We start from the raw sequence: 564,439 nt of genomic DNA, 5'->3' as shown, positions 1-564,439 counted from the left end.
CGTGTGTCCCCAGGATGTGTGTCCCCAGGACATGTGTCCCCAAATGTCCCATGTCCCCTCCCAAGTGCATGTCACCAGGATGTTTGTCCTCAGGTGTCCGTGTGTCCCCTGGACATGTGTCCCGTGTCCCCGCCAAGCGCCTGTCACTGAGATGTGTGTCCTCAGGTGTCCGTGTGTCCCCAAGTGTCCCATGTCCCCCCCAAGCGCCTGTCACCATGATGCGCATCCCCAGGACGTGTTCCATGTGTCCCTGGGACGTGTGTCCTCAGGTGTCCATGTGTCCCCAGGGGGGTGTGTCCCTGGGTGTCCGTGTGTCCCTGCGTGTCCGTGTGTCCCCAGGACATGTGTCCCTGGGTGTCCGTGTGTCCCTGCATGTCCGTGTGTCCCCAGGACGTGTGTCCCTGGGTGTCCATGTGTCCCCAGGACGTGTGTCCCCAAGCATCCACATGTCCCCAAGCATCCGTGTGTCCCCGGGACGCGTGTCCTCCAGCGTCCGCGTGCCCCGGGACGTGTCCTTGGCCGTCCGTGTGTCCCCATGATTCTTGTCCTCAGGCGTCCGTGTGTCCCACGTGGGTGACCCTGGGTGATGGGGGAGCCCCCCAAGGACCCCAGGCGGGGACACCGGGGGACGCTGCATGAGAGAAAAGAACCAAAACGCGCCAGGCACCCCTGCCCGGAGCTTGGGCGCCCCAAAACCTCGTCCCGCTCCCCCCCCGCGGGGGTTCGGGCTTCGGGGGACGCTGAGGGTGACAGGGGGGGTCCCCGAGCGAGAGGGGACGGACCCTGACCCGGCCCCCGTGCCCCCCCACCCCGCGCCGTGCCAAACCTCTTTCGTGGCCGGGAGTGGTGTCGATTTTTTTGTCATTTTTTCTTTTATTTTTTTTTTTCCCTTTTTTTTACATAAAAAGTTCCGTAAAAATTGGATAAAGTAAAATGATTTAAGCAGTAAAATCAATCTTATCAACATAGCACGAGGCCTGCCAGAAATCCGGGGGCAGCCCCGCTCCGCAATATTTACAGGAAAACAGATTAAACCTCGCAGAAACCGAAATAAAACCAAGGAACCAACCGGAAAAAAAAAAAAAAAACACCAAAAAAAAAAAAAAAAAACCAACCCAACCCAAAACTATCCTTACAAAGTGTTCCCGTGGTATCGGCACGTCTTGGGCTAAAAGGAGAAAAAAAAAAAAAAAAAAAAAAAAATTATCAATATATTCACATATACGTTAAAATATAATACAGAGCTCGGTGACGCACGGGGCGCGCGTGTCCGACAGCACCGCCGGGATACGGGAGCCGGCAAAGCCCGGCTTGGCAAAGCCCGGCTTTTCCTCCGCGTCGCCCCGGCAGCACAAACCGCCTCGACCGCCGTCGGGAACGAAGGGTCTTTGCTTTTTTTTTTTTTTTTTTTTTTTCCTTTTTTTTCTTCTTTTTTAAAAAAAAAAAAAAAAAAATTATATAATAATAATAATAAATTCACAGGTTGGTGGTTTAAAACCGCGAATCCTGGCAGAATCGGGTGTTGGAAGGTTTGGCTGCGTCCGGCGGCGCCGGGGTCCGGAGCGGGGGGTTATTCCAGGTCCGTGTCCTCTTTGGGTTTGTAGATGGCCCCGAATTTCTGCATGTATTTCTTGATGTATTCCTTCGTCTTGTGCTTCACGTTCTCGTTGCACTCCAGGTCCTCCGGGTTCTTGCAGTATTTCAGCTCCTTGTTCATGACGCCGTGAGTCAGCTGCAGGGGGAGGCAGGGCCGGGATAGCCGCCGTCATTCCCAACGCTCCCAAGTCTCGGGGATTCCCCAAGCCGTTTGGCTGCTATTCCCCAAATAGTCCCCAAATAGTTCCCAAATAGTCCCTGTTATTCCCCAAATATCCCCCAAGCTCTTTTGCTATTATTCCCCAAGTGTTTCCTAGTATTCCCCAAATATTTCCTCTTACTTCCCAAACTATTTTGCTATTATTCCCAAATATTCCCCAAATATCCCCCAAGCTCTTTTGCTATTATTCCCCAAGTGTTTCCTAGTATTCCCCAAATATTTCCTATTATTCCCCAAGTATTCCCCAAATATCCCCCTAATAGCAGCTATTATTCCCCAAATATTTCCTATTATTCCAAGTATTGCCCAAATATTTCCTCTTATTTCCCAAACTATTTTGCTATTATTCCCAAATATTCCCCAAATATCCCCCAAATAGCAGCTATTATTCCCCAAATATTCCCCAAATATTTCCTATTATTCCAAGTATTGCCCAAATATTTCCTCATTTCCCAAACTATTTTGCTATTATTCCCAAATATTCCCCAAGCTCTTTTGCTATTATTCCCCAAGTGTTTCCTATTATTCCCCAAATATTCCCCAAATATTTCCTCTTATTTCCCAAACTATTTTGCTATTATTCCCAAATATCCCCCAAATATCAGCTATTATTCCCCAAATATTCCCCAAATATTTCCTGGTATTCCCCAAGTATTCCCCAAATATTTCCTCTTATTTCCCAAACTATTTTGCTATTATTCCCAAATATTCCCCAAATATTTCCTATTTCCCAAACTATTTTGCTATTATTCCCAAATATTCCCCAAATATCCCCCAAATATCAGCTATTATTCCCCAAATATTTCCTGGTATTCCCCAAGTATTCCCCAAATACTTCCTCTTATTTCCCAAACTATTTTGCTATTATTCCCAAATATTCCCCAAATATCCCCCAAATATCAGCTATTATTCCCCAAATATTTCCTGGTATTCCCCAAGTATTCCCCAAATACTTCCTCTTATTTCCCAAACTATTTTGCTATTATTCCCAAATATTCCCCAAATATCAGCTATTATTCCCCGAGTATTTCCTAGTATTCCCCAAATATTCCCCAAATAGTTCCTCTTCCCAAACTATTTTGCTATTATTCCCAAATATTCCCCAAATACTAGCTATTATTCCCCAAGTATTTCCTATTATTCCCAAACGTCCCCCACACATCGGCTATTATTCCCCAAATATTTCCTATTGTTCCCCAAATATTTCCTATCATTTCCAAATGTTCCCCAAATATCAGCTATTATTCCCCAAATATTTCCTATTGTTCCTGAATATTCCCCAAATATTGGCTATTATTCCCAAACATCTCCCAAATATTGGCTGTTATTCCCCAAATATTTCCTATTATTCCCACATATTCCCCAAATATCAGCTATTATCACCTAAATATTGGCTGTTATTCCCAAATACTCCCCAAATATTGGCTATTAATCCCCAAATACTGGCTATTATTCCCCAAATATCAGGTATTATTCCCCCAATATTTCCTACTACTCCCCAAATATCCCCCAAATATTGACTATTAATCCCAAATATTCCCCAAATAACAGCTATTATTCCCCAAATATTGCCTATTATTCCCAAACATTTCTTCTTATTCCCAAATATTGCCTATTACTCCCCAAATATCGGCTATTATTCCCCCAATATTGGCTATTATTCCCCAGTTATTTCCTATTACTCCCAAATATCCCCCAAATATTGGCTATTATTCCCCAAATATTTCCTATTATTCCCAAATACTCCCCGAATATTGGCTGTTATCACCAAATATTGCCTATTATTTCAAAATATTCCCCAAATATGAGCTATTAATCCCCAAATACTGCCTGTTATTCCCCAAATATTGGCTATTACTCCCAAATATCCCCCAAATATTGGCTATTACTCCCAAATATTCCCCAAATATCGGCTATTCTTCCCCAAATATGGGCTATTAATCCCAAATATTCCCCAAATATTGGCTATTATTCCCCCAATATTTCCTATTATTCTCAAATATCCCCCAAATATTGGCTATTAATCCCAAATATTCCCCAAATATCAGCTATTCTTCCCCAGATAAGGGCTATTAATCCCAAATATTTCCCAAACATTGCCTATTATTCCCCCAATATTTCCTATTATTCTCAAATATCCCCCAAATATTAGCTATTAATCCCAAATATTCCCCAAATATCAGCTATTCTTCCCCAGATATGGGCTATTAATCCCAAATATCCTCCAAATATTGGCTATTAATCCCAAAAATTCCCCAAATATGGGCTAATATTCCCCAGATATGGGCTATTGATCCCAAATTTTCCCCAAATATTGGCTATTAATCCCCCAATATTGTCTATTATTCCCCAAATATCGGCTATTATTCTCCCCATATTGCCGATTCTTGCGATGCCGTGCCCCCAGGGGGGACGCGGGGACGTCACCTTGCGCGCCAGGTGTTTGAAGTCCTCGGTGGTGGTGATGCGCCCCACCTTGCAGTCGGGTTTGCGGTAGGGGTTCAGGCACTGCACGATGAACTGCGACATCTGCGGGAGAGGAGACCTGGATCCGGCCCCACCGCCCCGGCCCCGGCCCCGGGGGTGACGCGTCCCCAGGGATCCGGTGACCCCCGATCCGACCGCGGAGGGACGCCCCGATGTCCCCGAGCCGCGGAATCACAGAATCATGGAATCGTTGAGGTTGGCAAAGCCCTTCAAGATCATCCAGTCCAACCATTAACCTAACACTGCCAAGGCCACCACTAAACCAGTTCAGGGGAGAGGAATAATTCCATGTTTCCTGGCTTGGGGGCTGGATTATTTTTAATGGAAGTAAAAACTAGGAATCCTTAAGGTTGGAAAGGATGTCTAAGATCATCAGCCCAACCATCAACCCAACACCCCCATGCCCACTAAACCATGGCCCAAAGTGCCACCTCTGCCCGTTTTTTGAACCCCTCCAGGGTTGGGGACTCCACCACCTCTCTGGGCAGCCTGGTCCAATGCTTGGCCACTCTTTCTGTGAAGGAATTTCTCCCAATATCCAATCTAAACCTCCCCTGGCGCAGCTTGAGGCCATTTCATAGAATCATGGAATCACAGAATCGTTGAGGTTGGCAAAGACCTTTAAGATCATCCAGTCCAACCATTAACCTACATTGCCAAGGCCACCACTAAACCAATTAAGGGGAGAGGAATAATTCCATGTTTCCTGGCTTGGGGGCTGGATCATTTATAATGAAAGTAAAAACTGGGAATCACTAAGGTTGGAAAGGATGTCTAAGATCATCAGTCCAACCATCAACCCAACACCCCCATGCCCACTAAACCATGGCCCAAAGTGCCACCTCTGCCCGGTTTTTGAACCCCTCCAGGGTTGGGGACTCCCCCACCTCTCTGGGCAGCCTGGTCCAATGCTTGACCACCCTTTCCATGAAGAAATTTCTCCCAATATCCAATCTAAACCTCCCCTGACACAGCTTGAGCCCATTTCCCCTCATCCTATCGCTGGTTCCTTGGGAGCAGAGCCCGACCCCCCTCCCTGCCCCCTCCTGCCAGGAGCTGCAGAGCGATCAGGTCTCCCCTCAGCCTCCTCTTCTCCAGGCTGAACACCCCCAGCTGCTCCGCGCGTGGGAGGGTGAACCCCGACACCCCCCGCCAGCGTCCCCCTGGGTCCCGTCACCGGCGTGGGACGGAGCCGAACCTGCCGGGGCGCTGGGGAAACTCACTTCTTTCCTGAACACTTCCTTGCTCTTCTTGGCTAGCTCGCTCGACGTGTCCGCTTCCGCCGTCTTGGGCTTCTTGGAAGACTGGAAAGGGAAATCCAAGGGTATGAGATGCTGCCCAGGGCGAGCAGGGATCTGCCTGTCCCCATCCCTGTCCCCATCCCTGTCCCCGTCACCACCTTGGGGACAGTGCTCCTGCCCCCCACCCCTGTCCCACAGCCAGGCGGGCAGCGCACGCTTCCCACCCTGTTCCTGGTCAAATTCCCAGCCCATTCCCAGCGAGCTTCCCAGCCCAGTGCCAGCACGCTTTCCACCCCAGTCCCGGCACACTTCCCAGCCCATTCCCAGAGAGATTCCCACCCCAGTCCCGGCACACTTCCCAGCCCATTCCCAGCACGCTTTCTACCCCAGTCCTGGCACACTTCCCAGCCCAACGCCAGCACCCAGCACGCTTCTCAGCCCAGTCCTGATGAGCTTCCCAGCCCGATGCCAGCGTACTCTCCAGCCCAATCCAGGCACGCTTCCCAGCCCGTTCCCGGTGAACTTCCCAGGCCAGTGCTGGTGCGCTCCCCAACCCATTCCCAACACCCTTCCCAGCCTGGTCCCAGCGTACTTCCTAGCCCAATGCCGGCACGCTTCCCAGCCTGATCCAGGCACGCTTCCCAGCCCAGTCCCGGTGAGCTTCCCAGCCCAATATCGGCACGCTCCCCACCCCAAACCACGCGTGCTTCCCAGCCTGATCCCAGTGAACTCCCCAACCCAGTCCCGACACGCTTCCCAGCCCAGTGCCAGGGCGCTTCCCAGCCCCATGCCGGCATTCTCCTAACCCCAGTCCAGGCACGCTTCCCAGCCCGGTCCCGGTGAACTTCCCAGCCCAGTGCCGGCGCGCTCCCTCCCCTGATGCTGGCACACTTCCCAGCCCTCCGGGTGTGATTCCCAGCCTGATCCTGGCACACTCTCCAACCTGGTGCCGGCACAATTCCCAGCCTGGTCCCAGCACGCTCCACAGCCCGATTCCGGAGTGCTTCCCAGCCCGCTCCCAGCACGCTCCACAGCCCGATTCCGGAGTGCTTCCCAGCCCGCTCCCAGCACGTTCCCCAGCCTGATTCCGGAGTGCTCCCCAGCCCAATTCCGGAGTGCTTCCCAGTCCGCTCCCAGCACGCTCCTCAGCCTGATGCTGGAGTGCTTCCCAGCCTGCTCCCAGCACGCTCCCAAGCCCAATTCCAGACTGCTTCCCAGCCCAAATCCGGAGTGCTTCCCAGCCCACACCCAGCACGTTCCCCAGCCCGATTCCAGAGTGCTTCCCAGTCTGGTCCCAGCACGCTCCACAGCCCGATTCTGGAGTGCTTCCCAGCCTGCTCCCAGCACACTCCCCAGCCCAATTCCAGAGTGCTCCCCAGCCCAATTCTGGAGTGCTTCCCAGCCTGGCCCCAGCACGCTCCCCAGCCCAATTCCAGAGTGCTTCCCAGCCCGATTCTGGAGTGCTTCCCAGCCCGGTCCCAGCACGCTCCCCAGCCCGATTCCGGATTGCTTCCCAGCCCAAATCCGGTATCGCCTTGATCCGGAGGTGAGGGAAAAGGAAGGCAGCTGATCCCCTCTCCCATTTATTTCACACCTATTAAAGCCTAATTCCCGGCACAGCGATGATTTGCAGGGATGAATCCAGCACGGCCGGACACCCAGGCCGGGGCGGGGGACGACGCTATCCTAACCCCGCTCCGGGGGCCGTTTGAGCAACGCTCGTTAATTCAGCCCGTTAATCAAAGCCAGGCGCTCAGCCGCAGCTATCAGCCGCAGCAGAACCATCGCCACCAGAGAAGCGTACCGGTGCGCTGTCAGCCCTCGCGCCCAAGTCCCCGTGACGGCTGGGATCCCACCGGCGAGCGTTTACAGCAGATTACCTTTAGCTACAGCCGAGCGCAGATGGATAAAGTGAATTTGCTAGGAATTTCTGGCTGCTCCCCCGAGGACTCGTCCCACGGAGCGCAAGCACCGGCGGATTTAATTTGCCGCCCGTATTAACGGCGTAGATAGCGGCACCCGCGGCAGCCCGGCGGGCATCCCTTGGCCGCCAGCTCAGCACCCACCTCCCCACGCGCGCCCCGCTCCCGCCGGCGTTCCCTTCAAGCCCCACGACCTCCTCGGAGGCTGAAGGGAGCGAAAAGCAGCACCTCTCCTCCGGCGGTGGGTTCCGGAGAGAGGTTTGGGTGCCGCGCGTTATGGCAACTCGGATTTTAAGGATGGAGCGAGGAAAAGGTTTTGTTGAAGGCTTGCAAAGCCGGGGGAGGTTTGCTTTCTCCTGCTCCTTGCAGGTGTCCTGCTATTTCTTTTAATTAAAAGAAAAAACCAATTTTTTGACGTAATGGTGAAAAAAGCAGGAGCCATCCCATCGCTCTCAAACCCCAAAGACGCGCCTGGCTGAGGCCGGAGGGCAGAGCCGCAAAGTCCCGTAAGCAAACGAACGCCGGAGCTTAAATCAACCCTTGGCGGGGAAGTTTCATTGCCGAGGGCTGTCCCGGGCGAGCGCTGGTGCATCTTTGGGCTGGCCGCACATCAAAGCTCGCCGCTCCCTGCCCGCGGCTCGGGTCCCGACATCAAAAGCTTGGTAATGGGGAGCAGATGGCTCCCTGCCGGCTCCCGGCGCGGCACCGGCACGGTGGCGTCACCGAGCCCGTCTCCATCGCCGAGCCCCGCGTTGGCCGGCACGCCCGAATTTCTCTTCGTTCCCCGAGGCAGCACAAGGAGGGAGTTATTTTCTACGCGGGTCAGTTTGGTCTAACGACGGGATTTTAATTGAGCCCTCAAAGGATGTTATAAATTATCAGCGCTAAGTAGCTTGCTTAAGCAGAGCCGGAGGATGGGTTTGGAGGAGCTTGCAGGGAATCTGTCGGGGCTCAGCACCACGCAGCCATCGCTCGCTGCCCCTGCCCCGGTGGGATGGGGAGAGAATCGGAGGAGTGAGAGAGAGAAACACTGCTGGGCTGAGATAAGAACAGTTTAATAGTTGAAATAAAGTAAAATAGTAATGATAATAATAACAATATAATATGATAATAATAACAATATAATAACTACAATACACAAAGCAAGTGATGCCCAATGCAATTGCTCACCACCCGCCGACCAATGCCCAGCCCGTCCCCGAGCAGCGATCGCTGCTCCCCGGCCAACCCCCCCAGTTTCCATACTGCCCATGACGCCGTATGGTATGGAATGGCCCTTGGGGCAGTTGGGATCAACTCTCCTGGCTGTGCCCCCTCCCAGCTTCTTGTGCCCCTGGCAGAGCATGGGGAGCTGAAAAGTCCTTGCCTGGCATAAGCAGTGCTGAGCAACAACTAAACCATCAGCGTGTTATCAGTGTTATTCTCATCCTAAATCCAAACCACAGCGCTGTGCCTGCTGCTAGGAAGAAAATTAACTCTATCCCAGCCGAAACCAGGACAGAGTCGCTGCCGAGGCCCAATGAAGACGCACGTAAATAAAACGCTGTCCTGGTTTCGGCTGGGATAGAGTTAATTTTCTTCCTAGTAGCAGGCACAGTGCTGTGGTTTGGATTTAGGATAACGCTGATAACACACTGATGGTTTAGTGTTGCTCAGTGCTGCTTATGCCAGTCAAGGACTTTTCAGCTCCCCATGCTCTGCCAGGTGCACAAGAAGCTGGGAGGGGGCACAGCCAGGAGAGTTGATCCCAACTGCCCCAAGGGCTATTCCATACCATACGGCGTCATGGGCAGTATAGAAACTGGGGGGGTTGGCCGGGGAGCAGCGATCGCTGCTCGGGAACTGGCTGGGCATCGGTCGGCGGGTGGTGAGCATTGTGCATCACTTGTTTTGTGTATTATTATTATCATTATCATTATTATATTGCTATTATTATCATTACTATTTCACTTTATTTCAATTATTAAACTGTTCTTATCTCAGCCCAGCAGTGTTTCTCACTGTCACTCCTCCGATTCTCTCCCCCTACGCTAAAATTAATCTTTATTTTAATATTAAAACCTCCTTATCAAAGGACTTCAGCCTTTGATGGGACCGCGGTGCTTCCCCCATAGCCCCTCCAAAGCGCTCCCGTAAGCCGAAGCCGTGCCACCCGCCAGGAAAACTGTAACACAGGAAAAGAAAAAAACCCCAAAACCAGGGATATTCCCATTTAATCAGCCTCACTGCTTTGTGGAATAACGCTCCAGAGGAGAGGTGGGGATGGAGAGAGACGCTGTTAGGGGAAAAGCAGCCTGGGATGGGGGGACGGCCGGAGGGGAGGAAGAAGCCAAATGTGCTGGGAAATTTGCGTGATGCTTTTCTCCGGGATAATCCAGCCTCCAAGCCAGGAAACATGAAATTATTCCTCTCCCCTTAATGGGTTTAGTGGTGGACGTGGCAGTGTTAGGTTAATGGTTGGACTGGACGATCCTAAAGGGCTTTTCCAACCTAAATGATTCCATGATTCTATGATTCTGAGGTTGCCGGGATCTGCTCCACTGATGCCGCCCTTTCCGTGCTCTTTGGGAGGTACCGATGGGCAGAGACACACATCCGTGCAATAAATCCGGGCTTTTTCCTACTTAAAAGGATGCAAAACCTTTGGCATCCAGCCCCGTGTCATTGCCAGCCTCCCCGAGCGCTCCGCCGGGCCACCCTCTCATGAAACTCCTTTTGCAGGGGAAAAAGCAGGTTTTAAAACGTGCTTTAAAGGGAAAAGGCGAGCGTGGCTTCACGCGCCTCTTGCGCCTTTCCATCAAAATCGCTACACCGGCGCGCGAGCCCCAGGCGAGCTCACCCACCACTGACACCAGCTGCGGTAACACCGGCCACGCCGGGGCTTTTTGGGTATCAAGAAGGGAGCAGGTGATGCTCAGAAGTGCACTGAACAGGCTCCGGAGGAAATAAAATACCCCGGTCGCCGCCGTCGCACGCGTTTCGCCGGGGCGAGCGGTGCCCCGCAGCCGGAGGACACCAGGAATAGCAGCAGCAGCTGTCGGATGGCCGGAGCCGTGATGCCGGTGGGTTTAATCCCTCTTGGAAACGGTGCGGGGTGGGGAGGAGGGCGGTAAAAAAATCCAAGGAATGTGGTTGCAATTTCAGGGTGGAAGCATCTTTACGGAGGCGGTGAGCAAGCTATGACCACGTGGGAATTCAATGTTATTTCCACGACCGGGAAAAACCCAACCTTCAGGCGAGCCTGGCTGAGAAAGAAAAAGATTTAAAGCTCTAAAGTGAGGAAGAACCACATCGCCATGAGGTCAGCCAAAGCTGCGCGGCCGGTGTTAATTTAGGAATGAGGTATTGATGGCTTTCCGAGAAGTTTTGCACCTGAAAATAGGGATTTGGGGGGTTGAGTGAGCAGCGAAAACTCCGGGCAGAAGCAGCCATCTCACGCCTGCCCCGAGGCGAAGCCCTTCGAGCGTCGCCCCGGTCCTCAGCACCTTTTTTATCCTGAAGGTTTTGAATCTGGCATATAAACCCCTGCCCGCGTTTACCAAAGCTTCTTTCCTTGTTGCTCCCTTTGCAATCACAGGCACCGCCAAGACCCTCAAAAATCAGTAGGAAAAAGACTCCCAAGCTGCAAAGCACCAGCACCAACTACATTTTCTCGCTCCGGAGAGCCCAACCTTCTTCTCAGCACCTTGTTCTCATCACAGGGATGCTCCCCAATAACTCCAGGCTGGTCCACGCCGTTCGACTTTTGCTCGTACAGCTAGAGCAGCAAATCCCCCCCCGGGGATGCAGTTTATGGCTATTCCAGTTTCATAAAACCTCGCCTTACAGCCTAAAATGAAGGTCTGTTTGATAAACAGGTTCTCGCATCTCGCTTCGCACGCTGATATCCTTGCCCAGCAATTTGCAACCCAACCCAGAAGCGACAGGCAAGTGCAGATAAACTGGGATCGACCCCAGGCAAGCACACGGAAAACTCTTCCCGTGGAAGTGAAACGCGCTGTAGAAAACAGGCAAATGAGGAATATTTGTTGTTCTTTCAGCCTGAGTCATCTTGGAGAGTTCATTAAGGCGAGGTATCAGCCAGGGCAGTGCAGCGCAAGGTCACTGCACGCTACCGAAGCTCACCGAAGGGATCCAGCAAGCCCCGGCGATCCCAGGACACTCGCGCGTTTGTGAATCCTCCCAGTGCCGCGACCACTGGCTCCTTTGCCCGCCGAGGTTCCCAGAAGGGCAGGGGATGCCGGCAGGGTACGCGTGATGCCGACCCAGGGACAAAAATCATTTAAAAGGCTTTTCTGGCTTCCTCTGCAGGAGTAAAGGCTCCGTGGGGCGGCCGAGCAGCGTGTGCCAGGTCTTAGTTCATTTTCTAATGATCATTTTTACAAGGAGATATATGTTAGGTGAATGGTTGGACTGGATGATCTTAAAGGTCTTTTCCAACCTAAACAATTCTATGATTCTATCTTTGTAAATAATGTAGTTTAAGCGAAGTCACCAGGAATCCCAGCTGAAGTACTTGGAGGTGTTACGGGGATTGGGTTAACCCTTAGGATCCTGGCAGCACATGGGGAAGGCGACAGCAGCAGTGGGAGCCGTTCCTTGGCATTGCAGGACGGACGGCGCCTTCAGTACCTACAGCAAAATCAGTCACGGGTCTGTGGGTATCACTGGAACATCAAGAGAACTGCTCCCTGAGAGTTATAACCCAACGAACTTTTCTTTCCATGGCTCTTCTCTCTTCTTTTTAGGGAATCAGAAAGGTACATAGGGTGATTTATCTGCAGGGGCTCAACGACCGCTGCTCAGACTCTGCCCGCCCTGCTTTGCCAGGGCTGGCAGAGCTGGAAACCCGTGCCGACGGCAGAGGTGTCCGAGGAGGAGGCTCAGCCAAGTCCCCTCCCGCCGAGCGCTGGGGTAGATGTGGCCGCAGAGGGACCTAACTGGAAATCAAGTCCCGTTTGGAGAGCAGCTCCGTCCTCTCAGGTGTTACCTTCGACAGCAGGAGCGATGGAGATGCTGCGGCACTCGCCAGGAAAGCAGAAAGGCAGCTGGTGGTGGAAGCAACGCAGCTCCCAGCTCTGCTTCTGCTGCTGCACTGTTAGTTTTTCCTATTTCAATGTTATCCCTTGCCATGCCCTTTTTTTGGCCAGTTATAAGGTTGTCTCCGCACATGAGGTTGCAGCAACACTTGGCATCCGGGGCAGAACATCAGCCGTCCCCCAGGGAAGTCCTGCGTTCACCCAAGCCGCGGTCAGCACAGCCCGAGACGTGAGCAAGGGAGCACCGGGATCTTTACCAAGCCAGCACCCAGAAGGACGAGGAGGTGAGAGCACCGCAAAAATCCCTGCTCGACTATTTGTCACCAGGGCAAAACCTGGCAGCCACCAGGGGAAGCTGCTCTTCGGCAGCTACCGGGCAGCACAGCGTATTTCATCGGATATTTCAGAATGGCAAGAAAAGAACAATTTAACTCTGCTAATCCTCTATCACTATTTTAAAGCACAAAAAACCAGTGGCCCCATGGTCAATAGAGCCACGACAGCTTACCTCAGGCCACTGCTGTCCCTCCATCACCCCCCCAAGTCCATGCCGACCCCAACAACAGCCCCGGCGTTTGCTGCTCCTGCTCCGCAGGACAGGATTATCCCCACGGTCTGTCCAAGAGATGTTAATGCTGAGTTTCCCTCACCGAGCCCGCACTTACCTTCATGGGGTTTTCGTCGTACGTTGGGGTCCCGAGGTCCATTTCAGCTTCGTGTTCAAGGCTGGCGTCATCCCCTGGGCTGTCCCAGGTAGGAGGGTCCCACTGTGTTTGCCTGGAGGAAGACAGACAGACAGACCACCGTCACCCTCTTAAAAGTAACTGGTACCTCCTTGATTGTCAATCCTATTGATTGTCCCATCAACTGGGACATCTGGTCTCCATCAGTCATCGAAACTCTTAACATGGGTGTAACGCATGGCCCTGTCTTGCTATTGATGATGAGTTTGAGTAGGCCTCTAAGTTGGAGAAGGCTAAAGCCAAGCAAGAAGAACTTAAAAAAGGGAATCTGCACAATTTTCTATCACTGGTGACACTCAACGTGGGATCAAGGGAAGTTTGTCACAGGCATGAAATAAAGAAGGTCAGTGATTCCGGCATGGAAAGACAGGAGACATCACAACGGAGACCTCGGGGATGACACTCCTTCCTGCAGAGCACAGGTCAGCCCTTGGCACCTCAAGCCAAGTGTTCAGCCACAGGCATCTCATCATGGAAAAGACAAAGACCAGAAGTCTTGAGAAAGGCCACAGGAATGAGCAGGAGCTTGAAAGGATGGATGGGCAGATGACACGAAGCTCATCCGTACGCTGGAAGAGGCTAAACGCAGGGCTAGAGCTCTCCTTGGCTCAGCGTGCCTGGGAAGCACCATTTCAGCAGAAACATCTCGGCTGAGATGGAAGAAGCCATCAGTCAGAGCCTGCTTGGGCTCCTCAGGCCAACGGGTGGGGAAGAGTCCCACCACGCTCAAACTGGGGAGGGATGGGGAGAACTGGTCTGGATTCCCTCAAGGTGGACAAGATGGGAGGGTACGGCCATCGGCACCTACGAGCAGATACAGGATGGTGCTGGGGAGGAAAACCACAGATCGGGGGAGGAACACAACCAGGAGAAATGGGGGCCAGCAGGACAAACCGCTGTCATTGCAGGACTAGGGTGAGTGCGGGACTCTCCATCAGGTGAGAGGAGTCACTCACAAGCAGAACGAACAAGAGGGATGCAAAGGAGAGATCTCCAGCAGCCCACATCAGGTCCGGAGGTGACCTAACGCGGCAACTATTTTCCATCTCTAAACTCTGTGTGAAGCCAGGACGTGCGCTCTTCAGTGCAATAAAAAAAACAAACCTGAAAGCCTGCATCAAAAGGAATCGCTGGTTTGAGCTTCTCGAGGTTTCTGACCTGTATCAGAAACCCTGTCCCACTTCAAGGCTTTTTTATTTTTCAGGAAACGCTGGGGGAAATGTGAAAGTCTTGTTTCAACCAGCCCCCATGTGCTCCATCATGCTACTTAATTCTCCAGATACCGCTGAATAGCCCTGACCTCAGACCACTAGTGAGTTAATCGCTACATAAAATGAAATATTAAAATAAGAAAGCATATCAAGAAATAAGATTTCCTTTCCTCTACTGGCCTCGTCCTGTCAGAAGATATACAGTTAAAAGAAGGCTTGAAAGAAATGTTCCAGCATGTGTTCCTCGAAAAAGTACAAGATTAATTATATTCAATTAGTGGCTTCTCGAGTAGCTGCAGAAGATGCACGGAGGAGGCATTCCTCGCCAAGGGGGAAGGCTCAGTTGGGCCTCCTCATCTCATGGCAAGAATTCCAAACCACGGCACAAATCACAAATTCCTGCTCGATTGTTTGCTTTTTCTTCCTGGGGTTTGAAAGTCTCCTGCTCTGCTGCTGGTGCAACTCTCGATGTGTAAGGTAGCAGGAAGGACTCCAAACAGGAGATTGAAAAGATCGATTGATGCAGAGAAATGTGTGCAAGTTCCCAATAACTGACATCAAGACCGTCAGGACACGTAAGAAAATGCTGAGGCTTAACCCTTTAGAGAGGTGGATCCCCATACAGACCTCACATGGAGTTTGAAATAAAAAAAAAATCTTTTTCAAAAATCTAGAATTCATGATAATCATTTTAGATAAGTTCATAGGTATTGATCCAAAAAGCTGGTACCTTCCAAAACTGATCGCAAAGGTGTGGGGAAAACACTGGGAAACTAATTCTTGCTCCAGAACAGACTGGAGGCTTGAAGATGGAAAAAACGAGGGTGAGAAAACAAACCCTTCGATGCTGCACACCACGGATCATGGCCGATCCCTGAGCCACCAAAGAACCCCTGTTCATACAGCATGCCCACCGCAATGCTCGCATGGGCGTCAAAGCCTCCGCAGCCGAGTTATTTGCCTGGCACCGTTGCCAGAGCCGCCCGGGTGTTTCAGAGCACGAGGGGCAGACAAGGTCTCTCTCTACCTGTTAATTCTGCTGCCATTTCAGCATCCTGTGGGGCACGGCGTGTTCCAGTGGAGTGAAGGGAACCAAAGATGTCAAAAGACCTAAGTCCAACTTGACCGAAATGCTGGGGAGAAAGATGTTCAGCCTGGAGAAGAGGAGGCTGAGGGGAGACCTGATCGCTCTGCAGCTCCTGGCAGGAGGGGGCAGGGAGGGGGGTCGGCCTCTTCTCCCAAGGAACCAGCGATAGGACGAGAGGAAATGGGCTCAAGCTGCGTCAGGGGAGGTTTAGGTTGGAAATTAGGAAAAATTTCTTCACGGAAAGAGTGTCCAAGCATTGGAACAGGCTGCCCAGAGAGGTGGTGGAGTCCCCAACCCTGGAGGGGTTCAAAAAACGGGCAGAGGTGGCACTTTGGGCCATGGTTTAGTGGGCATGGGGGTATTGGGTTGATGGTTGGGCTGATGATCTTAGACATCCTTTCCAACCTTAATGATTCCTAGTTTCTACTTTCATTAAAAAATAATCCAGCCCCCAAGCCAGGAAACATGAAATTGCTACTCTCCCCTTAATTGGTTTAGTGGTGGCCTTGGCAGTGTTAGGTTAATGGTTGGGCTGGATGATCTTAAAGGTCTTTTCCAACCTAAACAATTTGATGATTCTATGATTCTATGTTGCTTTGATGGGATTTTTTGGTTTTTGCAATGAGATGTCAGAAATGGAGCTCCTCATCATCACGGTATCACACCCGGTTACAACTCAACGCACGGCTGGAGTCACCGCTCGCAAGGAAATCGTTTGCTATCGTTGCACTTCTGCTCACAGAAAACGGGGCTCTATCCCCGAGCCACATTTATGGGGGTGAAGGACAGGTTTTGAGCAATGTCAGCCTCCAGCCCACCCAGCTAACGAGCAGCACCCTGTTGGGTGCCTAATGAGACACTGAGGGCTGAACATCCATTTCTCTTCCACCCAATTCCTTCGCTTGAGCTATCAAACTCCAACCCCGCAGCAGCCATCACGCTCACCTCGTTATCACGCTCACCTTGTTACCACATGGTAGTAGTAGATCTTCCCCTCTGGATCTCGGGCTGTTTTCCAGTTGGGTGGGAGGACGATCGTTTTGGGTTTTGGAGGGGATGGTGGAGGCAAGTCCAGGAGGTTATTGGTCACCACGAGCTCCGGCTGAAAATAGCACAAAAAGGGGTGAAGAGAAAGACGCGAGCGGTCGTGAGAGCAGTCAGAGCAGCCGTGACAGCTCTTTCCCCCATGACAAAGACTTTGTTGAAGGTAAAACTTAAAAACAACATCAGCGTTGGCCCAAGAAGTGACGAGGACAATGTCTTTCCCTAGTTCATCAAATACCCAAAGCACCCACTCGACCACACCTTGAGCTTATAATGCAGCCACTTTGCCACCTGTGCTCTTAAATCCTTTGCGGTGGGTGCCAGAACCACTGTTTCTGACGGAGGGGCTTCAGCAGCGAAAGCAGGTCACGGAGCTCCCATGCACCCACCCATACACAGCCTTCTCGGATGTGCTAGCAGAAAGCCTGAACACAACAGGATCTGGGCTTAAAAGCCCCAAAAATGTGTCTGATGCCCACATTCAGCCTGAAGAGCAGTATCCCAAAGGGTGCCAGCACGCTGTCGCATGGAAAAGTCCTCTGGCTGGTACCGCCAATGGTTTCACAGCATCCAGAAGCCATGGGGAATCACGCAAACCCAAAGCAGATGTAGATAAATGCCCCCCATCCCTTCTGACCCACCAAGCCTTACCTGCTGGATGGGCTGAGGCTGCCCGGCCGCGACGATCGTAGTTACTGCTGTCGGTGGCTGCACTATGACTCCCTGCGGATGAGCCGTGTAAATCTGCTGGCCCTGGATGTACTGGAGACCTGGCTGGGCGTAACTCTGAAATGGAGCACGGGGAATCACGAGTCAGCTTGCTTTACCAAAAAGCCCTTTACTGGAGGACACAGTACAGTTTCCCTTACTGGGAATCAAATAGTAGAGGCAAGATGAGAATAACAGTCCTCGAGGACTAGTGGAAGACAGCATCCAAACCAAACAGCAATAACTAGTGACTGAGGTGGGGCTCAAGCAAACGATCTTCATATACAATCAGCCTATTTGCTATCCCAGGAGCCGTACAATTGCCTACATCTTGCTTTTAGGAAGAACGAGGCATTGGCAAGATGCTGAACGCCAATACCCTCGTTAATGAAGGCAAAGTAGGAGGAGACAGTGCTTCAGCACGGTCACTCGGAGCTCAAGGCTGAGACTGATGGAAAGGGATGTGTAATTCAGAGAAAATGGTGGACTGGATGATCTTAAAGGTCTTTTCCAACCTAAACGATTCTATGATTCTATGAAAACAGAAAAAGACAATTGTTCTGTTGGGTTTTTTGTTTGGTTTAAGTCATACAAGAGCCGGTAGCTCCAGACCCTGCTTCCAAAAGTCAACAGTAGGTGAGCTCACACCTCCACGTTTTCCTGCTTACTTAGTCAGTGACAGTGGTAGCTCTGACCTAGAAATACCCGTTCACCAGAATCAACGATCAAAAAACCAACATAATTTTTATAAACAGGTTAAAAAAAACCTCTGCAAGCTGTGAACGCCTGCTTGGCCCCAACAACTATGATATACGGTGTTTGTACACGGAAAATACCCTGCCTAAACATGCTTTTCTCAGACTCTTGGATGGGAAGTGATCTGAGAAGTGCTACTGCAAATTAATATGAAAGGAGGTTGTAGTGAGGTGGGGGTCGGTCTCTTCTCCCAAGGAACCAGCGACAGGACGAGAGGAAATGGGCTCAAGCTGCACCAGGGGAGGTTTAGATTGGATATTGGGAGAAATTTCTTCATGGAAAGAGTGGCCAAGCGTTGGAACAGGTTGCCCAGAGAGGTGGTGGAGTCCCCAGCCCTGGAAGAGTTCAAAAAACGGGCAGAGGTGGCACTTTGGGCCATGGTTTAGTGGGCATGGGGGTGTTGGGGTGATGGGTGGACTGATGATCTTAGAGATCCTTTCCAACCTTAGTGATTCCGAGTTGTTACTTTCATTATAAACAATCCAGCCCCCAAGCCAGGAAATGTGAAATTGCTACTCTCCCCTTAATTGGTTTAGTGGTGGCCTTGGCAGTGTTAGGTGAATGGTTGGGCTGGATGATCTTAAAGGTCTTTTCCAACCTAAACGATTCGATGATTCTATGAATATTAGAGCAAAGTAGGATGCTCTGATATTAAGAACAGTAGCAAAGTGTGAGCAAATAAAGTGCACCAGGCTGGTACCCTTCATTTTGTGGGTGTTCCGTGCCACGCTGTGTCTGAAATTACCTGCACAATCGGTGGGGTCGTCTGCGAGTAGGGGGACGTAACACCGTAAACGGTCTGACAGGTCTGGCCTTGGTAATATATGGCTGGTTGGGACTGGGCTGGCGAGTACTGCTGTTGTACAGCTACAGTCTGCTGGCTGGAATCCCAGACCCCGTAGCTCTGGCTCTGCACCGGTCCCGGCGTGGCCACGGGCAGGACAGCCACGTTGGGTTCTTGATGGACCACGGTGTCACTTTGTGCTACATACTGCGGAGTTGTAACCTCCATCGTCGTTGCTACATGTTGGACTACTGGTACCGGCTGAGGAGTAGTTAGGGTTGGTTCCACCGTGTGCCCAACCAAAGTCTGCGGGTGCTCGTACGCTGCCGGCGAGCACATCGAATCCATGGTGGGCGTGGGCAGCAGCACCTTGCCAGCATTGGGGTTGCTGGGGTCTACGTAGGCTTGCATGGGGTAGCCCGGCGGGTAACCGATAAAGCTGTGGTGGGGCGTGCCGTAGCCCATGGAGTCGTAGGGCAGGGGTGACGTCATCCCCAGGTTCTGCAGTTGCTGTTGCTGTTTCTGGGCTTCCCGCTGGGCGACCTCCTGCTCGAACAGCTTCCTGCGCTCCTCTGTGGATAGCTTGTTGCGATCTTTAGGCCGGACTTTCTTCTTTGAAGATGCTGGTGTGTCATACCTGGGAGAGAAAGAAAAGGCTTTGTGAGACCTCAAAAACCTGCACGTCCAGGGCTCCAGCAGCAAAACGGCCACCACCGACGTTGGCAGACCCGGGGGGACCCAAATGCCCAACAGCAGCATCAGTTCCTAAAACCATTCATTTGTTTTCAGCTGCTTGACCAACCGTGGCAACTCACAGAGAGGAGAAACACCCACCAGTCCTGCTCATCCATGAGCAAGGAGCCAGGGCAGAGGATGAGCTAAGTCCCACTGCGTTTACCAACTTCAGTTCAGTGCTGAAGCTAATGGAGATGCAAAGATGCAGCAGAAGTAGTCTGGAGGACCTGCTAGGCAGCACTGAGATACCCGGAGAGGGGAGGCAACATCTCCAGGGCCATCAGGGAACCAGAGGAGAGGGCAGAATAAGCAGGGTGCCCCCCCGAACAGGCTGGGTACCCGTGCTGGAAACCCTCTGCCATGGCCACCCAACGAAGAAGGGTTTTGGAAGAGGCTCTCCAAACAGAAGGCGCAGCTCACACCACAGCATCTTCACCCCCGAAGAGCAGGGCAGCTCAGCGCTGGGGAAAGCACCCCCATCCTTCTCGCCTAAGGCCCCCGCCGCGTTGGCGGAGCTGCAGACAGCGTGCGTTTGCAGACATGACGAAGAACAAGGGAATTGCGAACAGCACATTTCTGTTTAGAGTTATGCTATTTACTAGACCACAGATTCAGCTTAAAAAATAATAAAGTGTGGATGGATTTTTTTAATTCTTTTTTACGAATAAGAATTTTCATCCCAAGACGCAGAGCAGCTGGAGGGATTTTTCCAAGGAGTTAAAGAAAAAAAAAAAAAAAAGCCTAAGGACTTTGATCAGACCTCAACCATGGAAACTTTCAGATCAAAGGTGGATATTTTGAGAAGTTATGAGTGTGGTAAAACAGGGATTACAAGCAAAAATGCTTTGCAGCCCTAATGTAATGGATTCTACAACGCATCCAGTATATTCTCTACATACTCACTTTATGTTTGTGCGTTCCATTTACATATCAAAAGCACATTGCTACCAACAGATACACTTAAGACGTTTCTTCGCATTCCCAGAGTAGCTGCAAGGATCTGTTAATGCGAACCTTATTGACGTGAAGAGTTCAATTTCAGTAATTAAAGTCTTTCCTGGCACTGCCGGGAGAGTTTACACGAGATGCAGCCAGCGTGAAGGGATGGGCAGAAGAAAACCAAGAGTTTAGCGTAGAGCAAGCCAGCGATGCTCTTGTATTTGCTCTGCTCCTCTCTCCACCTATTTTATTATGTTATCTTATTAAATCCTTCGTATAACAAATACAAAGGGGGACAGTCCGAGCAGGGAGAGCATCCCCAGAGAAGGATGCCGGCACTGCGGTCCTTCTCCCAGCGAGTGCCACTCACTGACAAGAATGCCAGCCGCATGAGGGAAAAGCCAGAACCGGCGACTCCTTGCCCACAAAAGAGTTTGTTCTATGTAAAATAACACAAAAAATACACTCTTTATTCCATCCTTCTTCATATCTCTTGACACACCGCTGTTACTCAGCTCCACTTCCACCCCCAGACCTCAGTGATGTTTCCATCCTCCAAATGTCTAATTACAGTATTACAGATTTACATCTTATTTTTTATCCAGATGTTTTAAACTTTCCCAGCAGAACTCACTATGAGGACAAAAGTTTCCTCGTCTGGCTGACTCACCACCAATTGTTCCCTAATTACTAAGTGGCTTTAGATCCTATTTAAGAGGGACAACAGAAAACTGACTTCTTGAAATTAAATTCCTTGGTATTGTTACTGTCTTTAACATGATCTGAAGTCTCCCTGAAATGCAAGACGTGTAATATTTTCCTTCTCTTAATTAAGAAGCAGCTTTCAAGGGAGGAAAACGAGCATCTGGTACCAAGCAGCCGCAGATTCACGCGCTGCCTTGGACCAGCCCTGCCATCACCATCACCTCTATCGCTCCTCCAGCCCCTGGGAGGGTTTGGCTGTGCCCGGCCGCACGCTCGCGGGACACCTGGGAATGACCCTGGGAGCCGGCGCAGGCTCGGGCGCTCTAAAAGCGATGGTCCGAGTCTATAGGAAAAAGAAAGGGCAGCTTTCGTGGCTGCCAGGGTCACTGCACTGGCCTGATTCTCACTTAAAATCTGGGAGAATGGCTAATAATCAAACATATTTTCTCTTCCTGCTTGTTCCTTGAACTGGCCAACTCACCAAGACAAAAGATGCCTACATTTCAGTTATCTGGCCCTTATCTTTACTCCTCTAAAGACCCATCCCACCAGACCTGGTCAGCAGAAGTATTTTACATGGAAGGGCACAACTCATGCTACTGCAACACAAATTGGTTCCTTTTATTTTCTACTTTATCTTCAGCATCCGTGCACACTGTAATTTAAAGTATTTTATACTTTGACCAGAGCTTATAGACTTCGTGCCTTGTTCCCCTACACAATGTGCGTTTAAAAATCCTTTTTTTGGTAAGATGTAAGTAAACTTGAACTCCCCACGCTCCCTTGTATCCATCGCTTGCAAAACGTAGGCAGGGTAGGTGGGAATCCATCGGGCAAAAAGAAACGCAAAGTAAAACCAATGCCAAGGTCTTTAAAACGTAAGAGGTGCCTTCTCAGCCAAGGCAGCGTGATGCTGCCATTCCCAGGGGAAGGCAGGAGACACGGCACCAGCTCGGTGGGGTCATACCTACCTGGACCGCTCTCCTTGCGCTCAACGCTTTTGGGGGATGTTGACTTGGTCAAGGAAGTTGTTTTGCGTTAGAAATCGTGTTTAGCTTGGGTACTGCTAGCTGGTGTACAGGCACAGGCTTGCTCTAAGTTGAAGTTTAGAGTAATCCCCGAGTGCGCTGGGGACAGGTGGAGTAGAAGGAGGGAATGGGTTTTGACGGACTTCTTTGCATTAGGAGGGCTACATCCCTAATTTCTGTGCGAGAGCTGGATATAGCTTCCCTTGTCACCCATCTAATTCCCAAAACGTGCCTGAAGACGAAGGTGTAGGTTATCTGAAGACGGTGTAGGTTATCTGAAGATGAAGGTGGAGGTTATTTGAGAGGAGAGGCCACCTAACACCAAGGAGCCACCCAACTCTGGCCAGGGAATGCATCTCACCACAATCATGGGATTCCTCCAGGAGAAAATTTCCTTCCCCATCCCTGGGTGTTTTCAAACACCACCAGGACTGTCCTTCCCAGCATTTTTACCCAGGACTACCGCAGATCCAACACTCCCAGCCCAGCAGTCAGATCCTCAGCCCTGCCACCATTGCTGCCAAGACAACTTGCCTGTCCTCCGGCCTCTTCGTTCCCCGCTCATACGCCGAGGACGGAGGGGACAACGAGTCTCTCCGTCTCTTCTTCTCTTTACTCTGGCTCTGCCTCTCGGGATCCCGCTCTCTGCTCAGGATGGGGTTCTTTGGAGTAGGAGTCTGATCCCTGTGGCCAGCTATCTCTCTCCCACGGTCAGCTGTTGGGGAAAATGGGTAAAAGGGAGAGAATTTTTGTAATTCACTGTATTCCTAACTCTCCCCTCCCACAGTTTCAGTAGCTTTTGTTGGTCAACAGAGTCTTCATTCAAAGAAGTCATAGGTTGCCCCGTATCAGTCTCAGGGTTACATTTCCCATCACCCAGCATTTAGATTATCTTCCCTATTTACAGGAGCTGTTTTCGAGGAGCAGGAATGCCAAGCTATGAAGAGCAGAACATCTTTTGACATCCCAGACTGGGAAAATTAAGTGGTTTCATAGGAGCGGAGCGATACATGGGAAAACATGAGTACATACCACTGTTCTCCTTTTCTGCTTGACTCTTCTTCGGGATCCGGTACACCTCCTGCAAAGCAAGCCACAAGCAGGGTCAGAGTTTCAGCTACCCACAAGAACAACCTCAATATCTACAGGGCTGCAAGAATCATAACACAGTGCTAATTCAACAATTCAATCATAAGTTTAAAACAAACAAACAAACAAAAAGGGTATCTTGAAGCAAAGTTCTGGTTTTAGGCAAATTATTGTGGTGCTTTCTATATATTGCCTCTGATCAGCATTTCATGCTTGTTGAGTTTAGATGGCTTTTTGGGCCAAGTCCTACAGGCAGTGCTGCAGGATCTAAGCTGGCCATCCCACCCCCGTGCTACGAGCACCTGAACTTACAGCTCTGCTGGAATAGCGAAAAAAACAAATTTTGCAATTAAACAAGCTACCCTTCGGGTGCAAATTTGTGCTTTTCTACCTCTTATTTTGTCAGCCGTGGTGTTCCCACAATGACCACAGCCAGCACAGATCCCAGCTGGGTCTTGGTCTGTCGGGGTGTCTAAGGCCACCAATCCCTGCCCTGGCAAACAGAGCTGTACGCGGGCATCTGACCCGTCCTCTAACATCGCGGTGACGTGCCTGTCTACCACCAGCACCTGAAGACCTGTTGTACCCATGCTGGTCTTCAAGGCCGTTTTAGGAGGAGCAGGGAGTTGGGACTTGATGATCCTTAGGGGTCCTTTCCAACTTGAGATATTCTATGATTCTATGACAGCCACAGTTTCACCACATTGGAGAAATAGAGACTGCGCTGGTAGCCATCATCTGCTCGCCCTTCTCGTGGGCTCCCACGGACCATCCCTGCGCTTCTCCCAGCACCCGCCAGCCTCATCGGGGACAGGGTCCACCATGTTTCCCGTGATGTTCCCCAGATCCGACGCTTGACATCGGAACGCCCCAAGAGAAATGAGCAGGAGGTCACCCCCCAGGTCTGAGCAAACCAATTCAACCAACCACCTACTGAAGGCTGCCGAGATCAGCTACCAACACCTGCCACCCTTCCTCCTACGGCAGCCAACTCCACACCCTGCTTCTCATCCAGCTCTGGGGCCCTCAGCACCGCGCAGCCATGGAGCTGTTGGAGCGGGGCCAGGGGAGGCCACGAAGATGCTCGGGGGGCTGGAGCAGCTCTGCTGTGAGGCCAGGCTGGGAGAGCTGGGGGTGTTCAGCCCGGGGAAGAGAAGGCTGCGGGGAGACCTTAGTGCGGCCTTTCAGTGTTGAAAGGTGGCTTAAAAGAAAGATGGGGACATGCTTTTTAGCAGGGCCTGTAGCAATGGGATAAGGGGTAATAATTTCAAACTAAAAGAGGGGAGATTCAGCCTAGATATAGGGAAGAAATTTTTTACGCTGAGGGTGATGAGGCACTGGCACAGGTTGCCCAGAGAGGCGGTGGAGGCCCCATCCCTGGAAACATCCCAGGCCAGGCTGGACGGGGCTCTGAGCACCCTGCTCTGGTTAAAGCTGTCCCTGGCACTGCAGGGGCTGGGCTGGGTGGGCTCTAAAGGTCCCTTCCAACCCAAAGCTCTCTGTGATTCTGTGACTCTCTGATTCTTTTTCACATCAAGCTGTATCACCTGGCTGAGCATCAGGCATGGGGACTGCCCTTGGAAGAAGCATCACGTCCCAGAGGACCTCCAGCTACCAAAGAAACTCATTTTTCCCGTGCATTAAGCAGCCCCCCTGCACCCAGCAGCTTTTTGTATCCACGTTTCGGCTAATGAAAATATTTTTTTTATATATATATATATAAGAAAAATATATTCTTAGCCCCATGTTTCGGGCTAAGAAAATATATTTTCCTTTGGTGAAATAAATAAAAGTATAAGAAATCCTGTTGTGGTCTGTTCACAAGACAAAACCACTTCACAAGCGCTGCCGAAGTGTAAAACAAAAGTGACTTTGGCCAAGATTTTAATTTTTTTCAACGTATTTTTGCTCTTCCGTGGAGCCTGCACACAACGCAGCAAACACGTGCAGTCTGAAGCATCTGCAAATACGCTACCGCATGCACTGTGACCTCTTCCGGTGATGAGAGGCATTTGGAGTCTGCAAATACGCCCTTTCTAGTCATTCTGATTTATTTACACCTTTGCTATGGATCAAAAGAGGCAGGAGCAGGAAAACCAGACCAGGAGAGTCCAGAGCAGAGAGGCGGGGCGCAGAAGCATTGCCAGTGCTCCCCTTTCCCAAACCCTTTCCTTCTGGAGCCCGGGAGTGCTGCCCATGCCCACCCAGCTCAACCCAAGCCGTGCCACCCTGAAGAACCTCCCTGGACCACGGGGCAGCAGATCCATGGGGATCAGGGCAGAGGAGGACCTGCAGCAGGGCTGAGACCGCAGCCACCGCCTTAACGCCGGGTGGATGGAGTCCCCATGCCTGGAAGTGTTCAAAAAATGGTGGCACTTTGGGACATGGTTTAGTGGGCATGGGGGTGTTGGGGTGATGGGTGGACTGATGATCTTAAGAGATCCTTTCCAACCTTAGTGATTCCTGGTTTTCACTTTCATTATAAATAATCCAGCCCCCAAGCCAGGAAACATGAAATTGCTACTCTTCCCTTAATGGGTTTAGTGGTGGAGTTGGCAGTGTTACGTGAATGGTTGGGCTGGATGATCTTGAAGGGCTTTTCCAACCAAACGATTCGATGATTCTATGAAAGCAGGTTACGAAGCACACCCAATGCACCTCTGCATCTCCAAGACCCCCAAGCCCAGCCCTTGCTGTGCCACCAAGCTCCTGCCTGATTTTGGTCCCCTTCATGCCCCATCCCACCGGCAGCACCGAGGGAATTCCCCATCAAACACGCTCAGGCTGCTACTCATCACTTGTAACAATTTTGACCTTCTAATACTGAATGCTAGCACAACTCCTGGCACTAAGTCACGTACTTCAAACAAACCCATGTTTCTTCTGCCCGTATTCCAAGGCAGGTCACGGTTCAGAAGCCTGAGCAGCACCCAGCTCAGCTCCAAGCCTACTGGCAGAGTAAACTGGAGCAGTTTTCTGCTGACCTGCAGAGCTTATATTACACAGCTGCTTTTTTAACTAGGTTTTGTTTGCCTTGAAAGGGTCTTTAGGGCAGCTTCTGATCACCTCCTTTAATTTATCCTGTCTGATCTTTAAGTGTATTGCATTAAACCCTCCCAATGTTTACTTTCCGTCGTTATTATTTGCAGTAACGACCTCTCAGCTGCGCCCATGCAGCCCCTTGCCCGCACCACTGACCCCCAAGACTTCTGCCCACGCTGGCTCGGTCCCCAAATGCCACCGACTCGTCGCCTGCACTGGCTTCCTGGGCAAAAGCAGGACCTTAGCCCAGGACAACCAGGGGCTGCAGTCACCGCTGAAGCAAAGGTGCTGCTTTGCAACGGGCAATTACGAGAGCGCTTTTAATTATTTATTGCTTTTCTGACCCACCAGCAGCCCTGGGGTTATGCCACTTGCTCCGTGCCTTGGTTGCAACTCCAGGCAGAGACGGCACCGCAGGGAGAAAGCGGAGCAGAGGAGCCTCAAAGAAAGCAAGTGTAGAAGAGCGTGTTCTGCTAATGCATTTTGCTCAGGCGATAGGTAATTCTTTGCAACTTCAAGTTACTTGAGCCGGAAACCATTCCTCATGTATATATGGATGGCGCACTAGGTGTTGCTAGACCCCCCAAACCCACGTGAGCAGGAGTAACTCATAGAATCATAGAACAGAATCATAGAATCATTTAGGTTGGAAAAGACCTTTAAGATCATCCAGTCCAACCATTAACCTAACATTACCAAGTCCACTCTAAACCAATCAAGGGCAGACTAGACTAAACCATGGCCCAAAGTGCCACATCGACCCGTTTTTCGAACGCTTCCAGGGATGGGGACTCCACCACCTCTCTGGGCAGCCTGGTCCAATGCTTGACCACCCTTTCCGTAAAGAAATTTTTCCTAATATCCAACCTAAACCTCCCCTGGCGCAGCTTGAGCCCATTTCCTCTCGTCCTATCGCTAACTACTTCATCGCATCAATGCCGTCCCAATAACTTAAAAAAATGGGACAGAATTTGGGAATGAAGATTAAAACTTCCCTCGGGTCTTGGTCTTGCAAATGCAGGGACTGGGACTGCCACAGTTTAGCAGAGCACCCTTGTTAAACTGGATTATGCAGCAACGATTATTTTGATGTCACGTTAAACAACCATGTATCACTACAGATTACGAAACGAGTTTTATTAGTGCCGCCGTGTTGTCAATTGTATTTGTAATTGAAATATTCTGATGCTCAAAGTGTAAATGAAACTTTATCATATTAGCGATGCTAATGATCCTACAGCACGCACAGAGACATTTTACAGCGTTAATGACCGTCCAAATTCTGGTAGCTTGGGAAAAAAAGCTCATTTTCTTTTAATTCCAGCTTGTAGTAAGCCCTTGCTCTGTTCCCTTCCTGAAGCAATATCGTAGTTCGCAAGAACACCCAGTTATTTGAAGCGGAATGTGATGAACCAGCTATTTTCTGGCTGAATATGACCGGTACGGTCAGGTGAAAGGAAGTAACACCAAAAAAAAACAAATCAGAGAGAGAAAATCCAGGGCATCCCTGATGGCAGCTGCAGCTGCAATCCCAAAAAAAGTTGATTAATTCATAAAAGATGTACTCATGGCTATACAAAGAAGCTGTTCTGGTGGAGCGTGCCGAGATCCCAGCTTTCCCAGAGCAGGATTTGTACTTTCCTAGGACTGGAGACGGAGCAAAGCCAAAACCTCACTGAAGCCACCTCCCCAAGTCCCCAGTCCATGACCATGAGAGCCTCTGAAGGCCGTCAGTTCTTCATACTCGATGCGATGCCACATGCACCGATCGTGCTTTGATGCCTCGGGGGGGAGAACACCAGGGACCTTCCCTAGAGCACTAAAATATCTTTAATTTAGGGCACGGATGAGGCAGAGGGGAGAAAAAGATGCATAAAACTGTTACTGGGGGAGCGACGGCTCCTTCTAGTTGGGTATCTAAAGCTTCCCTGCACTCAGAAATACGAAGCTTTAGCTCGACTTGACTCTCAACCTTATCTAATGTTCATTTTCTAAATAAGATCCCACTTGATTTTTTAAAGCTGGTTGGAAATTAATTGACCGCCGTCTCCGCTGGGCTGCCCGGTTGCACCAGATTGCACCACTTGTTAGCAATGTGTCCACCTCCAGTACTTGGATTTAACGAGGGAGCCCAGGTTTGAGAATCCCCCTTTTATTGTGTTAGGAAAAAAACCACGTGCCCTGTGGGCTAAGAAAATATATTTTCCTTTGGCGAAATAAATGAAAGTATAAGAAACCCTGTTGTGGCCTGTTCACAAGACAAAACCACTTCAAACGTGCTGCTGAAGGTTAAAAAAAGAAAAAGTGATTGTGGCCAAGATTGTAATTTTTTTTAATATATGTTTGCTTTTCTGTGGAGCTTGAACACAACGCAGTGAACATGTGCAGTTCGAAGTGTCTGCAAATACTCTCACATATGCCGTGATGAGAAGCATTAGGAGTCTGTAAAGATGCCCTTTTTTAATCGTTCTTGTTTATTTATACGTTTGCTATGGATCAAAAGACCCCAAATCTAGCATGTTCTTAACTAAATAGAAAGACACAAACCAGCAGCTCATTGTTTGGGGTGGGGAGGGACGCAGAAGGAGCCAGCTGGGATAATAAAGCCTATGTAACACTATTTACTTGCTGTCCAGCAGCAGGGATGATTTTCCCTCTTATTGCCTCATGCAGGAAGGAGCGGACCATGAGGGCAGCTTCTGCAGACCCGAAAGCACCCACCAGCGACAGGTTTTCTCTATTTATTCTCTTCCTCCTGCTTCACCCCACCCCAAAAAGCTCCTTCCCAGACGCACCACAGAGCAGCGCATTAAAAAAAAAAAAAAATCACCCCACGTCCGGCCCGAGCGGTGCTCTCATCAGCAGGAGAGAAGGTGTGATGAGGAGCCACCAAGCCATTAGATGATGGATGAACCAGCCAAGACAGCTAAAGGACAACGCAGCAGGCAAGTAGAGCTAAGCTAGACCAGCCTCCCCAGCTCCTAAAAAGATTTGTCCCGTTAAACAGCAGCACATGCAATGGGAAACTACTGGAAAAAAGGGTCAGTGGGAATAGAAGGTGGCCAGGGGCCACCTTGAGTAAGCAAACTTGGCAAACGCGGCACTGCCCGCTCCTACCACGTGTTGCTTTGTATTCACCATGAGATAGAAAGTGCAGCTGCTGAAGCTAAGAAATACAGCGATTTCAACTCAACAGAGGTAATTGAGTCTAAGCTTCGAGGTCAAAGATGGTTGAACGTGCAAGGGGCAAGAAAGCACGTGCCCTCCCTAGGCAGGAGAAAGCATCTTCCTCTGAAAGACACGGCTGTGACCGCAGGGACAGGAGGCACTGCAGGGGGAAAATGGGTGAACCCACGGCAAGATCCATCCCATCAAATCAGACTGCCCTAACGAAGGTCCAGGCGGCTCAAAATACAAGATAATTATGAACCGGGGAGCGAGCTACGTCTTGCTGGAGAGCAGCTATGGATCTACCCAACGGGCTGCAGAGCCGCCAGCATGGGTCTGGTGAAGATGGAGGCAGCCGAGTCTTTGAACCAGCAACAAACAGAGGAATATGTCAAAATTGCTCCATGAAAACCAGATGGTGGTCAAACCAGACGCAAGCCAGGGGGAACTCCGAAGAAAAGACTATTTTATTTTTGGAAACGGAAGCTGCTGGCTTTGAGCGTGCATAACTGCTAAATCAATGCAACCGCTGCTAACAGAGTCCAAATGGCTCTCTACCTTCCAGAACAATTTTTAATGACTTGCACAGAAAATTAAACACAGAAAGAAAAGTGATACAAGTCTGTTACAAAGAAAAGAAAAGGAAAAAAAAAAAAAACAAACCACCCCAGGACTGAGGCTGTCCAGCTGCAGACACAAACCATCCTCGGCTTGGGAAAGGCAAGAGAGCTGCAGAGTGCTCTCAAGACTCAAAGGATGCAGCAGTAGGAAAGGAAGCGCGCGCTTAATGAAACGCTCCAGAAATCTGTCCCTTAGCTGCCCGTTATTTCTGATTTAATGGGGCTAAACTGGAGAAGACCAATGGAAACCAACGATGGGTGTAAGGAAACAACAGTGCGACCGGGTAGAGGCTCGTCTTGTGTTCATGTCAACGCAAGCACAGCAAGCAAAGGGGTGACCGCTCTTCTGCGCCGCCCCGTGCCAACCCAGCCGTGCACCCACGCTTTAAAAACCCCTGTCACCCAACCGGGGGTCTGGCATGTTTCTCCTGGGGCTGAGGGGATAAATCCCACGCCTGGACATAGAGCTGGAAAGCCACCTGCAGCCCTCTGGACCTCACAGCGTTTGGCAGGGCTTACGTGCTCCAAGCCAAGACAACCCGCAGACCGTGTTGTCTCACCTAACTCTGCTCTGGAGTACTCTGAACTTACGTTGTTGATTTGGTGAAGCAACACCACGCAAACAAATCCGTCCCCCACCAGGCTGGATACCCAAAGCTCAACCAGCCAGAGCTACATGTCCTCTTCCTCGCTTTCCTCCCTCCTGCGATGCTCCTTTCCTCTCTTCCCTCTGCAGCTCCCCATCCCCTCTGCACGAGCTTGAAGCTCCAGCACAACGCCAAGGGATGGAGCAGAGCAAGAGAAAGGACTAATGCCACGACATCCCTGCTTGAAGGCCAAAAACACCCACCGCAAACAACAGCCTGGCCGCTCACCAGTGCCTATTGTTTTCGCAAACTATTTTTTGCTGTAAGTTATAACGAATTATAAGCCTCCTAATTAAAGTATGCAATGTACGTGCCGGAGCGAGAGCCAGTCACTCCAGGACAGCTTCTCTGGTTCCAGGACAGGCAAGAGCAGTTTCACAGGGCTGTCCTATCACGATGTATCAGACGTGATTTGGAAAGACTATCTCAGGGGAAGACAAAAGCTTAGTTTGCCTGGGTCACTGGCTCTGCTACCCCTGTTCAGGCTAATAATTAAGCTCACGGAACAGGTATTTTCACTGCAAAAGAGAAAGTCCACCTTGGCCAAAGTTGGGGTAACACCTAAGCCTTAAACCCCAAGTCACTGCTCAATACGTGTGAAGCCAGAAGTGTCCAACTAAAACCTTTCAAACCAGACACTTGGCTCTATCAAAAGGTTTTTCTTAAAAAAAAAGATGTTCTCCAACTCGTAAGGGCAAGATCCTCACAGCTACAACTCCTACCTGCCCCCTCCCCAGAAGGTGAGGGCATCATCTGCCCACCCACGGGTGGAGGAAGGTGCCAAAAGCTCAGCCCCACCAGCAGCAGAGCAGCGCCCAAACCACGCTAGCACGGTGGGACGGTCTGCAGCAGCCAGCGCTGCCCTGCCAGTTGTGTTCACGTGGCATTAGTCAGTTGACAGAGCACGCAGGTTCGCTGCAGGACAGTTTTTAGATGTGTAACAGGTCATCACAAGAAGCCTACGGCTCGGGTAGTGGAGCTGCAGGACCTCAAGGCCCTGCTCTGGCGTAAATGGCGAGGAAACCCCAATGGCCAGAGCACCCTGACACACCAACGCTATTACAGCACATGCTACGCTTGAAGCCAAACGTGCTCTCCTACCCCTCAGCCTTAGCTACTGAAACGTAAGACATCAAAAGGATGTTGATAAAAGCTTGCCATGCTTGGCGGTGCTGACCCTACTGCTTGTTCCTATGATGCCAAGAGGGTAGAGTACCGGGTCTGTTGGCCATCACGTCGCATGTCACCTCCGTCATGGGTTTGGCTGTATGGGTCAGTCCATGGAGCCTTACCTGAGTGCAATCCTCCGGCTGGAGCGGGCTAAAGCACCTGGAAGAACCACGTTGAACCACCACCTGCACCCTGCTGGGTGTCCACCAACCAGCCTTTGCCACTCAGAGTGAGTTTTCAGCGTGGGAGAAGATATGCACCGCTTCCTCAGAGAGCAGGAACAGCGTGCACAAGCCCAGGCTGAAAACTTACCCCACTGGGGAGTGTGAGTGTGTGTTGCGATGGGTATGTAGCAGTGGCCAACACTCCTCACGGGTTGAGGAGTCAGAGTGTACGAGCCCTGTAAGCTGAGGACTTACAAGTCCTGTGTATAGAGGTATAGAAAAAGATAGCTCACTTAATCCTTTCATGCCAGGAGTTGGGATTTTCCCGGAGCGACGTCCATTGCCGGCAATGGACGCACCAAAATAACGTCGGCATCAATGAGTTAACCACCTCTGTCCTCTTTTCACCTATTATATTGCTCATGCATCATCCAGCTTCCCAACCATCTTCCCGCTTCTTCACCGTATGCACGCTATGTCCTCTCCCTTCTTCAGGACGGAGTTGAAAATGGAGTTGAGAAAAGGAGACACATGGTCAGCTCCTTGCTGCCCTGAGAAGCTAGATGGAAATGGTTGAAATTACAAGGGGGTCATCAGCAAGACTGGAGAGGACATAGCTTAAGTTATGAGGTTTCAGACCCTCCCGCCCCCCCATCCAATGCCAGTTATTGCAGATGTTCCACCACTTAAAACAAAACCAGCTTTTAAAAAGCTTGGGCATGCTGGAAAAGGCACCTGGCTCTCTTGCCACTGTGGTGACCAGGTTTTCCAAGGTGACCATCCATCCCCCTTCCATCTAAAGCATTGCCCTGCCAGCTTAGTCTTTTCTTTTAGACATTGGCCACCTCCGGGCTGTCCTACGGTGGCATCTTAACAGGTGAGAGTCGGACAGAAGCAGTTAACTCTTAGTGCCATGATAAAGTCCAGGACAGAATTCACCCCCAGTTTCCCCATGAATGCATTACAGAAGAAAAATGAGTTTTCACAGCCCCATGGCATGATTCCGCTCTTTTGGGTTGGATTTGCTGGGATGACTACAAAGCTAGGGCTTGCAAGATGCACCCCCATCCCCACGACCAGAAACGCGCGCTGCATCGGGCTATTAGCATCCATGCAACGACCCGAGCTTAATTAATAAGTACACAGAGAGAATGCGAATCCACATCTTAAATTGCAACCGTGATGGGTTGTGACTCCACAGCCTGACCACGGGCTTCAGCAAAGGTCTCTAGATACCCAAGGCTGACCTCCTCCAAGCTCAAAAGAAAACACAAGCCTTGGTGATAAAATGACACTGTTAGATCACATTGGCTCTCAAACCATTATTTTGGAGGAGTCACTCATTTTGTGAAACTTCACACTTTTCGTTAGTGTTTTGCAACATTTTTTCTGTGCTGTTTCAAGTTTAAACACCACAGCACGTGATCCTGGAAGCGAACGCATGTGGTTGCAAACACAAGACTGGATCTGGGTAGTCCAAAGCAAGTGTATCTCCAAAGCAGTGCAGGACTAAGACTTGGCTTAGCTTTCAGTTTAATCAGTCCCAGGTATTAGCAATGGATGGAAAAGGACTTTGTTTCAATTTAACCATAAATTCAACCTGACAGTGTCACTTCAATAAAGAAAATCGGTGAGGACCACACAAATTTTAAGAGTCTGCAAATGAAAAATCTGAGTAAATGATGTATCACAGATCCACTTGGTAAAGAGGGGAGGGGAAGAAAAAAGAAACACAAGCTAACTTCTCTACAGAAATGTATTTTAGTTGTTTGTACAGTAAAGTCTCACCTCTTCTCCCACTAAGATTTATGGCACAAATGACTATGCTCAAATTCTGCAAATGTTCAAGAGTATCTGATTCTTCTGAAAAATTCAGAGATGAAGGTAAGATTTCTCTTAAGTCTTACATAAATCTCTAGGTATGTTTTATAAATGCTAATATTTGTAGCTATGGTCGCTGAATGGTACAAGCAAAGGTTCACAGACTCAGTGGCCCTGCAGTATGTGTAGCACCCATTATTTTTATTAGCCTCTTCTAAATCATTACTCATTATCAAATTCAACGGGTAAATCAACTCTTTAGCTGTATGATGCATCATAAAATGTAAATTTGCTTAACGACTACTTCCGATAATTAAAATTGGGCAGACATTTGATTAAGAGGGCAGAAGACCTTCCACGACCTTTTCCACCAAGCCCACACCACGCCAGAAGCATGGCAGCGCCTTTGATTTCTTTGCTGAATCCTCAGCAAATGCTGCTTTTACACTTATTAAAGTGTAAAAGCAACTTAAGGGTTCCCACCCCTCTTGCTCTTGAATATAATACAAGGAATATAATATAAGGAATAGAATCCTACAGAAGCAGCAGATAGGCAAGGAGTTTCCAAAGACCTAAAGAAACCCCAGGAAATGCCTGAAGTGTTGAGTGGCAAGTTACTGGAACGTCATCCTATGTCCCACCAAAAAAAGCTGTCGGCTGAAGATTGAGTGGCCAAGTTGGCCACCCACACTGCATGGGGACAGGGACCTGATTCTGGAGGAGAGAAGGCAGCCTGTAGCCACCAAGCCCTTAGAATCACAGAATCATAGAATCGTTTAGGTTGGAAAAGACCTTCAAGATCATCCAGTCCAACCGTTAACCTAACACTGCCAAGGCCACCACTAAACCAGTTAAGGGGAGAGGAATAATCTCATGTTTCCTGGCTTGGGGGCTGGGAATCACTAAGGTTGGAAAGGCCGTCTAAGATCATCAGTCCAACCATCAACCCAACACCCCCATGCCCACTAAACCATGTCCCAAAGTGCCACCTCTGCCCGTTTTGAACCCCTCCAGGGTTGGGGACTCCCCCACCTCTCTGGGCAGCCTGGTCCAGTGCTTGGCCACTCTTTCCATGAAGAAATTTTTCCTAATATCCAATCTAAATCTATCTTCTCTTAAAGAGGTTATCTGCTCGAGGAAGACCTCGATGGGAGTGAAACCATGAGCAGCTGCATACTCTCACAGTCTTTAAAGGCTCAAATAACACCCACAAATCTGAGTATTTACCTGATCTAAACACCAACTGCAAACACCCAGAGGCTAACCCAGCACTACTACTGTCGAGAGAACACAATACTCCAGACTGGTTTCTGGAGGCTCTATAAGTTGCAGATGAAAAGCAGATGTTAACAGGACAGGAAACGCTGACGACATTGTGATAATTGAATTTTGGAGTAGACGGTCCGTCAATTTGTTTCAACGTTGACGGATACCGGGCCATTTCAAGGAAAAATGCTTGTGGCGCTGTCGCTAGCCTCTTTTTCTGATCGTTTGAGAAGGGAATCTCAATCCCCGAGAGCTGCCCTCCCCCTGAACAGCCTAAAAAATAACTGAATGACTAAGGTGTCTTTGTGGTGCCCAAACTGAATTATCAGCTGTTTTCAGCGTGCAACGTACCGATGCCTGGAAATCTCCTGTAAGGCACGTACAGGGCAGTTTGCAATGAGAGGATATATATAGAAAGCACCTGGAGAAGGCCTTTCGCATGGAAAAGGCAATCTGAGTTGTCAAACATTTACCAACGGGACAACAACTTAGCCCCATTTGTACTGAACCGCAAACAACTCTGCATTTTCCTCAGCAAGAGCAGAGGTGCTGTAGCTGCAGGTAGGTGCCTCTTACCTTGAGCTCCTTCCAGCTGTCGAGCAGCCTGGTAGCCAAATCGCTCACATCCACAATTTTGTCTGTTTGTTCTTGGCTTCTCTCGCTCTCAACGTCGGATACGCCTTCCTCTTCGTCTTGAGATGGCGTTTCCATCGTAATGGGCTCTTCCAGCTTCGCACCGTTGCTCTCCTTGACCTCTGCTTCAGGCTCAGCCTCCAGCTCCGCAGCTTGGGGTTTGCTGCTCTCCACCGGCGCGTCAACGGCAGCTTTGATCTCCTGCTGCTGCTGCTCCTCTGACACCTCCATTGGGGCACCCTCCAGCTGGTCCAGGTCCTCTTTGCCCTCCTTCCCTTCCAGCTCACTGGTTGTATCCGAGATGGCACTGTCCATGCTGTTTTCACTTATAATTTTCAGCCTTCGAAATACCAGCTTCTTAGGGGTGTCCGTGTCACCTTCGGCGCTCTGCTTGGTGGAAAGATCTGGCGTGTTGAGCGGCGTGTGAGCCCGCGAGGTGTTCTCGCTCGAGTAGCCATCCCCTTCGCTGAGCTGTGGGACAGCAGTCTTGGTCTGAGCCCAGCGCTGAATAATGGGAAGCACTTTGCTCTCCTCCAGCATGTTCTTGGTAGGTATAGGCAGGAGCTCTAGTGTCTTCATAATCTAATCGCAAAGACAAAAATCACCTTGTTAGAGTCATTAGGATTTAAAGCCATCTCCAACCTGGAACAATTTCCTTTTCTCAACAAGAGGTAACTCTGAAATATCAATATGATGGTGACAGGTCACGGGGTCGGGGATAGCGGTGTCCCTGCTCAGGGCTGAACTGCAGCGGTGAACTTCTGCTGAGAGCAAATAAACCGTGAGTGGGTGGAAAACAGTGAGCACAAGTATTTAGCAATTAAACTAATTTAGCAATTAGTTGCAATTTAACTGATTTCAAGGAGCGCAGATGCTTATGGCTGGCCATACTCATTCCTAGGACAACCAATACAGCAGTTAGATACGCTACATGAAAGAAAACCTGATCAGAAACATCAAGACGTATCGGCAGTCAAGACAGAAGAGACTGACCCAAAAAAGTTTGTGAACAAATACCGGGAAAGCTTTTTCCTCGCTTGACAGAGGTGCCCTGTGCTGCAGCAGAAGCTGGAGCATTACCAGCGTCAGCGGGAGGGAGACGGTCAGCAGACTCATGGAGCTAAACCTTATGCACAGAGACATGGACAACTGGGGATCTTCCTTCAGTCCTCCAACCACGAGACAAGGTGAGCATCTCCGATACCGATGGCACTTCCAGCTGATTTAATCTTGCCAGAAAATGAGGCTGCTGCCAGCACCTGCAATCCCAGTATCACAACACGCTTCCAGCACCCAACAAGGCAGTCCCAGGAGCAGCTACCCTCCTTTAGACACTGGGAAACACCCGGAGGTACCGGGTGATGAAGCCAACACGGTGTTAGAGACCACAACACAGCTCATGCTGCTTTCCTTGGAGGCCAGCCAAAGCTTGGCCTCAACTGGGTTGTGTCCAACATCTGAGACGAGAAACAAGTTATTGAAAAGACCTTCAAAATCCTTGTACAAAACCTGTCAGCGAGAACGGGGATCACCAGCACAGAAAGAAGCACCACAGCAACAGACAGCCAGCTCTTCTAGAGGACTTTTCAACTTGTTCACTTTCAAAACCAGCCCTCCAGGAGTGAAGGACAGAAGATGGTTTTATGGCATTATGCTAATTTCTGCCACGAGCATCTGATGGTCAAAAGACCTTTTCTCTTAAAACCATGACAGTTTTAAAAAAAATGGGGAAAAAAAAGCAAAGTGTGATCTAGCCCCTATCCCAAGCCCTGCTTGCAACTCAGTGAAGAATTACCTAGATTTTAAAAGAATATATCCAATCCACAAAACCCCACCAAAGCTGACAGCGTATTGTGACCAGATGCATCGGGAGTGGAGACGAAGCCACCACTATCACAGCAATTCCGTTTCCCTCTTGAAGCTTGCGGGGAGCAGCTCTGGGTTTGGTATCAATGAGTTTGAGAGCCTGAACCTATTCCAGGGGAAAACCAGAGTCTAACCTGACCATTGGTTTCTCCAAAGCTAGAGGTCAAAGATGAGTCGGAGGCGAGCTACGTAGCAGCTCTGCAATGCCACGGCACCTGTTCATCAGGGAGCAAGAGGGAGGCACCATATGTACAAAAATCCAGACTCGAGACTCCCTCAGCGCAATGGCTTCAACATCTATCAAGTGGGATGGATCCTACCGAGCCCGAAGAAGAAAATACTGCAGTCCCAAAAGGGAATAGCTCAGCTCCCTCCTAAGAGCAGTTACTGCAACAGATTAACTCAGTCCCTGTAGATTTGGGCTCAAAAGATCTTTTTGTAGCTCTGTGAGCAGCCACCTCCCCATACAGCAACACGGGGGTGACGCACCGCAGCAAGAGGAACGCTGACTCAGTAGCTGTCAAGCACTTCTGCTTTGGCTAAATCAGTACTGAAAAGCCCCATCACATCAGCAGGAGAGAAAACTTGAGGCACCCACTGAATCCGTGCCTTGTAGACAACGTACACGGCCCATCAGCAACAACACACTCTGCACAGCACACGGCAGATGAAGTATGGGTAGGTCTACTCAAACCCTACAAGTCAGCAAGCTCTAACTTAACGTCAGAGACCCCAAACCCCACAGCACTAAAGTTTTCCAGGTATTTACAGCCAAAACTTTGTCTAAGTAAGGATGGATGAGGACTAGGCGGTGGAACTAGTGGCGTTCCCATAGGACACGCCGCAGAGCGGACAGATCTGCTGTCCCTCCCACCACCAGTGACACAGAAGCCATCTTATTAGGCCTGATATCAAGCTGGGCTCCAAAAATCTTCAGGTATCCTCATCCCACCCCAAGAGCTGAAGGCTCACAAAAGCACACGTAGGCAGCTCTTCATCTTCTGATACCGACAGCGCCCGTTTCCCAGAGGGAACACCGGAACCCACAGTGTTAAAAGAGGAGAAAGGCATGAGTAGGACACGACTCATTCAGAAATGTGAAGTACCAGCTTGGAGAAAAACTGTGCTGAGCTAAGGAAGCAGAGTTGGGCAGGATTGTCACCGCTTCCGAAAAACAAAAGGAGAAGTCAGGAGGAGAAGAGGCGGCCTGAGCTCTGGAGCTCACACAGCTTTTGCTTTCTTGCTCGGGATTGAGGACCGCGTGCACCTCTCCAAACTGTCCAGCAACCTTCTTGTAGAAGCGTCTTTAGCAAAGGAACTTCCAGATGTCTTTCTGCATGCAACGCTGAAGTGCAGATAGCAAACAGAAAGATTCAAGTTCCACTTCAGATCGCCAATACCTCCAATTCCCTGTGCAGCTCACTATGGAATAAACAGCAACGGCAACGATCTTAAATATATTTAAGTCTGGCTCATGTCACTAACTCAGAAATCTAAGAACAACCACAAGAGCAAATTCTTTCCATATACTAAGGATCAGAAGTTTTAGGCTGTAGTTTTAAGGATACCTGCAGTTTGTTTTCAGGAACACTTGGCATATTTTTAAAAAAAAGAAAAATAAAATCATCATGCTTCTGAGCAGTTAGCAACGCTGCTAAGAAAGCTTCAAACCTGAGGGAATTACTGACCTCCAGCTGCAACTTCAGGTTGTTAGCGGTGCTTCCTCTCCCATCGCCCAGCTCCGTCATCCAAATCCAGAGGAGAGACAAGCCGTGACACTCCAGGAAGGACTTCAGGCAGGACTGCGAGTGCGTGTTCTGGATGAGCCAAAGTTAGAGAGAGTCCGTGGGAACAGTCAGAGACTTACAGGCAAAAACCCCCTTTGATTTCCACAGGCTAACAGGGCTAACTGCTCAACGGGGCTTACGGTACCTGTCAAACCCACGGCAGAAGCCAGAACTAGGCACCTGCTGAGATCAGCGCGCGTCTAACGTCACTTAAGCAGCCGTAACTGCCGGGTTTGGAGCAGTAACACATGCAGCAGAACCGTTACTTGGTGGACAGCTTGTACTGGGGAATACAACTTAACGATAATGGATTGCGCGGAAAACTGGCTGCAACTCATCTGCACGCAGGCAGAGGTAAAAATGCAGGATAACCTCGGAGATCAGACAGCTGTGATTTTAAGCCAACAAACTCCTCATTTACAGTCTAAATCCCTTACGTACAACTCGCTTCTAGAAACGGGCATTGTGCATCACCACCCAAGTTCTACCAAATGCAAAAGGAGCAAAGGGTGGAAATTCTGCACCTTCTATAACCCAAGCAGAACCGCTCGGCTCGTGCCTGGGATGCCGGTGCAAGTGCGAGACCTTCCTCCCACCCTCCCCCTCCTCCTCTAACAAGAGCTCCGAGGACATTGCTTTAACAGGACATGGTTTCCTCCCCTTCTGCTGGGCCCTCCTCACCTGTATGAGTTTGAGGCAGGTGAGCTTCTGCTCCAGGGTTTCGATCCGAACCATCAGTCGGGATAAGCTGAGAACTTGGTTCTTATCGGAGAGACCCTCTCCGTTCTCCAGCAGCGCTTCCAGCTCCCCGTCCACCTACCACAGCCAAAGAAAAAAAACTCTCAGGTCATGCCAGGCTCATGCCGCTCTACGTGATGGCAGGGAGAATCCGTTCCCTGGCTTTCAGAGCCAGGAGAAGCCTCTCCCGAGCAATTTGCCCATATGGAAAAGAAGCCTGGCTTTAATTTGACTCAACGTGTTGGGTTCCTTTTACCTGTTGGGGGGGGGGGGTGGTGTCAGACCTTAAATCCCGTGCAAGACCACACTTTGCACCAGTTCTGTTCACACTGGGGACAGAGGGCAGCCAGTTGTGCTCCTGCCTGACACACACACAACAGGCAGGAATCCCCCGACTCTAATACCCATTTCTCCTAACAAATGGCATGTTTTAGAATCTTAGAACCGTTCAGGTTGGAAAAGACCTTGAAGATCATCCAGTCCAACCATTCACCTAACACTGCCAAGGCCACCACTAAACCAATTCAGGGGAGAGGAATAATTTCATGTTTCCTTGCTTGGGGGATGGATTATTTTTGAATGAAAGTAAAAACTGGGAATCACTAAGGTTGGAAAGGCCCTCTAAGATCATCAGCCCAACCATCAACCCAACACCCCCATGCCCACTAAACCATGGCCCAAAGTGCCACCTCTGCCCGTTTTTTGAACCCCTCCAGGGATGGGGACTCCCCCACCTCTCTGGGCAGCCTGTTCCAGTGCTTGGCCACTCTTTCCATGAAGGAATTTCTCCCAATATCCAATCTAAACCTCCCCTGGCACAGCTTGAGCCCATTTCCTCTCATCCTATCGCTGGTTCCTTGGGAGAAGAGCCCGACCCCCCTCCCTGCCCCCTCCTGCCAGGAGCTGCAGAGCGATCAGGTCTCCCCTCAGCCTCCTCTTCTCCAGGCTGAACACCCCCAGCTCCCTCAGCCGCTCCCCACCAGCCCTGTGCTCCAGACCCTGCCCCAGCTCCGCTGCCCTTCTCTGGACACGCTCCAGCACCCCAATGTCCTTCTCCTACTTGCATACATCTAACGCTGCACGGAGGAAATTCCAGGTGAGTGCACCAAAATACGCCCAGTCGCAAGTTTATCTTTTCACGTAGGAAAACAGATGTGCACTATGAGATTATCTTTAAGTGCAGATAGATTTACTTCTTTAAATACCAACCCGGCATTTATAATCTTTACAACCAGAGGCACATTCCTCTCTATGTGGACACCAAAATATCAACGTTCATAATTTAGCCTACTGCTCAGTGTCACCTATTAGCATTTTAAAACCACTTATAAATGCCTTATAAATAATTTCTTGGCTTCCTGGCTCTCCGATACAGTAAATAAAAATGAAGCTGGCATTTTCAAAGGTAGTTTCTCCCAAAAGAGCACACAGCAAATCTTATTTGTAGGAATAGAGATATTTATATCTTCAGGGAGAGAACAATTACACCTCACAGGAAGCAAAAGGAGCCTGTCCAGTTTCTTGCAGCAGTCTGCATCCAGGAAAAACTCCTTTTGACTGCTGTGCTCAGACTTCTCTGCAGTTTCCTATATCTGCCTTGTGAACCCATCCCTGCAATTCAATGTGGGGAGCAGGTTCATGGAAGAGGATTACATGCAAGAAAAGCTATAAAAAGGCTAAAAAAAAAAAAAAATGGGCTGGATTTAAGTTCCATATTTCATTCATGTCCATCTGCAAACAACTGTAACTGAAGTCGGCACACATACGACACCTGTTCATACAAGTTCCTCCTGGAAGCTGACTTACCTCTAGGCCAAAGCAATTAAGAGATTCAAATTTCACATCCCAGCCTGGAGATGGCAAACATCTGCACCCTTTCAGTTGTCAAATTTCAGGTAATGTCCTAAACAGTGAAGGCGGCATTGCCCGTCTTTCACCAACGTTTAAAAATCATGCAACACAAACCAAATTTTTAAAACCACGTAGAATTTAGCATGCTTTTTAGTAGCACACAGTATTGATGACCAGATACTGTACCTGTGAAAGTCCCTCTCTGGTGGGACTTTGTGTTAAGTAACCCAGAGAAAGGAAATACAGATTTAACTAAAGCTCTGAGAAAACACAAGTATTGAGGGCCCCTGTGAAATAAAACGATACAAATTCATCCATGGAGGAGACTGAACCTTGAGGTCATCATGAGTGATTGATCGTAGGAGACGACTACAGAGGTGACCTGAAGGCTCACGTAGAGAGGAACAAGCCCACGGTCAGCCCTTGGTTGCTGCTACTCTTAGAAAGAAATTAAAACACACATAAAAGGGAGAATCAGACTCACCGAGTCCTTCTTACGGGAGCGCTCCTTTTTCATTTTTCCTCCGGCGGCTCGGATGCTGACCCTGTTCTCTCCTCCCAGGTAACCCCGGCAGTTGGCCGAGCCGCAGAAACATTTCTGAGCCTCTTTGCTGTTGGTGGGCACAAGCAACAGAGCGGTTTAATGACAGATCACCTGCATCCACGGCGAGTTATTTTACCTTACTCTTAAGTGCACCCTCAGAAGAAAAGGACAGGAACCTCACTGCATGGCAAGGCCTTTCTGGCCACTGAAAATTCAAACAAAGTCTTGATTTCTCACATAGCTCCCGTGATCCCATGTTGTCTCAGCTGGAAACCAAAGCCTGCTTCACTTCCAGGCTCTTTGTAGGTCAAGAATCAGAAAGGAAAAGGTGGAAGTGTTGGGTCTGCTAACTTCTTACCGCATGTTGCAATCAACATATTAATTTTCCTAATGAATATATAATCAAGACTACATATTCAGTAGGAAAAAGGCTTGCATTTTATTGCTCGAAACAGAATAAAGAATGGGCTGAGGATTTGTGGAAATAGTAAGATTCGAGTGGAAGATGGTTTTTTGCACAGATATACAGCCATGGAGAGCAGAAGAGATACAAATTATATTATCTTCAGGCAGTATTTCTACAAAGCCTCTGCATCTTCTACTTGACGTACCATAAATTTTAAACTATGTGCCACAATTGCTTGGGAGAATGGTTTAGGTTTTTTTTAAATGTGCATAATCCACTGGAGGAACGTGGCTTTGCAGTACTAGCGGTAAGAACCAGGGAAGCTCAACTGCAGGATCTTCTACGAAGCAGAACCTGAGCTCGGGAAGGACAACTAAGAGATCAGAGCTGGAAAACTCCAGCGAGATGAGACTAGATCCACTGAACTCAAATACACAAGATATCAAAGCAAAACGATTCTCCATCAGAGAGGCCCCAACAGGGCCACAATGCTAAGCCCTAATGATTTTGACTAAGCCATACACAGACAAAAATAAAATTACGGGTGTATAGACAGCGTATGACGTGATTCGCCAGCTTTAGAGATATTCCCACGTAACTAGAAATGAAACAGGCCTTGCTGCAAGAGCAACCAGAAAGGCTGAGGCTAAGTTTGCCTGTCTTCCTGCAAGTCTGCACCAGCAGAAAACTACGTGACAGCATCTGACACTTTAGCGCAAAGAATTTTTTAGCGCAACTAAAAATTCATGGCTGATTCTTCTGCATATAGGAAGAGCCACAGTGTTGCATAAGACCAGATCCAAAAGGAAAAGGAAGAGACTCTCCTTAAATGACTGTATTCAGTGAAAAAAACCTAGGGATTATAAAACGGATCTACAATTCATCCCATAATTACACGTTGCTTCAAGCCTGTCAAGACGCTATTTTGTGCTAATCATATTGAAGAGGGTGAAATACTTTGCCATACACCTGGACAAGCAGTAATATAACAATATTAGGCTCAGGTTTAGAGAAGGGAGCCGAAGCCCACGCTGGAGCCTGCACACCTGCACTTCTGGAGCCGGACAGGAAGATGGAACGTGCTATCTCTTGGGGTTTTACAGCTCTGCAAGTATTTGCAAAGTCATAAAACAGGGGTGGGTGGGGAAGAAGAGGCATTATTTAAGAGTATTGCAAAGCCTGGAGCCTGGGTAATTAATAATTAGACAGAGGAAAGAAACAGTCAAGATAATTATCTGGGAAATCTCCACTGGGGAGAGATGGTATGAAGTGGAACAAAAAGGCAATAAAGTGACACTGGAAAAGACATGTTAAATCAACGGGAAATTCCTCTCCCGATCTCTTGTGTTAGAAATGGAAGAAAACATCTCCAGGTAGCTTTTTATACAGTTGAACTCCAGTTCATTTACAACTGTTCCATTAGACGAGGCTTTGCAACAGTTTGTTTCGGAGCAGGATTTTTTCATTGCACCAATGCTCACAAAACCCCACTTCCAGCAGCTTAAGCACAGAGAGCCGAAACGTACCCATATCTCTGGAACTGGTAATCAAACGTCAGCTCTGAGCCCGATGGGACGAGTTTGGTGGTGAAAAATCCAACTCTGAGCTGCCCATTCACAGTCCACTAAGGCAAGGAAAAAACAAGATGACAAGAGTTATTACAAAAGCCAGGCTCGACTCTGGTTTTGCTTTAAATTAACCAGACTAATCCCTCAAACAGCATCACTGAGAAATTTAAAATTTGCTAACTGGATCAGCGGTACTCACCCATTTCAAAGGTAGTTGTTTCCATTTCACTAAGTTACAACAACAACAAAAAACCCACAACAAAGAGACATAAAGATAAAGGAGAAATGCTTTTCACTCTGAGCTTGCTAAGGCGCAAGGCAGTGGAAGCGAGAAGCCAGCAGCAGCTTTGATCCAGCAGTTTACCTTTTGTGTCTCGCAGTTTGGTTCACAGCTGTGGTTCATAAAACGAGAGCAGTTTCCTTTCTGGGTAGCATCGATTATCTGAAAAGAAAAGAAACACCAAATAGGGCGAAACAGCCTGCCTCCCTCTGCGCCAGGCAGAATACGAAGCCGTACAGCTACGAACACCACGCATTTGAACACAACCCGTGTAGAAGTCATCACCCTTTCCTGCTCCAGCTATCAACTTTATTTGGTTTGGAGAACGGGTTTTATAATGATATTAAGTGCCCCCAAAAAAGAAGAGCACTAAAGCAACCGGTACATGGTTCTTCATTTTCACTGCAGGTTAATAAAGAGTTCTTCCGTTGGGCGGAGATCCTGAATTTTTAATCTCTCTTTCTGACCCTCCGATACACGGTACAATGACCATGAGGGCTGGGGAAGCCAAGCATCTCCGCCACACGCATCGTACTCGAATAGAAAGGTCGTCTCCTGGATCACTGCGTCCTCCCTTTACAACTGGAAACACTCCCCTGTGCCCCCTTGTGATCACACAACAATCCCACGGCAGCTAAAAAAATTGCTTACTTTGGGGGGAAAAAGAAGAGGGAAAAAAAGCACTCTTGAGTATTTTCAACTCATCTACTCTAAAGCTACCCAGACCCAAAAAGTCTTGACAGAAGAGGCAAGCAGAATATGATATTAAATTTCTATTTATACACTTTGTTCTCAGCGAGGGAGGGCCCGTCGCCCAAGGTAAGCAAGGCTGCGCTCTCTGCATCGCAGCTCCACGATCCCATAGGGCTGAAGCAACAATAAATAATTAAGAACTTCTGGTATATAAATATTTCAGTGACAGCAATCCTGCACATAGGGACTCCACCAGCTAAAAGTGTCCCAATTTAATATAGTTCTGTGAGCAAGGGAAGAAAGGAAACACGGTTTCTTGGTGTGTCTTCTAGACTGGTTTACTTGGGCATCCAAGAAGGTTGAGTTTGGCTTGAAGCGTCTCCCCAAGGTGGGACACAGACACGGTTTCTCTCCCACAGAGGTCTGCTCGTGCGGAAGGGATGGGCCATACTCCATCCTCTTCCTCGGGAGGACAATTTCTCCTCTCCAAGGACGCTGGGATAGAGTTAAGCTACTAGACTTCTGTTAAACCAGGTTGAAACTGAGCAATGAATTACAAAAAAAAAAAAAAGTGAAGTACAACAACACAAAGCCAACCAAAGCTTCCTTTCCTTAGGAAAGCACTTCTAATAGATTCAGGACGTTGCTTCGCGGGTTCACAGGGAGCCGGTGCTGTACGTAACCAGGGCTAAGCCCAGCTAGCCTCCCCCAAAGCCGAGCGCAGCAATCACACTGCTCACCTCATCATTCTTCAGGGCCATGAAATAATAGTGAATGTTCTTGTTCCGGGCATATTCCTTCACACGAGCCTTGAACTCCTTGTGATCCAGCACTTCTCCGCAGTACTCCAAGACAAAAGTGTTGCTGCAAAGCCCAAGAGGAAAAAAACATCACTCCACTTAGCTGCAAGCAAGAAACGCCAAGGAACAGAAAATAACTGCTGCTGAGACGGGCTCTCCGAATACAACTTGCAGCCTGGACATCCTGGTGGCATAGCTACAATTATTATACGCCTTATCTCAGGCAATTCTGATTAATTTATTTTTTTACGCTGTCATATGGATAGGTACATCACAGCGAAAAGCCCAGACACAAAAATAAAGCTCCCCTTCGAGCAGGGTTTATTCTGCAAAAGAACAAGACCTTGTGGGCGACGTGAAGAGGGAAATAAGGAGTACTAAGAGAAGGTGCTGGCAGGTGGTTTTCCTCAGTTGAAATGGAAAGCCTGTCTGCACCTTGCTGGTCTGGTGGGTGAAATGAGGGGTCAAGAAAATATCCTTTTTGACCATAGGAAAGGTGAATTTAAAAGCAGAGACGGAAGAGAACAACTAGTTACCCCTACACTCGGACACAAACCTCACAGATTGCATTCTGCAGCACAGCCAGGCTTTAAACCATCCGCTCTACCAAGATGCGTTGGGAACCAGCTTTTCTTGATTATCAGTCCTAAGTTCTCCCTTGCTTAATATCACCCTGAACCCTTCAATTCTTTCCTTGTGCTTAACGGGGAGAGCACCAGCAAAGCAAAAGCTCCTGCCCAGCTCCAGCTGGACCAAGCATTCAGTGTTTTGGGCAAGTATCACTCACCCATTTCCTTCCCACCATTAATCCCAGCCCCCCGCACAGTACCAGGCTGGCCTTCCAGCCCACATGTACAAATTATGCCCATCTTCCCCCACCTCCATGACCACCCAAAGAAAGGTTCTGGTGCACTAATCTGCTCCTTCAGCTCATAACTCGGCCGTATCTTTCTCCTGGATGCCTCCCCAGCCTGCAGATACCAACATGAAGGTGTCAGCCACGGTCTGCTGATGGCCTGCTGCTTAGTTGGGTTAGCTCCCCTCAAAGTCCCGACTACAAAACTCCAAGCCTGGGAAACAGGCACAGTGGCAGGACAACGAGGAGAACCAAGCTTGAAATATCTTCGAACAAACCCACATCAGGTGGGACGGGTCATCTTCTGGGTGTATAACCTCTCCACCCTTCGCTGGATTTGTGACAGTCCATGGACTGTCTTCTGGTGGGATGACTACACCAAGAGAAGGTTGTCTTCTTCCAAGACAAGCTTCAGCTCCGCAGCAACGTTCTGCCAGTCTGCAAAATCTCTCTCCAAACAATAGCTCGTCAGAATAGCACACGCAGAAACAAAAGCAATATCGCAGCCAGCCCCAGACTTCAGTCACCGTATCAAGTGTTGAGGAACCATATCCAAACCCCTTGACACACAATAGGCCAACTGCAGTAGATACTTTTGCCGCTCTCACTGGTTTATCTACCCTCTTGCCCAAGGAGGTCTTCACATGGTTATCTCCTTCCCATCCTTCTCAACATTCCTGATCCTAGCACACCTAGCAGACACAACGCTTGCTATGGTGAGCTGTTCACCATCAGCCATATCTTTACTACAACCTCCCTACCTTGTCTTCAAAAGAAATTCCTAAAACTTTAAATAAAACTGGACCTGATATTTCCATACGGGGCAGCAGCACTGCTTCAGTCCCTATCAATACCCTGTGCTGCCCTGTGCACGCGTTATTCCAAAAACAGCAGGGCACCGCTCTTGCAAAGGTGAAGTCCAGCAGCACCAGGGACTCCCCAGGTTATCTGGCAAATCTGGAAAATCAGGAGCCAGAAAACGCCACAACGTTCACCCTCTTCTTCGATACAGTTGCTGTGCAACAGAACAGTGATGAGGAGCGCTCGCTTATTTTAACAATCGCTTAACGCTGTTATCTTTTGCATAAACACAGTGCGAAGGCGCTCTCGGTTAAACATATCGGGCTGAAAATGCAGAATTGTTTTCACTGCATTTTAGATAACTTGGCACGCCTCTCTAAAGCAATCAAAACTCTTCCCCGTATCTTCCTGTGAATTAGTCTCATATATTTGATATAGGAGTAAAAAACTCTGCCGTAAGACCTGTAGCTTTCTTAAGTGTCAGAAACATTGCTGGATTCCTCAGAACTCTTTGTCTTCAATAGAAGCAAAAAAAAAAAAATCAGAGTTTCCACGGAAACTCACTAAAATACCCAGAGTTACAGAAAATCTTTGCACAATTAAGCAGATTGTCTTGAAGCTCAGTCTCCGGTGTGCTGGAGACTGAACAGACTCATCGTGCCCATCCCACAGCCTTTTGAGATGGAAATCAGAGCCTGGTGAAACTCTGAGTGCACAGCACTGCTTCCCCACGGCAGGACACTCCAGCAATTTCTTCTACAAAGTCTGTCTGCAGAGCAGCACGACCGATTTCTGCTCGCCCTGCGTGGATCTGAGAAGACATCCACGCCCACGCGACCTGCACACAGATGGCAAGGTCTGAACCTGAGGGAGAAAAATCCACCCGGGTCTTGCTAGTCGTAGGAGCGTGGCAGTTGACCGCAGCCGCTCTCACCTGGAGATACCACCCACCTCGCTCCCTTCTCCCAGCAAATCCCATCTTTGTCTCCTGTTCATCCCACTCCTCCTGCTGCACCTTGTGCTCCAGGTCCCAGCAGCAGTTTGAATGTCCTCGCTCCTCTCTCTTCTCTCATGGCACCAACTCAAGCTCTTTTTACTACTGGGAGTATGAGAAAGCGCCGGCTCGGCAAGGCAGAAGGCAACTCCTTGACTTACCCTACCTAGCGGGAAGGCATTCCCGTCTCAGACCTGCTCCTTGCACACACACCTACAGAGCAAGATGTACCCAGCACTGCTGCTCTTCCCAGCCACGCTCGCTTTTTGAGTACAAGTTTCCAAACAGGACTGTAATTCCAAAAATATCAGCAAAACCAAAAATCACAGAATCATAGAATCGTTTAGGTTGGAAAAGACCTTTAAGATCATCCAGTCCAACCATTAACCTACACTACCAAGTCCACACTAAAAAGCATCCATCCTACTGCCAACGGGTTCAAGCACCGCGCAACCCTTGCATTCAAGTCCCACCAGCTCCTTTGTGCCAGACGCTGTCGGTAAAGGCACTGATCCGGGCACAACGGGCAAATAACACCAGGCTTTAGTGAAAGAGAGACGAGTCAAACACAGACTCAGATCTGTAAGCCTGGCTGATGCCAAACCAGCACTCAGAAGTACAGCCATTAACTACTAACAGGGGGAGGAAAGATCCCCATGGGACCTCCGTGTAGCCCAAAGGGGAGGAGGACTCAAGGAGAGGGTAAGTCTTGCAGAGGTGGGAAAAGCAGAAGAGACACAACCAGAGCGTGCGCTCATCTGACGCCGTGTAATGAGGACAGAGAAAGAAGGGGAGACAGACTAAACACAAGATGAAGCCACAGCAAGACTGTCAGAAACCCTAATGAGAAGAGAGCAAAACCAGAGCGGGAGATCTAACACGCAATTAGTGGATACGTACGTGCAGATAACTAAGAGGGACGCCTGACAGAGGACAAGGACAGTGTGTAAAGCTGGAAGAACCTCTGCAAATCTACAACGTCAGTGAAACTAAAAAAACACAAGCAACTTATTTTCCCTTCACGAGGGAGTAAAATAGCACGAGGACGTCATTCGAAGAGCAAAGGCTTACGATGGCAGATCTTTGGCAGCTCTCAGCCCCCAGCCTTTCTTCTCAGTGAGGATCACTTCAACATCCGCATGCTGTTTCTTCTGGAAGCGCCTGTTGGAGCAGTAGTCGCCGTTTGGGCACCTGGAAGAACTAAGGGAAGGAAATGGAACAAATCAATTCCCATTAGGACAACAGCGATAACAGAAACGGATCAGATGGGAAATAGATACCAAGGAACCATAATAAATTCAGCGTAAAACCTTCAAACGTGTTTGCTATAAAAAGCATAACCATCTGACTGTCAACATACTAATGCAGACAGTTTATTTCTGGAAGGAAGATAAAAACATTTGGAATGCAAATGCCGCCGTACTTCAATGTCGTACAATCAAGATGGGATGAACTGGCCTCTTCTCCCCACGTTTTTATGGGTTCTTCCCCCAAGATATCCCCTTCCCCTACATCTACCACCTGGGCTATGAAATTAAAAAAAATAATAATAAAAAAAGAGAGGGCAGGGCTTCTGCCAGATAATTCTTCTCCTTCCACCCCAGCTGGTGACAATCCTCATGCCAGGGGGTGAATCCTAAGCGCCCTGTCCCCTGCCTCCTGCATACAAGAGCTCCCTCTTCTCCTCTTCTCTTCCAAGAAGGAAAAGGAGACAACAGCCATAGCCTGATGAGGCTCTGGGGAGAGGAAAGAGATGCAAAAGGAGAAATGAGAGGAAATAAGGATCTCAAGTAGAGCTACATTTGCTTTTCTGACTCCCTCCAACCACGCTTATGATGGTCTAGAGTTAAAGCTGAGGAGCAGAAGACTCCAGGCATTTGTAGCAGGTTTTAACAGGACGTCGCTAAGGTCGAGCCTCCCGCAGAAGATCTAAGGTCAGATTTAAATGTTGGCGCGTAGGCACTGAAGATCACTCCACACCAGCCAGGGAAAATGAGAGGGCACAGACACCTTGTTGCCACCGCCCAGGACAGTCTGGATTCCTTCAGGGGCTCCCAAGTCATCTCATGGACACCACCGCCCAACCCTGGCAACTCATGACATGCTACTTACCACTCTATCATGAGCAGGCGGTTGAGACAGTCTTCTCCACAAGCAACCTCCCCCTGAGCTCGCTCTTCTTTGGAGAGAGGAGGGCATTCGCACAGCATTCGCTTAATATCCCGGTGAGATTTGTTTTTCTTCCTATTGAAGACAAGTCATTGAAACACAGGTTAGACAGCATCTGGGTAGAGAAATTACTCCTCAGTCGTTATCAGTTGTTACTGGAGGAGATTAATTTATTCTCTAGAAACTGGGCGTATGGATTGATTACCCTTGGATAACCACAAGAAGGTACAGGGGTAAGCAAGGACACTCGGTTTGTTTTGAGGGGGAGGTGATGACTTTCTGATGACCAAAGATGATTTCTCAGAAAGACATCCCAGGAGATTTAACTTTTTTTCCTTCTCCACAATTCCAACAATCCAATTTTACTTGCAGCATAGATGTGCACATGCATGCACACCTACAGCCAGAGGAAGGACTAAAACCCCTTCGTTTTGTCATACGAGAAACTGATTTCCAGAAAATTCAGTCCTGATTTTTCTAGGCAGAGGATTTCTCACCACATAGCACAAGCTCTAAGGTTTAAATTAAAAGGATAAATTTCGATTAGCCTCTCATGAAATACTATATTCTGTAACTGTATATAATACTACGGAGAAAATCTCCAGACATCCCTTCCAACCCCAGCTGTTCCGTAACACCCATTTGGTTTCGCTGATCCAAAGGCCAGGAGAAAACCTGTATTCTAAAATATTAACATATAAACTATTAGTTGAGCGCGCATACCATTTAAAAATAGCATTCTTTTAACAAAGCAAACTGGAGTGTTTAGCTACTTAAACCTCTGCTTCACTGTCAAGTAAGATGATGAAAAAGAAAGCAAAATCATAGTTACAGAAACGGTAGGGCACCAAACATATCTACTAATTGATATTTCAGTTGCCATGAGATGATTAGGGAAGTGCTTTGGAGCATGGATCCCAACGAGACAAAAAAAAGGCATAAGAAAAAAAAAAACTTGGATTGAAATAAATAGCAGGTTTTATCTGCAGATAAGTGGTATTCAGACTCTGAATCAAGAATATCTTTTAAAACGCATTTATATATAAAAAAAAGAAAGCTATTTTAGCGAACAAGAGACACGGCAAAGCCTTGAGTGCTACGACCCCAACACACGATGCCCAACACGGGTTTAAATTGGCCCATGTGAAGTGTCCCCCCGAGCTGGCGCGGCGCCCGGTGCCCTCACCGCAGGTGAGTGCCAGCGCTCGGTACCCGAAGGTTCGGCAGGAACGCCGACACTCAACCACCCCTGAGGAATCACGAGATGAAAAAGGAGCATGAAGTTAAATGAAGCGGCGAGATTTTAAATAGGCATAAATCATCAGAAGGCTTTGCCACAGTCTGTGCCAGGAATAAGAATTGGTTACGAGCTCGTAAGGAGCTCTCACCTACACGTTAAAGCCAGAGCGAGTATTTTTTTGGCAAGGACGAAGGTAGTTGAGCCCTGAAGCAATACACTTACTAATCTTCCCTAAAGCTCAGGAACAGATGATTTTTTTTTCCAGGGATCATATCCCGTTCAACGTTCCCATGCAAAAGGGAAAAGGATAATCTGCAGCCAACAGCTGCCCTCTGATATTTCACATCAGTCTGTTAGATCTAAAATAACGCATCTGAGATGACAAAGAATTACACGCAAGTAACCAAAGCCTTTGGAAGCACACATCGTTTGTCCAAAACCTTTCCCACACCCAGATTTCCCTGTGTCTTCGGAGAGGGAGAGAGCTGGCATTTGGGGACACTAAACAGACAAGATCTGGCAAGCCCCGAGGCGATGCTGCTATAGTGCTCGGGGTTCTAACGTAGCTGCACCAAGTTCAGGTCAACGGTGGACAATAAAGCAAAAACCTTGGAAAAACTTGAAATACTCTTACAAACTACCATAGGTGCAAGAATAATAAGTTTACTTGCTGCTGATGCCTGTAATCCCACGTGTGCAAGTCCTGCCAGATACCCAAATCGGCATCAGACAACGGGGATGCTGCAAGATGACTGAGAAGAGGGGATAAATAAATCACCCTCCCCCCATACCCTCCAATCTGCCACCTCTTCCCATCACCAGGGCCTGTCTGGGCCCAACCAGGGGGTTCTGTTTAGAAGAGACCCAGGGGAGGTTAAACACTTGCCCAGCATCGTCTCCTCTACGAGCAGCTTTGCCAGATGTAGGGAACGCGACATCCCTCCCTCCAAATTATGCCAATTTGGCCATAGAAAAAAAAAAGCTATCACAGAATCAAATATGAGTTAAAATCTAAAATTGCTATAAGCAAGGGGGAAAAAAAAAAAGGGTAAAAAAATGAGTTACCTTTCTGTCAAGTACACATTCTCCTCAATAAGGTCAAAGTAACAGGGCATCTTTCCTTGCTTGGCAAACTCCTTCCAGCGCTGGGGGTCTCTGAAGTCGTCCATGATACACAACCGACCGACCATGGAGGAGTCCTGCGGCGCCGACTCCACTTGCTCCCCCTCCGGTTTCATCTTCTTCTTCTCCCTCGAGTCCACATCGCTCTCAGAGTCGCTCTCCAACTCCGGGCGTCTTTTTTTTGGTGGACCTCGCTCTTTCACATCACTTTTTTCAAAAACCTTCACCTCCTCCTTCTTCTCCCCGCCGGGCAGCGGCTCCTTGGTCGAATTGCTGCTGATCTCATGAGCCTGCACCGAGCCTTTTTCTTTCTGCCCGGGCACCTGACATTTACTCGAGGGGCTGGGAAAAGGAGGCTTGCAGTCATCATCCCAACGGTCATCCTCTTCGTACTCCTCGTGATCCTCCGTTAGAGAATCCGGTACTTGCCCTTGAATTCGTTCGTAATTAACTGCAGAAGGTCTGCTAGCGGACCTCGCATCCCAATAACCGTTGCCTTGCCAGTAACTCTGAGAGCTGCCGTACGCTCCCGAGCCCGGCTGGTAAACGTAGCCTGAGTAGACCCCGAAGCTGCTATCCGGCTGCTGGTAGGTGCTACTGGGCTTCTCCGGCTGGGAAAAGTCCCAGCCCAAACCACCCAGGTCCTCCGTCGTATGAAAACCGTCCAGCCTGGAGAAGTCTCCGAGGCCAGACTGGTTAAGCCCACCCTTCCCTTGCCTACTGTCTGGCTTGGAAGAGCTCATCTGGTGTCGGGATTTATCGGCGCTTTCGAAACTCTCTGGCAGACAAAATGGCTGCTCGTCTTGTCGGCCAATGGGTCTACCAACGGACATCAGCTCCTTCAACATTATTCTCTCGTCCAGGTTGGGCTTGCCGTGGGAGTCTGCCGTCAGGTCTGCCTGACTCGTACTGTCAACACCATCGCTCTGAGGCTGGCACGGATCCGGCCGCAGCTCCTCCATCTCCTTCCTGCTGAGCTCGGTAGAAGTTGCCGGACTCTTCTCCATCCCTCTAGGAGAACATCTGCTCTCTACTTGTAGACCACCTTTACTCGCCATATTCTCCGACCTCTCTTCATAGTAGGGTCTACTGGGCTCCGGTCGCTCGTCGTCCCAGTGGTCAGAGAAGCGCCTGTTGCCCTGGCTACTCCGTGAGGAGCCGGGGCTGCTCTCCTCCATAGCGATGGTTGAGTTCTTTGGAACGACCACAACAGACTGGAGACGTTTCCGTGGCGTGCCGTCATCTGAATCCGAGTCCTGTGTGTCGCTGTCTTCGCTGCCTCCCTCGCTGTCGCTCTCCCCTGTGTCAGAGTAATCGTCGTGGCCAGCAGGAACAAATTCAGCAGCGTTGCCGCTGCTGTCGCACGTCGGGGCTTGAGTTACCATCTCCATTTCTTCTGCAGTGACAATGACATCACAAGAGGGAAACAAGGCGTCTGGAAAAGCCGAAGCCACCAAGGGCTCATTTCCCTCGTCCTTCCTGGCCAATACACCGGGACACCGAACTCTCAAATCATCGGGTCCAACTCCCTCGGTGGAAACAGCACTTTCTTCCACGACCTCCCCGCTGCGGTGCTCCAGCGGCACTTCTGAATAGTACGAATGCTCATCTTTGAATGACAGCTTGCCTTTTGCCGACCCAAGATCAACGCGCTGAGTATCCAACTCGAGCATCTCTTCAGCTTCTGAACGCTGCACCAGCTCCTGGCGTCCAGCCGGCGGTGGCACATCCCATTTGGAAGAGATGCTTTCCGCCGGCACGGGATGGTCCGACCTGAGCCTGGGGGAACAGCCATCCTGGAAGGGATCCCGGCTCGAGCTCTCCACTGCCAGGCTAATTTTATGGGAAGGATGACCGTGCTCATCGTCACATGCAGACTTTGCGTGGTGATCTTCCGTGCTCTCATAATCGCACGTAACAGTCTGCGGCTCTACCTGCATGTCCAGGAAAGTCTCGGACGTAACTTTTAAATCTGCTGGTTCTGCTTCAATTTCAACTTCCGAATGATACAAAGCAGGGGTGGCATCGTCTGAAATGTAGCAAAAAACTGGTTCTTTGGTTTTGTCGCACAGAGTTGCCTGATCATCCAGCTTCTTAAGTACAGTTTTAGTATGATCTACATTCACGACGGGCAAAGGGATGGCTTCCCCTTGCTGCTGCAGGACCAGAGCCTCCGCTTGCCTAAACAGACTGTTGCACTCGCTGGACTGGACCCGAGAATCGTCCGGCTCTTGCTCTTGAGACGCATACGTGCTCTCAAACCCATTAGATGGCAACGGATACGACGGACTCGTCTTCACGACAGGCGACGCTTCTGATGGACACAGGCTATCGACAGAAGATGCAGCGACATCCTCTGTTCTGGAGGCACTGGAAGTTGCCAAACCATCAGCCCTACCCTCCGGGGACCCATTTACACTCAACTCCATGGAGAAACACGTTCTTAACTCATCGTGCTTTATCTTTAATAAAGCTTCTTGTTCCTTAACACTGTCGTGGCATTCGTTTCCTGTAAGCTCCTCGGACTCTGAGTTAGCAAAACCCGCTTTCGATTCGTCTGCCTTTTTAAAAGCGGGCAAATCGTTTAACTGTTTTAATGGAGAAAGTGTCTTTTCCCTTTCAAATTTTTTCGTAATGGACACCCTGATCTCATTGCTTTTTAGACAAGAGGTCTCTAAATCTAGAGAATTAGACTGCTGTTTTATTTCTTCGATCGATTCTGTACAACAGAAAGAACTCTTAAATTTATCAGGCTTTGGTGCGGGGGTCTTTGAAGGGGTGGACTTATAACGGGAGGAATTCACATTACTGTCGGGCTTAGAATGGGATGTCCCCTTTCGATAGCCTAGCTCATCAAGGGGAGAGCACCTTTTGGTTACTTCACTTTCTGAAGTCCTTTTTGAATCTCTATCTGCTTTCAAAGAAGACCTTCCTCTCCTCTCCACGTCGGCATGAGACGACTCTACTTTGCTGTCCCTGTCCGACTTAGAGTAAGAAGTCCTCGAGTCTCTGTAGGAGGAGGAGGAGTGGGACGACGTACGCCTCGAGTCGCTCGATCTGGAATGTGTCCTCCTGTACTCGTCCTCCGAGTCCGAGCTCTCTCGCGCCCTGCTGTCCGCATACGAACGGGAATACCTCGACCTTTCCCTGTACGGGGAGCTCCGATGGTATCTGCGGTCGGATTCGTAGTAATGTGAACGCTCCGACCTCGAGTAGGAAGAGCTGGTTCGGGAGCCCCGATCGGATCGGGAACGGGAATGAGACCGGCTTCGCCTTCTCTCTCTGTCTGATCGAGAGCGGGAGGACGCATACCGCGAATCTCTCTCCGATTTTGAATAGCTCGAGTACTTCTCATCCCTGTCCGACTTGGAGCGTGAGGAGGACTTCCCCAGGTCATCACCCCTGAGGGACGCAGAGCTTCTCCTGGGATCTCTCTCCTTTTCCGTACTGGATATCTTCAGCTCGTGTGACCGCTGGCTGGAGGAGGTCCTCACTGAATCTTCGTCGGACTCAGAGCCCAGCAGCGTGCCATCGGACTGGGAGAATTTCCTCTTCGACCCCTGCCGCCGGGAGCAGAGGGGAGCACCCTTCGAGCCGTCGGAAACCTCATCCTCTTTCCCAATATGGGAATCTTCCTTCTGCGGAGTTATTTCCGTCTGCTCGGGCGTGTTTTGAGTTACGCGTTCTTCCGAACCACGCAATACCGCATCCTGCTTGACGTCCGGCTCCAAAGCCTCCTTAGGTACCGCGTGGCACAGCTCCTTTGAAGCAGGGACTTCAGCTTCCACGGGTGGCAACAGCAACAGCGTCGACATCAGCGTTACTGGCAGTTGTGGCAAGGCTGCCGCTGCAGGAACCGGCATCGATGCTGCTGGCGACACCGTCGGCGGCGGGGGAGGTGGGGGAGGCGGTGGCGTTGAGGGAAAGTCCCCGGCCAATGCCACCGGTTCCGTTACCGGTGCCACAGCCGGCGCCGGCGGCGGTAGCGTTGCTGCTGTAGCTGGTGGTGGTTTTGCTGTGACATTAAGTAAATGTTTTTTAAAATGGATCTTCCCTAATTCTACCTTCGGTTTTGGAGGTGAAGACTCCTCAGCTGAACCAGCGGCATCCCCCAGGTCCATTTTACTTTTGGGGTTAAAGTCAGTCTGAGGGGGTACTGCTGGGGAGTTCTGAGTTTCATTTTGTTTCTCGTTTCCAAGACCAGTCAGAAATCTATTCGGTAAGGTTTTCTTGGTTAAACTAAAGCTGAAAGACACCTTTTGTCTTCCTTGCTCTTCAAGGTTAACCTTTGTTTTGGTGCCTTTGGGCAAAAAGCGACTCGAAGCAATGCCTTTGAACACCGGGCCTTTGATAAAGCCAGCTTTCTGTACGGTTTCAGGCTTGCCCTGCGAAAAAGAAAAAGAAGATGCAGTTAGAGGATTTGGTTTTGGGGTTTTTAACTCTGTTCTACAGACACACTGAACAATTTTCTTTTACCTGGTGAATTTTTCATGACAATAAAATAGAAATTGATACCCTGGGCTGGAGTCTGATAGCAGAGCCGCGCTGCCTTCCGCGGCTGGCTCTCTCTTGAACAAAACCAACCCCCCAGTCATTTCCAGTTTGGAGCAAAACCTCCTTTGGGGTTTGGACTGAAGCTTTTTAACTGACTTATTAATGACCAAACTCAAAGTCCTTTTTTCATTTAATTCTTAGGTTTTTTAAAAAGACACAGGGTTCAATTAACAGATAGAGTTAATCGAAGAGAGAGCACCACTTTATTTGTGCTGTTTCTGTGGTCCCACGCTACAAAATATCCTGCATTTTTAAGCTTTAAGCGTCTTTGTTTTCACGTCCCAGGAGACTGCACCTGGATGCATGTGGTTTCAGCGCGAATCAGACTACCCGGAATTATAGAATCATAGAATCATGGAATCGTTGAGGTTGGAAAAGACCTTTAAGATCATCCAGTCCAATCACTAACCTAACACTACCAAGTCCACACTAAACCACTTACAATTGCAGCAGCAGTTTTAAGCCCCGTCCTTTCCCACCTCCTGCCAACAGCCTTATCGCAATCATTAGTAATTCCCAATAAGTTTCCAGGCTCAGGCGTAGATCAGTATCGTTATAACAACCTCCAAAAATTCCCATCAGGACCCAGCCGTGCGTGAGGACTCTGTCACCTCCAGGCCAACCGACTGTAATACACTCCACGTGCATCTCACCAGAAGCTATCTGCTGTCTCCTGCCCAGGATCTCCCTCGCCACCTTGCAGTGAGGACCGTGCTACAGCAAGTCCATTCGTTTTCGATGCTAACGAGCTGACAGTCATCTTCTCTAGGACGTAAGAGCTCAGGATCTCCAGCAAGAAAGCTGCTGTGACAGCACTCTCATGAACCCTGGCTTTGGAAACGGAGCAAGTCTAGACCAACAAAGCTCCTTCCACATGGGAACCTCTTACCTTACAGGATGCATTCATCCGAGCCCGAGATCAGCAATTTTCAGAGCATCAAGCACCGGACGTTTACCCGGCTTAGCATTTCTCCAACTATTTTAAACGCTTAGGGCTCGTCTGCGCAAACGCTGTGTCACAGGAGTGCAATCCCTAAAGACGAATGTTGCCGCACCGTGGCAAAAGGGCGGTGGTGTCAACAGTCTTTATCCCCACAAATCCAAATTGCATTCGTGTAATTACATTTTGTGTGAGAAGCGTAACTCCAAAGGAAACAGCTGTAGTAGTATAAAAACAGTACGGAGCTGGGTTTTACTCCCATAACTGTTGCATGAACACATCTTTGGCAGCAGCAGTGGTTTCCCGCAACCCACTGTGAATTATTACGCACTTTGTTATCCTTTAACTTTTGTAAAACAATGCATAGCTGCTCAGGCTAAAGGCACCATAGTAAATTATTAAATAAGACGCTGGTGGAATGGAAACCCCATCTCATTCTATTCGCACCCTTGGACATCATATATACAAAAATAGTCCTCATTTTTGATGAAACACGTGGGGTTTTTATTTTAATTGTGAAAACCATGTCACGGTCTCCACGTGACTAGTCTCGGCTACCCAACCCAGCACCATACACAACCTTTGATCTTCACCAGCAGATGATTAGCCGCGTTCTGGAAAAAAAAATGGGTGCAAAAAAGAAAAAGCACTCCTTTTAAATGGGTGTTATTTATATGGGTGCCATTTCATGGATGCTTTTAAACGAGTGCCGTGGCTAAAAGGGCACCCAAACAGTGACCTTGGAAAAAAGTGCAGGTCCACACGCTTGCCCAGCTCTGAAACACACTCCTCTCCACAACTGTCTCACAACCATCTCCAGAAAGTCACGCTGAAAACACTATCCCTGTTTTCAAAAGAATCCACACATCTGCAGTAATCCAGAGACTAATACACAAGCACATATAAACTAATTCATGGAAGAATAAAGGACAAAATCAAGCATCCAGCCCGTTTGGTAGGAGTTTCTACATGTCTGAACGTTACTGAGACCACCCTCCCGTAGGACGCCGGGCTCAGCCTTCCAAAGAGCAAGGAAACATCATTTTGTGGGTTTGCTGGGTCAATTATTAGCCCTACGTGACCAGAAATTCACACCTTTTTACCCCGACCTGCATCTATGTCTTGGGACAATGGAAAAGTAAGAGATCGGGTTCCTGTCTTCATCCATACCCTGATGTCTAATGCAAGGAGTCTCCCCAAAGCTGAATCCAAATTTTGGATTGGATTCACCTATTATGCCAATTATATATAAAAAAATAATCTGTATATATATAAAAATATAGTAAAAATATACTAAAAATATAGTAAAAATACAGTAAAAATATAGTAAATACAGCGCATCAGCATTCAAGAGTTTTCTTTCTTGCTGGAACTTTTGAGAAATTAATTTATGTGCAAAATTCAGTTATGGAAATGTGTCGATGTTTTGATCAAAAGCTTTCTAACTTCAAGCGCAACGGATCTGAAATCCAAGCTCACATGTGAAGAACGGGGTTTGGATGCATCCACCTTCACACAAAACACAGGGCCTGAAGGCAAAAAAGGAGCTGCTAAGCTTCTATTCCTCCCCTTTTCACAGCCTATTCAGCAGAGATGATGCATTTCAGAACACGTTCCACCCTCATGTGCTCACCCTTCCAGGGATTTTTTTTTTCTTAAATAACACCAAGTTTAACAAAACATGACTTACAGAATTTTAAACATACTCCACAGGTAGCTTTTTGAAATTTAATAGGTAGCAATTACTGGCAAAAGCTCTCTAGTAGAAGAGGAGTTCTCCATCCTTTAATATTTTACAGAAAGGGAACGTTCCCCAAAACGTTGCTGTGGGTATTTTGCAGAAAGAAAAAGGCGACAGAAGCTCGCTCCGCATATTCAGCAGAGGTACACGATTACTGAATTACTGATTACAGCTCTCAGTTCGCCGGGAACACAGGGAGGACACGCAGTACGCCCACCAGCACAACCAGAGCAGATACGGTCCTACAGCATCAAAAATTATTAGCAGCAGTCATTCCTGTGCCGGGATATTATCAACTGTTCCAGTCCCTCCAAGTTTTCTCTTTTCCCCTTAAATTCACTGAGCCATATACAGCAAAACTATTTTTTTTTCCACAGATTAAGTCCTTAAATAATCATCTTCTGGTGCAGATAGCAGCACCTACCTGCACCGAATGACTCAAGGGCACCGTCGTGCTCTGCTATCGCATCCCTGTGTGTAGATGGCAGAAGTGGCACTGAAGGTGGTTCCCTTTCTCTCCTAAATTTAACCACTGAACTGGAGGCACCCCAGAATAACATCAGTTTGCTTCATCTGGACCCTCAGTCCCTCTCGACTCAAGAAATCTATAGGTCGAACCAACCAGGTTGGGCTAACGCATGTCCCAGGAGCTACATCAAGAAAGGAATCGGTTTTACTCACCTCATTTTCTTCTTCTCTATTGCAATCCAGCCGAGAAAACATGCAAAAGAAAACAGAAAAAGAAGGTGTAAACATCAGGCAGAAACAAGAAACGTAACGTTAGATCTCCGGCGCCGCAAACGGGACGGACCCGGGGACAGAGAGAGCGAGGGTAACGCCAACCCTACAAATAATCCTGCTGCAAGAGATGGCCCTGCCAACGTCACCCACCAGCCAGGCAGGCGCGCCAACCACCTCTGGAGGGGAGCACGGCATAGTTTTGAAGCTCAGTAATTTCAGTGCTGAGAATTCTGCATGGACTTTGACAGAGCAAACATTTTTTGAGCAAACCGCTGCCTTGGTGCTGTCTTCTAAGGGTCTGGCAAACAAGCCAGAACCTTATTTCAACAGACACTGCAGAGGTAACGCAGCTATAAAAATCGTAAAAATGAGATGTAGGAAGCTGAATTTGGTTTTCTTTCAATTTTAGTATTTTCCTTAGCAGCCCAGAAACAGTGAAAGTATCTGTCTCTCTCATCGCCAGAAATTAAAGATACTTATGAATATCTTATTGCTGTATGACCTGCTACGGATCTGAGGCCCTGCCTATTTGCCACGATGCTCAGAATTAATTAATCAGTCCTCTGGAAGCTGGCCGCTCGACAGTGAACTAATTTGGAGGGTTACCTTGATCCCAACCCAACCTGCCAATGCTGAGCCAACAGGAAAGCCCGACTTTTCTTTGCTTCCCTAAGTTCTCCGCTCCGACACCACGAGCCAAGCAGTTTCCCCTACAAGGAAAGAGGAACAAGAACACGACTGCTCTCTTCTTGCTCTGCCCGACACCTGAGAAAGCTTCAGCGAGTTTCTCGGCCCTCAAAGGAAAACTACAGAAGCAGATGTAGAAGTTTCAGCGGTTACCGATACGCCTTAACCGAGATGTCAACAGCTCACCCTTTTTATCTGTTATTTCCTCTACTAGAAGTCCAAAAGCGTTCTCCAGTGCTCTAACCTTTACATTTGCGTGCAGACGGCCTTTTCCCTATCCACCTTACAGACACGGGGGAAGTTTTCATCTGGACCTTTGCTAAATGTTATCAGCTTTCGAGCCATAATTTGGCACTGCCGTGGTGACACAGTGAAAGATTTCTTGCAGAAAAGGTTCACAGATTTCACTTCAAACGTCAGCTAATCGAGAAGTATCAGTTTCTGGAAAAGAAAGCCAAAGCTCTCGGTTTCTGGGTAACCCCGCCAGGGACCCGACACGGTGGTGACGGCACGGCAATAACCACCTATTTCCCCATTTAAACCATCATCAACAGAATTAGGAGCAACCTGCTAGAAAGACCTATCCCCAGCAGTAATACACTCCTGCCTCTACGAAGGCTCACGGCCAATTGATAAAGCTTATTAATAGGCTACAAATCATTCTTAGAGCAGCAAGAACAGGGTTTGTTTTCATCGAGGAAACATGAGCCATGAGTTTAAGCAAGTTGTGGAGTACACAAGGGCACGTATGTCATTTAATGGGGTTAAGCAAGCCATGAATTCAAAACGCTGCTGACGCAGAGGTCGGAAGCCCTCTAAGAACACCACTTTGACACGAATTAGTGCCTATAAGGAGGTTTCATCTTCAGGATCGCAGAAAGCGGAGTTTTAGACTTCCAGGACACCAACATTGTCAACGGTCGCATATTTTGAGTGTTAAACACAAGCGTTTACAAGGGGTGAGAACACTACTGAGGTCCAGTGCAGCCAAGACCCAAGGCGACCCAACGTCAACATCGGACTCGATGATCTGAAGGGTCTTTTCCAACCAAAATGATGCTATGATTCTATGGAGATCTTCAAGACATCCATAACCAGACGTGTTGTGATACAGCACAGAATAACAACCAACGGATGGAAGCTGGTAGTCCTAAACCAAAAAGAAATGTCTCTTTACAAGTAAGAACACAGATTTAAGCAGCTGTATATTGGGATACAGGTAATGAAGTTTAGCTTTTATAATTAAGAACACGTTGTAAGGGTAAAGGAAGTAGCTAATTCCTCTTAACAAGCCATTTTTGCTCTTGTTGCTGAAACATTGCACAAAACCAGTGTTAAGCTAAAATGCTGGCAAGTACACAAAGTAGAGGTCTCCAAAAACCGAAAGCTAGGCATAAAATTTTCCCTTCCAAGACAGCGTGCCTACAAAACAGCAGGAATCGCGGCACGATCCGGGCCAGCTCTAAGCTCACGTCCTGCTCAAAGCTTGCATCCACAGCAGCAGATTTCCTGGACAAAACGCCAGGTTGGTGGAGCAGCCCGAGCATCTGCCACCTCGAAACAGCCGCTCCGCGAAGGCGGACGGCAGAGCACCAGCTTCTGCACGGGGGGGGTCAAAGCAGCAAGAAAACTGCAATACCCTGAAGGGGAGAACCGCTAGTTGAGATCCTTCAAAACCCAAAGAAAATCTTGCGGGAGAAAGTGAGCTCTTGCTGCTCTACAGCCACTTGGTAGCGAGACTTGTCTGCCCTTGGGGGTGGAAATTGCTAAAATTTGAGCAGCTTAAAGGGTGGCATGTGAGAAGTCAAAATATCAAGAGATAGAAAGCAGTTAAGAAGGGACCAAACAGAAGATGTTGCCTGAATTTAACTGGTTGTTTAAAATAAAATATATAAGAATGAAGTAGATATGGCATTACTGATAACGCATCTTGCATAGTCCTAGATGTCTATACGAACAATTTAATTTCTACTGGACAGAGAAGTATTTCTTTGGTATTTCAGCCAGTTATGCCCAAGTGCTCGTCCCCCCCGAGTTACCCCTCCATCAGCAGCTAAAGCTGCCATCGGCAGCAGAACGCCATCCCACCTCGCCACGGGCACCCTCGCGCAGGTTAACCTTAATAAAGGAGGTAGCTGGCTTGGGTTATGGATCACGTTTCCATTTACGGCCTCTTCCTTCGCCCCAGATCAAAAAAAATATAAATAGATTTCCAAAATTAGTGAACACATTGCGGTTCGCTCAAAAACCTTTTGCCAAATTCCTCCCACGCTGGGTTTGAAGTTACGTAAGATCCCCACGTTCCGAGCCCGAGGAAGGAGCCGGCAGGCAGGAGACCCAGCACAACAAGAGCGTACGCGAGCTGGGGATCCATCCCAAACACGCAACCCGCAGGTTTTCCAGCAGGTTTCCAGCTCCGGAGGTTTAGAGCAATCCCACTTGTTTCCCTCCGGCTGTACCTTGCTATCTGCAGGTACATAAAAGGAAGACTGTTATTAAAATCAGCAGTGAATTCATGTGCTTAGTGGCCCATTTCTGTGAATGTCAAGAGAAAAGGGCTTGTTCAAACCCGAAATAAAACTCGAAGCAAAGCTGAAGACCTCTACAAACAAGTGGTTAATAAATTAAAAAAAAAAAAAAAACAGAAAAAAAACCCCATTGAACTGTACCATCTTTTATTTATCTACAGCAGCCCTATGTATTAGTATTTAAAAGAAAAAAAAAAAAATCAGTCTGCCCCTAATGTAAAATTTAAAAGAACAATTTTGCCAGTCAGATCTGATTAACTAACGCCAAATATCAGTCAGGTAACAGCAAGATGGGCTTGCACACCCCCCACAGCTGCACAACTGCACCCGACAGCAACCACGGCAGCAAGTAAATCACAAATCCCCACGCCGTACAGAGGAGTTTGTATTTGCAGGAAAGGGGTTTTTTAAGGCTACGGACCCATATTTCTACCAAACATCTTTATATAAGCTTATCAATGGCCTTATATAGCATTCTTTTTCCATGTTTTTATTCCTTCAGCTTTCCTACTCATGGAAACGTCCCAGGTTTGTCATGGGCATGTTAATAAAAAATAAGGTTGCATTTTAATTCTGAGGTTCAGCAGCTCCAGCGTTTCTTAAACAGCTTGGCATGAATGAGACTCCTCTCCTTTTTAAGATGTAATCCACATTGCAATCTGAACTATACGCAGGCTTTGCTTATGCTAAAAAAGCAACCAAACAAAAAAAATGCCTTCAGGCTTCTGAAGTCTAAACCGACAAATGCTGCTCTGCATTAAGACAAAACTGGAAGAGCCTCACCTCCCATATGCCCTCTTTTTTTTTTTTTTGCATTTTTTTCTTCTTAAGAGAGAAAAATCTGGAAGACTAAAGCCCTTCTTATCTAAACATCTGCAAGACTAACAGCTCTGCAAGCCTAAAAAGCCCCGTCCTGCACACCTCGCTTTAAGCCGAGGATGGGGTATTGTGCGGGCATTAGCATACGTCCATCTGAAAGCCCACCTGCCTCGGCAATTACCTTCCTTTCCGAAGAAAGGAAACAAAATGCAAAAACTCAGCAAGGAGATCCCAACCTCCAGACAGGGTTCGCTTAGGCCAGGTTAGCCAAAAAGGTCCTGCCAAGCGCGGGGACGCAGCGGGACCGCCGCAGCCGCTCACGGATCCACCGACCTTCGCCCGCAACACCGGGGGCTACGCAAACCGGAAGGCAAGACGAGAAATGAACGCCTCGGGCGGAAATTGGCAGTTCCAGCAAGATCCTAAAGCAAAAAAAGGAAATCTCTAGGCGGGTTCCACCGCTGCCCGGCCGGCAACGGAGGGCTGCACCTCTGCCGCTGCCGTGCACCACGATGCCGCAGACGAAGCTCCCTCGCTGCTGCTCTCGTTCAGCTCCTGCCATCCTGGAAACCAAACGATTTGATAAAATACTTACAGGCCTGAAGTGCTATTGCCTACTCGGTTTATTAGTCTCTAATGCGGCCGGCTGGAGATAAAAAACCAAGGACAAACGTGCAGCGGTCCCTATGATTAACTGAAATGCGGTGCTTAAATTGCTGCGAAATCTCTCGTACAGGGCGCTGTGCTTTTAATACCCAAGCGTGTCCCTGCTCCCAAAAATACCGCACCACAACCAGATAATGTACAACCAGGAAAAAAAAAAAAAAAAAAAAAAAAGCAGGCAAGTTAATAGACAATCCTGCTCCTTCCCCCACAAAGCCACGGACAGAGGAAAGGCTAAAGCACACCCAGGAAGGGGGGCGGGGGGACATCGCTATCAAACATCTTATTTAAACAGAAGCTTGAAACCAAGCCAAGCTCTCCCGAAAATGAGGTCAAGGTAGCTGTAAGCATATACCTGTCCCTGCAGCACATCCCCCAAATCCGGCTCACCCATCCCCTGCTTTCCTAAATCAGCATTTTCTGGTTTACGCAACGTTTTCTCTGGGTTTGGAGTTGTAAGTTTGGAGCAGGGGAGGAGACACCATTTCTCCTGTGCTGAAATACGAAAGAACAGAGGGGATTGAACACACCGGGAAAACAAGTAGCTGAATATACTGAAAAGAAATATTTCTTCTTTCATTTACAAAAATGATAAGGGCTGAGAGACATCCTGCATGGTCACAAGCACGCCAGGAAGGGATTTTGCTTTTAATAGATTATGGGTTACTGGCGTACGGAGTCACCTGTAATCATCGGTGAACGCTCCCTCCTAATACACCCCCCTGAAATGAACTTTATAAATCCAGAAAAACCCCAGACACGAGATATTTCAACAGCAGGCACGAAGAAGATTAAGAAACTCAACGGCTGTAGCTTCCACTTCAGGCCAGCCCGGGGTCCCCATTTCTCATCGGGCTGGAGGAGAGCCACCGAGAACGGATTCAAGAGGCATTACAACACAATATGGAAAACTTATAGCGCTATAAATTTTTACTATGAGCATTTCCACTCTGTTCTCCACAGCTGGGGAAAATATAGGCTTAAAAAAAAAAAAAAAAAAAAAAATGGCAGGAGCTAAAAATGCCTTCTTCTTTGCCAGCTGGCAGCGCCGGCAAAGGGAATTCTGCCCGAGCTATGAATTAAGCCCTGGGTCCAGCAGAGCCCGTGCAAACCTTTCCTGGGGCAGGTACACCCGACAGCCACCAAACCCTGAAGAGAAGGGGAAGAAATAAAGGGGGAAAAGGATGATTTTCAAAACCAATTTGCTTTTGCTGCTGCTCCTCTTGCAAAGGAAAGTGGGTCAGAGAAAACAGACGTTGGCAGGAGCATGTGAAAAGCCACAGGTTGAGGTTTTGGGGTTTTTTTTTGGCCAAAGCCTCATTTACTAACTATTTAGCTATCTGTGTGTTAATAATATTAGCAATTTAGAGAAGCTAGGATCTTCTGCTTCAGGAAAAAAGACCTGGTTAAGAAGAAAACAATTTCCAGTGGTCTCCAGTCTTCTGCTCCAATAAAAGCATCGTGGGACCCTGCTCCTTCCCCAAAACTGCCCGGGAATTCCCAAACTCACCACCAGGCACACGGCTCCCGCTCTCCCCTTTCCACTCAGTGCCAGGGCACATCTAAAGAAGAAATCAAATTTGAAATCGTGACAGCAATCATCACAAGCAATGCCGTTCCCATGGCAGCCGGGCAAGGGATTTCCTGACAGAGCACCGACACGGCGAGGGAAAGGGCGAGGACAGACAGCGGCGGGGGGGACAGAAGAACAACGGTGCCAGAAACAGAGGGCACAAACCCACAGCTTAACTCGAAACCAGGGTTTCTGGCTCAGTACCGTGGGAGGATCAGTCCTTGAAAAGCCGCCGCCTCCTCCTCCTCCTCTCGGAGCAGGGAAGGAGAGATTTCATCAGCAGCTTTTAGAGGGAGCATGCATCCTCCCATCAAGAAAATGTAAATGGGCTCACTTTTCAGGTAATCCCTGCCTCCAAATCACCTCCTCTGGACACCATGAGGCACAAACAGCAACAAAAAGAAATGTTTCACATGCACAAGGTACTCTTAAACTGCATTTTCCCTACCTGATGCAATTAACTCCTCAAATGCCTGCACACCCCTCAGCCCGCTGTCCGTCCAGCGCTGCAGCTGCCCCTGGGGAAGGATGAGGCTGGATCTAACACAAATGCAGTTTATCACCTTCCGCTTATCACCAAGCAGGGGGAGATGCGGGATGATTTGACATCGCACTCTCCCCGTGGGGTACCACCGGCGGGACGGACGGGATTTGCGCAGAGAAACCCCAAAACTGTGGAAAAACCAACGATTCATGGCAGCTGTACCAACAGGCACCGGGCGCTCCCAGCATGAGAGCATCCTGCTGCTTGCAGCAGTGCAAGGCAAGATGGTTATTTCGCTAATCAGCTTCACCGCCTCCCTGAACAACTTCTAACAATTCAAAAAGGCTGCAATTAAAACCTCCTTCCTACAGCCAGGCTTAGGCCAGGCTTAAAAAAGCTCAGGCTCGGCTCTGCGACAGCCTGCGCGCAACCTGAACAAGTCACTAAGGCGGTCATCCCCATTCCCAACTTTTTTTTTTTTTTTTTTTAATCTGCCCCCGCAACCCACCTCTATTTATTCCCAGGTTTTTCAAGCCACGGACATTTTAAAACATCTACAAACAGCGTTTGCAGCAGCACGACCCTGACGCTGGCCGAAGACGCATCCAAGCCTTTCCTTTCCCAGCCAACCCCACCGCATGCCCTGGGGGTACCGACCCTGCAAGCCACAATTTCTTGCCGCCGCGAGCAGCAGCAAATACCTTCTAATGCTCTGCTGCAGATTTAGAGCAAATACCCTCCGAGTTTATTAACAAAAGGAGAGAAAGCAAGCGCCAGCCTTCTGCGAAACTCCCTCTCGCGTACGGCGTCTGCCGTCGTGATCCGGCGGGGACGGTCACGTTTGACTCGACCGCGGCGGCACAGCATCCGCAGGCGCTGCCAGGTTACACACTGGCAGCATTTCTAAGCTCAGAGGGAAAAGGAATTAGTGGAATTAGTAGAAAAATACAGTTTTGTTTTTTAATTTTGCTTAAATCCCCATCCCAGGAGGGGGATGCAATCACCAGGCTGCACGGAAAAAGTTCAGCATGTGCTGAACGAAGCTGCTCCAATTAAGTTAAAAGGTGTTCGACACCAGGAAAATAATTTCAGTATTTAAATCCTGCTGAAAAGCAAGTGGTTACACCCAGCTTCCACAAAATACAAGGCTCAAGTTATACCAACGCTTCTCTAAAGCACTCCTCTGCAGCGACGGGGGAAGCACAGGCAGGCGAGGGCCCTGAAAGCATACTGATTTTTTTTAAAAAAACATAATAATCAGAAATATCTAAGCTGACTTACGATCATTACTACTGGTAACCAGCACAGGGCTTCACTCTTGGCAGAGAAGTCAGCAGCTGGGGCCGCCGCGTTATCGGCTGGACACGCAGAGACTTTGAGGCTTCATCTGACCTGAGCAATGGCTCTGGGTAATTAGGTCTGTGTGCTAAAAAGGGGAAAAAAAAAAAAAAAAAAAAAAAAGCCCAGAGAGCAGACAGGCAAGGCCCCTCCCTCGGAGGGCAGGCACAGGGAGGGGAAGGACTCATGGGGGAGCGGGACCACCGGGCAGCCACCCCCCCCGCCCGGCTACACCGCATCTTCTGCGGGCAACCTCTCGCCCGCTGCATTTCTGGGCTGGGTAAAAAAATGGGGGTTTCTACCCCTCCTTCACCTCCTGTGCCCGTCAGGTATCACCATCCCCGCTTCACCTGCGGGATTTTCCTTGCGTGGGCAAAGCAAATTCCTAACCTGACCTTATCAAGGTATCACCAAGCCTGCATGACAAATGCTCCTCCCGGCACCGCAGGTCATCTTTGTCTCCTAAAACGCCTCGCAAAGAAAGATTTCTCTCTTTTTCGGGATGCAGGCTGGGCTTGCAAGAAGCCTACCTGCTTCAGGAGAAGGCTAACCGCACCGGTGGCCCCGCTGGTGGCCTTGGGGAGGTCTCCCAGCACCCAGTACGAGCCTGGAGTCAAGGGGGCGAGGTGGAAACATCTGCGCCGCCCACGCCGGGACGCGGTGGGACGCGTGCCGCCCGCAACCCGGCGAGGAGATGCGTCACCTTAGCAGTCCCCGGCATCCCCTCCTCCCCAAAACAGAAAGCAGGCAGGAGCAGTCCTGTCCCCTGCATCCCAAGCAGAAGTTCGTGAAAGATGTATCCTAGAAGCTTCACACGGAGCTAAACCCATTAAATTTTAGCGTACTTCTTCACCTTGAGTCGCCCATGCGAGAGCACCTTCTAATTCACAGGCAGGCACAGAACACCAAACACTTCCATAATTCGCCATATTCATAGAATCCTAGAATCGTTTAGGTTGGCAAAGCCCTTCAAGATCATAGAATCATCAAATCACAGAATCATAGAATCGTTTAGGTTGGAAAAGACCTTTAAGATCATCCAGTCCAACCATTGACCCAACATTACCAAGGCCACCACTAAACCAGTTAAGGGAAGAGTCATAATTTCATGTTTCCTGGCTCGGGGGATGGATTATTTTTTAGTGAAAGTAAAAACTAGGAATCACTAAGGTTGGAAAGGAGCTCTGAGATCATCAGCCCAACCATCAACCCAACACCCCCATGTCCACTAAACCATGGCCCCAAGTGCCACCTCTGCCTGTTTTTTGAACCCCTCCAGGGATGGGGACTCCACCACCTCTCTGGGCAGCCTGGTCCAATGCTTGGCCACTCTTTCCGTGAAGAAATTTTTCCTAATATCCAATCTAAACCTCCCCTGGCGCAGCTTGAGCCCATTTCCTCTATTGCTGGTTCCTTGGGAGAAGAGACCAACACCCACCTCACTACCCACTCCTTTCAGGCAGCTGTAGAGAGCGATCAGGTCTCCCCTCAGCCTCCTCTTCTCCAGGCTGAACACCCCCAGCTCCCTCAGCCGCTCCCCACCAGCCCTGTGCTCCACACCCTTCACCAGCTCCATTTTTGAAGCCTGCGTACACAAAATGTCCCCTCCTTACCCCAAACTCACCCCAAGCTGAACAAGAAGACGCTTCCCCATAATCAGGTGTGCCTAAATTCAAACTCCAAAGGGTAGAAACCGCAGCCCGCACCGTGCGCACCCCGAAAAACTTCGTTGTCTCAGTGCCGTAAATAAAACGCTGCGACAGCCGAGCCAAGCTGAAGGTTGCTGCTTTAATATAAAATCCTTAATGTTACTTTATTTCTTACGTGATTATAGATGAAGTTTAATCTTCTATTACAAAACCTGCCCGGCAGGTTAAGCCAGCAGCAGGAGACATCTTGGGAGCCACTTTCAATTCCAGAAAAGAAAATAAACCCAAGCTCCCTGCAACACCAACTCCTGCAGAATCGAGTGCTTTAGATCAAACTATTTTAAGTGAGATTAAACCCAGCCTAAGACGGCAAGAAGAAATGAGAGCTAACGAGTGAAAACCTGCACCCTGCTATCGCTCTGCAACATCGCGGCCGGTTGCTGTGGCAATGCTAAACAGAAGGTGATACCAGGCAGGGAAATTACTGTAGGAACAGATAAATTCAACCCCCTTCACCCTCCTTTCTACCTTTATTTGCAATAAAAGCGCAAGTTGGGAATGGGCTGTGCAAGCAAACTCCAAGCACTGGGCTCCGGAGTTTTTTTCTGTTGGACATCGATGCTAGAGAAGGCTGCAAATGTTAGAAATAATTGTTTTCTGCGAACTCAGAACGACACGCCTTTTATTTCTAGCTGCAAAACCTCCGCTGATGCATTTGCAATAGAAAGGCAATAACACAATTACAACGTGATGCTGCGGAAACGGTAAAATCTTTGAGTGATGGTGGGTAAAGCCAGCGGGAATCTGCGGTTTTGTCCTGAAAATGGTGTTTAAGGTCAAGCATTGCTCAGGCTCCAGCTCCTTCCCCACACCCAGCTCAACACCTCTTCCCTCCACATCAGTATTTCGGGTGAAATCCTGATTCCTGGCCCACGTTTCTCTTGAATTTCAGGTCCTGCTCCAGTCCCCAGGCTCTCAGGGAGATGCTCTGGGGGATGGCAGCCTCCGGGATGGATCCCAAAAGGCTGAAGCTCACTGGAGAGGAGCAGCTGCAGGGATGGAGCATTTTTATGGAAGTTTACCAAAAGTCAGGAAAAAAGTCGGGGGAGAAAAAAAAAAAAATAATCTTTTTCAGCAAGTGTCCTAGCAAACCTACAAAAACCAGAGCCACACCTGGACTTTCTCAAGAGTTCTTCTCAATAAATCCCGCCAGTTCTGGCAAGGAAAACTAAAGGTCAAATACATACGGCACACATTAATTTTTCTTTATGTTTCCAGGTCTATTAAAAATAGGTGTTCATAAATCCTCTCCCCCCGTCTAAATATACACACAAACAAATTATATTTAGAATTACGTCACCAGATCTCCGACACAGGACATCGGAAGAAGGCTGTCACCTACCCATTTTAAGCCCGCTTTGAGCCATTGCGAGGAAAATACTAAATTGCGGAGGGAAAATTAGAAACAATTAAGACAAGACAACCATTGGAAAGCCTCCTCCTTTCAAAAACCAAGGATTTCTCCGGCTCTTTTCCGAACGATCACCGAACCGCAGAATTTAGGAGAGCTGAGTTTATATATTAGCTGCTCTTGCATATTAAGTGTGGAGCGTGTAATTACCTGCGCACGTGTCCAGGTGACTAAAGGTACATGGAACGACTTGGAACTCAAAATATATTGCCTGGGTAGCCTACAGCTGCTAAATTTCCTCATTTTTGAGAAATCCAACTGCTGGAGCACACCTTCCCAGGGAGGCAGCCCGAGGCCGCGACTTTCCCCGTCCCGTTCGCACGCATCGTTCCATCCTTTAGTCACGCCGCCGCAGACGAGCACCACCGATCCACAGACCTAAAACTTCAAAAAGCAAAGGAGAAAAGTATTCCCAGCGCGCTCACACGTGGCCAGCTCCTGGAAGAACGCACGGGTTTCAGATTTATAGGCATCTGAATTGGCAGAAACCACAGGGACCTCAACTGCTCAAAGCCAAAATGTGGACCTATTTTTTTCTTTTCTCCCTTTTTTTCAATTTCCCCTGAAACTAAACCCTGCAGATCTGCCCTGCCTGTGCTGCACGCTGCATTTCTGGACAAGCAGATGGAAAAGGAGGAACAACAGAGCGGTGGGTGGAAGCTGCACAAGAATCCAGGGCAGAAGGACAAGCCAAGAGGTCCTCCTCCCTCAAAACCCAACAACGATGACAAGACCCAAAGTTGGGTACCAAAAACTAGGAGAAGACGACTTCTCCAAGAGCAAAGCTACAAACCTCAGGCTTTGTTTTTAAGAGAACGGGGCAATGGTACCGAAAATGCGCTGCGGATGGAGCAGGAAAAAGGCAAGAGAAGAGCGGAACGGGCAGCGCTGCACAGCGTCCGCATCTCCTTCCTGGAGATACCCAACCTGGAGATAAACGACCTCACTTAATTCAGCTCCGTTGCAGGCAACCGGCCTCAGAAAGTTCAGGTCCAGCTGGAAATTGTCCTAAGACAACGTCAAAAATAACGAACCCAAGTGAGAAATTTGTCTGGTAACTTAGCAGCTGGCCAGGCAAGGAGGTGAAGGTCTCCTCCCGCAACCGAAACAAATGCGGAGGCATAAAGAGCATTTTTCTTTAAATAAACTGACTTTTCAGAGCCATTAAGGCTTAAGCGCGGAGCTGAAAAACCCTCAGGTACACTCAGGCAGCGAGAGCCAAGTTTCTCCTTTACTACTCTCGATTTCACAGCCTGTGGGACCATCATTAGTCTCCTTAATAAAAGGGCAGAGCGTTCAAAGGGAAATGGAGGTGTAAAACCGAGCCTTTCCCTTCCATTAGCATCTCCCCGATGGATGAGAACACCACACTCAAGGACCCAAATTTGAGTCTTTAACCACAGCACGTTTGCCAAGAGCTTCTGCTTTGCGCTGAGGGCACCGACATTACCGATCGTTTTCCCTAGAGAAAAGCAGAAAATAGAATCCAGATGCCTACGAGAAGCAAAAAATAATCAAGTCCCAAAGTGGCACGAACACTGAACCGCCCACGAGTCTCCACAGCTGCAATGCATGTTAAAAAAAAAAAAAAAAAGTAGTAATAGCCACAACCAAAAACTTGAAGTTTTAGACTGTTTGAATCCGTATCAGGTCACATTAACAAAATCACTGGGGTGTTCAAACGCGCTGGCCCGAAACCCCGACCTCACCAAACCACCCATGCGCACCACCGAGCCCCACCAGCGTCACCAGCCTGCAAAGGAGGACGACAGGAGGTTTTCCTTCCCCCAAAACGGAGCGAAATTCAAGCTGGGGAGGTCTACCTGCAGCAGAGCGCAGGAGGAGCAGCAGATAAACGCGTTTCGGTCACAGGGTGCGCAAGGGAACCCGCCGCAGCACTTTCGGTTTCCATCACAACGCGGAGACGCCGGCTGAAGATATCCCCGGGAGCCTCAACCCGATCCATCTCGCCCCGTGCAGCGACCCCAGCGACACGTCGCTTGTTTGAGAGGGTCCTCCGCCGTCGGTACGCAGCGGCCAGGGACGATCTCGGTGTCTTCTGGAAGGAAGCGCTCGCTCGCCCCAGGTTTGCCTGTACCGGCCGCGTCACTACAGCTCTAGAAACGGCACCAAGAGATGAAGTTTCTTCTGCTCGCAGCCTACAATGTAAACACCCATCGAGTAGGTCCAGGTCGGCGTCGGGGAGCTCCACGGAGAAGGTGCAGACCTCGCGTGGAGCTTGGCGGCGGCTCCGAGCTCAGGGACCCAGGCCGGCCCAAATTTGAGCACCCAAAGAGGCGAGGAGAGCTGGTTTTGCTGGACGCTGAAGTTCTCAAGAACCTGAGCTCCGGATGCCAAGTGGGATGTGGAGAGCGACCAACCAGGTGAAAGTCAGCCGGAGTTTCTTTGCTAGGAGAAAAACTCCGGTAAACGCCATCAGCACGTACTCGAGTCGCCTGCAGTCCAGCTCCCCGACTCAGTATCCCACCTCCTACAGCCAGCGTGGAGCTCCACCGTAGCAACAATGATGCCCCACCGTTGGAAGTGTTCAAGGTCAGGTTGGACAGGGCTTTGAGCAACCTCATCTAGCGGAAGACGTCCCTGCCCAGACGATCTTTGAAGGTCCCTTCTGCCCCAAACCGTTCTGCAAATAATCCCCATGAAAAGTAAGGCTGAGCCTGACGCTTTACCAGGCTCCACTCGCATCGCCAGGCTCTGACCAACGCTCTCCAAGCCCCCACGTCTTGCAGCAACACAACTCCGACGCTACGAGCTACAAAATCAACTCCTCCCAAAAACGAACCACACGCATCCCTCTTCATCGCACCCCTCGGCGGGTACATCGGGGGAAGCCACTGCTCCAGCGGCAGCAAACCTCCCACAGCCATCGCGATTTGTCTTTAATTGCGCTCTCCACTGCGGCGGCCGACCACGCTTTGGAAATACCCAATCGGTATATTTCTAATATCACCACATTGAAGAGCGGGGAAGGAGACGATGAACCTCGAGGCACCCCCGCCTCTGGAAAAAACCATCGCCAAGCTACTGCAAATAATCCTTTCCTCAACCTAAAAGCACACGCGCCAGGAAGAGCGCAGCCCGAGTAAGACACGCCGTTAACGACGCAGCGAATGCGACTCCCAGGCTTCGAGGCAGGCACGGGGAAATGAGGCTCCTAAAAACATCCGAACGCCTCCTGACAGCTTTCAGAGTCCCAGCCCAGAACGCACGCCCCGAGAAAACCCCAAAGTCAGACCGATACTTCAGTTATTTCTCTTAAAAAGTCATCGGAGAAACCGCTCTGGCTTCTTTCAAGAGCCCACTCGAGTGTTTTAGACAACGAGCGGCAGCATGATATAGCCCGCACGGCTTTCAGCCGTCACGCTCAGCGGGACGCTCGGTTTGACGCCAAACGCCCCACGCCACCCCAGCCCCCGGGGACAGGATCCCTGGCGCTCTAAACTAAAAAAGTGAAATAGCTAAATTAGGCTAAAACTTTCTGGACGGATAGTAGAGTTGTTTGAACCCGGAGGGTCGCTCCGGATGGGACCGTCGCTCCCTGCTGGGGTTAAGCTCACGTAAATCAGGTGCAGGGCTTGCTCCAGGCTCTCCCGTCCCGGGAGAAAGGCGGGAGCCACATCTAGCAAAACACAACCTGGATTCAAAACAAAATCCGCCGTCTCTCGCTAATTTTAGACGGCTCGGCCGCAGGCATCGTTTCAGCTGAAACAGATCCTCAGCCGCTCCAGGTGGGCACAGACAGAACTCGTAGCCTTCGCTCAGAAAGGTTTGCTCTGTCGTCCTTGCTCAAAACGCGCCATTTTTAGCTCTGCCTCCAATCCAACCATTGCACCGAGGTGTGCTACATGCCAGGTGTCTGCCTCCTTCCACCCCAGAGCCGGCCGCACGTCCGGGATGCCGCACGCGCAAAGTTTAGGAAGCACCCGAATCCTTTGCGAAGGAAGTCTAAAAATGTAAAAACAGCGTTGAGAACCAACAAGAAAGTGTGGGGGGGTGGGGGGAGAAACCCCACCGCTACCAGCAGGAACTCAATGGCTTGCTCAGGAGAAGCGATAAAGCCGGCAGCCCTGGCACGGTGTCGCGGGGGGGTTAAGTAAAAATCCCCAGCGGAGAGGAGAACCAGAGCTCACCAGCCATTAGGCTGCTCTCCCCCACTTTTGCCCGGCTCCTTCCTCCTGTCAGAAAATGGGGTCAGGGCAGGGGCCCGACCCGGGGCCGTCGGAGGGAGGATTCAGAGGGTGAAATAAAGCCGGGACTCGGTGACTCCTCCGCACACCGCGGATGGGGGGGGGGGGGGGGGGGGTGGTGGAAAAAAAAATCGTATTAGTAGCAAAGGTGCGGAAAAATGGCCCCCCGGGGAGGCCGGGACACGTCCGCACTCAGCGCCCGGCCTCCCTCCGCGGGGCGGGCGGCTCCGCGCAGCCCCGCCGGGCCGGGGGCCCGGGCCCCGCCGCCCCCGGGGCAGGGGAGGCAGGGCAGGGCAGGGGCGGCCCCCGCCACCCCCGGCCCCGGCCGCCGGCAGCGCCCGCCGCCCCGCTTCCCCCACCCCCCCGCCCCCCCCCGCCCCGCCGCGCCGCCCGGCCTCCGCCCGCCGGCGCCCGGCCGCGGCGCTCACGCAAGGCCGGGGATGCGCGGCCTACCCCGCCCGCCCGCCCGCCGCGCCCCGGGGAGCGAAGGGGGCAGCGCCGGCGGCCCGGCCCCGCTCCCCCGGCCCCGGCGGCTCCCCGCGGGGCGGGCGGCCCCGGCGCGGCGCGGCTCGGCCGGGCCCGGCAAGGCCGTAGGCCGCGGCGGGGGGCAGCGCTCGGGGCGGCCGCCGGCGCGGCCCGCGCTTACTCCGGGGTGGGGTGCTCCGGGTCGTAGAAGTCCCCCATGGTCGGGCGGCCGCTGTCGGGGGCAGGCGCGGCCCCTCGGGCGGGCAGGGCCGGGCCGGGCCGGGCCGCGCCGCGGGGGAGGCCCCCTCTCCGCCCTCCGAGCCCGGCGGGGGCTCGGCTCCGCCGCCGCCGCCTCACATCGTCCGCCGGGCCCCGCGCTGCAGCGGCCGCCGGCGGGGCCCCGCCATCCGCGCCGTGCCCTGCCCTGCCCTGCCCGCCGCCCGCCGCCGAGTCCGCCCCGGCCGCCCGGCTCCTCCCCGCCGCGCCGCCGCGCCGCCGCTCCCCGGCCCGCTCCGCTCCGCTCCGCTCCGCTCCCCCCGGGCGGGCTCCGCCGGGCCGGCGCCGGGCGCCCGATGCCCGGGATCTCGGCGGCAGCGGGCAGGGGATCAGCGGGGACCGCGCCGGCACCGCGGGCTCAGCCGCCGCACGGCCGGGATCTCCCCGGGATCACCGGGATCAGCCGTGGGCTCTGTCCTGGATCTCCCCGGGGTCACCGGGACCACACCACGACCAGCCGCGGGATCGCTAGGATCTCTCCTGGATCACCGGGACTTCTGGATCACTGGGATCAGCCGTGGGCTCTGTCCTGGATCTCCCCGGGGTCACCGGGATCAGCCGTGGGCTCTGTCCTGGATCTGCCCGGGATCACCGGGATCAGCCGTGGGCTCTGTCCTGGATCTCCCCGGGGTCACCGGGATCAGCCGTGGGCTCTGTCCTGGATCTCCCCGGGATCACCGGGATCAGCCGTGGGCTCTGTCCTGGATCTCCCCGGGGTCACCGGGACCACACTGCGACCAGCCGCGGGATCGCTAGGATCTCTCCTGGATCACCGGGACTTCTGGATCACTGGGATCAGCCGTGGGCTCTGTCCTGGATCTCCCCGGGGTCACCGGGATCAGCCGTGGGCTCTGTCCTGGATCTCCCCGGGATCACCGGGATCAGCCGTGGGCTCTGTCCTGGATCTCCCCGGGGTCACCGGGATCAGCCGTGGGCTCTGTCCTGGATCTCCCCGGGGTCACCGGGACCACACCGCGACCAGCCGCGGGATCGCTAGGATCTCTCCTGGATCACCGGGACTTCTGGATCACTGGGATCAGCCGTGGGCTCTGTCCTGGATCTCCCCGGGGTCACCGGGATCAGCCGTGGGCTCTGTCCTGGATCTCCCCGGGATCACCGGGATCAGCCGTGGGCTCTGTCCTGGATCTCCCCGGGATCACCGGGATCAGCCGTGGGCTCTGTCCTGGATCTCCCCGGGGTCACCGGGATCAGCCGTGGGCTCTGTCCTGGATCTCCCCGGGGTCACCGGGATCAGCCGTGGGCTCTGTCCTGGATCTCCCCGGGGTCACCGGGATCAGCCGTGGGCTCTGTCCTGGATCTCCCCGGGGTCACCGGGATCAGCCGTGGGCTCTGTCCTGGATCTCCCCGGGATCACCGGGATCAGCCGTGGGCTCTGTCCTGGATCTCCCTGGGGTCACCGGGATCAGCCGTGGGCTCTGTCCTGGATCTCCCCAGGGTCATCGGGACCGCACCGTGACCAGCTGCGGGATCGCCGGGATCTCTCCTGGATCACCGGGATCAGCCACGGGATCACCGGGATCTCTCCTAGATGACTGGGATCAGCCGTGGGCTCTGTCCTGGATCTCCCTGGGGTCATTGGGACCGCACCGCGACCAGCCGTGGGATCGCCGGGACCTCTCCTGGATCACTGGGATCAGCCGTGGGATCGCCAGGACCTCTCCTGGATCACCGGGATCTCTTCTGGATCACCGGGATCTCCCTAGGATCACCAGGACCACACCACTATCAGCCGCGGGATCGCCGGGACCTCTCCTGGATCACCGGGATCTCCCCAGGATCTCCGGGACCACACCGCGACCAGCCGCAGGATCACCGGGATCTCTCCTGGATCACCGGGATCAGCTGTGGGATCACCAGGACCGCACTGCAATCAACCGCGGGATCGCCAGGATCTCTCCTGGATCACCAGGATCAGCCGTGGGATCTGTCCTGGATCTCCCTGGGATCACTGGGACCACATCGGGATCAGCCACGGGAATCGCCGAGATCTCTCCTGGATCACCGAGATCTCCATGGGATCACTGGGACCACACCGGGAGCAGCCACAGGATCACTGGGATCTCCCTGGGATCATTGGAACCATGCCAGGATCAGCCATGGGACCACCAAGATCTCTCCTGGATCACCAGGATCATCGAGATCTCCCTGGGATCATTGGGACCACACCGGGATCAGCCACAGGATCACTGAGGTCTCTCACTCTCAGGATCACCCTCGGGATCACCAGGCCCACACCAGGATCACTGTGACCACACCAGGATCAGCCACAGGACCACCAAGATCTCCCCGGGATCACCAGGATCTGCCATAGGATCACCAAGATCTTCCTGGATTCACCGGGACCACACTGAGATCAGCCACGGGATCAGCGAGATCTCCCCGGGATCACTGGGACCACACCATGATCAGCCACAGGACCACCAAGATCTCCCCGGGATCACCAGGACCACACCAGGATCTGCCATAGGATCACCAAGATCTTCCTGGATTCACCGGGACCACACTGAGATCAGCCACGGGATCAGCGAGATCTCCCCGGGATCACTGGGACCACACCAGGATCAGCCACAGGATCACCAAGATCTCACCAGTATCATTGGGACCATACCAGGATCTCACTGGGATCACCTCTGGGATCACCAGCATCACCAGCACCCATGGCACACCAGGATCTCCCCCAGGATACCCGCACCCCAGGGAACTGGGATCACCAGCACCCCCGGGATCTCCCATACCCCGGGGCACCCCAGAATCACTCGCAGCCCAGGACATCAGCACGCCTGGGATCACTGGCACTCCTGGATCACCCCCAGGATCACCAACACCCCCAGGATCTCCCCTGGGATCACCAGCACTCCAGGATCACCAAATCCCTGGAATCTTCCCCCGGGATCACTGGCACTCCCAGATCACCCCCAGGATCACCCCAACTCCCAGACACTGGCACCATGGGGCACCAACACCCCCGGGATCACCGGCACCCGGGGATCACCAGCACCTGGGGATCACTCCCAGGACGCTGGCACCCCGGGACGACCCCAGGATCTCCCCCAGGATCACGGGCAGCCCCGGGATCACAGCCGGGACAGCGCTGGGATCGCAGCCCGGATGCCGGCACCCCCAGGGCCCGCCCAGACCCGCGCCAAGGAGGCACCCAGGGCTCCGCGCCCCGGGGCGGTGCCTCTCCCCAGGCCGCATTTTGGGGACAAACGCCACAAAATCACTAAAAACTGCTCTTGTCCTTTCAGCGGTGCTTTTATTTCACCAAATTCCCAAACCCCAGGGAGAACAACTCCAGCAAGGCAGTGCCAGAGCCCCCCTGGATACCCACCTGCTTCTGGGGTGCGGTACGGACCTTCCCGCTCACGCTGGAGCCTCAAAATGACATTTGCAGCATCCAAAATTAAGATTTCTTGGTTTGGGGTTTTTTTTTTTCCCCAGTTTTGGGACCACGGGGCAGGCAGCAGCAGCACAGGGACCTGCGGGGACAGGGTGGGTGGCACTGAGCAGCACCTGCCTGGGAGCACGAGGGGGAAAGCAAAGGGCGGGTGGATGGAGGAGAAGGTTGAAGGAAGGCTTCGCTCAGTTCACGTGGAAGTGTTTTTTTGGGGAAATTCAGCAGCTTTATAAGCCTTTGGAAATTCATAATTATACAGAAAAGGTGATTTCTAGGCTGTTATCCACAGCGCTTCTGGGGAGCGGGTGCCATTACAGTAACAGAAGTGAGCTGCACCAAATTAAACCAAACCAAACAGCTTGGACTAATTAATTTTCCTGGTGTTTTCATGTAAAGACAGGCGACCTGTGGAAGACATCAACAGCATCCTGGCTCCAACAGCATCCTGGCTTGTGTCAGGGGTAGTGTGGCCAGCAGGAGCAGGGCAGGGATCGTCCCCCTGTGCTCCGCACTGGGGAGGCCGCACCTGGAATGCTGTGTCCAGTTTTGGGCCCCTCGGCACAAGGAGGACATTGGGGTGCTGGAGCGTGTCCAGAGAAGGGCAGCGGAGCTGGGGCAGGGTCTGGAGCACAGGGCTGGTGGGGAGCGGCTGAGGGAGCTGGGGGTGTTCAGCCTGGAGAAGAGGAGGCTGAGGGGAGACCTGATCGCTCTGCAGCTCCTGGCAGGAGGGGGCAGGGAGGGGGGGTCGGGCTCTTCTCCCAAGGAACAGCGATAGGACGAGAGGAGATGGGCTCAAGCTGCACCAGGGGAGGTTTAGATTGGATATTGGGAGAAATCTCTTCACGGAAAGAGTGGCCAAACATTGGACCAGGCTGCCCAGAGAGGTGGGGGAGTCCCCATCCCTGGAGGGGTTCAAAAAACGGGCAGAGGTGGCACTTGGGGCCATGGTTTAGTCTGGTCTACCCTTAATTGGTCTAGTGTGGACTTGGCAGTGTAGGTGAATGGTTGGACTGGATGATCTCTAAGGTCTTTTCCAACCTAAATGATTCTATGAGGAAATGCCCGCCATCACCAGAGCTCCCAAGAGGGCGCGTGCTGCTGTCATTGCCCAGGTGGGTATTAAATTTGTATGTTGTTTTGTTACCTTCCCCAGGCAGATCCGTACGCCCAGACATCAGGGCGCACAGCGGCATGGCCAGCCCACGCGCGCAACTTGCCCCGCACCCTGGGTGAGCTGGGTGTTGGAGGGAGCCCTGCAAGATCTCGTGTCCCTCGTTATTTTGGGTAAATCACAGGACCGGCCCAGCTCTGCCATGGCGAGACTGATGTGGTCGTGAACCGTTTGCAGCAGTAGGAGGAGATGGGACTCTCTTGGCTGGATATTTGGCATACAAACTTCCCTGGCATGTGCCAAGCTGGATCCAGCCTCCCACCTCCACTGGTGCTGGAGGAGGAGGAGGACTTCCAGCAGGCCTTCAGCACGCTCCGCTCAGCAGGCAAAGATAACAGCAGCCTGGCGAAGCAGCGCGGTATCCTCTAGAGTTTTCCAGTTGCCGTGTACCATGATCTCCCTCTGGATCTGAATCGCCTTCCCGGAAAGCGGTGGGCAAACACTGTCCTGTTCCTGCTGCGCTGGGGTGGGGAGGCTGCCGCACATCAATGCTGCCGTGTCTAACGCCAGGCAGCCGATGGAAACGGAAACGCTTCTCTGCTGCGGGTGCCTCTCCAGCCTCTTCCTCTCCCCGAGCGAGCAAACGCCCCGGGGTTGCTTCGATCCAAGGGAGGACTCACTCTCATCCAGACTCAGCTCCTCCACCTTGAGAGCATCAAACTAGCAAAGCTGTGACTTGACGCTCCGTCAAGAAGAAGCGCAGGAGGCCCCTGCCTCCGGCACTGGGTAGGAGGGCGGCAGACGCAGCCCAGGTTGCCCCCAATGCACCTCTCTGCCACGACGCTGCGTTTTCCAGAGACACTCAGAAAACCGAGCGTGGCTATTTGACCTCCCTGGCTTGCTTCCTGTCTAAACAGCGGGTTTGATTACCCATAACTGTCAGTCTAGCTGCACAAAAGTTGGGTGGTTGGTTGGTTTGGGGTTTTTTTTCCTACCATTTATTTTTGATACATCTATTGTGGACACGAACGCGAGGCACTTTCTGAGGTGACATTGCTTATTGAATGCTGGCTTCCAGGCTGAGCCTGAATCCACTACATGACGTGCAGAAACGACAGGGGTTTATTCTTCCCGGCAGCTGTGATGAGCCCTGGTTTCTTGCGCATTTGCTTGAGGGATGACATGGTTCTGGTGTACGTGTGCTGGCAACAGAAAACAAAAAAGGATTGTTAACGTGAGCTCAGTTTTCACAGCAGAATTCTCACCTGTAAAAGCTTTTTTCCTGAGGAAAAAAGAAAAAAAAACACCACACCTTTCCCAACCTTCCCAAGTGGTGCTGGACAAAGCTGCCCAAATAAGCCCCATCACACCAGCATTTCTCTAGCAGTGGCAGAGGAGGGCACAAGAAGCCTTGGGAAATTCTCCTCCCGAGCACTGAAGAGCTCGTTTAGAGATGTTTTCCTTAAAAATGCTTACTGATAGAGTTGTGCAGCCCTGTTACTCTCATAAACACCCGGTCTTGTCGAGGTCCTGCTAAGCTCAGGGCCTCGGTGGTATCTTACAGTGAGCCCTTGCCAGGAAGCAACTAGAAGCGAGACGTGCCGAGATTGGTTTTTAGCAGAAGACGAGCATGGGATGGGGCCTTTACATCAGCCAGAGACAACGTTTCAAAGATCTTAGCTGTGCTACAGAACCAAACCAGCATCTTTCAAAAGGCTACGGCCAAAACAGCACCCGTTCCAGAAGAGTCCTACACCCCGCCTGGCAGCGAGGCGCAGAATCGCTCTCCCAACGTGCATCGGCAGGGGTACGTCAACTGGGCCCACCTGAGGTTACCTTTTGATCAGTCTTCATTTTCGCCTTGTAGAACGAGACTGAAGCTGGGCAGGCTGGCAGTGTTGTCTCCTGCATCCGCTCAAACCTCTCCTGCTCATCTTCCTCCTGCCAGCAGAAAGACAGACCCCACTCCATGTGAAAAACACACATCTGGAGACACAGAGGTCAACCGATCCTGTTCACCGCATTCAATGCTGATTCAACAATCTCTCTGAAGCCTTGGAAGTGAGAGGTCCCCCCTTCCCACGCCTTAGGTGAGCAGATTTGGGCAGGATTTGGGGCAAAATCCATCTGCAAGCGTAAAGCCCCAAAGGGAGTTCCCTCAGCTGTCTTCTCACGGCCGTGCTCTGCCCATAACTACCCCCAGGACAGTCTCCCTTCCGCTGCAAGGTAACGTGACAGCCTGAAGGAGCTCTGAGCTTCAGTGTGATCCCCCCTGAGCCCAGCTAGCCGACGCCCATGCCCACGCTTCTCCAGGGACCAGTCTGGAAGGTGTGAGCGCACTGAAGAGGAACATGGGTGGAATGGAAGTACGATTTTTTTAAGATACCAGCTTGTGTATAATGCTTTCATGCCAGATTTGAGGATAGCTCTAGCAGATTCTTAGAATCATAGAATCCTTTAGGTTGGAAAAGACCTTAGAGATCATCTAGTCCAACCATTAACCTAACATTACCAAGTCCACCACTAAACCAAGGGTTGAGTAGCAAACTAAACCATGTCCCAAAGTGCCACGTCTGCCCATTTTTTGAACAATTCCAGGGATGGTAACTCCACCACCTCTCTGGGCAGTCTGTTCCAATGCTTGACTACCCTTTCCCTGAAGAAATTTCTCCTAATATCCAATCTAAACCTCCCCTGGCACAGCTTGAGCCCATTTCCTCATGTCACCTTCTGTGGTGGTTCATGAGTAGCCTGGAGAAGGTGACAGTGAAATTCTGGTGTGATGAAAGGCAGGTGGCCAAACCGAATCAAGCCAAGAGTAAAAGATGTACACCCTGGAGAAATGGGTTAGAACAGTAAATGAAGAGCCAGTCTGGAAAAGGGAAATGGTTCTAAGCAGGAAACAAACATCCAGAGAAAAATGAGGTGGTTCCCTCCCAGACCCAGTATGGGCCTCAGGGCAGCCAGTGACACTGGGACGCTGCAGTGAACTGCCCAGTGAAAGGAACAAGAGAAGAAACCAGCACTGAGCAACATTACCAGGGACACTGTTTATCTTCTGCCTGAAGATTTCTGCCTGTAACATCAACAACTTGACACAGCGGCAGAGCATTGCTAAAAGGCATGCTTCATTCATCTTTGGGGTTATAACTGATGTGACGACAAGAAATCCAGGGCTGGAAACCATTAAGGGAGTTTCTATGAATGCATCAAGTAACTTGGGTTAGTAAAAGGGATTAGTGGTGGATTTCCTCTTTTCCCCAACAAGTGACATCCTGAACCCATGCAGTCAGTCAGGGTTTTCCTGTTGACCTCATTAGGTGCATCACCTTATCCAAAGGGGGTTGGGGTTGGGTTGGGTTTGGGTTTTTTTTTTTTCCTCTTTCCCATACAAGTCTGTATCTGAAATCTTCCACAGTCTGGTAGATCACAACATTCTGTTTAAAAGTAAACTCACTACAATTCTTTTTTTCCCCTCTCACATCATGTTTGTTATTCATACCCTCAAGGGAACTAATTCAGTAGGATGGGAAGAACCTGTCTCCGCTCAGCTTTAAAACCCTTCACTTGCCTTTCCACAAGGGAGTAAAGAAAATGCTTCACTGAGATTTACAGTCAAAATAATCAGACACCTGGAGACAAAAGAGTTCCTTGTCTGTTTTCCTTCTAAACACCTAAAGCCATGCTGTGCCCCACTACATGTTGGCTAGAAATCATAGAATCATGGAATCGTTTAGGTTAGAAAAGCCCTTTAAGATCATCCAGTCCAACCATTAACCTAACACTGCCAAGGCCACCACTAAACCAGTTAAGGGCAGAGTCATAATTTCATGTTTCCTGGCTTGGGGGATGGATTATTTTTTAGTGAAAGTAAAAACTGGGAATCACTAAGGTTGGAAAGGCCCTCTAAGACCATCAGCCCAACCATCAACCCAACACCCCCATGCCCACTAAACCATGGCCCCCAGTGCCACCTCTGCCCGGTTTTTGAACCCCTCCAGGGATGGGGACTCCACCACCTCTCTGGGCAGCCTGGTCCAATGCTTGACTACCCTTTCCGTGAAGGAATTTCTCCTAATATCCAACCTAAACCTCCCCTGGCGCAGCTTGAGGCCATTTCCTCTTGTCCTGTCGCTGGTTCCTTGGGAGAAGAGCCCGACGCCCCCTCCCTGCCCCCTCCTGCCAGGAGCTGCAGAGCGATCAGGTCTCCCCTCAGCCTCCTCTTCTCCAGGCTGAACACCCCCAGCTCCCTCAGCCGCTCCCCACCAGCCCTGTGCTCCAGACCCTTCCCCAGCTCCGCTGCCCTTCTCTGGACATGCCCCAGCACCCCAATGTCCTTCTTGTAGTGAGGGGCCCAGATGAGGCTGTGCATTTAGGAAAAGGGTCACGCAGCTCACAGCCTGCTTATTCTCTTTCCCAAACACCTGTGGGTGCCCCCTGCTCCTGGGAGAGATGCACCTAGGACCTGTCCGCACAAGGTGTTCTCTGCAATCTCCAGAGGTTAAGCAGCAATAATGGAGATGTGTTACACCTACAAACAAAGGGCTGATTCCCCCTTGCAGCCAGGGTGGGATCTCCCTCCTTGGGCATGCATCACTTCATCGCATCAGCCAGCGTGGAAGCACTGTCACCACGTTCCTATCAAACAGCATGAAGGTTTTGAGTCTGAGATTTAACAATGAAGGACAAAACCTGGAATGACTTCAGAGGAGAACAATGCAAAGAAGAAGTCTGGTAAATGAGAAGCTTAAGAGAAATATGCTTTGCCAGGAATGACAAAAGACCCCAGCTACCCCAAAGTGGTGGTTTCTAAACAGAGGGCTGGCTGACTACCAGTTGCCACAACACGAAACACAATAGTTTAGCTGTAAACATTACAGAACATACAGGCTGTAAACATTACAGATCACACAGGCTGGAAACATGACAGATCCTACAGGCTGGAAGCATTACAGATCCTACAGGCTGGGAACAAGCCTCCCAACTACCCCTCGCACCTCTGGGCAGTTTGCCTGATTACTGATAGCAGATGACTGGGTACTTCAATCACTCTGTCCTATTTTAGCCTCTTAATGGCTAAAGCTACTGTGAAAGCAAGATGTATCTCCAGATAGTTGCTCTCTGCATCATAGCAGATAGCATTTCAATGCCAGCCACTCTGCTTGGAGAAAGGGGCAGAGGTGCTATGCCCTCCTCCTCCCACGGGCTTAGTTGTGCCCCTATTACCATGCCACGTGTGACTATCAAGGAGAATAAGCAGAGCTGCCAGGACAACTTACCAGGCACATGACTCTGTTTATGGGAATCATTCCAGGTCTGATGTTGCCACCAGGCTTCAGAGCTTCCTGCACATCCTTGGGGATAAGGAAGGACTCGCTATACCAGATCTCAAACTCTGCAAAGCAAAGCGGGAGGGCAATAAACAGGGCTGTAATGACCCAAGAGACAAGGGTGGGTTGCTTCTGGCTCCCTGCCCGTGGGTCGGACGGGATCTCGGTGCTCTTACTGTCAGGCAGGACCTCAGAACTCCAAGCTCTTGAGTTTCAAACTTAAAAAATGTAGTTAAAAGGGGCAGGGCACCTCCGGCTGGCATCGGCTGTGCTGAGGCAGGCCACTGCCTGTCCTTGCTGCCTGGGAGGTGGCTGGGACGGGGTGGCTGGCCCTGGGGACAGTCCCCAGGGCTTGTGCAGCCCGAGGGGTGGCTGGCCGCGAGATGGCACTGCTCCTGCGTCCCGGAGACATGGAGCCATCCAGCCTGGAGCTAGCCATATTTCCAGTGGTCAGCACATTTTGGGGGTCAGATTTCAATTCCAAAGGCTAAAGCACAGCCGCTTGCCATCCCGTAATAGCCAGTGATAGCATACGGCAGGTGCTGCGGTGCAGCAGGAATCCTGTCCTTGCTAATGCTGGGCATTTCCCCGATGCCTGTTACGGAGCGGCAGTGCTCTGCTCCGTTCCTCTGGCACGTTTCCCCACGGAGCGGGAGAGCCCGCAGCCCCTGAAGAAGGCTGTGCTGGCCAGGAGGGACCCCAGGAACAGAGCTGCTTTCTTTCATGGGAGTCGTGAAGGATAAACAGGTTTAAACGCATCGCCCTGCTCTTGCTGTCACTGCGGACGTGATGCAATACCAATGTCTTTTTACCCTCATTTTAGCTCTGAGATGACCTCTTTACTCTGGGATAACACAGATATTGAGTCCATGCCTCTATGTTTAAACAAACAGCAAATATCTGGAGCACCCAAAAAATGCCAAACTCGGATCCAGCGGAAAACAGTGGCAAAGTTTCTGCACAATTATGAATTGGCTTTGCGTATCTCCTGGAACAAACTGTACATTTCTTTCAGCATAGGATGCACTGATGGATACAAGTTATGCGCTGGCCAGTTTGTAGAAAATAAAGTGTTGCCATGTGCGCAGCATCTGAATGTTTGGGACTCTGGCATTCGTACACTTACTGTCTTCCATCATACGGGACAAATCTGGGGATAAAACAGGACTGCACGCCTGTTACCACAGGCTCAAACCGAGTGGCTTAGAATCATGGAATCATTTAGGTTGGAAAAGCCCTTCAAGATCATCCAGTCCAACCATTAACCTACACTACCAAGTCTACTCTAAGCCAATCAAGGGTAGACTAGACTAAAACATGGCCCAAAGTGCCACCTCTGCCCGGTTTTTGAACCTCCCCAGGGATGGGGTCACCCCCACCTCTCTGGGCAGCCTGGTCCAATGCTTGGCCACTCTTTCCGTGAAGAAATCTCTCCCAATATCCAATCTAAACCTCCCCTGACGCAGCTTGAGCCCATTTCCCCTCGTCCTATCGCTGGTTCCTTGGGAGAAGAGCCCGACGCCCCCTCCCTGCCCCCTCCTGCCAGGAGCTGCAGAGCGATCAGGTCTCCCCTCAGCCTCCTCTTCTCCAGGCTGAACACCCCCAGCTCCCTCAGCCGCTCCCCACCAGCCCTGTGCTCCAGACCCTGCCCCAGCTCCGCTGCCCTTCTCTGGACACGCTCCAGCACCCCAATGTCCTTCTTGTGCCGAGGGGCCCAAAACTGGACACAGCATTCCAGGTGCGGCCTCACCAGCGCCGAGCACAGGGGGACGATCCCTGTCCTGCTCCTGCTGGCCACGCTACCCCTGACACAAGCCAGGATGCTTGCAGCAGAGCACAGCATGAATTTGCACAGATCACCCTGAGCAGAGGTGTGACTCATCACCACGAGGGTGGTGCTCGTGAAGAATACAGTAAAATGGCCAAGCTCTGCTTCCTGCCAAGGTGTCCGTGCTGCAACAATGGAAGCTGAATCTTGCAGGGGTACAGAAGGGACATCGGTAGTCCAGAGCCAAAGCCCTGGGCCTGTGCAGTTCCTTAGCCACCATCTCTATTAAATGAAATCAAGGGTGAGACCCAGGGCTGTCAGTGGCAGTGTTATTGTCACCTTCATTGTGAAAGGCTTTTACCCGCAGCACTGCAGCTAGTGACGTGACCAAGGAGCAGTATGTCATTATCTGTGAGAGAGAATCCACAGCAATTCAGTGTAATGTCAAAAAATGCACCCAATCATCAATAAAAAACAAGTCTGGAAGGCAACAAGAAAAATCATAGAATCATAGAATCACAGAATGCTTTGGGTGGGAAGGGACCTTCAGAGCCCACCCAGCCCAACCCCTGCAGTGCCAGGGACAGCTTTAACCAGAGCAGGGTGCTCAGAGCCCCGTCCAGCCTGGCCTGGGATGGTGCCAGGGATGGGGCCTCCACCGCCTCTCTGGGCAACGTGTGCCAGTGCCTCACCACCCGCACTGTAAAACATTTCTTCCCTATATCCAGTCTAAATCTAATCTTCTTTAGGTTAAAGACTCCTTGTCCTGTCACAACAGGCCTTGCTAAAAAGCTTGCCCCCCCCCTTCCTGCAGCCCCTCTCAGCCCTGCCAGGCCGCACTCAGGCCTCCCCGCAGCCCCCTCCTCTCCAGGCTGAGCACCCCCAGCCCCCCCAGCCCAGCCCCGCAGCAGAGGGGCTCCGGCCCTCGGATCATTTCTGTGGCCTCCCCTGGCCCCGCTCCAGCAGCTCCGTGTCCTTGTGCTGAGGGCCCCGAGCTGGGCGCAGGGCTGCAGGGGGGGTCTCACCAGAGCGGAGCAGAGGGGCATAAATGACCAGAGAATGATGGACTTGGCTTATATGTAACATGTCTGTGAAATGCTTCAGTACTGAGCTGCTGTCGAGCATCCCAGCTAAACTGGAGGCTGCTCAGAAACTGCCCTGGCGAGCCAGTACCTGAGATGAGTTTGTTCCGGCACTGGTCCACCAGATGCTGGCAGTACTGGATTTCTGCCTTCAGGTCCTGCAGTTCAGCATAGCCAGATCTGTACGCTTCCTTCAGGTCTTTCAGCTTCATGATGAGTAAAAACTCCTTCTCATCAATTATGATCTGTCCTTTCTCATCAACATACTCTCCTGGAGGGTAAGAAAAGGAAACGAAGGTTTCTCATGAGGGTGGAGAGGGACGAAGAACAGTCATTATACTTTGAACCACACGGTAGTTACCCAGTTATACTGAGGTTAACCACACAACTGACATTTCCTTAGACGTGCTTTCTACAAATACAGTGTTGGAATGGTGTGGGGCAGAAATCACTGCTGAACTCCTGAACCCGCTCAGACATTAGTCCTCCCCGGACTGGGACGTGTAGATGAAGAGGAGGGACCGGGCTCCACAGAAAGACACCCACGTGACAGCCCACTGGAGGGTATCACTTAAGGCTTTTATGGCTCCTACTGAAAAACTCCCTGGGCACCCATGGGAAGGGGTTTTGAGACAAAGGGCTGGTCAGCTCTTTGGGGACAGTTAAGTCAGCGCTGCTTCCCTATGATAAACACGTCTGGTTCTCGGTTTCCCTCAAATCGGTTTATTCCTGTGGTTTCCAGCCTCCACAATAAACCACCAGTTGGTAGATGTCATCATAAAGAGCAAAGGCCCAAAAGAAGCAATGAGTCCATGAAAAGACAGACCCTCACTTCGATATGGATTCAAGCTGATTTGCTCATCATTTAGCCAAAAGAGCTTGGCACCTTGCAGGATCAGACCCTATGGGAAAGGGCCCCTTGCAAAGCATGGTCATAAAAGTCTCTCTATAGGAAGAGAAATGGAAACCAGTAGAGCGGGGTTCACTCTGGGTCTGAATCCCTGGCCCTCATTCACTAGTCAGGGCCTGCTCCCTGGTGACCATTCTCTTCCTCTCTCATTCCCTCTTATTGCCCGCTAATTGCCTGGCTGTAGTTTCACAGAACTGAGTTGTTTTGCTCTCCTCCCTGCATGCAAGGAACACCACTGCTACTTCCTCGCCATCACACGCAGAGCACTCTAGACCGCTCTGCTATTAAAGCCATTTGTTTCAGATTTCTCTCCTCGCCCAGGGGCGTTTCTTCTCCGCTCCTCTGCAGAACACAACAGCACCGACTCTTGGGAGCCCTGCTGCAGGGAGCACGAAACCTGACACACTTCCTAGTCTCATCCAGGCATATTCCACCTAACAAACATCTTGCCACAGCAAAGTAGGAAGGCACTTACCCCGTTTTTTCCTCTAGTACCTTGCAGTCTGGGATTTTGACTGTCATAAACCAGACGCCAGTCTAGATGAAATCAAGCTGTAGGAGATGCAGTACATCTCCACCACAGTAAGGGCAAGCCTGCTACCTGTGATTTCTGCACTCTACTGACCTGCGTTTCTCAGCAGTACGCTGCCTAACCCATCAAAGTGTGGGGCGAGGAATCAACCTGACTACAGCTTACCTCACTAGTGTAAAGCTTGAGTAGCGCAACTCAACGAGGCTGAAGTGTGGAGGACTCACGTGGAGGACTCAGGTGGCAAACCACAAGGCCAGCTGCAGAGCTAGGGCGTAAAGCCTGGCCTGCCCCGCTGCCCTGGCAAGCAGCAGTGGTGGTCTAGTGGTCTCGCCACCAGAACTGCTTTGAAACCAGTGGCTTCCCTCTTCTGTCAGATTCTTGCTGGCCAGTCTCCACACAGCGACTTACCCTGCTGCCACCGCTCCTGCTTCTGAGCCTCCAGAGCCTTTTTGATGCCTTCCATCTCATGCTTGATGAAGTTGATCCTCTGCGCTACTGCATTGCTTCTCTTCTTCCTGGCAAGGAGGATGCTTTTGTTCTCTTTAAAGATCCGGCTGATCTCACTTCCGCACTCCTCCTTAAACTGCTCAAATGCCACTGGCTTCGATGGAGGGGAGCTGCAACAGAATTCAAAGAAAACACACACAGGCACGGGGAGGTCCGTTTGTTCTGCACTGCAGCGTGACAGTTCATGGGAGTGGCTGTAGCTGAGGTTTGTGGACGGTATTTCAATGGGCTCTTTGAGGATCTTGCTGTGCTAGCTGCACCCTGGTACCGTCTCTGTGCCAAACTTCACATCCCCTTCCACCCCACCCTGTACTACTCCCAGAAGAAAGATTTATTTACATAGAAACCACATTCCTCAGGGGACACCTCAGAACTGAGTCTTCCCTGGAAAGTGGACCTTTAATGGTCTGAATTGTCAGAAAAATAATGAATGCTGTTCCTCCCTATTGTTAAACAGAAATGCCTTCGCTCTTTCCTCGCTGAATTCCCAGCACAGAGCTGGGAACCTCTGCCAACCAAACCCCATAGCTGCGTGCGTTGGACAACTCTACAATGCTGCCGCCCGTGGCTTTTAAGTCTTGCCTATTTAGAAAGACTGAATTCAAAGTGGCACGTGTCAATCCTGACTTGTCTATGAAATGGCTTTGATGCAAATGTGTCCCCATGAACACCAGCTCTTATTTCAACACAAACCACACTGGGCAAAAGGAGAGTCCCTCAGGAGAACATCACGCTCCCACGGATGCTGCTCTGTGCTCCGTAAGGTTGTTCTTGGTGAGCAGGCTGGATCTGGTAGCAGAAGGTAGCTAGAAGTCTCCACATTCCTCAGTCCAGACTGGTCAAAGCAAAACTCTGACTACTGCCTTCCCCTGCTTGACCTCTTAAGGGCATTTCACATGCTCCTCAAAGGCTGCGTGAGACTGCTTTCCGTGCCAAACTGCTGGCAGAGGGCTGTAAACAATGGCCGCTGGGCAGACTGCCACAGCTACGGCTTTGACAGCCAGCCACCGAGCTACTAAGCACTCTGGGTTGTGCCTTATGCAGCTGCAGCAGCAGCCTTCCCTGCCAGCCCCAGGACTTTTGGAAGAACACTAAAATGCACGCAGAGGGCAGGGAGCAACACAATAACACGTTGAGGTCCTTCAGGAGTAAATTCTTCTGGGACAGCTTCGCTGCGATGCTCTCCCCGAGCAGCAGGAACATCTACACCCCGTCATCTACAATGTGGGCGATGGAGGTGCTCGCAATACTTTGGAGCTGCGTCGCTTGTAGCTTGAGAGCTCTCAGCAAGAAAAGATGGCTGGTGATGGGAAAAGTGGTGTCCAGACTGGTTTGTGTGGGGTCCTGGCTGAGCTCCCATGAGTTGAACAGCTTCATGCTGTTGAGAGCACCCTCCTGGAAAGAGTCATCGGTCTTGGTAACCTTAGCATTTTTTACCCCATCAACTCCATCCAAAATGAAATGCAATTCAGTGCTGCCCTCCCATGTTAAATTCTTGTCATGGTACAAGCAGATGACTGGCACATTGCTCCATTTTTGACCATTCTCCACTCTTCTATCTTGATATGGCACCTCCTGCCATGATCTTGTGCAGCCATTGACCCATTTTCACGAGCGTGTGGGGTTTTGTGGCTGGACATGAGGCCTCTGGGCTTTTACTACTAACCAAAGAGTGAAGAGTGCTGCGATTTTCAGAGACTTCACACTTAATGGAGCAACTGATCAGGATGGAGCTCAAAGCAGATGGAGAAGATGACCGCCACCAACATACTTTGGTACATAGGATGTCCATACAACCACTGCTGTCCTGCAATCCATTTCGGCATCCAAGCAATGAAGATCTCTGAATCTCTCCTCTTTACTTTCATAGAATCATAGAATCATAGAGTCATGGAATCATTTAGGTTGGAAAAGACCTTTAAGATCATCCAGTCCAACCATTCACCTAACACTGCCAAGGCCACCAGTAAACCCATTAAGGTGAGAGGAGCAATTTCGTGTTTCCTGGCTTGGGGGACTGGATTATGTTTAATGAAAGTAAAAACTGGGAATCACTAAGATAGGAAAGGATCTCTAAGATCATCAGCCCAACCATCAACCCAACACCCCCATGCCCGCTAAACCATGGCCCAAAGTGCCACCTCTGCCCGTTTTTTGAACCCCTCCAGGGATGGGGACTCCCCCACCTCTCTGGGCAGCCTGGTCCAGTGCTTGGCCACTCTTTCCATGAAGAAATTTTTCCTAATATCCAATCTAAACCTCCCCTGACACAGCTTGAGGCCATTTCCTCTCATCCTACTGCTAACCATTTGGGAGAAGAGACCAACACCCATGTCGCTACAACCTCCTTTCAGGTAGTTGTACTAGGGGAACACAATGCAATCACTCCTATGTAAACCACCCTCTGGCAAAGGGGATATACTCCCTTACAGGGCAAGTTTACCTGGGCCGCTGGGAATCCTCCACGGGGGCTGGCTTTGAGAGCTCTGCATCAATATTTGCTGTAACCTGGTTCCTTGCTCCCTCTTTCACATCCAGATCCTTGGTGGAAAGCATTACCTGACTTTTTGATGGTAAAAAAAAATCCAGATCTCTTCCAGAAGGAGAGGTCCTGATTCCTTCCTTCCTGATGGGGAAAAAGATGAACCAGAATAATTTCTTCATAATAGAAAACAAAAACATGCTGCAGGTGCTAGCTTTGCTGATTCAAAAACTAGCAGTCTGACGTTGCAGTGAAATATCTACTGACAAGGAATAAGGTCAGCCTTGTTCTCACAAATCCTTACTTCCTAGAGTAGAGGGACTGCCTTGTGTAGCAAATACTATAAAACATAGCCCAGGCTGGACTAGCTCTCTGGAGGAGGATCACAAGGACAACAGTCCCACCCTGTCTGGACTGAAGCACACCTGCAGGCAGGATAACCCTCTTTACCTTCAAATCCCCTGGGATTTGATCTAACTGGACATCTAAATCAAGCCCAGCTCTCTGTTCTTCTCCCTCAGCTCACCCCCACAAACACCACCAGCCTTGTCCACAGGGCATAGTGTGACTTGAAAGAGATACAGAAAAGTGCTTGCCAAATCTCCTTCCATCTCCCTAAAAAAAGAACTGCGCAGATGAGTCCCCCGTGTCATGCGGACACTAAAGCCTTGGTGGTTCCTCTCCTCTAACACAAACAGTTCGGGGAAATGTCAGGGAAGAAGGAAGCAGATGCTCTCAGCCACAGAAGTAGTTGTAGAAACTGCCAACGCAGGGACCTCACTTCTATAAATTGAAGGATCTTTCTCTGCTCGGTACTGATTGCTGGTTCCCCCTTCCCTCTCAAAATCTCTTCTCCTTATCTGCTCCTCTGTCTACTGTCCCTTCCCCACTTTCCACTTAGCAGATCTCCTTCTGCCTAACATAACACTTTAAAGAAAAACTGCGGGTTTAACATGTCTTCTGACGCCATCACAGGACTGTTCCCCTGCCTGCCTGTTCAACTCTCCACCTCTCGTCACAGGCTAACCCTGCCTGTGCTGGCTGCAAGCTCTTCAGCTCAAAGCCTGCCCACCCTCTGTGCCCACAGCTCACACCCTGCAGAGCTCCGTGGCCTTGGTTCATCCGTAACAGACGGACAGATGAACCGTTTGCAGTAAATCTTCCCCATAATAGAGGTCTACCCTACCACAGGCTGTGCCTGCCGGCCACACGCATTTCCCTAACATCCTTCTGATGGTGTGGCTGGGGGCCACAAGGACACCGCAAACCCTTACAGCACTATGCTGGAATGTCATCCTTGAGGAAACGCAAAACTTCCACACCCCCGTTACGCCAGCTTCGTCTCTGCCTTCCTCCAAGGGCTGCCCATCACACCTTGACCAGATGCAGTCACTGCGATGACACATTATCAGAGAAAAGGGAGAGCTCTCTGGCTACTAAACTCACTTGGGCTGCTCGGTGCTCTTCCTGGATTTCTTCTTCCTACCACGTCTGGACGACAAAGGAGCAATTCTAGTCCCAAAATCCCGTTCATCCTCTTCCCGCACCAAATGGCCATCCACATCAACCACACTTGCCTGGAAACAGGGAGAAATAAAACATGGACCAGGAAGCATTAGATCTGTACCTGTCTAGACCACAAAAGCTATACTGCTTGCCCAGCAGCTATTCCATCCTGTCGTACAATCTAATCCAGAAATCTGTATTCACTACCAAGTATTTCAGAGAAACACATCTATAAGAATGAAGCGTAAACTAAAACAGGGCCAAAATTATCCTCAAACTCATATGCCGAATGTTTCAGCCACTTAGGGGGAGAATAACGGGCCTAGTGTCACAGAAATAAAAGCACCCTTGGAAGTCTGCATTTAGTGAAGGTACGTAAGATAAATATGTTTCTTACACTATTTCTCATATTGCCTCAACTATAAAACCGAGGGGTCATGAAGCGCTAAAATCTACCTAAATCAGGTTTCAGTTTTGTTTTCCACGTCTTTTAAATAAAGACTTGAATAGGCCTGTTAGAGACCATGTGCTTCTCTGTGTTACACAAATACTTGCATTTTCCCTTGTGCCTTCCTTCCCAAAAATTCAAAGCATCTTCAGTTAAGCCACAGGACAAGTATATGACTCTGCGTAACAGATAATGATTATTTTATCCGCTGTACTGGGTAAAACCAAGGCAAGGAAATAACCACTTTAGAGAGAAAATATTCCACAGATGGAAATAAGTAATGAAAAATAGATTATAAACTGCAAGTTCGAGTCCACGTCTGAATTTATGGCTTGCAAACGATACATTTACTTTGCTCCAGAAATTATAAGGATTAAAAGGGGGACCTCAGCAGAGGCAGGTGATCTGACCCTGCCTTCTACAACTGACAGAGAGGTCACCTTCTAGTTTATATTTTCTTCATTTCCATTTAATAAATTGATCTGTTCAGATACTGGGCTTAATCCTCTGCCGATACGAATGCCACTTTGTAACCGGTGCACCTCTGCTCTGTGCAAGTTTTTTGAGATGCTCATCCTGTTAACATTTCCAAGCTTCAGATTTCAACGGGGAAAAGTTGAGAACTTGAGGCAATTCAAGGTTCAGCAGCAAAGGAGCCAATTCTAAGATGGATTCTGGGCAGGGCTGAAGCACCAGGCAATTACCTTCTGGACAGCAGCAACAGCAGCAAAGTCATTTTTGTCTATCAGAGCATACTTGCTTCGTAATCTGGCCTCCACCTCATGCTCCTGTTGACTGGGGAGAAAACAGCCTCTTACTATTGTGTTCAAGGAGGACTATTTCATATTTCAAAACCTGTAATATCTGCCAATATCAGATTTCCAAAGAAAGCCATCTTTTACCTGTGATCTCATTCCCACCTTGCTCCTTCTATTCTTCCCCGTAACCATTGTAACCTTTTTCCATTCTCTTCCTTTCCTTTTCTGCAATGTCCCTTTAGGCCTCTTAGATATGGAAGCTTTTTGATGGCTATTTTAATACTTAGCATAACCTTGTAATGGTTCGGATCAAATCATATTACCTCTGTTCAGTTCCATCACCTTACTTTAACCTAGTGATTTTCAAACTGAGTGATTTTTCACTGAAAGGGAACAAGTAAAGCATTGCCAGTAGGCTTAAATACACCATACAAGACTGAAAATCATTAGAGAATCTGGAAGTTAAAAAAAGACTAAAGCTCACTGTTTCAGAACAATAAAAGGAGTCCCAAGTTAAAAAAAATAATAATCAAGCAAAATTGTACCATGAAACCCATTTTGGTCTTGGGTCCCAGCAAAGCCTGAGTGCCCAGTCTGATGACGTACACAGACACTTGTGTTCACACAAGTTTCTCGAGGGCAGGCAGATGTTCTACAGCAATATCCCAATGTCGCTCTTGTGAGTAGCAACCTCTACTGCCTAGCCAGACCATTGCTGCAAAGGTTGGTGGGTGCATTGGCCTAATACCCTCCTTCTTCTTTGCTCTCTTCTATTTCATGACACAGAAGCTGCTTGTCCTCGTTTTTAGGATTTTTTTTCCAGCCTGTCATTCACCTTCCCTCCTTCAGCCCAAAAAACAACTTTCATCATCCACTGGTGACGTTTTTAAATAGCCACTTTCACGCTTTCTCCCATCCCACGCCACACATCCGAGGGCACCTCCCTGGAAACAGCCACACAGCCTTCTTATCAGGCTCCTCCAAATTGCCTTACGACCTTCCCTTGCCACGATCTCAAAAAAAAAAAGTAAATCTGATGACTTTTAGATGCTGGTGTGGCAAGACCACTGCATATCATCTCATCCTACAGTTAGATTTTTCTTTTGGTCTGTTTGCAGACTGCCTTGCACTATGGAGATATGCTCCATGACTAGGGATCCTCCACAGTTTATGCTCAGTGACTGTATATTTGCCAAGCAGACTTTTTAACCAGTGAAGTTTACTATCAAGCGCCTTTGCACATGACTTACGAACGCTGGAATGTTAGAGGTAGTAATTGTCTTGTGCAAAGGCCAGCAGAATTTGTCCAGAATTGTGTTTTCAGTTACAAGTTATCCCCCGTGCTTCATAACGATTCTTCACCAATGTCGTGGTAAGTATGATACGACAGACAAAAGCGAGGTGGAATTTCTAAACATTCCTGTGAAATGCATCAACCTTGGATATCTTACCTTACAATCAGTTTGAACTGCTTAAATACCTCCCGGACTTGCCTGATGTTCACTATCTGAGGAAGAGATGTATACAGTGAAGATACAGGTAAGCATTTCTATGCTGTGGTCAGCTGTACTGATTCAAATATTTCAGATTGTGAGGACTCTGCTTTCCACTTGCTGGGTATCCACACTCAAGGAGAGTTACCTTTATCCTGCACTTGAGAGTCGGGCTGGAGGTGGATACATTGCTCACTCCAAGGAGATTTGTAAAGAGAGGAATCTAATAGACTGCGGTAAATTCCATGGAGAGCAGAGCTATCAAGGTAATGAATTATTTACAATAATTTTACAAATGCTATAGATGGCATCTTCCTGACCTTGTGGATTATAATGCTACTTCATTTTTCACTACTATCCAAGACTGCCTGAGTGCTTGGAACTGCCAGAGCACTATCTTTAGTCCTTTAACCCATGATAACAACTCAGTGCAGGCGAGGCATGCTGCTATCTCTGTTTTGGAGATGATGAACAGAGGCAGGGACAGATAAGTAATGGGCAGTCTGTAGCCGAGCAGGAATCTGCACTCAGCTCTCCCAAGGCCCGAGAGACTGGACCAAGCTACGAAATGCACTCTCTCTGTTCTCGACCCTCTCTCTAAAAGATTCTTCAGTGCCACTGAAGACATCCTTCCCTGTGTGAAACTCCTTAGTCCTTCTCTACCTTCCCTGCTCCACACCCACCCACATCAGATTCTGCAGCCCACGTAAAAAACACCTTCACGTAAGCCCTTATTCCGCTCCGCTCCTGCCTGCTGGAGGGAGAGAACAGGGACGTGGAGAGAAGATAACGATTACATAAAATGAGAGGGAGTGTCTCAAGTGTTTCATTTAAACTCAAGGGTTATCTAACTGTTTGGAAAACAGTCTTCCAGCAACTTCTGCACTGTTGTTGCAGTGGCTCCTGTTCACAACCAAACAAAACCTTACAGTACCTCTGAGCATGCATTTATGACTTTCATTTTCTTACCTTTTGTTTGTTTTCCTGTTTGCCCCCACAGGAACGTTTGTGTATGCAGGACATTTGCTTTCTTTTTGCAATTGTTTTGCAGTCAACGGGTAGTTTCAAGTTGAGAAACCCTGCCCTAATGAATCTGTCTCTAAAAGACTGGACATATTTTGGCAACACACCTTGCAAAGATTTAGTTTGACATTGGCAGGGCAAAATTTTGACACTAATTCTTTGAAGAAATTCTAAATAAACCAATTCAAAGGGTTTCAGGACTGAGCTTCTCCTCAAGCTTCCAAAAAAGCAAAAATGGTTTGAAAACAAGGAGACAGCCCTTAACATGCAAAAAAAATTAAATTACAATTCTGTAGCACTTTTGGGGTTAAAGACAGCCTCTTCAGCAGACATTTTCATTGCTTCTCTCTTGGAGTAAAATGAGATGGAAACAGTATATAAGTCCTTCTCCACTAGAAAGCTACTTACATCAATTTCATCAATGGCTCCTTTTAGGTATTTATGGACTTGAGACTTAATCTCTGCTATCTGGATGTCCGTCAGAGGGTCATAAGTCACGAAAGAACGATTTACCTAAGAAAAAAGGTGAACAACTGAGTAACAGTGAATTACAAAAAGCTAAGCAAGCACTAGTCTGGCGAACACCTGACATTGCTCTCCTGTGCCCAGGGAAGCCTTATGTTTAATTTCTGATTGCAATTTCTCAACAGGACAGGGGACTTGGGAGCACACTGAAATCGATGCATTCCCCTTCACATTTCAATCAAATAAGAGAAGGGCTTCAAGAGTGTGAAAAAAACATCTAGAGTGGATGGGGACTGGAGCTACAACACAGTCTCACTGCATGAGATCTTCGGAGCTTTGCCTAAACCCAGAACGACAGTGCTGGAAGCAGAAGGAAGAATACAGTCACACTGGACACGAGTTAACTCATCCTGCTGCAAAACAAACACCGTGACAAAGCCTTAACTAGGTCCCGTCTGAGACGGCACAGCCTATTCCTTACCAAGCTGTCATGCATGGCCAGTTCCTGCTTCAGAAGAATAATCTCCTTCTCCAAAGCCTTCACTGTCCCCTAGCAGGAAAACAAAAGGATGAGCAAATGACCAAATGCTATTGGAGCAAAAACTGCTGAAAAGCAGCGTTAAACTGGCTGCTAGAGAACATCACAGCTGTGTACCAGCTCTCCCAGGGTTTGCTGTCAGGTCTGCATCAGTGAAGTAGCGAGTGTGGAAATCGCTTTGCCTTTGATTAGCTTCCAACAGGACAGCTTCTGTTGTGCCCTGGGTGTGCTGCCTGCAGAGTCAGCCCAAGCCATCAACAGAAGGGCCACCTGGTTTTTAATTTGATGTTTTCCTGATCTGGTACTGTAGGGGCCGTCGAGTTCTGGACTATGAGACATTATCCTGAAAGCAAGGAAGTACGCAGGTTTCCACTCTGAGCCTTACTGAACTCAGTAGGACTTCTGACATGAACTTAAATAGAGAAGGGAGTCTCCTGTGGTGTATTTGATTGAATTTCTCCATAATGTGGAATATCTTCAAGCATTCACTATTTAGAATGTGTTTCCAGAAAGTTGTGGGTACACAAATCTCCTTGGGATTGAGTGAGAATTGGATACTGAGCTGCTTTTCAAGTGACCTGTTGAGCATCAAAGCACAATAGCTTCCTTAAACGCTACTCTTTTGGCCGCTCTTTTCCACTCCATACATCTCAACAAAAATGAAAGGGACTGAAGAGGAAAAGACAGTTTGTTGCACAGCTTCTTCTGGAAGCTGTTGGAGGAAACTCCCCAGCTGTTTCTCTGCTTGCCAGTGAGATCAGACCATGAAATACAGCAGGGTTCTCACACACCACATGTGTTACAGAGCAGATAATTCTAAACTTGTTCTTTGGGCTATCAGTAATTTGTAGAGCGTTTACTGCTGCCAGCTCTGTTTCAGCTGTGAAAGTGCACTCAGGACATCGAAAATAATATCATCATTTTCTTTAAATCTTTTCCTTGTTTAAACAAGTTTTGTCGCTGTGGCAAAATTGTTATGTTACCAGCAGCAACGGGGATAATGCTGTGTAAAGCTGCAGGTAGGACCGGAGATGATTTCCCCACGTACCAGGGGAGTAGTCCACAACATAGTGTCTCTGTTAAGAGGTGAATCTTATCAGAAAAATTAAGGACTCCTACGGATGCAGTTAAAAGAATTACCACGTGTCAGGGAAGATGTGACCATCTGCATGACTGTACCCTGTAGCATATTCAAGGTAACCGTAATTAAATACCAATGAAAAAAGTTTAATACTAATCTGTTTTATCATATACCTAAATTCAGCAAGTGTCAGCTTGGCTGATGAGTGGTAATTTCTTAAACTACTGAATTTCCCTCTGGTTTTTAAGGTCATTATCCTAAATATTAATGAACCTGAGAAAATATGCCTTCTTCCAGTCCCCTCCTCTACATACCTCTCGGTCATATGTCTCATTGATGACTGGCTCTGTTGTGATCCATTTCATTCTGGTAGCAAAACGAAGAGAAGACAGCTGAAAAACATGTTTTTGAAGTAACTGAAAGAGATACTGGCAAGGATATAATTTTCATAATCTGTTACTACTTAATCATATCAGATCCTAGAACACAGAAATGCAAAAGCTGTTTAACTGCAGGGAGCAGTATAGGATTTCTCATTCCAGGGGCGTATCTTCTAGTGCTCACCGGCTTCTGTGTGATTAGCCAGCTCCAGATGATGTCTTTGTCTTTTCTCTTCTGCCTGTGGACAGCTCTTTGTGTCCCAGAGCTGCGATCTCAAAAATACCCACTCCCATTTCTGATCAAAATAACACTTACATCCTAAAAACTCCAAAGTCACACATCAACGGCCTTCAAGCTTAACTCCTGCACTTGTGGTATCTTGAGAGTAAGCCCCTGCAGCCTGAAAATCCCCCTCTTGATGCCAAGAACAGCGGCTATTTCCTCGGTGATATTACGTGTTTCTAGACGCTATCGGAACACACGGAGGAGATGATAAAAACAACACTCTGCCTTGAAGACAACTGCGTAACAGGTGTCTGTGTTTACATTTTTTTGCTACGTAAAACTTTCTTGGCCGGGAGCAAAGTGATTCCCTTCTCCGTGTTACAGATGTGGGTAAGTTGATCCAGCTGACACAGGGAGACTTTCGCCAAGTTCATGACTTGATAGGTTAAAAAACCTGTTAGGAGGTTCCTCCTGATTCCTGAACGTGCAGCCGGCCAGCTCGGCTCTGATGCGAACTGGTGCAATTCCATCGACCTCGTTATGTGATGTACCATTCAAACACATGCGCGGAGTCGAACCAACAATAATAATTAACACTATCCTGCGCGCTTAGATTTTAGCTGCTTGTGCCTGCTTTAGTTCAAGCTCTCATTTTCCTCCCCCCGCCAGGCCAGTTACCACTCGACTGTTTGTATCACAAAGCAGACGAGAGCAATCTGTTTTCTGAGCCTTTGAGATAAGATGAGCTATCCAATGTTTGTGACGAATTAGACAGGATGTTTCTCTGGGACTCCTGCCATAGCCCTCCAGAGATTATTCTTTAAGCCCAGCTCTGGCCAATTGCAACAGCAGCAGGAACAAGACTTTAATTCTGCAGAAATCAGTTCAACTTACAGTCTCTTCCACATGCACAGCTTCCCCACAGATATTTGCTACTAGGACAGTATTGCAGTTTCCCCCTGGGGAAAAAAACAAAAGTAAAAAAAGAAAAAGCAAATAATATAATTTGAGGGGTTTTGTTGTTTCCTTTTCTGGAATGTATTATACTATGCGCTGACTAAAATAGAGAAAAAGAAGTAACAAAGAACACAGCCAGTTCGTAACTGCCCCTCTAAAGTTCCCATGGGTACAGAAACACGGTGGCACAGAATGACTTAAGAATAAAGGTAAAATGTGTTTTTCATGTGGCGATGACACAGTCAGAAGATGGGAATACAAACTGTGAAAGCCTGAAATCGGGCAAACCGGAGCAGAGGATTTTAAAAGCCTTTGGCCTAAATTTAATAGCGGGGAATCTGGCAGGACATAGTCACTGCCTTTCCTAAAAGCAACGCAAGACTAGAGCTTGGAATGCCTCAAACGTCACTCTCATTTCTGATGACTGCACTTACTCCACACAAATGACTGGATTTGGACTGGATGATCTTAAAGGTCTTCTCCAACCTAAATGATTCTATGATTCTAAATGCCTACAGCCTGTTTTCAGCTGCTTTCTCCTCCCACGTCTCCAGCCTGCATTTCACGAACGTGAGCCTTTCCTGTGGATTCGTGATGCACCACAGCTTTGGGTTTATCATCTGTAACCTGATCCTAAAGCAGGAGCATCTGAAAAGGCCTGTAACATGCCAGGGTTTTTTGGTTTTGGGTTGTTTTTTTTTTTGTGGTAGTTTTTTAAGGTATTCTAACTAAGGTTTTGTGAATTTCTACTGGCTTGATCAGTGTGGGCTTTGTACTGTCTCCTGCGCCTGCTGTTTTGTTTGATGAGGAAAACCAGATATCCTCTGAATAACAAATTAGTTCCATCTGTTTACACGATACGGCCTTAGGACTTAGTACGCTTATTGAAACAACACTGTTTTCTAGGAACTGTTTGGGGCTGCTGTAATCCACAGCTCTTACCTAGGGAGTCCTTGAGAACATGAGTGAGCTTGCTCTGCCGGAAGGGGATGTGGTCCCTCTTAGGATCAGCCAGGGCAATGATGATTTGCTCAAGGAACGACAGGGACTTGTTGATGTACGTGGCTTCTTTCAGAACCTGTCCTTCAGACTGTAATGAAGATCAAAAGGCAAAGCTTCCACAAAACAGTTTTTCTGTCCGAACCGCAGAAGAGAGCATATTCCTTACTGAGGGTACAACTCTGCTCGACTGCGAGGGTACGGATCTAATTCAGAGCCATTAAATTTGTGATCTAGAGCTTTCTTCAGCTTGAAAACAAGTTTTCAGAGACCTCAATTTTTCATTACAAGTCTACCAGGACCGCTGCCTTTCCTTCCCAAAGGGTAAATTATGTATTTGTCACAGGGCTGATGCGATTTCTATTCTGATCACTAGAGAACGTCGCATGGGACCCGAGGAGCTTTCAGTTGTTGAGCCCTAACGCTCTAAGAAAGTTTCAACAGTTTGCCTGCTGTGACCAGAAGTGGGGGATTTGCCCTGTCACTCATGGAATGAAGAGGAAAATCAGAGGTTCTTTGCCTAATTGTTGATAGCTCTGGCCCTTTCTTTTGCGGAGAAATGATAAGAGTCAGATAAACTAACTGAATCTGGGTCAGGTCGGAAGGCACATGCGGGATGGGGGTCACATTTACATGGACTTAGAAATGATACACAGGAGCTGCAAACAACCGAGCACCCTCTGATGTGTTAATGTGACTTTCAGTTTGTCACAGTCTCTCCTATTTGTCACAGGCTGAATTCTGTTGCAGGGAAAACCCATCATTTCACCTCCACCGTGTTGACTACTGGACTCTTCACCATGGACTAAAATATTTCTTCCATGACTTACCCCAGTCTTGCTCAGTCTCTCTGAGCCCGCCAGATCTATTAAGTTGATTTTAGAGTTAACGCATTTGACGTCTGAGAGAACTCTGAAACGAGACTGAGGGGGAAAAGAATATAAACTGTACTTAACAGTAGATAAAATTGAAATATGGTAAAAAACAGACATGTAAAGATCCTCAGCCATTGAGTCCCTAGAAAAACTGCTGGAGCTCTTACCTCAATATAAATAGTAAAGATGCAATGGGATCTGGATGAATTTTTATTCAGTGTGTGCTCTGCTATCACTCTGTTGGTCTCACCCTGCAAATGAAGTCAAAAACGAAGACAGTGTTCCTAAACTTCTGCATTGGTAGAATAAAAGAAAATTAGAAATATATACCGTTAAATAAACAGTGGTTCACTCCTCGCTCTGCCGAGCCTGTAACATCGATCAGTTGGTTAGAGCAGTCAAGGCAGGAGCTCACCGTATTTGCCTCATTTTCTTACTCAAAGGCCTCTCAAAACATTTCACGGTGCAGTTGGTAAAGGTCACTGCTTACTGTAATGAAGCCTTTTACCAGAGACCACATTATCTGCATTTCCACTTTCAAGGCTCAGCTCACAGATCTGTGGCTTTTTGAGGAACAGTCAGGCAAGCCTTGTTCCGAGGCAATACCTCCCTGGCTGTTTCAGTTTCTTGATGACTAGAAAACCAAAGAGCTCCCCAGGCTTTAAATGTCATAGAAAATTCACACATATATGATAGGCACGAATTTGTAATGCCTACTTACAGGAAAAGAAAGCAACACTGAAAATGATGTTGCAACTGCTTGTTGGAAGTGCCGGTCTATCACAGAGCTGTGCTGCCAGGCTGGCGAGGCAGAAAAGGAAATGGAAGGCTCAACAGCATAGAAATGCACTTGTCAACAGGTTTCAGAGCCAACTGGTCTGCCTGGGTCTCAAAGGACAACAGCCTTTGAGAGCTGGAAGGTCAGGGACTGGCTCCACATAGGGAGTGTAAATCCAAGAGCAAGAATAAGGTGAAGACCTCTAGGTAAATATTATCAACCCCACTCCACAGATGAAGAAACAGAGTCACGGCGTAGTGGGCAGCCTCCTCAAAGCCTGGAGCTTTCTCTGTGAACCTAGAACCACAGGCAGAACTCTTCTAAGGACCTGAACGGATCCCCAGGCATCACTCGCGCTTCTTGCGTCCACAGATCTCAAGTTAAGCTGCATTATCATCATCCTTCTACTCTTTAAAAAGAAAATGGGAGCTCCTGCGAATCACGGAGGCTGGCTTAGGATGCCACAGTCCCATTATTAAAAAGGCAAGTGAAAGATTTTCAGGACACCAGATGGCTCCTGGTAACAATACGCTTCCTGCATACAAAACCAATTATTTATTCATGTTTTCCATGAACTAAAGCACGCAGAAGTAAAAGGAAGATGCAGACATAGGTAAGCAAACTCCCTTCACAAAGCTAACCCATTGTGTGAACGTCCCCGCTGTAAAATCTGACTAACGGTACCCGTGCCATGACCATCCCAAACTCTCTGCCAAAGATGTCACTGGTAAGACTCTTTTCTTGTAGCATTGACATGGCTAGGACAGGCAGGTGTGTTTTTCAGGAAGAAATTCCAGTGTAGGTCAGCTGGTGGGTCTAAAAGGATCCCAAATATCGTACGCTTCGTACTAAGTCACTCACTGATGCCCTTATGTGGTAACCAGGGTAATGAAAACAAGTTTTTTTGGCTGGCTGGGATCTCAGTCTGCTGAAGGGGCTGGTGAGGTGGCCGGTGAGATAAGCCTTTTGAAATGGCAGCAGATTCTGTGGCTGCCTTTACTATTTTGGTGCTGCCTGAAATCTCCAATGCTGCTACGTTCTGTGGTCTCACCTCAATGTATTTCTTCCATCACTTGACTTAGAATCATAGAATCGCAGAATGCTTTGGGTGGGAAGGGACCTTCAGAGCCCACCCAGCCCAGCCCCTGCAGTGCCAGGGACAGCTTTAACCAGAGCAGGGTGCTCAGAGCCCCGTCCAGCCTGGCCTGGGATGGTGCCAGGGATGGGGCCTCCACCGCCTCTCTGGGCAACCTGTGCCAGTGCCTCACCGCCCTCACTGTAAAACATTTCTTTCTTATATCCAGTCTAAATCTATTCTTCTTTAGTTTAAATCTATTATTCCTTGTCCTGTCACAACAGGCCTTGCTAAAAAGCTTGTCCCCATCCTTCCTATCGGCCCCCTGTCAGCACTGCCAGGCCGCACTCAGGCCTCCCCGCAGCCCCCTCCTCTCCAGGCTGAGCACCCCCAGCTCCCCCAGCCCGGCCCCGCAGCAGAGGGGCTCCAGCCCTCGGATCATTTCTGTGGCCTCCCCTGGCCCCGCTCCAGCAGCTCCGTGTCCTTGTGCTGAGGGCCCGGAGCTGGGCGCAGGGCTGCAGGGGGGGTCTGCCCAGAGCGGAGCAGAGGGGCAGAATCCCCTCCCTCGCCCCGCTGGCCACTTGCTCTGGCACACACTAAAAACAGGGTTTCTCCACAGAGATCTTGCAGAATCTCTGTGCCAGGGACATTTTCCTTGCAAGAACATGGGCTACAAGGAGTTACCAATTCTTCTACCCACAATAAAGAGAACAAAGAGGGCCGAACCTCCCTCCAGATGTCATGGCCACCCATCCCCTGCTTTACTGCCTCCTCCCTCAGCTAAGCCAATAAACATAACAATCATGAAGTGTGATATTTGTTTTTTCTTGCCTCAAAAAGGAGATTTAGAGCATCTTCCTCATGGCGAACTGAATGTATAGATAAGCCCTTCACATAAACACCCTGTGGGCAATCCACTACAGCCATCTGCACGTCACTGGTCCCACTGCTTGTCACGGTGGCCAGAAGGTCACACAAGGTCTCATTGTAGATTTCCAGGTAGGATATTCGGACAGTGACGAATGGATCAACGGAATGTGCAGTTGCTTTGAAGACCTACACAAAGACAAAGAGTTTGTCGGTGGAGGTGCTAGTTCACAAACAGAATTATTAGCTATTTATGGCTTTCCAGAGAAGCTATTTATAGCTTTCCGAGCAGCTGTAAGTGCATCTGCGTGTGCGTAGCTAATTCTGCGCTGTGGTTGCCTGAGGGCTAACAGGCCTAAGTCAATGGTTTTAACATGACTTCTCAAAATGATAGTTTTGAAAACAACACTTTGGAAGGCCTGCTTACATTTGGGAAGCAGCAAGTCCTTTACATGAGCTAGTAGATTTAAACAGGAACAACCTCTGCAAATGACAATAAAGCATAACTACAGAATTCCTCCCATCTTTGCTTCATTCTTTGGTTGTATGCATTATGTCAGCCCCACACCGTGCATGTCGGTCGTCTTTGTGGGAGTAGAGAGCATTCTGCAGTATCACTGCCTAAAGATAAGCAGACCTGCCCCCTCAAAGCAGTGTTAAACTCGTGCCTCTGGACAGGGACGTGTCTATGCAGCAATGGGACTGACAAATCAGCATGTTTCAAGCCAACACCATCCCAATGCCCTGAAACGTCCCCGTTATCAGTGCACAAGGTCACGGTGTAGTAAAACAAAGGTACAAAGTAACTATAGAATCATCGAATCGTTTAGGTTGGAAAAGACCTTCAAGATCATCCAGTCCAACCATTAACCTCACACTGCCAAGTCCATCACTAAACCAATTCAGGAGAAAGTCACAATTTCATGTTTCCTGGCTTGGGGGCTGGATTATTTTTTAATGAAAGTAAAACCAGGAATCACTAAGGTTGGAAAGGCCCTCTAAGATCATCAGTTCAACCATCAACCCAACACCCCCATGCCCACTAAACCATGTCCCAAAGTGCCACATCTACCCATTTTTGGAACACTTGTGTAAAACTATGTAAAAAAACTATGTAAAACTGTAAAACTATGTTTTACAGGCTCCTTTATTTCTTTAACGATCATCATCTAGATGAAATGGAAAAAAAAAAAAAAGACTGGTGGAGATAAAAACATAAAACATATTCACCACGCTAAAACACTTCCATGAGTATCAGCGACAGCTGATGGAAGAGATGTCTTTGTTATTTCTTCCAGCTTCTTTCCCATTCAGATCCAGTACCTGCTGTATAGCTCGGGGTATGATTCCTCGATGCTTGTACTCGGCAGTCGCTCCCGTCATCGTGTAAGTTTTACCAGCCCCTGTTTGCCCATAGCACATTATCGTGCCTAGAAAAGATTCAAAAGCAAAAAAATAAACTTAGGAGGGAACCTCTGCATTTCTCAAACGGAACATCGGAAGGATCGCTTCCTCAGATCAAATCTCCACTTACTGTCAGAATAATAAAAATAGCAACAAATTACCATTATAGCCAATTAAAGCTTCGGACACCAGTTTCTTAGCCACCGTCTCATAAGCCAGTTCCTGGGAGGTATTGTGAAGGACACCATCCAGTCTAAAGGACCAGTCGGTCTGCCTGTTATTCACAACTCCTTTCTTGGCGTCTTTTTTGATGTATATATCTATGCTCTGAAACCCCAAAAGAGATGAAGATAACTTCAACAGCCATGAAGAGTTTCAGCAGTTATTGTCTGAAAAAAACCACCCACTGATGACCTGAAGGTAAGTAGAAAATGGAGCACAAATAATGGTATTGTTTTACAGTCCCTGATGGTATTTTCTGGTAATAGATATCCTAAAAAAAGGCAATGTGGCTAAGCTCACCTGTTTACCTTTCAGTGACATGTCTGATTTTGTGTCCCAGGGAAATTATTAAATAAGCAAGAGAAGGTGAAGGGAGGAACTTGCATAAGGTGAAGGGAAGAACTTGCATAAGGGAGGATAGAAATAGACTGTACCACAGGGATACCTCTTAGGTTGGAATTACAGTTACCACTGGGAATTCCTCAAGGATCCATCAGAGTCCCAGTCCCTTTGAGGATTTTCTCTCAAGATTGTATCAGAAGAAATATGTTTTCCATAGTCACACTTGCTGATACAAAACCATGAGCCACTGTCAGCGCAGAGAACAGCAAGTGGGAACACATGACTCAACATACACCAAAATGTTATGCCTGGCCGTAAGGAATGGAAGAATTCTGCATTTCTGTGGGCAAAATTGAAATCAAATCCCAAACCTTTCACACGTGCAATCTCTTTTTCTCTACCTTGTTGTCTGGCCCAAACTTGATCATATCTTGAGCAAAATCAGCTGTTGGCTTGACTCGCACAAATGTATGGACTCTCTTTTCTACTGCATCCATTCTAACTAGAGAGGGGAAAACAAGGAAAAACCAATAATGTTGCATTCCCTAAAATGAAATATGTCATTTGTCATGAAAAGGCAAGCTACAGAGTCGTCAAGTTTAAAAATAAAGTGTTGACAAATGTTCAGCTGCAGTTTCTATTCTTTAGTAAAAGCAACTGTGGGCAAACAGTTGCTGAAAATTCTTTCCAGCATTGTTCTGCTCAGAAAACTGAGCATGTAAAAAGAGAAGGGTCTTTCTGATCATGATTTCCTCTTGTGTATCAGGCACATTAGTGTTTGACAACACAAGCTTTTCTCCCTCTTAGCCTTGCAAAGCAAAATAATTGCAGGAATATGAGACGGATTTTCTTTTGTCTAGTGTTTTCTCTTTGTGAAGACACACACAGACTCCTGTTTTGTAATGTCAGTTCATCCAGAACTGTGTTTCCAGCTTCTGAGGCTTTAAGTAAGACGTGTTATAGGTGAAACCAAGCCTAAAGGAGCAAAACAGCACTGCAAAAGGGCGTGCAGTCAGTTGGTGCGCCAACATTTCCAACGCTTTGAGCAGCAATTACCTTGTCTACAGTCTGTATTGAATATGCATTTCTCATATCTTTGTAACCCTTTCTTCATACTGATACACAAAAATATTTTTAAGTTCCTAATGAAGACCCGATCTTAAAGTTTCCGGAAGAAAAAAGTCATGTGCCTGACAAGTCCTGGTGAAATTCTTGTGTTGTTCTTCCGGTCAATGCGAATTCAGTAAGTGGCTGTCAATATCCAGCAAGGCTAGAGGATCCACTGACTAAAATCCACTGGAGGAGGGCTAGAGGATACGTCCAGCTGCTAAAGCCCCACCTGAGAAACGCGCACTGAGTATTTTTAAATCCCTGGAGCATGCAGATGCTATGTTTCCTCTTGACCGTTTCCTACAGCCAGCCTGTGCCCAATAGTTGTGTAATATCTAGCGACAACTTTTAGTTTCAGGCAAAATCTTTTGTATTTCATGTATAGTATTTTATTTATTTGTGATCTCTCCATCACCTTATCTGCTGTGACTGCTCTAAAAAGAAACGTAGAGATGTGAGCTGAACCAAGACTTCTTTTTATTTAAAATAGAGGTGAGCATTTGAATGACTACCTGGTAAAGGTACCGTGGGCGCCTTGTCCTCTTCCCAGACGACCGCAGCGATGCCGACACAATGCCCACTGTAGAATCCAAAATGGTGCTAGGTTACCGTGACCATAGTCTGTTCAGTACCGGAGACAGTCTTCAAATAAATGATCTGTGAAAAAGCACGGTGATAAAGAAGTGCACAGACATCACCGTAAGGATTGCCACTAAGTGACACACACAGAAAGCTGCCAAACTATTTGCCAGCGCTGCGTAAGGAAAGTCAGGAGGAGCACGGGTACAAGTGAAATGGAAACAGACACGGAGTTTTAAAGTAACCAGTGTAGAAATGCTACTCATCTGGTTGTTGGGATTGTTAGAGATCACAAAACTCTGCTACACAAATTTAACCCAGTGTTGGAGGGGTATGGGCTTTATTCTGCAGCATCATAGAATCATGGAATCGTTTAGGTTGGAAAAGACCTTTAAGATCATCCAGCCCAACCATTCACCTAACACTGCCAAGGCCACCACTAAACCAGTTCAGGGGAGAGGAATAATTAATTTCATGTTTCCTGGCTTGGGGGATGGATTGTTTTTGAATGAAAGTAAAACTAGGAATCACTAAGGTTGGAAAGGATCTCTAAGATCATCAGCCCAACCATCAACCCAACACCCCCATGCCCATTAAACCATGGCCCAAAGTGCCACCTCTGCCCGTTTTTTGAACCCCTCCAGGGTTGGGGACTCCCCCACCTCTCTGGGCAGCCTGGTCCAATGCTTGGCCACTCTTCACATGAAGAAATTTCTCCCAATATCCAATCTAAACCTCCCCTGATGCAGCTTGAGCCCATCTCCTCTCGTCCTATCGCTGGTTCCTTGGGAGAAGAGCCCGACCCCCCCTCCCTGCCCCCTCCTGCCAGGAGCTGCAGAGCGATCAGGTCTCCCCTCAGCCTCCTCTTCTCCAGGCTGAACACCCCCAGCTCCCTCAGCCGCTCCCCACCAGCCCTCTGCTCCAGACCCTGCCCCAGCTCCGCTGCCCTTCTCTGGACACGCTCCAGCACCCCAATGTCCTTCTTGTGCCGAGGGGCCCAAAACTGGACACAGTATTTGAGGTGCACAGTATTCATAGAATCGTTTAGGTTGGAAAAGACCCTTAATATCATCAAGTCCAACCATTAACCTAATTTCTGCAAAGATGCAGCAAGAAGCACAGCAGGGAAAAGGAGCAAGGGAAAATTTTAGGCCAAAACCCTAATACGAAGCAGAGAGAGAAAAAGCAACTGCAGAACAAGTAGAATTTTCCTCACTGCAACAATGCCCATTGTTCAGTGTTAGGACAAAAGCAATTCCTCCTGGGAGTATTTGCGAACATTAGAAGATGGGAAGGAAACAGGGAAACACCTCTCGGGCAGGCTCCTAACCAACAGTGTAGAGACCAAAAGCTCTCCAGCTCATTAGCGATACCCCCAAGCATCCAACCAATCTGATTTTTAATTCTTTCTTTTTCTCTGCACTGGAATTTTTATTGAGGCACTATGAAGAAAACAACATGTTTATTGGTCAGCTAACAAAAAATGTTTCTGGCTGTTTCACCACTAAGTCATCTTCCCTCGGTTCGAACACGAAATGTTGAAAGGACAAGAGCGAGACTTGCCGTTACCTTTGCTCCTCATTCAGCACCTGCAACGTGAACCAAGCAAGCAAAGCAAATCACGATTCACAGCTCAGGCTTTTTGAAGCTTTTTACGGCAAGGTGCCAAACCCAAGTTCCTTGCTCCCTCCTTATAGAATCATAGAATCATTGAATCATTTAGGTTGGAAAAGCCCTTCAAGATCATCCAGTCCAACCAGTAACCTAACACTGCCAAGGCCACCACTAAACCAATCAAGGGTAGAGCAGCAACCCCACGCGTCCTGGCTTGGTGGCTGGATTATTTTAATGAAAGTAAAAACTAGGAATCATTAAGATTGGAAAGGCCCTCTAAGATCATCAGCCCAACCATCAACCCAACACCCCCATGCCCACTAAACCATGGCCCAAAGTGCCACCTCTGCCCAGTTTTTGAACCCCTCCAGGGATGGGGACTCCCCCACCTCTCTGGGCAGCCTGGTCCAGTGCTTGACTGCTCTTTCTGTGAAGAAATTTCTCCTTAATATCCAATCTAAACCTTCCCTGATGCAGCTTGAGCCCATTTCCTCTTGTTCTATCACTGGTTACTTGGGAGAAGAGACCAACACCCACCTCACTACAACCTCCAAATACTTTGGGTTGGAAGGGACCTTTAGAGCTCCCCCAGCCCAACCCCTGCCGTGAGCAGGGACAGCTTTAACCAGCCCAGGGTGCTCAGAGCCCCGTCCAACCTGGCCTGGGATGTTTCCAGGGATAGGGCCTCCACCGCCTCTCTGGGCAACCTGTGCCACTGCCTCACCACCCTCAGTGTAAAAAATTTCTTCCTTCTATCTAGGCTGTATCTCCCCTCTTTTAGTTTAAAACCATTCCCCCTTGTCCTAAACGCGAGAGGCAAAGTGGGGAGGCAAAGCTGCTTTGGGGGAGGTGCCCATGAGGCAGCCCCTAGAATTCACCCTCCAGTGATGCTCGGAGAGTTGGATCCACCCAGCTGGACACCAAAAGTTCTGCCCCAGCACCCCAGGCCGTCTGCACGCCCAGGGCACAACCCTCAGCTGGGCCAAGGAGAAGGGGGAAGAGAACAGCCCCAAATTACCTCCTGCCTTCCCAGCTGAGTGCAAACCGAGCACAGAGTGCGGGATGCGAGGCGGCTGGGGACAGGGGTGCACCGATAACGGGGGCCTGGGAGACGTGACAGACGAGGTGGGATGAGGGCATGAGGGCAGCCGGGATAACAGGGAACACAGGGAATGCCGTGGGCAGCCATGCCCACAGCCCTACTTGCTGGGGACAGGGGCAAAGGGGGGTGACCTGAGAGCGGGCTGGGCTGGAGGGGGGCTGCAGGGACAGGGAGAGTCTCATCCATGTTTTCGTAGACCTTGGTGGGGTGGAGATGGTGGGAAGGACTGAGGTGAGGCTGGTGGGGTGGCGAGGGAGAGAGCGAGGCCTGCGGAGATGTCGTGTGGGGCAGGGGGAAACAAAGCCTGGGGGAGGAGGGGATGAGGCCTGGAGGAGGGAGAGGAGACCCTGAGGTGGGGACAAGACCCTGAGGAGTGGGGTGAGGCCTGGAGGAGGGGATGAGGGCTTGAGGGGGAGGGATGAGGGCTTGAGGAGGGGATGAGGGCTTGAGGGGGAGGGATGAGGGCTTGAGGAGGGGACGAGGGCTTCAGGAGGGGGACAAGGGCCTGAAGAGGGGGACAAGAGCTTCAGGAGGGTATGAGACCTGGAGGAGGGGGATGAGGGCTTCAGAAGGGGGATAAGGCCTTGAGGAGGGGGACGAGGCCTTGCGGATGGGGTCAAGGGCTTCAGGAGGGTGACAAGGCTTGGAGGAGGGGGATGAGGCTTTAGGGGGGGGAACAAGGGCCTGAGGAGGGGGACGAGGGGTTCAGGAGGGGGATAAGACCTTGAGGAGGGAGATGAGGCCTTGAGGAGGGGACAAGGGTTTCAGGAGGGGGATGACAGCTTCAGGAGGGGGACAAGGCTTTGCGGCGGGGGGTGAGGGCTTGAGGAGGGGAAGAGGGCTTCAGGAGGGGGCAAGGCCTGGAGGACGGGATGAGACCTGGAGGAGGGGGATGAGGCCTGGAGGAGGGGGACGAGGTCTGGAGGAGGGGGATAAGGCCTTGAGAAGGGGGACAAGGCCTTGAGAAGGGGGACAAGGGCTTCAGGAGGGGATGAGGCCTGGAGGAGGGGGATGACACCTTGAGGAGGGGGACGAGGGCTTCAGGAGGGGGACGAGGCCCGTGGGGCTGATGCTGCCTGCGGGGACTACACGGCGGGGGCAGGCGGGTGACAACAAGGCCCCGGCGAGGGGGCGGCTCCCGGGGGCAGCCCCCGCCCCTCACCTACCTGCGCCCCCTCCCCAGCCGGGCCCGGGCGAGCGGGAGGCGCGGTGGCCCCAGGGGAGGGGGGAGGGGGGGAGTGTACGCCGTTGCCATGGCACCCGCCTCTTCCGGCCTCTCCCGGAAGTGACCGAAGGCGGAAGTGGGAGGGGGCGGTGGCCGCGCTACGGCGGCCGGGCGGGGCCAAGGCACGGGGGAGGCGGAGGCGGGCGGTGCGCGGCGGGAGCGGCCGGGAAGATGCTGGAGGCGGCGGCGGGGGCCGGGGCCGGGGCCGAGCCGGAGCTGGACCCCGAGGACCTGGTGCATTTCTCGGTGGGCGATTTGCCCAGCCGCGGTTACGGCGTGATGGGCGAGATCCGGCGGCAGGGCAAGCTCTGCGACGTGACCCTCAAGGTGCGGCCCGGGGTCCCTGGTTCCTGAGGGGGAGCTGAGGAGGCACTGAGGGACCCCCCACCCACCCACCCCCGGTCCCTTTGCTGGGGAGGGGGAGGCGGCTGGGGTCCCCTCGGGTGGCTTTGGTGGGGGGACAGGGAGGGGAAGAGAGGGTCCCTTGGGGGGGGGGGGGGGGGCTGAGGGCCACTTTGGTGGGGGGCGAGGGGGGGGCTGAGACCCCCCACAGCCCCTTTGGTGGGGAGAAGGGGGAGCTGAGGGTGTCCCCCCGCCTTCCCGTGGCTTTTGGCAGCAGAGAAGGGCGGTGCTGAGGCACCCCCCCAGCCCCCTTGGTGGGTGTCAGGGGGTGTTGGGCCTCCCCAGCCCTGGGGGGGGGGGGGGGGGCTCTGTGAGGGTCCCTTGGGGGTGAGGGGGGTGCTGGGCACCTCCAGCCCAGGGTGGGGGCCGGGCCGGTGACACCCCGTCCCCAACGCTGCGCCTCACCCTGGGCACAGGGCAGGACATGGAGCTGCTCTCTCTCTCAGAGCCGCTGTGGTTTTTCCAGCAGCCAGGCAGGTTGATTCAATCAGATATTTTATTTTGGGAGGAATCAGGGTGCCCCAGACCCCCCGCCACGTTTCGGTGGGGGTCCCGGCACTGAGGAGTGGTTTGGGAGGTCGCACTACGGATGGGGTCGATGTGAGTTCACGGACCAACCTCTGCTCCAACCCATGGGAGAAGAGTCCTTTTCTCTCGGAAACCTTTAAGAACATCACTTTCCTACATCAAAGAAATGATCTATAGCCGTGGTAAACCCTCAGCACTGCGTTCCTGGCTCCGCAGGGGTGGGCTGTAAGGGCTTTGAGAGTGGCCAGTGGCCCGTGGCCAGCGCCGGGTGGGAGATGCTGGGAGTCCTTCGGGAGCTCACGGGCAGAGGAATTTGTTGTGGGGTGGGTGTGACGTTGCAACTCCTAGGATTGGTTGAGTCATTCCAGAATTAACTCTCGAGTTTAATTAAACGTGAAGGTGTTTCCCAGCCTACTCATGCTGAAACTTTTCACCGACCTCCCGCTGCCGAAGAAGGAGCCGGCGAGGGCTGCGCCTGTCGTGGGGACGCGCGATTGGGGTGCGCCCCTGGGCTGCCTCCTCCCCGCCGATCAGCTACAGCCTCCCGCAGAGCGGGGCCGCTTCGCGGGCTGAAATGGGCGCTGTGAAGAGCTCAGCCGCGCGCTGACCCTCCTTGGACGAGGTTGTACCTTATAAGATGTGGTATTCATAGAATCACAGAATCGTTCAGGTTGGAAAAGACCTTCAAGATCATCCAGTCCAACTGTTCACCTAACACTGCCAAGTCCATACTAAACCAGTCAAGGGGAGAGGAATAATTCCATGTTTCCTGGCTTGGGGGATGGATTATTTTAATGAAAGGAAAAACTGGGAATCACTAAGGTTAGAAAGGCCCTCTAAGATCATCAACCCAACCATCAACCCAACACCCCCATGCCCACTAAACCATGGCCCCCAGTGCCACCTCTGCCCGTTTTTTGAACCCCTCCAGAGCTGGGGACTCCCCCACCTCTCTGGCCAGCCTGTTCCAGTGCTTGGCCACTCTTTCCGTGAAGAAATTTCTCCCAATATCCAATCTAAACCCCCCCTGATGCAGCTTGAGGCCATTTCCTCTCGTCCTACCACTAACTACTCGGGACTTGCGACAGTCTATGCCGTAACCTGGAGGAATTCTGCGACAAAACTGGTTTGGGATGCAGAGCGCCATTTTATTAGAATTAAACTTTGTGTTAGCAAGGTGGCTTCGTGTTGCGGAAGATTCTCGGGTCCTGCGAGCCCCGCATCTCTGGAATCATGGCAGTGAGCCGGCTGTGGGCCCTCTCGCTGGGGCTGGGCTGCTCTGCGTGGTCTGGAGGGAGACGAGAGCGACGAGGTGTGTGACCTTGGCCTTATCTCAGCTAAATACCTGACCGCTGCTTCTGCAAAACTCTTCTGAGTAAGTTTTCCCATAGATTTACCATAGTAAAGTCCTTTTTTTTTTTTTTTCCCCATCTTGCTTATCTTACTTTGTATCTTTTCAGTGGCAGAGCGGGAACGCTTTTAAAGCCTTGAGGGCTGAAGGAGCTTCCCAGGCCGGCTGTCAGAATGAGCGCCCTGACAGTGCTTTGTGGATGAGGGCACCATGCTGGCCCCGCTTTCTTTTTTCTTTTTATTATATTTTGTTCCAGGGACTGGTGCTATCTGGGGAGGGTGCAGAGCCTTTCGCTCCCGCACAGGTTAAAAATCCATTAAGAGAGGTGTCTCTGTCATTCTTAAAATGAGTCTTAACTTTCTCCACTGCCTGGTTAATTCTTTATTATACTGAAGAGCGATCCCAGCAGCGACTGATACATTTGGCAGAAGGCTGACAGCGTGTTTCCGTGTTGGTTCAAACAAACAGTCCAGCTTTCCCTCGTACACGTACTTCATTCGCTTGATTCCTCTTCTTGCATTGAGTCATCGTGTCAAAATATCCCACCGCTTCTGCCTCTTGACAGCGGATTTCTCAATGCCTGCGCTTCCCATGGCGATTGAATTATGCTGCCTGCTGAACGCGAGCCAAGCTTTGCCTCCCCGTTGTTCGGTACAGGGTGTCTTTGCTGGCTGCTGAACGATTTAAGAAGTAATTTTTCTCAGCTCGACTTTGGAGGTGGCTTTCCATCAGTTAGCCACCTGGAACGCCAGCTGACGCAAAACGTGCTCTTCCCTGACCTTACTCGGGAACGCTTTCCGCGTGCGTTGGTGAAGCTGTAAATCCAGCGCGATGCAGGAGGAGCCTGCCGAGTGAGTTGTTTCGCGGGGACGGCGTTTGAATACTTCTTAACCCAAAACCAAGGTAGGAAAAACACTGAGAAGCATTTCAAGTCGATACCTGAAGGCGACCGTAGTGGGTCCTGATGCTCGTTGCCCCACTGGAGCGAGTGTGTGGCTGGTTTTTCACACCTGCTACTTTTAGGCTGTCGCCTCTCTGAAGAAAAAAAGCTGCCAAACACCACTTTGGGCCAGAACTCGGCTTCCTCCTGATGTGACCAGCGTTCAGGCTCGCGGCTGAAACGGGAGCAAGCAGCGTTGTTGCACCACGGTTCGGGTTTTTAGCGGCCTCTTTACCGAGATCGGCGTGTTGGGGTCAGTGGCTGTAAATGATTCTCCCAGCCCACGGAAATGTTGGCTGTACGAACAGGCCTAAAATTGCTAGGAAGCGTCGGTACTCTCGTTGGTTTAATTATTCCCCTCGTAAAGCCAGGTGAGCGTTCGTTCAGTAAATAGGAGGGGAAGAATTTGTTCTCCTTTCTCAGAAACCGTCTTGCTGCACTTCACGCCGCTCCGCAGGAGACGGTGCTGCCTCAGCAACGTACGGCAGCTGGGTTTAAACGTGATTAAAAGCAAGAAGTGCCGAGCGGACCGGCTCCTTTGGAGCTCCGATTATTCAAACTCGGCACAGGGAAATCTGTCGCTGCTTCTTGTGATTGCCCATGTGAAAATGAAGTTTCACCGGGGCGGCGAGCGAGCTGTGCGTCTTTCCAGTGGTTTAGGATGTGTTCGTCGAGTGCCAAAGCTCCTTTCCTGCGCGGGTGGTCGAGGCTATGGATTTGAAAAGTCCTTTTCTATTCTTGTCTCTTAAATAGCTGCAGGTCAGAGCTCCTCTTGAAGATGTTCCTTCACGGGCATCTGTCCTTTCAGTCTCCCTTTGGCGACTCTCTGAAGTGTTTACTTAATTTTAGGATGGTCTGGTAGAAACACATGTGAATAAACTGGAGGGAGGAGGGAAGCAGGGAGGCACACCTTATTCTGTGGTTAGTTCATTTTCCTTTGGCGAAAGTCAGATTTTTTGCTTACTAAAGCCAAATTTCTGCTACTGCTTTCTTCTCGCAGGATCGCTAGGTTGCGTCTCAGCGTGGCCTTGTCTGGTTAAAAAAAAAAAAACCAAACAAAAACCTGTTTGCCAGTTTAACCTGACCAGAGTAATATGGAAAAATCTTCCAGGTGAGACTTGTGCTTCTCTCCTTATCCAGTAGTGGTGGTGGTTGCGTCTGTGACAGGGAAACGCCAAGCCTGGAGCAGAAAGGAAGCTTCTTTACCTTTTTTTTGCTGGGTTTTTTTTTTTTTTTTTTTGGTGGGTTTTGAAGCTTTTAGCTACCAATGTGGACCTGTCAAGCGGTTTGAAGACTGGTATACTTATTTCAAATTCAGTTTTCACCCTTTGAGATGTGAGAGTAGACTCTGAAATGGGAGTGTCCAGCAAAACCAGCAGAGAAGCAGCGGTTCTCCGTGCACCTCGCCTTACCCTGCATCTGGGGCCAAACTGGGGTGCCCAGTGATGGACCGCAGTTTGAATTGGCCGGATTTCTCAGGCTTGAAACAGGCTGTGAGTGGCAAAATCTATATATACGTGCTAGGGATCGGTTCACATTTAATGCACGTCGCGTCTCTGGCTGCGGAGCAAAACCTGCCGTAGCGAGATCCCCTCTGGGTGCCGCCAGCTCTGGGTCAGATGTTATCGCAGTTACTGACAGCGGGGTTTTTTTGGATGAAACCAGTGAGGTTTGATTTCTGTCTCTGCCTGGTTTCCCCCAGAAGCTGGATATAAAGCGTTTTCTTTCAGGCTGCCTTCATGGTAGGAGACTTTTGGGTTGTTTTCTGCCTGTTTGCAGTGCTCTCCGGCTCCTGTCCAGGCAGCATTCCGCTTCTCCCCGGAGCTCTTCCTTCCCAAGAACCTTTCACCCATAACATCACCTTCCATCTAAACACGAGCTAGGAGTCTTCAGGTATTTCTACGGTCAGCGCCGCCGTTGATTTTACCTTATTGGTAGAAATCAATTAGCTTCCTACTAAGCTCACTGGATAAGAAAAGCTCTTCATTAAAGATTTGGGTCCTTGTTGCTTTGGTTTCCTGTACGCAGCAGCAGGGCAGAACCTTTCCCACTTGTTTTAGCGTGGATTTGATTTGTACTCTTTTTTTTTTTTTCCTATGCGTGCGTGCTCTCGAAGCATTTTAGAGCTCACAAATGCGGCAAAAGCGCGAAGAATCGCAGCTCCCTGACAAATGCTGGTATTTGGGGGCATTCGTCCCTGATCTGGAGAGCCTGATCTGCTTTTTAATTGCAGAGAAGAAGCTACTTGGTATTTGTGTTCTTCCTGAGCATTGTTTTTTTGCAGACAAACATCCTCTCGAGATGAAAGCTGCTTAGGCAGCCGTGTTTTCTGGAGTTTGCGTCTCTGCTTTAGGCCAAGGTACAAGTGCTCCCTGGGGATGCATCAGCAGCTTGCTGGAAGCCTGTGGACTGCACCACTCCATAAAACAGGGAAGCAATACTCGTCCTAGTTCTTCATTGATAAATTCAAGGGGAACAACTGTCTTCATGGCTCCTGCTCGCTGCGGTCGGAACCGGAGGAGAGCTGAGTGCCAGGCTGGCACCTCCAGCGATTTTTGGATGAATCTCTGTCAAAAGAGAGGAGGTTTGTGCCTTTCTGAATCCTCAAAGAGCGAAGTTAATGTGAGCTCTTATTGTTGCTGCTCCTCGTTCGGTTTGGAATCGCTCGAATGCCATATTTCCATGACTAACTCCAAGACTAATTAGAAAAGTCTCTTAAGAAAAATAACGCAAGCCTGGCAACTTAAAATACTTCCAAGCTGCGGAGAGGTCATATTATTTGTTTCATGTACAATCCAAATCGGACTGACAGGTGATAGTCCTGTTGGCTTTTCTCCCCTTCTCATCACAGTTTTTTCCAAAGCAGACTGTGAACTCGAAACCCTCCAAACTCCAGCAGATGCGCCCGAGAGAGCTGCTGCTGCCAGCAGACGCAGAGGTGGAGGAGCCTCCCTTTGTCCCGACGTGGCAGATAAGTGGAATTCCAGACAGCTTAGGCTGCGTTCTTAATTTCAGCAGGGTCCTTGAAAACCCTGTGCCTGGCTGCTCTGCAGATGTTTGAGCGCGTTTGCAAGATCCTTACGGAAAATGAGCTCGGCAGGAGAGAGAATATCTTTGTATTTGAGGAGCTGATAGATTTTTAAAAAACAGATAATCTGTTATGCACGTGAGACCTTTAGGTTAAGGATCTTATTTAAATCTTGTCATGCAGCAGTAACAAGCTACTTTGGATTACGACTGGCCTTGTTTTTTCACCTGAGGTCTCAGCTACCATAAATGCTGTTCCCCTTATATAAAAGACAAGTATTTTTAGTGCCTTATGAAGACACTAAACCTGAAGTGTTAGCAGAAACCACACATTTCTGCACTAAGCTTTTTACTTGGCTTCTCTGAGCCATGGCAAAAAAGCTTACTGCCTGACTTCCAGTTGCACTGGTTGTTATTCGCTTTCCTTAAAGCAAATTTGTTTTCCTTAAAGCAAAACTTGTCCTACGCTTTCGGGTGGCCTTCAGTGACCTGGCTGTTTAACCTGGCGTCTGGCAGGGGCGCTGGCAGGTACTTTGTGCCTGTTGAGGAGCGGGGTGCTTTGGGATGAGTTAAGAGCAGAAGCTGGGCGCTCCCCGTGTTGCCGTAGGGGTTGTTGGAGTACGGGAGAGGTTTGGGGTTACTGTTGTGAAGAGGTTGGGGGAACGTGGCAGCGAACTGGGGTGCCTGTGGCTGGAGGGTCCCTGGGCTGTTGAGTTACCCTCAGCTTTGGTTTTGCCGGTCCTTCAGGAGCGTGGAGGAGCTCGGGGCCGGAGGCGATCCCCTTGGGGCGCGTTCCTTTCCCCCGTCCCTGCGGGAAACGGGGAGGCTGGCATCCAGCAAAGCAGTTCGGCTCCTCCGAACTGGAAGTGAATTATCTGGGAACGTGCGTTCGAGTTGTACATGCAAAAGGGATGTCTTTTCTGGTTCAAAGTAATTAGTTACCGCTGTACCTGCAGGACGCTAATTAGCCTAGACCGGAAGGATGTGCGACTTAATGGGATCAATCGCTTGGTTTTGTGCACGCCAACTTTGATCCAAGCTCTTTCACATCTCGTCCGGCTGCTGTTTGGGTGGGAAGAGGTGGGGAAGAAGGGTATTTATCTGAATCTCTGAATTTTGCTACAAGATCTCGAGGCCAACTGTATGAGGTTCAACAAGGGCAAGTGCCGGGTCCTGCACTTGGGTCACAACAACCCCACGCAACGCTGCAGGCTTGGGGAAGAGTGGCTGGAAGCTGCCTGGCCAAAAAGGACCTGGGGGTGTTGGTCGCCAGCGGCTGAACATGAGCCAGCAGTGTGCCCAGGTGGCCAAGAAGGCCAACAGCATCCTGGCTTGTGTCAGGAATAGCATGGCCAGCAGGAGCAGGGCAGGGATCGTCCCCCTGTGCTCGGCACTGGGGAGGCCGCACCTGGAATGCTGTGTCCAGTTTTGGGCCCCTCGGCACAAGAAGGACATTGGGGTGCTGGAGCGTGTCCAGAGAAGGGCAGCGGAGCTGGGGCAGGGTCTGGAGCACAGGGCTGGTGGGGAGCGGCTGAGGGAGCTGGGGGTGTTCAGCCTGGAGAAGAGGAGGCTGAGGGGAGACCTGATCGCTCTGCAGCTCCTGGCAGGAGGGGGCAGGGAGGGGGGTTGGGCTCTGCTCCCAGGGAACCAGCGATAGGACGAGAGGAAATGGGCTCAAGCTGCGCCAGGGGAGGTTTAGATTGGATATTGGGAGAAATTTCTTCATGGAAAGAGTGGCCAAGCACTGGAGCAGGCTGCCCAGAGAGGTGGTGGAGTCCCCAACCCTGGAGGGGTTCAAAAACTGGGCAGAGGTGGCACCTTGGGCCATGGTTTAGTCTGGTCTACCCTTAATTGGTCTAGTGTGGACTTGGTAGTGTGGGTTAATGGTTGGACTGGATGATCTCTAAGGTCTTTTCCAACCTAAATGATTCTATGATTCTGTGAACTTTACTGCGCCATTATCTTCTGCCTAGCAAAACTTTGCTACGATGGCTCGGTTGCTAGCTTAATTTCTACTACAGGTCCCTGTGACTCGAATGCCATTGTCACGTCAGGAAAGATGTTTGTTTTTTTTTTTTTTGAGAAGATCTTTGCGGCAGAGAACTCGAGAGACTTCTCAGCTATGCATCGTAATGATGTCGTGGAAACAATAGATGCCTTTATTACACCTACAGCATTTTTCTGTGGAGAAAGCTTCATTGTACCCTGGAACTTGTTAACATTTTGTGGACGTGGGAGTGTAAGGGAGAGCATGCCTTTTATTATTTGGCTACGGAACGCGTCGGAAGGGAATTGTGGGATATTTGTGGTCAGAAAGGCTGCTTTGCAAGCAGTGGTTCTGTTCTTGTTTTCTGTAAACAGTATCTTTTGCCTTAAAAGAGAGGCACCAAAAATTATGTGTTGTAAAATAGCACATCCTTGCATAAAGGTGGAAATCTTAAAAAAGGTAAAAATGTTTTGCTCTTCCCAGTGAGCTCACTCATGTTGAGTTCCTGGGGTATTTCTCTTTTTTGGTGCTTGTATAAACAACTCATTCTGGCTTAGTGATGTGGATATGATTAAGTTGGTGGGGATTTCATTGGCGCCTGGAGACACTCCTGAACTCCAGACTCCAAAAAGCGAAAGATAAACGCGCTGGTTTGTGTCTAACTCGACAGGAGCACCCGATTTCGCTAACGTTGCAGGTATCGCCGTGGAACGGTCCCTTCTCGTAAACGAGAGCTTCCACCTTCGGCTGAAAGCTGAAATCCCCAACCAAGCCTCTGGTGTAGATGCGCATCCCGTGATGACACGGAGCGAGGGAAGCCAAATACTGAGTGATATCCCAGCTTACCGAGGATTTTCGGGAGTTCGCCCCGTGACACTAGGTAGGCAATAAAATCCTGCTGTCGGAGACGCCAGCGATCTGGGTTGGCGGCCTCCTGCCCTTCGGATACCTCAGTCCTGGGCTGTATGCAGCAGTATAGAAATATAAAATAAAAAGGAAAATCATTCAGTTGAGACAGCTCTTGAATGTGGATGGAAAGGGCAGCCAGTTCCAAAGGCTGTGTGGCTGAGTTCGAGCTGCTCTGTAAAATCAAAACGGGAACCGAGCAGGCTGTCCCTTAGTGAGGACAAAAATGGGGTTTTTCTCAACCAGACAAAGCTGCTTCTGTATTTTTTTTTTTATATTCTGCTGGCATTTCTGGAATTAGTGGGCAGGGCTGTGATGGTTTTTGAGCAAGGGGAAACCTGTCAACGGTAGGGTGGAATGATATCGAGAAGAGCATGAGCTCTTTTTCACTTTCTTGTTAGACTTACAGGGCTGTAGCGTGACTCCGTCGGGTGTAGGAAAGCATATTTATTTGGTCAGAAGAAAGGGAGATCATTTGGCACTGGAGATAGGGAGCAGTTTTTGATTTGGAAGACGCAAGGGTGAATTGATGGGACATGCACTGTGTGCTCGTCCTCGGAAGTATTTTTCATCTTCTGCAGGAAAAACAGGTATCGTCATTTGCCTGCAGCAAGAAATTTAGCTGTTCCTTCAGGACTCACCATTAAGTGCCGATGGTATGAACGTAATGATAGCTTCTAGACCAGAGATCCCAATTTATAAATCTTCCTGAGGGCCCTCTATCGTTACAGGAGCAAGTTTAAAAAAAGGAATTGCAGGTTTTTTCTTGTCCGGTACCAGGAAATAGTTTCCATTCGGCTGGTGGCGATGGCAGCGCGGATCAGCTCTTCGCTGGTGCAGCTCCGTGGATCTCGCTGCTGACGGGGGCCGGTCCCACTCCTCCCCTTTCCCCTGCTATGACAGCAGAAAATTATTCCCTTTTTTTTACAGCTTATTTCTGTTTTATTTCCCCAAACGGCGAGGTCAGGCGAGTGCTATCGCCAGCGCAAGGGAAGAAGCTGTGAACTACGGGACTTCAGCTGCACCCCGTGCCTAGATGGGGACCAAGCCGGGGCGGGAGGTTGAGCCCTGCGTTGGGGAGCTGAGGTTTCTCCCGACAGGTAGCCAAAACTAACTCTGGTTAGCCCAAACCCTGCCTTGCCTGTGCAGAGTCATCCCCAGTGCAGATCATCTGTTAAATGGGGCATTCCCCAAGGTAAAACCCTTTCCTTAACGAAGGGCGAGTACCCCAGCGGGGGGACAATCCTGTCCCTCGGAGCTGCTGGGTGGCTCGGAGCCGGAAGGGTGGTGCTGCCCAGACACGAGGTATTTCATCCCTGTGATGATACAGCTCTCATTAACCCATCGGGAATCTTGCTGAATGACTAGGAACGATTGCTTTTGCAATAACTGGGCATATTATTTATAATAAGGTTGGTTGGTGGCAGCCCATCGCGGGGTGAGATCACGGCGACGCGTCCCTGAAACCGGAGCGCGCTGGAAAGCTTCAGCTCTGCGCGGACGCTTGGACGGTGCTCAGACCTGGCGTATTTGGACTTTGAGCGTAAAGCATCTCTTGTGTTTTGATCTTTGCCTTTCCCAGGGAGAAATGCAGGCAGTGGAGATGCATTTTAACATACGCATCCGTCAGAGAGGCAAGGTCAGGGGAAAACAAAAAAAAAAAAGGCTTGTGCTGCGAGCAGGAGGCGGAGGTCTGGAGCTGCAGCATTGAACTCCTCGGAAGAAAAAGGGCAGGCGGTTGCAGCCAGTACTTGTCTGGTTCAGCGGCGACATTACCGGTGGCTGTCGACGTGCCACGGTCCTTCACCGCTGCCCGGAGAGCAACGGCGTGACGGCACGCGGAGAAATGCGGCGCTGGCGAAGGACGTGGGAAGCGCCGATTGACCTTGTGCTTGGCAGAGAGGGGGAGGGAAGCGTGAGCAGTGCTGGTGAGCTGCTCAAGGGTTGGGAAATCCCGGGGCACAGCAGACTGGATAGGTCCCAAGGCCTGGAATCGGTGAATTTAACCATGGCTTAGATGGCACTCCAACACACAGATCCATTTTAAAACTAAATCTATTTTAAAACAACCCTCAAGCTGGTGTTGCTTTTGTACTTTGCAGTTATTTTCCGAAACGGAGGGTTTTTTCTCATTGTTGGGTAACACTGTAGGCTTGTTTGTTTTGAGTAAATATAACCTTGCTGCTAAAATTGGTATTAGCTTTAGTTATAAGGTTAACTTCGGTTACAACTAGAGGATCGCTGTATGCATTTGAAGCAGGTATATTGTTTTAATAGGGACCAATGCCATTTTAATACCGCTTTTTTTCTTTTTAAAAAGGCAAAGTGATGTTTGAATAGCTGTGATTTTTGGCAGACCGTGTTTGGGTGGAAATGAAATTCAACTAAAATGTTTTTGTTGCACACTCAACCGCATTCTGCGCTGCCTGGAGGGGAGCACTCATCCAAACGCATCTTGTAGTTAAGAGATAATATTAAACCAAAGTAAGTACTGCAGTTGGACTGACTTCCTTCCAGGCACCGCAACGTCTTTCAAAATTTTAGAGATGCGAGGCCTTGCTCTTTCACCTTGTTTCAAGGCAGAGAAATATTGAAAGCAAAAATGGAGCTTTCCTGTGGTTTGGGACGTTTGAGACACCCAGGAAGGGGTTTCCCTGCAGAAGCTGGGTGCTCCAGGCCAGCTCCCGGTCAGTGGCTCCCAACGCTGCACTCCTCTATCCTTTAGTTGAAAACATTTTCAGCAAAAAAACATATTTTAAAGAAGAAATGCATCTCGCATGAAAGAAAATAGCTGGAGTTTTTAATCGGCCCGTTACCCTTGACCAAGGAACAAACCTCTCTTGTGCTGCAGGCTTCATCTGTGGGCATGTGTCTGTTGCTTTAGCAGTGGTGCCAGTCCCCCAGCTCCGAAACGACGCCGGTGATGCTTAGACCTTACTCTGCACGTGGCGGTGAGGAGCTGGGGAAGTAACAAGGACGGGCCGGGTCCTGCCGCCGAGCTCGCGGAGCCCTCCCGCAGCTTCTGCCAGGTCCGTGCGAGACGTCCCAGGCTGGTGGGCGTTGCGTGCGATGCACGAGAGGTACGGCGTTAAGGTATGTAAATAACGAGACCCATTTCGTTAGCTTCCCCCGTGTTTATTCCTCATCGGGCTGGGCCGGGAGTAGCTGCCGCAGGCACGGCTGGCGGAGCGGCTTCATCCACAGGGTAGGAACAGGCCGGGAAGCACCGGAGCGTGCGGAGCTTGCCGAGCAGGTCCGGCGTTTCTGAGCCTCGGGGCTGGAACGTGGACGGGCTGAGCAGCGAGTTAGTCATCGTGGTCAACCGGGTTGTGGCTGGTCGTATGTAAACCTTACATACCCTTCTCTTTTTTGGTTGACTTAAGTTATCAACGTGTTTGGTAGATGCACAAGCTTGACAAAGTTTTGGAGGAAACTCATTCATTTTCATAGCATGTTTGGGAAGCCTATAGGAGGCTTCTTTATCTGCTGGTCGTGCAGAGAAGTCCCGAACAAAGAGTGTCAGCACCCAAGTCTCCTTCTCTACCTATCTTAACCCTGTACCTCTTGTGCTTCTCGCACGAGCAGCGCCTCGGTCGCTCGCTTACGCGGCGAGACGAACAGAAGCAAAGTTGTTCCTGTGCACGTGTGCTCGGCTTGGCAGTTAGCCACGCGGAGTAAGGAAATGAAAACCCCGCGGCCGTGGACACAGTGAGGTTTTGTCAGCTTTTGGGGGTGCGCAGGTTCTTGAATCGCTTCCTTCCTCTCGTGGGCTTTTTCTCATTAAACTCGGTGTTGCTTACACGTATTTTTACCCCTCCTCTGTTACAGAGGCCAGGCCAGAGTTTGCGCTCGCTTCCGAGACGCCGTGTAAAGTCAGGGTGGGGAACCCTGCGCTGCTAAACCTTTGTTGCTCAGACAGAGCTGGGGCTTGTGGCCTTGAGCTCAGTCCCCTCTTTGACCGTGGGCTCCTTTGCGCATCCTAGCAGTCTCGACTCCTTTGGCCAGAGATTCCCCATCCCGCTACGTGCACGCAAGGAAGCTGGCGATGATTTTGCACGTTGAGGGAGTGCAGGCTGCGCCTGTACCATGGTCCAGCACTTGCTGCTGTAGCACTAGTAGAGCTGTTGTCTTGAACTTGGGCTCAAGCTGCGCCAGGGGAGGTTTAGATTGGATATTAGGAAAAATTTCTTCACGGAAAGGGTAGTCAAGCATTGGAACAGGCTGCCCAGAGAGGTGGGGGAGTCCCCATCCCTGGAGGGGTTCAAAAAATGGGCAGAGGTGGCACTTTGGGCCATGGTTTAGTCTAGTCTACCCTTAATTGGTTTAGTGTGGACTTGGTAGTGTAGGTTAATGGTTGGACTGGATGATCTTAAAGGTCTTTTCCAACCTAAACGATTCTATGATTCTGTGAACTTGCATGCTTGCCCTTACCAGCTCGCTGCTATAAAATATCCATCCTCTTGCTTTCATTACCTTATTCTTTTCTGCTTCTTCCCTCTCTCTCCTGGAACATCATCTTAGCCCTCGTCTGCCAAGCACACGCTCTTACTCCTGCCTCTTTCTCCGCCATGATCTCGACTCCTGCTCGGCTGTCTCAGGAGCTCGTCTCCTTCTGCTCGATGCTGGCACGGGAGGTGGAGGTAAAGCACGAGATAAATTAGTGACTGAGCTAGCAGAGAAGGGAACAGAGCAGCAGAGTATTTGCTGGTGTTTGCAGCACAGCTCCCTAAATTCTTGGAGCCTTGAAGATGTTTTACGTGTGGTTTTGGGTTAGTAGAAGAGCTTGATAGTGGGTTTTACCCATCTTGAGCTAACGAGTCACCGTACGAGTATATACGTGAGGGTTTTTTTTTTCCATGTGCTGTGATAGTCCATACCATTTCACTTGCTGCTTTTGCTCTGAGCGTTGGGAACTCTGCAAAGCCCAGGGCAGCGGGGTTTGCGCAGGGCAATGCAGGCACAGCGGACAGCACGGGCAGGGGTTCAGGCATGCCTAAGCTGACCAGGACGGAGGGAAGGCTCTCCAAAAGCGGCCCTGCCGTTGCCAGGCTGGAGCAAGCCCTGGGAGCCATTTGACTGGATGTTTGCAGCACCATTTTAAATGGAGACGCTCGGGCAGAGCAGACTTGCCCCTGCACCCGAGGCATGCGGCGCTGTGAGCTGACCACACGCTGAATGTTGGTGAGTCCCGGTCATCGTGCGGGCAGGCACGCTCAGCAAGGTGGTCAAGCTGGATTTAAGAAAATATTGTAACAGCATTTGTGGCAGTTGAGTATGCTTTTGTTTAAAAAAGAAAAAAAAAATCATACTGCTTGCTTATGCATCTTGCATAGTGCCCAATTTCTCTTTTTTTTTTTTTTTTTTTTCTTTAAAGTGTCAGGAATTTTGCTTTCTAAATTCCCAGCAAGTCATATTTACTGGGTGTGAGAGCTCTGGGCCTAGAGGGAGAGGCAAGGCACTGTTGGGAACCATGAAAACCCTGAAAGCAAACAGCATTTTTGTTAATAAACTGCCTAGACATGAAAGGGTGATGAAGCTTTTTGTAGAGAAGTGCAGAGGAGAAGAGAAGGGCTTTTTGGATGACCTGGAGAGCAGAGGACTGGCTGTGCAAGCTTGTTTTTCCCAGCAAAACAAAGCTCAAAAGGGAAAAATATTGCTTGAGTGAGGGAAACGGGCAGTTGTGCACAAGCTCAGATGGGCATAGGCTGGTATGAGTCAGGTTAGCCTGGAAATTAGGGGGGAAGAAAAAAAAAAAGCTCTGACCCAACAGAGAGAAGTAATCGGAGTGAAGACCTGTGTAATTCTGAAGAAGGTAAAATATTGTATAGCGTCTGCAGGAGCGAGAGCTGGAATCGGAGATGCAAGAAGCCCCTTCCAAGCCGTGCTCTGTATGGCTCGGGAGGGCTCTTCAGCGGACGTAAATGTGAGCAGGTACAGTGGAGCTGGTGAAAGTGAACCCGCAGAGATTTAAAAAAGACAAGCCCATATGAGCCTCTAGGTTATAGCGAAGGTGACTGGCTCTGAGTGTAAGCTGAAGGTATGTGATGGCTGGCTGAGAAGAAGAGTGCATGGGATTTAACCTGTAAGCCGGTCATCAGCTCAGAGGAGGCGCTAAGGAAGAATGAGGCCGATGGGGAGCGGCTGAGGGAGCTGGGGGTGTTCAGCCTGGAGAAGAGGAGGCTGAGGGGAGACCTGATCGCTCTGCAGCTCCTGGCAGGAGGGGGCAGGGAGGGGGGGTCGGGCTCTTCTCCCAAGGAACCAGCGATAGGACGAGAGGAAATGGGCTCAAGCTGCGCCAGGGGAGGTTTAGATTGGATATCGGGAGAAATTTCTTCATGGAAAGAGTGGCCAAGCATTGGACCAGGCTGCCCAGAGAGGTGGTGGAGTCCCCATCCCTGGAGGGGTTCAAAAACCGGGCAGAGGTGGCACTGGGGGCCATGGTTTAGTGGGCATGGGGGTGTTGGGTTGATGGTTGGACTGATGATCTTAGAGATCCTTTCCAACCTTAGTGATTCCTAGTTTTACTTGCATTAAAAGTAATCCATCCTCCAAGCCAGGAAACATGAAATTGCTCCTCTCCCCTGAATTGGTTTAGTGGTGGCCTTGGCAGTGTTAGGTGAATGGTTGGGCTGGATGATCTTGAAGGTCTTTTCCAACCTGATCGATTCTGTGATTCTAAGAGGAAACGGGCGGCCGTGTTGCGAGGCTTTTCGTTCTGCAGAATAATTGCAGCTCACGAATCGCATTGAGCCTTCGCGGCTGCGCTTGAGGTGTCCCGGGATCAGACGGGCGATGTGGGATCGGTGATTGCCGGCTGTTAGGAGCAGCGCGTTATCTGAAGCGGGGCCACGGGGGAGCATCTTCTGCCCCGAGCAGCTGGGGGAAGCAGATCTGGGTTCGAAACCTGTGCGTGCAATTGAATCGCGAGTTGATTTGTGTAAACACGTGGTTCTGTGGACCTGGCTGGTCTCTGTTAGCAATCTGGAGACGACCCGCTCTTGGGCTGTAATACTGTTTTATCTTTGCCCAGCTGACCACCGGTGGCAGCTTATGAGGCTGGAAAGCTGGATTCCAAAGTTTTAATTTAAGAGTCAGGCTGCTGTCCTGTTTGCAAATGGAAAATTGTCCAACTTTCAGCCCTCGATTACTGCTGGGCCAGCAGAGCTGTGCTCCAGTGAATTGTCTGGACCGTGCGGCTGGTGGTGGATGGTGCTGATCTTCCCTCCTTCCCCTTTTCTCTGCTTTTAGGTAGGGGACCATAAATTCAGCGCTCACCGGATCGTGCTGGCAGCTTCTATCCCGTACTTCCACGCCATGTTCACCAACGACATGATGGAGTGCAAGCAGGACGAGATTGTCATGCAGGGGATGGATCCCAGGTAACATCACAAGGCACGCGAGCGAGGATAGCCGGAGGGGACCGCGAGTGCTCTGCAGGCCTCGGCGTTTTCTGTTAGTCATGCCCCCCTCTAGGTTAATTGTTAATAAATTCTGCCCTTTCTCCCCCTCGTTTAGTGCGCTTGAGGCTCTGATCAACTTTGCCTACAACGGTCACCTGGCCATAGATCAGCAGAATGTCCAGTCTCTGCTCATGGGGGCCAGTTTCCTTCAGCTGCAGAACATCAAAGACGCTTGCTGCACTTTCCTCAGAGAGAGGTAAGGGGACGTCTTTCGGCTATGCTTGCTGCTCCCCAACAGCAGCAAGGTTTTTAGTCATCGGCGTCTGGCCTGGGAGGGAGCGGGGCGTCTCCTGCCAGCATGGTAAGGAGGTCTGTGTCTCCTGAGAGTCGCCGTTCTCATTGCCTGTAAAATAACTTCTCTGCCTTCCGAGATGCTACAGCTGGGACACAATCTAAGGCCTTGGCCAGCCGTGGACATTAATACCTAAAGCAAAACTGGGTAAACGTTTCCCTTTTGAAGAGTTAGCTAGCTGGTTACGCGTCGCAGTGGTGCGTGACTGCCTCTCCCGCTAACAAACCCATCCTCGCAGTAATTACCCTCTCTGCTGCCGCGTGTGTAAGAGGGGAGGAACAAAGGGACTGAGCCAAGAAGCTGGACAGGAAGCCGTGGCAGAGCCTTAAATTGGTCCCAGGTTTTTCAATTCCCTCGCTGCTGTTTGGCTGCGAGATTGTTCCAGCAGCAGCATCTGGAAACAGAAAAGCTGGGCTGTTCTTTGGAAACGTACCACACGCATTTTCAGATCGTGCCAGGGAGTCTTACGTGTTTAATTCCCCCTCACTTCCCCAGCTTGATTTCTCTGCAGCTGTTCAGCGTAGTCCGTGGCGTGATATTAAACATACCTACCAAATACATGGAACATTTCAGCCAGTTATTTTTCTGTAATTCTAAATCGAGGTATCCTAAAACCATGGGTTGGAGAGAAAAAAAAACGTTTTTCCTCCGTCTTTAAGGTGTCTCAGTTTTCAGTCCCATGCACATCCTGACTTTCTGCAATCTGTTTAAAATTAAGTTATGTAAGTTTACAGAGTATTCATTTTTCTTGAAAAAAAACCATTTTATTTGAGGTACTGGATACGACACCGAGCTGGAAAGACATGGGTTGCATTGATTTTTTGAATCCCTGCTAGCTTTAGGTGGTTGTATCTGTATCTAGATTAAGCGAGGTGATTTGGTTTCTCAGATTTAGCTGCTGTAGTTCTCCCAAACCTACCAGGAGCAATTGGGTGTCCTTAATTAAGTCCTGTCGCTTTTGATTAATAGCAAGAAAATTGGTGGACTCTGACCATCCTGAAGAGCTGGAGCATGCACACTGAGCTCTCGTTCTTAAATGGAGTTAAGATTTGGGATATTTTTGGGCCCCTGTGCACAGACAGGTCCATAGTGCTGTAAGCAAGCCCTGCGTGAGCCCTGAGAGCCGTCCTTGCGTGAAAGCCCCCCCGTCAACGCTACGTATTTGCTCTTATTGAATCATCGAATCTTTAGGTTGGAAAAGACCTTTAAGATCATCAGGTCCAAACATTAACCTCGCACTGTCAAGTCCACCACTAAACCATGTCCCTGAGCACCACGTCTACGCGTCTTTTAAATACCCCCAGGGATGGGGACTCAACCCCTTCCCTGGGCAGCCTGTTCCAGGGCTTGACAACCCTTTTGGTAAAAGAATTTTTTCCTAATATCCAATCTAAACCTCCCCTGATGCAGCTTGAGCCCATTTCCTCTCGTCCTATCGCTGGTTCCTTGGGAGAAGAGCCTGACCCCCCTCCCTGCCCCCTCCTGCCAGGAGCTGCAGAGCGATCAGGTCTCCCCTCAGCCTCCTCTTCTCCAGGCTGAACACCCCCAGCTCCCTCAGCCGCTCCCCACCAGCCCTGTGCTCCAGACCCTGCCCCAGCTCCGCTGCCCTTCTCTGGACACGCTCCAGCACCCCAACGTCCTTCTTGTGCTGAGGGGACCAAAACTGGACACAGCATTCCAGGTGCGGCCTCCCCAGTGCGGAGCACAGGGGGACGATCCCTGCCCTGCTCCTGCTGGCCACGCTATCCCTGACACAAGCCAGGATGCTGTTGGCCGCCTTGGCCACCTGGGCACACTGCTGGCTCATGTTCAGCCGCTGGCGACCAACACCCCCAGGTCCTTTTTGGCCAGGCAGCTTTCCAGCCACTCTTCCCCAAGCCTGCAGCGCTGCATGGGGTTGTTGTGACCCAAGTGCAGGACCCGGCCCTTGCCCTTGTTGAACCTCATACAGCTGGCCTCGGCCCATCGGCCCAGCCTGGCCAGGTCCCTCTGTAGATCCTTCCTACCCTCCAGCAGATCAACACTCCCACTCAACTTGGTGTCATCTGCAAACTTACTGAGGGTGCACTCAATCCCCTCATCCAGATCGTTGATAAAGATACTAAACAAGACTGGCCCCAAAACTGAGCCCTGGGGAACACCGCTCGTGACCGGCTGCCAGCCGGATTTAACTCCATTCACCACAGCTCTTTGGGCCTGAACTCTTAGCACAGGACAGGGCAGTACCTGAGGGCACTTCCCCAAAGCGGACACAAGCAATGTCACATCCTTGCATCCATCTGGACACCGCTGTCAGCAGCTGAGCCTGGTTTTTGCAGACTGTTAGACACTGAAACCATCAGAGCCCAAGGTATTTTCTCCACACAGGTAGTATTTAGTTTAGTAGCTGATGATTAGCACCACAAAACAACACAACTATGGTCTCTTGCTGAACAGTGACATGCCTGTACCGGGCAGGGCTTCTTGTTTGGATGGGAGTGTCCAGGACACGTACCTGTGATTGTCATGAATATCATCTGATGATTCTGTCTTCTCCAGCTCCTTCGTGCCACTGAGCAGCTTTATGCAGCAGCTGTTTGGCTGTGCTGGAGAGAAGCTCGGCTCTGCACTGTCTAACCCCCAGTTGCAAAAGCGTCTTTGGTGATAAAGCCTCCTTAATCTCAGGAAATGGCTTTATGAAGCTGTAGTAGATGCTGTTCTGTAGTACTTAGAAAAGATGTCAGATGAAAAACAGAGACTGATGGTTGGTATTTGTGCAATGTGCTTGAATCCAGTTTTGTCCAATACTGAAGTTAAAAAAAAAAAAAAAGAAAAGAAAAAGAAGGTGCTAGATGCACAGTCCAGGCACCCTGAGATGTGGGAGGGAGGGATTATGAGGAGCGGCTGAGGGGGCTGGGGGTGTTCAGCCTGGAGAAGAGGAGGCTGAGGGGAGACCTGATCGCTCTGCAGCTCCTGGCAGGAGGGGGCAGGGAGGGGGGGGGTCGGGCTCTTCTCCCAAGGAACCAGCGATAGGACGAGAGGAGATGGGCTCAAGCTGCATCAGGGGAGGTTTAGATTGGATATTGGGAGAGATTTCTTCACAGAAAGAGTGGCCAAGCACTGGAGCAGGCTGTCCAGAGAGGTGGTGGAGTCCCCAACCCTGGAGGGGTTCAAAACACGGGCAGAGGTGGCACTTTGGGCCATGGTTTAGCGGGCATGGGGGTGTTGGGTTGATGATCTTAGAGCTCCTTTCCAACCTTAGCGATTCCTAGTTTTTACTTCCATTAAAAACCAATCCATCCCCCAAGCCAGGAGGCGTGGGGTTGCTACTCTCCCCTTAACTGGTTTAGTGTGGCCTTGGCAGTGTTAGGTGAATGGTTGGGCTGGATGATCTTAAAGGTCTTTTCTAACCTAAACGATTCAATAATTCTATGATTGCTGTGCAGAGCCTCATGCTGCCCCTCAAGTGACAACCTGCAGCCTTCACGCAGGGCCAGCTGAGTCTGTCCAGGGGCTCCTTGGCAGGGTCAGGAGAGGTTTTTAAGTTGTGGTTTCCACCCTCTGGCCCTGTGGATTCATCTTCAGATCTCTGTGTAGATAATTCATCAGCAGGCTGGAACCTGCCATCGTTGAAGAGGACACAGCTGCGGCTTTCACTGCATCACGTATCCTCTGAGGCTTGCATCGCTTCGCTGAACCTGTTTGTAATTCTTTCTGTCTTCTATTAAACCGACATTACTTTTGCTCTCTTTTTTCCCCCCGTTCCCAGGCTTCACCCTAAGAACTGTCTGGGAGTGCGGCAGTTTGCAGAGACAATGATGTGTGCAGTGCTCTACGACGCTGCCAACAGCTTCATTCATCAGCACTTCGTGGAGGTATCCATGTCCGAAGAGTTCCTGGCACTGCCTTTTGAAGACGTCCTGGAGCTCGTTTCTAGGGATGAGCTCAACGTGAAGTCTGAAGAGCAGGTGTGTAGCTGGTGTACCTTGCTCTGAGAAACGCCTGGTAGGGTTTCTCAGACCATAGATTTTGCAAAACGTTGTTTTGAGGTGTTTTGATACAGAGGTGGAACCTGGTGGGTCCTGAGGACCTTCCGCCGTGCCCCTTACTGTCGATAATTTGCAGGTCCTGGGGAAGAGAGGCTGAGGCTGTGAGCAATAGCAGGGAGCCCCTTCCTCCCAGAGTTCACGTTCAAGTCCAGAGGAATGCTTCTGAGGTGTAAAGAATTTGCTGTGAGTGCTGCAGCATTTTATAATGAGTGTTCCGCTGAATTTGCCATCAAGAGGCTCTTCTAGACTGGCTTGTTCCTGGGGAAAAAAACAGTAAGCAGGGCTGAGCAACTTTAGGACATTCCAACAGCCTTGAGAATCTATTGGTGCTGGGCTGACAGTCTGCAGGAGATACAGAACCTGTCCTCGAGCCAGGAAATCTGTCCTGCTCTTTCTGAGGAGGTTACTGAGGAGGTGACAAATGAAAAGCAGACCTACAGCTGTCTCCATGTAGGGTAAGAGTGTGCTTCGTTAATCAGGCTGTCTGAAATGGGAAGGGAGGGGAACCTGCTTCACATTCCAGCCACGTTGCTGTATCATACCACAAATTTGTCTCTTGCTGTTTTTTTTTTTTTTCCAAGTGGATCCTTTGTGGAGCAGGTAGGAGTCCAAAGAGTCTGTCCCTGGTGACATTTCCGTGTGCCCTGACAGCTACCAGCCCCCTCTTCAGAAATGGCAGTATTTTAGTGCAGTGCAGCCTATCTGCTGATCATAAAGCACCTTGTAGAGCAGAAGTAAGTTTGGGTTTGTTTTTTTTTTAAGCTCACCGTGGTACTGTTGAAGTACTTTTGCACTGAAAGCCTCAGGAGAGGTGATGCGAGAGACTCTGGATCTCCACCGTAAAAGAAGGACTTAATAATTTTGTTATGGTAGTGGTACTGCCGGACTTTTCTCTACAACCACAGAAGACTGGATGATCTTAAAGGTTTTTTCCAACCTAAACAATTCTATGATTCTGTGATTGAGAGCAGTTGTCCTGCGAGCTGGTGGCCATGACCACAGTGACCGGTTCTCCTGCAGCTTCTGGGGGACTGCTGTGGGTTTGTGATCTCCCTGAACCTGTGAAGAGCGATGAGGCTGCAGCGTGTGGCGTTGGCCTTGGAGTGTGACCCCTGGTCAGTGCGCCCGCCGTGGGCGACAGTGATGGGACTCGAATGTGGTCATCTGCGTCTAAGGGCAAGAGCGCAGGATGACCCAGCTTAGGCTTTAACTGTGAGAGTCCTGTGAACCAAGGAGTACGCGTCTCCAATTAAACCAGTCACCAGGCTCCTTTTGTAATCTGGAGTCATCCAAAACGGGGCAGGTGAAGTGTGCTTTGAAGAGGTCTGCGAAGGGAGCCTAGAGGGACCACCTCAGCTCTAGACATCTATTTGTGTACTTATCCAAAGTTAACAGATGCATCCCTCTCATCAAAACTGTCTTCCGATTTTTCAGAGCAGCACCATTCTTTTTTCCTTCCCCAATTTGCTGATTTTTGACACTACATAAACAAGGTTTTGCATTCTGTCCCGCCCCCTCTAACAAAACTCTCTTCCCAGCTCCCTCATGTCCCTTCAAATGTTCGTTCTAAACGCACCATCCCATGGGTCCATAGGTCAGTGTTATGGCAGACTAAGTCGGAGGCAGAGGCAGCGATGGCAAAGCCACCGAGCATCACACAACAGGAAAGCCCTCTGGTGCAATGTAGAGCATCGCCGTTCCATCCTGAAGCAGTGTCACCTGAGATCACGGGAAGACCCTGTGTGGTTTCTTTTCCATCGGACAATTGGCAGCAGTAGGAACTTCCAAAAAAAAAAAACCAAAAAACCCCAAAACTCCAACTTCCCATGCCTCTTTTCCGTAGGTGTTTGAAGCTGCGTTAGCTTGGATACGGTATGACCGAGACCAGAGGGAGTCGTTCCTCCCTGAGCTCCTGTCCAAAATCCGCCTACCCCTTTGTCGACCTCAGTTTCTCACTGACCGCGTGCAACAAGATGACCTGGTCCGCTGCTGCCACAAATGCAGGTGAGGCTTGGAGCTGGGGTTAGAAAACCACCCGGGGGTGGTGGCTTGCGGTGGGGTGGAGGTAGCAGGAACATGGTTTAGCAGCCTTGGAGGCTGAAATTCTCTCTTTCTGTGGGCGAGCGCCTCGCGTAACAAAAAACCAAAGCACCCTCCCCAATTTTAACCTGGCAGCGGGGCCACATTGTCTTCTAGAAGTACTGGCCATGGAGCTGGAAAGTCAGTTGCTTAAATCTTCATCTGACTTAAGACGGTCAGATTTCATCATATCAACCGAGCTCTTTAACTCTTTGCCTTGATTTTAGGGATCTGGTTGATGAGGCAAAAGATTATCACCTCATGCCAGAGCGCCGGCCACACCTCCCAGCGTTCAAGACCCGTCCTCGGTGCTGTACATCGATCGCAGGATTGATTTATGCTGTTGGAGGACTTAACTCAGCAGGTACCTTGCACGTCTGCTCCGTGCAGCGGAGAGAGCGGTGTAGTTTGCTGGGTAGGACGATGGGATTGTGACCGTCCCTCGCGTGAAGCGCTGAGCAGTTCCTCCTCCTCTGCGCGGCACTTTGACCCTTCCACTGAAATGCTCAGGGTGGCTGTGGCCATAGTTTAACATCTTCCATCTAGAAACTCTGTCTAGGTCGGGTTTATTTAGGACAGCTCTTCTTGCGTATCTTAAAGAATCAGCATTTTGAGGGCAATGACCTTGCCTAAAGCAACAAGCGGAACTCGGAGATATCAAGGTGATGGTGGTGGGGTTGTGGGATCACACATGCAGACACAGAAAGGAGGTTGTAGTGACGTGGGTGTTGGTCTCTTCTCCCACGTAGTTAGCGATAGGACAAGAGGAAATGGCCTCAAGCTGTGCCAGGGGAGGTTTAGATTGGATTTTAGAAAAAATTTCTTCATGGAAAGGGTAGTCAAGCATTGGAACAGGCTGCCCGGAGAGGTGGGGGAGTCCCTATCCCTGGAAGCATTCAAAAAATGGGCAGACGTGGCACTTTGGGCCATGGTTTAGTCTAGTCTACCCTTGATTGGTTTAGTGTGGACTTGGTAATGTTAGGTTAATGGTTGGACCGGATGATCTTAAAGGTCTTTTCCAACCTAAACGAGTCTATGATTCTGTGACACAAGGTGCTTGCACGAGCCCAGCCATAGCGTAAAAAGGAGGTGGAAAGCATTCATGAAACTCTCTGCTGGAGCCTCAAGCAACCTGGTTATCCCGGGATGTAGGCTCTGAACAGCAGGCGTGCGCTGGGCGCTGCCTCGAGGGCTTCGTACCCCAGTCACACCGTAGCACGGCTGGTTTATCCCAAAGAGAAGCCGCGTTCCCAGGAAGCAGCGACACCAAGATGTGACATTGCAGGTCTCTGCTGCCCCTTTGAGGTGATAAGAAGCCCCACTTCCCCAGTCCAGTCTCCTGGTACAGAGCACAGGCGAACTTGGAAACACTCCATCATCTTTTTGCGTTGTGGAGTGCAGTTTTATGTGAATTTTTCAGAGCAGGCTCTCTTTGCGGGTGGGTAGAGATGTGGCTGGGAAATGCCTCTGATTTGACTTTGATGTGGAAGCGGGGAGGCTGGAATAGGACGTGTGAGAGCCCAGGATAGGTAGGACATGTGAGATCCGGGCCGTTTTTCCAGAGAAGAGCAGGCAAAGTCCCTGCTTGGGGGTCAGAGCAGCGACCGCTTATCCCTCGCGTGCCTCTGCTTCAGGCCGGCTTGCTAGAACAGTGTTTTATCAGGTCTCCCTCTTTTAATTTGAGTAGCAAATTTTTATGCAGGTGACTCACTGAATGTGGTGGAAGTCTTTGATCCCATTGCCAACCGCTGGGAGAAGTGCCAGCCGATGACAACGGCCCGGAGCCGAGTCGGGGTAGCGGTGGTGAACGGACTGCTCTATGCCATTGGCGGCTACGACGGTCAGCTAAGGCTGAGCACCGTGGAGGTTTACAACCCGGAGATGGATTCCTGGTCCAAAGTAGAAAGTATGAACAGCAAGCGAAGGTACGTGTGGCTCGCTCAGTGGGAAGGGCACCTTTGGAGCAAGAGAGTGGGGGGAAGGAAAAATGAGGTTGTAGGAAGGCTGGAGGTGTTGGGTGGGGGTGGGTGCCGAATACAAATTTCATGCGTGGGGAAGGAGCAAAAGAAAAAGGAGGAGTGGAGCAGTATGGAAGCAGGTGGGATTTGGCTGGCCGCGTTTGGGTTGGGCGAGTTGTGCTGATTCTGAGCACTGCTTCTTGGCAAGAGGGGAGAAGCGTCGGCAGGTCAAAAAAGTTACGCCTGTGCATCACAGCGTTGATTTACAAGGAAAGCCATTAAGACCTCGGTAAGTAAAAAGGAGCCGAGCGGTGTGGGCTCTAAGCTACAGAGATCTCTCGGTTTTGGTGGCATCAAGGAGTGAAATCAAACGAAAAGAGAGCGATAAAGTTCTGCCGGTGAGGTCTGTAAGGGTTTGAACTGGAGTCCCAAAGGAGGCGGTCAGAGCCCCGTTTCCTCACGGTGGGATACCAGATGGGAGGTAAAGCACTGGTGAGCACCGTGTCGGAAACTCCCGTGCTGCTAGGAGTCAAATAAACCCATTTTCCCATCTCTGTCCGGTGCTGGCATGTTCTTTCCCTACCAGAAAGCATGAGAATCACAGCTGGGACGGAGAAGAGTATTTTTTTAACGCCCAGGGAGAGGAGTTTAGAGCTAAGCAGAAGGTGTTTGTGCTCGATGAACAGAGCTGCACGGTTCCGACCAGCCTAGGCACTGCTTTGTGGTTGGCTTTGGGAGCTTACCCTGCCTTATTTTGAAAACCCACCTATTAAGTTGTGTGGTCATCCTGTCCTCCCCACCGCAACACCGTAGCTGCTTCTGTGTTTAAACATCTTCCTGGCATCCAGGCTTTCTGCTGCGGTTTTTCTTTGCGCTTGTGTCTGGTCGCTAAGAGTTGCTAAATTGTTCACTTTTCTGCAAGCTTTGCAACGCTTCTTTACCATAATGGTTTGTCTGGCTTGGTTGGGGTTTTTTTTTGTTTGGTTTTATTTTTTTTGTGGTCCGAGACATTGATTACTTGGGAAGAGCATGCTGCAAGCAGCTGAGTACATGAAATCCTGGACACAAGGCTCCGATTTGTAGTGGAAAAGCTCATTTTTTTCCGCAGCAGCGAGGTTCCTGGGAGCTTTTCCCACAGGGAGAGGCAGTTGCTCTTCCACGATTGGGTTGTTCTGCCTCGAAGCCGAGCAGAACAGGCATCGGATGCTCTTGTGTGGAGGGAAATGTTGGTTATTGTACAAACTGCTTGGCTCTGGCTGTAGCGCTGGGGTTTCATCACTGAGGATTGTGTTGCCAAGCTTTCATGAGAAGCTTTGACTACATTTTCAAGGTGGCGTTCTAGTTTCTCGTCTGAAGTGTCCCGTTTGATAGCCTTTTTGAGCCAAATATGTGATTTACGAGGTGTAACGACAGGGTCAGGCTCCTTGGTTTAACAAGCCTCACGTTTGGCAGCAATTAGCGCGTCTCCCGAGGCTGTGCAGCGACGTCCCTCGCCACTGTTATCTCCGACCAGCAGCAGTGGGGAGGTCCTTCACGGGAAGCCGGAATTGCTGGGATTTTGACCCGTGATCTAGGTCAAAATTTCTTCCTCTGTTTTGGTTTAATTCCTTTGATGAGGAAAACAGGGCGTGCTCGTGCCGCAAGCATCTTCCGTGACCTGTGAGACCCAATGGTTGATTGATTGAGCGGTTGAGCAGCCTGGAGGAGAAGCAAGGGGAGGAGGAGGAGGTTCGGTGGGATGAAGGAGGTGACGGCAGGCAGCGGGCAAGGCAGGCTGTGCAGATTTACTGCGTTGTGGACGCTGTGGCAGCACCTCCGGCCGTCTCACAGCGTCCTGCTGTTCGTTGCAGTGCCATGGGAACGGTGGTGCTGGACGGCCAGATCTACGTATGTGGTGGATACGACGGAAACTCATCCCTCAACTCCGTGGAGTCCTATTCTCCGGAAACAAACAAGTAAGAGCTCTTCATGTCCTAAAGCTTATCCATCTCGTTGCTGCTAGGGTAGTGTTGTGCCGTGGCACCTCTGGGTGTCCAGGCTATAAAAGAAACGTTGAATGATGTGGAAAAGGCTTTACGTCCTGACGGTGGAGCAGCATCCCTCCTCGCAGGAGTTTACCTGGGTGCAAGTGAACAAAACCATGGTTTAAATAAAATAGTCGGTCAAAGGAGCGTTATCATAGAATCACAGAATGCTTTGGGTGGGAAGGGACCTTTAGAGCTCCCCCAGCCCAGCCCCTGCAGTGCCAGGGACAGCTTTAACCAGAGCAGGATGCTCAGAGCCCCGTCCAACCTGGCCTGGGATGGTGCCAGGGATGGGGCCTCCACCGCCTCTCTGGGCAACCCATTCCAGTGCTTCACCACCCTCACTGTAAAGAATTTTTTCCTTATATCCAGTCTAAATCTATTCTTCTTTAGGTTAAATCCATTACTCCTTGTCCTGTCACAACAGGCCTTGCTAACAAGCTTGCCCCCACCCTTCCTGCAGCCCCTCTCAGCACTGCCAGGCCGCACTCAGGCCTCCCCGCAGCCCCCTCCTCTCCAGGCTGAGCACCCCCAGCTCCCCCAGCCCGGCCCCGCAGCAGAGGGGCTCCAGCCCTCGGATCATTTCTGTGGCCTCCCCTGGCCCCGCTCCAGCAGCTCCGTGTCCTTGTGCCGAGGGCCCCGAGCTGGGCGCAGGGCTGCAGGGGGGTCTGCCCAAAGCGGGGCAGAGGGGCAGAATCCCCTCCCTCGCCCCGCTGGCCACGCTGCGGGGGATGCAGCCCAGGATGGGGTTGGCTTTCTGGGCTGCGAGCGCACATTGCCAGCTCGTGTCCAGCTTTTCATCCCCCAGCACCCCCAAGTCCTTCTCCGCAGGGCTGCTCTCCATCCCAGCCTGTATGGATACCGGGGGTTGCCCCGTCCCAGGTGCAGGACCTTGCCCTTGGCCTTGTTGAACCTCATGAGGGTCGTACAGGCCCACCTCTCCAGCTTGTCCAGGTCCCTTTGGGTGACATCTCCTGGCGTGTCTCGAACTTTAGTTACTAGAACTCAGTCAAGAATCCGATTGAGTTGGTGGACTTGGCAGCGTTAAGGCTAACGGTTGGACTTGATGATCTTAAAGATCTTTTCCAACCTAAATGATTCGATGATTCTATGAAATAATCCACGGGTTGTGTGCGTGCCGTGCCCGTGGGAGCCCTCGCTAACCTCTCCCCTCTCCTGCCAAGGTGGACGGTGGTGACCCCCATGAGCTCCAACCGCAGCGCCGCTGGAGTCACCGTCTTCGAGGGCCGGATCTACGTCTCGGGAGGGCACGACGGCCTACAGATCTTCAACAGCGTAAGTCTGCGGGGCGCAGGTTCCCGCAAGCCTTGTGCGGAAGTTAATCTACTGCGGGTAGCCGAACAGTCAGGCTGGGGCTGGGAAGGCTCCGTGCCCTTCCCCTGTGCACCCAAAGTGCCGTAAGTGTTCGCACCACCAAATTCCGGCATTTCCAGGGCCTTTCTTCTTGCTCAGGAAGAAATGAGCCAGCTGGGTACCCACTGGGAACCAGACTGGAAGCGCTGCTCTTGTTCCCCAGCACCAAAAGGATTGAGCTGGTGCATTTTGTTGTCTCCCTGCTTCTGTCACTTTTTAAATCACTGTATCGTTGCGTCCCTTTGAGCTCTGAAGCATCCCAGATGTCAGGCTCCTACCTCTGCTCTCTGTGCCTGTTTGGCTTCAGTTTCAGAAGCAGATTATTTTTGAAACAAGCTTCTCAGTGGAGGGAGTTGGTGGTATGAGGCCGCTTGCCCTCTTCCACCCGCTCTGCATTCCGTTTTTCTGCCTGTTCTCTAAAGAAAAACCTGATTGCGGAACAGAAAAGACTCGTGGATGCTCGGGAGCAAGAGCGCAGGGAGCCATATCCGAGCTGGGTCTGTCGCTAACGCACCGCGCTCAGAAATCTGTAATAAAGGGTTTGTTGGGAGCAGCAATAACCATTTCTGCCTCGCTCAGCAGATCAGGGGCAGGCTGTTGTCTGCAGCCTGAAGTACCCCCGAGCCAAGAACTACAAATCCGCTTGTCTGAGCACGTTCCTGAGCGTGACGAGTTTGGAGCCGGGCAGGAGTCCTTGCAGAAGAGGTCCATCTAATGGCCTCTCTAGAAATGCGAGGGATACAAAATGGTGGTCGGTTGGGTTTGGGTTTTTTTTTTTTTTCCCCCCTGAGGTGCCAGATAGCTCTTCTATAAATATGCAGGGAGGAGATGTCAGCCTTTTCTGAAAGTGGAAGAGTTTACCGTGCAGAGGAAGGGAAGAAACCCTACCCTTTGCCCACGGGGAGCAGGACATAGGCTTGAACTGCGTCGGGAGCGCTGGTTGTCCGATGTGAGAAAACTGGAAAGTTTGAAGCGTTACAGCTGAAATCCGCTGCCCGGAGAGAGCGGGGAGCCTCACCTGGGGCGAGGGGAGGTGTGGGGGATCGTTCAGGACGGCTTGGACACGCACCTCTTGGGTCTGACGGAGCTTCGGCTGGTTCTGCCTTGGGGCAGCAGCACGAGCTTGGGCGCGTGAGGAAAACGAATCCCTTGAAAACAAGACGCAATCCTGCGGCGATTGAACTTTTAATTGAAGGGTGCTCAATCCTTTTGGTGCTGAGGCTCGGGTACCTGTTTAAAACACCGCGCGCAAGCCGATGAAAGGGGGAGAGAGGTGGAGGGAGCGCCTTCAAAGCTGCATTCGCCGTCGTGGCTGCAGCATATCAGGTGGGGAGAGCGGTCTCCTGCCAGCTCACCAGCAAGTTACTGGGCTGAGGTCAGAGCGAGCGGGGTGAAACGCAACGGCTGGTGGGATCGGGGATGGTTAGAAAAGCTTAATAACGATAGGAAATACGATTGTATGAAATCAAGAAACAAACCCCAAGTTTCCCGGCCGGCTCGCGGTTGCGTGTGTTGAAAACGGTCTGGGTGTTGCGCGCGGCGCGGCGGGTCCCGAGCGCGGCTCCCCTAATGCCCCGTGCAATCTGTGACCGCAGGTGGAGTACTACAACCAGCACACGGCTACCTGGCACCCGGTCGCCAGCATGCTCAACAAGCGCTGCCGCCACGGAGCAGCCTCGCTGGGCAGCAAGATGTTCGTCTGCGGAGGCTACGACGGCTCCGGCTTCCTCAGCATCGCCGAAGTCTACAGCTCCATGGCGGATCAGTGGTACCTGATCGTTCCCATGAACACCCGGAGGAGCCGCGTCTCCCTCGTTGCAAACTGTGGCCGTCTTTACGCGGTGGGGGGTTACGACGGACAGTCGAACCTCAGCTCGGTAGAAATGTATGACCCGGAGACAAACCGGTGGACGTTCATGGCCCCGATGGTGTGCCACGAGGGAGGGGTTGGCGTGGGCTGCATCCCTCTCCTGACCATCTGAGAAGAGAGCGTTCGGGGGGCCGTCTTTTCAACGACAATCTGGGGAGAGGTTCGGAGAGGGGGTTTGGGATGCGAGACCCGCAGGCGTGCGTTCCCAGGTGCTCGAGTGTCGTTCACGAACACGTGCGCGCACACCAACCAAACAAACAAAAAAAACTTGACAAAACGATCCCCACCCTTGGCTTTTTGGGCCGAGGCTCCCGAAAGATCAAAGGTTTTGAAATACGCTGCATCTACGCGCGGCTGCGAGCGAGGACCTGCCCGCCTGCCTCCGCCGCCCGTTAGCCTTCGCTCGGAGCTGCGGCTCAGCGGATCCTTCCTCCCGCCGTTGGTTTTCCAAACAGCCCTGCGGTCTGCTTTCAGCTGCACCTTTGGGAAGTGCCAGCGCAGGCTGGCTGAGGGGGGCAGGCTTAATTGCGCCATAAAAACGGCCGCTTTAATGACTTTGAAAATACATCCGCGCCTTCCCTCAGCAGCAAAATTACCCCCGTAACCCGACGGTTTGGTCGGCGGCGATGTTTGGGTGTCGCGGGGGCTTGCTGCTGGGCATGGGTGCCTCTCGCCTGGCTTATTGAAACAGGAAAGAAAAAAAAAAAGAAAACCCCACCAGCGTCGGTTCCTGGACCGCATCCATGCTCTGCGTTTCGAGGGGCTTCTTACACAAGGCAGCGCTGGCTTCTCGAAGCGGAGCCGCGCTTTCTTCAGCTCGTTGGGGAAAACTCCTCCACAAGAGCCGCACGATGGAGAAACTAGGAAGAGGACAACTGGTCGGTTAAACCAGTGCGTGGTTTTTGGCAAGCTGGCGGGGAGAAGGCCGAACGCAAATGACGCTGAGCAACAGTCTTAGGATTTCAAAATGGGAAATAGGCCAAGGCGTTAATTATAAAGGTGTCCCTCGAATTAAATATCGGTACATTTTCAAAGTCGGCGTGTTAAGAGGCAGCTGGAGCGGGGCCGGGATCTTTCCGCAGGGGCAAGAAAAATACCGCGTTGAATTTGTCAGCTCTGGAAGCCCGCTGCTGTGCCGGTGTGGGGAGCTGCCAGCAGAGAAATCCCGCGCGGGGACGCGGGGCGAGCATCTCTGCAAAGGGCCAGGGGGAACATCCCGTGGCACGGGGCGAGATCCGCGCCTTCGGGTATTTTCTGCTTTGCTATGCTGGGAAAGGTCTTTGCCGTCGGGGGTTTTTTTTGCACCGGGAAACTTTCTGCGACCGGGCCGAAGCAGCTGCCTGCCGTCAAGCAGCGCGGCAGCTCTCCGCCTGCCAATTCTTTGCCTGCGTCGGCTTTTCAGCACTTGTCTTGCATGAATGTGAACCGCCGTCCCTCCGGGGCTCTCTTCCGCGTCCTCCCCTGCCACGCTTCGGCCAAAGCCATAGCTCCTCACCGCCGCTGAAGCAGGCGGGCAGGGACAGGCTGCTGCCACCCCTGCCTGCCTGGGCAGGACGGCCTCGACACTAATCCCGCCGGCAGCAGCGAAGGGACGGGGATCCTCACCCCTTCTCCTGCCCCATCCCGGTGTTTCGGGGGGCTCGGAGCCTGGCCCTCCGCCTTACCCCAAGCTGGGGGGAGCTGGATGTTCACCCCAGCCCCCGCAACGCTTGTTCGTACCCGACTGCCGGCGTCACTCGGGATTTTAACTTTGGGTGTATATGTGGATGTCTATATATTCGGGTACTGTGTATATTTTAGGTATATATAATGAGCGTATCTGGCTATAAATGTGACTTGTCAGTACATATCTATTTCCTCCGTCTGTATCAACTGCTGGGTTCACTGGAGGGGGAATTCATTTAAAGTTTCCATGCTGCTAAGACTCTTTAGAAAGGGGAAAAAAAAAAAAAAAAAAAAAAGAAGAAAAATTAAAAACCTCGCCCACGAACATTGGAATCAAAATGAAGCCACTTTTTAGGCTGCGAATCGCAGAAAGAACAGAGCCGGAGCCGTGGCGGGCTCTTTGCGGCGGGGCAGGCTCCGTGCCCTCGGAAGGAGGGATCGCGCGTTGTTTTTCCGTCTCTCTGCCCGCGTTTCCCTGCCTCGAGCGCCGCGGGGGCTGAGCCGTGTAGCTCCTGCTCCCGTGGCCTCGGACCTGCCTCACCTCCCACCCCGTGGCACCTTCTCGGCCCCGCGCAGAGGAGGCTTCGGCGAGCGTGGGGCTGCTCTCCCGGCGTGCCGTCGCCCCATCTCGCCTCCCTTTTCCCTCCCGGCATCTCCCACCCGGCCCCAGCCGGGGGTTTTGTGTCCGTAAAAACGCGAATATTGGCTCAAACGCTCTTATTTCATCCCCAGACCTGCTAAAGCCGGGGCTGTCGATGACCCACAGGCTCCCAAGCTGGTGCTCGGCAGCACGGCGGTCCCGGGGCACTCGGACGTCCCGCAGCCACCCCGCTCGAGCTCCCCGGGTTTCGTTCCCTGGGGATTTCTTTGCTTTTCCTTTGTGGATGAAGTAAAGAGAAAGGGGAGCTCCTGGGCCTTCAGCAAGGCTGCAGCACTTCCATCCTTCGCCCCAAACTGCTGGCGTCTGTAAGGAGACGGAAAAATACTGAATTTTGGGGAGACGAGCCCCGCTCACCCAGGGAATGTGAACTCCTGGGAGAGCGTGATCCGCTCGGTGCAATCCTCGGTAAACCCCACGTCCTCGAATTCAAGGAAAAGGCCAAAATCTTGCAAAATGCATCGCAGAGCCTCGTCGTAGCGGCACGTTTCCGCGGCCGCAAACCACGCTGCCCTCCCCACCCACCGCCCTCGCACCGGGGAAGCGCCCGGGGCTTTCACCGCGCTGCTTCTTCCCCCCCTGCGCACACCGACCCTCGTCGTTCCCCCCCGAAAAGGCCACTTTTACTGTCACTTAACCCTTTTTATATTAAAACCAAGAGAAATTCATGGCCTGGCTGGCTGGTGTGGCGTCTTTGGGCGAGGCGGGGAGGGTTTCTGGGTGCGATGGCGTGATCTCCGTCTGGGGACAGGGTGTTTGGACGGGTCTGAGCTCTGAGCAGAGCAGGAAGGATTTAAAAAAAAAAACCCAAAAAGTGGAAAGAAAAGAGGGAGAGGGGAGGCGGCTCCTGGTTTTTCTCTCCGTAGGAGCCAGGAGGATGCTCTTGCTCCCGGTTCAGGAGGAGCGGGCATCGACGTTGAGCGTGGCCGGCTGGATCCCGGGGGCATCGCTTGTGCCATCCCGCCGCGAAATCCGGAGCGGACGAAGGGAAGGGGCCGCGCAAGGGGGATCGGCCTTACCGAGCCTCCGGCATCGCCGCATCCCCACCGAGTCCGGGCGAGCGTCCGCCGCCGCGGCACCGTGCCAAGGACAACAGCGGCAACATGATCCCTTCCCCACGGCGGAGGGGGGCCGCTGTTTATCCTGGAGGCGAAGCCGGCTGAGCCGGGGGGCCCCGAGCCGAGCCGAGAGCCCATTCCCGAGCCGACAGCCCGTTCCCGAGCTGACAACCCATTCCCTCGTCCTCCTGCTTCTCCCTCGGCCGCATGGCGCTGGTGCTGGCAGCCGCGCTGCTGGCGGCGGGCGCCGCGGTCCCACCGGGGCTGCCGGCTCCCCGCGACCTGGCTCGCTCGGTGCTGGAGACCCACGGGCAGGGGCTGAGGCTGCTCAAGCTGCTGGGAGTCACCAGGATGGTAGGAGCGATGCGCTGGGCGCAGGCGGGTGCCCCCGGCTCGGGCGCCCATCCCAGCGGGGACCCCTTTTCCCCGCCGGCGTTGGGAAGCCACCGATGGCTCCGTCCTTTTTTTTTTTTTTTTTTCCCCTCCCCGCTCCCCATCTCCGGCAGACGTTCGACTGGGGCACCCATTTCAGCATCAACTTCACCGCCCGCCAGCCCGCCTGCCCCAAAAACCTCCCCGACCGCCGCGGCGCCGGCTGCCAAGCCCGGCCGGGCAGGGTAAGCGTCGGAGCGGGTGCCCCCCAAAATACGGAGGGGGACGGAACGGTGTCCCCGAGGCGCTCAGGGTTGCTCCGTCCCCCAGGTGCAGCGGTGCGCGGCCCAGGTCTCCGTCTTCGCCTTCCTGCCCGACGTCCCGCTGTCGATGGTGGAGTGCGGCCGGGAGCCGGTGAGCGCTCCGGGACCCCCGTCCGCGGGGGGAGGCCGGCGGTGGGGACGTGTTTGTCCCCCCCCCTTGCACTTTGGGGACGTTTTTTTGGCTGCGGGCTGAAGCCCACCCTTATTTCTCCCCACAGCAGCCCGCCGGCAGCACCCAACCCCGCTCCCCCCGGCGCCCTGCGAGCCTTCGGCGCCAGCCCGGGTCACCCATCGTCATCCTCGCAGCCACCCCCGCAGCCTCGGCCCCCCGCCCGCGCGTCCCTCCCGGGGACATCGCACGGAGCCCTGGCCCCTGTGGGGCTGGAATAAAGAAATTTGGGGGTCCTACGTGTGCGTGTGTGGGGGTGAGACGGGTGGGGGGGCACCCCCGGGCCGTGGGGGGGGGAACCCCCCAGCCTTGGGCGACGGGGATGGGGCAAACCCGGGGTTGCGCAAGGCCGGGGGGCACCGGCCCCATGGGGACGACGCTCCCGGTGTCACCCCGGTCCCTGCGGGTCCCCCCTGCGCCGTGCCGGGAAGCGGGGACGCTCCCTGAGGGTCCCCAAACCCCCCCAGCGCACCCAGCCGAGGGGCTCCGAGGGCTGGGGACACCCCGGGGAGCGGGGCCGTGTCCCCACGCGTGGCACCGCCGGCATGTGGGATGCGCTCAGGACCCCCCACCCCCCGTCTCATCCCCCCCACTCCCCCCCAAAAAATAACGGCCGCTCTGTGGGCTGGGGCCAGGCGTTTCCGGAGGGGGGGAGCGGAGCCCCGGGGCGGGTTCCCCACGCTGCCGGGGGGCATAAAAGGGGCCACGGGGGTGGCGGTGGGGCCAAGGATGGCGGGTCGCTGGGTGCTGGTGCTGGCGGTGCTGGGGGGGGCCTGCGCCCTCCCCGCCCCGGCCCCCCTCGCCTACCCCCAGGCGCTGGCCCAGGCCGTCGACTCCTTCAACCAGCGCCCCGAGGTGCAGAACCTCTTCAGGCTGCTCAGCGCCAACCCCGAGCCCGCCCCGGTGAGTGACCCCCACTCGTGACACCCCCGCTCCTCGCCCCCCACACCCACCCCTCTCGGGAGACCCCCGCTCGCGACCTTCCCCTCGCCCGTGAGCCACCCACTCGCCAACCCCACCCGTGATACCCCCCATGCACTCATGAGACCCCCACTCATGACCTTCCACTTATCTGTGACCCACCCACTCACGAAACCCACTCCTGAGCCACCCCTCCTGTGCCCCCACCCACTCATGAACCCGCCCTTGCACCCCCCCACTCATCTGTGCCCCCCCAACCCACTCGGGACCCCCCCCACCCACTCGTGAGACCCCCACTCACGACCTTCCCCTCACCCGTGACCCACCCACTTACAAACCTCACTTGTGACCCCCCCCACCCACTTGCCAACCCCACTCCTGAGCCACCCCTCCTGTGCCCCCACCCACTCATGAACCCGCCCTTGCACCCCCCCACTCATCTGTGCCCCCCCAACCCATGACCCGTCCCACTCAGGACCCCCCCACCCACTCGAGAGACCCCCACTCACGACCTTCCACTCACCCGCGACCCACCCGCTCGCCAACCCCACTTGTGACCCCCCCACCCACTTGCCAACCCCACTCCTGAGCCACCCCTCCTGTGCCCCCCACCCACTTGTGAACCCCCCTTGCAAACCCCCACACTCACCCACGACCCCCACTCATCTGTGACCCCCCCAACCCATCACCCACCCACTCATCACCCTCCCACCCACTTGAGAGACCCCCACTCACCCGTGACCCACCCACTCGCGAACCCCACTTGTGACCCACCACTCCTGTGCCCCCCACCCACTCATGACCCCCCCGTTGGATCCCCCCACTCCCCCGTGACCCCCACTCACCTGTGTCCCCCCCAAACCCACCACCCACCCACTCAGGACCCCCCTGCAATGGGGGCGTGGGTTGGGCCACCCCCTGAGTGGCTCCGGGCACCCCGTGGGTGCCACCCGTCCCCCGTGGGTGCCACCGCCCCGTCCCCTTCCCCCGTTGCACCCCCACTCACCCACGACCCCCACTCATCTGTGACCCCCCCCAACCTGTGACCCACCCACTCGGGACCCCCCCACCCACTCGAGAGACCCCCCCTCACGACCTTTCCCTCACCCGTGACCCACCCGCTCGCCAACCCCATTCGTGATCCCGCACCCACTCACGAACCCCACTCCTGACCCACCCCTCCCGTGCCCCCACCCACTCGTGACCCCCCTTTCAACCCCCCACTCATCTGTGCCCCCCCCAACCCATCACCCACCCACTCAGGACCCCCCACACCTACTTGAGAGACCCCCACTCACGACCTTTCACTCACCCGTGACCAACCCACTCGCCAGCCCCACTCGTGACCCACCCCTCCTGTGCCCCCCACCCACTTGTGAACCCCCCGTGCAACCCCCCACTCATCTGTGCCCCCCCCAACCCATGACCCACCCACTCAGGACCCCCCCACCCACTCAAGAGCCCCCCACTCACGACCACTCGTGAACCCCCCGTGCAACCCTCCCATTCACCCACGACCCCCACTCATCTGTGCCCCCCCCAACCCGTGACCCACCCATCGTCACCCCCCCCCATTGGTGAGCCCCCCACGCGGGACCCCCACCCACTCGTGGGTCGTCCCCCCCACTCATGACCCGCAGGACCTGGAGCTGAGCCGGCTGCACGCGCTCAACTTCAGCATCATGGAGACGGAGTGCGCCGCCAGCGCCCGCGCCAACCCCGACGACTGCGACTTCAAGGAGAACGGGGTGAGCGGCAGGGGGGGCGGGGGGGGAGGAGGAGGAGGAGGAGGAGGAGGATGAGGATGAGGATGAGGACGAGGAGGAGGAGGAGGATGAGGATGAGGATGAGGATGAGGACCAGGACCAGGACCAGGACCAGGACAAGGATGAGGATGAGGATGAGGATGATGATGAGGATGCAGATGAAGATGAGGACAAGGATGAGGACAAGGATGAGGATGAGGACAAAGACAAGGACGAGGATGAGGATGAGGATGAGGACAAGGATGAGGAGGTGGATGAGGATGAGGATGAGGACCAGGACCAGGATGAGGATGAGGATGAGGATGATGATGAGGATGCAGATGAAGATGAGGACAAGGATGAGGATGAGGACGAGGACAAGGACGAGGATGAGGATGAGGATGAGAACAAGGATGAGGACGAGGACAAGGACGAGGACAAGGATGAGGAGGTGGATGAGGATGAGGATGAGGACCAGGACCAGGATGAGGATGAGGATGAGGATGAGAATGAGGATGCAGATGAGAATGAGGATGAGGATGAGGACGAGGATGAGGATGCAGATGAGGATGAGGATGAGGATGAGGAGGTGGATGAGGATGAGGACAAGGACAAGGATGAGGATGAGGATGAGGAGGTGGATGAGGATGTGGATGTGGGTGTGGACGAGGATGAGGATGTGGATGTGGATGAGGGTGAGGATGAGGATGCGGATGTGGATGAGGATGTGGATGAGGATGAAGATGATGTGGATGAGGATGCGGATGAGGATGAGGATGAGGATGTGGATGAGGATGAGGATGCGGATGTGGATGAGGATGCAGATGAGGATGAGGATGCGGATGTGGATGAGGATGCGGATGTGGATGAGGATGAGGATGAGGATGAGGATGAGGATGCAGATGAAGATGAGGACAAGGATGAGGATGAGGACAAGGACGAGGATGAGGATGAGGATGAGGACAAGGATGAGGATGAGGACGAGGACAAGGACGAGGACAAGGATGAGGAGGTGGATGAGGATGAGGATGAGGATGCAGATGAGAATGAGGACGAGGATGAGGACGAGGATGAGGATGCAGATGAGGATGAGGATGAGGAGGTGGATGAGGATGAGGACAAGGACAAGGATGAGGATGAGGATGAGGAGGTGGATGAGGATGTGGATGTGGGTGTGGACGAGGATGAGGATGTGGATGTGGATGTGGATGAGGGTGAGGATGAGGATGCGGATGTGGATGAGGATGCAGATGAGAATGAGGACGAGGATGAGGACGAGGATGAGGATGCAGATGAGGATGAGGATGAGGAGGTGGATGAGGATGAGGACAAGGACAAGGATGAGGATGAGGATGAGGAGGTGGATGAGGATGTGGATGTGGGTGTGGACGAGGATGAGGATGTGGATGTGGATGAGGGTGAGGATGAGGATGCGGATGTGGATGAGGATGTGGATGAGGATGCGGATGTGGATGCGGATGCGGATGAGGATGCGGATGTGGATGAGGATGAGGATGAGGATGAGGATGCGGATGAGGATGCGGATGGGGATGCGGATGAGGATGCGGATGCGGATGAGGATGAGGATGTGGTCACAGATGGGGCGGCCCCGGGGGTCCTGGGTGTCCTCGCCCCCCGGTGACGCCGGGCCCCGTCCCCGCAGGCCATCAAGGAGTGCTGGGGGCCGGTGCAGCTCCTGCAGAGCTCCCTCGAGATCGACCTGCGCTGCACCGACGCCTCCTCCAACGTGAGTCGGGGGGCAGCACCCACCCCGCACCCCCTGACCAGGGGCACCCATGGGTGGGGTGTCGGGGTGCCAGCGCCCGTGCCCTTCCTCCCACCACCCCCACACCCCGTGTCTTGGGCTTTGCTGCCCAAAAAGGGACCCCCCCCGGTGTCCCTGTGCCACCGCGACGGCTCCAGCCCGACGGTGGTGGAGGGTGGGATTGGGGGTCCCGGGCACCCACTGGGTGCTGGGTGCTGGCTGTGGGGTCCTGGGTGGGGTCTCGGGTGAGGGGTCCCGGATGTGGGGTCCTGGGTGGGGTCCCAGGTGTGGGGTCCTGGGGTGCAGGGTGCTGGGTGTGGAGTCCTAGGTGGGATTCCAGGTGTGGGGGTCCCGGCTGGGGGGGATATGGGTGTGGGATTCTGGGTGCAGGGTGCTGGGTGTGGGGTCCTGGGTTGGGGTCCCCAATGTGGGTACCTGGGTGTGGGATCCTGGGTGGGGTCCCAGGTGCGGGGTCCTGGGTGCAGGGTCCCAGGTACAGGGTCCTGGGTGGGTGGGCTTCCAGGTGTGGGGTCCTGGGTGCAGGGTGTAGGTTCCTGGGTGGGGTCCCTGGGTGCGGGGTCCCCAGTGTGGGTTCCTGGGTGGGGAATCCTGGGTGGGGGTCCCTGCTGTGGGTTCTGGGGTGGGGAATCCTGGGTGTGAGATCCTGGGTGGGGGTCCCAGGTGTGCAGTCTTGGGTGCAGGGTCCCAGGTACAGGGTCCTGGGTGGGTGGGCTTCCAGGTGTGGGGTCCTGGGTGCTGGGTGCAGGGTCCTGGCTGCGGGGGTCCCTGCTGTGGGTTCCTGGGTGGGGGATCCTGGGTGGGGGTCCCAGGTGTGGAGTCTTGGGTGCAGGGTCCTGGGTGCAGGGTCCTGGGTGGGCTTCCAGGTGTGGGGTCCTGGGTGCACCCTGCACTGTGCTGGGTGCGGGATCCTGGGTGCGGGGTCCCCAATGTGGGTTCCTGGGGGTGGGATCCCGGGTGCAGGGTCCTGGGTGAGGGATCCTGGGTGTGGGGTCCCCAGTGTGGGTTCCTGGGTGCGGGATCCTGGGTGTGGGGTCCCCAATTTGGGTTCCTGGGCATGGGATCCTGGATGGGGTCCCAGGTGCAGGATCCCGGGTGCAGGATCCTGGGTGCAGGATCTGGGGTGGGGTCCCCAATTTGGGTTCCTGGGCATGGGATCCTGGATGGGGTCCCAGGTGCAGGATCCCGGGTGCAGGATCCCGGGTGCAGGATCCTGGGTGCAGGATCTGGGGTGGGGTCCCCAATCTGGGTTCCTGGGCATGGGATCCTGGGTGGGATCCTGGGTGCAGGATCCTGGGTGCAGGATCCCGGGTGCAGGATCCTGGGTGCAGGATCTGAGGTTGGGTCCCCAATCTGGGTTCCTGGGCATGGGATCCTGGATGGGGTCCCGGGTGCAGGATCCTGGGTGCAGGATCTGGGGTGGGGTCCCCAATCTGGGTTCCTGGGCATGGGATCCTGGGTGGGATCCCGGGTGCAGGATCCTGGGTGCAGGATCCCGGGTGCAGGATCCCGGGTGCAGGATCCTGGGTGCAGGATCTGAGGTGGGGTCCCCAATCTGGGTTCCTGGGCATGGGATCCTGGATGGGGTCCCAGGTGCAGGATCCCAGGTGCAGGATCCTGGTTGCAGGATCCTGGGTGCAGGATCCCGGGCGCGGGGTCCCGGGTGCTGGGCCCCGTAGCACCCCCCTGAGCGACCCCCTTGTCCCTCCGGCAGCCGGTTCTCATCCAGCGGGGCCGATTCGGCCGCTTCCTGGGCAGGATCCGGCGTTTTCGTCCCCGGATCAGGATTGACATCCGCGCCGGGGTCTCGGTCAACGTGGGCTGAGCCAATAAAGGGGCCCTTCGCGGCCGGTGCGGCGGCAGCCGGGCTCCTCGCTGCGTCCCGGGGCGGGGGGGAAACTGAGGCACGGGTGGGCTCCTCTCCCGCCGTCGCTCGGCACCCAAATACGCGGCCTCCACACCCCGCTCCCCCCCCCCACCGCGACGTCCCCGCCGTGGGGATCAAGGGTTTGGCGTTGGGGACATGGGGTCAACATTGGGGACAGGGCCCGGCTTCGCTCCGGGGACCCCCCCCCCCCCAAGAGCATTTCCTGCCCCCAAAAAAAGAAGCCGTTCCCATCTCGCCCCCCATCAGCCCCACGGCGTCACTGTCCCCACGGCGTCATCGTCCCCACGGTGTTTTGTCCCCAAACGCGGTGGCGTTGGCAGAGGGGAGGCGTGGGGGGGGGGGGACACCGGGGCTGTGTGCCCCCCCCGGGAGCCGCAAGGGAAGGGACGGGGGGGGGTTCGGCTCGCGAGGGACCCCCACGGCGCACCCCGGGTGAGGGGCCGGCCATCGACCTTGGCCATGCCACCGGGGCCGTCACCGGCATTTTGGGATGGGGACGTTGGGACACAGGGATGGGGTGCACGGGGACCCCCGAGAGCGGCCACCCCGGGGTTGTGGCTGCAGCCCCAGCTCCCCTGTGGGGACCCTGGGAGTGTCCCCTCCTGTCACCTCTTTCCCCCCCTGTCCCCCCCGTCCCCTCTGTGCCCCCCATCCCCTCTCTCCCCTCCCGTCCCCTCCTGTCCCCCCCGTCCCCTCCCATCCCCTCTGTCCCCTCCTGTCCCCCCCGTCCCGTCTGTCCCCTCCTGTCCCACCCATCCCCTCCCGTCCCCTCTGTCCCCCCCATCCCCTCTGTCCCCTCTGTCCCCTCTGTCCCTCCTGTCCCCCCGTCCCCTCCTGTTCCCCCGTCCCCTCCTGTCCCCCTCTGTCCCCTCCCGTCCCCTGCCATCCCCTCCTGTGTCCCCCATCCCCTCCTGTCCCTCCTGTCCCCCCCGTCCCCTCCTGTCCCCCCCGTCCCTCCTGTCCCTCCTGTCTCCTCCCATCCCCTCCCATACCCCCCTGTCCCCTTCTGTCCCCCCTCTGTCCCCTCCTGTCCCCCTCATCCCTTCCTGTCCCTCCTGTCCCCTCCCATCCCCTCCCATCCCCTCTGTCCCCTCCTGTACCCGTCCCCTCCTGTCCTCCTCTGTCCCCCCCAGTCCACCCCGTCCCCTCCTGTCCCCCCTTGTCCCCCCCGTTCCCCCCTGTCCCCCCCGTCCCCTCCTGTCCCCCCCTGTCCCCTCTGTCCCCCCCGTCCCCTCTGTCCCCTCCCGCCCCACAACGCGCCCGTGGTTTGTGCCCCACACGCACCCCCGTGGGGTCCCCGCGGCTGGCACAGGCTCCCGGGGGACCCCGCGGTCCCCAAAATGCCCCAGGGGGACAAGGCCGGTGCCAGGATGAAGCCCCGGGGCGGCGGCGGTGCCCACCTTTTTGGGGGGGGGTGACCCCAGCACCCTCCTCCATCAGCATCACCCCACATGTCCCCAGTCCCCGGGGGGTGACGGCGGCAGGGGACGGCACAGCGGGGCGGGGAAGCGGCTTTATTTGGGGACCGGGGGGGCGTCGAGGCCGGATTGGGGGGTGCCCCCCAAGATGGCGGCCCTTCGCGGGGGCTCTCATTTCCTCCTGATGGCCTTGAAGAGTTTGATGCCGGCGGACACCGTGTTGATGGCCGCCCTCAGCAGCGGCCAGAAGCGCTTGACGCGGACGGGCTGCGGGGAGAGGTGTCACAGGGGGCGGGGGGGGACATTGGGGACCCCCCTCTGACTGCCCCCCCGCACCCCCACAGTGTGGGGACCCCCCCCCAAACTCACGTCTCCGGTGGAGTCCACGCAGGTGACGTCGAAGCCGGCACTGCCGCCACGCTGGGGCAGGGGCGCGGAGCAATCCTTGATGAGCTGTGGAGAGCGGCGAGGGGTGCTGAGCGCGGGGAGCCATCCCCACCTTGGGGACACCCCACGGGAGGTGGGTGACCCCCCCCCAAAATGGTCCCCAGGGTCGCCGAGGGTCTCACCCCGTCCTCCTTGAACTCGCAGGCGTCGGGGCGCAGGCCGGAGCGCGCGGGGCACCGCGTCTCCATGATGGTGAAGTTGAGGAGGCGCAGGGAGCCCAGCGGCACCTCCTGAGGGGACGGGGACGGGGCGGTGGCACCCACGGGGGACGGGTGGCACCCACGGGGGACGGGTGGCACCCACGGGGTGCCCAGAGCCACTCAGGGGGTGGCCCAACCCACGCCCCCATTGGGGGGGTGGTCCTGAGTGGGTGGGTGGTGGGTTTGGGGACGGCACAGGTGAGTGGGAGGGTTGCAAGGGGGGGTCACGAGTGGGTGGGGGGCACGGGAGGGGTGGGTCAGGAGTGGGGTTCGTGAGTGGGTGCGGGATCACGAATGGGGTTGGCGAGCGGGTGGGTCATGGGTGAGGGGAAGGTCGTGAGGGGGGGTCTCTCGAGTGGGTGGGGGGGTCCCGAGTGGGTGGGTCACCGGTTGGGGGGAGTCACAGATGAGTGGGGGTCGTGGGTGAGTGGGGGGTCCAACGGGGGAAGGGGACGGGGCGGTGGCACCCACGGGGGACGGGTGGCACCCACGGGGGACGGGTGGCACCCACGGGGTGCCCAGAGCCACTCAGGGGGTGGCCCAACCCACCCCCCCATTAGGGGGGGTGGTCCTGAGTGGGTGGGTGATGGGTTGGGGGGGGCACAGATGAGTGGGGGGTTGAAAGGGGGGTCACGAGTGGGTGGGGGCACGGGAGGGGTGGGTCAGGAGTGGGGTTCGTGAGTGGGTGCGGGATCACGAATGGGGTTGGCGAGCGGGTGGGTCATGGGTGAGGGGAAGGTCGTGAGGGGGGGTCTCTCGAGTGGGTGGGGGGGGTCCCGAGTGGGTGGGTCACCGGTTGGGGGGAGTCACAGATGAGTGGGGGTCGTGGGTGAGTGGGGGTGCAACGGGGGAAGGGGACGGGGCGGTGGCACCCACGGGGGACGGGTGGCACCCACGGGGTGCCCGGAGCCACTCAGGGGGTGGCCCAACCCACGCCCCCATTGCAGGGGGGTCCTGAGTGGGTGGGTGGTGGGTTTGGGGGGGACACAGGTGAGTGGGGGTCACGGGGGAGTGGGGGGATCCAACGGGGGGGTCACGAGTGGGTGGGGGGCACAGGAGTGGTGGGTCACAAGTGGGGTTCGTGAGTGGGTGGGTCACGGGTGAGTGGGGGTCTCTCAAGTGGGTGGGAGGGTGATGAGTGGGTGGGTGATGGGTTGGGGGGGTCACAGATGAGTGGGGGTCGTGGGTGAGTGTGGGGGTTTGCAAGGGGGGTTCACAAGTGGGTGGGGGGCACAGGAGGGGTGGCTCAGGAGTGGGGTTGGCAAGTGGGTGGGGGGGTCACAAGTGGGGTTGGCGAGCGGGTGGGTCGCGGGTGAGTGGAAGGTCGTGAGTGGGGGTCTCTCGAGTGGGTGGGGGGGTCCTGAGTGGGACGGGTCATGGGTTGGGGGGGCACAGATGAGTGGGGGGGTGCAAGGGTGGGTTCATGAGTGGGTGGGGGCACAGGAGGGGTGGCTCAGGAGTGGGGTTGGCAAGTGGGTGGGGGGGTCACAAGTGAGGTTTGTAAGTGGGTGGCTCACGGGTGAGGGGAAGGTCGTGAGTGGGGGTCTCACGAGTGGGTGGGGGGGTCCCGAGTGGGTTGGGGGGGCACAGATGAGTGGGGGGGTGCAAGGGCGGGTTCATGAGTGGGTGGGGGCACAGGAGGGGTGGCTCAGGAGTGGGTTTCGTGAGTGGGTGGGTCACAGATAAGTGGAAGGTCATGAGTGGGGGTCTCATGAGTGCATGGGGGGTATCACGGGTGGGGTTGGCGAGTGGGTGGCTCACGGGCGAGGGGAAGGTCGCGAGCGGGGGTCTCCCGAGGGGGGTGGGTGTGGGGGGCGAGGAGCGGGGGTGTCACGAGTGGGGGTCACTCACCGGGGCGGGCTCGGGGTCAGCGCTGAGCAGCCTGAAGAGGTTCTGCACCTCGGGGCGCTGGTTGAAGGAGTCGACGGCCTGGGCCAGCGCCTGGGGGTAGGCGAGGGGGGCCGGGGCGGGGAGGGCGCAGGCCCCCCCCAGCACCGCCAGCACCAGCACCCAGCGACCCGCCATCCTTGGCCCCACCGCCACCCCCGTGGCCCCTTTTATGCCCCCCGGCAGCGTGGGGAACCCGCCCCGGGGCTCCGCTCCCCCCCTCCGGAAACGCCTGGCCCCAGCCCACAGAGCGGCCGTTATTTTTTGGGGGGGAGTGGGGGGGATGAGACGGGGGGTGGGGGGTCCTGAGCGCGTCCCACACGCCGGCGGTGCCACGCGTGGGGACACGGCCCCGCTCCCCGGGGTGTCCCCAGCCCTCGGAGCCCCTCGGCTGGGTGCGCTGGGGGGGTTTGGGGACCCTCGGGGAGCGTCCCCGCTTCCCGGCACGGCGCAGGGGGGACCCGCAGGGACCGGGGTGACACCGGGAGCATTGCAGGGACATTTATTGTAAGCAGAGCACCCGAGCGGGGGGCACACGGTGGCGGGGACACGGAGTCACCCGCTCAGGCTTCGGGATTTTTAAGGTTGAGCTTGTCGCGGATCCAGATCCTGCTGCGCTGGAAGAGCGCCTTGAAACGTTCCTTGATTCTGGCAAAAATGTCCCTGAGCTTGGATGGGTGGCTACGGACGAGCTGTGAGGAGAAGCAGCGGTGTCAAACCTCGGGGAGATTGGGGGGGGGGGGTGTCTGGGTGACCCCCCCTGGGGACACGGGGAGAGGAGTGGGTGGCAAAGCCAGGGGCCACGGTGGGGACGGTGCCATTTTGGGCACCTTCTTACCGGGCCGGACGTCGTCTTGCAGCAGAGCTCGACCATGGGCTGCTGCTCCTCGAGGAAGACGAAGCCGCGGCACCAATTCAACACCTGCAGGGAAGCAGAGGGGGGGACGTGAGGAAGATGAGGCTGAGAGGAGCCCCGAAATGTGTCCCCCTCACCCCTCCCCGTGCCTCAGTTTCCCCGTCGGCCGCTCCCCGTTGGGGACGGCAGCGGGACGAAGCCTCACCCTGAACCAGTGGCTCCTGCAGGCAGCGGTGGCCATGCCCGGGGCCCGGCACGTGGTCTCCTCGACGGTGAAGCTCAGCTCCTGCCGCTGCTGCAGGTCCCCGGTCTGGGAGAGGGACAGGACCCATCAGCGACCCACGGCACCGCTGTCCCCAACGCCCAGCCCCAAAACGAGCCAGATTCAGCCCAGCGAAGGGCCGGATCCTGCAGCGCCCGGCGCATCTCCCGGCACGGAGAAGCTCGGCACTCACCCAGCTGGGCTGGTCATGGGCCTCCCAGAGCCGCAGGACGTAGGGACTGACGGCCCTCGCGTTGAGCAGCTCCACGGCCGCCGAGACGGCGTCCTTGTAGCTCACGGCCCAAAGCGCCGTCGGGGACGGCGAGACGGAGCCAGGCGACCCCGAGCCAGGCGACCCCGGCGTGGATCCATTTGGTGCCGGCGTGGTGGCTCTGGCCAGCCCCAGCAGCAGCAGCAGCAGCGGCAGCGCTTGGCACGGCCTCATCCTGCCTCCTGCCGCCCGCCGTGCCGGCGAGTCCTTTTATGGCAGCGCCGGCGTGGGCGTTGCCGCAGGTTGACGCTTCCCGCCCCGTGTCGCTGGGAAATTCCCGGTGGGCCGAATCCGGCCAGGAGCCGAGTCCATCCCCCTTTGGTCCCAGCCCTGGGGATGGGTGTTGCCGGCCACCTCCGGGGCTCAATAGAAGGGAGGCCACAGGGTTTTGGGGGGGTCTCCCTGCCATAGGGGTCCCGTGACAGCGAGGACAGGGGTGACATCGAATCACAACGTGGCCCCGGGGGGTGCTGGCCCCTGGCAGCACAAGCCGCCGCACCGAGGCGAGGTGCACCCCAAGGTGAGCCCCGAAGAGCTGACCTGGCTTTGATGGGGACATTGGGTGACACCACGTTGGGTTTCTCGCCCCCCTTCTCCCACCGGGCTGGATGAAGAAGCCACCCTGTCCCCCTGCCGGGGCTTTCCAGCACCCCCCCGGGGGTGTTTTATGGCGGGGTGGAGCGGTGAAGACATCCGTCCCTCACGGCAAACAAGCCGGGTTTGACCAAACACCAGCTTTGGCAGCGTTCGCCCTCTCCCAAGCCAAGCAGGAACCTCCAGGAGGACGTCAAGGAACCCTGCCCAGAAGATGACCCCCATCTGCACCGCCGCGCGCAGCGAGGGGACGCCCAAAGCCACCCGCCAGGTTCAGAGCTCCCGGCGGTGGAGGCCATCACGTTATGTTCTCCCCAGTGGCTTGTAAATCAAGCAGGGACAAGCGTGTCAGAGCTGGTGGATGGCATGTCTGGGAAGTCCCCAGGGATGGATGCTGTCGATCACAGAGCTGGAGGACAGCCCGGGTTGGCCCTGGGAAGATCCACGCCCAACCAGGTTCAAACTTCGGTGGAGAAGGGACCCTAGATGGGATTATCTCGCTCCCCATCCAGGTTCATCTGGAGAACCTCCAGCGATGGCGACTCCAGCGTGTCCCCAGGGACATTCATTCTTCCAGTGAACAGCTGGTCTCACTGTATCACCTAAGTTGAGATGGTGCACTCTCCCGGTGCAACTTGTACCTGTTGCCCCTCGTCTTCGTCACGTGGCTCCTTGTGAAGAGACAACCTCCACCCTTTGAGTACTGGACTACCGTGACGAGGTCCCCCCCGAGCCTTAGAATCATAGAATCATGGAATCGTTTAGGTTGGAAAAGACCTTTAAGATCATCCAGCCCAACCATTCACCTAACACTGCCAAGGCCACCACTAAACCAGTTCAGGGGAGAGGAATAATTTCATGTTTCCTGGCTTGGGGGATGGATTGGTTTTTAATGGAAGTAAAACTAGGAATCACTAAGGTTGGAAAGGCCCTCGAAGATCATCAGCCCAACCATCAACCCAACACCCCCATGCCCACTAAACCATGGCCCTAAGTGCCACCTCTGCCCGTTTTTTGAACCCCTCCAGGGATTGGGACTCCCCCACCTCTCTGGGCAGCCTGGTCCAGTGCTTGGCCACTCTTTCCGTGAAGGAATTTCTCCCAATATCCAATCTAAACCTCCCCTGGGACAGCTTGAGCCCATTCCCTCTCATCCTATTGCTGGTTCCTTGGGAGCAGAGCCCGACCCCCCCCCTCCCTGCCCCCTCCTGCCAGGAGCTGCAGAGCGATCAGGTCTCCCCTCAGCCTCCTCTTCTCCAGGCTGAACACCCCCAGCTCCCTCAGCCGCTCCCCACCAGCCCTGTGCTCCAGACCCTGCCCCAGCTCCGCTGCCCTTCTCTGGACACGCTCCAGCACCCCAATGTCTTCCTTGTGCCGAGGGGCCCAAAACTGGACACAGCATTCCAGGTGCGGCCTCACCAGTGCCGAGCACAGGGGGATAATCACTTCTCTGCTCCTGCTGGCCACACTATTCCTGACACAAGCCAGGATGCTGTTGGCCTTCTTGGCCACCTGGGCACACTGCTGGCTCACGTTCAGCCGCTGTCGACCAACACCCCCAGGTCCTTTTCGGCCAGGCAGCTTTCCAGCCGCTCTTCCCCAAGCCTGCAGCGCTGCATGGGGTTGTTGTGACCCAAGTGCAGGACCCGGCACTTGGCCTTCTCCTCTCCAGGGAGAAGAGACTGAACTCCTTCAGTCCTTCCTCCTAGAGCAGGTTCTCCAGCCCTTTGACCATCATCCTGGCCCTCCCTGGGACCCTCTTCAGTCTGTCCACATCCTTCTCAACTTGTGGGGACCAGAATTGGACACACCACTCCAGGGGTTGCCTGGAGGGTGGCTTCCTGAGCCAGGCAACTGAGGAGCCAAGGAGGAGAGGTGCTCCACTGGACCTCCCACTTACAAACAAGGACGAGCTGGTTGGAGATGAGAAGGTCAGGGGCAGCCTTGGCTGCGGTGACCGTGGGACGGAGGAGCTCAAGATCCTGAGAGGAGGGAGCTGGGCAGAAAGCAGGATCACCGCCCTGGACACTTCCAGAGGCCCAAATCTGGACGCTTCAGGAACCTGCTTGGGAAGAATCCCATGGGATACAGCCCTGGAGAGAAGAGGGGTCCAGGAGAACTGGTTGATTTCCAAGGATCACCTCCTCCAAGCCAAACAACAGGCCATCCTGACAGGCAGGAGACAAAGAGAAGTGGCTGGAGGTCTGCATGGACAAGCAAGGAGCTCCAGACTGAGCTCAAGAACAGGGACCAGAGGTGGAAGCAGGGACAGAAGATGCGGGAGGAAGCTACAGACACTGCCCGAGGTGCAAGGTTGGGTTTGAGGAAGCCAAAACCCACCAGAGGTTGTACCCAACAAGAAGATGGTCAGGAGCCATCAGCATGGACTGAAAATGGGCTCAGTGGCCAGGCCCAGAGGGTGGTCACCAGCAGCACAAGGTCCAGATGGAGGCTGGTCACTGGTGGTGTTCCCCAGAGGACCATACCGGGGCCAGAACTGTTCCACATCTTCATTAACAATCAAGATGATGGGGCAAGAGCGCACCCTCAGAAGATTTGTAGATGACACGCAACTGGGACGCATGGCTGATGTGCCAGAAGGTGACGCCGCTGTCCAGAACGACCTCAGCGGGCTGGAGAGATGGGCCAGCAGGAACCTTGTGGGGTTCAACAAGTGCCATGTTCTGCACCAGGGGAGGAACAACCCCAGGACGTGGTGGGGGACACCCAGCAGCTCGTCAGAGAAGTCCCTGGGGGTCTTGGTGACCACCACGGTGACCATAAGCCAACACAGGAACTGGTTGCTCAGAGGGGTTGCAGGGTCTCTAGTCTTGGAGATACCCAAAACTCAACTGGAGGAGGCCCTGGGCAACCTGCTCCCACTGAGCCAGCTCTTGGCAGGGTCCCTGCCAGCCCCTCCACGCTTCTTCAACTTGAGACAAGCTTTTGGGGAAGACAAATTCCTTCCAAATTCTTCAATTCCTTCCAAATTCTTCAATTCCTTCCCAATTCCTTCCAAATTCTTCAATTCCTTCCAAATTCTTCAATTCCTTCCCAATTCCTTCCAAATTCTTCAATTCCTTCCAAATTCTTCAATTCCTTCCCAATTCCTTCCAAATTCTTCAATTCCTCCCCAATTCCTTCCAAATTCTTCACTTACGCAGAAAATTGGATCCAGGTGGAACACCCAGTGCTGGGGGACCCTGCCAGGCCTCCTGCCCCTCTGCGGCACAATGCCAAGGTAAGCAGTCAGCTGTCTTTTATTGGAGCCAAAATCCTTCCGGCTCTCAGAAGGGAACGTCCAGCCAAGCACCAAACGTGTCCCATGGGGAGACAGCACCCAACGCAAGAGTCTGGGTCCCATGGGAGGGTGCACCAGGCCTCCAGAGAAAATTTTTGCTGCACTTTCCTGCACCCCACACTTAGGATTTAACAGTGACCAGGAACAGTGAGAAGACCTCTACATATTATTTTTAAGCATCCCGTGTAAACCCCAAGCAGGTTCACCCCTTTCAAAATAGACATGAAACCTGACAAGGCTGTTTTTGGAACAAAAAGGGAAGATTTGTTGAGTTTTAGTCAGCGCAACCCCACATTCACGCAGCTGCAGCTGCACTTCACAGGCCAACTCCCCACCACCCACTGGAGAGGGGGGAAATAACACCCCCAAAACCAAACCCCTGTGAGAAACACCCCACTCGTAAATCAGTCTCTTGCTTTGTTTGACCACCACAAGATTGAGCTGCCCCTCCTCATTCCTGACAACCCACATATTTGTCTTTTATTCCTTCCCACAGCTGGGCCCTGATCTGTTTGGATGCTGATACAGCAGAAAAAGAAAACAAAGGGGTCAGGTGAGGCAGAACCCAGCAAACCTCACTGCTGACAACCTCAGCAGGTGAAGCGAGGGCACGGCTGCTCCAGCAGTCCCGGAGGGCCAGGCCGGGAGGGGTAAATCCTCCCGCCATGAAGCCAGGCAGCCGAAGGGGCCGCGAGCGAGGAGGCTTTAAGGGGTCCGGGGCGGGGAGCTGAGGGAGGAGGAGGGCCAGGGAGGGATGGCAGGGGGGCAGCACAGCAGCTCAGCCCCACAGGACCCCGTAGAGGGGCAGACCCCCTACACACACATTCCCACAGCGGGCTCGGTCACAGAATCATAGAATCATGGAATCGTTTAGGTTGGCAAAGACCTTTAAGATCATCCAGTCCAACCATTAACCTAACACTGCCAAGTCCACACTAAACCAATTAAGGAAACAGTAGCAATTTCATGTTTCCTGGCTTGGGGGATGGATTATTTATAATGAAAGTAAAACTGGGAATCACTAAGGTTGGAAAGGATCTCTAAGATCATCGGTCCAACCATCAACCCAACACCCCCACATGGCCCAAAGTGCCACGTCTGCACGTTTTTTTGAACACTTCCAGGGCTGGGGACTCCCCCATCTCTCTGGGCAGCCTGTTCCAGTGCTTGACCACCCCTTCCGTGAAGAAATTTCTCCCAATATCCAATCTAAACCTCCCTGCGGCCTGGCGAGCGAGGCCGGGCTCAGCCTGATCCACGGCCTCGGGCAAGGCCGCCCGCCGCGCTCCAGGCCCGGCCGGGCCGCAGGGACCACGACGGCGGCCGACGGCGGGTAATGGCGGCGGGTAATGGCTGCCAACGGCGGGGTAATGACGGTGGGGTAATGACGGTGGGGTAATGGCGGCCGACGGCGGGTAATGGCGGCGGCGCTCCCCTCAGCGCCCGCCCACGCCGCCGCGCCCCGGAAGTCCCGCCTCCTAAGCCAATAGGCGCTCGCCGCAGCTCAATGATGTACCCTGCCTGCGCCGGCGCGCTACCAATAGAGAGCCGCCGCGGCGCGATGACGCCATCCGAATGCGCCGCGTTCCCTCTCCCTGCCGGCCCGGTGTGCGGCTGGGGCGGGCGAGGTCAGGCCCGGCGGCGGGAGGGGAGGGCCCGGGGGGGCTCTGAGGAGAACCGGGCGGCCGGAGGGGAACCGGCAGGGCCCGGGGGGGGCTCTGGGGGGAACCGGCAGGGCCCGGGGGGGGCTCTGGGGGGAACCGGCCGGGCCCGGGACGGCTCTGGGGGGAACCGGCCGGGCCCGGGAGCCTGAGAGGAATCGACTGGAGCGGGTAGAGCTGGGTCCGGGAGGGCTCTGGGTGGAACCGTCCGGGCCCGGGATGCCTGAGGGGAACGGGAGGGCCTGAGGGAAATAGGCTGGGGTGGGGAGAGCCGGGCCCGGGGGGGCTCCGAGGGGAGATAGGCCGGGCCCGGGGGGCTGAAGGGAATAGCCGGGGTGGTGGACCGGGCCCACCCCGGTGGACCAGGGCTGGACAGGGAAGGAGGGAGCCCAGGGAGGATGATGTAGGGAAACTGGGAGCAGCTGGGGGGAATACGGCTGCAGCCCCAGAGGTCTGGGTGAGGCCCGGTGGAGGCTGGCGAGGAGCTGGGTGTGCACCAGACCTGCTGGCAGCTGCGCCGGAGGGGCTGCGTGCTGCTTTGGAAAACCATGCCGGAGTTTGGCAGCCCCCAAGGGGGTCCGGAGGCGGGTTAGCCCCAGCAGGGAAGCACATAGCCTGCTCTGCAGCTGTAGGCGTGCGGAAGCTTTCGTCTCCTTGATCTCGGTGTTTTGCCGACCGATGGCCAGAAAGCTTTTATTGTTTCTTCACATCTGATATTGCCAGTCAAAACATTCCTTTCCTCACAACCATTACCGGAAGTTCGCTGCGTCCTCCATTTTATCTGAAATTCTCCAACTCCTAAAGGGTTTCTTTTCCTTCCGTAGCGTTCCTGAAATGCGGCGCTGACCTCCAGCCGGTTACCGCCCCCAGCCTTCCTTCCCCCCCATGCCTTCCAGCATGGCAGCCCACTTGGTGCGACGCTGCTGCTGGCGGCACTTCGGTGCCTTTGTCTCCGCTCCCTCAGCCGTCCCAGCTTCTCTGTTGGTGCCGGCTGGGAAGGTGGCAATGGCGAGAGCTCTGCCTCAAGCACCTTTCACTTTATTTCACACTTCGAGCCCTTCCAGCTGGGCAGATGGATTCTCGGTCAAAGAGCAGGTGGAGGACAACAGAAACCCAGAGCACAAAGTGATCAGGGAACTGATTGAAACGGCCGCAAGTCCTCAGGAACTCTTCCAGTTGAGCGAACTCCATGCTCTTAATAGCAACGAAGCCTCGCTATTAATCACTCAACTTTCCCGCCTTGCAGCGGAAAAAAAACTGGGAACGGCAAGTATTCTGCGAGACGAACGTTTCGAACAGCTCATCAGCATCATGGATTCCCAGGTAAGTTCCCTCCTTGCCGCAGAAGCGTTTTGGGGAAAGAATACAAGGTGGAAAGCGGACGGTGCTCCTGGGATTGAACCGGTGTGGTTGGCTGGAGCCAGCTGCTTGTTTAGGGTTCGTACTTTGCCTTTCCAAGTAAAAGATGAAGTTGAGGGGATCAGGAGGTGAAATTAGCAGCTCCAGGCAACATGCCTGATTACTTCTGTCTAAAAGCTCTGCTTTTCAGACCAGAGGCAAAATGTAGCGGAGAGATTGTCTTCGTTAAATGCTGCTTTGCTCCTGCTCCCGTGCATTTTTAATTTTCTTGATAAGATAAAGCTGCACCTTTGCCGGTTTGTGGCAAAGACACGTCAGAGCCATGCAGCCGGACAGTGGAGAAGCCACCGGGGAAGATGGGGCATCTGAAGGGAACCAGTGCACCGTGCTCGGCACGTTGTATTGTCAAACCTCAGCAGCCCCATCAAATTCTGGCTGCTACGGAAATACCTGCAGCTCATGGGCCCCACATCATGGAATCACAGGATGGTTTGGCTTGGAAGGGATCTTTGAAGATCATCCAGTCCAGCCCTCTGGCCATGGGCAGGGACATCTTCAACCAGATCAGGGTGCTCAGAGCCCCATCCAACCTGGCCTGGAATGTTTCCAGGGACGGGGCAGCCACAACTGCACTGGACAACCTGTGCCAGTGCCTCACCACCCTCACAGTGAAGAATTTCTTCCTAATTTCTAATCTAAAGCTCCCCTCTTTTAGTTTAAAACCATTATTCCTTGTTCTGTCACTACAGGCCCTGCTAAAAAGCCTGTCCCCATCTTTCTTTTAAGCCCCCTTTCAGCACTGAAAGGCCGCACTAAGGTCTCCCCGCAGCCTTCTCTTCCCCGGGCTGAACACCCCCAGCTCTCCCAGCCTGGCCTCACAGCAGAGCTGCTCCAGCCCCCCGAGCATCTTCGTGGCCTCCCCTGGGCCCGCTCCAACAGCTCCATGGCTGCGCGGTGCTGAGGGCCCAGAGCTGGAGGCAGTGCCCCGGGGGGGGCTCAGCGGAGCGGAGCAGAGGGGCAGAATCCCCTCCCTCGCCCCGCTGGCCACGCTGCTGGGGATGCAGCCCAGGATGGGGTTGGCTTTCTGGGCTGCAAGCGCACATTGCCGGCTCATGTCCAGCTTTTCACCCCCCAGCACCCCCAAGTCCTTCTCCACTGGGCTGTTCTCAATCCATCCATCCCCCAGCCTGTGCTAGTACTGGGGATTGCACACCAGCAGTGTGCCCAGGTGGCCAAGCAGGCCAACAGCATCCTGGCTTGTGTCAGGAATAGCGTGGCCAGCAGGAGCAGGGCAGGATCGTCCCCCTGTGCTCAGCACTGGTGAGGCCGCACCTGGAATGCTGTGTCCAGTTTTGGTCCCCTCAGCACAAGAAGGACATTGGGGTGCTGGAGCGTGTCCAGAGAAGGGCAGCGGAGCTGGGGCAGGGTCTGGAGCACAGGGCTGGTGGGGAGCGGCTGAGGGAGCTGGGGGTGTTCAGCCTGGAGAAGAGGAGGCTGAGGGGAGACCTGATCGCTCTGCAGCTCCTGGCAGGAGGGGGCAGGGAGGGGGGGGGTCGGGCTCTTCTCCCAAGGAACCAGCGATAGGACGAGAGGAGATGGGCTCAAGCTGCACCAGGGGAGGTTTAGGTTGGATATTGGGAGAGATTTCTTCATGGAAAGAGTGGCCAAGCATTGGACCAGGCTGCCCAGAGAGGTGGGGGAGTCCCCGTCCCTGGAGGGGTTCAAAAAATGGGCAGAGGTGGCACTTTGGGCCATGGTTTAGTGGGCATGGGGGTGTTGGGTTGATGGTTGGGCTGATAATCTTCGAGGGCCTTTCCAACCTTAGTGATTCCTAGTTTTACTTTCGTTAAAAAACAATCCATCCCCCAAGTCAGGAAACATGAAATTATTTATTCCTCTCCCCTTAATTGGTTTAGTGGTGGACTTGGCAGTTTTAGGTGAATGGTTGGACTGGATGATCTTAAAGGTCTTTTCCAACCTAAACGATTCCATGATTCTGTGACCTGTGAACTTGCCTTGTTGAACTGGTTGAGGTTTCTGGCAGGGCTCTGGGGGTACCAGCCTTCTGCAGACGCTTCGTATTTCTCCTCATCCATAATCTCTTCTCCCTAAAACCTGTCTAAGGATAGCAGAGAGGTGGGATTTGTCCTGAGAGTGCCCAGTTAGTTCCATTGAGCTGAAGTGTTTCCCTTCCGCTGTATTTGGAGTGAAAGTACCACTCCTGATCATGTACGTGGTCCCGTGTTGCTGTCACCGTGAATAAAAGGGGTGCCCGTGTCCCTGGGGACCCCTCAGAGGGAAAGGGATGCCCTGGAGCTGGCAAAGCCAAGCCGATGTGCTGGGTGGGCGCTATGAGAAGCGAGGCAGCCTGACCTAAGTGTAGGAAACTGCCCAGAGGGGCATGGCTAGGGATTTTGAGACTTAAAGCAAGCAAACTCGCTGCAAACACAATTACCCTTCTCCAACGAGCTGATATCGCAGCAGCAGTCGTAGATAACTGAATGTAGGAGGTTGTTGTGTAGATGCAAAGACGCTCTGATGCAAAGAAACTAAAATTCATCGGCTTGCAGTGTCCTTGTGTCGAGGAGCCAGAGATTTTGAACAGTAAGTGAGGCGTGGGCCAGGACAGCGTTGAGGGAAAGGGCTCTTTGCAGGCTGTGAGATGAGTTTTGTACGCGTGAGTGGGTGGAAAAGGCGAGGGATGAGCCAGGGGAGCAAGCTGGTTCTCCTTGTGACCTTCTGAGTAACCCGGGGCAAATCACAAGCTCTGCTGGCTTTCTCAGCCCCATCCTGCACTGTGCTTTTTCACGTTTTAGCAGAGCACCCTGGCAGTGCTCAGGTCATTCTTGTGCCTGAGGTGCCGAACCGTGCCTGAGTGGCGCTTTAGGAATTTGCTGTGCTGGTGGAAGCGCTGGAGTTTGGACAAGCCGGAGAGTTAAAGCCTTTGTTTGCCCAAACCCACGTGGTCCGTCCTGCCTGAAATTCAGCATCTCGCAGTGCTGCCTTGCTTGCCTCCTGCACGGTCGCTCTGAGAAGCAGCTCCTTGTTTCTGAAATCATTTTTTAATGTTGGGACATTCTGTCAAGCAAGGCGTTGTGCTCTGCACCAGGGTGGCTGGCGCAGCGATGCTTTCTGAAGGGCCCATCGGAACCGACGTTGTGCTGAGGGTCGGGTTTGGTTTTATACAAATCGGGGGAGCTTTCAGACTGGAACTGCCTTTTCGTGCTGCACAGCAGCAGCAGAGCACAGCCGGGGAAGCTTGGGCTGGAAATAAAGAGGTGCCTGGCGTTCACTGAAGGAGGTGAAAGCTGGAAGACCGATTGCTGGTGGAAAATCATGAGCTCCGCCTCGCGTCGGGGCTGCCAGTGGGGAAGCAGCTGGCGGTGGCCAGGCAGAGAAGTTCGGTGGGCAGAGTGTGGGGCTGGGCAGGTCCTGTTGTTCCCGGCAGCCGGTGGGATTCATGCCCAGCCTCCTTTTGGAGATGCTGGAGAGAAATTGGAGCTTTTAGGATAAGTTTTAACTGATCTGAGGTGAGTCGGAGTCCCGTGGCGTTCCCCCCGCAGACCCTCAAGTTTCTGCCCCTGAATTATCAGCCTTTCCCACCGCTGTTCGTTTTACCAGCCACCTGTGTCATATCCCAGCCACACCACAGAGAAGCTTAAGTGCCTCCAGAGAAAGATAAAGTCTACTTAAATATTTCACCCAGCCAGCAGAAAATTTGTGTGGCTTCCTTCTCTGAGGCAAGAGAGAGTTCACCACCCATATGGCAGCTCTGTAAGCGATGTGTGGTTACTTCTCAAGGCTCATCCATTGACAGGACGAGAGGAAATGGCCTCAAGTTGCATGAGGGGAGGTTTAGATTGGATATTGGGAGAAATTCCTTCATGGAAAGAGTGGCCAAGCACTGGAACAGGCTGCCCAGAGAGGTGGGGGAGTCCCCATCCCTGGAGGGGTTCAAAAAACGGGCAGAGGTGGCACTTGGGGCCATGGTTTAGTGGGCATGGGGGTGTTGGGTTGATGGTTGGGCTGATGATCTTCGAGGGCCTTTCCAACCTTAGTGATTCCTAGTTTTACTTTCATTAAAAATAATCCATCCCCCAAGCCAGGAAAAATGAAATTATGACTCTGCCCTTAACTGGTTTAGTGGTGGCCTTGGCAGTGTTAGGTGAATGGTTGGGCTGGATGATCTTAAAGGTCTTTTCCAACCTAAAGAATTCAACGATTCTATGATTCTGTCCGTGCCGCTGGGATTGGTGCGTGGCTCTGGCTTGTGGTACAGTCGTTGAGGTTCCTCTTCCTCCCCAGAGCTCTGGGTCACTCCGGTCTGCCTCTGACTGCGCAGGTTGCACCTGTGAGGAGGAGCAGAGGTCTCGCGCTGTGGTGGGGGACAACTGGATGTCCTCGGGCGGAGGAGGACTCCTGCCTCAACGCTGTGCAGCTCTTTCTGTAGAGGCAGAGCGTTGCCTGGTGTTTGGCGTGACTGGCAAATGAATATTCTCGTGCTGTCCCTCATCAACACTTTTCCCTTATTTCTCCCCGCTGCCCAGATTTCTCAAGTGTGGAATAACACCTTGGTGAACCTCCTGAAGAGCCTCTGCTCCCTGGGGGTGGACAGCAACAGGAAGGAGATGCAGTCGGTGGAGCAGGAGGTGCTGTGGCGGCTGCGGCGCCTCACCTTCAGGCAGCTCGCCTCCCTGGCAGAGTTCTTGGCCGTCAAGCAGCAGAAGGAGAGCAAGCTGCTGAACGAAGTCATCAAGAAGCTGGAGCTGCGTTGGACAGAGCTCGAGGGCACCCGAACCGTGGTCACGCTGATGAGCAAGGTCGGGCATGTCTCCCCGGCTCTGATGGACCGGCTGGAGGACAAGGTAGGGGCTTGGGCTCTCCCTTCCCCTCCGTTCCCTTCCGACGGGCCACCTCCCGCAGGTGACAACGGCAGAAAGGAGAGCCCCGTCCCCTTTAACCCACCCTACATGGTCCCATCCTGCTAATTCCGCCCAGGCTGCGCTTGGTGCTGCGCCAGAGTTCTTTGGTGTGTGCTTTTGGGTTGTTGTTTCAGCAGCTTCCCGCGCATGGGCGCTTCTAAGAGGGGTTTCCATCTGAGGAGCCACGTAGACGGGGGGCTGGCACTCACCAGCCCCTTCCCAATCTGTACTGGTGCGAGGAGGTGACTCGCACTGGTCTGCGCTGCTGGGAGGTGGGCTGAGCTGGTGAATTTTACTTTACGGCTGCGGCAGGTTCACAGAGAACACGCTCAAATTTCCTTAGCTCGGCTGGCAAGAGGTAACTTACAGAGCCAGCGTAACACAGCTGCCAAAAACGTCGTCCTTTGCTTCTCTGTACGAGCCGGGCTATGAGGGGAGCCAGAACAAGGAGTGTCCGTACCGTCCTTGCCTCTAGGCACCCGTCACCTTCAAAGGGGGCAGGGCTGTCCCCTCTGGTGCTCGGTGTGTCCCTGTTTCTGTCGCTTGCGGGAGCAAGGAAACGTCCTTCGGGTCGGAACCACTGCAGGAGCCCTTGACTGCAGCTGTGTCAAATTCAGTCCTCGTCCAGCCCGTGCTGAGGACTGGCCAAACAGCTGCCACAGCAACAGCTGTAGCTCCTGAGCCCCATTGTGCCTCTCGCTCAACCCTGGGGATAAATAAACGCTACAGACACCGGCGTGTGACGAGGCAGAACGCTGTAGCTGGGTCTGACGAGGTTGTCAGCTTATGCAGAGCCCAAACTTAATGATGTTGGGTTTGCGTCCTGCAGACAGAGCAGAAATTACAGTGGAAAGCTGGGTGCCGATCCAGCAGCAGGTGCCTTTCCTCTGTCGGTCTTTGCCCGACGGCGTGTTACCGTGCCTGGATGCGCACCAGGAGCGGACGCTGAGATCCTGCCGGCTGGGAGAGGCAGAACCAGGAGCGGGGAGATCCTGGCTGAGCTCTGCTGAGAGGATGAAGCTCCGCTTCCCCTCGCCCTCCCTCTGCACGAGCCATTACGCTCGTTCCCAGCCGCTGAGCCTCGCTGTGTGCTGAACGCTAAACGCTTGCCGGTTCCTATCTCCTGCACGTCGCTTTGTGCTTTCTTTTTACATCCCTCAAAACATTTCTCGGCAGGCTCTGGAACTCGCTGAACAGTTCAACCCCGATGATATCCGTAAAATAACGCTGGCTTTAGCCTACCAGAACCGGCGCTGCGTGCCTCTGCTCCGAGCCTTGTCCTACCACCTGATCCAGAAGCACTCTGAGCTCAGCCTCAACACCCTGATGGACCTGATTTTTGCCTATGGTAAGTGGCTCGGTTGTATTGGGACCTGTTGGATGTTACCTGTGGGTAGAACCCAGTTGATTTTGGGCACTCGAGTGGGGATTTGATGGTATTGCTACCATGGCGTCAAGGCCAGGTGAAGGAGGAAGGCTGGCAGGGTACGTTAGGCTGGACTTGGCACACCAGCCAGCGCAGCCGGGTAGCACCAGCTCCGAGCCCAGGTACGCTCGGCGCCTCTGTGGCGTACGGCGCGGTCAGCGCAGCTTGTGGCAGTGTTACACCCTGGTTTTCCTTCCAGCACGTGGGAAGAAGGGAACTTGCCACGAGAGCGCGCTTTGGAAGGGTGGTCAGGGTGCCAGCGAGCTCCTCTGCCCTGCAGCGTAGGCAGCTGGTGAGCTAGGATCCCCCAAATCCCTCTCTTGCCTCCTCCTGTGGCCGTGGGTTTCTTGGGGAGCCCCTGCCTCTGTTTCCTCGCTTGCAGAACGCAGCCCGCGGTAGCAGGAGGGCTGAGCAGGAGCCCTGGGGGGAGCTGGGCTTTTTACGTGGCGACGGCGGCACTAAAATAGCTGATTTCTTTCCACCCAAGATGTCCTGGTGACAAGTTAATTATCATTTGAGAAGCGCTGGGTGCTGAATTCATACTCTTCAGCAGGTGAGATGCTACAAGGACTTGTACAAGCGCTGGCAGACGCTTTGGGCGGTGACAGCCACCTTGGTGATGTTCCAGAGCCGCCGTATACTTGTTGGTGACAGAATCTGGTGGAAAAGAGCTCTGTTAACAGCGGGGTAGCACTAATTGATAATCTGGTTTATGATCCTGAGTGTCTTAGCTCTCTGGCTCCTCTTTCCGTACAGTATTGCGTGGTCCTGCTCTCCTCCTACCATTGGTAGCCAGTGGAAAGGCCGGACAAACAGGGATAAAGCCCAAACAGGGATAAAGGAAGCAGGAAAACCAGGGAGGAGCTCTTTTTCAATTGATTGCCCAGCTCCTGGTGGTAGGAACAGCTCTTCTGGCAACCGCTGGGGCCAGGATGGTCTCCGTGGGTTAGCTGTACTCTCAAAAGAAAGAAATAACCCCAGTAGACGTGGCCTTGGAGGGAGCTGGTGCTTCTCTCATTGATGTTACCAGCTTACTTGCTGTGAAGTTGATTAATCTGGAACGAGTTTCAAGGAAAGTGGTGGACGCTCCATGGCACGGCCTCCAAATCCGTGCTGGGCACCTTTCTCAGAGGCAGGGCTGTAGGTGCTGCAGCTCAGGAATCGTAGAATCATAGAATCACAGAATGCTTTGGGTGGGAAGGGACCTTTAGAGCTCCCCCAGCCCAACCCCTGCAGTGCCAGGGACAGCTTTAACCAGAGCAGGGTGCTCAGAGCCCCGTCCAACCTGGCCTGGGATGTTTCCAGGGATGGGGCCTCCACCGCCTCTCTGGGCAGCCTGTGCCAGTGCCTCACCACCCTCGGCGTAAAAAATTTCTTCCCTATATCCAGTCTAAATCTATTCTTTAGTTTAAATCCATTAAGGGCAGCTGGACGTTATATACGTGCCTTGGGTCATACACAGAGATCGGACCGGGTAAGCCAGCAAGTTCCCCAGCCTTAAAACATACAAAGTAGACAACTACAACATCTGGATGTGTTTTGGGAGCACAGCTGGCTCTCGCAGGCTCCGGCAGCGCTGTAGCCGCTGCGGTGGGCATGCTCTTGGCCGGGATGCCGGCGCGCTGCGCTGACGTTTCTCTTTGACGCTTGTAGCTGCCGCATCGTTGCGTCGCGATGGTTTGTACCTGTCGCTGCTGCTGCAGCCGGTCTCGGACCCTGCCTGTGCCCCTCTCGTGGGGACTGTCCCCTCCTGGCTGGTCCACGCTGACCTCCGGGGCTTGGTGCTGCTGGTTGCTGAGCGTTGCTCGCTGTTCCTCGCCCGGCGTGAGGTTTCCAGTAGCCTTAGCGAGTTCAGGGCTCTTCTGGCCTGACCAGGATCTGTAGCTGGAGACACTGAGGCTAAAATCTGCTACCAGGGCTGGAGCCATGAGTTGGCACCGGGATGGAGAGCTGGTGGGTGCAGCAGGACCCAGCAGAGACTTGGTCTGACCAGAAAGGATGGGGCCAAGCCTGCTGGGAGAGGCAATACCGGTCTCTGAGCCTCCTCTGCTCCTAACGAACGGCTTCATGCTTTGGGCCACCACCGCCCGTCCAGGCACGGCTCCCGTACCAGCTCCTTGTAAGTGGCTGCCGCTTTCTTTTGCTCCTTTAAGGAAAACTGAATTTCCACCAGCCCCAGGTCTTCCAGAAGATAGCCACCGACCTGCACCCCCACGTTTCGGCCATGACGCCCGTCGAGGTGACGCGCTGCATCAGATCCTTCGCCCTCCTCAAGTGGCTCAGCCTGCCGCTGTCTGAGGCCGTTGTGCAGGTGAGGAGGAGGAGGTTTGGGAGGGAAGGGAAGCCGGTGGCACCGGCACGACTGTGATCCACCCCAGTTCCCGGGAGATGGGAGCAGTTTCCCCCTCACCTCTCCAGAGATGCTCTCTGGGATGTTGCCGCTGTTTTTTCTACCCAGCCGGCGGCCGTAATCGAGTCTGACAGGACTCACTGTTCATTTTCCGCTAAAGTCAGCACTGGCAATCCGTGCTGAGCTGGGGCCGGTTTCGGCTCCGTGTGAGCCTCCGCTCCCGAGTGCCGGCGCTGTTTCTCTCCCCAGGCGCCTTCCCAGCTCTGCCCCAGTTTATGCGCCTGCACTTTTGCATCTGTACTGGAATATCAGAGAGCTCTGCCTCCACTCGCGGCTTTCCCTCGTGCCAAGATAAAATCCCAGGGAAGCACTGAACGACCTTTTGCTCGTGTTTTCCCATCTCGCCGCGGGGCTGGATGCGTCCTTGGCTGACGCTTTCAATCTTTTCCTGTCCGTACTCACGTAGGACAGACCTAAACCTCTGCTTTTGCTCCCTGTATCTTCCAGTATGCCCTGGACAACACCAAGGAGTTGTCAGTCACCCATCTGTGCAGTATCATCCTGTCTTTTGCTCGCCTGAACTTCCAGCCCAGCGGAAGCGAGGACTTCTTCAACATGGTAACCTTCCTCTTTTCCCTCCCCATCTTCATCAACCTTCCTCCCTCCCTAGCCAGCGGGAAGGCTGCACATCTCCTAGCACATCCACATGCGAAAATGGGTGTTGGATGGCTCAATCCAGCTGTTAATGGTGTGGGAAAGGGGAGCCTGAGCTCGGGCTGGGCTGAAAACCGCACTGCGCTCCCCTGGCTGCGTGCTGGGCAATAGCTGAACCAGTTAGTCCAAGACTAGCTTGAGCTCCCCCCGGCTCGCTTTTCTAGCAGACACAAGCAGCGCATGGGTGTTCACATGCCCTCCTGACCTCCGATGGCTGTAATTAACTCTTTGTAATGAAGCCGTAGGTGTTGACGGTTGCACGCCTGCTCCTGGCAGAGCTGTGTGGCTCTCCCTGCCGAGCCAAGCCCTCGGTCTGGTAGCGCTGAGGCTGCTCCCCCAGCTCCGGGGAGCTGTCGAGGAGGGTAAAGGCTGCCATGGGCAGACGTGCGCGCTGTCTCCCTGCCTGGGGGGAAGGTTTCCACGTCCCAAGGTGAGGAGACGTGAGCGGCTGGCATGGCCGAGCGGAGGGGGAACCTCCTGCGTGGTTTAGCAAGAGGCTGGCAGGAGGTGAGCGTGGGGTAGATGCCTTCCTCGGCGTCCTCCTGCCTTCCTCAGCGTCCTCCTGCCTTCCTCGGCTCACGGAGGCAGCCAGGCTGGCTTCTGAAGCAGAGGAGGAAGTCACCTTGACCTCCTTGGGGACAGATTGATGCTGACGATTTCCAGAAAGGAGCCGCGTCGTCGCTGAGTAAGCGGGCGTTCGCCGAGCACCCGGCAGAGGGAGTGTGGCTGGCCCAGCCTCGCCCACGACACGCAGCGGAGAGGGAAGAGGACCCAGACGTGGGTGTTTCTGATCCGCAGGACCCCGCGTCCCACCACAGGGCAGCCTGTCCCCCGTGGCCAAGCCAGCGTGGGGAGCCAGGGGGTCTCCCCTGCGACGGCGAGAAGGGCAGGGTTTGGAAGTAGCACCCAGGGCTCTGGACTCCCCCTGCCAGCCTTAATCATGGTCACCGTGAGGAGGCGTTTTGTAGCAAGCGCAAAACTGCTCAGTTTTGAGGTGCTGCAAAAAAGTTCGCCAGGGTTAACAGGAGAAAACCCTTTGGGGTGCAGAGCTCCAGGCTCTTGCTGTGATTCCCAGACAGGCATCCTGACACCACCGATAGTCTCGGCCCCCTCCAGCTCCATTTACGGCAGGTTTTAGTTGCAGATCCTGAAGAAGTTATCGCCTCCAGCCCTCCGTTTACGGAACGCTGCCCTCGTGGCAGGGCTGGCTGCAGCCGTGCGTTATCCCTGGCTTCTGCGGTTTGCTGCTGGGCTTTCTGATGAGCCCCACACCGCGCAGCGATCAGCATTCTGGGCTGGTGCGCTGCAGCTCCCGAACTGCAGGGTCACGTTAGAGCGATCTTAAAATCTCCCCTCTGCAAATAACCCAGCGGAGGAGCACCGCTTTAGAGGCGACGGCGCGTGTCGGGTGCAGCAGAACGCCTCGGGGATCTGTCGAGCTGCCAGACCCGTGTGTTGACCTTGGGATGGAGGCATCGGGAGCACTGAGCTGTTTGGTTTCCCTCTCTGCAGATCCACGAGGAGCTCCAGAGCCAGCTAGACAGCCTGGAACCTCACCTGCTGACGGACCTGGTGTGGTCGCTCTGCGTGCTGCAGCAGGCCAAGGCTCCCTACCTGCGGCGAGTGCTGGCGCCCGACTTCCACACTCGGATCCAAGGTGAGGTGGGCGTCTGTGCTGGTGGGACGGGGACCCAGAACCTCAGAGCTGGGGCGGGGAGTGGGGATACTGAGCCTGGTCCGTCTAAATTGGAGTTAATGGGTTGTTAACTGGTAACCGGGAGGGAATCGATCTTGCTGGGAGCGGCTGTAACAGATCCCCCTGCAGCTCTGTGCGGGGTTCCCCAGGTGAGGGGAGCGCAGGGCAGCAGCGCCGGGGGTGTTGGGCTCGTGCGAGCCACGGCCTCCAGCTCCGGCAGCCCCCTCGGGCTGTGGATTTGTGCCTGCGTGTGATATGGGAGAAGGAGAACAAGACAGTGACAGCAAAGGGGATCTGCTCGAGCCACCCTCCTCCACGCTGTCCCGCTCCTGCTTTCCCTGCTCGTTCCCTGTGCTCTTTTCTCCCACCTTCCTCTGCGGGTCCTGCCCACTTGTCTGCTCTTCCTCCTGCCCAGCTTGAAGCTGAACGTTACACGGCTGGAGCGGTGCCTGCAGGGTTGAACCACGAACAGGGTGACGCATCGCCCTCAACCTTGTCCTGGAAATCGTGTGCCCCAAGGCACAGCTTGCTGCTCCGCTCCGGCGCTGCCCTCTTCCTTGAGAGGAGCATGGGAGGGCTTGGTATTTCCTAACAGAACGGTGACTGCTGGGGAGGTGCAGCCCCGTCAAATTCAGTCCCTGCCTCCGCCGTGGCGGCAGACGTAGCGCTTTGGGATATGGTTTAGTGGGCATGGGGGTGTTGGGTTGATGGTTGGACTGATGATCTTAGAGGGCCTTTCCAACCTTAATCATAGAATCACACAATGCTTTGGGTTGGAAGGGACCTTTAGAGCTCACCCAGCCCAACCCCTGCAGTGCCAGGGACAGCTTTAACCAGAGCAGGGTGCTCAGAGCCCCGTCCAACCTGGCCTGGGATGTTTCCAGGGATGGGGCCTCCACTGCCTCTCTGGGCAACCTGTGCCAGTGCCTCACCACCCTCACTGTAAAAAAATCCTTCCTTATATCCAGTCTAAATCTGTTCTTCTTTAGTTTAAATCCATTATTCCTTGTCCTGTCACCACAGCCCCTGCTAAAAAGCTTGCCCCCATCCTTCCTATCGGCCCCTTTCAGCACTGCCAGGCCGCACTCAGGCCTCCCCGCAGCCCCCTCCTCTCCAGGCTGAGCACCCCCAGCTCCCCCAGCCTGGCCCCGGAGCAGAGGGGCTCCAGCCCTCGGATCATTTCTGTGGCCCTACAAATGATTCCTAGCGTTTACTTTCATTATAAATAATCCAGCCCCCAAGCCAGGAAACACGAAATTGCTACTCTACCCTTAATGGGTTCACTGGTGGCCTTGGCAGTGTTGGGTTAATGGTTGGACTGGATGATCTTAAAGGCCTTTGCCAACCTAAACGATTCCATGATTCTGTGACTGGCCAACTGGCTGCCACAGCAACTTCTGTAGTCTGTGGGCCCTGCTGTCCCTTCCCGTGGGACCCCGGGGATAAAAACACGCCATGGACATTGGGCTCCAACGAGGCCGGTTGCTAAACTAGGGCCCCGTTCAGCTCGGCCAGCTCGTGGTGGCTTCCTACGAGCGCCCGGCAGCCGGAGCAAGGCCAGGAACACCGGCATTTGGCCGCTGGCAATTTGTATCTTGACGCCATCAGTCAGGAACCCCTCATGGGGGGATCGGAATGAGGAATCGCAGTCGGACAGCAGACGAAGAGCCAGACCCCGGGGCTTTGGGCTGTGTCTATATCTCTGCTTCTCTCCTCCCGCCAGGCGATCAGTCCCTCAAGGCCCAGAACTTACGGCTGAAGCTCGTCCACATCAACGCTGCTGCCAAGCTGGAAAGCCCCGACTACCGGGGGCCGTTCCTGCCAGCACAGATGCTGAGCCCCGTGGAGCCGGCGGGGGAGAAGGTCACCCTGCTGCAGAGCAGCCTGCGGGAGGCATTGGCCGGGGTGCTGGGCAGCCGGGACAACGGGCGCTTCGACGTCCGCACCATCTACGGCTGGCAGATCGGTGAGTGCGTCCTCTCCCCGCCCCGACGGGCCGGGACCCCGTCGGGCTCTGTGTGGTGGAGGGAGTTGGACTTGAGGCCTCAGGGAGCAGCTACCAGGCTTTATCCCTCTGCATTCTTCAGCCTCGCGCCCCTCCGCTTCCTCATCGCAGCTGCCCTGGCTCGTTCCCGTCTCCTCCCACAACTTGCCTCTGAAGGCAGAGCCGAAACCGCGGCCCCGGGCACGGTTGCGGGTAGCAGATGCGGGAGGAGAGCCCTCCTTCAGCAGCCGAGCAGCGCCGAGGCCGGTGAAGGGCTGCTGCCTCTGCCCTCCCTGCCGCACCGCCAGCTCTCACAGCCCACCCCAGGCTCCCCCCGCTCTCCTGCAGCCCTGTCAAATTCGGTCCCTGCCTCTTCCGTGGTGGGGACCGGCCAAACGGCTGCCACAGCAACTTCTGTAGTCCACGAGTCCCACGTTCCCTTCCTGTGGGACGCTGGGGGGTAAAATCAGGCCACGGACACGTCTTCCGCCCGAGGAGATGCTTGGGAAGCAGACCCTTCCCTGCGCCAGCGCGAGGAGGGCACTGTGCCCCGGCCCTGCGCACAGAGCTGCTCCGCGGCCCCAGCAAGGACGGGTTTTTTGGGAAGGGGAGCAGCGGGACCTCGCGTTGCCGGCCACGGGGGAGACGGTGTGAGCAGCATCCAGGTCTCGGGAGTCCTTGTGTTTCCCTCCTCTCCGTACAGATGCCGAGATGGTGGTGAACAGTGAAAATAAACCTCTCCCCTTGAAGGACTTTGCTGCTCCCCATCTGCTCCACTCGGAAGGGACGAAGCCGCTGCCGCCGGGCGCCAGGAGGTGGGTCTGGGCCCCGCTGTTTGGGCAGGGGCTTACGGGGAAAGGAGCGGGAAGGCTCTGCCTTTGTCCCGCTGAGGATCCGCGGGCTCCGCACCTCCCGGTTGCCGCGGCCGGTGGCTTACGGCAGCTCTGCAGGGGCTGCCAGCGTGCCAAGGATGCCGTGCCCAGCTGCGACCCCCTCATTTGGGAGCAGGAGGGGGTGAGCACAGGACAGAAATGGGGGTACAGCTGTGCCAGCCCTGCATGGGGTAACATTTCTCAGCTGGGGCTGCTCTGACCAGCCAACCTGGTGGAGGCACGGCAGGGGAGGGGGCCGGGCGGTGGTCGTGGCAGTGGTTTTCTCTCCAAAAAAAACCTCTGCCAGGTCCGTCTGCCACAGAGCCCGGCTGTCTGCAGGGCCCTGGGGACTGAGCTGCCTCCTTCTGCCCGGAAAAAAGGCAGCATCAGCTTGCCCCCAGGCCTGGGCTGTGGATAAATGACGCTTGAGCCACTCCTGGTGCTTTTCTGACGGCTCAGAAGCAGGAAAACGGCTCCAGCGGGACAAATCTGTGTCCTGCTGGCACAGGGCAATCGGCAGTGCTGGAGCAGGCCCTTCTGCCGTGGCTCCCTTCGGGATCCGGGCGCCGCTGCCAGCTCCGCCGGCCTCGCAGCCTCCCATCCCTTCTGCTTCTCCCAGGGTCGCCTTCCTCCGGTGGGAATTCCCCAACTTCAGCAACAGAGGCAAGGACTTGCTGGGTCGCTACGTCATGGCCCGGCGCCACGTCCAGGCGGCCGGCTTCCTCGTGGTGGACGTGAGTAGCCACGGGGAAGAAAGGGGTCTCTAAATTCTGTGGAGATGGAGGAGCAGACACTTTGGGAAGGGGGCACCGGCTGCTTTCGCGCTCCCCTTGCCACCTTCCTGATGGCTCTGGGTCCCGCACGGTGAGGCAGAGCCCCACGTCGGCCCCCAGCGCTCCTTCCTTGCTGGATTAGCAGCCGTGATCCCCTCCAGACCACCTGGAAGGTGGCGGGGGAAGATCAGTAATGAAGGACGACAGCAGACAAGGTCTTAAGGCGCTGATCCCCTGTGCTCCAGCGGGGTCACGCGGTATTTAGCTTCCCGCAGGTAATTATAGCTCTCCTGGCCGGCAGTGAGCCTCATCCTCCCACAGGCCGCTCTGCGGGAGGAAGGTCGGTGGCTCCGGAGGTGGGGAGCCGTCCCTCTGCCCCTTGCCCTGCAGAGCCCAGCGTCGGCCCTGGCCTGAGCTGCCTACGGGCAGCGTGGGCACGTGTCACCCCAGAGCGGTGTCACTGTCGCCCCATAGATAGAATCGTGGAATCGTTTAGGTTGGAAAAGACCTTTAAGATCATCCAGCCCAACCGTTCACCTAACACTGCCAAGGCCACCACTAAACCAATTAAGGGGAGAGGAATAATTCCATGTTTCCTGGCTTGGGGGCTGGATTATTTTTAATGGAAGTAAAAACCAGGAATCACTAAGGTTGGAAAGGATGTCTAAGATCATCAGCCCAACCATCAACCCAACACCCCCATGCCCACTAAACCATGGCCCTAAGTGCCACCTCTGCCCATTTTTTGAACCCCTCCAGGGCTGGGGACTCCCCCACCTCTCTGGGCAGCCTGTTCCAGTGCTTGGCTACTCTTTCCATGAAGAAATTTCTCCCAATATCCAATCTAAACCTCCCCTGGTGCAGCTTGAGCCCATTTCCTCTCCTCCTATTGCTGGTTCCTTGGGAGAAGAGCAAGCCCAACACCCAAAAGTGTTCTCCCCAGCCTGTTCCCCCCCTTCCCCATGATGACCCTGAGCTTCAACGCTTCCCCAGCGCCCACCCCCCGGCTCCCTGCACCTGCTGCTACGTTTTTGACGCTGATGTGAAGCGAGGTTTGAGGTTCACCGGGGCCGCTTATTTCCCAGCCGCTTGCGTAATCCCCCCCCGCGCTGGCTGGGGATGCTGAGGAGGAGGAGGGAAGCGCCGCTTCCCGCAGCTTCAGCCTTGCCTCCCGGCTGCTAAATATAGAGGCAGGGGTGGGCGGTGGGATCCCCCCGGACAAGGCTGCTCCCTCGTACAGGCTGGCGGAGGAACAGCAACGCGGCTCTGGTGTTTGAAAGCTGCTGGAGCTCCTGCCCCCCTTCCCCAACCCGTGTCCCCTCCTCCTGCCTGCGAATTCACCCCAAATAAACATTTCAGCTGCCTTTCGCCCGGCTGGGGCTGCTGGCCGAGGCGCGGGGAGGAGGACGGCGTGGGCTAAGGGCAGGACCACAAAGCCCTGCGCGTCCTCTGCGTCTCACGTGGAAAAAAAAAAAAAATGAAGCGCGTTTCGGTGCTCGGCGAGAGCCCCAAATCTTCTGCCACAGGGCAGGGTGGGCGCTGGGGCTGGCCCTGTGGCTGCTCCGTCTTACGTGGCTGCGAGCGGTGCCCGGTGCTTCGTGCCGTCCCGGCTGCTCACAGAAGCCCGTTGTTCGGTGGCGGTGACGCAGGCCGATTTGGGGACAGTCCCCAATTGTTTCCGTCCCCCGGGCGCCGATGCCGCCCGTCAGGCGGGAGCAGAGGGTGCCCTCGCAGCCTCGACAAATTGGGCGCGTGCCTCCGCCGTGGCAGGGACCGGCCCGAGGGCTGCCGCGGCCACGTCTGCGCTCTGCCGCGGGACACCGGGGATCAAGAGGTTACGGACGCTCCTCGGCGGCCAAACGCCGGGCTGCGTCGTGCGTTTTGGGGCTCTGACGGCATCTCCTCTTCCCCCGCCACGTTGCAGGTTCCTCACTACGAGTTCCTGGACCTGAAGTTGGAGCGGCAGCGGACGGCCTACCTCAAAGACAAGCTCAACAAGGCCCGGGCCAAAGAGATGGCGAGCTAACCGCGCTGCTCTGCCCGGTGTCCGCCGCAACGCCCGCCTCGCGTTAGAAAAACCTGTTCGAATAAACCCACCGCTGTACAGTGCCGTGGTTTTGAGGTGCCGGTTGGCGTCGGCGCCGGTTACCGCGCGGCTTCGCTTCTTCCCGGGGTGGGAGATGGCCCCACGCCGATGCTTGGCAGGATGCCGTTCACCGCCGGCTTGAGCCAGGGTTTAGGATTAAAGCCATCCCGGCCTTTCTTATTCGCGTTTTATTAACGGGGCTTTGTCCCCCGGCGTCTGCGCGGGGCGAGGGGATGGGCAGGACCGGTTCCTGCACTGTGCTGAAGCAGCGGGACCCTCGGAGCGGGCACGGGAGAGCCCTGGGAAGGGTTAAATCCTGCCCCGCATCGTGCCAGCCCTGAGTGTACCCCGACAAGACGCCCGCGGTGTCCCCCCCGGCGGGGGACAAGGTGGGTCAGGAAAAACCCTCCAGGCCGTGACGCAGCGGAGCTGGCTGCCAGGAGAGGCTTTGGGGACGGATTAGTGGCCATCTGGCCACCGCTGGTCCTTGCCATGTCCTTTCCAGCCCCACTGCTGCGGGCCGCGGCCCTACTCCCGCTGCTCCGGCAACCCACGGGCCGCCGCGGTGCTGGGTTTTGCCGGAGAGCAGCTGGGAAGCTGCTGAGTCACGGGCTCGGGGCTGCTCCTGGCACCGGCATCGCGGCAAGGCCGGCTTTGGCCTCGCTGCGTGCCCGGGGTGCCGGCCAGCACCCCAGCGTGCCGGGTGCCAGCCTCCCTCTGTGCCCAGCAGCAGGCACCGGGTACCGGCACCGGGTACCGGCACCGGGCCCTGTCCGTGCTCCCCGAGGCTGTGCCTCAGTTTCCCCGCAGCGTCTGCCCCTTCCCGCGGCACAGGGGTTACCCGGGGGCCTGGTGCCGCGTCCCCGGTTGGGACGGGGGGGTCCTGGGGTGCTCGGTCCCTGCCGGGCATCTCCTTCCCTCCTCCCAAGGAGCCGTCCGTCCATCCGTCTGTCCAGGGTCTCCCCATCGCCAGCCCCGAATGGGGGTACCCCCCCGTCGCCTCCCCAAAAACGTTACCAGGAAACCATCCCCATCCTCCTCACCGTCACCATGGAGACGAGAGGAGGAGAAGGGCCGTTCTCATGGCGACCGCGCCGGCACCCATCCTGCCCGCCCGGTACCCGGGCGCTGGGCGATGCCCCGCGGGGACGCGCAGGGTGGGGACGGCGCCGTGGCCCCCCCCAAACCCACAGCGTCACCGCTCCTTTTCGGGGGGCTCCCCCTCACCCCAGCACACCGCTGGGTGCTCGGCAGCCCCCCCCCCCTTTTTTTTTTTTTGGGGGGGTGGTGCAGAATCCCACCTCCCTCCCTGTTCTCATTAATCCGGGGGAAACTGAGGGGTGGGGGGGTCCCCCCCTTGCGCCCGCTCCGGAGCTGATGCAAGCGGCGCTGGGGTGGGCCCTTCCCTCCCCTCCCACCGCCGCAGTGCCTGGCACACACCCCGCTCTCGCCCGGAGATTAAAAAAAAAAAAAAAATTAAAAAAAAAAAAACAAATCGGAGAGAAAGAAAAGGCAGGAGGGAAAAAAAAAAAAAAAATAGGGAAAAAAAAAAAAAATCCTGCTGACATCATCTGGGATGACGGGGCTGATCCCGCTGCCGGCCCCCCCGCCGGAGCCCCACTAATGCTCCGCTTCTCCCGGCGCAGCCGCCTTCGTCGCCCGGCTCACGCCAAGGGTGCTGGCGGCTGAGCGGGGTGGGTGGCAGGCGGCCGCCCAGGCCGGCCGGCCGGGCTCTGGCATCGCCATGCCCGGAGAATCGGTGAAAACCGAAGGGTTGGGGGGATTGGAGAAGGAAACGGGAATGCCGGAGGGATCGGAGGCAGGTGAGGCCGAGGGGAGGCCGCGGGGAGAGGGGATGCGCGGTGGAGGGTGGAAGGATGGAGGGATGCGGGATGGAGGATGGAAGGATGCGGGATGCAGGGATGCGGGACGCAGGGATGCAGGACGCAGGGATGCGGGACACAGGGATAGAGGATGGAAGGATGCGGGATGGAACAGGAGGGCTGGAAGGATGCGGGATGGAGGACGCAGGGCCGGCCGCGGCGGCAGCTCTCGGCACCCGGCACCACCGGGGAGCGCCGGTACCGGTTCCCCCGGGGCGATGCGGGAGGTGACTTTGGGGACACGGTTTTGGGGACCCCCCCCCCATGTCCCCACCACCCCTCAGCAGCCCCTCGGGTTGTGCCCCCCGCGCCAGCAGGCCCTGGGGGGTGTGGGTGCCCCGGTGGGGGGGGTCTGGGTGCCCGGAGGGGGGTCTGGGTGCCCCTGGGGGGGGCTCACCCCCCCCCCCCAGCCCCATCCTGGCCCCCCCAGGACCAGCGAGTGGGGAAACTGAGGCACGGGGCGGTGCGGAGCCGCGGGCCAAGGTCACCCTGCCCGGGACGCAGGGACGCACTGGGGTGGGGGGGGTCCCCCCTGCTGCCGCCCACCCCCTGTGCCTCAGTTTCCCCTCTGCTGGGGTTCGGAGGGGTGCGGGGGCTGCGGTTCACCCAAAAAAAGGGGGTGAGGGTTTGAGCAGTGGGTGGGTGGGGGTCGTAGGGTCCCTGCGCCAGGTGGGAGCTGGGGGGGGACCCCAAACCCCCCCCCCGGGCTGGGAACAGGGCGGGAAGGGCAGAGTTAAGGGGGTCCCAGCACCCCCCCGTAGGGCAGTGCCAGCCCCCCCAAACTGTCTGGGGGGGGGACACAGCCCCAGGGACCCCCTGGGCAGCCACCCCCCGACTTTAACCCTTTAAGAGCCCCCCCCAGTTCCCAGGGACGACCCCCGGAATGACCCCCCCCCCCAACCCTTGGGGGGGGGCACCTTCCCCCCCGCCTCCTAAATACCCAGGTGAGGCCCCTCCCCTTCCCAGCAGCCTCTGCGGCCTCGCCCCGCCCCCCCCACCCCCCACCCCCCACCCCATAAAGCCCCCGGGGGGGCGATGGGGCTGTGCTGGGTTGGGTGCTGGAGCTGGGTCCCTGCTGCTTCTGCCCCATGGACCTGCCCCTGGGGGCCCCAGGTAATGTGGGGGGGCTGCTCCCCCATCCTGCCCCCCCTCCCTGAGGGGGTTTTGGGGTGTCTGTGAGGTGGGGAGGGGGCTGCACCCACCCCCTGGCTTGGGAAATGGGGGGGCTGAGGACCCCCAAACTCAGTGCATGGGTGGGTGCAGAGTGCATTGCAGTGGAGGTGCTGGGGGGGGGGGGGGGGGGCTGGGCTCTGTTTGGGGGGTGTGGGGGTCCCCCTTGCTTGGGGACACCCAGGTCGGGATCCCCCCTTAATGCAGCTGCACCCCAAGGGTCCCCAGAGAGGGGCTGGAGATGGGGGGGGCCTGTTGGTGTTGTCCCCCCCCAGTGTCACCTAAACCCTGCAGTGACCCCCCTGGGTGCTTTGGGTGGGGGTCACCCTGTTCCCCCACCCTTGGAGGGGGGGGGGGGACACCAGCCTGGCTGGGTGCCCCCTGCCAGGGCAGCACCCTACCTGTGCCCCCCCCATCATGGGGTGATTTGGGGGGGGCCATGGCACTGAGGGGGGGGGGGGTCTCCCCTCTCTCCGCAGCCCCCCCGCCGGCCACGAGCCCCCCGCCGATGCCGGCCAAGGAGGAGGCTCGCCCGCAGCCCGAGGGGGCCAGCTGCGACCCGGGGCCCCCCGCCGCCGCCCCCGCCGGCGAGGCCTGCCGGCCCCCCCTGCCCGCGGACCCCCTGGACACCCGCATCGTCATGGGGGAGGAGACGCGCTCCCCCGAAGCCCCCGAGCTCCGGGGGGAGCCCCCCGCGCCCGCCGTGCCTTGCCCCTTCCCCGCGCCCACCAAAGACCCCCTGCACCGCCAAGGAGCCGAGCCCCCCCCGGGCAGACCCCCCGCCGCCGCCCTGGACCCCGATCTCTTCTTCACGGCCCCCTCCACCCCGATTCGGGCCGGGGGGGCCCGGCTGCTGCCGCCCCCCGCCGAGGAGCAGACGGACGGGGAGAGCGAGGGGCTCTGCTCCCCCCCAACCTCCCCATCCGGTTCCTACATGACGGCCGAGGGGGGCAGCTGGGGCTCCTCCGGCACCGCTAGCACCTCCCCGTCCTGCTCCCCCAACCTGGTTGCCGAAGCTGAGGCCGAAGGCCTGGCGGAGGCCGAAGAAGCCATGGCGGCGCTGCCCACCTGCCTGGAACACCCCCCTGCCTTCACCCCACCATCTCCTGAGGAGGATGAGGAAGATGAACCCTTCGCCCCGCCGGGGGATGATGATGATGATGAGGATGATGATGATGGGCAGACGCCGGAGGAGGATGAGGAGGAGGAGGAGTGGGATGTGTCCGGGGGCGAGGGGCTGCCCGGCGCCGGCTTGATCCCGGCCGCGCTGCTGCCTTTCCGCGGCAGCCTGCTCTTCCAGGCTGAGGCGGTGGAGATCGCCCCGCTGCCCGCCGGCACGGCCCCCCTGCACCTCTCCGGCGAGGAGGAGGATGAAGAGGAAGAAGAAGAAGAGGAGGAAGAGGGTGGCAGCACCTCAGCCTCCTTCCTGCGCTCGCTGTCCGAGACCTCCATCACCGAGGGGGTGGACGAGTCCTTCGCCTTCCGCGACGACACCTCCGCCTCCTCCGACTCGGCCGCCTATGATGGCGAGGAGGACGAGCGGCTCTACGGCACCGAGCGCCACGCCATGGGGGCCGAGGCGGGGTCCGCCGGCACGGCCACCGCTCCCCCCGGCACCGACGCCTCGGGGGACGGCGGCATCGAGCTCCACCTTCACGCCGGGACAGCCCCGGCGGGCTCTCCCTCACCGGAGGGGTCCCCCCGGCACCGCCGCGGCGAGGAGCCGGTGAGCGTGGCGCCCGGCGTGGAGGATGCCGGTGAGGAAGACCTCGGCGACGAGTGGATGGAACCGGGGACGCGGGAGCGGGATGGCAGCGAGACCCCCCCGGCACCCTCTGGAGAAGGCGGCGTGGAGCAGGATGGTGAGACCTTCCTCACCTCCTCCTCTTCCTCCTCGGAGCTGGAGGAGGCCTCAGCCCTGGAGCCCGATGTCCTGTGGGAGCTGGACCCCGTCCCGGGGGGGTGTCACCCGCCGGAGCCCCCCCAGCTCCCAGAGGAGACGGCGGCCATGGCAGGCGCCGAGGAGGAGCCAGCGGCAAAGGTTGATTCCGGCATGGCAGCGCCGGGAAAGCGGCCTGGCACAGAGCCGGCAGCGAGCGGCAGCGTCCTGCAGCCCCCGGGCCTCTGCTCCGGGGAGCCCAGGGACCCCCAAACCGATGGGATGGGGGGGGACGATGACGCGGCAGCGGCCAACGGGGAGCCCCAGGGCGGCCCTGGGAGTGACGGTGACGATGATGGTGACAGCGACCGTGAGCTTGGCATTGTGAGAGCGGGGAGCGCCGAGCTGGCAGCCACTGATGGCCACGATGAGCTGGACATGGTGGCCACTGAGCCTGACCTGGTGCCATCGGTGACGCCCAGCCCACCAGATGAGCCAGACACTGTGGCCAGCGGCCTGCTGCCATTGGTGGCACCCAGTGTACTGGATGAGCTGGACACTGTGGCCACCGACCTGGTGCCATTGACAACGCCCAGCCCGCCGAATGAGCCAGACACCGTGGCTACTGACCTGGTGCCATCGGTGACACCCAGCCCACCAGATGAGCCAGACACCACAGCCACTGACCTGGTGCCATCGGTGACGCCCAGCCCACCGGCCACTGTGGCTACTGGCCTGGTGCCATCAGCGATGCCCAGCCCGCCAGATGAGCCAGACACCGTGGCTACTGACCGGGTGCCATCGGTGACGCCCAGCCCACCAGATGAGCCAGACACCACAGCCAACAACCTGGTGCCATCGGTGACACCCAGTGCACCGGCCACTGTGGCTACTGACCTGGTGCCATCGGCAACGCCCAGCCTGCCAGATGAGCCAGACACCGTGGCTACTGACCTGGTGCCATCGGTGATGCCCAGCCCACTGGACACCATGGCCACTGACCTGGTGCCATCAGTGACACCCAGCCCGCCAGATGAGCTGGACACTGTGGCCACTGACCTGGTGCCATTGGTGGCACCCAGTGTGCTCAATGAGCCAGACGCCATGGCCACTGACCTGGTGCCACTGGTGACACCCAGCCTGCCGGATGAGCCAGACACCACAGCCACCGACCTGGTGCCATCAGTGACACCCAGCCCACCAGCCACGGTGGCTACCGACCTCGTGCCCTTGGTGACACCCAGTGTGCTGGATGAGCCAGACACCGTGGCTACTGACCGGGTGCCATCGGTGACGCCCAGCCCGCTGGACGCTGTGGCTACTGACCTGGTGCCATCGGTGATGCCCAGCCCACTGGACGCCATGGCTACTGACCTGGTGCCATCGGTGATGCCCAGTGTGCCAGATGAGCCGGACACCACAGCCACCGACCTGGTGCCACCAGTGACACCCAGCCTGCTGGATGAGCCAGACACCGCAGCCATTGACCTGGTGACGCCCAACCTACCGGATGAGCTGGACACTGCGGCCACCGATCTGGTGCCATCGGTGACACCCAGCCCACCCAACGAGCCGGACACTGCGGCCACCGATCTGGTGCCATCGGTGACGCCCAGCCCACCCAACGAGCCGGACACTGCGGCCACCGATCTGGTGCCATCGGTGACGCCCAGCCCACCCAACGAGCCGGACACTGCGGCCACCGATCTGGTGCCATCGGTGACGCCCAGCCCACCCAACGAGCCGGACACTGCGGCCACCGATCTGGTGCCATCGGTGACGCCCAGCCCACCCAACGAGCCGGACACTGCGGCCACCGATCTGGTGCCATCGGTGACGCCCAGCCCACCCAACGAGCCAGACGCTGTGGCTACTGACTTTGTGCCATCAGTGACGCCCAGCCCACCAGATGAGCCAGATGCCGTGGCCACCGACCTGGTGCCATTGGCAGCACCCAGTGCACTGGATGAGCCGGACACTGCGGCTACCAACTTGGTGCCATCAGTGACACCCAGTCTGCCGGATGAGCCGGACACTGCAGCCACTGACCTGGTGCCATCGGTGACGCCCAGCCTGCCGGACACTGTGGCCACCGACCTGCTGCCATCAGTGGCACCTGGTGTACTGGACGAGCCGGCCACCACGGCCACCAACCTGCTGCCATCGCTGACACCCAGCGTGCCGGATGAGCCAGCCACCGACCTGGTGCCATCGCTGACACCCAGCGTGCCGGATGAGCCGGCCACCGCGGCCACCGACCTGGTGCCATCGCTGACACCCAGCGTGCCGGATGAGCCGGCCACCGCGGCCACCGACCTGGTGCCATCGCTGACACCCAGCGTGCCGGATGAGCTGGCCACTGCAGCCACCGACCTGGTGCCATTGGTGACACCGAGCCCCCCGGACGAGCTGGACACCGCAGCCACGGACCCTGACCTAGCGCCGTTGGTGACGCCCAGCCCACCGGACGGCGTCGCGGCACCGTCCCCCCCCGCCACAGGACGCGTCCCCCTGCGATGCCGGCGAGGAGCTGGCGGACGGGGCGGCCTCGGCCGGCGAGTCCCCGGAGCCCCCGGCCACCGCGTGTCCCACGGGGCAGGGGACGCCGGCGCGTCCCGCCGGGGCCCTCGGCGAAGCCCCTGAGGAGTGGGACGCTGCCACTGCCTCCTCCGAGGAATCGTCCCCGGAGCTGCTGGAGACTTCCCGCTCCCGCACCGACTCCAGCTTCTTCACGGCCCCCGAGGACAGCGCCGGCGAGGCCGCCGTCCCCCGCAGACCCCCGTCCTCCGAGGAGGAGGAAGAGGAGGCCGCCGGTCGCTGCCTGGCCCTCTGCCTGCCCGCCTCTCCCCCCGCCATCCCCCCGTTGATTTTCACCGCCTCGGAGCGGGAGGTGTACGTGGGGGTCCCCCCGGCCCCCCTCGAACTGCTCCAACCACCCGGTGCCTTTTCGGAGAGCGGGGCGGCCTGGCAACGCCGGGAGGACCGGCAGCGGGTCACCGCCATGTTACGGGGCTCCTTTGGGGACCTGCCGGCCCCCCGCCTCCTCCCCAGGCCCCCGGAGCCCCCCGAGGTGCCGGGAGAGCCCCTGGAGAGCCCCCCCGGTGATGGGGGGACGGAGGAGCCCCCGAGCCAGACTGCTGGGGAAACCGATGCCAAAGTCCCGGGGGAGGGCGGCCCCCCGAGCCCCCCTGGTGAGCCCCCGGCCCCCCCCCGAGCAGCAGGAGGAAGAGGAGGTGATGGCGGGGGCCGAATCCAGCCCCCAGCCCGCTGCAGGTGCTGGGGATGCTCAGCCGGAGCCCCCCCCGGAGCCGGCTGGGGAAGCAGCACCCCAAACCCCCCCCAAGCCCCCCAGCCCGCCGCCGGCCCCCTGCCCCGCGCTCCCCAAACTCAGCCAAGTGCCTCCTCTCGCCGCCGCGCCGTTGCCGGCGTCGCCGTGCCCGGATCCGGCCCGCGGCCCCCAGGACACCTCAGGGCTCCCCGCCGGCGAGGAGCGTCCGTCTGTCCTGCCGCCCTCCAGGAAGCACCTCGAGGGTAAGAGACCCCCCCTCAAGGGGCACCCACCCGTCACCGTAGGGCTGGGGTGGGCATCACCCACTGGTGGGGTGCTGGGGGTCCCCTTTGGGGGGTCCTGGGGTGGGTGATGGGGGCAAATGGGCTGGGGTTGACCCCATGGAGGGGATTTTTGGGGGGGCACCACCAGCTCAGCCCCGTTACCCACCATGGGGTCTTGTGTGGGACCAGGGTGGGCATCACTGGGTACCAGCCATGGTGGGGTGCTGGGGGTCCCCTTTTGGGGGTCCCAGGGTGGGTGATGGAGGTGAGCGGGCTGGGTTCAACCCCACAGAGGGGATTTTGGGTCCCAGGGTGGGCAATGGGGGTGAGCGGGCTGGGTTCAACCCCAGGGAGGGGATTTTGGGGGGCACTATCAGCTCAGCCCACCCCTTTGTCTGCCATGGGGTCCTGTGTGAGACCAGGGTGGGCATCACCCACTGGTGGGGTGCTGGGGGTCCCAGGGTGTGCGATGGGGGCAAGCAGGCTGGGTTCAACCCCCCGGAGGGGATTTTGGGTCCCAGGGTGGGTGATGGGGGGCAAGTGGGCTGGGTTTGATCCCATGGAGGGGATTTTGGGAGGCCCTACCAGCTCAGTCCCCCCTTGGCACCATGGGATCTCATGTGGGACCAGGGTGGGCATCACCCACTGGTGGGGTGCTGGGGGTCCCCTTTGGGGGGTCCTGCGGTGGGCAATGGGGGTGAGTGGGCTGGGTTCAACCCCACAGAAGGGATTTTGGGGGGCACCACCAGCTCAGCGCCCCCCCTTTCCCACCATGGGGTCTTGTGTGGGACCAGGGTGGGCATCACCCACTGGTGGGGTGCTGGGGGTCCCCTTTTGGGGGGTCCCAGCGTGGGTGATGGGGGTGAGCAGGCTGGGTTCAACCCCCCGGAGGGGATTTTGGGTTCTAGGGTAGGTGACGGGCATGAGCAGACTGGGTTCAACCCCAGGGAGGGGATTTTGGGGGCCACCATCACCTCAGCCCCCCCCATTGCCCACCATGGGGTCTTGTGTGGGACCAGGGTGGGCATTGCTGGGTGCCAGCCATGGTGGGGTGCTGGGGGTCCCCTTTTGGGGGCTCCTGGGGTGGGTGTTGGGGGTGAACAGGCTGGGTTCAACCCCAGGGAGGGGATTTTAGGGGGCACCACCAGCTCAGCCTCCCCTTTGCCCCCCATGGGGTCTCACATGGGACCAGGGTGGGCATCACCCACTGGTGGGGTGCTGGGGGTCCCCTTTAGGGGGGGGTCCCAGTGTTGGTGATGGGGGTGAGTGGGCGGGGTTCAACCCCAGGGAGGGGATTTTGGGGGCCACCATCAGCTCAGCACCCCCCTTGCCCACCATGGGATCTTGTGTGGGGCCAGGGTGGGCATTGCTGGGTACCAGCCATGGTGGGGTGCTGGGGGTCCCCTTTGGGGGGTCCCGGGGTGGGGAGACTGGGTTTGACCCCAGGGAGGGGATTTTGGGGGCCACCATCAGCTCAGCCCCCCCCCTTTGCTCCCCATGGGGTCTCACATGGGACCAGGGTGGGCATCACCCACTGGTGGGGTGCTGGGGGTCCCAGGGTGGATGAAGGGGGCGAGCAGGCTGGGTGCAACCCCCCGGGGATGATTTTGGGGGTCCCCATCAGCTCACACCCTCCCCTCACCCCCCGCAGTCCCCCAGCCCTCCCCACGCAAGGAGAAGGAGGCCCGGGGCAGGCAGGCAGGGATGGGCAGCGCGGGCAGCCGGGGGCCCCCCCGGGGGTCCCTGCAGTCGGAGTCGAGCTCCTCCAGCGAGGCGGAGGCTCCGTACCCCTGCCCCGAAATCCAGCGCCTGCGGGAAGCCGCCGGCATCGCCCTGCGCCAGGACAAGCAGCCCCCGGCCCCTCGCCGCTGCGAGGCCAACCATAAAGGTGAGGGATGAGGTGGGGGGGGGTCCTTGTGGGGGGTCCCCCCCACCGTGGTGGTTTTTTTGGAGGGGTGCCCGTCTCCATCCCACCCCTCTGCTTGGCCGCAGGGTCCTGTAACGAGTCGGAGAGCAACGATGAGTCCATCCCCGAGCTGGAGGAGCCTGAGGGCTCGGAGCCACCGCCGGCCCAGAGCCAGGTAGGGGTTGGGGTTTTTCTGGGGGGACAGGGGGCCATGGGGACCCCCCTGGGGGTGGCGGGGCCGGGGGCTGCCCTCACCCACTGATTTCTGGCAGGCGCAGCTCACCCACTCGCTGGGCACCGGGGAGGAGACGGTCAGCAAGGCGAAGCAGAGCCGGAGCGAGAAGAAGGCCAGGAAGGTGGGAGGGGAACCCCCCCCAATGGGGCTGGGGGTCCCCCAATGGGGCTGGGGGTCTCCTGTGGGGCTGGGGGTCCCCCAATGGGGCTGGGGTCCCTGTCCCAGCATTGGGGGGGGGTAAGATGGGCTGCAGGGGGATTAGCCCTGGGCATGGGGAGAGCCCTGGGGTGTTGGGGGGCAGGTCCCCACTTTTGGGGGGCTCTGGGTGATGCTGGGGTGTCTCAGTGCTGGGGTGGGGGGGTGATGTGGGGTCCCCCATTTTGGGGGGGGCTCAACCTGGCTGTGCTGGGGGACAACAATGTCCCAACTGGTTTTGCTGCGGTCCCAGAGGTTTTGGGGTGGTGTTGGGGAGCTGGAGCCCCCCGCTTTTGGCTGCTTTGGGTGTTGTGGTGGCAAAAAGGGGGGCACGGGGTCACCCCTGCCTGTGTCCCCAGGCCATGTCCAAGCTGGGGCTGCGGCAGATCCACGGCGTCACCCGCATCACCATCCGCAAGTCCAAGAACATCCTCTTCGTCATCACCAAACCCGACGTCTTCAAGAGCCCCGCGTCCGACATCTACATCGTCTTCGGGGAAGCCAAGGTGATGGGGGAGGGGGATCTGGGGTGAGGTTGGGGGTCCCATCCTTGGGGCCAGCGGCTTTTGGGGCCGGGCGGGTGACCCCCACGTCCCCGCAGATCGAGGACCTGTCGCAGCAAGTGCACAAAGCGGCGGCGGAGAAGTTCAAGGTGCCGATGGAGCACTCGCCCCTCATCACGGAGACGGCCCCCACCCTCACCATCAAGGAGGAGAGCGAGGAGGAGGAGGAGGTGGGTGCTGGGGAGGAGAGGGGACCCCCCCCGCCGCGTCCCGGGGGCGCGGGTGGGATGGGGTTGGTGCCTTTTTGGGGGGGGGTGGGGGGGTGGTGACGGCCATGTCCCCCCCGCCCCATCTCGCAGGTGGACGAGACGGGGCTGGAGGTGAGGGACATCGAGCTGGTGATGGCCCAGGCCAACGTCTCGCGCCCCAAAGCCGTGCGGGCGCTTCGGCACAACAACAACGACATCGTCAACGCCATCATGGTGAGTGGCTGCGAACGGGGTGGGGGTGGGGGGGGCACACGGGACCCCCTGGCCCTCTCCCCGCCCGAATTAGGGGTGCAAACCCCCGCCGGGGTGGTCCCTGATGCTCTGCTCTCTCCCGCAGGAGCTGACCATGTAGCGGCCGGCGGCGTCCCGGCCCCCCTGTATAGATGCACAGTTACTCCCCCCGCCGCCATCCTTCCTCCAGACCCCCCCATCCTCCTCTTCCTCGTCCGTAACGCTCAATAAACGGCCTCATGTATCACTTGGATCGCACACCGCCTCCGCTTACGGTGATTTTGGGGGGTCGCGGCTCCCCCAGCCCCGTATCTCGGAGGGGTCCCGTCTCGGGGGGTGTTTGGGGGGGCTCAGGGCACCCCGTTCCCGGCAGTGGGATGGGATGCGGGGGCTGCAAGCGGGTGCCATCGAGGCCACCGTGGTGGGACGCAGGGTGCCCAAGTCCCAAACCCGCGGGGGCTTTGCCCCCTTGTTGCTAATTTGGAGGCGCGTAACGAAGCCGGGCTTTGGCGAAGCCCGAGGGAGGTGAGCGAGGGCTTTATCAAGGAGACAAACCAGCGTTGGGTGCAGAATTATATTTACCTGTAACCAATACTCCGTACAGAAAGCGTAACACGCACAGCCTCCCCCCGGGACCACCGCAGCCGCCCTGCGCCGAGTCCCCCGGGGCCACCAGGGCCGGCGATGGGGAAACGGAGGCGGCAGAAACCCCCGCGGCCGCTGCCGGAACGCTACAAGAGGGTTAATTCCAGAATTAAGCTCCATTTCCCACTGAAGTATTAAAAAAAAAAGAAAAACCCACTGCGAGCTGTTACAGGTTTTGTTTTATAGCTCTCCGTATACAATCACGTCAAAAATCGGGCGCTGCTTTTTCTTTTCCCAAATTTTAAGTCTTCAGTGACTTAAACATCCACATGTGCAATGGGTTTTTAATCTCTAACTGCATAACAAGGCACTAAGGAATGGCCCCCCGTGGCCTCCTGGGCTTTAAGAAAAGGAGGAAAATCTCCGTTCCCTGATTCCCAAGGATCCTGGAGCCAGGGGATGGAGCTGGGATCACCCCCCCATCTCCCCTTCCCTCGGCGGACGGCGGAAACGTGTGCCAGAAGGAAACCTTGAACTTCTCCGTCAATGCTTGTTCCTAGGGGAGAAGCTCTCTGGGATGGATGCGTCCTGGCCAAACTCTCTCCTCCGTGGCCTGGGGGCCCCTTTTTGGCTCCCCAGGAGCCATGGACCAAAGCACCGGGGTGACTTGGCCACGTTCACCCCTTAAATTCCAGGGAAAGGGTGGGATTGGGGCTGTGGGGACCCCCCGGGAGCAGACGGGGGTCACCCAACCAAAGCAGCGTGGGACGGCGGCTCCGGGCAGGATCCGACCCAGCACCAGTGATCCCGGGAAGGGCAGGTAAGAAATGGCCAGAGCAGCAGGGCTGGGGAGGGAGAGGCCGGAGGGATGAAGGCTGTTTTCTGCCTGGGGACGGACAGATGGGAGGACGGCGGGAGACACCAGGAAGGGGGACGGCTAACGGGGGAGCTGGGAAGGGCTGAAGGTGCTAGGACCAACAGCCCCAAACCTGCAGGAGAAATTGCAGGGGAATGTGCGGGGAGAGGCTGGATCCCCCCAAAACTGCTGAGCACCCCCCCTGACATGGGCACCCATGGGTGGCAGAGACCCCAGCCGAGCCCTGGGGTGCTGCTTGGGCTGTCCCAGCCCAGCTCCTGGGTGTCAGTCCCTCCTCCAGCCCCATCCTTCCTCCCAGTTTGGGCTTTAGGATAACTGGGGGACCCCCCTGACCCTTCTCGGGTGCCCCCTGCAGATGGCATCTCTGCCAGGAGCGCGCCTCTGGCAGGGGATACAGATTTAAAAAAAAAAAAAAAAAAACCTGTGTGATTTATACCTGCATGTGAAATATATACAACATGTACATCGCACCCTGCAGCCCCCCCCAAAAAACCAAAATAATTTCCTAGAGCGGGTCCTGGGTTGCCTTTCCCTGCCCAGGGGTGGTCCTGGGGGATGGCACGGTCCCCAGGGAGCCCTGGCAGCACCACGCACCCCGGGATGGGTGCTGGGGGGGACCGTGGGGTCCCCCAAACTTGGGGGGGGGTGCAGAGGGCAAGCCCTTGTGCTCGGCAGGCGGGAAGGCGATGCCCTGGCAGGCAGCGGCGCGCGTGGGCACCCACGAGGCTGCTGGCGGGTAGAATGTCGGCTGCGTGCCCCCACCCCCCCACCCCTCGGGCCCCCCGTTATTCCTGAGCAAAGGCGAGGTGTGGGGATGCACACGGTGTCGGCGTCAGCTCCTGCCGCAGCATCTCCTGCGGGTCTGGAGCCGCAATGTTTCGACGACATGGACAATTAGGTTTAAATAATTCACATTGTGGTAAACTTCATTCAAAAAAGAGAACAGGAGGAGGAGGAAGAGAGCAGTTACAATAGGGATACCATGTGCAAAACTGTAAACCAGGCAGAGGGTTGTAGCAGACTTGGCTCCCCGGGTGTGCCGGCAAAACCAAACCGGGGACGGGCGCAGGTCGGGGTCTTCCACCGCAGCGGGCCGGCATGGTGAGAGGGCACCGGCTGCCTGCCGACGGCTGCTCGGAGCCATTAATAAGGATGGAAGAGTAATTCCATCCCGATCGAACCCCAAAACCTCTTCCAGAACGCCGGTCAGGACGCAGGCACCGCTCTGGGGTCTCTCCGAAAGAGCACCGGAGCGAGCCCCAGCACGGGGAGCTGCCGGGGCCGTCCTGCCCCGGCTCGCTCTCAGGAGGAATCGCGGTCCATGCTGCACCCCAGGGCTTCAATGTCGTTGCTGATGTGCGAAATCATTCGGTCCCACTCGTCCTCCTCTGACGGGACGGACTGGTCGTCCGAGCTGCCGGCAGCGCCGTTGCCGTTGGTGGTGGAATTGGAGGTGGTGCTCAGAGTCCGCCTGTACCTCCCGAAACTGTCTGTGATGATGCCCCGGCCATCCTTCACCCCGATGGTCTCCAGGAAGTTCTCGAAGTGTTGGCTGTCCTTCTCGGGGATGAAGGGGCGAAGACCTGGATCACGGAAGAAAATGCGAGGAGGAAACCGTTAGCATCGTTGTACGGCATGGGCACGCAGGGGAGACACCCAGGATGGATTTCCATGTGGATTTGCTCAGCTGTCTGAAATTCCTTGGGGCTTCTGAGCCTTCCGGCTGCGACGCTGTGCCCCAGCTCCCCAAAACAGCACAAGGCTTGGCAGAGGACGCCGTTTTGGGGGAGATGGGGACCGCTGGGGTCTCCGGCTTGCGGCCACATCTCTCATTTACACCCCAGAGAACGGCAGCTGCTGCCCGCTGACGACAAAATCCCGCTTATAAAGCAGGATTTTTTTTTTTTTCTGAGCTCAAAAGGATCGTCTGCTAATTCCTCACTGAAACATATTGCTGGGCTTTACTGAGCTTATTGCCGTAACGGCCCACGATGCAGGCGCCCGAAGGAGCACAGACAGCACGGCTGTCGCCCCTGCGAAGCAGAGAGCGTTGCCGGGATGCTGCTAATTATCCTTTTAGGATTTTAAATAAGTTGGTTTTCTTTGCACCCTAATTACAAGTCCTGAAGAGCAAGTGTTGAAGATAAGGCTACTTAAATGCCTTTTCCTCCAGCATGGAGCAGCGGCCCTGCCGAGCGTCACCTCTCTCCCTACTCCCCTCCATCGTGCGTGTCCTTACCGGCCAAAAACGAGAGCTGCCCCTGCTTCCCAGAGCCAGTCCCAGCTTTAGGGATAGAGTTGCTGCCCAAAGTGCTCGGAAGAAAACTCTGGGCACTCAAAAAGGGTTGGACTCGATACTTTTGATGCTAAAAACTGAAAGAAAAACCTTTACAAGAGCTTGTTACCGTAGTCTGAGCCTGGGCAGAAGGTTTGCTCCTCAACTCTCTATTTTTGCTGCCCACCCCGGCCAAAGCCCTGGGGAGCGTGGCCAGCGCTCAGCTCAGCTCTGTCCCGGGAGAGCACGGCACCCAGGCTGGGAAAAGCAAGTCGGATCTGCTTTTTGGTGACAGGCAGCCAAGATAAAGTCAGCCTCCCAGCACAGCGACCTTGCCATTGCACCGGGGTTGTTAAAAGCGCGTCGCGTGCGTGCGCGCTGCTGGAAGAAAACGTCTTTGTGCTGGCGGAGGCGCCCGGCTGCGCTGCCGGAGCCCCAGGACAAAGGAAGGAGAAGCCGGCTGCTGGGAGCTGCCCCTCTCCCTGCGGCACGCCGATGCCAGTGAGCAACCCCCAGCACTCTCAGCAGATCTGCTTCTAAAATAGGGTGAAAAATGTCACTTTTCTGTGACAAGAGGCATCTCCCTTTTGGTCTCTGTGCTGTTTGCACAGTACTGGCACTGGGGTGCTGGGCCTACAGCCCCTTGCTCGGGAGACCCTGCCCGCCCCGGGGCCGGAGCAGGCATCAGGTCAGGCCCACGTGCTCTCGTAAATGATGCTCCTTCAGATTATTAAAGCCAGAATCAAATCAAGGGGTTTGAGCAGGAAGGGCTTGAAGAGCCCCAAGGCTCTCAGCCTTTTAATGATGGGGAACGAAAGGGTCCTGTTGCCTGCCAGGGTGTAGGATGGTCAAGTCCTCTCCGGGGAACACAGGTTCAATATGCCCAGATGAACGGCGCAGCCGACACCGGAGCAGCCTGGCCCAAGGGCCAGAGCCCTCTGGCTCTTCCTGTCAGCAGGCATGGAAAAGCCTGGGGCTTGGTCTGGAGGACAGATAACTCTTAGCAGTGGATCTCATGGCTTGCACATCAATGAAGAACGCAGCTAGCTGTGGGCATTCATGTGAACTGCAGGACACGTTGCTCATCAACACTGCGAATGCACTTGTGGCCCCAGGTTCCTCCCGGGGTTATGTCTGTCTGAACGTGAGCCAGCAGTGTGCCAAGGTGGCCAACAGCATCCTGGCTTGTGTCAGGAATAGTGTGGCCAGCAGGAGCAGGGCAGGGATCGTCCCCCTGTGCTCGGCACTGGGGAGGCCGCACCTGGAATGCTGTGTCCAGTTTTGGGCCCCTCGGCACAAGAAGGACATTGGGGTGCTGGAGCGTGTCCAGAGAAGGGCAGCGGAGCTGGGGAAGGGTCTGGAGCACAGGGCTGGTGGGGAGCGGCTGAGGGAGCTGGGGGTGTTCAGCCTGGAGAAGAGGAGGCTGAGGGGAGACCTGATCGCTCTGCAGCTCCTGGCAGGAGGGGGCGGGGGGGGGGGGGGGGTCGGGCTCTTCTCCCAAGGAACCAGTGATAGGACGAGAGGAAATGGGCTCAAGCTGTGTCAGGGGAGGTTTAGATTGGATATTGGGAGAAATTTCTTCACAGAAAGAGTGGCCAAGCACTGGAACAGGCTGCCCAGAGAGGTGGGGGAGTCCCCATCCCTGGAGGGGTTCAAAAAACGGGCAGAGGTGGCACTGGGGGCCATGGTTTAGTGGGCATGGGGGTGTTGGGTTGATGGTTGGGCTGGTGATCTTAGAGATCCTTTCCAACCTCAGTGATTCCCAGTTTTTACTTTCATTAAAAATAATCCATCCCCCAAGCCAGGAAACATGAAATTACTACTCTTCCCTTAATGGGTTTAGTGTGGCCTTGGCAGTGTTAGGTGAATGGTTGGGCTGGATGATCTTAAAGGTCTTTTCCAACCTAAACGATTCCATGAGGTGCCCAGCAGTCAGGAGGGAGAGGTGAGCATCTGGAGGGATGACTCCAGCCTCTGAGATGAGGACCTGATCTGGGCAGACCCAGCTGCCCTCAGGAAACAGGTATCTCCAAAGGAGAAATGGATTGAGGTGTTGCTCCTTGCTTGGTGACACCTCAAGGAATCTTCGTGCGATCCATGCCCACCCCTTCACCCCCATCGCGTCCCGTCAGACTGACCACGTGGAAGGCCCGTGCATCAGACAGCGGTACCAGGCACATCACGAGGGCTCGGGAGCAGACCGACGCCAGCTCTCGCCCTCCGGTCGGTCATCCACGATGAATCCCTGGCAGCTGACACTCACCTAAGAGCAGGAACTTTCTGCTGTCCCCGTAGAGCTGCTTCAAGTTGATGCAGAATTCGTGGATCGAAGCCCCGTTGCGATACTCGTGCAGGAGCATTGCGAACTGCTGGATCTCTTGGGAAGAGAGTTTTGTTCGGAGCTGCGGAAGAGAAGCACACCACAACCGTCACTGACTTATTAGGAGGAAGAGCTGGTGGGAAGCCTGGGAACGGCGTTTACCAGATTTATTGCTAGTTGATGAGCGCTGCAGTAATGAACCAGCTCATCCCAACAGAAAAGCCGGACAGGCTGGTGCAACCCACTGCTGAGCCGGCAGCTTCCAAATGGGGACAAGCCGGGAGCGTACGCAGGGAGCGTGACTCATGAAGTGACGGGCCTGGAGTGCCGCCGATGGCGTGACAGGCTGTTACGTGGTGAGAGGGGACAAGGGGTGGGGATGGACATTGAGGTGCTGGAGCGTGTCCAGAGAAGGGCAACGGAGCTGGGGAAGGGTCTGGAGCACAGGGCTGGTGGGGAGCGGCTGAGGGAGCTGGGGGTGTTCAGCCTGGAGAAGAGGAGGCTGAGGGGAGACCTGATCGCTCTGCAGCTCCTGGCAGGAGGGGGCAGGGAGGGGGGGTCGGGCTCTTCTCCCCAGGAACCAGCGATAGGACGAGAGGAAATGGGCTCAAGCTGCGCCAGGGGAGGTTTAGATTGGATATTGGGAGAAATTCCTTCATGGAAAGAGTGGCCAAGCATTAGACCAGGCTGCCCAGAGAGGTGGTGGAGTCCCCATCCCTGGAGGGGTTCAAAAAACGGGCAGAGGTGGCACTTTGGGCCATGGTTTAGTGGGCATGGGGGTGTTGGGTTGATGGTTAGGCTGATGACCTTAGAGATCCTTTCCAACCTTAGTGATTCCTAGTTTTACCTTCATTATAAATAATCCATCCCCCAAGTCAGGAAACATGAAATTAATTCTTACTCTTCCCTGAACTGGTTTAGTGGTGGACTTGGCAGTGTTAGGTTAATGGTTGGACTGGATGATCTTAAAGACCTTTTCCAACCTAAACATGATTCTATGCTCCTGCAGGAGAAGGATGTGAGCCCGTATTCAAGTCCCGTGAAGCCTCCAAGTGCAACTTGTACGAAAAGAAAGAGGATGGGATGTTCCTAGAGCAGCATGGGCTCACATTCTACACACCGAGGCAAGGAAGCCAAATCCCAAGAGCCCTCGAGCACCCTAAAGGGAAGAAACCCCCTCCACCCTTCCCTGGGACCCTACGGCACCCTACCGTCATCATATAGTCCTGGAGCAGCTCCGTCGCCGTGGTGCTCAGCTCGCTCTCGCTGACGGTCTTAATGTGTGGAGACTGTTGTGTGGAGAAGGAAGAGGGGGAGTTGTCACCTGCCTCCAAGGTTTCTGGAAAGGAACTGAAACGCAAACAGATCGTGAGTCCTCCAGAGCTCCTCGGGCACCTTCTGCATCGTCGTCGCTGGCAGTCGCGGCACGGGGGAGCCTGGAAGGGCTGAGAGGCACGTTGAGATGCGCTCTCTCTGCAATAAAGCTCACAGCCTTCTGCTCTTGAGGGCATCTGAAGGCTCCCACGCAGCACGGAGGACTTGAACTACATTGCTTTGGCGACCTGCTGAAAACGAAGCCCTTCATGAGCACAGATCCCTTCCAATCGCTTTCTCATTTTGGAACAGTGCAGGGAAAAGTCTCGAACCACCTTATTTTGGCATTAAATGTGCAATTTTCAAATGGCATCAGTCAATTTTAAACAACCCGTTTGTGTGTCAGGTTTTCAGCCCACAGGCACTATCAACATTTTCAGTGGTCACCAATTCAGGAGGGAAAAAGTTTCCAAAACAAAGGGCTTTGGGGAAAACATTTCTCCCAATTCCAGCTGGATTTCACCAAGGCAAAGCAGCCGGGCGAGTGTCACATCCCCGCTTTGCTGATGTGAGGGACTGCACCCGCATTGTGTACGTGATCGTCTCTGGAAACCCGCGGCAGCAGAACAATACGGCCACAGACGCTGCGGAGGCAGGGACCACGGCACCATGCACGGACAGGAAAAACACCATCCGATGTTTCAGCCAGACCGAGCAGAAGCTTTCCAATGTGCAGACTGCAGCGGTTTCTGCTCTGGGGGCCTTAAAGCCGGCAGCGAGGCTGCACTAATAAGCCTGAGTGCCGAGCGAGCTCAGCGTACCGCGTTTTAACTTACAAAGTGCTTGCTTCCGTTTCGTAAGATTCCTTAACATCCACTTTTGTAGAAGAGTCATCTGCAAGGAAAACAGGCGAGACATGGAGTTTAAGAGGCAGAATTCGGTGCTTTTCCTGCTCCATGACCTATACACACACTGATTTCTGACTTGGCTTTCCCAGCTGGAAGGCGAGAGGGCTGGCGCCGAGATGGTGCCGAGCGGTGCTGTGTCAGGACTGGATACGAACTCTGCACAGATGCAGAACTGCAAAGGGATTGTTTTATTAAGTGCCTCCGTCCAACATAAATAGGGAGGCAAAGGGTATGGGGGACAAGGACGATGGCTGATGTCCCATAGCCCAGTGGGGGAAACATCCGCAGGCAGGAGATAGCCCTCCTGCCCCTCCAACTCACACGCAATTAAAGCAGATGAGGGTTTCTTTTTTTTTTTCCCAATACCCTGCAGGAGGGAAGCCACCAGGCTGGCTCTGACCTTGGAGGGTGGCAGGAGGAGAGGTGACAGACATTGGTGAAGATGGGGACAGCCCAGGAAGCCAAGCGTCTCCTGGCTGCATCCCCAGCAGCATGGCCAGCGGGGCGAGGGAGGGGATTCTGCCCCTCTGCTCCGCTCCGCTGAGACCCCCCCCCGGGGCACTGCCTCCAGCTCTGGGGCCCTCAGCACCGCGCAGCCATGGAGCTGTTGGAGCGGGCCCAGAGGAGGCCACGAAGATGCTCGGGGGGCTGGAGCAGCTCTGCTGTGAGGCCAGGCTGGGAGAGCTGGGGGTGTTCAGCCCGGGGAAGAGAAGGCTGCGGGGAGACCTTAGTGCGGCCTTCCAGTGCTGAAAGGGGCTACAGGAAAGCTGGGGAGGGACTCTGTATCGGGGAGTGTAGGGATAGGACCAGGATAACGGTTTTAAAATGAAAAAGGGCAGATTTAGATCAGATATTAGGAAGAAATTCTTCACTGTGAGGGTGGTGAGGCACTGGCACAGGTTGCCCAGAGCAGTTGTGGCTGTCCCGTCCCTGGAAGTGTTCAAGATCGGGTTGGACGGGGCTCTGAGCAACCTGACCTAGCTGAAGGTGTCCCTGCCCATGGCCAGAGGGTTGGACCGAGATGATCTTTAAGGTCCCTTCCAACCCAAACCCTTCCATGATTCTATGACCCTCAGACAGGCCCCGTGAGAAAGAGGCAAACGGGGTGAGCACGGACTTACCGCTGTGTAAGGACATGTGCCGCGTCGGCGTGGACGCCCCATCAAATATTGCTCTGTCCAAGAAGTCTATCGTGGACTCAGTGTAAACAATCTGGAAGACTTGGCTGAGAAGTGAGCACAGCTCCTCGGCAGTCACCTGGGGAGGGAGCAAAGAAGGGTTGGTGCAAGGCAGAAGATACCACAGAGGCCTTTCTCTTCAGCTCCTGACAGCGGGCATGCCGTGGGACAGTGGCGTGCTGTATTTGTAAGGGTGTTGTCCTCCCAGCAAGGAGAGGGGACCCACTCGTCTAAGAGGACACTGCTTGACCCACAGGGTTCTCCAGGGCCGGAGGTGACAAACCTCGAGTCTCGTTAGCTACCTCCTGCTGTCCCCTGGGCTTTTCCTCGGTGCTAAACGAAATCCTGAGCTGCATCACCCTCATCACCCTGCCATACTGCCAGAGAAGCATCCCAGCCCTCTTCAACAGGCCAGAGCCAGGCAGTAGGAGCTCGGATGCTCCGTTGTCAACCCACAGCTATGAAATAGCACCTAGATTTTGTGTCGATGCTCTGTCCTACTCCTCAGTTCAGCTCCCTGGGATTTTGGCTATATAACCTACATCCCAAATAGGTGCAGGCACCCCAGAGAGCGTTAGAGCTGAAAACAAGGCGAGCAAAACTCCACCCTGGAGGCAAAGGGTTTCTGCTGTAGAAGTAGGAGCACGCAGACCGAGATCAGAATCTCTGGAGTCAGACACCAGATGAAACAAATTTCCAGGTCAGCATCAGGAAAATGCCCCGGTTAGCAAAATCCTATTGTGGGAGAGATTCAGTTGTCTTCACAGATTTCCTGCTGCTGGAGAAAGCTCCGGGCAGCAAGCACCACCACCAAGGGAAAACCATCTTCTGATACCCTCTCGTGTCCAAACCAGGTCACGGGGTTGGAGTAGGGACCAGGTTTTTCTCCTCCAGGTAGCACTTTGTGCACCAGCAAAGCCCAACCCACGCCCTGCAGTCTTAAAACTGGGCCTATGTGTGTCACACAACCTACGGCCACGTAAGCATCTGGTCATGTAATGGAGGGGACACTTGGCAAGAGGAAGATGAGGCCACCCTGGGGCTCGTGGCTCTCCACCATCAACCTGAACCATCTAAGGATCAGAAAAACCTCCCAGCGATCCCAGACTCAGCGTCGTCGCAATCGGAGCTTGACCCTGGAGGCAACCCCAACGTGGGACAGAGTTTTAATCGAGTGTTTTGAGTCTTACTTTGTTCTCCGTAGCCAGGATCACCAAGCAACAAGCTTCGACGGGAACCACCCCGCTCTCAGACAGCGAGCCTGAAGTCAGGGCTTTGGAGCTCTCGGCACAGAGACTTTGGCTTGGGGAGATCCCGGGGTCCTGAGCTGAGAAAGAGAGAAGTCGTGATGGAAAGGTCGAGGCAGGGAGAGAACAGCAAGGCGTCTGCGCACAGCGAGCTGTCCTCCGAGCAGGCTGCCTGTGAGGAGAGCAAAGCCCCGAAGCAGGAGGGCAGAGGATCCCACAGCTGGGAGAAAGCACCCTGGAGCAGGGAGCTCTCGGGAGCCCAGGAATTCCATCAGAGCGCTGCACAGGGCCGAAGTCCAGAGAAGGGCAACGGAGCTGGGGCAGGGTCTGGAGCACAGGGCTGGTGGGGAGCGGCTGAGGGAGCTGGGGGTGTTCAGCCTGGAGAAGAGGAGGCTGAGGGGAGACCTGATCGCTCTGCAGCTCCTGGCAGGAGGGGGCAGGGAGGGGGGTCGGGCTCTTCTCCCAAGGAACCAGTGATAGGACGAGAGGAAATGGGCTCAAGCTGTGTCAGGGGAGGTTTAGATTGGATATTAGGAGAAATAAGAATCATAGAATCATCGAATTGTTTAGGTTGGAAAAGACCTTTAAGATCATCCAGTCCAACCATTAACCTAACGCTAGCCAGTCCACTGCTAAACCAATTAAGGGGAGAGGAGTTATTTCACGTTTCCTGGCTTGGGGGCTGGATTATTTTTTAATGGAAGTAAAACCGGGAATCATTAAGATGGGAAAGGCCCTCTAAGATCATCAGTCCAACCATCAACCCTGCTCACTAATCCATGTCCCCAGGTGCCACCTCTGCCCGTTTTTTGAACCCCTCCAGGGCTGGGGACGCCCCCACCTCTCTGGGCAGCCTGGTCCAATGCCTGACAACCCTTTTCATGAAGGAAAAATTTCTTCACAGAAAGAGTGGTCAAGCACTGGAACAGGCTGCCCGGGGAAGGGGTTGAGTCCCCATCCCTGGAGGGATTTAAAAGACACGTAGATGTGGTGCTCAGGGCCATGGTTTAGCGTGGACTTGGCAGTGCAACGTTAACGCTTGGACCTGATGATCTTAAAGGTCTTTTCCAACCCAAACGATTCTGTGATTCTGCGAAAGTCTTTGACTGAAAAGCCTGTAATTTAGAGCTGTTTTCTGACAACTCTGTAAATCGTCGGCTTCATTTCCGTGGCTTAGCCAGCCTCAGAAATGCATCAGCAGAATTACAGCCTTCTAAGTCACTTATTTATTCTATAGACTGTCCTTTGCTGTCATGGGGTTTATAATCCAATAAGTCTCTGTCATTACATCCTCTAAGTAGCTCAGCCCTCCCCAAACACTCCAGCCCAAAACCACGCAGGTTTGACAGATGCAGAGCTGCTGGGGACGGATTGGAGGCCCTCCCCAGGTATTACAAGAAGCGAGGTGGGTCAGAAGTGGTGGGTATCACCCTGGTTATTCAACACGTGCATTTAGACATCCAGCACTGTGATGAAATCCTCCCAGCAACCTGCACGAGGGTTGCAAAGAGCAGGGCAGGTCCGACACGCGTTGGGACCAGGCTGGAGGAGCTGCCTCTACCTGCTCTCCTTGCTTTTCCTCCTTGCTGACATCCACGGACTGGAGCAGGACGGGCGATGCAGAATAAACTCCTGCACTTTAAGATCCCAAACTTTCCGAGTCAGTAAATGACAGCTCTCATTTGGGGTTTGGCAGTTGCCGGAGGACAGGCTATGGGAAGAATTTCTGAGCTGTACGTGAGCCCGCAGTTCCTCTCCAGCCACAACCCAGCGCAGCTCCAACATCCCTCATCTTTCCCAGCGTGCTCGCTCTTCTGCGAGTCACAGCACCCTCGGGGGAACACGCGTAAACCCAGTCCTTCCTCCATCCCCCCCAAAAAAGGATGGACTGAAACAACTCCAGGCAGGATACTAGATATAAGGAAGAATTTTTTTTTTTTATGATGAGGGTGGTGAAACACTGGAATGGGTTGCCCAGAGAGGTGGTGGATGCCCCATCCCTGGAAACATTCCAGGCCAGGTTGGATGGGGCTCTGAGCAACCTGCTCTGGTTGAAGATGTCCCTGCTCATGGCAGGGGATTGGACTGGATGACCTTGAAAGGTCCCTTCCAACCCAAACCTTTCTGTGATTCTATGATTCTGTGAAGGACACCGATTGTTTTGGTCTTTTCTCACCCAGCATCATCTTTGTCCTGTTTCTGGTCACGCTGGCTGCCATCCCCCACGAGGGCAATACCGGCTGCTGTGGGGCTCTGCCCCAAAACACAAGGCAACCTCAAAACACAAAGCAACCCCAAAACACAAGGCTACAGCCTGCCCGTGCTGGCCACAACCTACCTGTTTTCAGCACGACCAAGTGAGAGGAGTCATCTCGGATGTAGGAAACGGACGCGATGTCATGGATGGGGACCCTGAGGATGAGATCTTCTCCATCCCTCCACACCAACTTGATGTTGTAGGCAGAGAGACTGATGACAGCATCGTGTTCTTGGGTCAGCTGCCCTGGGAGCTGGTGTGCTCTCTAAAATAAACATATTTCCATTGATTTGCTGAACTTTGGTAACGGCCTTCCCTCCCACGGGATGGAGGACACGAGTCAGACCAGCACCCAACCCCAGGGAAGCGCCAGAAGCCTTTTTTTTTTTCTTTTTTTCCATGCTGCATGTTAGACAGACACTACACGGAGTGGGTCGTTCAACAGGCTGAGCGCTCACCTTTGCATTATCGATCAAATGCAGGATTTCCGTGCGGCTGGAGGGATTCAGGTACCCTGGGATGGATGTGAGTTGACCTAAATACTGGAAAAGAAGAACCAAACCGTTACCACAGCACGTACACGCTAAGCACGCCTCCGAACATGCCAGCTACTGCAAGAAAGACACCCTCAATGCAGAGCAAAGAGCTGGTGCCCCAAGCCCCTATTTAGAAGCTGCTAAATCCACCTACGTATGGAAGATCTCTCACGCCTTTAAGTTATCCTAAGGCTATATATAGTTCTATACGAGCCCCAGCCCCAGCCAGGCAGACGTTACCTTCACTTCTTTCTCGATGTAGTCGTTCAGCAGCACGTCGGGTTCGACGCGGTCAGGCAGGGACACCACCACTGTATGCAGAGGCCGTCTCTCCGTAACCTTCTCCTGGGCTTTTTTATCCCGACCTTTTTCACCCTTCAGGAAGACTCGTTTGAAAGGAGACACTATTCCAGGCTGCCGAGAGAAAGGGAAACATCGGGGCATTGGGGTTAAGGGCGAGAAAGGGAGTTTCTGCACCGAAATGGGGGGAAACCAGCAGCGCTCCTCGGGCCCGTACATCTGTACTCACAGCCTGGCTTTACCAGCCCCAGCCACCCTGCGGACAGGCTGGTTTTAGAGCTGGGGTTTTTTAGGAAAAATTTCTTCATGGAAAGAGTGGCCAAGCATTGGAACAGGCTGCCCAGAGAGGTGGGGGAGTCCCCATCCCTGGAGGGGTTCAAAAAACGGGCAGAGGTGGCACTGGGGGCCATGGTTTAGTGGGCATGGGGGTGTTGGGTTGATGGTTGGGCTGATGATCTTAGAGATCCTTTCCAACCTTAGTGATTCCTAGTTTTACTTGCATTAAAAAAAAATCCATCTCCCAAGCCAGGAAACATGAAATTACTACTCTCCCCTTAATTGGTTTAGTGGTGGCCTTGGCAGTGTTAGGTGAATGGTTGGACTGGATGATCTTAAAGGTCTTTTCCAACCTGAACGATTCCGTGATTCTATGAATCCACAAGTGCATGATCTTCCACCAAAAACCCCTTTCCCCAAACACGCTGCAAGAACGCAAGTGCTGATAAGCGCCCTTTACCAAAACAGGATGATTTTTCCCCCAAAGTCATGATGTCCAACCTTTCAGTTAAGAACAAATACAAATTATATATTCGGATTAAGAGCTGTAAGAGCGAGCGAGCCGTGGCCACGCACAAAACCAGCAGGCTTCCTCCTCGCCTCGGTGCAATTTTATATTTCACCCGAGCATTTGCAGTGAGCAACTCGACGAAGGATTGCAAAAGGAAAAGGCAGAGATGCTGCAAACTCGCCTGAGGTCTCAAGGGAGACCCACAAAGATGAGCACACGACCCAGAAGACAGCCTCCCCTGGGAGAAACAGGTCTTCGTGCTTCCCAGACTATTGAGTGCTGGGTTTGGGAGAAAATCGGAGCCAACACGAGTTCACCCGGCAGCAGCGTGCACACACGGGCTCCCAGCTATAGAGGGAGCATCACCACCGTCTTCCACCGCAGCACGGGGCAGACAGCGGTGACGCTGCACGCCCAGGGGCCGTCGCGGCAGAGCCGAGCCGTGGTAGATCCCCACCAAGCTCCACACCAGCCTAACCCACAGCTAAATGACCGGGAGCGTGCGCGGACTTCTCCGATTCTGAGTTTACCGGCTCAAATGGATGTTTTGAAGCAGATCCAACGCTCGGGATTCACAGCGGTGTTAAATGCCAGCGGAAAGGCGGAGCTGCTCGGTGGCCTCGCTGCCTGCCCGGCCACGCAGCTCCAATGCCCCAGGCGCACTCGGCTCCGGCTGCCCTGTCCCACTCTCTGCTTCCCACCCCTCAGGACAACGACACTTTTGAGCTTCCCCGATTCTCACGGGCGAGAAAAAGGACTGTACGATCTGCAGAGGCAGCAAAGATGCTTCGAAAGACGAATTATTTACATATAAACCAAGCGCTCCTGCTCAGAAAAGCGCAGAGTACTCTGCAACCTCAAAGAGCAGCAGCCCCCAGCAAATTCAGCTCATCTCTTGCCACCATCCACTGCAGGACCTTGCCCTGGAAACCACCGTCAAGAAGAACTGCCGCAAACCCTCCACCTAAACTGCTTGAGCCTTGCCATAGGACATTATATTTGGGGGGGGAGTGCCACCACCACGTCACCTACACCCAGCAGCGTCCCTCCCCGCACAGCCACTGAGGCACCGGCTTCAGGTGCATGCCTGGGACCTGCTCCCATCAGGCAGCTTCAGCCTCTCTCATTGCTTTTCTCAATGTCGATGACCGTGAAAGATCTACAGGAACAAGAGAGATCAAAGGCAGACTGAAATAAATTGAAACTGTTGTGCTAGGCTGGGGAAATGGGATGGAAAAGCTCCTGGTTGAATAGTGTTCACCAAATCCCTGAGTGAGCCAGGCATTGCAAGGACATCGGGGACAGCCCAGCCCTGAAAAACGTCCCTTGGACCAGGGAGATAAAAATAAAGCAAATTTATAGGACAAAAGGGATAGAAAACACAGCTACATGATGCTGGCCTCGTGAAAGAGCTCTGCCTTTACAGCAGCAGGACCTGCCCTGCCAAACACTGCAGATTTTAGGGGCAGCATCCCTCCCTTCAGCTGGGCTCCCAAAATGGAGCATCACCCTGCGCTGCACAACCCAGCTGGCTCCCGCCGAGGGGCCGGGAGACCGTTCCTGGCTCTAAAAAGAAGAAAATCCTGGAAGGAACAGGTCTCACTGCCAAAACCGGAGCATGGGGCTCGACCCTGGTTCTGCCACCCCGACTACAAGGGTGTCCAACCCCAAACCTTGGCTGCCGCTGCATGAAGATCTCGTTCCACCACTGCCTTTTAGGAATCAAAAGGAGAAAGACGCAGAAATCTCCCGCTGGGGTCAAGGCTGTACCACAAATGCATCCCCCTCCACCAGCCGGGGTCCGGCGGCTCCGGCTCACTTCAGCTCTCTGTGCTGAGGCTGCCGGATCCAGCCTAATCCGTACGGAGCAAAACAGAAGAAACTCTCGCTTTTCCTTCGAGGAGGCAGGCAGCCTCCATGGGGCTGGGAAGACGCTGCAGAAGGATTCCCCGCCATCCCGTGCAGCCGAGCCCTGTGGGAGAGCCACGGGCTCTCCTTGAAGGAGGATTTGGGGAGCCCAAAGGCGAGGCGGAGGTGTCACCCGGCGTGACACAAGGCGGAACAACAGCTTCTGTGTTTCTGGGAGTCGATCTAAAACCAGCACCTACCTCGTTCTCCATCGAAATAACCGGCTACGGAGAGCAGAACCAAACCGTGCCGGTGCGGAGTCTTTGGCGGCTCACCGAAAGCACCTCCCGGGGGAAGAGAAGCTGCTACCCTCGTCTCGGGGGCTTCCGAAGCTTGCGGCCCGTGCCGAAGAGCTGGCAAAGCCGTGAGCTTTCATTCGCCTGCCGGCTCGCGGCCAGGAAGTGCGATAACCACAGTTTCCTTCTGTTACACGCAGCAAGAGCGACAAAATAAAGTTGTTGGTTAAGAACCGGCGAGGTTTGGTAACGACGGGGCCGGGCGCAAGTCAAGGCGCAGAAGCCCATTTTGCAAAGCTCGATCCCATTCCCGGCTCCCAGCCACGCGGTCCCCCCTCCTGCACCCCTAAATCCCTGGAAACTCCCCAAAAGCCTCTGCCGCTACAGCCGGGACTCCCAGCCGGCTGCACCGGGGATGGAAACATCCCCAGCGCGGAGGAGTCGTTCACCCTGGTTCCTCCTCCGAGTTTCAGAGCTACTTAGTTCTCCGAGGTCCAACCGCATCTATCGAGACCAAGGGCTGTAAAGCTTTTTTAGGGCCCTTATTTTGAGTCCTTAAGTTTCTTGCTCACGTTAGAAAAAGCAAAGCTTGGAAATGAGGTTAAGAGCTCCCTGCCTGAGCCGAGGCCTCCCAGGAGGCACTTTGGGAAAGCGCGAAGTGTTCAAGCAAGCCTTGCCAGGCTCAAACGTGACCCCGAGAGCCAGGCTCAGAGGTTTAATGAAAACAAGTTGCTAATTTCACGGATGCAGAATCAAATTAAAAAGGTGAAGGCGGCGATTCCCCCGAAGAAATCTGCCCGTTGAGCACGGGGCAAGAAGGTCGCTTGGAGAAGCAGCACCCAAAGATCTGCCAGGCACCCGCAGCCCCTCCGGCGCTTGCACTGAGCAGATTCCCACCTCGGGATGCAAGCGAACCCCTCTGGCACGCTGCCTAGTTAGTAGGTCTGGGGAGAGAAGGATCCTGTTTCTCCTTAAAAGCCATAAAATAAAAGGGGTTTTCCCCTCTCCCCACTTCCCCTTGCCCATGATTGCAATCCCTGAAGGTGATTTCCCAGCCCATCTCCCTGCGGATCCTTCTGGTCCGGAGCCACCTCCTGCGGTAGAACAGCTTGGGCATCCGCTGTAAAAGCCACTGGGATGGGGAGCGGGGGCTCAGCCGAAACAACGCAGCTTGTTTGGAAAGGTTGGGTCCAGCCCCATGCCCAGGAAGCGGCCGGGCACCAGCAGCGCAGGCAAGGGCTGCCAGGAGCTCATTCCCACGAGGTTTGCTTCTCAAAAGCATTTAGGTCTGGAAGTCGGGAGAAGAGGCAGGGAAGGGGTTATGTGACCACCTTGTGCCAGCCAGGACTTGGCATCGCACGGAGAGCTGCAGCTCCTGGCAGAGGACGGCCAGCGTGGTCCCTCCGCAGGGCCTCCTGCTGCCAAGGGCTCCGAAATTCAGGAGGAAAACAGTCACTTCATCTGCTTAACGAGGCATTTAAGACTTGACTAATTGCGAGAGAGTTTCTCACAGTTGGCGTTAACCCAGCAGGCCAGGCTGACGGGGAAAGGCACACCAGCAGGCAGGGAAGGGGGCTCCACGAACGGCAGATGGGCTTTGGTGGGATTTTTTGGGGAGACCCAGCTCACCCGATGTACATTCACATATATTTGAATGAGGAATGCCGGCGAGGAACCGGGGCGGAGCGTGCCCCACCGGCGTTCCCCAAAAACCCACCATGGCCAAGGACCGGCTGCCACCAGGCTCCAGGGACACTCCTAGCCATGGCCAGCCCTTCCTCGGATTTGGTGGCCCATGTGGAAAAGGTCACCTCAGCCGAGCCGCCTGCTGCTGCTGCTGCTCCAGGGGCTGCAAATCCAATGGAAATAGGACAAACCTTCAGGAAAAAGCCCAGGAGACCAGACTTAAGCCTGGAGCTAAGCTCCCCCAGGCCAGGCTGGACACAGCCGCGAGCTGTCAGGAGCGAAACGGAGACACGGCGCAGTCCAGAGAACCCCTCGCCACGCTGAGGTCGCGTCTGTGTCGGGGTGATTCGTCCCTCTGGTGCCATTTCTCCTGTCTGAGGCCAATAAAAGCCCTAACGGGGGTTTCACTGACCCCACCAGCTACGTTAGCATTTGCCCGCAGCCACCCACCCCTCTCAGTCACCGGAGAGCAGCCACCGGCGAGGTGAGAGGCTGAGAGGGCAGAGGCAGCTCCCCGCAAGCGCCGGCACCGCTCGCAGCAGAACTTGGTGCCGTCCCGCTCCGTGGAAAGCCCCGGAGTGCGGAATGGGCCAGGGGAGGTTGTTAAAGCCAGTATTAACCTCAGGGAAGACAGCCTGACCCCTCCTCAAACCTTCAAGATGCCGTTCGAGCAGGAGGCTCCATGCTCTCCTCCTCTCGAAAGCTCTCGAGGTGACTGGGGATGCAAGGAGTTAAATCAAAGGAATTTGCGACCTCCCCAATACCCCAGTGAAGCGCTTGCAGCTCTCTGCACTCCCTCCCCCGATTTCACAACACAGAGACTTCAAAAAACGCTTTATTTAGTGCCCCAAATAAGCAGCCCCCACCCTCAGGCAGCAAGACTGGGGCTCTCGCGGCGTAAGCACGGCGCTCCCCGGTCCCGTCAGAGGTAGATGACCGACGAGGTGCAGCTTCCCCTCGCTGCTGGGAACAAATTGGGGTCCCCCAGGTCAGCAGCAGCACCCGCTTCATGGGGGTTTGCTCACCCATCCCACCCCCACCTGCAGCCCCCGGCCGGCAGCGCATCCCGGCCCCAGCTCCCGCACCCCAAGAAAGCCATTTTTGGGAAAAGGGAGGATTTATCCTTCATCTAGATTGTCATTACGCTAGCTGGAGCATAGGGCGGGTTTGGAAAATTTCTGGGACGTGGTTTGCTGCTGAAGGCAGAAGGTTGGCAGCAGAATCAGGAATTAAACCCCCATTGACCCAACACTGGACCATGGAGCAGACCCAGGACCTTCTCCCACGCTTCAGAAGATCCTGGAAAACACAGCTCCGGGATCACGAGCGCACGCAGGAGGACAGGGCTCATATTAAGGCGCGGACCCGCTCCCGTGCAATGCCACGTCACGCCGGCTGCGCTCCCTGGGGGATGAAGCTGGTGGTAGTGGAGTGCTTGTTGGCCACCGGCGCTGGAGTTTGGGCTAGTTCCACTGAGAGCCCAGCCGCCTGTATCCATCCAAAAAATCAATGAGGTCTTGGACAGCCCCTTTAAATACGTTCAACCCTTTGAGCTGAACACAAAGGAGAAAGAGCATCCCTCGCGTTAGGAGCAGAAACAACTTCTTAATCCACTCGAGGGGATTATCTCAAATGCAAATTTGTACGGCTAATTCTCCCCCGGCACGTCTGTGTGGAGATTAAGGGAGACCGAGCTCCGAAGGGCCACCCAGTGCCGCTGGTGGCCAGCGCGCTGCCTATCCCCAGGGACAACCTGCGCCCCAAACCCAGTTATCCTGTTCCTAAAGGGACGCGGGGCACGCTCGCGTAGGGGAAAGCCAGAGCGCTTTCCTTGGGAGCTGCCAGCAGCGCCGCAGGACCAGGCTACGTTTCCGAGCGGATCAGAAAGCCAACCTTGAGCGTAGCGACGATGCGAGGGCTGGGCTCGGCAGAGGAAGTATCTGCACAAAGGGAGCACGTGATATGGCAGCGGGTGAAATAATTAACCGAGCCCAAAGAGGCTCTGGGTCTTACTGCCAGCGGAGGAAACGAGGGAACGAAGAAAAGGACCACAGCGGCGCGCGTGGAAGGACAAGAAGTCACTGGAGGCGCCTGTAATAGTAAAACGTGAAACCAAGCAAGAAAAATAACACGTTCAGTGTGTTTAGAAAAGACTTGGCTGTTAAGAAATAAACTCCAACCAGCCTCCAGCGTGGCGATGCCACGGAAACACGGGCTCCGTGGGTTCGGCTTTGCCTGGGCGCAGCTTGAGCCCGGGCCAGGCTCCGCAGCACCGGCCACCGCGCTCCGTGAGCCCGTGTGAATTACGACCTGGGAAAGCCAGCCACGCCGTGAGTACGTACTCGGTATCCTCAAAGTAAAGCTGCAAGCGTGCAGCCCTGCCAAAAGAAGGGTTTATTATTTATATTTCTTCGCTCCACAGAGAAACGCTGCAACAGGAGCGGGACCAGGGGGCTGGTTCAGGGCTCAGCCCCCCGGGAAACGCAGGGAGAAAGCGGAAAACAGCCTGGTTTGACACCGACCTTCGCGTTTGCCGTCCCTTCACGGCACCTCGACGCGTACACAAGCTCCAAACACAAAGCCGCGAGCTGCCACAGGTACATCCTGATGCCGGGTGGAGGTTTATTTCCAAATGACTTCCTATTCCTCAGCCCGTTGGCAGAAGGAAGCCGTAACAGCCTTGTTTTGCTCTGCCTGACCGAGGCCGGTCCCCGTCCGGGTGGTGAATTACTCAGGGGCTCTCTCCAGCCCTTCAGCGCAATGTGAAGTCGCTCAGCCAGTGAAACAGCAGCTCGGCTCCTGACCTGGCAGCGATGGGATTACAGCGGCGGCTGCTTAAAAACAGTTTTTAAATCCCAGCAAATGCCCCGCGGCCTCGGGAGCAGGCTGCAGCCCTTTCACAGCCCGTAACCGCTGGGTTTCCCCAACCCTCCGTCCTTAACAGCCACGCATTTATGGGCAGAGAGGCTTGGCCAAGAGTACCGAGGGGAAGCAGAGGGTCAGGACCGCATCCAGCCAGGCTTTGAGCATCGCCAAGGATGGAGAATCTGTGGCCTCCGGGGCAGCCCGTCCAGCATTTGACCATCCTCACGCTAAAGAAAGTTTATTAGGCTTGAACACCAGTCCCCCTGTTTCAGGTTGTGCCCGTTGCCTCCTGTCCTGACACTGGGAAGAACACAGATCCTCCTTTTTTTCTTCACTCCCCTTACGAGGGGTTTATACACATTAATAAAATCCCCCCAAGCCTCCTCCGCTCCAGGCCGAACAGTCCCAGCTCTCTCAGCCTTTCCACATACAAGAGATGCGCCAGGCCCTTCACCACTTGCTGAACTCGCTCCAGTATATCCCCACCTCTTGTACTGGGAGCCCAGCGCTCCAGGGGATCACCTCCTCCTCGCCCAGGAGGCTGGTGGCCATCCCTGCCATGAGGACATGTTGCTGGCTCACCTTGGTGCCCACCAAGACCTTCTCTGGTACTGGACCAGAACAAGGCAAGAGGACTCAAACGCGTACCAGGAGCAGCTACGGGCGTTCAGGCAGATGTGACCTTTTCTACATCATCCTGTCCCTGTAATTAGGTTTATTTTGACTCGGCCAGGACTCAAGCTCTTCCCCAAAGAAGCCACCGACATATTTGAACTTGCAGGGGGACGGTCAAGGAGGAGATTGCTCCTGCCCTTGCTATGCAGAGGACTGAGCCACTCAGGAGGCCGCCCTCACTTGTCTTCTACAACCCAAACATAGAATCATGGAATCGTTTTGGTTGGAAAAGACCTTCAAGATCATCCAGTCCAACCATTCACCTAACACTGCCAAGGCCACCACTAAACCAGTTCAGGGAAGAGTAGTAATTTCATGTTTCCTGGCTTGGGGGATGGATTATTTTTAATGAAAGTAAAACTAGGAATCACTAAGGTTGGAAAGGATCTCTAAGATCATCAGCCCAACCATCAACCCAACACCCCCATGCCCACTAAACCATGGCCCAAAGTGCCACCTCTGCCCCTTTGTTGAACCCCTCCAGGGATGGGGACTCCCCCACCTCTCTGGGCAGCCTGTTCCAATGCTTGGCCACTCTTTCCATGAAGAAATCTCTCCCAATATCCAATCTAAACTTCCCCTGATGCAGCTTGAGGACATTTCCTCTTGTCCATCAGAGCACAAGCCAAAATCCACACTCCACAAGCAGCTCATCAAAGCCCCAGCAAAGCCAAGCAGTTTCGCAGTTGTTTGACTAGCAGCGGCACCCAGCCCACTGCCAGCAGCCACGGCCCCGAGCGAGAGCCCTGGGTTTCTGAGCAGGGATGCTAGGCTGCGTTTCCGTGCTGCCTAAGGAGCGGGACGCTCTCCATGTTTAATTTTGCAGATGTGGTTTCATCAAGGAACACTATTTGGGGCTGGCATGCTTGGTAGGAAAGCAGCTTTCAGTAAGGGGGATGGTCCCCACCACCCCAGGACATCCAAATGCACCATTCAGACCCCACCACCACAAGGAAAAACACATGGAGAGCTCAGCAACTCCGCAGGAGCCACAGAGCCAGCTTGGGAACCCCCTCAAAGCTCCACGTGGGATCTGGACTGAAAACCACCCATGGTGCACGTTCCCATCACGTGCCCCTCGCTGCGTCCTCCTCATCCCGCCGCTGGGTTCAGAGCATCGACGCCGCAGCACGCCGGCTGGCAACATCTTCCCAAAGCCCTTTTATTCCACTTTCCTCCAGTTTTTGTCAAGGGGAAGCAGTTGATGAAGCAGTAAACTGGCGTTGGGGGACTTATTTGCACGGGAGGCACAGCGAGATGAGGGTGTGTCGGCATTCGCTTTGCGAAAGTCCGGACAGGGCAGCTCCGGGTTCGGCGCTGAACTTGGCACCAACGTTGCTGCAGCAGAGCTGCTTTGGTGCGGTCAGCTGCCCTCCTCCCCACAAAGATATCTGGATGCTAAAACGTTAAATCAAAACATTATTCAAGGGATTCCTTTTTGAAGCCGAGCACTAAGAACAGCTTCAGCTTTTTATCAGCTTTAGCGGAATGCTACGGCGAGGATTTAAGAGGGGGGCTCTGGATAACGATGCCAGGCGTGGGGTCGAAAATTAATCCAGACCAACGCTGCGGGCGGGCTGCCAAGGCTGGGAGCAGGAGGGCAGGCGTTGCAGGGCTGGATGCCACCCTCTGCTAGCTCCTGTCCCTCTGCAAAGCCACGGTCACGGCCACAGACTCTTCCCCCTTGGCACCGGGAGGACGTTGAAGCCAGATCAGCAATGCCTGCACCCAAACACGGTGCTCGGACACGGTGATTTCCAAAGCGAGCAGAGAAGGCTCCATTTTAGGAGTGTCATCCAGGCAGCAAAGTCCCCGTCGCTGCCGCAGACTTCAGCCTCATGGGTGAGGACCTACCTACGCCTGAAGCGGACACCGAAGCCCAGGGAACATCTAAGCAAGGAGGATGCAAAGGATCGCCTGGGCACCTGCAGCTCTTCCTACATCTTGCTGAGGAGTCGTCTTAGACAGCTCTGTTCCTGGGACCAGCAGAGCCAGCGACGCTCGGGCTTGGCGTGGGGCCGCATCTCAGTTTCACGCGGCTTCTCCGATGCAAGATCTCACTGCAAGCTGACCACCAGAAAGGGCAGCTGTAGCCGTGTCCCCGCCTCTCCGTGAGGAGCTGAACATCCAAGACCACAACCCGATGCGCTGGGCGTCAGGAGAAGAGGGATAAAGCTCAATTCCTTCAACAAGGAGACTGCAGACCTCTTGCAGCCTTGCCTGCAGAACGGAAAACGTGCAACTCTTGCGTTTTAGCACCAGGTAAAAATAGCTTTGTGCTCACCAGGGCACGAAGGAGAGGTTTTGGTCAAGGTCACTGTCCCTCCTCACCCCACCCTGCAGGCGGTTCTCCAGCTCCGTTTGTGCCACGTTAGTCATCCATCCCCCTTCCAACCCCGACAGCTTTCCTCCGACCCAGCCGGCACCCGGATCGCTCCGAGATCATTCCGACCACCTTGTAGGGAAGCCTCTGGAGGTGACCCTGCCACCCTGCCCAGCAGTATTCCAGCAGCACAGCCCCTCCAGCTCCTCACGCAGCTCCACAAGACCTGGCTTCATCTCCACCGGGCTGAATTAGAGACGGGAGCGAGGGGTCCCCGCTGGCCCCGGGACCTCTCGCTCCTCCCCAGCTCCCAGCAGGCCGATGCGGAGCTGACACTCACCGGTGGTATTGGAGTGAAATAAATAAAAACCTCTTATTTCAGCCAGAAACACCGTCTTTGATTTCAAAGCCACTCCTTCAAACACACACGCTATTAAACCTAAGTAATGTAGAAACACAATTTTCCTAAAAACAGTGGGCTGGCGCCCAAGTCGGTCTTAAAATAAACCAAACAACGCAGCAGCAAAGGCAACAGTTGCACAAAACCCACTTCCAAAACAAGGCTCGGCTCCGTGTTTTCACGTTTCGGACCGCCTTGCCAGCTAAGCTGGGCTCCAGCCTCCCCGACAGGATTTTCCTCTAAGGCAAGAGGAAAGGAATTTTCCCCGGCTATTTTTAGAGCCTTGTTCCTCCTCCCAAAGAGATTCCTACCACCCGGCTCAGCCCTCCACCCACGGCTTTCATCTCCGGGTGCGCAGCCGAGCGAGGCTGAGCTGACGCATCTGGAGCGAGAGGCCGGAGGCAGAGACGCGCGGGAGGCTTGCCTTGACTCAGCTTAGCAGTTTGCAGCGGATCCTGCGAGCAAGCGGCTCCCTCGGCAAGAAGGAGGGGAAGGCATCCATCCAGCCTCCGACTAAATCCTCCTCCTTTAAGGGCAGCGCTTCCCAAGCCAGGCTTCAGCCCAGGCTGTTCCGTATTGCGATATGAGCAGCTCAGGATCTCACTTCTCCCAAGGAACCAGTGATAGGACGAGAGGAAATGGGCTCAAGCTGCGCCAGGGGAGGTTTAGATTGGATATTGGGAGAAATTTCTTCACGGAAAGAGTGGCCAAGCACTGGAACAGGCTGCCCAGAGAGGTGGGGGAGTCCCCATCCCTGGAGGGGTTCAAAAAACGGGCAGAGGTGGCACTTTGGGCCATGGTTTAGTGGGCATGGGGGTGTTGGGTTGATGGTTGGGCTGATGATCTTAGAGGGCCTTTCCAATCTTAATGATTCCTGGTTTTACTTTCATTAAAAAAAAATCCATCCCCCAAGCCAGGAAACATGAAATTGCTACTCCCCCCTGAACTGGTTTAGTGGTGGCCTTGGCAGCGTTAGGTGAATGGTTGGACTGGATGATCTTGAAGGTCTTTTCCAACCTAAACGATTCCATGACTCCATGATTCTATGATTCTATGAAATAACAGCTCATGGGCTTGATTTAAGCTCTTGCTGCCTCCCTTCCCGATTTCAAGAATCCCCGCCTGCAGGACTGGAGAGAATTTAAGCCCAGCTTAAATTCTACGTTAAATTTAAGCCCCGTAGACAAGAGATGAGAAACCGATACCTTCTTGCCTCGGCGATCCAGACCTGGCACGTCCTCACTGCCTCTCCCCCTCCGACGTACGCTGATACCGAGGGGTCTTAGCAGTGGGAAGCAGCTTCTGCCGGTACCAGCAGCGCCCAGGAACAGCCGGCCAGAGGAGGGTCTCCAAGGGGCACAGCGTCAGTACCGGCTACGCCTTTCGTCTTTAGCATTTACCGATATTTGTGGGGGGAAAGGGTGGTAACATCAGCTTATTCGCAGCCTTATTGGCACCAGGAGCACGCTTTGGAGGGAGAGTTACTGTTTGCCACAGTTTCCAGGGAGTCATGCCAAAATTCAAAGATCAAAAAGGTGCTAGAGTGCAGAAACCAAGAAAAGCGGAGTTTTAACACAAGAACGCACTGGAGCTGCCCAGCCACAGGCAAGTCTGTTTATTTCGGCTACCGATCCGTATTTTCCATTTCTGGCTGGGAAAGGGAAACACGAGCTTACCAGCTTCCCTGGCTCCAGCCGATTCCTCGGGATGCGACGTCCTCCCCTTTCCCGGAGAAATACCGGTGACACACGGGTGAGGCCAGAGAAGTGAGGTGAGGAGGAGGAAGGAAGCTCGCTTGCCCTGTTCTCCTTTCCCTGTTTCCCCAGATTTTAGCCGTACATACTGCCATTAATACAGGACACCAGATTACTTTGGTTCATGCAATAAGCCCTCTTCTACTCAGCATTATTAACATCAGCTGCTTGCAAGATAAACGTTTATTTATGCCAAGAAGTGAACTTTTAGATCCAGTACCCCATTCACAAGCAAGGCACGGAGGAGCGATCCCCGATTTGCCCGACGCGTTACTATCCAAGGTAGCAGAACTAAAGGATTTTGGACGCTTCCCGCCTTTCTGAGTTTAAACGTTTGCTTCACATCCCTAAGCTTTTTGCCATCCAAAACTAAACCTCCAGGATCTTCTCCTTCAGTCCAGCTTCTAGAGCCATGCTGAAGTTGGAGCTTCATGCAAACGAACCCCCAAGGTGGAGGCTGCCACATGGCCATCCCCAAAGCATCCGAAGACTCCGGGTTTTCCAGCATCAGAAGCAGCTCCAGGAGGTCTCTCCCAGCTCCCACCATCCCTCTGCCTCCCCATGGCTGTGCCAGCCCAGCCGGTCACGCAGCCACACGGTGAACAAGGTTGTGGAAGCAGCCAGGAGTAACGCAGACATTTTAATTTGTGTATTAAATGGTGCTCAAGGAACTGAGCCCCCCGAGCTGCCAGCTCTGCGCAGGTTGCTCCTAGGCAGGGCTGGGTGCATCCCCCCCCAGCGAGCCTCTGCTCCTCCTCCACGCGTCCGGCATCGTCCCAGCTCCCACCGGCACCGCACAGGTTTGTGCTCCATGGGCCTTCCCAGCCGGCCTGGCCGGAGCAGTGCCATTACTCATGGTCCTTCATCCACGTGAACGACTCTTGCAGATATCATAGAATCATAGAATTGTTAGGTTGGAAAAGACGCTTAAGATTATCCAGTCCAACCATTAACCTAACACTGCCAAGACCACCACTAAACCAGTTAAGGGAAGAGGAATAATTAATTTCATCCTGGCTTCGTGGCTGGATTATTTTTTAATGAAAGTAAAAACTAGGAATCATTAAGACTGGAAAGGACCTCTAAGATCTTCAGCCCAACCATCAACCCAACACCCCCATGCCCACTAAACCATGGACCAAAGTGCCACCTCTGCCCGTTTTTTGAACCCCTCCAGGGATGGGGACTCCCCCACCTCTCTGGGCAGCCTGGTCCAGTGCTTGGCCACTCTTTCCATGAAGAAATTTCTCCCAATATCCAATCTAAACCTCCCCTGGCGCAGCTTGAGCCCATTTCCTCTCGTCCTATCACTTGTTATTTGGGAGAAGAGACCAACGCCCACCTCAATACACCCTCCTGCCAGGTAGTTGTAGACATCCATCAGTATCAGTCAACACTTCGGTACAACCACCCCCTTGAAAACCACACATGCCATCCCGGTGTTCCCAGGACCCTGCCAGCTGCAGGGGTGATTTTAAGGATGGGAAGACCACATTCCCCAGGCCAGCTGCCTCTTCAAGCCTCAGAAGCAGAGGTGAAGGCCACCTCACGGAAGAGATCAATACTCCAGGTCCAGGAGATGGACCATGGGGACCATGGGGAGGTCAGGCAGCACGGCACAGCCATGACTACCAGGCAGCCACAGATAAGGTGAAGTTCTGGCTTACTGGTGTTTTTCATTTGAGGTCTCTTCCCAGTTGTAGGCCACCCAAGACCCCAGTAAAGCCTATAGCTTTGGTTCCACAGACGCTGAGGAAAGCATCCAAGAAGTTTTTGGTCTAAAAATAGAGAGTGCAGCCTTCTGGCACCTTCCACAGACAGCCATGGCTGTGGATTCACCTGACAAGAGTTTGCCGTGCAGGTGAAGACAAAAGCGGGGTTTATGGGAAGAGGGACATCTGATGGCAGATGTCACCACCATCAAGGAAAGGAGCTTTGAGACCGAGATCGTAGGTTTTCGGGCAGGACAGTCAAAGTTGTATGGCTTAAAAAGCACCCACATCAACACGAAGCCTGCAAAGATCCTCCCCAAGCTACGCCGGCAAAGCACACCCACGTCACAGCATCTAAAAAGCAGGTCGCTTCTTCATCCCAAAGCTCAAGAGTGTTTGACACAAGGCTTTGCTCTTGCACAGCCTAGAAAAGCCACACAACTCTTAAGGTAACCAAAAGACTGCTCCGCCTTGATGCGGTGTACAAAACAAAACAAGCATTCGGTAACGCTGACAGCTCCAAGCCCAAAAACCTAGGAGCCAGGGAAGGGAAGGAAGCAGCGGCCATGGGAATGGCTAAGCTCCCCCGTGCCCGACCAAGCTGGAGGCCCGTCCTCCAGCACAGCCACTTCAGTTCCAGTTTTCAGAAGGTTATTCCCATTCTTTGCATACTGAAAGAGGAAAGGTGAAACACCCAGACCTGTAATCATGTACTTTATGGCTGGCTGGCTGCTGAGAGGAGCCTTTCGCAGGGAAATAACCTTTGCGTTGACTTGCTGTAGACATAAACTGCCTGACAGGTTTTTGTCTAGACTGTCAGATAAAGGAGGTTTCTGGCAGTAGGAAATAAGGTCTGGTTTGTTTTAGCATGTCCTCCGGGATGCATCGCTATTCATTTTCCTCAATCCAAGGAGCCAAAATCCCTGCATTAAGAACGCACGTTTGCAGCTCACGCACCTTCGAGCCTTTCTTTCCTTCTCGGGATACGCAGACCGCACGTAGTGCTGGGGGCACGAAGGGACCTCCGCCTTCCCTTTCCGTAAAAACAAAGGATGCAAGAGTAGCGCCAGCTCCTTCGGGGAGTCCTTAGAGAACAGGCAGTTTGCAAAGCCCACGCAGCGAAAGACCTCTCTGCAGTTGGATGCTGCAAGCCAGCCTTTGCCCAGCTGCTCGTCCAGGTGCATACCAGGAGACCAGTGGACCGATGCTGCCGGTGGCCAGGAAGCCAGCTGCAGGAGAAGATCCCCGAGTTGCTTTTCCACATCAGAACCACTCAAGGAAACCCGTAGAGGTGCCCAACGTACCGTCTCCCTGCTTGGCTGCTGCGTTAAGCTGTACAGCTAAAGGGTGGTGGGTTAATACCTATGTATCTTCAGGAAAAGCAATCCAAGGATCGTTATTTTGGGCAGCCCACTCAAGAACAGGCTCTCCGGATCACTGCTCAGGATATGTCCCTTTAGTCCCACTGAGGACGCGGGGAATTCAGTGTCCCCGGAAAGCCTCAGCACACTCCAAACCCAATACCACTCTTGAGAGAATCGTGTGTGATTTACAGCACAGAGGAGAATAGAGGACTCTAGCACGGGGTGACTTGGGTTTGTGTCCACATAGCTCAGCGATGACTCCCAAGCTATTTTAAGACACCCTAGAACTACCTCCTTCCAATCCCAATCTCCCCCTGTGCACAAAGATCGTTCAGACAGGTTGCATTTTTTTCCCAGCAGTAAACAACAAAAAGCTTTTACCCACAGGGAGGCACCTCGGCCTTTTTCCTTTCATGTCAGAGGCCCAAGATTTCGTGGCATCTTTGAAGACAACTTGGCAAATCCAGCTTTTACTGGTTAAGTTCTTCCTTGTCCTTTTAACATGTACCAGCTCCTTCTGCGTGGCCAGGCTATCCAGAACACCCAGGGAGGCACGCCCTGCCAAACTTGACAGTATTTTAAGCCGCTACATCTCAAGATTAATGACTTCTCAGACTCTTCTCAAAGACGCACTGATTTTTACGAGAGATATGGAATACAGCCACCACACTAGCCCAGCCATCCCGGCGTCTCCTGCAACACCCAGAGCAGGCTTATCTTCAGCCTGGGCATAGAAGGCTCTTCCTTCCCTACTAAACAAAGCTTTTGGCCGACACACCGCGCTCATCCCTCTTAAGTGCCTGGCTTCATCAGCTCTGCCATCTTCTTTAACAGTCAGATCCACAGAAACGCGCCCGTCAGACCCATCCCCAACAGCCCAGCGGACTGTCATGCCCGCCGGGGGGAGAGGAAAGGGAGTAGACCTTCCCCTTCGGGCAGCACCGAGCTGCCAGAGCAGGTCAGGTCATCTCAGGTGGCTTCCAACGCTGAAAGCTCAGCATTGCAACCAAGTCCTCAACCTCCTCCTGTTTTGCCTCCTGTCTAGTGTGCTTTGTTCACCCCGGCACACCATGCTTCCCGAGCTACAGATCTACCAACACATGCGGGAGCTTAAAAAGAGGGGGTCTGTGATGGTAGTTGCGTTTCATAGAGGAAAACAAGCCACGTTTATTGAGCTGTGTTAAGTTCCTGACCTCCACCAGTAGCCACGGCTCCGTGCTGGTGTCCCTCAGCCCCAGACACCTCCTTCCAGCGCTGGGTCTCACCCCCCGTAGCCGCCCATCTCCTTTCCCCAGCCCACCACTGCTGTACGCAGGTCTTCACGCCGCCTCAGCAGAAGACAAACCTTTGGCCCTCTCCAGGCCATGTACAAACCCACCCTAAAGCTCTTCCTGGCTTCCTCGGCCAGCCCTGAGCTATGCAGATACCCTGATGACATTACTAATTAATCCCTCTAGCGCAGCGCTAATGAGGTCTCGACTTTCAGTTCCTGCAAGAAAAGGATGCGGAGCCCCGAACGCTCCTACCCAAGAGCGACATGAGTAATCAGCGGCTGGAAAACACTTCTGAGGAGAGGTTGTGGGAAACGTGCTTTGGAAAGTAAACCCCTAGATCTGCTTTAGCAGTGGGGTCCCTTCAATCCCCACCAGCAACATCAGAAACGTGGTTCAGGAATTACCCACCCAGGGTAATTACCCACCAGGAATTACCCACCAGGAATTACCCACCCAGGGCAAGAGAGGATGGACAGGATCATCTCCTTCCAGCCCACCACTGAGGTCCTCAAAGCCCGGCTCCTCCTCCGAAAAGGCAGCGGCAGCATGACCCAAGGGTCCCACCTGGGATGGTGGGTCACGACGGCAGCGTCCCACCACCACCAGCTCTTCGCGTTAGCTCAGCCAGGCTCCGATATTCTGCGTTTCCTGCCTCTCGCGCAAGCCGCTCTCAAAAGAAGCTTCACACCTCAAATTAAACCAGGAAAAGTGGCCATCGCTCTTTTCAATAAAGAAATTTATTTTACTAACCTAACAAGGTTACAAAAGCGGGGAAGCCCCGAAGTTCACTTAGCCTGCTGTCGCATCTAGCGGCATGAAGTGCGCTTTCTGCGTCGGTTTTTAGAGCTTAGTGTATTTGCTTTGGTTGAGAAAAGTCTGCTTGGTGAACTTTTACTGCATCAATGCTAGAAGGGTTTGGCATTACGCTCCTGGCTAGGTAAACGCAAAAAGGTCCTTCGGGAGACAAAGAGAAGCCTATTAAAAGGCTTGTGAGCAAGTCTGCAGACGCACACCAGTCAGACAAGACTAAGCAAAGAATTTGAAGGACTTTATGGAAAACACCGCTTTTAAGTCTCTCTTCTCAATGGTATCAAAGCCAGTAAAGCAGGATAAAGCAGAGCAGAATTTTATGCAAGTCAAACTAAATTTGCAGAGACGTTTCAAGAAGTCTCTAATTTCTCTTCTGAAGATCTGGCCTGACCAGATACCCCCTACATCCTCGCCTGGCTGGGCTCCCGTGCAGTCCCCACGTGGGTTTAGCCATCCAGTGAGCACAGACATGGAAAATGCCGCTGGCACGAACCCCCCCGAGCTGTTTGGAAACGAACCAGAGAGGAGCCATGCTGCAAGACGACAGCTCTCAGGGCCACGGTCGTAGGTTGCTGGAGGGCAGGTGTCGAGGCAAGGGGGTACGGCCCCAACCCCCCGTCCTCCGGAGCTCACCCCTCTGCGATCCAGCGGCATAGCTGCACGTACAACGGGCAGAGCCAAGTTCGGAAGCAAAGCAAGCCAGCAGAGACCAAAACGTGGAGGTTTTTATGCTAAAAGAAAGCTTGGCAGACTCGATAAGGACCCAGGCAGGCTGGCGGATGGGAAGCAGGGAGGCGGAGGCGAGAAGCCAGGGCAAGAGCCTTTGCCTGGCTCAGCCACAGCCGGAGCAGACCCAGAAACCCTCTGCAACTGCATCCGCCGCTGCTCCCCTCCGGAGGAGCGGGATCAGCCGGCTGTCTCCAGGATAGCTGAAGGATGCCGACGGCTCAGGCATGACCTCGGGCACACGAGGCAGCAAGCTCCTGAGCTGGGCAGGGGCAGAGCCCAGAGCCTGCAGCTTCACCACCGCTCAGTCTGGCTCCTGACGTTTCCTCTGTTAGGAGCCAACAGCTCGAGAGTATTTATTTACTTCAAATTTTGCCAAGACTTGGAGAAACCAGCGATTTCAGAACCCTTTTACCACTGGTATTCCTGCCCAGAGGAATTCAATTGCAGAGGGGGAAGTACGAGCTCCGTTATGCGCAGCCCGCAGGCGGGTCAGCCGGGCTCTGACCTCTGTGCTCTGCATACTCTGGCTTCAGCAATTAGCTTGGCAGCTTCATCGGTTTCCATAAATCCTTTTACTGCTTTCCTGCCAAAGTTCATTTATTTCAGATTTTTCCTCTTTATTTCCAGTGCTCTCTGCCCTGTAAATACACAGGCTGACCCACCTGAGACAGCAGCTGCCTCCAGCCCGCTACGGCTCAGATCCAGACCTCCCATTTTGCCCAGTTCAGCCACCCAGAACCGAGAGCTGCGTTAAGGAAATCACACGAGCTCCCCTTACGCTACAGAGCATAATTAAACCCATTTATTTCACCCCCTAGCTCTGCTTTTACCTGTCCTTAAGGCACCATAAGACAGTCAGTGACACCAGGATGGCCAGCGCTGCTGTGCTGATTTTACAGAAGCTCATCTTGGAAACACCAATAGAGCTGATGCGGTGAATTTTGGTTTTCCTACCCTGCCTCTGGGGAAATCTCAGTGTCTTAAAAGCCAGGCATCAAAATAAAGATTAAGGCAGGAAGCAGCCATAGATTGAGATCAAGAAGGTAAAACAAGTTAAAAATCCATACGTCAGGCTCCCCGCACCGCAGGTGAAGTCCTTCACGGGTGTCTGGGCTGGTCCCATCGGCACCGAGTCTCCGGTTCCTGGAGAGGAGGAAAGGGCAGCCCCATGCCGTGCACTTCAGCCCGGAGGAGTAAGCTGTTTATAAAGCAAAGTGCAGAGCGTCTGACTCCCAACCTCTCATCTCCCATCAGAAATGGGGACGCAAGCTCCGCAAGCAGACTGACCGAGCGCCCTCAAACTCCTTCTTCATCCGGCATCTCCTGGTTTAAATCCCATTTCTGGCTCACCCCGTTGAGCAGCTCCAAAGCTCTGCCAGCGTGGCAGAGGGGGTTTGCCAAGCGGCACGGACCGTGCCCGCAGCACGTCTCGCGATCGTCGCCTCTCTCCTACTGCCTGCCAGCGCCAAGCTGCTCGCCGAGATCTACCTCCTACACAGGTACAGCACAGCACGGAGACATGCAATAACCAGGTCACGTTCTCGCATTTGGAGGTAAGGATCATGAAGCTTCTTTGGAAAGAACAGAAGTGGAACAAAGTCACCCAAAAGCTAATGATCAGAAGAATCAAACACCTCTGCTACGAGGGCAGAGTTGGGGTTGTTCAGCCTGGAAAAGAGAGGGCTCCGGGGAGACCTTATTGCAGCTTTTCAATACTTAAAGGGGGCTTATAAGAAAGATGGGGACAGACTTGAAGGCTCTACGGAGGGACCTGGCCAGGCTGGGCCGATGGGCCGAGACCAGCTGTATGAGGTTCAACAAGGCCAAGGGCCAGGTCCTGCACTTGGGTCACAACAACCCCATGCAGCGCTGCAGGCTTGGGGAAGAGTGGCTGGAAAGCTGCCTGGCCGAAAAGGACCTGGGGGTGTTGGTCGACAGCGGCTGAACATGAGCCAGCCCTGTGCCCAGGTGGCCAAGGCGGCCAACAGCATCCTGGCTTGTGTCAGGGATAGCGTGGCCAGCAGGAGCAGGGCAGGGATCGTCCCCCTGTGCTCGGCACTGGGGAGGCCGCACCTGGAATGCTGTGTCCAGTTTTGGGCCCCTCGGCACAAGAAGGACATTGGGGTGCTGGAGCGTGTCCAGAGAAGGGCAGCGGAGCTGGGGCAGGGTCTGGAGCACAGGGCTGGTGGGGAGCGGCTGAGGGAGCTGGGGGTGTTCAGCCTGGAGAAGAGGAGGCTGAGGGGAGACCTGATCGCTCTGCAGCTCCTGGCAGGAGGGGGCAGGGAGGGGGGTCGGGCTCTTCTCCCAAGGAACAGCGATAGGACGAGAGGAGATGGGCTCAAGCTGCGCCAGGGGAGGTTTAGACTGGATATTGGGAGAAATTCCTTCATGGAAAGCGTGGCCAAGCATTGGAACAGGCTGCCCAGGGAAGGGGTTGAGTCCCCATCCCTGGAGGGATTTAAAAGATGCGTAGACGTGGTGCTCAGGGACATGGTTTAGTGGTGGACTTGGCAGTGCAACGTTAACGCTTGGACTCAATGACCTTAAAGGTCTCTTCCAACCTAAACAATTCTATGGCTTTTTAGCAGGGCCTGTTGCAATAGGACAAGGGGAATGGTTTTGAACTGAAAGATGGTAGGTTCAGCCTAGATAGAAGGCAGACATTCTTTACAGTGAGGGTGGTGAGGCACTGGAATGGGTTGCCCAGAGAGGCGGTGGAGGCCCCATCCCTGGCACCATCCCAGGCCAGGTTGGACGGGGCTGTGAGCACCCTGCTCTGGTTAAAGCTGTCCCTGTCACTTCAGGGGTTGGGCTGGGTGACCTTGAAAGGTCCCTTCCAACCCCAAATTTCTACGATCCTAACAGCAGGAGACTTACAATCTCAAAGGGATGCAGAGTTAAGTTTCAAACATGATAACCCGCTCACCTTCGCCAGGCGTACTGGCTGGGGAGAAGGTTGCTCCTGTTCTGCTCTATATCCACAGAGCCTCAGCGATACCTTGGTCACACAGAGCTCTCAGGAGAGTTACTGCTACATGAGATCATCTTGTTCCCACCCTAACTTTGGCTAGAAAATGCCTTCATGGCTCAGGCTGGATGACTACTGCAGGTGTCTAAGGGCACAAGCCAGTCGATCAACAGGAGATACCATCAGAGAAGCCACCAGCAGCACTAGAACTGAAGACCTCAGGCACGTGCAAATGCAGTTGGGCACCACAAACGATAGTTGCCATTGCAGGGTTGGTACCCAAACCTAAAATGGGCAAACAAACTTCCCAGCTATCAGCCAGCCATGGCTTTGCTTCCAGCAAACTCCAGCTGAAACCCAGTCCCGGAGACTGCTCCCCAGGTCGCAGCGCACCCTCCCACGAAGCAGCATTTGCTGCTGTATTTTTAGCACCTTCCGCAGGCTGAACGTAAATGAGACCACGAGACCTTTGCCGAGTGTGGGGCTTGAGGTTTCTGAAGTTTCACAGCAACGCTGATCCATCTGCATGACCTACAAGTACGTTCTGATCACCTACCGGGATTTAGCAGCACACAACGTTGTTCCCTACCACTGTCAAGATGAAGCACCCAGCTAGCCCTGGGGCACAGAGCTCACCTTAGAATCACAGAATGCTTTGGGTGGGCAGGGCCCTTCAGAGCCCACCCAGCCCAACCCCTGCAGTGACAGCTTTAACCAGAGCAGGGTGCTCAGAGCCCCGTCCAACCTGGCCTGGGATGGTGCCAGGGATGGGGCCTCCACCGCCTCTCTGGGCAACCCATTCCAGTGCTTCACCACCCTCAGCATAAAGAATTTCTTCCTTATATCCAGTCTAAATCTATTCTTCTTTAGGTTAAATCCATTACTCCTTGTCCTGTCACAACAGGCCTTGCTAAAAAGCTTGCCCCCCCCCCTTCCTGCAGCCCCTCTCAGCACTGCCAGGCCGCACTCAGGCCTCCCCGCAGCCCCCTCCTCTCCAGGCTGAGCACCCCCAGCTCCCCCAGCCCGGCCCCGCAGCAGAGGGGCTCCAGCCCTCGGATCATTTCTGTGGCCTCCCCTGGCCCCGCTCCAGCAGCTCCGTGTCCTTGTGCTGAGGGCCCAGAGCTGGGCGCAGGGCTGCAGGGGGGGTCTGCCCAGAGCGGGGCAGAGGGGCAGAATCCCCTCCCTCGCCCCGCTGGCCACGCTGCTGGGGATGCAGCCCAGGATGGGGTTGGCTTTCTGGGCTGCCAGTGCACATTGCCGGCTCATGTCCAGCTTTTCATCCCCCAGCACCCCCAAGTCCTTCTCCGCAGGGCTGCTCTCCATCCCTTCATCCCCCAGCCCGTATGGATACTGGGGGTTGCCCCATCAGGTTGCTCCTGATGGAGTATCAAATTGATGAGTGCAACTTCATACCTCATTTTCCCCGTTTGGTCCATATGAGGCAAGTGCTTTCATGGTCACCAAGAGCATCACAAGACCTGCGGTCACCTCTCCTTACACCCCTCACAGCACAGCTCTGGAGCCACGTTAAACTCCATGGTTCTGCAGAGCACGTTCTCCCTCGACTGACTTTTTTTTTTTTTTCCCCTTTCTGCAACTAAATCCTAGGGCAAAAGGATCAGAAGGCACTGGAGGCTGATACAGCTTTGTGAAAAGTAAAATCAATGGAGATTAAGCCTGCGTGAGAGTGAAACGCTGTGCTGGGAGCAGGATGCCACAGGCTGAGGAAAGGATTAGGGCTCTGCAGAAGAGCCACCACCGAGGAGATGAGTCGCCGCTTTAAGACTTGTGATCCTGGTGGTCCCACGGCAAACCTGGGGGCTTCCTGGTCATATCCCTGGAGAACCGGGCTCCACGGGCCCGTGGAGATGAGCCTCAGCCCGAAACACATCCCACAGGGCAGAGCTTCGCATCCGCTGGCTCAGCCAGCCAGCCAAGTCCCCATGCTGGAAATACGGAAACCGCTCAAGTTCAAGGAGGTCTCTGGGCTAAACAGACACCATCTCATCCCAGAGCGCTACTCCCGCACGGCTTCAGGGCTTTCACGAGCACGGAAACAGAAAACCTTATCTGTCTTCTGGATGTTAAAAATGCAAAAGGGAGGCAGAGTCTTAAACCCAGAGTGTTCAGTGTTGCTCTTCAAAACACAGCTAAGGGGGGCTGCACGGGCAGGGAGACCTCACACTTTTATCCAGGGCTGGAACCAGACTTGTGTTGGGTCAGGGCTTCCGTCATGGAAAGTTTTAGGGAGCGCCAAGTTACACTATTGAAAGCTGATATGGTTATTTCAGCCAGCATCTTGTGCGAGCGACGCAGTTTTAGGAAGCGTTAGCTTTGTCTGCCATTTTCTAGTCAAACAGCAAAGCAAGAATTTACCCAATTACACGGTAGAGTTATTTTGTACCAAGCAAAACCCACAAGAGCAAAACTATTTTGACACAGGCATGCGAGCCCAGGGGGAAAAAAAAAAAAATCTGTGTTAGATTAAGCGTTGCTGCCGGATCTGTCCTTTCCCATGCCGGCCTCAGCAGCAAAGCAGCAGTTTGGTGCACAATGAAGGTTACCAGAGCTGAAGGTCCAAAGCAGGACCGTTAGCTCCCAGGGTTGTGAAGCCTTAACCCCCAAACGTGACCCCTCTCGTCCCCTGGGCCATGGCCACCACTTGCCTGGGATGAGCTCCCCAAAAAGACGATCGCCCAGCAATGCCCTTTGCCACCAGCCCGACTCCCTCACGCTGCTCCATCCTCAAAACCCGCGGGAGCCACAACTGGGGCATGCACGGAGGTGGAAAGCAGCAGCGGTAGAGACACCAAGCCAGCAAGAAGCAGCAGCAGCCAGGATGCTCTCCCTCTGCTTGCCATGACCACCCAGGAGAAGACAACGCGTTTAAGCTACGTGTGAGCATCAACCAGAGCTTTCTGAAGAGCCATCATCTCCCCAGGCTCCGAGGAGACGCCTTGCTACCATGCTGGTGCTCTATTTGGGCGAGTATTTCTGCACATCCTTGCAGGTGGAAGGAAAATACAAACCAAAACGCAGCCCCGGTAGCTGCTGGGAGCCAGAGCAGCCAACGCAGGGCATCTCATTACACAGGTCACGGCCAGCTGCAGGGGGGTTCCTACAGCTGGAAGTGAGGATACTGCTGGGACTCTGAAGCAGAGCTTTGTCCTCCCCAGCACCTCCCAGCTCCAGGAACTCGCCTCCAGCCATGGCTGCTGTTTGTGTCCTGGTGCTGGCCAGCACCAGGGAGGACTCAAGGGCGCACGGGGAAAGGGAGGAGAAGCTGGGAGCTCCCGCCGAGGCGGAGCCGGTCAGGATCAGAAAGTCTGTCTTCATGGTGGGGTGGTGTCCTGGTTTTGGCTGGGATAGAGTTAATTTTCTCCCTAGCAGCAGGCACAGTGCTGTGGTTTGGATTTAGGATAACGGCTGATAACACACTGATGGTTTAGTGTTGCTCAGCACTGCTTATGCCAGTCAAGGACTTTCCAGCTTCCCATGCTCTGCCAGGGGCACAAGAAGCTGGGAGGGGGCACAGCCAGAAGAGTTGATCCCAACTGCCCCAAGGGCCATTCCATACCATACGGCGTCATGGGCAGTATAGAAACTGGGGGGGTTGGCCGGGGAGCAGCGATCGCTGCTGGGAACTGGCTGGGCATCGGTCAGCGGGTGGTGAGCAACTGCACTGTGCATCACTTGCTTTGTATATTGTTATTATCATTATCATATTGTTATTATCATTACTATTTTACTTTATTTCAATTATTAAACTGTTCTTATCTCAACCCAGGAGTGTTTCTCACTCTTACTCCTCCGATTCTCTCCCCCATCCCACCAGGGCAAGGGCAGCGAGTGAGCGGCTGCGCGGTGCTGAGCTGCTGCCTTGGGCTGAACCCCAACAGGCAGGCATCGGACCCCAGGAACCTGCACTGCTCACCTGGAAAAGGGACAGCAGCACACATTTACTGAAAACATCAGTTATGCAATGGCAGAAATGAGGATGAGAACAGAACATTTCAGGTTTGTCCGCAGCCAAGCCGCTGGGCAGAGGCAGAGCCGGGGCAGTACCGGGAGTCAGGCAGACAGCACGCTCCCTGCCTCGCGCAGCCGGCGGGCTCTCGCCTGCTTCCACCCAGGAAGACACCACGTTTCTTGGAATCTGGATGCCAAGCTCTGATCTGTGCCATCTCACAGGGATGGGGGAAGACCGGGGAAAGCCGGGAAGGTGCTCAGGAGCGGGGTGAGCACCCGCCCAGAGGAGCTGCATAACTCAGACCAAGCCTCCCTCAGCCTGGACAAGCAGCAACGTCGAGGGGATTTCGCACGCGGACCCCACAAGTCAGCGTGCTAGACGCGTTTGCAACGCCGATAGAGACGACCTGCTCGCTGCCTCTGCCAGTTCAAGATGGGGGAAGCGATGCTACCCTGAGCGGGGTCAGCCCAAGGATGAAGGAGCCACGCTGCCGCCCGACAGCACGCCATGGAGAACCTGCTGCGGGATGGCGTGCGAGCCTGGTCCTGCGGAGCGGCTTGTGGACCTCAAAGGTCGGCTACAGACACGGCACAGGCTCAGCACGTCCCCGATCCAAGGCGGGAAGCAAATTGGGAATGGGTCCCTGTTCCCAGCCGCTGTGCCAGTGCCTGCTGACGGCCCTTACAGGTTTTAGGGACAGCCTCCCTCGTCTCGAGGCGGACCCTGGGCCTGACGGCAGACCCTCTTGACCTAGCGGCCGCGTGCCAGAGGACAGGGCCGGCCTGCTCCCACCGCAGCGCACGCCGGGCAGCGCAGGAAGCCGGGAGGGCAGAAGATGAGCCCTGGAGCTGGTGTCGAGGACGGGGCAGGAGCTGGGGCGGAGGGAAGCGGGGCTGCCCCTCCCAGCAGCCTCACCGCCGCAGGTCACTGCCAGATGTCCTGCCTTGAACCGAGTCAAGCGCCGGGTCTCAAGTGGCCTCTCAAGCTTCCAGAGTCCTTATTTTGGGGATGTGCGTCGCATTTGAGGCGTTCCTGTGTTTCCTCCTCAGCCCCCCAAGGCCTGCAGCAGCCGCACACCACAGCAGCCGCACAACTACCGAACATGCAGGACGATCCCACCTACCACGAGAGTCCCAAGGTCATCTGGAGATGAGCGGCACGGTAAGGACAGCCCTGCCGTGACGCCCTCAAGCCCTGGTCCTCAGGATGAGCTCCTCCCGAGGAAGCAGCATGCAAGGTGTGCTCCAAACCCACCCACGCCCGCAGCTCCGTGCCCATCCACGGCCGCTCTCAACCCTCCAGCCAGGAGCTGTAGACCTGAGACCAGGAGAAGGGCTGATGGAGATGTCCCACGCCACAGCTGCCACCACCTCCAGTAACCGAGACCCCAGAGCTGGAAGAGGTCACCCACCATGCAAGAAGAGCACCCCAAGAGCATCCCAGACCTCTGGGAGAGGTGGGAGCAAAGCTCCACGCTGCAGAGCAATACCAACACATTTTTCCAGAGTCCTCCAGTCCCTCCTGACACCGCAGGTCCTCACTCTGCCCCAGACGAGGTGGAAGGTCTCCAAGCAGGTCATGGAAAAGACTAAAATACACCCTACAAGGAGACAGACTCGCACCAGATTTCAGCCGGGCAAGTCTCAACTTTCACAGGCCTCGCTCGAGAAGCACAATTGAGCTTAATTTCTGAAGGAACCATTTAAAAATTGCTCCTTGCTGCAAGCTGGACAAGTACAGCTGGGTGGCACCACAAGGTCCACCAGAATTGTCCAGACATTCGTGCCAAGTGGCCGAGGTTTAACAGCATCAAGAGGAAGATGCCACCATGCAGAGCGCAGAAGACCTGCCCCGTCTGAGGCCAGTGCACCAGAGCCCCATCTCTCCTGCCCCTTTCCTCCCCAGCCAGCTTTTACCCCACATTTCCCCTGCTTTGGACTTCAAGCCTGAACCCAAGATGATCCCACCTCCATTCAGCCTCTGCTCTTCATATTCCAGAAGATTGTTGGTCTCTTCTCCCAACTAGTTAGCGATAGGACGAAAGGAAATGGGCTCAAGCTGTGCCAGGGGAGGTTTAGGTTGGATATTGGGAGAGATTTCTTCATGGAAAGGGTAGTCAAGCATTGGACCAGGCTGCCCAGAGAGGTGGGGGAGTCCCCATCCCTGGGAGCATTCAAAAAACGGGCAGACGTGGCACTTTGGGACGTGGTTTAGTCTAGTCTACCCTTAATTGGTTTAGTGTGGACTTGGTAATGTTAGGGTAATGGTTGGACTGGATAATCTTAAAGGTCTTTTCCAACCTAAACGATTCCATGATTCTATAAGATTTTTTTTTTGGCTTCCTCCGGAGGCAGGAGGAAGCGCCGAGACGAGAAAGAGAGCAACTCCCTGCTTGTCGCTGGGCCGAGGCCAAAAGCAGCCAAGAACAGCAAGGACAGGATCGCCCCGCCGAGCCCCGCCGCGAGCCAAGCACCAGCGCCTCAAAGCAGAGCAGCTGCTAAAACCCAGCCCAGCAGGTCAGCCAGCTTCCCCACGACTATTTAGATAGTGAGATGGCTCTTAAAATGAAAAGCCCATTTCCCAACCCAAAAACCATCCTTCCAGAGTGAACAGGGATGCCCAATTTACACCTTATTGACCTGCTGAACATAGGCAAAGATTTTAGGTGTTATTAGAGAAACACAGATGAAATTATTTCTCTACCCAGAATTGGTTTAGTGGTGGACTTGGCAGTGTTAGTTTAATGGTTGGACTGGATGATCTTAAAGGGCTTTTCCAACCAAAACGTTCTATGCCGCATTGCACTTGGGAGTTTTCCCAAGCTCCATCCAAAACAGCACCGGGGTTTATAACTGCGATCATTAAGGTTTAACGGGATAAGCCACGGAAGCCCAGAGGGTGTCGGAGAGCTGTATTGCAGATATTTGGTTGTTCCCACCTGCACGAGCCCAGCTGGGCTTGCACAAAGCAGGGCAGCAGAGAGCGCGCATTAGCCGCTTCTGACGAGTCCGTTGTGTAGAAATGTCAGTTAAGGTACACAGCAAATGACATTCTAGCTACAGAGGAAGGCCAGAGACTGTTCTCCGAGCAGGAGAGCTGAGGACAGCCTCGTCAGCGCTGCGCTGGCTGCACTGGCCCAGCTTTGCGGCAGCCGAAGTGCCCAGGCATTTGGACGAAAGCACAGAGCAGGAAGGGCAGCGCCTCGACCAGCAATTCACCACCCAGCCGTGTCCGCTTTGGCGGCCTGATGCGTCTTGAGGCTTGGCAAGAGGGCTCTCGGGAGGATCTCTCGCAGCTGGACTCCAGCTGTATTTTAAAGCACGGCATTTTAAACCGCACAAACACTTCAGGCTCGATCTGGCAGTGAGGGGAGCTCAGAAGCCGGGCTCCCGTTTTAAGAGCCGCAGGTGCCCCCCCCACACCAGTGCCACGTTGGAAGAGGCAACGGTTTGCAGCATGCCGAGCCGTCTCCCCATGCGCCGATGGCAGCGCCGGCATGCCAAACCACACCGCACATTGATGCTGCGGCAAGGGATGAGCACATGGAAGACAGGGAGGCGATTCGAGACAGCCAGCACAGATGCACCAAGGGCAAGTCCTGCCTGACCAACCCAGTGGCTTTCTATGAAGGAGTGACTGCATCAGTGGGCAAGGGAAAAGCAATGGATGTCATCTATTTGGCCTTCTGTAAAGCCTTTGACACGGTCCCCCATAGAATCATCAAATCATTTAGGTTGGAAAAGACCTTCAAGATCATCCAGTCCAACCATTAACCTAACACTACCAGGCCCACCACAAAACCAATTAAGGGGAGAGTAGTAATTTCATGTTTCCTGGCTTGGTGGCCACATCCTTCTCTCTAAATTGGGGAGATATGGATTTGATGTTTGATTTGTTGATATCCACTGTTTGGTGGATAAGGAATTGGCTGGATGGTCGCATCCAGAGGGTTGTGGTCAATGGCTGGATGGCCACATGGAGACTGGTGACAAGTGGAGTCCCTCAGGGGTCTGTACTGGGACCGGTGCTGTTTAACATCTTCATCAGTGACACAGACAGTGGGATCAAGGGCACCCTCAGCAAGTTTGCAGATGACACCGAGCTGAGGGGTGCGGTTGACATGGCAGGAGGACAAAATGTCATCCAGAGGGACCTGGACAAGCTGGAGAGGTGGGCCTGTGTGACCCTCATGAGGTTCAACAAGGCCAAGTGCAAGGTCCTGCACCTGGGCCAGGGCAGCCCCCAATATCAATACAGGCTGGGATGGAGAGCAGCCCTGCAGAGAAGGACTTGGGGGTGCTGGGGGATGAAAAGCTGGACATGAGCCGGCAATGTGCACTCGCAGCCCAGAAAGCCAACCCCATCCTGGGCTGCATCCCCAGCAGCGTGGCCAGCGGGGCGAGGGAGGGGATTCTGCCCCTCTGCTCCGCTCTGGGCAGACCCCCCTGCAGCCCTGCGCCCAGCTCGGGGCCGTCGGCACAAGGACACGGAGCTGCTGGAGCGGGGCCAGAGGAGGCCACAGAAATGATCCGAGGGCCGGAGCCCCTCTGCTGCGGGGCCAGGCTGGGGGAGCTGGGGGTGCTCAGCCTGGAGAGGAGGGGGCTGCGGGGAGGCCTGAGTGCGGCCTGGCAGTGCTGAGAGGGGCTGCAGGAAGGGTGGGGGCAAGCTTTTTAGCAAGGCTTGTTGTGACAGGACAAGGAGTAATGGATTTAACCTAAAGAAGAATAGATTTAGACTGGATATAAGGAAAAAATTCTTTACAGTGAGGGTGGTGAAGCACTGGCACAGGTTGCCCAGAGAGGCGGTGGAGGCCCCATCCCTGGCACCATCCCAGGCCAGGTTGGACGGGGCTCTGAGCACCCTGCTCTGGTTAAAGCTGTCCCTGGCACTGCAGGGGCTGGGCTGGGTGGGCTCTGAAGGGCCCTGCCCACCCAAAGCATTCTGTGATTCTATGACAAGGGCAGCCGGCCTCACCCCTGACAAGCCCTCGCAGCGACTGAAGCCCAGCTCTCCGATTTCCTCCCCTCCACCGGTTCCCCACCATCAGGGCACTGCACCAACCCTGCTCACTCACGAGCGCAGCAGATGCCTGGGCAGCTTCTGCTGCATTTCCACCACGAGTCACATCTGCTCCCAAGCAGCTGCATTAGCCCGAGGACAAGGGACACGCCAGGAGCAGACACTGCACCTCCTGGGACCGCAGACTCCGTGGTTGCTCTGGAAGGTTTTCCGATTACAGCTCGGGCTCCCATGCAGGTAGGGAGATCAGAGAAAGGGGCTCCGGGGTGACAGCCGGGGAATACAAGTTCCCAGCGGGAATTCCAGGGCTCCTGTTTAACAAGTACGGGCTTTGTCTAAAGCTAGAGTTAGCCCCAAAGCAGGGCTGGGATTTTTTCCCTGATCCTGACCAAGCCTGCCCCAATACCCCTTCGGAACAGCACTAAAGAAACTCAGTTGCCCTGTTTCAGCCCGTAACGCTGCCAGCTGAGCACCTGCCTTCTGGAATGATCCACAGTGCGTAAAAGATGGGAAGAAGAGTTTTTTCCCAGTAGCTGGGAAGCTCTGTGGCACAGCAGATGACTACGCCCGTCTCCATAGCCAAATTAGCCATGTTTGATAGCGGTCCGAGCTCAGAAGAGCCACAGGCATCTGCTCCAAGGATTAATGAACTACCACTACGGTGGAAAACTTGCACCAGGAAACTCCATAAGCCTTGGCCTAGGAGATGCCACCCCTGTTCCCCAGCTGCAGCCCTGCTCCTGCGGGTCTCAGCGAGCTCCTCATCCATCGGGATGAGCTACAATGCAGGGAATGGGAGGGTGGGGATTGGAGCGGCCAGTTCTGGGGTCACCAGTACACGAGAGACTGGAACGCGCAGGAGGACGCCCAGGGCAAGGGCTGCAAGGAGGGTTTAAGGATCAGAGTTTCTATCACATGAGGCTGGGAGAGGTGGGATCATCCAGCCTGGAGAAGAGGAGGCTGGGGGGGGATCACACCAACACGCACAAGGACCTGGTGGGGGAAGAAAGAAGAATCCAGCCTCTTCCCAGCAAGAGGACACGAGGGAGCAGGCACGAACTGGAACGCAGCAAATCCCGTTCAAGCATAAGAAAAAAATCTCCAACAACTTTTAGCGCAAGGGTGAGCATGGAACAGGTTGCCCGGATAGCCTGCGGAGTCTTCAGCCTCGGAGACACTCAAAACCCAACAGGTCACGGTCTGCTCCCGGCAGAAGGCTGGATTAGGCCATCTCCAGAGGTCCCTGCCACCTCAGCCATCCCGAGGATCCACAACCACAGGAGCCAACTGCTTCATCTTGCACTAAAAGCACCTGGACAGCAGCACAAAGGTCTCGGATCGCACCAGCCGGTACCACAGCGCTCGCTCTCCAGCCAGCCCGGCCACGCGAGCAAGCAGCATGTCCAGAGAGCGCCGCTTTCTAATGCCAAAAACCCCCCAGATTTCTCCTAAATGGCAGAAAAACAGTTTTCAGGAGGGACAAGAGCTGATTCTGCTTCTACGAGGCATCACTTCTAGTCTACGTATTTTAGTTGAGCGCCACTTCCCGCCCTGCGGCCACTGCCTACCGCAAAGAGCAGGCATTTATGTACATCTAAAGTTACAATTACCCGCGGCCCCAGTTGTTTCTTCTTGAAAGCAGGAACACGACGCATCCAGACAAATTTCTCCTCCCACCTGCGCTGCTGATCCTGCCACACCACCCAGGGGTCACCAGACATCACAAGGGGACGTGGGTGGTTTTACTTTCTAAATCTGACTCTGTGCGGTAACTCCAGAAAAAAAAAAATTCAATATTTCTAATTCTGTGAGGATTCCAATCAAAGCCATTTCAGCAGAAGACTCTGCTGCCACCTTCCGAGATCACCATTACTGCAGGTGCCGCCAAAATGACCAAAACCAGCTTGTTTCCCCCCAGTTATGTCATCAAACCAAGCAAAAGGTTTCTTTTGCAAAGAAGGTGCCAACCCCTCCCGCTCAGGGAGTGCTGCTCTCAGCCAGCATCCCAGCCTCGGCTTTCAGCTCGAGCTTCGCCTCCCCCACACGACACAAAAATAGATTTAAACAAGAAAAACTGGAGCAGCCTGCTGGCAGTCAACACAGATGGAGCTTGCTGACCTTTGAGGCACTTACAGCGCAGTAGCCTGGACTACAGTCAACTCGATGTATATATAAAAATATATAAAGCAGGTGTGCCTGTATATAGCACTCCCAGTTTAGCACCGCAATCAGCAGACAAGACAACCCAGCGCTGTTACAGAGCATGCTTTAAGACATGTCATCAACCGTTCGTCTCATTTGCAGCCTGAGGAGAGAAGCCAAGGGGTAAATCAGCCCCAGTGGGTGCCAGGACACCAGCAGAGCAGCGGATCCATAACTGTGGCTGAGCTTAGGGGGTGCCTGGAAGGCAGCGAGGCCACGGCAGCACCTGCCCCAAGCCCTTACATCCACACAGAGAAGTTTTTTAACTGGGGGGGGGGGGAAGAGGCCACAGCCCTCAGAGCGGGCACAGCAGCAGGGAGATGCTCGGCTGGGACAGGGCCAAGCCTGAAGCCACCACAGGGAGCGGGCAAGGCTGGAGAAGCCAAGCGGGGCTCCAGCCACCCCTGGGAGGGCTTCAGGGCCGCGGCCCAGGGGGCACCGAGAGCCCGGTCACCCATAGCCCACTCCCCAGGGCAGCTCCCCAGGCCCAGGTGAACGGAGGGCTCCTCTCCCGGGGGCACAGCAGGGCCCGCCGGCAGCCCCTCCGCCCCACAGCGGCCCTACAGCGGCGACAAGCCCCGAGCGCGGCCCGGCTCTCACCTTCTTGCCTTTCTTGCCCTCCTCCTCCATGTCTCCGGCAGCGGCGGCCCCGGCCCCCCCCGGGGCATCCCCGCAGCGGCCGTGCTCGCCCGACCTCGGTACGCGGCGGGGCCCAGCAGCCCGGCCTCACTGCCCGGCGGCGGCCATCAGCCCGCCCAGGGGCCCGGCTCCCGCTCCCGGCCCGCCCAGAGCCGCCTCAGCGCCACCGACCACTTTTCAATCCTGCCGCCATCTTGGGCGGCGGCTTCCCGGCCTGCACCGCGCCCCGCCCTGCGCCCGGAGGACTGACGTCAGTCCTCCCCGCCCGCGCATGCGCCGCGCTCAGCCACGCCCACTTTCCCCCAACCCCCGCCCTCCATTGGCCCCAATGTCGCGATGGCCCCGCCCACCCCTTTGCCCCCGCCCACTCAGCGGCCTGGCTCCGCCCCCGCTGTCGGCCCCACCCGCCTGTGGCTGTGGCCCCGCCCACAACTTTACGCCCCCTAGGCGTGGCCACGCCCACCGCTTTATATTCCTCAGCGTGGCCACGCCCACACATTGGCCACGCCTCTCACCGTGGCCCCGCCCACCGCCCCGGCCCCGCCCCCAGAGTAGCCACGCCCACCGCAGCGGCCTGCGGTACGGGTGGCGGCGGCCGAGCCTTTGGCCGGGGCCCGGCCGGGGCGGGCGGCGCCGTTCCCGGCCTCGCCCCTTGGCGGCGGCGGCGGCGGCGGCGGGGAGCCAGGCCCGGACCCCGGGCCTGGGCCTGAGCGGCGGCGGGGAGCTGGGTCTGGGCGCCGGGGCCGGGCCTGGGCCGCAGCGGCGGCGGCGGCGCCGCTACCGCGCATGCGCTGACCCCTCCACCGCCCCCCGCCGCTAGGTGGCGCCGCGCCGCGGCGTGCCGCGCTGACGTCACGCGCCGGCGCGGCCCCGCCCCTCAGCCATGGCGGCAGCCGCAGGCAGGGAGGGCGGCGCGGCCCGCTCCCATCCGCCGCCATCCGCGGCCGGCGCCGCACCGACGGGCCGGGAGAGGAGCGGGGGCAGCGCGGGGGGAGGCGCTGCTCCCCCGATGGGCCCCGCCGCCGCCTCTGTGAGCACCCGGGGCGCGGTGCACGCTGGGAAGGGTAGTCCGCCATAGGCCGTGGGCCTTCGCGTGTGGGGGGGGAGCGGGGTTACCGGGGGAGGTGGGGGGCTGCGCCCCGGTGGGGGTTCGGCCGGGCCCGCTTCCCCCCGGTTTTCCCTCCGCAAGCCTTCCAGCGTGGGGGGGCCTGGCGTGGCCCCCGCCATTCCTACAGCGCTTGCCAGAGCAACGCCGGGACGGTTTGAGGCCTCTCCCCGCCTTCCCCGGGGGGCGGTTATAGAAATCCCGGACACCCCCGCGTCCCGGTGGCGGCGAGGGGAGGAGGGGGCCGGTGGCCAGCGGGGCTGACGCCGTTTTTTCCCCTTCTGCAGTTGCAGGTTCCTGGTCCGAGCATCCAGAGGGACGGAGGAAGCGGCCGGGAATGAGGAGGTGGGTTCAGCAGGGCCCCCCGCTCCCTCACCGTAATTAGCTTCGTTCTGCGTAATTAACTCGGCTGGGTGCGGCCGCCGTGGCCCCGGCCCCTCGGTAGCCACGGGCAAGTCTCGGGGGGCTGAAATCCCCCCCGGGCACCATTTGAGGCCTTGCCCCATGTGCTTCTGGGGGGCTAATTAGAATCATGGAATCGTTCAGGTTGGAAAAGCCCTTTAGGATCATCCAGCCCAACCATTAACCCAACGCTGCCAAGGCCACCACTAAACCAGTTCAGGGGAGAGGAATAATTTCATGTTTCCTGGCTTGGGGATGGATTGGTTTTAATGAAAGTAAAAACTGGGAACCACTAAAGTTGGAAAGGATCTCTAAGATCATCAGCCCAACCATCAACCCAACACCCCCATGCCCACTAAACCATGGCCCAAAGTGCCACCTCTGCCCGTTTTTGAACCCCTCCAGGGATGGGGACTCCCCCACCTCTCTGGGCAGCCTGTTCCAGTGCTTGGCCACGCTTTCCGTGAAGGAATTTCTCCCAATATCCAATCTAAACCTCCCCTGGTGCAGCTTGAGCCCATTTCCTCTCGTCCTGTCGCTGGTTCCTTGGGAGCAGAGCCCGACCCCCCTCCCTGCCCCCTCCTGCCAGGAGCTGCAGAGCGATCAGGTCTCCCCTCAGCCTCCTCTTCTCCAGGCTGAACACCCCCAGCTCCCTCAGCCGCTCCCCACCAGCCCTGTGCTCCAGACCCTGCCCCAGCTCCGCTGCCCTTCTCTGGACATGCTCCAGCACCCCAATATCCTCCTTGTGCTCAGGGGCCCAAAACTGGACACAGCATTCCAGGTGCGGCCTCCCCAGTGCCGAGCACAGGGGGACGATCCCTGCCCTGCTCCTGCTGGCCACACTACCCCTGACACAAACCAGGATGCTGTTGGCCTTCTTGGCCACCTGGGCACGCTGCTGGCTCATGTTCAGCCGCTGTCGACCGCTCATTAAATCTACGGGCAAATCCTCATCTTGTCCTCATCGTGACTTTTCCCTTTCAATTTTAGGCAAAAATGTGGTAGAGCGCCCATGTTTCGGCACACCCGCCGGGAATATCGGGATGGCAGCCCGCCGGAAGAGCTCACCGCACTCGCTCGGTGAGGAGATTTTTTTTTTTTTTTTTTTTTTAAATTCCTGGGCCTTACTGGGAATAAGTGAATTTAAAAACCGGAACTGGGAATACTGGTGAGACTGGTTTGTTGGGATAATGGCAAGCGGAGCCGTGCGATATAGATATGGTGTGGTGTTTTTGGGGGATGCCTCCTTAGCGCTGTGATCCTCGTTGTCTTAACGATTGCTCCCCTTCTTTTCCAGCTGGATACCACCATGGGGGTCCCCTCTCCGATGATCCTCACCTTGGCTTGTCCTCCCCACAGCTCCCAGTTACCGGGATTTAACTGGGAATACGGGGATGACAATGGGTGATGCTGGCATCTTAATAATAAATAATTGATTTCCCGCCGGGTTTTTGGCACGGTGTGGTAACGGGGAAGGGGACGCACGGCGACGGTCGAGGTCAGCGCTGGGGGCGTGGGGCTGAGTCCCCACCCCACAAATTTGGGCATCCCCAGCCCCACGGCTGCCCCACGGCCACCCCGCTGTCACCCACGGGATGCGATGATGACACCCCGTATCCGCGCCTGCGCCGCGGCCGCAGCGCTCGTTGGCGGCGCAGGAAGCTGGCGCGGCCGACGGGGGGGAAGTGGGTGCGCGGCAGGCACGGCATGGCGGAGCTGGAGGGTCCCGAATTCGGCAAAGCCGACTTCGTCCTCCTGGATGAGGTGACCATGGAGCAGTTCCTGGAGAATCTGCGCCTGCGGTACGGGGAGAGGGACCCGGGGTGGGGGCGAGGCCGGCGGCTCCCCAAAACGCCGCCCCGGCACCCCTGGGGCTGAACTGGGCGCTGCTGGTTGCCGGCGCGAGGGCGATGGCGTCGCCAGACCCCCCGGCGTCGCCCTCCCAGTAGTGGGGCTGTGGGCCTTGGGGGTGCGGTTGATGTGGGGGGCAGCGGGGACCCCACCGGGGTCCCGTGGGGGCTGCGGAAACGCCCGGCGCCGAACCCCAGCTTGGCAGGAAGCATCTGGGCGGTGCCCCGCTGTCCGGGGGGGAAACTGAGGCACGGCCGCCCCACGCTTCCCGCCTGCGGGTGCCTCTGCCGCTGCCCCACAGCGCCTGCGGGCTGCCTGGCTCTGCCCTATAGCGTGGTTCTCGGGGGTGGGCGGTGTCGGAGCCCCTGCGGAGGTGCTTTGCCCCATAGAGCTCCCAGCCCTGCCCCATGGCACCCTGCCCAGGCCCCACAGTGTCCATAGCATCCTCCCCGTGCCCCATGGCAGGGTACCCTGCCCCACAGCGCCTTGCCTGTGCCCCATGGCAAAGCACCCTGCCCCACAGCATCCTGCCCAGGCCCCACGGTGAGGCGCCTTGCCGCACAGTGCCTTCCTTTCCTGTGCCCCATGGTGAGGCACCCTGCCCCACAGCGCACTGCCCAGGCCCCACGGCAAGGCGTCCTGCCCCACAGCATACTGCCCAGGTCCCACAGCGAGGCACCCTGCCCCACAGCACCCTGCCCAGGCCCCACGGCAAGGCGTCCTGCCCCACAACATCCTTCCTGTGCCCCACAGCAGCCTGCCCAGGCCCCATGGTGCCCACAGCATCCTCCTTGGGCCCCACAGCAAGGCATCCTGTCCCATGGCACCCTGTCCGGGCCCCACAGCAAGGCACCCTGCCCCACATCACCCTGCCCGTGCCCCACAGCACCCTGTCCAGGCCCCGTGGTGGGGCACCCTGCCCCACGGCACCCTGCTCAGGCCCCACGGTGCCCACAGCACCCTGCCCCACAGCACGGTGCCCAGCGTTCTGCCCTCCACCACGGTCCTGCCCCATGGCACCCCACGGGCTGCCATCCCACCCCACACCTCAGCGCCACGCAAGGTGCCGCCCTGCCCCACGGCACCCCACGGGGTGCCCCCCTGCCCCACGGCCGCCCCTCCGTGCAGGTTCTCGCAGGGCCGCATCTACACCTACATCGGCGAGGTAGTGGTGGCGGTGAACCCCTACCGGCCGCTGGAGCTGTACGGCCCGCCGGCGGTGGAGCGTTACCGCGGCCGCGAGCTCTACGAGCGCCCGCCTCACCTCTTCGCCTTGGCCGACGCCGCCTATAAAGCCATGAAGCGCCGCGCCAAGGACACCTGCATCGTCATCTCGGGTAGGGACTGCCGGCGGTGGTGGGCAGCACCCTTGGGTGGGGGGCACCCTTGGGTGGGCGTCCTCACCCCGCTGCTGCCCTCCCTGCCAGGCGAGAGCGGGGCGGGCAAGACGGAGGCGAGCAAGTACATCATGCAGTACATCGCCGCCATCACCAACCCCACCCAGCGCGCCGAGGTGGAGAGGTGGGTGCGGCCCCACGGCGCCGGTGGGAGGGATGGGTGCTGGGGCACGGACCTGCCAGCCCCGGGGCTGCGGGGGACCCACCTATGGGGTCAGGGTGGTGCCCCATGCCTGTGGGGTGGTCCTGGGGAGCCCCATGGTTATAGGGATGGTTTAGGGTGACCAGGGGTGCCCCATGGGCCTGTGGGGTGGTCTTGGGGTGCCCCATGGTCATGAGAAAGCTTGGGGCAACCAGGGGTGCCCTATGCCTGTGGGGTGGTCATGGGGGGCCCTGGGGTGCTCTATGGGCCTGTGGGGATGGTGTAGGAGGACCAGGGTGCCCCATGGCCATGAGAAGGTGTGGGGCAACCAGGGGTGCCCCATGGGTCTGTGGGGTTGTCCTGGAGGGTCCTGGGGTGCCCCATGGCCAAAGGGATGGTCTGGGGTGACCAGGGGTGCCCCATGGGTCTGTGGGGTGGTCATGGGGTGCCCCATGGCCGTAGAGAAAGCGTGGGGCAACCAGGGGTGCCCCATGGGCCTGTGGGGTTGTCCTGGAGGGTCCTGGGGTGCCCCATGGCCACAGGGATGGTCTGGGGTGATGAGGGGTGCCCCATGGCCATGAGAAGGTGTGGGGCAACCAGGGGTGCCCCATGGGCCTGTGGGGTGGTCCTGGGGTGCCCCATGGTTATAGGGACGGTCTGGGGTGACCAGGGGTGCCCCATGGGCCTGTGGGGTGGTCCTGGGGGGTCCTGGGGTGCCCCATGGCCAATAGTGTTGGTGTGGGGCAACCAGGGGTGCCTCGTGCCTGTGGGTGGGTCTGGGGGGCCCTGGGGTGCCCCATGGGCCTATGGGGTGGTCCTGGGGTGCCCCATGGGTCTGTAGGGTGGTGTGGGGCAACCAGGGGTGCCCCATGGGCCTGTGGGGTGGTTCTGGGGTGCCCCATTGCCATGGAGAAGGAGTGGGGCACCCAGGGGTGCCCTATGCCTGTGGGGTGGTCCTGGAGGGCCCTGGGGTGCCCTGTGGGGTGGTCATGGGGGGACCAAGGGTGCCCCATGGGCGTGGGGGGGGGACCAGGGTGCCCCACACTCATAGGGATGATCTCTGGGGACCGGGTGCCCCATACACAGGAACGCCATGGGGGTGACGTTGGGGTGATGTTGGGGCACCCCACGGCCAGAGGATGGGGGGGGGGGGCCCGGGGGTGCCGTGCCCCGAATCCCTCAGCGCGGCTGCTGCCCCACGGCGCCGCCCCACGCCCCCCAGGGTGAAGAACGTGTTGCTGAAGTCCAACTGCGTCCTGGAGGCCTTCGGCAACGCCAAGACCAACCGCAACGACAACTCCAGCCGCTTCGGCAAGTACATGGACATCAACTTCGACTTCAAGGGTGACCCCACCGGCGGCCACATCCACAACTACCTCCTGGAGAAGGTGCGGTGGGGCCGGTGGGCGCGGGGGGCTGGGTCCCGCCCGGCCGCCGCCCAGCACCCACCCCCTGCTCCCTCTTGCAGTCCCGCGTCCTCCAGCAGCAGCCGGGAGAGAGGAACTTCCACGCCTTCTACCAGGTGAGCCGGGGGGCGGCGTGGACAGGATGGGATGGGGACGGGATGGATGGGATGGGATGGGGATGGGATGGATGGGGTGGGTTGCTATGGATGAGATGGGGATGGGATGGATGGGGTGGGTTGCTATGGATGAGATGGGGATGGGATGGATGGGATGAGATGGGATGGGGATGGGATGGATGGGGTGGGATGCGATGGATGAGATGGGGATGGGATGGGATGGATGGGATGGGATGGGGACGGGATGGATGGGATGGGTTGGGATGGATGAGATGGGATGGGATAGATGGGATGGGATGGGAACAGGATGGATGGGATGGGAACAGGATGGATGGGATGGGTTGGGATGGGATGGGGATGGGATGGATGGGATGGGGACGGGATGGATGGGATGGGTTGGGATGGATGGGATGGGATAGGGACAGGATGGATGGAATGGGTTGGGGTGGATGAGATGGGGATGGGATAGATGGGATAGGATGGGGACAGGATGGATGGGATGGGTTGGGATGGATGAGACGGGGATGGGATGGGTTGGGATGGGATTGGGACAGGATGGGTTGGGATGGATGAGATGGGGATGGGATGGATGGGATGGGTTGGGATGGGATGGGGACAGGATGGGTTGGGATGGATGAGATGGGGATGGGATGGATGAGATGGGGATGGGATGGGGATGGGATGGATGGGATGGGTTGGGATGGATGGGATGGGATAGGGACAGGATGGGTTGGGATGGATGAGATGGGGATGGGATGGGGACGGGATGGATGAGATGGGGTTGGGATGGATGAGATGGGGTTGGGATGGATGGGATGGGATAGGGACAGGATGGATGGAATGGGTTGGGGTGGATGAGATGGGGATGGGATAGATGGGATAGGATGGGGATGGGATGGATGGGATGGGTTGGGATGGATGAGATGGGGATGGGATGGATGGGATGGGTTGGGATGGGATGGGGACAGGATGGGTTGGGATGGATGGGATGGGGATGGGATGGATGGGATGGGATAGGGACAGGATGGGTTGGGATGGATGAGATGGGGATGGGATGGATGGGATGGGATAGGGACAGGATGGGTTGGGATGGATGAGATGGGGATGGGATGGGGACGGGATGGATGGTATGGGTTGGGATGGATGGGATGGATGGGATGGGTTGGGATGGGGACAGGATGGATGGGATGGGTTGGGATGGATGAGATGGGGATGGGATGGATGGGATGGGATGGGATGGATGGGATGGGGACGGGATGGGGACGGGATGGATGGGATGGGTTGGGATGGATGAGATGGGGACAGGATGGATGAGATGGGGATGGGATGGATGGGATGGGGATGGGATGGATGGGATAGGTTGGGATGGATGGGATGGGTTGGGATGGGATGAGGACAGGATGGATTGGATGGGTTGGGATGGATGGGATGAGATGGATGGGATCTACAGGATGGATGGGATGTATGAGATAGGATGGATGGGATGTATAGGTTGAGGTGGGGATGGGATGGATGGGATGGGGTACATAGGATCTAAGGGATGAGGTGGGGACAGGATGGACAGGATAGGGATGGGATGGATGGGGTGGGTTGGGATGGATGAGATGGGGACAGGATGGATGGGATGGGATGCGTAGGATCTATGGGATGAGATGGGGACAGGATGGATGGGATGGGATGCGTAGGATCTATGGGATGAGATGGGGACAGGATGGATGGGATGGAATGTATGGGATCTACAGGACAGATGGGACGGGTGAGATGGGATGGATGGGATCTATGGGATGGCATGGAGACAGGATGGATGGCATGTGGATGGGATGGATGGGATGGATGGGATCTATAGGATGAGGTGGGGATGGGATGGATGGCATGGGGACGGGATGAATGGCATGGGGACGGCATGGATGGGATGGGATGCATGGGATCTATGGGATGAGGTGGGGACAGGATGGATGGGATGGGATGGATGGGATGGGGACAGGATTCATGGGATGGGTTGGGATGGATGGGATCTACGGGATGGCATGGGGATGGGATGGATGGAATGGGATGGATGGATGGGATGGGATGGATGGGATCTATGGGATGGCATGGAGACAGAATGGATGGCATGTGGATGGGATGGATGGGGTGGGATGGATGGGATGGGATCTATAGGATGAGGTGGGGATGGGATGGATGGGATGGGTTGGGGTGGATGAGATGCATGGGGTCTACAGGATGGAATGGGGACGGGATGGGTCAGGATGGATGAGATGGGATGGCATGGGGGCGGGATGGATGAGATAGGGACAGGACGGATGGGTTGGATGGGATGGGGACAGGAGGGATGGGATGGATGGGATTATGGGATGAGATGGGGATGGGGTGGATGGGATGGGTTGGGATGGATGAGATGGGATGCATGGGATCTGTGGGATGGCATGGAGACGGGATGGGATGGCATGTGGATGGGATGGATGGGATGGGATGTGTGGGATCTACAGGATGAGGTGGGGACAGGATGGATGGGATGGGATGCATGGGATCTATGGGATGGATGGGATGGGGACGGGGTGGATGGGATGGGATGGATGAGATGGGATGGCATGGGGATGGGATGGATGGAATAGATGAGAATGGGACAGGATGGATGGCATGGGGACAGAATGGATGAGATGGGGACAGGATGGATGGGATGGGATGGATGGGATCTATGGGATGAAATGAGGATGGGATGGATGGGATGGGACAGGTGGGAGGGATGGGATCTATGGGCTGGGATGATGGAGTCAGGACAGATGGGACGAGAAGGTTGGGATGGGATAGATGAGATGGGACGGGTGGGGTCGATGGGATCTATGGGATGGGTGGGTTTGATGGGATGGGATGAAAAGGTTGGGATGGGATGGATGGGATCTGTGGGATGGGGACAGGATGAGATGGTATGGGTTGGGATGAATGAGGTGGGATGGGTTGGGATGGATGGGTTGGGATGGATGAGACGGGATGGGTTGGGATCTACGGGATGAGATGAGGATGGGATGGATGGGATCTATGGGATGGGATGAGGATGGGATGGATGGGATCTATGGGATGGGATGAGGATGGAATGGATGGAATCTATGGGATGGGATGGATGTGATGGGGATGGGATGGGATGAGATGGGATGGGTTGGGATGGATGAGGTGGGATGGGTTGGGATGGATGAGGTGGGATGGGTTGGGATGGATGGGTTGGGAGGGGTTGGGATGGATGAGATGGGTTGGGATGGATGAGATGGGATGGGTTGGGATGAATGAGATGTGATGGATGGGATCTATGGGATGAGATGAGGATGGGATAGATGGGATGGGACAGGTGGGATGAATGGGATCTATGGGCTGGGATGATGGAGTCAGGACGGATGGGACAAGAAGGTTGGGATGGGGTAGATGAGATGGGATGGGTGGGGTCGATGGGATCTATGGGATAGGATGAAAAGGTTGGGATGGGATGGATGGGATGGGGTCTGGGATGGGATGGGGCCGGGATGGTTGGGATGAGGTGGGTGGGGCTGGGATGGGTAAGGTGGGCCGGATGGGGTCAACGTTCCGGCGATGGCTGGGGCGGGATCAGACAGGACACCTCCGGCGGGCCGGGACAGGACAGGACACGACAGGGCAGGGGGAGACGGAGCGGCACCGGCGGGAGTGGCCGGGGGTCCCGAACCCCCCGGTGCTGACCCCCGCCCCCCGTAGCTGCTGCTGGGAGCCCCGGCGGCGCTGCTGGCCGCCCTGCACCTCGGCCGCGACCCCGGCGCCTACCGCTACACCCGGGAGGGTGCCCAGGGCAGCGTGAGTGGGGCGGGCGGGGGTCCTGGGGGGTCCTGGGGGGGCCAGGGGGGCGGGCAGGGGGGTCCCGGCCCCTCACGTCCCCCCCCGGCCCCAGGCCTGCGGGGACGACGCGGCCGGCTACCGGGCGGTGGAGGAGGCGATGGCCGTGATCGGCTTCTCCCCGGAGGAGGTGGGCTCCGTGCGCCGGATCCTGGCCGCCATCCTGCACCTGGTGAGACTCCCGCCCAGTACAGACCAGTGCAAACCAGCACAGCCCCAGCCAGACCAGTACACCCCTCCCCGCGCACCACTACGGCTCCCCACGCACCAGTATGGCCCCAGGCAGACCACTATGGCCCCCTCACACCAGTATGGCCCCCCATGCACCAGTATGGCCCCCCATGCACCAGTATGGCCCCCCATACACCAGTATAGCCCCCCATGCACCAGTATGGCCCCCCATACACCAGTATAGCCCCCTCACACCAGTATGGCCCCAGGCAGACCAGTATAGCCCCACACACACACCAGTATAGCCGCCCCCCCGGCACCAATATGGCCCCCTCACACCAGTATGGCCCCCCGTGCACCAGTATGGCCCCCTCATACCAGTATGGCCCCAGGCAGACCAGTATGGCCCCCCATACACCAGTATGGCCCCAGGCAGACCAGTATGGCCCCCCATGCACCAGTATGGCCCCAGGCAGACCAGTATGGCCCCCCATGCACCAGTATGGCCCCAGGCAGACCAGTATGGCCCCCCATGCACCAGTATGGCCCCCTCACACCAGTATGGCCCCAGGCAGACCAGTATAGCCCCCCACACACACGAGTATAGCCTCCCCCCTGGCACCAGTATGGCCCCAGACGAACCAGTATGGCCCCCCATGCACCAGTATGGCCCCGTCACACCAGTATGGCCCCAGGCAGACCAGTATGGCCCCCCATGCACCAGTATGGCCCTGGGCAAACCAGTACAGCCCCATGCAAATAAGCATGGCCCCATGCTACCCAGTACAGACCAGTGCAAACAACTAAAGACCAGTTCAAACCAGTGCAGCCCCACAGAAACCAGTGCAGCCCTGTGCAGGGCAGCACAGCCCAGTGCAAACCAGTACAGCCAACACAAACCAGCATAACTAGCACAGCCTGATGCAAACCAGTATGTCCTGATGCAAACCAGTATGGCCCAATGCAAACCAGTATGGTCTAGCATGGCCCAATGCAAACCAGTATGGCCCAATACAAACCAGTATGGTCTAGCATGGCCCAGTGCAAACCAGTATGGCCTAGCACAGCTCAGTGCAAACCAGTATGGCACAATGCAAACCAGTATGGTCTAGCATGGCCCAGTGCAAACCAGTATGGTCTAGCACAGCTCAATGCAAACCAGTATGGCACAATGCAAACCAGTATGGTCTAGCACAGCCCAATGCAAACCAGTATGGTCTAGCACAGCCCGATGCAACCCAGTATGGCCCAGCACAGCCCAATGCAAACCAGTACAGCCCCGTATGGCCCAGTACAACCCAATACAAACCAGTACAGCCCAATACAAACCAGTACAGCCCAATGCAAACCAGTACAGCCCCGTATGGCCCAGTACAACCCAATACAAACCAGTACAGGCCAATGCAAACCAGTACAGCCCAGTATGGCCCAGTACAACCCAATATAAACCAGTACAGCCCAATGCAAACCAGTACAGCCCCGTATGGCCCAGTACAACCCAATATAAACCAGTACAGCCCAATGCAAACCAGTACAGCCCAGTATGGTCCAGCCCGGCCCAATACAAACCAGTACAGCCCAGTATGGCCCAGCACAGCCCAATACAAACCAGTACAGCCCAGTATGGCCCAAACCCGCCCATGGTGCGGGAGGGGCCGGTGCTGGGACACCCCAGCCCCTTTCCGGGGGCTCCGGGGTGTCCCCCCCACCTTCACCCGCCAATGCCGCACGGCGGGGCCGCCCCAGGGCAACGTCAGGTTCGTGGCGGAGGGCGAGACGGCGGCGGTGGAGGACGCGGCGCAGCTCTCGGCGCTGGCCGAGCTGACGGCCACGGCGCCCGGCAGCCTGCGCCAGGCGCTCCTGGCCCGCACCGTGGCGGCCGGCAGCGGGGAGCTGATCGAGAAGGGCCACAGCCCCAAGGAGGCCGCCTATGCCCGCGACGCCTGCGCCAAGGTAGGGAGGGGACGCGGGGTGACGGTTCCTCCCCCAGCACCCTTGGGCGCCCACCACCTTGTCCCTGTCCCCAGGCCATCTACGAGCGGCTCTTCTGCTGGATCGTGGGGCGCATCAACGCCGGCATCGCCGCCCGTGGCTACGACGCCCGCCTGCACGGCAAGAGCACCGTCATCGGCGTCCTCGACATCTACGGCTTCGAGATCTTCGACACCAACAGGTGACCTGGCCCCGGGGGTGGGGAGGGGACACGGGGAGGGACAGGGCCTGGGAGGGGACATGGGGGGGGGGTTGGGGGTGGGAAGGATGTGTGGAGGGGACGGGGGGACACCTGGGAGGGACAGCTGGAGGGGACAGGGGTTGGAGGGGTGCGTGGGGGAAACGGGGCCCAGGAGGAACACAGGGAGGGGACAGGACTTGGGAAGGACACATGGAGGGGACAAGATCCAGGAGGGACACATGGACGGGACAGGACTTCGGAGGGAGAATGTCTAAGGGACACGTGGAGGGGACAGGACCCAGGGGAGACAAGACCATGAGGGACACATGCAGGGGACAGGAGCCGGGAGCAACACGTAGAGGGGATGGAGCTTGGGAGGGACACATAGCAGGGGATGATACCCAAGGGACAATGTGGAAGGGACAGGATCCAGGTGGGACTCAAGGAGGGGCCAGGGCTTGGGAGGGACACATGGAGGGATGGGACCCAGGAGGGGCATGGAGGGACAAGACCACAAGGGACCCAGGAAGATGATGGGACCCGTGAAGATGATGGGACCAGGAAGATGATGGAACCAGGAAGATGACGGGACCCAGGAAGATGACGGGACCCAGGAAGATAACGGGACCTGTGAAGATGACGGGACCCGTGAAGATGACGGGACCCAGGAAGATGACGGGACCTATGAAGATGATGGGACCAGGAAGGACACATGGAGGGGACAGGGCTTGGGAGGGATACATAGCAGGGGACGATGCCCAAGGGACAATGTGGAGGGGATGGGACCCAGGAGGGATAGGACCACAAGGGACCCATGGAGGGACAGGGACAGGAGGGACAGGGCCACGTGGCAGGGCAGGGTGTGCAGGGGACATGGCGTGGGGCTGGGTGGCGGTTGCCGGCCTGACCCCCTGCCCGCAGCTTCGAGCAGTTCTGCATCAACTACTGCAACGAGAAGCTGCAGCAGCTCTTCATCGAGCTGATCCTGCGGCAGGAGCAGGCCGAGTACCAGCGGGAGGGCATCGCCTGGCAGAGCGTGAGGGGCATGGGGACATGGGGGGCATCGCCTGGCAGAGCGTGAGGGGCATGGGGACATGGGGGGCATCGCCTGGCAGAGCGTGAGGGGCATGGGGACATGGGGGGGACATGGGGGGCATCGCCTGGCAGAGCGTGAGGGGCATGGGGACATGGGGGGACATGGGGGGGACATGGGGGACATTGCCTGGCAGAGCATGAGGGGCATGGTGACATGGGGGGACATGGGGGGGACATGGGGGACATCGCCTGGCAGAGCGTGAGGGGCATGGTGACATGGGGGGACATGGGGAGCATCGCCTGGCAGCGCGTGAGGGGCATGGGGACATGGGGGGTATCGCCTGGCAGAGCGTGAGGGGCATGGGGACATGGGGGACATCGCCTGGCAGAGCGTGAGGGGCATGGTGACATGGGGGGACATGGGGAGCATCGCCTGGCAGAGCGTGAGGGGCATGGGGACATGGGGGGCATCGCCTGGCAGAGCGTGAGGGGCATGGGGACATGGGGGGACATGGGGAGCATCGCCTGGCAGCGCGTGAGGGGCATGGGGACATGGGGGGACATGGGGGGCATCGCCTGGCAGTGCGTGAGGGGCATGGGGGGGACATGGGGTGGGGGGACATTGCCTGGCAGGGCCAGATTTGGGGTGCATGGAGGTGAATCAGGGTACTGGGGGGGGGGGGCAATTCGGGGTGCCCACCCGCCCCGTGGCCCCCAGATCGAGTACTTCAGCAACGAGCCCATCGTGGAGCTGGTGGAGCAGCCACACCGCGGCATCCTGGCACTGCTGGACGAGGCCTGCCTGGCCGTGGGCACCGTCACCGACTCCCTCTTCCTCGCCTCCATGGACACCCGCCTCGGCCGCCACCCCCACTACACCAGCCGCAAGGTGCTTCGGGGGGAGTCGGGGGGACTGGGGTGTCCGTGGGCAGGGGGCTGACACCCCCCCCCCCCGGCCCTGCTCCCCAGCTCTGCCCCACAGACAAGACCATGGAGTTCAACCGGGACTTCCGCATCAAGCACTATGCTGGAGATGTCACGTGAGGGGGGGCGTTGGGGAGCAGCGGGGGGACCATGGTGGGCTATGGGTGTCATCGGGTGGCCGTGGGGCTATGAGGAACCTTGGGAGTCCGTGGGGGATGGGGAGGTCCCACTTGGGACCATGGGGCTGTAGGGACTCTTGGGGGGTCTATGATTGACCATGGGGCTGTAGGGACTCTTGGGGGGTCTATGATTGACCATGGGGCCTTGGAGAACCATGGGGGAGCATGGAGCGGGGCATGGGACTGTGGGGGGTCTTGAGGGACTGAGGGAGGTGGTTTGGGGCCATGGGGGACCATCAGGCTGCAAGGGTCATGGCAACCATGGGGGATTGGGAGGTGTCAGCTGGGACCATGGGATTGTGGGACTGTTGGGGACTATGGACATCATGGGGGGCCATGGAGGACCGTGGGGGACCACGGGTGGCCTTGGGGCTATGAGGAACCTTGGGAGACCATGAGGGGCCACTTGGGACCATGGGGCTGCAGGGGCTCTTGGGTGTCTAGGGTTGACCATGGAGCCTTGGAGAACCATGGGGGACCATGTGGGAGCATAGAGGGGGGTCTTGAGGGATTGAGGGAGGTGTTTTGGGGCCATGGGGAACCATCAGGCTGTGGGGATCGTGGGGAACCATGGGGCACTGGTGGGGGCTCCGCTGGGGCCGTGGGAGTGTGGGTGGCCGTCAGGGACCATGAACATCCATGAGTGGTCATGGGGCTGCGGTGGGGCCATGGAGAGCTGGGTGGGGGCCATGAGAGACCTTGGGAGGGCATGGGAGACAGTTGCGGGGGCCACTTGGGACCATGGAGAGCCATAGGGGCCCCTGGGGGACTATGGGGTGGCCTTGGTTGGCCATGGGGCTTTGGGGACCCATGGGGGATTGTGTGGAGCCACTTAGGACCATGGGAGGCGATTTGGGGGGGACCATTGGGGTCCACGGGGTCTGGGAGGTCCCCAGAGGCCACGTGCAGCAGGACGGGCTGTGTAGGACATGCCGTGCCATGCCCTGGGGATGGTGGGGACAGGGTCGGGGGATTCGGTGTCCATGAGCAGAGCCCCACGGTCTCCTGGCCTCCATGGGGAGGAAGGGCTGCCCGGTTGCCTGGGTCCCGCAGGGTGCAGCTCTTCCCCACCGACACCCCAAGGAGGCTGGAGGAGCGCCCCAACATGGCGTCCCCCTCCCTCAGGTACTCGGTGGAGGGTTTCCTGGACAAGAACAAGGACACGCTTTTCCAGGACTTCAAACGGCTCTTCTACAACAGGTTGGGGACACAGGGGACATAGCTGGGGGGGTCGGTGGCACGGCCATGGGGCGGGAGCGGGGTTCCCGGTGCTGCCAGCCCCATGCCAACACCGTCCCCAGCACGGACGCCGTGCTGCGCGCCATGTGGCCCGACGGCGAGCAGAGCATCACCGAGGTCACCAAGCGCCCACTGACCACTGGCACGCTCTTCAAGAACTCCATCGTGGCACTGGTGGAGAACCTCGCCTCCAAGGTAGGGGACCGGGGACAGCCTGGCCTGTCCCTGCACCAACTTGACATGTCCCCAGCTGGGCATGTCCCCAGCCCATCTTGGTATGTCCCCATGGCAGCTGGGCATGGCCCCAAGACACATGGGCATGTCCACAAGGCAGCCAAGACGTCCCCAAGCCAGCTGAGCATGTCCCCAAGCCACCTGAGATGTTCTTGAGCCAGCCTGGCACGTCCCCAGCCAGCCAAGATGTCTTTGAGGAGCCTGGCATGTCCCCAAGCCAGCCAAGATGTCCCCAAGCCAGCCTGCTGTGTCCCCAAGCCAGCCAAGATGTCCCTGAGCCAGCCTGCCATGTCCCCAGCCACCCAAGACGTCTTTGAACCAGCTTGGCACATCCCCAAGCCAGCCTGGCATGTCCCCAAGCCAGCCAAGATGTCCCCAAGCCAGCCTGCCATGTCCCCAGCCACCCAAGATGTCTTTGAGGAGTCTGGCACGTTCCCAAGCCAGCCAAGATGTCCCCAAGCCAGCCTGGCATGTCCCCAAGCTACACAAGATGTCCCCAAGCCAGCCTGCCATGTCCCCAGCCACCCAGGATGTCTTTGAACCAGCTTGGCACATCCCCAAGCCAGCCTGGCATGTCCCCAAGCCAACCGAGATGTCTTTGAGCCAGCCTGGCATGTCCCTCATCACCCAAGATGTCCCCAAGCCAGCCTGGCATGTCCCCAGCCAGCCAAGATGTCCCCAAGCCAGCCTGCCATGTCCCTAAGCCACCCAAGATGGCCCCAAGCCAGCCTGCCATGTCCCCAAGCCAACCGAGATGTCTTTGAGCCAGCCTGGCATGTTCCTCGTCACCCAAGATGTCCCCAAGCCAGCCTGGCATGTCCCCAGCCACTCAAGATGTCCCAGTGCTAGCCAGGCATGTCCCCAAGCCACCAAGGCCTCCTGTCCCCATGCCACCCATGCCCGGTGCAATCCCACCTTGTGTGCCCGGAGCCCCCCCAACCCAGGACACCCGTGGGACTCGGTGCCACTCGCGGGTGCCACCGTGGTGTCACCCCGTCCGTGTCCTCGCAGGAGCCCTACTACGTGCGCTGCATCAAACCCAACGACCAGAAGTCGCCGACGCTCTTCGACGAGGAGCGCTGCCGCCACCAGGTCTCCTACCTGGGGCTGCTGGAGAACGTCCGGGTGCGCCGCGCTGGCTTCGCCTACCGCCAGCCCTACGACCGTTTCCTCCTACGGTACGGCCCGCGCCCCGCCGGGACCCCCGGCCCCACCACGTCCCCCTCACCCTCTTGTCCCCCAGGTACAAGATGACGTGCGAGTACACGTGGCCCAACCACCTGATGGCCAGCGACCGGGAGGCCACGCAAGCCCTCCTGGAGCAGCACGGCTTCCAGGACGACGTGGCTTACGGCCACACCAAGGTCTTCATCCGCACGCCCCGCACCCTCTTCTGCCTGGAGCAGGCGCGGGCGCAGCTCATCCCCATCATTGTCCTGCTGCTGCAGAAGGTGGGCGCGCGTGGCACGAGCTGGCTCGGTCTCAGCTCTGCCGAGGCGACGCGGGGGTTTTTTGGGGGGGTGCCCGGGGTGCCAGGTGGGTAATGGCGGCGCAGGCAGGGCGAGCGGGCAGCCAGGGCTCTGCCTGCACCCGGAGCTGCTGCGCGGGCGGGCTCGGAGGCCGCTCTGGGCACGGCGTGGGGCAGAGCGCGGGTTCGGCACGGGCAAAGCGTGGCGTGGGGCGCGGTGTAGGGCGTGCCGGGGGATACGGCGTGGGGCAGGGCACGGGGCGTGATGTGGGGCTGGGCGTGGGGTACGGCGTGGGGTGGGACATGGGGGATGGCGTAGGGCACGGCACAGAGCGTGGCGCAGGGCAGAGAATAGGGCACGGCGTGGGGCAGGATGCCGGGCTGGCACGGGGCGCAGCGCCGAGGCGTTTCTTTGGAGCGAGGCAAGGGCCGCACCGGGGAGTTTTGGGGTGGGGAGCAGCAATTTGGGGCCCTCCCGGAGCCACGGTGCCGGGCACCCGCTGCCGGCGGGGATCCCCGGGGCAGCGCCCGCCCTGACCGTCGGCGTTCGGCAGGCCTGGCGCGGCGCCTTGGCACGCCGGCGCTGCCGTTACCTGCGCGCCGCCTACACCATCATGGCTTACTACAAACGGCACAAGGTGAAGGCGTACCTGCGGGAGCTGCTGCGCCGCTTCCAGGCCGTCCGCACCCTCCCCGATTTCGGCAAAAGCGTGGTTTGGCCGGAGCCGCCGGCGGTGCTGGCGCGTTTCCAGGAGGCCAGCCAGCGCCTCTTCCGCAGGTACCGTCCCGGATCCCGCTCTGCTCCCGCATTGGGATGGGGATGTGGGATGGGGACGAGGACATGGACAGGGATGGGGACGTGGGACAGGGATGCGGAATGGGGACACGGACAGTGATGGGGACGTGGGACAGGGATATGGAATGGGGTCACAGACAGGGATGGGGACATAGGATGGGGATATGGAATGGGGACATGGAGAGGGATGGGGACATGGGACGGGGACGTGGAATGGGGACATGGACAGGGATGGGGACGTGGGACGGGGATGCGGAATGGGGACATGGAGAGGGATGGGGACATGGGATGGGGACGTGAAATGGGGACATGGAGAGGGATGGGGACATGGGACAGGGATGTGGAATGGGGACATGGACAGGGATGGGGACGTGGGATGAGGATACGGAATGGGGACACGGACAGGGATGGGGAAATGGGATGGGGATACGGAATGGGGACACGGACAGGGATGGGGACATGGGACAGGGATGCAGAACGCGGATGCGGACAGGGACAGGGATATGGAATGGGGACATGGGAGGACGGAGACACGGAATAGGGACACGGAATGGGGGCACGGACAGGGATGGGGACATGGGACGGGGACATGGAACAGGGACATGGACAGGGATGGGGACGCGGGACAGGAATGCGGAATGGGAATGCAGACATGGGACAGGGACACAGAACAGGGAGATGGGACAGGGACGCAGAACAGGAGCATGGAACAGGGATACAGACAGGGATAGGGACATGGGATAGGGATGCAGAATGGGATCATGGACAGGGGTGGGGACATGGGACAGGGATGTGGGACAGGGATGGGGATGTGGGACAGGGATGGGGACATGGGACGGGGACATGGGACAAGGACACAGACATGGGATGGGGATGCGGAACGGGGATGTGGACATGGGACGGGGACATGGGACAAGGACACAGACATGGGATGGGGATGCGGAACGGGGATGTGGAATGGGGATGCAGAATGGGGATGGAGACAGGGATGGGGACGTAGGATGGGGATGCGGAATGGGGACATGGACAGGGATGGGGACGTGGGACGGGGACGCGAACAGGGATGAGGACATGGGACGGGGACGCAGAACGGGATCGCGGACAGGGATGGGGACGCGGGACGGTGATGTGGCGGCGCCGTGTCCCCCCCGCCGCAGGTGGCGAGCGCGGCAGATCGTCAAGAACATCCCCCCCTCGGAGATGGGGCAGATCCGGGCCAAGGTGGCCGCCATGGAGGCGCTGGTGGGGCTGCGGAAGGAGTGGGGCTGCCAGCGCAGCTGGGCGCGGGATTACCTCTCCTCGGTAAGGACCGGCGGCGGGTTTGGGGGTGCCCCGTGGCGCACCCTTGGGTGCCACCCTCGCCCCTGGGTGCCACCCTCGCCCCACGCCGCGGCTCCCCACAGCCCAGCGAGAACCCGGGGCTGGCGCTGCCCTTCGCCCGCCGCCTCCAGGCCCTCAAGGACAAGGTGCATTTCGGCTCCGTCCTCTTCTCCTGCCACGTCCGCAAGGTGAGGTGGGGGGACACGCGCGCGTCCTGCCCGGCCACCGCGTCCCCGTCACCCCCCCGGCGTGTCCCCTCACCCGGCCCTGTCCCCGCAGATCAACCGCTTTGGTAAGAGGCGGGACCGGGCCATCCTCGTGACGGACCAGCACCTCTACAAGCTGGACCCCCGGCAGCAGTACCGGGTGATGCGGGCGATGCCCCTCAGCACCGTGAGTGTCCCCAGGGTTGGGTGTCCCCCGCCTTGTCCTGGGGAGCTGGGATCGGGCGGACCCAGGTGTCCGGAGGTTGGAGACCCCTCCGTGGTCCCCATGGCCGCGCGCTGGAGCCATCCGCGTTGGCACGGTGAAGGCCCCTGGGACAGAGGTGACACTGTCCCCATCATGCTGTCATGGAATCATGGAATCATGGAATCGTTCAGGTTGGAAAAGCCCTTTAAGATCATCCAGTCCAACCATTCACCTAACACTGCCAAGGCCACCACTAAACCAATTAAGAGTAGAGTCATAATTTCGTTTTTCCTGGCTTGGGGGATGGATTAGTTTTTAATGGAAGTAAAACCAGGAATCATTAAGGTTGGAAAGGATCTCTAAGATCATCAGCCCAACCATCAACCCAACACCCCCATGTCCACTAAACCATGGCCCAAAGTGCCACCTCTGCCCGGTTTTTGAACCCCTCCAGGGATGGGGACTCCACCACCTCTCTGGGCAGCCTGTTCCAGTGCTTGGCCACTCTTTCCATGAAGAAATTTCTCCCAATATCCAACATAAACCTCCCTGGATGCAGCTTGGGGCCATGTCCCCACCACACTGGCCATGGCACGCTGTCCCCAGCATGTTGGCCATGGTGCCTTGGCCATGCCGCGCTGGCCGTGCCGTGGCCGCGGCGGTGACCCCCAGACGTCCCCGCAGGTGACGAGGCTGAGCGTGACGAGCTGCCAGGCGCAGCTGGTGGTCTTCCACACCCAGAGCCAGGACGACCTGGCCGTGTGCCTGCACAAGATGCAGCCGGCGGGGGACAACCGGGTGGGCGAGCTGGTGGGCGTCCTCCTGGAGCACTGCCGAGCGTGAGTTGGGGGGCTCGCGGTTGTGGGGAGGGTGGTCCCGGCACCCTATGAGCCCCCCATTGATGCTGGTAACGCCGTAGGACCAAGCGGGAGCTGCAGGTCCGGGTCTCCGACTGCATCCAGCTGAGCCTACGCGGGCGCCGGCGGCTGCTGACGGTGGAGCCGCGGCCGGACGCCACCACCCCCGATTTTGGCAAGAACCGCGATGGCTTTGTGCTTTACTGGCCTGAGAGATGAGGGGGGGGTCAGCAGCTCTGCCGCCCCCCCGGCCACATCCTGCCTGCCTGCCCGCACCCTGCCCCGCCAGCCTCTGCTCAGGACCCCGCCGCCACCCCTTGACCCCCAACTACGTGGCCCCCTGCCCCACAGCACCCCCAGGACGATGCCGAAGCCTCATGGTGCACCAGGAATAAAAAGCCGGATGAGACCCCCGCAGCCCCCCGCCCCGGGCACGGCCGGGACCCTCAGGTCCCCCAGCAGCCCCAGCATGGGGCTGGGGTCCCCCAGAAACTCTGCCCCACAGCTTGGGGGGGGGGGGTCCCCAGGTCGGCTGCTGTGGGGCTGGGCTGGGGGCATGGATGGAGGTGGGGTGGGAATGGGGTGGTGGAGGATGGGATCAATGGGATGGGGTGGGAATGATGGGATGGGATGGGGTGGGATGAGATGGGGTAGGATGGGATGGGGTGAGATGGATGGATGGGGTGGGATGGGATCAGCTGGGATGGGCTGAGATGGATGGGATGGGATGGGATCTCTGGGATGGGGTGAGATGGATGGGATCAGTTGGGATGGGATGACTGGATGGGATGGGATCTCTGGGATGGGGTGGTGTGAGATGGATGGACGGGGTGGGATGGGATCAGTTGGGATGGGATGCCTGGATGGGGTGGGATCTCTGGGATGCGCTGAGATGGATGGGATGGGATCTATGGGATGGGGTGGGGTGGGATGGGATCAGTTGGGATGGGATGCCTGGATGGGGTGGGATCTCTGGGATGGGCTGAGATGGATGGGATGGGATCTATGGGATGGGGTGGGGTGGGATGGGATCAGTTGGGATGGGATGCCTGGATGGGATGGAATCTCTGGGATGGGCTGAGATGGATGGGATTTGTGGGATGGGGTGGGATGGATGGATGGGGTGGAATGGGATCAGTTGGGATGGGATGCCTGGATGAGATGGGATCTATGGGATGGGGTGGGGTGAGATGGATGGATGGGGTGGGATGGGATCAGTTGGGATGGGCTGAGATGGATGGGATAGGATCTCAGGGGTGGGCTGAGATGGTTGGGATGGGATCTCTGGGATTTTGGTCCTCAATTTAGGACCAAAAGGACTTGCCCCCTGCCCCCCGTGCTAATTTACACAGCAAGCGAGGCTAATTAGAATAGAGCTGACCGGCAGCAGATAGCACGGTAATCGTACGCGATCCTTGTAAAAACTCCTGTGTGTGAATGAGGCGCAGAAAGTCTTCTTCGGGGTGCTGGCCCTGCGGAATCGCCGCCCAGCACCCATCTCTGCGCCAAAACTAAATACAACCGGTACCTTGGCTCAGCGAGTGGATTGGGTTGGCACGCGCCGGGGAACGAAATCCCGGTGTGAGACAACACCCGTGTCCCCATGTCCCTTGTGCCCCAGGGCCTGATATCCCTGACACCCAGTGGCCCCGTGGCCCCATGTCCCGGTGCTCCCATGCCCTGGGTCCTGATATCCCTGACACCCTGTCCCCCAACATCCTTGTGTCCCAGATCCCGATGTCCTTGTGTCCCGGGATCCCAACATCTCTGACACCCAGTGTCCTCATGTCCCCATGTCCCAAGGTCCCTGGGTCCTGATGTCCCCAATGTCCCTATGGCCCTGATACTCAGTGTCCCCATGTCCTGGTGCCCCCATGGCCCCGGTCCTGGTATCCCTGACACCCTGTCCCCCAACATCCTTGTGTCCCAGATCCCAATGTCCTCATGTCCCTGTGTCCTGGATCCCAACGTCCCTGACACCCAGTGTCCCCATGTCCCAAGGTCCGTGGGTCCCAATGTCCCCATGTCCTGGTTCCTGATGTCCCCAATGTCCCTATGCCCTGACACCCAGTGTCCTGGTGTCCCCATGTCCCTGTGCCCCAGGGCCCGATATCCCTGACACCCAGTGTCTCAATGTCCCCATGTCCCCATGTCCCAGTGCCCTCATGCCCCAGGTCCTGATATCCCCGACACCCTGTGTCCCAACATCCTCGTGTCCTGGATCCTGATGTCCTCATGTCCCTGTGTCCTGGATCCCAACATCCCTGACACCCAGTGTCCCCATGTCCCCGTGTCCCAAGGCCCCTGGGTCCCAATGTCCCGATGTTCTCAGTGTCCCCATGCCCCTGTCCCGGTGTCTCCATGTCTCGTTGTCCCTGTGTTCCATTTCCCCATGTCCCGATGTTCTCAGTGTCCCCATGCCCATGTCCTGTGTCCCAATGTCCCCAACACCCGCTGTCCCCATGCCCCAGGGAGCAACGGAACGGAACAGGAGGGACAGGAAAATGGGGGGACTTTTCACGGGTGGAAGGTGGGGGCTTGTGCCCCGCTGGTATTTGGGAAGCGTTCGGCACGTGGGAAGCTGCTAATGAGCCAAAGAGCTCGGCCTGTGCCAGAACTCGGCAAACAATTAAGTTAATGGGGTATTATAGGGGAAAAAAAAATCCACCGCTATTATTCTGCTAATAACTACGTTATTGGAACAGACCTGCTGGCGTTCTTGTAGGGGAGAACAGGGCAGCGCCAGAACCACCGATGGGGTATGGACCTGGAACCTTGAACTTAAAAATACGTCATGATATTGGGGGGGAAACCATAGGAGATGGAGGGAAAAGGGCTCATTAATGGGGGTAATTAACTACGCCCATTCAAAGGAGGATGCCTTAGAAGTATCCAAGCGCTTGCTATGACGCAGCTCTGAAAGAATTGCCATTTCGATTAATCATAGAATCATGGAATTGTTCAGGTTGGAAAAGACCTTTAACATCATCCAGTCCAACCAGTAACCTAACACTGCCAAGGCCACCACTAAACCAGTTAAGGGGAGACGAATAATTTCATGTTTCCTGGCTTGGGGGATGGATTCTTTATAATGAAAGTAAAACTGGGAATCACTAAGGTTGGAAAGGATCTCTAAGATCATCAGCCCAACCATCAACCCAACACCCCCATGCCCACTAAACCATGGCCCAAAGTGCCACCTCTGCCCGTTTTTTGAACCCCTCCAGGGATGGAGACTCCCTCACTTCTCTGGGCAGCCTGGTCCAATGCTTGGCCACTCTTTCCATGAAGGAATTTCTCCCAATATCCAATCTAAACCTCCCCTGGCGCAGCTTGAGCCCATTTCCTCTCGTCCTATCGCTGGTTCCTGGGGAGAAGAGCCTGACCCCCCTCCCTGCCCCCTCCTGCCAGGAGCTGCAGAGCGATCAGGTCTCCCCTCAGCCTCCTCTTCTCCAGGCTGAACACCCCCAGCTCCCTCAGCCGCTCCCCACCAGCCCTGTGCTCCAGACCCTGCCCCAGCTCCGCTGCCCTTCTCTGGACACGCTCCAGCACCCCAATGTCCTCCTTGTGCTGAGGGGCCCAAAACTGGACACAGCATTCCAGGTGCGGCCTCACCAGCGCCGAGCACAGGGGGCCGATCCCTGCCCTGCTCCTGCTGGCCACGCTATCCCTGACACAAGCCAGGATGCTGTTGGCCACCTTGGCCACCTGGGCACACTGCTGGCTCACGTTCAGCCCGTCGGTTCATCTCCGGATTGGCGAATTCCTACCAGGACCTGGAAGCCTTTGCCGTGACCCTGGGCTGCGTTTCTCCGCCCGGCTCTCGGGTTGGCCTCACCGGTTGAGCTCAGACCCCACTGAACGGGTGATGTTTCATTTTGCACCGTTTCGTACAAGGTGTCGTTAGCCGGGGGCCGTGTCTGGGGGTCGGGCGGGCGTCAGTGGAGGCCGCTGGCCCCGAGTCGGGTCCCCAAATGGCTGCCAGCCGCCCTCCGCACCCGGGGCCCAGCCCCAGGGGAGCCCCAGGCTCCGGCCCAGGCCCGCCCCCGGCTGCGGGGCCGCCCCGAGGCCTGCGGGGACAGGGCCCAGCGGCGCTACCGGGCCGGGGGAGCCGGGACCTGGAGCCGGGGGGCGGCCGGGCCTGGTCCCCTAGGGCCCGCACCGGGCCGGGCCTGACCGGGGCCGGCCGTAACCATGGAAACCGCCCCGCCCTCCCCGGGGGGGCGGAGCGTCGCCATGGGAACAGCCGTCTCCCCCTATCAGCGGGCGAGGCGTCGCCATGGGAACAGCCGCCTCCTCCTATCAGCGAGCGAGGCGTCGCCATGGGAACAGCCTCCTCCTCCTATCAGCGGGCGAGGCGTCGCCATGGGAACAGCCGTCTCCCCCTATCAGCGAGCGAGGCGTCGCCATGGGAACAGCGCTTTGCCACGCCTTGCCCATAACCCCGCCTTCGGGGGGGCGGGCGAAGCGTCGCCATGGGAACCGCCGTTGATAGGCCGCGGGGGGAGAGGGCGGGGCGTCGCCATGGGAACGGCGCCACAGGGGGCGTGGCGGCGGCACCGGAAGAGGCGGGGCCAGGCTGGCCGCGCGGACTCGGTTTCCCGTGAGGCTCCGCGCCGGTTCCGGCGGGCGGAGGGTTCCGGCGGGCGCAGGCCGGGATGGAGGCCGTGCCCCGCATGCCCATGATCTGGCTCGACCTCAAGGAGGCCGGGGAGTTCGCCTTCAACGCCGCCGTCAAGAAGGTGGGGCCGGGGAAGGGGCGGCCGGGGCTCTGCCAGGGGGCCGGGGGGGCGGGCGGGCCCTGTGCGGGGCGAGGCCCGGCCGGGCCGGGCCTGTGAGGGAGGGGGATTCTGGGGGGGGGGGGGTCTGTGAGGGGTGTGTGAGGGACGGGGGTGCTGGGGGGGGTCTGTAAGGGGTGTGTGAGGGGCGGGGGTGCTGGGGGGGGTCTGTAAGGGGTGTGTGAGGGACGGGGGTGCTGGGGGGGGGTCTGTGAGGCCTGGTGGGGGGTTGTCTGTGAGTATGAGGAGTTCTCGAGGGGGGAAAAGGGGGCTCTGGGTGGGGTGTTTGGGGTCTGGGAGAGAGGGGGGTGCTTGGAGGGGGGTGTCTGTGAGGATGAGGAGTGCTGGGGGGGTCTGTCAGGGGTGTGTGAGAGAGGGGGATGCTGGGGGGGGTCTGTGAGGCCTGGGAGTGGGGGCTGTGGAGATGAGGAGTGCACGACGGGGGGGAAGGGGCTCTGGGGTGGGGGGTTGGGGTCTGGGAGGGAGGGGGGTGCAGGGGGGAGTGTGTAGGGGGAGTGTCTGTGAGGATGAGGAGTGCTGGGGGGGGGGGTCTGTGAAGGAGGGGGGTGCTGGGGGGGTGTCTGTGGCTCCGTGAGGGGTGTTTTGGGGTCTGTGAGGATGAGGACGGCTTGAGAGGAGGAAAAAGGGGCTCTGGGGTGGGGAGTTTGGGGTCTGTGAGGGGTGGGTGTGAGGGCCTGGGAGGGAGAGGGGCGGGGGGGGGGGGGTGAGAGGGGGGTCTGTGGGGGAGGGGTGGTGGTGTCAGTGGCTCCGTGAGGGGCGTGTGGAGTCTGTGAGGATGAGGAGTGATTATGGGGGGGAAAAGGGGCTCTGGGCGGGGTGTTTGGGGTCTGCGAGGGAGGGGAGAGCGTGGGGTGTGGGGCAGGGGGAGGCTGGGGGGTGCTTGGGGTGGAGGGAGTCTTTGGGGTGCAGAGCGAAGGGGAGCGCAGAGGGTTAGGGATTTCAGGGTGGGGGGACACGAGGCAGGGAGTTGTAGCCGGGGTGTTTGGGGGGGGCTGTGGGGCAGGGTGTCGGGGGGGCTGGAGATGGGGAGGACTCGGGCAGGGCCCTGGGGGCGATGGGGCCCCGTCAGCCCCTCTGGCTCGGCCTGCTCACTTCGCTGCCTCCTCGGGGCTGGGGGACCTTCCTCGGTGGCCCCGCTAATGCGGTGCTGCCGGGGGGGGGAGCAGAGTTTGGGGAAGGAGGGCGGCCCTGGCGCCCTCCCCACGCCTGGCAGAGCCTTCCCCGGCCACCTCGGGGGCGAGCGGTGAGTTGGCAAGTCCGTCCCCGCCGCATGTGACTGCGCTGACTCCCAGCTCCCGCCGCAGCCACCCTTCCCTGAGCCCCGCCGCCAGATCCGGCCTCCGCCGGCCGCGCTCCTTATCGACGCCATGGTGGGTGTCAGTAGGAGATCCGGGTCGCCGACGGCCTATCCTCGTGTCTCCTTTTCCTCCGCTCTCGTGCAAAAGGGGGAACTGCGGAGGGGGGGAGCTGATTCTCCCACCGCCAGCAGCCCGGGCGTTTAAAAGCCCCAAAGCCTTTGCGGCGCCGTCGGGGGAAGGTTGAGAGCACGGTGGGTGCGAGGCGACGGGCTCCGTCCTTCCCGGTGGCCGCCGAGGGCCGTGGGGGAAGTGACCCGCCCTGGCAGGGACCGAACCCATGGCTTAAGTGAGGTGAAGCGCTTAATTAAGCAGCTGTAAACAAGCTCCACCTATGAGTGGTGTTTGCGAGCGCTGCCTACGGATGAAAAGCGTGATTTATTGATGTGGAAGAGGATGAGGGGGGGTTCTCCTGTGTTAATGCCACCACCTCCTTCCCGCCCCGCTGTTTTTTTTTTCCGTCGGACCCCGGCAGCGGCGTTAGTGTGACGGGGACGTCCCCGTGCCGGGAGGAAGGGTGTCGTGGGATCGCCGAGCTGAGTCATGCCGTGCCGGCCGGGGCAAGGTGCGGCAGCTTTTGAGGCGGCTGCGGCCCCGCCGTGCCTGCGCTGGGGGGGAGCTGGCAGTGCCGTGGGCCTCGGGGCAGCACCCCACGGCGAGCTGCGGCGGAGGGGACAGTGGCCTCCAGGTCCGAGCTGGCCCCGAGGGATGGTGGCTTATCAAAAACACGTCGTTCAGGGAATTTTTGTGTACGGCGGCAGGTGGAAATCTGTTTTGCAAACCAAATGTGTTTTTTTGATGGAAACGCGCTCTGTTTTGCTGGCTCGCAAGGAGCGACAGGGAATAAAAACCTGGCGCCCTGGGCGAAATGGAGAGGGAGGAGAGGAAACTTCCCTCGTTTCTCCGGCGCTGAGCTGCGTTAACCTTGAGCGTAAGGGACAGAGGGTGCGGGCGGCCCTTCGCGTGTCCCCGGCCTCCCTTGGCCTGGCAGCTGCTGGGTGGATCAAGCCGCTGGGGTCTGCCTGAGCCGGGGCAGAGTGGGGCTGTGGGTCCCCGATTCTCCCCCATGGCTGCCGGGAAGGTTGGATGAATTCCTGCCCACACCCTTGGAGGATCCCGAGCTGCCTTGCTGACAGCGTTGTGATCCGAGGGATCCCCAAACCCTCGCTAGAGGCAGGTTTGGGAAGCTCGCTCTCCGCGGCGGTGGGGAGACGTAGCTCATCGCCGACCGCCTTCCTCAAGAGACGCTGGAGCGTTTTTGGCCGAGCCCTGGCTCTAGCTCTGCTCCGCGGCGACTGAGGAGCCTGCAGCGGGGCCCGCGGTGCCGTGCTGTTCCGCGTAGGCACGCGCTGCCCCGTTTCGCTTCCCTTTGGGCCCTCGCCGTGCTGAGCTGCCTTCCTGGCCGGCCGCCAGCGCCGCATTCACCCTCTGACTGTCGGCGAGGCGCTTCGCTTTCACCCAAGCGCGCAGAGGGGTATGGGGCGTGAATCTGCGAGTGACTTCAGTTCGGTCTCTCCCTGTTCGCTGGGGACTCCTCAGGACCTCACGGCCACTCGATTCCGGCTTTTCTACTCCAGCTCCAAGGTCCCCGCCAGCTCCTGGCCTGCGCCAGATCAGTGCCTCTCCCCAGGGCTTTGCCCCCTGACTTGCCTCCCCAGGACCCTGCGCCCTGGCTGTGCGTTAAGCTGAGGTCTGGCAGGAGCCAGGCAAGATTTGAGAGATTTTAGACGGCAAATAAGCTCCGAACCAGGAGATGCGAGGCGGCTTCTTGCCCCTTCATGCTGCCAGACCCGCCGTGGGGGCTTCTCCTAGGCTTCCCTGGAGAGCTGCCGGTTGTACCTCCAGCACAGGGTGGGGAAAGGTGGTTCTGGGTGTTGGACAGGGCCAGTCTCTCACCCCTCTCTTCCCCCCTCCAGTTTGTCCTGAAGAACTATGGGGAAAACCCGGAGAACTACAACGATGAGCTGCGGAAGCTGGAGCTGCTCCGGCAGGTAAGCCGGCCTCCGTCCCGAATCGCTCGCAGCCCCGGTGAGACCTGCCAGAGCCGAAGCGGGGGAGCTGCTTTGTCACCTGCTCCAGGCTCGAGGACACGTCCGCCGGCTCCCACCGCCTCCCTCGGTCGGGAGCTGTGCTGGAGCACTGCTGTGGCTGCTCCTCTTCCTCACCAGTGGCCCACGGATGAGGCTTTTGGTAGCCAGGCTGCATCCTGGGCTCCCCAGATGCTTCAGGCTTCCCAATGTGGCTGGAAAGCTGCCTGGCCGAAAAGGACCTGGGGGTGTTGGTCGACAGCCGGCTGAACATGAGCCAGCAGTGTGCCCAGGTGGCCAAGGCGGCCAACAGCATCCTGGCTTGTGTCAGGGATAGCGTGGCCAGCAGGAGCAGGGCAGGGATCGGCCCCCTGTGCTCGGCACTGGGGAGGCCGCACCTGGAATGCTGTGTCCAGTTTTGGGCCCCTCGGCACAAGAAGGACATTGGGGTGCTGGAGCGTGTCCAGAGAAGGGCAGCGGAGCTGGGGCAGGGTCTGGAGCACAGGGCTGGTGGGGAGCGGCTGAGGGAGCTGGCGGTGTTCAGCCTGGAGAAGAGGAGGCTGAGGGGAGACCTGATCGCTCTGCAGCTCCTGGCAGGAGGGGGCAGGGAGGGGGGTTGGGCTCTGCTCCCAAGGAACAGCGACAGGTGAGAGGGAATGGGCTCAAGCTGCACCAGGGGAGGTTTAGATTGGATATTGGGAGAAATTTCTTCGCGGAAAGAGTGGCCAAGCACTGGACCAGGCTGCCCAGAGAGGTGGGGGAGTCCCCATCCCTGGAGGGGTTCAAAAACCGGGCAGAGGTGGCACTTTGGGCCATGGTTTAGTCTGGTCTAGGTTTAGTGGTGGACTTGGCAGTGTCAGGTTAATGGTTGGGCTGGATGATCTTAAAGGTCTTTTCCAACCTAAACGATTCTGTGATTCCGTGAAGGAGCGTGCAGGGGTTGGGTGTTAGGGCTCCGCTGTATCCGCTTCCCTGAATTTGGAGGGGTTTTGTGTTGCACTGAAGTTCCCTGTTGGGTGGAAGGAATCGCTTTGTCCGCTCGGGCTGGTGCCCGACATCTTTGCGGGGAATAAATCAGCCCTTTGCTCTCCACTCCAGAGCCCAAATGTGTGTGTTAGTCACTGTTAGTCACATCAATCTGAGCGCCGCTGAGCAGGTTAGACACAGGCTTGGCCCCGGGCCGCTCGTAGCTGAGCCACAGGCGATAAAACCGGCTGGAGACAGCAGAGACTCTCTCCGAGCCGGGACCGGTGCCGGTTTGTGCCGCGCCGTAGGTTTTGTAGCGGGGCCGTAAGCCTGATGTGCAAGGTGAAGCGGGGGTTGCTCGTGCTGCTGACACCGGGCTCATCTCGCCAGTGTCTCCAAAGCACGGCGGTGGTGTTCCGGCAGGCACGGAGGTGGGTGGGTGCTTAAACACCCCCAGCCCGGGACCTGGGGAGCTCCGGCCTCTGCCCGTGGGCTTAACCCTGAAGCGGGAGGTTGGGAAATCTTTCCACAGTCTCCTGCTCTTCCCTTCCTTCTCCCAATGCAGCTTCGCTGTAGCAGCGGGTCCTGTGTCCTGTCCAGGACACCCCCTTGTCAGTCGCTCCCAAATTCCTCCCGTTCGTTTCACCCTTAGGAGCCTGTGCCGGGGAGAGCAGAGACTCTTCCTCCCTGAACCGGTTGCTCTGGCTCCGTAAAGCGGCTCCCTCCAGCCTCATTTTTAGGTGAACAGACCTGTTTTTCTAGCTGCGTTACACAGGTGGTGTCCATAAGGCCTTGCTCCTTCCATGGCCTCCAGTTGAGCCAGGGGAGGTTTAGATTGGATATCAGGAGAAATTCCTTCATGGAAAGAGTGGCCAAGCACTGGACCAGGCTGCCCAGGGAGGTGGGGGAGTCCCCATCCCTGGAGGGGTTCAAAAACCGGGCAGAGGTGGCACTCTGGGACATGGTTCAGTGGACATGGGGGTGTTGGGTTGATGGTTGGACTGGTGATCTTAGAGGTCCTTTCCAACCTTAGTGATTCCCAGTTTTTACTTTCATTAAAAATAATCCAGATCACAAGCCAGGAAACATGGAATTATTACTCTCCCCTGAACTGGTTTAGTGGTGGCCTTGGCAGTGTTAGGTTACTGGTTGGACTGGATGATCTTAAAGGTCTTTTCCAACCTGAACGATTCCATGATTCTATGATTCCCGCAGGGCCACTTCATCCCGGGGAATCGGCCGATGCCCGTCCCCTCCTGCCTGCAGTTCTCACCGCAAATCAGGCAGGCTCCTGTTCCTGCCTGACGCATTACCCGTGAGCATGGTCCTGTCCCCGGGGCAGCGTCTTCCTCCTCCTCCTCCTCTCTCCCTTCCAGAGCGCCGTCAACGTGCCCAGGGACTTCGAGGGCTGCAGCACGCTGCGGAAATACTTCGGCCAACTCCACTACCTGCAGAGCCGCATCCCCATGGGCGCCGAGCAGGAGGCGGCAGTGCCCATCGCGTGGTGAGGAGGAGCTCCTTCCCCTCTCTCCTGCGTGGGGCTCGGGCATTGCCGGGGAGGATCGGCTCCCGGCGCGCGCTTCCTGAAACGCGGAGGCTGACTCAGAGCAGAGCACCCGCTCCCTCTTCCCTGCGCGCGTCCTTCACCAGCATCCGATACGCTCCTCCCCAAAGCCTGCCACGTGTCTGGGTGGCACAGGGGTGCCCCGGGGACCCCTTGGGAAATGGCACCCTGGCCTGGGGACCTGGCAGGCCGTCTAAGCTGAGCCGTCGGGCGACGCGAGGCGGTCGTCGGCTCCGAGGAGACGCAGGACAGCGTTGCCGTGCAGAGTGACGGCGCTGAGATCCCCCCCCCGGGCTGGCAGAGCTGCTTGTCTGTGCGTAAATGGGGTGGCCGTGTGCTTACAAAGCCAAAACAAGCCCGCTGCGTGGAGACGCACCGTCCCACCGGCTCCCACCGCCTCCGGCACCTCGATGCGATGCGCAGGGTGACGCCAGGCAGGAGGGCCCCTTCTCCCAACCTCTGAGGGTGCGCGTCTCCTAGCAAATCCTTCTCCTGGCGCATGGCTCGTGCCCAGGACGCCGGTACCTCCATCGACAGCACGTAACAGGGCTTCTCTCCTCACAGGACTGAGATCTTCTCAGGCAAGACGGTGACTCACGAGGACATCAAGTACGAGCAGGCGTGCATCCTCTACAACCTGGGTAAGGGCCTGGGAGACCGGCTGCCCTCGTCGCCTGCCCTGGGTGCGAGGGGTGTCCCTCCTCTCTTTGCCCCGAGCTCCGTGTCAGCATTCCTCGCAGCGGCCAGGCAGCAGCACAGCGCTTCTGGTCCCACCAGCAGCCAGGTCTCAGCCTGGTTGTGCTGGAAAAGGACCTGGCGGTGTTGGTCGACAGCCGGCTGAACATGAGCCAGCAGTGTGCCCAGGTGGCCAAGAAGGCCAACAGCATCCTGGCTTGTGTCAGGGATAGCGTGGCCAGCAGGAGCAGGGCAGGGATCGGCCCCCTGTGCTCGGCACTGATGAGGCCGCACCTGGAATGCTGTGTCCAGTTTTGGGCCCCTCAGCACAAGGAGGACATTGGGGTGCTGGAGCGTGTCCAGAGAAGGGCAGCGGAGCTGGGGCAGGGTCTGGAGCACAGGGCTGGTGGGGAGCGGCTGAGGGAGCTGGGGGTGTTCAGCCTGGAGAAGAGGAGGCTGAGGGGAGACCTGATCGCTCTGCAGCTCCTGGCAGGAGGGGGCAGGGAGGGGGGTCGGGCTCTTCTCCCAAGGAACCAGCGATAGGACGAGAGGAAATGGGCTCAAGCTGCATTGGGGACATTTAGATTGGATATTGGGAGAAACTTCTTCACGGAAAGAGTGGCCAAGCATTGGAACAGGCTGCCCAGAGAGGTGGTGGAGTCCCCATCCCTGGAGGGGTTCAAAAACCGGGCAGAGGTGGCACTTTGGGCCATGGTTTAGTGGGCACGGGGGTGTTGGGTTGATGGTTGGGCTGATGATCTTAGAGGGCCTTTCCAACCTTAGTGATTCCTAGTTTTACTTTCATTAAAAACTAATCCATCCCCCAAGCCAGGAAACATGGAATTATTCGTCTCCCCTTAATTGGTTTAGTGGTGGCCTTGGCAGTGTTAGGTTAATGGTTGGACTGGATGATCTTAAAGGTCTTTTCCAGCCTAAATGATTCCATGATTCCATGATTCTTCCCTTCCTCTGTGCCGCCTGCGGGGCTGGGTGCTCAGCGTTGGAGCTGCGCCAGAGGTTGACTTTGGCTTTTGTCAGATGCCTCCTCTCCTTTCCTCCCGGTCCGAGCATGCCCTGGTCCTGCGCTGCCCTGCACCTCAGTCAGAGGCCGCAGCGAGGAGGCTGACCTCGGGTCGCAGCGTTGCAAATGCCCTTTCTGGGCACGGTGACAGCCGCAGTCAGGCTTTGTCCAGCTCATCCAGCGTCCCCTCTCCTCCAAAGCAGCTAAATGGGTGTAAAAACATCAAATCTAACGCTTGTCCCCCCACCTTTGCTCTCCAGCCATGGACAATCACAGCTCAGGGTGGTTGTTTTTTTTTTTTTTTGCTAGCCCCAAAGGGAAGGTGACACTCAGCCCCTGGACACTTAACGCAGATGAAAACACCCCTGTCCCTGGCATCGCGGCTGCCCCTTTCGCTGCGGCTCGGGAGCCGACTGCGCTCTCCCAGCCGACCCTGCACAGGTTTAGCTTAAACCCCGCACGCTGCTGGAGCTGATGCGGTGCCTGGACCCCTTTCGAGAGGTGGCTGCTCCCTGAAGTTGGTAGAAACATGTCTGTTAAACCAGGAGGGTGTTAGATACTTGCTTAATATTTAGGGTTTATTTCGAAGCCTGGGACTTCCTTGTGCTGAACGACTTTGCGTGTGCCGCCTTTTCGCAGGGCGCCGCGGCACGTGGGTGCCCTCTGAGACGGGTGTCCCGAATGCCGCCGTTCCCCGCTGCCACGGGGAACGGCGGGTGCTGCGGGGTGTCTGCGGCCGACTCGCCGCAGATTTAGGCTTCTCCGGTACAAGACACCCCGTCTCCGGGAGCGGCGAGAGGGGGCTGGCAGGGTACGCTCGCCCTGCTGAGCCGCCCTCCTCTTTCCGCAGGTGCGCTGCACTCCATGCTGGGCGCCATGGACAAGAGAGTGTCCGAGGAGGTAACGATCCTGTGGGTCCTCCCTCGACACCTTTTCTCTCCCGCGTGGGTTAATGGCCCCGAGCCGGCGTCGCCAAGGGCTTCTCCTCCATAACCCATGTGGCTACAAGCGTGTCGGCGTCAGGCACCAGCTCTGCGTGTCCGCTGCCACCCGGGATCGCCGTAGAGCGTTGCGAGGGGACGCCCCGCTCCTGGTTATGTCCCTCCCTGCCCCATCGTCGCCGTCCCTGCTCCGGCGAGGCTCTACCTCCTCGCTGGCCGGGCTGACTTTTCCCCCAACCCTCGGCACGTAGGGTCAGGAGGGGAGAGAGATCTAATGCACCTTGGGACTGGGGGAAAGCGCCAAGCTGTTCGGAGCTGGCGGCTGCTTTTTTGGGGTCTGGGAGGAGGCAGGGAACATCTAACCCCTGCTGAGCTGCGGTTTATCCCCCTAACGCCCCGTGTGAAGGGAGGTCGCTGCTTTTCCGGTCTTGACGAGTCTCCACAAATTCCTCGCGCGGGCCTATGGATGTCGGCTGGTTTGGCACGTGTGCCCGACGCGTGTTCTCCCGTCCTCTCAGGGCATGAAGGTTTCCTGCACCCATTTCCAGTGCGCCGCTGGGGCGTTCACGTACCTGCGGGATCATTTCCCCCACTCCTACAGCGTAGACATGAGCCATCAGATCCTCAACCTCAACATCAACCTCATGCTGGTAAAAACTGGGTTCTGCCGGGGCACTGGTCATGCCGGGACCGCTCCTCGCACGCCTCAAGGGCAGCGGCTGCTCGGCTGGGAGGGGGAAGGAGATTTTGGGAGGCAGCGGGGAAGAGGGAAGGCTCTGTGCCGCTCTGCTTGTCCCTGATCTGTTCCGGCATCCCTTGGGACCGGCATTTACGGTGCTGCGCTGGCCCCTCGAGAACGGGGCTGTAGCTGGGGGGTCCTGCTGGGGGTCAGGGCCTGGCGCTGGATCCAGGGAGCTGTCTCGAGGCGTAGGGAAAACCGAATTATTCCCCTCTTGTCTTCGGCAGGGCCAGGCGCAGGAGTGTCTCCTGGAGAAGTCCATGCTGGACAACAGGAAGAGTTTCCTCGTGGCCCGCATCAGTGCCCAGGTGAGCTCCTGGGCCATCTATGCCGTGCCGAACTCTGCCCGCTTCTGCCTCGGCGCTTGCCGTTCCCAATGCAGCCCCGCTCCGCAGAGCGACGCCTGGGAGCGGGAGCTCGGGGAGGGTGTCCCGCATCCTGCGCAGCGTCGGTGCGGTCCGAGGTGCTGCTGCTGCCTCGGGCTGTGAGCGTGACCCTCAAAGGAGGGCTGAGATGCTGGAGGGAAGGGGTGCCATCCAGAGGGACCTCGACAGGCTGGAGAGGTGGGCCCTTGTGAACCTCTTGAGGTTCAGCAAGGCCAAGGGCAAGGTCCTGTGCCTGGGTCGGGGCAACCCCAAGCACAGATACGGGCTGGGGGATGAAGGGATGGAGAGCAGCCCTGCGGAGAAGGACTTGGGGGTGCTGGGGGTGAAAAGCTGGACATGAGCTGGCAATGTGTGCTCACAGCCCAGAAAGCCAACCCCATCCTGGGCTGCATCCCCAGCAGCGTGGCCGCAGGCCGAGGGAGGGGATTCTGCCCCTCTGCTCCGCTCCGCTGAGACCCCCCCGGGGCACTGCCTCCAGCTCTGGGGCCCTCAGCACCGCGCAGCCATGGAGCTGTTGGAGCGGGCCCAGGGGAGGCCACGAAGATGCTCGGGGGGCTGGAGCAGCTCTGCTGTGAGGCCAGGCTGGGAGAGCTGGGGGTGTTCAGCCCGGGGAAGAGAAGGCTGCGGGGAGACCTTAGTGCGGCCTTTCAGTGCTGAAAGGGGGCTTAAAAGAAAGATGGGGACAGGCTTTTTAGCAGGGCCTGTAGCGACAGGACAAGGGGGAATGGTTTTAAACTAAAAGAGGGGAGATTTAGATCAGATATTAGGAAGAAATTCTTCACTGTGAGGGTGGTGAGGCACTGGCACAGGTTGCCCGGAGCAGCTGTGGCTGCCCTATCCCTGGAAACATCCCAGGCCAGGTTGGACGGGGCTGTGAGCACCCTGATCTGGTTAAAGCTGTCCCTGCTCATGGCAGGGGGTTGGAACGAGATGATCTTTAAGGTCCCTTCCAACCCAAACTTTTCCATGACCCTCCATCTGGGGTAGGTTTATCGTGGCGATGTCCCTAGTCCCTGGCTCTGACCCAAAACCCATCCGCAGGGTCCCCACCGGCCGTTTTGCCGTGCTGGCTGATCTGAGGCTGTGGGCACAAACGCTGGTGCCGGTGAATCCTCCTTTCCCTCGTTGCTCTCGGTTCCCCCTGGGATCCAGCTTTTTGGGGGGGGTTTCCAAACCCCTGTCCCTCTCTCCGTAGGTGGTGGATTACTACAAAGAAGCCTGCCGGGCGCTGGAAAACTCGGAGACGGCTTCGCTGCTGGGAAAGATCCAGAAGGACTGGAAGAAGCTGGTTCAAATGAAGATCTACTATTTCGCTGCTGTGGCCCATGTAAGCGGGGAGGACAATTCGGGGGGCTGCTTGGCTGTGGTGGGGGGACCCGCCCTTGGCTCCCACCCCAGCGTGGGCTGCTCACGCCCGCCGCGGTGCTCACCGCAACATGACTGCCAAACGGGCTTTGGCTGCTCCGTGGGGTTTTCTTGCCCGTTTCAAAGATCTCCCATGAGTTAAGGAGCTCTGACGCTGCTGCTGCGTCTTTTCTTGCAGCTGCACATGGGAAAACAGGCCGAGGAGCAGCAGAAGTTTGGGGAAAGGGTAAGCAGAGCCATGTCAGCTCATCTCGTCCGGTTCGGGCTCTGGATCGTGGTCCTGCCGTGGGAGGGTGGAGTCCTGGAAGCGATTGTCACGCTAATGCAGCGCTAGGGCCACGAGCGTGTCACCCGTGATGCCCTGCCTCCTGAAGCACGTGCGGGCGTTCTGGGAAAGCTCCGCTACGCTGAGGGAAGCTGCAGCTCTCGGGGGCTGGCGGCAGTGTTCCTGCACAAAGCCCGGGCACCTACTTCTGTGCCAGCCCTGGTAACCCTAATTCCCGGTCCCTCTGCAGGTCATCTACTTCCAGAGCGCTCTGGATAAACTCAACGAAGCTATCAAGCTGGCAAAGGTGCGTTCCTGCTCCATCCGGTAGCAGTAATTAGTGGGGTTTTTTTTAAAGTTCCTGTGCTGAGTAGTGGCTCGGTCCAGTGGGATGCCAGGCTGAGAAGATGAGAACCGGCGGTGTCAGTTTAAAGAACTTTCTTTGCTGTTGACTGGGTTGGCAACCCTGTGCTGGCTTCCCAAAGCGTCGCTTTGCTTCCCTCTGGGACACCCAGCCAAGCCCAAGGCACTGCTGTCTCTTGGTCACTTGGTCTGCCGGGGCTTTAGCGGGAATCAATTTGGTTTTAATCATTCGGGAGGAGCTCTGGAAGGGCCGTGGGTCTGCAGCGTGCAGCCCTGCCGCGTTGGTGGGCTCCCCACGGAGCCCCTGATGTCGGTGCTGCGGTGCTTGGGAAACTGAGGATGGCCCCGTGGCGCGCGAAACGGGGATGCGGAGGATTTGGGGCTGCCTGCGGGCACCTCCGTTCCTTTATGGGGTGCGAGGAAAGGTGGCTGCCGGGCACGCTCGGGCTGTGGGCGCAGCATGCGGGACTGCGGTTAGCTGCTGTGGCAGTGATACCCGTTCCCTGCCTGTGCTAACTCACTCTGGTTTCTGCAGGGCCAGCCAGAAACAGTCCAGGAAGCCCTGAGATTCACCATGGATGTGATCGGTGGCAAGTAAGTCCGTGCACGGGGCACCCCTGGCTGTGACCATCCCGCTTCTCTGCGGCTCGGAAACGCCTGGGGGCCGGAGCAGCCCAGGGAGCGTCCCCGGTGTCCCCCGACACGCAAAGCCAGGCACCCCGTGCTGCCCCAGGCTCTTGGGACGCGCGCGGCTGCTGTGAAATTTGCTCTTCACTCTCCCTGGAGCAAGCCCGGGAGACCCTGACCCTGCTGGGAGCGAGCTCAGGGAGCTGGGGGTGCTGCCCGCTCCTCGCCGACGCAGTGTCACTTCTTTCTAGGTACAATTCGGCCAAAAAGGACAATGACTTCATCTACCACGAAGCTGTGCCTGCGCTGGACACCCTGCAGTCTGTGAAAGGTGAGGATGGGCAGTGCCCTCTGCCAGCTCCTGACGGGAAAGGGATGCACACGGTGGCTCCGCGGGGCTCTGGGACCCTTGGGGCCAGTGGGGCTTCGTGCCGTGGTGCCCTGCCTCTCCCGGGATCCGCCAGGAATGAAGGCGTCGAGCGGGAGGACCCATCTTGGGAATAATCAGTTCCCCGTGGCGGTTTCAGATGTGTTTTATCTTCACCCCGCAGGTGCCCCGTTGGTGAAAGCCCTCCCGGTCAACCCCACGGATCCAGCTGTCACCGGCCCTGATATATTTGCCAAGCTGGTGCCCATGGCTGCCCACGAGGCCTCTTCCCTGTACAGGTGCGTCCCGGGCTGCGGCACGGGAGGGCACAGCTCCGGCCGGAGCAGGAGAGCCAGCCAGCTGCCTGCCACAGCGCTCACGGAGCTGCGGATCTCCGGCACCAAGCTCAACAAGGAGCCCGTGCCCGGGCGAGCCCTGCTGCAGGCTGAGGGGAGCTGGAGGGGACCACGCCAGCCGCAGTGGTTTCCTTGGGGAGCCGCCACCTTCCCTAAACGTCCCCGAGTCGTCCTCGTGTCCGGCTCCTGTCCGTTGTCTTTCCAGGCAGCTGGAGCTGGCCTTGCTGCCCCAAATGGCCGCGGGCAGCAGGCCCGGGATGGCTGAGGCTCCAGACAATTCCTGTAGATCTTGGAGCGCTTGTGATTTATGGTGGAGGCTTCCCTACTGCTGGTTCAGCACTAAAGGATTTTTTTTTTTTTTTCTCTCTGTCGTAGCGAGGAGAAGGCCAAACTGCTGAGAGACGTGATGGCGAAGATCGAAGCCAAGAATGAAGTGCTGGAGTACGTGCGAGCCGTACCGGAACGGGGTCCTGGCCAATTAATTCCTCCCTGCTGGAGACGCAGGCAGCGGCTGGGGCTCCCTGCGGCCTGGCACAGGGGTGCCCCAATTATCCCCTCACTGGGTTTCCCGGTGCCGACGGCAACACGGACATCCCTCATCTGTCACCCTCATGCTGAGCACGGCCACGTCCCCGTTTGCCCAGCTCTGGGGCACACCCCGTGTCCCCCAGCGGGTTCCAGTCGCAGCCACCGCTCCTCAAATTTACCCTGCGGCTTTGCTTGGGCCGTCGGGCGCAATGCTGCGGTGCCGCGCCCCGAGCTGGCCGTGGTTTGGGGTGCGTTTGGGACCTGCGGGGAGGCTCCGCCGCCGCTCAGGGGCTTGTTCTCTTGCCTGCAGCCAGTTCATGGACTCCATGCAGCTGGACCCCGAGACCGTGGACAACCTGGACATGTACAACCACATCCCCCCCGTCCTGATGGAGAAATGCGCCGCGCTCAGCGTGCGCCCCGACACCGTCAAGAACCTCGTCCAGTCCATGCAGGGTGAGGACACGGGGACGGACAGGGAGCGCCGGGGATGTCTGGGCGAGCAGCCCTGGCTGGGGCTTGGCGTTGGCAACGGCTGCTCCCATCGCTAATTCTTTTCCAATATAAATTCCTTAACCCTAAAGCGTTTTTTTTCCCATGTGGGATGCCGCTTCCTCGCGGGCCAGCCCAGCCATCACCCCGCTGGTGGCCGCAGCCAGGGGGGTTGGTGCTGTCCGGAGCCCGTTGCGGGCATCTTCCCCAGCTCCCGGGCATCTGGGCTGGGGTGTCCTTGCCTTCTCCGGTCGCCCGCAGCCAGATTTATTCTTCAGGCTGCTGCGTCGGTGCCTGGCTTCGAGGTTGGAGCTGGGAGAGCTCATAGCAGGGTGGTGGTTGAGCTCTTTGCCAGCCTCCGTTGTCTCTCCTTCCAGTGCTCTCCGGGGTCTTCACCGACGTGGAGGCTTCCCTGAAGGAGATCCGAGACCTCCTCGAGGAGGACGAGGCTCAGGAGCGGAAGCTGCAGGAGCTGCTGGGGAAGCTCCCGCCGCCCCAGGGTTCGTTGCTGGGGCTGGCCGAGGTCAGCAAGGAGTGCTCCAAGTACATGGAGGTGCACGAGAAGGCCAGCTTCACCAACACCGAGCTCCACAAAGCCATGAACCTGCACATCGGCAACCTCCGCCTGCTCAGCGGGCCGCTGGAGCAGGTCCGGGCCGCGCTGCCCTCGCCCGCCTTGACCGAAGGTGAGCGGTTCCGCACCCTGGGGTTGGGGGTGGCCGTGTTCGCCGCTGTCCCGGCCCCCCACCGCACCCCGGGCTGGGCGGAAGGCAGGTCTGCTTCCCTCTCCGCGGCTCCTCCCTCAAAAAAACATGCAAAATGGGATCCTGGAGTGGGGACAGAGCGGGCAGAGGTGGTTACTGTCTCAGTGAACGCCCGGCTTTACCGGGTGAGCCAGGGCAAGCCGCAGGCTGGCTCCTTACCCCCACGGTTCCCTCGCCTTGGCTGCAGCGCGTCCCATGAGCGGGCTTGGTGGGGTCCGGGGGGGCTGCGCTGGGGCTTGGTGGGGTCCGGGGGGGCTGCGCTGGGGCTCGGTGGGGTCCGGGGCGGCTGTGCCGGGGCTCGGTGGGGTCCGGGGGGGCTGCGCTGGGGCTCGGTGGGGTCCAGGGAGGCTGCGCTGGGGCTCGGTGGGGTCCAGCTCGGGCTGGGGAGGCTGTGCCGGGGCTCAGTGGGGTCCAGGGAAGCTGCACCAGGGCTCGGTGGGGTCCGGCGCAGCCGCTCAGCCGTCCTCGGGTCCCCCAGACGACAAGCAGGTGCTGCAGAACCTGAAGCGAATCCTGGGCAAGGTGCAGGAGATGCGGGATCAGCGGATGTCCCTGGAGCAGCAGCTGCGCGAGATGATCCAGAAGGACGATATCACCACCTCGCTGGTCACCACCGACCGCTCCGAGATGAAGGTGGGCGCATGGCAGCCGCCGCGTTTGGGGAACGCCTTTGCGTGCCGCGCATCCCGGTCAGGGCTGCGGCGAGAGCTCTGCTCCGTCCTGAGCTTCCCCTCTCTCGGCAGAAACTCTTTGAGGAGCAGCTGAAGAAGTACGACCAGATCAAGGTCTACCTGGAGCAGAACCTGGCGGCCCAGGAGAACGTCCTGAAGGCGCTGACGGACGCCAACGTCAAATACGCGGCCGTGCGCAAGGCCCTGGCCGAGGTGGAGCACAAGTGAGTGGTGCCCCCCATGGGGTCTGGGTGCCCCCCGTGGGGTCTGGGTGCCCTGGCACAGCCCTCATCCCCCCCGAGGGAGAGGTGCGGGGCCGCTGGCGGCTGTTTGTCCTGCACCCAGCGTCCGTCCCAGTTGGGTGCTGGTGGGTTGCCCAGCTCCCAGGAGCGGGGACACCCGGCTTTGGCCCGGCGTTAACGGCCCCGCTCGGCCCCATCCCCCCAGGTGGAACACCACCGTTCAGACCTTGGTGGCCTCCTACGAAGCCTACGAGGACCTGATGAAGAAATCGCAGGAGGGGAAGGATTTCTACACCGACCTGGAGGGAAAAGCCACCAAACTGCTGGAGAAGGCCCGGGCCGCCTGCCAAGCCGCCGAGGCCAACAGGCAGCAGATCTTGGAGAAGTAGGTGGTGCCGTGTCCCTCGCGGAGACGCAAAGCCGGGGTTGGGGTCCGAGCCCTGCCCGTGGCACGGTGTGCTGCCCTCGGGGAGGTGGGAGAAGCACCTTTGGGTGCCACTGGGCCGCGGCTCGTGGCTTTGGCTGCGGTGCGGTGGCTCCCCGTGCCCCACGGGGGGGTGGGCAGCCCCCACCTGGGCTTGCTCGGGGCCGGCAGCCCCCGCTGAGCCCCGCTGCCTCCTGGCAGGGAGATGAAGAAGCAGCCGCCCCCGCGGCCCACGGCCCCCAAGCCCGCCCTGCAGAAGAAACCGCTGGAGCTGGAAGCCGGGGGGCTGGACGCCGGCGACCTGCCGCCGCTGGGCTCCCTGGTGCTGTCAGAGCTGCCGGAGGAGCTGCGCAGCTTGCCGCCTGACGTGCTGGCCGGGCACCTGGCCCGCCTGCCGCCCCCGACGCTGGCCGCCCTCACCCTCAACCCGGCCCTGGCTACCGGGCTGCGGCCCCCCGAGCCCTTCGTGCCCGCAGCGGCCAGGCTGGCCGGCGCCCCGCTGCAGCCCTTCGCCCCTGCCCGCTTCCCGGCCCACCCTGCTCTCCCCGGGCACTACCGGCTGCCGGCGGCACCCACCTCGGCGCCGGGCGCCTTTCCCGCCGGCGGAGGGGCCCCGGTGCAGCTCCTGCAGCCCTCCGCCCCGCAGGCAGCTGGGCCCCCCGCCAGCTCTGCCCCAGCTGCCGCACCCCAGCTCTTCCCGGCCGCCCCGCTGATGCGAGGCCCGGTGCAGCCCGGCACGGCCCCGGTGCAGCCCGGCTACGCCGGACCCCACGTCCTTCCCCCACGCTCGTCCCCGCAGCACGGCCCCGCTGCCTCCTACGGCCTGGGCCAGCCCGGGGTGCCTGCGCCGGCTCCCCTCAGACCCCCGGGGCCGGCACCCATGGGTGCCCAGCCACCGGCAGCTGGCCCCGAGCCCTCCCCAGGCGCCCGGCCGGCCACCACCACGGTGGACAGCATCCAGGCGCCCATCTCCAGCTGCGCCGCGCCCCCGCGGCTCCCGGGCCAGGGGCTGCCCGTGCCCCCCGGCCCATTCGTGGCCCCGCAGCGCCCGGGGGGGCCCCCAGCCCCCTTCCCCTACGCCCCCGGGGGGCTGCAGCCCTTTGGGCAGCCGGCTCAGCACCCCTTCCCTCCCGGGCAGCACCCGCACGCCTTCGCCCCCGCGGCGCAGCTCCAGCCCGCCGTGGAGATGCCCGCTCGTGCCCAGGACCCCCAGCAGTTCCCCCCGGCCCCCTTTTTGCCCCCGGGGAGAGCCCAGGGCCCCCTGCCCTTCCAGCCACCACCCCGGGCCCCGCTGCCGCCCCAGGCCCAGTTTGCCCAGCAGCCCTTCGCCGGTCCCGGGGGGCCCCCGCTGCCACCACAGCTCTACCAGGTCCCGGGGCCAGAGAAGCTGCCCCCCCAGGCCCTCGCCCCCTGCACGGGGACCCTGCCCTTCCCCAGGGCCCCTGGCCAGAGCGGGCCCCCCCTGCACCCTGCGCTGGGGGGGCTGCAGCCGGTGCCCGCCAGCTCCCCTGCTCTGCCCTTCTGCCCCAGCCCTGCACCCCCCGGCAGCCAGATGCCCCCTGGCACCGTGGCCCTGGGGCCACCTGCGCCCGTCCCCGCCAGCCAGGCCGGCCCCCACCGCGTCCCCTCCTCCGCCAGCCCCGGCCTGAGCCAGATGCCGGGCGCCGTGGTGGTCCAGGGCCCCCTCGTCCCTTCCCCGGCCCCCTCGCCGCAACCGGCCCTGCCCATGCAGCCGCCGGCGCTGGTGCCCGGCTCCGGCAGCCTGCCGCAGAGACCCCCGCCCTCGCTGACGCCCGGCACGGCCTCGCTCCCCCAGGGCCCCGGCGAAGCCCCCTTCCAGCGGCAGAGCTCCTCCACCGACGACCTCCTGTCCTCCAGCCCCGAGAGCCAGCACGGCGGCTCCAAGGCAGCCGTCGGCCAGCCCCTGCTGCAGCCTACCAAGGCGGATGCCAAGGAAGGGCAGAAGCCCAAAGCGGTGCAGCTGATCGAGAACGATCCCTACGAGAAGCCGGAGCGAGTCCTGTGGCTGCTGGCGGAGCTCGACCGTTTCCGCGGGGTGGTGGAACGGCTGGAGCGCCCGGGGCCCGGCGGCACCGCCGAGCTGGACGCCGTCTGGAAGGAGCTGCAGGACGCCCAGGAGCGGGATGCCCGGCAGCTCTCCATCGCCATCGCCCGCTGCTACTCCATGAAGAACCGGCACCAGGACATCATGCCCTACGACAGGAACCGCGTCATCCTCCGCTCGGGCAAGGACGACTACATCAACGCCAGCAGGGTGGAGGACCTCTCCCCTTACTGCCCCACCATCATCGCCACCCAGGCCCCGCTGCTGGGCACCGCCGCCGACTTCTGGCTGATGATCTACGAGCAGAAGGTCTCCGTCATCGTCATGCTGGTGTCGGAGCAGGAGCTGGACAAGGTAGACCCTTCCCTGGGTGCATGGAGCCGGTCGGCATGGGCCTATGGCCTCCTGCGCTGGCGTCGCCGCGTGGCAGCTCCAGGCCCCGACGCGGCCGGAGGCGTTACGGGGGGGCTGCCCGCTCCTGACGGCGCGCCCCGTTCCCTCCCCGCAGCAGAAGGTGCTGCGGTACTTCCCGCCGGAGCGGGGCCAGCCCGTGGTGCACGGAGCCATCACCCTGGTCCTCACCAGCCTGAAGGTCGCCCCAACCCACGTGGAGAGGATGATCACGCTGCAGTACCGCGACCAGAGCCTCAAGCGCACCGTCATCCACCTCCAGTTCACCTCCTGGCCGGAGCTGTACGGCACCGGGGAACGGGATGGGATGGGACGGGATGGGGGTCCTGCTGCCGCTGCGCAGGGTGGGGGGGCCCAGCTGGGGTCCCCTGGCACCCCTGAAGCGCTCCTGCCCTGCTGGCGGGGGACGCAGGGCTCCAGCCCTGGCGTGGGGAGGGTGTTTTGGGGCAGCGCTGATCCCCTTGCGGGGGTTGAGAGGGGGACCCCCACCCCAATAATTGTCCACCCCCTGCCCAGGGGCCTGCCTGACAGCAAGGGGAGCCTCCTCCGCTTCATCCAGGAGGTGCACGGCCACTACCTGCACCAGCGCCCGCTCCACACCCCCGTCGTCGTGCACTGCAGGTGAGCGGGGCCGCGGGGGGCTCCCACGGGGGGGGGGGGGGGTGTCACGGCTGGGGTACCCCCACCCCCGGGCCCCTCACACTCGGGAGGGTCTCTCCGCAGCTCTGGCGTTGGCCGCACCGGGGCCTTCTGCCTGCTCTACGCGGCCATGCAGGAGCTGGAGGCGGGCAACGGCATCCCCGACTTGGCCCGGCTGGTGAAGCGGATGCGGCAGCAGCGCAAGCACATGCTGCAGGAGAAGGTAGCGGGGCCCTGGGGACGGGGCTGCTGCCCCCCATGGCGTGTGTGGGGCTGGGGGGCGCTCACCCTGCCCTCATCTTCCTCCCCTCATCTTCCTCTTCTTCCTCCCCTGCAGCTCCATCTCAAGTTCTGCTACGAGGCCGTCCTGCTGCACGCCGAGCAGGTGCTGCACCGCCACGGCGTGGGTGCCCCTGCCGTCCCCAAGGCCGCCAACAGTGCCTCTCCCAAGGTGGGTGCAGGTTTGGGGGGGGTGCTGGAGGGGGGTTCCATCACCCCCCAGGGCTGACAGGGCCGCTCTCCCCCAGCTCTACTTCCCCCAGGACCCCCAGGACCTGGTGCTGGGGGGGGACGTGCCCATCAGCTCCATCCAGGCCACCATCGCCAAGCTCAGCATCAAGCCGGCGGGGGCCGGCGGGGAGCCGGGGGGCGGCTGGGTGCCAGATTCCGCCCTCCCGCCGGACGCCGCGGCCACGGAGGTGCCGCCGGTGCTGCCCGACGGCGCGGTGGATGGGGTCGGTGCCCCTGAGCCACCCCCACCGGGGCCGCCCCTCGCCGAGGCAGCCGGTGCCACCGAGAGCAGCAACCACGTCGTGGAGAGCCCCGAGGCCCCCGGGGAGGCTGCGGCGGCGGTGGCCCCCCCTGCCGCCCCCTCCTCTTCCTCGCTGGAGCTGCTGGCCTCCCTCACGCCCGAGGCCTTCACCCTGGACGCCTCCCTCAAGGGCAAGCAGCGGATGAACAAGCAGAATTTCCTCCAGGCGCAGATGGGTGAGGGGCTGCGGGCGCCCCGGCCCGCCGACGACCCCCTCAGCATGCTCGACCCGCTCTGGACGCTCAACAAGACATGAGGGGGGCGGCGGGGTCCCCCCCACCCCAGCACTACGGCCCTGGGCCCTGCCTGCTCCCCCGGTTTGGGACAGGAGCACCCCCAGCAGCTGGGGGGGACCCCTGGGGGGGGGGGGCACCTTCCCTTCTGCCCACCCCCCCAGCCCCTCTGCTTTGTACAGATGTAACACTGGCCAGTGCCACATTATTTGAATCTAATTTGAACTGATTTTTTTTCAGCTCTTTGCTACTAAAATAAAAAAACAAGTTTGATCTGCGCCCTGCCCACGGCCCCGGGTGGGCTGCAAGGGAGGGCTCAGGTTTGGCAGCGGCACAGGCAGGCTGGGGTTAGTTCCGTTTAATGGAGGGCTTCTCGTACACGTTATAAAACACGATCTGGTACAAAAAAAAAAAAAAAAAAAAGCATCCCCTGTACAGTACAAAGCGTACAGCTGGGCTAAGGCCACCCATGCGGAGGGGGAGCTGGGCCCCGGGGAGCGCCCAGGCCGCGGCTGCCGCTGGCAGTGCTGCGGGGCCGGCACTGCGCTGCCTCTACAATCACCAGCGTTCGATTAACAGACGTCATCGGCGTTTACTCGAGGGACGAGAGCGCGAGGGTGCAGCCCCTGGTTCCGCTCGCGGGCGGGGACGGGACCGCAGGGCTGGAGCTGGGCCTTGTAGTGCAACTGCGGAGCCGAGCCCCCCGGCACGCGCCGGCGGCGTTCCCGGGGGAGACACCCGGTGCCCGGGGTGCTGCCGGCACATGGCGGGGTGCCCTGGGCCCGCCGCGGCCCCCAGCCCTCCCGGCTTCCCCCGAGGGGGTTTCTCCCCAGTTCCTGTAGAGAGGCTGGGTGCGAGGGCTGCCTGCCCGCTCCCAACCTGAGAAAAGCCTCCTCCGGCCCCGCAGCGGGAGGAGGAGGAGGAAGAGGAAGGTGCTATTGCTGCCAACCGGGCGAAGGAGAAAGCTGGGAAGGGCGGCCGCACGCGGGAGCAGGTCCCGCGCCAGGATGGTGGCGGCGGCGGGACCGAGCCCCGGGGACGGCTCTGCCGCAGCGGCTCGGTGGAGCGAGGGCGGGCGCACCGGCATGGGCTGCTGCTCCCACGCTCTCCTGCCATAATAAATAAATATATACAGCGTATAAATAAATAGGGCAGGGACTGCTGCAGCACGGAGCCCGCGAGGGGCAGGGCCGGCCCGGCGCTCTAAGGCACGTGGAGGCCAAGCCGAGCGCCCAGGCGGGGTCGGCCCCGGCCGTGACCGCTACGCTCGGTGCCGGGGGCTCCCCGAGGGCTGGCAGCCCCCCGCTGCTCCTCTCGGGGCCGGGCTGGGCTCTGTGCCCCGGGAGCGGGCGTTGGGCTGGGACAGCTGCCGCAGAGCCTCCTGCGGGCAGCGAACAAGCTGGAATTTGCCGAGACAGGGCTGGGCCCTGGTTTAGCTCAGCTCCTGCCAGGCAGCGACGCTCCCCCGGCACCCGCTGCTGTCGCTCGGTCTCGCTGGCCAGCTCCGGGGAGCCGCCACTGCCGTCCCCATCTCCCGTCCCCAGCAATGTGCCGGAGCGGTGCTCAGCACCTTGGGCGCTCTGTCCCTGCAGCCCCCGCCGCGTCCCTCTGCGCCAGCCCGCGCGGCCCCGGCACCACGGGCGCCTCTGGGGAAGCCCAGCGACCGCACGGAAGATGCAGGAAACGGGGAGAAGAGGCGGGCTTGGGCCCTGCAGACCGTTGGGTGACAAGAGTCCGGTTTACGAGGAGGGAAGGCGACAGAGGCACGGACAGAGCGCTGGAGCCGGTCGTCCCCACGCCCTCAGCAGCGCGGCGCTGCCCAGAGCCCACCCTTCGTCTGCCTGCGCTGCCCTCGCCTACGGAAGGGGCCCGGGCGCCCCGTCCCACCTGCCTGGCTCCACCCGGCGCTCCGGCGCCTGCCCCTCCTCCTCAGTCCAATTTCTCCAGCACCGAGGGCACGTAGACCAGGCTGAGCTCGCTGCCAAAATTGCAGACAATGGCGGCGTTCTCCAGCACGAGGATCTGCCGCGCGGGCTGCGATTCGTTGCTCTTCCCCAGGTAGACGGTCTGGAGCAGGTCACCGTAGCCGATGTCCCAGAAGGAGACGCAGCCCTGGCCTCCTGTCACCAGCAGGTTGTCAGAGATGACGCCCAGGCTGGCGCCGCAGCCCATCTCCTGCGCGGAAGGAGAGCGTGTCAGAGAGCCGGGCCCGCGGGACGCAGCCGGGGCTCCGCGAGGCGGGCAGTGGCCGGGAAGAGGCCGTTCAGCCGCAGCCGTGCTGCCCGCCCGGCCGCCGCGGGTGCACACGTGTTGGAACGGGGCCACAGAGCCTCGCAGCCGGGATGGCGCAGTCTGCCAAGCAACAGATTCGGGCTTTCCTGAACTCTTGCATATTATATTTACCAACAGGGAGGTTTTCCAAAGCATGTGGCGTTGTAAACAGAGAGCCCTTCACACTACAAGCCCAGCACAGCTCGTCTGGGGCAGGGTTTGGTGGGGTCCAGAAAAGCACAGAAGCACCTTTAAGCTATCCCTGGCCCCTCCCCAGCTACCAACCTGCTGGATAGAATAGAGTTTGATCCCCGAGCTGCGGTCCCAGATGCTGATCACGTCGTCCAAGCCGCTGCTGATGACGCAGGAGGTTGTGCAGGTGAGGGACGTGACATCCCCTCGGTGGGCGTACATGTGGCTGACCTTGCTCCCCGTCAGCACGTCCCAAAGGCAGATGGCACCGTCCTGGCCCCCGCTCGCTAGCACCATCGTCTGCAAGGACACGGGCAGAAACCAGGTCAGGGGGGCTGAGCAGCACCACGGACACGGGACGCCGCTGAACACGTGGGCCAATTCCATATACAAGCACTTCCAGTGCTCCGGGCTCGCTCCCGGACTGTGGGAGGTCCCAGGAATGTGGGATGGGAAGCTGAACTGCCGGCTTGGTGTCTTCCCTGCGTTTGTACATGTGTACCTTGTGTCCCTGTGCTCGGCACTGCTGAGGCCGCACCTGGAATGCTGTGTCCAGTTTTGGGCCCCTCAGCACAAGAAGGACATTGGGGTGCTGGAGCGTGTCCAGAGAAGGGCAGCGGAGCTGGGGCAGGGTCTGGAGCACAGGGCTGGTGGGGAGCGGCTGAGGGAGCTGGGGGTGTTCAGCCTGGAGAAGAGGAGGCTGAGGGGAGACCTGATCGCTCTGCAGCTCCTGGCAGGAGGGGGCAGGGAGGGGGGGTCGGGCTCTGCTCCCAAGGAACAGCGATAGGACGAGAGGAGATGGGCTCAAGCTGTGCCAGGGGAGGCTTAGGTTGGAAATTAGGAAAAATTTCTTTACGGAAAGGGTGGTCAAGCATTGGACCAGGCTGCCCAGAGAGGTGGGGGAGTCCCCATCCCTGGAGGGGTTCAAAAAAACGGGCAGAGGTGGCACTTTGGGCCATGGTTTTGGCCAACCTAAACGATTCCATGCTTCTATGATTCGAGCAGGCTGAGGGTAACAAAAGCCCAAGCCCACCAGGACTCGCAGTTGCAGAGAAACCTAAATTCATTTAAACAGAGCTGTAAAGCACGCGGGTGTGGCTCTCCTCCTCCTTTCCAAGGGGAGCTGCCACTCAAAGCCTCCCTGGGGCTCGGAGCAGAGCAGGGCACGCTCTGCCAGGCCCTGCCGCGAGCACTGCTCACCTCTCCAGCCCTGCAGTGCATCAGCACTGCTAAGCCTGGGGACAGCCGGTCCCCAGGAGAGCAGGCATTCACAGGGCAGGGAACGTTTCCTGGGCCAGTTTCAGCCCCTGCTCCCAGCTCTGCCTTCGGAAGCTCGCTGGCTTCAGAGCTGCGTTCAGAATGGCTGACCCGGCAGAACAGGTACAGCGGGAATGGGGCTTTCCTGCTCCACACAGGGCAGGGAGACAAACCACCTCCCGGGAAAGGGATTGCTGAGCTCGCAGTTAGCTGGATGGGAAAATAATGGTTCGGCTCGTAAGACACATGGTGAACACGCCGTTACAGCGGCCGGTGAACCTGCTGCGTGCTCAGAGAAGCACACGTCAGCTTCTCCATGTGCAAACCAGAAGAGGGTCCCAGCTGGGCCCCTCCGGCGGAACCAGCGGCTCAGCAGCCTCATATAAAGGACGTTCTTCCCGGTGCAGACCCGGCTGCACCTTACCTGGTCGATGTACACAGCTGTGATTGCTCCTGAGTGACCCTGCAGTGTGAACAAACAGCACGAGTCTTCTAGCCGAAACACCTGCAGGGCGGAAGAGGCAGAGTGAGTGGGGGCAGCCGTGCTGCAGAACGATAATTGATAGGATGAGAGGAAATGGGCTCAAGCTGCGCCAGGGGAGGTTTAGATTGGATATTGGGAGAAATTCCTTCACGGAAAGAGTGGCCAAGCATTGGAACAGGCTGTCCAGAGAGGTGGGGGGAGTCCCCAGCCCTGGAGGGGTTCAAAAAAATGGGCAGAGGTGGCACTTTGGGCCATGGTTTAGTGGGCATGGGGGTGTTGGGTTGATGGTTGGGCTGATGATCTTAGACATCCTTTCCAACCTTAGTGATTCCTAGTTTTACTTTCATTCAAAAATAATCCAGCCCCTAAGCCAGGAAACATGAAATTACTACTCTTCCCTTAATGGGTTTAGTGTAGACTTGGTAGTGTTAGGTTACTGGTTGGCCTGGATGATCTTAAAGGTCTTTTCCAACCTAAATGATTCTATACCTGAGCCTTATCACTCTTGCTAAGGAAGCAACAGATCTCACTTTATCTTCCGTACTGCCATCCCCTCCCACAGAAGTCGGAGCCTGTCAGCAGTTCAGGACAGCGAGGTCACTGGATGCTGCTGCCAAGGGCAGGGGAGGAGGGCAAAGGCCTGTCGGGCAGTGACGGCGCAGGGAAGCAACGTCCGTGGCTGAGGGGGACAGCTGCTGCCAGAAGGGACAAGGGCAAGAGTTGGATTAAGTAATTAATTGGATATTAGGAAAAATTCCTTCACCGAAAGTGTTGTCAAGCATTGGAACAGGCTGCCCAGGGAGGTAGTGGAGTCCCCAACCCTGGAGGGATTTAAAAGACGCGTAGGTGTGGTGCTCAGGGACATGGTTTAGTGGCGGACTTGGCAGTGCGAGGTTAACGCTTGGACTGGATGATCTCAAAGGTTCTTTCCAGCCTAAACGATTCTGTGGCTAAGACAGGGGGTACCCCAGAACCCACCCTCTGTTTGGGAAGATAGCTCTCACAGGGCTCTGTCCTTCTAACTCCACCGAGGACCCCATCCAGGCAGATGAATATAACATGGAGAGCTTGAAGAATGCACTGGATTGGCCTCCAACCGCACCACCCCGAACACTCGCCTGCCTTTGTGCACATACAAACGTCAGCTTTGCCCCTTGCCCACCTACGAGACAGGCTCACGTCCCACAGCGTCCTACGGGACGGATAAGCACCCGCACCCCGGCGCTCACAGGGCTGCAGCGGCCCCGGACCGCAGCCGAGGAAGCCTTACGTACTCTCAGAGTGTGGTCCTGGCTCCCAGTGACCAGCCGTCCAGCCGCGGCCTTCAGCGCCGTGATCGGCTTCTGGTGGGCGCAGGACACGGTGTGGGTGAGCTGACACATGATGATGTCGCTGCTGCTGAACACGGGGGAGGACGGGAGGCTGCTTCGGCTCGGGGCTCCTGGGGCGAGACACACAGGTTAAGTCCTCAGCGCAGCGGACGCAGCCGTACACGCCAAGACTCGTATCACCCAGAAACGGTGTGGTATCAGGGATGCCTGGCTGCTGAGCTTTTAAGCAATTTGAAGCCAGTCCTCCAAAGAGCCGAACACTTGGCACTCTGGGCTGACACCAACAGAAGCTGCTCAGTGCTCATGAACAACCGCAGTGAGGGTCTCCAACAGGATCCTCAACAGCAGAACTCCCTTCTACACATCAGTGGCCCCTGCGCAGTAAGCCTTCTCCAAGACTGAGGTCCCCGAAGGCCAAGAGCACTGTGGTTGCCCTCTGTCCTGGTTTTGGCTGGGACAGAGTTAATTTTCTTCCTAGCAGCAGGCACAGTGCTGTGGTTTGGATTTAGGATAACGGCTGATAACACGCTGATGGTTTAGTGTTGCTCAGTACTGCTTATGCCAGTCAAGGACTTTCCAGCTTCCCATGCTCTGCCAGGGGCACAAGAAGCTGGGAGGGGGCACAGCCAGGAGAGTTGATCCCAACTGCCCCAAGGGCCATTCCATACCATACGGCGTCATGGGCAGTATGGAAACTGGGGGGGTTGGCCGGGGAGCAGCGATCGCTGCTCGGGGACGGGCTGGGCATCGGTCGGTGGGTGGTGAGCAATTGCATTGGGCATCACTTGCTTTGTGTATTATTATTATTATCATCATATTGTTATTACTATCATTACTATTTTACTTTATTTCAATTCTTAAACTGTTCTTATCTCAACCCAGGAGTGTTTCTCACTCTCACTCCTCCGATTCTCTCCCCATCCCACCGGGGCAGGGGCAGTGAGCGAGCGGCTGCGTGGTGCTGAGCTGGGGCTAAACCACGGCACGCTCCTCAGAGAGGCAGAACAGAGAGCTGGGCACAAGACTCCCCGCGCCCTATGGGCAAACATCATTTCCACAGCCAGTCCTTTCCTGCAGAGCCTGCTCCGCTTCTAGACCTACAGCTTGTGGATCCCAGGGCATCCCCCCAGGAACGCAACCATTCTCCCCGAGTAACTCCAGGGCTTCTCTCCCTTCCAGGCCACTCCAGAACCAAAGAATCCACTGCACTGCAAACCAGTTACCACCAGGGATTAGTTTTGTGTGTGTCGTGGCTGTGCCGAGGCCCCATGCTGTATTGTGGTTGTGCGCGGTTACATGGTGTGCAAACAAGTGAGAACAGACCTTGCTGAGGGAGAACATAAGCGAGAAGTGGGAAAGGAAAGAGGTACAGGGCAGAGCTGCCCCTGGAACGTGTGTCCTCCAGACCTATGCACTGGAGAAAACCGGCACTCGAGATGCTCCCCTTGCCTAGGGAACTCCCAAAGTATTCCTCCCCTCTCCAGCTGGTTCAGCATCCTGCAGCACAAGGGGGTTTTTGCGGAGCATTATTACAAAAGCTTATGAAGTGGGGGTGAGGAAGAGTCAGCTGCAAGAAGGCAAGGGAAGAGGAAAAGGCTTGGCGGAGCTCAGAGCGGTGCACAGCACGCTCAGACGCTTGCTTACCTCGGAACTGCAGGTGGTTCAAGGACGTGTGTGTCTCTAGCGAAAAGAAATCTAAAGAGCCGTTCAACCGGGCAGCGACGATCCTGAGGGAGAAACGCAGGCACATGAGGAGAGGCCGTTCCCCGCTCCCACAGGGCAAGGAGCCCTGAGAGCAGTCGCCTTCTGAGGCAGAGCACGAACCACGCAGGCTCTCCCTGTGAGGAGGAACTCCCCATTGAGAGGAAAGGGGGCTCAGAAATTCTATTAAGCTCAGACCACAGAATAAACTGGCAGATGGCAATGCCTCTTGAATAACAGCACACAGAAACCAGTGACCCAAAGGCCCCATCTCCCAGCCCTGAATTATTCCGGAAATTCAGCTACTAGAAAGACTGAATAGCTCTATTATGAAGAAGAAGTGGCTGCTGGAACAGACCCGGACCCAGGAAAGCTTGCTCCACCATGCCCAGCTTGAGAGCTGGACACGTGGGAAGGGAGAGACTCGCAGCTGAGCTTCTGCCATCTGGAGCTGTTCGACCTCCGTGGCAGGAGGGCGAGGGCTGGGGTCCTGGCTTACAGCACGTGTTCTCCTCCCCTCGCAGGAGATCACCGAGCACGAACGCAATTACCTGTTGTTGAGGAAGACGAGCGCTGTGATGCCGGATTGACCTTCATCATTACTGCTACGGAGGGTCCCCTCGATAGCATCCCAAACCTGGAAGGAGAAGGGGTTACTGCTGTGATCCTGACCGGAAGACTGTTGTAGATCGAGGTGTCGGTGATCCACGTGACAGCTAACCCGTGCTGTGCTGCGCACCCTCCCTGGCTCCCCTAGCCGTCCGATCTTAACGAAGGAGCCTGGAGGCAGCTCCCACTCGGCACCGGTGATTACAACCATCAATATCCTTCTATCTTAAAGTGAAGCAGCAAGTTCTCAAGTGAACATCCTTTTGTTTGACAGCAGAAAGGATGAATAGAATTCTTTTCTTCGAAGAAAATCCCCTAAGAGCTCTAAGGACCAGAGTTCTGGTTGACCTCTCCAGGGACACGATCCACACGGTGTGCGGTGCTCAGGCTGGAGGTCTGTCCAGTGCTGCACAACGTGGGGCTCCCCGCAACGGGAGGGACGTAAGATCACCCTATCCTCTTTTTCCTTCTAGCGTTACTGCCAATAAATGGTATTTTAATCAATACTTCACAATCTGCGTGCCTTTCTTCCCGGGGTCACAAGGAACGCTGGCCCCGCTGCACCACGCAGGCACGCGGCGGCAGCACGGGCTCCTGCCGCAGCTCTGCAGCACGCCTCCTCGCTCCCGGCCAGCCCCACATCTGCCCCGTTCCGAGCGTGAAGCGCTCTGGATTTTGAAGCGATACGGTGATGTGGACTGGAAACAAGATTCAGCAGCAAAATTCAGTCAGTGTCTCAAGGCAGCTGCTCAGGAGAAGGTATCTGAGCGCAAAAGCGTGTTTAAAGGACAAAGGAAAATAATGGAGTGACCTGCTGTGTGTTTGTTGGGAAGAAAGAGAGCCGCCCATGTGGAGCACAGGTCAAAAATCGTTAAAAATTTTATTTCAAAATGTGTTTGTTGAAAAAAAAAAAACCCTGTATTTATTTTGAAGGAAAAATTCTGACTTAATTTCCAAAAATGAAATTAAAATTAAACTAATTCTGAAAGTTTCTCACTGGAGGAGATTTAGATTTCCGATTAAAATTTGCTTCAAAACCTGTATCATTCCTATAGAATTCCTATTAATTTTACCTTATTTTGTGACTGACCAGTAATGCTACCTAATGACACGGCAATCTTTAAGCTTCTTCAGTCTTAAAGAGCTGCTGGCAGCTCACCCAGTGCCTGGGCTGGCAGCGAGCCCGGCTCCTCACCTCCAGCTTCCCGTTACTCCGGCCAGCCACGATCAGGTTCCCTTGCAGGTCCAGGCTCCAGACAGAGCTCTCCAAGTCTCCTCCCCAGGAAGGAAGCGGTGACGATTTGTCAAATCCCATAAAAGACTCGTCCCCCAGGCTCCTCCTGCGGCTGCTGCAGCCTCCCTCCTCGGTCCCGCAGCCCAGGGAGCGGGGACTGCCGCTCCCCGCGCAGAAGCCAGCCTGCCCGTGCGGGGCTGAGAGGCCGGCGAAGTTCATGCAGTTGGAGGTGCCGTGCTCCTCATACACTTTACCAACCAGGCTGCTGAAGTCGTACCCGCTCTCCTTCTGGCGACTGCCCACAGCACGGAGCCGCGTCTCCGACTCGGCCACCTTCACCTGCTCGGAGAAGTTTGTGTCGATGAGAGACGTGAGGTCTGGCTGGTCACAGAAAAGCGGAGGCTGGGGAGGGCTGAGCATCCTTTTGAGCTGGTGACTGTTCTCAAAAGAGTCGTCCAGACCATTCTTGCCATCTGGACTATGATCCCAGCTTTCCTGGTAATCAAAGATGCTGCTGCTGTCTCTTCGCAACCTAAAACACAGCAATGAAAGCTCAGCCTTCCCACCTCTGCTGTTGGAGAGGGCTGATCTCTTACAGAGGGGTTTGCACCAGCTGCTGAGCCGCGCCTGCGGAGGGACCTGCCCGCACTTGAGCGACTCAGTACGGACACCGCTTACCTCGGCTTGGGAATAACGGTGAGGCAGTCGCCAGTCTGAGCATCCCACACACGGATCTGGCCCACCAGGCAGCAGCTGACAAGCAGCATCCCATCGCTAGCCAGACATTCGATGTCCTGGGAAGGAAGAACAAGCACAGCTGAGCGCGTAGCACCACCGAGGCCTCCGGACTCTGACAATCACCTTGCGTGTGGCTGAGGAACTATATAGATGATAAATTTTATGTCAAAACTACGTGGCTGGCTTAGCAACCTAGGGATACTCGGAGAACATATCTTTGCCCAGAGTCCCAGGGTGCTGCAAATCAAACAGACTCCATCTGTCTTCCCTTTCCCTGACAAAGTATGGCCCAAAGAGATAGTAGGATCAGGAACAGAGGGACAGCTTCATCAAATCATGGAATTGTTCAGGTTGGAAAAGACCTTTAAGATCATCCAGTCCAACCATTAATCTAACACTGCCACGTCCACCACTAAACCAATTAAGGGAAGAATAATAATTAATTTTCATGTTTCCTGGCTTGGTGGCTGGATTATTATTTAGTGAAAGTAAAGCTAGAATAAGTTCTTCTCTGGAAGACAGGGCACAGCGTTTCAAATTCCACCTGACTGGGTGCCCAAGTGCTTTGTTTCATGTCAGAATGTGAAGAAACATCTTTCCCCTGAAGAACAATGAGTGAACCGAGCAGCAGCACACTTCTGTGCAAACCCATGGATGCTTTTAGCACTGGAAACAACATTTAACAGTCCAAACCCATGCACTAACTTTTGGGAAGCGGGGGAAAAAAGGATCCAGTAGGCATTAAATATCAGGAATTTAGAGCTACCCCAGCAAAAAAGGCTGGATCAGCCCAGCCAGTAAAAGCCAACAGGTGGCTACACAGAGAAGGTGATAACAGCAATTGCAAGAAGCTCCAAGCGAGACCCGGGAAGAAATGGAAACGTCCTACAGGAAGCTTCATGCTACAATATCCTACTCTCTCTATATATCTATACAGCCTTCGCCCCGGCTGTGAGCCTCCACGGCTGTGTTACGCTAAGGCTGCGTAGCCGGTCTGTCCTTCGCGCGGGCTGCTATTTAAAAAAAACAAAGAAAACGGAAGATGTGTGCTGCAAGTCAGTAAAATGCCTTTCTTCTAAGGACTGCACCCACCCGACCTACCATGAGGTGACCCCTGAGAACCAAGGGGACGATCTCAGTCTCAGGTGGGGAGTAGCCGTAATCGTCACAGGGCAGGTCCCCCCTCTTCCTCCTGCTGTGAGCGAGCCCGTTCTGCCCATAGTTCTTGGGACAGAACACCCTGTACAGGCAGAAGAGCAGGAGGACCAGGATAATGCCCGAGGCCAGACCTAGAGCAGCCACCCTGGTGGGAGAGACAAACAGACACAAAGACAAAAAGAAGGTGAGATAAAAGATCCAATTGCTAGTCCACAGACAGAGTTTGAAAAATACTGTGAAAGTATTACACATGTTGCTGGTCTAAATTTTTCAGCTGAGAAAAATTTCCAACAAGCTATAGTGATCTGTGGAAAATTAAAGGGTTTTTTTAAATGGGAAAATGTCAATTTCAACAAGATTTTCAGATTTTTCAGTAAGAAAAGTACATAGCAACTAAGACTTTAAGAAAAACGCTAGATTGGGATCGGGATAATATAAAGTGCGTTCAACACAGCCAAAGGAGAATTGCAGATTCAGAGGGCAAGCTGGGAGCCTGTCTTCTCAGCAGGAAAGGAAGGTCCCTGCTTGCATGAGAGTTTGATCTAACACCCAATAAAGCATTACTGAATCACGACGTTTACTCCCAAAGACAAACTCCTACCCCTGTTACCCAGCGATAAACCCCATAATGCACCGTGTGTGGTGCTAGGAGTAACGGTTTTAGCATTGCCAAGCCATCCAATTAAAATCCTTTGAAGCTTAATCTTCAAAATGCATGACTAATTGCCCAACAGTTACTAGATTATAGTGAAGACTTGCATATGTATCAAGTTGGTAGGCCATTTCTCCATAGTCATAGAATCCACCGCTATTATTCTGCTAATAACTACGTTATTGCAACAGACCTGCTGGCGTTCTCATACGGGAGAACGGGGCAGTGCCGGGACCACCGATGGGGTACGGACCCGGAACCTTGCATTTAAAAATACGTCGTGATATTGGGGGGGAAACCATAGGAGATGGAGGGAAAAGGGCTCATTAACGGGGGTAATTAACTACGCCCATTCAAAGGAGGATGCCTTAGAAGTATGCAAGCACTTGCTATGACGCAGCTCCGAAAGAATTCCCATTTCGATTAATCATGGAATCATGGAATTGTTCGGGTTGGAAAAGCCCTTTAACATCATCCAGTCCAACCATTAACCTAATGCTGCCACGGCCACCACTAAACCAGTTAAGGGGAGAGGAATAATTTCATGTTTCCTGGCTTGGGGGATGGATTATTTTTGAATGAAAGTAAAACTAGGAATCACTAAGGTTGGAAAGGATCTCTAAGATCATCAGCCCAACCATCAACCCAACACCCCCATGCCCACTAAACCATGGCCCAAAGTGCCACCTCTGCCCGTTTTTTGAACCCCTCCAGGGATGGAGACTCCACCACCTCTCTGGGCAGCCTGTTCCAATGCTTGGCCACTCTTTCCGTGAAGAAATTTCTCCCAATATCCAATCTAAACCTTCCCTGGCGCAGCTTGAGCCCATTTCCTCTCATCCTATCGCTGGTTCCTTGGGAGAAGAGCCCGACCCCCCTCCCTGCCCCCTCCTGCCAGGAGCTGCAGAGCGATCAGGTCTCCCCTCAGCCTCCTCTTCTCCAGGCTGAACACCCCCAGCTCCCTCAGCCGCTCCCCACCAGCCCTGTGCTCCACACCCTGCCCCAGCTCCGCTGCCCTTCTCTGGACACGCTCCAGCACCCCAATGTCCTTCTTGTGCCGAGGGGCCCACAACTGGACACAGCATTCCAGGTGCGGCCTCCCCAGTGCCGAGCACAGGGGGACGATCCCTGCCCTGCTCCTGCTGGCCACGCTATTCCTGACACAAGCCAGGATGCTGTCGGCCTTGGCCACCTGGGCACACTGCTGGCTCATGTTCATGTATGTCATTGACCTATATTGACAAGCAGCTCCCACCAACAGGAATGCCCGCTAACAACCTGGGCTGCACACACCATCTCCTGCCAGGGAACTCAGAAAAACCAGTGCCAGGAGAGATTAATTCAATGCTGTGCTAGCTAGGCTGGAGTGTCCTGAGCACTACAGGATTTTGCACTGAAGTTTTACAAATATTTTTTGTTCTTCCTCCAGGAGAAGAGCCAAAGAGCAGCCCATGTCTCCAAGGGAGTTAAGGCATAGTCAGAAGGCTGTATCAAGGACTCTTTTACTTGTAAAGGGTGACATCCTGGTGCCCTTGCAGCTTGGATGAGGCTTGGTCAGGCTGAGCTTCAGCATCCTGCTTCCCACCGCTTGAAGATAGGAAGGGGTGGTAGCGGTTAGCCTCCTGGGGATGCCGCACTTCTAAGGCCTCTTGTGGGTTCAGGTACAGCGTGACAGGGATTGCTGGAAGGATGCTGATGTACCTGAAGGAACAGAAAGATGAGAATAGCTTAGGAAGAACAAACGCAAAAGACACAAAAATCCTAATAGGTTACCCAGCCCATCTCCTCACTAGCAGCCAAGGTAGGTCTCACTACGTACTTTCAGTCCAGTAGTTTCAGGAATTCTAAACTAAATTCTAAACTAAAGACCTCCTTTGAAATATTTTTCTCTAAAGCTGCTTCCCAGGTCTTAACCCTTAACTCCATGGAAGAGGTTAAGAGCCAACAGTGGAATGAGCTACTGATGAGATCAAATGGATCACATAGATTTAGATGTCTCTATTCCTCACATGCACCATCCCTATCACTTACAGATGATCGTATATTGTTTTACAAAATTCTAAACGTCGCCTCCAGGGTAAGGGAAGACAACAAGCAAGTAACACACCCAAGAGCGCAGATTGAAACACAACCCTTAGATAGTCCTGGAGAGTTTGGCACCTCTGCACCACAGAGGAGGGCCTGTTTAACCGTCTCCTCCTGAAGACGCATCTGGAGTAAGCCACGTGGAACACAAATTATCTAACTCAGAAGGACGAAGGACAGAAGAAAGAAAAACGCTTGGGGTCAGTTTCACAACACAGAGTGCCTGCGGCAGTTGGTGCCAGCCCACTTGCCTTTTGGCCAGAGTGATATTGTAGTAGCTGAAGAGGGATGGCCAGTGTCTGAAGGAAAGCTTCCTCCAAATCTCCTCATCCTCTGCTCCCCAGGTAACCTCTGCTTCAGCTCCAAGCTCCGTCTGTCCATTCCCTTTGCCCTCTGGTCCGTGGGCCCAAGTGTGCTGGTTTGTCTCCAGCCCGCTCAGGGACTCCAGCCCTGACTTCTGCTCCCGCTGCTGCGTCTGGTTTTCTGACAGCTGTATAGGGTCCGACGGGAAGACTGAGAGATCAATCTTGGGGTCCCCAGCAGGAAGGACCCCTCCAGGAACAGGCATAGGAGGCAGACCTGCTTCACCCAAAGGACTCTGTTCGGTGACCTGGGACGTGAGGTAGGTGCGGAGACCAGCAGGATCCGTGTAAACCAGGATTCCAATCCAGATCACCGTCCCAGCCTACACACGATGAGCAAGGAGACAAGCTCGTTTAGTACCTGGCCTTCACACCCCGCCTCCAACACTCGTCAGCTGGCTGAGCTGACCAACAACATCCCAACCAAAGGAATGCCGGGCACCCAGTTCTGGTCTTACTCCCAGGAGATGCTTATCCTCTAAGAGGATTGGGAGAGGTTGCACAGCATGCACAAAAACTGAACGCTACTATTCTGTGAGCCCTCCGCCTCTACCTGACGGCAGGAACCCCGCTCCTCCCACACCAATGCGTGGCAGGGAAGAGACTCCTTGCTGGCGGCTGGGACCAGCGGCTCTGCCACCCTCAAATGGGGCTGGAAAGGCTTAATTCAGGGTGCTGGTTCATGAACGCTGCAAGGCCTACTGCAGCAGCCACGGTTCACAGACAGATGTATTAATTTAACTTAAACTGCCATGGATGTTAGTTGACAGTAACAGACCAGGCTGCGGTTTGTAAAGCCGAGGAACACACACGTTCCTCCGCTTCCATTATAGAGACCCAGAACAGAGATGGGGGAGACAAGCAGGGGCAGTAACTGGTGCAACTGCTGCAGTTACACCTGCAAAAGCAAAAGCCTTAGTCTTTCATGTAGCAAAATATCTCCATGTCTTTAGTCCACATTATCTGCAGGAATAAAACATGATTTCTGCTCTTCTTCTCTCTCCACTCATACACAGACTTGAAAATCTGCTTATATAAAAGCAGATTTTTGTCTCATAGCAAATATCAGAAAATTACGCACTACCACCCAAACACTATGCAAACAGCGGAGCCCTGGAGCTAATGCACACAGAGCAATGTTCTTAGGGAAGTGTTTCTTGAACTGTATTTACCACGGGGCAGCGTAAGTCTTGCAGGGGAACAAGGATGCATGAAAATGTTGGGGGTTTTCCGCGCCCCCCCCCCCCCCCCCCCCCCCCCCCAAGCCTATTTGGGTTGGGTTAGTGGCCAGCAGGAAGAGGCACCAGGTGACAAACACCACATGGCATACCATGATGAGTCTCTGGGCCAGCCGTGTCCTGGCGAAGAAGTAGATCACCCGCAGCCTCTTTGGCAGGCGCAGATTCCTGAAAGACGATGGCTGCAGGGTGATGGTGTGGGGGGTGGCGGGTCGCATAGCTGGCTGGCGTTCGTAGCGCTGAGAGCGGCTGACAGGCTTCGCTGGGGGCATGCAGGCTTCTGCTGGCAACCGTTTGTTCAGATCAGCGAGCTGCCAAGAGAAAAGCAAACGTGTGAGAGCCGTGGTGACGAGGTCCCTCAAGAGAAATGTGTGCGCAGTCACTACCTTTGATAAAGGCTTACGCCTGAGCTCCCACCTTCACCCTCGAGTCAATCTGTCCCAGCTCCTCTCCAGCACGCACTCTCTTTTTCGCCCAGCCACAGTCATCTGTTTGTGACTGTGTCTCCTTCCAGCACATTTACCCCAAATCTGCACGTTTATATACCTGAGGGTGTCTTGTTCCCTCAAGCATCCTGTCCCCAGTCCCTGTGTCTGTGTAACCAAGCAAGTACCGCCCCAGAACTTTTACAGCTCAGTCTTTTCTGTTTAGAGAGTGAAAATCACAGGACGTGCTTCCTTTAATCCTTCCACAATAGCAGGGAAGGAAGACCCAAGGCAAACCCCCGTGTTCTTGGCCCTTCCTTACCTCCATACGGCGAATGTCAATGGACAGCACGGTAGTGAAGAAAAACATCTGCAGAAAGAAGTCAGACACCAGGCCGACCACAGCGAAGAGGCAGAACTCCTGCAGACAGGACACATTGATTAGCTACGGCAGCTGCAGAGACAACGGTAAATATTTCAACTTTAGAAAAAAGGGAAAGTCAGCAAGGTCTTGCCCAGAGCGCAGGCCTGAGTCTATTTTACTGACAAATCCCAGTATCAATATTTTGTAATAGTTGAGAGTTTAGTGCTAGAAAAGTCTGTGTGAGAACTCAAGACCATATTTATTCACGCTCGCATTCTTTTTTCTTCTTAGTCATAAAACATCAAAGCGCTAAAGCAAAAACTGGTAGAGGATGTCTTCCCAGTTCACAAAGCTGTGGCAGGGCTGCAGCCAGCACTCTCGGCCTCCCTGCCCGTGTGTTCAAATCACAAAGCCAAACAGCCTCCAGCGGTGGCAGTTTCCTGCACTTTACCAATAAACCTCATCCCCGATTTAAAATTAATTCCTCCAGGAACACGGGTTGCTCAGGAACTGGATCAATCCCTCTCCAACCACAGACAGACCACTGTAGTCGCTGCACATCTGCGTACTTGTTTGTAGCCGTTCTCCAGGGCCCCAGCTAAACCATTTTGGCTTAAATCACACTTTTGGCTGATGCATATTTGATGAGCAAATTTCATTCCTATGCTCCTGGAAAAAAAGTTTCATTCCCGCTCTCAGAGGTCTGTAAACACCAAGTATATGGGAAACAACGTTTGCAAAAGCCGGCGTTTCCTAAACTTGCTGTAATGCTCCGCTTTTCCCAGCAGGTGCCATTGCAGAAATAAGGATTAACAGATTCTGCCCAGCAGCAGAAATGCAGTCAGCTCCCAGATCATCCCTATAAAACAAGTGCACGCTCTTACCCTAACCCCCATGAATGCTACGTGCTGTCCCCTCTCCCTCACTACATTCAAAACTTCACAGCAACACAGAATTAAAATATTTTTGAGAGGCGTTTTGTTTCCCTTGGAGTTACAAATTTCTGTCAGGACCTGTCAGGACCCAAATAGGATCTAGTAAACATGGCGAGATCAAGTCAGCTGAACGTAAGCAGGAGGAAAAACCTTGGGCTAAACAACGGATTAAAGAGTCGGGCCCTCGCTTGCAGAACAGAGCCGGCAAACACCACGGCCATGCGCTGCCTGCCTGCTGGTGCCCCAGGCGTGGCATTCTTGCTACCTGCAGACCAAGCCGGGACACATCCACCTAAGGGGAAGGAGAGAGGCCGTAGGGATTCGTTTCTTTGGTCCCCTTCCTCCCGATGTCTGCCCCAGCTTCTTGCATAAGGCTGGAGGCCAATATCAGCACATCGAAATGGAAAGAGATAGCGTGAAAGGCTATCCAAAACCTCTACACAAACCTTGAAGCCCCCCCCTCCTGTCCAAACTGTTCTCGAAACTGCTTGTTCTTTAAAAATCAGTGCGATATGAAACGAGATAAGCCACTGGGTCAGCTGCCCCTGCCCACACCTCCCAGAGGCAGCAGCACAAGGAAGCAGGTTCTCATCATGTTTTTCTCTTTAGCCCCTTCCCCAACACCTGGCAGGAGGTTTTGGGAGCAGAGGGATGAAAAGACGACACAGGTTCCTCTCTCAAGGAGAAAACCAGAAGGAAAGCAGCGTCCATCTGGATTTCACCCAGACCTCGGCAAACACAGGCTCCACAAACAGCAGGCTCTGCACAGAGAGATATTCATTCTGTTAACACCCCCACTTACTCCACTTAGGAGTAGAGACCCCTGAAGTTGCGACCCCTGGAAAAGCTAAAATCTTCTCACACTTGGATACTGCACACCCTACGGCAAAACCCAAAGTGATTTCAGGGGGCGCAGGATTGGGCGCTCAGTGCGTGAACTTCAGTACAAGGCAGCGGATCAGAGCTGGAAAGCACAGGACGAGCGCTCAGCACGCAGCCCTGCAGCACCTCAGGACCATCAACAGTGACGCTGTGCCAGGAGAACAGGGGGCTCTGCCCACCTGCAGTGCAAGGCAAGGGGATTTCATTGCTGCTCACAACTACAAGGGATTTGAAGTGGACGCACCATTCTCGTCTGAAGCCAAACGCTATTTTAGGACAAGGAGAGCCACGGAAACCATAGAAAATTCCCTTCTGCTAAACGAGTTGCACTGCCAAGTAGTAACTGAGAAAAACAACAAGACCCATTGCAGCCCTTGGGGCAGGTGAGAGCCTTCAGCAACGAAATGCCTCCCTCTTCTGTTATTCCCTACACCAGACAGCACCCCAACGACCCCAGCACCGCGCTGCTCCCTCTGACAGCCGAGAGCAAAGGTCTCTGCCAGATTTACGCAGCCTGGCTCTCTTTCTGCCAGATTCCTTGGACTCTGCAACGCGAGTACAGCGCATTATCTGAACAGTGTCCTTCGCTCTCAGGGACGCAGATAAGGGGCAAACGCCAGACTCCAGCAGAGCAGCTGTCAGTCTCTAACAGACAGCATCCCTGCGAGATTCTTCCTCTGGAGAACGCAAGCATCCGAGGCAAGACAGGATCACATAGAGCGCAGAGAGCGGGCGTCAGCACGCCGTAATAAACAGGAGTACTTTAAAAGAGATACCATGGGGCTGGGGGCATGGTGTCACTTTTTCCCATGGCTCTGCTGACACTTACATGGCTCTGCCCCGTCCCTTTTATCACATTCCTCTGTCTCCTGTAATCAGCACACCCTGCGAGCTCCTCTACAGCAGAGTGCAACAAGAAAGCGAACTGTCCCAGCGGCATCCTCACGACAGGGCTGCTGGCACTACGCTCGCTTCACAGGTACTGTCAAGCTTCACTTTCGGAGGTCAAGCAGTGCAGCAATCAAACAGAGGCCAGAAGGTGCTAATATACCCTAGGAATGAGCCCAATTTAGACCCAAAGGATGGATCACGCCAGCGTTCAAGATGAGCAATCTCTGCAATCAGCTTCAAATAAAAAAATTAGGCCACAACAGCTGTAGCCTGGGGAATTCTACGATAGCTCCTCTCTTGCCGTCCTCTGGGATATGAGTGAGGCTCAGGAACTGTGAAGTTCAGCCTGCAATGCTCCAGTCCAACCTGAATGTTTAATCTTCTTAGATTACAATACGCTTTAATCTGCAGTCTCTGCTGGTGACTCCCCAATGTTAAAGCGCAGATATACACAGCCCACCCCTCTTCATGCAGGTCACGCGTGGCCAGCGAGCACCTAGCGAGCGCCCAGAGTAGGCTGCAACTATGTAGATGCTGGGGTGCTCCTGCCTTTGCTCACTGACTGCACCTGCTAGAAATTTCCAGAGACAACAGGCTGACACCTCCCTGAAGTCTGGCTGCAGAGGTGCTATGGAATTGGTGATGAGGATTTGTCTAGGCAGAACTTCTGTTCACGGAGCTCACCAGGCACCAGCTCTGCTTGGTCAAGGATCAGAAATCAAATGGTGTCGACTTCCTGACGCAACTCAGCAAGCACAGTCCTGAAAAGGAGACTGTGCAGCAGAGAAAGTACCACGCTGCGAGGCAGAAGATGCTATTTTCGGTGCTACACAGACTCAACAGCATGACGCCTGACAGATCATTCTACCTTGAACTCTCAGTTTACCCACCCATGAAACAAGAGGCAGCGATACCCGTGGCTGTAAAAACCTACAGATTTGTCAATCCAGTGAAAGAGCCCCAAACAGACTGTCCACCCTAATTCTCAGAGCAGACATTCTGCACTAAGGTGTTTTTTAGTTCCATCCACTTATAAAGTGGCTTAGCCAGCTCACAAAAAGGCACTTGTAGGTTGGAATAAAGGCGTCCCCACAGCAAAGGCACTGGGCAGTGTTAAGTTCTGCAATAGGAAGCTCATTTCCGCAAACACAAGGAGCATGGATGGGCGGGAGGGAGGGAAACGAGCCCCTGCTCCGGCTCCTCCCAGGGCTGCTGCAGCAAAGCGATCGGCCCCGTGGTGCGGGGGTGACAGCCATCACGATGAGTCAATGAGAGAGGCTCTCCAAACCCACGTGTCCTGCACGAGCCCGTGTGTCTGTGGTGCCGGCAACTGGAAGGAGGCGGCTCCAAGCACCAGCAACCGCAACGGGGGCCATGGGGCACAGGGACCCATACGTCTGCGTCACCAGCAACTGCAGCGCGTCAGAGGACGCCTGTCAGTGTGCGATCACTAGTGACTATGGAGCCAGGCAGCTGGTGAGCAGGGTGAGTGGCTTGGGAGCCAGGTATGTGTGTGTCCCTGAGTGACAGAGCTGGAGGAGTTGGCTACCAGATGGACCAGGGGCTCCAGGCCAACTGCCAGAGGGACTGTGGGGCTGGGGAGCCACTGAGACCCACCTGGGCGCACACGTCTGTGCGTTTGTGTAAGGCAACCGGGGAGAGCAAGGATCCAGGGCCAACTGCTGGATGAACTGAATGTGTAAGCCCAGCTACTAGAAGGATCCTGACTGGGGAGACTGGGGATCGAGGGGCAGCTGCTGGACGGAAGGCTAGCTCCTGGAGGGATCCTCATTGTAGAGATGTGCGTATTTCCCACTAACAGACTCTTAATCCAATCAGCCAGAGAGGGGAGCAGAGTATCGCACACCGCATTCCTGCAGCAAACTCCAACTGATCAGCCGTACTCACCTGGATGGCTGGGACGAGGGTGAAATACCCGATCAAGATGATCCCAAGCTCGGTCGCCATATTCTTCATAATCGACCAGCTCTCATTGCTCAAGCCTGGAGAAAGAACGTGCAAAGACGGGTAAAATGAGACTGTTCGCTTGTGGACAGGCATGAGCTTAGCAAAAAGGAACTGGATTTCCCTTCTTTAAAATTAGGCATCTATAGACAACAGTCAAAAAAGGTACCTTCAGGCTAAAATTCATCTGACCTATTTTGAATATCTAAGTCAAACAACTGGACTGTAGACCCCGATGTCTTTATTAGCAGGATTATCATTAACTACAAAGAGAGCTCAGGGTGACTCTCTCAGCTCACAAAACTGTCCTGATTTAAGCAGCCGGAGGGTACTGCACAGGGCAATACGGGGATTCAGAAGCATAAAGGACCACTGAGTTGTTGAGTCCTGTTTTCAATCTAGGATACAAACCACTTGTATTTTTAAAACTAGGTAGATTTTTCTAGGCATCACTCTAGAATCTCTCTTCCCTGATGTTTAGAAACATCTTTTAAGTTTGCAAACTCCATTTATCCATGGTTTGAGCACACTCAAATCCTCATGCAGGTACAGAGTGTATCTATAATAGAGAAGATAATTTGGTCACAGACTCAGCAGAACTTCATATGACCTGTGGACTGCACTTACAATATTCATGACGCGCGAGGACAAGGTGCTAAATATCTACACCAGGAGATACAGCTCTCCCTTACTAACGCTTTTTTAAACTTGTTTAGCCAATGCTTCAGACAACAATCTTAAAAAGCAGCACCCACAATTAGAGGCTTATATTAGTTCTTGGAATTACCAAAACCAGTACAAAAAGACGAATAGAACACAATTCCCAATTCACATTCAACACACACAGTCCTTGTTTCCCCCGCAGACCAGAATTAAGATCGTTCCCCATCTCCCAGTCCTTGGGTTACCCTAATTTTCACTCTCAACATTTTTTCCAGAGCAGGCTGCGTACCTTGGGCGATGCGTAGCTTCACTTCCAGGTCAACGGGCGTAGAGACAACTGACTTGGTGAGAACCAGCACGTTCTCTAGGCCAATCACTACAACCAAGTATGGAAATATTTCGCTAGAGGAAACAGAACCAGAACAGAGAATGAGACCCTCGGTGAAAAAGAAGGGAAGAATGCAAGTTAAGCAGTAAATACGCATCCTAGAGTCAAGGCCAGGGAACACTAACCAGTGCTGTCAGCAAAATCCCTTCTCGTATAATATTGCTCTATGATGAGGTAAGGGATCTGTATTTCATCTGCTCTGGATGTATATTAACGTTTTTGCAAAGCTGGATGATTTTCTGGAAAATGGCCACTGTAGACCACCACTAAATTAGTCTTAATGCTTCCCAGGGTTGGGACAGTGTCCTTCGAAGAGTGTCTACAGCATTTAGTACAAAGGGGTGCAAATCAAAAAGATGGACTTTGAACAACAGTGCAACAGACTCAGTAATAACTAGTCAGCAAGAGCGCATTACAACAAGAGGGTAGGGAGCGTGTCCTGCCATCAACAGTGAAAATCCTGATAAATCACAGCCAAGCTTAAACAAAGATTAAACAAAACTTAAAAAAAAAAAAAATTCTCAAGTGAAGAGCATGGGCAGTGCCTGGTTCAGATACCCAGAGGGCACAAGGTTCCACACCCTGCAGCTGCTGCAAGCAATCCAGTCTCGGGCACTGAAGGAGACACGTGAAAGGACTTCTCTGTTGGGAGGAGATAAATTAACGTGCACAGAGCTCTGTTCTCCGGTACACCAGGTAGCTCAGAAGCCACAATGCTGAGAACAACGTGCAATGTACATATGCTTTGTCCTAAATCCTGCCAGGGATAGTTTCTACCCAAGAGTCAAGAAAACGCACTGAAATGCATTTGCCCTTCAGCGTGTATGCACACAGAAGAGTAAGACCACCCAAGGTCACCACCGTGACTGTATTCGACTCTTTGTCTCACCCCTACATTTCTTCCTCTTTTTTGAACTACATACAATCCAGATCAGAGAGAAAAAGCTGTTCCATGCCAGAACATGGTAAATCTCTTGATTTCCTTCCAGTTAAACTTAAGCAAAATACTAAAGCCTTCAATAGGGAGGGTAATGGATTTGTGCTGTGCTGGTACGTACAGACCCAAAAGAATATCCGTGCATGCATGCACGCACACCCTTGGCAAATCACTAACAGCCAAGACAGGCAACCAACAGAGTTTCAGAAGAACACCTCCTACTTTCTACCATTGCCTGCCATAACCCCCAAGGACCATCTTCCCAAATGCTGCTTTTGATTGCCTATGGCCATCTGAATTGGGCTTCAGCAGCGTTTGCGCACACATAGCTGTCAGCAGCCTGTGCCTTACAAGCTCAGCTGGACAAAAACACCTGTCTGGAACTACTGCTAACTCAGCTAATTTGTTCCAATTGATTCCTTGAGCAAACGGCAAGCTGAAACAGCAAAAGCTCCACTGAAATCAAGATTACACAAACCAAAAAACAAACTCCACGCACCCTCCTCCAGGTATCCTAACCAAATTTCAGCTCTAACAATGGTGCAACACACTGGTCCATTCAGCTCCTGTCCAAAACCTGTGCAGGAAGTGCATTTCCTTAGCGAAAAAAACCCCAAAATATATGTAAGCTTCTCATGGGCAACTTCCTGTTAATGTCAAAGAATCCAAAATCTAGAAAGGACAGCTTAGTTCTGCCTTTATCTAAAGCATTTTCCGTTCATAACCTGTGTCACTCCTCCGAGCAGTACCTTAGGACAGGAATGATGTGAGTAAAGCTCTTTGCAATCCTTAGGGATAGAAATTGTTAAATAAAAGAGAATGCAGCAAATACAAGGGAGAACTCCGCTGCCCGGCGCAGCGCAGCACCGTCCTGCAGAGCACGCTGTCTGCAGGGGTACGTTCTTGCAGAGCCCTTGCGGAGTCCTGTCCTTACGCACAGTCCTGCAAGATACACAGGAGGTCCAGCACCATTTCCAGACAAGCTGCAGTAAGCCTTCAGAAGGCAGTCCAAATACGGAAAAGAAAACCCATAATTCTCTCATCAACTACGTCCTACTTAAACAGTAACTTTTACTGCAGGAGATAATTAACTAATAGCCCCAGGTTATGAGTTTCAATAGTCCCTGAACAGCCAGCAGTTTTCATGGTAAATAACCAGCAGTTTAAAAGCAAAGAGACATTAGCTTTTCTTGAAGAGTAATGTGACTCTGTGCAGGACAAACACAAGCTGTTCACACCCTGCAACTCCAAAACCTAAGTTCATTTGTCCCCACTCAGAGTGAGGCAGATGGCAAGAGATCCCCATTCTATTTTCCACCACGCAGTCCCAAGCACTGAGAAAGAGCTTACAAGAGGAAGAGGAAGAGGAAGAGCAAGGGGAGATGCTGTATCATCTCCATCTATTGAAACATCTACACTTACACCAGACCATAGTATGATCCAGCACCCCAGAGAGTCAACAGAAACACTACTGTTAACTCATAAAGAAAACAGATCTTCTCTGCCTCCATATATACTTGTGGAAGAGAGACAACCTCTGGTTTATCCAAAACGTTTGGAAGGTTTTCAGGATTTATCACGCCAGCCTCTCTTACCTAAATTGCAGATGTTCACATTTGAGCTAGTCGGTTTAGGCCTTTTTTTATAGGCAACAAGGAGCAGTTGTTCATCATTTCAGATCGGGATTCCTCTAACCTAGCCGAGATGCCAACCTGTGGGTCGGTGGCTTGTGCTCTGGACTCATCTAGAGATCCTCCCAGTCCACCAGCTCGCACTAATCCCACCTCCAGTGAACTCCAGGCATTCTCCTCAACTTCACTGTTTATTCTTTCTTAAATCCTGCATAGGTCATGTCAGCTATCTCCACTTAGTTTTCATTTCTGTAAAATTTTCTGTAAAAATCTTACTCATTATAAAAGTTGATTGATAGAATGATTAAGGTCCAGTTTATGTATCATATCTGTAGCAAGCACACACTGATCTCTAAGCAACAAGCTTTATTTTAATACCTTACAGAAACCAGTGAGGGAAAAAGGCTTATCATAAATACAGGTACCATGAAAACAAACACACCTACATCTGGAAGGCTCTGCTGTAAACAAAACGGATAAAAAAGGCTGAAAGTCAGATCAAAGTTTAACCAGACTCTGCGCCCTAAGCTGGCCAAATCCTAGGATGTTGCCACTGGTGTAGGACACACCAAGGACACGCTGTCCCCAGTTCCCCAGGGGAATCAGGTAACTAGAGGGAAAGTGCTCTGGCAGACACTGGGGAAGCAGGAAAAGGTCACTCACCAAAAGTAAAAAAACCTAATGTCATCAGAGCCCATCACCACAGAATCCATGCGTCTTCCATCTAATTGGACATCATTTATAAAGTATTGCAAGAATTCCGTTTCAACCGCAAAGGAAACTGTCCATGTGATCATTTTAAGGCAAAGAAATTTTGCTGGAAAATTGTTCTTTGAAATAAGGACTGAATTATCTCTTTCCATCCTGTAGGAGGAATGACTACATTGGTTTAGCCCTTCTGTGTGACAACGGTAAGGCTGATTATATACAAAGGCCTTGGTCATTGCACTCACCAAAACATGTATCTGCATCCAAATATTGCCTTTTTTCTTGCATTAAAATTATAAACACCCAGTGGATCCTATCTATCTGTACAGCTCACAGAACAATGCGTTCTCGATCCATAATTAAGGTTCCTAAGCACCACAGCAGTAAACCCAGAAACAACAAATATTTCAGTTTCTGAAGTCAATTATTCATAGCTCTTTTAGGCTTCTAGGAGAGGAATTCCTCCATCTAGGCCTGGCTCCTGGTGAACTGTCACCAGCATTGAGGAGTCTCCCTCACGGGTCAGACTTTTCATTGTTCCTGCGGTGTACAGCTGCGAGGAGGAGACGGGAAGAAAAATGATGGCTATTTCCTTACCTACTTAGGAAAGGGATCTGAAAATCACAAGAAAGACTCTGAACTGAACTTTAATTCATGAGAAATGAACAGTGTGTAGAACTGGGGTAGGGGAGGAGCCAGTTAGAGCTTTCTCAGGGGTTTTCAGCTTGACACAAATATAATGCGTGGTAGTAACCACATCAAAAGTCCCAAACTCCAACTCTAACATGCACAGGAACTCCAGTTAAAAGAAGAGCTGACAGCTGTTGGTGGTGGGTGCAAACTTACGCAGGTAGCCTCCCAGGCACAAATACCACAGGTCAGTTCTGCCACCTTTAAAGATTTTTCCAAGTAAAATGCAATGAACCTCCGTCAGCCGGAGAAAAGGTAACAAGCCCTTCTGGATGCTGCAAGTCACTGCAGGAGGCAGGTATGTAAGAGCCTGCTTAGCTGCCAGGAAATCAAGTTATGAATAAGACATTGTCCCAACAATTTCTTCTGCTTTAGGCAGAAAGAGCCAACTGCTAAGCAATAAGGCATCTCCAGGAAGACTGGGATCCAGGCAGGTCTATTTGCTGGCCGGCAGAGAAACACACAGCCCTTCAGCCCAGGACGGGGGGTGATGATAATTTTGCACATCAGTGTATAAAATAGTATCACGTAAGCTTATTTGAAAAACACTAGATCTTAAAGACTAAGCGTTTAACAGCTGTTTTCAAATTATTTCACCTCCATCTACCCTTCTTTAGGAAGAGGTTTGGTGCTGGAAACGTACCCTCCATTAAGAGTAGGTGTCAAACCAAATAGCGTGCACAGCCCAACAGACATGAGCAGAGAGCTGAGCACCGTCACGACCGCTGCCAGTGCCAGACCCCACTTCGATTTCACCATGTCAATCTTCCCTGAAAAACAGAAGGCAATGTCTTGGTTACCAAGCAGAAGAAAATGACATTAATAAAAAATCTAGGAGAAGAGATCCTCATCCTGACTTATTTCAGCATGTAGCCCTGCAACCCAGAATTAATGGTAGTTCAGTCTCAGTGGCTGAAGTGCAGCTCCCAGATCCTCCCAGTAGCTAAGAGGTACTGTAACAAGGACGGGACAGAGGGTAATGCATGGCTTCCAGCTCAAACTAGTTCCAGCACAGCACTGTTGGGGCATGAAAAAAGGAACTGAAATGGGTGGCTAGTAAGGTCTAAAACCACCGGATCAGAACATGTATTTGATCTGTCTCACAACCAATTAAGTCTCTCCAAACTGGAAAAAACACCATTACTATGGCATTTTAAACTGCGTAAGACAGAAAACACCTCAGAAGATATCACAAGGAGTAACACCATGCTGGCTAAGAGGGACAAACTGGCAGAAATCAGCTAAACAGGACTACTAATTCTCTACGTGACAGTTCAGAGTAAAATTTCAACACCACCTTTCCTGCTGAAACAGGAGGCAACTGCAGTGCTATGGACAGGAGTCCTTCTCTTATCTGTAGCCAGGGAAAGGGCACCCCACCACTGATCCCTCACATATATTCAGCTGGCAGGTGTATAGGTGGCTTATTAGCTTGCTCTCCCCTCAAGGCTCTCCACCCCACAAACCTACGTGTGGAGAAGTAGATGTAAGCGAAGAGTATAATGTAGGTGGTGACGAGGGGTATCAGCTCAGCAATGCCAATCTCTTCCTTGAAGTGGACGTGAACGATGTTCTCCTCTCGCAGTGTGCAGTTAGGGCTGGGATGCAGCAGCTTGAGGCGAGAGCGGAGGCTGCTGAGGAACCTGAGAAGAGAAGCAAGCAGGAGGATGTCACGCTGTACACAACCACCAGCACGCAATTCCAAGGAGGAGCTCGATGGTATAGATCAAGTAGGAAGAAGCTCCGTAGATTTACACACTTACAAAGCACTGGTCTCTCTAGGCCTGACTGCTAAGCCTGTTCCTCTGCGTGCCAAACTACATTTGTCACGTCTCTACTGGGGCAATCTCACAGACCTTGATTTCTATGAAGATTCAGAGATAGCTGAAGACTCAGCAAAATTATTTAAAGCAAGGGCTCATCATCCAAAATCTTGGCCCTGGAGAAGAGAACATAGAATCATAGAATCATAGAATCGTTTAGGTTGGAAAAGACCTTTAAGATCATCCAGTCCAACCATTCACCTACACTACCAAGTCCACACTAAACCAATCAAGGGTAGACCAGACTAAACCATGGCCCAAAGTGCCACCTCTGCCCGTTTTTTGAACCCCTCCAGGGATGGGGACTCCCCCACCTCTCTGGGCAGCCTGGTCCAATTCTTGACCACCCTTTCCGTAAAGAAATTTTTCCTAATTTCCAACCTAAACCTCCCCTGGTGCAGCTTGAGCCCATTTCCTCTCGTCCTATCGCTAACTACGTGGGAGAAGAGACCAACACCCACCTCACTACAACCTCCTGTCAAGTAGTTGTGGAGAGCGATCAGGTCTCCCCTCAGCCTCCTCTTCTCCAGGCTGAACACCCCCAGCTCCCTCAGCCGCTCCCCACCAGCCCTGTGCTCCAGACCCTGCCCCAGCTCCGCTGCCCTTCTCTGGACACGCTCCAGCACCCCAATGTCCTTCTTGTGCTGAGGGGCCCAAAACTGGACACAGCATTCCAGGTGCGGCCTCCCCAGTGCCGAGTACAGGGGGACAATCACCTCCCTGCTCCTGCTGGCCACACTATGCCTGAAACATGCTGTAGTCTCAAACATCCCCTGAATTTTATGTAAGTACGGCTGATGAAAGGTGCTACATGTCAGTCCTTGAGGCTGAACAGTTCGTACATGGGCGGCAGCAGAGCAAGTTTCAACTCCTGTGCTGCCAATTCTATCCCAGACATTCCTTGGGGAATTCTGTGCAGCGCTGAGCAGAGCCTTTAGTCCTCAGATCCACTCAATCCAAGCCAGCTTTGCCAACACTGCCAAAGGGGTTTCACAGTTGGTACCAGCTGAATTAGTGTTTACTGGAAAGCAAACCACTCTATGCACCAGGAACTGGGTCAAAACAGACCTACTGGGCCTTGGCTGCACCAACGCAGCTCTGTGTGCAGATGAAGCTATCATCAGAGGAACTCCCACCGGCACCTTTGGATATTATACTTGTTTTAAGAGAGAAACTGAGAACTGATAGTATTTTATTTCCTTAAAACACAGCAAGTTTTCTCCCAAAACCAGCACCCTGGTTTTCTATAGCATGTTCAGAAGATCCTAAAATACTCTAAAACACAAGAAAATGGAGATTAAAGAAAAACATAACAATAATCAGAGTAGGGAAAACAGCAAACTTGCCAAGCATTGAACAAGGGATCCGGAAGATAGAAATAGCACAGCTAAAGCTCCTTACCTGGAATCATATCGCCGGAGACCCAGTGTGACAGTGTACGATACCACCCGCTTCCTATTATAGAGGTTCACCCCACTGTACTTCCCAGGGAGCCCAAACAACAGATCTGCAAAAACACAGTGTGAAGGAAACATTAGGATAACAACAAAATAAACAAACAAGATGGGATATGAGAGGTGTTCATTGTGAAGAATGCTGAATGAGAACTACTGTTGTTATAGGAAGCACTTTCTCAGTGCTCTGCTGAGACCTTATCAACGTGGATAAATACTTGATGCAGGGGAGTAAAGACGGAGCATCTCTTCTCAGTGGTGCCCAGTGAGAGGACGAGAGGCAACAGGCACAAATTAAGACACGGGAAATTCCCTTTAAACACAAGAAAAATCTTCCTTCCTATGGGGAAGTTGTCTGTCGTCATCTTCTTCTTCTTGCTGATCGGGCAGCCTGAATCGGAAAAGGTCTGCCCTCCAATCCTAACCCATTAGCTCTCAACTAGCTCATCGCTCGTCCCTAAGCAAAAGCTCCACGCGTTCCCGCTGCTCACTCACACAAAGGACAACTCCCCACCCTCCCAGCCTGTCCTTCCTGAAGAGCCTGTGTCTACCCACACGCAGCACTCCAGGGCTGCGAGCTACCCCACGTCGTCTCTGGGAGCTGGATGAGGCTGTAGCCCTCCAGCTGCACACACCTCTAATTCCTCCTGCTCGCTCCCCACGCTGTGTGTGTTAGCGTACAGGCACGTCAAGTGGGCACCCAATTTGTCCTTCAACAGAGGAGGCAGACATTATCTTTAAGGATGCAGCCAAAGAAACCCTTGGACGCTTGTTTTTGTGCATGTTGGTGTGTGATTTGAACCAGAGCTTCCAAGAAGACTTTGCACTGCAAGGGACTACTTAATGCCTCTTCTGTAGTCTTGTGCGCTAAAACACAGACTTGAAAAAATTATGCATCTTGATGAACACTACCACCATTCTCAGGAATCCCCAGGATATTGTGGACCTCTATCTTGTTTGTGAATGAGCGCTCAAAGACAGGCTGCATATGCTCCAAACCACAGTGTGCACACACTCTGGATGCTCAAAAAATAACCTTTAAAACAAACACATTAGGGTTACAAAACCCCTCTTCAGACATGTCATACTGTAGGCTTCCTGACACCTGCAAAGTCCCTTTAAAACCAAAGGAACAGCATTTCCTCTGGCTTTATGGAACCATTAACCAGTATGATCCCAGACACGGTCAGACTTATTTTTTTAATTAAGAGAGAAAAATACTTTTATGATATCCAGTGTCAGCTCAGGGTATATGCAAGCAACTATCAGTGAATGCACAAGAGGGAGCAGGATGAATGTTCATTTATCTGTGACAACGAGACAGTCTTTGAGTATGACAGACAATAGCGTGAGGGAAAAAGGCTAGAGCATATGTAGAGTCCAAGGAATAAAAAGACTTGGACAAGTCACCTGCTATTTTTACACCTACAGAAAGGAGTCTGACTGAGCAGAATTATTTACTTTCCACAAACACAGAACTGAATTCAAATACAGATATAAAAAGAGAGATGACAGCTATTTGGTAGTTTCATTCCAGATGGCTGTGAGTAACAAAATGCCACCCAATTTGGCAATACTGGCAATCTAGATGGTGGAGACACCAAGGACAAAACAGCAATGCAAGCTGTAGGCATTTCTCACAGCGTCTTTGGCACCTCAGCCTCTTACCTTTGAGAGTAGCTGATGTTTGCAATGTCTTTGGTTCATGCTGGTAGATGGTTTTGATGATATCTGGGTCAGCATTGAATCGCTCTCGGTCATTCTGCCAGAAATTCCCTGGAGACAGCAACAGACAGCCGTGTTCGGGGAGCAGATTCCGCAGCTTCTTGAGGCCAGGCAGAAGATCTGTTACCTGAAGGCAAACTTCCTCCAAGCTTTTGACACCAGAACTGAAACGCAAAGAAAGGTTAGACACTGCCGTGTACGTTGCAACTCTCACAAACAAAAGGCAAAGCTGCCGAGACGAATACCCCACGGACCTGCATCACCATGTTACTGCTCTTGTTCTTCCTAAGGATCAAGAGCCTCAGGCCATAGACCAGGATCTCACTGTAACAGGTATAGGGACTCCAGAACCCTGTTGTCATTTCTCTGCATACCGTCTGGCCACACAGCTTTCGCTCTTCACCCATCCTAGGCGCCACAATTTTCAGTTCCACATTTAAGATGCCTCCAATCTACAGAGAAACTGTCTCCCTGGAATTCTTCTTCAAAGATCTTAAACTCCTCTGCACGCTTCTTTCCACGTACGCAATGGGACATTTTACAGAAATCTTTATTAGCATTCCTGAGGTGGATTATTTAAGGTGTACAGAGTGCTCTAAAACGTACAAAGGATTCAGGACCTGCAACTGTGCAAAATGTTTTCAGAATTCCTCTGCATTGTATGGAAAAGAAAACACCTTACAGGTTCATAAATTAATAAGAGGTATAATTGGTATAAACTGGAACTTGTGTTTGTTCCCAAACTTCATTTTACCACAATTACCTAGCCCTTATCAACTAGTAATTCAAGTGAGACTCAACTTGGGCTTACAATAGGATCCGACTGTGAAGGTGTAGTGACAAAACCTGTCAGCACGCTATCTGGCTAGTCAAGGAAGAGCTGCTGGTCCAAAAGAGAACACTTCCCTCAACATGATATGGGCAACTGGTGGGATGTCGGAAGGGTATATTGAAGAAAGGCTAAGTTAAGATACAAGAGACCAGTCTTCCCTGGCTCCAGTCTCGCAGATTACAGAGAAAGTGGCTCCAGAAGACAAATCAGTCAGGGTCCTATTGTAAACTGCCTTCTCTAGAGGAGTTTAAATGACTACAAAGAGAAAACGTGGAAACCCACTAATGATGGTTCGAGTTACATCTTTGTGAACATTCCCTCCAGAATCCATATTCTGTCACCATATGGCAAGCTACCTAGAAAAGTCACAGCTATTCAAAGAGAAATACTAGAAAATATACTTGAAAATACTGTGTTTATAGGAACCGAAGCTTTCTGAGAGGTAATCTAAAGGAACTGATGCAGTGACGCCTCCGATAATAGCTCCAGGAAGAGTAAGACAAGTACTGTTTTGTATTTCAGCTTTAGCTAACTCTGAAACATAACAGCGATAAGAGTTTATACTGCAGATAAGCCAATGTACGTTCTTATTTGTGAAGCAAACACACACAGCCAATGTCCCTACCAGTGTGCTGTGGATGCAGAGTGATACCAGAAAACATGAACCAGAGCAAACTACAAATTTCAGGTCACTTCTGACTTTTTACAAATGATGACTGCTCAAAGTTTCAGTGACCTTACAGCTGATGAAAATATAATCACCTTGTGTTTCTTACCCAGTTGTCAATAATCTTCAGCTCCTCCTGTACCACTTTAATATAAAAGAATGCTTTTTCCATATGAAGAAAATAAGCTGTGTTTAACTTTGATAGTGACAAAAGCAACTGACAACCAGGAACTTCATAATGACTTTTGAGATAATTTCAGAATTTATCTCAAAGCCAGATGTTTCCTGAAATATCCAAGTCCATCACCAAAATGGGAGCTCTTATCCCAAGGCTTAGGTCTAAGTGCTTAAGTCTTTGTCTTCTGGTGGCTATGTAAGTTTAATTTTGCTTCCATGCTGCATCACTGTTCATCAAGGGCAACACCCAGGGGAGATAATGAGGAGACAACACTCGTCCAGGGAGCAAGTTGTTTCTAACTTGTAATTGGCAACTATATACAAATTACTATCTAAAGTTACACATACGATAAAGGAAAACACAGAAAGAATGTCAAGTGCCAAGGCTTTGTGAGCTGGCAGGAAAGAGCAACATATTTAACAGCATAAATGGCATTTCTAAAAAAATTACCACAGAGAGAGCAGGTGGCTAGCTTGCAAGGAATGGTTTAAAAAAAGGACAAAGCATCAGGTAGAGTAGTGAAGTGGACACTCTCAAAAATGAAGTGATGAAGGATGTTGTCAAGGAAGTATGAACAAGCAGTAAATCTTCCCTGCCCGTATGAGTTAGAGGACAAAGAATGAAGAAAGCTCCTGGCTGAAAAGCTAGGTGATCAACGACTCTCATCTCACAATTTTTCATCACACTTGGCCTGTCCTCAGCATCATGATTCTCATTGAACATAGACAGACAAGTAGGGAAGCATTTCTGTCCTTAGAAAGTAAACCCAGCCAAGAACTTGACCACAAATAAAAATTTAGAACTCGAAAGAAAACTTCTTTAAAAAAAACAGAGGCAACTTAACGTGTATAAAGTGCATTCTTGGTTTACAAAGAGAGAATATGCCAAACTAATCTGAGCGGTCTTTTCTTTAAAATGCCTGACTTCTTGGATGGGGAAAGCAGATCTCACCTCCTTGGGCCCCAATAAAGCTTTTGATGCAGCACCACATAGAAAATGCTTTAGTTCACAGGAAAGACACAAAAATTAACACAAAATCGTGACGCAGTAAAGAACGAGGTTAACAGATAAATGGTCATGGAGCTGCTGAAAAGGAAACCATTCCATTGAGGAAAACAAAGTGGAATTTCTCACAGACAGTTCAGAGAAGCAGTATTATTATATACTTTTATTAATAACCTTGGAATAAGATATAGGGACATCTACCAATGCCACAAAATAAAGAAACACTGTTAATACAGAAAAGGAACAGAATATCTGAAATGGATGATGTGAGGGCTGGAATAAATTTAATCCCCTTTCCATCAACAGTACAAAGCGCAAGACCATGCACTTGGGGATGAAAATGAGTTTCTGCTATAAGGTGGGAGCTCATCAGCTGGAAATGACAGAGGAGGACATGGAGACATTAATCAATCATCCCATAACGTGTACAATTGATGTGACTGGCCATGAAAAAGGGACCTGCAATCTCACTGTATTTCAGGGAAGGCATTTCCATGGAAAATAACACACAAATGAGACTTCTCTGAGAATACTGTGTACAGTTCTCATCTCCCATGTTCAGGAATGATACACTAACAACAACAGTGCCAAGAGGAGCAACCAGGATGACAAACTGAATGCAGAGCTGTCTTACCAGAGTAAGCCAAGAGTTTCATATGTTTAGCTTAATAAACAAGGATTTGGGGTGGAGAGTTTGAGTTCTCCCTGTAAGTATCTGGAAGCAGAGGAAAATCTGGTTTTGTACAAAGACTGTGTCAGGACAAAAACAAGCAGGTATAAACTAGTCCTAAATATAGCCAAAGCGGAAAGTCAGGAGAAGGTTCCTGATCATGTGAAATTCCGGAAGAGCTTCACAATAGGCACGGTGCGGTCAATGAACTTGCTTTGATACGAAGCTTGCATGCTTATGAAGGGATTATATGGCGCTGCTGTCTGCTGTAACAGGTGTAACCTTGGAGGGCCCTTCCAGACCCCTCTGCCTAAGACTCTGACGGGAAGGTGCCTGACAATTATCAGCGACTAGAGGACAGGCAAGTTCTCTAGCACAAAAGCTAAACTGCTCTACACGCAGGATGGATATGATGTGACTTGTTAGCTGTGATCCCTCATTTTCTTTTAATTTTGAGAATCTTAAAAATTCAATGCAAATAATCAGACTTCCGAGGCAGTAATTTAGAAGATAGGTGTGTACAACAGCGGGCCAGTCTGTCTTCTACACAAACATCAACGAACAGTAATTACCTGTCTCTCAGGGCATGGTTTCTAATCTCCTCCACTAGCTGGAAGACGCGGGACAGCGGTGAACGGAATACATCAACAGCAAGGAAGTTCTTCTGCCATGGGGAGACGGTCGCTTTCACAAAGATCTGCTGAATGTAGGCCACAGGAGCACCAACATACTGTGGGGAAAACCAGAGGGAGAATGAAAACACACAGTGAGTGGGAAGCTGCTTAGCAGAATTAGACCATAGCTTGGCAACCTTTCAGGAAAGGGTTTGCCAGACTATATTTTCCTTCCCCGAATTAGAGGTGAAACATGACAGTACTAACCTAGCAAGAACAAAAAGAGTCTGTTTCTCAAAGAGGCAAAATGCCACTGACCATTTTGGCATCAGTCTGTTGCACTTCTTTGTGCGGCAGAGGCTCCCAGCTCCTGCTGAATTTGGTAGCGGAATGAAAGGCAGGAGCAGGGACTCGCTGCCTCTCGCAACACTGCAGTTCCCCCAACCTGTGCTGATTCTGCTGTGTGCCATTTAAATCTTCCTGGTCTCTGTGCCCAGGCTGCTGACCCTGCTCTGGGGACTGCAGCACTGACAGCCCGTGGCAGCCAGAACTTTTGTGCTCTAGTAGCTGAACTAGGCAACAAAGCAGAAGGGAAGATTTAATCAGCCAGCAGCAGCCCGAGTTAACAGCATAGTGCAAAAAGCTCTCAGTGGCACCAGGGAGCATGGAAGGCAGCAAATGATTTTTCAATCACAGCGAAAAGAGCCCACATGGAGAGGGTAGAGAGCTGAAGGCATGAAAAGCATTAATCCAACAGGTAACTTCTATTTAAGAGAGACCCTGGAATGAAAAAGAACAATGCAGGTTACAAAGGATGACTTTAGAATTGTTTCCTGATTTCCTGGACCAGGCTATCAGCCTTGCTGGAAAGCATCAGGGTTCCAGCTTGTTCACGCAAAAGAAAAGTTAATTCCTTACCCTTAACATAAGGATATCAGTCTAGTTTACCTGAATGATACATACCAGCCAATTAAAAACAAAACAAAACAAGACCAAACCAAAACCCACCTTTAGATTATACCCAATTCACCAGGTTCTCCAAGCACCCCTATACTCCCTAGACCACACTGTAGTAGCTAGCTCCACAGACAGTCTTTGGCTGCCTAAATTCTAATTCAAATGAAGAACTCTTGATTGTGACCTTAAGAAAAAAGCCTATGTCTTGGAGGTGAAAAACTAGACTACCTCCATCATCAGAAAAAAACCCTGCTAGATGCAGTATTTTAAAGCCAAAGGAGAGAAAATTGCAAGCGCTGAGGAGCTGGACAGTCTGTCTTCCACCTCCAGGCCAGACAGACATTTCCATTGACAGGACAAGGAATAACGGATTTAAACTAAAGAAGAATAGATTTAGACTAGACATTAGAAAGGAATTTTTTACGATGAGGGTGGTGAGGCACTGGCACAGGTTGCCCAGAGAGGCGGTGGAGGCCCCATCCCTGGCACCATCCCAGGCCAGGCTGGACGGGGCTCTGAGCACCCTGCTCTGGTTAAAGCCGTCCCTGGCACTGCAGGGGTTGGGCTGGGGGAGCTCTAAAGGTCCCTTCCAACCCAAAGCATTCTGTGATTCTGTGATTCTAGTTCAGACAGCTAGTTCGTGATCTGCGAAGGATAAGCTGTGATAGCCAGAATCCAGATCCCTTCAGAGAGAGGCTGACAACACCAAAACCACCATCGTAATTACCAGTAGCATCTCCACAGACACTTACAGTGGTAAAGGCTGACTAAATCCTGTTCTCCCCCTTCAGAGGAGGCCAAGGGCAGGTTTGTGAAGCGGTGTGTGTCAGCAGGAGGCTTGTCCTGCTGCGCTAGGGAAACTGCATGCCTTCGTATGACATTAGGCAACGGGGGCCTGTTACGCCAGAACCCATCAGTAAACTTATTTAAAATCTAGTAACGCTTTAAAAAGTGTACTGCTTGCCTTAGATAAAGTTAACCTTGAAAAATGGGCTCTTAAACAGCATTTCAAAGCCTTTAAGTCTTGCAAATACCTAGCATCCATCTTTCTGATCGAGTAAGACTAATACAAGACAAACACAGCCTGGAACTTAGCAGTTACACAAAGCAACACCTCACCAGAAATATTTTCCATTGATTACAGCAAAGTGTGGGTACCACGGCAGGGGTGTTTCAGCATCCCACCTCCCCCCGACCCCACACACCCCCCAGCGCAGGACTCACCCAGTCGGGACGCTCGCTGAGATCCCCTTGCTGCAGACCCGCGTCTGGAGCGGGTGGAGAGTAATCCTTCACCGGGGTGCTGTACTCCACAGGTCCTGTTCCAGGCAGCGGCAGCTTCAGCAGCGGGTAACTGTGATTAAAACATAAGCATGAAACATTGTGCTTTTTTTTTTTTTTTTTTTTGACTAGGCTTTTAGACAAAAGAGCTCAAAAAATGAATGGGTCATGAAAAATGAGCCTGCTCCAGCTTAATCCAACCTCTGCAGGACAGAGGTTGCAGGACATTGCAGTTGCTTTAGCTTTCATAGGAACTGTTTGATGTATTTCCCCAACACAAGAGACAATGCAACTAAAAATCCTGGGAGAAAAAGAAGGGAAGTTCTTGCAGGACCTCACTTGAATTGCTCTCCATCACCTGAAAGCTAGTAGCGCTAAAAACATTAAGTACAGCCACGCCTCATCTATTCTGTAGCCCGCACAAAAATGAGACACTCATTTGGCTGCTTTCCTGACCCAAGCTCTATATTAATCACCTAATTTTCCTCATTAAGATTTGAACTATTTCCAATATTTGTCATTAACTTCATTGATCCTCAAAGGGCTTTTAATAGTAGCAGTGAGACACCAAAACAGCTACGAAATATTTATCTTCTTGCTCCTTTGCTACTACAATCATCAGATGAGTGTAGCAGCTATCCCACAACAAAGACTTCAAACTATTTGAACGTTGAGAAACTGAGGTTTCAGAGAGTTTAGAATAGTTTTTTTAGCTCCAGAGGTTCTCGAATGCGATTAAAACTGTGTCAGAATTGAACTGGTGGAAAAAGCAAGACTGCCGTTACGGAGGTATCGACCAACGAGTGGGAATTGTCAGCACCAAAATGAACCAGACGCCCGAGTTTCCTGGGCTTTCTGACGATGTAACTTCTGTCTTCTTGTTGTCTGATGCACGACAATCTATCGGGCCTTAAATTTCTGACATATTTTCCAGGCCTTAAATTTCTGACCTATTTTCCCATTTACAGCTGAACTTTTCTTGCCGTATTGCCAGAATAAATATAAAAGCCTTGGGATTGTTTTCATGCAATACTCTGCCCACTTCGTTAGGGATTAGCCTGAATCATCAAAGGCCAAGGAGGGGACAAGCAACAGCTAAAGACAAGGCTTCAGACTGAACAACAAAAGGCTGGAAAAGGACAACGAAATCAGAAGCAAAGCTTGTCGGATTTGCTATTTTATTAGCCTGACAAAAATACAACATCTAATTATCATCATTTCATTGTGCAATGGGAGGGAAGAGCAAAAGAAATAATAAAATCATGCCGTAATACATCAGAGGTGCAAATGCCCAACAAAAGCCACAATCTGGAGCCACAGCACAGCCTCGTTCCTCTCACAAGCAGTAATCAGTTTTAGTCCTTCTAAACGACACGTAGCACCTGCTTGCCACGAACGATCTGCTGAAACCAAAAGCCTGGGGGAGATACGTACAGCAATCATCCTGCGTCTGACTGAGGCTGATACACACATAAATTAAAATAATAAAATCGGGTATATGTGATAAAACAAAGCAGAATGAGTTGAACAGGTGACCGAGGAAGAATGACTTTTTCACTAAGTGATTTTGATGTTGATGCCTGAGTAAGTCCAGCAATCTAAGGAAAACACTTTAGATTCATACTACGTGCCTATCCAGAGGTGGATTTCCCTGTGCAATCACCTGTCAGTTTTAAGGAGCCAGAACAATAATCTTTTATAGAACTTAACTCATCTAGAGGCACAAAATCTACACAGCCAGGGCGTTGCAGGAGGAACAACGGGACGCGCTGGTTCTGCCTCACAAGCACCAGTGGAGCAGCTCAGGCTTCAGAAATGATCTTGTCGCGTCTCTGGTTGGAGCTTCAGCTCTAGGACCAGGCTACTGTCAGATACGCCGAAAACAAGCAGCGCCCGGTGCCGCACCTGATCAGGAAGCCACGATATCCCGAAGCTGCGGGAAACGCCGAGCAATGCAGCTGACGGTTGCATCTCCACAGTCAGGGCTGAAGACCTGACCACTGCCAGAGGTCACGGCTACGGCACCAAGGGTGAGGGAAACACCGAGCTCTTCTGGATGCTGAACATTTCACAAGTACTTTTTCCTAGTTTAGCAAGATTCCGCTAGCCCTGCACACGATCCTACCTTGAAAACTTTCAACTCTTGCTGTCTTTCAAAGCAAAAATGCCCCAAATCCTGGCAGAGGTGTAATGGATATATTTTTTTTCACTTCCTGAACACCTGCAGGGATGCAAGGACTTTGCCCTCTTATTAGTTACTAGGTAGGGAAAACTATTTTCTGTAACCAGAGATGAAAGTCATTTCAGTGGGTGCAATGAGCTCGGCGTACAGAAGGAACAAATCGCCACCTCCCAGGAAGACGGCTGCATCCCTCCCTTCGTCCCGGTCACCCACATCTAGCCTAGGGAACAAGCTGCCACCCTTCCTCATCCCGCTCGTTCCGTATAGCACCCCTAAATCCCGCATCAGCGGCGGGGGGCTGGACCAGAGGACCTCCAGAGGTGCCTGCCAGCCTCACCAGCCCGTACAACCACAGCTAGTCCAGTGGAGGCCACCAAAATGGTGACACGGCAGGAGAACACGGTGCAAAAGGAGACACTGGGTTACCTGGACTCATCCAGCCTGGTTGGAGACTGAGGAGGGAATTTAAAATGTAGTCTTCAGCTAATTAATTAGTGGTTATAGTGAAGATGACCCCAGACTTGTCTCAGGGGCACACAGGGAAAGGACACAAGTGCAGCAAGGGAAATTCCAATTAGACAGAAGGAAAATATTCTTCACATTGAGAGCAGTCAAACACTGGAAAACGGATCAGAGTAGCTGTGGACTCTCCATCACTGGAGCTATTCAAAAGCCAACCAGAGAGGGCTGCAAACCTAAATTTGGGGTTAGCCCTGCTTCGAGCAGTGACCTCCATCGCCACAGACCCCCCCATATGGAAGGGATCTCTGGAGGGCTCCAGTGCAAACTCCTGCTCAAACCAGGGCCAACGAGCAGGTTGCTCAGAGCCATGTCCAGTCTGGGGTTGCGCACCTCCAAGGACTGAGGTCCCACAGCCTCTCTGGGCGCCTGTTCTAGTATTTGATAACCCTCACCATTTTTTCCTTAGCTCTATCAGAATTTCCCATCTGTCCATTGCCTCTTGTCCTTCCAGTACAGACCCTGAGAAGAATGTGGCTCCACCTTCCCTCCGCCCTCCCAATAAGCAGTTGTAGGCCAGCAGTAAGGTCATCCCTGAGCCTACCACTTAAGGCTGAAGATCCTCAGTCTCCTCAGCGTCTCCTCCTCCATTACATGCAGAAGAATTCTGCACTCCGATAGTTCTGCTGGAGTGCTCCAGCACGTCAACACCTTCCTCAGGCTGCAGAGCCCCGGACTGGACGCGGGACTGTGGTTTCACAAAGGCCAAACAGAGGGAGGACTCCCTTCCCCTTGCCCCTGCCGGCTACGCTTGCCAGTGCAGCCCAGGATGCAGCCGGCCTTTCTGCTGCCGAGGACACGCTGCCCGACTCATGTCCGACTTGTCCTTTGCCGCAAAGCTGCTTTCCAGCCTGTCCTGCTCCAGGGGCTTACTCCATCCCAAGTGCAGGACTCTGCATTTGCCTTTTTGCCTTTGCCGAGCTTCCCGAGGCCCCTGGCAGTCCATCTTCCCAGCCTGCCAAAGTGCCTCTGAACGGCAACCGTGCTCTCCACCACACCGACTGCTCTCCCACGTCTGGCGCAATCTACGATCTTGGCGAGCGTGCGCTCTGCTCCCTCACCCAGGTCATTAACAGCGATGTTAAATAGACCTCGCCCCAGTTCGTGGATTAGGGGGTTAACAGGAACTGCTGGCAGAGCTGTGGGAGCAGCAACTTGCAGTAGAAGGATGGAACAGCTGGGGAAGGTGAAGGACCTGAATTTCCACAACTGTCTGCAAAATAACAACCTGGCTGCAGTCACAGATGTTTTGCCAGTAGTGAGCATGTCACATCAAGCAATTCTGGATTCTGTTACGCCCCTTCTGTGCTTGAGGCCACAAAGGAAGGCCTTAACTCACCAGCCTATATACCACAGAAACTCGGAAAAAGGAGTATTTCTATATTTTAAAACAACTAGCCTCTGGAGAGGGTTCTCAGTTGCCCCACCATGTTGGTTCTCAGCCACTAGCGTATTTACAGCTGAATAAAACCACTTCGTCACCAAGAAACATGCCTGTCGCCAGACTGGAGCAGAGATGCGCGTCAACTCCTCTACTAGCGAACGATTTCCTCCTACATACGTACCGGCTGTTCACAGCAGCCTTGGCTTTAGCTACGGAAGCTACCTGAGAAGTCGGGAAGGAGGAATGTTCATCTAAACAATGGCAACTGGTACACAGCTTCCAGATGGCTCGGGGTTACACAGGGCCTCGGAGAAAGATGCAAGATGGGACAGGCTGCCTGACAGCAGCTAACAGAAGGTTAGCTGAGAATCCCGTATTTGTTTTTTTCTGTTGTTAAAAAAAAGTTTAATCTTCTGTAGAGGGGAAGAAGCAAACCACTCCCATCCTGAAGCGCAAGCCACCTCCCAAAATACTGGACACAGCAACTCACAGCTCCTTAATGGCATTTTTGAATGACCAAGATTTTTGTTTTGTTGGGTTTTATTTTTCATGTTAGGATTTTCAAACTTCTCCACAATACTTGAAAGTACATGCAAATGCAATGTAGGAAAGAGTAAATGGCATTTCTTGGAAAACTCAAGGGCAACAAAATGAGGGGAAAAACAAAAGGGAAATTTCTGACGGAAGGAAAAAATAATCTAGAGATGTCTGCGCACTGCTGAGGACTATATCCTACCACAGCTCTCGGTGAACCACGGCAACCGAGATTCCCATATTCCACTGTCCTCTCCGGGCCTGCAGTCAGGGTAGATCTGTTGGTACCTAAACCAACTTCAGCATTTCCCTGCAATCCGATTAAATCATGAACATGGAACAAGATTTATGCAGTAGGAAAAGATCCATATGCTCCCTCCAATCCATATTTTTAACCTATGCCTACAGTAGGCAAGGAAGAGGAAAGCAGCATCTACCACTGCAGTTACTCAAAGTGTTTGCCTCTTGCTCGTGTGATGCAAAACAGTGTTAAGATTTTCTCCATCCAGTCTGAAGTTTTCTGCAGGTCACATCAATGGGTTCCTTCAGCTTCCTCTACGCTTCCAGGCTGCTCGGCCAACAAAAGCCATGTTGCCAAGTAGGACGTAATTCTCTTCATTTCCCCATGTACTAATGAGTCCTAATTCTAATACTCATCATTGTTAAAGACAGTGAGACGTAACACGTCAGTCATGGCTCTACTCTTGTAAGTTACTACCTTCATCGGGGGCAAGAGCTTTTGTCTTTGCATCTTTTGAAAGAGGGTAGATTTAGATCAGATATTAGGAAGAAATTCTTCGCTATGAGGGTGGTGAGGCACTGGCACAGGTTGCCCAGAGAAGCTGCGGCTGCCCCATCCCTGGAAGTGTTCAAGGCCGGGTTGGATGGGGCTCTGAGCAACCTGACCTAGCTGAAGGTGTCCCGGCCCATGACAGAGGGTTGGAATGAGATGATCTTTAAGGTCCCTTCCAACCCAAACCATTCTATAATTCTGTATTTTACTGAGACTAGAAGAGCTGTGGCAGCCGTGGTATTAGAAGACACTGATGTGCACCCATCAGGAACAGACTGTCTGGCACACACAAAAAAAGCTGGAACTATTTTTTATTATAATCCCCATTTTCAGCAGCTATCTTCAGAGAAAAGGCCCCACAGGACATCCACTTTTAAAAGGTTAAAAAGGTTAAAACAGACCATGTAGTCTGCACACACCTCTGTTTAGCTCCTACAGCCCTTATCACAGCACGATCTAGATAGCGTAGACTGCTCATGGTATTGTTTTGCAGCAGAGCACAGGAACAAGACTTACTATTGGGACTCTCTTCAAAAGCTCCCTCATCTTGAGCCAACTACAATATAAATAAATACATGTCCCCATAAGGGAAGCAGGGACATCTATTTACTTGTATCACAGTGGTATTTGAGGAGTCATGTTTATGAAAGGTTTTGAGAATGTCTGATGGAAGAACACGCAAAGTACGCATTCTAGGTTATACTTACTGTAAGTTATTTCAGTAAGATGCTAAAACATTAGTTCTTGAATTTAGTTAGCCTTATACATTAGCAATAGTAGCAATACCAGCTGATGCAGTCAGTGATACCTGAGACAGACTGACAGCAGAGACAAAAAAAAGGACAGACTGAGAAAGAACCACCCAATGATACCAAGAAAGTCACTAGACCTACTACTTCAGACATCAATGTTAGAGCATCTTTTAAGTAAAGAGATACTTAAAAAAAACAAACCAAGAGCTCCTGCTGAGTTGTCAGAAGCATCCTGGCTTCCCACAGACACTAAACGCTGCAAGGACTGCGAGATGTGACAGGCCTAGGTCCTTTCCATGTGCACTTCTTACCAAACACGAGAATTGCTCCAAGTCAGTTACGGGGAAGTGATTTCTAGCACTCAGGTTTGATTCTCCTCACATTTCTCCGTGTTAAGAGATTTTTTTGAACATCCGGGAAAGAGGTGAACACCAGAATGGAAAGGTTGGAGAAAGGAGGGAAGAAAAGTAGGATCTAAAACAGATGACACGAGAGCTTAAAAATAAGTTTTGGTTTGGAGAAGGGTTATTTTTAGATGCCCATGTAACAGCGTGCCCTGATGCCCCTCTGCAAATCCAAAATAAAGGAAAAATAGATCACCTACAAGTTGGTATTGCTGAATTCAAGCAAGAGCGCATTTTAGTTACCAAGCATGAGGTAGGTTCAAGCAAAAACGTTCATCCAACTACTTTACATATTTTCAAGACAGCTTAGAGGGCCAAGGTGGAGAACTGCCAGGTCAGCCCGAGGCGGCTGGCAACTCAACAGAACTGCAAACCCTACAATTGTATATTCCTCCTTCACAGAACCAAAGCGGAGATCACCACCACCCCAGAACAGTCTTCTGCTGGTGAATATGAAGGGAAGTAGAGAGCTGCCAGGTCTTAACAGGGGAAGTGGTGATACATTGCCTTAAAATAGCTACCACCTTCATTTTGCACACTGCAGAACAAGCTTTTAGCCTGTTTCCAGCCTAAACTATCACAAAGATAGAACAACCTGAAAACCCATCGCTAATGAGAGATCTGAAATTTGATAAAAAGGGTCTTGCCAGCAGGTAGAGAAGGCCAGATATTTGGGAGCAACAGTTCCCTGTTTAGCCTCAGTAAGTGCAGAAATACCTGTTTCTGAATAAACAATGTTTGCTTTGCACCCCTTCCCACTGACAGGGCGCTCCAAAATCTGCACTGCAAAAGTAACGATGCCCCCTGCTCTGTGCTGCTGGTTTCGTTTTTTCTGCAAAGCAGAATAGAGGTCTCATTACACACAACTTGCTTCTAGTTTCATCACGCGGACCCACAGGAGACTGCGTGCTCGGTGGATTGGGAACATGAAGAGCCTGACAGCAGCTCAGCTCCTCTGGTTATCACACAAGATAGTACAAACCTGTAAGGTAGGGAAATGTTCTCTTAGAAAGAAATAAAGGTATGCACACACACACACACACACAGAAGGGATCTGGTTCCAGTCACTTCTACAGTTCTTCAGCAGCAGAACCCAGGCGCTTCAGTCACATAATGAACACCTCCAAAGATTCACCCTGTTTAATTCTCCTAAACCTGCTTCAGAGACAACAGTTTGATTTTAAATTCTTACTTTAACTAAAAACTATTTTTCAGAACTACAAAGGAATTTGGAATTTACCCTGATTACCAGATTTATAGGTATTATCTGTTCTTTTCTGAGCTGGGGAGGAGGAGAATCTACTCTTTTGTCAGATAGGCTTAAGTGGCACTCATTCTACTGGGGTGGGGGTGGGGGGGCGGTGGGAAGGAAACACTCAGTAAATTTGTCCCTGTAAAGAACAGGAATGTTTCTTAATGCAGATCCATTTAAGTGGGATGATGAAAATGAATGTTGCCTACAAAGGGACATCTACTAAACCAAGAAGTTCACTAATAAGCCCTACATCTGTCAATAGTTCAGCAGAAAACCCTCCCTCTGAAGTGAAGACTGACTTGGATTTTCAGACTTCGATTAAGACTATAGAGTAAGAATGAGTCATAGGAATTTTTGCTTTGAATATTAATTTATTAACAAAACCAGATAAGCTATGTCTTGTCTATAGGTGACATTAAAAATAGGGTCTTCACAAAATACTTCCAAGGTTAAAGACAGAATACATTCAAACAACATATAGCAGGCACTCTGGTCACTGTGCTACGTGCTCCTTGACACCGGACCTTTTTAGAACAGGAGAAACACCCACACGTTATCTGTTGTCGCATTGGTTGAGAACGAGAACTATGCCGGATAAATAGCGGACCATGCGGTTTATTTCAGTTTTTAAAAAAGTTACCTGAACCCAAAGATGGGCAGGTTTTACTGAGGTGTGGGGGAGGAAAATGAGAACAGCTGAGTTAATTTCTTCTGCAGCAGAATTTTACAAGCTCTCCTTGATTCTGGGTGCACACAGGTGCAGAGCAGCAGACTGTTTAACCTCTCTCAGGAATTCAGGATGTAGGATCCACCCTCACTTGCTTGAACAATACAATGTATTCGTTAACCATGTTTAAGGATGAAGAATCCAGAATGCTTCCTTTTTGCTCTACTACCTTCCCCTTTTTCCGCCCGCTTCTTCAGGGGCAGCGACTAACCTCAGCAACACTGAGGATGCTGTTAGCTCCTTCCCTGTTGATAAAAGTCGGCATGAAACCCCTGGATCGCTTGTGTATCTCCCTTCCTCATTAGAAAGACCTGTAGTTCCTACTACTTAATTGGCCCATGCTTGTTGCAGACACTAATCTGCATTACCATGCAAACAGTGCTGAGGGTCTCTTACCAATCATGTTGGACAGAGACATTGCCTAAATGAGCTTCTACCCTGAAGCTGGGCCTTGATTTTTTCCACCAGCTGCTTTCTCCAAATTTCAGCACATTTTCACTCATTTTTGCAGTGAGGTGGCTGAGATGAATCAGTGAGATCTGTCCTAAGAAAATGGAACGCTTCTGAAGAGCACAAACCAATTAAATTCCAGCAGTAAATCGGTGCCAAAGACCATTACTCAGAGTCCTCACAATATGACTGCAGGAAAAAATGCAGATGTGACACTTTGCGGCCATCACCGAGTTCCTCCCCCCCAGCCAACAGAAAGCTTCCACAGAGGATTCCCTATCCTCTCTCCGCCTGGCTGAACACAGCGACTGAAGGGATAGCGGGGAATGGCGACAGGCTCCTGCCCGGCACGGCAGGCGCGTCTCCTCCGTGACCACCCCACCTTCCCATAGGTACGAGGCTCTGCAAGTGGAACCGAACCAACGAGGATGACGGTTCATCTAGCTCGGATGAGTCGCCGAGGTTAAGGTGGCCTACGCCCTGCGTCAAAACCGCTTCCGTAAAGAAAAAAAGATGTGTTATTGTCATAGGAGACTCTCTTCTGAGGGGAACAGAAGGCCCAATGTGCCGACTGGACCCATTTCTGAGGGAATTCTCAGGGGCCCGGGCTAGAGATGTGAAGAGAAAGCTTCCTAGCCTGGTACAGCCCTCGGATTACTATCCATTAGTGATTTTTCAAGTAGGCAGTGATGAAGTTGCAACAAGTAGTCCAAGGGCAATCAATAGAGACTTCAGGACCTTGGGACAACTGGTTAAGGGGTCAGGAGCACAAGCAGTCTTCTCCTCTATCCTTCCAGTTACAGGGAATGACGAGGGAAGACACAGGAGGAACCAGCAGATCAATACCTGGCTCCAAGGCTGGTGTCACCAGCAGAATTTGGGGGTTTTTGATCATGGGTCGGTTTACACAACACCAGGCCTGCTGGTGACAGACGGGGTACACCTGTCCTAAAGGGGGAAAAGGATCTTTGCACAGGAGTTAGCAGGGCTCACTGAAAGAGCTTTAAATTAAATTTGTAGGGGGAAAGGGATAAAACCAGGCTTGCCAGAGATAAGCCGGGGGAAGCACACCAGCAGTTGAGGGATGGTGTGCTAGCAAGGTCCTTTCATCTGCCATCTCAGTGGAGGTAGGGGATGGGGATCCATGTGGCAGCAAAGACGGAAGGGTTATGGATGTGTTAGAAACCACGGAAGCGCCTGAGAACGGTCACGTAGGAAATAGGGCTTCTGCCCCCAACAAGGTGTTGGGATCAATAGCCCAACTGAGGTGCACCTACACCAGTGCACACAGCATGGGCAACAAACAGGAGGAGATGGAAGCCACTGTGCAGCGGGAAAACCATGACACAGTTGCCATCAGGGAAACCTGGTGGGATGACTCACAACTGGAGTGCTGCAATGGATGGCTATAAACTCTTCAGAAGGGACAGGCAAGGAAGGAGAGGCGGTGGGGTAGCCCTGTATGCTAGGGAGTGTTTTGATTGTCTAGAGCTTGATGATGGTGACGACAGCATTGAGTGTTGCTGGGTAAGAATCAGGGGGAAGGCCAGCAAGGCAGCTACCATGGTGGGAGTCTGTTACAGAGCACCCAAGCAGGATGAAGAGGCAGACAAAATATTCTATAAGCAGCTGGGAGAAGTCTCATGATTGCTAGCCCTTGTTCTCATGGGCGACTTCAACTTATCAGATGTCTGCTGGAAAGACAGTACACTGAGGGTGGTGAGGCACTGGCCCAGGTTGCCCAGAGAGGCGGTGGAGGCCCCATCCCTGGAAACATCCCAGGCCAGGTTGGACGGGGCTGTGAGCACCCTGGTCTGGTTAAAGCTGTCCCTGTCACTGCAGGGGGGTTGGGCTGGGTGACCTCTGAAGGTCCCTTCCAGCCTAAAGCATTCCATGATTCTACGATACAGCAGAGAGGAAACAGTCCAGGAGGCTCCTGCAGTGTATGGAAGAGACCTTCCCAAGACAGCTGGTGAGGGAGCCAACTAGGGAAGGCATGGTGCAGGACCTGCTGTTTGCGAACAGAGAAGGACTTGTGGGTGATGTGATGGCTGGAGGCCAGCTTGGGCACAGTGATCGTGAAATGATAAGAGTTTTCAATTCTTGGAGGAGGGGGGTCAGCAGAACTGCTCCCTTGGACTCCCTGGGAACAGACTTTGGCCTATTTAGGGGCCTGGTTAACAGAGTCCCTCAGAGGCAGTCCCAATGGGCAAAGGAGTCCAGGAAGGCTGGACATTCTTCAAGAAGGAAATCTTGAAGGTGCAGGAGCAGGCCATCCCCATGGGCCAAAAGACGGGGAAACCGGTGGGGAAGATGACCAGGACCGGCCTGGCTGAACAGAGAGCTTTGGCTGGAACTCAGGAAAAAAAAGAGAGTTTATAACCTTCAGAAGAAGGGGCAGGCAGGACTACAGGGATATCATGAGGCTATGCAGGGAGAAAATTAGAAGGGCCAAAGCCCAACTAGAACTTAATTTGGCTACTGCCATAAAAAACAATAAAAAAATGCTTCTATAAGTACATTAGCAACAAAAGGAGGGCTAAGGCGAATCTCTATCCTTTATTGGATGCAGGGGGAAACATAGTGACAAAGGATGAGGAAGAGGCTGAGGTAGTTAATGCTTTCTTTGCCTCAGTCTTTAATAGTCAGATCAGTTGCTTTCGGGGTACCCAGCTCCCTGAGCTGGAAGACAGGGGCAGGGAGCAGAAAGAAGTCCTCATAAGCCAAGGGGAAATGGTTAGCAACCTGCTACACCACTTAGACATGCACAAGTCTGTGGGGCCGGATGGGATCCACCCAAGGGTACTGAGGGAGCTGGCAGAAGTACTCACCAAGCCACTTCCAATCCCTTGTCAGCATTCCTGGCTAACCAGGGAGGTCCCAGTTGACTGGAGGTTAGCAAATGTGACGCCCATCTACAAGAAGGAGGATCCAGGGAACTACAGGCCTGTCAGCCTGACCTCGGTACCAGGGAAGGTCATGGAGCAGATCATCCTGAGTGTCATCACGTGGCATGTACAGGACAACCAGGTGATCAGGCCCAGTCAGCATGGGTTTATGAACAGCAGGTCCTACTTGACTAACCTGATCTCCTTCTATGACAAGGTGACCCGCTTAGTGGATGAGGGAAAGGGCGTGAATGTTGTCTACCCAGACTTTAGTAAAGCCTTTGACACCGTTTCCCACAGCATTCTCCTGGAGAAACTGGCAGCTCATGGCTTGGACAGGAGTACTCTTCGCTGGGTAAAAAAATGGCTGGGTGGCCAGGCCCAAAGAGTGGTGGTGAATGGAGTTAAATCCAGGTGGTGGGCGGTCACAAGTGGTGTTCCCCAGGGCTCAGTTTTGGGGCCAGTTCTCTTTAATGTCTTTATCAATGATCTGGAAGAGGGGACTGAGTGCACCCTCAGTAAGTTTGCAGACGACACCAAGCTGGGTGGGAGTGTCGATCTGCTGGAGGGTGGGATGGCCCTGCACAGGGACCTGGCCAGGCTGGACCGATGGACTGAGGCCAACTGTGTGAGGTTCAACAAGGCCAAGTGCCGGGTCCTGCACTTGGGTCACAACAACCCCATGCAGCGCTGCAGGCTTGGGGAAGAGTGGCTGGAAAGCCGCCTGGCCAAAAAGGACCTGGGGGTGTTGGTCGCCAGTGGCTGAACATGAGCCAGCAGTGTGCCCAGGTGGCCAAGGCGGCCAACAGCATCCTGGCTTGTGTCAGGAATAGCGTGGCCAGCAGGAGCAGGGCAGGGATCGTCCCCCTGTGCTCAGCACTGGGGAGGCCGCACCTGGAATGCTGTGTCCAGTTTTGGGCCCCTCGGCACAAGGAGGACATTGGGGTGCTGGAGCGTGTCCAGAGAAGGGCAGCGGAGCTGGGGCAGGGTGTGGAGCACAGGGCTGGTGGGGAGCGGCTGAGGGAGCTGGGGGTGTTCAGCCTGGAGAAGAGGAGGCTGAGGGGAGACCTGATCGCTCTGCAGCTCCTGGCAGGAGGGGGCAGGGAGGGGGGTCGGGCTCTTCTCCCAAGGAACCAGCGATAGGATGAGAGGAAATGGGCTCAAGCTGCGCCAGGGGAGGTTTAGGTTGGATATTGGGAGAAATTCCTTCACAGAAAGGGCTGTCAAGCATTGGAACAGGCTGCCCAGGGAAGGGGTTGAGTCCCCATCCCTGGAGATATTTAAAAGATGTGTAGACGTGCTCAGGGACATGGTTTAGTGGTGGACTTGGCAGTGCGAGGTTAACACTTGGACTCAATGATCTTAAAGGTCTTTTCCAGCCTAAACGATTCTGTGATTCTATGAGGCAGCCATCCGACAGCTCCCATAAGCAACTGTCTGCTGCGACTCCTGCACACAGCACCCAACCCACGCTAGGCGCTGAACACGCCCCACAGCTGCCAATTTTGCATTCTGGAAGGCTCTTCAGATGGACGTAGTTTAAAACAAACATGAATAGCTAGCTGTGCTGGGTCAGCCAAAGGTCCATCTGCCCTACAGAGGCCAATAGCAGATGCCTAGAAAGAGCAGAAGAATAGGGCGAGCATATAGTGCATGAAACGCCCACCACATGACACAGTTCCAGGAGTTAACTTCAACCTAAAGTGAGTTAGTATATTAGCTAAAAATACATTTTCCCAAATAATTGCTGCAATACTTTTGAAGTTTCCTGCCCCACCCCATAGATAGCCAGCAGTCATTGAGATGACCGTTGATCACTTCTGTTTTCCTGTTATTTCATACCATTTTATATATTCAGGCATCCTGATTAAAAAAAGAAATTAGTTCTTTCGTTGGCCTTGGCACCCTGCCCCCCAAAAAACCACAAAATTTTACGGCATCTGATGAAAAGACTTGTTTAGAAGGATTCTAGTGCAGTACAGTCTGAAAAGCTACTGAATATCTTGCTCCAGGTTTCCACGGTCGTAGTCCCTACCCATTTGTTAAAGGATTAGCGTTCAACAGCTACAGTTGCACAAGCCACAGAGCTAACAACTGTGTGCAGCCACACACCACAAGTATCACATTATTCCACACAGAGCAAACAAGGAAGCGGCATCTCGGACTTCTAAGGATATTTATCAAGCGCTCACTGTAGAGAGCAGCCCCTGAATGCGAGCTCTGGCAAGAGAATACCCCAATTATAGTACAAGCTAAGGAACCTGAAATACAATACACTTGGTAGTGTAGCTTCATTGTAAATGGATATAATCAGGTTTATTTTTTGTTTTAAATGAATGAACAATATGTGGACTGCAACTGCAAAGCTACCTAGCCTCCCAAAAACCAGGAGTTACTCTCAAATCACTTGATAGCAAGGATGTGTGTTCCCTTTAGCACCACTTCCTTTCTCAGCTCGGAAAAAAACAGAAGACGGAGGGAAGGAAGCATGGGAGGGAAGGGGACACTCCTAACACCTTGATAAATCAACATGACTCTCACACTAGAGAAACCGAAAAGGGAGCTTAAAAACAATTCTCCTGAATCATTTTGCACTGCACAGCTCCTTTACAAGCTTCATGGGCAGACTAAAAAGCACAGAGACAGAATGACAGACAGTTGAGGCTGGAAGGCAGCTCTGGGGATGGGCTAGGCTACACCTGCTCGGGCAGGGTCAGCCACGGCACGTGGCTCAGGGCCGCGTCCAGATGGCTTCCAAGTATCTCCAAGGATGGAGCTTCCACCTCTCTGGGATACCTGCTCCAAGGGTTAACGACCTTAAAGGAAAAAACTGTTTTCTTATGTATAGACAGACTCTCCCATGTTTCAGTTTGTGCCCTTTGCCTCACGTCCTGTCCCTGGGTGGTAAGCCTGGCTCCGTTCTCTTCACACCCTCTCTCCGTATATTTATATACCCTGAGAAGATCCCCCTGAGCCTTCTCCAGGCTGAACAGTCCCAGCTCCCTCAGCCTTTCCCCACAGGAGAGATGCTCCAGCCCCTTCATCATCTTCGTGCCCCTTTGCTGGACTTGCTCCGCTAATTCCACATCTTTCTTTCACTGGGGAGCCCAGCGCTGGACCCAGCACTGCAGGCGTGGCCTCACCAGCGCTGAGCAGAAGGGAAGGATCACCTCCCTGGGGCCGCTGGCAGCGCTCTCCCTAACGCAGCCCAGGATAGCGTGGGCCGCCTCTGCCGCGAGGACACGTCGGTGGCTCCTGTTCAACGTGGTGTCCCCCAGGAGCTGTTCCGCAAAGCTGTTTTCCAGAGAGCTGACCCCCCGTCTGCACAGACGCCTGGGGTTATTCTTCCTTTTACACTTCCTTCTGTTGATCTTCATGAGGTTCCTCTCTGCCTGCACAGCCATCTGGTGTATCAGCTACTCTTTCCATTTTGCATCCAGCCACTTCATCCGGTTTTCCAGTTTCCAGCTGATGATATATGAAGTTTACATTGCCTGCAAACTTGGTGCAGTTCTGCTCCATCATCCAGGTCAACAATGAAGAAGTCAGACCTCAGGCTCAAACTAAGAGGAAGACGTGAAGACCTTAACCCAAAACTAAACTGCCAATAAATATCTCGGAGCATCCTGTGCACGGATATCCTGTCGGATCTCAGCCTTACCACACTGAGATGCTCAAGCGTAGAAGGGCTGCACTCTAGAATAGTTTTGACCTAGTTAGTAATGCCACTTCTGAAGCCAGAATTAACACCTAGTTAATGCCAGTTAATACAGGGCAGCTCAGAACAGGAACTGAAACATCCCCAAAAATTGCTTCTAAAGAGACAGCACTTTAGCCACACTTCAATTTTTTTGCCATCTACTCTTGCTCTCAAAGGGTGTCACAGTATTTTTAAAACCCTGTCTCTCCTAGGGCCACTGTTTGCTCTTCTAATGAGTTACTGAAACTCATTAAAGAAAACAGACTATTCACTTTTTGCCCAATGGCGTCTTGGACAAATTTCTGCAGCCTAAAGGTAACCAATAACTGCAGAGTCCTCAAATACTGGCACTGAGTAACACAGACACTTCCACAAACACACAATTACCAGTAGCTCATCTGCCAAAGACAACCTGGTTTGAAGCTTCAGGGACTTAGTGGAAACACCTTAATTCACACTGCTCTCAACATACGACTACAAAGGCAGGGCAGATACGCGTTCTGACCTTGTGGGCACAAGGTTCCCAAGAAGAATGAGGACAGCTGCTAGTAATCCTAGATCAGATTTCCTCCTGTCCGGGAAATCCTAAATTTAGGAAAGGGAGTAAGCATGCCGTTTTTATCTTGATCACTCCCAAAATGCAACATTTGTATGGATAAACATTTCATACTGAAGCAGTTGTCTTGCATTCCTGCATTTAGCCCCAGGCAACAGCACCTGAAAGATAACTGAAAACAGGAGCCTAATACCACTGCCAGCTCCGAGAAGCAATTAGCAAGCAAGAGCGAGAAGCAATTAGCAAGCAAGAGCGCGGTGGCATGGTGATGAGGACTCAGGGTGGAACTCTGTTTTGGCTAATGCGGGCCTGACACGTGAAAGCAGCATCCAGCAAAGCTGAAGTCAGACAACAGGGCTGTTACTTGCAACGATATCAACAAAGATAAATAGAACGCAGAATCCACTTGCTTGGACTTTGCAGAAGCTTTGTATTTGACAGAACAAGAGATCTGAAAATAAAATTATCATTGACAGTTACAAGAATTCATATGAAGCAGGGCAAAATCAGGAGAGCAAGGCCTCAACTGCTGCTCACAACCTTGAAGAGTCACAGGCATGAGAAGTGATCTCACAGGTTTTCAATACATGACAATAATCACTTCAATAATCTCTTAACAGTAGATGCGAAAGAAGGCTGTCTTATCCTCAGAGATGCTCAAAGAAACGTTTATATCTGTATCTGTATCAACACAGGTAGAGCTTTTCTAAAAGCAGAGGAGTAGAGTACGTCATCACATAGGGTTTATTTTGACCAAAAATTCTAAGATACTTAGAATTAAAACCTTGACAAGAGAATCTGCCCGTGCGTGTGTTTGTGCACAAACCTGAGCACAAAAGTTTTCTCAACTCCAGCAGTAGTAATGCCTCACTGGAAATTATCAAGGCCCATGTAACATTTCTGATCATGAAAAGATATTCAGCTGCAAGTTGTACCCAAATCAGAGTCCATAAGGACAGTAGGGAATTTACAAGAACAAACAACACGTGTGTGCCGAGGCAAGGACTAAAAAGAAGAGTACAGACTTCAGGGAGAACAGAATAGGCAAGTATGGGGAGAAAGATTGACTTTCCTTCTCCCCATTTTTAATTCATGGTTTTGGAGTCCACCACCAGGTGTTTGGGGCTTACTTTTGTTTTATTTATTGCTTTACTTCAGTTATTCAACTAGTTTTTACTATTTACTTATTAAACCACGTGAAGATACTTCATCCCTGTCTTTTCTTTTGTCCCACAAAAAGAGATGACAAAAGTTTATTACATTACCAAAAAAAAAAAAAAAAACCCACAACAGAGCTTGTGGGATAGCCCACAAGACAGGGAAACCTGAACACGTTCACGGCATTGCTATGAAAACCCCACAAAGCAGCAGCGCCCTGTGACACCAAGTCCTTTGCGTGACTTACCAGCAGGCCAGAATACAGAGTCCAGTGAAGAGGATGATGAGAATGGGGTAGGAAGCACACAGCAGCCCGTGGTTGTAGAACGCCCGCGATATCCTCTCGCGCAGTTTTTCAGTCAGGGTCATCCTCAACTGTCGTCACCTAGTTGCCATCCCGGAATACATCAGGGGGTCAGGCAATTCCAGCATGTGCAACGCTTCAGCAAAGGCACTTTATCCAGCTAGAAATTGGAAAGAAAGAAAGCTCGTGAGAAAAATAAGTAAGTGGCAAATAAATGTTACCAGCTTGTTTTACAAAGAAGGCTTCCCGCGTTGCACCTCCTCAGAAAAGGGAGAAAAAGGCACCACACACCGAGCAGTTGTTATGAGCCTACAGGCAATTTGATCAAATTATTGGGTTTTGCCTCGGGGAAGGCAGGCAGAAAACATAAGCAGAGACTGAACACCAGCCGAACAGACATCAGGCACCGCTGCCGTGAGCTGCTGGTCAGAGAGAACACGCAGGAACAGAGCTAGGAACCAAACCGTCTGAAAGGAAGGAAGAAAAGGAGCTTAGCAGTAAAAGAATTAAGCAGTACTCCAAGGAGATGCCAAAATGCCAATTAGAAAAGAAGGATTGAGGCTAGCTGTCAGCAACGTGGTCTTAAGGGAAGTGCTCTTGGACACCGACTGAAGCACTTTCAGTGCTTTAACTATTAGCAACACACCAGTAACAAGAGACCAGAACAGGCTTTACAGCTAAGACAATCTAAAAGAAAGTTATTTTTGCGCGGGGAATGAGGGAGGGAAGCATAAGTAGCCGCAGTTCGGCAGGCTAAGCCAGAGTACGCTACACCGTAAAATAAACTAATGCAGATACTTCTCATCAAAACGTATTTTGACTCGACTGTAAGACTTACGACTAGGCTGTTTACCAAGTGCAAACTGAATTGCAGATGTCAGAACTGGTCCACTTAAACTTGCAATTTGATTTACAAAGTATAAGAAATTCAATATAAAAAGCCCTAAGAAAAGGTTAAGATAATACATTAAAATAAAGCACAAACCAAATTTCTAGGAAAGATGGAACCAAAGAAACCTACCCTCTAACTTTTTTTTCCTTTAAGTAGCAGGCTAAATGCAAAGCATGTGGTTCACAACGATGGTCCAAGAAGCGAAAGGCTTGAGTGCAAGACAGATTTTTTTCATACAGTTCAAAGCCATGATTATCCAAGATTTTTGTATTTTTATCTGAGAGGAAATAAATACATTTTTCCTGGCTTCTCCAGAATAAGACTGAGACAATAAGAGACCCAAAGGATATGAAATAAGTCATTTTGTCCACAGGAAAACGCCACTAATGATTGCGCCAGGGAATTCAATACAAGACCTAAACCCAGGCTACCCCATTAAAACCAGCTGGTCATTGACATTTGGAACTCCTCACCTTCATCATCTTAAATGTAAAGAATATTAGAGGAGAAGGTCTGAGAGGTTCACACAGGTAAGAAATCCGTTAACGGGTTTTTATACATATCTGGCTTAGGAATTCTGTAAGGCTCAAATATTTAGAAGCTGGGGGAGGTATCACAGGTGCTGTTTTGGTTTATATTCTTTCTGAAGCACCCACTTTCAGCTATATGAGAGCCAGCATACAGGGGAAGACAAACCCGAAGTACAGCCATTATGCTTTTCAGTTCAGATCAAGTTCTATTCAATGCCCGCAGGACTATTTTACAATGATCTACCTACTTCTTCCCCCCCGAGTAATACAACTAAAAATAATCAGATTTTGAGCAACAGAAGCACCAGTATATTGCCCTAATGACCTAATAGAAGACCTGGATATATATTTTTGCTCATACCTTTTAGCAAGGCACTACATCTTTCTGTAAGAATCAATACCACTTTCTTAGTCGTGGGCGATTTCAGTTTGCCTGCAGTCCAACACCAGCACAAACGTTCCGGGATTTTGGGAGAGGGGAGGGATGAGAAGTGTGCTCTTGCTGCCTGGAGACCTTGCAATGCAAGGGGCAAGGCTGACAAGCCAGCCAAAACGCTATACATCGCATTCACGCAGAATAGAAAGGTTTTGTCTTCTAGTCACACAGAGAACCTAAAATACCGTACCCCGCAAAGGAACAGACACGTGGCAAGTTGTAGAAATTACATCAGGAAAAGCTCAGTTTTTACCATTTAGCTTGTTCTGGTCCAGTGGCCAACATGCCCTGGTCAAATCAAGTCCAAGGCAAATGTAAAAAAGACAATAAAAAAAATTTTAAAGGTGCACTGAAATCACCAGAAATGCAGACATTCTACACCAGGTCTTAAGAGAGAGTAGAAAAATGAACAAATTTTAATTTAAAATTTCAATGGCAAAGCCATCTTCCAGACCTGTTCAAAGAATGGGAAATGATGCAGAAAATCCCTGCATACACAAGCCCGCTACTCAGAACAGACCATGGAAAATAATAATCCAAAAATACCTTTTGAGTACATGGCAGTAACTGAACTGAAAATCCACAGTGTGTGTTAGCAGAATCAGAAAGGAAGTTGCAAATAGGTATATTGGAACTGAAACATTCAGGGCTTCATCCCACTGGTGATTTTTCTAAGGGGAGAAGACAAAAAGCAAATATTAAATAATCCTTGAAAGCAAAGCCAACACTGAGCACACTGAAACCTCTGGTTTTCAGCACCCAGACTCCGTGGCTGTCTCACTCCAGCAGAAGACCTGATCCCTTGTGACAGGACGCAAACCAACCTGATTGCCCAGCCTAAGCAGAGAGGGGGAAAAAGGAACATGCTTCGTATCAGCCCCATTTACATTAGTAATAAACTTCATGAATGCTGCAAGTGCAAGAATTCAAATTACGAGAAAAGCTTCAAGCACTAGAAGGCAGTTGGACTAGATGATCGTTGTACGTCCCTTCCAGCTGGAATATTCTGTTCCATTCTAAGCAGTCACAGAAGGGGGGGCAAAAAAACCCCAAGTTTAGACTACTTAAAAATTCAAGTGGATATACATAACATACGCAACATAAAGCACAGGTCAAATGCGAAGAAAAATGTTCATCCCTAAGAGACAGCATCACCACGGCAGCGTTCGGAACAAGGAAGGCTCAGACGGACACCGCGCTGGCAAAGCCGGGGCCACGTCTGCTTCTCTGCTCGCTGCCGCCCGCGGGCAGCTGGTGTTGGGCCCCGACCACCGGTGCAAACGCCATCCTGCCTTCATCCCCGCAGTTCAAGCACCATCCTGCCTTCATCCCCGCAGTTCAAGCACGTGGCGTTTGATTCTCCACCTTTGAAGTGCAAATAAACCGCCATTTCCGATGCACGCAGGTCTCTAGAGGGACAGCTCCTCCCTGTAACTAACCGGTGACCCGGGTGGCCACAAGAACTTGGGTGTTGCAGTCTAGAAAGAAATATCCGAGCAGATCTGATCTTCCTTTAGGGCTGGGTGTTGGGACTGGACCATCCCTTCCATTCCCCATTCTACGAGTAACTCAGGAACACACATACGTTCTACTTCTGTGGCAGAAGTATGCCGTGACCGGCTTTTTGACCAGCCTCACCTTCTAACAGCAATTTTGGCTATTAGCATTGCACTGGGAACCATTTCTACTAATTGCAAAGAGGAAAACTTTGTATTTACTTGCTTTGCCTCATGTGAAACATCAGCATTCATTAAGGAGAAGACATTAAGCATTCCAAAGCTAATATTTGCTTATTACTTTTCTGGGGGTTGCATATTAAATTCTGAAATCTTTATTAACTTCATGCTACAACAGTGCTCATAAAAGTTAAAAGCAGGAACTGTTCTATTCAAAGTCATTTTTGCGAACAAAGATCAGCTAACTCAAAATAGGAGAAATGTTAAAGGAGAATCCGTTCAGAGTGTTTCTTTCCTTTTGCATGACTGCAAATCCAAGACAAAGTCTGGCTGGAAATAAGCAGACATGAGGACGTTTCCTTAACCGTGCAACACAATATGTTGCATTCCTGGTTCGCTTCAGGTACAAGAGACACATACACAATGAAGTTCAGAGACAGATCATAGGAAGCAAAAGCAAACAGCAGGCTTGAAAGAGCAAGGTTTGGCTTTTAAAGCCTCTTAATTTCTAAATGAAGTTACACACTCAGCAATTGCTTAGACTCTCTAGTCATTCCTTCCATTTACAGAAGTGTAAGACATTATTATTGCCAGGATTACACAAATTCAGCTATACACAAGTGCTATTTCAGTTAAGATGCTTTCCCCCCGCCACACACATCCAGTTCCAAGGTTTCATGTAGCTGCAGCACTGCCCGTGGTAACTATTACCCGGGGGCTGGCCAGGGTGGGATGGGGGAGCGAGGATCGGGGGCCCCGGGGGGAGCGTGGGTCCGGGAAGGATGCCCTGCCCCGAGGTTACTCATCCGCGCCTCGAGAAACAGATTTTTTTCTGCGCAGCCTTGACAAACATTTCATATCAGATGCAACACAACGCTAAGGCCACAGATTTGTCAGAAGCTGGAAGTTCAGTGCTGCTGGAGCAGCGCTGCAGACAGAAAACAGAATTCAGATTATAACAAATTCACGACACCGGGATAGTTACAGAAGAGTGAATTAATCTACCTTGTAAACAGGATCTTTTCCCCCATTCTTGCGTTACACAGAGGAGAAAAAACAATCGCTGAAACAAACCGATTGCCATAGTCTAATCGGCGATTTGTGGCGCACCACAGCAGATTACATTGTACGAGGGACCGAGCACACGACACGCGTGCATACCGCAGCTCAGCTGGTGAGAAGGGCCTGAACCAAATCCTGAAAATCTCGATAGCCTGCGACTAGCTGATGTAGTAGCATGAGCCAGGTGAAGGCGAGACGCCAGAGCCAGCGTCCTCCGCTGCCGCCCAGCGTCCCTCGCTCTCCTGCCCACCGGAGCGGTTCCAACTCCTCCAGGCAGAGGTTTCGGACAGCCCGGCTGTTACCCCATGCAGGTCAGAAAACCGCAGTGCTCTCGGCTGGAATGCCGTTTCCCTCTGAAGCCCCTTCCTTCAGCCACAGACAGGAAGGGAAATACGACTAAAAACTGAAATATTTTCTGACACCATGTTATACACCACATCTTTGTACTTTTTTGGGGGTACTACATCCTCTGCCACACACAGGCTTACAAATGAGGTTCTCAAGCAACCAAAAACTCTTCTCATACAGAATGCTGCAACTCCGGAAGAATGGCTTCTACCATCTCCTCAAGAGAAAGCACAATCATTTATTTGCTATTCATTCACAACACAAGACAGGCACAGAGAGATACTAAATGCCCGCAACACTTTCAGAGCCCCAAGGCCACCTTTTTTCAAGCTGATCCTTATCCTGATTATAAAGCGTGTTATGTTATTTACGTTAGATACCACTTAATTCATAATATACTCCGTGCTGACTACCGTCATAAGACAAAGCAACTTTTCAACCGGAATGAAGCACCAGCATCAGCGCTTAGCAGCGCCGCATCGTGCCACCTGCTCCCAGCCTCACCAGCCTCCCCTGCCGTCCCCTCAGCGTATGCCAGCACAGCAGCTCTTCACCCAAACCCCTCCTAAAAACCAATTCTGGCTCGCCATAACTTCTAGCTCACTGACAGTAGGCCAGGCTCTTCTATTTCCCACCTGTCCGAGCGCTGATTCACTTTCCGCTTCCAAAGCTTTTCCGTAATGAGGAGCTTGTGGCGGCCAGCTGCGCACCGGGTAACGCAGCCGCGCTGAAGCCAAACCCTGACAACTTCAGACATGGCAGCACGGCGGAGGTTGGCAGGGACCTCTGGAGATCACCCAGGGTGAGCTGGGGCCGGCTGGCCAGGGCCGTGCCCAGTCAGGTTTCGAGTACCTTCACCGACGGAGGCTCCACCGCCTCTCTGCAACTGGTCCCGGTGTTTGACCGCAGCAAAAGAGCGGATGCCGAGGTGTTCTCCAGCAGTTTGTCCCCCGGCACGTCGTGCAAAGCCTCTACACAGAGGCTGGCACTGCCACTTCACGCGCACAGCAGCGTTCATTAAGTGCACATCTGATCGGTCTTAATATGACACTTTTGGCAGTCGACTGTGTGGTTCTACAAGCCTCACTAAGGTTAGAAAATCCAGCGCAAGGTCTCTACGTACAGACAGCAGCTTTCTCATCCCCACCAGCACATGAGGCTTGCAACGCTCCGACACGGAACCAGAACAGCCTCTTACATTTCCTTACTAAATGAGCGTATGACCAAGAGAGTCCAGTCTAAGCTAATATCAAACTGCGCCTCAAGTGTGAGAAGAAAGAGGTGGCCATTCTGTAGTATTATGGATGTTGGAACAGTTATACTTTCTTGGAAAACTCCTCCTGTTGCTGTAGTTTGCTGGCTCTACTGCAAATCCTTACGAAAAACAAGACTGACCGGCAAAGGAAGAAATGTGGAATTCCTTCTTGCAGGAAAAAAAACCCCTCAAACTAACAGATGCTGAATATTACTGCTTTTCCCAAGACAAAAGCTTTTATCTCACTTAACAATAGCTACATGTTCCAAATTCTTTACATTTCTGCCTGAAAGCATTTGACAGCTTTCACAGAAGGCCTCCCTTCACCACTGAAGTACAAGAAAATGCAGCGCTCTTGTATGTAGATAGCAGCAGCTCAGACAACACGAGCCCACTGTAAGCTTAGAGGCAAAATTATCCAATGTATGAAAATGTTTCCCTTTAGAATTAACAGTAACCGGTTTTATTGAAGTATATTCAACACCTCAGTTTTCCATAAAACATTCTGGAATCAGGCCTTAGTGTTAGGTAGTCATAAAAACATATTACTGAGCTAGTGAAGAGTGGGAAAGAAATGTATATTAAAAAAAACCCCAATAATCACTGTTCTGTAGTAATTTTTCTTGCACTTCAATATGTAAAATAATTTGCTCCATCTTGTCACCTATAGCAAAGTCCTATACCTAAACTTGCAACATGACTTTTAACCTAGCATCTTCCATTTAAAACACCGAGCTTGGTAAGGTAGGAACGGATCGGACACTGTCCTTCTGTCCCCCCAGACCCCTACCACCAGCCGCAGCATCCCCACTGGGACCTAACACTTCAAATGCAAGACCCGGCTCTCTGGCATACCTGCTCTTTACGAGGGGAGCAGCCCCAGGTCAGACGCAGAATTTCAGAAGCTTTCCTGCCAAGGCTGTGTATTTGGGGAAGGAGAGGGGAGGAATGAAGGGGAAAGAAGAGAGAGTTTATTAAAAATTAGGATTTATAAAGGTCACTCAGTCGCTCTCTGCTGTTGCCAAGAGAGCAGATCAATGTGACTGCTGCTTTCTCAGCGCCCGAGGGCAAGGCGAGCATATGGACCATTAGCGATAATTCACGCTCCCAACGCGGCTGCAGTCCTTTGCCACGTATCCATCAATCCAGCACAGGCTCCCCAGAGACAGCAGAATCAGCGGAGCAACCTTCTGCCTTCAAAGTTATCATCACAAAACAAGCGGAGACAGCAGGACTGATGCTGCTAGAGACACAATTAGCCAGACTACTTCAAAATCGTACCGTCAAATGAGAAAAAATGTGATTTGGACTCCTGTTAATATCTTGAGCCACAGAACAGCGGGTCCACAGGGGACAACGCCTCTTTCATATTGTCCCTGTGCCACCTCCTTCACACGGCAGCACTTCTACAGCCTACGGGGCCACATTCAGACACACGCATGGCTACAGGTATTTCACACGTTCCTGGGCTGTGCCCAGGACACACAGAGCAGAAAAGCAAAAGCGATCGCCAGTCCTGAGTCTGCTGTCGGATTTACAGCCTCCACTCGACTGCAAGTGTCTCTCTGACCTCTTTCCAGTCCTCACTACCACTAGGATTTCATGACAATGCCAGAAACTCAGCACCACAAACACCCCACCCCCAAAAACAAGTGAAATCAAAGAGTTTCTCTGCAGATGCAGAAAACAGCCAGACGTTAGATCACTCACACACCAGCAAAGAAAAAACCTGAATTTTCTTGCCCTTTGTTGGACTGCAGAGGTGCTTCGTATCCTTGAGATGCTAGAAGCTACCACCGCTGCGATCCCCTCGGTAAAATGACTGGCGTCAGCTGCTGCAGGAGCTCCCACATCCCAGCATCAGCAAAAGGGAGAAGGGGAAGGACGAGAGGAACAGACCTCAGGAACCCAATTCTCCCACCCTTCAGCAGGCATGGATTCTCCTCCAATGAGGGCCAGGGGCGAAGCATTCTTCTGAAGACTTCAGAGGTGGGCAAACAAGAAATATGCTCAAGACACTAACCTCCCTTCATAGAAATGCTACACAATCAGCTCTAACACCGAGTTCCTATTCTCCACTTGCATTCCCATGAGAAGAATAACGGGCTTTGTGCTGTGAAAGGACAGAGAGGTCACAGGCAACAGAATACTTCCTATGGGAAAATCATGACCAGTGCCCTAACCTCCTGAAGGCTGGTGTCTGGAACGGGTTAATCCTGACACCGCTCTTTCAGAAACAAGGCTCCAGAACAGCCTGTATGTTCTCAGTTGAGTGTTCTTCATAGAAGGGTACTTTTCATATTCAAAAAGTAGAAAAACTCTTCAATAAATTAAATTTCAGGCTGTACTCCCTCCGTTCCAGCTACATGGCCAAAACAGTACTTCAAGTCTGAACTGAGTTCTTGAACCAGATTTCAATACACAAAGCATGCATCTAGCCCTGGATAACCAGGCACATGCATCCTCAGCCCCAGTCTCACCTTCTGCTGGTCAGAATGCGGTCAGAAACAAGCTAGTTCTGACAGGAGCTGAACCTCTGAGTTCTCAATAATACAATATAATAGGACAATATTGCATTGCGAGGATCAGACACCATCTCCAACGTATCCTTCCCTTCTCATTTATCCTCTGAAGGCACCTCAAAGCTCTTTGCATCGATCTAACATTTGGATTGTGTGCTCTAAACTTGCTTGGCAACTCATTTTCCCTCAGTCAACTGAAAAAAATAAACAAACCACCAAAACCAAATAAAAGCATGCTTGCCAGGAACTTGAGAGGTTTAAAGACCGAGGAGTTACGCTCATCTTGATACAAAATTCTGCACAAGTTAACAGTAGCCACTCACTTCATTCTCACCTTTTTGCCCGCTTTCCTCCCTCTACAGTATTCATTTATGTTTTGAGAGTTTAAAAATCAAGAAGTTATCTGAAACAGACCCCACGTTACAAGTGGCATTTCATTCATTTTACAAATTTTTAATGATATCTTGAAATGCTTGAGTACCAACAACAGAGAAACACTGCTACAAAGATTCAAAAAGGAAGCACCTAAATAATCCTAACAACCCAGATAAAACGTTACCGGCTACCAAAGAAGGGACCAACATTCAAAATCAGTTTCCAAACCTATTTTCAGGACATCTTTTGGACTTTCACGCCACAAGAGAAGAACCCCAGCTAAACTCCTGCTTCAGAATAGCAATTCATTGCATGTAGTTTCTATCAAAGCCCCTTCTTGCTTCCTAAAAATAGTTCCAACAGCGTTAAGACAACAACTTACTGGTGTGGGTGAAATGACAGGACGCTCCATGTGAAGAATCATAAAACACAGAAGTTTGGGATACGTAACAAGGGATATGTAACAAAAATACGGGCAGAGGTGGCACTTTGGGCCATGGTTTAGTGGGCATGGGGGTGTTGGGTTGATGGTTGGGCTGATGATCTTAGAGGTCGTTTCCAACCTTAGTGATTCCTAGTTTTTACTTTCATTAAAAAATAATCCAGCCCCCAAGCCAGGAAACACGAAATTATGACTCTCCCCTTAATTGGTTCAGTGGTGGATTTGGCAGTGTTAGGCTAATGGTTGGACTTTATGATCTTAAAGGTCTTTGCAACCTAAATGATTCTATGAAAAATAGAAAGTATCCAAATTTAGAAAACCCCACAACTTCAAAGTTTACTCTTCTTTTTGCATCCAGCCAAAGGAAGCTTGCTCACGTATTAAGTGTATTGACAGCTTACCAAACACAAGAAAACCAATCTCTTCTTCCTGACCACAGAGCTCTGGCCCCAACCTAGTTCTTGCTAGCAGTGATCTGGTCTCCACTGTCAATTTACTACACAGAAAGAAACACGATCATATGAGACAGCTTCTCCCTTAAAATACGGTTTTAGCAGCATTTATTACAACTTCAGAAATATTATTAGTATATACCTCACGCAGGGCGAGTGATGGAGATACATGATAGAACACCTGCAAAAGTAGTTAGGACAAGGGTTAATGTAGAGAAGAAGAAAAGATACAGGATATACACCATAGAGAGAATCCCCAAATTCAACTTCCAATTTTGGCACTAAGCTGCTGAGCAGATTTCGGACAAGAGGCTTGTCCTCTCTAGACTCACTTCTCCCTAGTCTGTAAAAGGAAAGTAAATTATACTGATTCCGTTAAAAAAATACTGTGAAATGTAAAGCTAAGAATCACAATTCAAAAGCTGCTACTGTAAATATTATAACTCTTACTTTCTTCACAGCGTCACCAGAAGGTGCTCTTCTAACGAGCATGCCAAGCAGCACGGCGATTCTCATGCACAGAAAGCCCATAAGCCCTCCACAAAGCAGTTGCTTTACCTGTCAGTGAACTTTTCCGAGGCTTTCTACCCAAGCCAGATTTTTTTCCACAATACCAATGTATCACCTGCAACTGAATTTTCAAAGTGCAACCACGATGCCATATTTCTTCCAGGCCTTAAGCGACTGAGCACTAAACTCCTACTCTAATGAGATGAGAAGGCAAAAGAGACAAATCAGATTGCAGTGTTTGGCTTTCAATTTAATTCTTGAACTTTTTACTGTAGAAAGTAGACATTTACTCAGATAAATACACATCCCCAGTTATAACACTATAATTAAAAACTACCCAGAGTTTTGGAAAGGATATAAACTCTCAAGTGCCACGCAATACACACACATTTAAACAACGCTAGTGAGAATGTCTTGCGAAAAAGACTTTTTCAAATGCCTTGTAAAGCTCCTCCACCATCTATTAGCAAAGACCGTACCAAACCGTCAAGTGGCAATTCCTTCATTTTATTAAGGAATTCCTTGAGTTCAGAACTTGCCACTCAACACATTTTTCACTGAACTTCTCCATCAATAAGATCAACACCAATTTATTATTATTCAGTCCACTAAAGGTTCTTCCAGCATTATTTTTGCTGTACGGCTAGTTCTGTAGCTAGTACCTTGCCAGCCAGGCTCAGCTCGGGTGCCGTGGCTTCAGTACACTTCTCCCATTAATGTCGTCATGGCAGGGCATACAGAACCAGGCTGTGGTGTAACTCCTTACAATGTTCAACGGAAATAAAAAAGAACAAGGATTTGAACTATCATCTGGTCAGACAGCATTAGGTCTGATTTCCTTCATGCGTGGCAGCACCTCAATGGGATCAGACCTAAGCGGTACTTGAATTGACTCTGTATTTAAAACTCCTGACAAGCAAAGCACAGAGAAGCAGGTTTGGACAATGGCTCTGCTTTTACAAGAAAATCTCATTTGACAACTAAAGTTATATCTTTCCAGGAGTAAAAGAGTCCCAAATAAACCCCCACTGCTTTGCGTAACAGCAAAGGGAAAAAAGTAAGGGGCGGGGGGCACAGACTACATAAAAGAGTGTGTTTAAAAAAAACCTTAAGGGGAATTAGAAGAGTAAAATGTTTGGAGATGACAGAGGCTATGACATGGGAGGCTCAGAAGAATTGCCTATCACGTATCAAAAAATTCCGTGAAGTGTTGAAGATGTGTCCAAATGAGGAAAATAAGGAGAGAGGTTCTCACACGCTACGTATGAGAACATTATACAGCAGGTCAAAAAGGAGTCCGAGGAACTGCTGGGAAGAGGTATAAGAACTACTAATAAATGCTAATTCAGATACCATGAGCAGTAAGTCCTCCAGAGAGTCTGTAGGACCAATACATGATCAGGAGAACACAGAGAGAACAAACAAAAAAAAAATCATAGAAGAAAAGCGAAATAAAATTTATCTTCACAAAGAAGTTACGGGGAGGGGGGAAGCTTCCCTGCTGCAATCCGAGGAGGAGGGACACCAGGCTCCGTCGCAGACCGGCGTGTCAGCGAGGGGGTTACAGAAGGAGCCGTCACGCCAGCCAGGGTCCCAGACCAGAGGGCATTACTGCAAGAGACCCGGGGGACCTGCAACGCCAGACAGCTGAAGTAACGGGTAACCTTTTGTCCCAATATAGTTGCTGAAAGGTGGGAAGTATTCTTCTGACTTTTACTCGGGAATATCTGGGAAACGACCGATCACTAAGGCAGATATTCTAAAGAAATCAGCAGAAAATAGCAGACAGAATTGTTTGATGGAAGGAGACTTACCACACATTGAGGAAGAGTCAGCTTCAACTCTGTTAGACTGACTTCTCCAGAGGAATGAGCAAGCACGCAGAGCAGAGATACAATTTAGAAAGTCTACCTAGACTGCTAAAATGTGTTCAAGAAAACTCCTAACTGGGGACTTCTGAAAAACCGAGCTGTCATGCGATAAAGGGGAGGGCCTTCATATGGATAGAAGTTGATTATAAGAGAGGTTAAAAAAGGATCACAACGAATGTCTGATTCTTTTCATGGAGGGAGGTAACCAGACAGTCCCACAGGGAACGGTGCTGTTTGACATATTCACAATTTCCCTGGAAAAAAAGGTGCAATGTTGACATAAATAACTTTCAGTTGTCTGTTACTCATGGTGGCAAAGATCAGGCCAACTGAAGAGTTGGCAGAAATAACTCCACACCAAGTGACCGGGCAACAAAATGAGAGATTAAGTTCAATGCCAATGAACGGTACGTGATGCACACAGGGAAAATAACATGACATCCACAGGAATGCATTCTCGACTGGCTATCGCCACTCATGAACAAGATCCTGGGGTCCTAATTGTTAATGCTCTGAAAACGTGAACTCGATGTAGCCAAAAAAAGCGAATTGTGTACTAGGAATTGTTAAGAATAGAACGGAGAACAAATAAAAATCATTACATTAACACGTAAATCTGTGCTATGCACACGCTAAGTGCTATACACAGTTCTGGTCATTCTTCCTCTTCCTCCTCCTCTCAAAAAGGACAGGCAGGAGAGCTACAAAAGGTACAGAGAAGTTCAACAAGAATGATCAAAGATAGGGAGCAGCTTCCATAAAACAAAAAAGTATGGGAAGACTTTTCAATCTGGAAAAGATTTTATCAGCAAATGGATACAAAAATCAGAGATGATCAGAGGAAACGGAACAGGGGCGGGCTGCCTCTTTCAGTACAGGAATAATTCAGCATCAAACGAAACTACAAAGTCACAGTTCAAAATAAACACACAGTTAAGCTGTGGAAATCTTTACCCCAGGACATCGTCTACATCACGTGGGTTAAAAAAGCAAGAGGACAAATCTTTGTAAGAGCGAGCTTGAAGCGGTATTCAGCACAAAGCCAACGCATTCCTCTGGCTCGAGAAGCCACGAGCCACTTCTCCCGAACACCGCACTGGCTGCCAGCATCCAACATATCTGCCTCGTTCGTACACTCTTCCCCCGTACGAAACGCTGTCCCCACTCAGGAACCAGATACCAACCCAAACAGGCCATCAGGCTGACCCAGCAGCTGTCCTTACGCAATGGCATCTCACGTGATCGCTTTTGGAATAATCCGCTTCTTTTTGTTTATCGATGTCGCTGCTTTAACACAAATGGCTAGGGAATCACGTTCTCCTAAAAATACCAAAAGACTGATGCAACACCCATATGCAGTTACGTATCAGAGCTTTACCACTAAATCCAGCTGTAGCAAATCCACCTTTCAGTTCAACGAGAGCGTGCTGGCGTGTTGCGGTATGCCCCAACTCAGAGGCCAGGCACAAACACTGCGGAATTCGATCGACTTTTCACTCCCTGGCTCCTTGGGAAGTTCCTGACTCCAGCTGTAGAGAAATTAACTCCAGGATACAAAGAGTAACCAACAAAGAGTATCTTTGATCTTTTTCAGGATACACCTTGTCTATACGAATGCACCGATCAGGCATCTTAAACCCGTATTTTAAAATGTCTGAAGTATGGAGAAAATTCATTTCCATAAAAATGTATGGGCTCCAAGTGTTAATTAGGTGTTATTTACCCTCTTGGAGGTCTTCATCGAGCTCCATCGCTGAAACATAAAGTAGCTGTGCCTACATTTGTACTTCCCCCTGAACACGGTGTCATCCGCTCGGCTCTTTCTGCAACTACCACCGCAGCCTGCGCATCACTGCAGCTCTTTAAGCAAGACTTCCAAGAGCAGCGCACAAACAGCTCGCCCAGCACGGACCAGCAATACGCTTGTCTTCCTACTACGGCTACTGCTTCTACTAATGTCATCTTCTAAACCCCTCTGCAAGATCAGAGTTAACATCTTAGCCCATGCCTCTTGTTTGTGATATGAAATGTGTAGAATACTTTTGGACGTCATTCGTGAAGTGGCAGCTTTGTCAGATTCACCCTCAGTGTCATTTCTGAAAAGTTTCCAAGTACTACATATATTACGGACTAGCGATAAAGAGTCAAAACCTCCCAAAAGCAGCCCTCACACCCCACTAAAGCATGCAAATTGAAAATAAAAAAAAAAAAATCAAGATAAGCACTTCAGCATAACCACGACAGCTTTCTGTGAAACACACAAGGCCAGACACGCGCTTTTGCACTGAAGGACATCATCTTTTTCTTCCAGTTCACGTGCCTTGTTCCGTCCGCAGCGAAAGGCGCTAACGGCAAGGCAGGCTGCTCTTCTCCTACTCCACTTACCCTGCCCCAGCGCCCACCCAGTCACAGTCAGAGACCCACAGCCCAGAACAAACCTCGTTAGTAATTACAGCTCACACGTGAGAGAAGCCAGGGCTGGAAGGGACTTTGAGGGCTCTCGTTCATGCACCTCACTCTGAACATGAGAAGTCACACCCAGATGATTCCCAACAGATGTTTATCCAACTTATAGAATCATAGAATCGTTTAGGTTGGAAAAGACCTTTAAGATCATCCAGTCCAACCATTCACCTACACTACCAAGTCCACACTAAACCAATCAAGGGTAGACCAGACTAAACCATGTCCCAAAGTGCCACCTCTGCCCATTTTTTGAACCCCTCCAGGGATGGGGACTCCCCCACCTCTCTAGGCAGCCTGTTCCAATTCTTGACCACCCTTTCCGTAAAGAAATTTTTCCTAATTTCCAACCTAAACCTCCCCTGGTGCAGCTTGAGCCCATTTCCTCTCGTCCTATCGCTAACTACTTGGGAGAAGAGACCAACACCCACCTCACTACAACCTCCTTTCAGGTAGTTGTGGAGAGCGATCAGGTCTCCCCTCAGCCTCCTCTTCTCCAGACTAAACAACCCCAGTTACAACTTGCTCTTAAGCATTTAGTTGGAGACTCCACAGCCACCCCAAGCAACATACTCCAGTACTAAGCTTTAAATAGTATTTCTTAACATTTTACTTGTGTCCCTCCCCACTATTTAAACCCGTACGTCTGTGCTGTTCTCAGCAGGCACGGAGAAAGGGACAGCCTCAGCAGCAATGCTGGTCAGAATAAATTCCTTCAGTCTCCCCTCCCTCTCCTCAGGGCACGCAGCTTTCCCCGATGACGCTTTCCAGAGCCAGACCGCTCTGCTTCGCGGTCTCTCCGCTTGGTTCATGTGACTTTTCCAGCGTCCCACCAAAACCAGGTCCCGGGGTGTCCCAGTGAAGCTTTACCAGCGCTGGGTGGAATGCAAGGACTACGTCATAACCTGCAGTTTATCTTCCCGTTTATATAGCCAAGCAAAACATTTGCCTCCCCTCCTCCTTTCTGCACGGGAGATCACTGGTCACCAGTGCAGGTGAAAAGGTTCCTTGAATTCTGGATTATACCCAATCAATATATATTGATTGTATATTTCAATATACAATATTGATGCATATTTCAATACCTGCAGCTGATTATTTTTGCTGGAATACGAAACCTTACCACTGTCCTTACTGACCTATTTTTCAGGCAACATTTAAGTCATCAAATACGTTCCTCGATTTTTAATCCTGGCACAGAGCACATCTGCAGCCCTTCCCACCTTCATGTCATTCACAACTTTCATACGCACAGTCGTATGAAAACATTTGCATAGCACTCAAATGATGAATGAAAAGGCAGAGCCCGCAGAGCAGCCCTCTCAGTACAGCCTGCCGTTTTAACAAGGCCTGTACTGGTACTCTCTCTGTTTATTGAGCCAGGATTGGATCCATCATATAGCAGCACCTTCTTTAGGTTTTAGGGGTTTTTTAAACCTTACCTACTTGAGAATCGTATTAGGACAAAAATCAAAACCTTACTGAATGCAAGATACATGGAAGCTTTTGTTTCTGCAGCCAGAAACAGACCTGACATCTGATCCTAGAAAGAAGTAAACTCGCTTTGCCAGGGAAATACCTGTGGCAAACCAGCGCTGGCTGTTACGTGCTCCTTGTAATCTTTCAGGTGCTTACAAATCATCTGACTACTCGCTGCGGGATTTTAAGATGACTACTACTCTCCATTCTCTTCTTCCCACTCCTTCACCCACACAAACTGCTTGCTCTTCTCTAGTCTTTCAAAGATTCACCTATTTTCCATTTCTCAAAAGACGCCTACTAAAGCTTTTAAGGTTTGTTTTTTTTTTTTTAAGTCTGTACTTCAAGTACACAGATGAAAATATCTCGCTCAGATGACTGCTTGCAAACCTGCTCCTTTTATTCTAGTCTGTCACTAGCATTAGGTGCTCACCAGCTGACTTTGACCAGTTAAGAATCAACTACAAAAGATATCGAACACTTGCGTTTCGGTGACGCTGGACAGTAAGTTTTCCTCTCTGTTCTTTCCTCCATCATCTTCCTACTATTAAGACATTCACAGAATAATTTCTGTATCCCTTGATGGCCTCTACTAGTCGGGTTCGATTTCTACCTTAATTCTTCTTACACGGTCTTGCTACTCCTCAAATGAAAAACAGAAACACCTCTGGGTTTGAGTAACACACATGTTGCAGGAGTGATGAAAGCCACGTTTACAATTAGTACCTGAAGTATAAGAATGTGATTTCTACCCAGCACTGCTTTTTAAAGACAAAGTTCATGTAAGTGAGAAGTACCCATAGCAGCCGTTTATTACCACAACACACCCATTGGAGACTCACGCTTTTTTCTCAATAGTTCTCCAGCTGCAATTACTCATTTACCTCATCAAGTAAGTACCTGAAACGAGCATGACTTCTTTCCTTTATCTATAGCTGAGGTTCCTTTCCCTGCAAAGGATACATTTCCTGGTTCAAAACTCTCCTTCAGGATAGAAATCAGAATTCATGGTTAATGACCTATATTTAAAAAAAAAAACAAACAGAAAAAAAACTCAAAAAAACCCCCCCCAAAAAACCCCCAAAGAAAACCCAAACCAAACTATTTAATTGAGGCCCACAGGTTCTGACTGCAAGGTTTTCGGTTCTATTTCTCAAATAGATGGTCTTGTCTGTATAGTTGAATACCACCTTTGACCACAACATTTATCGTGTGCCACGATAAACGTCTAACATCCATATTTTATTCAACAGTTTTATAGGGTAGGGCAAGTTAAATTGGACAGTCACATTTTTAAAAAGTGCCCATAAGAGGCAAATATACTCCTCGGAAGGAAATGTGTTTCCTTTAGCAGCCCACTACACCATTGCTTGTGTTTGGGTCGCTGTGTCAGTCCTGGGTGCTACTGATACAGTGGGTTTCTGAAACCCTTCCAGGTAAACCACATCTACGCAAATACTTCTGGCAGACTTCTGCATTTTCCACGTACTGCTCCACTTCCCCATACAAACGTGCAGTCCCCCCACCATGCAATAAACGGTTCTGGCTCCGACTTTGACAGAGGAAGGGCAGCAGAGCTTTTTTAGGTATCTCCCTGCTGCTGCAATTTGCATCGCCAGCGTAGAGCTTTCAAGCACCTTTCGCATCACCACCATTTTCATCGCCGCTCCCACAATCCTTGGAATTCAGTTCAGCAGCTAGCTTTGGCGATCTCTGTTGATGCAACAGGTAGTAGCATTTTTTCTGGTTTACCAGGATCACAGCTTATCTTCTGGAAAGCAAATGATCCAATAAAGTTCCCCCCAAAAACCCCTCAGAAATAGCTTCCGAGTAAGCCACTCCATCACATTAAAAACACACCCCTATAACAAAGACCAGCTATCACCAGCAGAACTTTCCTGGCTAACTGTAATTAGAGTTGGATTAAACTAAGTTTATGCATTAAACACTATCGTTTTGCTGAAAAATACGTTGTGGAAACATCCAAACCAGCAGTGCTCCCATTTCAGGAGGACTGGGTTTCTGTAGTACCGGTCGGGTACCTTCTGACAGCGATCAAGCAAAACATTTCTAAAACTTCTGCATTTGGCAGAAAAACAGAAGTCTACCTTTGGCTCTCTGGGGAAACACACTTCCTTTTCCACACAGACCCCCTCTACAACTCCCGAACATTCGAGTTGCAGTGGTATTTTCACTCTGAACTCGAATGCTGGAAGTTTTTGGCTGTCCGTCATCTGATTAACATCCTCTCACAGACAGGATGCTAACGCTGACAGAAATAAGGGAGACAATGAACGCAGACCACGAACAACAACTCTGACCGCTTAGTCCATAAAACAGAAAGCAAAAAGTAAGAAGGAAACTTCAGTATGTATTTCCCTGCATTGTTCCCTCAAAAAAAAAACCCCAAAAAACCACCCCACCTTTAATCAGAACAGTTTTCATTATAAAGAAGTAAGTCTGTGCTTTAAGATCTTTCAGGCTCGAAAAGCACCCTGAGAAGGCACAAGGGAACACGAGCACCTGTAAGGCGAGTCACTTGCGTGGGATTGATTTTCAACAGGTTCTAGGTTACCGAAGTAACATTTGGCAAGCCTGAATAAGCAAACTACCAGGCTTCCCAACATCCGATAAGGGAGCTTTTTGTCACCTCTAGCATCAGGCAGAACTAAATATTTTTCTTTCTAATAATCACCAACTAAAAACCCAGCATCAGCAAATCACTAAGCTCTTTCTTCCCAACAGCGAAACAATCCCAAAACTACTCTGTTAGACAACAAGTCTGAAAGTCTGACTCGGACATTGTCTTTTGAAAACAAACCAACTATTATTCCCACGGCATCTTTATCACAATGGTCCATACAAGATTAATTCAGTTTTTAACCAAAGAATTGCAACCCTCCTCCCCTCCTTATTCACCACCTCTCCCTCGCTGCAGCTGAAACTCACTCCTTTACTGGCAGGAGCCTTAGAATTTTATTTTCTTCCCAAGGGAACCCAGTTACGCAGAAAGGACACCAGCCATTCTGAAATACCAGGACTGTGCCTTCACCCGAGGACCCAAATTAAAAGATTCACTTGAAGACAACCACCTTTAAGTCCCTGTTCCTCCACCTTCTGCTTGATGTTTTTTGGTTCCGAGAAGCAATAGCTTACAGCCGTTGAAAGAGGGCCGCACGACCACAGAACTGCCTCATGTTCCTTACGACCATTCTTTCTCGCCCTTTAACACGCCGTAGAAGTTTTGAAGGAACTATAACACAAGATATTAGAGCTAAGGAAGGCTCATAAAGCTCAGTCTACATCTACCTCTGACCTTGTTCTATACTCATAAAAAGCCTGTGATAAAATGGGAGAGAGCTGCCCACAGCTCCCCGAAAAGGGCAGTCAAAGGAGGTCTGCCAGTCCCACAGTGGGCCGCAGCAAGAACAGAAAGGAGGATTCCCAGGTCGCAGGATCTGCTGAAATTGCCGTACCGCTGCTACTCCCCTTCCACTCGTTGCCTGCTACGTTCCACTACAGACAGTCAAGCTGTACCTGTTCTGTTTTTTTTAAACTCTTTGCTCAGAGAGGGGAAAAAAAAAAAAAAAAAAAAAAAAAAAAGACTTTTCTGTGCATAATTATACAAACTCTGATGACAGACAGGCCTGGCAACCCATATAAAAATACCACTGAATAACTCAACAGCCATCTTCAGGGAGAGCTTGACAAATGCATTCTTCACTGAGATTTCTGACACTTAAAAAACGATTTTAATGCTCCCGAGACAAAACCTGATTCTTCTTTGCTCTTTTGTGATGTTTGAATCGCGTTTGGAAAAAGAAACAGCACTGTACCTAAAGTTAAGCTTTGCAACTGAAAGCACCGAGCAGAACTGTTTTGGTGGCAGGACCCAGGGGCTAGCAGCACGGCTCTCTAGGTGTCACACATTCAGTGAAAGTCCCAGGGTGTTTTCCTTTCTTCTGAATTCAAGTCAGCTAATCTCCTTTCTGCATTACACAACAGCTCGTGTAATCCTAAATTTATCACACTAGCCTGTTGTCATAACAGTTAGAGGTTTCACAAAGAGTGAGATCATGCCTCATCTTTGCCCCCCTCATGAAAGAAAACTTAATTAGTCATCCAACAATCCCGAAAAATAAGCGGATGTTTCATTCAGGAAATTTTGGCACGAAGGCAGCAGTCCTTTTCCTCAGGATTCTCCCAAATACAAAACCACAACTACACCACTTCAGCATTCAGACAGTTCCTTGCTCGTTATATCAGAAAATAATCTAAAAATGTTCATTTGGTCTCACACAAGGAAGTTGATTCCTAAATTTTAACCAAGCTTCAAAGACTAGGACGATTAGCCAGAGCGAAAGATACTTGCCGCACCGTGCTACCATCACGGAGCGAAGTCCCCACAAAACCAAAGCAGGGGAACAGTTCTGCCTCTGAAGCGGTCGGCAACTACCTGCCGCCGCGCCAAGCAAAGCTACCAGCAGAGGAGCTTGCTCCGCATTTCAGTCATTCCCTTTACGTACGCACTCCTCCTTTTCTGTAAAGCGCATTCTTCTGATTCCGCAGCAGAGACGACGAACTCTTTCCTCCATCTCACCCTCTTTACTGGTTTAGCCCCATCCCCACCATCTTTGACCCACCAGAAGTTTCCACATCCCTCTTGCGGACACGTTTCCTCGTGCTTTCCCTCCCTTCCTCCAGCACAGCAACACCTCAGCCTGACGGCTCCCGGTTTCCTAAGCAGTCAGCACTCTCCGTTTTTCATCCCAACTCCTTCCGAATCCTCCCGCAGGCAGCGCGGCCGCTACTCCAGGCCCTCAGCAGATCCTCTGCCCAACCCCAATCTTCCTTCCCACAAAACACCGCTCTCCTTCCTCATCCTCAGGTGCCAAGCGGGTAAGGCAGCCCCTTCTTCCGCACACATCGGGGGAAGCGCAGCTCTTTGCGAACAAGAAGAAGTCATCTTTGTTCTTCTCGCACCCACGCTGCTGCTCGTTATTAGAAAGCACGTTCAGAAAATAAATCACGATCGGCGTGACCCTCCCCCCCCCCCCCCTTCCCACCCCAAGGAGATTTTCGCCACCCTCTGCGGCCCGATCCCCAAATCCCACCTGCAGCACCAGAGGCTCTGTGAGGGGGGGAAGGACCCAGCGGGTCCCCCCGCACCCCCCAACCTCCGTGCACCCCAAATTCCCCTCCGAGGCACCCGGGAAGGGGCGGGGAGACCCCTCACCACCCTCCCCCCCCCACCCCAGGGACCTTTTTCCCTCAGGTTTCCCGCCGGGAAGAGGCCTAAAGGCCGCATATCCCTGAGGAGCGACCGTTAAACGGCCGTTAAAAACGGCGGCGGGGGGGGGGGGGGGGGGGGTACGGCGGCGCGCGCCCTCCCCTCACGCACACGCACGCGCGCGGCCGCGCGCGTGCGTGTGCGTGAGGGGAAGGCGCGCGCCCAGGCCCGGCGGGAACCGCGCTGAGGAAAAAGGAAAAAGCGGGGGGGGGGGGGGGAAAGGCGGAAATATTTCCGCCCGGAACCGACGGCACTGAGCCGGTGCCTCTCACCTCACCGACGGGGAAGCGGCTCCTCCTCACCTCCGACCTTTGACCTCAGGAGCGTCCGTTTGCTTGGCGGTTTTTTTTTTTTTTTATTTTATTTTCAATTTCTCTTCGGGGGGGGGTTCTTTTAACCCCTTCCCTCTCCCTAAACCGTTCCCGCTCGGCCCGTCCTTCCCTGATCCGGTTTAACCCACCCCCTCCCGCCCTCCCCCCGTTGCCGCCGCCGCCGCCGCCGGGCCCCAGGCGCGCGCGCGCAGCGCCGACCGCCGGCCACGCCCCCTTCTCCCGCAGGGCCACGCCCCCATCCTAACCACGCCCCCTTCGTACGCAGCACCCCGCCGCCCTAACCACGCCCCCGCCGCCCTAACCACGCCCCCACCGTCCTAACCACGCCCCCACCGCCCTAACCACGCCTCTTGCTACCAAGGCCATTGGCGCTTTGGCCACGCCCCCCCCGGCGGGGCGGGCGCGCCACCGCTCACGTGGGCGGGCGGAAGCGGCGCGGCGGCGGCGGGAACACGTGGAGGGGGAACACGTGGAGCGGGGGCGGAGGGGGCGGGGGGGTCAGACCGGGGGGCACGGTGGGGACAGCAGGGCCCGGGGCACACGGGGGGCCGCGGGAGGAGGGAGCGGACCGGGCGCCGGCTTCCCTGCGTTTCGGGGAGGGGAGAGCGGATCCGGACCGCGCACCGGGGAACGGCAGGGCTGAGGGCGGCAGGCGCCGGGAGCGCTGCGGTGCGGGGTGGGTGCGGGGGCTGCGAGGGGAACGTTGGGCGCCAGGAGCCCCAGGGCACCGGGGGTGGGGAGGGTGGAGCCGGAGGGGGGACCTCACACCGGGAGCCCTGGGGGCGGAGGTGACCCGGATACACGGAGCCCCGGGGAACAGGGCAGGGGCAGGCGCCGGGAGCCCGGGGCGCAGAGGGGCCGGTGCCACCCAGCTTGGGCTGGGGCGGGAGGGCTGCTCGCCTGGAAGGAGACCGAGAGCAGCAGGGCGAGGGGTAGGGGAAGGGGCAGGTGGTACCCAGGGACCCCCCTGCAGCCCTGCGCCCAGCTCCGGGCCCTCAGCACAAGGACACGGAGCTGCTGGAGCGGGGCCAGGGGAGGCCACAGAAATGATCCGAGGGCTGGAGCCCCTCTGCTGCGGGGCCAGGCTGGGGGAGCTGGGGGTGCTCAGCCTGGAGAGGAGGGGGCTGCGGGGAGGCCTGAGTGCGGCCTGGCAGTGCTGACAGGGGCCAATAGGAAGGATGGGGGCAAGCTTTTAGCAAGGCCTGTTGTGACAGGACAAGGAGTAATGGATTTAAACTAAAGAACAGATTTAGACTACACATAAGGAAGAAATGTTTTACAGTGAGGGTGGTGAGGCACTGGCCCAGGTTGCCCAGAGAGGCAGTGGAGGCCCCATCCCTGGAAACATCCCAGGCCAGGTTGGACAGGGCTCTGAGCACCCTGCTCTGGTTAAAGCTGTCCCTGCTCGCTGCAAGGGCTGGGCTGGGTGGGCTCTAAAGGTCCCTTCCAGCCCAAAGCATTCTGTGATTCTATGATTCTATGATCTTTCCTTTTTCCCCCAGGAACGCCCACGCCATTCCTGCCAGCACAGCCCCGGCATGGGCTGCGCCATCGGAGCAAAGTCGTGAGCGTCTTTTCCCCACGGCGCCCGAGGAAGCCATGGGCAGGCTGAGGACTGCAGCGAAGGACGCCGCAGCTCCGGTGCCGGCAGGGCCGGAGGGGGACAGTGGAAGGCAGCCAAGCGGCCACTGCCCCACGGCCAGCCGGCCCCGTGCCGGTGCTGCCGGTCCGGCAGTCACCCCCGGCACGGCTCCCGACTGCCAGGCATCACTCCTGAAATCCCAGGGCAGCCCTGCGGGGAAAGAGCCGGTGTCAGAAAGGGTCTTGGTAGGAAACCAGAGTGAAAAGCAGGGAAGGAGCAAAGGAAAGGAGCAGAAATAGGACAGGGGAAAGGCAGACCGTGCTCATTCACCTCCTGGGGCTCAGCATCTCCCCATCCAGCCCCCCAGCGTGCTCAGGACCCCGCGGTTTGGTGACGTCCCACGCGACGCACAAAAAGTTTCCTTTAAGCCTTGTTTCTGAGGTCATGGCGGTTCTGGCCAGGAGGCGGGCGCGCCGGAGGTGCTCCGGGCTGCCTTACCCGAAATACCCACCTTTTGCAGGGCCTTTCTCGCAGCCGTCGGGCTCCGACACTGGCAGCCCTGCCCGATACCGTCGCATCCGACCCTCTCCCAGGGGACCTGCACCCCTGTCCCACCAGTCCCAGCCTTGGCGGGCCTTTCCCCGGTTGGGGAAGGCCCCGGGCTGCTCCCGTCGAGGCCGAAGGAACAGAGACCAGAGCGAGCGCGAGCCTCGGGCCAAGTCCCACCTGCTTGATCGGTCGAGACACGGCGTTGCGCAAGCTCTGGCTCGCAAACAAAGAGCCGCGCGTAGCGGCGGCCCCGAGCACGCAGACGTTGGCCGACCCCGCGCGAGGCCGCCCTGTTCTGCCATCCATCGCGTCCCTCCTAATCTCCGCGTTCCACGCTGCCTTCCCGCAGCATCAGCTCCGCAGCAAGGTCTCGGTTCGGTCGTGGCCGCACCAGGTGACCTTGGCTCAGCGGAGCTGCCGGATCGGCCTCCGGCGTTCGCAGCCTGATGGCAGATGCCAACTCCGGATGTCAGGCAGGGATGGAGGAAACGCTGGGCTCGCTCCTCGCCGTGAACCAGGAGCTGCCGTGCGTTTCACCTCCCTTTCTCCAGGAGGCATCTCCCGGCTGCTGCCTGTCCGAGCCCTCGCCGCCTCCCCGCCGCAATCGCCGCTGGTTTATCGGGGCGACAAAAGCCTGCGGGCACCGGGGCCGCACCGAAATATTGGGCCGAAACAGCATGCAGGCAGCACGGGTGCGCAGCGCAGGTAAAAGCGGCTGGTTCGGAAGGGCCTCGGATCCCGGGGAAATGTCCCCCTGCACGGGGACACCGAGGGTCGGGGTGCTGCTCCCCGCGCGGCCGCTGGTTTCTTGTTTGGATGCAGGCATCGCTCAAGCACAGAATTGGGCAAAAGCCACCAGCAGCGTGGCACGGTCACCCTGCCGGTTCCGGAGGAGGGAGGCAGAGCCTTGGAGCAGGGATTTTTTGGGATCTCTCCAAGGGGAAACTAATCATGCAGGTATTACTTCAATTACACACCATTATATGCCCATTACAGGCGCATTTTAAGCAGCCGTAGTGCCCGCTGTGACCGGTGCCAGCGGCTCCATTCCCACCTCATCCCCCCTTTGCAGATCGCGAGCGGGCATCGTCCCCCGGGCACTGCCGCCACGCTGGGCTGGCCGCAGCGGCGCCGGGCTCTGCCGCTTGCGCGGCTGGTGGCCGAAAAACGCGGTTTTACCCCAACAAGGCGCAGCAGACGCCAGCCTGAGGGTTCGTGTGACGTGGCAGGAGACCAAGCCACCAGCCTGCCTCTGCCAGGGCAGGGTGGAATCGCAGAATCATTTGGGTTGGAAAAGACCTTTGAGATCATCGAGTCCAAGCGTTAACCTCGCACTGCCAAGTCCACCACTAAACCATGGCCCTGAGCACCACGTCTACGCGTCTTTTAAATCCCTCCAGGGATGGGGACTCAACCCCTTCCCTGGGCAGCCTGTTCCAGTGCTTGGACACCCTTTCCGTGAAGAAATTTTTCCCAATATCCAATCTAAACCTCCCCTGATGCAACTTGAGGCTGTTTCCTCTCGTCTCGTACGGTGCTTTGCACCCACCAGCAGCAGCACCACGGCCGGGCCAGGCACCATCGGCTACCAGGAACCTTCCCAAGGAGCCCGGGGCTCTGTGCGCAGCTCGGGGGCACTGGGGACCCCAACCCACGGCGGTGTCCCCAGCGGTGTCCCCGCTGGTGCCTCGTTCCCCCTCCCGAGTTCCTTGGCACTCACCACGATCCCCAGAGCCTGCCCAGCCTCCCTGGGCTGGGATAAGCAGCCTCCGAGCGTGCCAGAGCTCCCCAAACTCAAGCCAAAAGGGGACCATTCCCAAACCCACGGCAGGACGGGTCACTGAGCCACGCAGGATTTCTGCGCGGAAAAAGCAGGAACCCCTCCCACTACTGGAGTCATTACCCCAGCTCTGGAGCTGCAAAGGACCTGGCAGGTCGCTCTCGTCTCTCACAAGCGGGCGGGATGTTATTTAGCTCCCACTACGGCCGGAGCACCTACCAGGAGACCTCCAGGTCTGAGCGCTGCTCCCAGGACTGCCCTCGCGTCCGTGGGGAGGGAGAGGGACCCAAAACCGCCTCCCGGCTTGGGAGATGCCCATTTCTCCCCCTCTGCCAAAGGAGCCTGCGGGGAGCGGTTCCCGTACAGAGATCCATGGTTACTTAATGACCACACCCTTACCTAATTAAAATTAGTGATTATTAGCCCCTGATAATGCTTCAGTACAGGCAGGTCATGTAAGCGCTAGCGATGGTTTGTGACCGGGAGGCAGCGGCTCGCGCACACGTGTCTGTCTGCTCACCCAACGCCAAGGATGAGCTTGGGAAGCCGCACGCTGAACAGACACGCGCGGGCACAGGGGTTTCACCTGGAAAGAGGGGAAAGTAACAAAGCAAAGCAAGGAATCACCCAAGCAAGGCGGCCTTTGGCTCTTACAGCAGCAAGGTGAGGGACTCTACACATAGCAATAGATTTTTGGGGTTTTTTTTAATTCTGTGGAAGTTTGGGTCTTGAGCCAATCTCTTCTGTGCCAGAGCTGGGAGAAGGGCAAGCATTGCAACACGCTCCCGGACCATCCCTGCCTCCGCCCGCTCTGTGTCATCTCCTTACACGCCAGCCGGAGGGTGGGGTGAGCCCTGCGCGCAGCAGCGCCTGGCACTGCCGTGCCCGTAACCGCACCACGAAAGGTGCAGCACGCCCAGCCCTCGGGGCAACCCCCCTGCTTGTATTTACACGCTCTAAGGGCCATCCTTGCAATTTTTCGCTCTTCCTCTTGGCCTGCGTACATTGGGAAGGGGGTGGGAGGACAAAGGGACGCAGCAGGCTCCAGGCTGGTTAATCCCCCTCGTTGGCACGCAGGTCCACACGCGTTTCAGCGTCCCTCCCGGGTCGGTTTGCCGCACCGCTCCTGGAAGGCGTCAGTGACACAGCCGGGCTGGTTTGGTGGCACGTCCAGTTTAGAGGTACCAGCCTCCCTGGCCCGGCTCCGCGTTGCTCTCACGGCGCTGCGCGGTACCGCAGCGTCACAGGACCGCAGCTGACAGCCCTCGAGCGAAAAAGGTGACGTTCTTGTCCTGGATCTTATACTGGTAGATCTGGATGACATCTTGCTCCGCCGTCAGCTCCAAGGACACTCTCCTAATTATTTTAATCTGCAAAGGGAACAGGAATATCACCCCTTGGGCTGCCCCAGTCACAGCATCCTCACCCCCTCCCATCTCTTGATGGCCTGCAGGGAAGGGGGAATCACTGATTTAAGAAACCATCACGCAGCTGCCTCTTCCCAGTCCCTTTGGTGGCAGCCCCTGATGAGAAACCACGCAGTAGCCAGGCCCCAGCTGCCCTCCCAGCCCAGAAGAGATCACTGCAAGCCAGGCTGAGATCCAGCGACAGGATAGTTTGGGGAAGTTTCTCAGGAACTAGATATTTTTCTTTGCCATCATCTTGGGGTGGGAGACAGCAGCACTGTAGCTGCTGTACAAACCCTTTCCAAGCTTCCAGGGCTGCTAGGATGTCCCTGAGTATCCCCGTGGAAGCGGAGGCACAGCCGCAAGAGCTCGGGTGCTCCAGCAGATCCTGGTGACCGCAGCAAGGCTGCTCGTTCGGCCGTAACCACGCTGCAGACCAGGCTAGTCCCAGGCCATCTCCCACGGGGCCGATGGAGCGTGTCTCGCCCACCCGTGGGCTCGCGGGCAGCATCGTACGTGATGTTAACGTGTGCCACCTCTCCCCGTGCATTACCTGCCCGTGAACATCCTTGCAGAAGCCGGTCGCCAGCCCCTCTACCCACAGAATCAGGTCGCTGTGATGACACAGGGAGTTCACAACCAGTTCATTTTCCTCGTCGTCTGAATCCTCGTTGCTGTGAACCAGCACCACGATGTTTCCCTGCAACGAGAGCCGCAGGGAAGCAATGAGCCCCTGGCTGATTCCTAATCCGCTCAGGGTACAGAAGGGGAGAGAGCAACGGGAGCTTGCGCAAATGCCCTGCTAACTAAGCTACTTAGGCATGCCCAGCACGGCGGCTGGTCCTGAGCTCAAGTCCACTGGGAAAATAAACAGCAGATACGTATATACATCTCTGAACCAGCCTGCTGTATATATATTGTATATACATACCCACACACACTTACGCGGCCTATGGGCTTAGGATGAGAGGAAATAGGCTCAAGCTGTGCTGGGGAGGTTTAGATTGGATATTAGGAAAAATTTCTTCATGGAAAGGGTAGTCAAGCATTGGAACAGGCTGCCCAGAGAGGTGGGGGAGTCCCCATCCCTGGAAGCATTCAAAAAACGGGCAGATGTGGCACTTTGGGACATGGTTTAGTCTACCCTTGATTGGTTTAGTGTGGACTTGGCAGTGTTAGGTTAATGGTTGGACTGGATGATCTTAAAGGTCTTTTCCAACCTAAACGATTCCATGATTCTGTGATTCTATGAAAATACACCAAGCCTTTGTTACAAGACAGCTGTTTAGTTAAACCAGTCTGTCAGGCCACACAAATGGCAACTCCCCGAATGAATTCAGAACAGCTACATAAAAACGTGGCCAAACAGCCGCAGCCAGAGCTGTGATGCTCAGACCTCCACAGCTCCCTCAAGAAGCAAAGAGCTCCCCAACCAGCTCTATTAAAAATATATCCCAAGAGTTTCTGCCTCATCCCATGCAGGTCACCAAGGACTTAAAATAACGTGAAATTTCCAATCAATTAAAATCTACTTTAAAGCTTCAGAACATCTTAGAAATAGAAACATGTCAGCATGATTTATCATCTTTTTTAGTTGTTTTGGAGGTAAATATTCTCAGCCAGCAGAACATCCCCTGTCAGCATTTACAGCACAAACACCCTGGCACCATACGAAGTGCAGGGTAACAAAACCTGATGCCAGCTGCTTTATTTCTCGCTCAAGCAGAGAGAGAAGTGGCCAGGGTGGGGGACGCTGCAATGTAAATAGCAAAGGATGGATGTGACTGTAACGATTTTTGGCTGGGATGCTCTCAGAAGTTAGCGCATCGCTGGGGAGGTCTTTGTCGAAGTGCCACATCCTCACATGCCCTTAGAAAGCAGCCGCTACAACGCACAGCAACACCGGAGATTGGTGGGAGCAGAGACTCGCGTCCCCTCCAAGCAGACCTTCATCTCTGCCCCCCGCGAGACTCATCAGCCCCTCACTACCTTCATAACCCGTTTCCTTCCCTGCCCTCCCACACGCACACAAACATGGGCGTGAGTGGAGATCTCTGGCGAGCCAGGAGCTCTAAGAAAAAATATTTTACACCTCGAAGCTCTGCTCGCACCTCAGGGACAGAGAGAGCCCTTCTCTGGGCAGCACCTCCTGGGAAATCAGTTGCAAAGGACCCTGCACAGGTACTCCGGGGACTAACACGACTCCCTGAGAGTGGCCCCAGAGCAACGATTTGAATTTCTCAAACAGCCAAAGCCTTCCAAAAACCTCATCATGCACAGGTGGAAAAAGAAAAGAAAGCCAAGCTTTGCTCCAGAGGCTTTTTTGTACACGTAGGGTACGGGATGCTGCATGCGGAGGGAGCCGTACCTTCAGCTGGGAGCACACCGCGACTCTGCAGTAGTGGATGAAGTCCAGCACGGCCACCGGCGTGGCACCCAGGCTGAGCAGGACGCTGAGGTCGTCCACTAGCAGCACAGGGCCCTTCCAGGAGTCGCTGCCGGCGGGAGTCAGGGATGTCCGGACAAAGTCAAACAAGGCTTTGAGGTTGGAAGCACTCTCACTGGAAGAGAAGGAAGAGGGCTCAAGGGGTTTGGCCCATGCGCGCATCATGCGTCCCCCTCCTTGCCCACTGACCCAACACGGGGAATGCCAGCCTGCGCCATCCCTGCCGTCCCCACTGCTGTGACAGCCACCAGGTCCTACCCTTCCCTACAGTCACAGCTCCTTTGCTCGCCTGTGTGCAATGAAACCCACGGGCCCTGCTCCAGGGATCAGAGAATCACAGAACGCTTTGGGTTGGAAGGGACCTTTCAAGGTCGTCCAGTCCAACCCCCCTGCCATGGGCAGGGACATCTTCAACCAGATCAAGGGTGCTCACAGCCCCATCCAACCTGGCCTGGGATGTTTCCAGGGATGGGGCCTCCACCGCCTCTCTGGGCAACCTGTGCCAGTGCCTCACCACCCTCAGCGTAAAAAATTGCTTCCCTATATCTAGGCTGAATCTCCCCTCTTTTAGTTTGAAATTATTACCCCTTATCCTATTGCTACAGGCCCTGCTAAAAAGCCTGTCCCCATCTTTCTTTTAAGCCACCTTTCAGCACTGGAAGGCCGCACTAAGGTCTCCCCGCAGCCTTCTCTTCCCCGGGCTGAACACCCCCAGCTCTCCCAGCCTGGCCTCACAGCAGAGCTGCTCCAGCCCCCCGAGCATCTTCGTGGCCTCCCCTGGGCCCGCTCCAACAGCTCCATGGCTGCGCGGTGCTGAGGGCCCAGAGCTGGAGGCAGTGCCCCGGGGGGGTCTCAGCGGAGCGGAGCAGAGGGGCAGAATCCCCTCCCTCGGCCTGCGGCCACGCTGCTGGGGATGCAGCCCAGGATGGGGTTGGCTTTCTGGGCTGCGAGCGCACATTGCCGGCTCATGTCCAGCTTTTCATCCCCCAGCACCCCCAAGTCCTTCTCCGCAGGGCTGTTCTCCATCCCTTCATCCCCCAGCCCGTATGGATACCGGGGGCTGCCCTGGCCCAGGCACAGGACCTTGCCCTTGGCCTTGTTGAACCTCGTGAGGGTCACACGGGCCCACTTCTCGAGCTTGGAGCACGGCAGGATCAAGCACTGGACATTCAACACCCACTCACCCAGACCTGAAGGGCCGCACGGTCCCACAGCACAGGGGTCTGCGGGGTTTCAGTGCCTGCCCCGAAACGCAGGGTAGCCCAGCACGGGTCTGAAACAGCGGAAAGCCGGGAGCGTACAGGAACAAGGCACGTGCACGGCTGTCCTTGCTCAGAGGCTGCCTGCCCCAGAGGTGGTATCTTCCCATTTAACAGCCCTCAGTGGATTTTTTTCTATCAAATCATCGGGGAGAAAGTGAAGTGGGAATAAAAAGGAAAGCCAGCGTAGTTAAAGCAGCACTGTTCTCTTGGATGAGAATAAAACTCAGAATAATAAAAAAAAAAGGAAAAAACCTGCTTGGATGGAGTTTTATTTGACACAAACATGTTGAGTGCTGAAATAAATTTTCTCTAGACCTACAACATGCTTGGCAATGAGGATGGGGGCAGAAATTGCCCTGAAATGCTGGAGAAGGGGGACAGAATCCCTCTCTGAGCAGCAGGGAGAGACGGAGCAGGACAAGCACAGCAATGTGCACGGCACTGGCAGTTCCCTTCACTTAGGTGAAGGAAGAATTTCTTCATGGAAAGAGTGGTCAAGCATTGGACCAGGCTGCCCAGAGAGGTGGGGGAGTCCCCATCCCTGGAGGGGTTCAAAAAACGGGCAGAGGTGGCACTTGGGGACATGGTTTAGTGGGCATGGGGGTGTTGGGGTGATGGTTGGGATGATGATCTTAGAGATCCTTTCCAACCTCAGTGATTCCTAGTTTTACTTTCATTAAAAAATAGTCCAGCCACCAAGCCAGGAAACATGAAATTATTCCTCTCCCCTGAATTGGTTTAGTGATGGACTTGGTAGTGTTAGGCTAATGGTTGGACTGGATGATCTTAAAGGGCTTTTCCAACCTAAACAATTCCATGATTCTATGATTCTATGTGTCCCAGCTATGAAGTCCTTGGGCCCCGGAGGGGAGCCCAAAGGGAGCTGGGTCTCAGCTGTGGGCTTCACTGCTGCTCTTGGCGCTGGCTGCAGTGGCAGGAGACACGAGGGGGGCGAACCCTCGGTGCGGGGGGCCCTGCTGAGCCCCCGAGAACCACCAACTGGTCAGCTTTACCTTATAAACTGGAGAGGACTGGGCTGTCCTGACTGCTCCTCCTCCTCGCCAAACAAGAGGTCAAGGCAGGACTTGAGGCCTTCCAAGAAGACAAGCTGTCCCCGTTCTTTGGCAGCTGTCAGACTGACTCCCTGGAGAGACGAAAACATTATGTTGCAGAGGAAACAGCTTTGGAGGAATGGTGCAAACAGAACCAAGCAGATCGACAGCCAATTTTTATCAGGTCTTATCTAAATGTGCTAATAAAGTCAATGCCTCGGTGACTCCTGCACAGGGGATGAAAGAGGCGGTTCTGTTACACACGCTGGTGGACGCATTTGCTTTCCTGTATTTTGCCAGGAGGAGAAAAAAAAAAACACTGATATGGGGGGGCCTAAACACCCTGGAATTGCTCCTGGGAAGACAACAGCATCACCGCACCAGAGAAAAACAGCTTCTTACTCAGAGGCAGGGAGAGGATGGGTACAGACTTCTCCAGGCTGCCCCAAGGACCCTGCTGTGAGCAGTTTCTTTCCCTCCCTTCTTGGGAGGTTTTCACTACCTCCAAATCATCGATGTGGCAATAACGACTCCCTGGCACAACCCACGCACCTGAGCGAGGCACGGCCCAGACCTGGAGGAAGCCGTGGGCTGGGCACCCCGACGCTCAGGCAATGCCCCGGGGGAGAGCAGCGTGGCCGGGGCTCCCATGGGAAGCAGCCTCAGCCCTGACTCCCCTTCGGAGAAGGAGGAGGGACCGTGACAAACTGCCTGGGGCCGAGACTCACACTCGAGCCGAGATTTCCAGCCGAGATTTCCTCACGATGAGGCCGACCGGGAGAGCCACGTGCTGGGCACATCCAGCCCCAATGGAGAAAGCCCTGGCAGAGTTGCAGCAGACATGCAGAAAACCCCAGCTGGAGATCTAGTTCACGGACTCCTGTCTCATCCTCCTTTCTTTCATCAGCAAGGGTTACTTTTGCCAGCCATTCTATAGCTCCTCAGCTTACTGGTAACTGCATCAGTCCACCTTCCAGGAGAAAATTTAGTACCTGTTACCGACATGACGATACAAAGGTATCTCACGCACACTATCTTCAAACCTCGGCCAAACCGTGCATTTTCCGGCAGGAAGAAGCGCAAATTTGCTCAGCTCTCCAGCGTGGGTTGCTTCCCACATTTCACAACGGGACTGTAATTTCTTAAAATGGAACTAAGGAGCATTAATATGCCAAGACTCGCAGCGTCTCGGCAGCCTGGAAATAGGGCTGTTGTGCAACGCAGCAGGTAGGTGGATGAGATGGCAAGATAAGACGGTTTACAAAGAGTTCAGGAAGGTTTAGCTCAATGCAGTATTGCTTGACAGGCAGAACTGGTGAGCCAGAGGCCAGGAACCAGAAACAAGGATCCTGAGAAAGCTCTTGTCATATCCCCCGAGAGAAGACATCCCTTCGGGATGCTGCAAGATTTTTCCCCTTCCGAACGCTGGAAGAGGCATACACCAGCAGTGCTGGTGCTTTTGACCAGGAACTTTTTAAGCATGACAGAAAATACAGATTTTTTACGTATTTCCTAAGCAAATCATGCTGGGAGCTGCAGGCCGCTTGAGCACAGAGTCTCGTCTGAGTCGCCCAGCAAGGGGAAGGCTCGTAGCAGCTCTTCCCCCAGGACCTCGAGCACGGAACAGAGCGTGGCACTGTCCCAGCACCTTCTTTTGAAAAGACCTTGGAGGTTTCCCAAGCACTGCCAGTCCTCACGACACCCCGAGAGCCACCGCACTCTCTTCGCTCACGCGCGAGAGGGAGATGCAGCAAAGTGATGTTTCCGCTTCTGCCTCCTCCCTTCTACCTTTTCTTTTCACCTGCTCAACCTCCCTGTCATTCTGACATGAAAACGTTAAGTGCCGACATTTCACACCCCCCCTTCCCTTCTATTTATTAGGAAAAAAAAAAAAAAAGATTGTAAAGCCACATCTCAAGCATCTGATCAATGAGAGCATCCTTACAAGGGCGCGGTGGCTTTGTGAGCGTGGCATTTCCACCCGAGGACCTCCAGAGAGAAGGTCGAGGTAGATAAGGAAGAGGTCCTGTCCAGGAAGATTAACCCTGAGCTCCTGCAAGGCTTATCAGTTGCCACAGGTTCACTGCTAATGAGAGGAAAGACAGATTTCCACTGCTTTTCCTCCCAGCTGAGATGCGAGGGGGACAGATCCATGCATCAGGGCTGCTGCCAGAAAACGCTGTCTCCGGCAATTAGAAAACAACGGATCAGAGGCAACATCTTCCATCGCGGCCAGGGCATACAAGCATCCTCGGTTAGCAGAGGCTGCTCTGGGGAAAAATGCCCACCTCAGATCCAGTTTTTAAATCAGCCCTGAGCTTGCCCTTCTTTTTCCCCGTCTTCCACACGTGCTTCTGGGAGGAAACCGGTCCCACCCGCCACGCAAACTCTGGGAAGGAGAGCCTTGGGCAAGGCACCAGCCAGCACTTTTGGACATACCCCTTTTTGTTTCCAAGCTCCCTCTCAATAAACTGCATTAACCAGCAAGCGTTGCAGCACACTCTTGCCTCATCTAATCCACGTTGTCTCCTCTCTCTTCCCCTCCTCCCAGGCAAGCCAGGAGCAGGAATTCCCATGAATGAGACTCCTACGGAGCGCGGGGCCCTTCGCTCTCCCTGCCATACCTCCCGCCGGCCCTGAGCCCAGCAGAGGCTGATGTGGGCTGCAGGCAGAGAGATTCGGCTTTTGCAGGTGATAATTGCTCACTAAAACCGTGCCAGAAAGCAGGGCAGGAATGGAGCGCTAAGGGAAGCCTCTTGGGCAACTGCGTGCACGCACCATGGAAAAATTTCTAGCCGAGGACAGAAGAACCTTTATGTGGCAGGCCAGGAGCGGGGAATGGCCGGCAAACACCTGGCGTGCCATAAAGCGGGGCTGGGCTGCACGGCGGTCTCACAAACCTCATCCCCCGGTGAATTTGTGGAGTCCACCGGACTCGGCACTTGCTGAAATGCTTTGCTACAGCAGTGGCTCAATTCCCTATTAACGTCAGTAATTCAGAAACTGATTTTAACTTTGCTTCGGCCGTTTCTTCCTGCAGGCACAAACTCTCTGTACTTCAGATCAGCAAGAAAACAGTGTCCCCTCTTTAAAATACCCAGCAGCTTAGCGCCGTTACACCAGGGCCTGCCTGGACGACAGAGAGAAGGGCCACAGTGTAAGAAGGCAGCAGTGTGCTCGTGGGTTAGACCAGGAATTCGATCCCCTCCGTGCCATGACGTTCCTGGGTGGATCCAGCAAGCCCAGCCTCATTTTCCAGCTGGTGAACCAGGTCCCAGAGAGACAGCGTTGGATGGACACCTGGACTCACCCCACTGCGGTCACCTGCCACAGCAAACCTCTGCTTGTCTCCCACCTAGCAGCCCGCCCGATGTAACCTCTGCAAGCAGCACAGGAAGCACCAGGTCAGCTCGGAGACGGTGGAAAAAGCGCTCAAAATGGCCCACAGCACCCGCCTGACTGCCACAGACACTACACACGTCCCTGCTGCAGAGCCACAGTGCCGCAGAGCACCCAAACAGCGTGCATTACTAGCCCTGAAAGCTTTCATTATCTCATAGCACCGCGCTCCATTATCGCCAGGAGCACACAGGCATTATCTCTGGCAATCTGTCATTTATCGATCAAGCGCAGAAATGCTTCTGAAACAGCAGCTCGGCGTGACTAGGGCTGCAAGCTCCACAACGGAGCGCAATTGTTCTCATCCGTCCGGGACGCTGCCAGCCGGGCAGGGTGGCAGCTCACCGGCCTGCCAGCAGTGACGTCCATTCAAACCAGAACCGCCGCTCACCGCTGGCCATTTCGTAAGGGAAAGCAAAATATTTGCAGGAGAGAACTAGTAATGGAGCGTGCGAGGCAGCGGTCATTAACTCAAACAGCAAACACAGCCGTGGTACAAAGTGCGACGATCCGCGAGCAGGCGACCGGCCAAGGTCTCTTCTCTCACACAACTACCTGCCAGGGAAAGCAGAGGTGACCACGAAAATGTCCTGTGGTCTGTGATCTCAGCGCTGCGGCAGGGTACGGGGGAGCAGGCCAGAGGGAGACCAAACGGGGACAAATATGTTTTTCCTTTAAAACAAAACAAACATTGTACAAATGAGGGTGGGAACGCCGAGCTGGCAAGCTGCCCCGGTGCCGTTACTCTTGCTACGACCCAGCATGTTCCCTACAAAGTCATGACAAATAACATTAACTGTCCCTTAAAATTAAGTGCAGATCCTCATGAAAAGAGCAGGATTTGCAGAAAAGGAAAAGTGTGAAGCCAGCATTGCAGAGGCAGCACAGGCAAAAAAATCCAGGGGAGCTTTTTCCTGCAAGTAAAAATACATCGCTGCATTTAGCTAACACGTAAGGAACTGGTTCTGGACCGGTAAGACCTGGCAACGCTGTGGGGAAGCAGCGCGTAAGGTAAGCATTACTTCAACTAGAAATATTCAGTATATAGAATTATAGAATCATAGAATCATTTATGTTGGAAAAGACCTTTAAGATCATCCAGTCCAACCATTAACCTACACTGCCAAGTCCACACTAAACCAATCAAGGGTAGACCAGACTAAACCATGGCCCAAAGTGCCACCTCTGCCCGTTTTTTGAGCCCCTCCAGGGATGGGGACTCCCCCACCTCTCTGGGCAGCCTGTTCCAGTGCTTGACTACCTTTTCCGTGAAGAAATTTTTCCTAATATCCAATCTAAACCTCTCCTGGAGCAGCTTGAGCCTATTTCCTCTTGTCCATATCACCATACATCAGGGGCTACAAGGACCAGATCCACAAAACATCACTGTAAAAACCATATAATACGACCCTGGCTCCAGGGCCCTTCCTCCCAGGCCTGGGACCACCCCATTCCCAGCAGAAACAGGAGCATCACCAAGTTACAAAGCTCCTCCAACTGCAGTCTTCCGTAAGTGCATAATCATAGAATCATGGAATCGTTTACATTGGAAAAGCCCTTTAAGATCATCCAGTCCAACTGTTAACCTAACACTGCCAAGGCCACCACTAAACCAGTTAAGGGCAGAGTCATAATTTCATGTTTCCTGGCTTGGGGGATGGATTATTTTTAATGAAAGTAAAACTAGGAATCACTAAGGTTGGAAAGGATCTCTAAGATCATCAGTCCAACCATCAACCCAACACCCCCATGCCCACTAAACCATGGCCCAAAGTGCCACCTCTGCCCGGTTTTTGAACCCCTCCAGGGATGGGGACTCCACCACCTCTCTGGGCAGCCTGGTCCAATGCTTGGCCACTCTTTCCATGAAGAAATTTCTCCCAATATCCAATCTAAACCTCCCCTGATGCAGCTTGAGCCCATTTCCTCTCGTCCTATCGCTGTTCCTTGGGAGAAGAGACAAACACCCCCCTCCCTGCCCCCTCCTGTCAGGAGCTGCAGAGCGATCAGGTCTCCCCTCAGCCTCCTCTTCTCCAGGCTGAATACCCCCAGCTCCATCAGCCACTCCTCATAATCTGCTGCTGGGAATGATTCTGCATGGGAGATTTAACCTGTGGATCGGATAACATAATGCAGGTGGCTGCCCACGGGCTGGATTCTTCCAAGCGGTTCCCAAAGGAACTACAGCCTGACCCCCTGCAACCCTTCCGGCCAATGCAGAGCGCCAGGCAGCTGGTCTTGAGCTCGCCACCGAGGAAGAGGAGGTGGGAAGGAAGCGGCCGGTCATTTGGTGGAGCATGCAGCTCACCTAACTGCAACGTGACACAGCTCATGGTACAGCAAACAGAAATCGGGGTTTGCTGCAGCCGTGTCAGTGACATCCCAGCTGGTCTCCAGCAGAGATCTACAGCAGCAAATCCTTAAGCAAGTCTAAGAGTGGAACTACCCTGCCAAAAACCACCTTTACTGAGCCTGACGTATTCATTTAGGCAAAGAAGGAGTCAAGCAAAGACAAGATCTTACGGAAACTCAGACAGATATAAATAACTGATGTTACGACCTCCAGCTCCTCAGAGCTTAGGAAGAATTCACAACAACCGACCGCACGGGCACCTGTGAAGTTATAATGTAAGGCTGACTCAGACTTGAAACCGATGGGACAGCGACAGCTCACCGCTGCCGGCAAATGTAATTGCTTCTCTGAACCCCCCGGGTAAACTGTATTGTTCTGATCACCTCCCTTCACGTCAGTAACCTTTTTGTTGAAGCATCACACAACAAATCATTTCGATTCGCATCGCACATGTGCTCCAGCTAATCCTCGTGTTCTCTCTCTTCTCAGACTCTTCCATGAGGGAGATGACAACAGCACCTATTAAAAGTACACGCACAAGCTGTGCACCGGGAAATCTGACGTTAGGAAACACACCAACAAACACAACTCTGCTTTTAGAGCAGGCAAGGATCCCATATGTAACAGCTGAATCTCCTACCTACACCGGTTGCTGTGCCCCGTTTCTTGTCCCACTTAGCAAGTTCCCCCCCAAGATTTCCTCCTCTCTGCAATGAAGGCCAGAATTATTCTTCTCCCAAGTAGTTAGCGATAGGATGAGAGGAAATGGCCTCAAGCTGTGCCAGGGGAGGTTTAGATTGGATATTGGGAAAAAATTCTTCACAGAAAGGGTTGTCAAGCACTGGAACAGGCTGCCCAGAGAGGTGGTGGAGTCCCCATCCCTGGAGAGGTTCAAAACACGGACAGATATGGCACTTTGGGCCATGGTTTAGTGGGCATGGGGGTGTTGGGGTGATGGTTGGGCTGATGATTGTAGAGATCCTTTCTAACCTCAGTGATTCCTAGTTTTTACTTTCATTAAAAAATAATTCAACCCCCAAGTCAGGAAACACGAAATTGCTACTCTACCCTTAATGGGTTTAGTGGTGGCCTTGGCAGTGTTAGGTTAATGGTTGGACTGGATGATCTTAAAGGTCTTTTCCAACCTAAACGATTCCATGATTCTATGATTCTATGATTCTATGATTCTATTCAGTGCTCACAGAGGCTGGTTTGCTCAGCAGTGGGAATCTGCTCTGCAGGGGAATCGCAGGTTGAGTATCTGACAGAGTTAAAGCTCCAAGTGGAAACACTTCGTTTGCTCAGTCCATTTTATTTAACTTAGGTCTGAGCTCTCAGGCCGTTGATCTCCTTTTAAAAGGTAAAAAACTGAGTAGCAAAATAAAATAAAAATGTTTAGCAAGCACCGAAACTCAACCCACATTGAACAGTTAATACACCATTGTTGCAACACCCGGTTCTTCAACACCTGAAAGTCTTTATAAGCAGCAGCACTGCTGGGATTTCCAGAGGAGGGAGGACCAACGCAAGCCCTCGTCCCTTCGGCCCTGGAAGGTCACCTGGACTTCACAACCAAGAGATGCAGTTGAAAGCCAGAGCTCAGATTGATTTGCTGACACTGGGAACGACCCCACCAATTTGTTCCCCCGTTTCCTTGTTTCAGGGTACACATAATCCTTGCCTGACTCACCACGGGAAGGAAATCCGTGAGAATGCACTCAGTGTTTGTGGCTCCTCAGACACCTCAAACTGATGGCTTGGCCCAGAGGCTAGAAGAGGCGTACAGGTGTCCTTCTGAATCTGCAGGTGCTTCAGCCCAAAGCACTTCATCACAACGTAACCACAGGACGAGAAGGCAAAGTCACCTCAGGACCTCCTGTGCCAAACAGCCAGTGCATCCTGCAGGCGTACAGACAGCCTGCAGGGACACAGGCGCCACGGGACTTTCCTCCCCAGAGCACTAATGAAACTACATCTACCAGTCTGGGCCTGTCTGGGGAATGCTGATCTCCAGAAAACATATTTAAGCCCAAAGCAAGCAAGCAGCCGTTCAGCTCTCTGCCTTCTCCGGGGCAGAACCTGGTGGGGCCCTTGCAGTGAGCCTCGTAGCCAGGTTTTTGCCCTGTATCGCATCCCTTCTCCAGCGAGAAGCGCTCCCCATCCCCTGCCTGCAGGAGCACCAATCCCGGCTGTCTCCATCAAGATCTGGAAACATTTGCTCACATGCAATTCCCGTTCCCCATTCTCATTCCTTTCCACCCAACAGAAACTACCCGGACCTGTAATTATTCACCTACGCCAAGAGACTTACCAGCTTCTGTGCTACGATGTTATAGTGACTGAAGGACTGGAGTAGGGCCACAAAGCAAACCTTACAGCCAGCTGGGTGAGAAGACAAAAAGACACGTTATCATTTCAATTTTGCAAGCTGCCATTATCAAAGCACATAAATCATAGCAGCCAGGCTACAAATCTGTCTGGAAGGTCCTCGAAGTGAGACAGGTCTAGGCAGCCCTTCACTTGCTCGTGGCTTTCAATTTTCACCTTTCTGTAGGATTTCCACATTAGGGAAAATGTTAGTCAGTTTAAAAAGTAAGTGAAAGAACAAGAAGAAGATGACATCAAAAAGTAGAAGGCCCCTTTTCTGTCTCGTGCCATCCTGCCCTAGGACCTCCTGGCACTGTTTGCGGGTACTACTGCTAGGAGGCCAACGGCCGACCGTGACACGAACTACTGAAACCACCAACATGCCAAAGAAACCCATTTTGGCTCTCGTAGGGCAAGTGACCTTGACTGGAAAAACACACAGAACGCGCAATTTTGACAAAGACACCCCACTAAAATGTGATTTTGGAAAACCCAGCATGTGACAACCTGGCCTCATGGTTTGGGTATGAAGAAAATCAGCGCATTTGTTTCTCCCTGCCAGAAAGCAGGACTTGGATTTCAAGCGGAACACGTCAGTGGCCCCAGCTGAGCCTTCGCTGATGCCTCAGGAGCTCGCAAAGGTTTTGAGCACCAAGTGGGTAGTTGGACAACATGGAGGTGCTACAGACGCAGACACAGTAACTGGCACCCAGGTTCCACGATTGAAATGAGAGGCTGACAGCAAGCACACCTGCCTTGAGATGCATTAATAATCCCAAAGGGCTTCCTAGCCTCAAGGGACGGCGAGACTTTTCCCAGGCAAACGCGCAGCGACTCCCAGGACGGTGCTGCAGGTCAGCACGTTAGCAGAGTCGTGCGGGGGCTCGGGCAGACCCTGAGGCAGAGCCTCGGCAGGGCTGTCCCTTTGAACCGTTCACACTGTTAATAACCTGCTCTCCAGGGCTTTCCTGCAGTTTGACTCTGTTCGATTAACCAAAACAAATTTTTAAAAATGAAGTAAAGCCATCGCTGAGGAAGTGGCAGTTATGGGGGGGCAGGGTGCACTCAGCCCCGCCACCTGCACCGCACTCTGAGCTAAGTTTCAAGTCTGAGAGGTACCATATTCGCCGAGCTGGCTGCTTTGCCAGCAGAAAGCTGGCGGAGCCCATGAGTCCAACACCCGCTCTGCAGGGGCCGGTAGGTTACTCACAGGTGAAACTGTTAGCAGAAAAGCAATTAGGCAACTTGCCAGGCTCTTTGTTTGTTTCTTTGCTCACTACCAGCTTATCTATTTGTTAGTTGTTCCTGATATTTTTAATTACATTATAAACCACCTAGCTAGTGAAGGAATTACCGTCAACACCTCACTATCAGATGCCCATGCAGTTTACAACGTTCACTGCGCTAACGATCGAAGAAGGTACACAGACTTTATGGGAGGTACCCAAGGATATAAAGCAAGTCCCAAGAACAAGTCAGGACTGGGATCCATAAATCCTGACCCCAAAGCTTTGCGCTAATCTGAGGAAGCCTCACGCTCTGCAAAACCAGCCTCTGCTCATGTAGAAACACTTTACGCTGAAGGAACCTCCAAGGAGCAGGCAAAGGCAAGCCCTTGCCTTGGAGAGTCCTGCTGCTGACATACCTCTGAGGTAGAAGGAGAGGAAATGGTGCACCAGGAAGCTGCCATCTGTTCTGGTGTCTCGCAGGAGCGTGAATTTACCCTGAAAAAGAAGCAGCAAAATAAATTAACAGAGGAAGATGAGGGCACAAACTGCTCCCGGTTCCATCTTGGTAGACAACATGTCTGCTCAGGCTAGGGGAAACTCTGCAGGTAGAAGTCAGAGAAAGAAGTGGACGAGCAGCGCTCCAGCCACCCGTCCGTTTACAAAGGGATGCCAGCGCTTCCTCCAGACACGGCCCACGGGGAGGCATCAGAAGATGTTGAGTTCACCGCTTTCTGAAAGACATGCCCACCAGCTAAAAGCCCTTGCGCTAGGCTGAGACCCCAGCTGGACCCTCACGCTCTGCACTCACCAAAAGCCATCTCCTCACATGGAAACACCCGCCTGCTGCAGAGGACGCCAACGAGCAGCTCTGCGCTTTCCAGTGCCGGCACGTCCAGAGCACGCACGTATTCGTGCCCCCAGTGCGGGACACCATGGCCGTGGGTGGCTGTGAACAATTTCCACCTGTGAACAATTTCCACCTCCCAGCTGCGTCCTCTTCTCCCCCAGTTCACAGTCATCTTCTGCCTACTCCAAGTGGCACAGACGGCACGGGGGCAACAGCCACCCACTCTCTTCCCAGTCCATTCTCCCACTGCCACGGCCAGCGCCGCCTGTGCGCTTAAAATGGCAGCCCTGCTACAGCTGCTGCTGCTCCTGTCCCCAAACAGCCCTCCCTGCCCCCTGTTCCAGGCTTACCTCAAACCTGCCACGTTCAGAGCAGAAAACCTTATCATCAAAATACATGTACTGGAGCAGAGCTCTCTGCACAAAGTATATACCTTGTTTTGATCACGCAGGAAATTAATTCTGTTCATCAGTGCACGCTTGTTATCAGTACCAGTCTCATCAAGGCATTTGTTTCCATTAAAACCTCAGTCAAGATGTTTCTTTCATCAATACAAATCATAGAAGGGCTGTTTTTAATCACAAAGAACTTATCGATGCATTTTTTTCAATCTATTAGAAGAAAAAAAACGCCCTTTGCAGCAACAAGCAATCTACCCGTCGGCAATTCACAAGCCATCTATCAGGGTTAACTCCCCCGATGCCTAAAACGTGTTCTAAAGCGGCGCTAATGGAACGGCAAATATTGAACACATCTGCAGGGAATGCAAAGCAGAAGCCAGGGCAGAGAAGCGCTGCTCTGTCTCAGCCAGAGAAAGCTCTTTCCCACCCAAAAAAATGGTTATGCCTCTGTGGGGCAGGAGGTACCACCCCGGTGAGCATCTCACTGAGATGTACCCTCCGTGGCTAAGCCTGGAGGAGTCTCTGCGTCCAAAGAGCACAAGCTCAAACGTTCAGCCATTTATCTTCTGCGCGACTCCATCCTCTTCCACCCCCCTCTTCCCCGTGATGGTCCCCTACGACAGCAGGCTGAATGCCACCTCAGGTCCCCTCCCTCGCCTGCTAGCTCTCGAAAGGCTCTCTCCTCTGCTCCTGCACACGCTGCGCAGAACACGGCAGGATGTTAGCGTTCAGAGCACACATTATTCCGCTTCTTCAAACTTGCCAGTTATCAACCCTTAAACCCTGCCAACCCTCGCTTCGCTGTCACGCTGCAGCTGCTTAGATAGCACTCAAAGCTCTTCATTTGGGACGCTTAGATGCCCAGCTAGCCAGGGGTGGAAATGTCCAAACCGTGCATCTCCAGAGGCAGCAGCTGCACCAAAGCACAGCTGGCGGGCAGAAGGAAGGCAACAGCTCCAGGAAACTCCAGCATCCTGCTTGTGGCCACCAAACTGCCCCAAAGTCTTTACCAACCCCAGAGCACGGGACACAAATACAGGAATCGGGGTTCTACCAGTCGTGTCGACGCAAAGAGGAAGGCATGCAAAGCCAGCAGGAATCTGCGAGGCTTTCCAAGCTCTGCAAACCCCTGTGATCACGCTGTCTTCAAGCAGGTCTGTGCACCTCTTGCACCCATCCCCGCAGATGGCATGCGTCAAATTGTTTAGCAGTTAGGCTGGAAGAAACCAGGTCCCTGGAGATCCTGAGGGCGGGCAGCTTCCCCTTGCTGCCAGGCAAGAGGAATTCTCCTGCTGAGGAGCAGGTAAGCCCTGGCCCCACCACCAGCACCTTGTCTGCTGGCGTGCAGAAACCCCACAGCCCCCGATTTGCCACCACAGATGCGCGGTCTGGTTCCCTTCCCCCTTCTGCGCATCCTTCTCAAGCCCAGAAAGACACCGCTGGGGATGAAGCGCTTCCAAAGGCAAGGCCTTCTCGTAGCACCTTCTCCATCCGCCTGCCCCAGCCCGTTCCCTCCGCTCTCTGCTTTCACACTCTTTCCACCTACAGGCTACGAGGCAGAAGCTGCAGCTACTTGTTAGAAACTGCCAAAATCCCTTGGCAGGGCAGCAGCGGGTGTCACAAGCATTCAGCGGTGACATGTCAGATACACCCACACCGGCGGCAGCTTCATCCACCTACCAGCCCTGCAGTGAAGGCATTTGTCAGCACTTTGAAAATGGCACAAGCCAACCATGGAGATGCAGAAACCGGGATGGCAGAGATGGGAAGAAGAGATTTGCAAAGGGCTGGTGCTTTTTAAGCACAGCAGGACACCCATTTCCAGCCAGCCTTGGCCAGATATCTCGGCACACCCCACAGACCATGACTCCCAAGGGGAAGAGCCCGGCTCCAGACTGCACCGCTCTGTGGTGACGCTGAGCGGCAGAGAGACTTGCAAAACAAGAATACTCATCGTTTACCCCCAGGTTAGTCCACATCGCAGTGTATGAACTCAATCTTCCATCTCCGGCGTCAGAGAACACCGCTCGTTCTGCGGCCAGCCACATACCGGTGCTACGCTACCGCCAAACACCGCGACGAAGAGGGATCTGGAACGGTGGGAGGTCCAAGTCCCTGGCTGATGGGAGAGGAAGAGCCGATGCAAATCTGAGGCAATTCCTCAAAGAGGAGCTTTTGGTTCAGCTCCTCTGTCGGGTCCTGCCTGTGCTGCCAAAACTCAGGATCTTCGGGCCAAATGTCCTTTTGGTTTTGCTCTGCAGCATTTCCTATTTGCATCAAGGTGAGCACCCTGTCTCCGAAACCAGCCCTTGCAGGTGACAGCATCCCTGCTCATCCCACAGCTCCACCATCAAACTCACCTTAGAGCACAGGCTCTGCTCTGCCAACAGCCAAATTCCACCAAGGGCTTCTCACTTAGCATTGCACATGCGTTAAAAACCCATTCATCAACCCACAGGAACTTGGGAATTTATGCGGCCTCAGCTTATCATAGAATCACAGAATGGTTTGGGTTGGAAGGGACCTTTCAAGGTCATCCAGTCCAACCCCCCTGCCATGGGCAGGGACAGCTTTAACCAGATCAGGGTGCTCACAGCCCCATCCAACCTGGCCTGGGATGTTTCCAGGGATAGGGCCTCCACTGCCTCTCTGGGCAACCTGTGCCACTGCCTCACCACCCTCAGCGTAAAAAATTTCTTCCCTATATCTAGGCTGAATCTCCCCTCTTTTAGTTTGAAATTATTACCCCTTATCCCATTGCTACAGGCCCTGCTAAAAAGCATGTCCCCATCTTTCTTTTAAGCCCCCTTTCAGCACTGAAAGGCCGCACTAAGGTCTCCCCGCAGCCTTCTCTTCCCCGGGCTGAACACCCCCAGCTCTCCCAGCCTGGCCTCACAGCAGAGCTGCTCCAGCCCCCCGAGCATCTTCGTGGCCTCCCCTGGGCCCGCTCCAACAGCTCCATGGCTGCGCGGTGCTGAGGGCCCCAGAGCTGGAGGCAGTGCCCCGGGGGGGGCTCAGCGGAGCGGAGCAGAGGGGCAGAATCCCCTCCCTCGCCCCGCTGGCCACGCTGCTGGGGATGCAGCCCAGGATGGGGTTGGCTTTCTGGGCTGCAAGCGCACATTGCTGGCTCGTAACTTCAGTCCATCCTTTACAGAGAGCGACACTGCCACCACCGAGCCTTAGCCAACAACCTCTACTGGGTTTGCTTCAAGCCTCAGGGGCCTAAACCTCCACCCAGCAGTGATCTCCCAGCTTTTCCCCAGTGCTCCTTCCCCGGCTGACGAGCCCTGCCGTGCTCCGGGCAGGCTGACAAGGAATTATCTCACTGGCGTTTTCCAGCCGAGGGGGAAAGCTGCCCTACTCACACACCAAGATCTACAAGGAGAGAAGGGGGGAAACTCAGACTTCGAAAATAAATTATCACCCCAAACACACTTTTATTACCTAAGCTAGTATCCATCAGGAAGAACATGGAGTAATACGTAAAACATTCATATTTATTAAGTTTTTACCTAAAGCGCTTCACGGCTCATATACAGGGCAAGGGTGTTTGGTTACAGCGTGAATTCATTAGCACAAAAACTGCATGGATGAAATGAAGTTGGTGGCCTAAAGGAAGAGAAATCTCCACACTACACCGCAGGGCCCGGAGGTAGCGGGTTTCAGAACAGCATCAGCAAATCATAGAATCGTTTAGTGGAAAAGACCTTTCAGATCATCCAGTCCAACCATTAACCCAACATTACCAAGTCCACCACTAAACCAATTCAGGGGAAAGTCATAATTTCATGTTTCCTGGCTTGGTGGCTGGACTATTTTTTAATGAAAGTAAAACTAGGAATCACTAAGGTTGGAAAGGATCTCTAAGATCATCAGTCCAACCATCAACCCAACACCCCCATGCCCACTAAACCATGGCCCAAAGTGCCACCTCTGCCCGGTTTTTGAACCCCTCCAGGGATGGGGACTCCACCACCTCTCTGGGCAGCCTGTTCCAGTGCTTGGCCACTCTCTCTCTGAAGAAATTTCTCCCAATATCCAATCTAAACCTCCCCGTTTTGCCGTTATTCACCACACGGCAGCGACCAGGCACAGCCCCGCCGAGGGCTGAGGGGACAGGGCCCGGCCCCTCCGTCGGCTGCGGGGAGCCCGGGCCGGGCGAAGGGAAGGGCCCGGGGGCTGCCAACCACCCCGGGGGAGGCCGAGGCCGCCGCCATTCCGCGCTCCCGCCGTCGCCCCTCCCGCCATGCACCGCGCAGGCTCCCGGCGGGCAGCGCTGCCCGGACTACAGCTCCCAGCAGCCCCTGCGCGGGCCGCCACGGCACCCCGGCTCCCTCCTTCCCTCTTTCACCCTCTCACCGTCTCCGGCCGCTGCGGGGAGGCACCCAGCAGCTCGTTCAGCTCCCGGAACATGGCGGAGCCGCCGCGGAGCTGAACCGGAGGCTTCCGGGCCTGGGCGAGGCCCCGCCGCTCCCGCGCATGCGCTGAGCCGCCGCGCCGCAGGGCGCCGCCTGCTGGCGGGGCGGGGAGCCGCGGCCGAGCTGGCCTCAGGCCGCCATTTCCCGCTCCCCTCAGGGACCCGCCCGCGCTTCGGGGCTCGTCCTGCCCCAGCCGCTGCCCCGGGACGGGGCCCGGAGGTCTGTGGGGACGTCTTCACTGCTGCCTCGAGTAGTCTGTGCTGCTGTGGCTGTGCACAGCCCCGCGGGCTCGCCCCGCCGGCTGTGCTCCCCCTCAGGCAGCCCCGGGGGTGAGCAGCGTCGCCGGTCACCTCACCCTGCTGCCCACCAGGCCCCCCAGGGCCTTCTCTGCCGGGGGGCTTGGACTGAGCAGCCCCCAGCCCTTACTGGTGCTCTGGGTTCATTACACTGAGGGTGGTGAGGCACTGGAATGGGTTGCCCAGAGAGGCGGTGGAGGCCCCATCCCTGGAAACATCCCAGGCCAGGTTGGACGGGGCTCTGAGCACCCTGTTCTGGTTAAAGCTGTCCCTGCTCGCTGCAGGGGCTGGGCTGGGTGGGCTCTAAAGGTCCCTTCCCACCCAAACCATTCTGTGATTCTATGACTTGGCCTTGCCCATGGTTGAGCTCCGTGGGCCCCTGTCAGCCCATCTCTCCAGCCTGCCCAGGACTCCCAGGCAGCAGCACGACCCTCCATCCCGATAGTTAATGAGGATACTAAACAGGACTGGATCGCCGGTCATGAGCGGTGTTCCCCAGGGCTCAGTTTTGGGGCCAGTCTTGTTTAATATCTTTATCAACGATCTGGATGAGGGGATCAAGTGCACCCTCAGTAAGTGTGCAGATGACACCAAGTTGAGTGGGACTGTTGATCTGCTCGAAGGTGGGATGGCCCTGCAGAGGGACCTGGCCAGGCTGGACCGATGGACTGAGGCCAACTGTGTGAGGTTCAACAAGGCCAAGTGCCGGGTCCTGCACTTGGGTCACAACAACCCCATGCAGCGCTGCAGGCTTGGGGAAGAGTGGCTGGAAGCTGCCTGGCAGAAAAGGACCTGGGGGTGTTGGTCGACAGCGGCTGAACATGAGCCAGCAGTGTGCCCAGGTGGCCAAGGCGGCCAACAGCATCCTGGCTTGTGTCAGGAATAGTGTGGCCAGCAGGAGCAGAGCAGGGATCGTCCCCCTGTGCTCAGCACTGGGGAGGCCACACCTGGAATGCTGTGTCCAGTTTTGGTCCCCTCGGCACAAGGAGGACATTGGGGTGCTGGAGCGTGTCCAGAGAAGGGCAGCGGAGCTGGGGCAGGGTGTGGAGCACAGGGCTGGTGGGGAGCGGCTGAGGGAGCTGGGGGTGTTCAGCCTGGAGAAGAGGAGGCTGAGGGGAGACCTGATCGCTCTGCAGCTCCTGGCAGGAGGGGGCAGGGAGGGGGGGGGTCAGGCTCTTCTCCCAAGGAACCAGCGATAGGACGAGAGGAAATGGGCTCAAGCTGCATCAGGGGAGGTTTAGATTGGATATTGGGAGAGATTTCTTCATGGAAAGAGTGGCCAAGCATTGGACCAGGCTGCCCAGAGAGGTGGTGGAGTCCCCATCCCTGGAGGGGTTCAAAAACCGGGCAGAGGTGGCACTTTGGGCCATGGTTTAGTGGGCATGGTGGTGTTGGGTTGATGGTTGGGCTGATGATCTTAGAGATCCTTTCCAACCTTAATGATTCCCAGTTTTACTTTCATTAAAAACTAACCCATCCCCCAAGCCAGGAAACATGAAATTAATTGCTACTCTCCCCTTAACTGGTTTAGTGTGGCCTTGGCAGTGTTAGGTGAATGGTTGGACTGGATGATCCTAAAGGTCTTTTCCAACCTAAACGATTCCATGATTCCATCCCAGTACCGACCACCAGTGACCGGCCTCCAGCTGGACTTGGTCACCGCCCTGGTCCCCAGCCCGGAGGTGCCCCCCTATGCCCCTTTGCCGACTGCAGGTCCCTGGGTTTACATGGCAGATACAATATGCCACGGGACAGTGGGATATTTGGGAGGGGTCTATTATTCCCTTAATATTTCCTATTGCGTTATTAGCGCATTTGAGTGCTGCTGAGAGTTAATTTGGCACCCTCAAAGAACAAGCCGCAACAGTTCCCAGCTAGCAGCTGAGTAGTAACAGCAAAGTTACAGCCTGTAACCACAGAAATTCACGTTATTTAGTATTATGTTTGCCCGTGTGCCTCAATTTGCATTTTTTGGCACGGAATTCACCTTTCCGTTTCAGTGCCCCATCTAAGCTTTTGTAACCTTTCGTTTTCATAACGTAGATGAGGATTGCCCGGCTGAGAGGAGACGCACCGGAGCCCTGGATGTTGCAAGGGGCCTGGAGAGAAGACGCACCAGCCTTGCGCTGTCTCGTCCACTGTGAGCATTAGGGGGCATCAAACGATGCTAATAAATGGCAAGTGCCGAGCAAGAGAGAGGAGACGCCTGCGTGGTTTAGCGTGGGGCTCTTCAGAACCGCAAATTACCACTACTGCAGGTTTATGTGTGTTTAGGAGGGTGAATGGATAGGAGAACGGGACAAGTCCATGGAAGAGAGAGCTCCCGAGGGCCACCACCGGCTCGGGAAGTCCCTGAGCTGGGAATTACGGGGGCCTGGGAGAAGAGCTGTGGGAACACAAGCAGCGCCTGCCTTGGCCTCGGTCTTCCCTCGCCTTCTGGCTAGGACAACTTGTAGAAAAGACAGTGGGCTGTATGGATATTTGGTTTTGAGCCATTGCAGCTGTTCCTTGCTCTTTTTTTCCTATGTTCATGTGTGTAGTGTCTGTAAAATTTGTCATGCCATTCTCCATCCCTTCTTCCAAGTGTTTAGGAATATTCTGGATGAGCCAGCTCCCAGACCGGAGCCTGAGATATCCCATCCGAAATGTCTCTTCGTTGCAGAAACCGATCATTTGTGTCAGCCCTTCGCTTCCTCTCTTTACACCAGTTACTTAGCTGTGAAAGGACTTCCTCTCTTACCCTTTGATGGCTTCATTTCTGTAAAAGCTTTCCCTGAAAGCTTCTTTAAAAGTCCAAATCGCTTTGCTTTTGTTTTCCTACCCTTTCACAGAGCTGGGAACCTGGGTCTGGTCTCAGGGAGTCTGCTAACCAGCTAAGTCCCTGCTCTGTGTTGGTGCAGCCAGAGCCTTAATTCCTTCGCTGCTCTTTGAAATAGTCTGGCTCCTGGCCTCCTGGTTCACATGGTTTGTCTGTAGAGCCCCGTTCTGCAGCACAGATGACAGCAAAGGGAGTTCACAGATGGAGGAGAACCCGGAGATGTTCCTACCTGGGAGCTATCTATAGGACTCCATTTGTATGCTAGCAAATATGCCATTTTCAGACCACCTTTTGTCTGCACTGTCGCATTTCTCTCTCTGTAGCACTTTTCTTCCAGCTCCTTCGGGAGCCGCAGTGCCCTAAATGCCTTGTAAATGAAATGTAAAATCCTCTCGTTTTTCTCTTTGCAGTGGGAAGGGGACCAAAAACCACATGCGAAGTACAGCTGCATCTCTCAAAACACCTCTTGTCCTTCTTAATATATTCTTTCTCACATTTCATGACTTGTTACTGTGCGAAGGCAGTGAGAATTTTGCTGTTAAAACTGTTGCCCCTTCCCTCCCATCTGCTTCATGCTTATTTGCAGTATTTACAATGCAGCAAACCTTGTGAGTGTTGCATAGCGGAGCCATATGGCATCCATAGGTAACAATGCTGCTTACAATTAAGCTCCTCTGCTATGTCAGACCAGTGGGGAAAAAGCAATTCATAGGCAAGAGTAGGAAAAAGAAAAAAAAAAAAACAACTGAACAAATCAAAACAATTGATCTTGCGGTGTTTGAGGTAATTCCCAAGAGCGTGGCAAGAAAGGTTAACTAAAAGCACCGGGCTTCTTGATGTGAGTGCGTGGAAAACGATTTTTAGGGAGAAGGCACTTTGATTTACCGCCTTTGATTACCCGTTTCTGGCGACAGAGATGCCTGCGTTACTTATTGCTGAGCTACCCGGGATATTCCCGTCCCTTTGGATTTTAATGCACAAATCAAATTACACCACGGCAAGAGGAGCGTACCAACGTGGGAGGGTTCTCTTGTCTTCAGATAACTCCGTTGTTGCCGATATAATGCTAAACGCTTTAGCGATGCTTTGAGTCCTGAAAGATCATTAATGCTCTGAGGCCAGAGAAGGTTAATAAGAGAGCAGATGTTGGGCTGAGTCAATGGCCGGGTAAGAAAAGAAACGGGCAAGTTGTCCCTTTAACTCAGCTTGTGTTCGGGGGATAAATTCAGCCCGCTCAATGCTCGGGCCCTGACATGGCAAAAAGCAGCTGGAAGGAATAATGGATGAGCTGAACCAGGTGCCGAATTTCTCTGAAGAAATGCAAGAGCCAGACTTTGAAAAGAATTTCTAAGCCAGCGGGTCCCTCCCTGTGACAGCCAGTGGAAAAAAGGGAGCCCGGAGCCCGGCGCGAGAGGCAGGGCTGTTCTCCGGAGGCGGCTGCTGCCTGCTCCTGCCATTGTCACTGTTACTCAAACACGTCTCTCCGCTCACCCTGCCGTAACCTCGGCCCTCACCCCTCTGCCGTTAAACAGCAGCTCCTTTCTACAGGAAAACTCGGGGAAAACGGGTTTCTTTTTGTCGCGCTAGCAGTGCGGACATCTGACTTATTTTTTTCCCAGCTTGTCTACGCTTTGCAAATGAGCAGCGAACGCCAGAGCTGTTTATATACAACTCCCGCTATCGAATGTCACTGCCTGTGTTTGGACCCACTCCTCCTGCTTTTGGCAGCTAGCAGATCTCCCCCGTGCCCGCTGGAAGTGGGGGTTCATGGGTTCTTCCACACTGGCCAGCACAGGACGTTGCCGTCTTCCTCAGGGACTGGCTCAGAAACACAGAGGGTAAAATAGTAAAGTAGCACCCAGGGAGCCAGGAGCACTGGCTTCCACGTCTCCTTTAGCTTGGCAGTGGTTGGGGAAAGTGCTGCTGCTGAAACAGAATCCCACGGGTATTTACAAAGCCTCTCATCTGTGATTCCCTGAGGCCGCAGATCACGGAATCATAAAATAGTTTGGGTTGGGCTGTAGGGACAAAGCGCCAGGGAGGAGACGGGGAAAATAAATATGAATTTAGATGCCTGAGGATGCGGTAAAACAGCTGGGACACCTGAGCTGCCTTTAAAAGACCCCTACGAAATTAAAATGCAGAACAGCATCAGTGCGCACACCTCCCTCTTTTACCTTCTCCTTACGCTGGTCGCATGAAGCCAGGAAGCCAGATATGCACTTCTGGGTATTCGTTGTCCTGGAAGATTTTGTGGGGGACTGATACAAGTGGGACAGAAGCAGCACGAGGTAAATAGAGAAAATAGATAGGAAGGGCAATGATTTTTATTCTTCCCCTTTTCAAATCTTACTTTTTGCCTATTTGTATACTTATATACATATATATCGCTCTGTGTGTGTAGCAACTACTTAAAATGTAGGAGAAAATGATTAAGAATTACCATTCTGTCAGCCCCCCAGTGAAGACAAAGCTCATAAACCTGTTTTGCAGAGGCAATGACTCTGGCAGAGGGACGGAAGAGCAAGCCTGACATTTCTGATGAGAAAAAAACAGAAGCATCGCAGGATCACTGAGCATAAGACTGGAGGGACCCGGAGAGGTTGTGTAGATAGAGCAACACCTGCCGCCAGGCAAAATCAGCTCAACTTAAACCTTTCTTGACAGATGTTTGTCCAACCTGTTCTTAGAAACCCTCAGTGACGATGACTCTTGGCATTTCTTTCCGGCGCCTCCTTTTTCCCCACTTTATACACTTGCTGCTAACGTCGAACCTAAGTATCCTTTGCTACGTTTAACCATGATTTGTTTGCTGATTGCCAGTGGCTGTGAAGAATAATTTACTGCATTCATAAAGCGAGGGGGAAAAAAAAAAAAAAAAGAGTTTTGATTCAATTTTCAGGTCACCTTTAAAATTCACTTTACCATTTCGAGGCAAAATGCCTGCTGGCTCTCCACGAGGGGTCTCCAGGCCTTTTCCAGCAGAGACTGAAAAATCTCCGGGAAACGTGCTGAAACCAGCGGGGATCCGGCAGCAAAGTCATCTCAGCAGGGAACCACTGAGATCCTGAGGATGGCTGCGAGCAAAATGGGATCAAAGCAGGCAGAGAAAATGTTGTCCTGCTCCTCTCCCAGATGCAGGTGCTTGGCTCTCTAGAGACACCGCTCTCTGCCAGATCTTCTGCCCTTCCCATCCGCCGTCATCCCCTCGTCTTTCACACTTCTTACCTCCTGACTCTGTTCCTCATTTTGCCCCATCCTGCTTTTCTTCTTGCCTCTCGGATCACCCCTCCTGCAGCACTTCCTTCTCGTCCTCCCCACTCTTGCTCACAGAGCTCTCCCATCGCTCCTTTTTCCCTGCCCTCTCCTATTTCTGCTGATCTCACGTACAACGTACTCTTAGCAGCCTGAGATCAATACAGACAACTTCAGAGATCCACTTCTCCACTCCGCATCTGTCTCCCTGGCCTGGGTCACCACGCAGAAGCTAGAATCTCCTCATCTTCTCCCAAATCCTTCCTGAAATCTCCTCTTTTCCAACGTCTGCACAAAACCCCAGCAAGTTCAGCTTGTCTTGTGCCAAACCCCACTGTCTGCCATGCCAGCCAGTATTGTCTCACTGCTTCTTTGTACTCTTCTACCCAACAGATTGTCTCCATCTGCTGTCTCTTGCCTTGCAGTTGAATTCTGAACTCTCCGAAGCAAGAACTGTCTTTTCATGCTGCGGTTTTTGTAGCACCTAGCAAAAGGAGATCTTCGTTCAAGACCAAGTCTCCTAGGTGCTTCTGCAGAATGACTTCTAATTCGTTTCATAAATGCAAATGGTATACGTAGATCCGAGCAATATTCCTGAATCAAGAAATATTGGGGAGTGAAAGGAGCAAAATGTCGGGGGGTAAAGTGTCTAGCAGATAGAGAAGCCAGACTAGCTTACCCTGCAGCCCCACCTCTGTCTGTGCGAAGAAGCGGTGTGTTGGAAAACAGAACTGTAGGAAACAGAGCTGCGAGGGACCCAGGGGCTCAGCAATCCCACAGCCTCGCTGTAGGGGAGAGTCAGCAATTCCTGTCACGCAGGGACGCGACAAACCTGCTCTTGATGACCTCTGCAAGGAGAACTGCCCGCCCTCCCCGGGCGGTCTGTCCTTGTGGTTCTTTCTCCTTACAGTTAGGAAGTATTTCCTAATGTCTGGCTGAACTGTCCCTTCTGGCAACTGAAGTTCATCGTTTGAAGTTCACCTTTTTTTGGGGGTCTTCTGACCTGCCACCACAGACCCTGGTTATTCCCAGGCTTTTTGAAGGAGCCTTCTACATCCTTTGAGACTCTTCTCATGTCTCCCTTGGTCTTCAGTTCTCCACGCTGCCACCCCACCCCTCAAGAGACTGTCTTTTCTGGATTGCTCATCTTTCTTCTTCCCTCCCCTGAACCTTCTCCCGTGGGCTGCACCTTTCCTGAAGTGGTGTGCCTCAAACTGGACCCAGTCTTGCAAAACCTTATCCAGCCCTTGTGCTACCTACTAGGTCTGAGGTGGCTTTAACTGGTTTTCTAAGTACCATAGGATGAAGTCCAGAAAATACCTAACCAATCTGTGTATGCTATTTAGTATTCTTACTTATTGCAGTTCACACTCTCTCGGTGGAGAGCACACTATCTTATTTATTGTGGTAGACATCTGCTTGCAGTTGGCATTTTTAAAGACTGCTTTAAAAAAAGAACAAACAAAAAAAACCCAACAGTGAAAGCCTTGAATCCTTGAAACCAGCCTCCTTTGCCAGCAGCCTTCCTTCTTCACTGGGTCCGGATCAGCGCTCCCTTGCTCATTCTCCTCCTGCTGATGCAGTCTTTTCTTCTTCCTCTTAATGATGCTCGCCATTTCCATCTCAATTTGTGCCTTGGCCTTCCTGATGTTTCCCCACGTGCTTATGCTACTCTTATAACTGTCCTTAGTAATTTGACCTAGTTCCCACTTTCTGTAAACTTTTTTTCTTGAGCCTGAGGTCGGTGAAGAGCTTGTGACGTAGCCAAGCTGGTTCCTACTACGTTTCCAATTGGGATGGCTTGTGTGTGTGTGTTGTTCGCATTGTTTCTTTGAAGAACTGCCAATTTCCTTAACTCCTTTCACCTTTAAACGTGCCTCCCATGACATCTTACTTACCAGCTCTCAAAAGTGTCTCAGGGTCCCTTGTTTTTATTCCCCTTTTCTTCCACATCCCTTCATGAGGGCTGCAAGCTTGGTCACTCCACGCTCCGTCTTGACCAATTTGCCTCCTGCCTTTACGTTTCAAATTGGTCTCCGGTGGCTGATGGCCATCGCTGCCTGTGCCATGCTCTCTTCCTCTCCTGGCAGAACCATTTAACCCAGCCCGTGTGCTGGCCAGCGTGGCACGAAGCAGGGACAAACAGGGGCTGCCGTGGTTAAAGCCATCCCCGGAGCTTTGCTAGCATCAGCGAACGCACGCCCAGCTGTTCTTTCCCGCACTGAGCACTTTACAGTTTACCAAGCTAAGAGGATTTTGCTTTTCTCCTCTCTTTGAATCCAACGCAGTCAGTTTAATACTAGATTCGCTCCCTGTTACTCTGAGGCTGAGAATAATGGAGTAATTGGTATTTCCCGTCACTAAACACTGAAATCCCGATGCTTTCTGGCGATGCAAATACCAGTTAAGGGCTCCTGCAAGCCCGGAGGCAGCCCAGTGACGGCGGGAAGACCTGGATGTCAGCAGAGATGCTCCCACAAGCTCCCCGCAGTGACCTACAGGACATTTCTCCTCCCAAATGTGCCTTTGGGTCACCAGGAAGCATCCTGAGCTCCCTGGGCAGCGGTCCTGTGCTGGGTGTTGGCAGAGCAGCTCCCAGGGATGGTCCAGGAGGGTCAGGAGGGTTTGGGAATGGTCCCGCAAACCTGGAACAGGTTGCCCAGAGAGGCGGTGGAGGCCCCATCCCTGGAAACATCCCAGGCCAGGTTGGATGGGGCTCTGAGCACCCTGCTCTGGTTAAAGCTGTCCCTGCTCATGGCAGGGGGTTGGGCTGGGTGGCCTCTAAAGGTCCCTTCCAACCCAAAGCATTCTGTGGTTCTATGACCCTCCTTATCCTGGGTCCTGGGAGGCTGGGGTGGGAGCATCTGGGGCCACCCATCAGGCAAAGTGGGTGCCTCTGCCAGCGTGGTGGGTGCCAGCACCCCGCAATGGTGGCCGCAGCTGTGCTCGGTGTGTGTAACCCCAAGCCAGCAAAGAGACGGTGCTGGAGAGGACACAGGCAGAGACACCCCACCCCACCAGCTCCAGGTATTCAAATAAATCCCCAGCCTCCACTTCCAGGGAAAGCTCCCAGCAGCTAGGGGAAGGATGGCCAAACCCCGGGTCCCAAAGGAGCAGCGTCCCGCACCGAGGGCATTGAGCACGGCTCGGGGTGCACATGGCCAGCCGGGGACCGCGGAGCCGCTGCTCCGTCCCCTTCTCCCCTCCTTTGCCCTCCTGGCCAGGGCTCAGCCGCTGAATCGGGACTCTGGCTATTTTGTTTCAGGCAGCCGGAGCTCGTCAAAAAGAAGAAAGGCTCCTTGTCTCGGGGTCGCGGCTCTAATCCTGTTATGTGTCTGCGAGAGAAAAGAGGACAACGGAGCAAGGAGGACAGACCCGGTACCGATGCCAAATCCCTTCCCTTCGCACCCCGCGTCTCGTGCCAGCCCTTGCCCAGCCACAAAAGGCCGCCTCCCCTCCCAGCAAACTAACCAAGCATTTAAATTTAATAGCTGTCCGCAACCTCGCCGTTTCAAAGCGATTAGGTGTTTGATTAAAGCCCACGTGTTGCTTGGCTGGCTGGGAGGCAAATTCCTCCGCAGGGCCCATGAAATCGGTTCCGGTGACCGGCGCGGCGCACGGCAGATGCTCTTCACCGTCCCCCCTGCTTTCCCCGTGTCAGACAAGGTGCTGACGGGGAGCCCAGCCCCCTGAGTAACCCTGGCTGTCCCCTCCATCCCCATGCACCCGCGTGTGCAAACCACGCTCCTCCCTCCTTCAGTGCTCCGGCAAAGCCAGAGCAGGAGGAGAGCCCTCGGGCTGGGGACACGCCATCGTCCGGGGGGGGAAACCGAGGCACGTCAAGGGACGCTGAGCCCAGAGCAAGATGGGGCTCCAGGGCTCCCGGCCGACTGGAGTGAGATGGGGAGCGGAGGTTGTGTCTTCATGTGGGGAACGGGAGCGTGCCGGGTAGGTGAGTGGGGTCCGAAGCAGGGGGCACAGCAAGGAGGGGAATTATGGGGGGTCAGACCGATACCCCAGAGTGGAGGGACAGGGGGACAAATACCTGCAGCGCTCTCAACGTGTGTATTACGAACAGGAGCATCCTCAGACCTGCTTAAAGCCTTGTGACCCAATTTTGCCCTGAATCCAGATAAGTCCCTACAGCCGGCGGGGGTGAGCAGCTGCGGCGGAGAGTGCCGGGCCCAGGATGACACCCGTCCCCTCGGCTCCTCCTCGGGTCCACCCCTCACTGCTCTTAAACAAGGGATGAACACCGAGGAGTTACCACCTCGCCTTTGCACAGAGGCTGGTCCCCTGCTGCCCACCGCACCTTGGCTGCGTGCTGGGCTCCTCTGAAAGGGCGAAAAATGGGTGGCGAAGGACGAGCAACCCCAGTAGCCACCTTGCCCACCGGGGAGGCTCCCAAGGTGGGCACCTGTGTGTCGTGCCAGGTCAGATCCGTGACGAATGGGCTGTGCCGGGATGGATGGGCTGTGCCGTGCCAGCTTCACCTCCAAGCAGAAGAAGGAGCATGGGGCAGGGACGGCTGCTTCCCCAAATCCCCTGAAGGGTGAAGGCAGCCCCATCCCCAGACCGGAGACCTGCCTGCTGCTGGCCAGCAAAGCAGGGATGATTTTTTCTCTGTCTGGTCAAGCGACCAGCATTATGCCGGCTGCTTCTTCCCCGCAAAGCAGATTTTCTTCTCTCCGCAGGCAGCGTCCGGCTGGATCCACAGGCACCGTCAGGAAGGATCCCGGTGAGGAGTGGAGACTTTCCAGAGCCCACCATGCAGCTGCACATTCACCGGCTGGACTCGCTCCTCGGCCGCATCTCCCCTCATCCAGCCCCGCTGACTCCCTCCGAGGGCAGCTGGAGACGTTGGGGTGGCCTCCCCCATCCCACAGTTCCCCTTCCCCACAGCCCCGCAGGGGTTTCTCGCCCGCAATCCCATGCCATTCCCGATCCCCTCCAACATCTCCTTCCTTACGCATGCCCGTAACCGTTCCTTCTTCCCTCACTCCTCGTACACAAGCATGGGTCCTCCCTCCTGTTATAGCGACGCTCGTCCCTCTCTATCTCCCTTTCCCTCCTGCCCAGTCCCATGGGAAGCTTGCACCCAGCATCTGCCCGTGCCGGGGACAGCCTGCCTTTCCATGAGGCTTTGTCGGGCATCAGCATCCCCTCTCCGCTCAGCCAGGCTCCTGCTCCACCAACGCGTCGCTCTCCCCGCCCTGGGCTTGGCCTCAGCCATCTTTTATTGCTGCAGCTGTGCTGCCCCGGTGCTTCACCCATGGTTTTACCTCTCGTACAGCTCCGTGCTGGAAGGGGAACAGCGAAAACCGAAGCCCCAGCACTGCTGGCCAGCCGCTTGCTCCGCTTTGCGTGACCCCGGGGATCGTCTGCCGGCTCCCACCACCACCCGGCATTTTTTAATCTCCCCGAGTGAGCTGAGAATTAATTATTTAGCAGCTCATGGAAAGCATCAGGAATGTCTAAAACACGCTGAGCTGCGGCTTTAGCTCCTACCTGCCCCGGGGAGATCGCCGGCTGCATCCCTAACGTGCGGCACGCTTAATATTGTATGTTGATTAATTGCTTCATTTCCTCTCTCCCGAGGAGCCGTGAGTTTTGGCTCGTGGGTGAATCCATCTCCAGAAGAAATCGACTCCTGCGGGAAGCGAGACGGAGCTACGGCCAGAGGGGAGAGTGGTGGGAGTGCTGGGGTTCCCTGGGGAGAGACCCCCCACCCCGCCACCTTGCTCCTGGGGCAGGGCGACGGCAACTGGGGGGGGGCTTCTGATTTACCCCAGCAGCAGCCAGGCGAGCCAAAAGCTGCCAGGGGGTTTTGCCAGATGGAAACGAGGAGCTGGGGGGGTGGCAACCCCGGAGTGTTTCGGCTGCAGAGCCCAAAATGCCACTGACACCCCAGGCAGCTCTGTCTGAAGGAGACTGTTTGGGCAGGAGGCTGCTGGGAGCACCCCCGTGCACCCACACCTCGCAGGGGGACCCCATGCCGGGGCCGGAGCAGACCCTGTGAGCAGGGTGCAGCCCGGGCACCTCTGCCAAACATCCCGGGGTGTCCCATCTTGCACCAGAGCGTGTCCCAGGATGGCAGCACCCCGCAGGGTCCCCGCTCCGGTGGGATGCGTTGCACCCCTGGCTTGGCAAAGCCAGGGAGGGGGGGGACCAGGCACCCACCACCCACCCTGGGTGATGCTCAGATGGGACCCGGGGAGGGGAGCAGGGACCGAACCTGCTGTGTCTGTGTCAGGAGATCGCAGGCACCGGCAAGAGGCTTAACTTTAAAAAAAAAAGTTTTATTTCAAGATCTTCCTTTTTTTTTGTTGTTGTTGTTGTTGTTTTTACTCGTATTTCAAAAAAAGTGGGGTAAAAGTACAAAAAAAGTCAGTTGCGGAACGGCAAAGGTTTAGAAATCACAGCGCTGAACTAACCCAAGCGATAGACACGGAGCACAAACCGAACACCCCCACGACACCACGCCACCAAAGGCCACTTACAGCCTTTGACTTTGTATTATTAATAATTAATTTGTTTGTTTTGTTTTCCTCTGTACAAAAACACACCAAAGCATGCCACGGAGCGGGAAAAAGAGATACCAGGTGGGGAGGAGAGAGGAGATTTGTACCGCAGGGGATGGGAGGGCTGGCTCCCGCTCTCGCCTCCTTCTCCTCCCCGCTCACGTCAGGTTGTTCTGCAGACAGTTGAGCTCGCCGCCCTCCTGCTCCCCTTTGCCGCCGTCGTGCTTGGGCGACGTCGAGTTGTGGATGTTAAATGGCTCCTCATCCTTCAGGCAGGATTTCAGGGAATCCTGCAGCTTGTGGGGAGCGCTGGGATCGTCCTGCCGGGAGAGACCGGGGCGGGGAGTCAGGAGATGACCGCGCCGCGGGGGAAACCGCTGCAATGGGACGGGGTGAAGGCACCGACGTCCCCACCGGCAACCCCGCGTCCCGCCCGGGCTCTGCCTCCTTGCAGGGCTGCCCGAAGGTGAATACAAACACCCGTCCCCCTCCCCAAAAAACGCACAGCTCGGCCCGGGGCGAGCGTGGAGCTCACGGCGCAGCGGGGAGCCCGTGGACGACGGGATCCGACCCGCCTGCGGTGACTCGCCGCCGTTCCCCACCATGGGTCCCCGCCTTGGGGTGCCTCCAGCACCCAAAGCCGCTTGCCAACAGCACCCAAGGAGCCGTGCCGGCCACCGGAGCCGACCCACCCGCCACCCCTCCATCCCCACGCTTCCCAGTTTCCCGTTTCCAGCCCGGCTCGTCTCATCGTCCCCGCGACAATGAGCAACTCCCCGAGCGGCACTTGGCAGGAGGCCCGAGGGGTTGAATTTATTGCGGTTCCGTAGCGTACAGCCGGCCTCGCCGTGCCGCTTCCACCGGCGGCAAAGCCTGGGATGCCTCTTCCCAACATCCCCCCACAGCTGCCGGGGGAATCTTCCCCCCGAGGACTGGGCTGCGCCCCGAGTTTGTCCCACATCCACGGGGAGAGCGGCTCTGCCGGCACCGCGGCCGAGCTCCGGCTGCGCTGGGTAACGTTTGCGCCCAGGCGGTCCCGGCGTCACCGTCGGCACTGGTGGGGCAGGATGAGCCCTGGCGTGGGGGGCCGCAAGGGCGGGATGGACCGTGGCAATCGTAGCGGTTACGGTGCTCCCGGTGCCGAGCGGCGGATGGATGGAGACACCCGAGGGCCGGTGTCAACAGCCGTGCTCATACGAGGACGGGAAACCTCCATCTTCTGGGCAGTGCCCCTGTGAGCAGCGCCCGGCCGGCCCGGGGCTTGTGCCATGGGCTCCCCGGGATGGGCACCGCAGCCGGGGCACCGAGCTCCATCGCCTGGCGGAGGGGCTGCACCGCATGTCCCCAAAAACCCCTTCCCCAGGGGTGTTACCCCCGCTGTCCCCTCCGCATCCTCGGTGCGCTGCGTCCTGGGCACCGTGTGCCACTGTAGGACCGGGCCCTCTGCATCCGGGAGGGGACGAGGGATGGGTCAGACCCCAGTGAGATGCCAGGGAGCGGGCACCGAATTCATCCCAAGGTTCATCCTCTCCGCAGCGGGGAGCGAGCTGGCTCCGGGAGCCTCCTGCCAGGGTGGCCGGGGCCGAGCGGTGGCAGACGCTACGGCTGCTAAAGGTGGTTGGAAGACGGGGAAAACCGGCTCTGGGCTAAGGCAGAGGCTAGAGGGACCTACGCTCCTCCTCCGGCTCGCGCTCAGCAAAGCCCTTCGCTTCTCTCTGTTTCGATTCGAAAGACAGGAGGTCGGAAGGGCAGCCCCGGGGGGACGCAGGTTGCCGCATCCTGACCGTGCCGGCGGCATCCCGCAGTGCTTCATCCTCCAGCACTGCCCGCCGCTGCCGGCCGTCATCCGCCGGTCCTGCCCCAGAGATGCTACGAGCATCGTCTGCCGGAGCCGCATCGCACCAGCCGTCATCCCCTCCCCCAAAAATGCCGGCACGGCCGCCCCTGCCACCTGCGCACGGAGCCAAAACCACCGGGCAACGCTGGATGGTGGTTCCCCGGGGTGCCACGCAGGCAGGAGGGGACGGGGCAGGGGGGCAGCAGGGGAACACCGACCCCCTGCCCGGCTCGGGTCCAGTTTGGGTGCTCGGGGCAGGATGCGGCATGGCAGGACCCGAGAGAGAGGGGACGGAGCGGTGGCCATGGCGGGGACGGGAGGGTGCAGAGGGAGCCGGTGGTGACACCGTCACCTGGTGCCAGGACCGTGGCGGGGGGGGGGACAGACGAGACGCTACCAGACAGAGGGACAAGGGTAGGCCAGCAAGCGTGGGGATGGACAGACGGACAGACGGACAGTGCCGTGAAGCCTCCTTACGTTTGGGTGGGAGCCCTCGGCGATGGTGGAGAGGGAGAAGTTGTCGTTGTGCAGCTCGGATGGGGTGCGGTATCTGCCGGGGGGAGAGGAGAGCACGGCGGTGAGACCGGGGGACGCGGGCCGAGCACCCCCCACGCCCCTGGCTGTGTTTTGGGGTGAACCCGGTGTTGGGGGGGGGGGGTAAATGCTCCCAGTGCTGGAGGTCTGGGGGCTAAATGTCCCCAGAGATGGAGGTTTGGGGCTAAATACCCCCAGATCTGGGGGTTTGGGGGGCTAAATGCCCCCAGCTATGGGGATTTGGGGGCTAAATGTCCCCAGGGATGGAAGTTTGGAGCTAAATGCCCCCAACTCTGGCACTTTGGGGGGCTAAATGCCCCCAGTTCTAGGGTTTGGGGGCTAAATGTCCCCAGCTCTGGGTTTTGGGGCTAAACACCCTCAGCTCTGTGGACTTGGGGCTAAATGCACCCAGGGATGAAGGTTTGGGGGCTAAATGCCCCCATATCTGGGGATTTAGGGGCTACATACCCCCAGCTCTGAGGATTTGGGGGGGGTTAAACATTTCCAGATCTGGAGGTTTGGGGTAAATTCCCCCAGCTCGAGGGGTTTGGGGGTTAAATGCCCCCAGCTCTGGAGGTTTGGGGGCTAAAGGTCCCCAGGGAAGGAGGTTTGGGACTAAATTCCCCCAGCTCTGGCATTTTGGGGGCCTAAATGCCCCCAGATCTAGGGTTTGGGGGGTAAATGTCCCCAGGGATGGAGATTTGGGGCTAAATGCCCCCAGCCCTGGTGTTTTGAGGGGCTAAATGCCCCCAGATCTGGGGGTTTGGGGGCTACATTGGAGATTTTAGGGGCTAAATGGCCCCAGCCCTGGTGTTTTGGGGATTAAATGCCCCCAGATCTGGGGGTTTGGGGGCTACATTGGAGATTTTAGGGGCTAAATGGCCCCAGCCCTGGTGTTTTGGGGATTAAATGCCCCCAGATCTGGGGGTTTGGGGGGGTAAATGTACCCAGTTTGGGGTATCTGGGGTTAAATGCCCCCAGATCTGGGGGTTTGGGGCTACATGTCTCCAGGGATGGAGATCTGGGGGCTAAATGCCCCCAGCCCTGGTGTTTAGGGGGGCTAAATGCCTCCAGATCTGGGGTTTTAGGGATTAAATGCCCCCAGATCTGGGGGTTTGGGGCTACATGTCCCCAGGGGTGGAGATTTTAGGGGCTAAATGCCCCCAGCCCTGGTTTTTCGGGGATTAAATGCCCCCAGCCCTGGTGTTTTGGGGGGCTAAATGCCTCCAGATCTGGGGTTTTAGGGATTAAATGCCCCCAGATCTGGGGGTTTGGGGCTACATGTCCCCAGGGGTGGAGATTTTAGGGGCTAAATGCCCCCAGCCCTGCTGTTTTGGGGATTAAATGCCCCCAGCTCGGGGGGGTTGGGGCCAAATGCCCCCCACCCTGGGAAGGTGCAGGCAGGGCAGCGGCGAGGGCAGCCCAGGGCAGGCAGGAGCGGCAGGGCAGGAGAGGGAGACCCATGGGCTGGCAGGGACCTGCGCTGCTAATTACACTTGGCGCTTCCAAACCCTAATTAACAGCTCATTAGGGACCCAGGCTGAGAGGGCTTTCCCCTCCCAGGCTCCAGGGAGGTGGGCAGCAATTGCTGGGGCAGGGGGGGGGGACCCCAACCTTCCCCTGTCCCCCCCCAGCCCCGTCCTGGGGGACGCAGTGGCGACCATCTCCGGTGGCCCCTGGGCAGCCTGGCGAGCCCCAGCTGGTGGCCTTGGCTACCGGTGCAGCAGATCAACCGGTGCCAGCCAGGAGCAGCTTTAAAGGATTAAACACGGAGCAGGAACCACGAGCCACGGCCCCGCAGGGCGCCCGCCTCCAGGAGCTTTCCCACCCACCGTCACCTCGTCCCCATCGGCACCAGGGGTCTCGGTGCCGCCGCGCGGGGACGGAGCTGAGACCCCCCCCCCCCAAACCCGCTGCGGTTATCGAGGTTGGGGACAGTTTTGGGGCAGGGGGTGGCAGCCCCGTCCCGACGCCACTCACTTGGTCTTGCGCAGTTTGCTGTTCTCCGTCTTGAGCAGGTAGAGCTTCTTGGCGAAGAAGACGGTGAGCATGAAGAGCAGCAGCACCACGAGGGCGGCCGAGCCCACGGCCACGCACATCACTTGGAAGTCGGTGACGATGGCCTCGCAGCGCGTGCCCTTGTGCCACGTGTAGTCCTGCGTGTTGCACCTGCAAGGGGGAGGCGGTTAGGGACCCCCCCCGACCCCCAAAAAACCCATGTCCCGCATCCCACACAGCATCCTCGGGGGACACCGGCAGCTGTAATCGGGGAGGTTACGGCGGGGGGATGAGATTAACCCTGACAGGGGTGACCCCCCCCAAACACCGGGGCCAAGCAAGATGGGGGATACCGGGAGCGGGGTGGGGGTCCCCCCAAGTGATGCTCGCCCCCCGTGGCTCCCAGCCCCGCTCAGCCCCGGCGGCGGTGGGGAAGGGGGGGACCGGGGGGGGCCAGCCCGGGACAGTGGCGCGTGCCGAGCCGTACGGCACAGCCGGCGTCGGCCTTCCCTAGGCGCAATCTGCCGGGGCCGATTAGTGCGGCGGCCCCCGAGCCTCGGCTGCGTGGCCCTGACCTAATTCCTGCCCGGCAGCCGCTCGGGGGGCAGGGAAAGCCCCTCTGTGCCCCAGCGGGACGGGGCTGGGGGCCAAAGGGACCCGGATGGGGTGCATGGGGAGGGAGACTGGGAATGGGGTGCACAGGGATGGGGTGTATGGGGACAGAGAGACTGGGAATGGGGTTCACAGGGATGGGGTGCACGGGGAGGGAGACTGGGAATGGGGTGCACAGGGTTAGAGAGACTGGGGATGGGGTGCATGGGGATGGGGTGTATGGGGACGGAGAGACTGGGAATGGCGTGCACAGGGTTGGAGAGACTGGGAATGGAGTGCATGGGGAGGGAGAGACTGGAAATGGGGTGCACGGGGATGGAGAGACTGGGAATGGGGTGCACGGGGATGGAGAGACTGGGAATGGGGTGCATGGGGAGGATAGACAGCCTGGGAATGGGATACAGGTGATGGAGAGACTGGGAATGGGGTGCACAGGGATGGAGAGACCTAGAATGGGGTGCCTGGGGATGGAGAGCCCAGGGATGGGGTGCAGGGGGGGGATGGAGAGACTGGGAATGGGGTGCAGGTGTATGGAGAGACTGGGAATGGGGTGCATGAGGATGGAGAGCCCAGGGATGGGGTGCATGGGGACGGAGAGACTGGGAATGGGGTGCAGGGGAGGGAGAGACTGGGAATGGGGTGCACAGGGATGGAGAGACTGGGAATGGGGTGCACGGGGATGGAGAGCCCAGGGATGGGGTGCACAGGGATGGAGAGCCCAGGGATGGGGTGCAGGGGGGGATGGAGAGACTGGGAATGGCATGCACAGGGATGGAGAGACTGGGAATGGGGTGCAAGGGGAGGGAGAGACTGGGAATGGCGTGCGCAGGGATGGCGAACACAGGGATGGGGTGCCCAGGGATGGGGTGCCGAGGGATGGCGAGCCCCTACATGCCCCCCCTTCCCCCCCCGGGACCGGGGGTCCCCGTCCCTTACCGGCAGAAGGCCCCGTGGCTCTCCACCAGGTAGCACTGGCCGCCGTTGTGGCAGTAGCTGGGGACGAGGTCGCAGACGGAGCGGCAGGAGCTGTTGTGCCGCACGTACCCGCTCCGGCACTCGGTGCCGTTCTCCGCGTGGCCCCGCTCCCCCGGCCGCGGCCGCGCCGTGGGGCTGCCCCCCGTGACGCCGGAGGGCTGCGGCGGGGCCGTGTCGCGGCGGCCGGTGGGTCGGGGGTCCCGCGGTGCCGGCTGGGCGCCAGGCACGGCCAAGGCGGGTGGCCGGTAGCTGTTCTCGTCCTCCAGCCCCCCATCTTCCTCCTCCTCCTCTTCTTCCTCATCCTCCTCCAGCTCATCCTCCTCGTCCCCGTCGGCATAGAAGGAGGTGGTGGGGTAGAAATCGGCCTCGTCGAAGGGCGTGAAGTCGTCGTAGAGCTCGTGGAGGGCCCACGGCGTGGCCGCCTCCTCCGGCTCCCGCCGCCGCGCCGAGCCAGCTGCCCCCCGGCCGCCCCCGGGGAAGCCCCCCAGCCCCTCGCCCCCCTCAAACAGGTCGTAGTAGTCGACGTCGATGATCTCCGAGGCCGTCCGGTCAGCGGGCGGCTCAGCCGGGCCCGGGGTGGCAGTGCCGGGCTCCTCCGCCTCCAGCCAGGTCAGATCCGTCCGGCCGCGAGCCCCCTGCGCCGGGGCTGGGCTGGATGCGGCCACCCAGAGCTCGGGGGGACGCCCCGAGTCCCCCGCGGCGCCCGGCACGGGGCTGGGGTCACCCAGCACGGGGGTCAGCGGCGCGGCCGAGCCCCCAGCCGCCAGCAGCAGGTCGGATTCGGCCGGCGAGCTGGCGAGCTGCGGGCCAGGGGGGCTCGGCGGGGCGGCCGGGAGCCCCCCGAAACCCCCCGGGCCGGGCGGGGAGGCTCGCGTGGGCCGCTCGCCGCTCCCCGGCTCCTCGGGGCCGCCGAGTGCCACCGCCACCGTCGTCCCCCCGTCACCGGGCCAGGTCACGGCTGCCCGGCCGGCCCCCGCCGAGCCGGTTTTGGGGGGCAGAGCGCTGGCGTCGCCCTCGCCGCCGCACCCCGCGCACCCCTCCGGCATCGCCGCCGGGTCCGTGGTGGCGGCCGTGCCCGCCCCGGGGGGCTCTAGCTGGGATCCCAGCGGGGGCTCGCCGCCCGCCGCGGCCCCCCCGGGGCTGGTGCCGTTGCTGGGCCCCTCCGGGGGGTCTCTGCTCGTCGGGTCCCACCGCGGGGGGCTGCTCTCCAGGGAGCCCCCCCAGCCTCTCCCCTCGGCCTCGCTGGCGTTTTGGGGGGACTGCTGGGATGCTGGAGGGGGACAAGGAGAGAAAGAGGTGTCAGAGGTGCCCCCCACGCCCCAGGGAGGCCACGGCGGCCTGGGGGTGGTCCCGGGGGGGTCCCTGCCTGCTCGACCTCACGCCCACCATGAGAAGCTGTTTTGGGGGATGGGCTGCACCCCGATTCTTCTACAGCCTCTCCCGGGGACCGAAGGGGCGACCCCCGCTCCGTGGGTCCCCCTGCGCCCGCGACGGCCCCGCTCATCACCCCCCAACTCTGCACCCCCCGACACAGCCCCCCCCCAAGCCAAGCTGCCCCGGCCCAGACCCCCCAACTCCTGCAAGGGGAACCGGCCTCTCCTGCCCCCGCAAAGGGGTCCAGCCCCCTGCAACAGGATCCAAGCCCCCCGCAAAGGGATCCAGGCCCCCGTAAAGGGATCCAACCCCTCCCTGGAAGGGGATCCGGCCCCCTGCAAAAGGACCCAGCCCCCCGCAAGAGGATCCAAGCCCCCTGCAAAGGGGTCCAGCCCCCCACAAAGGGGTCCAGCCCCCCACAACAAGATCCAAGCCCCCCGCAAAGGGGTCCGGCCCCCCGCAAAGGGATCCAGCCCCCTGCAACAGGATCCAACCCCTCCCTGGAAGGGGATCCAGCCCCTCACAAAGGGGTCCAGCCCCCCACAACAGGATCCAAGCCCCCTGCAAAGGGATCCAGCCCCCTGCAACAGGATCCAACCCCTCCCTGCAAGGGGATCCAGACCCCGGCAAAGGGATCCAGCCCCCCGCAACAGGATCCAAGCCCCCCACAAAGGGATCCAGCCCCCCACAACAGGATCCACCCCTCGCTACAAAGGGGTCCAGCCCCCTGCAAGGGGATCCAGCCCTCCCCTGGTTCCTGCAGGTGCACTCCATACACACAACCAGATCCAGCCCCTGCAAGGGGATCCAGCCCCCCCAGCAATGGAATCCAGCCCCCTTACACAGGGATCCAGCCCTCTCTGGTTCCTGCAAGTGCACCCCACAATCACAAGAGGATCCAGCCCCTGCAATGGGATCCAGCCCCTCCTCTGGCTCCTGCAAACGCACCCATACGTGCAATGGGATCCAGCCCCCGGGCAAAGGGGATCCAGCCCTCCTCAGGCTCCTGCAGGTGCACCCATACACAAAAGGGGATCCCGCCCCCCCCCAAGGGCATCATCCAGCCCCCGGCAAGGGGATCCAGCACCCAGCATGGGGATCCAGCCCCTGGCAAAGGGGATCCCGCCCCCTCAAAGGCATCTAGCCCCCGGCAAGGGGATCCAGCGCCCGGCACGGGGATCCAGCCCCCGGCAAAGGGGATCCAGCCCCCGGCAAGGGGATCCAGCACCCAGCACGGGGATCCAGCCCCCGGCAAAAGGGATCCCACCCCCCCAAAGACATCATCCAGCCCCTGGCAAGGGGATCCAGCACCCAGCATGGGGATCCAGCCCCCCGCAAAGGGGATCCTGGCCCCCCAAGGGCATCATCCAGCCCCCGGCAAGGGGATCCAGCACCCAGCATGGGGATCCAGCCCCTGGCAAGGGGATCCAGCGCCCAGCATAGGGATCCAGCCCCCCGCAAAGGGGATCCCGCCCCCCCAAAGGCATCCAGCCCCCGGCAAGGGGATCCAGCCCCCCGCAAAGGGGATCCCGTCCCCCCCAAAGGCATCATCCAGCCCCCGGCAAGGGGATCCAGCGCCCGGCACGGGGATCCAGCCCCTCCCCAAAGGCATCCCGCCCCCCCAAGGCATCCAGCCCCCGGCAAAGGGGATCCAGCCCCCGGCCCGGGGATCCAGCGCCCAGCAAAGGGGATCCAGCCCCCGGCCCGGGGATCCAGCCCCCGGCAAGGGGATCCAGCCCGCCCTGCAAGAGGATGCAGCTCCCTGCAACAGGATCCAGCCCCCTTACAAGGGGATCCAGCCCCGATAACGGGATCCCCCCCCCCCCATCGCCTGCGGAGGAATGCAGCCCCTGCCCGGGACCGCGGAACCCCGGAGCCCCCTCCCCAAAATGCCCTCCCGGGGATCCACCCCCCCACACCCCCCACACCCCCCCCTACAGGTGATCGGCCCTCGCCTGCAACCGGATCCAGCCCCGGGCGAGTGGATCCAGCCCCGGGCGAGTGGATCCAGCCCCGGGCGCGGGGACCCAGCCCCCTGCAAAGCCCCCTCCCCGGTGCAGGATCGGGCCCCCCCGCCCCCCGGTACGCACCGAGGGCGCCGATCGCCAGCAGCAGCAGGGCCGGGGCCGCGGGGGCCATGGCGGCATGGGGGGAGCCGGGGCTCCGCCAGCGGGGCCGGCACCGGCAGCGGCTCCGCCCGCACCGCCCGCACCGCCCGCACCGCGCCGGGGGGGCCGGGCCGGGCCGGGCCGGGGGCGGGCGGGATCCGGCGGCTCCGCCCGTGGGGCCGGGGACGCTGCCGGGAGCCGCGGGCCGGGCCAGGGGGACCGGGCAACCGGACCCCCCCACCCCGCCACAGCAGCGGGGAGCCCAGCCCGGCACCCCCCAGCACGGGGACCCCTCGCTGACCCCCCCCAAAACTGCTCCTGCATGGGGAGGAACCCTCCTGCACCCCCCCAGCACGGGCGTCCCTCGCTGACCCCCCCAAAACTGCTCCTGCATGGGGAGGAACCCTCCTGCACCCCCCCAGCACGGGGATCCCTCGCTGACCCCCCCCAAAACTGCTCCTGCATGGGGAGGAACCCTCCTGCACCCCCCCAGCACGGGCATCCCTCGCTGACCCCCCCCAAAACTGCTGCTGCATGGGGGGGAACCCTCCTGCACCCCCCCAGCACGGGCATCCCTCGCTGACCCCCCCCCAAAACTGCTCCTGCATGGGGGGGAACCCTCCTGCACCCCCCCAGCACGGGGATCCCTCGCTGACCCCCCCCAAAACCGCTCCTGCATGGGGAGGAACCCTCCTGCACCCCCCCAGCACGGGGACCCCTCCCTGACCCCCCCAAAACCGCTCCTGCATGGGAGGGAACCCTCCTGCACCCCCCCAGCACGGGGATCTCTCGCTGACCCCCCCCAAAACTGCTGATGCATGGGGGGGAACCCTCCTGCACCCCCCCAGCACGGGGACCCCTCGCTGACCCCCCCCCAAAACTGCTCCTGCATGGGGGGGAACCCTCCTGCACCCCCCCAGCACGGGGATCCCTCGCTGACCCCCCCCAAAACTGCTGCTGCATGGGGGGGAACCCTCCTGCACCCCCCCAGCACGGGGGTCCCTCGCTGACCCCCCCCCAAAACTGCTCCTGCATGGGGAGGAACCCTCCTGCACCCCCCCAGCACGGGGGTCCCTCGCTGACCCCCCCCAAAACTGCTCCTGCATGGGGGGGAACCCTCCTGCACCCCCCAGCACGGGGATCCCTCGCTGACCCCCCCCAAAACTGCTGCTGCATGGGGAGGAACCCTCCTGCACCCCCCCAGCACGGGCATCCCTCGCTGACCCCCCCCCAAAACTGCTCCTGCATGGGGGGGAACCCTCCTGCACCCCCCCAGCACGGGGATCCCTCGCTGACCCCCCCCAAAACCGCTCCTGCATGGGGAGGAACCCTCCTGCACCCCCCCAGCACGGGGACCCCTCCCTGACCCCCCCAAAACCGCTCCTGCATGGGAGGGAACCCTCCTGCACCCCCCCAGCACGGGGATCTCTCGCTGACCCCCCCAAAACTGCTGATGCATGGGGGGGAACCCTCCTGCACCCCCCCAGCACGGGGACCCCTCGCTGACCCCCCCCCAAAACTGCTCCTGCATGGGGGGGAACCCTGCACCCCCCCAGCACGGGGACCCCTCGCTGACCCCCCCCCAAAACTGCTCCTGCATGGGGGGGAACCCTCCTGCACCCCCCCAGCACGGGGATCCCTCGCTGACCCCCCCCAAAACTGCTGCTGCATGGGGGGGAACCCTCCTGCACCCCCCCAGCACGGGGGTCCCTCGCTGACCCCCCCCCAAAACTGCTCCTGCATGGGGAGGAACCCTCCTGCACCCCCCCAGCACGGGGGTCCCTCGCTGACCCCCCCCAAAACTGCTCCTGCATGGGGGGGAACCCTCCTGCACCCCCCCAGCACGGGCATCCCACGCTGACCCCCCCCAAAACGGGCGTCCCTCGCTGACCCCCCCCAAAACTGCTCCTGCATGGGGGGGGAACCCTCCTGCACGCCCCCAGCACGGGCATCCCTCGCTGACCCCCCCCAAAACTGCTCCTGCATGGGGGGGGAACCCGCCTGCACCCCCCAGCACGGGGATCCCCTCGCTGACCCCCCCCAAAACTGCTGATGCATGGGGGGGAACCCTCCTGCACCCCCCAGCACGGGCATCCCTCGCTGACCCCCCCAAAACTGCTCCTGCATGGGGGGGAAACTCCTGCACCCCCCAGCACGGGGATCCCTCGCTGACCCCCCCCCAAAACTGCTCCTGCATGGGGGGGAATCCTCCTGCACCCCCCCAGCACGGGGGTCCCTCGCTGACCCCCCCAAATCTGCTCCTGCATGGGGGGGGCACCCCTGCACCAGCATCAGGACATCCCCCTGCGACCCCCCAGCACTGGGACCCCTCGCTGACCCCCCCAAAACTGCTGCCGCATGGGGGGGCACCCCTGCACTGGGACAGCCCCCCAGCACTGGGACCCCTCGCTGACCCCCCCAACCCGCTCCTGCACGGGGGAGCAGCCCCGCAGCAGCACCGGGACCCCCCCAGCACCCACAACCGGTGCGGGGGACCCCCACCCTGCACCCCCGAGCCCTGGGGGGGGGGGGGGCTGGGTGCACCCCCCAGCAGCAGTGAGGCGAGGGCAGAGCACCCAAACCTGGGTGCCCGTGGGGGTGTCGCACGGGGTGGGGGCTGCGGCAGGGGGCAGGCGGGGGGGCAGGGGGAGTGCAGGCAGGGGGGTGCAGTGGGGTGCAGGCAGGGGGGTGCAGGCAGGGGGGTGCAGGGGGTGCAGGAAGGGGGGTGCAGGGGGTGCAGGCAGGGGGGTGCAGGGGGTGCAGGCAGGGGGGTGCAGGCAGGAGGGTGCAGGAAGGGGGGGTGCAGGCAGGGGGGTGCAGGGGGTGCAGGAAGGGGGGTGCAGGCAGGGGGGTGCAGGCAGGAGGGTGCAGGGGGTGCAGGCAGGGGGGTGCAGGGGGTGCAGGAAGGGGGTGCAGGCAGGGGGGTGCAGGCAGGAGGGTGCAGGAAGGGGGGTGCAGGCAGGGGGGTGCAGGGGGTGCAGGCAGGGGGGTGCAGGCAGGGGGGTGCAGGCAGGAGGGTGCAGGAAGGGGGGTGCAGGCAGGGGGGTGCAGGGGGTGCAGGAAGGGGGTGCAGGCAGGGGGGTGCAGGCAGGAGGGTGCAGGAAGGGGGGTGCAGGCAGGGGGGTGCAGGGGGTGCAGGCAGGGGGGTGCAGGCAGGGGGGTGCAGGCAGGAGGGTGCAGGAAGGGGGGTGCAGGCAGGGGGGTGCAGGGGGTGCAGGAAGGGGGGTGCAGGCAGGGGGTGCAGGCAGGAGAGTGCAGGCAGGGGGTGCAGGAAGGGGGGTGCAGGCAGGGGGGTGCAGGGGGTGCAGGAAGGGGGGTGCAGGCAGGGGGGTGCAGGCAGGGGGTGCAGGAAGGGGGTACAGGCAGGGGGGTGCAGGCAGGGGGGTGCAGGGGGTGCAGGAAGGGGGGTGCAGGGGGTGCAGGAAGGGGGGTGCAGGAAGGGGGGTGCAGGGGGTGCAGGAAGGGGGGTGCAGGCAGGAGGGTGCAGGCAGGAGGGTGCAGGAAGGGGGGTGCAGGCAGGGGGGTGCAGGGGGTGCAGGCAGGGGGGTGCAGGGGGTGCAGGAAGGGGGTGCAGGCAGGGGGGTGCAGGCAGGAGGGTGCAGGAAGGGGGGTGCAGGCAGGGGGGTGCAGGGGGTGCAGGCAGGGGGGTGCAGGCAGGGGGGTGCAGGAAGGGGGGTGCAGGCAGGGGGGTGCAGGGGGTGCAGGAAGGGGGGTGCAGGCAGGGGGTGCAGGCAGGAGAGTGCAGGCAGGGGGTGCAGGAAGGGGGGTGCAGGAAGGGGGGTGCAGGGGGTGCAGGCAGGGGGGTGCAGGCAGGAGGGTGCAGGAAGGGGGGTGCAGGCAGGGGGGTGCAGGGGGTGCAGGAAGGGGGGTGCAGGCAGGGGGGTGCAGGCAGGGGGTGCAGGAAGGGGGTACAGGCAGGGGGGTGCAGGAAGGGGGTGCAGGCAGGGGGGTGCAGGGGGTGCAGGAAGGGGGGTGCAGGGGGTGCAGGAAGGGGGGTGCAGGAAGGGGGGTGCAGGGGGTGCAGGAAGGGGGGTGCAGGCAGGAGGGTGCAGGCAGGGGGGTGCAGGCAGGGGGGTGCAGGCAGGAGGGTGCAGGAAGGGGGGTGCAGGCAGGGGGGTGCAGGGGGTGCAGGCAGGGGGGTGCAGGCAGGGGGTGCAGGCAGGGGGGTGCAGGCAGGGGGGTGCAGGGGGTGCAGGCAGGGGGGTGCAGGCAGGGGGTGCAGGAAGGGGGTACAGGCAGGGGGGTGCAGGGGGTGCAGGCAGGGGGGTGCAGGCAGGGGGTGCAGGAAGGGCGTGCAGGCAGGGGGTGCAGGCAGGGGGTGCAGGAAGGGGGGTGCAGGCAGGGGGTGCAGGCAGGGGGTGCAGGCAGGGGGTGCAGGAAGGGGGGTGCAGGCAGGGGGTGCAGGCAGGGGGGTGCAGGCAGGAGAGTGCAGGCAGGGGGTGCAGGAAGGGGGGTGCAGGCAGGGGGTGCAGGCAGGGGGTGCAGGAAGGGGGGTGCAGGCAGGAGGGTGCAGGCAGGGGGGTGCAGGGGGTGCAGGCAGGGGGTGCAGGCAGGAGAGTGCAGGCAGGGGGTGCAGGAAGGGGGGTGCAGGCAGGGGGTGCAGGCAGGGGGTGCAGGAAGGGGGGTGCAGGCAGGGGGGTGCAGGGGGTGCAGGCAGGGGGTGCAGGCAGGGGGTGCAGGCAGGAGGGTGCAGGCAGGGGGGTGCAGGCAGGGGGGTGCAGGCAGGGGTCCGCTCCAGGCCGTGGCCCAGCGCAGGGCGAGGAGGCCGAGCTGCCACAGCGGCGGGACGGAGCAGGGGAAGAGCCGGGAGAGGAGACGTCGCGCAGACGTGACTGGCCTAGCAATGGGGCCAGGGCAAGCCCAGGGGGGCTGCGGGCATGCAGCGGGCATGCAGCGGGCATGCAGCGGGCATGCAGCGGGCAGGCAGCGGGCAGGCAGCGGGCAGGCAGCGGGCAGGAGCCCCGTGGCACGCACGCTGGGGCAGGGCCAAGCAGAGAAGCGCGCACCGGACAAGCGCACGGCCATGGGCGCACGCCTGGGTGTGCACGGGCATTGGAGGGACCCCCCGGGACCCCTCCCCCGGCCTCGGGCTCTGCTCGAAGCCCCCCGGGGGGGACGCGCTCCCGACAGAGCCAGGGCAGCACCCAAACCCTGTGGGTGCCGCTGCCAACCCAGGGGGCACCCAGCCCATCACCACCCTGAGCCCCCACCTCTGCAGGGGACATCGCGGCTGCCTTGGGGACAACCAAATACGCGGGGACACCCCGGGCTGCAGCGGGGGGCTCAGCCCGGCCCCCTGCACCGGAGAGCGGCCGCGCCTTTGCCGTCCCCTGCGCCGCTCACCCCGCGACCACCTCGTCCTCGGCTCCCGGCACGCCGAGGCTTTCCAAGGTCACCGCGTGTCCTGCGCCCGCGGCCGCTCCTGCACCCCACGCCGGGGAAGGACGCGCGGGGCCGGGGGCCCTGGGGAGCCCATTTCGGTGCCCCCCAGCCCCTGTGTAGGACCCACATCAGCAAACCCCCCGCCACCGTGCACCCCTCGCCCGCGGCACCCCGTCCGGCGCAGAGGGGCAGCCGTGGGGCGCGCGTGCCGGGGGGGCTGCGGGGCCAGGGGTCCCCTCTCCCCGTGAGCGGCCGCCGCGCCTGGCCGGGCTCCCCGCGCCGGGAACAAGCCCCGCTCTGTCCCCGCTCAAAGGGGGATTGAAGGGGCTGCACCTGCTTAATATTCCCCGCGCTTCCGCCCCTGGATGCGTTTCCAAGGGGACCGGCCGAGGGGCTGCCGGGATGGGTGGCAAGGGCCACGACTGCCGGTGGAAAGGGTCGGGAAGAGGCAGCGGGGTCCCCCAGCTTGCCCGGGGCTGGGGGTCCCCCCGCCGGGTCCCCACCACGGCAGCGAGAGGCCGAGGGAAGAGGGGTGGGAGCGGGGGGAGGGGGACGGCGCTGGGGATGCTGCAGGGGGCAGGGAGATGGAGCCGGGGCAGGGTCGCAGCACCCATAGAATCATGGAATCGTTTAGGTTGGCAAAGCCCTTTAAGATCATCCAGTCCAACCATTCACCTACACTACCAAGTCCACACTAAACCAATCAAGGGCAGACCAGACTAAACCATGTCCCAAAGTGCCACCTCTGCCCGTTTTTTGAACCCCTCCAGGGATGGGGACTCCACCACCTCTCTGGGCAGCCTGGTCCAATGCTTGGCCACTCTTCCATAAAGAAATTTTTCCTAATATCCAATCCAAACCTCCCCTGGCACAGCTTGAGCCCATTCCCTCTCATCCCGTCGCTGGTTCCCTGGGAGCAGAGCCCAACCCCCCTCCCTGCCCCCTCCTGCCAGGAGCTGCAGAGCGATCAGGTCTCCCCTCAGCCTCCTCTTCTCCAGGCTGAACACCCCCAGCTCCCTCAGCCGCTCCCCACCAGCCCTGTGCTCCAGACCCTGCCCCAGCTCCGCTGCCCTTCTCTGGACACGCCCCAGCACCCCAATGTCCTTCTTGTGCCGAGGGGCCCAAAACTGGACACAGCATTCCAGGTGCGGCCTCACCAGCGCCGAGCACAGGGGGACGATCCCTGCCCTGCTCCTGTTGGCCACGCTATTCCTGACACAAGCCAGGATGCTGTTGGCCACCTTGGCCACCTGGGCACACTGCTGGCTCATGTTCAGCCGCTGTCGACCAACACCCCCAGGTCCCAGCGGGGCCAAGCTCTGCGCACGCAGGGTCAGCTGGAGCTGGCTGCCCAGGACCGTGCCCGGTGGGGTCTTGGACACCTCCATGGACGGAGGCTCCACAAGCCCTGGGGACGGCTCCCGGAGCACCAGCTCCTCCTCTCCGCTGGGGCTGGGGGGCTCTGGCCCATCTCTCCTGGCAGCCCTGGGGCACCTCGCCCAGGAGCATCCCCCCTGTCCCGGCCCTGCCGCCACGGGGACGCGGGGACGCCCTCCTCCCATGCCTGGACCACTGGCCACGGGCAAGCGGCCGCTCGCTGCTGTCCCCTCAGGGTACCGACACCCTGCGAGCTCCGGCTGGGGGATGGATTTTGGAGCCTCCCCGCTTCCCGCGCCGCCGGGCCACGCAGCGGGTGAAGCGTGGCGGAGCCCGAACGCTCCGGGCTCCGTCACCATGCTTGCATTTAGGAGCAGAGGAGGCAGCAGAGCCCAAGGCGGGTGGCGGAGCCGTCTCGCCAGTCTGCGTTCACCACCTTTCCTACAAACCTGCCTCAGATTTGTCTTCCTTAGAGGCAGAAGCAGCAGCAGAGGGGTGGATGAGGGGCGGCAGGACAGACAGACGGTAGGACAGCCAGCCAGCGACGACTCTTGGGTCTCGCAGAAAAAATGGGGCAGCAGCTCCCTCCCCTCGGGCAGAGCTGGCTGCTGCCGCCAGGCACGCGTTTCCCTGGGGGAGTTACTCAAAATGGTGAATGAAAAGGCTACGAAACGCAGCCACACTGGGGACGCGATTTGGGAATTTCTGGAGGAAATCCGTGCGAGCTCTGTCCGTCCATCCGTCCCGTGAGCGGGTCGCACACAGCCGGGGAGGGATCTCACCCCAAATTGCTCTGCCCAGTTCAGCACCGGGAGCTGAGCTTGCTCATGGGTCTTGCCCTACCTCGGGGTCCCCAAAAACCCATGGGGGGGCTTTGCTCACCCCCCCCCCCCCCCCCCCAGCCCTGCTCTGCTTCGTGCTCCCACTGGGCCCGGCTTCGGCCGCCAGGCAGGGGCTGCCCGTGCCATGGGGAGCGCTTGGCTCAGCCCCACGGCCCGGCTCATCCCGGCTGGCAGCTCCCGGAGCGCGCCGGCAGCTCCATCCCCACCTTCATCCCCCGTCCCCACCTTCATCCCTCGTCCCTTCATCCCCCGTCCCCACCTTCATCCCTCGTCCCTTCATCCCCCGTCCCTACCTTCATCCCTCGTCCCTTCATCCCCCGTCCCCACCTTCATCCCTCGTCCCTTCATCCCCTCGTCCCCACCTTCATCCCTCGTCCCCACCTTCATCCCCCGTCCCTTCATCCCCTGTCCCCACCTTCATCCCTTCATCCCCCGTCCCCACCTTCATCCCCCATCCCCACCTTCATCCCTCATCCCTTCATCCCCCGTCCCCACCTTCATCCCCCTGTCCCGACCTTCATCCCTCGTCCCCACCTTCATCCCTCATCCCTTCATCCCCCGTCCCCACCTTCATCCCCCCGTCCCGACCTTCATCCCTCATCCCTTCATCCCCCGTCCCCAAGAGCAGCTGGAGGCAGATCTGCCCTGGCACCCGTGACCGGTTGGATTAGGATCAGGGACCCCATGGGGACGGACGGACAGACAGACAGGCACAGACCGGGCTCCTGATCGCCACCTTCACAGGCTCCTTCCCATGATGTGAGCACGGGGGAATCCCCTCCTCCCCGTGCTCGTACGACAACGTCCCCACGGACCACGATGGGCTGCATCCAGACCCCGGGATAACGGGGGGTCGAGGTGGGGGGGGACGGGCTGGGGCCAGCGCTTCTCCAGCAGCTTTTGCCTCTCCCACCATCTCTCCCCAGGCCCGTGCTGCCTGCTTGACACCCTTCCTCCTCGCCCAGGTACCGGAGATGCTCAAACCACCAATTACTTGAATTAACAAGTATTGGAAAAGTGCAAAGAAATCCCAACTCCAGAAAATGCTGAACTGAACAGACAGGGTTGAGGTTGGCATTTTCCGCCCCGGGCACCGCTCACCTTGGACACGTGAGCTCTTCCCTCTCCCAAAGCATCCTTGACGGCGAGTCTGGCTCGGCCAGGCCGTGTTTTAGCGGGACAGCTTTGCCCTTGATCGGGGCTGGCACCACACGGGCACGGCTCCGAGGTGACAAGCCCCGATGCGACACCGAGCGCTGGAGGAAGCCGCCGCCTGCTTCAGCTGCGAGACTTAAAATCAACCTTCAGCCTCCCCCGCTGCCTTCAGCCTCAAATACCCGACAAAACCATCCAAGCCATTTCTGCAGGGAAGAAATTCACCCACCACGTATCAGTCGCACACCAAACCGCTCCCGACGTGGAGTTGATCTGAAAATTGCCGTAATTCAAAGTCCTCGGAACAGGAGCTATGTTTAGGATTGCATGAGCGGCTTGGGGGAAGGATGCTGGCAGCACCGGCTAAAGACACACGGATCTGCAACCTCTGCGTGCCCTGCGGGGCTGGAGCCCTCCAGCCCCTCTCCTACCTCTGGCCAGAGGGCTAAGCAAGCTGGTATCTTCCCAAAAAATCCTCCCCGGCCTGCACAGGGAGCTGGCACGTTTGGCACGAGGATTCGGCGTCGCGGAGGCAGAGCCCCATCGCCCGAGCACCCCCGGTTCCCGCTCTCCCTGCGGCAGCCGTTTTCAGGCCACGCTCCTCTGCGGCTGCAGAGGGAAAAGGTGGGAGAGGTTTAATACTCAACACGTTACAGCTCTGAGCTGCAAAGACCAAGAAAAAAAATAAAAAAACAGAGTAAAATGGGCCTGAGCTGCTTTGGGGAGAAGAGCCAGCAGAAGAGCTGCGTCCCGAGGATGGAGCATTGCATCCCCGAGGACAGAGCACTGCATCCCAAGGGCGGAGCATTGCGTCCCTGAGGACGGAGCACTGCATCCCAAGGACGGAGCATTGCGCCCCCAGGACGGAGCATTGCATCCCCAAGGACGGAGCATTGCGTCCCTGAGGATGGAGCACTGCATCCTGAAGACAGAGCATTGCGTCCCCAGGACAGAGCATTGCATCCCCGAGGACGGAGCATTGCGTCCCGAGGACGGAGCACTGCGTCCCCAAGGACGGAGCATTGCGTCCCCGAGGATGGAGCACGGCATCCCGAAGACAGAGCATTGCGTCCCCAGGACAGAGCATTGCGTCCCCGAGGACGGAGCATTGCATCCCGAGGACGGAGCACTGCGTCCCCGAGGACGGAGCACTGCGTCCCCGAGGACGGAGCACTGCGTCCCCAGGACAGAGCATTGCATCCCCGAGGACGGAGCACTGCGTCCCGAGGACGGAGCACTGCGTCCCGAGGACGGAGCACTGCGTCCCCAGGACAGAGCATTGCATCCCCGAGGACGGAGCACTGCATCCCGAGGACGGAGCACTGCGTCCCGAGGACGGAGCACTGCGTCCCGAGGACGGAGCACTGCGTCCCCAGGACAGAGCACTGCGTCCCCAGGACAGAGCACTGCGTCCCCGAGGACAGAGCACTGCGTCCCCGAGGACGGAGCATTGCGTCCCAAGGACGGAGCATTGCGTCCCAAGGACGGAGCACTGCGTCCCCGAGGACGGAGCACTGCGTCCCCGAGGACGGAGCGCAGCACCTGCCAGTTGTGTTCAACACCTTTGGCGTTTGCGAATGTTCACAGAGCCTGCAAGAAGTGACAAATAAAACTGTCACAGACTGGGGTAAGTCACCTGCAAGCACTAGCACCTTCCCCACCTCTCCTTCCCAGCTTAAGAAACCAGTTTAATACTCGTGATTTTGCAAAGAGGGCACTAAAGGCGCTTCAGAAATGCTTTTTATCTTCAAGGTTTTGCTTGTATTGCTGCTGGAAAGCAGGATGAATCAAAGCAGCGATTTCAGAGTTAAGGACAAGGAGCAGAGACACCACTTCACCCAACGGGAAATGAAGGGGGGGAAAAAAAAAGCTGGGGAGGACAGAAGAGCTGAGCCCCGGCAGCGCACGGAGTGGGGAACACACACCTTATCCCTCTCACGACAGGTCACGGATAGTTAATGGCGCCCAAGACTCGGGCTCTGTTTCACCTGGAAGAGGGAAGCCAAAACTGCAGCAGCAGAACCAGGAATCAGCTCTGTGCTGAGCAGCCTCCGAGGGCAGCGCCCGTTTCCATTTCAATGGGTCTTCTACAACGTCCTGGTGCCCAGCACTGGGCGGGAACAAGGGATTCGGGCAGAGGTGGCACTTGGGGCCATGGTTTAGTGGGCATGGGGTGTTGGGTTGATGATCTCGGAGATCCTTTCCAACCTTAGTGATTCCCAGTTTTTACTTTCATTACAAATAATCCAGCCCCCAAGCCAGGAAACATGGAATTGCTCCTCTCCCCTTAACTGGTTTAGTGTGGACTTGGCAGTGTTGGGTTAATGGTTGGACTGGATGATCTTAAAGGTCTTTTCCAACCTAAACGATTCCATGACTCTATGATTTCCATGAAATGGATCCTGCAGGGATCTGCTGGCTCTTCCAACAGCACGTGGACAAGCGAGGAGATGTCCCCAGCGGGACCGGACTGAACCTGCGTTGTGGAAGCAGCCGGTCCAGGTCCTCGCCCGCCGGATCACCCACTGCTCCCGCACGCCCGGCGCCGGAGCATCGCTCCTCGCCACGGCGCTCGGTCGGCTCAGCAACGCGGAGCCGGGTGGGCAACCTCGGCGCCAACGCACGGTGACCACCGGCGTTGCCAAACATCCCAGTTGCTGGAAACCTGCTCACCAGGAGCGTGCTAGAAAGGCTACTGGTTTTGGTGGACACCAGGTTGGGTTTTTTTTTAATCACAGGTCAACTTGGAAAGACAGAAAATGAGGGATTTTGGGGGAAAAAACCTTCCAAATCATCACCCCTAGGTTTCCCGTTGCGGGCTCCACACGACACCCTGCCGCCCGAGAGCTTCCAGGGCTGCTGAAAAGGGTCCCTGAACTGTGACCCCCGGCAGCAGCAGGAGGTTCCAATGAAAGGGGAAATTCCCATGCGGCAGCACACGCGGCCGGGCGGGAGACGGCGCAGACAAAGAGCAACACTGTTCCTAGAGAGCCGGGCAAGGGACCGGCTCCGGCATGGCCAAGCCGTTGGCAGGTCACCCGGATCCGCGCTGCCACCCATTGCCTGGGGCACGTCGTTTCCTACTGGGATTTGGGGGGGGATTAGTCCACGGGATGGGCGCTGGCGCCTGGCAATCCCCGCCGGCGTTATCCCCAGCTGCATTGTACTTGGTGCTATAAAACCCGCAGGGTTTGAAAAGGAGTTTCCAGCCTTGCCAAATCCTTCATTTTAACGTTTCTCATGAGAAAAGCACAAGAATTGAAATAACGGCGTCAGAGGAGAAGGCGCACTCGCGTATTTAGACACCCCAAACTCTTTAGGTGTCCCAACGTATTTTTGGGCTTTAAGTCAGCCGGGGGCAGGAAAAAAAAAAAAAAGCGGAAAAAAAAAAAAAGCAGCTTTTCAGGAACCACATGGTGGAGCTGGTATTGCCAGACAGGACACGACGGGGAGCTTGAGGATATTATTAGGAAGTGGAGACGAGCGCAGGCAAGGGGTGTGAACGCCTGTTCCCGTTCCTGGTCCCCTGCCCCATCGCTCCTCCTGCCAACAAGGCATCAGGGCTAAGAAACCTGCACACCAGACCCCCCATCTCTGGCAGTAAGAAATTATTTGGATAAAGATGCAAACCGCCCCCAGCAATGGGTATTATCAGGAGGGACAACAAAATTTTTGGACAAGGCAGAAGGGCTCAGCACCGAGCAGGTAAACCTCCATGGACCCTCATGGCATCCTGGTCCCAAACGACCCTACGGCAGTTTTGGAGCAGACACTGAGCCGGTTGAGAAGAGCTACAGTTTAGAGCCCCGTCTTAAAAAAGTTGCCTTCAAGCTGACTGCGTTCATACTACGAAGCTGCCAAGAGGAACGCATTTGCTCTCTACCCATGCGCTGCTCCCCGCCCCAGCAGCCTGAGCATCCCCCGGCCCTTTGGGACATGCTCCCACCCCTCACCAGGGCCAGCTGCGGGGGATCCAGCATCCACACAGCGAAAGCGTGGTCCCCAACTGCGTCTAGACCTCCACCCAACTTCACTTTTAATTACTGTCAAGGCCACAGCCCCATCCCAGCCATCTTCTGTGACTGCAAAGCTTTAAAGGTCCATAAACCAAAAAAGCTACTCAAGAATTGACAATACGATCTACCGTATTCTTTGCGTTCCTTAGGGAAAAGGTCTTCAAGATGAGAGGAGGGAAAAGGACGATCGCTCGCCGCGCCGCAGGATGAGAAGGGTGCAGTCACAAGGGACAAGCCTTGCTGGAGACACCTGGAGTGCAAAGGCACAAAGAGCTCCTTCCCTTCCTCACCTGGCCCTACGCAGGAGCAGCGCCTGGGAGCCCACCAAGGGAGCATTCAGCAGAAGGTCCCAGCCCTAGGGACCTCCCACGCCAGCGAAGGAGGAATCCCCAGCTGGGGATGGGGCTTTCAGGGGGAGTCCTGGACCTGGGGGCACACAGAATCATGGAATCGTTCAGGTTGGCAAAGCCCTTTAAGATCGTCCAGTCCAACCATCAACCTGACACTGCCAAGGCCACCACTAAACCAGTTAAGGGGAGAGGAATAATTAGTTTCATGTCTCCTGGCTTGGGGGCTGGATTATTTTTTAATGAAAGTAAAACTGGGAATCACTAAGGTTGGAAAGGATCTCTGAGATCATCAGCCCAACCATCAACCCAACACCACCACATCTCCACCCCTGTGCTTTTCCTTCTTCAGCTTCAGGGAATTAGGGACTGTGGGCATTACACATCTAGGATGCCTGGGAAGAAGCGCCGTCAATACGTTTCTTCAGAGGAAAAAAAGTGCTTCCTTGGGGAAGTAGCAGGAGCATTTAGAATATAATCCAGATTGGATTCTCGGTTTCAGTTTAATCAAAAAAGCAAACTATCCTGGCAGCCTCTGGAGCCCTGCAGGAGAGGACAAAAGATCTGAAGAGGCATCTGAATTAAACAATTAAGAGCGAAGCTGGTACGGGAAGAGAGGAACGGTGGAACCCTGCTAGGTCAGCGTGCCCAGTCCTCCTCTATTAAAATCTGCCACTTCAGAGCACTTCTTTCAAGCGTGCGATTCAACTGGGAACGCGAGCCCGAGCAATTGTCCGAGTTAGCACAGCAAGACGTTGGAAAAGCAGGAATCAAACAGAAATAATCCTATTAGGCCTCAAATGCTGTTTTAATTCATCCACATTCATTAAGCTTTTAAAATCTGAAATACCATTTTCCAAAGCGGCGGGCTCACCGAGCGCGTCGTGAAGGGCCTTCACTTACCTGCGTTACTTTGGGGTCTCCCACCTTGCTGGGTAACGAGCTCAGGCTTTGTATTTACTCCACCGTAGCTAAGGTGCAGCCCCGAAAATAGATCCGTATCATACAAACGGTTCTCAGCTCATCCACAACACACACGGAGGGAAAGGAGACTCCAGACAAAGTGGCACAAGCTTTGTACAAAAACCACTTTTTTTGTTTTATTTCACAAAATTGGGTGGCTGTGTTGCAGGAATAAAACCGGCCCTATACATAGGATCAGATGAAAAAGTCAGCACACGTATTATTTATACAGAAACACAACAGTGTCAAGAATTCAGGTACTCTGTAGGATCATCACTAGTACAGTAAAAAATAGTCTCCATCTGGATCCTTTATATTTGAAGTTGATCACGCTAAAAACAACCTGAGGTTATTCTAAACTGGACTACGGTCTGAACCAGAAAATCCCATGCTCACCCCAAAGACCCTGGAGGGAAAGGGAACATTGGGGATGAATTTCCTTTGTGGGAGGTGGAAGGCGGGCAGGCCCCGACCGTTCTCTGCTAGGCACTGTGGATTCTCAGAGCTTGACGGTGGAAAGCACCGCTCCTACGCACTGCACGTAACAAGGCTGCAGACGATCGCCTGCACACGCAGCCCACAAATGGTAACTCCACGCTCGCGCACTCTCAGGACCTGGGAAGTTCAACCATTAACATTGATGAGTCAATCACCTGAGTGCTCTTCAAAGCAAATTTTTTTTTTTTTTTTGAATGGTGTAAGTGGTTCTGCAGGTTTCAGGTTATTTGGGTGATGTCTCTCCAGTCAAGCCTTAGGCCAGCACCTTGCACTCGGTCACTGAGAGCCACCCTTTAAAGAAGCGAGCAGCCTTCAGACCCTTGGCAAGGAAACCTGTCAGAGCCTCTTACGCCAGGAAGAGGGCAGAGAACGCGAGCCTCAGCCGGCAAAGGGTTTTTTTGCAGTCACTAATGACGAGCAAACAAGCAGTTCTGGCAGCCTGGAGGTCTGCATCAGCAGCGCTGCGCTGGTGGCCTCGCTCAACGCGCGCTCCTAGATTTGCTGGCTGAAGCTGTTCCCTTGCCCTCGACCCCGCAGACCACGGAAGGTCAGCGAGTGGAAGGTGACGTGCGAGTTGTCCCCAAGACGCGTACCACGGTCACTGACTCTGCCCACCTCGGCTGTCCGCAGGAGGTAGTTCTGGCATTCGCACCCCAGCCATCCCAACCCAATCCCGTATGCTAGCACTTCTTCGCTATCTACTTTTTTTTTTTTGTTTTGTTCATTTTAAAAAGTAAAAAGTATATGCTCCAAAAAGAGGGACTAAAAATCATGGGTTTATTCCTCAGTTGGCTACTGTACCAAACTACTCAGAGGGAAGGTTCCACTACCACCTTCAAAGGCAAAAGAAAGGTAAAAACCGGAGCAAGAAAACTCCTACCATTGAGTGGTTTTATTCCAATTGATTCACTCCTGGCTTCATTCGCACTGGATCAATATTTTCTTTAATAAGTTAGCGAGGCAGCCCCAGGACTCGGCTACTGTCCTTAATGATCAGATATCTGTAATGAACACGGCTGGCATTCCTGCACCTTCTGTGCTGCACAGCATGCCCTTATTTTCCTTCTCTGCTCAAAACACTGGTTTGGCATCCAATCTTGATGCTTTGCTCTACCCGGAGAACCCGAAACATTAAATCACAGGTGGAGCGGGCATGTGCTACACCCTCAAGCTCAGTTAATGCCTCCACCGTAAAAGCTTGGTTTTTTTTTTTTTTTTTTACCCTCCCCAGGAGAACCCAAAGCTCAAAACACCAAGACAAAAGAAACCAGAGTCGAGCACACTCTGAAAGGCAAGCAGACCAAAGCGTAAAGGACTTCCCACCAGCAACATGGGAGGCACTACTGGCATCTTTGATCCAAAGCTTTCCCAAAGGAATGCCAAGTACTGCCAGGTTAGGAGCACTGGGGAGAGGGGGGAAAAAAAGACGCTGTGTATATGCGCTTGTGTATGTGTATGTATATGCACACATACACAACCGGGGCAGGCCAACGGGAGGTGAAAACCTCCCAAGGGAACGGAAGGTAACGGACAAATTCATTTTTGGTCACCACTATGTTGCTGTAGAAGTTCCTTCTTCCTTGACTGCTTACGGAGCGGCCGAAGCCGGCGGGGCTCCGGCCGGAGGTGGGGTCACCCCTTCCGCTGGCGGAGGCGGCTGTGCAGGAGGGGGATCTGCAAAAAAACCAGCAGAGAAACAGTGAGCAGGACCCCAGGAGGGGCTGAACGTGGAAAAGGAACCCAATGCAAACACCCAGACGTCCACGTGCCACGGGAGATGCGGTCGTCCGAGGGGAAAGCAGCAAGGACTGGCCCCAGAAACGGCCACGACTGCGGCATCCCCATCCCTTAGGCTTCACGTGAAGCTCCACCGCACGTTTTATTGTGCTTGTCAAGCACAAAGCGCTGCGTGGACTCCGAAAGGAGGCGGGGAAATAGCCCTGTTTTTACAGAAAAGATGACAAGAGTGCACCTCAGTAGCTGGCAAAGTTCACGTCAAACAACTTCCAGAGCTGGAATTAGCACTTCTCATCTTCCAGCTCTGTGCTCGAGCCTTTAGATTATGGCTCTTTTCTATTTAAAATAGATGGAACAATGGACTTTATACAAACAGAGCCTGCACGTAAGCTCTGCACAGTGTATGTAGGTTAAAGCAGAGGAATCCACAGATGCAGCAAGTAGGAGGGAAGAAACGAAGGATACAAAAGGCCAGCTTTCATGCACTGAGAGGAGATGTTAATGGAACATGACTGACTTGTTTAGTAGGGGAGGGAAAAAAAAAGAAATTAAGATAGGGGAAGAGAGCAAGCAGGAATACAACCTGACATAAGATATTCCCAGTGGTAGAGGCTCAGAAAAAGGGAAGGAAAACTAAGTAAAGCTGGAGCACCAGAAGAGTAAGGAGCAAATGTCTGAACTAAAATAGCATCAGAATAGAGTTTTTCATGCTTATGCTGGTTAACACCGATGAGTCAGTACTCCTCAGCAACTCCCTTCAGCTGAAGCCAAAATGGGATGGCTTTTCCCAATTATTTTTTGGGAGAGGTACTACAAGCGATCACAATTCCTGCCCGTCCGGTGACAGTTACGCTGAGTAGCATTTTTGGGGTTAAGACTGCTGCGCTGAAGAGACCAGCGGCTTGTCTCAGGCTGCAACTAATACAGACAAATTTATCGAGGAATTCACGGCAGAGCACCCCGCACCAGCCATGCCAGCTTTTCTTTTGCTTTCTGGGTTTGACCACCTTCTCACGCTCATTCAAGTAACACCCACGCAGTGGCTACTGACCTCAGCAGCTGCTTTTGGCTAGCATAAATCAACTTCATGTTTGGAGGTGTAGGTATTCATACCAGCTAAGGAGCATTCCCAATATACCTTTTGCTTCTTCCTAATTAGGACTTCCTCTTTCTAATTTCACGGTGTTAAGTTTTCAGTAAGGTATTGTTGAACTGAATTGTATTCTGACCTCCACTATTTAAGGATTTAGATATAGTTAATTCCTGAACCTCTACTGTGTATTCTTCCAGGCTAAGTCAGGAAAAGTTTCTGATGATGACCACAGAGCCTTAGTGTCATTATAAATAAAATAAGGGATGTTATAAATAAAATAAAGGATAATGGAGTATGTTTGGATGCCTAGGGGGGAGACAAGCACTTAAAGCTTCAAGCACCCCTCTGGCACCAGACTGGGGCTGCCAATGTGCACAAATCCTATTATTCCTACAGCAGATAAAGGGTTTTCAACTACAATGGTTTTTCCAGCAACAAGGCAAGCGAGAGAAAAGCCACACCAGGTATATTCAAAACGTTTTCTGCTGGAGATCCACTTACACATGCCATTTGGAGCTGCTAGAGGAACGCGAGGTCCAATTAGATTTCCTGACATCGGTGACATGCCAGGCGGGGGGGGACCACCGCCGGCTGGATGGATGTTGGCTGACACACTTGGCATCATCCGGCCTGGCATGGGCTGTCCAGGTATCATCGAACCGGGCCCCGGCATCTGACCTGCAAGAGCAGCAAAGAGACACGATCCTGAGACTTACGTGAAAACATGGAAGCGCTGAGATGAGAAAAAACAGAGTCTAGTTGCTCTCCGAGCAGCGAGAAAAGAGTTTTGTGCACGAGAGCCAACTCCGTACATGCTCCAAACGCCAAGAGGAAATGCCTTTGCATCCCCCCAAAGTCAACACACTCCCTTCAGGAAGAACCGCGGGGCACTTATCTCTCAAAAACATCAGCACAAGAGGCAAGTGGAAGGCAACATTCACAGTCAAACCCTGACATTTTAAGTGAACCCCTACTAAAAAGGCATTCGATAGCAATCTAAATGAAAGCGCAGGAAACAAATCGCACTAGAATAACACAGCATCAAAGTAAGAGCACTTGATGAAAAAGAGCAGCCACAAAGCCTAATGGATTAATTTGATGGGAGAACTGAAACCATACAGTTAAAAATTGGACCGTAAAAGAAATTTCCACTATAAAAACCCCTATTCTGATGTGAGAGTGTGTTCCAATAAGTCTTCCTTACATATCAGCTCTGTAAGAGACGTTTATGTTTCAGCTGCATAAAGGAACTGTTAGAATCGCCCAGCTTCGGACACCTCCAACTTGCTGACTGATGCTTTAAAACCTCATTTGAAGATATTCTTTTGCATAATCCAATTGCATTTACTTTTACACACTTACATAAAGGTACAGTATTTTAGTTAGAAAAGCTGCTATTAGGCATGGAATGTAAGACTTCCTTCAGAAGAGCTCATTCCACCCCAAACCCATAAATAAACTTTATTTATGTGAAACAAAGCGTGATGACAGAACCTTCAAAAAAAAAAAGGCTCTGAACATACATATAAAGCATCACAGGCTAAAGCCCAGAAAGTGGGAGCTCTGGATTTGGGACCAAGTCAATAGTTTGGCAAAAATGCTGTTAACTCTTATAGAATCATCGAATTGTTCAGGTTGGCAAAGCCCTTTAAGATCATCCAGTCCAACCATTAACCTAACGCTGCCACGTCCACCACTAAACCAATTAAGGGGAGAGGAATAATTAATTTCATGTTTCCTGGCTTGGGGGATGGATTAGTTATAATGAAAATAAAAACCAGGAATCACTGAGGTTGGAAAGGCCCTCTAAGATCATCAGCCTAACCATCAACCCAACACCACCATGCCCACTAAACCATGGCCCAAAGTGCCACCTCTGCCCGTTTTTTGAACCTCTCCAGGGATTGGGACTCCCCCACCTCTCTGGGCAGCCTGGTCCAATGCTTGACCACCCTTTCCGTAAAGAAATTTCTCCCAATATCCAATCTAAACCTCCCCTGGCGCAGCTTGAGCCCATTTCCTCTCGTCCTGTCGCTGGTTCCTTGGGAGAAGAGCCCGACCCCCCTCCCTGCCCCCTCCTGCCAGGAGCTGCAGAGCGATCAGGTCTCCCCTCAGCCTCCTCTTCTCCAGGCTGAACACCCCCAGCTCCCTCAGCCGCTCCCCACCAGCCCTGTGCTCCAGACCCTGCCCCAGCTCCGCTGCCCTTCTCTGGACACGCTCCAGCACCCCAATGTCCTTCTTGTGCCGAGGGGCCCAAAACTGGACACAGCATTCCAGGTGCGGCCTCCCCAGCGCCGAGCACAGGGGGACGATCCCTGCCCTGCTCCTGCTGGCCACGCTATTCCTGACACAAGCCAGGATGCTGTTGGCCGCCTTGGCCACCTGGGCACACTGCTGGCTCATGTTCAGCCGCTGTCGACCAACACCCCCAGGTCCTTTTCGGCCAGGCAGCTTTCCAGCCACTCTTCCCCCAGCCTGCAGCGTTGCATGGGGTTGTTGTGACCCAAGTGCAGGACCCGGCACTTGCCCTTGTTGAACCTCATACAGCTGGCCTCGGCCCATCGGCCCAGCCTGGCCAGGTCCCTGTGCAGGGCCATCCCACCCTCCAGCAGATCGACACTCCCACCCAGCTTGGTGTCGTCTGCAAACTTACTGAGGGTGCACTTGATCCCCTCATCCAGATCGTTGATAAAGATATTAAACAAGGCTGGCCCCAAAAAAAGAAGACGCACATCTCGGATATCTAAAGCACTTGGTAGCTTGTCTAGCCCTCAGTTGCTGATCTCTGCCTGTAGTTCCACAGTACTTTAAACCAATAACCTGCTCTTTGACACAGGCTATCCTTGCAAAAAGGCAAGGCCGGATGACAGCAGGTCATCAAGTAAGGGAGTACTTGCTTCGGAAACCACTAACAGTCCCAGTGCAAAAGAATCCAACACACCACAGCCCGCTGGCTTCGTACAGTCCTGGAGATCTGTGGCAGAGGTGCTGAGCCACCTTACATCCACAGGGGTTCTGAAGCATCAAACCATGAGAACAGTACTGGAGCTCCTGGTCACGCAAGCAAGAGGTCCACGTACCAACCTGCCGCTGCTTGATCACAGCAGCAAGACTAGCGGACCTGAAAGCAGCAGATACAAAGCTCTACAGAAACCATCAGGTTTCTCAAACATTTACAAAGGAAAAGAACTCTGAAAATGTATCCCTGGACACACTCCATCGCTGATCAGCGGCCTGCAGCGCACATCATGGCATTTCCATCACTAGATGTTGAAGCGCAGCAGCCAACCAGAAAAGCCGTGTACATTTGAGCCTTTAGTGCCCTCCTTTGTCCCCAGTATGACAAAATATTTTCTGCTTTGCTGATGGTGAATAGGTGGTTTTGAAGAAGCCCCCTGGAATCCTTACGCCTCCAGTCAACAGCCTGAAGAAAGAAAGAAAAGGTGGGACATTTCCTAAAATTACACGGCATGCTTTTGTGGGTGACTCAAGGTGACCAAGTCCCACACACAAGAGCTCCAGTGTCTGGTGTCCTTTCTGCAGGCAAGCTGAGCTGGATGTTCCTCAGTGTGGCCCATTCGCCTTCCCCTCCTCAGCAGCAAGCAGGCTGCCAGGGGACTCAAGTGTTATCTCCATCACAGAATAACTGGGGTTGGAAGGGACCTCAGGAGGCCTCTGGTCCAACCTCCTCTCAAAGCAGGGCCAGCTCTGAGGTCAGACCAGACTGCTCAGAGCTTTGTCAAGACCCGACTGATCTCTGAAAGCGGCAGAAATGGAGACTGCACCACCTCTCTGTACAACCCGTTTCAGCGCTTGACCTCCTTATATCCAGTTGTCATGGTTCAGCCCCAGGCAGCAGCTCAGCACCACGCAGCCATCGCTCGCTGCCCCTGCCCCGCTGGGATGGGGAGAGAATCGGAGGAGTGAGAGTGAGAAACACTGCTGGTGTGAGATAAGAACAGTTTAATAATTGAAATAAAATAAAGTGAAATAATAATAATAACAATATAATAACAACAGTAATAATACTATCCAAAGCAAGCGATGCCCAATGCAATTGCTCCCCACCCGCCGACCGATGCCCAGCCAGTTCCCAGCAGCGATCGCTGCTCCCCAGCCAACCCCCCCCAGTTTCTATACTGCCCATGACACCGTATGGTATGGAATGGCCCTTGGGGCAGTTGGGATCAACTCTTCTGGCTGTGCCCTCTCCCAGCTTCTTGTGCACCTGGCAGAGCATGGGAAGCTGAAAAGTCCTTGACTGGCATAAGCAGTGCTGAGCAACAACTAAAAACATCGGCATGTTATCAACATTCTTCTACTAAATCCAAAACACAGCACTGTGCCTGCTACTAGGAAGAAAATTAACTCTATCCCAGCCGAAACCAGGACACCAGTCAAAACCCCTCGTGTTCCAGCTTACGTCTCTCTTACTCCCACAACACACCACTGGAAAGCCTGTCTCTGTCTTTCTGATAACCCCCTCGCAGTATTGTAGGGCTGCCCGGAGGTCCCTCCAAAGCCTTCTCCTCTCCAGGCTGAACAAGCGCAGTTCCCTCAGCCTCTCCACGGGGAAATCAATCACATCCCTCAATCTGCTGCCCGCGCGCCTGTTTGCACAGCCTGCCACACTGCCGGGCTCTGCCAGCTCACGCTCAGCTTGCTGCCCACCAGGACCCGCAGGGCCTTTTCCGCGGAGCTGCTGCTCAGGGTTAGTGCTTCCCAGGTACGGGACTTTGCATTTGTCCTTGCTGAATTTCACAAGGCTTCTGTCAGCCCTTTCCTCCAGCCTGCCTCAGCCCTCCTGAACAGCAGCCCTGCCCTCAAGCGTATCAGCGGATAATACGCAGATAACTGAGGATTTAAGCAGACGTGGCAGGAATGTGCTGCTGCTGGCATCTGTGCATCTGGTTTTGGTCCAGCTCACTCTGAGATGAGGAGTGGGCAGAAAGGGCATGGCAGGCAACATGAGAATGCCGTCACCGAAAGCAACAGCCAGACTTCAAGACGTGGTAATCCACTAGTATTAGAAGTGGGTCAGGAGCTACAGGATCAGTGCTGTCGAGAGACAAAACGCTGTTGGGTTTGCAAACAGCCCAAACCTGCCCATTTGCAGACTCTCTAATCGGTTCTGCGCTAGCGCTGGGCTTCTAGGAAACTTCAGCTTGGCGCTTCAAACATGAGCACAGCACGTAGACAAGAAGCAAGCAGCTCTCCCATGCCGCCTATGTGCAGAAACCAGTCTGGGGCTACGTACAGACTTGGCACGAACACGTCAGCTCTGAAGCAGAGCCTGCCGGACCACGCAGCTGCACAAGGGCAGCCGGTCAAGCTCCGGCAGTCGGGATTTTCCCGAATTTGCAGGAGCCAGCTGTGGGAACTTCTGACATGCCTGACATTGCATGATGACCTGTGGCACTACAGTCACAGCCTGAATTTCAGTTGCTGGAAGTTCTGGGTGAAATATTAAAAAAAACAAACATGAAAAGAAATTCTGTATCACCAGCAATTTCAGTCTACACAAAAGAAAAGGGGACTTATCCGGCCACTTCAGTAACCAATACTCTGTTTCTTCACTTATGAAACGTTCTGACAACTTCAACTCGAAGTAGTTACTTTCCAGGAGAAATTTATATTCTTCTGCTCCATTTACCTGGGCAAGAAGTCCTCCAAGAGTAGCTTGTAATGTCAGGGGCTGCTTTTGCAAATACGGTCTTTTCCTTAGAGCCCAGATCAGAAAAAACGCTGCTGGTTGGTTTTGTTTCATAGGCAAAGAGGGAATTTGAGCATCTGCCTCACTGTACTGATAGACTGCATATTCCTGGTCAGTTTGAAGTCTTTTAGTGGACTCAAAATAATATTTAGTAGAGAAGTGGACTCAGTGTAGAGACTTAGGCATACAGCTGATGCCCATCAGGGTACTTGGGAGAAAGTCTGCGTGGGGGAAGAGATGACAGCTTATTACATGTCTAAGATTGTAAGAGGTACAGGAAAAGCAAATAGGTAGCCTTTATTTCCTTGAATACAAAGGTGGCCATCGAAATTCTTATGCTGCAGGTTTAAAAACCTGCTCTCGCAGAACTTAGTTACGCCGTGGAACTCACTAATGAATCTGCAGAGGGTAGGTCTACCAGTGGCGATGAACACACCAGTTCAAAGCAGCCCCTGAGCACCGAGCGTTGAAATGCTCGAGGAGTATGACTGCGGAAGGCTTGATCTGCATTTACCCTGCTTCTTACAGTCTTCATGAAGCATTTACTACCAGATCAAAGACGGTGGTCTGAACCTCTGGGCTCACTCACACACTCACAACCTACTCATGAAAAGTCAAGTTTGCTGGAGAACAGAGCAACGGAGCTCACATACCAAGCTTTAACACTGGGAACTGTGTCCGGATCTAGGTTAGCTCGCACAAGCGAGACAAGCACTGCTTCCTCGTTACGTCCTCATCCTCGCACTCCTCCCACGCTTTGACTCCAATGTTGTACTCTGAAAGGGTACCGCACAAGAAGAGCGGCCACTTGGTACACCAAGACAACATTGGTATGCTGTTAAAAACCCTGGCTTTGAGCAGGTGCTTTATCTTTAATGAACTCCTGTATTTTCAACACACACACAAAAGAACCAATTGCAACTACAAACATGCAGAAGCAAAGTTAGACCAGCAGAAGTAGACACAGGGCAGCTCAAACTGCTGGGGGCAGAAGGGTGGCAGGGGCTGAATCTTGCCAAAACGAGAAACTGAAGATAAAACATGGCCCAAAGACGTAGAGGGCTTCGTAGCAAAAGGACAAGACGTTCACAGGTATGAGTGATGTTATTCACTGGCAAAAGGAAGGTTGATGGGGGAACAAAAATGTAAAAATTGGAACACAGATGTGTTTCAGAAGACCAGGAAAGCTGGGAACTCAGAAATCCCCAGCCTGGGAGTCGCTGCTTGACAGGAGCCTCAACGTCTCCAAGCCTAATTTGGCCATCTTCCTTCTCACACGACATGCCTACAGAAGATTCTCTCTGCACTAATGAAGCGATTAATATTAAAAAAAAACTCTTCTGAAACACCTGAAGCTGGATCAGACTTACTACACACTGAGTAGTTTCCCATGAGGTCTTGGAATGCTGGGCAAGCATTCCTGCAGCGAGAGAAAGGCTGTCAAACCGGCAGTAAACGCCAAGGTTCAGGGACTCTGTTTTATATTCAAATCAACCACAGTCAAGCTAAAGTCACCACTAAACAGAAATTAAATAAACTTAAAAAAAAATGTTGTCTCTTCATAAATGCAAAGTGTGCCATGACTCCACATCTCGCAACGATGCTCATTGGGAAGCACCCTCCGACCTGAATCAAAGAATCTGTAGGGCTTTTTTCTCTCTTAAAAGAATCTTGGGAGATTTAAAAATAAGTGGCACTGCAGTTTTTCTGAAGACACCCATAAGCCGAGAAGCTCCTCTGTGTTTGAGTACAGGGTTGGCTGTCCATTTGTTGCCTTCCTGACATGGTATGCAACAATTTTATCTTAAAATTAGCTTAAGGTACTTGCAGAGGAACAATCCTATCGCATACCAGAACTCCAAAATGCTGAATTTGAGCAGTAATCAAGCAATACCCAACTAAACTGGGATTAAGCAAGGGGAAATTACTACTACCGCTATGGCAAAAATGAAGTCCTATTTCTATAGATTGTACGGGTATTTTTCATTTTACAAGAGATACCGCTTCAAGACAGCGGCTCAAGCATAAAATGTGGAAGTGTGACCTACATAAGGGGGAGAGCTTAAAAACAGCAGACGCAGGAAAAGATAAAGCCAAAAGGTTCAGTAAAATGAGATTTAGCAGACAAAAAAAAAATCCTTTACACGTTAGCGATTGTAGACATTTTCTAATGCGTGCTCTGAAGCATTCCACTATTAGCAAACTGCCAACTGCAGGTTCACGTAACAGCGAAACGGATGAGGAATGGTTTTTAAAGGATCTCCAAGGTCTTTATCAAATAAGCCTCTACCTCTATTAAATCAGCTACTTGAGGGGCACTGGAGTGGTAAACACTTTTAGTATTTTTGTTTCACTGTAGCAGCCAGCGGGGCATGATGCACAAAGCTTGGAGCCGATTCAAATCCTCCTGCACACCTCTCCCTATTTACCATTCAAAGAGAAAATCTGCAAGCACAGCCAGTGCTACGTGAAGGGAGTCCCTCCTCTGGCAGCCAGGATTTCGGAGGGGGGTAAAGGAGGCCGCTCCAACACTCCTCTGATCTCCGCAGGGGACGTGCCTTGCTGAAATCGCGCTCTTCTACTACTGAATGAATTGCTTCGCAGTCCTGACACGCAACAAGCAGAGAAGCGCTCCCGGGAATGCCCGCTAGCTTCACTGCAGAGCAGCTCTGCAGCACTGCAAGATGTGCTCCTTCCCACCGGGAACGGTTTTCAGAAGACCCGGAAATCTGTACTTCCAACCGACCTCCCGACCACGTCCCTTCCTTCGGCACGTCCTCCCCCCGCGCGCACTGCAGCAGACAAGCCCATAGCAAAGAACTGTGAATAATTAACCACAATAACTCATTTAGCGTCGCGTCTCAGGGGAGAGGCAGAATTTCCACTCCGCTTGCACATTACATTTGTGTCACTCCCCTCCAGCGTGATTCAGCCGGCGCTGACGACGGAGGCATCGGCACGCCGAAGTCAGCCACCTCCGAACGCCGAGGTGCACCGCGCCGGGCTCGCGGGGCCCCAACATCCACGTCTCCCAGCTGAGGGCTCACCATTCTTTTTCTACACCAAAGCACGTACGATGGAAGATACTTTGTGGAGAAGCTGCTCAGTGTGTCACGCCAGCGAGCGCAACCCTTCTGCAGGGCAGCGCCGCTAACCTTCAAATATTAATGCATCTTCAATAATACATTCTTGTAAGGAGTTAGGAGCTGCTCAAACTTACTTTGAGCAGAGAAGCTCTGCAGATGTTCGGACAACAGCACAGCGCAAGTCACTAAGATATCACCCAGCATCCTCAGAGGAACCGCTGTGCCCTGGTCGTCTCCGATTTACTCTTTTAGCCCCATAATGCCTCTTGCCCAGCCAGGTTTTCATACAGTCAAGAATATACCAGAAAGCACCCAAGGTGGCTTTAATGTTTCTGCATTACCAACCGCCCAAACACCTTGCAAACCCACTACGCACATATTACGGCGCTGCGGACGGGTGCTGCAAACCCATTCACCACCCATACGACTTTGCTTTCCTTTTATCTGACTGCTCCCTGCAAGTCTCCTGCCAGCAAGCTCAGTACGTGCGATGGGTAAAAAGGAAGCGCTGACAGTTCGTAGAAAATATTTACCAAAAGGAAGTGAACTCAAAATCCTTACCTGTACCAAAAAAATCCTGGAACAATCAGTCCAAGAGGAAAGCAAATAGTATCCAGTAGCTCAATTTAAAACTGCAAGTTTTAAATAATGAAATGAACAAAACTGACTCGAAAAATCGCAAGCCCCAAATTACTTACAAAGCATTCTTTTGAATATTTCAACCATCAACAGAAAATTATGCAAAATATATTCGGGAAAAAGGTTATTAAAGTTGCTCATCCAGCTGTAGTGGAAAGCGTATCCTTACCTCCTTGTTCCATTTCTGCTTTGGGTCAGAAATTATTTACTAGCTGAAAATCTTCCTTGAAGGGAAGAGTTAATTAATGACAGCTATTAATATCTATCTTATCTCTCTTCCTCCAAGAAATTCAAGAAGTTTCTCATATCACACACTGCAAGTATCACTTGTACAGGGCATTTAGCGTTTCGCGTATAACCGGAATAGTGCACAAAGAAATCAATAATGTGCTTCAAATGATACAACAAGCAGCAAGGCTGGTAACAGGAATAAATTGGGAATTTTATTTTCCATTCTAATGACAAGGTACAGCTTTTCACAGTGAAATTGGAATCCAATTTTAGTTTTCTATTTTAAAAGTCTTCATACCAGGGGAAAAGGAGAGAACAAAACAAGCTCAGTCAAAATGAAGTTAAAGTGAAAAAACATCTGGGAAATGAGTTAGCAGTGGGACTTGTCTGAAATCAGTGCCCGTGCCTGAGAACAGCAACATCTGGTCATCGAGTCGACCAGAATCTCATCACACCCAGGCACCAAAGGGCAAACTGAAGGCAGCCAAACTCAAAACGCAGGCTTGACCTGGAGAAGCAGGCACCAAGTTAAACCATGCGTCACAGCAAACTGGTAACAGAGTTCTGTTTCAACTTTTTAACCTCAAAGCTTTTTAACCATCAAGCCGTGTTGCTTGCTACGACTAGCAAAAAGACAGTTTACCCAGATCCAGAAAGAAAAGCCACGGCAGAGGCAGCAAAAAGTTTTAAGCAGCCTCTCTGGCTGTGCGTTGTATACTGTCTGCCAGAAAATTTTTGCTTTAAGTGGAATTCACCAACAGCTTGCCTTTCTGGAGGAGCTCTCCTGGCTTGTCTTGGTTTCTCTCTCAAACCTGCCCGTGGGTGCTGGCCTCTGGGCTGATTTCAGCTCTTCAGCACGTCCCACCAAATTCTACAGTCCAGCAGAATCAGACCTGGCCATGCTGATGAAAACTGGCTCACTGCAAAGACTGACGCTCGACCGGAGATGTTCACCAGCTGTTTCCACAGACTGACATCTAAGTTAAAGAACATTTTCCTGGAAAAAGCTTCACTGTTAACTTTTAGTTAAGAAATTTGGTTTAACTGCTTCTGCCTCTGAATCCAGAAAAGCCGTAAGCAGGAATTTTTTTTTTTCCCCCTTCCATTTATAAATGCCTTTTCAGATCCTTTCATCACTTTGTTTCCTAGCATCTCTTCAGCTTTCATCAATCACTTTAAAGACATCCGACTTTGCATTTTGTTCACGGTCTACTGAACCAACAGTTACACTTCTAGTCACTATTAAGGTCAGAAACCTGTTTGAAAACATCAGCGAGAACAAAGGTAAAGTCTGGAGTTAAAACCACGCAGCTGAACAGGAAATTGTGAAGGGTATTTCCATCTCCAGCTTCCTCTCAGGGCTGCGTTTTGGAAGGTTGCCCGCTGGTGCTTCTCAGTTACCGCTAAGTTGTTTTGGGATTTTTCTCTACACAAACTGAATGGATCAGTTCTTCCTGCAGAGCTGTCAGGCCAGCAGGCAGCAGCTTGCCCGAGTCTCCAATAACCTCTTTATACCTGAATGAAGAATTACGCCGTGGTATTCATCGCTGAGCTTTCTTGAGATTGGCCACCTTCGGGAAAGCAGGTTGTTACTGGAGAGGAGCTGAGAACTCAGGTAAGGAAAATGCTCCTTCTTCTTACAAAACCATGTCAAGCTCTGCACTGGGAAGCAGTACACCAACAGCTCTCTGAAGCCAGAAGTTCACCGACAGGACCAACAGCAGCAAAATAGAGTTTTCAGATTTCTTCTGCAAGTGTGTCTCAGCCCTCTCTAGCAGGGATTGCCTCTACTAGGTGAAACTCATCTACCCACACCCTCGAAATTTTGGCATCTCCACCAAGACTGCAGGAGAGTCACAGAAAGGCACGCAGTGAGGGAAGTTATAGACATGTGGTCATTAAGGTGAAGGTCACCAGTTTGTTTCAAAGGATCCCAAATTATCATGGAATCATAGAATTGTTTAGGTTGGAAAAGACCTTCAAGATCATCCAGCCCAACCATTAACCTCACACTACCAAGTCCACCGCTAAACCAGTTAAGGGGAGAGTAGCAATTCCATGTTTCCTGGCTTGGGGGATGGATTATTTATAATGAAAGTAAAACTGGGAATCACTAAGGTTGGAAAGGCCCTCTAAGATCATCAGCCCAACCATCAACCCAACACCCCCATGCCCACTAAACCATGGCCCCAAGTGCCACCTCTGCCCGTTTTTTGAACCCCTCCAGGGATGGGGACTCCCCCACCTCTCTGGGCAGCCTGGTCCAGTGCTTGGCCACTCTTCCCGTGAAGGAATTTCTCCCAATATCCAATCTAAACCTCCCCGGTGCAGCTTGAGCCCATTTCCTCTCATCCTATCACTAACTACTTAGGAGAAGAGACCAACACTGGCTGCTGGTCTATCTACGTATAGGTCTGTCATGACCTAACAAACTCAAGGACTGCCACTGCAGAGCCTAAAGAAGAGAGACTGCTTTGTCTTCTAGGCAAGATCAGTTGGGATATGGTAGAAGCAGTTGAGGGGTTTGCCTTCAAACTCTCAAAGTCTTTTAAAGAGCCTCTGAATTCTCACCTTCACAAAACTATCAAACCAGTGAACTGCCAGACTAGGTAAAGGGCAAGACCCTGCTCCTGTATCTGCAAGGCATGAGACAGCACCAGACGCTTCAGTCGCAGGAGCCAGAAGTGCTGCGCCTCATCCATCAGTCTGCCACCCTCCAACGGGGGGTGTGGGGTGGTGGAAAAGTCAATCTATTGACTAACTTAATCAAATTTGAAAAAGAGACATCCCGACTAATTAACAGAGTACCACACTCCCCACAATATACACCGAAAGGGATCACTGGGGATATAGAGGGCCTGGATGATTACGATGGGGCTGAAGTAATAAGGTATTATGTGAGCCAAGGATGTGAATATATTAGAAATCAAGTTTTATTAGTCCCCTAGCGAATACAACAATGCATTTAATCTTGTTACAATCTCAGTCTCAATGGCAGCTTGTAAGTAAGAGCTAGTCTAATGATATGCAATGATTCCCCCCTTTAATCTGTTTTCAATTTGCCATTTTTCCATTTCACAGAACGCCTCTCCATTCTACTGCTCAGTGAATAGACTTGGGTTGTCAATACAGCATACAACAGACAAATTGAGCTACAATATTATTGGAATCTAAAAACCAGACCATATATTATCACACTCCCAATTCAATTTCGGCAAAAACCAAAACAGCTCCCAAAACAGTACCGGCATTAACTTTTTGTCCACAAGTGCATAATAAACCCAGGAGCTCACTACTCTGATCCCTTAAAAAGACAGAATCATCGAATGGTTTAGGTTGGAAAAGCCCTTTAAGATCATCCAGTCCAACCATCAACCTAACACTGCCAAGTCCACCACTAAACCAATTAAGGGAAGAATAATAATTAATTTCATGTTTCCTGGCTTGGGGGATGGATTAGTTATTAATGAAAGTAAAACTGGGAATCACTAAGGTTGGAAAGGATCTCTAAGATCATCAGCCTAACCATCAACCCAACACCCCCATGCCCACTAAACCATGTCCCAAAGTGCCACCTCTGCCCATTTTTTGAACCCCTCCAGGGATGGGGACTCCCCCACCTCTCTGGGCAGCCTGGTCCAGTGCTTGGCCACTCTTCCATAAAGAAATTTTTCCTAATATCCAATCCAAACCTCCCCTGATGCAGCTTGAGCCCATTTCCTCTCGTCCTATCGCTGGTTCCTTGGGAGAAGAGCCCGACCCCCTCCCTGCCCCCTCCTGCCGGGAGCTGCAGAGCGATCAGGTCTCCCCTCAGCCTCCTCTTCTCCAGGCTGAACACCCCCAGCTCCCTCAGCCGCTCCCCACCAGCCCTGTGCTCCAGACCCTGCCCCAGCTCCGCTGCCCTTCTCTGGACACGCTCCAGCACCCCAATGTCCTTCTTGTGCCGAGGGGCCCAAAACTGGACACAGCATTCCAGGTGCGGCCTCCCCAGTGCCGAGCACAGGGGGACGATCCCTGCCCTGCTCCTGCTGGCCACGCTATTCCTGACACAAGCCAGGATGCTGTTGGCCTGACAGTTAGCTCAAGCACCCAGCTCACAAGGCTAACTCTTACCTTCCTCTCCAGTGAGCACTACTCTGCATCTGTTGATTGAACCAAGTTTCCTTGCTGTGGACATTCACACAGCTGGATTAGATGCCTCACATTTTTGTGGTCCTTGGCAGATCCTGCTAGTTCACTATGAGCTTCTGCTCTTTTCCAAACCATACACTTAACACAGGTCTTCTCCCAAGATGAAAACTCAAGCCCCTGCAGGCTTTCTGTTGCCACATCCTATTTTTGATCACAATACCCCAAACTTCTCAGCTTCTCCAGCAGCAGCCTATACAAGATCTTCTGAAATATTTTTGGCTAATAACCCATCAGGTCTTCTTTTAAGACTGGTTGTTGGTCAAGCAGTTGAAAATTGACAAAAGCTATCCTCCTCTGCTGCGCTCTAGTCAGACAATCAGGTTACTCCATGCCAGGTGGTACTACTCTATTTTAAACTATCATTTCAACAACATTTAGCAAGCATAGTAAAGCTTTCAATCCTAATTCCCACAAGCATCTTCACAGCAAAAGTACATTTATTAGGCCCAATCCCTTTTAACAGTAAAATGGTTTAAAGGTGAGACTACAAATGCTGTTAGCAACTTAGTTATTTAGCAGTAGGGCTGTTAGTTTTGCTGCGAAGCACAACTAGTTTATTTTGAATAAATGGCAGTAATATTCTTTTATGCCCAGTGGATGCTCCTCTTCCTGCAGTGAGGCATAGTCACATAGCCACCTAATGTCTCCATCCTTCGATATTAGGAATATCTCCACCCTTGGAGATCATAGAATCATAGAATCGTTTACGTTGAAAAAGACCTTTAAGATCATCCAGTCCATCCATTAACCTACACTACCAAGTCTACTCTAAGCCAATCAAGGGTAGACTAGACTAAACCATGGCCCAAAGTGCCACCTCTGCTCATTTTTTGAACACTTCCAGGGATGGGGACTCCACCACCTCTCTGGGCATCCTGGTCCAATGCCTGACCACTCTTTCCATGAAGAAATTTCTCCCAATATCCAATCTAAACCTCCCCTGGCACAGCTTGAGCCCATTTCCTCTCGTCCTATTGCTGGTTCCTTGGGAGAAGAGCCCGACCCCCCTCCCTGCCCCCTCCTGCCAGGAGCTGCAGAGCGATCAGGTCTCCCCTCAGCCTCCTCTTCTCCAGGCTGAACACCCCCAGCTCCCTCAGCCGCTCCCCACCAGCCCTGTGCTCCAGACCCTTCACCAGCCTTGTTGCCCTTTTCTGAACACGCTCCAGCACCTCAATGTCCTTCTCGTGCTGAGGGGCCCAAAACTGGACACAGCATTCCAGGTGCAGCCTCACCAGCGCCAAGTACAGCAGAACAATATCTAAACCTCAAGAGGACAAGTGCCTTGCAATCTGATCCAGCTGGCCTTGCTCCAAGCAGGAGGCTGGACTGGAGACTGTCAAGCGACCCTTCCGACCAACACGGTTCTGCAACTCATCTGGCATCGAGCACAACTGAAGGGCAGAGGCCAGAAAGCAAAGCCCCGGGTAGGGCAGGGGAGCATGTTAGAATCAGGTCTCCTGCCAAAGGAAACCGCTTAAGGAGCTTCCTGCGTCTGCTTCCATTCTGGTCCTTTCCCCTAAGTTTTTTTACAGCTAGGTGTGTCATGAACTGGAGAATTTGAGAGAATGATTGTTTTTCAAGGAGCAGAGATCACTGGGCTTTAGAAAAAAGTCTAAGGAAATACAAACAAGCTAAAACCATTTGAAAATGATACTTAGTGGCAGCTCCGTTTTTTACTTCAGAGCTTGGCGTGACTATCTCCAAGGATGGAGACTCCAGAACATTGCCGGGTGACCTGCTCCAGGGTTTGATGACCCTTGGGGGGTGGGGGCAGAAAGCATTTTCCTGTGTCCAGCTGGAATTTCACTTGTTTTAATTTGTGCCCATTGCCTCTTGCCCTGTCACTGGGTAGAGAAGAGCCTGGCTCACTCTCTCATTCCCTCCTTTTGGGTGTTCATACACATTGATAAGATACATCCTCCCCAAACTCCATCCGCACATCTGGTAGAGGGGCAAAAGCTATAAAATGAAGCTGCAGTACCAGCAGAGCTCATCCTTCCAGCAAACGGTGTTTCTGCTTTACAAGCAGTACCATTATAAACCCCTACATAACACAGACCGTCCATTACACCTTCTGCGATTTTACCTGGCAACACCTCTTCCTCTGACTTGACTCTATTATGAACTCTATTACGTTGATCAACACACGGGGATTTTCTCCGTCCAGCTCTTACCTGGCTGTGGCGGGTGAGGTGGTGGCATTTGGTGGTGCATCATAGGGTACGGTGGGGGCTGCTGATGAGGCAGTAAGCCTGGATGTGCTGGTGCCCCGAGGGGGTTCATCCCAGGCCCACTGGAGTGCTGGTGAGACTGCTGCGGGTTTTGACTGTGCTGCTGCTCCATTTGCTGACGAGCCCTTAATTCAGCGTATTTCAGCTGTTCCATGTGAAAATTCTGGCGTTCCGTCAGCAACTGTTGTCTCTGCTGCTCTAACTATGTCAAAAATAGGGGAAAAAAGGCAAAGCGAAGTTAAGAACTATGCATTTAAAACACGTTTCCTATTGATACACAACTGTCTGATTTGCAACAGGTTTTGGTACAGGGTCCAGGCCCTTTTCCAGCTGGAACAGATGAACTCCCCTTGTTTTGTCCTAAAGAATCTCACAGTAATACAAGACATTAGTCAATGAGCACTGTGCAGAGCGTTCAGCCTTAACACAATTCTAGAAGAAACTGTATGTTTTTCTCTCAATCTTCTGCACGTTGGAACAAGGGGGAACAGGAAACCAAGAGATTTTCTAGGGCAGGACCGAAGCAGAATGTGTGCGCAACAGCACGAGCTCAGTGATTACAGGCAGCATTCTACTCCGTGCCTTTGCTTTAAACGTAGGACTTGGACATCATGATAGCCAGACAGCAATGATGTGCACTATTAAGGTGACTATTATGTAAAAAAACCTCATGTCATTTAGGCCAATTAACATAAAATAGGCTACTTTGTTAATGATGAAGCCATGTGGAGAGTAAGCAGGCCCAAAATGAAAACACAAAAAAGCTACAGAAAATATTTCTTACTATTGGGCATTTATATGATTGATCACTGCCCAGGTTAAGGAAGCGTATCTCATTTGACTTATTCAAGAAATCATAACGCATTTCTACATCTATTACTCTTAAGCAATTGGACACATGGATTTGTGTGACTAGTTTACAAATATTTAATGAGTATTTTAAGACATACTCCATAATTTATCTGAAAAGCAGGTTGCCAAGGAGACTTCTACCTAGCAGAAGTTCTCCAAAAATCCCAAAGCTCCATCAATACTTTGTGTTAGCAGTTTGACTGCTGACAAAGCATGGATGAAAACAGAATACTACAGAGCACGCATTCACCAACAGAACCAGATGGGGATAGAGCCTCATGAATAATACATACTCCTTGCTGGGGGCTGGCTTTCTGCATGTAGGGACTACAATGTGATTATTCATGCTGCCATGACTCCTTTTTCCTTGACCAATGTGATAGGTTAGCGGGCCGAACTTGATAAAATGAAGAGACACGTACACCAATGGTGTAATCGTGCATGTGTGCAAACAGATTCAGTAGGTGGCAGGCAGTTCAGAGAAGAATTACTGCAAATGACCCGAAACAAAGGCTTAGGCAAGAAGTACGGCTACACCATGCTTTTTGTATTCTTTTTGTACTCTCTTGTATTCCTGCTTTGCTGTCTTCGTGGTACCCTATCCTGCTACAGTTAAAAAACAAAAAAAGTCTTTACAAGTATTCCTAGACAGCATCCAGTGCCTGAAAACATACCTTGTACTTTGGAAAACCAGTGAAAACCTCCCTTCTACACATTCCCTTCCCCTCAGGATGAGGAAAGACAATTGGAAAGAAGAAAAAGGCAAATAAACACAAGTTATAAATACAAGTTGGTCTTAAAATTGATGCTGAGCCCAAAACACCTGGTTCCGTACTAGGTTCTTGTATTTGTTTAATCATTTCAGAAGCAGGGTTAGGGACACAACCTACTGCCGTAGCCCCAGATTAGCATTAAGACAACTAGGAGCAACACATTTTCTGGTGGGCAGTCTATCAGTCATTTGCATTTATTCTTCATCTCCCCAAACTCAGTTATACCTGCAGCGGATGTCAGGCCAGAGTGACGTCAGGCACCTTAATAAGGTCAGCAGGCATCAGTCTGCCCCGCAATCTCCCTACGTAACCCAACTCAGAAAATCAGCCAAGTTTTTAGGTACGTAGTCATGAATACTACACTCTTGACGATCTTCAAATTTGCAACAGCATGTTTTTGCACTGTTGCAAAGTGATTCACAATTAGAAGGGACTATTACAAGGACTTGGAATCATAGAATTGTTTAGGTTGGAAAAGACCTTTAAGATCATCCAGTCCAACCATTAACCTCACACTACCAAGTCCACCGCTAAACCAGTTAATGGGAGAGCAGACTAAACCATGTCCCAAAGTGCCACCTCTGCCCAGTTTTTGAACCCCTCCAGGGATGGGGACTCCCCCACCTCTCTGGGCAGCCTGCTCCAGTGCTTGGCCACTCTTTCCATGAAGAAATCTCTCCCAATATCCAACCTGAACCTCCCCTGGTGCAGCTTGAGACCATTTCCTCTCGTCCTATCGCTGTTGCTTGGGAGAAGAGCCCGACCCCCCTCCCTGCCCCCTCCTGCCAGGAGCTGCAGAGCGATCAGGTCTCCCCTCAGCCTCCTCTTCTCCAGGCTGAACACCCCCAGCTCCCTCAGCCGCTCCCCACCAGCCCTGTGCTCCAGACCCTGCCCCAGCTCCGCTGCCCTTCTCTGGACACGCTCCAGCACCCCAATGTCCTCCTTGTGCCGAGGGGCCCAAAACTGGACACAGCATTCCAGGTGCGGCCTCCCCAGTGCCGAGCACAGGGGGACGATCCCTGCCCTGCTCCTGCTGGCCACGCTATCCCTGACACAAGCCAGGATGCTGTTGGCCTTCTTGGCCACCTGGGCACACTGCTGGCTCATGTTCAGTTCAGACTTAATGTATACTCATACAATAACCATCACTGCACTACAATTTCATCTTCAGCAAGTAACTCCTCCCTAAACAGAAATGGGTAAAGAAAGCATTCATGGGCTATTACAAATTCTGCATCAACAAGGTTCCTACCAATAGGATCCCTGGTTAGACACAGAGTTGGCAGCACTGAAATTACTTAGCTTAAACACCGAAGTAAACGCGTTTTGCCTAGAATCTAACACTCTCCAGTCTGCAGTGCAGATTTCTTTCAACACTTAGAATTGCTATACCTTTACAATAACAAAAAGCCAGTGCAAATAAGGACATATGCATAATGTGCAATGGCACTAAGGAATATTTTTTTAAAATTTTAATTATTCCACTAAATATCCACGGTGACAGGTGAAAAGACCAAATTTAACTACCAGAAAGCCAAAGGAAAAAATCTGTACGCACATTTTTAAAAAGGAAAATGTCATACGCCTCAGAATGGCAACCCCCCCCCCCCCCACAACCTTGTCACTAATAGAATATATCCCCCAACAAAAGAAATCTACAGAGAACCTTTTCAAAAGAGTTAGGTCCATTTCTTGAGCTGCCGATCAGTGTCAGAGGCAAACACCACACTGAAACGGTTGTGGATGCTGAGCAATCTAGAAATTCTTGCTGACATTCTGCTACAACAAAAGACCACAGTTTGTCAAACTCTATCAATGTGATTAATGCCAAAGCGAGGATGTAAATTCCACTAAATCTGCATGCTAGGGCAAATGTGAAAACCCCTAGAATTATGAGTCAATATCTTCAACACATCTAGAGTAATTGCCTATTGACAAAAAATAAGCATGCTACACAACAGAAAAATAAAAACAACCTGACTGCTCTCTGATAAAAATGAAATTTTGGGTGATCTTTACAGTAGCTGGAGGGAAACTGATTCTCTGAAAGCCTGCTGCACTCTTTATGAAAGAACACTTAGTAATTGATGTGTAATCCAGCCACTGACAGGCAGAGACAGCATCTCTTCCACGTTATACCTGGATTTTAGGGATACACAAGTCTCCAGTAAGGCGTCACTAGTAGCGCTACAATACAAATACAACCCTGCTTGGGATGCATCGTATATACGCTCTCTTAGTGTCACCGCCCTCTTCAGCCGCCTAGACCTCAACCAAGAGCTGCGTCCTGGCGTACTGCCTCGCTAGACTGAGAAACCAACAACCGTCCTGCTTCGCTTGCCCAGCTCCTCCTCCTCCTCCTCCGTCGCACTTCATCGTTAGATTTGTCAGTTCAGCTTTGTCCTATTTTGATACCTTTCTGGTGCCTATGAGCAACCACCTTTTCCCCTCTCCTGACGTCATTGCTTCCTCCCTTTCTCTTGAAGCTGCTCTTGCCCTCTCCAGCTCAGGCATATCCCTCATCGCCACAAAACGAGAAGCTGTTACTCCTGAGCATGTACCCTCCTGCTACTGCATCTCACTCTGAGGGTTCTCCCAAGAGCTACTGAGAACGCCCTCCAAAGAAAACCCGAACTACATACTTAAAACCAAATCTCCAGTCTAAACTGGGTCAGGAAGCAAAGGCAGACAGAGCTGGTTCCCCTTCCCTTAGGGAAATAAGGTTTCCATCCATTTCACACTCTTTACACGGAAAAGCCATTTGTACATCAGGTATCATTCATGTGATAAGGCTGAAATAAAGGCTCAGAACCAATTCCACATTCATGCTTAGATGACAGGAGCAAGGATTAGGAAGCAAATCTAGGATACTACCTGTTTGCTGCTCATGGCAAAGGGGAGGTCTGGATAGAGGAGAGAGCTCAGACACTGCTGCAGGGGGTAATTATGAATTCTAGCTGAGGCAAAAAGACCTGCATGAAGGTGAGGAACAGCTGAAGCTGCTAGTTTTCCAGCTGTTAGCATACATAGATCTTGGCAATGACTGATTTAATGCCGAATTTCAGATTAGCACCCTCCTACTTACTGCCTCTTTCTCTCTGTCCATAATGGTTTCCAACTCCTCAAAATGGCGAAGTTTTATCTCCAGCTTCTTCATCTGCGTTTCCACCAGAAGGGCGACCAGGGACTTGATCTTTCTTTCTTCCACTGCTGCTAGGTGCTGAGGATAAAACACAGGTTTTTGCTTTACATGCATTTCACAAAATAAAGTGCTTTAAGGGAACAAATAAGCCAACTACGCTGCATCGAGCTTTAGCCACCCTATTCCACCTCTGGACAGAAAACAGGGCATTGCATTATCAATCTTATGCTCGGAACCACAAGCCCTTGGAAGATTATTAAGCTTTTAATCAAATAAATAGGTGCCAAGTTTTAATACAAGAGGTATTGTGGCTGCTCAGTACTCATAAGCAATCCAGCTTTGCCTCGAAGCCTTCCGAGCGCTGCGCAACAGAGAGCGCTTTCAGTGGAAATGCAAATGAGGGAGCAAGGGTACGTTGTACCGAGTCAGCCGCAGGTCATCCAAAAAGCTTTCACCAAAACACACACAGGAGGCTTCTACCTGGAACGACCCACAAAGCCAGCGAGAGGACTCTTGCATGCCTTTGCCATTAAAATATTTGTTGCTCAAGTAAACGAGAAGCTACGTATCTAGTTACGCATGCTCCCATTACATGCGGCACCATACCACTAAACCATAAGCTTTCTCAGGGCAGCAGTTCCACCTCGGGCTAGGGAGAGCTTGCAGGGAAATCTCTACACAGACGACAGAAGAAACTGTTAAAAAAAAACCCCAAACCCCTCCAGTTTCCTTTTATAACCAGGCTGCATAGTATTCCTATTGCAGAAGAAAGCTGAAGGCAAAGCTGTATTTAAACTGCAAAAGCAAACTGCAGAAAAAGGCAAATAGATTCTTTATGAGGCTTTAGCTTTACCCCATTTACATATACACACACTTATACATAAATGATACAGGATATATATATGTGTGTGTGTATACGTGATATATGAGACAGCCTATAAAAGCGTTTCACATTTTCCAAGTGTGAAAGGCATGCTGAGGATGCCTTCTCCCAGCTTTTGTTAAAAGCCTGCTGTTCAAAATGAAAATACGCTCAAAACACCCATCATGTACTGCTTGGAAGTTTCTGTATTAATAGTCAAAGGATGTTTCCCGACTGCAGTGTCCAAGCAAAGCCTTACTGACACATCCAAGGGTTGAGGGGGAAGGAGGGTTGGCTTTTGAGAAGGGAAAGGTGAGGGCCGACGGGAAGAAGGAAAAAAGAAAAAGCTGGATCTCATCCAGCTCAAGCTGCAAACAGAGACTCATATTTAGCAAGCTGTGCCCCAAACCTTGGCTCAGAACTGGGAGAAACACTGAGCCAGAAAAGCAGCATTATAAAACTCCCTGGTAATCCTAATTATAAACAGCATTTCTCAAAACATATGATATTGTTTCCATCGCTAACATCTCATTCGACAGCCTTCACCTCTGGTAACCCACCAGCAATAAAGCAAGCCTTCAGCGCATCTAGATAACATACATTCAAGACTCGCGCTAAGTTTAATTTTAAATCAGGTACAGTTTGAGAGAACCAGAGCGATCACCCAAGTTCATCTAACAGCATGCCACTGTGAAATTCAAGCAGGCTATTCAGCTAAATCCTGACCAAACAGCGGTGCACACATCTGAGACAAAGTAACTGAACGGCTGACAAAACTAGAAAATTTAACGTCAATTAATACTGTTTAGCAAGCCAAACTCATTTGTATGAAAAGTCAGTGACAGAAGTGCCTTTGTTGATACACACAGCCTTCTGACAGTCATTTTGCCTTGCCTGATGTGTGCAATCTTAATAACGAAACTAGATTAACATCAAATCAGCAAGGCACACGATTAGGTGAAAGACAGGTCTCAAAATACACATTAGAAAGGAAATCATCATTCACGTTTTTCCTGAAGAGACCCAAAAAGGCCGCTCCTTAGTCTGGCATTACCCAGTGCCTTCACGGGGACAAAGAAGTCATTACTGACTCTGCGGTTGACAAAACCAACCCAGTAAGACAAAATTAACAGTGGTTTAAATTGCCTGATAAACACAGGAATCCACCTTAAGTCATAAATAAGCAGAAAAAAAGAAAAGAAGATGGGATGTGACATTATGCTGGGATACAGCAATTCTGAACGACCTTAGCATCACTAGGCAAGGTGGACCCGGCCTCTGGCCGAGAGCGGATACGGAACGACGCTTTGGTTTGCTGTTTAAACACGGGAGTCCTACACACGAGCGTAGCCACGAGTGCCTCTGCGCCTGCCCTTGTGCCCATGGCCACAAAACTGACTGGTTTCTCTGCTCAGAAACCCCTTCTGGGTGAACACTGATAACCCTGGGAGGAATCGCAAGACTAGCTACTGACCTAGCACATCACAGGCAGTCTCACAGAACCTAGCCTGTCCCCTAATCCTTCTAAACCAGCGTTAGTTGTGAGATCAGCTCATCGCAGCAAGAGCCTGAGTGTGGCAACTGGTGTAGACAACGGTAAAACCAGACCATGAGACACCTCTGGAAAATGGAGAGCATCCCGGCACCATCTCACCGTGCTGAAGTCTTCTCATCCACACGCTAGAGGTTAGCTGAGCCTGCAACAGGCAGAAAAAATTACTCTTTCTGCTTCCTTCCCTCTTCCTGTTTTGTGAGAGGAGACCAGACGCTTCATCTACCTTTTGTCTGCAAGGCCAAGAGGGGATAGGACTGTCTTTCACGGATGAAACAAGAAAAAGGTGGCAGATAACACAGAACTCTCTAAACTAAGGCACACAACGGGAAACAAGTCCTGTCATGCATACATTCAAGCATGAGATGAAAAAGGTCCTACAGTGAGTTTCTAGAGCAGCAGCAAAAGGGAACCAATTAAAGACATAATTTGATGTGCCTATGAACAGAAGATGGGATGTAGCTGCCTGCGAAAAGAAACATGATTTTAGCAACAGGGCTCATTCTTGAGTTTTATGTTTCTAAATGAAACAAACACATAAAAAAAGCGCTTGATAACCGAAGGCTTTCTAATTCAGTAGGCAAAGGAAAGTGCTGCAATGGTACGTGGCTGAAGCATATCAGACTAGGAATAAAGCCTAACAGCAAAGTTACCGCCCGTGGAAAAGACTTATGGACCATTATAGTAGGCTTTGCACCACTGGCAGTTTTGATATCAGTGTCTCCTAGAAAAGATGTATGGAATCACAGCTACCTCAGAACAGAAATTCAGAGAAGTCATGGGATCAGTGTTATGCATGAGGTCAAGTTATGACCAGAACGGTCCATTTTGGCAGCGTAAGTGATGGCTCAAGAGCTGCAGCAGAAGCTCTGCAGCTCAGTCACAACTGGACAAAAGCTAAGAGCAATCTGCAGAAGGCACAACATTTTCTATCAGGTGCTACTTATGCACAGAAAGGAAAAACCAGCTTACATTGATTTAGGAATCTGAGAAGAAAATGAGGAAAAGGGACTTAAATAATTCTGTTTGTACAGAGGCCATAACCTGTAAAAATCCATTTTAAATTGTTGCTCCATTCCATACATAGGAATATAGTCTCACCCCTAAATGCACACATTCACTGGATACCATTTCTCAAATAAGTGGCTTCACCAATAAGCTGTCCTACCTCCAAAGAAAAAAAGCCTTCAAGTGCCTGCCTTTAACCCCTGTCTCTCCTTAGAAGTCAACGGCAATATTCCTCCGAAATAAAATCGTAAGGAAAACAACTTTGTAACAGCTCTTCACATGACCAGGTCTTGAGTTCATTATGAAGAACTGAATTACTCTCTCAGACAAGATAAGATACAGCTCACTGAAAACCTTAATATTGTCTGGGTTTTTAAGTGCAAGTAGAAAGAGAAATCCCTGTTGAACTTGAATTCTACTCTGAAGTGTGAACATCCTAATTATAATATATTATTTCCTGTAATATAAAGCGAAAATTCTTCTAGAATATTATCATTACCATAATGAAAATTGCCATTAGCCAGGTCCCTTCTCCCTCTAGCGCTCATTATCACCAAAGAAAGGAAAGTAGGAGATCGTCTTTATTTGGAGCAAGTAGCCTTCCATAAAATACAGATTAAATTTCACGCCTCCTTATGTATACGCAGGGGTTTTTTTTTCAACTTGGCTGAAAATATCTGTAAGTCTGATGAACTGAAAGTAAGTTACTCTCAGTAAAAGAGCTTGGTGCTTGGAGCACGGTAGGTTCAGGTGCAGACAGGCGAAGGGATGCACATGGGAGCCAGTGAGGACTCTGCACTTCACCGACACAACAAACCTGAAGTTTGCCTGCGAAGTGGGATTCCAGCCAGCTAGGGTGCCAAGCTCTGACACTACGCAACGCTGAATCCATGCAACTTGTGATTTTAGAACCTGGCTTGAAACTTAGTAACTAAAAATATCCTGAAATCTCACGGCTTCATAAAGGAGGGAGGGACTGTATCATCATGACAACACCTATCATCACGCTATCCTCAATATATATGACTAGTTGGGAAAAAAAAGTCTAAAGTTATAAGAGTCAAAGATCAAGACTGCAGGAGTCAGTGCGCCACATGCAACACCCCATTATGTCCACCATTAGGTCCTGAAAATCCATAAGGAAATAAAGACCATCCGCGCTTTGCTTTTGGTATCTGTAAAGTAGGTGACACGGAACATGGCACTGAATCCAAGAGCGATTAAGAAACCCAAACTACAACTTGAATCCAAAGAAAATATGTAAAGAGAAAACAGAATTTGAAAAAGATATTCCAAAAGAAGCGAAGGTTGTCTGGTTCCTGAAAAACGAAAATGAAAAACAACAGGCAATTAGTAATTATAGGGTAAAGAAAAGCTATTCGATAGGCCACTGATTCAAACCACAGCTCATTAAGAGACTACGGACAAACAAACAAGTTTAATGACAGAAAGACAAAAATGTGCTTTTAACAGACACACAGTACCTCTTAACACAAAAAATCATTAAGCTGTCTATAAAAAACTGTAATGCTAGAATTGAACATCACATTGTTTTTACAGACAGAGTCCAAGCACGGAAGGCTTGTGTGAAGTCCACAGAACAGCCGGTGGCTCGGCAAAAGGCGGCTACGTAAGGGTTTTATCACCCAGACCTATGTCCTCAGCATTACAGCCAGACCTATCGAGCGGAGAAAAGCCTTCCCCAAAATGACAAGCACATTTTGGGGCTATTTCTTAGGGATGTTCATCGACTTCATAATCGTAAAAGTAGCTGCCTGAAGTAAAATTGTGTACTATTTCATTTGGGAGTTCAAGCAGAAGAAACTGAAGATGGCACTTGTGCTCCTTCAAGGTACTGGAGATTAGAACGTGAAACTGCACGGATCTGGAACAAAGGACCATTTTAGGAAGAGTTCTAATGTGAACTGGAAGCCAAGCCAATGGATATTTGTATAAAACAAACCTTTGCTTTGGTGGCAGCTGAGGCAAGGGCAGCAGCTGCAGCTGTAGCTACGTTTCCTTCCGAGATTTCGTGTTCCACTTTCTTCTTCCCAGCCTCGTTTTCTTTGTCTTTGCTTGCATCAACGTTCTCCTTGTTCTCTTCTGCCTCCTTTTCTTCTGAAAGAGATTTACCGCCAAGTCCGTTATGTGCATTCTCCCCTTGTTAACAGTATCACGTCAGGACAGGAATTGCTCTACGCACACTGCTATCAAACAAATTAATTCATCCGCACACTGTCACGTTCCTATGTTATAGTACTGCTACTCGTCCAAATGCTGACAGGGGAACAATTCTAGTCCAGGAGGATCTGATCCAACAAATAGGGTAACTTTAAATGCTTTTAGTTTCCGTCCTGTCGATTCATCTTCTGCCATCAGCTTACCCTCATCAGAACAATTTCAGCTGCATTTCCAAATCAACACCATTATTACATCAAATCCAAATGCTTCTTGTTCTACCTAGTGCCAAAATACTGAATATAAGTTCCAGGAAAAAGCAATATATTCGTGTGGTACAAGGGCAACATGTTAAAAATAAGTAATAAAAATAATGTCTCATGTAGAAAAAAACCCAGTACTCCTCAGTCTGTCAAAATAAAGGCTCTGCATCACTTCACAGGGAAACTCAGCTAACATTAACTTCCAAGGGTAGAAGCGAGCAGTCCCATTTGCCTGCAGTACAGGCAAAATAAAATAATTTATGACCAAACACGCACTTTGCTACTGCAATTTCTTTACCCAGTCACTACACACAGTGACAGAAAGCTCAGCTGAGGTCTAAAATGAGTTCAAGAAAGAATTTAGTGCCTAAGCTTTGCAGTGAAATTAAACTAGAATATTTACTACCGAACCATGAAGCAGCCTGATGTGCAAGAGGAAATATTTCTGCCACATTTGAGTTTATAGTCTATTCCAACCACTTTAGAGCAAGGCTATTAAAGCTAACACAGCTTGAGGAACAGCTGGGAACCATTACCTGGCTTGGTGTCTGCAGTCACTTCACTATCTTGCTCTTTTTCTGGATTTCTCTCATTTTCTCCTTCTTGTACTTTATCGCCTTCCTCAATTTCACTCTCCGCTTTGTTTTCAACCTAAATGGGATGAAAGATTGTTTGAAGAATGAGAGCCATAGAAGACATTCACCGTTAACTTCATTTATAGCTTTCAAATTAATTCACTATCATAAAGGAAGAGATTAAATTTTAAAGGTTGACTGCTACACTTAAGCCCATTTTGATAATCGTATCCAACATCTGAATAAACAAAGTAACTGCTATACTGGACAGCAGCCTAATCAGATTCAGTAACCCAGGCCAAATTTCATCTGAAGGTACAAGAAATCCTCAACTAAGATGACCTAAGAACATGTTCTGCCCCCCGCTGCCCCCATTTATTCCAGCAGTTTGTGCATAAGTTTTATATCCTTTCCAATGCCTGCCATGATAACAGTTTCTACAGTATTCACCTATCCACACAGCTCCAAATTCTGCAGAACTCGTGGTCACAACAGCATCCTGTGGTAATAAATGCTAACACTGAATTAATGTTACAGGAGGTTGCTTCTGTCCAGGAATTGGTGGAAGAAAGGAACTTTTGCAAGACGGAAGTAAAATAAAAATATTTCCTGTTAAAATCTAGCTGCCTTAACTTAGTGTTAATGAAATCAGCAGCAGCTTCGCACTTCAGACTGGAAGCATCCTTTTCCCCTTGAAAATCCTCCAAACTGACCTGTTTCTCATTTATTCTGCTCTACAGAACAACGTGTCTTTTCAAGCTCTGACCAAGTCTTCTACACTTACATCTTCCTAAGCGTACCCGACTATTTATCAGAAAGGCAGCAAAAGAACTATCTGAAAACAGAGTGAGAAGTAACATCAAGTCTACACGCAGCAGCCGTTAGGTTAGTTATATCTCATTCAACTGACAAAGCAGGCAACACAGAAATATCACCTCTTGCTGCAGACTCGCTAAGTGCCTACTACCATTTATTTAGCAGAGCGATGTTCTAATGCCAGGACATTAGTTTAATTCAAGTTTAGCTCTGAAACAATCACAGCCAGTGCCATTATTGTAGACTGTCTGAAAAGAGGTACTGTGTGTGTAGACACAGGGTTGTAAATAAACCCCATAACAACTGCATTCCTGTAGGCACTATCAACAGGTTGCAGGAATTAATTTCTGAATATCTTTATGGGCAGGATGTATCATACCTAACATCAAAAGTATACAATGCACACACCCCTATAACCAAGAGTTAGCCCAGACTTCTTGCAATGAGGAGTTTCATCGACCAGCTCCGCCACGGGCACCTTCCTTTAGTCCCATCCTCCCACATCCCCTACACCACATGCGATGGTGCCGACCGAGCAGGTCCGTAACTTGCACTGTCGCCGGAGAGCTGCAATGCAGCTGGGGCAACAGTTTCATTCGGGTTGTCCCTTCAGCTCCGCACACCACGCTCACAAATGGTTGCCAAGTACTGCAAGTAACCCAAATTCACCCATCTCCTAGAAAGCCCTGGTCTCTCTGATCTTGTCAGAACAGAAAGCTGCATTCAACTTTGGGAAGGCGATTTGTCACAGAACAAACTTTTCTAGGGCAAGACTTCAAAGTGGTGCTTGCTTTAGACCACTACCAGTCATGAACCATAACATAGCAATGTCCTTCCACAGCTTACATCTCTAATTCATTTGGTATCACCCACTCCCAACCTTTCTTTCCTCAGGACTAGAAAACACCACACTGACGTCTCATTCCCGTTGTTCGCACAGCAAAAGAAACGTCTCTATATGTCGTCTCCATACATGTGTCCAAAGAAGAGTAACGGAGCTGGGGCAGGGTCTGGAGCACAGGGCTGATGGGGAGCGGCTGAGGGAGCTGGGGGTGTTCAGCCTGGAGAAGAGGAGGCTGAGGGGAGACCTGATCGCTCTCTACAACTCCCTGAAAGGAGGGGGCAGGGAGGGGGGTCGGGCTCTTCTCCCAAGGAACCATCGACAGGACGAGAGGAAATGGGCTCAAGCTGCACCAGGGGAGGTTTAGATTGGATATTGGGAGAGATTTCTTCACAGAAAGAGTGGCCAAGCACTGGAGCAGGCTGCCCAGGGAAGGGGCTGAGTCCCCATCCCTGGAGGGATTTAAAAGACGTGTAGATGTGGCGCTCAGAGACATGGTTTAGTGGTGGACTTGGCAGTGTTGGGTTAATGTTGGACTCGATGATCTTAAAGGTCTTTGCCAACCTAAGCGATTCTATGATTCTGTGACTTGAGACTAAGTGACTCATAAGAGAATGAAGCACTGTGGAGACTGAGAACTGTTCCCCATGGACACACACACTGACCAGCACACTACCATCCACCTTTCTTACACAGCATTTCAGCACATAATACTTCAGGTTCCTAAGTGTCAGAACTCTCTTTTCAGAACCAGTGTACTGAGCCAAGCTTACCTTCTCAGACTGTTGCCCATCTGTCTCGGTTTCCATTTTTTCTTCTTCAGCTCCATCTGAGAACACAAGTAAGTAAAGTATTTAGAAGTGCCATAATGTCCATTTATCATACTCAACATCTATTTCAGGGTTAACAAAAATTTTCTGTTCTCTGCTAAACTCCTGGAAGACTAAAAGCTTATTACACTAATTTTAGTTTAAAAAATCAAGTTTACTTGCAATTTTAAATTTAACTGTTTTTTCTTTTCAGTCCAACAAGCAGGACAAAACATTACGTTATCTAGGCTCTGCTGAAACACCCACTTCATCCCTGTACAGGGAAACCACCAAATCTATCAATTTTAGCTACATAAAGGGACAGTTTGATGCACAGTTCTGCAGTATTCAAGTCACACAGTAATTCCCGTCGGTAAGTTGCAGTATTATAAAATGTTTTCCCCAATACATCCAATTTGATTCTGTAGATGGTTGTCAGTTACGTGATTAACCTCAATTACAGCGCTGCCAGACTTGTAATTCCTCCTGAACGCAAGATCCCCTGAGCTGCTTTCGATGAAAGGTCTATCCAGAGGCATTGTCATATGTTGCAGGTCAACTGAAGGTTTAAATTCCATTTTGTAGGGGGTACAAATACCGGAATTCTCCAAAGCAGACTTCAAAATAATTATTCACCACCAGAGTAACATTAAGCAGTAGCAAATCTGTTAAAGCACCGACACTGTTCTTAAACGCTAAGGATCTCTTGCTATTTCTGGCCCCCCAAAAAACCCCACCAGAGTTCAAGGCAGGAAGCAGTTATCCTCCGCACTGGTTTGATGTGAAATCCTGCACATGAAACCTCATTTCACACCCTTCGTACCTGCTGCTCTGCATAAACACAAGGACCAACTGCTTCTCCGGTCCTGTATGGCTCTTTGTGCTGTTCCTCCAAACCCATTTCTCCCAAAAGTACTCTGAAATTGTATCCAAGCCCTCAGAAACACACTTGAAACAAATGTTTGAGTCTGAACTGAGCAATAAAGCTTAAATCAAAGAAACTGGCCCAAAAGGCATAGTCCTATGGTGGATGTTCCTAGACAGTGCTCTCACTCAGACCTTGATCGCTCATTCTCTTGCTTCTTCCTCAGTTGTAATGATACCAGTTGTCGTGGTTTAGCCCCAGCCAGCAACTAAGCACCACGCAGCCGCTCGCTCACTCCCCCTACCCCGATGGGATGGGGGAGAGAATTGGAGGAGTAAGAGTGAGAAACACTCCTGGGCTGAGATAAGAACAGTTTAATAATTGAAATAAAGTAAAATAGTAATGCTAATAGTAGCAGTATAATAATGATAATAATAACAATGATACACGAAGCAAGTGATGCACAATGCAATTGCTCACCACCCGCCGACCGATACCCAGCCAGTTCCTGAGCAGCGATCGCTGCTCCCCGGCCAACCCCCCCAGTTTCTATACTGAGCATGACGTCATATGGTATGGAATAGCCCTTTGGGCAGTTGGGATCAACTATTCTGCCTGTGCCCCCTCCCAGTTTCTTGTGCGCCTGGCAGAGCATGGGAAGCTGAAAAAGTCCTTGACTAGCATAAGCAGTACTCAGCAACAACTGAAAACATCAGCGTGTTATCAACATTCTTCTCCTAGTAAATCCAAAACACAGCACTATGCCTGCTGCTAGGAAGAAAATTAACTCTATCCCAGCCGAAACCAGGACACCAGTACCTGTGGGTTTGTACTGAAGAGTGAATCAATGAAATGATCCAAGTTAAACCCTAACACTTTCTTCGCCTTCTCACTGAAGAAAGCTGTATTGCAGCTCCTCAAGAGTCCAGCCACAGCTGCCTAGTTAGATGCTAAACAAGGTACAAATCACGTCTGAGCACAAGAGCTGGTTGTTGGTTAGATATGAAGCAAGGAAAGCACATAAATTACCAGCAGAAAGCTCCGAGTTTCCTCTGCATCCACAATATAGCCATCCAAACAATTGAGAAACAGAGCTGAGGCTAAATGAACACACCTCCTGACAGCATTGTCACAGGACAGCCTGCTCAACTCCCAGCTTTTTAAAAAGTATGCTTTCCAAGATGCTCTGAAAAACCAGAGTTTTGAGTTGCACCATCAGTGCTAATGCTGAAGAAAATAATAGCATTGGGTGAGCTCTTACTTCTCTCCAGTGGCTTCAGGTATTGCCGACAGATGTTGTTAAGATGTGCAGGGCTCACCATAAAACCACCAGTTGGGTTCCCTGGGCAATAGCAATTTCCTGGACTGCTCCAGGAGGCAGAGCCTCAGCCTTACACCACGACCTGAATCGTCAAAGGAATCGCACAAGACAACCTCTGCCAAGACTGGCTCCAAGGCTCCCATACTGGAGTCATGAAGTACTTCCTTACGGAAAAAGAGAAGCACATGCTCAGGAGGAGACCTCTACAGAGAGCAGAGGCAGCTCACCTACATCACCACAGCCTCCAGTTCCAAACTGGTCATGAAAAATCTCCATCTAGTGTCTCACCAAAGCAGTCTTCCTCTCCTCAAAGGTCGAAACAGAAGAGTAGAGTCATTTGGGAAGCATTCATAAGAAGCTACAAGCATATATATATATATATATATATATATATATATATAAAAAAACCCCTCTGTTGATACTTGGAGGGTTCTCTCACTGCCGTGAGATATGTGGGTCTGGACAGTACCCACTGCCTCTTACGCCTTCACATTTGGAACCCAAAACGAGTTTGCCAGACACCCATAAAAATCTGACCTTGACCACAAGCACCTTCAGAGTGCCCTACCACCAGGCATGAAAAACCTTAGCTTCCGTACACATCTACATGCTTGCTGCTATTGCTTATTTTGGTTTTTTGGCTGACTAGATTGAGCTCTTCAAGCCTGTAACCTCTTATTATTACAAACCTGTAACCAACCTCCGATTGGCATTCAAATAGCTACTACAGAGATATCTGAAGAGTTCTGCCAAAACAGAGCCAGGCGCCCCTGACTGTTATGGATCGCTTTTTGAGTAGCAGCTGACCAGTTATCTACCATCTAACTTCAGCGTCTACAGCAGAAAACTAGGTAACAGCCTAACTGGTATACAAGTGAAACCAAAATGAGGAAGGGAAAAAAAATTAAAAATTAAAAAACATGTCTCGCCACATGCTGGATGCATGCACCTCATGAGAGAAGCGTGCGTTTTAACAGCAGTTAGTATCTTCTTGTGCTTAGTACACATCTCTTGGTGCTAACCCTTGGTTCATTCATTTATTCCTTTACAGAACACTTATTTAAAATGTTCCTACTAATGATAGCAGGCCTCTTTGAGATAAGAGGATAACAACAAGCAGATAGATGGAGAATACCATGAAGGCATCCAAATAATGTATACTACTACCAGATATTTTGCATATGGATTGTTTAAATGTCCAAGAAATCCCGCTTAATTGCAGCGCCCAGCTGTTCTGCAAAAATGCACAAGATGGAAGTGTAAGCACAACCTCCTTGCCTAGGATCTCAGACCCGCGAGAACAGAAACTCCAGTGCAATTTAATGTACAGGGGCATTAAAGAAGGAGCTTATTCAGATCATGGACTCCAACATATGCTGCCATACCAATACAAAACTCTTGGGGAAAAGCCCTGATCCATCTCTAAGCTTCTGAAGACATTGGCTGGTGTAGGGCGTTCATTTTCGGTAATTCTCATTTTACTGGTAATTCCTGTGTGCTACGCTGAAGGAAAAACAGGCGTACAAAGCGTTTTGCTTTAATAGCAACAGATCTGTAGAGAATTTTTACAAAAGTCCCTTCCATATGTAAGAAAAACACACTAAAACATCTGATTGAAAGATAATCGTTTTCCTCTTGGCTTATTTTAAGATGATAAACCTACTTCTCTGAAGTATCTGCCACCATAATTCAATTTATGGAGACTGGGGACATACCTCCTCAGAAGTTTTATCTCAGAGTTAGGATTTAGTGACCTAATAATGTCACAGGGAAAATCTAAATTAGATTTTGTCAGACAGCTATTTCAAGCCTAGAAGCAGAGCTCCAAACTGGGCTTAAAAGTGTCATCCCTCCTAGTAAATGACAGAGAAAGCTTTACAGAAGAGCTTTATTCTCTCCTGTAGCCAAAAAAAGTGGAGACAAAGTGCAGAACACTCCAAGTGTGCTTGGGTCGGTAGAGTGGAAGATCATGAGCTCAAACTAAGAGAATACTGCACAGGAACATGCAAGTTTTCATTCTGGGGCAGCTTAGCCCGAACACCAAGAAATTCAGAATTCCTAGTATTGGGATACAGTGTAATTGAAAGAAAACAGTCTGTACTTTTGCATAAATAACCCGAAACTTAACCACGGGGAGAAGTGGAGCAATCCAGAAGTTCTGCTTCCTACAAAACTCCACGTCGGAGTGAAATAGGTCAGAAAAGCTCTAGTCTGTGGACAATTTTAAGTCAAAACATGGAGGCTTCCATCTCTTCACAGCTCATGACTTGATAATTTTTTCAGTCTTCTGGAAGACAAGAACGGGGAACTCGGGTTCTCCAGTCTAGCATCAGGCTGAGCAGAGACTCAAATCTCAGCATCCCATACTAGCAGCGAGCATCTTGACCGCTGGGCTGCTGTCTCATCTGTTGAAGGCTCCTAGTCCAAAGGAGTTCCCACAGAAACCTGCACCTTCATGTTTATACTCCAAGGGAAGGGGGGAAATTCCCTAGAAAGTTCTTGTCGTGCAACTGCACACGATTTGACCAGGAACACAAACTTCACAGGTAACAATGCTCCCTGCTAGAGTCTGAATCACATCTGAGAGAAAGCTGTAAGGCAATAATCATGTAAGCTACCCCTAAGAATACCATAAAATAAAGTCCTATAAGACACAAACTTTCCTCCTCTACCCAAAAAGTCAGTTTGTTCTCGTGTCTTTTAGGTAAGACTGAAGTCCCTTTCCATTCTAAACTCCATTTTGAATGTGGGTTTTGTTTTCTGATTACAACACATTTCAAGGTTTCCCATCTTATGGTAAAGTTTCTCAGAAAAGCAGCGTCCAGCAACGCACGAGTCGCTGTGGCAGCTGAAGACACGAGCACAGGGTGAGTTTGTGTAGGTTTACAATGTGCTACACATCAAGCATTATCATCGATTCTAAGCGTTTGCTATTAATTCGATACAAGTATTGGGGCAAGTTTTATTAAATACTCTTTTTTTTACTTAATATAATCATAGAAAGGTTTAGGTTGGAAGGATCCTTTAAAGATCATCCAGTCCAACCCCCAAGATCTAGCATGGCCATCTTCTGCTAGATCAGGTTGCTAAAAGCCCCGTCCAACCTGACCGTGAACGCTTCCAACGATGGGGCATCCACAACACCTCTGGGCAAATTCGTAGACCAATCTGTAGACCAAGGTTAAGAGTTGTTAAGCAACTACTGCTACAGAGGAAGTTCCAAGGCAAACAGGATACCCCAGAAAGACAAACTCCTTCCCACCCACCCTTTAGAGAAAATTTTCTCAAAGGAAAAAGCACATAGAGCATCTCACGGTAAGGAAAACTGCCCTTGGACGCACATAGAGCATCTCACGGTAAGGAAAACTGCCCTTGGACGCTCCCTTGTGTCGTAATACATTTGATGGACACTTTCCAAAATGAACTGTTCTTTTATATAACATAGGGACACATTCGGCTACAAAGGGAGTCAGAAAGTATGTATGTGTGACAGTAAGATTACTGCAAACATCCCGATTTAACTTAGGTTTTCTAGTCCTGGCTGTAAGAATAAATGTTATTTTAAAATCAGGATGACAACTTTAGGCAGGTTGTAGTCAATGGTTTTTGAAAACTGTTTTCTTGCATTAGCTCCTAAGCCCTTATGTGCAGTGACAGCGCTGTGCCTCTGCAGCTCCCACTGGCATAAGCCATTCTGCACTTGTGCCCATCGAGGGGACCATGCTGGAGTACTACATGCATAAGGAAAGAAGAAAATGAAAGCTATCAATTACTAGTTTGGGGGTTAAATAAGTTTACCTGGGTTGAAGGCAGGTTTTTGCTTCTAAATTACAGGCTATTGAAAGTACCTCAAAACAATTAAGAGTCCTGTGAAAATTAATCTCTAATTCAAATCTGAAAGTATCAGAAAAAAACCCAAACCATTTCTGACTCTCTGCATGAGAACGACAGAAACGACTCCTGCCTTCCAGTTGGACACAAACACAACCGTACGGATCTTCCTGTATGATCTAATGAAGTTAATGAAAATACATAACTGACAATGCAAACGTGAATCGATTCGTTGGACATACATGGCCCCATTACAAAAGGGGAAGACTGAACTTTAATGAGAAAGAGCCTGTAATCCCTTTTACACAGCACCAATGATGCTCTTTAACCCTCTTCAGCAGATTCAGTATCATACCTTGCAGGCTGCGGGGAATCCAATTAACAATATTTCTTAAATCAGCAAGAGGCAGATGGTTGTGAGACACCACAAGACATCTTTCAAGAGGGAGAAGCCACTTGCAGACCAAGAAACATCGCCTCTCCACACCCCTCTTCAAACCTGAAGCAGCAAATATTTTCTGTCTCTATGGAAGCTTGTTCTGTTTTGCGTGTTATCTCCAAGAACACAAAGCCTTGTTTTCTAACATGTGAAGAACTTACAACTGACTTCTGATGAAGCCCAGTGACTTTACAGAGAAGTTAAATTAACTTTAGGTCAACAAGTAAAACTATAAAACATTTCCACGGTAAGAATTTACTGCATTACCAGCAAACAGACACTTGCAGCGTAAGCTGATACATAACCTCCGCTGTCATTGGAAGAACAATAAGCAAAACCCCACATATAAATGCACAGAATCGCTAGCGTGAGTTTCAGCTCAGCAAAGAGTTTACAGATGCCCTCAAGACATCCTCGTCTCCTTTGTTTTCGGTAAGACAACACACACAACCTGTCAAAAGTCAGGCTTGAATATTAATATTTCATTGAGAGGCAACAGAAAAACCCGGGGTCTGAATATGATAATTACACTATTAGCTAAACCAGAATTTACATTTTCCACAGTAAGTCAAGACTCCGCAGCCACCAGAGCTTCCTCTGTTTCTGCTTCACGCAGCTTGTAGGCGTACAGGACGATAACCAGGCAGGCTTCCACGAAGAAGGGTGCAGAGTTCAGCTTTCGTGCGAGCCGCGCGAGTCCATCACAAGACGATTGATGGGCTCAACCCTCCCGCGGTGCAGAACTAGCTCACAGGCACCTGGATACACGCAAAGCGAATGAAGTACTCGGAGCCTGTTCATTTTAGCAGTGCTTGCATTATTTCAGAGTTAAAGCACACACTGGAGACCACAAGAGAAATGATCCTGCCAAAAATGAAGTAAAACAACTTCTCCTGTGTATGTATACTTGCGTGTAGTTTTCTAATATGTGTATTTGAGAATGATACAAAATCATCCATAAAACGTTAAATTGAATCTTCCATTTAAATCGGTTACAGTTGTAACGGAGACAGTAAATCAGATCACCATTGCCTCAGCACTCACGGTCACAGATGAGCTACAGCTTGAAGCATCCATGCACCTGTGTCAGTGGAAACTTTCAGTGAAATACTTGTTAGACTAAGACCTAGAATGCACAAGTAACTGCCTCCGACACAGGCACTTCAGAGACCGCCTCGTGCCTCATTCAGTGCACATATATGCAGTCAGTGTCGTTAATCACCTTTGGAAAGCCATTAAGAAAGCCCACATACACAGTGAAGGCTTAATTGAAACTACTGAGTACCACAGGCATACTGAATATTTCCCTTCTCCGGAGCTTAATCACTAGCCTAATGAGCTAGGATCCCTTGTTTGCTCTCCTCAATTCATTTTTACTACAACAGATGCAGAGCACGATAGATGAAGATGCTCTGCAGCCTGCAGTGGGGCACCACCTTGGAAAGCAAAAAGCAGCGCCTCCCATGCTTCCCACAGCACCTGAACCACAGAGTCTCCTCTTAACTCTGCTGAAGCCTTACTATATCCATTCAAAAGGAACCTTCATCAGCTTTTAGAAAAAACTAACAACGAAGACTTAAAAGAGGAGATTCTTGGATATTAATGTAAGCTCCTGCAATCTGTTCCAGTCATATTTTCCCCTTTTGCATTCCACACTGCCTACAATTCACCAATATTAAGAGGTTTGGATTTATTACGGAGCTATAATATAATTTTATTTCTAAAATATAACAACTGATGAACTTTAATTATAGCACGGAACCCTAAGTAGATACTTTTAGTTCTCCATAGTGACATTTAGCTGTAAAACTGCAGGCCTAGCCATGCAACCACAGAGCTCCATCTCAGCAGTTGCACACCACGACACGATACTTCAACACATGAAACGCACCTCTGCGAGCGCAAGCTATGGATTCCCCCGTGCCCTCCAGTGCAAAGCTCTTTTGGAGGGGGAAGGCACCGCAGATTGCTGAGTGACCCAGTTCACTCTTGCTGAGCAGCTCCCCCAGGGAGAACCATCTGCTGTTGTCCTAATTTATTCCATTAGTCACAGCCCAATACAAATCGCATTAACTATAACAGGACAGTATTACTTATAGAACTCACCACACAGCTCATTCAGAAATAATCGTGTTACGGTCATCTGCTCTCCAACTCCCCATATTAAACGACAAGCACTTCAAAAATCTCTATTTGCAACTTGCGTGCAAACTCTCCTAGAGAAAGGGCTAACCTACAGACGAGCAATCCCACCAATGAGGCGGCAATGGTAAACTTCCACGGTCGTGCTGCAGGATTAAGAGTTACGACTCAAAGCAGCATACATGTTACATAGTCCTTAACATACTACAGTGAAGCCTGTACTTGGAGAATATGGAAAAAGGAAACAAAGCCCCAGTAAGGAAAATTTAACTTAAGCCGAGTTTATTTTAAAATGACTACCAAATTAAACTTAGGCCCAGATGGAATAACACCTGGCTTTGTTTTAGAGTAGACTTGACAATAAACCCCAAAGCCTTGCCCTTTCAACAGGGCTCCGACGCTTGCTGTCGGTTTTGCGCATCGGAGCACTGCAGAACAGGGAGAAGCAGACACGCCAGATGCCAGCGCTCCCCTTTCAGCACGCACGCCACATCTTCCCAAAGCACCGAGCTGCCTCACATCAAGTCCATCCCGCTGCGTGTAGAATCGAAAAATGCAACAGAAGGATTGAGCGGTCTGTTAACTTCTCTTCTATTTAAAAAATATCTTCAGGAGTTAAGCGGTACTTTTAAACCTAATTTAGAAGTGTAGTTTTACAACGGACATTAAGTACCATGAATAGCAGACGTGCATCTTCACCTGTATGACTAGGAGTTGATATCTGAACAGCACTGGAACACAGAGGTCCCTTACGATCCCATCACACAATCTGGCACCTTGCTCACATCTCTAGATGGGGTGACAGCAGGTCAACTATGAGATGCACAAGCACAGCCCAAATCAAACCTTCCAGTCAATCCAGATTCCATTCTGTTCAGTTTTACCCAAAGCTATACATGCCTTTAAGTATCTAGTCACTAAATTCACCAAAATGATTTGTGATAAGCTGAACAAAGCAGCAGCCGACAATGCTGGAGAGAAAAATAAAGATCTACAGATAAGCCAGAAGATCTGTACTAAACTCAAGAGGTGAAAGTGAGAAAGTCATTAGGTACGTAGTAAAATGTCCATGTCTACACGTTTTACTGTTGAAGGAGAGCCAAAATAGAGTTAAACAGAAAGGGTTACACAAAGTGCTTTCACTTTATAGGGAGCTGCCACAAGATACACTTTTACTCTCCATAGTAATGAATAAACAATTTGCACCTGTCAAAGTTTCAGATAAGAGACTTAATACCAGAATATCTGCTGAATACTACAGAAAATAGCTCAACTGAAACGGCGCTCTAAAACGAGAGCTTGTTAGTACGGGGCAGCGTGATGTACAACAACCAGAGCCAAGAACCGTGGCATTATCACCTACCAAGCCACCATTCCGTACAACAACCAGAGCCAAGAACCGTGGCATTATCACCTACCAAGCCACCATTCCATACAACAACCAGAGCCAAGAACCGTGGCATTATCACCTACCAAGCCACCATTCCGTAAAAAGCTCCTCTTCTGCTACCACCACGGTTGGCAATGTACTCGGAGTACCAGACCTACATTAAAACTGGCTACCAAAAGTTGTGATAGAACATTATAGATTCAGCTGCAGCACAAAGAGCCAGTAAAACTCAGTTTGCTTTATCGTAACTACAATGCTAGAAAGGCAGCATCCTCCAACTACTCTAATACCCACAGAACCGGCATGAAATGTTCAGCTCTGGTATTTTTGCCCACTCGACTCTATGCATCCCAAGCAATGGCATTTCCACGTAGTCCGAGTCGGAAAACAAATTTCTAAAACTAAAGCTGGTCCCAAGTTCATTAATTCAGTGTCAAGAGTTAATAATCCTGCAGCAAGCAGAAGTGGAATGACCTCTCACACTCTCCTTACCTGCCATTCCCATCTCATACTGGAGGTGAACTTATGGTTTATTTGAGTCAGAAGAAAATGCCTAAGGAACCTCAACTGCAGAAACTTCTACATTTTGACGGACAGCCTACCGATTTTCTCCGGCTCATCTGGACCCGTTCCGGCAATGCAGCTGCTCTCCAATCCGTATGTTGGATCCACCTTCCCAGAGGCTCTTGCCGCTTCCTGTACTTTCTTTACATGAGCTTCAACAAGCTCCAGTGGTACCTCCTCTCTGACTCGAGAAAACTCCTCTGTTAAAAATTACACAGAAAATGTTATATTGCGAGGGTTTTAAGGTAAATTAAAGGTTGCGATTCTCTCAGATCAATGTGCGGGTAAATCTCGTGACAAAATGAATTCTCAAATATTTAAGTTCCTTCTTTTCACATTAGGTAGTTAATTTTCTCTCTCAAATGTGGTAGGAAAGAGTCTCTTCCCAATTACGTAAAATAGTTTTTTATGTGGAAAAATAAGGAAAAAAGTGAAAGGAATTATTTCATAGAATCATAGAATCGTTCAGGTTGGAAAAGCCCTTTAAGATCCTCCAGTCCAACCATTAACCTACACTACCAAGTCCACCACTAAACCAATTAAGGTATTTCATCAAGTTTCTTAGAGGACACATATAACTGTGGCAGATGATTTCACACATGTAAACCAGGGAAACAAAGTTTAGCACTGTGCATCTACCCATAGTTAAACTAATGACAGTGGTCACGTAATGCCAACTACTAGGTGGTGCCTGCAAAGACTACCAACAGTCAGTGAGCACAAAAGGGAATGCAAGCCGTCTTTAGACACTCATTTAAGAGCTGTTCTAACTTGCCTGTAAATTGGCAGTTTCAGTAACAACAGAACACAAAACTGGGTATCGGTAGACCCGTTCTCTACATACATGCAAATTTGGTTTTACAACTTAGTACCCACCCTGAAGAAACTCTAGAAACAGTCAATTTTAAGAGCAGTCTAACAGAGTTGTAGAGGCAAGGCGAAAAAATTGCTGGGGCAAACGCATACCTAACGCGGCCTTTGCTGCGGCTGATGCCACGCGGGGATCCACCACCGATGCCAGGAAAGCAACGGTACTCATCACGGGATTGCCGGACTGGCTGAAAGGTACGGGCTGGTAAGCCAGCGGGCCCAGAGACGCATCAGAGTTCTCCAAATAGGGGTCTTCGATCGGAAGTCTCAGAAAATGGAGAATGCACTCATCTTGGGTACGGCTCCCAACATGCTCGGAGACTTTGTTCCAGTCATCTTTGTACATCTCCAGAGCCTGCAAAAGGAAAAAAAGAAAAAAAAAAATCATTGTATATACATTGACTACTCTGGGAGAAAAAAACCAAGCCTACTTTATGCAAAAAGATTTTCAATACTAGTTATTTTGGTGATGCAACAATATATCAGGATCAGATAACTGTTTAAAATTGTATTTTTTCTGGTAGCAAAATTATTCTGCATAAGAAATATGAACATCTCACGGGGACATCAGTTAAATTTAAGCTGCAGGGATCATCACACAAGTTTTGTGCTGTTACTGTATCAAAAAGAATTGTCAGAAGATTTGGAATTTACTAATAATATTTGCATCCTTAGTGTTCCCCCATTTTGCTTTCACATGAAAAGCTTTACAGAGAAATAAGTTTGCTTATCCTACCAAGTCTCGCCAATTCTTTTAATTCCCATAACTACTTCCCCCGAGGGCACTCTTGTGTTCTCTCATTTATGTCTTAACACACTAAGCTCCCTGGGGCAGGAACAGGATTTGTTTCACATGTGTATACTAGCTATGATGGTGAAGTCCAGTTTTTAGATCCAACAGATGTTTTGAAAATGAAAGAGCATCAAACCAATATACCAGGGGAAAAGAGGAAAATATATTCTGTATCATGAAGCCAGAAGAGATCAGTTCTCTAGCAACTGCTAACCAGTCTGATTTTAGTTACGCATTCAGGCTGACAAATCATTATTATGCAGATAAACCACCTGATAAAGTAAAAACTTCCAGATTAAATCAAAAAGATTTTGTCATTCAGAATTTCAGTCGCTTTTAAAGTTACTTAAGAAAAGTCTTAATAAAACAGTTTAATAAGAATGAGCTACTGAAGTCCCTGCACTAGTTTCTGAAAACCCAACAAATCAGTACTGTAAAAACCCGAAGTAGCAGCCTAACAAAACATTATTCCTTAACAAGTGGGTTTTTTCCTGAAAACTGTTTTAGTTATTTAAGCATTTGAATAGCATAAAATAAGTGTTGGAGTATCCTGAACCATTAACTTCTACATTACCGAGATGATTCATGGTCCAGTCACCTAGAAAAAGTAAAAAGCCATTTGAGATCTAGGCAAAATATGTTAAACTTAAAAAGGAAAATGGGATCTGCAGCTCACAGCCATAACAGCAGTCTTCTCAAAATATTTAGTGAGAGGCCTGAGCAAGGCTCATAAACACTTTCCTGTTCATTTGAGCTGCAGATCCCATTTTCATTTTTAAGTTTAACATATTTGGCCAAAAAGTCAAGCGGCTTTTTACTTACACTATACTTACCCTACAACAAAACCAAAGGTAACTTCCGCATCGCTTCACAGCGAGCGAGCAGGCGTTTCAGCGATAGCTGGGGGAAGGGGAAGAACAGAATTTGAAGCAGGTATTGCAGGCTGCTTGGAGGACGCCGATGACGTGTCCAGCTGACGCGCTGGCCAGCAGGCAGGCTGCCTTGGGCTCTAAGGCACCCGTTTGCAGGCATAACGTATTTCAGAAGCCACAGAAGTCATCCTCCTCCCTAACTAACTACTCACGACAACTGAGCTTCCCTAAATAAGCAGCATGTCCATTTAAGTGTGAATATGAAGAACACATGGAGTTAATGGCTTTTCAATACTCAAAGTCTTTCCCAAAAGGCTGAGAACTACCAGAAATCTCGACCTTCAGGGTGACTTCACTTTCCACACGCGCAACCTTTCATAGCCTGAAGGCAGAATTCAGAGCTGGCCCGTATCCGTCAGACATCGCGATGAGGATACATCCGACGCATCTGAGTAGCACACAAGCACACAAAGTTAACGTGCTGGATGTTTCGGCAGAGTTCCCAGGGACAAGCAGAAGACAAACTGAGCCAGTAGCCTCCTGCGTTCAGAATTCCCCAATCTGGGAAGGGACGTTTCCACAAATTACTCTATATCTATACGAAGGTTGTGCATTCAGAAGACATTTGCCTGCAGGACTACACATAAACCAGTCTTTTTCATCAACACTAGAACATTTTTTTTAAGAAATCCAGGAGTTCCTGAACATACTGTTTTCTTCACAGCAGTTCTGGAGGAAAAGTGTTTTAGTGTTTTTGCAGCTAAAACATAAGCTATGAGAATTCTTCAAGGACAAAGTAATCTGCCTGAACAGGACTTTTTGGCATGTCATGGGTGTTGAAGGTCAGCTGAGGAAAAAAATGCAAGCTCAGTAACATTTTCAAAGGTTTGGAAGCAGAGTAACTAAAAGGACAGATGAGTTAAATCCAGAAGCGTTAGAGATCTGCCAGGCACTGAACAAATTAGAGAAAAAAGACCAAGCTACCTGCAGCGGGTAAAGCTTTTTAGCCCCCTGATCTGAAAGCGATTTAAGCTTTACCCGGCTGAAGTTTGAAGTTTCTCTCTCTCACAGGCAGGTCTCACTGCTTACATTGGGTGGGGCGGAGGGAAGAACCCCCAGTATGTCTTCAGAAGGCCGCTGGTTCCCTGCTCCTTCCCTTCCCTAAAGGCACGGGGCGCAAGATCAGCTGGGCAGGTACCAGACGGTGGGAACGCTGGGCTCCAGCAGGGCTTAGCTGGATGGGAAGAACACCACGGAACCGCCGAAGACCGACAACCCTTCGCGTCATCTAGAATCGTAGAATGCTTTGGGTTGGAAAGCTCACGGAAGCTCAATGGAAAGAATAATTTGGTTTGGGAACAAACCGAGGAGAGACTGCGCTGGACAGCCTGGTCCGTACCGCAGGAATCAACGGTCCCTAGCTGCTCACGCACCGCTCTCCTGACCTCCGCCTGATCTTGCCCAAGCATCTAAAGAAATGAGCAACGGCTTAGTCCACTGGGTCACACTCGGGGGGTAATATTTATTCAACGCTCAACCTTCATTTCACTTTCCCTAATTTCATCTCTGCGCTCTAAGTTATGTGTCACTGTCTATCCATTTTTAATCACACTAGCACATTAGATCAGCTCTGCTTTTCATGGCCGTGCAGGGTTTTTTTTGCTCATTCTCCTTCACTGCTTGTTATTCTTCTGCTAGACAAACTAGCTCTTACAATAGTCGTCCTTACTATAAATAGCCGAAAACGCACTTAACTATGCAAGAATAGTACTCTGCGGAGACACGGAGGAGCAGCGTGGCAGAGAAGATGATTGTGAGAGGGAAACGGTATTTCCTCCCCCCAATTTATTCAGTCAACAGGCGTAAGGACAATAATTATTTTAGACAAGATTTATTCTTTGGAACTTCACTGCATATATATTTGCCCAAACCTACCCTGAGGATTTAATTGGACCGAGCTGGCTTGTTATAGCTGAATTACTTATGCTTGAACTGATATACTCTTTACTGATTTATTCATAGGTTAAATCCACAAAGATTGAAGAACAAAACCATTATTAATTTAAACTCACATTAAATAAAATTGTAATCTCAAGACTTAGGGTTTTTTTTTGTTTGGGTTTGTTTTTTTTTAAAAAAAAAAGACAAAGAAGAATATGTCATCTGGATTATTTCATTGGGCTACTCCTTGCTATGTATAACTATAAGCTATAATCATACAAAAGAATAAATTTTAAATACTAATACTATAAGCAAAGAAGCCAGAATATCAAGATACTAATCTTGTTTCTCCATACAAGAATGCCATGAAAGACATCGTAGCTGTTTTCACCCTATAAGCAAAATTTTTCCATGTGCCAATAGAAGAGTATCAGCTAAACAGTGCATATCAACCCAACATTAAAGGGGGAAAAAAAACCCCAAACAAAGAAACAAACAATTTTGGCTGTTTGGTGAACACATTTCCGTATCTGTGAAGGCTGAATCAAAGCATGCTGCTGATTAGGCACTTTAGCTGGCTCAGAAAAGAAGCCACACAGACGTTGAGTATTGTTCGGCACCATCAAGCACTGTCAAGATCCATTGTCCATGCTTTTCCTTATGAAATTAACTTTTCAATGGGTTTACTGACACATGTAAAGACAAAAAAGCCGGAACAATCATGCAATTGCAGTCTGCTTTAAGCTCTCTCTTCAAGTAAAAACAAACACACAAAACCCTCCCCCCAAACTAGAGTTCTTATACCAGAACCCTGAATTACATAAAAGGGGAAAAAAAAAAAAAAAAAAATCAACCACCCAACCTCTACATCAATGCTCCTGTAAAAGAAAGCTAAGTAGATGATAATTTCTTTACAGGAAGCGGCAGCACGTTAATTAATTCAGCCCACCAAGATTCTTCTACCGAGGCGCTATGAGAAACAATGCTGCCCTGGTGCCAGCGTGAAAGAGCAGAACATGCTTGTGCAGCACACAGCATTGTGACGGTTTTCATCCTAGACGGGAACTCCCAGGGACCTGACAATTACCATGCGGTTCAAGAGCATCAGATTAAGCGATCCAGGGGAAAAACCTGATCTAGCACGCTAGCAGTTCTCTGAGCTCATTTTTACAGCACCTGATTGAAGTCATCTCATGTACGTTTCTTGTAGACTTCCAGAAAAGGCTTAAAGAATACATCAAGTGCAGCTACGTGGCAAAAAGAACGAGTAGATGTACAGGACTTAAAGAGCTACCAAATAATCCTCCTTAGTGGCAGCAGCCAGGAAATAGCCTCAACCACTCCTTAACAATTTCAACTTCAAAAATTAGCTGCTTCCCTAACATGCTACGGCATAGCCAGGAACCTGTAAAGATTATCAGAATTTCAAAGTATTTATCTTAGTGGCAGGTAAACCATTACTTGAAGGGCATTTATTTCTTACTGTTAGTAACTTCTGTTTAATCAAAAGACCTCTCTGCACTGCAAGATATGTTCTTGAGTTTGTGTGAATTAAATACTTAATTTCTGGCTTGCAGGTACCAGATAGAACCGAACCTTAAAGTATACGAAGCCCCTCTATTACACAGGTATTACTGCCATCTCTTTTTAGTAGTAACATTCACGTAGCCATGACAGTCAAATTAAGAGATACCGTTTGGAGGGAGAGCTGTAACCTTTTACCAGTTTAAAAGCCATAACCACAACAGACAGGCAGCCTTGTACATACAGATTCTCAACCGCTCCCCTCCTCCAGATACATCAGTCGAGTCCCAAGAGATTGCTTCCCACTGTAAACTCTACTTTGCAATTCCAGTTGCTGTAGAAGCACGCAGTTGTCACCTAACTCCACTTCGAAAAATTTACTAACCTACATGTAGATTTTTAAAGCATGTCATATCCTGCATGTTTTTGTTTCCTAGCTTTCAGTTTTGCCCTCATGAACTTACTTCTAATAGCAGCAATGTCTCTTGTTCTGTCCATTCTCTTCCAGCACTCGCACCTTTACTCTACAAAAGACAAGAGGGGGGGAAAAAAGTGAAATAAGTTCTGTGCAAAAAGACCTGTAGAATAAAACATTAAGAAGGAAAGGGGAAGAATCTGTTATTTAATGCACTCAAACACGTACCTTTCACAGCCTTCCTACTACAGCTAACCAATCCCTGGTTATTTTGTACAGTGGTTCAGTTCACATGATTTACTTACGTAGCTAAGGCGCGCAGGCGAGTACATTCCTGCAGTCTCCGCGGAGGCTGGGGCTTACAGATCCCACCTTCCCAACACGTCTAGGAGAACCTGCAGCCCCTCTTTTACGCCAAGCCAAAGTGATTTGGTACCCTTTTCTCCCAGCTATCTCTGCTTGCACGTACAGCAAACAGAAAAGCAGATTGTCCTAAATAATAAAAACCCTTAGGAGTGCTGATGGCATTCTGGTCAGCTTGACTTTGGCCAGTAAAATTACGCCAAGAGCAGAGCAGTTTACACAAAGCATTCTACAGTTCACACCGAAGGACAGAGGCAGCCAACAGACACAACGGACGATCTAACCCCGGCTGCCGTACCACCGGAGGCGGCTGCTCTGTTGAGGAGACTGTATTGCTCGATTCAGGCACACCTGGAAGTCTCTCAGCTTAAGGGGCACCTTCCTCAACGGAACAGGAGTTATATCAACATAACTTCAGCCCCCAATAAACCTCTGCTTCCAAGGCAGACAGACTGGACTGTGTAAGGTGCATGCTGCTCCAAAAAAAAAGTTCATCTACAAGTAACTCAGTAAAAAAAAAAAAATCTTTACAAGTGAGATGAGCTATCTGAAAAGACAGAGTAATTACAGCAAGATAATCTGCAAATTTAGCAATCACTTGCTCCAAGGGTTGCTGCTCCCAAATCTATACCTCATGGTTAACTCCAGAGATTTTCTAAAACTTACAAAACTCTTGGTGAAAACTTCCCCTTTAAAGACAAAAGCAGCTTATGAAAAACCTGCTTATGAAAGAACATTATCTAGACTGGGTATCTCTGTGCAAGACCACAGCAAAACAAAAAGGGTATTTAGGATAAGTAAATCTATCTTATCTCAAGATGCATTTCAAACAGATCATCAACCCACAGAGAACATTAATCAAAGTGAGTCATCCAGCAGCTGATCAGTTCTCAGAGGCTGGTATGAACAGCCAAAAAAGGAACTGCCACACACATAAAACAAGAAGGGAAATCAACTTCTGCAAATAAATCTGCTCAAGTTCATTGTTACAGATGTTTGTAAACAGAACCAGAGTCTAGAACCAGTAAAAGATTTACGACTCTGGTGAATATTTATACGTCCCTAAACTAAGTGAAAAAGTCACTCCTTGAAATGCAATATGCAATCAGGCTTCGTTAAACAAATGCTGATCTCTAGAACTATTGTGTTTTGTTTTGGGTTTGGTTTTTTTTTACATAGTTATCTCACGATCTCCTGAGACAATGAACACTGCACTTACAGAAACCCATTACACAGAATTAGCCTCACCTCAGCCCAGGAGAGGCACTAATCAGCAGAACGCTGCGGACTTCCAGACTGAAGGCTATGCTGAAATAGTAAACTGGTATTCCTGCAATACCTCCAAGCACACACCCAGGTATCAGACAGCAGGAGGAGTTAGGCAACAGGTTACGGAATCACCAACCTCACTGCAATGGTGTCTCAAAACTTGAGCTATACAATACATCGCAATGACAGTGCTAAAACATCCCCTGCAACGGTTTTGTGACACCTTTTGTAATCGAGCAACTTTCTAGTGCTGTCAGTCTGGAAAACAGGACGGTTAAAGACTCTGCTGAAAGACCTCAGATTATTAAATTATCGGATAGTTTGCTGATTCTGAACCATTCAGGTAAAATATGCAATAACGTAACAAGAGTTCAGTGTCTGGAGACTGACAATATTGACAAGCTTAGGATAGGTACATGTCTCTCTTTCTACAAAATCAGATCTCTAACACAACCGTAAGTGAGGTATCTTAGCATCCTACACTGAGATGGAGAAATCTAAAACAGGGAGGTAAAAGTAACATAAGTTACTCAATGTCACCTAGTGGAGGACACTTGAGGAAGAAACCTTAACAGAAGGTGCAGGGGAAAAAATCCCAACATACTTGCCTTTGCTAAAGTCTTTTTGGAGTAAATGTCTGTGCGAAGTCCAAAGTTCTGCAGATCAGTAGGCTTCTCTTTGTTTTTCTCAGGAAAACTCAACATCTGCTGAGCAGCTGGAACCTGTGAACACACATTGCAAGAGAAAGGTGAGAGATGCAGGAATTGAAAGTTATTCAAGGTTTTCAGACCAGTGTTAAACAGAACACAGACTGAACAAGTAAGTTGAACATGAGTCTACAGAGATGACTTTACGTGATATCACTTGCACACAATGCTGGCAGACTTGTTTTGGAGATTCCAACTACCTGAAACTCTCAACCCAGACAGACAGAAAAAGGGAACACTTCAGCAAATCACGCACACATTCTACCGAGATGTTATACGGCACTGGCTGGAGCCAAGGCAAAGACACGTTAGTGAGACCGGCGGGGCTCACCTGCGGAGTGCGGATATGGAGAGGCATCAGTCCGGAGGGCGTATCGGCCAGCACATTGAAGTGAGGAGTAGGGGGAGGTCCCATTGCCATGGGACGGCTTTCTGGATCCACTTGGTAGTTAATGAGACCCCACTGCTCCAGAAAAGCATGTACCCTACGAAACAACACGACGAATTAAAACCTTAAGAACTAAAGCCTTGCTTACGCTTGACACTGCAGAAAGGAGACAGCAAAGGAAGAAGTTTGTGTTTCTGGATCAAGCACAGATCCAGAATCTTCTGTAATCCTTCACTAATCACAAACAGCAATACAAATCTCACGGCACGAGCTTTGTAAAGACTTGACTGCACTTCAGCATGCTGCATAAAACAAAGAGTGACATTTTTGGCTAGAGATAACAGGAAATTGCTTGATTAAGGACAAAGGCAAAGCAAAGCTAGGGCTGCATGCATGGAAGCATCTGCAGACAATGTACGGATCGTGAGGGCTCCACAACCATTGATTTGCTTCCCTCATCCATCTGTAGCTGTTCTTCACCGAATCGACATTTTCCAAATTTCGAGGGCTCTGCTGCGCCTCGCAGCTTAAGACTGGTGTACCATAAAACTGACGAACTGAGTTGCAAAACTGGAATTTCTGAAAAAACTCCACATACTTACTAAACAGCAGAACCTAAATAATCACAAGTTAAGATCCAAGTTCTGTAGGCACGGTTCAGCAAGCAGACAGGGTATTACAAATAAAGAAGAGTATAAAATAGTTTGGTTACCAAAAAAGTGGGGAAACTGCCTGCTAATCAACAGCATGATGGCTACTGCCCACACCTATGCTGTCACACTGGAGCACTTCCATTTCTAGTGCAGCTCCCATTTCTTTTTGTTAAAGTGAAAGCAGTGGCTGAAAGATCCATGGCTTTTACCTCATGACAGCACACACATCTCCCGTCAGATTCCTTCTGCAGGCAGTGCTGGTCAAGTACTCTTGCGGGTTTAAGCGATAGGTGTCAATCATGAAGTTGCGGTAAGCCAGGTATCTGAAAGACAGTTGATAAGTAGTTCATGTACGTTGATGTCCAGCAAGGTTTAGAGTATGTATTTTAGGATTCACCTTCTCCAAACACCTGTATCACTGACAAGTAAACACCAACAGATAATTTTTACCGATGCAATTTAAAAATCACTATCAAAAGCAACAGGTAAGTAGAATTTATTTTTATATACTGAATATGACCTATCTCTTCCAGATTGTTTCATTCTGGATTTCATCTGTGTTTGGATTAGCAGTACATCAAAGCATGCTTAAATTGCAAATCACACAAATAGCTGCTGTGGCTTGGTCATTAACCAAACACTTGCACAACAGACTACTAGCTGCAGAAAAAAATTAATGGGTCTGGTCTTCACATGGAAACAGGCTAAAGAATCCTCGTAAATCACCTCCGTGAACCTGGAAGAAAAAAGCTACACAGGAAAACAGAAGTAGTACACTGGATGAAACGCTACTGTTTCAACACATGGACTTTTTAATGCATAAAAAGATCAGTAAGGAAAGGTTGGAGAACAGCAAAATGGAGAAAACAGGACCTTGGAAAAGCAGAAGGCAGGAACCCAGAAGCCAGCGTAGCACTCCCCGCTCACTGAGCTGGGAACAGCTAAAGCAGAAACAAGCCCTGTGAGGCTCCTGTATTTCAGTGCACAACAGTCCAAGTAGGCAGGTTTGGGGGCTCAGCCCGTTTCCTGCACTGCAGACACTGCTTCACTGTCTTTTTCAGTAAGCTTCTGGAACTTACTAATGCTTCCTAACACAAGTTGTTCAGAACAACAAAAACTACCATAAAATTATTGCTAGCCCTGTTCTTTAGACGGAACAAAACCCATCTGCCAAACACAAGTGAGTATCCTACGCAAAAATTGTGTTCAAACCAGCGTATTATAACCAGTTTCTGCCTTTGGAAAATTCAAGACGGGGATGTCTCATGCAGCGTGCAAAAGCAGCTGGTAACCAAAAATATAAATCATACAGAGATGGAACACCAATGCCTTTCACAGGCGAGGCATAAGCAGACAGATGCTGCAAGTACACACTCCTGCCAAAACCCCACACCTTCATTCTGACCAAATCATATATGAAACTTGCTGGGAAAAAGTTCTGGGACTAGGTGTTGGGCTCCTCCATGCTGAACGTTTGTAGGCAAGAAACAAAAAGGGAGCGTCTTCCATAGAGGACTATTCGGGAACTTTTTTGAATGCTCCTGGAGAGAACTGGGTTGCCACCTGCTTGACAATAGGTACTTTACAGCGGTCCTGGCTGCAGAAATTAGTTTCATATTTATTAGTTCAGGTCACATTACTAGGTGAAGAGAGAAGCCTAAGACAGAAACATCCCTAAAGTTTATCCTGAAGGGAGTCTGTTTTTGACAATGACATGACCCATCAACTAAAACTTGTCGACAGCGAGAAAGAGAAGTCAACTAGTATTTAGTTAAAATCCCTTTTAAGACAGAAACCATCCCCCAGGCACTACTGGTCACAAGAATGAACCTGTGAGAGCTTTTGAAACACGGTATTTTGTTTGGCCTTAAAACTAAGCTGGAGGCAAGACATTTCCATTCAGAAGTATGCTTCTATTTTATTTAAAAAGAAAACACAAAGCCAAGAGACCACATGCTACTCCTACAGTCCCTAAATGGTTACAGAAATACACCTCTAGGATCACATCAAGATTGGGAGGAGACCCTCATTTGCTTCACTCATGGGCAATAACCCATAGCAGCTCACAGATGAGCATCAGGAGACCTGATGTTTTGACGTCAACTGAAAAAGGAAGCATGGGACTACACGTGATGACACCAACGGCAAATAGGAAATAAGCGTTCTTTCAAAATTCAATCTGTTTGCGGCCTTACACACCAAGTCCTAGAAACCCCAAAAGAAAAACATGCTGAATAATAAAACTGATGGAGCAGAGTTACCATCAAATATGTTTTGGATCAAATACATTTTGGAATCACTATGATGCAGCTATAGTTACCTCTGCGACTCAGACATGCAGAGAAGTTGCCAATGCAGAGAAGTAAGCCAATCTCCTACTCAAACCATGGTCAACGCTGGATTTTGACCAGGTCGCTTAGGGCTTTGTCCAAGCAAGGCCTGAAAGACTCCAAGGAAGAACACTCCCAACTTCCCAGTACTGCAACTTCTTCAGAGTTAAAAATTTCCCTGATATCAAGATAGAACTTGCAGTGCTTCTGTTTGACTTGTTTTTCTCCTGCCACACACCCCAATAATGAGCCTGGCTCCATCTTCTCAGTAACCTCCTTGTGCATTGGGCAACTACTATGAGGTCTCCCAATCCTTTTCTCCTCCAGGCTAGAAAAGCTTAGTTTCTAATTTCTATCTCAATATTAGATCAGAACCCTCACAAAATGACAGTCATGCCTGAGAAGAGCAGATCCAAGCACAAGAACACTCTCTCTGAAGCCTGCCTTGTTTACCTGCCCAAAGAGCAACGCAGGATGATATTACCCCCATCATTTGCACCAAGAAGAAACCGAGAAAAAAGTTAAAGAAATGTTGTGTATGAAAAATGCACGGCTTTGCTGATGTTAAGACAATGTACTGAGCAGACACTTCATGTGCTTCATTTAAGCAGTTAATTAAAAAAGACTGGTTTAAAATCCCCAAAAGCTGCTTCGCAACTAGACCAACATTTGATACCAAGGTAAAGTGAACACAACTAGCCTAGTTCCACTGTCCAAGCCAACAAACATACAACAGTGTTCAAATTTATGATTTTTTGTGAACTCCCAGGTTTTAGGATTATAACTTTAATAGAAACAAGCACATCGTTCAAAAGCCTGATGTTGACCATCTTCCTTTAATCAACCACCTTTAAAGATTGCTCTGAATAACGAAATTGACTGTTATAACAGAAAATTTGCAGAGAAGGGGAGGTGTACTTTTACTAATGCACATAACAAGCCTTGCAGCAGATTCTTGAGATAAGCATTTGATGCAAAATCAGCAGCTTATCTTGTTACACTGCTAAGTCAGATCAGAAGTTAATCATTTGATGTATGAAATATGCAATACCTCAAGACAATAATCAGCTTTTTTTTTTTTTTTAATTTTAAACAGCTTCAGGGAAGCTGTTTAAGTTGTTTTATCAACTGTGTGCCTATAATTATGAATTAAGAACATTTAAGTTCTGCAGCAGATACCAGATCCCACCAGGAGATGAGATAGGTACAAACGGGATCTAAATTCAACTGAGAGGAGAACACCTCGATTTAATAGGCATGTCCAGAATTAAAATGTCACTAGAAGGTTTGGAACAGCTATATAAGAAAAAATATTTTTCCTTCTTGCAATGCACAGCTCCAGCTCTCTGGTTTAAATCAGACTACCTAATACTTGAAAACACAGTTACATCTCAGGCCTGTGAAGATTCATTTTCCAACCCTCACCTGCACTTTCAGAATTACCCATCAGCTGCTCAGGGAACCATGAAATCAACAGAGATAACTGTGCAAAATCCATTCCACAGTCTGACACAGCATCCTACAACAAACTCGGTGATCAGTGCTTACACACAAAACTCCCGAGTCTCAAAAAGATAGCATGTCATGAGAAAAGAGACAAAAATAAGGAGGATTATTAAGTTTCTACAGCATCATGAAATTGTTCAGATGTCTTTGAAAGATGGTCATGTCTCGTACCACACAAAAAAGTTTAAGAATTTGTTCCAATATTACGTGGGAGAAACTAGTTTTATTTTTCCTGGATAACCACTATTAACTATGACTTTGATATTTAAACTTTCACCTCTACTACAATAATGCACAGACATATCAAACTACAAGAAGTGGTTATACAGGTGCTCTTTCCTTCTTTCATGCCCCTACAGACAGTATCTGCTGTCACATGCACAGCTGAAGTGACCGCAGGTTTCATGAAACTGGAAGCTCTTTTACCTTGCTGAACTCTTACACGTCTATATTCGCGTGCCTTACTTACATTTCTGGAGTCTTGGACTTGTTTTTTCCATTGAAGAATTCAGGAAGAGCACGACGTTCAATCACATGAATACTGTAACAAAAATACACAATTCAGATGCCAAACACTAAATAGTGTTGGAGTACTCTGCTCACCTTCAAATGATTGTTTTGAGGGAGAACATTTCCAGCAAAGTTGACTTTTTTTTTTTAAGAAACCCTAGTATTCTAGCATGACCCTTTGAAATTAAGTATATTTTCATCAAATAAGCAAAGGTGTATTAAAAAAGCATCACAAAATTCAAGTCATTGAAGCTACGTACCCAGTGCTGCCCTAATCCGACTCTGAACAGTCCTGAGCAGCAGCCCGTTTTCAACTGCACCTTCGAGTTCTTTATTCCGACAGAAGCATCTTTCTATTCTCCAATCTAGCGAGTGTGAGCATTCAGCAAAGTCCCAATACCTCAAAGAAACCAAGCTTTCACAGTGTATACTTAGAAGATGGGAGTGCAAGCAAGTGCTTTGAGCCCAACTCCAAAGTTGGATCTACAGTAATTACTCGTGCTCACGAGTCAGGCAGGAGACGGACTGGCTTCAAGGAAGTAGCTAGTACCTCCCTGGTCAATTGGGAAAGTAAAATCCAAAGTATGGATATTTGGAGCAACTAAACATTGTCTTAAAAGTAATTCCTCCCCTTTGCACTCCAAGGAAGAAATACGGAGCAAAAACTGACCACGTATGGAAGAGCAGAACTAATGACACATGAGGTGCCATGCACTATATAAAATAAACTAAGGTAAAGATCACAGCAAATTCCGCTTTAGTTATTTAGCAGATACATTAATATTTTTTCCTTCCATAGCTGTACCAGCTGAAGTATCATTTAAATGTTCTTTCAGCAGAATCTTCCGTTCTGCATGTACTACCAGCCTGACAATGTCAATAGCACTGCAGAAACTTATGAAATCACGTTCTCATATTTATTCTCATATTCCCTAAATAAAGGATTGGAGGAAGCGATATGATTTATTTTAGCATAAATAAGGAAATCCGGTCCTGAAACGTTTTAATTGCAGGGCGACTGCACCCGTGGAGTTCTACCAGCAACAAATGAACAAGATCGTTTTGTGGTACCGTGGCATGTTATGTGATATATGAGAGGGTTTTCACTGCAAAGCAAAATTACAATGCAAGTAAACAGCCAGAGTATATGGAACTTGAGTAGCCAACTCAATTTTCCTTTTTTTAAGATCTTAATGTGCAAAGTCTTAGGTCCCTCAATGAATTAACCTACCTATTACTGAGGAAATAGCGTCAAGATTTAAGAATTGTCCATTTTATAAAAAGGTGTTAGAAATGCAGGGCTTGTTAGAGTAACTTAAGACAGAAGCTTGTAGAACGGCACATACCTTATGCAAATTAAAATCTGAAGAACTACAATGGTCCTTTAAGAACTGTTACTTTTAAAAGGAAACCCAGAAAAATATATCTTTTACAAATCTTCCTTCCTCCTCTATGTTCAGCTTTTCACCTACCATGTAACTGACCTTTTATGCTGATACTGCTTACTCTTAACTTGTCATTCACAGGAAAATGCTCTAACTTGAAGATGAAGGCTTGGTAGTGTAGGTTAATGGTTGGACTGGATGATCTTAAAGGCCTTTTCCAACCTAAACGATTCTATGATTCTATGAAGGTTAACCAATAAACTGTTCAGATTTCAGTACAAACAAATTATCTGGTTCTGCAGTGAAGTTGCCCAAAGCATAAGAGATTACACTGAAACTGAATGAAGCATTAAATAAAATTTATCTTTTTACTAGAAAATTAATTTTATAGAATCATAGAATCATTTAGGTTGGAAAAGCCCTTTAAGATCATCCAGTCCAACCATTAACCTACACTGCCAAGTCCACACTAAACCAACCAAGGGTAGACTAGACTGAACCATGTCCCAAAGTGCCACCTCTGCCCATGTTTTGAACGCTTCCAGGGATGGGGACTCCCCCACCTCTCTGGGCAGCCTGTTCCAATTCTTGACCACCCTTTCTGTAAAGAAGTTTTTCCTGATTTCTGACCTAAACCTCCCCTGGCACAGCTTGAGCCCATTTCCTCTCGTCCTATCGCTAACTTAGCAATGAACACTAACTTTTTGAATGAATTGCTAACTTTAGCAATGAATACTCTAAAACAGCAGTTCATAAAACATTTTGAGAGAAGTAGATTAAAAGTATTCTTCAGCTTTCTTTCTATTAGTTGCAACTGGACGCATTAAAGTAGTATTTGCAGTTTGGGAGGGCTGAAGACAGCGATTTATGTATTTACATAGCCCAAGAAGCAGCTTTCTGCCACAGCAACAGCACTAACACCTGCACTCTGAGGGGACAGTGCTGCATATATGCTCGCTAGTTCTCCAGAACTACAAACACCTATCTCCGAATGGAAAAGCAGCACACAGAGACAGAAAAATGTCAGTCTCACGGCTGTGCTGTTATTTCAGCCTTAAATCCAAATCAGCTTAACACACTGTTTCTGGAGCACTAGAATTAAAAAAAAAAAAGAAACAAACAAACAAAAAAAACCCCCTTGTTTTCACATCATCCTGCTACCTTGCAGATATCTGCTGTTCCCATCAGAGATGCTTTAAGTTTGCCTTTTACAAGGTCAGAGCAAGTACACCTGACGCAATGAGAAATGTATTCTGTTTCTTCAGAAATACCGCATTAGTCTTTGAGCTGTGCTTCACAGATGTAGCCCTCAGGAACGCCATTAGAGCTGCTGCTGCTGCTACTACAAATGCACCCATCGAGAATTTTTAACCAACCACTGCTACCAGTCATGCCCAAAAGGCACTTGTACAATAGCGTCAGAGTGATCTCGTGACAAAATGTCATTGCCATAATTTTCTCAGTAGGGAAGTCTTATTGTACCTTCACTTTACAAACAAGGAATTGAAGCCCAGAGACTAGAGGTATGCCTACCTTGGTTTAACGTAAACCTCAATTAGCTCAAGCTACACAAAGTTGCCTTTCCTGATCTACAGCAGATCCACAGTTCTTTATCCCTTTATGAAGCGCATCAGTGGAGCGTTTCATACCGCGTGTGTAACAGAACTACACCTCGAGCTTTTCCCCTCACAAAGCAACTGGAGCACCTATAAATTCAGACTATGTGACCCTTGGCTCTTCTGCTTCCAGGACCATCTCAAAGTAGGAGAACAAGGGGCTGAGAAAACGGGTGGTTCTATTTATGGGGATTTAGGTCAGCTCAAGCCACTAGCACAGACATAGGCTAAGCAAGTGAATCAAGGTAACGAAGTCTGCCAGAGTTGGAAATTGAACCAACCCTTACACTAACAGTTCAGATCCCATCTTAATTCATTACCATAGAAAGTCAACCACTTTCGAAAGTTGCACATGAACCCCAATACTCAAGTGTCACAGCACATCTCTTTAGACTCCAGCCTAAACAATCTCTCAACTCCTAGAGCTAAGACAAAATGCATGCTCAAGTGACAGCCCTTCCAGACAACTGACTATTCCTTATTGTTTCCAAAGCAGTTTTTATTTAAAAAAACCCCACCAAGTACTACGGAAGAGTTTAACTTGTAGAGGGACTTCCATTCCCAATCACCTGCTTCTCTTCCCACACCACAAAAGTTTGAGTGTACAGAGAACATTATAGTTACTATAGCAAGTTATATGGTCATAGCACACCACAACCCATGACTCCAAGGAGGATTCCAAAATGAAACAAGTATCCTGTCTGTATAAGCAGTGACTTATCCTCAAAGTCAAGATCTGAAGCAAAATAAAAAGCCAACAGCTTTCAGAAGTAGATACAAACATAGAAAGATCATACAAGGGCTAGAGAAGTAGGGAAGAAAAAGGAATTATTTTCCCATGGGGGGAAAAAAATAAAAATCAATGTAAAGCAAAAAATGCTGAGAAGGTAGACTGAAGATCTACTCTGTTTGAAATTCTCTTCCTCATTCCCAATCCCTGAAAACTGCCAGAAATCTGCTCAGAAAGATTTTTAAATGGAAAAAGATGTAGCCATGCATGAGAACTAGACCTAAACAAAAGTAATTTCTTTTAGCTCTCAGCTTGATTTAAGAGAAACAACCGCCAAAACTCTAAGTCTTCCCCCAGTTCCAAATTAGTTTCTTACCAGTTGTAGTCAAACCAAGATGCATAGCTTGGAATAATGATGTGGTTGGTTTGTTCTGTGACGTTATCTTCACCTGGATCGATAGACCGACTTTGATCGCCTTTGTTAGGATCTTCATCTTCCTGTATTGTGGAGGGAATACAACGGTTAGTACGTTGCAAGAGACAGACCTAGTAACTCTCAGCCAGCACAAAGTCAGCCCAAATCAAGCGCTTTCCAGTCCTGTGCAGAATAAACTTAGGGGACGCAGCCTCCGGTCAGTGGGGAAAATCTCAGGGACCAGAGAAAGTGTAATCTGTGTCCATAAAAATATTAAAGAAAGCATAAGACCAGTAAGAAGTTTTCATAGAGCCAGCTCTCAAATCTCAAGGCCATACTTGGCAGTATGGTTAGAGCATGCTTTGCGTCCTCTTTATAAAATTAAGCATGCTCTAACTATGGGAGAAAACACCACATTTTAATTCTGCAGTATACTGCAACCACGTGTAATGAATACAGCGCGAATCTAGAGTACTTTGTAAGCTGTCGGCCTAGCCCTTGCTGCCATCTCCAGTTACTGACACTGCACCAATTTTAAATATCATCTAAGACAGGTTGTATTTTTTGCCACTCTTCCTCCATTAACCTTCTCACTCCTCAGAAGAGTATTACAGGAAAACAGATTCATTACTTCTAGTTGCACTGGAAGACACTTGTCAGCAGTAATAGTTTCATGTCCGCAAAACTGCATCTCATGACCCTAAATTCTTGCTTGGATAAACTCGCTTTGTTCAATCTTAAAGCTGGTCTTGGATATGTCTCTCTTGTGAAGAAGAGATACTAAGTTCCACTTGTAACTCTGCATATCCCTGTATCTGCTTCCACTCAGAGGGTGAACAGACCCACGAGTTTGGTCATAGAGGGCTGTGAAGACATCAGTGAGCAAGTAAGACTTCCAAGAAGTGGGACAAGTCTTTGGTCACTTTCTGTTGCCTCACAACAGAAGTCTCCTGTGAATTCTAGGTGTTCTGCAACTTGAGTTCCAGCACATGCCCACCTCCTGATCCAGAAAGATAAAGAGAAGGGGATGCAGGCAGTGTAAGAAGAGGGTCAGGACATGACATGAACTGTATGAGAAACCCTCAGATGCTATTTGAAGAGCCTGTGGGCAACTCAACGTTAAATGGTTTTCTTTACCTGAATTACTAATCCAGACAGCTTTCAGAGAAACAACAGACTGTTAGAAATAATTGAGTCCCTAAAGCAGGATCTTAAAGACTCATCAGTATCAATGACTTACCTTTTGGGGGACTAAATTCCCCCAAAGACAAGGTATAATTCTAAACCTATTTAGCAATCTCACAATAGCTATTCACAAAACAAGTCCTTCCTCTCATCGTCCCCTCAACTTCTAACACCCTTCTCCTCTCAAAATGCATTCACTAAACAGAGAAACAGATCACGTCCTAAAAACCCCACTGTTTAGCAGAGGTCGTATAAAAGCAAACCTCTTCCAATCTAAACATGGAACAAATACTAAGGCTGCTGCACGAGTCCCACAGTTCCAGGTCATTCTACACCCAGGGATGGAGGAGCCACACTGAAAAAAGAAAAAAAAAAAGAGCACTTCCCACACCAGAAAGGCTGTCATGCTCCTTCTGAGCTGGTTTCCCCAACTTGGAAAACAGCAGTTGCCTGAGAATTGTATTTTGGTGATTTCTGTTCACGTGTCTGTATCTAGTACTTAAACCCACTGCTCCTTAGTGTGATACCTGCTCCTAAAACCTAAAAGAAAGGTTGCTTACTAGCTAGTCAGTGGTTTGCATACCTAGAGTTGTTGTCTTCCCCCATTTTAAAACATGAGAAAGGATTTTTGAGCACTTCTGAAAACACATATAGAGATTGGACGTATGAACTAAAATACAGTAAAACCAGAAATACGTCAGTATGGAGAGAAAGTCAGATTTTCTTAATTATGTGTATAACCAATCCAAGCGTCTGTGTCTGTGCAGGAGCACAACTGTATGAATCCAACATAGACGTGATCTTTTCTTACCTGCATGATCAGGCAGCTGTCTTACACTAGGCAAGCTGTTAAAAATAGTGCCTGGCACACCAACAATGCAATTAAATACAGAAACTACCCTGACAACTCTATTAAAATGATCAGGAAGCCTATCTGGGGTTTAGATTTAGTCTTGAAACCTAAAGAAAAAGCATAACCTTGAAAAATCTTGCACTTGAAAAATGCTTCTTTGAAAATACTTTGCATCTGCCTCCTCATTCTCATTTTTAATATACTAGATATAAAAATACAAAATAATCTCACAGCATTTGTAGAATTTTTATAATAGCAAAACAACATTCCTATTAGTGACTAATTTAATCTTAGATATGACTTGAAAAACATTACAGGTTAAGTTACTGAAGAGGAAATTAAGATCTTGATAGGACAAGGGGTAATGGTTTTAAACGAAAAGAGGGTAGATTCAGACTAGGTATAAGGAAGAAATTTTTTTTACGCTGAGGGTGATGAAACACTGGCACAGGTTCCCCAGAGAGGTGGTAGATGCCCCATCCCTGGAACTCTAGAACACCCTGGAAATGTTCAAGACCAGGCTGGCCGGGGCTCTGAGCACCCTGCTCTGGTTAAAGCTGTCCCTGTCACTGCAGGGGCTGGGCTGGGTGACCTTGAAAGGTCCCTTCCCACCCAAACCTTTCTGTGATTCCGTGATCTCAGTTTCTACCAAACTTGGTAAGAAATGGCTGCTGTTACCTTTCCTCCAGTTGCCACTGTCTCCTCATCCTGTTCATCTGAAAGGTAAAAGCATTGAGAATTACACTAATAAAAAGCATCTGATTGCTCATAAGCCTTCCTCACAATGCAACTGCTTAACTGGAAAGAATATTTCATTTGTTTTGGAAGGGAAGTGAGGAGGAAAGCAAAGTGGACCACACATCATTAAGGCAATCTCATCCTTACGCAGGCACTCAACTATCCCAGACAAGGGAATAGATAAGAACAGAGTAAGGATAATTAGAATTTTTCCACACTTAGGAATCCATAGCTAATTACTGCCTTTCCCAGTGCCCTACGTGTAGCCTTGTATAATAGGATATGGGACATTAGTTTATATCTCTTATGCCAAAGGCTTAGCAAAGCACAAGGAACCTGTGGTTCACCTTGATTCCCAGTAAGAAAATAAAAATTCTGCAAGGAAAGAGCTTATATGTCATATTTAAAAAAAAAAAGCCTACAAGGGAAAAAGTGAAAAAGAGCCAATACATTTTGACTCGAATATATATGAAAACTGAATTATTGACTCAAATATATACGAAAACTGAATTAATTCAATAAAAGAGTAGAATTAGAGATTCCTTTTAAAATTGAGATATTGAAAAATATTTACTCCGTTGGTCTGCAAGCAAGCCTTTACTATAAAACTTAGGGGAGAGGGTGCTGGAGGGTGTTGTGTGTTTGTTTTACCGAGGTCTGCTACTGTTCCTCCTTTCACAGGCGTGTTTTCACTGTCTTTCTTTGGGTTCACTACAAAAGTAAGCAAGATTGAAACTCTGATGAGTAACCCATCAGGCAAGATACAGTTTACCAAAGTCTAGCATGCTTTACTATCGTATCAATCAACAGTTTCGTTGGTCATGTCTCTGCAGTTCAAAAGAGTTCATCTGTGCAGCCCGAGTACAACAGACCATTTGTTCGGTTTCTCTGTAATTTCACATCTGAACGGAGCAGCTTCTATTCATGCAGTTAGCGGACCAAGTACTGTACTTTTTCCACCTGTACAACACATAACAATTCTTACGTGCAAACCAGGTGAAAACCAAATGGTGTGACACCCAAAATGGTTTGATGTTAAGGACTTAATAGAAGGAATTCTTTTTCTGACTTATCTTCACTTAGCAGGTATTGCATAGATCAACACTTTTCTGAAAAGGATTAAGAACGCATTTGGCACGTTGCTAGAGTTTCCACTCATATAACATGCTTATCTCGGGTATTTGGCATACAATTATTTTCCTCCAGAAAACTCCATACGCCAAAACATTTAACTCTGTATAATGGGTGAGAACAATCCTAAAATAGGCAAAACTAAACATTTGAGTGGATTTTTGTAAATGTGTTTCAAAAAGCCAAAAGAAGGTGAATCTGCTGCCCTTCTCAGCCATCACATTCAAATCCCTGACTAGGTAAATTTAGACAGGCACAGATCACCTGGCCCCACGGCCACAAAGTATTTCAAAGATTTGACAAAATACACGTGTATTTTTTCAGTGCAGTTTAAGCAACTCTTTTAACATTCAAAGAATCCAGTGTATGCATATTTTACCATTTTTGGGAAGTACCACTTCTTCTATATTAGGTACTGGTGTGGGATCCTCCATGTCCTTTGTAAGATCTTCTTGCTCATCTTCTTCTTTCTGCCCTCTCCTTTTCCCATATAAGGCTGCTTGTCTAAAACAGATCATACACAAATTCTCTGCCAGCTGCAACTGTCAGATGTTGTCATCCTGACGTTATTCTTCAGACACCAGGATTAAAGGACTGGGTTAAAACACTTAGGAAAAACATCAGTGCTGTAGGAAGTGGTGCTGGTGGGGTTAATGAAAGATATTCTCTGTACGTTACTAAAATGAAGTTAAAAAAAAAAAAACAAAACCAACTTTGACTGGAGACCACCACTGTATATAAGCCTTGATTCCATCCCAAAACTGTCTCCAGCATGTTGGCAGCACTTGCATACTCGTGAGATTCAAGGGAGCAGTGATTCACTTACATTTGTCCTTTTAAAAGTTACAATAAAGGCATCTGCTGCACAGAACAGCAGAGGCAACAGACCATTCCAAGGCATGCTGCCTTATTTACGGAAAAAGGCTGGCTTGTACGATCGATTCTGTGTCCTGAGGAAGCCATTTTGGGAACAAAGGCAGAATCACCCGCACCTCTCCTTACAGAATCTAACTCAGGCCTTACATTTGGAACAAAACAGTAATTTGGTTTATCAACTAATTCTTTCTCACCTCAGATGATAAATTTCCCATTTTGTCTTATTAGAGCCCAACAGGTCTATGAAACAAGACCTCAATTTTTAGTTCAAAAGTGCTCCCCTCCATATCCACACATAAACCCCCATAAATAAGCTTTTATTTGGACATAATACTGGCCTTTTTTTTTTTTTTTCTTAAAGAGACCACCTAGCATTGGAAAAAACCCTGATCTGTAGGCCACAAGTGCTACTTATGTTAAAGCTGCATTTGAGAAGTGGACTTTAAAATACCTGGCTATGCAGGTAAAAAAACTCCTCAGTTCAATGCAGTAATTTATGGGGCTATACTTCAAAAAGTGTACATGTGCTATGTGATTGCACTAACAGAACTAGTTTGAGTTGTTTTAGAAGCAGCTGAGTAACTTTTCATTTGCTAAGTTCTACTCTTGATGCAGCAATGAACCCTGCCGCTGACACAGATAACACGACAACTTGCACTAGATTCTCCTCCACCTGCAGGCAATACATTTCCACAGAGGAGTGAAGAAATTACATACACTGCACAAGCAAAATCACTCAAGTCTAGTGTAGAAATAATTTTTCTACTGTAATCTGAGACAAGTGAAATGTAACAGTCATCTCCCCATAAGCATTTGGTCAAGAAAATCTGCCTCAAATTCCAAGACTCAGACACTCACCCTTTCTTCCCTGTCTTTTTTCTCGACTCCACAGGAGTGGGGGGTGGAGAAGGAGAATGCTTTCTCTTCCTTGTACTTGCTGCTGCTTTCCTGTCTCTCCTCTCCGGGCTACGTACAGGCTGTTAGAGAAGCGAAGGAGTTAGCTCATCCCGAATACTGCAGTTATTGAAACGCTGTAGGCTACACTCTTCCTTAAGAGTGCACTACATCCCGCAAGACAAGCTAAAGCAGTAAGATCACAACGTGCACCACATTCAGCTCCGGAATACTTCTATTTGTCAACGTGAAAGCCCCTAAATTTTCTACAGCCATCCCCCAGATGCTGCAATGGCTATGTACTTAAGAACTGTGATCTCAAAACAGAGCAAGATCCAAATGCTAATGTGTGACTTGTTAAATATACTCTATCCATCAGGAGAGATTTCCTAGCGAGTAGCCTGGCCTTGAGGCTAAATGAACATGTTTTGAGTCCTAACTAACTTCCTGCATCGGGAGGGATACAAAAACTAGTTTCAACAAGTACATAGAATTCAGAAATCAAATATTAACTGATGCTGTTTAACACACCCACTGCTTCATTTATGAGAAAGCACAGAGTGGGTCCTATCTCTTACCATTCTCGGGAAGGGGAGGGGAAAAAAAAATCAAAGCGCACACTTACACTTCTGGATAAAGGACGTATGTCAGAAGAAAGTTAAACTAGACTGTGTTATCATAGGCACCTCAAACTGTTCAACTAGCTTAATTTTAACAACTTTGAGTCCCAGAATTTTGACTTATGCAGAGATAAAGAATATTAATGTATCAACAAGTCACCCATTAAGCCATAAACCATCACCCATAAAGCCCCTACCTCTTCATTTTTCATGGAGATTCTCTGCCGAAAACTCACTGATTTTCTGTTCTCATCTACCTCATAATCCTCTTCATTCATCCATTCGTTGAATATATCTGTGTCCAAAATCCATTTGGCATGAACCTAAAGAACAGAATGATGTATTGACATGCTGACGTTTTTTGAAAAAATAATTCCACGACAGACCTCATAGGATGAGAGAAATACTGGCAGCTTTGTTATCAGGGTCTGAACATCCAAATATCTCCGAATGGTTTCACGCATAATAGATGAGTTTCATGAGGCAATACAATAAAGGACGAACATGCCCATAAGTCTACTGAATGCCATGTTTGCTCCTCAGTCATTTTTAAGTGTTCTGAAGTGTGAGGTCAGTTCTCACAGCTGAGACAACAGCTCTGTATTAAGAGCATACTTTGGATACTGAAAATTACCATCAAAATCTTCTAAATACACTGATCACCTTAGCAGGTGTGCCACAAAAGACCAAAAAAAAAAAAGAGTTGGCCATATCTTGGCAAGATTGACTATTTTGACTTAAATATCCATCTTCAAATAAAGTTCCAGTTTACATAGCTGAAAATAAATTCTTGAGCTTTAGTATGATTTATACACAAAAAGCATGTGTTCCCGTTATTTACAGGTAACTACTTGGAATAAGCAGTGTTTGAACAGACATCAAGTTGTTTTCTGGCCTCAGCTGCTCTAACTCTGCTGTTCAGATCAACAGCATTCACATGGAACAACACTGCATGTTATGTATAAAAGACTAAGTCCAATAAAAGGACAATAAAGTAGTATTTACTACTGTCTTATAACTGTTCTGTACTGTTCACTTGCAATAAGCTACATCAGAAAGGCAAATCATTTCTGTAGAAAGAAAACTAATTATGTAGAGAACCTAAATAAGGCTGATATTGGTTTGAGCGCTCACATGTTCAACAGATTAAGCAGCACTGACTTCTTGCATCATTTCTACATCAGTTAAGAGCAGAGTTCCCATTAAATTGAACCTTTCCATAAAGAAAGGTGAGATATGAGCTGCAGGGATTCTTTAAACAGCTACTGGTTTTCTCATTCACGTCCATGTTGGCTCTCACTCTAGGGACAGTCACATTCATATGCTACAATACATTAGCAATGCCAAGGTTTTTAGTAAAATTAAGAAACTTAAAACTGTGCCCTGTACTAAAATCATACAGCAGCTGGTATCCACAGTGGTACTGAGCCAAGACAAACAAACTCAAGAGCTTCTGTAGCAGTGTGAAACCAGGGGACGGGGGAGCCCACGGCCACACGCAATCTGTCAACCAGACCACAGCTCTGTTTTGATCCCAAGAACTGAATCTGCTGGAAATAACATTGCCATTACAATAACTCAAAGAGAACAGACAAGATTTCAATTGTATCACAGACTTCAAAAATTCAGATTTGTTCTCCTAAAGAGGCTTCTTAATTTCCACATTATCTAACTCCTAATACTTTTGGCCATTTCTATATTACAGAAAAAGATTAACTTTCTGCACACAAAATATGTTTTAAGGCCTGTAATACATGTGTGGTAATCTCAGGTTTCTAACCTGGTAGTTCTTTCCTCTAACAATATTCTTCCAAAAACATCACAAAGATACAGTATTTTCCCCAATTCCTCTCCTTAAACATTGTATAATGCCATTATGCCTTCTAATGAGTTGGCAGGTTTCATCCCAGAGATGGCTGCACTTCAGCAGTAAGGGAAGGACTTACCTTGAACAGAAAACACCTCAAGTCAGGCCAAAATAACCATGGTAATTTTGGCACTATTAGGGATGCACAGGTCTGTCCTTTTCACTCACAACAAAGTATCTTTTCAACAGCATTTCTCCCCAGACCAAAGAAATGTTTTAGACATTTTCATTATGGCTCTAGAAATATCACATTGCTTTTCCATATATATGGAAATACAGCCATTGTTATTCAGCAGCACGTTAAAACATCTATCTGCAGATGACACAAAGTTGGGCAGGAGCGTTGATCTGCCTGAGGGACCTGGCCAGGCTGGGCCGATGGGCCGAGACCAGCTGTATGAGGTTCAACAAGGGCAAGTGCCGGGTCCTGCACTTGGGTCACAACAACCCCATGCAGCGCTGCAGGCTGGGGGAAGAGTGGCTGGAAAGCTGCCTGGCCGAAAAGGACCTGGGGGTGTTGGTCGACAGCGGCTGAACATGAGCCAGCAGTGTGCCCAGGTGGCCAAGAAGGCCAACAGCATCCTGGCTTGTGTCAGGAATAGCGTGGCCAGCAGGAGCAGGGCAGGGATCGTCCCCCTGTGCTCGGCACTGGGGAGGCCGCACCTGGAATGCTGTGTCCAGTTTTGGGCCCCTCGGCACAAGAAGGACATTGGGGTGCTGGAGCGTGTCCAGAGAAGGGCAGCGGAGCTGGGGCAGGGTGTGGAGCACAGGGCTGGTGGGGAGCGGCTGAGGGAGCTGGGGGTGTTCAGCCTGGAGAAGAGGAGGCTGAGGGGAGACCTGATCGCTCTGCAGCTCCTGGCAGGAGGGGGCAGGGAGGGGGGTCGGGCTCTTCTCCCAAGGAACAGCGATAGGACAAGAGGAAATGGGCCCAAGCTGCATCAGGGGAGGTTCAGATTGGATAGTAGGAAGAATTTCTTCACAGAAAGGGCTGTCAAGCATTGGACCAGGCTGCCCAGAGAGGTGGTGGAGTCCCCATCCCTGGAGGGATTTAAAAGATGCGTAGACGTGGTGCTCAGGGGCATGGTTTAGTGGTGGACTTGGCAGTGCAACGTTAACGCTTGGACTCAATGATTTTAAAGGTCTTTTCCATCCTAAACAATTCTGTGATTCTATGATCTAGTAGCACCTGAGCACGAGCTATACCAATACAGTAACTTTTAGAAACTGTTTAAGAGAGACTTACCTTCCATGGCTTTTCAGGAATTGGAGGATCCTCAATTTCAGCATCTATTTCATTGGCATGAACCCAAGTGTCATAGCTAATGAGAGGAGTCAAGAGAAAACCGGGTTGGTCCCTCGGGCTGTTCATCCAGAAAGATCACCAGCGGGAATATTTATTCAGCAATTCTGACATGCGCAAATCATATTGCTGGGATTGAATAGTGAAGTGTTTTCCACACAACGAAACGTTAAAGGAGTAATCACTGGTTTCTGCTACTGGAATAGGATACACTGAAAAGGGAGGGATCCAAGGCATCTCATGCACATTTTTAACTTTCTGAAGCCAGCTCCAGCTTAAAATTGCAAATCTACTCTCTAGATTCAGGAGTATAAATACAGTTTCTGAGTCACCTCTTCAAACCCTGGCATTAAGTTAATTAACTTGTTTCTGTTCTTATGAGTTTAAAGCAAGAGATAGTGGTTCCTAGAAGAAATAAGTGTGCATCCTCTCCTTCAATCCTTATTTGCTGTAGAATCCATTTATTATTTACATTCACTTTTCCACATTCCCTCAAAAGCCTATTTATAAATACTAAGAAACTGCACTCAGTAACAGCAAAAGCCCAAATACTTTGTAATCAACACCAGGCACGTACCGAGCAACTGGGATAAGTCATATGCAAGAAAAGATGCATATATAGCATTCCTCATGTTTATGCTGATATTTATAAGCACAAATACACACAGAATCAACACAAACTTGACTACTGATATAAATATAAAAATATTTAAAGGTTCTTCATCTGTATGAAGAAACAAACTTAAGCGTGATTGTTGTTTGCTCTCTTCCACTGAAATACGCGTGTGGTTCCCGAGAATTCTGTGCATGCACAGCAGAGCAGATTTTAGTACCCTGAAAGAGTTATTTAAATAGAAGTCAATGCTGGGTTATCAGTCCTTTGAGTTTTCCATAACCTGGACTCAGAAACCAGTTATTACAAATACATTTAAGTTACTAACAGTACATACGCTATCTTTTAACATCTGACAACACAGGACAGCTTTCTCAAATATATGCTTTCAGCAGTCACTTGCACTTGACTAAAGGCAACCCACAGAGTGAAATCTCTCTTTGTTGAAAAAAGTTCAACTAGGTGATTAGAAGTTCTCCCTTTTGGCTTTAAAGTCTTGCAAACTTTACGGAAAGGCTCACTCTGCCGTTTGAAAGTCTGGTTCAGTTTGCAACCTCACTAGTGGCTCTGCAGAAAAACAGGCTCTGCTTTTCTGACCTCACCCACCTGCCAGTATCACAAATGGGTACGCATATTTCAGCTGTAAACCACTGCTTTAAGTCTTTTCAAGCCTTGGACATTGAGACAAATGGTAGCAATGCTAAATTACTGCGTGGTTATACTCCGTAAGACAACCGCTACTTGGCTCATAGCACAAACAGTGATGTACAACCATTCAGAAGCAAAAGAACAGGAACGCAGTACTGTATATTCAGGTGAAATTTTTAGAAGAGCCAGCGTGAGATGGGTCTGAGCCTGTCATATTCTGCAGAACAAGAAAAGAGCATAGCTATAGCCCACACAGCTGGGACATTCCCCGTGCAGGTTCCCTACTGATAGCCACAGAGCACTGCTATCAGGAGAGGTAAGACTCAGTAAGCTAAAGGAACAGCTTGTTTAAGGACATGGATTTTCCTACTTGCAGGTTTTAATCAACACTTTTCCTTCACCAAACTTAAGTAAGATTTGGGGTGTGCCTTCTTCCCCCACCTTTCTTTACCTGTCTGGAAAAAAGCCCCAGTGTACCAGCACCTGCTTGTCTTTTTTCATCACAGGTCTCAACCATTCATCTGCAAAGGGGAGAGAGATCTAGCATCAGATTCAGATTGTAAAGCACATTGAACGCTATTTTGCTTTTCCATAGTCAGTTGTAGCAAAGTTATTGCAATTGCCTCTGATAAAAGTCTACTGCAGTGAAATTACAATGGCCTGCCATAGTAATACACGTGCCTGCATGATCTGTGCCACGTCTAAACACGCGTGTGTTCTGCCTGCATACCACACGGATGTTATGTTAGTAAAATCCTATTAACGTTAAGAATTATTACATTTCCTTCCCTGGTCACGTACATTCATACCCTAACACACTCCAGATTGAGACCCAACGAGGCTTGAAACAGCCCATCTGTTTCTCAACAGAAGCAAGGGGCATTTCTGGCTGACAGGTGGGAGCACTGTCCTCTGCCAGCTCCGCTTGTCCTGCCTCATCTCCCAAAACCTTGGCCAGCTGGGCCCGGAACTTGGAATGGGACAGAGCAAATCCCCCAAAAGGACATTCAGTAAAGACAGCAGAAATAACACGGAGAGAGAGACACGCTCCAGTCTGTCACTTTTTTTTTTTTTTTGTTTAAAATCTCTGTATAACCAAAAAGACTAAACTTCTCCCAAAAGGCTTTCTTGTCAAGTGGCAAATATTTCACTTCTGTCTTTTTGTATCCTTGTTAGACATCTGAATTCCGTCATTAACCTTCTTCTACTGATTTAAATTTATTTCAAAAGACCCTCTTCCCAGTATTACTCTCAACAGGTATTTAAAAAAAAAACAATAGAGTTTTGAAGGAATAAAATTTTGAAGGAAGAATGTCAGGGCAGGGGGTGGTGGTAAAACAGATTTTAATAAAACACTTCCAAGAGTCTAACAAAACTTGCATTTCAACTTTCTTCTTTCACAGCAGTGCTAATGACGACTTCAAGTTAATACAAACTTAGTGAGCAGCACTAATACTTTGCTGGTTTTGCAATAAGGCATATGCTCAGTATGACTGGTATTTAAGTTTGGGTTTTTTTTTTCCTTTTAAACCACACATCTGACACAATGTAATAACCTACCCCCCAAATATCGAGAATAAAGCCCAAGAGCAGGATTAAAAGAGAAAGCCTGAGGATGTGAACCTGTATGAAGTTACACTGATTGAATTCATGGCTGTTTTCTCATCTTAGTATAATCAAGGGTTAAGAAAGCTCCGTCTAGCACATCTGCATGTTCACTGACTACAAGACAGATGGGACCTACTATGCCCAAGCCTTTTCCGAGAACCTGAAGTGGTTCAAAATAAGCACAAACCCGTGGCTAGGCATGCTATAGCCAGAGGTACAGAACACAGGCAAGCACCAGAGGAGGAACAAGCCACGATCGTTCCCATACAGCAGGGAACGCTTCCATCTAGTGGCCATCACATGCCAGGGTGTAGAAGAAAAACCTAACGTACATCAATGAAGCTCAGACTCGACAATGATCCACTAGACAATTAAATGTATTTATGATAATAAAATTAAGAGGGTTTTTTTTTTTTTCCTATTTGCTGAAGGATACAGCTGTTGAATTGCTTTTATGGAACTACATATACTTCATACAGAAGCAGAACATATTATAATAAAGCCAACAATCTCCATTTATCAGGTCTACTCATTATTGCATCCACCTTGCCAAACCACATGCAGTGATATGTATCAGCATTCCCAACCTGTCACCTGGAAAGATAAGAATGTGGCAGAAAGAAATTCTCATTGACTTTAGCATCTATACTACCTTTCCTACATACAGGTCAACATTTTGACCTATACTTAGACACTGAGGGACACCAAAGAAGAAGAAAAAAAACCCCACTAATGGAAGCTTTAGTTTTAAGCCCCCTACTTTCACTATCCTTCTTTTTAATTTTTAAACTAATTTAACTGTTTTGGTGGGGGGGTTGTTTTGTTTTGTTTTTTTAAAGTCCTTCTGGACCCTTAGCTCTGCTCTCCTTCAGCCTGGAAGTTATTTGGGACAAACAAAATGTCTACCTTGCATTCAGCAACAAATAGTATCTCAATTTGCAACACAATCGCTGAAGAATATTCACTGTTACACATCTTGATCTGAAAATGTTGCATCAATTAAAAATGTGAATGTTACACTTAAGAGCTAGAAGCAGGACACACAGTGATTTTATTTGGAGTTATTAATCCTAGAAGTATTTTTCAAGTGGCTCTCCGGAACAAACTGTGTCTGTGTGAAAGCTCCCGTAACTGCTAACAGAATTTAGTTACAAGACTATTTACAGTTAAAAATTGGTAAGCAACTTTACCGTCATCCATTGAGGTAGGACTTGGATAAACATGGTGGGTAGCCTTTGACTTCTCTTCAGTTACTGTTCCCTGTGGGAAAGGTGGAAGAAAAGAAACTGCATGAGAAACCTTTGACACGTTACTCCAAACTTCTCGGCTGCTTCTTTTTACCCACGACATGCAACCTAGAAATATGCAAGGCTAACTTCAATGCAACTATGAAGAATACCACCTCTAAGAAGTGCCAGAAAAAGACAATTATTTTAAGGCTGCTGCCAAACTACTCTGTCATCTCTTGCTCTTTTCATCTCAAATCTTTCCTCCTCCTTGTTCCTTCTGCCCCAATTCTCATTGTAAATTGTTCAACTACCAGTTCATACAAAGCTATTGGTGAATATTTTGTAAGAAAGCATAACTTTTTTCCACTAAGTACATGTTTTGGTCCAAACCAATTCCTAAATACTACTATTTACGTTAAGATAAAGTCTACAAGAAACTTAACTAGAAATGGCTGCCTTGAATAGAACATCCTTAGTATTCAAGAAAGGCTGTATGTCAAGAGACAGAATAAACACCGGTTCTTTCAAAAAAAGCCTCCTAAAGCATAGAACAAAGGGAATAAATCAGAAATACACCAACACAATACCATTGTGTGTCAAACATTCAAACACGAGAATACTTTTACTTCTTGCTTGTTTGGGACATCGTAACAACAGATGTACTCCCCATCCTTACGTAGATGCCACAAACAGCGGCACATAAAGCAATTTCTCTACAAATGGGTACAGGCCAGAATTATATTCCTGTTGGACCTACATCATCATGCAAAAAAATTCTACCACATAATCAGGTATCTATTAAATAAATACATAACACTGCTTAGTGTGGCCAGTCAAGAAAATCCTGTCCTTCCTTCACATGGAGAACCATAAGGATTCTCCCACACGCAGAGACACCTCCAGTCTCCATTTATGAAGAGCCATTTCCAAGGACAGCAGAAATTCACAGTCTGCAGACTCTTCTGCAGAGGAGTTCTGTTTTGGAACAGTTTTTATGAAAATGTTATTCAAAATTTACATTCCATAAAGACTTGACAGATTTATTTAAAGGACTTAAGAGCACATGGGATAGGTTACAGCCAACAATATGCAAACAACGTACTTGGAAGGCAGCATCAAAAGGAGGAAAACTAAAAAAGCATGAAGATGCATTGCATTACAGTAGCAACATTTGGAGGCTACGCTGGTATCGGGGGCTGAAGGGCAAGAGCTCCTACACCAATAAGAGTTCATAGAACTGGGTAAAGGGAGAGGAAGTGCTCTGAGCAACAGCAAAATAAACCTGGAAAGTAAGAAGAATTTTAAAGTACTCAAAGGCAAAGGAAAAGGCCCTGGCATGAAAGAAGAATCTGCAAAGTGTTTAAGGAACAGTTATGGAAATTCTCCCTTCATCCCCCATAAGCTAAAGATGCTCTTCTAGATATCTCATCCGAGCTTTATGAATCAGATCAGTAAGTATCATCTATTTCCTACGGAGCTTTAAAAATCCCAATACACAACAGATGAGCAGGAAGTCTCTCTTAGATGCTATCTTGACTGAAAACAAAGGGATGGATAACTTTACATTAAAAGAGCTTTCTGAAAAATGTAAGCAGATTGTAAGGTTTATTCCCTGCCTCTGCTAAACTGAATGTGACTGGAATCTAAAGACATAACAAGGTGGAAGAGTTATCTACCGACAAAACACTTTCCTTGAAGCAGATAGATACAAATGCTAAATCTCACTCATTACCTGCTTTCAAGGTCCTAAATTCTTCTGGCTCTTCTCAGAGGAATCCTCAACATTTTATAAAGAATATCAGAAAAAGTGTGACTATCAGAAACAGCAACAGCATCCTCATCAGCAGAGAGAACAAACATCTTACTGACACCTCTTTTTATAAGCCCGGAGATCACACTAGCACTGTGCTGGGGCAAGAGAGACGCAACTCTTCCACCCAGGCTGCAGTCAGAGAAGCGAGGACTTGGACACACCGGGGGGGGGAGCTACAGGTACTAGGGATGGGGTAGAGGGAAGATGAGAACAACAGGGTTTTAAAAAAAAAAAAAAGAAAAAAAAGAAAAAAAAAAGTCAAGACAGTGAGCAAGCCCAGGTAGCAACACAAATACAAGATGAGAATTCAGAGGTAGGGCATAGGAAGAAAGCCCAAAAAGCAGAATCAGGGACAACTTCTGCTTTCAGTTCTTCGCATCCCTTTAGAAACAAAGCTGCCTGCTTTAATAGTCCTTTACGTCATTCATGGATACAGCATGCTTTGAATTCACTGCAGAATTCCTTTATGAAAGGAAAATCGAACTGTTAAGTCCCATTTAAGCAATAGCAAGCATCCTGAATCAGCTGAATAATTAAGAGTAACTTGTGAAAACAACTGAAGTTGAGACGATGGTTCACAGTCACAACACAGGAAATACATTTAATCTGGAAAAGAAACAGTTTACTTTGGCTACAGCCGTGAACTATCCTAACACAAAAGGCTATCAGACCATCTAGAGTTCACATTCCAGGATATTTCTCTTAAGACAAGTGAAAGGACTGTTTACATTTTTAAGAGATGAAGCTATTAATCTTGTCCAGTTCACCACTGAGTATATTATGTTACAAGGGCAAGATGCTGACTCTTGGAAATACATGACTACCTATTAAAAAAGACCGTTGTTGCGTCCATTCCGTTCAGCAAAAGCAAGAAAAAAGTGAAATAAAGCAAAAAAGGTAGCGATCATTTTAAGATTAAAGCTTCCTTATGCTGTCCTCACATATCTAGAACAGCTGTACTACACACTACCTTCTTTGGTCTCGGATTTGGACAAACGGTGAGCTTCTGCTTTGTCTAAGCACGTACTCAACATTAAATCAGCTCGGGCCTGCAGCCAACGCACTGAGATACCGTAACTACCTTCCACTTCAATAGCAACTTCAGATTAATTTTTAGAACAGAGTTATGATTCAATCTCCATGCGAGGATAACTACTAATGACATTTTACAAATGGTGAACTTCGGGTCTTAAGTAACTTGCTGCTGCCACCTTGTGCTGTCAGACACAGTCCAGATGTAACTGATATGTTGAAGTCGGGCAAATAGATTTCATCTTCCAGCTGACAAAACATTTGTTTTAAGATATGCTATTTAACAGTTACCTGGTGACGTTTGACAATATCCTTCAATTTATTAGCCAACTTCAATTCTATATCTGGAATGAGGTAGATGGTCGGTCTGCTCAGACAATTGTTCTAGTGGAGAGAATAAGAAGTTAAACAAGAAATTAGCAGGCCACCTGTGACATAAATCAAAAAATTCCTATTAAGATCACCAATGCTTGAAAAAGCTCAGAAGGAACACGTTTCAGCTTGTGATACAGCACACGAACTCCAGCTCCAGAAACCCATAAGACAGCAAAGTTTCCTTTGCGCACCTCCCCGCCAAAGCCTCACCCAGATCTGCTGTTAGCTCTGCCAGAGACATTACCACGGACAAAGGGAACGTGACCCAGCGTAGCCGTTCTCAGGTTCTGCTTTCACAACATCATCCTTAATGGAAACCATGTATTTGATTTCAAAGAATTTTTGATGGACTCTGGAAGACTTTGCTTGAAGGGGAATTTAAGTTCCCCATCTGTCAACTTCCAAATCTGAATCTGTCCTGTTGCACTAACATGCAGATTCATGCATTTCTAAGATATTTGCAGGTATGCATTTGTTTTATTTTGGATTTTAACAGGTACTCTATTATGTACTGAAACCACCATACAATGGCAATAGTTTTTTATAAAAAGAGAATTGTTTCTTTTTGCTGTCCCTCCTATTTCCATTTTTGACAAGCACCTGAAAGTTATGTCGTGACTATGTTGTACACTGAGCTTGATTTAGAGTTTGAAAAAAAAAATATTGTTATTCACACACAGCAGTTAAAAAAATTAACTTCAAATTAGATTCCATACAGCTGTTATCTGCTCTCTTCTAGTAGTAACTAGTTTGATAGAGCAAGTGAGAGTCTAAAACATACCCTAACCCTGAAAAAAGTCCAACTTATATCAAGCTGAAAGTCTGGCGACTGAATAGATATGTACAGAACTACTCAATCCTAGGGGTGGTTCTTTCACAGGAAGACAAGACACTCAGGATGCTTCCTCCTACCTTACAAACAGGTTTTTCTCACCCTATGCATATCCGCAGAACATCAATGAAAAAATTCTGAAGTTTTCAAGTGATAACATGGAATTGGGGCTAAAATGGGTGGGAGAGGAAGAATGTGATATTCCCACAGAAGTCCAGGATGAAACTCTTCAGTGGGTCACAACTGAGGTAGGTGAAAAGCTAGTGAATCCCTTCCCCTGAGCTTGTGAGCGCACACGGTTTTGTATATGAGTTTCTTGCCTGGACTAGTGTTTTCTCAATGTTCATGAACATCTCCACATTTCGATCCATTCGGGATGGATTCTGCAGGTCAAACCTCCGCCTGTTAAGGAAAATTATCCAAAAATATTAAATTCAAGTCTCCTCCATTCAGTAGTCAAGAATCTTTCATGTTCCACATAAAAAACAATATATCATGGTAGCTACGTAAGAACACTTAAATCACAATCACAAATATTTTTGCTTTGCTTGGCAGCCCTCACAAGCAAGAAAAATCACAGTGAACCAAATCAACAAAATGTAACTGATTTGTGAAATGTTTAAGAAAAATGAAGGTTGACATTGTCCAACAAAACCCTGTAGCAGGGTTGTACATTCCACTACAGTCACAAAGGATAATTAAACAGAAACATAATCAAATGATCACCAGGGATTTCAACAACCAGATGAGAAAATTCATGAACGAGGTCTCACGTTTCTCTTACTTCTAGCTGCACCATCCGCCAGTCCCAGATTGTAATCCAGGAAAAACAGAGCCATTTGTTTGCCCGAGATTTTCTAAACTACTTATCTATTTAAGAACAAGCCACCCCACACACAGCATACAGGTAGCTCATAATCCACGTAAGCATTTTATGATCATCTCTATTGGACTCCGGTACTTTAAAGTTTGCTACTTCATTGACAAAGTAATCACAATTCTTGAAATGACAATGCAGATTCAAGTGTGTCTCAGAAATAGGGGGGAGATAATGGAAGATCTGAGACTTTCTACTGGGAAGAGCCACAAAAGCCCCCAAAGGCGTTCTGCTGTATCCACCTGAACCGTACGCGTATTCAGAAGTCACGGATGAACCAACTCAGATGAAGAATTTGAATGGCGACCCCCAAGAACCCGAGAGGTGGGACGGGAACAGCAATACCAGTCCCTCAGCAAGTTCAGCACCCGCAGGCGTCCGCACTAGCACGCAGGCTCATCCCCACCAGCCAGGGTAAGCAGCGCTGTAGGAGCCTCTGAAACAGATTTGGGGCTGACCCTTAACCATTCAGCCTTTTCCAAAGCGCGCTGGTATGTTTAGATAATCAGGTTGTTGACTCTCAGATGTAAAACACTGTCTGGTGCGCTTTTGTACCTCCCAAGTTTTGGAAAAAGCTGTTGCTGGAGTGTGAAAATGCTCTTAACTGGAGCACTGAGTTGGTGTTCAGGAGTGGCAATACCGGCAGAAGGGATTTCAGCGTATAAAATAAAAAGCACCCTGTACACTTAAGACGGTGAAAAAGCCATGCACATCATTACCATGCAGTGACTGATACGCTTTAACACCCCAACTTAAACCACAAGAATTTATTCCTGTGCCCGTATCTAATGACAGCTTCATTTAAACATATTCTTGTTTCCAGTAACACGTCAAATCAATTCGTAAAGTTTATACAATGAAAGTAAACCAAAGCAAGATTGATTTTTAGTCACAAAACCCATTACCACACAAGATGGCATCACATCAATATTACACTACTAAATTAAACAAAGACACTTTGGCTGAGCCCACCGGGTTTTTCTTCACTCGAGGCTCTCTAGCACTTTCAAAAAGAAGATGCCTACGCAGGTGGTACTGCGTAAATATGCTGGGCAGCACTAGAAACACTCATTATCAGTGAATGATGCCTTCCCTCCTAAAGCAGTATTAAGGACTCTTCCCCTCACACTAAGGACCCGGCAAACAACTTAAATATCCTGGCATTTTTATTAGAATAATCTTTCAATTTTAAATGAAGTTTATGACCTCTTTAAATAGCGTTGTGCATGTTGGAAAGTTTACGCTGACTTCTAGAAGTCGGGTCAGTCATCAAGAAGTCTGTCAGTTCACTGCACAGCACAACTTAATAATATACTTTACACCTATAATACGTAACGCTTTAAGAGCCAAGATCAAGCCACTTTTCCAATATTCACCCATGGACAGCTTCATAGTCCACATTCAAAACGTATGCTTCTCAAACATAATAGCTTCAAGGAAGCGAAGGAAGATAAACGCCAAATAAACACCAACTAACCTATTTTGCTAGGCACCTAAAAGTCTTCAGTACCTATGAAACAAAGATACTTAAGGCATTCAAGTTTGACCCAAATTTTTACGTTTGGTTGCCTAAAATCTGCGTTCCGTATTCGTTTGATGCTATACATGCCCCCATTTTTTTGCCTGCTTTTGAAACCCACACTTCAAGAGAAGCATGTCAATATATTAAGAACTAGCTTTTTTTTTTTATTATTTGCACATTTAGATAAAATAGTAGTACTAATTCTTCCTGTCCTTAGTTTAACTGATACCCTCTGACAGGTTTTAGCAAACAACTACTTGAACTGCGGTGATAGACAAGGTATGTCCAGCTGCACTGGGTAAGTGCATTTTTCAGACATACCTATTATGACGAGGAAAGGTACTTCTCCTATAAGACAGATCATTCACAAACAGGTTAAGCAAGAGCCACAATACATACCATTAAAAAAAAAAAAAAAAAATCTTATTTCAGGCAAAACACCACATATTATTTGTTTGAGTCAGTGAAGGATACATTCCAAGCTCTAAGTCTGATCCTCAGAGTTAAGTTCAAGTATTACTTCCCTCTACAGCCCACATGCACAAACGCAAGGCACTACCCACACTAGGTTTGGGGAATCAGCAAGAGAGTGAGAAGAGAGGAGGCGACCGTGTAGCTGAGTTTTGCTGACAAATTTCAATGACTGAACACTAGATTTGTTTGGAAAAAATTGGAACGTTTAAATATTCACGAAGTAGGAGCCATTTAACTCCTTAATCTTAAGGCAAAGAGGTAGCAAGACACTTCTGAAAGGTACGGCACACAACGCTACAAACACGTAGCATGCTGTGGGTGTTGGCAATATGGGAGTAGGAAAAAAAAACCTGACAGCTGTTTACTCATACCAGCTTTCTGATATATCCACCTCAGATATTCATTTAGCTGATATGAGTATAAACTACTCCTAAAAATAACAAACCGTACCAATAAAACCTTTATTTTTGCCTTTTAATTTGCTCTCGTGGGTAACACACACAGTCAATTCCAGGAACGCTGTTACAGGTCTGCGCAACATCAGATCAGAAACTGTAAAAATTCACAGACAAGAACAATCTCTGCTTCCTTTTATCTACTGACTTTTCATCCTTGGATTTTTTCCGATGTTCTCAAATATAGTTAATTCGTGCTACTGCTGTCTTGGGAAGAGGATGACAACTTAGAAAAAACACAGAGGCCACAACACTATTGGGATGTTATGTGAATAGTTTTAATACTGGTGTCGATAGCTACCTGAGCAGTGCTTCTAACTAGTGCCACTCCCCATTTATGGAGCTTGATAAGCAATGGAAAACTTAGCATTTTTTTGTATCTAAGCAATGCTTCACGTTTTCCCAGTTATAACTAAAGCCTGTACTCAATACAGTAAAAAAGATTTACATCTTATGGACGGGAAACAGCGATTCTAAGATATTGGTTAATTTGCTCAGTCATACAGCAAATAAATGGGAAAAAAAAAAGCCTCAAGCTTGTAATTAACTCCCAACCTACACACTCAAGACCTTAAACTTGGACAACTTATCTTTAAATTTAGAAGTGTGGGGGTGTGTCTTAAAAAAGCTACCATCAGCAAAACAGGAAAAAAATTTCCTCTTCCCATCTCCAACTCCCTTGCCTACCGAATTCTCCAGAAAGTATTAAACTTTAAGTAGTTTGCATAGGCATTTCATGTGCTTAATTTCATGCAAAAGGTGTATAAACCAAAAATAAAAACTTACCAGCCCTGTTCATTCTTATATTTGTAAGCAGCACCAAGAATGTGACATAATGTACCTCCAGCTTTGAAATCCATGAAGCACTTTGCCTAGAACCAGAAAGAAAAGTGAAAACAGTGACATTGACTTTTATGTAGTTATTTTAAGTTAATACATACTTGTTAGCCAAGTTTTAGACATCTAACTTATCAAACGCGTAGTTTAATTTTCAGGTGAAGCACTCTTGGAGTTTTATGTTCTCCTTTAAGAACGTTTCGAGAAGGTTAAGTGTGTTCGGTTTAAGTAGAATTCTTCATGTTCGCAAGCAGAACCTGACATATCTGAAAGCTCCGAGCCCTTCCTTACTTGAGTAGCTTGCAAAAAATTCCTTGCATAGCTGAAGACAGAAACCCAAACTGATCTTTGAACGTCCATTTCACAGTAAATTAAACCTAAAATCTTAGCTGTCAGTTGAGCAGCTCTTCATCTGTATTAATCAGACTAAACCAAACGGTTAGAAATGAACACCTAAACCCCAGGCTCCGTATTTGCTACGGCTCCTAACGCTCTCCATTACCCCCCGCCACCACAACAAAGAGTTGGTTGTCAGGAGCTGAAAAGGGCACTGTGCAGATGTGCTGGCTTTGGCTGGCGTACAGTTAATTTTTTCGCAGCAGCTCCTATGGGGCTGTGGTTGGGATTTGTGCTGGAAGCAGTGTTGCTAATGCAGGGATGGTTTAGATATCGCTGAGCAGTGCTGACACACAGCCAAGGCCTTTTCTGCTCCTCACCCCACCAGCGAGCAGGCTGGGGGGCACGAGCGTTTGGGAGGGGACACGGCCGGGACAGCTGACCCCAACTGACCCAAGGGATGTCCCGCACCGTATGGCGTCGTGCTCAGCACACAGAGCTGGGGGAAGAAGGAGGAAGGGGGAAATGTTTGGAGCACTGGTGTCCCAAGTCACTGTTACGCATGATGGAGCCCAGCTTTCCTGGGGATGGTTGAACACCCATCTGCCCATGGGAAGCAGGGAATGAATTCCTTGTTTTGCTTTGCTTGCGTGCGTGGCTTTTGCTTTACCTATTAAACTGGCTTTATCTCAACCCATGAGTTTTCTCACTTTTTTACCCTTCCAAATCTCTCCCCCATCCCACCGGGGGGGAGTGAGCGAGCGGCTGGGTGGGGCTGAGTCGCCGGCTGGGGTTAACCGTTACAGCAGATCTGCCCTAAAATACTAAATCCAACTCATTTCCTCAATAGCAATTTTAGTAGAGTGCAGCCGAGTCCCATATTTGTAAAGAGGCACTCCGAATTCAAGAACTGAAATTCAGAGAACAGCCATGAGGAGACTGAAAAGCTCTGAGTCCCACCAAGTCCATTCTCTAAAAGGTTACTAAAGAAGCAGGACTTTCCTACACAGAAAGGTACATTTTTCTGACAAATTTTAGTTTGGAATTATCTTTGCTCTTTTACTAGTACCTCTGGTCAGGATGTTTGTATGTGCTTGGAAAAAGTAATCTACTGTCAGTCATCTTAGAAACAGAAGACAACTGGATAGCTCGGGTAAAGCCAGGACTAGACAAATGCAACACTAGAACCTACCTGAAGCATGATTCAGAGTATTGACACACAGTGTATCTGATGTCCTCTCTTTTTTTAAAATATATTTATAAAAAAATACATATAAATATATATATATGTAGATAAAACTGTTCTAACAATACACTGAAATGACAAAATGAGGCAGATCAATCACCTAGCTAAGCTTCCACAACAGAAATGGATGTTCTGCCTTGAAGTCAGCATCCCCTGGCACGAACGAGGACGGACCTACCTACGGAAATGCAGCCCCACACCTCCCAGCCCCGTCAGGCGTGCACAACGGCCGTGCCGAGGGGCACCCCAGAGTCGCCCCCTTCTGATGTTGCTCCATTCAGTATGAGATCATAGAATCATGGAATCGTTCAGGTTGGAAAAGCCCTCTAAGATCATCCAGTCCAACCAGTAACCTCACACTGCCAAGGCCACCACTAAATCAGTTAAGGGGAGAGGAATAATTTCATGTTTCCTGGCTTGGGGGATGGATTAGTTTTTAATGAAAGTAAAACTGGGAATCACTAAGGTTGGAAAGGCCCTCTAAGATCATCAGCCCAACCATCAACCCAACACCCCCATGCCCACTAAACCATGGCCCAAAGTGCCATGTCTCCACGTTTTTGAACACAAGATGCCCAACCATTTACTGGAAGAAGAAACAAAACCTGTTTCCGTACGCGTGCAAAACATACAGACCAAGATTGGTCTATTTTGTGTTTCTCAATAAAAATTAAAAACTTGCACGATCCCCAAAACAGAATGTGGGGAGTTGTTTAATGGCTGGACTCCGATTAGCAGCAGCTTTCTGGAAGCTGCCTTCTGCTGGAACTAGAGAAAGCACAAAGCTGGAGACACCACACAAGCCCAGCAGCCTTCCTAGCAGTTTTTCTACGTTAGGAATGTTTCTGATCTAGCTTCTACCTTACTTTTTAGATCAGAACAGGTCATTTTCTTTTGAGTGCATTATATTACACCTCAGGAGTATTTACTAACACAGAACCAACACCAAACTACAGGCAGTCTTAGCATCACTGACAAGCATTTTAAATTCATTCTGCAGCCAGAGAAACTAAAATGGTAGCATGGGATCTAAACAAAACATTGCCTTCCTTGGCTCTAGAGCTGCTAATGGAAAGCAAAGCAGTTCCGCAAGATATCAAATGCACCAGTGTCCAAAAACAACATAAAAAAAGAACCTTCATAAGCATTTGACAGGAACAGAACTGCTCCTGGTCTACCATCTGTTTAGAGCCCTACTGTGCACAGAAAGTAATAAAGAGAGCTCAAAGCTGCCATACGGGTAGTTGCCAGTTTACGAGCCGCGTGCATTGCAGTACTGTTCTTAGCAAACCAAAGTCCTCTATGGACGGAGCAGTCTCTGATCAGAAGCTTGAGCAAAACCAAAATGTTTTAACACGCTGAATGATTTTATTGCCATAAGTCTTGGCTCCGAGAGTACAAGCCTTGGTTTACAAACATGCATGCAAACACTAGCTGCTCTGAAAAAAAAAAAAAAAAAAAATCTCAAAATGAAGCCGGAAGACCTGTTGTAAAGAATACTTTTGCAACACGAGTATGCAAGTTGCTGTTACTTATCTTCAGCTGTCCTATACATGTATGGTCATCCAGAATCGACCTTCCCCTTTTTGCTGACGTGCCGGACATACCACGCAACCGAACGAAATCGCTGCAGCAAAGCATCTGCATTTTGGGAAACCGTTGATTGCACTGTTGTACCCAGCATCCCCTACTTCAACTTCAGGGGATGCTGCTGCAGCTTTGCCTTCATCAAGCTGCCCGTCTGTAGCCCGCATTAAATCTTTTAATGACAAGGCCAGGCCTTTCTGCATTACCGGGGCAATTCTGGAAGGCAGTCCTGCAGCCTGGCACAGGGCTCAGCGAGCCGGGAGTCCCCGGCAGCACAAGCAATCGCAGCAACTCTGGCAAGTTAGGATTTTACTACCACAAACAGAAAGTTCAGGCAATACTTAGCCATGAAAAATGGTGTACAAATCTCCTTCACAGACATAAGTCACTTTTTAAAATTGTCAGCAGGCTCTATCAAGACCCTCTTATTAAACTGGGGTCGCTGCTACTAGCATAAAAGGAAATTGCTTTTAACAATTGGACGAATTGTTAGAAAATTAGCCTGTTCCACAGAAGAGACACAGCTGTCAATAAACCAGATTCCCTTCAACATATTTACCCAACAAAATCCATCATAACAAGGCAATTAAGATCAACTGGCCTTACAATTTGCCGTCTTAGGGTCAGTATTTTAATATAGCCTGTATTTCAAATATGTGAAACTAAGCAAATTAATCAGCAATTTCTTTTTTGAGCATCGGTAAGGTTAGACAAGATGCATTTAAAAGCAATCATCAGAAGACATGCACAGAAGTCAAGCTGTAACAGTCCTTCGTTTACTCTACATCTATTCAGACCCTGTACTGCACAGCCTCCTTGCCAAGAACAGGAGCTTAAACACAGAATTAACAACCCCCTCTCAAACGCAAGGTCTACTTCATCCACTCAAAGCACTAAGTAAAATGTTTGAACTTTATTTCAACAGACGTAGTCTGCAGTGATTTAGATGCAGTCCAGGTCAGAGAGGTTTACCTCGAATACTGATGGAAGAGACCAGCTTCCCTTTGTCACCCACTGCTCCAGCATTGGAGAGCAGACACTTCGGAGCGTGAGAGGCACACCGACTAGTACTTGGAAAATAAATATAAAGGCTCCAACATGAGCCAGAGGACAACCTTGGTTTGGCACGCTCTCATCAGCTAGCACCCCCCGGTGAGCTGCATCCCCGCGTTTTGCGCCAACTGCGGTTCTCAAGACCAACGCTTCATTTCAAATAAACTGCACCGATAAGGAAAACGCTGCCGTGCGTATTGAGAGAACACCACCACGCAAGGAATGGACTGTTAACGGCAGCTTTTAGTGATGGTAGCTGTGAGCAGTAGCCACAAATTGAGGACTTGTGCAGTCATCTGCAGGTACACAGCACTCCAGGTTTTGATGGCCTGGGGGTTGTTTCTTTTACACAAGCGTGACCTCCTCCTCTTCAACTTCAGATCCTCCCTTGCCAGGAACGTGGTAATACTGAACCCTCACTAAGGTAACTACAAACTTTTAACCTCTTTCAGCTTCGTTCAGTTTCTTTTCAGTGGAAGTCTGCAATAGCTTTTCAACATATTTTTGGAGACTAGCAGTGTCACTTTAGACATCCCTTCACCTCACCTCTCTTCTCAAGTCAGACATAGTCCTGCAGAACCGAAGCATTCCGCACGTCTTCAAAGTGCTGTGGTAGAATAACAAAGCCTCCTTTGCAGCCTGAACCAGTATCTTAAATTACAAGTCTAAAAAAGTGACAGGTAACCTCGTCTTAAGGGTACATACTGCATTTTCTCATAAAAACAATATAAAGGAAGATGTACTGATGACTTGTCTTCCGTCGGAAGTAATTGAGGGCAGAGACCTCCAACTGCTGTAAACTCAAGCTGAGCAAATTTGATCAGATGAGACCTTCGAAACAGCAAGAGCAGTTAAACACAGGAACAACATATTTACAATGCCACTGAAATCTTTATTACCCATTTTTAAGATAAGACAAATTGATTTAAGACTTGAGAGCACTCAAATGGTTTATCAACTTGTTGAATATGGGTACTATTTTACGGTCAACACTGCCATATCAAAATAAAGTACCGCAATGTTCACCTCTCTCCCTAAAGCTTTTCATTAGCACCGAGGTATCAGGTGATCACAATGGAAGAGAGGTGAGCTACATCTCAGTGGCATCTCGTGGTGCGTCTGCATGCATTCCTAAGCACCAAGAGATTCACCCAATAATTAAGTTTGAAAACCCCTTTTCTGGAGAAGACATGGATGAAATCATACTCTCGACGAAAGAAGTTACGTAAGAAAGATGTCTGGGGGAAAAAATCACCGTATAATAATAAAAGATAGTATTCTGTAAGTGGTGGACCAAAGAAGATAGGAGGACTTTCAATAGTTTTCAGAAGAACTTCAGTTTATGATATTGTAATCAGTTATAAGTATTTCCAACTTAGTATGTATATCTAAACAGAACCCTAGATTGCATGACCTTAGGTTCCCAGTAAGCATTCTGTGGCAAAGACAAGCAAAGACCTTCCTGCTGCTGCCCACAATGCTTACATACACGTTTAGGACAGTTGTCTTGGCCCACAAAACCTATCCTAAATCGGCCAACCGGGTGCTTGATACCACGCTGCAGTCCTTTTGCAACCGAAATCCACTTGTTACTTTGTCCTTACTATTTGCCACATCCTTCCGCCCTCTGCAGCTGTTTAGACTTCACGCTCACTTGGACAGGATTCTTCTGGTGGCAGGCAGCGTTCCAAGCACAATGGGACTGATCTCTGAACACAATCACTAGGATACCACTGCTAAAGACATGCCAAGCTTGAACTTTAGATAAGCAACCCTTAAAATGCTGATATTGTTTCTGTATACCAATACTCTGAGTGACTGGAAAAACTATCCCAGACTAATTAGGTAGCCATGCACTACTAAAGAACATGGCAAGGCCATTTTTCAGCGTCAACAGCATTAGAAGTTTGAAGTGTAATCAACAGAAATGACCAATGGAAACTGGTTTGCTTTGGAAAAGTGCAGGTCAGGCAGTTTGGGATGCATCAGTCCAAACAGATTTGACTTGAGGAAATGGCCTCAAGTTGCACCAGGGGAGGTTTAGGTTGGATATTAGGAAAAATTTCTTCATGGAAAGGGTGGTCAAGCATTGGAACAGGCTGCCCAGAGAGGTGGGGGAGTCCCCATCCCTGGAGGAGTTCAAAAAACGGGCAGAGGTGGCACTTGGGGACATGGTTTAGTGGGCATGGGGGTGTTGGGTTGATGGTTGGGCTGATGATCTTAGAGGGCCTTTCCAACCTTAGTGATTCCTAGTTTTACTTTCATTAAAAACTAATCCATCCCCCAAGCCAGGAAACATGAAATTAATTATTCCTCTCCCCTTAACTGGTTTAGTGGTGGCCCTGGCAGTGTGAGGTTACTGGTTGGACTGGATGATCTTAAAGGGTTTTTCCAACCTAAACGATTCTATGACTTAAAATTTACAAGTTTACATAGAATTTTATGAGAAATTAAAACCTTTCCACAGTGTTCAGGAAATCACTCCCAAATGTACAGAAAATAAGATTTATTACATTGAAAATCTGCTTTTAAGAAGGAACGTGCTATTTCACCCCTTCTTCCAGAGGATGCATCGACAAAAGCTTCAGACCAAGCACGCATCTCCCAATCACCTGGCAGCATGCCAGCGGCACAGATACTGGATGAAGAACAAAATACGCTGTTGTAATAGCAGTGGGTTAACCCCAATACTCACAGGAAGCTTTGTGAAGGCAGGATTGGTGACATGTTTTCCAAAGGCATCTTCCTGGAATTGCAGCAGCTGCACCACCAGCCCAGCCAGTGTTTTATTGGTAGGAGCATCTGCTTGAACATACTGAAAGACAAAAAACACACGCTTACTTGGGATAGAGGATAATAAAACATGAAGACTGGTTTACTAATTCCCCAGACCACTTTATCAGCTGTAGAGCACAGTTTAAGATTTAAGGATCGCCGTGTGGCTGCGGGGGGTGGGGTGGTGTGCGTGCACATGAGGAGCACCAAGCACAAACATTTGTCAAGCTTTATTCTTAAAATATAGCAGAAATCTGTGAATCATCATCAGTTCATCACGGCCACCAGTGTCTTAAACAGAGAGAGATTAACTACTTCAATCTGATTTGCAGTTCCTAATAAAGGAACAGACTAATTCTGGCCTGCACATACACAAAGCTTTCTACAGCAACTTTACAAGCTCCTTCTGTAATCAATGACCACACGTCAATCCCAAGAGCATCCATTTGGTGCTACATAGCATGTCACGTACAAACAGAAAAACTGATCCCAACAACGATACTTGCAATGATTTGGGACAATCTAAGCATTTCCCAAGGTTGTACTTCTAATAAAATACATATATGTAAAAGGGGAAATCACAGCATGGAAAATAAAAAAAGTCCCCTGGCTGCCGAGTTTTCATTACTCCTAATATTACAATATTCACTTACAGGATGTAATCTCCTCACCATGCCAGAAGACTTCTAAGAGTAGAACAAACATTACTTGTTCATGTAGAATATGGAGTAATATTAGCTACCCTAGAGTCATTTACCTGGGTAATACTATGAACCACAAGGCCTTTGCTCTTCCCTCAAAGCTGATTCTTTGAAAGCCCCTTAAAAAAAAAATGTTGAGAGCCAGAACCCTCAAAAGTTTAAAGCAGTGGTGTTAAGTCGCAGTCAGATCTAACTAAGCTTTCCAAAGCACTGTCAACATAGCAAAAGCCACTACAAAGACATTGACTTTTCCCTGAGAATTTTACAGTATCTGACTGCCTCAAGAGGCAAGTTCCTGCAGCACCTGTCAAGATGCAGATAGACACAGCGGAAAAATTAAATCTTAGCAACTCAAAGGACACAAATACCTGTCCAGGTGTCCTGCCCTGTGTATAAAACCTAATCTAGGAATATGAGCTACGAAGAACAGAAGGCTAGATTTCCAAATTTAAATTTCCAAAGCTGCATTCTTCTTAGCCCTCTTCCCTCCCCCGTGACAATTTTATCCAATTAATAACTCCTATCAATTCACATCAGCTACCACAGAGGTATGAGCAGCAATAACAGTCAGTCTTTCTTGCCGTCAGAATCCAGTTGAAGATAAAGACTTTTGCTCTTAGGCTTTTTAAAACCTCTAGCCCTTCACGCTCCTCTCGGCGAGCAACTGTTTTCTTTCTCATTTTTGGACCAGAAGCTCTGCGTGCTGCAGCCGAACGCACCAGAGCGGTTTAAGCAATCTTTTGTTGGAATTACTGATCCCAGACAGGATGGCAAAATGGAGCATGTGACTCACTCAGATGCCCCAGTTAATCCAGCATCTTTACTTAAAAGCCCATCACAGCCCCTGCATTAGCTCACCAGGTGCTGCAGCTCAGCAGGAAGCATGCCATTCTCTCGCCTTTGTTAGAGGTGGTAAAATGCTCCAGCAGAGAGGCACAGAATAATACTTAAACCCCTATTGCTACATTTGCCAGAACCCTTTTTATCAGTGTCCTGAGGGTTGCTAAACCAAGAAGGACGATTATCAAAATGCATACAGTGCTGTGTGTTTTTACATCTGTTAATAAAAGATTTATCTTGTATTATTTTTTGTATAGTTTAAAAGTGACTGTCACACCCACGATGTGTATGGATGTAGCGTATCGCAGCTAACAGCCCTAAAGCTCCCATCATTTTGCACCACCACCTTGTAAAAGTCTGAATAAAACTCTGCGCTTTTAGTTCACCTACGCCAATTATAATGCAAACAAATGTAAATTAAAAGGTGCAGGCAAAACAGGTATCTGCTAAACTACAGATTTGCACAAACGTGGAAACAAAAGCGTAGCAGATCAAGTGCCAGACTTCATATTAAATAATCCTACTTCTATTACCAAGACAGCTTTGGTCTTGAACACACTCACATGCCACACATGTTAAATACGTTCAAAAAGCAAAGCCGCTGGTTCCAACTGAAGCCCAGCTATTTATTTAAGACTGCCTACCCACCTAGCTGTAGCCCCTTCCCTACAAATACGTATCTAATACATATCTAGGTATGTATCTACCTCTAAACACATAGCTAGAGCAACAGATGTAACATTTCTCCCAGTAAAACAGAGTATGCTGTAGTAGCAGACCTTTAGTTTTGCATGGGAGGCACGCTCCAGGAAGATAAAAAATTGCTTTTGCATATCACCTCTGAAGCAACACAGCCTTCACCATTCTGGCAACGCTGAATAGAGAAAAACCCTCATAACCATTATAAATCATTTAATGGGGAAAAACTGTACTGCTACATTTGCCTTTTCTTTTTTATACAGGTCTTAAAGCTCTTTGCAGCAAGTTTAACGCAGTATTTTAAATTAATAAAGCACCAAAAATGCATAAAGTGCAACAAGGCAGAAAGTGTTGATGGCTCCTACTAACGGTGAAATAGAAGTATAAAGCAATTCTGTGTTTACGGCCATATTTAAAACAAAACAAAAAAACCAATCACCAATCCAAAAACTTGGAATCTCACTAATCCACCTCTCAAACCATACAGTCTACTTAAACTCACAGCTTCTTTAGGGCACCTGGAACAAAACTGCCTTCAGCACAACCCTCTAGCCAAGCTCCACTTCCAGCCTGAGGATCCCATAAACCATGGGAAGATAGCACATGAAAGAAAGAACCGCAGAAGGAACTTATTCTTCACACAAACAAGCCAACAAAAACCAGAAAATGAAAATCAGTAAGAAAACAGTCAAAGTTTCAGGTTTTCTAGTAGGGTTTCTTTGTCACTCATAAAGGGGTCACCAAGACAACACTGCCTGCTTTAAATTCACGATGACTTGGAGCACCCAGCACCGCAACCTCAGTCAAAAAACTGAATCCAGAAGAGGCCGTATTCTTGTATTGACTTACCATAATTTTTTTTTTTTTTAAAAGTTTTTTCCTTCAGAAGAAAAAAAATCCAAACACACATACATTTACATCAGAATATGCCTGGGAAAGCGTATTCTTAGACATGAGAAATTTTTCAGGCACTCGTTCCTTTACTTGCAGATCCCATTTTTACCTCTTGCAGGAGGCACTGACAGCTGGAAGCTATCAGAAATGAAGATAACATTAGGAACCCCTGATTCTATTTTGCACTGCCACTATCTCGCAATTTTTTTTTTTTTTTTACAGGAAGCTCATTACTTTGCCTGAGATTCCCCCTAAACAATAACAGGGGGGAAAAAAAACCCTCCAAAAGGAGACACAAGACTCCTGTCACTCACTTACCCACACCAACCAGCAATACAAATGGATCTTTAAAGCAGCAAAATCAGTAAGACGATTTCCTGCTCGATACACAGCGGGTTTGAGGGGACCACAGAGGACTGAAGTCACAACACATCTGCAAGTTTCCCACTGCTCTCCACAGCAGACAGAAGCAGAAAATGATTCTGCAGCAAATCAAGGTTTTGAAACAGCGAATTCCAGAAGACAGAAACGATGCCCTGCTCCTAGACACACAGCTTTTGGCATAAGAGGATTTTGTTCCAGTGCTGAAATACCAAAGCCCCACTGACACAGCAAAGATTGTTCTAACAGTTCCACGTCAATTAGAAATAGCAAACCACTCACATATCCTCAAGCAGAAAACACGTACGGGCACAAGTCTTTCAGTATAACTCAAATAATTCAAGGCTAAGAGAGTAACCACCAGCAGAGGAAATCACCTCCCTTCACCAGCAAGATTTGCCATTGCAGCTGCACTGGAAAGCCTTTGTCACAGACGTAAGGGACAGCTTCGGAGACCCGGTTTTGATGTGGTTACTGACCTCAAATAACCACATTACGGCTCTGCGTTGTAGCCCCGGCGCACAAAATCCTTTCCTTCCCCCAAAACAAAGAACATTTCAGCTCAGCTTGCTCAATGACAGGGAAAGGAAAACCAACATTAAAATACTTTGATTTAGGTTATAACCCTTGTTCCTTTTTTAAAGGCGAGAACACAAGAGAGCTGCAAACACAGAGAAAAGCCTCCCTCTGATTAAATCACAGTCACTCACTGAAGGAATACTCGATACGCTGAGCACCGACACGGGAAGGCAGAGCCAGCCGAAAGAGAACTACGAATGCTCTAAACTCAGCTCCTGGTGAAGAGGCGGGTGGTCTCCAAACAGACATCTTCGGCTGCAACAACTGCCATTTCCTAGCAGCTGCCAAGCAGCGGCTCGTCGCTCCTCGCCATCGGGCCGAGGCTTAGTAACACAAGGGCATAAAGGGATCCCGCGCCGCTGCCCGTCCTTACCGTCCTGCGGCAAAGCGGGCGTGCTCCGCCAGCATCCGTCCAACACCATACCGCAGCGCCGTGCTCTATTAATGCGGCGAGAAAACTTACTATTTACACTTGCTACTAGTGCAGGTGGGTCCCAGATACTCCACAAACCGGCCAGGATTCCAAGCCATGGTACCTCCTCACGCTCTGCACCAGCCCATGCTGGCTTCTCTAATTCACCCTTCAAGACAACGCTCCACGTGTTCCTTAAAAACCAAACCAAAGCACCCTTCTCCCCGCCCCCCAAAAATCCAAGTTTTCCAACTTTCTGTCTCGGAGGAGCAGGGCACAGCTTTCAGAGCCACCGAGTAGCTCAAGCTCCTAAAGGCCGATATATTGAACTGGACGTGAGGAACACACTGGGAACAGTCCTTAGGGACTACGGCTGGAAGGCCATGGTTCGTTTCTGCATCCTTCGTAATACATATACAAAAAAACCCCACCCCAAACTATCTTAGGAAGATACTTTAAATACAAGAAATAACTCTGGCTTATGACAAGCCATTTTAATACAAGGAATTATTGCTGAATGTCAAAGGATCTACCTAAATAACGCATAATACTAGAGATCACTGAGCATTAAGACAATAAAAAGTGAATTGCCCAGTTTACTTTTGAACTATAAATGTCTGCTTACAGTGGACACCTCAACGCCACCAGTGAGTCTACCCAAATGCTCTGGAAGCCTGTCAGATCCCCCAGGCCTTGGAAAGCACAGCACGAACCCGTTTCCAGCTCACAGGGAAGAAAGGCTCAAACATCCGCACTGCGGTCCAAGGCCTGGGAAGAAGCGGGGGACCTCCCGCAGCTCTCCATGCGGAGAACTAGCGCAAAATGACTTCCATACATCACACACACAAAAACGGGGAGCGGGAGGAAGTTTGGAATAAACAGTTTTGCTTTCTGTCACTATGGCAGTTGTCACTAATAGCCCCCTGCAGCGTTCCTTCCATCTTTACAGGCACCCTTTACTCAACCACCTGAGCCTTCCCTCCCAACACAAGCTCCCATGGACACGGCCTTTCCGCATGCCCAGGGAAGGGCCTTCCTCACCGCCAGCACCTTCCTCACCGCCAGCACCTTAGCAAACGGGCCCGGAAGGTTTGTGTCAGGAACACCGTACGCCCTTTCACAGCAATGTGGGGTTACAAACCCCACATGTCGCTGCCCAACAGATTTTCTCATCAAAAGATCTCTGACAGAGGCTGACCACACTGCCTAGGCAGCCCGCTCCTCCCCGTTAATGAGTTTTCCAATATCCGTTGCGAGTCTCCCATTCTGCTATTTAAACCTCTTACTTTTTTAGTTATACTCTAGAGACACGGAGAACTCCTGGGTATTTGAGGACTTGTGTAATCCAGAGACAGAAATGAGAAGATTTGTAATGGCAATTCACTAACTCTCTCCTTGCCCATCGCAACTTCGGGATCAAGCTTGCTGCTGCTCTCGGGGTTCTCTCCGACTGGTCCCCAACATCCCCGGAGCTCCCAGAGCCGGACACGACACCTACTACAGCTGACGGCTTCACCGCCGCCGAGACGTACACGTATCCATTTTTAAGAGCGTAAACCGGACAAAAGTCAGCTATAATCACCGTGTACTTCTCTGAAAGAAGTCATGCACCTACAGCAAGATGAAAATAGGTGCAAGATTCACTGCGCATCAAAAAGGAATTAACACTTCCATTTAGAGTATTAAGGATACACCTTTAAACGCTAGTAGCAACTATCAGTGTCCTTGTTTCCCAAAACAAAAATAATTTTTTTTTTTTTTTTTTAAAGGATTTTACACATCAGTATTTTGAAATTCACTTGCCCAGCAAAGGTTTCCTCTTAGCCCAGTTCGAACTACCTTCCAGAGTTAACCACCTAATCTTTATAACCAGTAACACCGTGTAAACCAAGTATCTTAAAGGAGTTTTTCTTTGGCATACGAAATGAAAGCTCCCGTTATTGAACGACAGGTAAGAGGCCCTGCCAGGCTGGTAAGGTGAGAACCAGCTTGTCTAGGCAGCTTTGATTCACAGCAGCAAGGGACAATAACCGTTAGCGCTTGCGACAGGGCGGCTCGCTCTTCTGCAAAATGGCAGGTGCCAGTTCAAAGTTATTTCAAAAGTTTTTTGTATTCTTGTGGGTAGTCGGTTATGAAAGTGAAGTGAAAGAACGGAAAGAGCACCCCTCCCCAGAAATCTAGAAACAGCAGAGAAGCACAATCAAAACAAGGGAAAACTAAGGATCTACTTTTATGTTACGATTTCCTTATCAAGATAAATGGCTTCAGCTGCTCGCTCAAACCACCACCTCCCCCCCGCGCCGATTCGACCGTACACGGCTGCCCTGCAAGGAGCTATGCGGAAGGACCGGTAAAACACACCTGAGAAGAGAAAACACACCTGGTTTGTAACCCAGCCCGGTTCAGACACCTGTTCCGCAACACCGCCACACACCTAACCCAACCAACAGCACCCGCGGGGCAACGGGTGAGCTTGGCCGTGGGTTACCGACACCGGCCCTACGGAAAAACGGAGGGATGGACTGCAAATCTCCGGTAAATACAGAGCCTAAAGCACCTTTAGGTTGTCCAGCATCTCCCCTCGGTGCCACTCTGCCCCAGCTAATGCTCTTCCTAGGATTGCTACGAAGCTGTCTAGACGGATGTATTTGTCTTCTGGAAAGCTCACCTCAGGTCATTTTTCAAGGCTTCGATACGGGAAGAAAGTTATAAAGTCATCATGTGGGAAAAACACTTGAAAAGAAAGCTGAGAAACAGAGAACACGGCGAACTACGCAAAAGAGGAACAGGACTGCAAGGGTAACGCACGGCGAGCGCTGACGCTACCAAAAAGCGAACTTGTCCTAAGTACGACCAACAGGCGCAGAGCTTTTCGCACGCACCAGATACGGCGAAACGCGGTTCTGAACAGCACGAACGGCTTTTTTTTATTATTTTTTCCCCCCGTTTTTAAACACACGGACCCTTCAGGGGCGCGGTTTAAATGAAACCCGGCAAGGCGAGCCGGGACGTGCCCGCACACGACAGCCACGGCTGCGGCTCGCTCGGTGTAAACATGGACGCGGCTCTGAGGGAGAGCGGCCCCCCGGCCAGGGGGCCCACGGCAGGCTCCACGGGTGCCCGGGGATCCCCCACCGACACGGCCCCGGCCCGCAGCAGCGGGGGCCGGGCGCGGCGGCGAGGCCGCGGCCGACAAAGGCGGGCGGCGGTGCGGGGCCCGCCGGGGCCTGAGGCACCGCGAAACCGCCGCCGCCCCCCACCCCCCGGGCCGGGCGCTTCCCCCCCGCCGCCCCCGGGCCTTTGTCGCGGCCGCCCCGTCCCGCCCGCCCCCGCCGGGCCGCACCTTCTTGTAGTGCTTCCCCAGCCAGACGCGGACCGAGTCGAGCTGGGACACGGTCTCCGGGCTCTCCCAAAACTTCCCGGTGGGGCCGCCGTCCTTCCGCCGCGCCACCGACAGCGCCGCCAACCCGTGGCCGCCGCTCACCGCCACGGCCGCGGCTGCGGGCCCGCTCCCGCCGCCCGCCGCCGCCACCGCCGCGGCCATTGTTACCCTCGCCGAGCGCCGCCGCCGCGGCCCTGCGCCTCCCACCCGCCTCACGCCGCGCATGCGTCGAGCGCCGCAGGCCCCGCCCCTTCGGGCATGCTCGGGAGAACGGCCCCGCCCCCCCCACCGCCCCGCCGCCGCGCGCGCCGGCCCGGTTCGCCTCGCGCCCCCGGTGCAGACCCTCCCCCTACCCGCCCGCCCCCCCCCGCCCCGCCCCGCGCGCGCCCCGCCGCCCTCAGCGCCTGCGCCCCGCCGCCGCCCCTCCCCCACGCCGGCCCGCCGCCATCTTGGCGCATGCGCCGGCGGGAGGCGCCTGCGCACGGGGCGTCACGGTGCGCGCCCGCCGCCGCTGTGGCCCCGCCTCCTCCGCGCAGGCTTCGCGCATGCGCGCGGCCACTGCCGGCCCCCCCCCCCCCCCCCCCCCCCTTTTCCGGCTGCTGCTGCCGCCGCGCGCAGCGGCCGTTAGCGGGCATCGCCTCAGGCGGCACCGCTCAGAGACCGGGCGGGAGCGATCCCGTGCGCTCCGGGCCCGGAAAAACGGCATTGGTGTCCTTTCTGCGGGCTGGGGAGCGATCCCGGTGTGCTTCAGGACCGACGCCACAGCGTCTGTGCCCCGGATACTGGCTGGGGAGCGCACCCGGTGTGCTCTGGGCCCAAAAAACCGCCATCAGTGCCCCTAATACCGGTGGGGAGTGATCCCGGTGCCCTTTATATGGGCTGTGGAGTGCTCCTGGCGTGCTCTGGGCCCAAAAAACCACCATCAGTGCCCTTGATACCGGCTGGGAGTGATCCCGGTGTGCTCTGGGCCCGACACCACACTGTCAGTGCCTCTGACACCGCCTGGGGAGTGATCCCGGTGCGCTCGGGGCCTGGAAAATGCTGTTGGTGCCCTTTATATGGGCTGTGGAGTGCTCTTGGCGTGCTCTGGGCCTGAAAAAATGCCATCAGTGCCCCTGATACCGGCTGGGGAGTGATCCCGGTGCGCTCGGGGCCCGAAAAAATGCCACCAATGCCCCTGATATCGGCTGGGGAGTGATCCTGGTGCGCTCGGGGCCTGGAAAATGCTGTCGGTGCCCTTTATATGGACTGTGGAGCGCTCCTGGTGTGCTCTGGGCCTGAAAAAATGCCATCAGTGCCCCGATACCGGCTGGGGAGCGGTCCCGGTGCACTCGGGGCCTGGAAAATGCTGTCGGTGCCCTTGATGCCGGTGGGGAGCAATCCGGTGTGCTCCAGGCCCGAAACCACAGCGTCTGTGCCCCTGATAGTGGCTGGGAGTGATTGTGGTGTGCTCCAGGCCTGGAAACACACCCTCGGTGCCCTTGATACCGGCTGGGGACTCATCCCAGTGTGCTCCAGGCCCAGAAAAACACCGTCTGTGCCCCTGATACTAGCTGGGGGGTAATCCTGGTGTGCTCTGAGCCTGGAAAAACGCCGTCAGTGCCCCTGATGCTGGCTGGGAGCGATCCCGGTGTGCTCCAGGCCCAAAAAACCGCCGTCGGTGCCCTTGACCTCAGCTGAGGTGGGCTGCTCAGGCGTCCTGGGAGATCTCGCCCTCCCTGCTCACGCCCTGGCCGGTCGCAGCAGCCCCGTCCATCCATGGCCAGCTCACCTTGTGGCGACTTTTCCAATCCCTCCACCGCATGAGCGGTGCGTCGGTGAGTTTGGGTGCCTGTTTAACGTGGCTTGAATGTGTCCTCTCTCATGCTGGTGCGGCTCTCGTCGCCTCTGCTTGTTCCTCCGTGGTGCAGCCTCTGCTGCTGTCACACACGACCAGGCTGCAGTAGGTAGGTTACTCCTGGTAGCTCTGGGCCGTGGAGGCTGCAGATCTGATCTGACCCATAACTCCTTTTTAATCTGACACACGTTATGCTGGTGGAGAGGAGTTGGATACGTAGGGTGGAAAACCATTTTTTTTCTGTTCGATGCATCCTGGCACTCTGCTTGTGCTAGGTGGTGGCAGACTGAAATAGCCCCTTTTGGTCAACAGATTTCCTCTTGTATAGGAAATAGCTGTTTTCCCTGCTGTGGAAGGAGGCACGGTAGAGACCTGTGTACCTGTTTATATTTCATAGAATCATAGAATTGTTTAGGTTGGAAAAGACCTTTAAGATCATCCAGTCCAACCATTCACCTACACTACCAAGTCCACACTAGACCAATTAAGGGTAGACCAGACTAAACCATGTCCCAAAGTGCCACCTCTGCCCGTTTTTTGAACGCTTCCAGGGATGGGGACTCCCCCACCTCTCTGGGCAGCCTGTTCCAATGCTTGACCACCCTTGACTGTCCCATCTTGAGGATAGCAGACAACGAAGCATCAGACCTTCCTTGAGTATGATAGAACAGCTCATCCTCACTGTCCTGGTTTTGGCTGGGATAGAGTTAATTTTCTTCCTAGCAGCTGGTGTAGTGCTGTGGTTTGGATTTAGGATGAGAATAATGCTGATAACACACTGATGGTTTAGTGTTGCTCAGTGCTGCTTATGCCAGTCAAGGACTTTTCAGCTTCCCGTGCTCTGCCAGGGGCACAAGAAGCTGGGAGGGGGCACAGCCAGGAGAGTTGATCCCAACTGCCCCAAGGGCCATTCCATACCATACGGCATCATGGGCAGTATGGAAACTGGGGGGGTTGGCCGGGGAGCAGCGATTGCTGCTTGGGAACTGGCTGGGCATCGGTCGGTGGGTGGTGAGCAATTGCATTGGGCATCACTTGCTTTGTATAGTATTATTGTTATTATCATTACTGAAGAGAATTACAGGAACTGAAGAGAAAAGGCAGGCAGGAGTAGGAGGGGAACGAAGGAGGAAGCTGCACCTCGGTGAACACTACACACACCCATGTTTTGCAAAAGCTCCCAGAAGACAAGAAAATGAGTGCAGATGCTGATTTTCATGACTGTGGAGACTAAGGAAAACATTTGTATTTCAGTTGCATCAAAGATGATGACCTTGGTCTGTCTCCATGTAACTCTTATTCTTCTGCTGTTAGAGCTAACTCTGAGGTAGAACACAATCTGATGGATCTAGACGTAGAAAGGGAAAAATGAAGTCAAGGATTTCATCTGGTGGGAACCGAGAGACACCTGATATGCCACGTAAGAACCGTGAGATTTCAAGGACACAGGAAGCGCTACTCTGGCCCTGCACCCAGACACCTCACCTCATCTGCCCTTTTTCTTTCTTCCAAATTGAGAGAGCCCGCTCTTATCCTAGCCAGAGGTGTCTTGAGACTGGGGGGTAACTTGCCCCTCCGATTTGGTGCTTTCCGAGAGAGGAAGATCTGGCTTTAGCCTAGTTTCCTAAAGGAACAAGACTTAGTTGTACCCCCTGTATTCCCAAACCTTGCAAGTTTTGGACCCACTGGCCACCTTCAGTCCAGTCTGACACACAACACAGATGCTGCCATTCCCTGGACAGCTGAGCAAGTGGTTTGTGCTCCAGGAGCACATCTTTCCTAGTCAGACACCAGGAGCATTCCAGGAACGCTGTTAACGCCAGCAATGGCCTAACCTTTGGCCTCACAAAGAAAGGGGAAGAGCATCTGCACTTCAAGACTTAGCTGATGGCTGACAAGGATGCGATAAGCTTGTTTTAGGTCACAAGGAGAGAGCCTGGAATACGAGCAGATGATTTGCGAGCTGAAGCTCAAGCTTTGCATGGAGACCTTGAGTTCAGTGGAGAGATGCAGTTAGGGAGTAAATTGGGTGCTGACATAGGTAATTACCCTACAGTCAGCTTTAGCCCTTGTGTAGCTCCACAGCAGTGGAGTAGTCAGATTGTCTCTGGTAGCATTAGGAACAGCACACCTCAATGAAGCATCTGATCAGGAAAGGCTGAGGGTTTTATAGGTAACCTTAAGGCAGCTTTTGGAAAGCTGGAGCAGCAGGAGTGCCTGAGCTTGACTGAACAGAGCTGGTAGTACTTGTGTATCATCAGGGATATTTAGAAATGCACAAACCTGTGGCAATCCTGAAGGATGGAGACAGCAGCTGAGGAGGAGAAGGGGACAGGTAGAGCCAGCTCTCAAGAAAATACACAGGCTGGGGCAGTGCTCATTATGGCTTCAAAAAAATCAAGTGGTTTAAAATAGAATGAACAAATCTGCACCAAGTCTTCACTGCTGGGTACATTCAGAAATTTTATGTCTTTTCATAATCGCATCTAGTCCAATGCAATGAGCCACTATGAAGCAATTCTCCCCCAGTTTCCTCTTTTAAAAAGATTTAGCTTTGACCAAGTCTCTACTAAAGTTTTATTTGTGAATCCAACCATTCAAAATACAAAAATTCAAAAATTGTCAGGCAAAAAAGTCTGTATACAATTACAAAATACAACAGTTTTTAGTAAAGGAAATTGAGTACATTTCCATGATTTGCTCCTCTATTCAACTCCAGAAAAGTAAGAATGATGAAGTTGGGGGCTTCTCCAATTTCCATATTTTTCAAATCAACCTGAAGCAGCAGCAAAGTCCTTGGTCCACACAACCAGTAACAGAAACCTGCACCCAGGTGTGGCAGCACCCCCCTTAACTCCACAGCTTTGCCTCTTCTTTCTGAACTCTTCCCTAATTTCACTCCATCTGTACCTGTTTGGTACAAATGGGATGAAATACTTCCAGGTGCCAGGTTGGTGTTAGCTGTTTGCAGGCCACAGCAGCACAGCAGAGCACCACTACAGTGGTGAGGGCAGCCTCTGCACTACCCAACTCTTCAGCACAGGAGGGCATTGCTGAATCATGCAGTTTACTTTATAGAATGTAATTAGGCAACACTTGGGCATTTTACTGCCACTTTAATCAAACACTATCAAATATAGAGACCGAAAGCTCTTCATCAAAATCACAATCCCCATATAAAAACATCCCTGGCCTTACTATAGGCTGCAAGTGTTCCCCCAGCCCCTGAACACTCCAACCCAGAAATAAATACTTGCAAGAAAGGACACTTCTGGAGATACAGAGAATAATAAAAACAACCAAACATTCAGAAATCTAAACCTCAGAGACCATTTTGAAAGGCAGCAAAGCAAGTATATTCCATAATGAACTGGTAATAAGAACTTTATTTTGCCCTAGAACGTAAAAGAAAAAAAAAGCTCCAAAACATCCTTTACTCAAGACAATCATTTAAGTGAGAAGTCTCAGTCTAGCTGGAACATACTGTTCCTGGTCAGCTTACTACAAATTCAAGTTCTTCTCAGCAGCAGTGTTAGTTTCAGTACTTTCTGGTGGGACATTTATCAGGCTGATCAGGTTTGAAGCTCATTCCCTGGAAACAGCTCACTGCCCTGCTCACCTCAAAACAGCCAGCAGCTGGAGGTCCCTCTTACAGAACACACATTTTTCTCAGCTGCATGGCTTTTCAGTGCCTTGTTGCCAAAATCCCTGAGACAACATCTTCACTCCAAGAAGAGAAGGGAATTCAGAAAAGATTACAAAAAGTCAGAGAATTGAAGTGTATAATTCTGTTACAGCAAGGATACTGCAAGACAACTGCATGTTATGAAATGGACCTGCAGTTCCTGTGAAGGAAGCTGATACAAAACTTCAATTATGCAGGGCAAGGAGAACCTGATTTTCATGTACTTACAAGATCAGGTTTTCAAAGCTGCATTTTAGAGTACATACCATGCAGCTTTCTCCTTCCCTCTTCCTCACCAGGTCTTTAGTTCACATCAAATTCACAAGACTTCCTCAGATCTCTGTGGCTTTTGGAAATTGATCTCAGAGCAAGCAAGCACCACCCTGAAACCTGCTTCTAGCCACTACAGACCTGACAGCCACCTGGTAGGCACTTTTGTAAAGATCCAGACTGAACACCATTTTCTTTCTACTGCTGAAATTAGTTTTACTCAAATCTCCTTTCTCCTGTTTGCAGCAGCACCTAGCCTTCCCATGACAAGGCAGTTCAGCCTTGTTTTTCAGAGCTGACCAGAAACTGGTCTTTTTGAAAAGCACTATCCCTTGGAGGTCCAGCACCACAGCTCTGTCAGGTACCTAACCCCCCCCCCCCCCCCCATCCAGAAATCTCCTCATCTGATGCTGAAACGAGGTCTGACACACAGCAGTGCCTCACACTGCTTGTGCTCCACTGCACTGGTCCAGCAGACAGCCTATTGACACTGCAGCATGCACAGCTAGCGCTTCATACACACTGCAGATCGGGTTTAGCACTGTTGACAAGCTTTCCTGGGTTGCAGTGCTGGACCATGAACTCCTGTATGCTTTTATTGCCATCCGTTTGCGGGTGCATATCTGAAAATTGCATCCCTGTGAATCTGGGTATGACAGCGTCCACAGGGGTAGGCCCGATGCCCCGCTTATTGCTAGAGACCCAGGGCTGCAAGTCAGCCCGGTCATCGCCACCTTCACCTGACTGCTGGAGAAGACCTTGGTATGCAGAATCTGAAAGTGGAAACACACGAGGGTCCCAAGGCTGTATGTTCTGTGGAGTGAAAAGGAGAAGGGAGAAGTCAGTGAAATTAAAAACCTAGAATCAAGTACTCCGAGAACTCTACAATACCATCTCCTCCCTGTCCACACCAATCTGCTGACAGACCAGCAGATTCAATTTAGAAAGCTAGCTCTAAGTTTGCCAGGGTGCCAAAGCAAAGTTAAGTTTTAAGAGCAACGAACACTGCATGCTATTCACATTTCCAGGATCATCAGTTCAGCTTTCCCTGGGTATCAAGGCTCCTGCCTTGCCATCTCCACTGACATGCCTTATTTTTCACAGTCTCTTTACCCAAAAAGGCTTCCACAGCAACCGCTGTGCACTTGAGCCCAAACCAAGGACAGATCTGGTATGAAGTGTAAGACTCTGCTTGTAAGACCATCCCTAAGGATGAGGGAAAGTTAGATCCTCTGGTAATTTCAGAATTTTATCCTTAACATTAGCTGCTTCTGCCAAAAAGGATCCCATGATGTGTGGAACTGCCTGGAACTATTCACTGTCATGTAGGTGACCCAGTCCCACCTACTAGGAGTAATCTCAAACTCTGGGTCAATATTGTTTTAGAATTATTTAAACTAGGACATAAAGAGGAATAATTTATCCCACTCTGAATCCCTTAGCCAGCCCCAGTCTCAGCAGATACACAAGCTGAACTATCTTTTGAGCAGCATGAAGCTCATGTAGCTTTCAGAAAATTTACTTTATATACCAATAACATTGTCTTAGACAAGAACATGCAAGCTGAAGCCACATTTGTTACAGCATAACCTCACCTGTATTGCATCATCGAGCATTTCCAGGGAAGATCTAGCATCTTCACTGCAAGACAGCACCGTTCTGGTCCTACCGTGGACAGAGAGGGATTGCAAAGTGTTGCAAGTCTCAGGGCTGTGCAAGCCAGTAGAAGGGTGCATGCACAGGTCATTAAGGCAATTAAATCCAGTAAGTGGAGACACTGGTTGAGGCTGCCCAGCCCACCGGCTGTCTGCTTTGTTGAAGGACCTAAAGCAGAGTAGTATTTGGAGCACAGTCAGTTATGCATAACAAGAAACCCAAATAAAAATAAGCTCACTGTGAAAAATGTAAGCTTTATCCCCTCTATACAATAAGATGAGATTATATTGCCCAGTTAGTGCTTTAACTAATGAGCCCTTTCTCTCCTATCATCTCTTCAAACAGCTTCTCATGGTTTCTTGGGCAATCGCTGTCCATTTCACTCATCCGGCACATGAGGAGAGCAACTAAGCATTAAGGGAGAGTAAAACCTTGTGAAAAGACGACACACCAGAAAAACACACCGACTCCTACAGACAAAACCGCTATAGCAGAGGCTACCTGGAAGTGCTCCAACATTCTTCCCCAGGGTGACCACACTATTTTAGCCTTTTTCCAGACGTATGGATTACTGATGATGACATGACCCATCAGTCCCTCTCCCCACTACTGCTCAACAACTTGTGAAAACATCAGACAATTTCAGCTCTGGTAGAGAGGCAAGGATCTCAAAAATATGAAACTCTCAAAATATAAAAAAAAGCAGAGACAGATCTACTGCTGCCCCACTGAAGGAAAGGCAAGAGAAGAATTCAACTTTTAGCCATGCAAACAGAACACGTGTACCTCTGGACACAGAACAGATTGTTCTTTATCCAGGCAAACAGTTAAAAAGGTAAGGAGATACAGCAAATGCATTGAAAACCATCTCTGAAGCAATAAGTTCTGTCAAATTATTAAGTAAGCCAGAGGAAAAATGCTTGGAAGGAGTATGCAGTACTACAGTTAAAGCTCTCAACACAAGAGCCTGAGCTTAGTACAAAGCTAATTTTTAACAGGAGTGTGACATGCTGCGTTACTGTTCTGCTGATTAGGCCCTATTTTAATCAATGTTTTGCTTTATCATGTAATAGGCTTGTACAAGCAAAATGGACAGACACCCAAGGACTTCTCCATTCAAAAGGAGCTTCTTTGGAATCAGGATCTCTGTGCAATTTGAAAGGAAGACCAAATAAAGCCACCTTCTTCTGTGTCTGCTAGCAAGAACAGTACCTGCTTCCTCGCTTATGGGAAGTAGCTGCTGCCCAGGAATCCCAGCAGGCTCGTTCAAGATCTTCATATTTGGAGTGATGACTCAAGTACATCTCATCAGAAGTATCCTCCAACTAGGAAGAGAAGTTTTGTCTGACTACTTAGAGCATGAAATCTTGCCTGCAGGCCAAGCCTACTGTTCTAAAAATCCAGGTAAAAGCAATATCTAACCCATTCACACTGTCTGGGAACCAGCACACACACTTTGTATCACTGCCTCATTTTCATACTTTTCATTACATACTGAACTGGGAACTTGCTCGTCAGCCTGAATTGTCAAGAGACAGATGCAGGCTGTTGTACGCACCATATAAATAGCTACCGGGGCATTAAACCACGCACAATGAAAGGGTTTGTTCTGCCTGCAGCTAGCAGCGGTGACCCACAGCTGACTCTCCTAGCAGCTGACATGCCGCCACAAGCCTCATCTCTGCTGGCCTTTCACAGGCTTCGGGTGCAACTGCAACCGGCAGAACCAAACAGCTTTTCATACAGCAACTTTGCTTACTGCGCTGGCAGAATTTAGTAACTGGTAGAGACAGACTCTAGAGCTACTAATGTGCCACTTGCATGGTCTCAGAATAGCTACAGACATTTGAGGCAAATTGACAAAACCGTTTTCTTACCTCAGAGTCCGCTTGATTGAAAGGCTCCAGTTCCTCAAGCTCTACTATCCTCCAGCTGCAAGGGGCAACAGAAGCTAGAGATCACTTTGAGGAAAAATATTTGGTACTAACACTTAAATCCAAGCAATACTAATCACTTTTTTTAATGAAATACTTTCTTTTTTTAATCCATTAGGAATAATTTCCTTATGTCATTAAGAGGAACAGCTCTCATTCTGCCCAACTAAAGCCGCCTCCTCCTGTCACCCACAGGAGAGGGGATCAGGAAGGCCTGGTCTGTAGGTACCTTGGCACTACAATCTCTTTGTACTGAGGCTTCTCCACTCGAGCGGCAGCTGCCATTGACACTGGGATCACAACGTTGTCAATGCTGTACGAGCATTTGGCTTTTCTTCTTTTTGAGGACTGCTGACACACAGAATGAAGAGAAAACCCCATGCAGAAAGTTAACATTGGCACAAAAGCATATTTGAATATGCCTCAGAACACAGCTTCTCCGTAACAGCAGGTGCAGTGGGTTCTTTCCACTGTCACTGGTGCTCAGTGATATTTTGGACACATCATACGAGCTCTGTGGTTCGGTTTATTCCCATACGAAGCAGCGTAATACTTACTTTCCTCAGTGGGCGGGATTTCACTTATAACTTTGTATATATTTAGGTCATCCTGGTAGCAAAAAAACAATTTAAACAGGCAAAGAAAAAGGCCATGATGATGATTCAAGAAGTAAAAACCTGTCATTTCAGTAGACTAAAGGAGCTGTACTTGTTTCGCCTTGCAAAATAAGGGCTGAAAAAGTAAAACAAGCCCATGGAAGAAGACCACCTTCTCAAAGCAGAGGCTACTGCTGTTGAGACAACAAATGGGAATATCACAGCATTTGGGCTGGGAGTCAGAGTGTTTCCAAATTGAGGAGCGAGGCTCTGGGACAACAGCCTAGGAACAGTGGGATGAAGAGACCCCTAAATAGTTCTGGGGCGCATTTTGATCAGTTTATAAAGAGGTCCATATACTGTGGTTCCCTGCAGAGCTGGAGATTAGACTGTAATCCAGAATGGAGGCGTCCCTTTTACTTATAAGCCCAAAAGTCTCCAAGATGCTACAGTAATTTTGTCCCTTTCTCAAAGAAACACCCTGTTGTTTCTAGGTAGAGAGGCCAACCACAAATTGACATTCTCGGTGGCCACAAGGTTAGTTATGGTTTATTACTGATGTAATATTATTTAAAAACCTTAATAGGCATAGGACTACTCAGAAGCATCCTTAAAAATCTGATCAGGAAGCAGAGACTGTGCCTGGAAGAACAGCTTACAAAAGCAGCAGCCAACTCAGAGTCAGACTTAAATCTTTTGTGCATCAGAGAGGGAGAAGAGCACTTGCAAAGAAAGCACTAACAACATGGGAGCCATAAAACCAGAAAATGAGTAGCTGATGCAAGTGAAATGGGTGTAACAGGGACTGCGGGCTCCATGGAGGAGCACACTACCCCCTTCTACAAGAGTCACAGAGTCGCTTAGTCCAGCAAAGATCCACAAGTACCATGTTATCTCCATGAGACAGGCCTGAAGCTCAAAACAGTCAAACCTAGGAAAAGCTACTTGAGAGCCTCAGCTCTGGGAAAGGTCCATTTCTGTCAATTCGACCTAACAATTACCTGTAAGCAAAAAGAGGAAGGGAATAGCAGTAGGAATAGCAAGTCTGAGCCCCCATCCTTCAAGGTCTCCTTTGCTCAACATACTTGGAGAGCTGGGAGTTACTCCATGCCTTCCTAGAGAAGTGGTTGTTGCAGGATGCCTTTTTTTTTTTTAAACCTCCCCTACTTTTAGAAAAACAAGAAAATGTTAAAGATCATCTCTTCGCTGATATTCCTGCTTCATATAGGGAAGTCAATCGCAATTAAATCTCTACTATTAATTTGTAGCCAAATAAAGCTGTAACCTTATGTGTCTATAACTGTTTGCTTACCAAAAAAAGGAATCAGAGGAATATTGTCAGTACTAAATTTGAAACCAGTCTGGCTGGGGAAGCAGTGCAGCCGGCACCTAGCCAGCCAAGCACTGCCTGGGGCAAAATGAAGCAAGCAGCCCTTTAGCCCTTGCTGTTTAACACCAACAATCCAAGCTGCGTTTCCCAGCAGTCTCTTAGCAGTGACCACCCATCTGAATTCCCAGGGAGTCTGCAGCCACTGGGTAAGAGAGGTATCCACAGCTCCTCTAAGGTTACTGCCCCTTTTCAGATTCATTTGCCACAGCTTTTGTTTCAACCTTATTTACCATTGCTGAGCTGCCAGTGAAAGGGATTTGGCTGGAAGAAGGGGCTGGAGGAGTCTCTGGGTACAGAGATGGCGGGTGGTGCAAAGAATCGTATTTATGTGCCTGAGGACTGGAAACAGGAAAGCTGTGACTGGATGTTCCTTCAAGCTGCCTTCTCCCTTCGAACAATGAACCTGTTAATAAAACGTGAACAGAAAAACCAAGGTGAAGTCAGGCTGACTCAGGACTGACCAGTGACATTGCTACCCCACCCTGGGGAACACAGAGCAGACCGAACATCAGCATTAGGGAACAAACGTACAACAGATGCCTCAGGTGAGGTGTCAGTGCTCTGCAGCACTGAGGATGCTAGCCCAGAAATGTTACTTTTGGTGGACACTCCTAAAATAAAGTGGAAGCTGAAGTAGGTGTTACAGCCATCAAGAACTGCACTTCTCAGTCCCAAAATACAGCCACTTAAAAAAGCTGCCTTCACTGTAGAACTGGTCAGGCTGGTCCCATTTCAAACGATCACTCCGATGACAAGCCACGCTGATTTTAAAGACAAATGTACTCTTCTCCCTGAAGTCCTATATAACCTCAGCTTGATATGCTTCTTTTATTCTTTCTCCCATTTGTGACTGGCTTATTCCACGCTGAATGCCACAAATGGAGCAATCTTCCAAACCTATTGTGCCAATGACTCCACTATTCAAATCCTTCCTAAAGATCTAGCTCTGTGAGGCTCTTAGAGTTCAAAATATATGAAAATCATCCTGCATTACTGCATCATCCATTAAAACACACTCATCACAGTGGGTGCCTACACATACCCCCACCCCCCATACATGCTGCCCAGAAATAATAAATTGTTTTTGTGTAGTCTTGCAGCTAAATATTTGAAAAAAGGAAGGAGGTATAGAAAAATAAATCAGTTAAAAGTCAAACAGCTGCTGACCAGTTGGTAGAATCTATACTGGTGTGTTATTGAAGCATCCTCACATTTAATCAAACACTAACCACCTGCTTGTTCTACCCTCATTACATCCTGAGCTGCTTGTGGAAGGTAACCTCTCTCCACAACACTTCTCTCAGCTTTGAATGGGGATGGATGTTGTTTTCTAAGTAACTTCAGCTCAGACTGATTAAACATCCTTAAATCAAGTTGTAGCTCAGATCATTAGGGCCAAAAAACACACAACCTGAGGCTGCTGACATACTTTCAGCATGGAAGTTCTTTTGGGTTTTGGGGGTTTTTTGTTTGCTTGTTTGTTCTTTGGGTTTTTTTAAATACCATCTGGTTTGTTCATGATAGTTTGCATCGGCAACCACAGAACATAAAAAGTATTCCAGATGCAGTAACTGTGTCCCGTAAGAATGTCAAGGATACAGCCAGCTTGCAGTCTGCACATTATCTTACTTTAAAAAAAATGATTTGGCATGAAAACATGTGTTTTAAAAGAAAGCCAAATGGAACACCAACCCTAGTTAATTTAAAAACTAGGATGTGTTTTAGCTGAGTTTCCCCTCTTCCTGTCTTGGAACTGGTTTGAGTCTTCTGTCACTTATCTTAAAGTACTGGAGACCATTTTAAAAAAAATCAACTCTGATGGGCTGATGAAAAAAAATTAGGCTTTCCAAAGCAGTAAAAGCAGCATGCAACTGGAACAGCAGGAAAAAACACCCCTAGAATTTTGCCAGACAAGTACTGATCTACTCTGATTTCAAATAGAAGTTCATAAAAGCTGCTTTTTGGGTTGCTTGCTCCCTTGAAAGAAATACAGAGAATGGCGAGATTTATTTATTTTTAATAACTTGGCTCAGGCCAGTATCTCTGTGTCCCTCCAAGGGAGTCAGAATTTCTGTAATTTGCAAGATGCTGGACTCGGTCACTTTGACACTGCTATAGAGCAGAGTTCAAATTATCTTCTGCTGGAAGAAAGGGAGCTACTTTCTCCACTCTACCTCCACTCTACCTTGACTGGCTGCCCTCAGGTACCCATTAAAAGCGCACATTTAATTTTTTAACTTCATCTCAAGCTCTGTTTTGCTTAACTTACAGGAGGCAAGCAGGAGTGAAGAGTGTAGCTTTGGGAATGCGCTGTTAGTTGGATCTTCTTTCTTTCCAAAATGGGACAGCTTGAGAGTCTTGAGTCCATGGCTCAGTAGTCTATGCAATCTGTCCTCTCTTAATAAGGTTTCAAAGTGCAAGTGGAGAGGGTTGCCTGAAAGCAGAAAAAACAAAGTTATTTTGGTAAGCGTAAATTTTCCTCTTTTCATATACGCAGCACTGCATACACATCCTTAGCAATTTGCGCCTGTCAGTACTTCAGTAGAATGAAGCCACACAGCTAACTCCAGCAAGCGTGGCTGATTGCAGGCTCTCTCGCCCCACGCATGCTGTGACAGAGTGGACAGGATGAGAACGTCCCCAGGAGAGCAGCCTCTGCCCTGGCCCTCTGCTAGCTGCAATCCGACAGCCAGAACTCGATACCTTGCCACTGAGCTTCCTCACCCTAGCGCTCTGCCATCCGGAATCATATCCAGCTACATATTACTTGGCACTTGTTTGCATCATTATTTAACAAGCAGAGGTGAGCTTATACTTTTTTGTTTTTTAAATGATAAAAAAAAATTTGGAGAGTTGTTCTCATAGTTGCACAGCAGAAAAAGTATTTTCCTCACTGTCCCTTAACCTACTCAATAACACCTTAGTACACACTCTTGCTCTTCCATGGTTAAAGGCACTAAGTGCTGCAGCCGCTATCATCCTCCAGTTATTTAAACAGAAACGAAATGTTAAGATTCTACAGGGCATAAAGCAACCACAGAGCACATCTAGAAGGCCACAGATGTTTAAATAACAAGTGCTTAGACTGAAATACTGATTTCACACAAAATTGGTGCTAGAGGTCTACCAAACAAACAACTGCCACGCAGCCTGTCAAAGTCAGCATTAGATTTTGAGTCTTTCAAGTAGCCCTCCAGGGCAGGGGTGTAACAGGAACTTACAGTATCATTCTGCAAGCCTCCAGAATTAGAACGTTCCTTGCAGAGGACACAGAGAGCTGATCCTAAAGAGGTGATCCAAGCTTAACCTAGAGACAGCAACTGCCTCCGATGCAGGCCAAGACACAACGTGGTTTCCTAGGCTCACAGGTCTCCATGCTCTGCATCCTTGGACTGAAGACGTGCGTCTGGTTACTACACAGAACATCACCAGACATTTTTCATTATCCTCTAGAAACACGCTTACAACTCTGTTAGCGTATTTTTAACCTCCTTGGATGTAAGGAGGAAGAGCAAAGAGGGCAGTGGCACAGTCAGGGATCCTCTTTCACTTTATAACACGCGATCTACTCACCATGAGATAAAGAGAGTACAGGGTGGAAGCCAGAGTCCAGGAGGGCTATGCGCTCTTCTAGGGACATGGTATCGGGGTCGATTGTCTGGACAGAGGCTTTGCAGCTACACAGGATGCAAGAGTTGGGCCATTCACAGCTGCACTTCACAGTGAGAGGTTTCAGCGGCTAGCAGAAGAAAGGAGATCCAACATTTAAAAAGGGAAATGTGTTTCGGATTTAAGTAAAATCGAAGTTCAGATCCAGTATCTCCAGTGTGATTTCTACAGGTTCACTAGTTTCCATTCAAAAAGCAGAGCCAGGCGCGTTTGGAAAAACTGGGAGGAAATCTCAAAACCAAAACCATAGCCAAGCAGATTTGCAGGGTGAAAAAATAAAGTCAAGAGCCAGGATCAAAGTTAAAAGAGTGTGCAAGAGTATTACCACAGGCTGATTCTCCTCCTGACCACAAACTACCTTATCAAAATAATTTAGTGTATTAAGGGACACATTTTGTGTGATTTTTTTCTACTATTTCCAAGCCAACAGAGCTGCTCCTCTGTGACTCCAGTGAAGCCATAATATGGAATCATTTTCCTTTTAAAGCTTCAAACACCTCTGTGCCTTTTCCCATCCTGTTCTTCCTCATCTTCCTCAAAGGCTTTTTATAGCTCTGATGCTTCCAAAAGACTTGATAAAAGCCTGTTAGGCAAGCAATCCACCAGCAGCAGCATCCATCATTCTGACCAATATTGTCTTATTTTCCACTTTTCCTCAGTTGCCTGTTGGAAACCTAAGCTGCAGCCACGACAGCCCCAACGCCTTTGTTCGACCATTTTCCCCCCACACAGTCGCCAAGACGCACCCGATGCCCCTTCCCCATCAATATATCAGGTTCCGTAGTATCAGTCAGACCAGAAGAGGGAGCATTAATAATGCTTTTACCTATAGCCTAAGCAGACTGACTTAAATCGTACTGGCTTTGTGCTCTGGCGAGACAAAAGATCAGACTGGAAGAAGTAACACAACTTGTAATCTTCTTGTCTTAAGTCTGCAGCTTGTTAGATACCTGTTACTTGTAAATCCGTATTTGAGGAAAAGGTTAGAAACAAGCAAATAAGATACAAGTAGCATAACAAGCTACCACTTGTCAACTGATGGATATTACCTCACATGTTTGTTTGTCAGAATTAATATATTAACCATCTTTTAATCATCAGGTAACTCACAGCTGGGTGTCCAAGGAGTGCTTATTTCATCAGGCTTGGGAGCTCAGTCTTCAGATAACCACAACCCAGTCGCACTCAATCACATACCAGCTTGCCAAGTCTTAAATAATGTTATGTTATTTCTGGGGTTTTATTTTGGGGTGGGTGGTGGTTTTTATGTTGTGGTTTGGGTTTTTTTGGGGAGTGGTGGTTTATTTTTCCCTGGACAATTCCAAGGTAATCCACTCCAAAAGGTAACTGGCAGAAGGTTGCTGCCCACGCTAAAGTCTGAGGTATGCTCTGGTTGTCATTACTCAGACAAATCAGCTGCCTGATGTTTAAGAATGGACATTTAAAATCAGTTTCTAAACCACAGTTAAGTAGAGAACTCATGACTTTTTGACATACCTGGGAATTTAAGATTTTACACGCATTTTAGAGAAGTGCTCAGAAAACACTGTACTAAAACCAGAGTCCAACATTACAATAGTTTTTCCTAAAAATAAACAAACCCACACATTCTAAATAAAAAACACAGCATAGTTAGTAACCACATGGCAAAACTTTCCCATACCTTCCTGCCGAAGTGAGACACAGAGGTAGCTCGGACAAGCTTGCGCTTCTTGTGTTTGCAAACCGGGCGGATTCTAGCAGCGACACAGGTATTGTCCGACACAGCAACAGGGTTGTTAATTGGGCTTTGTTTGCCAAATCTCTCTTCAACATTCACGCTGATCAGAGAACTGCTGCCGGAGGAGCCGGTAGGCAAACTGCAACCAAATGAAAAGCAACTCGCTCAGAGCAAGAGCAGCAAGCTGTAATTCTGTATTTATTATCATCACTGTGATGCCCAAAGACTCCTTAGCATTTACGTCAGCAGCTAGGGCTTACCCAGTTTTGTTCTCATCGTGTTTTTAGTCTTTGCTATGTTCTCTCTCAAGGGGTATGTAGATTTCTGAATATTTTGTTCTCAACACAGAAATGGACACTGAAGGCTCTTAACAGCTATATTTTCATCAGTTAAGGACAGAAAGTCTTAAAGCCAATGCAGAGGTGGCAGCCACTAATAACACACGTTCTTTCTCCAACAAAGACCTTCAGTTGGCACCTCAATTTATCATCTGATAATAACTAAGTCATTTACTTCCCATAAAAAAAGATAGCCATTAAACCTAAAAACACTGGCAAACATTCTTTCCATTTCTCTCTGTTCACCAGGGTGTTATGGATAAATCTAGGGTTATATTTCAATAAGCAGACACAAGTTTATTGCCTTGCAGTATATTCTTCTGGAACCATCTGTAAAACAGTGCCTTCATAAAAGACCTTTTTGTAATTAGTCACATGTTCTTATTATAATTTAAAAACTTAATTTATCTGTTACTTTTTCTGGTCCCAATCAAGTGTGATAATTTTTTTCTTGATTTGCATAGCAAACATTCTAGTAAAATTAGAAGTTTAAAATCTGTATTTTTGTCATGTGGACCAGAAAGATTCTAGCTGGATGTTCCAACTCCATGCTGAACTGTAGGACTGCCTGGCAGAAATCACCGTTGCCAGACACTGAACTGAGGTACTGGCGGCAAGTCTTTAGAAAAAGAAAAAAAAAACCCAAGCCTCCCTGCCCCGCCATTCTTCATGAAATGAAGAGCTGCTGATTTATGTCCACATTAAATCATTCCATACTGTTGTCCATTTGTTTCCAGTTTATAATTATAAGCCAAATCCTATTCAGCTATAAACATATATACACGAGGAAACACATCTGTAGGAAGATATGTGCTTAAAGAGACCCAAGTTTCCCCAATCACCTCTGCACTGCACAAACCAGGAAGATAACAAAGTTTTATGCACAACAGTAAGAGGCAAAATGCAAGTGAGAAAGTATTCCACAAAAAAATATATACTACTGATGTTCCATAAGCAAAACCAAAGTAGTTCTATATAACAGGGTATGATGAACCTCTGAAGTCTACAGCGGACCTGCATGAGACTGTTCTTTCCCAATGGCCTCCTGCCACCCTACACAGACAACGCAGCTTTGCAGCAAAGCTGTGTATATATTTTGGACCTGAACGATTCCAAACCACAGTAACTTCCACAGCAGATAGCTTGGGTAGCGGGACGAGGAGGAGAGGGTTGCTGTAATGAGATGTCACTGCCCAAACCCAGAAGAACTTACCGCCTGCGTGATGCAAAGAGGCCAACTCGCCTAAAAAGTGACTGCTTAAGATGATGTAACAGCCAGGAGGATTTGTCTTGGCCTCTGAAACCAGGCCACCGCTCTACAGCTCATTGCCTCTGTCCCTGCAGGTGAGTGGAACAAGGGAGGGAGAAGACCAGCAGCCAGAACCACAGTTACTGGGTTCATCATCACAAACCTGTACTCACTCATGTGGTTGCATCTGCCCTATTGTTATTTGTCACACAAAGAAAATGAACTCCTAATGCTATTTTTTTTGATTGTATAGCATTCCACACCTGAATAAGAAGGAAGAAGTTACAAACATGGCTAATTTTATTTCCAATTTCTCAATACATCTACTTACTCTCACAAAATAGTCTTAGATTTCCACTGTGAAGTTTTAGTTAGGAGTATACCCAGTGACCCCATAAAAGCTAGGAATAGCCAGACTAGGAAAATCTAAGATATATTTTCAATTTATCACAGACAGCTCAGGGGTATAAGTGCCTCAGTGGCATTTTGAAAGCTTAATTCTAGAGAGCACTTTTAAACTTGCATTCACGGTGTTCCAGAACTTGCACTCTTCAAGTGCATTCTAATAAAGTCTCAAAGTGTCCTGGTTTCGGCTGGGACAGAGTTAATTTTCTTCCTAGTAGTAGGCACAGTGCTGTGTTTTGGATTTAGTAGGAGAAGAATGTTGATAACATGCTGATGTTTTTAGTTGTTGCTGAGTACTGCTTATGCTACTCAAGGACTTTCCAGCTTCCCATGCTCTGCCAGGGGCACAAGAAGCTGGGAGGGGGCACAGCCAGAAGAGTTGATCCAAACTGCCCCAAGGGCCATTCCATACCATACGGCGTCATGGGCAGTATGGAAACTGGGGGGGTTGGCCGGGGAGCAGCGATCGCTGCTCGGGAACTGGCTGGGCATCGGTCGGTGGGTGGTGAGCAATTGCATTGTGCATCACTTGCTTTGTATATTATTATTACTATTATATCGTTGTTATTATTATTTTACTTTATTTTATTTCAATTATTAAACTGTTCTTATCTCACCCCAGGAGTGTTTCTCACTCTTACTCCTCCGATTCTCTCCCCCATCCCATCGGGGCAGGGGCAGTGAGCAAGCAGCTGCGTGGTGCTGAGCTGCTGGCTGGGGCTGAACCACGACACAAAGCCTCTGAGGAGCTCTTGTGAATAAGAAAGTTTGAGAAATTTCTATTACCTTGTGTGTTAAACAGGAGATTCAATGTATCAAAGTTAAATACAGAGGAATTCTTACTCTCTTCTGACTGCTGAATAAAGTTCTGTGTTAAGAAACTTTAAAAATATAGGGCACAGCTTGTAAAAATCCATGCTTTCAAATCTACACAAGATACAGTTTTCCTTCCAAGAGAGACAGAAGCTTCAAAAGCCATTACTAGATTAACAGAAACAAGACAAGCAAGCTACTTCAGGCAATGTTTCCCACACAAGCAGAGGATGATTTCACTAAAAAAATCTGAAGAGACAAAATAGTTAAATTTTGGGATCATGTTACATTGATCACTCCTAAATGAGTAGATATAAGACAGATCACACTACACCGCACAGGAACTATCCACAGGAACTTATTTTTACCAGTTCTGAAATGGAAATCCTGATTCTGAGTGTAAGCTCAAAAACCTTTGGTCTCTTCCCTGACAAGGTCCAAATGAATTCCTAGTATCTGACACAAATTCCAGTTTGGGTACTTATAGTTTCACGCTTATCTTGGGATGTGAGCTGGATACAACCAAAATTCTCAATGATTTTTCTGGAGTCTGCCTATTAGGGAGCTGCCTCCCAATGCAAGCACCCAGCCAATTCTACAGAAGAGTGAACAGCACTGAAAAAAGTCTTAAAAGCATTTAGGCATCAGAAGAAAAGATATTAATGAAATGGCTCTGTTAAGTGCAGTCTCTTCGAATTACAGCACTTGTAACTCTTCCAAGTTAACTTGAAGAGACCGCACTTAAGATATTAATGAGAACACTGTGCAATGCTGTATTTGCAAAAACAGGCTGCTGTGATGCGTAGTAACAAGTTTGAATCAACACAGCCAAACCTGACCAAAAGAGCAAGGCTCATGCGTTAGGTAGCAGAAGATGACAGGTCCAAGTACTACGGTAAAACAGAAGGGGAACACATATGCTGTTCAGCACCTCTTCTTCCCCTCCCCATCAGCCTAAGCTAGAGTCAAAATCACTGCCAATCGCTACAACTCAGTGGTGCATTTGCAACGCTAACATTTGCCATCGGTCCTACCCCTGTTCCTGGCAATTACCCTACTGGTTTCACACCGCGGTGGTGATTGTTTCAAGCAGGGCAAGCAAAGCAGTGGTTGTTCAGCCTGTCTGCAGCACAGCAATCAGCCATCACTCTCTGGAAGATCAGAACTTCACCAGCTCCTGCAGGTCAGTTTAGAGAGTCACATTCTTTCCAATGAAACTATTAATAACAGCCTGCGCTATGAGCAGACGTACATTCCTGATAAGGGAATATGGAGGTGCTCCTCCCGGGGGGCAAGGTCAAGCTGCCTCTACTTTTTCCTCTTCAGACCTTTCATGGAATTAGTTGATCGGAGCCAGGCACTGGAGGCCTGGCCAGAGCTTGCATTATATAAAGAACAGCGACTACCTGGTATCCCTGGCATCCCAACTCTTCAGCCTCTTGGTTTTTCACATGCAGAAACATGCACTACCAATTCAGTTTGTTTTATCAAAATTGGTAACTTACGTATAATAAAATATACAATGCCTTCCTTGCCATTCAGATGATTAATTACAAGGGGAGCAAGCATAAAACTTCATGGAATACAGAAGAAGAAAGTAGTATTTCAGCTGGGTTTAAGATCACCATATACTTCTTAACTCTTCAAGTATGAAACAGAGACCCAATACATCACGCTGCAAGTAACTGTGGATTAAAATAGCCATTTAAACAGATTTAGACTTCCATAATTTGGTCTAATACTTCCAGAATCCTCTGGATTTCTACAAATCAAGAGAAAATAAGGTTTATTATCTGCAGAATTAGCCCAGAATAAAAGCACAACTACTAAAGTATCTACCTTCAGAAGATTAGCAACATTACTGCTTGAAGCTCGGGACTAATCGGCTAACAATTTGTTAACCTATCAATCACTGTAGCAGAAATACAGAATTAAGTGTCTGCTTTGAATAATCTATGCTTTCTGTTCCCTCATTCTACTGCAGTCTAATCAATCCTAGGCTGAAACTACCACTCAAAAAATGCAAGCTAGTTTAACTGAATGAATACAGCAAGAACAACCTTTACTGAAGCCATCTGTGAAAGAAAACAAACTCTTCCCTAACAAAACCACAAGATGTTCTATTTCTTTAGGCAACGCATCAGCCTGAAGCCTCTGCATGTTGTGATTAGTCCAATTTCAACTCCCCAAGACTAAAGCTCAACCAATTGATTGTAAGAGCATCAGGTACCTCAGAAGAAGGCGCTGATGATTTGCAAGAACAATCACACTGGATCAGACCAAAGGTCCATCTTGCTCGGTATCCTGTGGGACAGCTGGGCTAAGAACAGGCAAGGAGAAAGGGGTGCAGAGAAGGCCTGGTGGTCATCGGGAGTTCTTGGAAGCGGTTCCACCCAGCATCCGCAGCCTGCCACCAAGATGGCACTGAGGAAGAAGGGCGCAGCAACCCAGACACAGATGCTTCACTTTGCCAGGCACGTCCCGTCACAAGCAGGTAGGTCCAGGCCATCGAGCACCAAGGTGCCTCTGAACGCTGGGAGGGCGAAAGCAGCTCCCCGCTGTGCTAGTACGACATAGGCAAACCAAGGCTTTGCTTTGCACAGGACTGACTCCCATCTGTGCTTGACCTGTTTGTTCTGCACCCACCACGATGACAATGGCAAGATGTGGCCCAGGAGGATCTGCCTACGTTAACAGAAGAACAGCAGGTAGGTGGCTCTGCACAAGAAAATGCAGTGGCCCTGACCGAGATGTCTAGGAAAGGACTGTAAGAATCAGGCAAGTACCTACAATACATACCCTAGTGCTCCAGCTGCCCCAGCACCTTCAGTTCAAACCACACTACCTTAGGCAGTCTGTCGTGGTTTAGCCCCAGCCAGCAACTAAGCACCACGCAGCCGCTCGCTCACTGCCCCTACCCCGATGGGATGGGGGAGAGAATTGGAGGAGTAAGAGTGAGAAACACTCCTGGGCTGAGATAAGAACAGTTTAATAATTGAAATAAAGTAAAATAGTAATGCTAATAGTAACAGTATAATAATGATAATAATAACAATGATACACGAAGCAAGTGATGCACAATGCAATTGCCCACCACCCGCCGACTGATACCCAGCCAGTTCCCGAGCAGCGATCGCTGCTCCCCGGCCAACCCCCCCAGTTTCTATACTGAGCATGACGTCATATGGTATGGAATAGCCCTTTGGTCCATTTGGATCAACTCTTCTGCCTGTGCCCCCTCCCAGTTTCTTGTGCGCCTGGCAGAGCATGGGAAGCTGAAAAAGTCCTTGACTGGCATAAGCAGTACTCAGCAACAACTAAAAACATCAGCGTGTTATCAACATTCTTCTCCTACTAAATCCAAAACACAGCACTATGCCTGCTGCTAGGAAGAAAATTAACTCTATCCCAGCCGAAACCAGGACACAGTCCCAGTGTATTTAGCAGCTTTCAATGAATCTTTCTATCAAGCAGCAAAATGCAGACTGTATCCTGCTTTTTCAGTAGCTTCACGGAACACAGAATGAAGATGACGCCCTTAAACATAAGGAAAACCCCACAAGAAATAAAAGTGGCAAGTGCACCAAGTTTTACTCAGTTTAACTAGCAACTTGCTATAAACTTGATGGCGTATTTGTTTGAAGTGATGACAGTTGGTACTATTCCTAGCTTTAGACACAGCTTGACTGAAAATGGAAACACAGCGTATCAAGGAGTACTCAGCAGCATGTGTCTTCTGAATCAGTGGGTTTCAACTTTTTCTCACTTTCAAAATTTTTCTATCAAAGTGCCAGCCTGTCTTCTTGGGCATTTATGCCTCCTTAAAACAAACTTGTTCGCATGTCTTTTGCGGATCTTGAAGTCTACAGGCATCCAGGACTGGAGAGTGCAAGCCTTTTCTCTAGACAAAGTTGACAGGGGAAGGGGAAAATGCATTTGAGCCCCTTCTTTGTAAGGGCTGAGGGCCTGAAAGGCAACTGAGTTGCAACTGCCTGCGTATGAGAAACAACAGAGAAAGCAGCATGCATTTGGTGAGGGAAAGGGACATGTTCTGCGTAAGACTTCAGTTCAAGTTTCACAGTCTTGTTGTCTGTATTGGCTTTAGACCCCTCCCTCCCTATCACTGCTTTATCCAATTCATACAGGATCGGATACAGGGAACAAGTGAGGTTTTCGGCTTTTTTTGAAGCAGCACTGATTCTTCCCTCTCCACCCTCCCAAGAATAAGGTGGCAATAGATGGAGAAATCTTTAGAGAAACGAAATAGAAGGGAAGGAAATAAGATGAAAAACTTCTCAAAGAGAACAGCCTAAAATCCAGGGAGATACCATAAAGCTATACAAGAAAATGGAGCAATTAGAAGAACAGCACAGTAAATCATGGGGCCGATCAGTGCATTTCATGGGTCTATTTTCTAGGGAGCTTCTCTTAACTGATATATCCAGTACTCCATGGGATGAAAAGCTTATTCAGCAATTCGACAGACTAAAGTTTGCCTCTTGCTACCAAGCTTCTTGAAGCCCAGTGACTGCTTGCACAGGACATGTGTCCCCAAATATTAAACCAAGTTGAATGCTAGTTAAACACCAAATAGAAGGAAAGCTCCTGATTTATTTAAAAATTACTGCCGGCCCCCCTGCCAGTGTTTAACAAACAACTGGTCAGTAATATCTTTTTTCTTACAGATGCAAGGCTCCAAAAAAATACAGAGTTAAAAGGCTAAATTCTAGGTATCTCTTCACCACCACCAAGACAGGCAAGATTTACTTCTCCATATGTTGAAAATTAATAAGCAGAAAGATATGTTCTACATTCTGTGCAAGGAAAGAGACTCAAAAAGCTCAGAAATCCACTCAAAAAAATAAAAATCAGGTCACCAGGATACTGTACAGCATCCAACCTTAACCTGGACATGCAAGGTACTTTGGTCATCCATTTATAAAAAGGAGGTAACATCTTCCAACAGGCTGCCTACCAGACAAGCAACATCATCTATGTATTTGGCAGTTTTGGGGTTCTGGTTGTTGTTCTTTTACACAATAGATCACAACTGTTAATTTTATATTCCTTCTTAGAAGAAATTCCCCTCTAGAACCCTCCCAGCAGACATGCATACCTATTTCAAATTTTTACAACTGAACTGTACATACAGAAGTCTTTTAGCTAAAGACCCCTTTCTTGGCCACCATCACCAATGCCTTAAATATGAAATTACTTTGATCAACCTATAAGAGAAGGAGAACTAACCAGTTGAACACTCCATTGGCTTGGCGGGGTGACATGGCACAGGCTCTGAGGGGTGCTGGAGACCCGCTGATGGGGGTGCAGGAGGGACTTCGACACGCAGGGTTTCCCAAAGACTGTGTAAGATGAGAGCTCTGCAAGAGAGGAAAGAAATCTCAAACTCGGTAAAGCTTAATGTGATAATGAATCTGAAGAAGGTTGTGGGCAGAGAGGCAAAAAGCCCAGAAAACCAAAGCAGCAGGGTAATCTAAGGAGCCTGCTGCAATTATAAAGACATTGAACGTAAATAGGCCCAATGTAAACAATCACATGCAATTTAATTGCATTTCAAGCAACAATCTCCAATCTAAGTTCATATTTTAAATGCATTCTGAACCATCACAAAATATGTATCACAGTAGAGCTTTTGGTTCTCCATTTTGTAAGCTGGAGACCACTTTCAGAGCCAGACAGCCTCATTTTTGAGCTAGTCTGCCTTTTCCACTAGACAAAAAGCTTATACTGTACTGAAGGCTGTACTCATTTCACAGAAACTTTTAGAAGTTTTAATGAAACACTAGTATTGTTTAAGAATATTTGATGGTTCACACACAGTCATTGGACACAACTAATGTTAATGTAGATATACGCACGCAGTGAACTGCAGGTATTGGGGTTTAATGGTGTGGAAATCAAAAGTATTTGGGTTTTGACAGTTAAATAACAGACCCCCACAAAGATAAAGAGCAACAGAAGTACAGTTTTCCTCACACTGTGCTACCAATGCCACAGCTTCATCCCTTGAAGGAAGCATCTTCTTGTCAAATTATTAATACAGGGATTTATTGAGTCACAGACTGTATCGGGACCACATCATTCAGTTGGCAGAGCATCCATTAACTTGTTTATTCCCTTTTTGAACAATTTAATTTTGCCATAGAATGTTTCAAATCTGAATGTAATTATTGACTATACTTCCTTTTATTAGATACTTCTAGCATACAATGAAAAAAACCAATGAATCATCCCATATTCATCTGGAATCTATCGAGCACAATCTCTCACCTCTGTTCCTACAAGAGTTCAGTCACTTATTCTCAATATTCAGATTCTGCAGCTTACCCTTACACATACTGGAGTATCTTCCCTCAGAAGTTGCAACCGCAAAAGTTAAAGCTGGCTTTCAAGAAAAGTCTTAATTTTCTTTTTTCCCCTGTGCCCTCTGAAACATGAGTATTTTCCCTGCTCTGCAGCTTGTGACCATTGACCCCTCATAGCTTCACAGAAGTTAAGGCTAAAAGCACCTGTCAAGTCACTTGGTCTGGTGACCAGTATACCAGAAGCTACTCACCACCAGCCAGAAATACCAGGTTCTGAACACTACTTAGATATGTCAATCCTTTAGAAGGGTCTTTAAAACATCATACACAAACAACATTGGTCAGAAGTGCCATCAGCACCAAGACTCTAGCAACAGCTTCAGATCAGAAGTTAAATTTTCCTAAGCACTGATTTTTGGGGTTTTTTTTTATGACTGCAGACTCAGTCACTTTCCACAGACCTTGCACAGTAAATTAAGACTCACAGTAGATTTCTGTGGTGGGTTTTTTTGTTTCATGGTTTTGTTTCGCTTTGTTTTTCTTTAATTTTGGAGGACTAAGAATACACAAAAGTACAAGAGATTTTTTTTAAAAGCATAAGGTGAAGCAAGTTCAGTTGTCACGTGTCAAATACAAAGTGCTAGTAAACTGATACCAGCTGATGCGCTAATATATGCAAAAAAATAGCAAAACTGAATTATAAAGAAACATTAAAATAGTACATTAAGACCAAATTATTTGATGTGATTTATAAACTGCTGTTGATTTAAGACTTGGTTTAACAGAAGTTACTTTCTTTGCTGCTATCCCTGCAAAATTATGTCTTTCTTGATTACTGACCTGCTTCTGCATGTTATACAGGAAACGGGAAGGAGCAGCATCTCCTGCAGGGCACCTTGGGACAGAAGATGAAGGCGAGAGCCACTTATTCTTTTTGGAGGTCACCAGTGACACAGAACCCAATCGGCCCTGCTTCTTCGTTAGGTCTCCAGGCTGCCAGTCACCACCAAGGACTACTGGGCCCTGGGGATAAAAAGTGACACCAAATTTCACTCATTGAAGCTGCAGCACAACAAGTATTTCTTAAGTATACTCTAAAAGAGAAAGAAAGAACTTAGGAGTTACATTTCTATGGCAGCTTCATTAATTCAAAATGTAAGTGTTCTCTCTAACCTAGGGGAAGCAGTTTAAGGAGGAACCGTTACTATGCCAACATCCATGCTGTTTGTTTTTCCTAGAAGAGCTGTCCGCAACCATGGCCTATAATTAGCATGCTGGTTTCAAGGTCCTCCAGCTCTGCTCACAGCTACGGGGAGATATAACCAATATCAGCAAAAAGGAAATCAAGGCATGGGACTGCCCGCAGGACATTACTTGCCTGGTATCATTGGTCATGGACCAGCAGGCATTGGTGACTGCTACTTTAGACTAGCCTATTCAGAGAACATAGACTATTAAGAATAACATGGCAGTAATTAATGAGTACTGCTCAAGAGATGATGACTGCCATGATTAAGACTACCATCCTCCCTTCACACTATTTCATTTCCATTTTTATAATGGGTGAGGAGAGCTGGCCGCCCCGCAGTTCAGTTTCTACTGCTCCAGTCACACATACCCTTTTCATCCTTACCAGCGTACACCCTGTGGCATACGCACAATGCTCTACACACCAACCTATTTCTCTTGACAATCTTCTGTGTGCTCAACAGCAGCTTAATAGTCTCTCATCCCATCAAAATGTCTCTTTAGTAAAAGAGATTGGTAGAAAGTAGCTGGAAACTTAGCATTCCTTACAGGGAAATTTAATGTTATTCACTGTGCAGTCTATACTTTGTAGCACCTGTGGTATAATTATACACATACATGTGAATGGAAGAAAATATTATGCAGGACAATTAACTTATTTCATGCATTTGCATTCATGCCTGTTAAACATCATAATTGCTTAACAGTAACTGCTTTACAGTGAATTAAAGATAATCATAAACTAATTTGGTTAAAGTACTGAAATATAGCTAGACAAATTCCACTTACTCAGAAAAGATTCAAAGCATCTAAAAAGTTAGTATTCTCCTTCATCTTGTGCTGCATTAGAAACTAATGTTATGAAAGTCTAGGGCCCTTAAGAATCATTATTTTCCATAGCATTACAGTAGAATCAAAGAGCAATTTAGATCAGAAAGTAAACCTGGAGGTCATCTAGTCTAAGCCTCCAGCCAGAGCAGGTCTGACTGACCCTCTCATTGGCAGTCCTAGCCAAGAACACCAATAAATGAAGGCTCTCCTCACCTGAGATCTTGCAGGAGCACCTACAAAAGTGTACAAGGAGTAAAGCTACACAGGCACCGCTCTTTATCCTTGTCAGAGACACATTATAACCCCGTGGAATAATAAGTTTTAAATTTATCCAAAAAGTCATCCGACATATTTGATTTATAAAAGCTGATGCAACAGGGAAGCGCATGTATCCAGAGAAAACAAGACACATACGCAATGAGGACAATAATTAAAACAGTTTTCCTTCCAGACAAAGGGCAGGAAGAAGGAAAACACTCAAGCCAAGTAAAAATTCTCACATTCTGCTTTTGTTCCCCCCAATGTCTAGGGAAATGAGCTCTGCAGTTTACACTGAGAGCCAAACAGATCCAAATAATTTCAAATCAGAACACGAGTTATTTCAAAAGTTCAGATGCACCTTGAAAGCATTAACTCAAGTGCTTCCAGAGACTTTTATAGTGGACTGAGAGGCTCTTACAAGGGGAAACCCCAAAATGCATTTCAAGTTATGAAGATTGAAAGCTTCATTTCTTTTTTTTTCTAGGAAATCTAGTCACATAGAAGTAAACCATTCTAGTCAAGAAATGAGTATTCATCCTCTCTATTTTCTACCGTGCTTCTCAGATATTAAAGAAGTGAAACATTAAAAGGTCATGGCCTAGAAGAAAGGCATAAAACTTGTGTACACAGCATTCTGAGATATAAAGATCCATGGTGCTTTAAATGATAATACTTTCCAGCAGGCACCGAGGCTTGAAACGTAAATGGTACTGTGAGCACCTCTGATGGTACCCTGCCACTGTGCCAGTTTAGAAACCAACACTTGCGAGGACCAACTTGGTGGCTTATGCCACTGTGGAGCCCCGTTCCATTAACGAGCTGCTCTGCCCAGACGAGATGATGTAATTAAGCCCCTCCTCTCTCACCAAGCTCTTACTATACTCTTTGTGAAGCAGACAGAAGTCACAGCCCTCAAAAGACAAAGGTAACACCTCTTACTGGTATGGGGCTAACTCAAAAGCTCAAAATCTTTTTCCCCTCACCCTTATTTCTACAGAGAAAATACCATTCTGCTAAAGAAATAGCCTGTTAATAGCTTCCAGAGAACCTCCCAAGTCATAAAGCAGAAGGCAAAAATTACCTTGGCAGCACGAAGTTGCTTGTAGATGTCCGTCTGCTGTCTTATTCGATATTCCAAATCGGAGATTTGAGCCTGCAACCATGTCCAACGGCAAATAATGGCTGCTCTCTCCGTCGCCCACTGGCACTCTGCATGGTGACGTCTGAAAAGCAAAATTGTTTAATGTTTCAACATTAAAAACAATCTGACAGAAATTCAAGAACAGTTTCACTATTCAAAAGCAATTAAGAGTTTGTGGTGGATACAGGAGAAATGAGTTTTCCCCCCAGAAATTCTACCAAAATGTAGCCTTAATTTACAACTCCTATCCCCAGGACAGTGTGGTCAATACAATTCTTCAACTGTGCAACAAAATATATTAAAAAGGAGCAGGTAGCATTATTTTGACTATCACAGACCAACGCAGGAGTCCAGATCGTTCTAGATAAGCACAGAAACGACTTCTCTCCTCTGCAGATTCAGGGGTGGGGAAAACCACAAAAAGAACTGCCTGAAGGAACAAAGTCCTAGCTTGTGCCGCTGACCACAGAGCAGGACTAACCTGTACTTGCGACACTCCTCAGAGCTGTTTGTCTACGAGATTTTTAGTCTATTGCTTGAATCTCTGTTGCTGTAACAGAAAACCATCACACCAGTGCCACGTAGAACACCAGATATGAAAACACCCACACAGATAATTCTTTCTTTATATGCAAAGAGCAAATATTGTCTTCACTGAAAGTTACTGTTTGAATGAAGGTTTATTTAACAAACATATATATATAATACATGTTCCTTTTCCAGGTTAAGTATAGGTGGCCCATCAACCTGGGTCAAATTCGGTGGTAAATGTCAATAGGGGAGAAAGTTAGATGTCACACGTCATGTCCAAAACCCATATGTCCCTACATACTATAATCCCTACCTAAAAATCAGCCATCGACACAAGCTTTTGTCCTCCTAACAATGGCGGTCCAGCTCTTGCCCTAACATACAGTAATAGTCAAATTTTTCTTAACAGTCAGTAATAATAATAAAAGTGACAGTTCAGTACAATATTAAGATCTTACAATTGTACAGGATGTACTAACAAACATACGTATAATATCTACAGACGAGAATAAGGCCCCATTCGATAGCCTCCGGGCCATCTTCTGTCGGGAAGAAGAGAGCCCAAGACCCTTCAATAACTCGTAGTTGCCTGTGTGCCATTTTCCACGTGCGCCAACCTTAAAGGCCAGTACCACACACTCCGGTGGGTTCAGCAGCCGATGCGCTGCGTTTAAGCAATACAGCATTTTAAAAGCTGTCATGCCCAGCACAAACGACAGCCTACGGCACCTGCCGTAACACTTGGCACTTGTGTCCTTCCCTCCTCCCTTCTGAAACCTCTTATCTGCAGGGACTCTTACTTTCAGCTATTTTTTTTTTTCTTTTACTAACACCGAAAAGAGAAAGACTGCATGCTTACTGACAGCATGACAGCAGCAATCAATATCACAGTTTCTTTCTCAAATGATGCTTCTGCTGCCACTACCAAGGTATGAAAGTATCTGCAGAAAGTAACCTTTTGAATAAAGAAAAAACAACAAGCTAAAGCGATGTCTGAAAGAAATTACTGCCTCATCTGTAGGTATTTTGATGAACAAGGCTGTTCACAGTAATGCAGTAATCACAATTGACTTCTTGAGCCTGGATATCAGACTTATGCTTTCAGAAGACATTTATCTTGCTTGTAGTTTTCCAGGAAGCTTTCTCTCTTCCTCCTGACAATGACTCAAGCTCACCACATGTAATGAATTAAAAATACTGGTTTCCAGATGAAATGGAAGGAACTGCATAAGCCTGTGGTTACGCAAGAACTAGTCGTTCACCTCTGTCTGCAACTGTGTGTGAGGATTTTTTTTTTTAAAGGTAGGTTTTGTGTATCTATATAAAAACCCAAACAAGCCATATTTAGATTACTAAACCAGTATTAAAAGAAATGAGATGAGAATACAGGTCAAACTTCTTGTGATTAAGCAAGGGCGTAGAAAGCTCTGCATCCCACAGCCCAGAAGAGTGCTCAACATGGTAGACCACCATTCAAAGAGGAAATTAGTACTTCTTTCTTTTTTGGTGACATTTTTCACTAGGAGGTTTCTGAATGTCCCTATGACCGAGGGTAGCACAATCCTCACAGCCTGATGACACCAAATGGGATTCACTTGCCTCAGGGAACATCAGCAGAAGATACCTCTTCCTGAGCACGCCAGATCAGTCTCATCTATACAAACTTCAGTCATAACATGATGGGAATGCAGAAGCAGAGAGGTATTGCCCTAGGAACTTCACAGAAAAAAAAACCAAAATAAAATCAGGCATGCCCAGATTTTAAAGCACTAAGCCTGTGACCACTATTATATTAGGCGTAAGCATATGTGCTCTTCTTTCAAGGAAAAAGATTTCCTAAGGCTAATTCTGATATTCTGATAAATTCTTTCGATTCTGACAAATGCTTTCACTTCAGAAACACCTGAACTTCCCCACCCTCACTTTAAAATCACTGTCTACAACAAGTTCTTGACAGGTTTGAATCTGCTCCTTACTGATTCACAGACTGAAGATCTCTGAGTATCACCTCGTGGTAGGGAGATCAAGATCAGAGGATTACAACTGTTCTTTCCAGCCAGAAGAGACGCTTCACATGCTTTTGCCATTAGTTTAGGTACATTACCACAAGCAAGAATTTTCCAGATGTAGTAATCCACATCTAACTTTCCACAATATTGGAAGAGTTACTACAGTATTGACAGTAATCATCAAAATGAGAACATAAGCATTTTTACACAGATCAGTTGAAAAACTTTGCAATTTTGAAACATATTGTTTTTGCCGGTCTGATATGAGAGGAAAAAAAAATCAATGCGCAGGAGCATATTCAATGCTTAAACAAGAACGATCTACTGTAAGTCACCTTTTTTCTGCTTCAAACCTTATTGAATTGTTTTAGCTAATAATGCAGAAGCTAAGAAAATCAACATTTATGTTTATTAAAGGAAATATAATTACATGAAGTATCTAGAACTAGAGAGAGAATAAAACATAAAGCAAGAGTCTGCAATTGATTTTCAAGCTTCTGTCGGGTCTGTCCATTCCACAGGCTCCACTCCCCATTCCACAATCCCAGCTTCCCTCCGCTTGCCCACGCTGCCTGCTTCCCCAGCACAACCAGTCCAAAACCAACCCAACACCAATTTCTATACATTTGGCTGCTCATTGCCAGCAGCCACCTGCCTTCAATTAAGAGCAGAAGTTTGCACTACTGCTGTACACAGCCCGTTTTCTATGGATACCCTCCACAGGTCCAGAATCTAAACTCAGAATTGTATCCAGGTAAATTTGTTTCTGCAGGATAAAACATGCAAGAGCTAAAGTAAGATTTCACTCAGCCAAGCTTAACTGAAGTATCCAAGACAGCAGATCTGTGAATGCCTGCATGAGCGCACACGCAGAGGAACACGGAAAGGCAAGCTTTGTGCAGACCCCAGTTGGGATTTACACTGCTCCAATAGCCAAAAAATAAAAAGGACTGTGAGCTCAACTTGAAAGCCTTTGCAATTGAGGTGCAAAGCAGCCAAGAGCACATTCTAAATTGAAGCCAAAGTCAAAAGTAAGACAGGAAAATCACATGCTACTTATTCTATAATTTTTCAAGCCGTTACACACACCAAGCATCAGTATTTCATTGTTTGTGCACTAAATTATAAATTGGCAATAATGACATTCCTTTAGATACACTGTTTTATGGCACATATGTAGATTAACCAACTAACCTATGATTAAAGAGTTCATGTAAGAGTAAAGAACAGACAGGACTATAAGGCCTCCAAGAGAGCTGTAGCTGTTTATAACTCTCTCAAACCAACCATTGGGGTTGAAGCTGTTTGTTACGAAGACCAGCTACTCCAGAAATACTCACAGCAGTTACACCTTTTGCCATAGGTTAGTTAAGAAATAGTTGTTTCTTCCCAGCTGTGTTTCAACAGCATGCAGTTTTCAGGGCAAGGCCTTTGACTGAAACAGAGAAAACACTGAACAGCCGCCTATTCAGCCATCAGCATCCCATTCACCCAACAGAGCAAGGGTTTTTTGGGGAAGGCACATTGTAACATAACTTAAACCAATCCTAACACAAAAAGTGCAGTAGCAAAAGCCCAGTATTTCCCAGGGAAATAATCTGACAACATCAGTATCTTTTAGAATATTCTTCTGCAAGTTGGGTTTTTTTTTCTGTTCTGCAAGACTAGAATTAAGCCAAAAATCAGGAAAAACACTTGAAAACAAAACTTCATCTTAACATGCCTTTGCTACAAATAACTATAAATGTACACCACCCCTCTGAAACATTTCAGTTCCCATAAAAATCCAAGCTGAGTTACATTCAAGGGAAACTACACGGCAAATCAGCAGGAAGAAAACTGAGTAAATACAAGATGTGTTCAAACACCACACATTTCTAAGCATACAATGAAAGATCTGGACAAACAAGCCAGAGGAGGATAAAGAGGATCAGTGCCATGCTGGGAAAGGCATAATTTTATGAAGTTGCTATCTTGGATTTATACACAAGAATTTTCTGACCCATTTTGGACAGCCAAGTAATCAATTCTGATTTTTTTTTCTTTTTTTAAACAAACAGAGGGAAGCAGGAAGACAACTATACAAAGACTTAACTCACTGGCTGATGCCCTCTGCTCTGCCACATTCTTGGCCTTCTGGCAGATAAACACTTCCAACAAACTCCCTCTCAGCTTTTTGAGGCCCTCTATATGAATTACTCTCCAAAGGGCTGCCACCTCATTACATTTTCCATTGTTGCTCTCCCAACACCAAGGGAGGCAGAATCAGGTCATTTCCACTTTGCTGATGCTCAGGAAAGCTCCGAGGGCCGGGGGAGACAGGAATGCAATGGTTTACTGGGAAGAGAGCACACAAGGAATTACAGAGATTTCCATCTCAACAGCCTCTGGGTTCTGAAGCGGAACAAGGACGATTCACATACAAAAAATTTATTCATCATGGACAGACAAATAAAGAGTAAGTTATAGTGGGAAATGGCAGAATATGTACGCCCAAGAGGCAGCTTTCTTTACTCCCCTTCCCTCCCCCAAGACAGTCATTCCAGCTATCGGTTTCCACTGAACAGGTCATCTCAGAGCAGAGAGAACAATTACTGCCATAAAACAGTTAGAAAAAGACTAACCCAGGATCTCTACAAGACAACCAAACCTTAACAGGTACCTACAGCTAATTGCTGTCTCCCCTCTTTAGAAAACAGCAAACCTCAGAACACTTCACAGGTGAAATCCCACAGGGTACAACCATTATTTAGCAGCTCTAACACATACGCTGAACTGCTCAGCAGATCTATCCAGCAGGAATAAAACATCACCTGGCTTTACAATCTGCATTCATCAACTTAAAATTACCATACAGAACCACTGCTGCTTTGGGTCTTTCCTAAAAATTGATTAAATCTTCCCAAGAGCTAGCAGTAGCTAAGCGAGGTAGCCCTGCTTCCCTCTCCTCCACCCCAAGAGCTCCTCTTGGCAAACACCTAAAACCACAAACATCAGTTTCAGGAGACAAAGCGACAGAACAAAACTCATTTTTCTACAGAGCTGACAGTTTCACACCACAAAATCCCTTTTGCCAACAGCTAGCTGTTACCTGGCTTCTCTCTTATCAAACTGCATTCTTCGATGGACCACACAAGTGCTACTTTTGGCTATCAAGTTGAAAAAAAAAAAGTGGTAAAGATCTTTGTTCTCCTTATAGCTAGTTTTCAGACTACCAACCACTTCACACACAGAAAATAAAACTGATCATTTCGGAAGTCCGGTGTGTTTATTGTGAAACGCAGACCCACTGCCCACCACCAAGATCAGCAGCACTGCCACATCAAAGCCGACACACGCTGCTTTCTAGCGCATGTCAAAAACATTCCGATTGCAAAAGCACTTTAAGTTGGCTTGGGATAATACAGAGGACTGTTGTCAGTGCAGACATTAGGCTTTTGAAAAGTCTTTACCTTTGTAAAGGTAAAAGCTTTCTCTTCGTATTGTTTGTCCAGTCACCAACTCCAATTTGGTTAGTTACCTTCTACGATCATTACCACAGAATGGCCCTATTCTACTTTTATTTATCAAAGCCAAGCCAAGCTTTAACCTTTCCCTGTCCCCAGTCACATCAGACAGTCTAACAAGAGGTCACACCTTCCTACAAACCTGGCCTCGCTCGTATCCTTAAATCAAAGCAGATCCAACAGCATCACGCCATGGAGGGGCACGCACTGCAAGGCTTGTTCCAGCACCTCACTCCATGGATAAACTGGGAACACCTCACGAATATTCCTGACCTAATATACACAAAACCAACACAGAAGAGAAGGCACCGTAAAAGCACAGAGGGTAAAGAATACTTGGTGTACAAGTTTTCAAGAAAACAACCCATAAAAGGGGACGGCAGAAGAAGGTTTTCTCACTCTTTTACCACAAAAAGAAAGAAAAAAAGGCCGAAATTCACAAGAGGCGCTGTTAAAATGATGCTTTACACTTGAATAACCCGAGAGCGCAGGTTTGAGCGGGCAGACTTCTCCAGCGGCCTCATGGACGCCGCAGGAAATTCCCCAGCGGCGCCTACGGGGACGGGCCGCGGCGGCCCCGCACTCACCCCGGGCAGGCCGCGGCGAGGCTCCGCTGCCCGTCGCCCTCCGCCTCGCTCTCCTCACCGGAGCCGCTGCTGCTGCCGGTAGCGTCGGAGTCGCAGGCGCCCTGCGTGGCGCGGAGGCGGGCGGTAGCGCTGGCCGCCAGCAACCGCAGGTCGGGCCCCAGGGCGGGCGGCAGGCCGCCGGGGCCCACCCGCCCCAGGTGCCGCGCCAGCCCGGCCAACTGCTGCCGGACGTGCCGCTCTACCTGCCGGGCCTGCAGCGCCCGCAGCCGGCGGCGGAGGCGCCGCGCCCGGCTCCACAGCGCGGCCTGGCGGCCCCTGGCCGCGGCCTGGCGCCCGGTGGGCAGCGCACACGGCCCGGGGACCGCGGCCGGAGCCGCCATGCGGGGCCCAGGGGCGAGGAAGGCGGCGACGGCGGCGCCGCGGCTCAACGGGGGCCACGAGCGTTCCCCGGGGCCGACCGGACGGCGCCTCAGCGGCGCCACAATGCGCAGGCGCACACCGGCCCCTCTATTCCCTCCGCCTCGCCTCGCCCCGCCCCGTCCCATCGCCCATTGGCTGCTGGAGCACGCGCTCGCGTCGGAACCAACCAGAAGGGGTAAATAGTGCCGGCACGTGCTAGGGGAGGGAGGAGCGGTGAGGAGGGAAGGCTGGCGAGCCAATCACAACTGTCAGCCCGCCCCCCCCGAGTCTATATAAAGCCGCGGAGGGGGCTGGTGGGGGAGCTGGCGGCCATCTTGTCCCGCCGCGTCCGTTGAGCGCTGAACGGGGCGGGCAGAGCGAAACAAAGAACACGTCCAGTACAAGGCCCGTTTCACCGGGGAGCCCATCCTCGATCCATTCTGTACGCTAATCCAATTATAAAAGCATCTCAGACAG

The 564,439-nt window shown here is 52.2% G+C and overlaps 16 protein-coding genes, 1 long non-coding RNA gene, 3 other non-coding genes and 1 pseudogene across 23 annotated transcripts; 11 read left to right on the top strand and 10 right to left on the bottom strand.

Annotated features, from left to right (window-relative positions):
* Positions 1 to 1,533: 1,533 nt before the first annotated feature.
* On the bottom strand, positions 1,534 to 66,152 carry SETD2 (SET domain containing 2, histone lysine methyltransferase). The gene is made up of 23 exons (XM_075706522.1): positions 66,080 to 66,152; positions 64,703 to 64,710; positions 62,494 to 62,663; positions 61,497 to 61,512; positions 53,524 to 57,965; positions 51,162 to 51,293; positions 50,121 to 50,249; positions 46,339 to 46,462; positions 44,990 to 45,067; positions 44,584 to 44,681; positions 42,592 to 42,718; positions 40,200 to 40,334; positions 39,420 to 39,548; positions 35,809 to 36,447; positions 23,278 to 23,326; positions 22,780 to 22,960; positions 18,800 to 19,475; positions 17,242 to 17,376; positions 16,509 to 16,648; positions 13,171 to 13,282; positions 5,527 to 5,607; positions 4,244 to 4,345; positions 1,534 to 1,732 (listed from the first exon to the last, which is right to left on the bottom strand). The coding sequence occupies exons 1-23, from the start codon at positions 66,150 to 66,152 to the stop codon at positions 1,571 to 1,573; spliced, it is 7,938 nt and encodes a 2,645-aa protein (XP_075562637.1). The 3' UTR covers positions 1,534 to 1,570.
* A 17,188-nt stretch (positions 66,153 to 83,340) lies between these two features.
* KIF9 (kinesin family member 9) lies at positions 83,341 to 110,791 on the bottom strand. The gene is made up of 20 exons (XM_009479283.2): positions 110,696 to 110,791; positions 109,892 to 110,057; positions 109,650 to 109,756; positions 108,291 to 108,515; positions 105,774 to 105,857; positions 105,562 to 105,654; positions 104,675 to 104,822; positions 103,670 to 103,734; positions 102,484 to 102,561; positions 101,032 to 101,100; positions 100,494 to 100,598; positions 99,021 to 99,076; positions 97,516 to 97,606; positions 96,304 to 96,434; positions 94,819 to 95,001; positions 92,277 to 92,485; positions 90,518 to 90,697; positions 87,526 to 87,641; positions 84,083 to 84,187; positions 83,341 to 83,448 (listed from the first exon to the last, which is right to left on the bottom strand). Exons 1-20 carry the CDS (start codon positions 110,789 to 110,791, stop codon positions 83,341 to 83,343), a joined length of 2,415 nt encoding a protein of 804 aa, XP_009477558.2.
* Positions 110,792 to 115,952: 5,161 nt separating this feature from the next.
* On the top strand, positions 115,953 to 146,262 carry KLHL18 (kelch like family member 18). Its single transcript, XM_075704916.1, is given in 12 exon segments — positions 115,953 to 116,014; positions 116,016 to 116,082; positions 116,084 to 116,251; positions 132,314 to 132,444; positions 132,581 to 132,721; positions 136,566 to 136,764; positions 138,689 to 138,849; positions 139,152 to 139,288; positions 140,612 to 140,849; positions 142,733 to 142,837; positions 144,091 to 144,202; positions 145,876 to 146,262. Coding segments are annotated over 12 exon segments (1,908 nt in total).
* Positions 146,263 to 151,124: 4,862 nt separating this feature from the next.
* On the top strand, positions 151,125 to 156,669 carry LOC142592954 (cathelicidin-2-like). The gene is made up of 4 exons (XM_075705747.1): positions 151,125 to 151,298; positions 152,957 to 153,064; positions 154,725 to 154,808; positions 156,559 to 156,669. The coding sequence occupies exons 1-4, from the start codon at positions 151,125 to 151,127 to the stop codon at positions 156,667 to 156,669; spliced, it is 477 nt and encodes a 158-aa protein (XP_075561862.1).
* A 1,652-nt stretch (positions 156,670 to 158,321) lies between these two features.
* On the bottom strand, positions 158,322 to 160,822 carry LOC142592957 (cathelicidin-3-like). The gene is made up of 4 exons (XM_075705775.1): positions 160,649 to 160,822; positions 158,720 to 158,827; positions 158,520 to 158,603; positions 158,322 to 158,417 (listed from the first exon to the last, which is right to left on the bottom strand). Exons 1-4 carry the CDS (start codon positions 160,820 to 160,822, stop codon positions 158,322 to 158,324), a joined length of 462 nt encoding a protein of 153 aa, XP_075561890.1.
* A 425-nt stretch (positions 160,823 to 161,247) lies between these two features.
* LOC142593066 (cathelicidin-B1-like) lies at positions 161,248 to 162,247 on the bottom strand. The gene is made up of 4 exons (XM_075706521.1): positions 161,996 to 162,247; positions 161,746 to 161,850; positions 161,523 to 161,606; positions 161,248 to 161,376 (listed from the first exon to the last, which is right to left on the bottom strand). Exons 1-4 carry the CDS (start codon positions 162,245 to 162,247, stop codon positions 161,248 to 161,250), a joined length of 570 nt encoding a protein of 189 aa, XP_075562636.1.
* Positions 162,248 to 168,514: 6,267 nt separating this feature from the next.
* On the top strand, positions 168,515 to 185,751 carry TBRG4 (transforming growth factor beta regulator 4). The gene is made up of 10 exons (XM_075705255.1): positions 168,515 to 168,952; positions 173,536 to 173,853; positions 175,087 to 175,258; positions 177,490 to 177,647; positions 178,194 to 178,304; positions 179,913 to 180,057; positions 181,820 to 182,062; positions 182,784 to 182,895; positions 183,572 to 183,686; positions 185,650 to 185,751. The coding sequence occupies exons 1-10, from the start codon at positions 168,515 to 168,517 to the stop codon at positions 185,749 to 185,751; spliced, it is 1,914 nt and encodes a 637-aa protein (XP_075561370.1).
* On the top strand, positions 174,508 to 174,645 carry LOC142593079 (small nucleolar RNA SNORA5). Its single transcript, XR_012830881.1, has one exon. It is a non-coding gene; the product is annotated as a small nucleolar RNA SNORA5 (small nucleolar RNA).
* On the top strand, positions 182,424 to 182,563 carry LOC142593080 (small nucleolar RNA SNORA5). The gene has a single exon (XR_012830882.1). It is a non-coding gene; the product is annotated as a small nucleolar RNA SNORA5 (small nucleolar RNA).
* A 1,804-nt stretch (positions 185,752 to 187,555) lies between the features above and the next one.
* Positions 187,556 to 197,755, top strand: LOC142593065 (uncharacterized). Its single transcript, XM_075706518.1, is given in 13 exon segments — positions 187,556 to 187,634; positions 189,344 to 190,892; positions 190,968 to 191,247; positions 191,296 to 193,236; positions 193,271 to 193,954; positions 193,956 to 194,274; positions 195,947 to 196,183; positions 196,288 to 196,376; positions 196,474 to 196,557; positions 196,991 to 197,137; positions 197,233 to 197,364; positions 197,494 to 197,616; positions 197,741 to 197,755. Coding segments are annotated over 13 exon segments (5,679 nt in total).
* A 2,642-nt stretch (positions 197,756 to 200,397) lies between these two features.
* Positions 200,398 to 244,743, bottom strand: CCM2 (CCM2 scaffold protein). Its single transcript, XM_075705541.1, has 10 exons — positions 244,714 to 244,743; positions 211,372 to 211,545; positions 211,054 to 211,137; positions 210,677 to 210,860; positions 208,282 to 208,418; positions 207,035 to 207,170; positions 205,842 to 205,899; positions 204,903 to 205,041; positions 203,635 to 203,773; positions 200,398 to 200,679 (listed from the first exon to the last, which is right to left on the bottom strand). The coding sequence occupies exons 1-10, from the start codon at positions 244,741 to 244,743 to the stop codon at positions 200,399 to 200,401; spliced, it is 1,362 nt and encodes a 453-aa protein (XP_075561656.1). The 3' UTR covers position 200,398.
* Positions 202,367 to 202,519, top strand: LOC142593082 (5.8S ribosomal RNA; annotated as a pseudogene).
* A 1,006-nt stretch (positions 244,744 to 245,749) lies between the features above and the next one.
* On the top strand, positions 245,750 to 247,708 carry LOC142593048 (uncharacterized). The gene is made up of 4 exons (XR_012830867.1): positions 245,750 to 245,782; positions 246,151 to 246,202; positions 247,250 to 247,339; positions 247,557 to 247,708. It is a non-coding gene; the product is annotated as an uncharacterized LOC142593048 (long non-coding RNA).
* Positions 245,935 to 246,068, top strand: LOC142593081 (small nucleolar RNA SNORA9). Its single transcript, XR_012830883.1, has one exon. It is a non-coding gene; the product is annotated as a small nucleolar RNA SNORA9 (small nucleolar RNA).
* Positions 247,709 to 247,966: 258 nt separating the features above from the next.
* Positions 247,967 to 266,055, top strand: MYO1G (myosin IG). The gene is made up of 22 exons (XM_075728325.1): positions 247,967 to 248,061; positions 249,239 to 249,447; positions 249,538 to 249,631; positions 250,872 to 251,037; positions 251,118 to 251,171; positions 254,895 to 254,990; positions 255,085 to 255,201; positions 256,947 to 257,153; positions 257,228 to 257,373; positions 258,295 to 258,409; positions 259,127 to 259,297; positions 259,378 to 259,448; positions 260,637 to 260,711; positions 260,813 to 260,945; positions 261,996 to 262,162; positions 262,228 to 262,435; positions 263,007 to 263,230; positions 264,406 to 264,550; positions 264,652 to 264,756; positions 264,848 to 264,961; positions 265,664 to 265,818; positions 265,899 to 266,055. Exons 1-22 carry the CDS (start codon positions 247,967 to 247,969, stop codon positions 266,053 to 266,055), a joined length of 3,024 nt encoding a protein of 1,007 aa, XP_075584440.1.
* A 4,439-nt stretch (positions 266,056 to 270,494) lies between these two features.
* PTPN23 (protein tyrosine phosphatase non-receptor type 23) lies at positions 270,495 to 290,955 on the top strand. Its single transcript, XM_075706517.1, has 25 exons — positions 270,495 to 270,578; positions 273,907 to 273,981; positions 276,360 to 276,487; positions 277,112 to 277,188; positions 279,094 to 279,143; positions 279,703 to 279,834; positions 280,151 to 280,231; positions 281,505 to 281,636; positions 281,853 to 281,900; positions 282,190 to 282,246; positions 282,838 to 282,896; positions 283,181 to 283,260; positions 283,481 to 283,595; positions 284,028 to 284,093; positions 284,491 to 284,636; positions 285,050 to 285,358; positions 285,915 to 286,069; positions 286,180 to 286,331; positions 286,555 to 286,734; positions 286,975 to 289,192; positions 289,347 to 289,531; positions 289,766 to 289,870; positions 289,973 to 290,111; positions 290,226 to 290,339; positions 290,416 to 290,955. The coding sequence occupies exons 1-25, from the start codon at positions 270,495 to 270,497 to the stop codon at positions 290,953 to 290,955; spliced, it is 5,427 nt and encodes a 1,808-aa protein (XP_075562632.1).
* A 1,906-nt stretch (positions 290,956 to 292,861) lies between these two features.
* Positions 292,862 to 345,676, bottom strand: SCAP (SREBF chaperone). Its single transcript, XM_075704570.1, has 22 exons — positions 345,479 to 345,676; positions 327,873 to 328,002; positions 325,650 to 325,807; positions 321,669 to 321,889; positions 319,948 to 320,053; positions 318,194 to 318,366; positions 317,367 to 317,493; positions 312,659 to 312,771; positions 311,650 to 311,744; positions 306,992 to 307,090; positions 306,337 to 306,555; positions 304,896 to 305,329; positions 304,066 to 304,260; positions 301,851 to 302,052; positions 300,690 to 300,805; positions 299,973 to 300,543; positions 298,720 to 298,805; positions 298,112 to 298,194; positions 296,411 to 296,577; positions 295,077 to 295,157; positions 293,489 to 293,695; positions 292,862 to 293,107 (listed from the first exon to the last, which is right to left on the bottom strand). Exons 1-22 carry the CDS (start codon positions 345,598 to 345,600, stop codon positions 292,862 to 292,864), a joined length of 3,951 nt encoding a protein of 1,316 aa, XP_075560685.1. The 5' UTR covers positions 345,601 to 345,676.
* Positions 345,677 to 372,594: 26,918 nt separating this feature from the next.
* On the bottom strand, positions 372,595 to 392,556 carry ELP6 (elongator acetyltransferase complex subunit 6). Of its 4 annotated transcripts, none has more exons than XM_075705670.1 (8): positions 392,503 to 392,556; positions 387,312 to 387,390; positions 385,611 to 385,681; positions 377,509 to 377,639; positions 375,715 to 375,721; positions 375,156 to 375,344; positions 373,341 to 373,520; positions 372,595 to 372,751 (listed from the first exon to the last, which is right to left on the bottom strand). In XM_075705670.1, the coding sequence occupies exons 1-8, from the start codon at positions 392,554 to 392,556 to the stop codon at positions 372,623 to 372,625; spliced, it is 840 nt and encodes a 279-aa protein (XP_075561785.1). In that variant the 3' UTR covers positions 372,595 to 372,622. The 4 variants fall into 4 exon arrangements, with proteins under 4 accessions (XP_075561785.1, XP_075561786.1, XP_075561784.1 ...); XM_075705671.1 differs by having other exon boundaries at positions 373,341 to 373,487; XM_075705669.1 differs by lacking the exon at positions 375,715 to 375,721 and having other exon boundaries at positions 373,341 to 373,487; positions 375,156 to 375,348.
* Positions 392,557 to 405,609: 13,053 nt separating this feature from the next.
* CSPG5 (chondroitin sulfate proteoglycan 5) lies at positions 405,610 to 414,920 on the bottom strand. The gene is made up of 5 exons (XM_075706516.1): positions 414,872 to 414,920; positions 411,369 to 412,677; positions 409,803 to 409,991; positions 407,766 to 407,838; positions 405,610 to 405,771 (listed from the first exon to the last, which is right to left on the bottom strand). Exons 1-5 carry the CDS (start codon positions 414,918 to 414,920, stop codon positions 405,610 to 405,612), a joined length of 1,782 nt encoding a protein of 593 aa, XP_075562631.1.
* Positions 414,921 to 430,146: 15,226 nt separating this feature from the next.
* Positions 430,147 to 527,620, bottom strand: SMARCC1 (SWI/SNF related BAF chromatin remodeling complex subunit C1). The gene is made up of 28 exons (XM_075704707.1): positions 527,526 to 527,620; positions 519,597 to 519,716; positions 512,629 to 512,714; positions 508,835 to 508,916; positions 507,599 to 507,691; positions 504,424 to 504,493; positions 502,077 to 502,146; positions 500,308 to 500,383; positions 497,395 to 497,520; positions 496,542 to 496,660; positions 495,187 to 495,311; positions 494,328 to 494,387; positions 493,617 to 493,654; positions 490,862 to 490,983; positions 486,714 to 486,785; positions 482,618 to 482,731; positions 481,699 to 481,852; positions 481,269 to 481,382; positions 479,078 to 479,137; positions 473,580 to 473,838; positions 472,652 to 472,813; positions 462,026 to 462,081; positions 459,557 to 459,671; positions 458,543 to 458,697; positions 453,101 to 453,235; positions 448,334 to 448,592; positions 432,801 to 432,977; positions 430,147 to 431,143 (listed from the first exon to the last, which is right to left on the bottom strand). The coding sequence occupies exons 3-28, from the start codon at positions 512,700 to 512,702 to the stop codon at positions 431,058 to 431,060; spliced, it is 2,973 nt and encodes a 990-aa protein (XP_075560822.1). The 5' UTR covers positions 512,703 to 512,714; positions 519,597 to 519,716; positions 527,526 to 527,620; the 3' UTR covers positions 430,147 to 431,057.
* A 6,119-nt stretch (positions 527,621 to 533,739) lies between these two features.
* On the bottom strand, positions 533,740 to 564,108 carry LOC142593063 (KAT8 regulatory NSL complex subunit 1-like). The gene is made up of 13 exons (XM_075706515.1): positions 563,564 to 564,108; positions 556,871 to 557,012; positions 554,290 to 554,472; positions 552,374 to 552,504; positions 544,265 to 544,460; positions 542,506 to 542,671; positions 541,202 to 541,366; positions 539,163 to 539,335; positions 537,176 to 537,297; positions 536,890 to 536,944; positions 536,225 to 536,337; positions 534,952 to 535,180; positions 533,740 to 534,169 (listed from the first exon to the last, which is right to left on the bottom strand). The coding sequence occupies exons 1-13, from the start codon at positions 564,106 to 564,108 to the stop codon at positions 533,870 to 533,872; spliced, it is 2,520 nt and encodes an 839-aa protein (XP_075562630.1). The 3' UTR covers positions 533,740 to 533,869.
* Positions 564,109 to 564,439: the final 331 nt, after the last annotated feature.

This window comes from Pelecanus crispus, chromosome 2 (assembly GCF_030463565.1).
Source record: "Pelecanus crispus isolate bPelCri1 chromosome 2, bPelCri1.pri, whole genome shotgun sequence".
NCBI classification, from domain to species: domain Eukaryota; kingdom Metazoa; phylum Chordata; class Aves; order Pelecaniformes; family Pelecanidae; genus Pelecanus; species Pelecanus crispus.
Note: the sequence above shows the minus strand (reverse complement) of the source record. Positions and strands in the feature narration are given on the sequence as shown.

Bases quoted from the DNA above. Each gene is read 5' to 3' on its own strand.
- CCM2 (XM_075705541.1), bottom strand. From the start codon at position 244,743: ATGGAGGAGGAGGGCAAGAAAGGCAAGAAG. The intron at 211,546-244,713 runs GTGAGAGCCGGG...TTCTCTCGGCAG, and splicing joins AGGGCAAGAAAGGCAAGAAG to CCTGGAATAGTGTCTCCTTT. The intron at 207,171-208,281 runs GTAAGACTCAAA...CTCCCTCCCCAG, and splicing joins TCCTGGCTACGGAGAACAAA to GTGACTGCCGAGGAGCTGTG.
- KIF9 (XM_009479283.2), bottom strand. From the start codon at position 110,791: ATGGATGCAGTAGAAAAGAGAGTCCATACATTTGTGCGAGTCAAGCCA. The intron at 104,823-105,561 runs GTAAGTCATGGA...TCTTCATTACAG, and splicing joins AGAGACTGAGCAAGACTGGG to TCTGAAGGACAGGTTCTGAA. The intron at 87,642-90,517 runs GTACTGGCTCGC...TTTGCTTTGCAG, and splicing joins CCGGAACAAACTCATCTCAG to AGTTTGAGATCTGGTATAGC.
- TBRG4 (XM_075705255.1), top strand. From the start codon at position 168,515: ATGCCTTCCAGCATGGCAGCCCACTTGGTGCGACGCTGCTGCTGGCGG. The intron at 182,063-182,783 runs GTGAGTGCGTCC...CTCTCCGTACAG, and splicing joins CATCTACGGCTGGCAGATCG to ATGCCGAGATGGTGGTGAAC. The intron at 182,896-183,571 runs GTGGGTCTGGGC...TGCTTCTCCCAG, and splicing joins CTGCCGCCGGGCGCCAGGAG to GGTCGCCTTCCTCCGGTGGG.
- LOC142593066 (XM_075706521.1), bottom strand. From the start codon at position 162,247: ATGAGGCCGTGCCAAGCGCTGCCGCTGCTGCTGCTGCTGCTGGGGCTG. The intron at 161,607-161,745 runs GTGAGGCTTCGT...GCTTCCCTGCAG, and splicing joins GCAGGAGCCACTGGTTCAGG to GTGTTGAATTGGTGCCGCGG. The intron at 161,377-161,522 runs GTAAGAAGGTGC...TTCTCCTCACAG, and splicing joins GCAAGACGACGTCCGGCCCG to CTCGTCCGTAGCCACCCATC.
- CSPG5 (XM_075706516.1), bottom strand. From the start codon at position 414,920: ATGGCCCCCGCGGCCCCGGCCCTGCTGCTGCTGGCGATCGGCGCCCTC. The intron at 407,839-409,802 runs GTGAGTGGCGTC...TCCCCCCGGCAG, and splicing joins AGCAAACTGCGCAAGACCAA to ATACCGCACCCCATCCGAGC. The intron at 405,772-407,765 runs GTAAGGAGGCTT...CTCTCCCGGCAG, and splicing joins CCGAGGGCTCCCACCCAAAC to GACGATCCCAGCGCTCCCCA.
- SMARCC1 (XM_075704707.1), bottom strand. From the start codon at position 512,702: ATGGATTTCAAAGCTGGAGGTACATTATGTCACATTCTTGGTGCTGCT. The intron at 493,655-494,327 runs GTAAAACAAACA...TTTACCTTTCAG, and splicing joins AGGAACAGTAGCAGACCTCG to ATGAACAGGATGAGGAGACA. The intron at 431,144-432,800 runs GTAAGTGGATCT...GTTTTTTTGCAG, and splicing joins AGCAGCTCCAAATGGCATGT to ATCCCCCTCCTGCACAGCCG.
- SETD2 (XM_075706522.1), bottom strand. From the start codon at position 66,152: ATGGCAGGAGCTGAACGAGAGCAGCAGCGAGGGAGCTTCGTCTGCGGC. The intron at 39,549-40,199 runs GTGAGGAGGGCC...TGGCTCATCCAG, and splicing joins CCTGCCTCAAACTCATACAG to AACACGCACTCGCAGTCCTG. The intron at 13,283-16,508 runs GTGAGCGTGATA...GTCTTCCTCCAG, and splicing joins TACTACCATGTGGTAACAAG to GCAAACACAGTGGGACCCTC.
- LOC142593063 (XM_075706515.1), bottom strand. From the start codon at position 564,108: ATGGGACGGGGCGGGGCGAGGCGAGGCGGAGGGAATAGAGGGGCCGGT. The intron at 542,672-544,264 runs GTATGGGAAAGT...TTCTTCTGCTAG, and splicing joins TGTCTCACTTCGGCAGGAAG to CCGCTGAAACCTCTCACTGT. The intron at 535,181-536,224 runs GTACTGTTCTTG...ACTCTGCTTTAG, and splicing joins TCCCATAAGCGAGGAAGCAG to GTCCTTCAACAAAGCAGACA.
- SCAP (XM_075704570.1), bottom strand. From the start codon at position 345,600: ATGACCCTGACTGAAAAACTGCGCGAGAGGATATCGCGGGCGTTCTAC. The intron at 317,494-318,193 runs GTAGGTTTGTGG...TCTGTTTTTCAG, and splicing joins TTACATCTACTTCTCCACAC to GGAAGATTGACATGGTGAAA. The intron at 298,195-298,719 runs GTAATTGCGTTC...TTTCTCCCTCAG, and splicing joins CTCGTCTTCCTCAACAACAG to GATCGTCGCTGCCCGGTTGA.
- MYO1G (XM_075728325.1), top strand. From the start codon at position 247,967: ATGGCGGAGCTGGAGGGTCCCGAATTCGGCAAAGCCGACTTCGTCCTC. The intron at 260,712-260,812 runs GTTGGGGACACA...CACCGTCCCCAG, and splicing joins AAACGGCTCTTCTACAACAG to CACGGACGCCGTGCTGCGCG. The intron at 260,946-261,995 runs GTAGGGGACCGG...GTGTCCTCGCAG, and splicing joins TGGAGAACCTCGCCTCCAAG to GAGCCCTACTACGTGCGCTG.
- LOC142592957 (XM_075705775.1), bottom strand. From the start codon at position 160,822: ATGGCGGGTCGCTGGGTGCTGGTGCTGGCGGTGCTGGGGGGGGCCTGC. The intron at 158,828-160,648 runs GTGAGTGACCCC...CCGTCCCCTCAG, and splicing joins CTGACCCCGAGCCCGCCCCG to GAGGTGCCGCTGGGCTCCCT. The intron at 158,604-158,719 runs GTGAGACCCTCG...CGCTCTCCACAG, and splicing joins GCGAGTTCAAGGAGGACGGG to CTCATCAAGGATTGCTCCGC.
- LOC142592954 (XM_075705747.1), top strand. From the start codon at position 151,125: ATGGCGGGTCGCTGGGTGCTGGTGCTGGCGGTGCTGGGGGGGGCCTGC. The intron at 151,299-152,956 runs GTGAGTGACCCC...CATGACCCGCAG, and splicing joins CCAACCCCGAGCCCGCCCCG to GACCTGGAGCTGAGCCGGCT. The intron at 153,065-154,724 runs GTGAGCGGCAGG...CCGTCCCCGCAG, and splicing joins GCGACTTCAAGGAGAACGGG to GCCATCAAGGAGTGCTGGGG.
- PTPN23 (XM_075706517.1), top strand. From the start codon at position 270,495: ATGGAGGCCGTGCCCCGCATGCCCATGATCTGGCTCGACCTCAAGGAG. The intron at 276,488-277,111 runs GTGAGGAGGAGC...CTCTCCTCACAG, and splicing joins GCGGCAGTGCCCATCGCGTG to GACTGAGATCTTCTCAGGCA. The intron at 280,232-281,504 runs GTGAGCTCCTGG...CTCTCTCCGTAG, and splicing joins TGGCCCGCATCAGTGCCCAG to GTGGTGGATTACTACAAAGA.
- ELP6 (XM_075705670.1), bottom strand. From the start codon at position 392,556: ATGTTCCGGGAGCTGAACGAGCTGCTGGGTGCCTCCCCGCAGCGGCCG. The intron at 385,682-387,311 runs GTATGTCAGCAG...CTTCTCACCCAG, and splicing joins CCTCTCCTTCTACCTCAGAG to CTGGCTGTAAGGTTTGCTTT. The intron at 377,640-385,610 runs GTAAGTCTCTTG...TCGTCTCTCCAG, and splicing joins ACATCGTAGCACAGAAGCTG to GGAGTCAGTCTGACAGCTGC.